The 526028-nt window shown below is 54.5% G+C and overlaps 33 protein-coding genes across 70 annotated transcripts; 14 read left to right on the top strand and 19 right to left on the bottom strand.

Annotated features, from left to right (window-relative positions):
* The first annotated feature begins 29725 nt into the window (after positions 1–29725).
* RNF123 (ring finger protein 123) lies at positions 29726–81396 on the top strand. 5 transcript variants are annotated; one of them, XM_082060411.1, is made up of 39 exons: positions 29726–29767; positions 32058–32251; positions 33301–33385; positions 35943–36022; positions 36839–36936; positions 38057–38111; positions 38437–38522; positions 39269–39355; positions 39880–39947; positions 40818–40943; positions 41626–41740; positions 42575–42679; positions 42812–42937; positions 44108–44200; positions 44375–44448; positions 44921–45038; positions 45502–45601; positions 46050–46114; positions 46194–46265; positions 46959–47079; positions 47862–47963; positions 49154–49260; positions 49803–50001; positions 50622–50767; positions 50948–51031; positions 51645–51752; positions 54469–54646; positions 55679–55753; positions 56227–56314; positions 56572–56659; positions 56790–56874; positions 64752–64891; positions 65078–65266; positions 66842–66917; positions 67778–67862; positions 79890–80032; positions 80559–80653; positions 80767–80852; positions 80960–81396. In XM_082060411.1, exons 2-39 carry the CDS (start codon positions 32170–32172, stop codon positions 81057–81059), a joined length of 3930 nt encoding a protein of 1309 aa, XP_081916537.1. In that variant the 5' UTR covers positions 29726–29767; positions 32058–32169; the 3' UTR covers positions 81060–81396. The 5 variants fall into 5 exon arrangements, with proteins under 5 accessions (XP_081916537.1, XP_081916536.1, XP_081916538.1 ...); XM_082060410.1 differs by lacking the exon at positions 29726–29767 and adding an exon at positions 29776–29948; XM_082060412.1 differs by lacking the exon at positions 29726–29767 and adding an exon at positions 29790–29893.
* On the bottom strand, positions 75854–78017 carry AMIGO3 (adhesion molecule with Ig like domain 3; the record flags this gene model as incomplete). Its single annotated transcript, XM_082059867.1, has 1 exon — positions 75854–78017. The coding sequence occupies one exon, from the start codon at positions 78015–78017 to the stop codon at positions 76491–76493; it is 1527 nt and encodes a 508-aa protein (XP_081915993.1). The 3' UTR covers positions 75854–76490.
* Positions 81397–81503: 107 nt separating the features above from the next.
* On the bottom strand, positions 81504–83740 carry GMPPB (GDP-mannose pyrophosphorylase B). The gene is made up of 8 exons (XM_082060413.1): positions 83551–83740; positions 83402–83482; positions 83279–83327; positions 82587–82888; positions 82433–82511; positions 82210–82337; positions 81856–82038; positions 81504–81693 (listed from the first exon to the last, which is right to left on the bottom strand). Exons 1-8 carry the CDS (start codon positions 83677–83679, stop codon positions 81562–81564), a joined length of 1083 nt encoding a protein of 360 aa, XP_081916539.1. The 5' UTR covers positions 83680–83740; the 3' UTR covers positions 81504–81561.
* A 457-nt stretch (positions 83741–84197) lies between these two features.
* IP6K1 (inositol hexakisphosphate kinase 1) lies at positions 84198–122020 on the bottom strand. Of its 10 annotated transcripts, none has more exons than XM_082060415.1 (8): positions 121920–122020; positions 121390–121444; positions 116891–116990; positions 93373–93718; positions 90748–90958; positions 89961–90142; positions 87606–87781; positions 84198–86750 (listed from the first exon to the last, which is right to left on the bottom strand). In XM_082060415.1, exons 4-8 carry the CDS (start codon positions 93593–93595, stop codon positions 86241–86243), a joined length of 1302 nt encoding a protein of 433 aa, XP_081916541.1. In that variant the 5' UTR covers positions 93596–93718; positions 116891–116990; positions 121390–121444; positions 121920–122020; the 3' UTR covers positions 84198–86240. The 10 variants fall into 10 exon arrangements, with proteins under 10 accessions (XP_081916541.1, XP_081916540.1, XP_081916544.1 ...); XM_082060414.1 differs by having other exon boundaries at positions 89961–90145; XM_082060418.1 differs by lacking the exon at positions 121920–122020 and adding an exon at positions 121719–121878 and having other exon boundaries at positions 89961–90145.
* A 1488-nt stretch (positions 122021–123508) lies between these two features.
* Positions 123509–129548, bottom strand: CDHR4 (cadherin related family member 4; the record flags this gene model as incomplete). The annotated part of the gene is made up of 19 exons (XM_082060338.1): positions 123509–123576; positions 123722–123752; positions 123851–123895; positions 124978–125083; positions 125168–125307; positions 125395–125597; positions 125672–125816; positions 125898–126037; positions 126118–126330; positions 126556–126658; positions 126902–127043; positions 127137–127302; positions 127382–127518; positions 127591–127694; positions 128185–128280; positions 128409–128494; positions 128567–128729; positions 128801–129106; positions 129540–129548. The coding sequence occupies 19 exons, from the start codon at positions 129546–129548 to the stop codon at positions 123521–123523; spliced, it is 2391 nt and encodes a 796-aa protein (XP_081916464.1). The 3' UTR covers positions 123509–123520.
* An 845-nt stretch (positions 129549–130393) lies between these two features.
* On the top strand, positions 130394–132834 carry INKA1 (inka box actin regulator 1). Its single transcript, XM_082059925.1, has 2 exons — positions 130394–130552; positions 131902–132834. The coding sequence occupies exons 1-2, from the start codon at positions 130502–130504 to the stop codon at positions 132778–132780; spliced, it is 930 nt and encodes a 309-aa protein (XP_081916051.1). The 5' UTR covers positions 130394–130501; the 3' UTR covers positions 132781–132834.
* Positions 132835–132933: 99 nt separating this feature from the next.
* On the bottom strand, positions 132934–141014 carry UBA7 (ubiquitin like modifier activating enzyme 7). Of its 3 annotated transcripts, none has more exons than XM_082060106.1 (24): positions 140944–141014; positions 140674–140839; positions 139908–140042; positions 139733–139839; positions 139464–139554; positions 139216–139357; positions 139028–139125; positions 138769–138915; positions 138536–138694; positions 138239–138346; positions 138077–138157; positions 137833–137988; positions 137578–137743; positions 137305–137501; positions 136984–137048; positions 136642–136825; positions 136453–136527; positions 135951–136137; positions 135676–135785; positions 135476–135562; positions 135209–135400; positions 133520–133621; positions 133346–133387; positions 132934–133108 (listed from the first exon to the last, which is right to left on the bottom strand). In XM_082060106.1, the coding sequence occupies exons 1-24, from the start codon at positions 140982–140984 to the stop codon at positions 133040–133042; spliced, it is 2907 nt and encodes a 968-aa protein (XP_081916232.1). In that variant the 5' UTR covers positions 140985–141014; the 3' UTR covers positions 132934–133039. The 3 variants fall into 3 exon arrangements, with proteins under 3 accessions (XP_081916232.1, XP_081916230.1, XP_081916231.1); XM_082060104.1 differs by having other exon boundaries at positions 133346–133446; XM_082060105.1 differs by lacking the exon at positions 138077–138157 and having other exon boundaries at positions 133346–133446.
* Positions 141015–141050: 36 nt separating this feature from the next.
* Positions 141051–141987, top strand: TCTA (T cell leukemia translocation altered). The gene is made up of 2 exons (XM_082060520.1): positions 141051–141419; positions 141892–141987. The coding sequence occupies exons 1-2, from the start codon at positions 141067–141069 to the stop codon at positions 141932–141934; spliced, it is 396 nt and encodes a 131-aa protein (XP_081916646.1). The 5' UTR covers positions 141051–141066; the 3' UTR covers positions 141935–141987.
* Positions 141988–142043: 56 nt separating this feature from the next.
* AMT (aminomethyltransferase) lies at positions 142044–144201 on the bottom strand. 2 transcript variants are annotated; one of them, XM_082060518.1, is made up of 8 exons: positions 143836–144201; positions 143681–143761; positions 143432–143563; positions 143188–143266; positions 142919–143064; positions 142654–142834; positions 142379–142534; positions 142044–142273 (listed from the first exon to the last, which is right to left on the bottom strand). In XM_082060518.1, the coding sequence occupies exons 1-8, from the start codon at positions 144130–144132 to the stop codon at positions 142095–142097; spliced, it is 1251 nt and encodes a 416-aa protein (XP_081916644.1). In that variant the 5' UTR covers positions 144133–144201; the 3' UTR covers positions 142044–142094. The 2 variants fall into 2 exon arrangements, with proteins under 2 accessions (XP_081916644.1, XP_081916643.1); XM_082060517.1 differs by having other exon boundaries at positions 143152–143266.
* A 63-nt stretch (positions 144202–144264) lies between these two features.
* Positions 144265–148330, bottom strand: NICN1 (nicolin 1, tubulin polyglutamylase complex subunit). The gene is made up of 6 exons (XM_082060519.1): positions 148123–148330; positions 147491–147664; positions 147095–147208; positions 146552–146623; positions 144904–145008; positions 144265–144743 (listed from the first exon to the last, which is right to left on the bottom strand). Exons 1-6 carry the CDS (start codon positions 148285–148287, stop codon positions 144702–144704), a joined length of 672 nt encoding a protein of 223 aa, XP_081916645.1. The 5' UTR covers positions 148288–148330; the 3' UTR covers positions 144265–144701.
* A 136-nt stretch (positions 148331–148466) lies between these two features.
* DAG1 (dystroglycan 1) lies at positions 148467–200208 on the bottom strand. Of its 7 annotated transcripts, none has more exons than XM_082060510.1 (3): positions 200084–200208; positions 165284–165680; positions 148467–152460 (listed from the first exon to the last, which is right to left on the bottom strand). In XM_082060510.1, exons 2-3 carry the CDS (start codon positions 165563–165565, stop codon positions 150052–150054), a joined length of 2691 nt encoding a protein of 896 aa, XP_081916636.1. In that variant the 5' UTR covers positions 165566–165680; positions 200084–200208; the 3' UTR covers positions 148467–150051. The 7 variants fall into 7 exon arrangements, with proteins under 7 accessions (XP_081916636.1, XP_081916639.1, XP_081916640.1 ...); XM_082060513.1 differs by lacking the exon at positions 200084–200208 and adding an exon at positions 199014–199200; XM_082060514.1 differs by lacking the exon at positions 200084–200208 and adding an exon at positions 192096–192118.
* A 284-nt stretch (positions 200209–200492) lies between these two features.
* MST1 (macrophage stimulating 1) lies at positions 200493–205025 on the top strand. 2 transcript variants are annotated; one of them, XM_082060307.1, is made up of 18 exons: positions 200493–200647; positions 200829–200988; positions 201146–201258; positions 201388–201502; positions 201730–201866; positions 201944–202064; positions 202165–202283; positions 202375–202540; positions 202639–202769; positions 202840–202942; positions 203032–203168; positions 203289–203324; positions 203407–203518; positions 203591–203668; positions 203734–203880; positions 203962–204068; positions 204582–204721; positions 204804–205025. In XM_082060307.1, the coding sequence occupies exons 1-18, from the start codon at positions 200596–200598 to the stop codon at positions 204963–204965; spliced, it is 2136 nt and encodes a 711-aa protein (XP_081916433.1). In that variant the 5' UTR covers positions 200493–200595; the 3' UTR covers positions 204966–205025. The 2 variants fall into 2 exon arrangements, with proteins under 2 accessions (XP_081916433.1, XP_081916434.1); XM_082060308.1 differs by having other exon boundaries at positions 202378–202540.
* A 10-nt stretch (positions 205026–205035) lies between these two features.
* Positions 205036–210479, bottom strand: APEH (acylaminoacyl-peptide hydrolase). Its single transcript, XM_082060306.1, is given in 23 exon segments — positions 205036–205219; positions 205222–205325; positions 205402–205508; positions 205582–205684; positions 205754–205944; positions 206036–206124; positions 206204–206284; positions 206357–206434; positions 206564–206705; positions 207752–207840; positions 207911–207962; positions 208046–208140; positions 208243–208303; positions 208487–208608; positions 208673–208713; positions 208822–208913; positions 208989–209126; positions 209288–209430; positions 209552–209627; positions 209745–209826; positions 209951–210074; positions 210156–210264; positions 210379–210479. Coding segments are annotated over 23 exon segments (2268 nt in total). The 5' UTR covers positions 210409–210479; the 3' UTR covers positions 205036–205100.
* A 4088-nt stretch (positions 210480–214567) lies between these two features.
* Positions 214568–215658, bottom strand: BRK1 (BRICK1 subunit of SCAR/WAVE actin nucleating complex). Its single transcript, XM_082060482.1, has 3 exons — positions 215426–215658; positions 215264–215346; positions 214568–215185 (listed from the first exon to the last, which is right to left on the bottom strand). The coding sequence occupies exons 1-3, from the start codon at positions 215541–215543 to the stop codon at positions 215159–215161; spliced, it is 228 nt and encodes a 75-aa protein (XP_081916608.1). The 5' UTR covers positions 215544–215658; the 3' UTR covers positions 214568–215158.
* On the bottom strand, positions 215568–259916 carry FANCD2 (FA complementation group D2). 2 transcript variants are annotated; one of them, XM_082060479.1, is made up of 44 exons: positions 259904–259916; positions 259348–259437; positions 258702–258836; positions 258023–258090; positions 257064–257167; positions 256391–256454; positions 255226–255278; positions 252873–252951; positions 252517–252641; positions 250582–250669; positions 249507–249611; positions 248259–248359; positions 247655–247763; positions 246884–246919; positions 246346–246489; positions 245100–245234; positions 243626–243757; positions 241529–241636; positions 238976–239085; positions 238071–238128; positions 237251–237376; positions 235854–235927; positions 235631–235771; positions 234408–234508; positions 233985–234100; positions 232667–232775; positions 230706–230804; positions 229493–229602; positions 228439–228585; positions 227220–227336; positions 226319–226447; positions 226017–226135; positions 224382–224495; positions 223709–223836; positions 222821–222920; positions 221649–221771; positions 220795–220888; positions 220180–220251; positions 219137–219175; positions 218460–218534; positions 217673–217747; positions 216397–216543; positions 215807–215878; positions 215568–215705 (listed from the first exon to the last, which is right to left on the bottom strand). In XM_082060479.1, exons 2-44 carry the CDS (start codon positions 259412–259414, stop codon positions 215628–215630), a joined length of 4326 nt encoding a protein of 1441 aa, XP_081916605.1. In that variant the 5' UTR covers positions 259415–259437; positions 259904–259916; the 3' UTR covers positions 215568–215627. The 2 variants fall into 2 exon arrangements, with proteins under 2 accessions (XP_081916605.1, XP_081916606.1); XM_082060480.1 differs by lacking the exons at positions 215568–215705; positions 215807–215878; positions 216397–216543; ... (4 more) ...; positions 220795–220888; positions 221649–221771 and adding an exon at positions 221777–222375.
* Positions 259917–260057: 141 nt separating this feature from the next.
* EMC3 (ER membrane protein complex subunit 3) lies at positions 260058–264869 on the top strand. The gene is made up of 8 exons (XM_082060481.1): positions 260058–260292; positions 260393–260450; positions 261250–261343; positions 262014–262118; positions 262626–262707; positions 262860–262939; positions 263540–263622; positions 264617–264869. The coding sequence occupies exons 1-8, from the start codon at positions 260138–260140 to the stop codon at positions 264743–264745; spliced, it is 786 nt and encodes a 261-aa protein (XP_081916607.1). The 5' UTR covers positions 260058–260137; the 3' UTR covers positions 264746–264869.
* Positions 264870–268440: 3571 nt separating this feature from the next.
* Positions 268441–303110, bottom strand: USP4 (ubiquitin specific peptidase 4). 2 transcript variants are annotated; one of them, XM_082060483.1, is made up of 22 exons: positions 302944–303110; positions 302694–302821; positions 302117–302247; positions 298954–299080; positions 297637–297782; positions 297352–297413; positions 289103–289246; positions 288354–288471; positions 287482–287655; positions 286480–286638; positions 284834–285058; positions 283519–283602; positions 282663–282757; positions 274390–274581; positions 273729–273817; positions 273030–273245; positions 272883–272953; positions 272132–272247; positions 271286–271435; positions 270446–270549; positions 268902–268990; positions 268441–268779 (listed from the first exon to the last, which is right to left on the bottom strand). In XM_082060483.1, exons 1-22 carry the CDS (start codon positions 303096–303098, stop codon positions 268678–268680), a joined length of 2877 nt encoding a protein of 958 aa, XP_081916609.1. In that variant the 5' UTR covers positions 303099–303110; the 3' UTR covers positions 268441–268677. The 2 variants fall into 2 exon arrangements, with proteins under 2 accessions (XP_081916609.1, XP_081916610.1); XM_082060484.1 differs by lacking the exon at positions 289103–289246.
* A 6017-nt stretch (positions 303111–309127) lies between these two features.
* On the bottom strand, positions 309128–310160 carry GPX1 (glutathione peroxidase 1). Its single transcript, XM_082059978.1, has 2 exons — positions 309883–310160; positions 309128–309773 (listed from the first exon to the last, which is right to left on the bottom strand). Exons 1-2 carry the CDS (start codon positions 310135–310137, stop codon positions 309408–309410), a joined length of 621 nt encoding a protein of 206 aa, XP_081916104.1. The 5' UTR covers positions 310138–310160; the 3' UTR covers positions 309128–309407.
* A 3518-nt stretch (positions 310161–313678) lies between these two features.
* Positions 313679–337695, bottom strand: RHOA (ras homolog family member A). Its single transcript, XM_082059979.1, has 5 exons — positions 337535–337695; positions 319558–319715; positions 317088–317208; positions 315927–316057; positions 313679–314956 (listed from the first exon to the last, which is right to left on the bottom strand). The coding sequence occupies exons 2-5, from the start codon at positions 319711–319713 to the stop codon at positions 314783–314785; spliced, it is 582 nt and encodes a 193-aa protein (XP_081916105.1). The 5' UTR covers positions 319714–319715; positions 337535–337695; the 3' UTR covers positions 313679–314782.
* LOC309443416 (uncharacterized protein) lies at positions 336701–343392 on the top strand (the record flags this gene model as incomplete). Its single annotated transcript, XM_082060339.1, has 4 exons — positions 336701–336715; positions 336769–337484; positions 339200–339341; positions 340805–343392. 4 exons carry the CDS (start codon positions 336701–336703, stop codon positions 340958–340960), a joined length of 1029 nt encoding a protein of 342 aa, XP_081916465.1. The 3' UTR covers positions 340961–343392.
* Positions 343393–351339: 7947 nt separating this feature from the next.
* TEX264 (testis expressed 264, ER-phagy receptor) lies at positions 351340–390210 on the top strand. Its single transcript, XM_082060051.1, has 6 exons — positions 351340–351418; positions 352388–352455; positions 353597–353888; positions 358527–358748; positions 381584–381755; positions 388583–390210. The coding sequence occupies exons 3-6, from the start codon at positions 353631–353633 to the stop codon at positions 388894–388896; spliced, it is 966 nt and encodes a 321-aa protein (XP_081916177.1). The 5' UTR covers positions 351340–351418; positions 352388–352455; positions 353597–353630; the 3' UTR covers positions 388897–390210.
* Positions 390211–394910: 4700 nt separating this feature from the next.
* On the top strand, positions 394911–401380 carry GRM2 (glutamate metabotropic receptor 2; the record flags this gene model as incomplete). Its single annotated transcript, XM_082059876.1, has 5 exons — positions 394911–395369; positions 397654–398491; positions 399208–400271; positions 400974–401148; positions 401307–401380. The coding sequence occupies 5 exons, from the start codon at positions 394911–394913 to the stop codon at positions 401378–401380; spliced, it is 2610 nt and encodes an 869-aa protein (XP_081916002.1).
* A 1337-nt stretch (positions 401381–402717) lies between these two features.
* On the bottom strand, positions 402718–406045 carry RRP9 (ribosomal RNA processing 9, U3 small nucleolar RNA binding protein). The gene is made up of 15 exons (XM_082059893.1): positions 405945–406045; positions 405707–405789; positions 405522–405634; positions 405367–405446; positions 405216–405257; positions 404928–405054; positions 404592–404716; positions 404252–404344; positions 404056–404156; positions 403801–403935; positions 403548–403610; positions 403328–403473; positions 403144–403223; positions 402951–403024; positions 402718–402858 (listed from the first exon to the last, which is right to left on the bottom strand). The coding sequence occupies exons 1-15, from the start codon at positions 406014–406016 to the stop codon at positions 402753–402755; spliced, it is 1440 nt and encodes a 479-aa protein (XP_081916019.1). The 5' UTR covers positions 406017–406045; the 3' UTR covers positions 402718–402752.
* A 1892-nt stretch (positions 406046–407937) lies between these two features.
* On the top strand, positions 407938–411898 carry NAA80 (N-alpha-acetyltransferase 80, NatH catalytic subunit). Of its 6 annotated transcripts, none has more exons than XM_082060318.1 (2): positions 407938–408072; positions 410002–411898. In XM_082060318.1, exon 2 carries the CDS (start codon positions 410011–410013, stop codon positions 410719–410721), a length of 711 nt encoding a protein of 236 aa, XP_081916444.1. In that variant the 5' UTR covers positions 407938–408072; positions 410002–410010; the 3' UTR covers positions 410722–411898. The 6 variants fall into 6 exon arrangements, with proteins under 6 accessions (XP_081916444.1, XP_081916445.1, XP_081916440.1 ...); XM_082060319.1 differs by lacking the exon at positions 407938–408072 and adding an exon at positions 408653–408672; XM_082060314.1 differs by lacking the exon at positions 407938–408072 and adding an exon at positions 408794–408916.
* Positions 408270–413522, top strand: HYAL3 (hyaluronidase 3). 2 transcript variants are annotated; one of them, XM_082060311.1, is made up of 4 exons: positions 408270–408290; positions 411868–412791; positions 412880–412969; positions 413081–413522. In XM_082060311.1, the coding sequence occupies exons 2-4, from the start codon at positions 411901–411903 to the stop codon at positions 413432–413434; spliced, it is 1335 nt and encodes a 444-aa protein (XP_081916437.1). In that variant the 5' UTR covers positions 408270–408290; positions 411868–411900; the 3' UTR covers positions 413435–413522. The 2 variants fall into 2 exon arrangements, with proteins under 2 accessions (XP_081916437.1, XP_081916436.1); XM_082060310.1 differs by lacking the exon at positions 408270–408290 and adding an exon at positions 410649–410741.
* Positions 413523–413946: 424 nt separating this feature from the next.
* Positions 413947–415734, top strand: LSMEM2 (leucine rich single-pass membrane protein 2; the record flags this gene model as incomplete). The annotated part of the gene is made up of 4 exons (XM_082059942.1): positions 413947–413968; positions 415073–415213; positions 415297–415506; positions 415598–415734. 4 exons carry the CDS (start codon positions 413947–413949, stop codon positions 415732–415734), a joined length of 510 nt encoding a protein of 169 aa, XP_081916068.1.
* A 796-nt stretch (positions 415735–416530) lies between these two features.
* On the bottom strand, positions 416531–420155 carry IFRD2 (interferon related developmental regulator 2). 3 transcript variants are annotated; one of them, XM_082060088.1, is made up of 12 exons: positions 420074–420155; positions 419700–419816; positions 419477–419561; positions 419239–419363; positions 418801–418958; positions 418524–418574; positions 418011–418180; positions 417794–417899; positions 417415–417552; positions 417150–417278; positions 416967–417062; positions 416531–416801 (listed from the first exon to the last, which is right to left on the bottom strand). In XM_082060088.1, the coding sequence occupies exons 1-12, from the start codon at positions 420099–420101 to the stop codon at positions 416721–416723; spliced, it is 1284 nt and encodes a 427-aa protein (XP_081916214.1). In that variant the 5' UTR covers positions 420102–420155; the 3' UTR covers positions 416531–416720. The 3 variants fall into 3 exon arrangements, with proteins under 3 accessions (XP_081916214.1, XP_081916215.1, XP_081916213.1); XM_082060089.1 differs by lacking the exon at positions 418524–418574; XM_082060087.1 differs by having other exon boundaries at positions 416967–417278.
* Positions 420156–422872: 2717 nt separating this feature from the next.
* LOC309443204 (2'-5'-oligoadenylate synthase 1-like) lies at positions 422873–425117 on the top strand. The gene is made up of 6 exons (XM_082059947.1): positions 422873–423146; positions 423346–423640; positions 423720–423907; positions 423989–424230; positions 424318–424450; positions 424531–425117. The coding sequence occupies exons 1-6, from the start codon at positions 422952–422954 to the stop codon at positions 425023–425025; spliced, it is 1548 nt and encodes a 515-aa protein (XP_081916073.1). The 5' UTR covers positions 422873–422951; the 3' UTR covers positions 425026–425117.
* Positions 425118–425926: 809 nt separating this feature from the next.
* Positions 425927–433121, bottom strand: SEMA3B (semaphorin 3B). Of its 3 annotated transcripts, none has more exons than XM_082060343.1 (18): positions 433078–433121; positions 431097–431230; positions 430092–430249; positions 429943–430005; positions 429734–429853; positions 429568–429661; positions 429361–429480; positions 428919–429064; positions 428708–428822; positions 428552–428621; positions 428325–428469; positions 427998–428217; positions 427824–427915; positions 427623–427664; positions 427364–427521; positions 427197–427252; positions 426985–427124; positions 425927–426901 (listed from the first exon to the last, which is right to left on the bottom strand). In XM_082060343.1, exons 2-18 carry the CDS (start codon positions 431200–431202, stop codon positions 426461–426463), a joined length of 2286 nt encoding a protein of 761 aa, XP_081916469.1. In that variant the 5' UTR covers positions 431203–431230; positions 433078–433121; the 3' UTR covers positions 425927–426460. The 3 variants fall into 3 exon arrangements, with proteins under 3 accessions (XP_081916469.1, XP_081916470.1, XP_081916471.1); XM_082060344.1 differs by lacking the exon at positions 433078–433121 and adding an exon at positions 431724–431780; XM_082060345.1 differs by lacking the exons at positions 430092–430249; positions 431097–431230; positions 433078–433121 and having other exon boundaries at positions 429734–429829; positions 429943–429948.
* Positions 433122–446416: 13295 nt separating this feature from the next.
* On the top strand, positions 446417–460820 carry SLC38A3 (solute carrier family 38 member 3). Of its 2 annotated transcripts, XM_082059932.1 has the most exons (16): positions 446417–446546; positions 454064–454215; positions 454381–454465; positions 454561–454676; positions 455146–455219; positions 455300–455392; positions 455487–455568; positions 456403–456485; positions 456615–456673; positions 457122–457295; positions 457430–457509; positions 457957–458057; positions 458159–458283; positions 458616–458760; positions 459226–459329; positions 459439–460820. In XM_082059932.1, exons 2-16 carry the CDS (start codon positions 454106–454108, stop codon positions 459541–459543), a joined length of 1536 nt encoding a protein of 511 aa, XP_081916058.1. In that variant the 5' UTR covers positions 446417–446546; positions 454064–454105; the 3' UTR covers positions 459544–460820. The 2 variants fall into 2 exon arrangements, with proteins under 2 accessions (XP_081916058.1, XP_081916059.1); XM_082059933.1 differs by lacking the exon at positions 458616–458760.
* A 2048-nt stretch (positions 460821–462868) lies between these two features.
* Positions 462869–477880, top strand: GNAI2 (G protein subunit alpha i2). Its single transcript, XM_082060038.1, has 9 exons — positions 462869–463047; positions 471113–471155; positions 471304–471445; positions 471817–471977; positions 474470–474598; positions 475755–475884; positions 476101–476254; positions 476609–476815; positions 476947–477880. Exons 1-8 carry the CDS (start codon positions 462930–462932, stop codon positions 476797–476799), a joined length of 1068 nt encoding a protein of 355 aa, XP_081916164.1. The 5' UTR covers positions 462869–462929; the 3' UTR covers positions 476800–476815; positions 476947–477880.
* Positions 477881–478561: 681 nt separating this feature from the next.
* On the bottom strand, positions 478562–481516 carry GNAT1 (G protein subunit alpha transducin 1; the record flags this gene model as incomplete). Its single annotated transcript, XM_082059865.1, has 8 exons — positions 478562–478752; positions 478965–479118; positions 479205–479334; positions 479417–479545; positions 479620–479777; positions 479850–479991; positions 480217–480259; positions 481411–481516. 8 exons carry the CDS (start codon positions 481514–481516, stop codon positions 478562–478564), a joined length of 1053 nt encoding a protein of 350 aa, XP_081915991.1.
* Positions 481517–484794: 3278 nt separating this feature from the next.
* On the bottom strand, positions 484795–507332 carry SEMA3F (semaphorin 3F). Of its 2 annotated transcripts, XM_082059928.1 has the most exons (19): positions 507208–507332; positions 503925–504089; positions 495423–495583; positions 495208–495270; positions 494450–494569; positions 492974–493054; positions 491072–491165; positions 490567–490686; positions 488942–489081; positions 488751–488865; positions 488492–488561; positions 488234–488378; positions 487914–488136; positions 486975–487063; positions 486643–486684; positions 486237–486394; positions 486089–486156; positions 485373–485506; positions 484795–485293 (listed from the first exon to the last, which is right to left on the bottom strand). In XM_082059928.1, exons 2-19 carry the CDS (start codon positions 504043–504045, stop codon positions 484883–484885), a joined length of 2355 nt encoding a protein of 784 aa, XP_081916054.1. In that variant the 5' UTR covers positions 504046–504089; positions 507208–507332; the 3' UTR covers positions 484795–484882. The 2 variants fall into 2 exon arrangements, with proteins under 2 accessions (XP_081916054.1, XP_081916055.1); XM_082059929.1 differs by lacking the exon at positions 492974–493054.
* Positions 507333–526028: the final 18696 nt, after the last annotated feature.

A 526028-nucleotide genomic window follows, 5' to 3' on the forward strand; every position in this document is an offset into this window, starting at 1 on the left:
ACCCCCAGCCACGAGGTGCAGGGGCCATCCGTCACCCCGGCAGCTGAGACCAGCAGCCGCAGCACCACCGGCCAAGAGGCATCAGTGCCTTCCCCGAGGTTGCTGGAACTGGAAACCAGCAGCCCCAGCACCACCAGCCAGCTGCCGTCAGGGCTGTCTCTTGGATCTCCAGCACCAGAGATCAGCAGCCCCAGCACCACCAGCCAGGCAGGATCGGGGCCATCCCACAGCTCCCTGGCACCGGAGACCAGCAGCCCCAGCACAGGCAGCCAGGAGGCATCGGAACCCTCCTCTGGGTCCCCAGCACTGGAGACCAGCAGTCACAGCCTGGACCGCCGGGCAGCATCGGATCCATCTGATGGCTCCCTGGGACCAGACACCAGCAGCCCCAGCACAGGCAGCCCGGTGGCACTGGGGCCATCCCACAGCTCCCCAGTACAGGAGACCAGCACCCCCAGCACAGGCAGCCAGGAAGTATCGGAGCCGTCCCACAGTTCCCTGGCAGTGGAGACCAGCCCCCCCAGCACAGGCAGCCAGGAGGCATCGGAACCGTCCTCTGGGACCCCAGCACTGGAGACCGGCAGCCCCAGCCCAGACAGTCAGGCAGCATCGGAGCCATCTGATGGCTCCCTGGGACCGGACACCGGCAGCCCCAGCCCTGACAGTCAGGCAGCATTGGAGCCATCTGATGGCTCCCTGGGACCGGACACCGGCAGCCCCAGCACAGCCAGCCAGGTGGAATTGGGGCCATCCCACAGCTCTTTAGAACTGGAAAATGGCAGCCCCAGCACCACCAGCCAGCTGCCATCAGGGTCTTCCCACGGTTGCCCTGAGCTTGAGAACAGAGGACATTCCAGCTCCATTGGGCCCGTGCGATCAAGAGGCCGCTCCCGCTTGCAACATCAGGCACAAAATCCTTACAGCCGGCCCAGACGTCGCCGTGGGAGCAGCCGTGGGCGCTCCCCAAGTGCTGAGAGAATCACCCCCAGCCACGAGGTGCAGGGGCCATCCGTCACCCCGGCAGCTGAGACCAGCAGCCGCAGCACCACCGGCCAAGAGGCATCAGGGCCTTCCCCGAGGTTGCTGGAACTGGAAACCAGCAGCCGCAGCACCACCAGCCAGCTGCCATCAGGGTCTTCCCACGGCTCCCCAGAGCCTGAGAATGGAGGACATTCCAGCTCCACTGGGCCCGTGCGAACAGGAGGCCGCTCCCGGTTGCAACGTCGGGCACAAAATCCGTACAGCCGGCCCAGAAGACGCCGTGAGAGGAGCGGCACACCAGCACCAAGTGCTGAGAGCAGCACCCACGGCCAGGTGGCTTTGGGACCATCTCACCTGTCCCCAATACCCGAGTCCACCAGCAGCCCCAGCCCTGCCAGCCTGGAGGCATTGGGGCTGTCCCACAGCTCCCTGGCAGAGGAAACCAGCAGCCCCAGCACCACCAGCCAGCTGCCATTGGGGTCTTCCGGCACCTCTCCAGAGCCTGAGAGCAGCGGATGCTCCAGAGCCCCTGGGCCCATGCGAACAAGAGGCCGCCCCCGATTGCAACGGGCCCAAAATCCATACAGCCGGCCCAGGCGTCGCCGTGGGACCAGCTGTGGGCCATCCCCGCGTGCTGAGAGCAGCACCCCCAGCCAGGAGGTGCAGGGGCCATCCGTCTCCCGGACACCTGAGACCAGCAGCCCCAGCACCGCCAGCCAGGACGCATCAAGGCCATCCCACAGTTGCCTGGCACTGGAGACCAGCACCCCCAGCACAGGCAGCCAGGAAGCATCGGGACTCTCCTCTGGGTCCCCAGCACTGGAGACTGGCAGCCCCAGCCCGGACAGTCAGGCAGCATTGGAGCCATCTGATGGCTCCCTGGGACCGGACACCGGCAGCCCCAGCACAGCCAGCCTGGTGGAACTGGGGCCATCCCACAGCTCTTTGGAACTGGAAAATGGCAGCCCCAGCACCACCAGCCAGCTGCCATCAGGGTCTTCCCACAGTTCCCCTGAGCTTGAGAACGGAGGACGTTCCAGCTCCATTGGGCCTGTGCAGACAAGAAGCCGCTCCCGCTTGCAACATCAGGCACAAAATCCTTACAGCCGGCCCAGACGTCGCCGTGGGAGCAGCCGTGGGCGCTCCCCAAGTGCTGAGAGAATCACCCCCAGCCACGAGGTGCAGGGGCCATCCGTCACCCCGGCAGCTGAGACCAGCAGCCGCAGCACCACCGGCCAAGAGGCATCAGGGTCTTCCCCGAGGTTGCTGGAACTGGAAACCAGCAGCCCCAGCACCACCAGCCAGCTGCCATTGGGGTATTCCGGCACCTCTCCAGAGCCTGAGAGCAGCGGACGCTCCAGCCCCCCTGGGCCTGTGCGAACAAGAGGCCGCCCCCGATTGCAACGGGCCCAAAATCCGTACAGCCGGCCCAGGCGTCGCCGTGGGACCAGCCGTGGGCCATCCCCGCGTGCTGAGAGCAGCACCCCCAGCCAGGAGGTGCAGGGGCCATCCATCTCCCGGACACCTGAGACCAGCAGCCCCAGCACCGCCAGCCAGGAGGCATCGAGGCCGTCCCACCGCTCTGTGGAAGTGGAAACCAGCAGCCCCAGCACTGACAGCCAGGAGTCTGCGGGGTCTTCCAGTAGCTCCACAGAGCAGGAGAGTGGCCAACGCTCCCGGTCCCCTGGGCCTGTGCGAACACGAGGCCGCTCCCGCTTGCAGCGTCGGGCCCAAAATCCCTACAGCCGGCCCAGACGTCGCCGTGGAGCCAGCCGTGCACGGTCCCGGAGGGCTGGCCGTGATCCCCCTGCACCGGCACAATAAAGTTGCCGTTAATTTCTGCACTGGGAGATTCCACGCTTGTTTGTTGGCTTCCTCCTCTTCTTCTCCCTTTCTCGAGGGGCAGTGTTTGGAGCCAGGCCCAAAGGTTTGTCCTCTCCCGGAGGGTCGGCAGCACCTTCCCCAGACCCCCCTCCTTGCGGGCTGCCCCTGGCCGGCTGCCCAGCGCCATGGCCGTGTGCTTCGGGCCTCGCTGGCCCCGCGGGCCGGTCAGTTTCCCGGGGGAGTTCACAGCCACCCCCAGGGCCGGGGCTCTCTGCCCCTGCTCCAGGAGGGCAGCCCGGCCACCTGCCACCCACTGTGCCTTGGAGAAAAAAAAATGCAACTCGGCAATGTAATCCAGGGCAACCTTCTTGAGCAGGCCCTTGGAATAAATGGTCCCAAAAGGTGCCTTCCTCCATGACATCCAGAGTTGTGTGCTTCTGCCTGTGTTTCCTGCTCAGGGGTGCAGAATATAGCAACAGGCGGGTTGGCTGCCAGACTTGTCCTTTGCTTTTTCCAAGGAATGTTAGATGGCAAAATCCGCAGCTTCTTTGTAAAACAAGAGTCCAAAGAGAGTCAGACGTCAGGCCAAGGAAGCACAGAAGCCGGCAAGGCAGAAACAAAAGACATTGAGGGAAGATGGACATGAGAAGAGGAAAGAGACAGACTGGACAAAACTTGTATTTTCCAACAGACAGCGTTGGTGGGAGCTCTCCCACTTGATGGGCCACCCCTGGAGGTCCAGACCCTGTGGTCCAGGCTCCAGGCAGCTCAGCCTTTGCCCTGGGGGAGCTTCCTGGGGGCTCTGGCCCATGTCAGCGAGTGGCCACCACTCCAGGGTCTGCCCAGAGGAGAGAGCTGGTACCTAAGATAAAAGTTAGAAAAAAAGGTTACGCAGATGTTAGGTTACAAGAATGGTATTTATTGTTAAGACAAGCAGTGAATAACTGAAGGGCGACACGCTTACTCTGAGTAGATAAGAAAGACCAACTAGTGTAGGAACTGGTTCAGCGTGACCATGAGGTTCCAAGTAGAGTAACAAAAGAACTGTGCAAGCCCAGGACTTGAGTTCATTGCAAGGACAATGTGATGAAGACTTCTTACTTCCTCCCGTAGCCCTCGAAAGACCACCAACTCACTGCTCTGTGCAGGTGCTAGAGACATCTGCATATGGTTAGTGGTTCCAAGAAATGTAATACATATGTAAAGCACTTCCCAGATATGTGATTGTGGCAGAATGCAGCCCCCCCTCTCTTCCCCCTCTCTGCCCCCCCTCTCCCCCTCCCTCCTTCAGTATGGAGGAGTGGGCACATCTCCCTCTTTCTTTGCTACTTGAGGCTAACAGCTTCTTTTGTTTGGCCCCAGAGCACCCTGCTCCGGGCCATTAGGGAGTGCCGAGGCACCAGTGAGCCGCTGGGCGCCTGCGGCCAGTGTGGGGGATGTTTGGAAGGCTTCAGGGGCACTCACAGCCAGTGTTGGAGTGCAGAGAAGCTTCTAGAATGCCTACAGTCAGATCTGATCAGAAGCCATAAAAACAGGACTCTCGTCGACACTCCGCCCATTGTCATGGGTCTCCCAGAGCACGAGCAAGATGCTGCCGCTGAGACCCCCCCTCCCCGGGATGGAGACTCCGCTTGCCTCGCCGCCACGGGTGTGAGTAAAACTTCTTGCGGAATTGCGAGTATATTTATACTTTTCGTGCACATTTGCACATGTATTTTCCGTGCACATTTGCATGTGCACTTTAAATTATTTCCTCACACAATCATGAGTGGCTGCCGAGAGCCCCTCGCACAATCGCGTGCGTATTTTCCTCCCATGCTTCCACATAAGCACGTGTAGGATTCCGTGCACACTTGCACGTGTAAGTAAATTAACCCTCGCAGGATTGCGAGTGTATTATAAATTTACCCTCGCGGAATCACGAGTGTACACTTCCCATACTCACTACGAGTACGTGTATCTCTTTAAAATAATCCCGCACCGTGTTTAGGCAAGTGTGTACTTCTCCGGGACTCAGGGACAGCTCCGGTATTGTTTTGAGTGAAGCCACGTGCATGCACTCTGTGGACCGCCTGTTGTATTAGTTTCTGCCCCTTAATAATTTTCCTCAACTGATATCCGAACCTTTATTTAAGTCACTTTTGGAGTGCTAAAACCCTGTTTCTCACCAGTTTAATAAAAGTTGTTTTGGACTCTGTTGTCCCTTAAATTAACCTCGGGGTGCCTCCGTGACAGTAATGAATATGTTTGATCTGTGAGAATATAACCTTTGCCTGGATACCAACCAGTGCCATTGCTTGGTGGACGTATCCCTGTGAGTGCCTGGAGCCAATAAACGAATGCTGCTTCAGAAATCTTAAAACTCTGTTTTAGAAGTTTCTTTACTCACTGATCATAGGGCATCAGAGCCCAGACCACGATGTGGCTGGCACAAGACTCTCAGCTGGGCAGAGATGTTTGGCAAGGTTTAGAGAGCCGAGCCACAAGTGCTCGCACAGAATCACAGAATGGCTGGGGTTGGCAAGGACCTCTGGAGATCCAAGCCTTCCCTCCCCACTCTTCCATCAGGGAAGTCCCCAAAATCACCTGTGAAGGCACAGGCCAGGGCTGGGGCTGCCCAGGATGGAGGTGTCCTGCTCTCTTTCCTCACAAGTGCCCCTTTCTGGCACCTACAAAGCAGCCCCACAGCCACTTGCAGTCTCCTACCCCACCAAGGACAGGCTCCCACTGACTCTGAAAGGTAGTTTATTGCCATTGAAAAAGCCTATTTCCGCTCGGGCTCCCCAGCTTGTGGTCCCACTGCTTTTTCTTCTGGAGTCAGCGCATCACCAAAGCACCAAGGTGTTCGGGAGAAAGATGTTGGGCCACCTGCGACGTTTACTATGTTTTATGGGCCCAAGCCCATAAAAAGGAGCGCTGGGCTCAGGCCGCGTGTCAGCGCGAACTGGCGAGGTGAGGAGAGGGCAGGGCAGGGCCGGGGCTGCCGAGGCAGGAGGGGGCCCCACACCTCGGGGCTCTGGGCTGTGCTGCAAGCCCACCCGCGCCTGGCTTCTCCCGCAGAGGTAGCGGAGGAGCATTTGGAGGAGACAGCTCAGCGCTGCTGGGACAGAGACTCTCCAAACACTCACTGTTGCCATAGTGGCTTATCAGCAAGGAAGAAGAAACTTCCCTGACACAATGGAGCGGGGTGAGAGCAAAGCATCCCTCCCGCAGCCTGGCACAGGGGCTTTCGGGGCGGCCAGTAGGGGCCGAGAGTGGTGGCAGGGGAGGCAGGAGCTCTGTGCAGCCCCCTGGGGACAACCCCTCAGGGACGCTTCCCCCAGCCCGCAGAGATGCCCATGCCTGTGGCATTTGCTCTCTCCCCTGCAGCCTGCCTGCTGTGTCGCTGGGCAGACACTGACCCGGAGCTCTGCGGGCTCATGCTGGAGGCACAAGGGCATTTTTTTTTGTTCACTAATATAGATGCAGGGACTGCATACGGGGTCTTGGCACAAGAATGGGCTGGACATAAAAATACATACCCTAGAACCTGCAGATAAGGTACTCATAAAAACATGGAAAGAAACATCATTAACCCCTCGGTGGGAGAGACCTTATATTGTTTTACTCACTACAGAAACAGCCATCCAAACTGCCGAAAAGGGGTGGACACACGCCAGCCGAGTTAAAGGTCCAGTCAAGACTAACGCCTGGACTGCAGAGCCCACAGACAACCCTCTGAAAGTTAAACTATGGAAACAATAAATGGACTTGGGCTTGTTGAATCATATCGTGCAAGTACAGAAAAACGATAAAGTTGTTCATGAATATCCCATTTGTAAAAATCATAGAGTTAGATGTATTAATATAAATTGTAATTGTTATCCTTTTTATATGCTTCAGGTGCATAGTGTGCCGGAACAATTGGTGGTTGCATTGTATAGACGGTATTCCCCTAGAGGAATATGCAATCAATGTTATAATATAGAATTAGAAATTACAGATTTGGCATTGAAATCAAAAGTCACACGAAAAAGAGATCCAACCCGACAGTCCTGACTGGTGGTGTATATACACCCACGAAACATAGCCTGAGCGGTTTTGCTCTCACCCTAATGAACCAACCCCTCTAAAATACAAATAACAAGGGTGTGCTGCAGAACTACCATAAAGAAAATACTGTGCCACTCTCCTATAGTCAAAGACTATAATTGGGAAGCGTATAAACAAAGGCATGGAGAGCAAAAGCATTCAGGGTTTCCTGAAGAATATTCTTGCTGCCGAAAGGATGGTTTACCCCGTGGCTCGAAGCAACCGAGTCGACGGGTGAGGCAGAGGAATAAGAAATGGTGGAAACAAGAGCCTGAGTGGAACTATGCCAAAATATTGGCCGAGCTACCCCAATGTTAAGCAGCACACCCAGGCACTAACTAAAAAGCAAGGAGGAATGAGCCAGAGTTAATGCAGCCCAATCTGGTACACTATGTTGATGTTGCTATTATTGCTGAGCTATGGAGAAACAGCACATAGACCGTATAAGTGGACTTTAATTCAAGCAGAGGAAAGTCGTGTGATCGAAGAAAATGTCACCATAGGTGCGCCCTCATTTAACGTAACCATTTGTGATTTATTAGGACATTTAGGTTCTGGGGAAGACTGGAATATTGGTCACTGCAAACCTCCACATAAAAGGGGAAGTGCAGTATGAACTTATTGGTGCCCTAGCTCCAATCCAGGAAAGGGATATTGCAACTATCCTAATCAATATTATTGTGCTTATTGGGGTTGTGAGACAATAGCCACAGCGTGGAGCGTTGCCAATCCGGATCAATACCTCCAAGTCAACTGGTGGCCTAGAGATTGTCAACAATCTCTCCCATCGCTTTATGGTAGTTCTGACCTAGGGAACTGCAAAACATTAGAAATTACAGCCTTGCAACCGCAAGACCAGGGGTGGTCAATTGGCAAAACTTGGGGTGTAAGGATCTGGGAGACTAGAACTGATCAAGGGACACTTATGAAGATACAAAAAGAACCTGCCCCAGAAGGGAAATCCCAATCAATAGGCCCTAATGCGATAATAACGGGGAAATTAGAGATAAATAAAACTTCTAAGATACTTAATATAACAATGGCAGATAGCTCTAATATAGATGCATTTACACAACCAGAAGAAGTAAACCCACTTTGGACTCTAATAAATGCGAGCTATCAGGTGATTAACAAAACACACCCAAATTTAACAGCAGAATGCTGGTTATGCTTAAACACCAATCCACCATATTTCGAAGCTATTGGACTAAGAAATATGGCAAAGCTCGCTAATGGATCAAATCCTGGGTCTTGTAGGTGGGAAAATAATACTCAAGGAATATCGTTGCAACAAGTCCAGGGGCAAGGAATATGTATATACCCTGGAAAACGGTATCTATGTATAAATGGCACCCTTAAAGCTAATAAGCCTGGTGATTGGGTAATACCCGCCAATAATTCTAAGTGGATATGTTCAAAAACCGGACTTACACCTTGTGTTTCTATGAATTATCTAAAAACCATGAAAGAATTTTGTATACAAGTGGTCATAATCCCTAAAATTACTTATCACCCGAAAGAATATGAATATCAGTTAGAAACTGTCTTAACACACAGATTAACGGAAAGTGAACCGATCACTGCTCTGACCTTGGGTATGACAGTGGCCCTCAGTGTAGCAGGTGCAGGAACAGGAATTGCCTCAATAGTCAACCAAAACCAAGAATTCGCGGCATTGAGAGTAGCCGTCGATGAGGATCTGCTAAGAATAGAGAAATCTACTACTGTGCTAGAAAAATCTGTGGTTTGCAAGCTGGGAAAGTCGAATGTTTCACTTATTGAAGAAAGAGCTCTGTGACCTTTGCTGTGTAGTAACACAAAACGACAATACACTTACACTGAAGAAATTAGGTCAAAAATTGACCCGGGGCGGGGGGCACCAGGCTGCAAGGACTAGTGGGGACAACTAGAAACCTCCAGTAGAGACCCACAAATACCAAAGATGGACTTAAGGGAGGGATTATGTAAATAGTTCATGCTTAGTGTATGAACTAAGCAGTCGAAACCAATGAATATGCAATTGGTATGTGCAATAAATACCAAGAAGTGTCAGACATGTGCACATTCAATGAGAAGAACGATCCTCTGAGCATCCGGCCCAGTGCAATAAAAATGCCTGCTTTTTAGCACTTTCAAAACAATGTTCAGTAGTCTTTTTGCTGACTTTTTGGTAACCAACAGGAAAGTGACAGACTGGACAAAACTTGTATTTTCCAACAGACAGTGTTGGTGGGAGCTCCCGCACTTGATGGGCCACCCCTGGAGGTCCAGACCCTGTGGTCCAGGCTCCAGGCAGCTCAGCCTTTGCCCTGGGGGGGCTTCCTGGGGGCTCTGGCCCATGTCAGCGAGTGGCCACCACCCCAGGGTCTGCCCAGAGGAGAGAGCTGGTACCTAAGATAAAAGTTAGAAAAAAAGGTTATGCAGATGTTAGGTTACAAGAATGGTATGTATTGTTAAGACAAGCAGTGAATAACTGAAGGGCGACACACTTACTCTGAGTAGATAAGAAAGACCAACTAGTGTAGGAACTGGTTCAGCGTGACCATGAGGTTCCAAGTAGAGTAACAAAAGAACTGTGCAAGCCCAGGACTTGAGTTCATTGCAAGGACAATGTGATGAAGACTTCTTACTTCCTCCCGTAGCCCTCGAAAGACCACCAACTCACTGCTCTGTGCAGGTGCTAGAGACATCTGCATATGGTTAGTGGTTCCAAGAAATGTAATACATATGTAAAGCACTTCCCAAACATGTAATGAATATGTTTGATCTGTGAGAATATAACCTTTGCCTGGATACCAACCAGTGCCATTGCTTGGTGGACGTATCCCTGTGAGTGCCTGGAGCCAATAAACGAATGCTGCTTCAGAAATCTTAAAACTCTGTTTTAGAAGTTTCTTTACTCACTGATCATAGGGCATCAGAGCCCAGACCACGATGTGGCTGGCACAAGACTCTCAGCTGGGCAGAGATGTTTGGCAAGGTTTAGAGAGCCGAGCCACAAGTGCTCGCACAGAATCACAGAATGGCTGGGGTTGGCAAGGACCTCTGGAGATCCAAGCCTTCCCTCCCCACTCTTCCATCAGGGAAGTCCTCAAAATCACCTGTGAAGGCACAGGCCAGGGCTGGGGCCGCCCAGGATGGAGGTGTCCTGCTCTCTTTCCTCACAAGTGCCCCTTTCTGGCACCTACAAAGCAGCCCCACAGCCACTTGCAGTCTCCTACCCCACCAAGGACAGGCTCCCACTGACTCTGAAAGGTAGTTTATTGCCATTGAAAAAGCCCATTTCCGCTCGGGCTCCCCAGCTTGTGGTCCCACTGCTTTTTCTTCTGGAATCAGCGCATCACCAAAGCACCAAGGTGTTCGGGAGAAAGATGTTGGGCCACCTGCGACATTTAGGTGCTGTGCTGAGGTCCTGTGCTGTGGCCTGGCCACCCACCACATCTGAGTGGATGGGATGTGTAAGCCCAGGCCAGGCCCAAGTTTCACTTGTGACTCCTGGACCGGGGAGCCCAGAAGCAGAGTCAGTCCTGTTGCACGGCCTGAACAGCACCTGTAGCCAAAGTGCCGCCCTCGACGGTGCCCCAGGGCACCTGCCACTTGACTCTGCACTTGCCGCAGGAGCAGCCACCCCGGTTATGTGGGTGTCAAGGGCTCAGGCCCCGTCTCGGCCCTTCACACCCACCTCTGTGAGGCGGTGGCCGTCTCAGAGTGGTTGCCATGTGGCCAAGGGCGACCCCGCCCGTATTTGTGTGCAGGGAGGGCAGCGGTGCTGGTGTCACAGTGGCCACTGTGACCCACGGGCCCAAGCCCATAAAAAGGAGCGCTGGGCTCAGGCCGCGTGTCAGTGCGAACTGGCGAGGTGAGGAGAGGGCAGGGCAGGGCCGGGGCTGCCGAGGCAGGAGGGGGCCCCACACCTCGGGGCTCTGGGCTGTGCTGCAAGCCCACCCGCGCCTGGCTTCTCCCGCAGAGGTAGCGGAGGAGCATTTGGAGGAGACAGCTCAGCGCTGCTGGGACAGAGACTCTCCAAACACTCACTGTTGCCATAGTGGCGTATCAGCAAGGAAGAAGAAACTTCCCTGACACAATGGAGCGGGGTGAGAGCAAAGCATCCCTCCTGCAGCCTGGCACAGGGGATTTCGGGGTGGCCAGTAGGGGCCGAGAGCGGGGGCACGGGAGGCAGGAGCTCTGAGCCTCTCCAGGCCAGGGCCCCTCCTCTCCTCAGCAAGTGGGGCCCAGGTTGGGCTGTGGGCACCTGCTGGGACCCCAGTGCCCACAATGACCTCTTGGTCCCCAGGGCCTCCAGCCCTGCTCATCAGCCAGGCAGGGACAGAGCAGCCCCCTGGGGACAACCCCTCAGGGACGCTTCCCCCAGCCCGCAGAGATGCCCATGCCTGTGGCATTTGCTCTCTCCCCTGCAGCCTGCCTGCTGTGTCGCCGGGCAGACACTGACCCGGAGCTCTGCGGGCTCATGCTGGAGGCACAAGGGCTCTGTGCCCATCAGTGTTGCCTGGTGAGTTATTCTGGGGCTCCCTCCAGCCGCTCCCTCCGGGCAGGCCCGGACACACTCTCCTCATCAGCTCCTCGTCTTTTCTCTTCTGCAGCTTTTTGCCAACGAGCTTTTTCAGCGTCAGCCCAACTATAATGGACTCATGGGATTTCTCCCTGAGGACGTTCTACATATAGTGGAGCGGGCAGCGCAGAAGGTGAGGACCTGACAGGAACAGGGAGATTTGTGCCAGGAGAGGTTTGCAGGAGCCTGCCCCACACCCTGAGAAAGAAATCCCAGCCCTTCTGCCATGGAGGCACCCCAAAAAATAATTTAGATAGGTGATAAGCTCCAAACAGTCTATATTCCAACCAGAACTGTTTAGCAGAAAGCAACGAGAAACAGGGTTTACCGAAAAATATTCAGGACTCTGACAGAGTTATAAATCACAGGTTCTGATGCTGGTTAGGAGTTCAATTACTGCACAGCTGATTCAGACCCAAGGGACCCCAGAACTCTAGAAGGATGATTCAAAATGCAAATCTTACCACTCATGTGATAGGACTCTCAAGAGAACCCAGAAGATCGCTTGCCAGTGAGGGGTCTCAGTCCTCAAGAAATCTACCTTAGATGGTGTCCCAGTCTAAGGAGGAGAGTCTTCTACTGCAGACCTGCTGCTCTGAGAACACCAACTTAAACGGGGTAGCCAGGGAGTTCCCTAAGCTGAATCTGAGTTGTGGTCATTTATGGCAGTGTTCCAGAAACTTCTCTCAACCAAAGCATTTTTCCTGGGTCAAGGGGGCTGCCTCTCAATCAAAGGGTGTGTGCATGACCATAGTCATCCATCAGTCTACAAGTTCCTGGTGCTTTTTGGGAGCGGTGGGGGAACATCTGCCACACCTTCCCACCAGCTCTGGGACAACAGTCCCAGCAGCTCCGCAGAGGCTCCAGCACAGGAGCCACGTCTGCCAGGCAGAGCTGCGGGGTGTGACAAGCAGTGGCCACGTCCTGCGCCCTGTGGGGAGCTGCGGGGCTGGCGGTGGCGCCCTGAGGCTGCAGCTGACAGGGGCTGCTCTGCCCTTCCAGGACTGCTTCGTCTGCAGCGAGAGCGGGGCCACCATCACCTGCCGGTACCCAGGCTGCAACCGCAGCTTCCATTTCCCCTGCGCTTTGGAGGGTGGATGCATCACCCAGTTCCTTCCTCATTACAGGTACCTCCTGTGCCCTCCTCACCAGCCCTGGGGAAGGACCCAGCACTTCTCACCTCACCCATCCCTTTCCTCCTGCCCCCAGGTCCTACTGCTGGGAGCACCGTCCCCAGCAGCAACTGCAGGCAGCTCCGGAGAACACCGCCTGCCTCATCTGCCTGGAGCCTGTGGAGGACAGAACGTCCTACGGCACCATGGTGTGCCCGGCGTGCCAGCACGCCTGGTTCCACAGGGGCTGCATCCAGGTGGGAGCCGTTCCCCAGGCCCCGGGGCACCGCAGGGCTCAGCAGCACCAGGGCCTCACTCACGCCCTTGTGTTTCTCCTGCAGGGACAGGCTCTGGGCGCTGGCATTAATTGTTTCCAGTGCCCTCTCTGTCGAGATAAGGATCGGTTTGTCCCAGAAATGCGCGTCCTGGGGATCCGAGTCCCTCTCAGGTCGGTGTCCTTCTGCCTGGCTCACAGGACAGCAGGGTGCAAGCTGTGCCACGGAGGGACTGCCCCAGCAGCCCTGGCCCTCCGCTGTCCCCTGAGTCTGGGCTTCGGCCTCATGGAGGAACTGGAAACAGGACAGGGGGGAAAGAAGAGCAGGGCCGTCCTGCACCTGCCATATGCCGCGGCAGCAGGGGCTCATCCATTTTCCTTTCTGCATCAGGACGCCATCATGGGAGAACAACAATGCATATGCAGACCTCGGTGACAGGCACAGCCGCTGCGATGCCAGGGAGTGCCTTTGTCCCCAAGGCAGAGAGCACAGAGAGGGACGGGGGTAAGCTGGCCAAGCTGCACCCTGGGGCTCTGCGTGGGATCTCTGTCTCCCCAAGGGCTCAAAGCAGAAGGACTGCGAACGAGAGCTCTGTCAGACAAGCCTGTGCTGCGGTTGCTTTGTCCGCAGAGCCATGAACCCCTTTGCTTCCACAGGCCCTGGCAACTGTTCCTGTGCCGCTCCTGCGCCGCTGAGGGCACCCACAGAGGCTGCTTCGGCTTGAGGACCAGCGGGGCCCTCTGGGAGTGTGACAGCTGTGCTGGCCTGGGCACCGGTGAGAGCCAAAGGGTGCCCCGGGACTGGGGCCAGGCAGGGCCCGGCAGCGGGACATCGGCTGGGCTGGGCAGAGCCTCTCTGCTCCAGGAGGGCTGGGGCCCTGATCTGGCCCATCCTGCCCCAGGCCTGGGGGGCCGTGCCCTTGACCTTCCCGCTTCGCCTTACAGCCTCCAGTGCCAGCTCGGAGCTCGCTGGCCCCAGCACCGCCAGCCAGGCAGCATCAGGGCCGTCTGTTGGATCTCCAGCACCAGAGATCAGCAGCCCCAGCACCACCATCCAGGCAGGATCGGGGCCATCCCACAGCTCCCTGGCACCGGAGACCAGCACCCCCAGCACAGGCAGCCAGGAGGCATCGGAACCCTCCTCTGGGTCCCCAGCACTGGAGACCAGCAGCCCCAGCCCAGACAGTCAGGCAGCATCGGAGCCATCTGATGGCTCCCTGGGACCGGACACCGGCAGCCCCAGCACAGCCAGCCAGGTGGAACTGGGGCCATTCCACAGCTCTTTGGAACTGGAAAATGGCAGCCCCAGCACCACCAGCCAGCTGCCATCAGGGTCTTCCCACGGTTGCCCTGAGCTTGAGAACGGAGGACGTTCCAGCTCCATTGGGCCCGTGCGATCAAGAGGCCGCTCCCGCTTGCAACATCAGGCACAAAATCCTTACAGCCGGCCCAGACGTCGCCGTGGGAGCAGCCGTGGGCGCTCCCCAAGTGCTGAGAGAATCACCCCCAGCCACGAGGTGCAGGGGCCATCCGTCACCCCGGCAGCTGAGACCAGCAGCCGCAGCACCACCGGCCAAGAGGCATCAGTGCCTTCCCCGAGGTTGCTGGAACTGGAAACCAGCAGCCCCAGCACCACCAGCCAGCTGCCGTCAGGGCTGTCTCTTGGATCTCCAGCACCAGAGATCAGCAGCCCCAGCACCACCAGCCAGGCAGGATCGGGGCCATCCCACAGCTCCCTGGCACCGGAGACCAGCAGCCCCAGCACAGGCAGCCAGGAGGCATCGGAACCCTCCTCTGGGTCCCCAGCACTGGAGACCAGCAGTCACAGCCTGGACCGCCGGGCAGCATCGGATCCATCTGATGGCTCCCTGGGACCAGACACCAGCAGCCCCAGCACAGGCAGCCCGGTGGCACTGGGGCCATCCCACAGCTCCCCAGTACAGGAGACCAGCACCCCCAGCACAGGCAGCCAGGAAGTATCGGAGCCGTCCCACAGTTCCCTGGCAGTGGAGACCAGCCCCCCCAGCACAGGCAGCCAGGAGGCATCGGAACCGTCCTCTGGGACCCCAGCACTGGAGACCGGCAGCCCCAGCCCAGACAGTCAGGCAGCATCGGAGCCATCTGATGGCTCCCTGGGACCGGACACCGGCAGCCCCAGCCCTGACAGTCAGGCAGCATTGGAGCCATCTGATGGCTCCCTGGGACCGGACACCGGCAGCCCCAGCACAGCCAGCCAGGTGGAATTGGGGCCATCCCACAGCTCTTTAGAACTGGAAAATGGCAGCCCCAGCACCACCAGCCAGCTGCCATCAGGGTCTTCCCACGGTTGCCCTGAGCTTGAGAACAGAGGACATTCCAGCTCCATTGGGCCCGTGCGATCAAGAGGCCGCTCCCGCTTGCAACATCAGGCACAAAATCCTTACAGCCGGCCCAGACGTCGCCGTGGGAGCAGCCGTGGGCGCTCCCCAAGTGCTGAGAGAATCACCCCCAGCCACGAGGTGCAGGGGCCATCCGTCACCCCGGCAGCTGAGACCAGCAGCCGCAGCACCACCGGCCAAGAGGCATCAGGGCCTTCCCCGAGGTTGCTGGAACTGGAAACCAGCAGCCGCAGCACCACCAGCCAGCTGCCATCAGGGTCTTCCCACGGCTCCCCAGAGCCTGAGAATGGAGGACATTCCAGCTCCACTGGGCCCGTGCGAACAGGAGGCCGCTCCCGGTTGCAACGTCGGGCACAAAATCCGTACAGCCGGCCCAGAAGACGCCGTGAGAGGAGCGGCACACCAGCACCAAGTGCTGAGAGCAGCACCCACGGCCAGGTGGCTTTGGGACCATCTCACCTGTCCCCAATACCCGAGTCCACCAGCAGCCCCAGCCCTGCCAGCCTGGAGGCATTGGGGCTGTCCCACAGCTCCCTGGCAGAGGAAACCAGCAGCCCCAGCACCACCAGCCAGCTGCCATTGGGGTCTTCCGGCACCTCTCCAGAGCCTGAGAGCAGCGGATGCTCCAGAGCCCCTGGGCCCATGCGAACAAGAGGCCGCCCCCGATTGCAACGGGCCCAAAATCCATACAGCCGGCCCAGGCGTCGCCGTGGGACCAGCTGTGGGCCATCCCCGCGTGCTGAGAGCAGCACCCCCAGCCAGGAGGTGCAGGGGCCATCCGTCTCCCGGACACCTGAGACCAGCAGCCCCAGCACCGCCAGCCAGGACGCATCAAGGCCATCCCACAGTTGCCTGGCACTGGAGACCAGCACCCCCAGCACAGGCAGCCAGGAAGCATCGGGACTCTCCTCTGGGTCCCCAGCACTGGAGACTGGCAGCCCCAGCCCGGACAGTCAGGCAGCATTGGAGCCATCTGATGGCTCCCTGGGACCGGACACCGGCAGCCCCAGCACAGCCAGCCTGGTGGAACTGGGGCCATCCCACAGCTCTTTGGAACTGGAAAATGGCAGCCCCAGCACCACCAGCCAGCTGCCATCAGGGTCTTCCCACAGTTCCCCTGAGCTTGAGAACGGAGGACGTTCCAGCTCCATTGGGCCTGTGCAGACAAGAAGCCGCTCCCGCTTGCAACATCAGGCACAAAATCCTTACAGCCGGCCCAGACGTCGCCGTGGGAGCAGCCGTGGGCGCTCCCCAAGTGCTGAGAGAATCACCCCCAGCCACGAGGTGCAGGGGCCATCCGTCACCCCGGCAGCTGAGACCAGCAGCCGCAGCACCACCGGCCAAGAGGCATCAGGGTCTTCCCCGAGGTTGCTGGAACTGGAAACCAGCAGCCCCAGCACCACCAGCCAGCTGCCATTGGGGTATTCCGGCACCTCTCCAGAGCCTGAGAGCAGCGGACGCTCCAGCCCCCCTGGGCCTGTGCGAACAAGAGGCCGCCCCCGATTGCAACGGGCCCAAAATCCGTACAGCCGGCCCAGGCGTCGCCGTGGGACCAGCCGTGGGCCATCCCCGCGTGCTGAGAGCAGCACCCCCAGCCAGGAGGTGCAGGGGCCATCCATCTCCCGGACACCTGAGACCAGCAGCCCCAGCACCGCCAGCCAGGAGGCATCGAGGCCGTCCCACCGCTCTGTGGAAGTGGAAACCAGCAGCCCCAGCACTGACAGCCAGGAGTCTGCGGGGTCTTCCAGTAGCTCCACAGAGCAGGAGAGTGGCCAACGCTCCCGGTCCCCTGGGCCTGTGCGAACACGAGGCCGCTCCCGCTTGCAGCGTCGGGCCCAAAATCCCTACAGCCGGCCCAGACGTCGCCGTGGAGCCAGCCGTGCACGGTCCCGGAGGGCTGGCCGTGATCCCCCTGCACCGGCACAATAAAGTTGCCGTTAATTTCTGCACTGGGAGATTCCACGCTTGTTTGTTGGCTTCCTCCTCTTCTTCTCCCTTTCTCGAGGGGCAGTGTTTGGAGCCAGGCCCAAAGGTTTGTCCTCTCCCGGAGGGTCGGCAGCACCTTCCCCAGACCCCCCTCCTTGCGGGCTGCCCCTGGCCGGCTGCCCAGCGCCATGGCCGTGTGCTTCGGGCCTCGCTGGCCCCGCGGGCCGGTCAGTTTCCCGGGGGAGTTCACAGCCACCCCCAGGGCCGGGGCTCTCTGCCCCTGCTCCAGGAGGGCAGCCCGGCCACCTGCCACCCACTGTGCCTTGGAGAAAAAAAAATGCAACTCGGCAATGTAATCCAGGGCAACCTTCTTGAGCAGGCCCTTGGAATAAATGGTCCCAAAAGGTGCCTTCCTCCATGACATCCAGAGTTGTGTGCTTCTGCCTGTGTTTCCTGCTCAGGGGTGCAGAATATAGCAACAGGCGGGTTGGCTGCCAGACTTGTCCTTTGCTTTTTCCAAGGAATGTTAGATGGCAAAATCCGCAGCTTCTTTGTAAAACAAGAGTCCAAAGAGAGTCAGACGTCAGGCCAAGGAAGCACAGAAGCCGGCAAGGCAGAAACAAAAGACATTGAGGGAAGATGGACATGAGAAGAGGAAAGAGACAGACTGGACAAAACTTGTATTTTCCAACAGACAGCGTTGGTGGGAGCTCTCCCACTTGATGGGCCACCCCTGGAGGTCCAGACCCTGTGGTCCAGGCTCCAGGCAGCTCAGCCTTTGCCCTGGGGGAGCTTCCTGGGGGCTCTGGCCCATGTCAGCGAGTGGCCACCACCCCAGGGTCTGCCCAGAGGAGAGAGCTGGTACCTAAGATAAAAGTTAGAAAAAAAGGTTACGCAGATGTTAGGTTACAAGAATGGTATTTATTGTTAAGACAAGCAGTGAATAACTGAAGGGCGACACGCTTACTCTGAGTAGATAAGAAAGACCAACTAGTGTAGGAACTGGTTCAGCGTGACCATGAGGTTCCAAGTAGAGTAACAAAAGAACTGTGCAAGCCCAGGACTTGAGTTCATTGCAAGGACAATGTGATGAAGACTTCTTACTTCCTCCCGTAGCCCTCGAAAGACCACCAACTCACTGCTCTGTGCAGGTGCTAGAGACATCTGCATATGGTTAGTGGTTCCAAGAAATGTAATACATATGTAAAGCACTTCCCAGATATGTGATTGTGGCAGAATGCAGCCCCCCCTCTCTTCCCCCTCTCTGCCCCCCCTCTCCCCCTCCCTCCTTCAGTATGGAGGAGTGGGCACATCTCCCTCTTTCTTTGCTACTTGAGGCTAACAGCTTCTTTTGTTTGGCCCCAGAGCACCCTGCTCCGGGCCATTAGGGAGTGCCGAGGCACCAGTGAGCCGCTGGGCGCCTGCGGCCAGTGTGGGGGATGTTTGGAAGGCTTCAGGGGCACTCACAGCCAGTGTTGGAGTGCAGAGAAGCTTCTAGAATGCCTACAGTCAGATCTGATCAGAAGCCATAAAAACAGGACTCTCGTCGACACTCCGCCCATTGTCATGGGTCTCCCAGAGCACGAGCAAGATGCTGCCGCTGAGACCCCCCCTCCCCGGGATGGAGACTCCGCTTGCCTCGCCGCCACGGGTGTGAGTAAAACTTCTTGCGGAATTGCGAGTATATTTATACTTTTCGTGCACATTTGCACATGTATTTTCCGTGCACATTTGCATGTGCACTTTAAATTATTTCCTCACACAATCATGAGTGGCTGCCGAGAGCCCCTCGCACAATCGCGTGCGTATTTTCCTCCCATGCTTCCACATAAGCACGTGTAGGATTCCGTGCACACTTGCACGTGTAAGTAAATTAACCCTCGCAGGATTGCGAGTGTATTATAAATTTACCCTCGCGGAATCACGAGTGTACACTTCCCATACTCACTACGAGTACGTGTATCTCTTTAAAATAATCCCGCACCGTGTTTAGGCAAGTGTGTACTTCTCCGGGACTCAGGGACAGCTCCGGTATTGTTTTGAGTGAAGCCACGTGCATGCACTCTGTGGACCGCCTGTTGTATTAGTTTCTGCCCCTTAATAATTTTCCTCAACTGATATCCGAACCTTTATTTAAGTCACTTTTGGAGTGCTAAAACCCTGTTTCTCACCAGTTTAATAAAAGTTGTTTTGGACTCTGTTGTCCCTTAAATTAACCTCGGGGTGCCTCCGTGACAGTAATGAATATGTTTGATCTGTGAGAATATAACCTTTGCCTGGATACCAACCAGTGCCATTGCTTGGTGGACGTATCCCTGTGAGTGCCTGGAGCCAATAAACGAATGCTGCTTCAGAAATCTTAAAACTCTGTTTTAGAAGTTTCTTTACTCACTGATCATAGGGCATCAGAGCCCAGACCACGATGTGGCTGGCACAAGACTCTCAGCTGGGCAGAGATGTTTGGCAAGGTTTAGAGAGCCGAGCCACAAGTGCTCGCACAGAATCACAGAATGGCTGGGGTTGGCAAGGACCTCTGGAGATCCAAGCCTTCCCTCCCCACTCTTCCATCAGGGAAGTCCCCAAAATCACCTGTGAAGGCACAGGCCAGGGCTGGGGCTGCCCAGGATGGAGGCTGTCCTGCTCTCTTTCCTCACAAGTGCCCCTTTCTGGCACCTACAAAGCAGCCCCACAGCCACTTGCAGTCTCCTACCCCACCAAGGACAGGCTCCCACTGACTCTGAAAGGTAGTTTATTGCCATTGAAAAAGCCTATTTCCGCTCGGGCTCCCCAGCTTGTGGTCCCACTGCTTTTTCTTCTGGAGTCAGCGCATCACCAAAGCACCAAGGTGTTCGGGAGAAAGATGTTGGGCCACCTGCGACGTTTACTATGTTTTATGGGCCCAAGCCCATAAAAAGGAGCGCTGGGCTCAGGCCGCGTGTCAGCGCGAACTGGCGAGGTGAGGAGAGGGCAGGGCAGGGCCGGGGCTGCCGAGGCAGGAGGGGGCCCCACACCTCGGGGCTCTGGGCTGTGCTGCAAGCCCACCCGCGCCTGGCTTCTCCCGCAGAGGTAGCGGAGGAGCATTTGGAGGAGACAGCTCAGCGCTGCTGGGACAGAGACTCTCCAAACACTCACTGTTGCCATAGTGGCTTATCAGCAAGGAAGAAGAAACTTCCCTGACACAATGGAGCGGGGTGAGAGCAAAGCATCCCTCCCGCAGCCTGGCACAGGGGCTTTCGGGGCGGCCAGTAGGGGCCGAGAGTGGTGGCAGGGGAGGCAGGAGCTCTGTGCAGCCCCCTGGGGACAACCCCTCAGGGACGCTTCCCCCAGCCCGCAGAGATGCCCATGCCTGTGGCATTTGCTCTCTCCCCTGCAGCCTGCCTGCTGTGTCGCTGGGCAGACACTGACCCGGAGCTCTGCGGGCTCATGCTGGAGGCACAAGGGCATTTTTTTTTGTTCACTAATATAGATGCAGGGACTGCATACGGGGTCTTGGCACAAGAATGGGCTGGACATAAAAATACATACCCTAGAACCTGCAGATAAGGTACTCATAAAAACATGGAAAGAAACATCATTAACCCCTCGGTGGGAGAGACCTTATATTGTTTTACTCACTACAGAAACAGCCATCCAAACTGCCGAAAAGGGGTGGACACACGCCAGCCGAGTTAAAGGTCCAGTCAAGACTAACGCCTGGACTGCAGAGCCCACAGACAACCCTCTGAAAGTTAAACTATGGAAACAATAAATGGACTTGGGCTTGTTGAATCATATCGTGCAAGTACAGAAAAACGATAAAGTTGTTCATGAATATCCCATTTGTAAAAATCATAGAGTTAGATGTATTAATATAAATTGTAATTGTTATCCTTTTTATATGCTTCAGGTGCATAGTGTGCCGGAACAATTGGTGGTTGCATTGTATAGACGGTATTCCCCTAGAGGAATATGCAATCAATGTTATAATATAGAATTAGAAATTACAGATTTGGCATTGAAATCAAAAGTCACACGAAAAAGAGATCCAACCCGACAGTCCTGACTGGTGGTGTATATACACCCACGAAACATAGCCTGAGCGGTTTTGCTCTCACCCTAATGAACCAACCCCTCTAAAATACAAATAACAAGGGTGTGCTGCAGAACTACCATAAAGAAAATACTGTGCCACTCTCCTATAGTCAAAGACTATAATTGGGAAGCGTATAAACAAAGGCATGGAGAGCAAAAGCATTCAGGGTTTCCTGAAGAATATTCTTGCTGCCGAAAGGATGGTTTACCCCGTGGCTCGAAGCAACCGAGTCGACGGGTGAGGCAGAGGAATAAGAAATGGTGGAAACAAGAGCCTGAGTGGAACTATGCCAAAATATTGGCCGAGCTACCCCAATGTTAAGCAGCACACCCAGGCACTAACTAAAAAGCAAGGAGGAATGAGCCAGAGTTAATGCAGCCCAATCTGGTACACTATGTTGATGTTGCTATTATTGCTGAGCTATGGAGAAACAGCACATAGACCGTATAAGTGGACTTTAATTCAAGCAGAGGAAAGTCGTGTGATCGAAGAAAATGTCACCATAGGTGCGCCCTCATTTAACGTAACCATTTGTGATTTATTAGGACATTTAGGTTCTGGGGAAGACTGGAATATTGGTCACTGCAAACCTCCACATAAAAGGGGAAGTGCAGTATGAACTTATTGGTGCCCTAGCTCCAATCCAGGAAAGGGATATTGCAACTATCCTAATCAATATTATTGTGCTTATTGGGGTTGTGAGACAATAGCCACAGCGTGGAGCGTTGCCAATCCGGATCAATACCTCCAAGTCAACTGGTGGCCTAGAGATTGTCAACAATCTCTCCCATCGCTTTATGGTAGTTCTGACCTAGGGAACTGCAAAACATTAGAAATTACAGCCTTGCAACCGCAAGACCAGGGGTGGTCAATTGGCAAAACTTGGGGTGTAAGGATCTGGGAGACTAGAACTGATCAAGGGACACTTATGAAGATACAAAAAGAACCTGCCCCAGAAGGGAAATCCCAATCAATAGGCCCTAATGCGATAATAACGGGGAAATTAGAGATAAATAAAACTTCTAAGATACTTAATATAACAATGGCAGATAGCTCTAATATAGATGCATTTACACAACCAGAAGAAGTAAACCCACTTTGGACTCTAATAAATGCGAGCTATCAGGTGATTAACAAAACACACCCAAATTTAACAGCAGAATGCTGGTTATGCTTAAACACCAATCCACCATATTTCGAAGCTATTGGACTAAGAAATATGGCAAAGCTCGCTAATGGATCAAATCCTGGGTCTTGTAGGTGGGAAAATAATACTCAAGGAATATCGTTGCAACAAGTCCAGGGGCAAGGAATATGTATAGGTCAAATACCCCCTGGAAAACGGTATCTATGTATAAATGGCACCCTTAAAGCTAATAAGCCTGGTGATTGGGTAATACCCGCCAATAATTCTAAGTGGATATGTTCAAAAACCGGACTTACACCTTGTGTTTCTATGAATTATCTAAAAACCATGAAAGAATTTTGTATACAAGTGGTCGTAATCCCTAAAATTACTTATCACCCGAAAGAATATGAATATCAGTTAGAAACTGTCTTAACACACCGATTAACGGAAAGTGAACCGATCACTGCTCTGACCTTGGGTATGACAGTGGCCCTCAGTGTAGCAGGTGCAGGAACAGGAATTGCCTCAATAGTCAACCAAAACCAAGAATTCGCGGCATTGAGAGTAGCCGTCGATGAGGATCTGCTAAGAATAGAGAAATCTACTACTGTGCTAGAAAAATCTGTGGTTTGCAAGCTGGGAAAGTCGAATGTTTCACTTATTGAAGAAAGAGCTCTGTGACCTTTGCTGTGTAGTAACACAAAACGACAATACACTTACACTGAAGAAATTAGGTCAAAAAATTGACCCGGGGCGGGGGGCACCAGGCTGCAAGGACTAGTGGGGACAACTAGAAACCTCCAGTAAAGACCCACAAATACCAAAGATGGACTTAAGGGAGGGATTATGTAAATAGTTCATGCTTAGTGTATGAACTAAGCAGTCAAAACCTATGAATATGCAATTGGTATGTGCAATAAATACCAAGAAGTGTCAGACATGTGCACATTCGATGAGAAGAACGATCCTCTGAGCATCCGGCCCAGTGCAATAAAAATGCCTGCTTTTTAGCACTTTCAAAACAATGTTCAGTAGTCTTTTTGCTGACTTTTTGGTAACCAACAGGAAAGTGACAGACTGGACAAAACTTGTATTTTCCAACAGACAGTGTTGGTGGGAGCTCCCGCACTTGATGGGCCATCCCTGGAGGTCCAGACCCTGTGGTCCAGGCTCCAGGCAGCTCAGCCTTTGCCCTGGGGGGGCTTCCTGGGGGCTCTGGCCCATGTCAGCGAGTGGCCACCACCCCAGGGTCTGCCCAGAGGAGAGAGCTGGTACCTAAGATAAAAGTTAGAAAAAAAGGTTATGCAGATGTTAGGTTACAAGAATGGTATTTATTGTTAAGACAAGCAGTGAATAACTGAAGGGCGACACGCTTACTCTGAGTAGATAAGAAAGACCAACTAGTGTAGGAACTGGTTCAGCATGACCATGAGGTTCCAAGTAGAGTAACAAAAGAACTGTGCAAGCCCAGGACTTGAGTTCATTGCAAGGACAATGTGATGAAGACTTCTTACTTCCTCCCGTAGCCCTCGAAAGACCACCAACTCACTGCTCTGTGCAGGTGCTAGAGACATCTGCATATGGTTAGTGGTTCCAAGAAATGTAATACATATGTAAAGCACTTCCCAGACATGTAATGAATATGTTTGATCTGTGAGAATATAACCTTTGCCTGGATACCAACCAGTGCCATTGCTTGGTGGACGTATCCCTGTGAGTGCCTGGAGCCAATAAACGAATGCTGCTTCAGAAATCTTAAAACTCTGTTTTAGAAGTTTCTTTACTCACTGATCATAGGGCATCAGAGCCCAGACCACGATGTGGCTGGCACAAGACTCTCAGCTGGGCAGAGATGTTTGGCAAGGTTTAGAGAGCCGAGCCACAAGTGCTCGCACAGAATCACACAATGGCTGGGGTTGGCAAGGACCTCTGGAGATCCAAGCCTTCCCTCCCCACTCTTCCATCAGGGAAGTCCCCAAAATCACCTGTGAAGGCACAGGCCAGGGCTGGGGCCGCCCAGGATGGAGGTGTCCTGCTCTCTTTCCTCACAAGTGCCCCTTTCTGGCACCTACAAAGCAGCCCCACAGCCACTTGCAGTCTCCTACCCCACCAAGGACAGGCTCCCACTGACTCTGAAAGGTAGTTTATTGCCATTGAAAAAGCCCATTTCCGCTCGGGCTCCCCAGCTTGTGGTCCCACTGCTTTTTCTTCTGGAATCAGCGCATCACCAAAGCACCAAGGTGTTCGGGAGAAAGATGTTGGGCCACCTGCGACATTTAGGTGCTGTGCTGAGGTCCTGTGCTGTGGTCTGGCCACCCACCACATCTGAGTGGATGGGATGTGTAAGCCCAGGCCAGGCCCAAGTTTCACTTGTGACTCCTGGACCGGGGAGCCCAGAAGCAGAGTCAGTCCTGTTGCACGGCCTGAACAGCACCTGTAGCCAAAGTGCCGCCCTCGATGGTGCCCGAGGGCACCTGCCACTTGACTCTGCACTTGCCGCAGGAGCAGCCACCCCGGTTATGTGGGTGCCAAGGGCTCGGGCCCCTTCTCGGCCCTTCACACCCACCTCTGTGAGGCGGTGGCCGTCTCAGAGTGGTTGCCATGTGGCCAAGGGCGACCCCGCCCATATTCGTGTGCAGGGAGGGCAGCGGTGCTGGTGTCACAGTGGCCACTGTGACCCACGGGCCCAAGCCCATAAAAAGGAGCGCTGGGCTCAGGCCGCGTGTCAGTGCGAACTGGCGAGGTGAGGAGAGGGCAGGGCAGGGCCGGGGCTGCCGAGGCAGGAGGGGGCCCCACACCTCGGGGCTCTGGGCTGTGCTGCAAGCCCACCCGCGCCTGGCTTCTCCCGCAGAGGTAGCGGAGGAGCATTTGGAGGAGACAGCTCAGCGCTGCTGGGACAGAGACTCTCCAAACACTCACTGTTGCCATAGTGGCGTATCAGCAAGGAAGAAGAAACTTCCCTGACACAATGGAGCGGGGTGAGAGCAAAGCATCCCTCCCGCAGCCTGGCACAGGGGCTTTTGGGGCGGCCAGTAGGGGCTGAGAGCGGTGGCAGGGGAGGCAGGAGCTCTGAGCCTCTCCAGGCCAGGGCCCCTCCTCTCCTCAGCAAGTGGGGCCCAGGTTGGGCTGTGGGCACCTGCTGGGACCCCAGTGCCCACAATGACCTCTTGGTCCCCAGGGCCTCCAGCCCTGCTCAGCAGCCAGGCAGGGACAGAGCAGCCCCCTGGGGACAACCCCTCAGGGACGCTTCCCCCAGCCCGCAGAGATGCCCATGCCTGTGGCATTTGCTCTCTCCCCTGCAGCCTGCCTGCTGTGTCGCCGGGCAGACACTGACCCGGAGCTCTGCGGGCTCATGCTGGAGGCACAAGGGCTCTGTGCCCATCAGTGTTGCCTGGTGAGTTATTCTGGGGCTCCCTCCAGCCGCTCGCTCCGGGCAGGCCCGGACACACTCTCCTCATCAGCTCCTCGTCTTTTCTCTTCTGCAGCTTTTTGCCAACGAGCTTTTTCAGCGTCAGCCCAACTATAATGGACTCATGGGATTTCTCCCTGAGGACGTTCTTCATATAGTGGAGCGGGCAGCGCAGAAGGTGAGGACCTGACAGGAACAGGGAGATTTGTGCCAGAAGAGGTTTGCAGGAGCCTGCCCCACACCCTGAGAAAGAAATCCCAGCCCTTCTGCCATGGAGGCACCCCAAAAAATAATTTAGATAGGTGATAAGCTCCAAACAGTCTATATTCCAACCAGAACTGTTTAGCAGAAAGCAACGAGAAACGGGGTTTACCGAAAAATTTTCAGGACTCTGACAGAGTTATAAATCACAGGTTCTGATGCTGGTTAGGAGTTCAATTACTGCACAGCTGATTCAGACCCAAGGGACCCCAGAACTCTAGAAGGATGATTCAAAATGCAAATCTTACCACTCATGTGATAGGACTCTCAAGAGAACCCAGAAGATCGCTTGCCAGTGAGGGGTCTCAGTCCTCAAGAAATCTACCTTAGATGGTGTCCCAGTCTAAGGAGGAGAGTCTTCTACTGCAGACCTGCTGCTCTGAGAACACCAACTTAAACGGGGTAGCCAGGGAGTTCCCTAAGCTCAATCTGAGTTGTGGTCATTTATGGCAGTGGTCCAGAAACTTCTCTCAACCAAAGCATTTTTCCTGGGTCAAGGGGGCTGTCTCTCAATCAAAGGGTGTGTGCATGACCATAGTCATCCATCAGTCTACAAGTTCCTGGTGCTTTTTGGGAGCGGTGGGGGAACATCTGCCACACCTTCCCACCAGCTCTGGGACAACAGTCCCAGCAGCTCCGCAGAGGCTCCAGCACAGGAGCCACGTCTGCCAGGCAGAGCTGCGGGGTGTGACAAGCAGTGGCCACGTCCTGCGCCCTGTGGGGAGCTGCGGGGCTGGCGGTGGTGCCCTGAGGCTGCAGCTGACAGGGGCTGCTCTGCCCTTCCAGGACTGCTTCGTCTGCAGCGAGAGCGGGGCCACCATCACCTGCCGGTACCCAGGCTGCAACCGCAGCTTCCATTTCCCCTGCGCTTTGGAGGGTGGATGCATCACCCAGTTCCTTCCTCATTACAGGTACCTCCTGTGCCCTCCTCACCAGCCCTGGGGAAGGACCCAGCACTTCTCACCTCACCCATCCCTTTCCTCCTGCCCCCAGGTCCTACTGCTGGGAGCACCGTCCCCAGCAGCAACTGCAGGCAGCTCCGGAGAACACCGCCTGCCTCATCTGCCTGGAGCCTGTGGAGGACAGAACGTCCTACGGCACCATGGTGTGCCCGGCGTGCCAGCACGCCTGGTTCCACAGGGGCTGCATCCAGGTGGGAGCCGTTCCCCAGGCCCCGGGGCACCGCAGGGCTCAGCAGCACCAGGGCCTCACTCACGCCCTTGTGTTTCTCCTGCAGGGACAGGCTCTGGGCGCTGGCATTCATTGTTTCCAGTGCCCTCTCTGTCGAGATAAGGATCGGTTTGTCCCAGAAATGCGCGTCCTGGGGATCCGAGTCCCTCTCAGGTCGGTGTCCTTCTGCCTGGCTCACAGGACAGCAGGGTGCAAGCTGTGCCACGGAGGGACTGCCCCAGCAGTCCTGGCCCTCCGCTGTCCCCTGAGTCTGGGCTTCGGCCTCATGGAGGAACTGGAAACAGGACAGGGGGGAAAGAAGAGCAGGGACGTCCTGCACCTGCCATATGCCGCGGCAGCAGGGGCTCATCCATTTTCCTTTCTGCATCAGGACGCCATCGTGGGAGAACAACAATGCATATGCAGACCTCGGTGACAGGCACAGCCGCTGCGATGCCAGGGAGTGCCTTTGTCCCCAAGGCAGAGAGCACAGAGAGGGACGGGGGTAAGCTGGCCAAGCTGCACCCTGGGGCTCTGCGTGGGATCTCTGTCTCCCCAAGGGCTCAAAGCAGAAGGACTGCGAACGAGAGCTCTGTCGGACAAGCCTGTGCTGCGGTTGCTTTGTCCGCAGAGCCATGAACCCCTTTGCTTCCCCAGGCCCTGGGAACTGTTCCTGTGCCGCTCCTGCGCCGCCGAGGGCACCCACAGAGGCTGCTTCGGCTTGAGGACCAGCGGGGCCCTCTGGGAGTGTGACAGCTGTGCTGGCCTGGGCACCGGTGAGAGCCAAAGGGTGCCCCGGGACTGGGGCCGGGCAGGGCCCGGCAGCGGGACATCGGCTGGGCTGGGCAGAGCCTCTCTGCTCCAGGAGGGCTGGGGCCCTGATCTGGCCCATCCTGCCCCAGGCCTGGGGGGCCGTGCCCTTGACCTTCCCGCTTCGCCTTACAGCCTCCAGTGCCAGCTCGGAGCTCGCTGGCCCCAGCACCGCCAGCCAGGCAGCATCAGGGCCGTCTGTTGGATCTCCAGCGCCAGAGAGTAGCAGCCCCAGCACCACCAGCCAGGCAGGATCGGGGCCATCCCACAGGTCCCTGGCACTGGATACCAGCAGCCCCAGCACAGGTAGCCAGGAGGCATCGGAACCCTCCTCTGGGTCGGCACTGGAGACCAGCAGCCCCAGCACCACCAGCCAGGCAGCATCGGAGCCATCTGATGGCTCCCTGGGACCAGACACTGGCAGCCCCACCATAGACAGTCAGGTGGCACTGGGGCAGTCTCTCGGCTCTCTGGAACCAAATACCAGCAGCCCCAGCACAGCCAGCCCAGTGGCACTGGGGCCATCCCACAGCTTCCCAGTGCAGGGGACCAGCAGCCCCAGCATCACCACCCAGGAGGCATCGGAGCCATCCCACAGCTCCCCAGTGCAGGAGGGCAGCTGCTCCAGTCACCCTGGGCCTGACCGCATGCGAAACCGCTCCAGTTTACAAGGTCGGGCCCAAAATCCCTACAACCGGCCCAGAAGACACAGTGAGAGGAGCGGCACACCAGCACCAAGTGCTGAGAGCAGCACCCAGGGACAGGATGTACTGGGGCCATCGCACCTCTCCCCAATACCTGAGTCGAGCAGCCCCAGCCCTGCCAGCCTGGAGGCATTGGGGCTGTCCCACAGCTCCCCGCCAGAGGAAACCAGCAGCCCCAGCACCACCAGCCAGCTGCCATTGGGGTCTTCCAGCACGTCCCCAGAGCTTGCGAGCAACAGATGCTCCAGCCCCCCTGGGCCTGTGCGAACAAGAGGCCGCCCCCGATTGCCATGTCGGGCCCAAAATCCTTACAGCCGGCCCAGACGTCGCCGTGGGACCAGCCGTGGGCCATCCCCGCGTGCTGAGAGCAGCACCCCCAGCCAGGAGGTGCAGGGGCCATCTGTCTCATGGCTACCTGAGACCAGCAGCCCCAGCACCACCAGCCAAGAGTCTCTGGGGTCCTCCAGTAGTACCCCAGAGCTTGACAGCAGAGGAGGTTTCAGCCCCCCTGGGCCTGTGCGAACACGAGGCCGCTCCCGCTTGCAGCGTCGGGCCCAAAATCCCTACAGCCGGCCCAGACAACGCCATGGGACCAGCCGTGCACGGTCCCGGAGGGCTGGCCGTGATCCCCCTGCCCCGGCACAATAAAGTTGCCATGAATTTCTGCACTGGGAGATTCCACGCTTGTTTGTTGGCTTCCTCCTCTTCCTCCTCTTCTTCTCTCTTTCTCGAGGGGCAGCGTTAGGGGCTGGGCTGAGAGGTTTGTCCTCTCCCGGAGGGTCGGCAGCACCTTCCCCAGACCCCCCTCCTTGCGGGCTGCCCCTGGCCAGCTGCCCAGCGCCATGGCCGTGTGCTTCGGGCCTGCTGGCCCCGCAGGTTTCCCGGGGGAGTTCACAGCCACCCCCAGGGCCGGGGCTCTCTGCCCCTGTCCCGGCACGGACTGTGCGTGGAGCGGGTTCCGCTGAGAGGCCCGTCCAGCGCCGCCGCCCGTCTCCCGGCAACGCGGGCCGCGCCCGCCCGCCCGGTATGGCCCTCGCGGCTCGCCGTAGCGCGGCGGCGGCGCGGCCGGGCCGGTGGTGAGTGCGGTGGCCACCGGGCCTGGGTGCTCGGGGCTCCCCTGTGTCCAGCCCCGGCGGCGCGGGTCCCCCGCTGGGCTTGGCCCGGGGCTGCCCCTGACGCCGCGGGGCTGGGGGGTCTCTGGGGTGCGGCCGGTTCGGGTGGTGTCGTCCGTTTTTCGGGTGGAGGCGGCTGACTAGGGTGCGCCCCCGCGCCCGGCCGGGGTCTCTGTGCTCCGGGGCTGTGGGCAGGTGCAGGGGCTCGCTCGAGTTTGGGGCTGTTTGTGGGCATGGAGAGGGCCGCCGGGTTTGGGGGTGTCTGTGGCTGCAGGGGGTGCTGCCCAGTGTTGGGGTGTCTGTAGGGTCGGGGTGTCGCTGAGCTGAGGCCGCCGCCAGCTCGGGGGTGCTGCAGCTGAGCCGTGTGCCCGGCGTTAGGGGCACGTACCAGCGTTGGGTATCTCAGCTCTGTGGGTGCCACAGGGACCCGTGCTCGCCGCTGTCGCAGAGCAGGTGTCCGGGCAGTGCGGGGCCTGTGCCCCCCGCTGTCCTCGGGGCTCCATCCCCGCTGCCCCGGGGAGCGGCCGCGCTCGGTCCGCAGCTGCCAGACAAAGCCGTGTTTGCTGGCCCGGCCCCGGCCGCCTCTGCTTGGCTCAGTCCAAGATCTGGCTTCCCCGTGTTGTTTGTTCTGCCTTTCTGCTGGAAGCTGCTTGCCGTGCCCAGGGAGGGGAGTGTAACCCGTGGCCAGGCTCAGAGCTGAGGCCAGGTTTGTGAACCGCACACGGGAGCAGCAAAGGGGCAGGCGTGTGTCCCCCTGCTCTGCCCTTTCTCTGACCCGTTGAAAGCAGCATCTGCTCCAACAAAGAAAAACCCAACACTGGCACTGCAGCAATGCCAGCAGTGCAGCTCGTGCAGTGCCGCTGTGTTGGTGCTGTTCTCTCTGTTTGGGCTGTCAGGCTGTTCCAGCAGCGTGGGTACCAAGCTGGCTGCCCTTGTGAAGAGCCAGGACACTCCCCACCATCCTCAGGTGTTTTTAATTTGTCTGGACAGAGGTGAACTCATGTCTCGCACATTCAGAGTACTTTTAGGGTAGTACACACTGTGCTGTCTGTTCTCTTTGGTTGTAAATTATGTGTTTCTTTTTATGGTTGAATTGTTTTATTCCTGGTTTTGAATCTCTGGTGCAGATTGTTCCATTGATCCAGGCTGGTTTTTGCTTTGTTCCTGCGGTTTCACTCGGCAGTGCTGCAGGAGGGACACTGGGCAGGGCTGCTCCACTGCGGGATGCTGTGGTGGCCCCGAGGAAAGGGGTTTTGGGAAATCCTGTCCTGAGTCTACCTGGAGCTCAGGTGGTCTTCTGCCAGTGGAGCAGCTGTGGCACTTGTGTCACTTGGCAAGTTCACTAACTTTTCATGGGTTCACCTTAGTTTCTGCTTTGAATGAGATCACCAGCAAGCACTTAATTCCCTCAGCCTTTGCTCCTGTTGCATCTTCCTGCTGCTCCATGTGTCACTAAGTGGTTTGTCAGACAGCTGTCTAGTGAACAAGAGTGGCTTCGTTGGTGGTCGGCTATCAGTGCGATCAGAAATGGGAGAGGAGTGTAACATAACATTTTGAAGCTGGATGGAACTAGTAATTTGAATTTATTCTTTTTGTCCTGACGCATGTCAGACCAGCTCTGATAGCATCCTTTGCATTCTAGTGATGCCAGGAAGGGTAATGAATCTTCAGTCTTGTGATAGGTTTTCACCTGTATACACCTCTGTGTATTTGTATCTGCATCTGCTTTTGTCCCTATAAAACTGACAGCTGGTCTCTAGGTCTCTTGCTTTGCAGTCAATGATATTCTTTTGTAGTATAGTTCACCTGCATTTCTCTTTCTCCTGCTCTCTCTACTTTGGATAGCAGAATAATCTGATAACCTGTTAAACAGAAGTTTAACCAGATACATATTTCTGTCTTAAAGACTACAGTGTGGGAAAGAAGGGCAGAAGTGTCTCATACAGACATGAGTGGCAGTGTGATGCGGTTGCCAGTTTTGATGGTGTTTAGTGGCAGTTGTGGCCCTGTGCTGGCTCAGACTTGGTGCAAAGGTTGCTGGTGTTTCTGGCTTTGTTCTGCCTGTGCCTTTGGTTGGAGTGGTGTCTGTGCGGTTCTCTGGAGTCAGGCTTAATGCCTTGTCTGCTTTGGGAAGATTTTGGGACGGGTGGGACTGAGAGCAGGGTTGGCAGTTAGTTGGCTTTGGGCTCTTGTACGATGTGGTTAGTGCAAGGACTCTGGCTACTTTGTGGTTTACCCCTGTTGTTCAACCCAGGTACATCAGTCTCCGAGAAAGGGAGAAGTCTAAAGGCAGCATCCTCCCCTACAAGTGTTGTTCTAGGCGTCTGTCCGTCTTATGTCCACTCTGGAAGTGGTGCCTGTGAAGAATGACGTCGAGAGGTGCTGGGACTGCTTTCTCCAGGAAGAACTACAGGTTGAGCACCGAGCCAGAGAAGTCCAAGGTCACAGGTATGGGCCTGTACATGTAAAAGCAGGACTGCTGTGGATCGGGTGAGCGCTCCTTGCCTCACTTGACATCAGCTGCCTCCCAGTTGCAGTTACCTTGCTGGTGTGAGGTGTGGTGGGGCTGAAACTGAGTAAATGACTGAGGTGAGATTTTGGAACGGACGTTTCTGTAGTACGAAGGACTCCAGAAGCTCCTGTCTCAGTGCCCTTTCTTTGGCACCCAGCCCTGCCTCGTGAGGATGGGGAATGTCATGTTGCCTGCCTTTGTCTCATCTGATTCAGGGAGTTCCCCTTCCAGGGTGAACAGCTCATCAAGTTCTCAGATTAATTATTTTCTGGGAAATTTTGGTGCCTCCTAGGCAGTCTGTTTTTTCTTGGACTCACCATTCCAGCAGAAAAGTGCTTTCGAGACCACAGATCTGGCATTTGAGGGCACTTTTGCATCCAGAAATAAAGCATGATGCATCAATGTGACACTAGAGATTGTTTTGCACAACAAAAGCTGAAGTGAGGCATACATCATTAAAGAGGGTGCTGGGTTAGATGAGAAGAGCTGCATCTGCAAACCTTTCTGTCTCAGCATCTTCTAGCGCAGTTAAGAGATGCAGGTGCTTAAAATGTCCCAGGTATGAATAGGAGATCAGGAACTGCAGTAGTGATATGATTTTTATTTTTATTTTTTGGAAATGAAATTGGATTCCCACTTCCAGATTTTGAAGTTACTTTATCTGGAAGTTAGTACAGCAGGACTCCTGAGGATGTAGTTCCACCTGTGGGGACCAATTTGTAGTCTCCCATTCTCTATCGTAGAGCAGCTCAAATTGGAAAGAGCCCTTGTTGTGGAGATGCACCCCATAATGCCGGACTCTAGGGCTGCTAGTGAAGACAGTGAGGTGATTAATGACTTCTTGAGGCTGTGTTTTCCACTGTGTTGATCTGCAAACTTGAACATAGTTTTCCCATAGTCACCAGTTTCTTGCTTGTACAGGAAAAGTGATGTTTGAGTTTGCCTCCTGACTCCCTAAGCTTATTTCCTTTCTGTTTTTCACAAGGGATCGTGAACAGCAGGCTGCTGAATGATTATCTGCATCGCGTCTTTACCAATGCTGATGGGAACCAGCCTGCTGCTGCTTACAGGTATCGGACTTCTTCTCATTCACTAGATGGCAAGCGATGCTGTGTCAGTCCCCAGATATACAGCACTGCGGTGAAAGGAAAGATCTTTTAGTGCCACACAGTGATCTTTTTTAAAAGCACAGCAGCACCGTGTTATAGAAATGAATCTCAGGTCTTAGCCTTATAGGCTAAGGCTAGGCTAGGAAGGATTCTTCAGAATTCTTTGCATTAAAAACCCCATAAATGAAATCATTAGGCAATATTTCTGAAATAAATAGGCAATAGGCTAGGCATTCACCTTTTTTATTGTTCCTTCTTGTAAGAAAGGGAAAAATGCACAGGTTTTAGCTACAGGAATGAAAGACAGGTTGTCAGTGCCCCGTAAACTAAAGACAAGGCTATTACTGATATACAGAATACCATACATTTCTCTGGCTGTAGAGCCGTGGTAGTTTTATTATTAGGAGTCACCAAAGGAAAAGAAACACAAAATTCCTGTTTAGTGTCTGTTTTCTTCTATTTCTTTTTATTTCTCCTTCACCTTGTCGCCCAGAAACTTGTAGCTTTGGATAAGAAGAATTTCCCTTGCATTTAGCTCTTTTGCCAGAGGCAAGTCAGACAGGTTCAGGACAGGTACGAGTGTGGTGGAGCGAGGCAGGCGTGTAGCTCCTGCTGGCTGGCGGTGCAGAGTGGCTGGGGTCACATTCCATGGGCTATACTTAGTCCTGCCAGCTCAAATGTGAGCTCAGAGCTGCTAAAAATAGCTCTTGGCCCTCTCTGCTCTTGGTGAGCGAGGGTTATGGCAGGGGGGAGGCAAAGTGGGTCATGTTACTTTGCCATGAGCTCTTCTGCCAGCATGCTTCGGAATATTCCATCTGCCCGAGCATTTCATGTTTCAGTATTTCTAATTTCTTTGCTTGGTGATTAATGACTTGAAAGCGCAGAACTGATAGTTTGTTGGACTGGTCTTTCTGTTTTTTCCTGCCTTCCACCCTTTTGCCTGAACTTGGCTATTTGGTAGAAAGCCCAGTAGCAGTCAAATAGGTCTTGAACATAACATTTGCCATATGAGAACAACTTTTATGGTATGATGTCTTGTCTTTGGAAGCCTGAATTCCTCATAGAGGAGCTCACTGCAGACATTTCTCCGGCTGTCCAGTTCTCTTCTAACCTCCTCCCAGAACTCCTCCTCCATGCTGGCTGCTGCCTAAGCTGCTTTGCTGAAGCCACCATCTCTCATGCCAAGCAAACTGGATTATTTGACTCCACTTTTGTGCATCTTCACATCTGCCAGGCTTTCAAAGAGTCTGTTGCTGCAGTCTTAGGGAAACCCCTAGTCCTGGAGAAGTGGGAAACTGTTCCACAGATGACTTTGGAAATGGGAAGCAGGGGCAGGAGCACCTAGCGACTCTTACAGTATAAGAAGTTCCTGCTGGGGTCCCTCAAAGACCTGTAACATCACCTCTGTTATTGCATACATACTTGGGAGATTTGGAAGGGAGAAAGCACGAGGTGGGAAAGTTTGTTGCTGTTACAAAGCTATTTAGAGCAAAGTAAATGTCAGGTGGCTGTGATATGGTGACCATGTAGTGAAATGGTCTGTGGAACTCAGTGGAGGGAAATGCAAAGGGATGTATTATTGAAAGGGGAACAGCTTTAACGCTCTGCATAAAATGATGGGCTCTGAGCTGATGTTTACTGTGTAGGAATGAGGTTGGGGTGGGAATACTAAGTCTTAAGTATGTCAGAAAAAGAAAGCAGGAAGTTAGGAGTTAGGAAAAGGATGTAGAATAAGGAATATCATGCTACTGAATAAATTTGTGGTTTACCCTCACCTTGAGTAACATGTAGTTCTGGCCTCTCCAACTCCAAAAGAGTATTTTATTGCTTCAGAGGTTTTGAGAAAGGGTAGGAGCAAGTCAGATGCCTGGAACAGCTCTTGTACAAGAAACAGCTAAGTAAACTAGCTTTGAAAAGAGAGAACTAAGGGAGGGCAGTATAAGAAAGGTTTCTAAAACAGTGGCCAGAGGGACTGCCCGAGAGACTTCTCCTCAGTATGAAAACACAATGTTTTTGGTGGTTGTCAGAGAGGATGCCGGGCTAACGTGACCTTTGTCTGAACTGCCACAGCTGCTGGTGTGGTCTTCTCTCTTCTTTTATATTACGAAATACTTGGGGAAAAAAAAAACGAATTCTGACTTATGCCATGTTCATGTGATGCTGACTGCAGCAAAGTCGTGGTGCACAGTTGTTGGTGGTACAGCTGGTTTCTTACTGCCACTGTCCCGCAGTGCAGGTTTCTTACTGCCACAAAATACACCTGAGCAGACTGAAGACTTTAAGATCCTTTGTTAACTACTTTGCTTGTCCACACTGTATTTGGTCCTTGGTTCATTCATTGTCCCAACATGCTGGGCAGCAAATTCCTCAGATTCATGGCAAGGAACACAGATCCACAGAACTTCCTGGTTCATGTCTGACAGCGCAGGACTGTGCAGGCACGTGTGTTTGGGCTGAAACTCTAAAACCTGGAGACAAGAGTTTTCTGAAGAGCTTCCTGTGCATGTTTATTCCCTAGAAAGCATCTGACGTTCCAGAACCTGCAGGAGCACCTTGACCGGTTGCTAGCAGAGGAGGATGGCTCCGAAGACAGTCGAGGTAGGAGACACTGAGTGTCTGTCCAATTTGTGCTTGTGCTCGTGCTGCCTGATTGGAAGGACAGGCTGTATCATGAAAGGCAGTTCCCTGAGTGTTGTTCTGCCCTCCTGTGCTCTAATTTATTGGACCTTTAAATCCTGCCTGTGAGGGGCTCATCCGGCAGCTTGTGGAGGGAGGAGGCATGTTTCCAGGTGAAAATGCCTGCAAAGCAGTTTGGGGGTAATTGTTGGAGATATTTCACTAACAATGAAATGCAGAGCCATTGCTGCGACCAGCAGCATGCAGTCCTGTCCTCAGTGGGAAATGCAGAGGTTTGTTGACAATTTTTACATGCTGATCTCCACTGTAGGTATTCACTTTGGGTCTCAGGCTGTTGCCTGTACTCTTGCTAGCATCCATTTCCCTCAATGAGTTGGGACGTGGCAGGATACAACCTGGTTCCTCTCCTAAAAAGAAGAATTCTTCCTGGTGACTGCAATGAAAGTGTGATATGTTGGCCAAACATTTGGCTCAGAGTTTAGTTTGGTCTTTGAATTTTGCCAAAGTAAAATTTTCAGGCGATGCAGAAAACTTAACACATGACCCGAATACTGCACCGCTAAGACCTTGTGTGTTGCTGTGAAAACTTCTTTTTAAATCTCAATTGTGTCTCCTTTCCTGAGGTTCTCATGGTCTAACATAGGTTACACTATTTTAGTCTTCCTCCAATGTGACAGAATCCAGCTGCTCTTGTAATATAGCTGGAGGCACTCATCAGGTTTACTGTTAAATCCTGTATAGCTTTCCCTAACAGATTTTCTGCAACTCTTGTTTCAGATCAGGTAGCAGAGGGCCGGCTTGGTCCCTCTACTGTGGTGTTGGACCACACAAGCGGTTTTGAGGGGCTGCTGCTGGTCGATGATGACTTACTTGGGGTGAGTGTGATGCTCGATGCAGCAGAAAATGGTCTTGTGGGGCTAAAAGCACTTGGGGCTTCTTGGTTTGTTCTCTGTAATAGATCCTTGTCACTGGCTTTGTAGCGTGTTGTAAATGGAATCCACCCAGAAAATTGCAGGATCCTGGAGGAAATGAGCTCTCCTGGGGAAAGGTCTAGCAGTGCCCCTAAGTCTCAGCAAGCTCTGAATGGAGCTGCGAGGAAGTGGAAGGATCACCCTGGCCCAGGGCTCACTGAAGAGCTTGGCTAAGCAGGGGGAAGGCCAGCAGCCAGCTTTCCTGTCCCTCCCTCCCCCAGACTGCCTCTTCCTTCCTTCCTTCTGCTCTTCTCTAATGGTGGTGAGAGGCTGAAGATGAGGCTTTCCTTTCTCCTTGCTCACTCCTTAGCTGTTCCTCACGCAGAAAATCAACTGAAAGAATTCTTTGGAATTTAATCCTTACCTACTTCAGTAATTTCTGCGCTTCTCACTGAAAATGCACATCCTGTGCTCATTGCCTCCTTAATCTATGTGTCCTTTCTTACCTCTAGCAGAGGGGGCTGCCCTGTTCTCCCCTTTCCTGTTAACCACCTGCTGTAGCTCACCTCGGCTGTACATAGAACTTACTCCTGTATCGGATCAGACTGGCTTGCCTGTGATTTCTGATCTTCTTCATGATCTGTCCTGAGATTGAGCGAGGCAGGAGTTAACAGGGCTCAGTTTCTGGGCAGCACGTTGCCTGCCAGTACTGGCCAGAATTTGTTCCAAATTCTCCAGGATTCAGACATCTTTCCAATATAGTTGTCACTTTTGTGTACCTGTTACAATTCACTAGGAAGCTGCCTGCCACCACGTTGCCCTTGTGCTGCTGCCGTGCTGCATGCTTCACTGGGGTCTGTCAAGCACAGATGATTGTGAGGAGGACCTGGATGGTTCCCCAGGACCTGTCAGCTCTGAGTACAGCTGCTGGGATGGGGAAGATGCCCCGTCTCTTCCCTACACTGTGCTCGTGAATAGCTCTGCGTCTCACTTTTGGCTTGAGGGCTAGGATGGAGGGAATGGGTAGAACTGAGCAAAACTTGTCATTTTTCTATTTTAAAATGTCTTTTGTTTGTTGGTTTAGGTGATTGGCCACAGTAACTTCGGGTCCATCAGGGCCACGACGTGCGTGTATAAAGGTAAGGAGGTAAACCAGTGATGCTTTGAGAAAAGACCCTGGGAAGAGTGTTCAGAGAGTTACACAACTAGATAGCTTGGGAAATCTTGAGTATGTTCCAGATTTGAGCCCCCTGTTCCCCAGTTCATCCACTGGCTGTTCCAGGAAGTCAGAAGGATGGGGGATTGTGTGATGCTGGAGTGAAGAGATGGGAGGGGAATTTTGGAGATGTCCCAGAGCTCCTTTGTGTGCCACATTTATTTCTATGGGAGTAGTGTCAGTTTCTGCTTCTCCAACAATGAGCCAGGCAGCAGGGATTTACTGTGTGGCATCTCTCTTTCTTTCAGGGAGATGGATTTATGAGGTGCTCATCTCCTCCCAGGGACTCATGCAGATTGGCTGGTGTACTCTCAACTGCAGATTTAATCAGGAGGTAGTGTAACTGCTGCACATGGTGCGGGGCTGCTCTGTGCCTCCACTGCTATTTAGGTCAGTGTGGAGCATCACATCGGTGCTGCACTCCTGCCCTGCTGGTGTTTTGTACCCAGTGCACACACTAGAAATACCAGGTCTGCTGCTTTAGAGATCTTTACCAGCCCCTGGTCTGTGCTCACAGAATGGTGCACGGTGTGAAAGCCTCGCACGCTGGGTGCGTTGCTGTGCTCTTGCTGCACATAGCCACTGATGTGTGTTGACTTTCAGCTGGTGTCTTCTCCGGAGAATATGCTGGCAGCTTGTCTCTGGGGATGGCCCTCAGCACCTGGTGCTATTTGGCTTTTTCGGCCAAGAGAGTCAGGCCCAGGCCAGCTCTTTTGAGGCACTGGGTGGGATGTTTGATGCTGGGAAGGAATGTCAGCTGCAGAGTTTCACTAACTTGCCATGCTGCAACACATGAGAGGGGAGGTGATGGGCATCCTTGGGGGCTGCTTTGGCAGACGTTGGAAGTGTAGGATGCCAGTACTCCTCTTCTGACCCAAAAATGAGTAGGGGGCGGTGTATTTCTCTGAACCAAAGATCACAGGCCACTGGATTCGCTCCTAGAGCTTTTCCCAGGCAGAGCATGTGTGCTGTCAGCCGCTCTCCCTGTCTGCTGGTCTCCCCCTTAAAGCCCCTCTTGCAATGAGAGGGATCCTCTGTGCTTGGTCTGGTCTGAGTCTCCTCTTTCATACTTGGGTACAGGAAGGAGTAGGAGATACACCAGATTCGTATGCGTATGATGGAAACAGAGTGCGCAAGTGGAACGTGACTACTACCAACTATGGCAAAGTGAGTAGCTGTCCTGGGAACGGGATGTGGAGTGAGGAGAAAAAAGCAGGCGGCTCCTTCTCGCTTCATTCTGCCAGGCCTTGTGAAATGCCCCCAAGCTGTCCTCCCTGCTTCAGTCCGCTCTTGGGGAGGCTGTGTGCCAGCAATTGTACTTTTGGGGCGGTGGATGTGTTATGTGGGTGCTTTGTTTAGCAGCCCCAGCAGACTGATTCCCAGCATAGTGCTGCTGTTGGTCTCTGGAAGACTCTGGTTGTCTGTAGCACGTCAGAGGATGATGCGCTGTTGGGATGAATACATGCTTGATCCTGTGCGTGTTCCTAGTGCTGGATGGAGGGAAAAAAGATTCCAATCAGTGGCTTATACGCAGCTTCCAGAAGTGTCTGAAAATGCTGTGTGAGCTGCTCTGAGAAGGAACTCTCTCTTCTTCAACCCTGAATTACAAGGGATTGGTTGGGTTGCAGTCTTTCTTCTGATGTGGGGACACCCTGAATATATGTTTAATCTTTTTTCTCTCTTTACTGCAGTCTTGGGCAGCAGGAGACATCGTCAGCTGTCTGATAGACCTTGATGAGGGCACCATTGCTTTCTGCTTGTAAGTATCTTTGCCCAGTTCCCTGCTTTGTTGATGTCTGTGTGTAACATAAAGGTTTCCTCACTGCTCAGCAAGTTGCTGAGCCCTATTTCTGCCCTCTCCCCTTTAAATTCCTTGGTAGTTCCAGCCTTTGTATTCTCCTTTGTGTTCAGAAACCATCTAAAGGGGCTGTTTAGTCTGCTGAGTTCAGGTGAGAGCATTTGGCAGAAAGATGTTCAAGCTACGAAGTCTGTGTCAGGTTTGCTAGGATTTTGGAGGGGAGGGCATCCCTTGTGATACTTAATACTACAGTGGGCTGAGCCACACTAATTGCTTTTGTGGTCAGCATAGATTCACAGGGAACTGTGGAAAGGCAGATAAACCCCCAGCCTCCCACTCCTGCACACAATGAGCAGAGGCCAGCCTGAATAAGAATTGTTCCTTGGCCCTAAACTACAGCCTGTGACAAGTCAGCGGGGATTAAAAACTGTTAAATGCTCTGTGTCATCTTTTAGAGAAAAGTCGATAGAGAGCATCATCCTATTTCCACCAGCATCAAATGGATGAGGCCAAAAATGTCACCTGCCTTTAAAATATCCTGCTGGTTAGTTATCTCATGAGGATTTGAGTTGCCCTTGAAGTGAGTGCAGACTCCAGTGCCTTCCTGTGCCGTCGTATGAAAACAGGAGTGCAGCTGTGCTTCCTGTGGCTGTAACTCAGCAAAGCTGTGACATTTACATGTGTGCCAGGTTAAGAGTGACAGGAGGCATGACTGACTGATATGTCTGTGTTGGCAGGTTGCCGGGAGGGGAATGCAGCTACCCAGATTGCCCAGTTGACCTCAAAACCCTCCTACTGTGACCAAAATCTTGTGGGTTTTCCTTCTTTCAGGAACGGCATATCTCTGGGAACTGCTTTTGATAGCATCACGCGGGGCGTTGGAATGGCTTACTTCCCTGCCATCAGCCTCTCCTTCAAAGAGTCCGTTGCTTTTAACTTTGGAAGCCGTCCACTCCGATATCCTTTAGGTGTGGGGAGAGGAGGTCTGAAAGGAGAAGAACCTGTCCTGAAACCATCTTTGGAGGCTGTAGAATACACATACGTGACTGCAGATTGCTTTCTTTTGTTTCCGCTTGGGCGCAGAGCAGGGTCAAGGAGAGAACCACCAGGGCAGAACCACTGGGCACACAAACATCAGTGCTGGTCCCTGGGGGTTTCTGAAATGAGACGCGCTTCAGCTCTGAAGCAGCAGCTACTGCTGCAGCGGGGGGCTGCCTGTTCCCAGGCACTCAGGTCCTGTAAAGATCTCACCCTCTGGTTTTGGAAACCCTAATGCTGCTGTGCTGCTCTTGGCCACTGGTCTCTTCTGCCTCCCAGCCATATGGGACCTCTGACGTGGTATCAGCATTGCCCGCAGCTCGGGTCAGAGCCGTCCTGGCTGTGCCTGGTGATAGCTGTAGTAGAGTCTCCTGTCCATCCTTCTGGTGAGACAAGAAGTGTGGTGTGAAATACCTACTGCTTGCAATATTGAGGAAGTGGGAATAAGAGCTTGTGGCTTGTCATCCATTTAGAAGTCACTGTGGTTTGAACTGTGACTGAGGCATGCGTGAGTATAAAGCAAAATGGAGAGTCTTTTTCTTGCACAAACAAAAGAGGTCCTGAAAGGATCAGATTGGATTTTACCTTAACACTTGCCTACTTATCCGGTGGAAGGTTACCGCCCTTTGCAAGATCCTCCTGTCGCAGACCTGGTGAAGGCTCACAAGCTGTTAGGCTACCTGAAGAACGTGATCCATATCGGAATAGATGTCACGGTAGGCTAATGTCACTGCGTGGATCTGTGGGGCACTGTGCTGGGAAGTGTGGTTCCGCACTTCTCTACAGATGCTAGCAGCTCAGATATTTTGTACACCTGAGAGTCTAAACACTTGTGTGCTTTTGCATGGGGCATGCACATCCCTGGAGCCCTTTGGCTTGCAAAATGGGATTCCTGATAGTTCCAGGACTTACGTTAAATCACACTGGGCTTTGTTATTCTCAATCCTATGAAGTTTCAGTCCCAGTATGCAAAAGGTGATGTTTGTTGGGCTCAGAACTGCTGGATTTGATTTTGCAGACTTGAAAGAAGCTTGTTCATGTCGTAAACTTTTTACAGATGTCCTGGTGCAGTGATGTGCTGAAATTCTGGCAGGTCTGCCTTGACAGCTGTTTTTGGCTGTGACACTGTTTGCTAGAATCCATTTTTTTTTGTTGCTAGGGTCTGAGATGATCTGTTTATGCCCAAAGCATAGGGAATGCCATCTGCTATTGTCTTGGCTTCAATAGAGGCCTGCTTTATTAGTTGACCTCCTCTGTAGGGATTCCCATTTACAAATTATCATGTACACTTGAACTCTTTTGGAAAAACAGGTTATCAAGGTGTGTGCATGTGGTTGATAGTATCTGACATCTGGATTGCACTGCAGCTTTCCAGGGGCAAGGGCCTGGCTGCTTTGCCAACCTTAATTCCCGTATTCAAGGTTTTTAGTGCAATCAGGCGTGGGACAGCAAACAATGACTGCTTCAGGCCTCCGGTTCATTCAGGCGCTGGTGTCTGGGTGGACTGGGCTGAATCCAAGCTGTGTGTTTTTCTGGGTTTGTTGTTGCAGGAGGGGAAGCTGGTGGAGAAGGACATGTCCATGTGGCAGCTGCAGGGAGAGCCCACAGTGTTGATTACACTAGCCCACATCTTCAATTATTTCTCTCCTCTTATGGTGAGTTTTGCCTGCCCATTGCAAGCTTCTGTAGGTGCCTGTTATTGTGCTTTGCAAGGGGAGGTAAACCTCAGCCTTTGCTGGGAAGTGACTGTGCCTTGGAGGACTGTTGACCTGGCTCTCTGTCTGCAGTGCAAGGTGTACCTGGTGGAAGATGTGCTCATGACCTTCCTGTTGAGCATCCTTGAGCGAGGAGGGGCAGTGGAGGCCCATCCCCTTATACAGCAGCTGCTGGATCTCATGTGGCTTCTAATGGAGGTGAGTTGTCAGGGTGCTGATTCCTCCCCAGGGATGACAGGGGGATCTGGGAGGTGCTGAGGAGAGGAGCCTTCTATAGAAAATGCTAGCAGTGGTCAGCTTCTTTCCCTTCTTTTTTTTTTTGTAGTAGACCACCCTCTCACATAGCTCATCTGGCTGCTGCTTCACACCCAGAGGATGAGGGTTGAATGCAGAGTAATTGGTAGTGGTGACACTGGCAAGGAGCTAACAAGGCATTACTAAGCTTCTCTTACTGCCAAAGGAACTGGTGATGTTGAATAACTTCCTGCTGCTGGGAACATCAAATTCATCAATAAGACATGAGTTGTTGGATGTTGTTAATGATTATGTGACTGTGGAGGTTTAAATGCTGCCTTGTGCTCCAAGAGATTGATCAGAGTGTGCAGGACTGGGGTGGAAATGGGCACTGCAGTCTCACCACCTCCAGCAAGCACCACTGGGGAAGAATCTCCTCCAGCTTCCCATGCCCCTTCCTGTCCAAGCTGGATGAGATTGCTCCTTCCTGAGACACTTGTTTGAGGCAGCATTTGTCAGCCACAGGGATCTGCTGCTGCTGGGGTGCTTACACAGAGCCAATCACTGCCAGAGATCTGCTTGGAGGCAGCAGATCCTTTGGGGTAAAAAATAACAGATATGGGCACTGGGCCAGCCAGCTGTCATGAAAAGTTTAATAGAATAATTTCATGACCCCCTCAGGCCCATCATTTTAGAATTAGGTAGGGCTCTGTGTTTGTGGAAGAGTTGTCACTCGTCCTGCTGGTTAGCTGGGAGTTGGACTCATAAAACCAGCTCCTCTATTAACCATGTTTACACAGAAGTAACTTTTTTCCTTTCTGGGTTGTTTCTGCCAACACCATGTGTTGGATGGGTTCAGGAGGTACAGGGATGGGTGAATCAGCCCAGATAAACAGAACCTGGGACTTTGGCTTTTTGCAGATGACTTTTCAGTTGGTTTTACTAGTGCAGAAGCTTGTTTCCCATAGCAAAGCAATGGCACCAACTTCTGCTCGGACTCCCTCCTGTGGAGTCAGATGGGCAAACGCTGTGGGTTCAGAGCACCTGCTTTTTCCTTCGAAGGCCACACTCTGGGAACTGTAGCTGTTCCTGACTCCATGCTGTTGCTGTTCAATGTATTTCTTATTTTCTCAGGAATATGAAGTACACGAGTGCCTCAAGCAGCTACTGATGTCTCTGTTGCGGGCTTACAGGTTCTCACCCATTGTTCCAGACCTGGGCTTACAAGTGAGTTGCACTTCTGATTAGTCAGCTTCTGTTATGTCCCCTTGTCCAAAGGTACATGATGTTTTGGATTTTGCAGTTGTTTGATCCAGCAATAGCAGTTCTGTAACACTCTACTTATTAGAGTCATATCCTCTTCTGTAAATGGAGTCACTTTTGCTTCTCCTGTTTCGCTAGATTCACTACCTCCGGCTCACCATTGCGGTCTTGAAGCATGAGAAATCCAGGAAATATCTACTCAGCAATGTTCTGTATCCTTTGTGCCTGCTCTAGTCTCAGTTCTCCCTGCCCTCAACAGTGCAGCCAAGGAGGCTGCATGGATCTGCAGGTCCTGGCAGGCAGAAGCCACCTTGGCTTTGAGAGGTCACTTCTAATTTCTCGGGTCTCCTGTCTGCCTGACACCATTCACTACAAAGTTCTGGTTTGAGGAGGGGGAGTGGTGCCATATAGGTCACGTCCTACTAACACACAGGACTTAATTTCTGCCTGTGTGACCTCTCTAATGTCCCTAGAGCAAAAAGACTTTCAGAGCAGTCCAGCTGCCGTGCTAGTCTTTGGGCAGCTGCTGTGACAACTTCATGGGGCTTCTCCCAGGAGAAGGGGGTTCTGGATCTTCCAGAGATTGGAGTGGTTGTTGGAAAGAGGTCTCTCACTGCAGCTCTGGAAACGTGCCCTGTACCATCTCCCAACATAGCTTCTGTGCTTGCTTTAACTTGGCCACAGCTTTGATGTGCTCCGTTCAGTTGTGTTCTTCTACATTAAGAGCCCACTGCGTGTGGAGGAGGCGGGTTTGCAGGAGCTCATTCCCACCACGTGGTGGCCAAACCGCTTCACCAAGGAGGTGAGTAAGGGCACGTCTGCTAAGGAGGTGTAAGAAATGTTATGGCCTGCTGTCCCCATCGTGTTCTGGTGGAGGAAGCTGGATGGTTCATGCTTCCAGCTGTGCTAGCACTGGTGGAGCCTGCAGAGCTATGTGAGAGCTGTAGCTTCTCCATTGCCCTGTTATCTTAATTAGCCCTTAGAGGGGACGTTTGGGATGTGTCACTCAGGACAGGGGAGGGGGACACTTTTCTGTGGCAACAGATTTGAAAGGGAACCTCACAGTGTCTAAGGAACTACAGCTTGACTTGTGTGTCCTCAAAATATCTCCTGTCCTTACTGGTTACAAGGCTGAGGAAGGCCTATTTAGGTGTGCTGCCAGCTGCACTCATGCACATTGTTTCAGGCAGTTTCCACTCTCTATTTGGCAAGACATTTTCCCCGTGCAGTGATTTCTGACTAACCAGTGTCTGTACCCCAACCAGGGCAAGGAGAGTAAGGAGGTGAAGGAGGAGAGTGCTGAGGAGAGACTGAGGCGGCGGGCGTATGAAAGAGGCTGCCAGCGGCTCAAAAAACGAATCGAAGGTCTGTGAGGAAGGAGGGGAATTGCCAAGATCTCATAGCTTCTGCGCAGCCAAGGGGAGCGACCGTTGAGCTACTCCCAAATCCCCTTCACAACCTGAACTCCGCTGTGCTCCTGCCAGGACGGTCTGAGCAGCAGAGATGGGTGCCAGCCGTGCCATTATTTGGTGGAGTGGTATGAGTGCTGGGACCCCCACCATGGAACACTAGCAAACCAAAATTTCCCTCTAGGGGCATTGCTTGTCAGCTGTAGATAAGTTTATTGCTATGTGGTGGAGGAGAAAATTCTTATGGTGATGGGATTAGCATTCTGCGGGTACTGGTTGTCCCTGAGCCTCCCTCTGCTGAGGAGGTGGCCGTTCTCCTGGGGACAGGGTCCTGCACTTGGGGTTAATATGAGTAGTTGCTCTCCAGTGCTTGTTTTCTGATGGCGTACGTGTCACCATTTTAGTGGTTGAAGGTCTCCAAGTTCAGATTCTGAAGCTGCTGCTGAACAACAAGGACAGAGGAGGAGGGGTAAGCGCCCTGTGGATCTTTTGCTGCACTATCTCCACGTCACAGGTATAGTTTTACCACTTGCTTTTCCTCCTACCAGGTGGAAGCCTCCAGATACATCTTCTTAAACAAATTCCGCAAGTTTCTTCAGGAGAACGCGAGCAACAGAGGGGTAAGTCAGAGAGCCAGCCTTCCCTTGAGCCTCACCCGGAGAGCTCGCTGGCACCTTCAGGCTGGGAGCTCTGCCCTTTTGGTGGGGCTGCTTCCAGCAGTTGATTAACCAAGATCTAGATATGGCAGGGAGTGGGGAGGAGGGAGAAGACGCGAGGCTAGAAACCAGGCAGCTTATCCAAGTCCTATGTAGTGACTTATGGGAAGGTGGTCCTTGGGAAACTCGTCGGGTAGGAGCTGAACATCCTCCTAAAACCTCTCAGGGAGCACGGCTGTGGAGTGCTCTGCCACAACTGGCCTGCTGGCTTTGGCATCCTCTTCACTGCTTGGGTGGGAACTGTTCTTCTGGCCCTGGATCAGGCTGTTGGCCTGCAGCTTTGGAAGGTAGGCATCCACTGTTGCAGGAAACCCTTTCTTCACCTGCATCTCTTGTGTTCATGATCAGCCCCATCTCTCATGGTGGAGCACATAGTATCCATCTTTTCTGTCAGACCAGCTTGTTGTTTCAGTGCTCAGGACTTTCTAGAGGTGGAAACTCTTGCCTGCCATCAAGGCTGGGCTCTCTCCCAGTGCTGGAACCTAGAGATGATAGCAAGGCTGAGAACGCGAAGTTTTTCCCTGCCCTATGTAGCCGCTGGGACAAAAATGCACTTTCACACCTGCCCTGATGGCTGAACTCTCATTCTTGCCCTAGAACTTGACTGTGTTGTGCCCGCCAGAGTACATGGTGTGCTTCCTGCACCGGCTGATCGCTGCCTTGCGCTTCTTCTGGGATGACCACAAGGCAAAGACCCCTGCTGCACGGAGCAGTGAAGGTAAGGCCTGGAGGAGAAGCTTTGAAGGCATTTCTGTGGCTGGGAGAAGGGTTGCCGCTTGGCAGTGCTCTCTGGGATGCTGGAAATTTTGTGTTTCTCATGGATGCTTGAGCCTTCTTTTATCCTGTGTCTGTAGTTTTGTGGGAAATTCCTGTCTGCAGATCTGTTCCAGTTAACATGCAGACATGAGACTTGCAAAGCAGCGCCTGTACTGTTTGTGAGTTCCCACTGTATGCGCTGGAGCAGAGTCCAATATTGATGTTGGGCCTGTAGGAGGGCAGCTCAGGGATCCCATAGTCAAAGTTTAGGGGAAGATATTTGTTTTTGTGGTTGCCAGATTCTGGGATTCAGGGGAAACCAAGTCAGTGCCAGTTGCTTTCCCACCCTCAAACCCCTCCTTGCTTCTCCTGCCATGATCTACTTGTCACTCCCCTTTCTTCCTCTAGGCTGACCTTTTCTCTGGACTCAGTAAGTGCCTTATGATCGTGACAGAGCTGGAGTAGCCAGCTGGAAAGCAGCTGAGTTTTCTGACAATCCAGTTTCCCCCAGTGACTGGGGAGGCTTGTTGATGGCTGTGGGTTGCTCCTGTATCTGCATGAATCTAATTCTTGCTTCATTGTGAAAATCACTTCTGCCTTAATGGCTTGGGCTGTTATGGCAACAAGAATTGTCACCCAGTAAAGGTCCATGCTGGTCTCTGGGGTCTGTCTTAGGAGGACTTACTTGTCTGTGTGGGTTCTGTGCATGGGACTCATGGAAAAAACAAATCTTCTCTGCTTTAGAGGCGTATGTCCCTCCTCAACTCTTCTATAATGGGAAGGTGGATTATTTTGACCTTCAGCGACTTGGAGGTCTCCTGTCTCATCTTAAGAAAACTCTGAAAGGTAAGTGCTCTCATTTCCAATACCTGCATCCAGGTCCTGACTGGAGTTCACCCAAGAGACATCCCAGGGAGGGAGCTGTGGATAGTGAATTGTGATTAAATTTAAGGAGAGACTTGACTTTTTATGAGGTGAAAGTCACGCTGAAGAAGACACTATCCCTTGTGGGTGGAAAATCCTTTAAGTTAACAGTTTACTCTTTATATCCCTGAATGGGGCCCGTGGCTGGTGGAGGGAAGGGGATATTTTGGGAATACCCTCTGGTGTGTTGTTCTCGCTGCATCACAGCCAAGGGCTGTCAAAGCGCTGCCGATCAGCCTGGCTCTGCTGGCTATGAAGGATGTCTGGGATTTACTGGCTGTACCACACCAGGAAAGCAGTAGCAGCCTTGTGCATGTATGACAGCTGTGTGTGTTTTGGCAGCACGCTGCTCAGGCAAGAAACTTTTAAAACCTCCCTTTTGGAAGGGTTAGAAACCTCTTGCCATTCAGTCAGACTAGGTTTGTGTCTGGTTTCTGGCTAATGTGGCACTTCCTTTGGCTTAGATCACTCTTCTTCCCTGTGTGTTTGCAAGATTAGTACCATTTTCTCTGTCTCAAGTTGAACCCTGGCTGTTCAGAATTAGATTACTGAACTTGAGAAGCATGTAATCTTCTCTGGTCTCTTACCAAGGTTTTCCTGGCCAGCTTTAAAGACAGGGCTATGACTAGAGGACACGTTCAGGCTTTGTACAGCATAGCTGCCATCACAGCCTTCCTCTGGGCTGAGAATGATTTCTGGTCTGAGTCTCAGTTCTGGTGACTTGGGGGCATCTCGTGGGACAGCATTGCAGAGCTGGAGGCTTAACAAATGCTCTCAGGCCCTGAGTTTCCTTCCCTACACTAATCCAGTTTGGCCCTGGCAGTTGTCTTGTGATTCCTTGGTTATTCTATTTGTTGCTGGTAGGAACAGGAACAGAAATGGGTCCTGGGTGAGCAGCACCCATCACTGCTTGGTCTCTGCTGTGTTAGCAAGGGCAGACCTATTTCACATAGGAAGCTGGAGGGAAGGTGAGCTTGTTCTGATGCCACATCCAGCTTTGCTGGCTACTCCTCAGCTGCTGAGAAGCAGGAAGAAGGATGAACCTGGGGCTGCCTCGTGGGAAGCAAAGAGTGATTCCTGTGTTCACAGCAGCTTTGGTGTGCTCTGTGCAGATGACCTGGCTGCAAACGCCAATGTCCTGATCGACCCTGCGGAGCTGCAAGCAGTGACTATGGACGATCTCGATGAAGATGAGGAATCGGCAACATCAGCAGCACAGGTGAGCCATGGGCTGTGATTCACTTGTGGGGTCCCATGTGCCAAGGCAGCAAGGGCTGAGCCTCTGACTAGAAAAGCTTTCCTTTAGAGGAAGGCAGCGTTTGGGCCAGGGCTCTAACCTGTCCACGGGCAACCAGATAAACAGCTGCACTTGCATGAGAGTCACTGGAAGTCAGCAAGGTCCCAGATGCACCAAGTTTGAGCAGCAAAATTTTCTTTCCTCTACTCTCTCACTGCCCACAGATCTGAATATGCCCCCTGCCCTCCATGACAGCTCTTGATGCCTGCATTTGGAGGGGTACAAGGCAACTGCAGAGAGAGCAGCTTCTTGCTGTGCAGATCTGCTGCTTGTACCTGGCACATGCCCTTGGAGGAATGAATGTCCACTTGCTGACCTGGCACTGCTGGCCCAGCTGTGATAGGAAGGGTATCTGCTCACCTTCCAGTGGCCACTGTGCATCTGTACCAACATTTTTGCAGGGGCAAGGGAGGGATAGCGGGCAGCCTAACAGCTAGAACTGTTTCTCCCTTCATTTCTTTCAGTCTCAGCGTCCCTCTGCCGCCCTGGCCATCGGTGGAGCTCTTGCCAGACCCGGCTGGCTCAGCTCCCCGACCCTGGGCCGTGCCAACCGCTTTCTCAGCACGGCGGCTGTCAGCCTGATGAACCCGCGGAGGCCTCTGGGCACCCTGGAGAAGGTCAAAGTGCGCACGCTCAGCGTGGAGCAGCGGACAGAGGAGGACAGTGAGTACTTCCGCTGCATGCCAGTGTGGTCCAGGTGGTCCCTGGGAGAATGGTGACTTCCAGCTCCCAGTACTCTCAAGTGGAGAGCGATCCATTTATGACCAGCATTGCTACTTCCCATTCTCAGGACATGCTGACACCCACAAGTCCACATTAACCACGTTGTTGTTATGAACATGACACTGGTGATGCTGTCACTCTCTGTGTAAGGAGATGCTGCCCTGGTCCCTGCAAAGGCAGTGCCACATTGCAGGGAGGTAGTTCGAAGGCAGCTGTAGCCACATTTGCTCTGAACGCAGGCCAGCTGAAGGATGAGGTGTGCAGTAGCAGCCCCATTGCTGTTGGTTGGGCCAGGCAGCCTCTGAAGCACATACAGGGCTTGAGGAGGTGGGATTGGCATGGCCTGGGTCTGTTTGAACAGGTCTGGCAGGGCAGCCTGATGCAGGCAGTGGGATGGGGATGGTGTGTTTGTGTATCTAGTGAATCCCATGGGCTGGGAAGGAGTGCTGTATTACAGAGACACAGTAGGGCTTTGGCTTCAGAGGGGTGCAGGCAGAAGCAGAGGTGCCAAAATGCCTTGCTGAGAACTTCTCCCCTCCTGTCTGGGGGGCCCATTGCAGTTGAAGGCAGCCATGGAAATGAGGGTCTCTTACTGGGCAGACCCCCAGAGGAGCCAGACCAGCCCATCACAGAGAACTCCCTCCTGGAAGTCCTGGATGGGATAGTGATGATGTACAACCTCAGTGTCCACCAGCAGCTTGGGAAGGTAAGCAGGAATCCGTTCCCTCAACCTCCACGCTTCTACACTGACTTTCTCTTTTCTGCTTATTAAGTGACTCTGTGTGCTGTTTCCTTCTCCTCCTAACCCTGTGGGGGGTCTGGTTGCATGCTCATATGTCTAGGGAAAAAATACCCTTGTTTATTTTTGGAGTTTGCTGTTTTTCAGATGGTTGGTGTGTCAGATGATGTAAATGAATATGCTATGGCACTGAAAGACACAGAGGAAAAAATCAGCCGCTGCCCAAAGAGGGTAAGTGTCTCTCCCAGTTTTTTCTTCTGGTAGAGCCTGAGTATCTGGCAAACAGGATGAAGCACAGTGGGTGACTTCCAGCCTTGGAGTGACCAGTATCTTGGATGGGGTAATAACCCATGCCTGGAGCTGGCAGCGGCATTTCATACTGTGCCAGCCCATTGTACCACTGCCTCAAGGAACAGAAGGACCAGCTGCATTGGCTCCTCCCAGAAAAGCCATAGCAGTTCGCAGACCTCCATGGGCTGCAGACACCTTGGACCTTGTCTCCTGGGGTGGGGACCCCCAGTGCTGGGCTGGGGACACATCTGTCCTATTCCAGCTGCCAGAGACTGAGCGTATCTGATGATCCATTAAAGAAGTATCAGAAAGTAGCTGACCCTAGAGCTACTGCCCACACTGGCCTTGTGGGCTGCAGCCGAGGCTGCTAAGTGCTCTTCATAGCACTGACTCCCACTCCCTCCCCAGAAAGGCTGCTGACCCCCTTCCCTCCTGCCAGTACTCCCTAGCTATCCCCAGGGTGGTATTTTCTTTTACATTGTTTGTCCAGCTCCGGAGAAGGATGCTATAAATGGCAGTGACATCTGCCCTCACATCTCTGCACTCTTTTCAGAGGAGGGATATCCACGAGGAGCTGCTGAAGAGCCAAAAAGTCTTCTCCGAGAAGCTCAATCACCTGAGCCGACGCCTTGCCTGGATAAATGTCACCATTTACTCAAAGGTGGGCAAGAGTGTAATGTGAGCAGCTTGGAGGAGACCGAGCAAACGTGCCTCTGTGTCTGTGCTGCTCGGCTCACGTGTCACAGGTGTTGTTTTACCTGGTGTTGGAGCAATGTCCATGGTTTGTGTGGCTTGTTTTTCCTTTCTTGCACATCATACACTCCATCCTAGGCCTGGACCCTCTCCTGAGCCAGGCTTGGTCCTACAGTGTTTGTTAGGACAGAGCCCAGCCCGCTCTGAGCTGTGTGCGGTGCTGCAGGCTGTCCCTTGGGGCATTGTACCTCTGGAGTACAGGCAGGAGGGTGTGGGTCAGAGGGAGATTCACTTCTCAGGGCATATCTGGAGCACAGAGGCTGCTGTGAACCATTTGCCTGAGCTGTGCTGTGTGTCACAGGGGGATCTCACTAATGCTGCTCTTCCTGAAATCTGTAGGATCCAAGCCTGTCTTTTTTGTTCAGGTGTTCTCCCCTTCTTCCCTTGGTTCCTACACAGAGAGGGTGCATTCTGCATTTAGTAATGCAGTGACTCTTTGCACAGGCTGTCCTTTCTTCCCTGCATCCACCGTTTCCCATAATAAAGTCTCTGGTCAGTTTTCTCACGAGCAGTTTGTGCTCTTACACTCTGCAGATCTTGTCCTGTTGTACCCCAAACGTTGCCTTGCCCCATCTCTGTAGCTTTTTTGTGCGGGGGAAGAAGATGCATTTCCCTAAACCTACAGTGGCAGCAGGGTCTCTGCTGTGTCCCAGGATGCGAAGAGGAAGGGGAGGAGTGGTAGTTTCTATGAACACACCTGGCAGAACTGCGGTGGCAGATCCTGAATCAGGAGCTCTTTGTTCATCCCCGGTTTCACTCCCCGAGCGGGACGGCAGGGCACAGCGCTGCAGCAGCTCTCTGTGCATTAGTGTAGCCCATGCTTGCCAGGAAATAAACCTTTCTTACCAGACTGCCCTGGAGAGGCTGCGGGGCATTAGCAGTGTGTGCATTGCAGGGATTGCTGCCATGGCCCATGCAGAAACACTCTTTGTGTCTCTAGATGATCTATTGTCATATTAAATGCAGGTACCGCCTCCCATCAGGAGTGCGGTGTCACCTTTCCGGATGAATCAGCAGCATCTGGTGGTGAAGGTCACGGCCTTCCCCACTTGTGCTCCCTCCATGGTCTGCGTGGCCGGCTGTGACATGTGCTCTGGACAGGAGTGTAGCTGCACAAGGAGCTTGTCCACACTGCCTGGACCTTCAGGGCTCCATCTTGGCCATTGTGTGTTACTGCTGTTTCCCAATTGGGACATCCAGCCAGCAGACTCCTGCATCCCTGGGGCTTGTGTGAAATGTAGGGACACGTCTGTATGAGTTTTGGAGGCACTGCTGGTGCTGATGGAAAGAGAGTGATTCTATGTGGAGGCGAAGTCCTGCTCTGTGCTGGGGTGTCAGAGCTTGGGAGAGGCTGCTCCTTCTTCAGGGGAATTAGTCACTAGTCTATCCTGAGCTGAGGGATCAAGGTTAGATAAGAGGTAACGCTACATCTTAAAAACACTCTGAGATTTAAAGCAGATAATCCTGCCTTCGAAACATTCCTGTGGGAAGACCATTTCAGTTTATTTTATTACAATGCTGTATTTACCCATCACACTGTAGGTAGTCACATCTTTGTACCCTCTTGGTGTAGGCTTTCTTCTGGATTGACAATAACTGAGATGATGTTTTGAGGTTATCAATTCTTAATAAACCCAAATGCAGCTTTCTTCACCTTAGCGTCTGCACAATTGCTTTTTATCCTCTAAGCACCCCAGTTGCGTTGTGTGTCAGTGTCAAGATGAAGATGTCTTTTAGTCAATTTACTTGATGTACACTAGTTCAGTCTAATTTTCAGAACAAACCCATGTAAATCTCCCAAAGATGGTAGCTAGATACTTTAGAGAAGCCACTAAGCAAATGAAGTCAATTATCTGCACCTCTGATTTTATTTTTTTTAATTGGAAGTGTAACCCTCCTCCATCTATTTTTACGCAAATCGCTATTGCTTATGATATTTCTAGGCATTGCAGGATATGAAACAATTTTTCCTCTTTTTATGGCTTTATTGGTGCTGATTTTTATAGCTTAAAATCACATAGATGCCCTTAAATTTCCTGTTTTTAATTTAGAACCCCCTGAGTTTTGCTTAGAGAAGCAAGGGGCTGATGTTCCTCAGGACACTAAATCTGGCTGAATGGCTGGCACAGAGTCCAAAGGGCTGTGGCCGTCTATTGGTATGAGCTTTCTGCCTGTTCCCATTTAATTCCCACAAAGGACCGGCTTTCTTTCCAGCAGATCTATGCCTGCCTTCCTTCAGCCAGCGTACTTGGAATAAAAACTAGCATGGCCCTTTGCAGTCAGGCCCGTGTGGTCAGATGTGCCCTACCCAGGAGCAGTTCTTGGAGGGTTGTGAGGCTCAGTGAGACAAAGCCACAGTCGATCTGATGCCACACTGGTGACGGTCGTGCTCTGATCTTGATGTTGATGTAGAAATCTCAGGTTGCTCCTTCCACCTGACGCTTCTGTAACTCTATGGAAAGACCGAATGGCACAGATCTGGTTAATGAATTGAGAGCAGTGGCCTGAGGAACATCTCAGACATGGGGAAGTTTGTGAGGTCTAAGCGTGGTGCTGACTGTTGTGTTTCTCCAAAGAGGAGCTGAACAAAACTAAATGGGGCTTGTTGTGTTCTCTCTGGCCAGGAGAAGATGCAGGACATATATTGGCTGCTGCGGGTTTGCATCCGCACCATCGAGCACGGCGACAGGACGGGCTCACTTTTCGCTTTCATGCCAGAGTTCTACCTCAGCGTGGCTATGAACAGCTACAGCGCACTCAAGAACTACTTCAGCCCTGTAAACAGCATGGAGGAACTTCCAGGTAAGGGGATGGGGAGGCCTTGCTAATTCTGACATGATGAAGTCTAAATAAAGCCACATCCTTATGGTGAAGTAGTGGTAGCTGGGCATTGTCCCTTCTGTATCCTTTCCTGGCTGTGATGTGCTGCACCAGGATATTGTCTGTGTGCTGTGGGGCAGATGTTGAGTGCCGTTTCTCGAGTAGATGCCACTGGTGAGCTGTGGCCATTGCCGAGCTCAGGCAGGGAGCCCAGGCCTTGCCCAGAGCTGGCACAGTGTTGGCTGCAGTGAAAATCACTGGCAGCTGTGGAATTTGTTTCTAAGGAGGCACCAGGAATGGGCTGGGATGCTGGGAGATGTGCTTGCCCCAGCAATGCCTGCCACTGCCTGCTGATTTCTGTGTGGGAGATGTGCCACGAGTGCAGGAGCTGGGACTGCTTTTGGATCCCCCTGGCACTGGGAAACGTTCCTGTGGAGATGACCACCCTATTGATGCCAAGAGTCTGTGTTTAGGTGTATTCCCTCTGTGCACATTCTGTGCTGTTCCTGACTAAGTGATCCCAGCAAGCTCTTAGCAAATTGCTCTGTGTTCTCCAGAGCTTGCGAAGGTAAGAAGGGCTTCTGTTCCCACCAACAGGACATAGCTAAGTGTTCACATCCATTAAGTGGGAACTGTGCCTGCTGTTCAGGGAGCAGCAGAATTAAGCAGCAGCAGATTCCTTCAGCGCATGCAGGCTGCACAGGCCTTTTCCATGTAGATCTAGGGTGTTATTTGTGTTTCTCAGCCTCTTCTACACTAGACATCTTGTCTGACTCAGGTGCATGGTCTTATCTTTCTCCAAGTAACTGACTTAAACTCTGCAGACTGAGGTGAGCGGCTCTATTGGAGATGAGTGTGCTTTCCCAGCTGTCTGTTTTGACAACTAGGTGAAACTCCAGTTAGCTGCATTAGGAACGAGTGCCGTGGCCTGTGCTATGTCCACAGGAAAGCTGGGACCAGAGGGCTGCCCATCGGGCCATTGGCGTGACCCCTGCTCCCTCCTTCCCTTTGCAGGCTACGAAGAGACTCTGATGCGCCTCGCTGCCATCCTGGCCAAGCACTTTGCTGACTCGAGGATCGTGGGCACAGGTAAAACTGCTCTCCTCGCTTTGGGGTGATATATTGGTTAATGGTTAGACTCGATGATCTTAAAGGTCTTTTCCAACCAAAATGATTCTATTATTCTATTGGACTTCTGTTGCCAGTCCTGTTGCCAGTGACTCACCAGACTTCCGTTGGGATGCATTTGCTGAATCCACTGAGTGCTTTACGCCTCCATGTATCAAGAGACGCTGAGCACTGCCCTTTTCTGGTGTGTCCTGCTTGTTTCAGCGTTAGATACATGACCTAAGGTAGCCTTTTTAGAGGTGTTCCGGCTACTTGCATGTCAAATCTGGGGTTACTTCTTAGCTGCCCGGGCACAGGCACGCTCTCTGCATCAGCTGGGGTGGCAAACCTCTGTGAATAAGGGCCTATCCCTCCCAGCCTCTGGCGTTCAGGTACTCCCCAGCATGCTGCGTGTCCTCAAGCATCCGTCCCAGCCCATTCTTGTTCCTCCGCAGACATCCGGGACTCCCTGATGCAGGCCTTGGCCAGCTATGTGTGCTACCCACACTCACTGCGTGCGGTGGAGAGGATCCCAGAAGAGCAGTAAGTGCTGCGCTGCCTGTCTCGGGGGGTAGGGGTGGGGCTGGGGGGTGACAAGGCTGGGTGGGGGAGCAGGTGGGTTGCCAAGCACTGCCAAAGGTCCAGGAGCTGCAGCAGGGTGCTGGAGTTGGTATGAGGACCTCCCTTTACCCTTATACCAGCAGCTTTGCTCTGTCCCAGTTCTGTGGGTCCTACCATGGGTCCTGTTTAATCCCCTGTCGCCAAACCCTTTGTGGCTAAGCCATGTCCTTGTCTGGCAGGCGGATCTCCATGATGAAGAACCTCCTGGCTCCCTATGAGCAGCGACCCTGGGCACAGACCAACTGGATTCTCGTCAGGCTGTGGCGGGTGAGCATCCTGCATTCCCTTCTTCTCACACCGTCTGGGGCTGGGTGGACACTGAGCATTTCAGTTCCCAGTACCACCAAAACCCAGCTGGCTTCCAGCCTCCAAGATCTTTCCTTATCTCTTTTACCAGGGCTGTGGCTTTGGGTACAGATACACACGGCTCCCACACCTGCTGAAAACCAAGCCTGAGGACGCCAGCCTGCCCAGCCTGCAGAGTGAGTGGGGCCGGGCACTGGCACTCGGGATTGTGATGGGTGGGGGGGGAGGACCAGCCTCTTCCCTAGCAGCCGTCCCTACTACGGACCAGGCCTGCTGGGCAGATGGCTGCTGAAGTAGGGGGATCCTGACCAAATATCCAGACCTGACCATTGCAGGCAGCATTTCCTTTCCTGGACATCCCCAGTCTCTCTGCACTGGCTGGTGATTTTTTTGCCTGCTGAGTGCTGGGTTATATCTATCATGAGGAGGGGTTCTGCCCTTCAAAGGAAAGGTGAGAGGTCCTCGACAGAACTTTACCCCAAAATGTGAGCCTGAGAGAAGACTCTCTGACATCTGCAGTGAGCAGCTGCTGTGGGGAAGTGTTGGTGAGCATACCAGCAGGTACCCTGTGAGAGGGAGTGAGTGCCCAAGGAGACAGGGCACTGGACAAATTTGCAAGCAGGGAGTCTTTTGATCAGGCATCTGAGAGCCTGGCAGAGTCTGTCCTGCCTTTGGCACAGCAATTTGATTCTCTGAGCTGTCACCAAGCTGAGGGGATTCTTGGCTCTGTTGCGGCTGAGAAGGGCACGGGGAGGAGAAGGTACCTTACCTGAGCTGAAAACCATGTCCCCAGCTTCAGCCTTGCAGGGTCTGGGCCCGTTTGGTTACATTCCTGACCCCCCTCTAGAGTGGAGAAGGCTTCGTGCCAGACCTTGCTCCTGGGGAGCTGCCCGGGGTTGGGGGACAGAGGATACTGCAGCCTGACACGGGCAGGCCGCATGTGGACGTGTGTGCTGATCCCCATCAGTGGGTAGGGCTGCCTGTCTCTGTTTTAACAGCACTCTTGTTCTCTTTCTCTCTCCTGCCCGTGGGTGCCCAGGAGATCTCTCTGTTGCTAGTTTCCAGAGTAAGTTTGTTGTGTGACCCCCTCTTGCCTGGTGAAGTAGCTGTAGAGAGCTCCCTCTTTCCCTTCTTCTGCCTAGAGAGACCCTGCTTTGGGGGGCAGAGGGCCTCACGCTATGGTCCCTTTTCTCAGTTACATCCCTGGGAGATGCTGGAGGGACTGGTGCCCACGTGGGAGCCTCTGAGGCTGCATCACGGGCCCACTCTTGCTTCTGTATTATCAGGGTTCCCTCTGGGGTCAGAGCCCTGCTGCAGGCTGTGCCAGCTTTGGGTTCCTCTCGTCCATGGAGGACGATGGGGAAGCCCTGACACACATGCCGGAGGGACCTCGTGACTGTCCTCTGACCCTGCTACCACACAAGCAGGCCCTGTTGGGTGGCTGCCACTAGTCCCGTGGGGTGGTGACTGAGCTCCCCCTGCCTCAGGGAACTCTGGGGCTGGAGCAAAGCTCCTCAGCTTTTGAGGCCTCTCCATCCATCTCCGGATGGCTCCGCACAGTCTGAGCCTGGAGTGGGCTGGGCTGGCTACTGGGGACTTGCTCCTGGGATTGCTATTTTAAAGCGCATCAAATCAATAATGAATGCCAATTTAATTGAAGAGGGACATGGGACTCAGAGGTGTCCTTGAGATGCTGCCTGGGGAAGGAGGAAGAGACACCCCCCCTGTCTTCCCACCCATCATCCTCACCTTGTTGCAATTTGAGCATTGGCAGGGACAAGGGGACAAACTGCTGAGCTGAATGAAATCCCTGTTTGTCTGGATCTGCTTCTGCAGGCCAGTCTGAAGGGAGCTTGGGCAAATGCCTCTTGGTGTTCCAGCCTCGTCCTGCTTTGCGGACACTTCCTTGGAGGACTCTGCACAGGTGGCAAAGTTGTGCTGGTGCTGCCTCGCAATATCATAGGATAATAGAATGGTTTGGGTTGAAGGGACCTTCAAAGCTCATCCAGTGCCACCCCTGCCATGAGCAGGGACATCTTCACCAGCTCAGGTTGCTCAGAGCCCCGTCCAGCCTGGCCTGGGATGTCTCCAGGGATGGTTCATCCACCACCTCTCTGGGCAACCTGGGCCAGTGTTTCACCACCCTCAGTGTAAATAACTTCTTCCTCATGTCTTTGCCCTCCTATAGTTTAAAACCATTACCCCTTGTCCTGTTGTAACACACCCTTCTGAAAGGTCTGTTCCTATCTTTCTTATAGGCCCCTTTTAAATACAGAAAGGCCGCAATAGGGTCTCCCTGGAGCCTTCTCTAGGCTGAACAACCCCTACTCTCTGTCCTCATAGGAAGTAACTATATATAGTATATATAAGTGAAGTAACTCCACCTAGGTACTTGTGCTTGCTACTCTGTTCATTAGCAAGCTGGCTGCCTCCTTACCTCCTGCACAGTGCATGCAGGCCCGTTAGAGAACGGAGAGGAAAGGCTGTCATGGCAAGGCCTGCAGTCACTGCTTTGTCTCACTACAGCCAGGTTGCTGTGGCACAGATGGCCTATCAGTGGCATAAGGGAAGGATCGATGCCTGGTTTCTGAGCAAGCATGAGTTATCCATGAAACACGCAAAGCACAGACCACCGGGCTCCTGCGCTGCCTTAGCCCGTGCTCACCAATGGTGGGCAATGAGATACTGTCTGGCTTAGCCCAGCGCAGGGGAGATGCTCAGAAAGGCTGTGTGTGTCCCTGCCTGCTCCCCAGGTTGTCCCTTAGCCGCGCCAGCACCAAACAGCTCTTGTGCAGACAGGGCTCTGCCTCCTGTTTGGCTCCCGAGAGCAGACAGGGTCTCTGTTCAGAGGCGGGGGCAGTTCTGTTTGGCGGCTGCTGTAGGAACTTGTGTTGCTCCCATCGTGGCTCGCAGGCAAGGCTGGGTGCTGCCGCTGCACCCACGCAGGGAGCAGCAGCGGTGGCCCCGTGCCAGGCCCAGCCGCTCTTGTTTGCGGCGAGCTGCAGCGTGGCTTCAGGTTGCAGACAGGGCTCCTCCGCCCCAGGCCTTCTGCCCGTGCATCCATCAGGTGGTGAAGGGAAGGTGGATGGGGCGGTGAGATCATGTAGCTGAGCTGTTGTGTGATGTGGCCCAGAGAATTCACTCACGTCCGCTTCCCAAGTCCAGCAAGTTGCCCAAGCTAGAGGTCTTTTAGGAAGAAATCCTGTCTTGATCTGACAACACCAAAAGCATCAGCTGGTGTCAGTTGGACTGTGCACGCCCTTCTGGTGGTGGTTCCTCACCCTCAGAAATCAATCCATCAGTTTTTCCTGATGGGAATGCGCTTAACCCCATCTTCTGTCTTGTCTTCCACTGCTTCTGCTCTGCCTTTCTCTGCTGGGCTAAACTGTGCATTACATTTCAAAAGTGCTTGTGTACCAAGGTAAACTTGCTTCTTGATCCTTTCTAATTGTGAAAGTGCAGCCTCTGTGTTTTATTCAGGAGGGGTTTTGTTCCTCTGTGAGCCCCTGTGTTCACCCTTCCCATGTTTTTAGCAGCCCCAGACCTGCCAGTGTCGTGCTGGCTAGAACACCTGCCTGATCTGCTGGTCACAGAGCCAAAACTCACATTAGCTTGTTTGCCAGTGCGTTGCTCTGGAGGCCTCTGCAAGTCCCAGGTGCTCACTGATGCATCCTGATGCCTTGTGCTCCACCTTTTTGAGATCTCCTCTCTGAACACAGCTTGCTTTCCTGCTGCCTCACCCCGCAACATCCTCTGTTTTTCTCTAAACACAACTCTGGACGGGCGCAGTTCACCTGTGGTGTGGATCACTGCATCCCCAGCTTTCCTCTTCCACTGCTCGTCCACTGGTCCGACAGCCGGGGCTGCTGAGCGGTGGCTGTTTCACATTTACATCTGGATCCTTTTGAAAACTCAGATTAATGTTGGGTGGAACTGCTTTGCCTTTGAATCCGGTCCATTTTGGGTTTTCCTCCTCTGTGCTCCCAGCTCTGTTATAAGTGCTGCAGCATCTAGAGCCTCCCTTGGGCTGTTGAACAAGAAGTCTCACAAATGGCCATGTTATAAATTTTCCTGGGTCATTAGCAAACTAGAAAGCACATAATTATCTTCCTGTAATGAAAGCACATGACCCTGCTTCTTTACAATTATCTAGTAGGAGCACTTATTGAAGGCTTCCACTTTGTTTGCTTTATTAATTTTTAACTCTGTCTATTACTTGGCCTCTGCTATGGTTAGACTTGCTCCCATTACTGCTTTTAAAAATAATTCTGCTGGAATTTTTTTCCTGCAGTTGAAGAAACTTTGCATGTAGCATGAGTAGTTGTGGATGTTTCTTTCATTTCTTCTCCTATCACCCCTTTTCTCCTTGTTTTCATCAACCACTGCCTATGTTTATGTACACTTTACCTTCTACATTTTAACTTGTCTTATCCTGGTCTCCACGAACCTTTTAAACCAAGTGCTTGCTGTAGCGCTGGGGCTTTTTGGCTGCCTAATAATCTTCTTAAAGACCTCTGTTTTTATTCACCATTCCACCCTCACCTAGATTTTTTTCCCCTTTGACTATTTTGCTTATATTTTTGCAAGGAAGTTTCTGTTGTGGAAACATCGGATATATCTATAACCGCTTGGGGCCACACTCTGTTGCCCACATTAGATGTATTGAGGTCATAATTTCTGGCCTTGGAAACCACCGATTTCTGTTCCAATGACTGGTCTTCATTTGTCATAATGAAGCCTAAGCCAGGATTGAGTGGCTTTTGTATTAAGGAGTTACAAGTTTTAGAAACACTAATGACATACTACTGCCAAAATCAAGGAAGTAACCACAAACTCTCTATGAAATGACGTCCCTGTCCAAAACGGCACACGTGGGGGCTCTGGCGTTACCTGGAGGGCAGCAGTGACTGGGATGTACATGGAAACACCTCAGCAAAAGGTGAACTTCCTGCAGACAAAGGTGAACACAGGACCAGGGTCTAACACTGAGGCTGGGTTTCTACATACCACTAATGATTGCCCCATGGAGAACCTGTTCTGGGAGCTCATCCAAGGGGTGAAGCTGCTCTTGCTGGTTCCTTATGTTGCTTTCAAAGAGAGAAGCAATCACTGTATCTTTAGCTTCAGAATCCTCTTGGGAGTGGCAAAAGCCAAAGAAGCCCACTGCTCCTTGCTTAAAACCTAAAAAAAACCCTACAGAACTGTGGAGAAGTTTGACAGGAGGCATCACTTCTTAATGCCTTTATAGACTGGCACGGTCTTTGCCAGCAGCAGGGAAAGCATTAAAGAACATAGAACTGGAGGTTTGGAGCAAATTCACACCACTTATTGGAAAAAGACCATGAGGAAATAGTCATTGGCTAAAAATCAGAATAAAGCAAGTTATTACAAGCACAGGGACATCCTTCAAAAAGCCAGAGCTGCCTTCAAACGAGAGAGACTTTGGCTGGGCGATTCATGTTGAGATCCGTCCTGACTTGAACTGTTGGTAAAAGAGGCTTTGGCGATGGACCAGCAGGACAACCCACAGAGCTCATCCTCAGGGAGTGGTGATCCTTGCCCAGAACTGCTTCAGTGCTTGAATGCTGGAAGGGGCTAATATGTCAGCAGTTTTAATAAAAAGCACTTTTTGCATGTTGAGGGGAGGCTGGGAAATAGAAGACACAAAAAGCTTAACGCTACAAAAGGACCTTCCAATTCTGAATGAGGGGAGAGAAAATGTAAGTGGAATTCAGCATCACTGGATGTAGGATGGTGAACATAACGGGAAAATGTCATTAAAAATGAGTGGGCTACGAGCTGAGCATAACCCTTCGAGACAAGATTCCAGGGTGGGCTCCCTGGACACTTTCTGAGAAAGAGCCACCCTATTTCAGGTGTGACCTCCCCAGGGCCAAGCAGAGCAGTGGCACCTTCCCTTGATCTGCTGAGCACATCATCCTGCCACCACCTACCTTTTAGTTTTAGCATACACCCTCACCTGTGCCCTGTTCAAGCTGGTACCCTACAAACCCCCTTTATGGGATGGTGCCCAGACCGTTGTTTCCCAGCCAGGACTGATATTTGGGGCCATTCTTCCCCAGATGCAAAATTTTCTTGCTGAATATGATCAGGTTTTTTGTCCCAGTCCTCAAGTTTCTCAGGGTGCCTCTGACACACCAGACAAAGCCCCTTGTTTAGTGTCATCTGCAAATTTAGAACGGCCTTGCTGTTTCCCATTGTCCATCATGGATGGAGAAGACAACAAGATGGGCTCCAGCATTGACTCCTGAGCTTCTTTACTTGCGTGTTGTAACCAGCAAGTTCCTGAGGATCTTGAACTGTAATTCTAACTAAAGGGTTATCCTTGAATTGTCTTCCTACTGTAATCTTTTGGAAAATATCAGCTCTGTGCCCAAAGGAACAAGTTACACAACAGCAATTATGAGGAAAGGAGAACAGAACAAAAACAAAACCACATTATGGCTTTGCGCGAATCTGCCACGTGCTTGTGGTTTGGATGCTGCGTACACTTCTGATTCCACCTCTCCTAAGAAATTCTGAGACAACCAGCAGCGCTCAGGGAGGGATGGTGAAAGGGACAAAGACCTGGCAATTTCTGCATGAGAAACTGCACAGGCCGGGGCTGTTCTCATTCAGAAGACAATTATAAAGGTCTGAAATCATGGCTAGCTGGAGGAAGTGACTGCAGAGCGGCATCCTTCTACCTCCCACCAGAAGGAGGGGGCTGCAAAGAGTAAATATGATCAAATAAAGCAAGTGGGAGCCAAGCTCAAGTCTGAATTCCTCCCGCCACACATAGCTGGGCTGTGAAATGTTGCTCCAGGTCACGTTCAGTGCTGAAGGCTCACGCAGTTGCAGGGGACCCAGGGCAAGAAATCCACTGAAGATCACTTAATAAATAAAAAGGACATCTGGCTTGTAACAGTCCCTGCACCATGTGTAGCCAAGGGCTGGGACAGTGTTTGTGGGTGGGAAGAGGACATCAAAGACATTTTTCATTATGAAATCCTGCCCGAAGATGTGATTTTAGCCAGCATCAAAGCCAGTGTGTGCTGGCCTGCCTGGGGGGGATTATGCACTGTGAGACATCACTGTGTGTCCTCGTTAACAACAGAACCTTATTGTGCTTATTAGTTGGCATATACCAAATAATTTATCCTGTTCCTGAGCTGACGGTCTCCTGCCATCCCTCTCTGACTTTGCTAATCCCAGCTAGCAATCTGCCTGTAGTTACACCTCACTTCTCCATCTCTGGGGATGTGGTGGAGGTTGCCCATGATCCCCTTGCCCGTGCTGCAGAGACCTGCAGTCACAGCATGGCTGGGCCGGGACCACCAGAGTTTCCACCTGCTCTCACAAATAGCTTCTAGTAGAGAGAAAAGTAGTCGGATTTTTTTTTTTTTTTTGTATACTTGGTAAATCTGTTGAAATTTTTCTCCAGGCCCCGAATTTTAGTCTATGGTTTGAACTCCGGTACCCTTCCTGGTGAGAAGCATCCATCCCATTTGTGCTCCCCTCCTTTCCGTGCCCATCCACGGGGACCCCAGTGCCCCACACGTCCCAGACTCTCTGTTTCCAGGCTGCTGGGTCTGACCCTGTCTGTGCTCGTGATAGTGAAGAAGCCCAGAGGCAAGATGCCACGTGCCATGGACATGAGTCTGTGCTGGGGCTCAGCCTGTGTGGGGAGCGTGGGCAGCCCCAGCCAGCCCCTCGGCAGCGGGGTTTGCTCGGTGCCTCGCTGCTCGGATGTGGGCAGGCACAGCCACGTGAGGCCAGGGGTGGCCGTGCTGGCTCCGGGCAGCTGCTGCCACGCTGGTATCAGGAGCGATCGATGCTGAGCTGAGTGGGAGAGGTGCTGAGCTGCAGGGCAGTGCTCCTGTGTATGTGGGCAGCAGCCAGCACACAGCACTCTTCCCATCTTAATTCAGGCTGGCATTGCAAAAAAGTGCTCGGAGGCCGGACAAGCCAGATCTCTGCTCCGAACAGTCCTTGCACCTGTGCACAGCCGCTCCGGGGCCAGGCCACCGACACTGTCACTGTCTGGTTTCAGAGCCGTGTCCCTCCACCTTGCTGCAGCGGCACATGGCAGACCTGCTCCGCAGTGACCGCGACCTGGCCCCCAGCTTCCTCAACAGCGTCCTCAACCAGCTGAACTGGGCTTTCTCCGAGTTCATCGGTATGATTCAGGAGGTGAGCGCGCTGCCCGGGGTCCAGCACTCGATGGGTGCCCGTGTCCTGCACAGAGCGAGGTTCAACACACGACTCTTGGGGAGCGCAGCAATTCCCTGGCACATGTGGGAGCTGGGCTGGGCTGGGGGTCACAGCCCTCCTTTTGGGAAGGGGCAACTTGCTAAGCTGCTCTGCATTGCTTGGCAGATCCAGCAGGCAGCAGAGCGCTTGGAGAGGAACTTTGTGGACAGCCGCCAGCTGAAGGTGTGTGCCACCTGCTTTGACTTGTCGGTGAGCTTGCTCAGGGTGCTGGAGATGACTGTCACGCTGGCGCCGGAGATCTTTCTTGACTGGAATCGCCCATCATCTGAGCTGCTGCTTCGGAGGCTTGCCCAGGTACCATCCATTAAAGGGGTGTGAAGAAGCATCCTCTGAAGGGGCATGGGGACCCCTCTGCCCTCTCTCCAGATGTGCTGTGAAGTGGGGGCTCCTGCTATAAATGTTGTAGTTAAAGCTGCTACAGCAAACCCAGATGCTGCAGAACAAGGGGTGCTCCCTAAATTTGCTGCATGTCACCTGCTCCCCTCCTTTGCAACTAGTCTGGGCACAGCTGATTTCTACCTCTACTGGGAGGCAGGATGACAGCTTCTTAAATATACCTTCAGAGTGGCTGTGGCCTGTTTCTTACACCCAGTAAATGCTGAATGCTCCTGTGACAAGTGGTGCCATGAAATCTGGAGGTGTGGTACATCTGAGCAAAAATCTGTGGAGAGTACAGCTGGCTTCACAGGGAACATGCCCTAGTGTTTGGACGGGCATCCCAGTCCTTTGTCCCTCAGTCCTAGACTTCCCTGCTGGGGTGACCAGAACAGCCCCATGCCAACCTGCAACAACCCTTAGGCTCCAGTAAATTAGTTTCTATTCTGAAGAATGAGTGACCCTGGAAAGCCCTGAGGACAGGCTGCTCTTATACAGCCAGCCTGGTGGGGAGCAATCTATACTTTATCTGTACCTCAGGGCTTGGGTTGCTTCAAGGGTTGAGCCTCAGGGCTCTGAGCAGATGAAGCAAAGCAAGACAGTGGGATCTAGTACAGCAGTCTTGAGGTGAGCGCTCAGCCTGGGGTCCTAGGATTTTCCCTGTGTGAGGAGGAAAGCGAAGGGCCCTTGGCAGGTGTTTTGGGCAAGCTGGGGGACAGTTAGCAGAGAGCAGGGTGCCGCAGCATCCCCCTCACGTCCTGGTGCTGCTGTGAAGCTGTGCCCCACGTTCTGCTCTTCATGCATGGGGGCCACAGGAAGAGGGATGCTGTATCAGAGGTGATGCTGAGCTCACAGCAGTTGGGTCAAGCCTGGAGCAGTCCCCTGTTCATCGCACTGCGGGCTTGGGTGAGAGCTAATGGTGGCCAATTAAGTGTCTTCACAGTGATTCCTTCTGTGCTGGTCACAGGCAGAAATCTCTGCTCTGTCAAGCAGAGAAGCAGATCACCCTCTGCCTTCATCCCGTGCTTCAGGGCTGGTAGGTCCGTCCTGCTGCCAGCTCCAGGCAGGGCAGGACCTGGACCGTGCTTCACCCTGCTGACACTGTGCCCAGCAGCAGCTGCCACCTCTCTCTTCACGGGCTGTGGCTGTCCTAGGGACTGCAGCTGCTGCTTGCCAAGAGCTTTTATCCGCAGAAGTCGCTTGGCATCTGTAGGTGAGGTTCAGATTCAGGTGGAAGATGCTGCGTTTCAGGTGCTTACCTCAGACTGGCTGTTCCCTGGGAGGTTTGGATCTGCCACTGTGGTTTGGTGCCACCTCCCCCTGTGCCAGGGTCAAGCTGGGTCTCTGCTGTGAGCCTCCTTTTGTGCATCCACCAGCTTCCAGGCACTGAGCCTGAGCCGTAAGGATGTGCTGCCCCAAAGCCTGCTTTTTGGGTGCTGCTCACAGGAACGCTCGTCCAGAAAATACAAACACTCTCTGCTTTTCTCTACACAGCTCTTGAACCAGGTGCTGAACCGTGTGACAGCTGAAAGGAACTTGTTTGACAGAGTGGTCAACCTCCGTCTGCCAGGTGAGTCCATGCACTAACACTCTGTCCCTCTCTGTTGACAACATGCTGGGGACGTGCCCTTGGGAAGCGAGGGGTGGCTGGTGCTGAAGGGCTGCCACATCCCTGGCTGGAAAGCCGGTCTGGTCCCACAGACTGCCACAGAAGCGCTGCCTTCAGAAGACATGTAAATTGTCTGGATGGACGTGAGCATTGCTGCTCTTCCTAGACCCTCAGCCTCTGTCTGCCCAACAGCTCCAGTTCCCGCCAGGATCTCTTCCACACAAGGCAGCTGATGCCTGGGTCTGGCTGTCCCTGGTGGAAGTGGGAGCTGAGCTGTGCTTGGATGGGGAGATGCCTTGTTAGACACCGACCTGACACAGGTTGGGGGGAGCTGTTTGAAAGGCTCAACGCCCTGGGCAGATTTCAGTTAAGTAGCAGGCTCGGTTGCTGTGGTCTGCATCGAGTAAAGGGTGCGCTGAGCTGCTGGGGAACCTGTTCTCACCAACGTCAGCCCTCGCCCTTGGGGAGGTGACTGCAGGCAGCTGAGTTGGGCTGGGCAGCGGAGCCTGGCCCCACATGGGCATCTGATATTTCCCATACAACAGCTGAATTTTCCTGCCTTTTTAGGAGAGGACAGACCTCCTTCTCCTCTTGAGGCTTGGAAGAGGCAGGGATGCTCCATCATGAGAGCTGTGCATGAGTCTGGGGTTTGCATTAGCAGGGAAGATTTCTCTGTCCTCAATGAAACCCTTGGTCCCACTGGAGCCCAAGTCACAATCCCCGCCTCCTGCACTGCTCCACCACCAAGTCTGGGAGTCACGGTGCAGCCCTGCTCTGCTTGTCGTGTGGTGGCAGTGGCTCTTCCTCTTTTGCTTCTGCAGGGCTGGAGAGCGTGGACCATTACCCAATCCTTGTGGCTGTGACGGGGATACTGGTCCGGCTGCTTGTGGACACTGATGCTCAGGGGTGAGTGGCTTTTGACTTCCAAAGCCTGGAGTCGCTGCGTGTGGCATTGCTTTGGGTGCTGCCATGTTCAGTGCCACGGGAGGTGTTGCAGGAGCTATGTGGGTGCATCGAAACTGAATTGAGGTGAGGCAGATGTGCATGGAGCAGGCAGACGCCACAGACCTGTGTGCCCCTGCAGCAGCTGCATCCCAGTGCTACTGCTGGGTGCAAAACTCCTTCCCCTGGTGCAGGAAAGCCCTTGTGCTCGTGAGAGGTAGCCATGAGGTGCTGTACCACAGCACGTGTGCACCTTCATCCCCAGGATGGGATCTGGCTCTCTGTGCAACAGGACAGCTGCCATCGGAGTCTGTGAGCGCCACACGTGGAAGAGCTGTGCTGATGTGATGATGCAGACAAAGTGCTGCAGCACACAGCGATGGGTGGGAGTTCATTAAAGCTCCTTTGCTCTAGACACACCTCAGGGAGGCATCAAAATGTGTGCGGAGCTCTCTGGCTGCCCAGACTTGTGGCACAAGGGTGGGAGAAATCCTGTCTGGGCACTTAGGTGATGCTGGTTTTCAGATGAAGCGAATCTTCTTGTTTTTATGATAACCAGCTCTTCAGAGACGTGGCACTGGGGGAATGATGTGGCTGGTCAAAGCCACAGCTGACGTGGCGGTTTATATGTGTCTGTGCCTACTTGCACTAAGTCCTGAAAACACAGGCTCTGCTGTTGTGCTGTCCCAGTGTTGCTTGTAGGTGTCTTGCCTGGCCACCGTGCCCTGTAGGATGCTGTGGGAGATGGGACTCTTCTGCCCGCGCTGCCCGTCCTGCTTGTTTTTGCTTTTGGAGAACACGGTAGTCTCTGGCTTTGCGGAGAGCGGAGCCCCATCTGGCCGAGCAGCTCAGCCCTGAAGCCAGTCTTTCAGCTTCTTCTCTCAAGGTCTCAAAGATGTACACAAATATATCTAATTATATCCTGCCTCCTGTGGTTGCTGTACCAGTGTCACAGCCCCAAGTGTGACAGTGCCAAGAGCTTAGCACAAGGGCACTGATCACTGGCCTTTCTGATCTGTGAACGGGGGTGGATTTTGCTCACCCTCAGTATCTTACTTCATGGAAAGGGCAAACATCATGAATTTGACGCCACAACTAGACACTTCTTCCCAGAGGGACGCGGGGTGGTCATAAAGCAGTGCCCTGCATGCCAGGCCAGACGAGAAATCCTTCCCTGGCTCCCTGTCCCTTGAACCCCTGTCCCAGAGCAGGTCACTTGTAGAGTCAGAGAGGGGAAGGGATAAAGCTCTTTCTCTGGCCCTCAGAAGAGCGCTGGGAGAATGGTGGTGTGATGAAACGCATCCTTCCCAGCCTGCAGGCAGTTCTGGGGAGACAGAAAGCTTCCAGACCCTGTCTCCTTTACCTGAAAAGTCAGCTGTGCTTTGAGTTAGGGAAACCCGGGCAGACGGTGTGACAGGGGCTGTACGTGGCCACCAGCACTGACCCCTGCCTGCCAGCAGCATCCTCCATGCCTGGGGCAGCGGCCAGCTGCGCGGTCACAAACCAGAGGTGCCGTATCCCAGGGTGTGCAGCTGGGATGTGGCAAGTCTCTGGCTGATCATCAAGGTCTTTGTGGTCACCTCCTTCTGTGCTGGAAAGCAGAAATAAATACGAAATTGGGGATTGATGCTAAAAAAGCATCATGTCCTCGTGGTGGACCTAGCCAGATAAACACAAGGTGAAACAGAAGGAAGCCTAGGGAAATGTTGTCTATAAAACAAAATGCTTCTGTGTGATTTTGCAAAGCCCTGCAGTAAATCTGAGGTTGGATACGTCACTGATCTATAAAAGGCAGGCAAACGTTGCACGGGAACCACTGAGGTCAATCAAGACAAAGGACCCAAGGCCGAGTGGCCTGGAGACCCTCTGCCTGCGCAGAGTGATGGGCACCCTGATGGCAGCGATCAGCCTGGCCGCAGGCAGAGAAACTCACACTGAAGGGAACACTGAGCCTCCCGCCCTCTTTGCAGCACTCTGAATTGGGGAGCGGGGTGTGGGTGTTGTACCCTGCTTATGGGGTGGTTCTGCCTCATGCAGGCACAATCAAAAACAGCAAACAGGGACCGGGTGGAGAAAAACAGCAGGTATGAGAAGTTTTCTGTTGCCTTTGCATTCCTCAAGGGTTCGGTCCTGGTTTGATCCTGTTTGCAAGTCTCTTGGCACCAGCACCACAGGGTGCTGAGGGCTGAGAGGTGCAGCTGGGGTGAGCAGAGCCCTGCAGGGGTCTCCTCCCCACAGTCACCCAAAAACCAGGCAGATGGTATGGGTGGCCTGGAGCAGGGTGATGGGAAGAGTCTGTCTCTGAGCCAATGAGTAAGAAGATAGTCTGTTGAATGGAAAAGGAGAATGCAAACCTTCCTTGAGTCTGTAGGCTCCCATGGGAGATGATTTCCATGGGTCGTGTTGCTGCAGAAAGTAACTGAAGATGTCAAAGAATGCCACATGTAACCAGGCTCTCCAGAGCAGACCTTTTTTATATGAACTCTAAAGGAGACAACTTTCCTTTTTCCTTTTTCCCTTCCTCTCAGTGCAGTGAGCAATTTAACAGGACGGGTTTTTTCCCTTCCTTGGAAGCACTCTGCCTGGGCAGTGCTGGGAGCAGGTAGAATTCTCTTCCAGGTCTCATTTGGTAACTTCCAGGTTACCAGAAATCATTAACAGAGCAGGATTATACAGCCCACATCTGCTTGTAGAAACTTCTCTGTGGGAATTGCCTCGGACACTTGCTGTTACCCTGACTGGTTCCTTGCAAGGAGGCTCTGCCCCAGGGGACAAGGACAGGGGACAGGACCTCGAGTGACTTTCTTGGCTTGGCTGTGGTTTTTCTGGTTGCCTCTAACCCAGCGAGCTGATGCTGTTCTGGAAGGTGTTGCAAGCTTTGCCCTGGGACAGAGAAGACAGGTTTGTCAGGAGGTAGAGGAGTGAGGTCCCATTTGTACAGGCAAAGTGTTCCAGCGGGGAAGGGTGGGAGCGAGGAGAGCTGCAGCCCTGCCGGCTCATCCAGCCACATTATCAGGATGCAGTTGGATGCCTCGGCTGCTCCTTGCCCAGCACAGGATGCTCAGCCAGGCATCAAGTCCTCTTGCTACGGACTTCTGGCACCAAACAGGGCCATTAGGCATGGGGGAACGTTGCCCAGGCTGGGATGTGATAAGGCAGCTGATACATAATACGCTGTAGCCTCTGGATGGAGCGGGCTGTGCTGCTGAGGGAGGAGAAATGCATTTCTTCTCCGGTCCGGCAGGACAGCTGGTCTGCTCATGGTGAACCAAAGCCACAGAGCCCACCCCGTCCAGGTTTACTGGTCTTTGTAAAGCCTCCATAGGTCACTCACCACAACTCCAAAATGCTTGCTGGGGGCCAAAGTGTGGGGAGGAAAACCTTGTGCTGATAACTGGGGAGGCTCAGCTGCCTTGCAGGGTGCAACGAGCCTTGCAAACAGGCAAGGAGCTTTAGTGCAGGGCACAGGTGGGGAGGCTGCTGGCTCAAACTGGGGTCCCTCAGCAGAGGGTCTTCATGTTCCCAAAGAGCAGCTGTGTCTCCTGGCAGTGGCTGCCTGTCCCTCAAGGGCTTGCAGGGTGGGACCTAAACCTGGCACTGGGGGCTGGCCTGTCCCACTAATCCGCAACAGCTCCTTGGTTTAAAACCCCTTTGGCCTCTGCAGTGTTGTTTTGGGACTGCTCAGGCCTCCTGATGTGCTACCCCCTCCCAGCCCTTGGGTCTGACAAGTATAGTTGGGCAGCACTTTTGTTGCTGGGCTAAGGAGGCAGGGGTGGTGGAGGAGACAGGGATGGTGGAGAAGGCAGGGGTGGTGGAGGAGGCAGGGATGGCAGAGGAGGCAGGGATGGCGGAGGAGACAGGGATGGTGGAGAAGGCAGGGGTGGTGGAGAAGGCAGGGGTGGTGGAGGAGGCAGGGGTGGCGGAGGAGGCAGGGATGCCCGTGTGCTGCCTGTTTGCCAGGCCTTAATGTCTGAGCCTGGGTTTTGCGGGCAGGAAAGGGAGGCAGGATCTGGCAGGCTGAGCCAGGAGTTGGGCTGAATTGTTGGGTCCACGCCAGAGACCCTGGCTGCCTTCGGCCGGTATCATTCCCCCGTTTGCCTGCTAAATAATTGAGCAGATTTTCTATTAAGCCTCCTTTGGAGTGAGCTAATGGAGCAGCGTTGGCCAGGGCTTGTGTAAGGATCCTGGCGAGATTGAGCAGCAGGGGAAGGATGGTGAGGCTGCTGGTTCCCTGCATGAGAGGGCACGTTGTAGTTATTACTGGGCACATCAGTTGGAACAGGCTTTGTGGAAAGCAAGTGACCATCCCAGAGCAGACATGAGCCGTGTTGTACCAGGGCTCGGCTGCCACTGTGCTCCCAGTGTCAGTCTGAAGGGTTGGGGCACGTGCAAGGAGCCAGTGAACTTGTCTGTGGCACAACTTTATAAGAAAAGACCCAAGCAGCCTTCAGGGTGGGTCTCCCAGGGACTTCTGCCCGAAAGATGGAGAGGACAGAGGGAAGAGCAGTGTGGTCACCAAGAACATGGTGGTACCAACGAGCAGAGCACAGGGTGGGGATCCACGCTGTGCCAGTGGGGTGCTGAGCATGAGCCATGGGACCTGCCAGGAGGAGCAGCACTGGGCTGACATGATGTTGGGGTAATTTTGGCTGGATCTCCACACTCCTTTGCACAGTACAGAGGTGCAGAGGGATGGACTGGCAGGACGGAGGAGACAGAGATTCCCTGGGCAGAAGAAGCACACTGGTGAGCAGGAAGGTGAGGAGGCACAAGGGCAGGTGGGGAAGGCAGGCTAAGCAGACTGTTCAATTGCTAGATGGTTTTGGGGTCACCTCCACTGGAAAAGTCACAGCAGATCCCAGCCTGCAGGTTACTCACCTCAGTGTGGCCAACTGCCTGGGTGCTCAAGCCCTGCTGGGACCCTGGGGACTTGGCTGGTCCCCCCAGATGTGGTACTTCTCTGCCGTCCTGTAGGACACTGATTACTGATCACTCAAACACTGATGCTCCTTCAACAGATGTTGATGAGTGAGCTGTGGTGGAAAGAGATGCAGGAATAGACATTTCACGGATCACTCAGTTTAAAGGGGTCATTGCTACCTTGCCTTACAAACTTAGAAAATGAGTGGTACTTGAGTTTTGCAGAGATCAGCGTGAGTCTGAGCCAGAGCACAGAGGAATGACTAGCTCAGACAAAGGTTTTGCAGTTAAAAAAGGAGTCTGGCCTTACTGATCTGTTTTTACGAGCTGCCAGCTCCAAATGCTGTGTCGTGGGCAGTGGGACTGCAAGGCTGGGGCCTCTGGGCCCCTCCCAGCTGTCGGGCACACGCTGGGTGACAGGAGCAGGCATTGTGCTGGCCAGCACCAGGCTTCGCTGCTTTGAGCTCTTGGGAAAACTGCGATCATCATAAGGAAAGGATCAGGTCCAACCATGTACCTCGTGTGTCCAGCCCTGGTGGCAGGAGGACAGGGAGGGACTGGCCGTCAGCGTGTCCTGGCTGAGATGAGAAGTGCCAGGGCAGACAGGAGTCAGCGTTGGAGGCTGGTCCCCAGAGCCGGTCCTTCATTCCCGTGTGGGTCTCCCCGCGTGCTGGGGACACCGTGCTCCGTGCTGAGCTGTTACTTTACCCTGCGGAGTCACGGAGCGGGAGGCTGGTTTGGCAGCAAGCAGGGGCTGTAATGGTGCGGATGGCTGCCGGGAGAGGACAGTGTATTCCTCCGGGACCTTCCATTACATTCCCCAGCTCCTGCCTGTCAGGGAGGCTGTGCTCGTGGCTGTTCATCCTTACTGAGATATTTGCCTTCCAGGCTGCTCAATGAACTGCTTCAGCAGTTTGAACTGCCTTGCCTTGCTCGTTGGAGCAGCAATGTGGTGCGGGGTCCTTTCTGAGCATCAGAAAGGTGTGAAACGCAGCAGCAGGAGGATTTTCCCAGGTAAAGACAGTGAGGAGCCCTTGGGAGCAGCACTGATACAACCCTTGAATGTGCCTTCCCCTGCAGGGACAGGAGAGCTGCAACCAAGCTGGAAGCGCTCTCCTTGGCTTCTCCAGGCTGGTGTGTCTCTGGAGAAGCCTTTGGGAGCTTTTCTTATGCTGCAGTTGGCCTGATCTTTCCCTGAGCTTCAGTCACTAGCCTCAGCTGAAGATGCGGGTTTGCAGGAGCACTAATGCCCAGGAAGCTGTTGTTGGCATCAGGGAAGGAAGGAGGTTATGAGGAGCCCTACAAGGACAGTGACAGAAGAGCAGTGGGTGGGTAACATGTCACCTTTCCTCTCAGAGCAGGATGCGGTGCTGAGATGCAGCATGTGCTCCATCACGGGCTCAGCACCACCTAGGCAGGCGTGTGCCACGCTCGGGGCAGTGTCCTCACTGAGTTTGGACCTGGGCCCTCTTGGCTGGGTCTCTTTTCTTTCCCAGGTGTTCCCAGGGCAAATTCAAACCATCCTGCCCGTGGGATCCCTGCCCGGGTGCAGAGCCAGGGGATGGCATTGCCTCAGCTCCATCCTCAAGGGGCAGGGAGCTGCTCACCACCCATCCGTTCGACACCAAAGCCCCTCATCACCCCTGGCAGCCCCCCAGCGTGGCTGGCTCGGCATCCTGGGCTTGTCAGGAGCTCTGTGATAACATGGGGTGACAGGGACAGCAGCGGTGGGCACGTGGGGAGCGAGGGCACAGGCTGGCGGGGCTGTCGCTCCACATCCCATCGCCTTCGCCAGCCGCTGAGCAGCAGCCGCAGGGCAGCGGGACACGGATCGCATGGAGCTGCAGCAAGGTCGGTGTCAGGTCAGCACTGAGTGGCTGCAGCTGGCTCAGGAGAGCGGCTCTCCCAAATTCTCTGCCCTCCTTGGATGGGTGAGGGGTTTCTGACAGGCGCTTTGGGCATGGTTGACTTCTTGCTGGGAAAAATGCTTCTTGTTCCCTAGCTGAAAAAGTTGAAAGGCGAGTGCTGGCAGTGTCCCAGTGCTGCAGGGACCTTCCCCTCCCAGCGACAGGTCTTGGGGCCGGGACACATAGCTGTGGGTTTGGGGGAAGGTCTGTGAAGGGTCCTGGTGCCCATTTTTGGGTGGTGTCTGAGCCGTACTCCTGCCTGTGAGATGGCCCTGGCAGCTGTGTGCTCCTGCTCTGCTGTGTTGGGGGCCGGCAGATAGGGGGGACACCCTCACCCCTCAGTGGGATCGGGCAGGTGTTCCGGGTGGCAGAGCCGCCCCCTGCACCAGGGTGATGCACGGCTGGGCGCTGGGGAGAGCGGTGCAGGTGTGCGGTGAGGTGGGTGGGCTCCAGCTGCAAAGGGTGTCGGGACTCAGCCAAAAACAGGGCCAGTCCAACCCCGCGTGGGTCTCCCCAGGGTGCCTCTCCCCACAGATGAATCCTGCTTGTCCCTGTCAAGGGCTGGATGTGCCCGTGTGTTGGTGGGTGCTGCTCCCTCCCCTGCTCCAGCCGTCACTGGAGACCCGCCCTCCCAGGGACAAGCCACCCATCACTCCTCCCGCACCATCCCTGGACTACCAGCTCCATCTCAGCACATTTAACCCCCTCACCAAGGCCGACCTGACACTGTTTGATGGGAACAGAGGCTGTGAGCCCAGTGCAAATCCCCTGGCTCCATATGCCCCGCCAGCAGGAATCTGGGGCTCCCTCAGCCCCCCAAACTCCTGCTGCTGTGCTGTGGGACATGGGGCAGCTCTGCACCACTGCCCTGCGAGGACAAGGAGACACTCAGCCCAGCGTGAGCTTAAAAAAATAGGCATTTTTATTCCAATGTAACTAGAGAATTACGACCCAAGAGAGGAGAGGATTACTCACATTTATCAATAGGCTTATTAGATTACTGCCCAAATAGCTGTGCTGTAGCAGCGCGTTTGTCCGCCTCAAGGAGAAGCAGTGGAGGAGGGTGGTGCATCCAAGACCTCATCGTCCTTGGCGGCACGGGGAGCTCTGAGCAATGCGGGCGCTGTATCACGTCACCTAATCCTGCCTTGACTATTTACAGCTTCTCGGGAGGCAAAAGCTTGTAACATTTGCTTGGCTGCGTGGCTGGTTGGGCACCGAGCTCCATCGCTCTTGCATGGCCATGTCTGGGGAGGGGGCGACAGGGTCGCGATTCCCACCCTCCCAGCTACGGTATTGGAGACCCACACAGGCTGGGAGAGGACAGTGGCACTGCCATCCCCAGGGGCCCTGGCATGAGTGAGGACAGTGTCCCACTCACCACGGCTGTTGCCTGGCTGGGGGTCCGTGGTGGTGGCACCAGGTTGGGTGTCACATGCACGGGGCCATTTCAGACTGCTGGCCCAGGTGCCACCGTTATGGAGTTTGTCTGGCCAAAGCAGGGGCTCCTCAGGTGTGCTGGGTTCAGCAGCCTTGCCCTTGTGCTAACGAGGCCGTTGCCAGTGGCTTATGCGAGGAGCTCTTGCTGGGCACCAAGAGGCCCCTGGCCCAAAACCCCGCAGGAGCTGATGGCTGAAGCAGGTATGGGTGATCCCGGTCACCTTCAGGGGTTGCAGTCAAGCCTGGAGCTCGGGGTGCCCGATAATCCTGCAATAGAGGAAAACAGCTCTCAGGAGGCCCCGGCTCTCCTCCCAGCTCTGCCCCACTAGGACATGATGGGGGTGTCTGAAAAGATAGAGCTGATGGACTCCGAGTCCGACTTGAGCTGCAGGACCTTGGGGTGCTTGGCGTCAGGGAAGTCCTCGCCGAGGGCCAGGCGGATCTTGCCGTTCTGCGTCTCCCTGAGGGGCTCGAGGAAGACGACGTGCTTGTTGGCGCTGACCTTGCGGTTGGGCGCGTCGGTGGCGGGGGGAGTGGTGCTGAGGATGGAGGACTGTGCGCTGCACTCCTGCGGGGGGCTGAGCGGTGCCGGCTTCTTGCAGCAGCTCAGGCAGCGGCACGGCGTGAGGTACAGGTACACCAGGATGAGCACCAGGCTCACGATGCACCCCAGCAGGGTCGTGAGGCCGGTGCTGAAGGTCTCCCCATCCGGCTTGGGGTAGTGGACCGTCACGTTGATCTCGCACAGCCTGCTGAAGTTGCGGGGGCTGTTGATGGCCAAGCCAACGTAGACCCCTGAGTCCCAGGGCTTGGCAGCTGCGATCTTCAGGCTGCCATTGTGGTAGAGTTCCAAGGAGCGGTTGCTGTTTCCTGGGTGTTTGATGGGCTCGTGGTGAGGGGAGATCCACATGTAGGTGGTGGCTGTGGCCGGCAGGCTGGTGTTGCAGGCGAGCAGGAGGGTCTGGCCCACCATCACAGGGTAGGGCACGGGGTGCACGTCTTCAGGGCCCGCCGAGCAGTTCTCGAACATGTGGCTGTATTTGAGGAACTTGATCAGGGACCGAGGCACGTTGTCAGACACCTTGCAGGTGTGTTCCTCAAAGAAGTCTTTCACAGAGCTGAAACCTTGCTGCTTCCAGCGCTGGAGCATCAGGTAGAGTGGGCAGCTGCACCTGACGGGGTTGTTGTGCAGGTACAAGCCGTTCCTGATGTTTTCGGGCAGAGCGGCCAGCTCCTCCACAGGAATGCTGCTCAGGCTGTTGGAGGAGAGGTCCAGCGTGCGGAGGCTGTAGCTGCCCAGCCCTTGCACGGAGCGGAAGGGGAAGGTGGTCAGGTTGTTCCAGCTCAGATAGACTTTCCGCAGCACACTCAGCTTGGCAAAGGCATTCTCATCCACCCGTTTGATGCGGTTGTTGTAGAGCAGCAGCTCCTCCAAGCTCACCAGCGCGTTGAAGTAGTGCGTCTCGACAGCGTGCAGGTGGTTGGAGGACATGTCCAGGTGCCGCAGGTAGGAGGCATTGTGGAAAGCCTGCGGAGAAAGATCCTTAATCTGGTTGTGGCTGATGTGGAGGGCCTCGAGGTGCGGGAGGGCGGCCAGCCAGCGGTCCTGGAGCTGGGTGAGGGCGTTGTGGCTGAGGTCCAGCGTGGCGGTGGTGGGCGGCAGCGCCGGGGGCACGCTGCGCAGCGTCTGCCGGCTGCAGCTCAGCAGGTCGGAGGTGCAGATGCAGACATCGGGGCAGCCGTGGGGCGGCGGGGAGGTGTGGGCAGCGCGGTGCTGGGCGCACAGCTGGAGCAGCACCAGCAGCTTCACCACCCGTGGCCACAGCGGGTCTGTGGGCACCCGCGGGGACATTGTGCTGCGCAGGAGCCTCTGTGCAGCCCGGTGGCACAGCCAGGCTCGACCAGACGCAAGAGAAAACGTGCCACGGTCCTCCCCGCTCTCCCCCGTGCTGTCTCTTACCAAGCACCCACAGACGCCCCTTTGCCCCTCGCGAAGGAGGATCCTGATTCCAGACGCAGGGTTTGAAGAGAGTTAAAGGGCGGCATCGCCCTGCCTGGCTCTGCTGCGCCTCACGCCGGGCTGCCACGTCCCGGAGCTCCGGCCCGCGGGCTGCCCGCTGCCCGGGTGCAGGGGGGCGGGGGGGGGCCGGTGTCTGGCATCAGAGGGCTGAGACGCTCCGGTGTTTCAGCGCTGCATTTCGGGCTGGGCGAACGCCTCGCTGCCTTCCAGAGCCACACATCCCTGGAGCACAAAGTTTCTTACAGCTTGGCGCCGCCGTGGTGCATCCCTCAGGTACATCCCTTGCTCTGGCCCCCGCTGACCCTCATCTGGTGCCCGGCTCCCTCACAACCAGCATCTCCCGGAGAGCTGGGCTGGCTGTGGGCGCGCGGTCCCGCTCCTGCCCCTATTTACGCTCCGGGGTGTGCGGCGTGTGGGCTGGGCAGGATCCCATTGGTCCCCGTGGTGGCCGTGGCCGTGTCCCTCCCTTACCGTCCTGCGAGTGGGCAGGGCGATGCGCAGCCGGTGCTGGTCCTGTGTGGTCCCTTGTCCCCAGGGGTGCTCAGGGCCACTTTGCTGACCTTCCAGCCTCACGGATGTGCAGCCACCATCCCTCCCGCTGGAGAGCGGCCGCTCGGCTGGCTGTGATCTGTAAGGCAGCTGCACTGGCTGCTCTGTGACCGCCCAGCGTCTGGGAGGATGCTGGAATAAACCCGCCCCGGCAGCAGCTCTGGGAGCCCCTCGTGTCCAACCCTGTGCCCAGGCTGGAGCGGGGATGGCGGTCGTCCCCGGGCACCCGCTGCTCAGCACCCAGTGGTGGGTCCGACCGCTGCTCTCGTCCCCACCACCCCCTGCACGAGCCAGCAGGGACTCCCCAGCAACCCCGGCCATGGGGCGAGCGGGGCTGGATGAGCCCTGTGGGGTCCGCAGGGCAGAGGGGCTGCGGGCAGGGAGGGAGTGGCCACAGGGTGAAGGACATGCAGGAATGTCATTACCCAGTGCCCGGGTGTGTTAGTGGGAAGCCAGGCTGGGGAATTCGTTTCCATTAGGGCAGCAAAAAGCTAATTTGGCTGCTGCGGCTGCTGCGCACCAGGGGCTGTTAACCCCCTGCGCCCCGACCCCGGCTCTGCCTGTGCTGCCGGGCTTGTCCCTCACCCTGCTCGCCTTCTGCCCAAGGGCCAGCGTGGAACCAGTGCTGCTCCCTGCCGGGGGCAGCCCGTGGCACTGGTGCCTGATGGAGACGCTCCTCACGATGCCCTTCAGCTGTCCTCGCTGTCCCTGCTGATGCTTGAAGCCAGGGAGAGCCACAGCGTCTCCCTCCTGGCTTGTGGGGGCACCCGCTTGCCCTGGGGGCACCTTGAGCTGTCCCCAGGGTGCAGGGGCCACAGCCCCACGTGAGGCTGGTGCCCAGCACCGCTTTTGTTACCCTTGCGGTGCTGTGAAATGGGGTGCTGACTGCTTCACCCCTCAGCTCCCTGTGCTCCCATGTGCAAGGGCTGCAGCCTCAGCAAGTGCTAATGCACCGTATTGATCCCCAGAGCCTGCGAGCGGGGGTGTGGAGCAGGAGGAGGAAGGTTGCTGCCCTTCGGCTGCATTTGAGCATGTTTCCCCCACTCAGCGCTGCCAGGAGCGGAGGGGGTGACCGGCTGGGGATGCAGCCAGGTGGCGTGGTGACCACAGGGTGTGTTGTACATAGGGCTGAGGATTGACTGTGTCCTTTCGCAGGGCTGAACGTGCGACGGCGGTGCTGCTGGCAGACCCCTGCTTCCAGCTGCGCTCCATCCAGTACCTGCTGGGCCACGCCGAGCCCTTGGCCCTGGCGGCCGCTCCCCCGGCCACGGACAAGCGCCATTTCTCCCTGCACACCTGTAAGTGTTGGCACCGCGCTGGGAGCTGGGCTGTGCTCACCCCCTACCAGTCCCTGGCCATGGCTGGGATGGGTCTGCTGGTGTCTGCAGCCCCTGCAATGTATCCCAGCCCCTTTAGTCCTGGGGACAGAGGTCCATGCCTCCCCTGCTGTCCCCCAGTGGCGGCACTTGGGATGGGGCTGTGTCCAGTGCTTCTTTTGGCAGCTGTTTTGTCCCAATGCAGTACCCGATGTCAAGCTTGCCGTCCCCAGCATGAGGATTCCTGTCCCCCAGCACGAGGCTCCCTGTCCTGCTGGTCCACAAATCTTGGACAGATTTAATAGATTACATTGCAACTAAATCTATATCAATGTTAATTTTTTTTCCAGACTCTAGGTGCTAGGCACTCCGAAATGGTGTTTCTGCCCAGCAGAATGGGTTACAAAGAGGGGACAACTTGCTGTGTAGAGAGCCAAAAGAGACTAAGCCCCCCAAGCAGCCTTGGGGCAGCCCAAGGGTCACATTTCCCCTCTGTTTGTTCCCACAGACACAGACTACATCAGTGCCGAGGAACTGGCGAAGGTGGACAAGATGCTGAGCCACCTGAGCGAGGAGTCCAAGCAGGCGGCTGCCACCACACTGGTGAGTCCCCCAGCCTGGTCCCGGTGCTCAGCAGCAGCCCCGGCTCCCGGCACAGCTGCCCTGGGACACGGGGTCTTTGCTGCCGCCACTAACTGCCTGGTACCCCCCCACAGCCCACCAGCGAGGAAGATCTGTGCCCCATCTGCTATGCACACCCCATCTCGGCCATCTTCCGACCCTGCTCCCACAAGTCGTGCAAGTGAGTCGCTCACATGTGTACCCCTGCACCCGCCCAGGGTCGCTGCCAGCCCCTGGCCCCCCATACTGTGCGGGGAGGAGCTCACGATCTTTCCTCCTCTGTCCCAGAGCCTGCATCAACCAGCACCTGATGAACAACAAGGACTGCTTCTTCTGCAAGGCCACCATCACAGGGGTGGACGACTTCACCAAACCAGCCAGCTCGTAGCACCCAGCCCCGCGCCACGGGCTTCCCCAGCTGAGCGGGTGGGCCCCCCACCACACTCCCCCAGCTCCTCCCCTCATGCAGAGTCAGGACCCAGCATGGTGTGGGGTGGGGGCTGCAGGGAGGGGGAGGCCCAATGCCGGGCTGTGGGGACAGTGTCCCCTCGCCCAGTGCCACGGCAGCCTCTGCCCCACGGGCCTTTCTCAGGGAGGGGAGCCCGAGGCCTGGGCTCTGGGGCAGCGCTGGGGACACACGGCGGCCCCGGGGCAGGGGGACCGGGCTGGGGGTTCGGGTTGTTAACTTGCCCCTGGCTGGGGGCTGATTTCGTGAAATGCAGCATTAAATTATTCTTCCTTATGTGCCCTGTGATGTGGGGAGCGGCTGCCAGGCCAGCGCTGGCAAGTGGCCCAGCGCTCGGGCTGTGTTCGGATCACACTCAGCAGTGGATGGAAATATAAATATTTAATCCAAGCAGAGCCGGGAGTGCAGCGCCCACCGGGGGCTGCTACATGATGATGCGCGGCTCCGGCACGGACTCGGCAATGGACTTGTGGGGCAGCACGTTGGCCCCATTGAGGTAGAGTTCGTCGTTGACGATGACGTCCTCGCCCAGAACCGTCACGTTCTCCATGCGCACCTGCCCCAGAGAGGCCCCGTCACACCTGCCCCGGCTTGGGGCTCAGTGCCACACTCCTGCCTGCAGGCACCAGCACGTCCCTCCACGCCTTCAGCCGCAGCCCGAGGAGGCAGGAGGGCAAGAACTGAGCCCTGATCCCTATGGAGACACCCATGTCCTCACCCACTGCCCCACGGAGCAGCTCCAGCCCACGATGCAGGACTCCAGCCAGGAGTGGGAGCGGATGCGGGCCCCCTGCAGCACGGTGCAGCGCTTGATGCGCACCCCGTCCTCCACCACCACACCAGCCCCTATTGTCACATTGGGGCCTATGACGCAGTTTGCCCCAATCTTGGCGCTGGGATCCTGGAAGGAAGAGGGGCCGCACTGGGGCTGGGAGGGCAGCCAGAGCTCTCGGCACAGCCTGTGCCGCTGGCCCAGCGTGTGACGTAGAGCACAGCTCGAGGACAGCGGTGGGAGGACAGCAAGAGCCCGTGACACATGCCTGGGGCCACTGTGCTGGGGGCTGGCACTTACCACCAGCACGTTCCCCACAACACCGGGCCCCGAGTGCAGCTTCTCAGGGTGCTGAGCCCGCAGCGCCTGCAGGTACATGCACATGCCCGTGAGGAAATCTTTCGGCTGCCCAATGTCCATCCAGAAGCCTGCAGGGACATGGCCATGGTGACAGCCCCCACTGCTGGGGCAGCAGCACAGGCGAGACCCCTCCGTGCTGCCCGCGCCTTGCGCAGGGCCTTACCCTGCAGCTCCATGGCGTAGAGCTGCCCCTCCTGCGCCATGGCCGGGAAGATCTCCTTCTCGATGGAGGTGGGGCGCAGCTGCGGGGACAGGGCACCGGGCTGAGCGGGGACCCAGCTCCCCCGCCTCACTCGGCCCGGCGCCCCGGCCCCTACCTGGATGCGTTTCAGGATGCCGGGGCTGAAGATGTAGAGCCCGGCATTGATCTTGTTGGACACGAAGACACGCGGCTTCTCCACAAAGCGACAGATGCGCCCGGTGTCGGGCTCGATCACCACCACACCGTACTTGGCCGGCTCCTCCACGCGGGTCACCACCAGCGAGCCCTCCCCGCCGTGCTGCCGGTGGAATCGGGCCAGCGCCGCGAAGGGGAACTCGCAGATCACGTCGCTGTTGAGGACAAAGAAGGGCTCCTCGCCCTCGGCCAGCAGGTCCCGCGCCAGCGCCAGCGGCCCCGCTGCCCGGCCATGAGTGATGCCGCAGGGATGGGGTGAGCCCAGTGCCCAGGTCTTCCTGGTGTCCCTGTCCCACCAGCCCTCCCAGGTCACCAGTGCCCTTGGATCCTCACCCACCTCTGCCATCCCTGGTCCCTCCCAGGGCTGTCCTGATGTCCCTGGTGCCCCTCCTGCTGTCCTCGGCCCTCCCAGTCCTACCCAGTCCCACCCATCCTGCTGCCCACGGTGTCCCCTCCCCGTGTCCCCAGCCCTACCCATACGCGCACTGCTGTCCATGGTGTCCCCTTCGCAGCGTCCACAGCCCTACCCGTACCCATCCCGGTGTCCCCGCCCCCCCCAGCCCGCCCCGTTGTCCCCAGGCCCCCTCGGTCCCGCCCCTGCCCGTCCCCTACCTGTGCCCAGCGGCTCCTTCTCGTGGGACAGGGAGATGCGGATGCCGAGCTGCGGGCACAGGGTGAGCGGCGTGTGCGGGGCGGGTCGTGGGGGGAGGCTGGGGGAGGCGGCGGAGCCCTTACCCGCTGCTCCTGCTCCCGCATGGCGGCCTCCAGCGTCTCCGACATGTAGCTGACCGCCAGCACCACATGGCTGACCCCGGCCTGCGGGAGCGCGGGTCAGCCGGCGGCGGGGCGGCCCCCGCGCTCCCCGCTGCCCCCGCCGCGCCCACCTGCCGCAGGGCCTCCAGCTGGTGCAGCAGCACCGCCTTGTTGCAGAACTCCACCAGCGGCTTCGGCCGGCTCAGGGTCAGCGGCCGCAGCCGCGTCCCGAAGCCGCCGACCAGGATCAGCGCCCGCATCCCCCCGCGCCGCGCCCGCACCGACACGTCAGCGCCGCGCGCGCCGTGCGCGTCACCGCCGCCAGACACGCCCCTCGCCCGCCCCGGGTCCTATCGCCCGCCCCGGGTCCTGCCGCCCGCCCCGGGTCCTATCGCCCGCCCCGGGTCCTGCAGCCCGCCCCTGCCTTAGTCCCGCCCCCGCCGCCCGCCCCGGGTCCTAGCACCTCCCGCGCGCATGACTACCCGCTCCGGGCCCTCGCCGCCCGCCGCCATCAGCCCGAGGCCGGACACCCAGGAAAAGCAGCAGCACCGTGGTCGGGTCGGGTCAGCGCCACAGCCCGGTGGCGGCTCGGGGGCTGCAGCCTGCCTGGGGCCGGTGCTCTGCCCCCGCCTCGGCAAGAGTAAGGAAGGGGCACGGGGCAGCGAAGTTCAAGGCACTCGCACAGAGGTCCTGCCCGAGGCTCCCCAGCCCGGCTCTGCCTCCCCCCCACCCCGACCGCGGGCTCGGCGAGCAGGGAAGGCAGGCACGGCACACCACGGACAAAAACAGATCCTTTAATGGTTTTTGGTTCTCTGTGAAGCACAAACAGGGTGATTATTCATGTAAAAACAAACGGGGATCAAGGCTATGTACAAGCTGTGGAGTCCCACCGCCGTGGTCCGAAGGGAGGGGAGAGGGGCAGCTCTGGCACCGCGCAGCCCGGCCGAGCCGGGCAGGGAGCGGCGGGAGCCGGAGCTGCTCCCCAGGAGGAACGGCCCGCAGCCCGCACCTGCCGCAGCCCGCCAGGGACAAGGACACGCACAGCCCGGGCTGCTCCGGGTTCCTGGGGCAGACGCTACCCCACCCAGCCTCCCTCCCTCCCGCAAACCTGTTCCCTGAACATCCCGGGAGCCCGGCAGAAGCAATGAAAGAAGTAACCCAGCACAGGGGAGGGGTGCAAATGAAGGTCCTCGTCCAGAGAGCCGGAGAGGAGCAGTGGCGTGGGTGAGCTTTGAAATGAGAGGCAGAGGTACGATTCGAGACCAACGCCGGCACTGTCCCTGCCTGCTGCCGCGGCCGACAGCCGGGCACTGACACTTCCTAACAGACCATGCACACACAGAGTCAGCACACATGCTACATGCGAGTATTCCCCAAACAAGCTTTCCTGAAGTAAAAAACAAAACAAAAAACCAACACACCCAAAACAAAAACCACAACCCAACCCTGGCCTCGCAGGTAACCAGGCAGTTTCACAGCCAGTCAGGGTAATGGTAACACCATGGAACAAGTCAGCGACACCAGGGAGGGAGCAAGTGGGGGGCCCAGCACAGAAACACAGAGGGGGTGATGCAGAGCAGCGTGGGGTTCAGTACCACCAGGCCGCAGTATCAAACATTAATGCCCTCATCAAGGGAAGCTGCAGGTAAAGCACCAGCCCAGGCAGCAGAGCGTGTCCCAGCTGGCTGTTTCACCCACAAACAGATCATTTATTTTGGGAAAGACTGACTCTGTGAAGCAAAGCCAAACAGGTGATGGCAGTCACTGTTCAGCCAGGTCTCCCCTCCCCATCCCCCTGAAACCCCCAGGCAGAGGAGCAGGTAGCCCTAATCCTTGGCCTCCCACCACCCCTGTGCAGGGACCTGCCCAAAGAGCAGGGGCTGCAGGGCAGAGGGCCCCATGTGGGGGCACAAGCAGCCCCACACTGCAGCCTCGAGGCCCAACAGCATCAGGGAGCCACTCGCATAGAACCTGTGGGACCAACATCACACAACAGGAAGGGTTGAAATGGTCCGAAACGCCCACTGCAGGGCTGGGGTCGCGTTAACTGCTACAGATACTATTGCTAGCCCACAATTTGAGTTCTTGCTTGGTCAGTGGTCCAAGGTAGAGTTTTACTCTCGCACAGCCCCCGTGCCCGCCTGCAAGCAGGCCCCGGGCTCGAGCACAGCTCCAGGTGTGCCGCATTCCCTCCCGGCCACAGCTCTGCCAGGGGTTGCATTTGGTCATTTTATTTCTGTGTTTGGGTTGGTTATTCACAGTGCCCAAACAGCAGAAAAAAGGCAGCATCAAAAGCAAAGCCCCATCAGTAAAACCCAGGGCAGAGCTAGCGTCAGCAAACACACAGACCAGCACCTGTGCTGCTCACCATCAGCGCCATAGACGCTGCCGATCGCCCTTTCCAAACAACCCAGGAGAATTCTGAAGTGAAGGCTCTCCTGGAGGCTCCTGAGGCAGGAGGCTCCTCACGCCACAGCTCCAGCCCCGTGAAGAGCCCCGTGCTCTCCTACTTTCTCTTCCCTACAACCAGGTCCTCCCTCCAGAATGCACACGCGACGAGAGAAGAACCAGGACACCCAACACCCAGCAGGCACCTAGTGAGCCTCCTCCAGAAGGCAGAGCTGGTGCAGTCAGAACCACCCGGGCAGCATGAGGAGCTCTTCCATCCTGCCTCCCCTCAGCTCTTCTATCCAAGTACATTTAAAAACAATGGAGCAATACAATTGTTTAAAACTGAAGTTGTCTGCTTTTTTTCCTGTGGTAGTAGGTGGTCTTGTCTGCTCCTGCCACCAGGACAAGAATAAGAGGCCGTAGCCCAGGGCTACTGGTTTTCCTCACGCATCTGTTCCATGATGTTGATGAGGCTTTCTAGCCCGAATACATAACCCACATCGGGTCCGTCGTGCACAGTGGGGTCATCGCGAAAGCCTTTGAACGTGCTGTGTGCAAAGTCAATCATACGCACGTCCACCTTGGGCTGGGCCGAGGAGCCGGGCTCCGTGCCGCCGCCATCCGGAAGGCTCTCCGGGAGAGAGCTCTCCACCCGTTTCAGGCGCATCTCCGGCCGGCGCTCCACAAACATCCCTGCCCTGCTGTCCTTCCCGTCGTAAATGATGAGGAGGGAGCTGGAGTAGAAGCGGTAGGAGGCCTGTCTCTCCAAAACCGCCTTCAGGCTTCGCAGTTTGGCAAGGATAGGCTCAAAGAGGTCCTTGCGCAGCTCAATGCCATTGTGGAGATACTGGTAAAGGGCATTGCGGAAGCCCTCAATGGAAAGACCACGTCCATAGTATTTATTCCTGCATAAGTAATGCCCTGTGTTCAGCTGATAGACCTAGAAAGCCAAAGGAAAAACACATCAAGTGGGAGGAAAAGGTTAAGGTCACACAGAGCCCTGAGCCACCCTGTGCTGACAGGGCAGAGGGAACTTGTGTGACCACCATGTCCCAGAAGGAGGGGTTAACAGCCCTGCCTGTTCCCTACATCCCACAGCAGCTCACAGGTACATCCCACAGGCACAGGCAAGGTGCCCAGGCACTCTCCCAGGATACCCAAAGAGCAGTTTGTCAGTCTGAGTGTCCCCAAGAGGCACAACAAAACAGACCCTGACACTGACACTTGAAAAAAGTCTTACAGCAACTCGGGCAGTCCGCTGGCAGCAGAAGCTGCTGGCATGTATTGCTGTTATTACATGGCATGTGATTAACAAAGGGCCCTCGTTGCTTCAGAGCTTGTGTGCAGAGATCTGGATTACAGGATCCTTCTGTGGGTGGGGAAAAGAGCAACTATTGCACAACCACAGCAGCAAATCCCTGTGTGCCAGGCCTGGCCACAAGAGAAGAGTAGCTTCCTAACCCCGACACAGCACTGTCAACTGATGCTGGGACAGAGGGACAACCCCCCCCCGGCATCATGATTTTAGCTGAATACTAAGCCACAAAAATGATTAGAAAATCCTCTAATTGTCTGTAAACAAAACAGCTTTGGATAAAGCACGCCAACTTGGGGGAAGCACGTTCCTTTGCTCTATGCATAGAAATGAAGACAAAAATGCAGGTATCACAAACACTGGTGTACCCGCTGAATAGGAAGACTCTCTACCTCAGTGCTCAGCAGCAAACATTAACTGGGACGTCTAACAGGGCTGTGAAAAGGAACATGCAGCACCTGCAGCCTTGGGGATCCCTACCTGCATCCCACACACACGCACACCCAAGGTGGCGGACGTGCTCTGCTCACACTTCTTCATCTGCCGAGCAGCCTTCTCCTCAGATGCATCATCTCCGTGCTGCCTGGTCCCCATCTTCAGATCAAGTACACAGGGAAGCATGAAGTGGTGCACCACGTTCTCCAGCAAAAGGAACTCTGGGAGGCACGTCAAGGAGAGAAAACACCACTTCCCGCGGCAACCAGACAGTGCCGTGGGCCAGTATGAGACAGCATCAGGCAACAAGCAAACAGGAACCAAAGAACAGACAGAACTAACTGTTTGGTGAGGTGAAGAAAAGGACAAAACCCCCAAACGTGGGGGTGTAGTTGGCCAACAGTAGCAAGGAGATCACAGGCAGGTGTGCTGGAGACTCAGCAGGGGGAACCACAGAGCAGAACACCAGTGTTAGGAAGGACAGGGCATGCCAGCAAGAATTGCTGATACGGTGAGGGAGAGCTTAAAGGCTCATCAAATCAGCAATTTAACCATATGGATAAACAATACAATCCCCACGGACCAAAAACTCAAGGCTCAAGTAATAGCAGAGAACTGTTGCTATTGGCCTGCCCAGAACAGCACCGCTGCCCGACACATGGGGGAAACCAGAGAGGCAACAAAGGCAGGAAACCCAACAGTAACGGGAACCTTCAATCACCAGCATGTACAAAGGGCACAGCACTGGGGACAAACCTGGGACAATCAGTGCAGCAGCTTGTCCCAAATGGGAAAAAAATAACTTCGAAGTTAGCGCCGAGTAGCCCCGCATGGCACAGCTGAGCATGTTACACTGAAATGGCAGCCAGAGCACAGCTACATTAAACCTGCAAGGAAGGAACATTCAGAATAAACTTATATCAACTATGTTTGATTTTGAAAGAGGAACTTCATAAAAATAAGGAAATGTGGTTAAAAAGAATAAGACAGCCATAAATAATTACTTCTCCGCAACCGATGCAGGCTATTTAAAAATAAAAGTTGAAGGTTCAAAGCACACGTTTGAGAATAGGAAAAAGACACCCACACAGTTAAATTATGAAGAATACAGCTATTAAAAGTAAGGTCGTTTTCATGTCAGGAAAACAGAATCAAGTTCCAGCAAGTGAAACAAAAGAACACCCCATAAGCTGGCAAGTTCAAAACAAAAGCACAAGGGGCCATTGGGAAGGCACAGACTATAACAAATCCATCCTCACCCACCTGAAGGCACAGTGGGGCTGCCTGCAGGGTTTAAAGTACAAATGGAGCTACAAGGGAGTGAGGTGGGATGGGGGTGTGTGAAGAGACCCCTTAAAAACAGAAATAAGATTTAAAAGATTTTGCTTCTTTGTTTACTGGGGAAGAGCTGAGGGGATTCCCAAGCCAGAACTCTCTCAGTTCAGAGGATTCTCAAACTGAAATGCCAAGAGAAGAGGTTGCATGTTGAACAGAGAATAAGAGATGTGTAACTAACTCATTTAACAGGAGACTGAAGGGAGCTACCACACCATTACTGGGGAACTACAAACCAGCCAGACTGGTCTTACAGCCAAAGTCACCAGCAGGGTCTTTGTGTGGAGATCCATGTCATTCAACAAGTGATCCAGAAAAGTGAGTGAACTGCGAGATGACAAATTTGCTTGCAGTATTAAGTTACTCAGTGTTGCAAACATGAGGAACAGTTGTGAAAAACTCCACAGGGATCTTATGAGACTGACTTGCTCATTAAGCGGGCAGGCATAATTCTTTAGAGGTAACAGGCAAGATAAAAATATTTTTTTAATGCATAAAGCAGTGTGTTTCGAGACAACTACCAGTCAGGAGTGCAACCTTGGAGTAACGAAACAGCACTTAGAACAAGAACACGTTAGGAATCATGAGGGAGGGGAAAGACAACAGCATTAAACAGCAGTGGAAATCTCTGTTTCACCTGCATCTTCCATATTTGTGTTCTATTCTGGTCATGCTCTCCAGAATAAAGTAGAACTGGAAGAAAGTCAAGAAAGGTGCTAAGGATGAACACAGCTCCCTCCCAAGGGATTACTGAACAAGGTAGACCTGCACCTGCTGCTGAGTAAAGCCCGACACAAAAAACTACCGTTCAAAGCACAAGCCAATGAAGGTCCAGAAAAGAAAGAAAACATGCAACCTAGCCAGAAACATGGCTTCTCTGAGCATCAGTGTCAAACCTTAGTGTCACTGTATGGGACGCAGAATGGAAATGCAAAAAGAAACACGTCACACAGCTTTGCTTGTGTGAACAACAGGAAAGCCAAAGCAAAGAAGCTGCCTCAGGCACAAACGTGTCGGCCAGAGCAGCAGCCGCCTCCTGGCACCGTTCTGCTTCCCAAAGGATACTGTAGAGTTTTCGGTCCTTGGACTCTGACCGCATGCGGCTCAGCTGCTGCTTGTGACAGCGCAGGCTCCAGGGGTTATAGCTGATCTTTTCGGAGCTCAGACCGCTGTTCCCATCCAACATCTGAAATGGAACATCCGAATGGATGTGCAAGTCCACCCTGGGACTCTTCGTTTCCTGGATGCTGCTGGTATAAAGACAGAACAAACCTGCCTGTTAGAATCCACACGCTCTTCAGGTACAACAGTCACACCCTCCCCTTGCACACAACTGTCTCCTGTTCCTGCTGCACACTTCACACCACACAAACCTTCTTAACAGCAAATCCTCACTAATGCCCTGGGCTGTGGACCCACGCTCGAGGATCTGGTTTAACATCTCTGCCAGGTTGTTCTGTAATTGACAGAGTAAGCAGGAACATTTGCTTCTCAGGGACCTCCAGCTGGTGTGAGAAAGCAGAGACCTGTATTCAAACACCCCTGGAAGAAACATCTGGCTTAATAACTAACTGGACCAAAGAGCATTTGAATCTGCTCCATACACTTTGGTTCCACAACCAACAAACTGCAAGGGTTATCCTGTGTCAGAAACACTTCACAGGGACGACTTCATCCCGAATGCAAAACTCCTGACACAGTTAGCAGTGCTGCAGTGTGCTGGGCTAGCAAGTGCACGACAGCCTGGCCACTATGTGGAAGTGCAAAATGCCCTCAACAAAAGGAGCAGCACAGCTGAAAGGGGACAAGAGATTTCCTGTTCATCACATTGCTGGGCTCTCAAAGCTTTTACCTTTCAGAGCTGTCGCTGGCCAGGCCAGGCTTTTCCTCCTTGTGCTCAGTGCCGCTGCTTGATCTGTGAAGGCTCCGACGCGAGTGCTTGCGTCGTGGCTGGTCCCTCTCTGGCATGTCATCCTGCTCCAGAGCCTCGTTCTCCACGTAGGGATAGGCCACCAGGTTAATGTAGCCATCGCTGTCTCCCTCAAAACAGACAGACACCACCCCTGTCAGAAAGAAGAGACATGTCAGTTCTGTTTTATGGGGAGGGAATACAAAACCACTAGCACCCAAATGTTCAACAGGAGAGAGGCAAACAGCTCACAGCGCAGCAGAACAAAATCCAGAGCAATGAAAGGAGGTTTAAGACTACAAGAGCCCAAATATTGTTAGAAGAGCACAGAGGAGAAATCCCCCAAATAGTGCTCTGTGTCACTACCTGAGCAAGCAGCTGGCAGCAGCTGGGGAAGCTCTGCCACCCACAGGAAACGAAGCACAAAAGGGCAGCTGGTATGCTGAGGGGGGTGATTATTTCCTTCCATTCAGTCTCGCAGCAAATGTTTTCAACCTGGAGAAGGTCAAACAGTCTACCAAGATGCTGAGGGGGGCAAGGCATATGAAATATATACCTAGTTCATTTGGGTAAGTATCTGTGTCCTGCAGAATCATTCCTGCTTTTGACAAAGACACTGCTGGCCAAGGAGGAATGTGCTTTCTCTGGTAAAGGAACTCTCTAGCACCCGAGCTACGAAGAACAGAGCTCTGAGGCTGAGTTGACACCTGCCACCCTTATCACAAGTCAGCCAGTCTCACAGAAGAGGGATCTGCAAGGTCCCAAGGCTTCCTAGTGATCAAAACAGGAGGCCCTGGAAGTAAAACTACCTCAGGTAGGGTTTTTTTTAGGTTTTTTGGTTTTTGGGTTTTTTTTAGTTTGTGGGGGTTAGTTTGTTCTTAGTCAGGTGCAGGCAAGCAGGACCGTTTGTGTCGTGTCCAGTTTTACCTTCTGAAAGCTCTTGGAAAGCACCACAGTCCAAGGGAAGGTACAGATCTTTCATAGCACAGACTGAATCTATCTAGCTGGCCAGCCACAGAGCAGGACAGCTGGTACTTTCAGTCAGGGCTGACATCTTCATCTTTGGGACTCCCCAGGCTCTGAAAATAAGGCTGTCAGCCCAACTTGCACTGACAAAAATCTTTCATTAGTTTGTCACCAGTATTGAATAGCTGCCAGTAGCACCAGATGCTAGCTGCACTGAACAAAATCATTTGTCACAAACATGAGGAAACCTTGCACTGCTCAGCTGATGCAGCCCATCATATTACTGTCCTTCCTTTTTCCTCATCTGCACGTGACTATGCTGACAAGGTTCAGGCAGCTCAACACAGCTTCAGAGCGGTTCAGAACTCCAGTGTGTCACTAAATGCCACCCCGAGCGCTCTGGCTGCCTGGATGTGCTCCTCAAGACATGTGTGTGAAAGGGCAACCTTACATCTGAGTGCTCAGACAGGAAATACCATCTCAAATATTCTCCTCCCCCAGGAGAGTAAGAACAATTTCTGGGACTATCAGGAAACTGCATGGAACTCTCAGATGACATAGCACACAGGGGTGGAGGTGTGTGTCCTATGCCTTTAGGTTACCAGGAAGTATCTGACTTTGAGAAGACATGTCTCCATCTGGACTATCAGCTTCATCAGTTTTAAACGCATCTCTCAAGGAAAGCCTGACACCGTATCAATTCCAGTAACCATACAGGCTTCAGCTGGGATTTCTAATGGGTCATTAGAGCACCATGTGGCCTCAGAGTGGCTCGAGGCTACACGAGGACCTGTCTGTTGGAGAGCATATCTTTCATTCACAGCCTGCACGCAGACACAGGCAGGCAAGCCGACACTGCTCCGAGACCTTCAGGCTGCAGCCAGATCAAATGGCAAGACCCTGAACAGCTGGGGATCCCAGCTGTCTGCAGAGCACCGTCCCCCTAGTGCCAGGTGGTGACAAAGAAGCTGGGGCAATAGGAATGCTGAGTCCCCCAGAATGCTACCTGCCACTGTTACCATTCTGAATAAAACACATGGCCAAAGGCATATGGAGCTTCTGAAAGGTACAGATGAGCTGACAACCTCCTACAATGATACAGACACTGGAAAATTCCACTCCTTCAAAGCGGCTGGGGACAAGGCTTTACCTCAGGACTGGGAAAGCAATGCTTCCTGCTTCAGCAGCTTTCTGGGACAGGCCCATAAAAGAGATGGGATGAGGAAGCAATAAATTATGGGACTGGAATGTGCAAATGCTCAGTATATGACCCAACTTCATTTGCTCAAGGTCAAGGCTGTAAACGGCAATAACTTGGTAGTAAAATTATTTCAGTTAGACATTCATAACCTTAAGCTTCAGACTGCAACTGTCACACTGCAAATTCTCTGTCTAAAAGAGAAGCACATTAAACTCTGCATGCAAAAAAAACCCCAAACTTCCTCCTTTCCAAGTACTGCTGTCCAATTGCTAGCCTACAAAAGAGGAAGAAATAAAAAAAAAACAACTAACATGACACCAGAAGACATGAGCAGCTGCTGGAACATGAGAGGGTTAGCTCTTGAAGCACATAACTGCATTCTGGAATGAAACAGGCCTCACCTTTGTACTCTGGCGTGAACTCCTTCATTTCTGGGGGCAGAGACTCATAGAAGCGCTGCTCCCTGGTGATGAGGGGCTTGCAGACAGTGTGGTCGTCGTAGCGCATCATGCTGCTGTGGCCGCCCACCTGGTGAATGAAAGGCTCCAGCAGGACCCCCCGCTCTCCAGATCGAGTGGCATTCTTGCCATACTTGCCCACTTCCATGGTTTGACAAACACACATTGCGTTGGGCACCAGGTGCACTCTTGGAGCATGGGGAGAGCCACATGGGCTGGGAGGGGCAGCTCAGCAGCGGTCAGGCAGCCACAGGGGGGAAATCCTGGCAATCTGCTTCCTTACAACAATCTGTAAAAGCAAAGGAGATTCCTGTGAAGGGAGGACCGCTTGCATTCACTATTTCTTAGGAAAAGGTTTTGGTGCTTATTTATATCCATAACTGCTCCTCTTGTGTCCTCTGTTTACATCCTACTTGTTCCAGCACATGCCTCACCACCTCTTCAATCTTTGAGGTAAACACACACTGAATCAGAGGCATCTAGAGCTTCTCCAGTGGGGCTGACAGGAGACAGGGAAAGGAGGAGATATTAATATTTTGAGCCTCCCTATTTCCTTCCTTTAGCTCATTTTATCAGCAAGGCAATGCAACAGTGGAGCACAAACTGCGAGCTACAGCACAATTAAAACCAAGCCCACACCTGCCTGTCAGCAAGTGACAGAACTAACACAAGCAGAACAAACACTTCAAGAATCTGCATTCCACTCCTCGTGCCTCTGCATTTTTAACATCTAAACAACTACATAATTCCTGTTCACCTCCTACCCTGACACTGTTTCCTCCTTCACCGACTCACATGTCACAGCTTGAAAAGAAGCAAGACTCTCAGAATAAGACAATTTGTTCTGTCGCTGTGTGCATGCTGTAACTGAACGGATTCCACTCTGATTCTCTCCTTTATTACTTTGAGCCCTTCAGGACAACAACTATTTCCTGATGCTTTTACAGCACCCACATGTACAACAGGCCCCTGATCTCCAGAAGTAGGCAAGAGATTGCTAAATCCAAGTGAGATTAGAAATGCTTTGGAGAAGACAGATGCCCTTTTAATGTTTGCAGAGTGCCCGGCACAGCCACAGGAAGATGGAAAAGTAAAGCCATCCAAATTCTCTCCAGATGCTTTGCCCTTTCCAGCTTAGATCATAGCTGCTCCTAAGGCTGCTGGGGAAAACACAACAGGATCTCCTCACAACGATGAGTTATTTGGTCTTTGGTACAAGAACCATATGGTGACTACAGTTTACGTATTCATCAAATCTCCAGTTTCTTCGCACGGCCACAGCTGAGGGCAATAATTTAAGAACAGAGGGATCTTGGAGGCCTGAACGAGGGACATGGCTCGGCCTGTTCCTCGTCTGGCCACAGGATGTCTCTGCAGCCACACGACACTGCCAGGCTGGGAAGCCTGGGGGGAGATGGGCTCTTCTCCCTCCCCTCCCATTTCATCATGGAAGAGATGCTGCTCAAGAAATTCAAAAAGAGGGGCGATACTTCATAACATGTTTAACCCAATCTAACCCAAAAGCTCCCCACAACATGACAACATTCCCCTCTACCTACCCACACGTTCCCGCTTGCTCCCTCGCCCTGGATTTCAGCATCGTATGAGTGTACGCACATTTGGGTTGAATCATCTCACTGATCCCATGGAAAACATTTCCTTTTGTGGTTACATGACCACACAGCTACATACAGTGTAAGGGGAACAATGTGCATATTCAGCTGGCTTTTAAGGTGTGGGGCAGGGAATAGGAAGGGAAAAAAAAAAAACAATGAAGTCAACAAACCACCACCACAGATGGTCTCTTTCTGTAGTAACTTATACTAAAGTCTCTTCCAAGTCTGTCCCCTAAACTCACTCGGAACCTAAGTCTTATCACAACGACAAAAAACACACTGTGGATTTATCTCCTCCCTCTTATTTGCTTTATCACCAAGAAGAAATTTAAGCAGCAGAGGCTTGCTTACATCACATACAGTTTAGTTTGGTTTAATGGTAGTTAATGCCCAAGAACAAGCAAGATGCCAGCATCTGCAACAGATCAGCATGTCACAGGCTTCAGACGAATGCTTTACGGGACTTAAATCTCCCCTTGCTGACGCAGGTTTGTCTTGGATTCGGTTTCTTTTATCTTACCAATGGCTAATGCAGAGTTTCGAGTTATTCCAAACAACACACGAGAAGTTTAACTTCACACCTTCCTGTAGTTTAAACTTCACGGGACTGGAGAAACAAGACCTTCATCTGTGTGATAACAGTAGCTGCCATACTTAGGAGACAGGCACGTGATGCTCAAGTCTGGTACTAGACCCAGTTTTCACTGAAAGGTGGTCACAAAGTGTCCTGGGGTCTCAGTTTCGCCAGCAACAGAAGGAAGCACTAGTACCTGTACTGCAGAGAAAGAGGATAATCAATGCAGACTCAATAGCTTCAGACACTTTCACTGTCCTACAGAAAAGAGCAATATATCCAGTATTTTCCCAAGTACAAGTGAACCCAAGAAAAAATACTTTGTAGCAAGTGAGGGTCTCTTCCAACTGAAATGATTCCATGATTCTAAGCAGCATTTCAGAGACAACATTTCTAAAGAGGAAGCTGTCTGCAGGGCTTGAAAAACAAGATGCTTTATAGCTCAGATACAGCTTAGTGTTTTTCAGACTAACGGTAACAGGTCATTACTAAACGTGGACACTATCCACAAATAAAGGCAGAAGAATCTCAGCAGTTTCAAGCACGTATAACAGAAAACTATTTGAAGGCCTAAATATTACTCTCACCCTTCATCTGTTAAAAAAAAGGCATGAGTTCAACTATTTTAGCTGGCTTATAAAATTCAGAGTCCTTCCAATTATCCTGTGAAATGCACAATCCACATGACAGCTTGAGGGAGACCAGTTCACCACGGCAGACCCTTTGGTACCGTCCAACGCCACTGCTATAGCTCAAACGGCAGTACGGCATTTAGGCCAGCTTAGCATCTCCCTTCCAACAGACTGATCTATAGTTAGCAAGACAGACCACCCATCAAGCCAGACCTGGGAAAGACAGGGGGTGAGGGTCAAGAGCAGTTTTTGGCAGCTACAGAAGGACATACCACATCCCACACTCCATTACCAACCCCAGTAAAAAGCTCTTGTATTGCAAGAGAATTTACTCTATATTTAAGTTTAGATGCCTGTCAGTATACCTGCTCCAAAAGTGAACTGCATACCTCACTGTTCAAACACTTATTAGCAGGATGTATGTAAAGAAGAGCAATAAGCTGCATTTTCTCGTAGTAATGCACAAAATATGTCCAAAAAAAGCCAGGAAGACACACAAGGTAACTCTGCTCTTCCCAACCATCAAGCAGGGCAAACCTTGCCCCAAAACCAACATTACTCTCCAGAAGGGAATGTGCCCCTCCACAGGAACAGTGCTGCGCTCTGAATGATCAGCCAGAGTACCCTGGCTGAAGACTATCAATGTCTCACCAAACCACCACCAGAACCAAGGCCATTCCTGCTCCTGCCAGTTCACAGGGCCAGAGAACCACCACCCACGGATGCCACCGTGGGAACCGCACAGTGGGAAGAGCAGGGATGTCCTCCTTGAGAATTCAGGTGACAAGGAATGTCCTCAGAGGTGGGGACAGAGAGCAGCACTGCAACAGGTGTGAGAACTACCGTGCACTGCACCACAATGCTGATGTTCCCACTCTTTATGAGCCGTCTTGTGCAGAAAAACTGCTTCACGACTCACTAGTAAAGCTATTCTCCAAAATAAAAAGAACGAACATTTTAAATTGTGATGTATAACACAGCAAGAAAGCTGACTGCCTCAAGCACCTTCGCTGTAAGCAGCCTGCACGTCTGTCTTCCCAGCATCACCTTGCTGCGGCTCCTCCAACCGTGGCCAGCCCGCAGGACCTGCGGTGACGCGGACCAAGGCAGATGGTCACGGACAATTCTGGAGCTGGGCCTCAGGCGAGGGATAAATACTGACCTCAAGGTCATGCTGACAAAAGTTGGACTTTGCTTTAACAACCCCAGAGCAGTCAGGAGCAAAGCACAAGAATATAAAATACCAGTATATGAGGCAAGAGGACTACAGCATCTGGCCGATGGGTGCCTGGTGACTGCTTGTTGTGAGCCAGTCTTGTTGGCAAAGAGCAGAAGCAGCCAACATCCATGCTGAAAAGCATGGTGTTTTCTAGTCATGTTGGATGGGGTGTCTCACCATTTACAGAAGAAAATCCAGTCTAAGGAAAAAAAAAAAAAACAACACAAAACAAAACACCACAAAAACACACATACCAAAAAACCTGTCTCCCACTGTGCTATAAGATCAGCTTCCCAGGGCAAAAGCTGACCCACAAACCTGAGACATGTCTGTCTAGTCAGCAGAAAATGAAGATGAGCCCTGGGCAGAGAGCACAGCTCTGCAAGAACCTGCAGCATGTAGGATGTAACCAGAAACATTTGGCCGGCCTGGTATCCAGGAAGCTACAACCCTTCCTAGCCTGCCTGAGCACACGGCTTTGAATTCTGAGCCCTCTCCTGCACCAAGTCCAGCGCTTCAACTATTGCCCTGTATGGCCCTTTTTGGACATGCTGCCGTCACCAATGCAAGTGTGGCTCTTCAGATCGAAGCCAAAGAGTGGAATATGATCCTTATGCATCATTTTAGGGAAAGCTGCTGAAGAATGCCAGCTGGGGAGCAGAATGCCAAGAGTGAGGGTGGTGGAGGAACTGCACTAAACAAAGGCCAGGGAGAGGACAACCACCACTAACTGGTGTGCTCCACCCTGTGCCAGCAGCTGAACAAAACCATGTTTCCTTCACCAATACTCTTCCTGCCTCAACAACGGGGCACAATGCACCAACTGCTGAAGTGCACACACGGGAAGAGCCTAATCTAAGACAGATCTTGACTGAGCTTACAGAAAGGAGCGCAAAATTAGGCTCGTAATATGAGTCCTTAGGCATACCCCGTGTTTCTGCCTTCTAGAGATCTGAAGGAAGATTATTTGTGCCATATATATATATACACACACATATATATGTGTATATATATACACACACACACACACATATACATATATCAATCACACTAGTCACAAAGCTTCAGCACTTCTGCCAGCAGCCTGTGAGACCAAGAATTTTCTCCTCTTCATAAGAAAGGAGCAGAAGCCAAACCTTTTCAGTTCTTTCTGCAGAAAGAGAGGCTGAGCTATGCACTTGTAACTATGGCTGGAATGCCTAAATCACTCATTAAAACCACTACCTAGATCTGAGGTTAAAGAAGGCTTTTTTCTTAGAGGCCAGATTAGCAGGAATTACAAAAGGCCCTTCTGCTGTCACCTACCCATAAAGCACAGCGTGCTTGCACAGAGGGGCGAGGTACCTGAATTCCTTGCTCTGATCCAGACCCAGGGCACAGACAACACTGTTTTCTCATGCTGGCACACTACAGTGGTAACTTTTTTTTAATGCCAAGCCTCAGCACACAACAGTGCATAGGGAATGTCTGTCATGTTTGGCAACATGTAGGAGCAAGTGTTCTGCAACGCTTTGCGAACATCTGCCATGCAGCTGTCTGCAAGTGAGGGTTACTAAAGCCAGGGCTCAAACAGCCTCTTCCAGCTTGTATTCCTGTTCTGCCTGGTGCTGGAAAAGCCAGCACGACTGCGATAACGTCAGGCTGGGGAGCAGGAGAGGACCGCACGTAACAGGGTGATATAAGCTCATTTAATTCCGTTGCTGCTCTTCTCTCCAGGCTTCCCCTGCTTCACTGGAGAAATGCAGCGTGTTGGCAGGAGGGCACAGGCTGCCTGGGGACCTGCCAGTCCTTGTCAGCGCTATCAGTGTCACTGCAAAGGGGACACTGGAGGAAGGTCCAGCCCTGGTCAGGTCATCACCACTCTTTCCTCTCCAGTAGGCAGGAAGGATGAGCACCGAATCCTGCTGCACCTCACCACAAACATACCCTACCTCAATAGTACTTCTCCATTCAGAAGCGCTGGCTTCAGCCCAAGCCCAAGAGTTTCCATAGCAGCAAGACCTGGCGGAATACGTACATGAAGAAAAGGTCACTTTATCAGTACCAGCCCAGAAGATTTTCTTCCAAGCTTGTGCCCAGGAGAGCAGGGTCATCCAATATCAGCTTTGCATTTTATTGGCAAGATGAGAATAAGACACGTGTTTTCTAGAGAAGAGCTTAAGGAAGATCAGTGCTTGCAAGGCCTCATTGCTCAGCTTCCTATGTGCCAATTTCTGGCTTCTCTTCATCTTGCAAAGAAGAAAAAGGTCTCTGCTGGACAGAGGTTATTTTTAACACAAATGCTGCTGTTCAGCACAGCTCTCAGATCCAACAGTCAAAGACAGAAAGGAACATACTTTCAACAGTCATGAACCATAAGGAATCAACCTAACACACCAAGAAAAGACATTTCTTGAATTCACACTAGCGAAGGGGCTCATAGCAGAAAACTCAATGGCAGAAAACAATAGTCCTTGTGTTCATAGGGGGGAAAAAGGGGAAAGAAAGAAAGAAAAAAAAAAAAAATCACATCAATCCCATGGAAGAGATTTGGCTCAAAGACTAACTTGGAAAGAATTTGTAACTCCACTTCTAGACTGAATTCAGCATAGAGAACAATTTCACCTCCTGCTTCAAAAAATCCTATGTTTACAGTTTTCATTAATGCTGGTAATAAAGCGTACCTGCTCTTTAGTCACAGACCTTGGCCTTCTCCCCAAGAGCGGCTTAAATAAACCAGACACATCCCTGTAACTCCACCCAAATGCTTCCCCAGTAGAAAGACAATGGAACAACTACGCTGAGCTCAGCACGAGGAGGAGTATGTTCAGAAACACTGCACTTCCATGGCAACTGTGGGTACCAAATTCTACAACCTCAACACCATCAGAAGGTGGGACAGATGCACCACACAAATCTGCTGACGCTGTATGAGTCAGAACTGGTGGTGGTTGCGTGGAACCAGCACACAAACATATCACCCAGCAAGCCTCCGCTGGAAGAAAAGGAAGGTGTGATTTTGTGGTAATGTGCACAGAGCTTAGCCAGATGGATGGCACTGGGGAAGACTGCAATCAGGTGAGTGGCAGTCTCGGGTTTGTGACACAACGGGGGGGAAAAGAACAACTGGCACCTCCAAAGTAAGTTCTTACCTCATCTTCTCCTGGTTAAAAATGCCCCAGAAGTCCTTGGAGGTGTCAAGGCCACAGCCAAGGAGTCAGTCTGGCCTGATCACCTCCGGAGTACCTGCTGGCCCGAGCTGGAGAGATGCTGTCATCACACACTTGTGCAAGCACTGCTGGAGCTCCCACTCACACCTCCACACAGACTCAATAGACACAAATGTTTTACACCTCAGGCTGGTGTCCTCAGGCTCCTGGCCAGCACAGGCATCTGGAAGGCTGGTGGCAAGATGGGACAAGATCCTCCCAGCTTGAGTAAGAACATGAGGACTGAAAGCACCAATATCCCAGAAAAGCAAAGTACTTGTGCAGTGATAAAATCAGTTTTGAGGCTTCAGAGGGCGGCTGACAGGAATTGAAAGGAACAGTCAATGTGCTGCATTTTATACCTGCCACACACAAAGCACAGAGACCAAAGTGAGGATTCTGCAACAGGAAAAACAGTCAACTCCCAACTCAAGGGCAAATGCACACATATACTCCACTTTCAGACCATATGTGGGCTGCCAAAGAAGGCAAAGAAGTGGAGTTTTCTGGCTCTTTGCCCTCCATCATCTTATAAGGAACCCTCAGAAGATAAGGGAAAAACCAAGACCTACCTGAAAAGAACAAAATAAAAAGTCAAGCGATCTACCTGCACTTTCTAAATTTTCTTCTATTTTCAGAATGTGTAAAAACATTGAATTAAAGAAAACCTGGGTGAAGAGCTCAGTCTCCAGAAGCGTCATAGGGAAGCAGAGACAAATACAACCAAACAAATATCAAAAGCTTGGTCTGCACAAGGAAAAAGCGCATGTTGATACTTTATTCATCCACCTCATTCTCTCTAGCTTGGTAAAACAGGTATTTGGGGAGGAGTCAACTGCTTGTCTTGGTTGCTCTTTAAAGTGATTCTCCACAATGAGCCCAACTCCATCCAAATGCCTGGCCTAAAAAAAAAAAAAAATCTAGTATTATGTTCAAATTTCTTTTGGCACTGATCAAGCCAAATCAGTTTCTAACTCCTCCTTCAGTTATTTCTTCAGACCATGGTTACACAGGCAATCCTTTGACAGCTGCACCCGTGTGAGCAGCACCCTCCCACTCAGCCCTGCTGCACTGGTACAACTGTTTGCAGTCTCACCATGAATCAAATTGGGGAACCGATTGCAGTTAAAAATAAACCAGCACTTTGTTTTGTTTTTTTAAGGATTACTTTTCAGCCCAGGTCAGATCCCCAATCTATTGTGCAGCTGTACAAACAGTTGTATCAGCACGAAGTGCCTGAATTGCTGATGGTTATCCCTGTACCTAAAGCCAACGTTTGCATTCCCAGCTCACCTCTTATTTCACAGCTGCTGTAGAACAGGATTACTTGCTAAACTGAGCACGTAGGGTACTTGATTGCTGCAGCTCGCAACCACGTGGAGGGTCTCTTTAATGAGACAAAATGAGGTCATGCTGACGAGTACCCTACAAGTAAGGCATGGCTACTGAGCTCCCTTGAGCTGTTGCTTGTCCTAAATTGTATGTCATTTTTGCAGTCCGCATGCTGAAATAAATATAAAAACATGACTAACAAAGTCACTGATGCGAAAGAACAGCTTTGGGCCAAGTTCCAAAACAAAACTCTACTAGAAGTTGCATAACCATTAACTATCTTGGTGATCTTCCATTCAAAAAACCTGAAGTCTAAGATGATGTGCAGATTCCCACCGATTTGAAGACTGTGACATTCAAGGAGCGATGAGTCTATCTACAGTTGTGGGAACTCTTCAATTGCAGTTGAATTTTAACATGAAAATACAAAAAGAAAGATAGAAAACCAAAATAAACACTAAGCAATGATGAAATGCTGGAACGCTTTAGAAATTACCATGAGAAACAGACCGAAGGTTCTGGCTTGAATACTGTTTGAAATGAAACCAAGTGAAAATGCTTCCTATTTGATGGCTGCCCATCAACCTACTCACCCAAAGGACCAAGTTTTCAGTTCCCTGCTTCCAGCTGGTGACAGGTACCTACATCAGCCACGCACTGACCTAAGGCCTTCTCATTGAAAACAAGGCACAAAAGACTGAATAACCACTAAGATCTGACTTTAGGAACAGGGCAGGAGGCAAGTTAATGAAACAGCTTCAGGAAATGTGATTTCTACAACTTCTGTTTTGCCTGCTCTAGCGGGCAAGAGTCACAGTCCCTAAGCTGTTCAGCAGCCTGGTTTTGTATATGTCATCAAATCCATGAGGACACAGAAAACAAAGAAAATAGGTATTTGGTGAATTTTACCCTTCACTCCTTAACACATATCTCAAGTTATAGTTCCATGACAGCTAAACAAATCTAAGCCAGCACTCTTCAAACCCGCCCTCTCTCCTGAGTCAGCACTGGCACTCACCTGATCCTGCTCAGAAACCAGCTTGGCAAAAATGTACACCCGGGGATAAAGAAGTTGTTTTTGCCAATGTGGCTTCCTGAACTGGTTTAGTGCCAGTGCCTAACAAAACTAAAAGGGGAGAATCATCCAGCAGGACAAGGGCAGGCAGAAAAGTAGCAATGCCAATTTAATTCAGCTTCAGCTGTCCTGCAACCACACCAGAGCACAGACTCACCCTGACTTGAAAGAGACATGAGTTGCTCTTCCAGCAGAGAGTTCATTCAACCTTTTTACCTCTCTCTGGATGTCTTCTGTACATCAGCACTCTTGCAGACAGTTAGATTAAGTACCTGATCTGATAGGAAACTAAAACAGCAACTTATAAAACAAAACACCCTTTATTTTCAGCTAGATCAGGTTCCTAACAGATCTGACCATGTGGTTCAACAATGCCCCTGGCATCAAAAGAAGTGAGAAGGTGGGAACCTGTGACTAAAAGCAAGGGAAGGTTAAAGCTGCACTCTTATTCAACATAGACAAAATATCACAACATCACTGTGTAACATTCATACGAAAACACTTTTGTACAAAAGATTTAAATTGTACATGAAAAAATTAGCAGATCGAGTTCTTAATGTTTACATTTTCTACAACATAGCATTAATATTTAAAATGTCCTATTTCCTCAAAAATAAATCTTTAATTTATTTGTTATTAGCATAATTTTCAGAGCAAGAGAGCTCCTAAAAATATATAAGGGAGAGTGATAAACAGCCTGTTGTGATTAACTAGAGCATGACAAACAGTAGCAGCATGTGCAAGCAGTACTGGGGAGCAAAGCCAGGAGGAACAGTGACAACAACATTATACAAACAACATTGATTCATGAACAACAAAGAATTCTTAGAAACTGCTGCCTGGGTTATACCCAAGGCTCTCTTTACCTTGGTTAAACTATTAAGAAAGTCACTTCGGAAAGCTGACTGCTTCTGCACAACTACACTTTTTTGGAAGCAAGAGCTGCTCCATCTAAAGGGCTTTATGGAGGAAACCAGTGCAGCAGTTGCTGTGAAATGAGCTGTAATCAAACCAGTTTCAGCAGCAATGCACACAACTTCAGCACAGGTACCACTCAGGGTAGTTGTCCATCAGTCCAGAGCTCCCCAGGTGCTGTCATACTCAAAGGTGAAAGCCTCACCAGATATGTTGCAGTGACACTAAAGATGACATGAAGCAGGAACTAGTAATTTGTCTCCTGCCTCGCCATGAGAGGGCTCTTGGGCCACCATAGCTCCAAAAGATGCACGTACGCACCCTTCACCTGCTGGAGACCCAGCACCTCACCATTCCCTGTGCTCTGCAATACCTTAATGCTGGTGACATTAGAGGGCCTTCTCAGAAGAACTCCAATTATTCATTAGATACAATTCATGACTTTAGCCTGACACCCATCTCCTCATGATCAATACATTAGTGAGCTCCTGTCGCTGCTTGTGACACCTAACTCTGGACACAGCACTGATCAAAGAGGATTCCTGGAAGCCCTAGTTTTGCCTCAGAGATGCAACAAATTCAATTCCTGCTTGTTATCTTGCTGTCACTTAGAGAACAGCATGCTCAAACAACAGTCTAGGCTACCTCCATGCACAGTTCACTCCTCCAAAATTCAGAGTTCAAGCTCTGGCCACCCCTTGAATAAGCAGCAAGTTTCCAGTACTACTGTATTTGGACAATCTTGCAAGAAAAGGTCTTTTCAAAGAGAACCATGTGTTCATAAGCAAATGGTACAACATCTCTGTTGCAACAAACCACTAGAATATCATAACTCAGAAGCAAGAAGTTTATCTCAGATTCTCAACTGCTAACAGTTACTGACATTGGAAGTATTAATCTTTAAATATCAAATACACATATTAAAGGGTTTTAAAGCATTAAGAAAATTCAGTAAAGCCATCATCTAGGACTGCATTTAGACACCTAATTTCTCACAATTCTCCAATACAAGTAAAATATAGATGTGACAAAAATAAGGCAAAGGTAAAACTGCGGTGAAGCTGCAGAATGCTAAGCAGAAGCACGTGGTCCCATTGAGATCAAAGCACGTTCTCAGTGTCTCCTGAGTAATAGACCAGTACTTGTAGAGAGTAAGACATCATAACCCTGTCACATTAGATCATAAACCCATATACATACAGCTGTCTTCCGGCAGGTACTCTCTGCTTGTGCAAACCTGAGGCAGTAGGAGTTTTACAGCGTTTTTACAGTTTTACTCTTGCAGGATTCATCTAGATGTATTTTCTGCCGCTGTGAGATGGAATATAGGAGATGAAAAAGGAAGAGCAACTGATCACAAGGAGGCAGAGCTTCAATGAAGAATTAATTGTTTCTCACCCCACAAAAGGTGACCTCTCAAAGCCTCTTTGACTCTCTTTTCCTTTAAGAGGATTATGAATCCTACCCTTGGGAGACCTCTGCTCAGCTACTGCCTCCCCTGATATTACACATTAATACCATGTCTTGTCTCTTCATTCTTATCAGCAGAGAGATATTAAAGGAATTTATGAGGACACTGCTCAAAGATCAGGACTTTAAATGGAACCTCTAACGCAAGCAGGGAAAGCCACAGGCAGTAGCATTACTGCAATAACGCACGCATCTCAAATGGAACACCAAGGAGTAGACCGCAGCAAATTCAATTACATAAATCTTTGTTTTCCACAGATACCAGGAGCCAAGAATTTGAGGACAACTTCTCCCCCATTCTTTTGGGTTTTGCACCTTCCCACAAGACACCATTTGGGCATTTCTGAACGGAGTCTATGAAGCAAGTCCTGACTAATCCCTAGACAACAGTGATCAGGAATCATTTTCTTTGCCACTTAATAGGGCACAGATGTGAAGCAATCTGTGCTGCCATGCAGGTGAACATATGCAGTTTCTCCTTCATAAAGTAATCAAAGTTTAAACGAATTATGAATTCCATAGTTACAAAAACCGCAAAGACTATACATGAAGAGAAACCTTAACACATAGGAATACATTGCAAGCAAGGATGCAGAATCTCTGTGGATGGATTTTTAGGATGAGATTAGACACATATACAAGCTAATTCCAATAGATACAGTCAGCTCCAACTTGGAAGAAATGGTAAAATAGTTCTCAGAAGGGAAAAAAAAAAAAAGCGTGGCTAACACAACAGATGATCTTTTCAGATTCAGCTGTAAGGACACTCCACATTTTTGGCTGTTTCGGACTATATACAGCAATAGCCAAGTGAAGCCAAGAGTTAAAAGTTTTAACCAGTAACGTACACAGAAGCTACAGGGTTAACCACAGAAGCACAGAAGCCGCAAGGACCTGAACCCATGAAGAATTATTACAAAAGCTGTAAGTGCAGAGAGGAGCTCAAATTACATTCCATAAGTAATTTTGATAAAATAATGATCTACAGCTTAGCGAGAGACCACTAACTGAAAGACAAACATAAGCAGCTTGCAGTGAACTTGCATTTTTAGTATCTGTTCTCTACTTTTGAATCATGGTGCTTTTAAAACAAAAAAAACCCAGCTTTGATTTAAAAAAAAAAAAAAAAAGTCAGTTGCTGCAGATAATTGATTTGCACAGAAAAAAAATTCACAACCAGGGCAAAACAGAACTTCTAATTGCTATTTTTAATTCTGCAGTGACAAAAAACCTCAAGACAAACATTATGTAAGACCATTAACCTCTTTGCTCGTAACTGGCACCTTAATTTAGCACACTTCCTCACTAGACAGCTTAAACTGAATTCTTAATGCCAAAGTCACTGGCTGCAGCAAGGCAGCAATAGCAATAACAGAAAGGAAAAAATTCAAAACCAAGTATCATATACTGAATTTTGCATTTATAGTTCCTTGGGCACAGGCTGATATACCTGAGTCTGCCCAGTATTCTTTCCAGATTAGTAATCCCCAAAAGATTATCAGATGCTCTTTAGTATTTTAAGAACACTGAAGAGAAATCAAGGTACCCGGTAGACTTGGACTGGTGGAAAACCTCCAGCTCACCTTTGCTACTAGAAAGTGGGTCAAACCCAAAGAGGATGTAACCTGCTGAAAAGGAAATTACATTTTGAGTGATTGTTTTTCTTCTTTACAAAGCAACCTCTCAGCATTCCACCCACGTCCTCCACGGCAGGTTAAGTCAGGTATGACTAAAATCTCTAACACTGACATGTACTGTACTTAACTGTAGTTCAGTGGCTATCACATACACACATAGGACTGAGGGAAAAACAAAACAAGGCAACCTTGAAGAAGGTCATGTCAATCCCTGTCCTCCCTCCCAAGAAAAGACAGATTAATCTTCTACACTAATAACAAGCAAGCCTGATGAATTTCAACCAGCCAGCCTCTTAAATAGTGTCTTCCATCCATTCTTATCATATTGTGGCAAAGAATGATGTTCAGGAGGAAAACAAAGACTGATTAAGAACCTACTTTCAGAAGCCATTGTCCTGCTGTGTGGAAACAGCTCTCTCTGTGAATCACCAGTTCATCCTCCTCTCTTGACAGCTCTCCGATGCGCTTGAATTCATACTCCACTCACCCAGACCGCAATGTCCCAACTTGGATACAGGAATATCGTGAGAGACGGCACCAAAACACTCAGTAAAATTAATGGCATCTAGAGCTCTTCCTCATCCACAAATTTTATCACAGAAGACAACATTGTGGGTCAGACACAACTTACCTTTGGTAAATCCATCCCGATTGTTCCCAATCACATTACTACATGCCCAGAAAGGTGTACACCAAAAGGACTTGACCCACAACTGTCCCCGGGACTGAAGGGAGTATGACCAGCTAGTAGGTCCCCAGATTATCCTTTAGGTCTGTTTTGAAAACAAATGCAACACATGCCTTTGTGACGTGATCAGAGACACCTCTGCAGCAACATTAGGACACAGCCAGCTCAGCACCTTTGGGTGCAGCCCATCAGGTCCCACAGACTCACATGGCTCAAATTCTCTCATTCCCTCACTCTCTTTTCATTTGCTTCCGATTGCTGTTTCCTCTTTGAACACTGTCTTGAACAGAGGGGCCCAGGAGACCTCATGGCTGAAGAGTGAGGCATAAAAAAAAAAAGCACTGAATACCTCACACAAGTCTGTGCCAACCATCACTCACTCAGCCACACCATTCAGCACAGTCTTTGTTTAGCCTTTTACTGCTGATGTGGAAATAGAAGCTACCTCATAATTATCAGGGATGTTGTAATAAGCACACTATCCTGAGAGAAAGAAGCTGTTTCCACAATTCAAAGACAGAAAGGCAAACTAACATAGCTGAGTTTGTTCTGTCCGTCTTCCAGGTTGTCAAAGAAACCACAGGCCTCTTTGCAGGATGTAAAACCAGCTTGCTGGAGAGTTGCGTGACCCCATTTCTAAAACATTTGGCAAAAAATCCTCCCTCTCACTGTCAGCCAGGCTGAGTGAATTTAGCAAAGGGAAGTCAGCTCTCTAAAGAGCAGACCTAGGCTTCTCCTGAAAAATCCCAAAAAAAGTTTCACGGAGAAGCTTCTTTTCAGCTTTAATTAAGAAGAAAAATCCGCATGATGGAATAAGGAGCTAAGATTTTCACCCAGTTAGATGCCAACTAGCCAGACTCCATATTCTCATAGTTTTTATATGTGTAATATCTCGGCATATCAGGTAAGGGGTGATGGCAGAAGAAAACTCAAAGAAAAAGAAGCAAAGGACACAAAATGCTCAGAGCCTGTGTCATCGCTGCAGACTTCTGGCATGGACGAGGGACCTCATTGTGCCACACTCACACTGCCAAAGCGACGGCAGTGCCTGCTGCATCCGAAAGCGAGCACAGAAGGGGAACAGAAGCAAACAAAAGTCTGTTTTATCAGACTCCAGAACTCGCAAGTCTCCCCTGCCCCCTTCTGGGAACAAGGTGGATTTGAAAACTTAAGTATTTATTTCCAATAATAAAATTGTTTACTTGGGCAAACAACCAAAAGAAAACCAGAAAGAGCTTTTGCCTCAAGCAAGAGTCCCTTCAGTAAAGACATGGATATTACTAAGTAGAGAGACAGACTCAAATTGCCTCTTTTTTACCCATACACTGAAGCCTCATGCCTGCCAGAAAATACCCTGACAATTCACTACAGCTCAGCTGTTAAAACTAAGCCGATCCATTTCTCAGGTCATGATGCACATGCGCAATGCAGATTCCCTGTCCTTTACCCCAGTATCTCCAATACTTAATTCCTCAAAATAAATTATATAAAAAAAACTACAGCAGCTAGAGCAAAACTTGCATGATATGCATTAACTGCTCATAAACCTTCTCCACGAGTTCTGGAAACCACATTCTATTAAGCTGCTGACTGAGACCTGACTTAAGCAAAAATCCTTTTGCAGTGACTCGCCACCCCACATATTTACCCAGAGATCTTAAATGCAAAAGATAAACAGACCTCATTAGGGCCAGAGAAGAAAATTCTCTCACTTGCCTCTTCCTCCCACTGCTAACAAGGAAAACATTGTGCTAGTCTAGGAGCATTTTTGCATTTCACAGCATTTAAAAACAAACAAACAAACAAACAAACAAACACACACAAAAAAGAGTTGCACTTTCCTCTTCACCTCCAGAGCGCAGTCCTGCAACACTCTGCTGCTCAGAAAACTTCAGTAGATATTCAAACACTTTTCCTTTGTCTCTGCTTTTCCTGTGGGCCACTGAGGAGGAAAGCCAAGCAAAGAGCCCACGTACCACTCCCAGCTGTGACAGGGGAGGGGAATTTCCAAAGGAACAGAGCACGGCTACTGTTGAGCAGCCATTTAGGATCTGTGAAGCAAACTGTTTCTCATTTTGAAGAGACTGACCTTGCAGTAGAGGCCCAGGAACTCTATCCAAAGAGCCCATTGTGAGCAACGTCATGTTCCACGCTCCTCCGTTCCTTTGCACAGTCAGCTGGTGAGGAGCAGAAGCTGGCTCCAGCACTCAGGAAGCAGCACAAATGTTTTGTTTCCTAGGAACTAGGACAACATCTAGATTTAAAACTATCAAGTCTGAGAGCTATGCATCAAAGGCGAACACAAACTTGCCACAAAGAACCATCACGGCAAGCTAATCTCACCCTTAGAGCCTTTCAAGACCATCATTTAATTTGGTTTGCTTCAAACTCACTGTAAAGCAACTTTACAATTACTATGATACACTGTAGGCTGTGACACCACTCTGATCCATCTCGTCCTCAGATCTATACATTGCCCTTTTTCTGAGCTGTCCAAGAATTAATGACATGGAACAGTGTTAGATAAAGGGATTCCAAAGTAACTGGCTCCCTTAAAAGGAAATGAGGACTATAGAATTTCTGCCTCCAAGAAATCCGTAACAATGTCCATTCAGTACAACTTGTGCTGGTAGAAAGAACAAGCCCAAGATCGAAACAAGCAAACATCGGTACTACCCACATCTTCTCACTTGTAGCCAGAAGCAAATGTGTGCTTAGCCATGGCGTGGGTCCTGCCTCCACCCTGTCACGACCAGACCTCATCAGAGTAGCACCCTGACCTGAGGAAGTTCTGCCCAAACTGCAGGGGCTACACAAACAGTGGTTTTCAACAAAAAAAGACTTAATACTGTGACTTTAATGCATTGTCCACACGAGCTCCACCTACCCCTCCATGTAAAACAAGCCAGTAGAAGTAACCCTCACAGTCACACGCCATCTGGAATTTCACTGCTCAAGGGGACTTTAATCTCACATATGTGGGCAGAGATACACCAGGGCACTTCAGCAGCCTGAAGTGACTTTGAGAGTGAATGGATGGGCACCTGCATTAGAATTTTCTCCTCCTCTGTCTTACTGTGAAGATAAAGCTGAACGAACATTTTGCTTTAGCTACACTTGGCTTTTTCTACATGAAGAAACTGACACCGCTTACATTTGGCAGGTCCCAAATGGCATCATGTGTCTTTACCGGACAGCCCAGCTTTTGTCTGAACGCTGCTAAAACACTTAAAGCTAGAAGAAATACAGCAATTCTTACATCTCTCCACTGAAATGTAACAGGTCAGCAAAGTGCTCAGCTGGTTTGGTTAAGAGAATATTTAGATAATCATAATCTGAGGTCATCCAAATGGAAAAGAACTAGGAATAGGCTCCTGGTTTTGGTACTTCCACTGAACGTTTCAGTGATCTTGGACAAACCATTCAGTCCTGGTGTACTTGAGCCATTGGTAAATTGGTTTTGAAAATACTGCCATTTGATGATCATTTCCTTTTCCATGATCCCACTACACTCCATTTCAACCTAGTTTTACCTGATAATTAAATTCTCAAGATTTTAAGAATTTGTGTCCCAGTCTATCAACAATTGAATTGAGTTTGTCAATACAGACTTGAATTAGGGCATCCCTTGCAAGTGAATGCGGTGCTGTGTTTGGCTGAAGAACCAAACCCTTTAGCAACTTTTCTGCTCAAATGGCAGAAATAGAAAAGGACAATCTAGGAGCACATCGGTTCCAGGGAAAGACTTCAGAGCATAAAAGCAAGATTATCCAAACAAATTCACTTCACCCTGGTAAACAAATTCTTCTGCCAAAAGCACAAGGAACAGCTGTTATCTAGTGGTTTCTCCTGCTAACAGAGTTCTGAGATACTGACATTAAACAAAGTCTGGGGCTTTGTTAAGCTTCTGAAAAAGGTCAGAGAAGAACAGAAATGTAAGGCAATCAGACATATTCTGAATTGTATCAACACTCAGGACACAATTCACTGCATCAGAAAGGTTGCCCTGCAATGCTGAGTAGCCACACATTCTGAAATAAGTCTACCAAGATTTGTAAAGATACGTAAAAATCTTTTACCAGGCCAACTGATAGAAGGTGCCCTCTACTGCTGCTGCAGCCCCTTCTATTTTTACACTGCTGATGAAAAAAATTAATTCAGCTGGAAAAAGACACATTTTGGGGCCCTACTTTTCTACCTAATCCTTCTTTCCTTAGAAGAAGTGCCGATAGCTCACATGCTAGTCACAATGACAAAAAAAGCACTCACATCACTGTCTACCTTCTCAATACCCCAACCAAAACAAGCTTTATTTTAAATGTGCAGTTTTACCACTGTAACTGTATCTACATTGAGGGATTCCACTGGCAGAGCTGCAGTAGGCAAGGGTGAACATGCTGATTAACACAGCTGTCCCAAGCATTTGTAGCAGAAATGACCTTATAAGCACGTCCACAGGGAGCTAAAGCCACATAATCACATTGCAAATCCATGTCCCCTCCTTGATATCAGTTTAATTTTCCTAAGCAGATGACCCTCAAGGGTCACAGGCAAGAAAACACGAGCTCTAACTTCCCAACTTGACACTTCTTCATTGTGATTTCTTTTCAATGAGAAAGTACCAAACAAAGGTACATTCTTACATACAGTACATTATCTTGTATGGTCAAGCCACTAAAAATTAAAAAAAAAAAAAAAAAAAAAGAAAATTTAAAAAACCACAGAGCAGAAGAGAAAAATCTGAGCTCCGTATTAGAGAAAAAAGCCTCAATGCAGGTGCTGCAATAAAGTAAACAATACCATGGAAATACAGGTAGAAAGTGCAACATTTTTGTTCTGAGATTTTGAATAAGAAATAACTTAAAGTTTCTGTCATAACAAACCTATTTTAGACACAGATAGTGCATTAAAGCTAGTACATAATTTAAGTAAAACATATGACACAGTATGTGATGGCCCCTTAAAGCTAAGGAGCAGATTTTGTTTGAAACTAGCTACAACTCTAAAGAGAATTTCATACAAGGATACTCTCACATCCTTTGTGACATTAAAAAAATCCAACAGGGCAAAACATACAGGACAAACAGCTCAGCGTCATGGAAGGGATTTTGATTTGGGCCTTTTGTTACCCTGTTACTCTTCTGGGGATCAGCATAATCTGTCAGACTCTCAATCACTCATACTGAAAAATCTTGAAGCTGTTAAAATACCTCAGGGGTTGTTTTGTGGCTTGCAGTACGCTCTGGGAGGTAAAGGGCAAAGAATTAACAGGCGCCCCCAGCCACCTGAGTGAAAATGAAAGGGCATCAGAACCTGAGGCTGTCTTCTCAGAAGGTACACGAACTGGACGGCTAGTCATAGCTTTGAGCTTGGCAAGGTGCTATGCATTTTGAAGGGCAAAAAGACAAAACTCGGCATTTTAAAATGTCTGCAAGATCATTTTACCAGATCAGGAGCCAGCACTGGCATCCTTTGGTACCTTCTTCTAACAAACCTCACACTTCCGAGGGATTCAATGTAACTCTACCTTTGCAAAAAGAAATATTCAAGGAGATGGGAGCTTCGAGATGCCAAAGCTGCAGTTCCTGAACACAATTCACCCTACTATATTTCTTCAGCTCCTTCCAAAGGAAAGGGACCTTTAATACTCCAAAACTTCATTATTACTCCCCTTACACACTGACACGGGGCAGCTGGCTTCTTGGAACACTCTACCACACCAGCCAGTTCTGATCTGAAGGTTTGAAACAAGAAACTCCTTTTCAAGTGAACAATCAGACAGACGAAGCCTATATTTAACTATTCACTGCAGCAGTTGCAAACAAGTTCTTGTAAACACTCTACAGGTCACAAATTTCCACTATCTTATCTAAATGTTAAGCTGCTGAAGTAGAGCTCAAAGCTCTTTCCAACAGGCTTTCCTGAGTGCCACTTACAACTGAGGCCGCTGGCTGAGTAACAAGCTGTAAAGCCAAAGCAAAAAGAAAACAATGTGTTAAACCTCATTTAATGTCAAATTTGCTTGCATCTAATTATTAAGTGCAGCACCTCATGTTTATATATAAATAAGTTACTTTTGCCTCATATGTTAAAAAAGCACAGTACACATTCACTTGGAAGACGCACAGACTGTGGCAAGTTTGCTTTTAATAGTAGGTCTGTCTCAAGCGCATAAAAGCTACCTCGATTTTTCACACCTTAAAATCATCTTGAGATACTGGAAAAGTGTGTTGCAGGTTCTACAAAACATCAGTTTGCTAAATCAGATGAGTTTTCACAGCCATCTAGGTTACATGACGGGCCATATATAGCAAGGGAAAGTAAATTTACTCTTTAATTTTCTTCTCCAGTCCAATACAGTATAGTAAGAGGTGCCAGAAGTGAACCCTCTCAGACCAAAAGACACAAACTAACAAGCAGTAAGGGTAGAAAATAACATACAGTTCTCCTCTTTGAAGGTCATAAGAAAACTGCAAATGATAACAAACCTGAAAGAATAGAAGCTGCTTTGCGCTCACAGAAGAGTCAACCTGCCAAGCTCACTGCCACAAGACACTGACCTTACCAGAACTTTTTAAAGGTTTTGAATTTTCTTCTAGTTGTCATGTCACAATAGGATGAAATACAAAAACCACAAAGTCTGGAAACACTTCGCAATCTAAGTTGTAACCTTTAACTGCCAGGTTTCAGGAAGATATTTTAACTGTAGTGAATAAAGAGCTCCGTTTACATTTGTCTGGTGAATGATACAATACCCTTAACTATTTTAACTAAGAATATTTGAGTCTAACTACATTTGCAAATCAGACAATTTTTAAGACAACTGGGTTTTGTGACTAGGTGGACCAAGTTGTCAGTAGGTCCATTGTATTCTCAACTGCTGAAATACATATGGAACTGTCAGTCCTAAGGATGCTACATGAATCATGAACAGACCACAGGAACAGAAATACCTGTCATCTTACTTCACTAAAGCTAAAAATTGTTAAGGGGAAAACCAGAAACCCTTAGTACTGTATGGGAAAAAGAAATATCAGAGTGCATAGCACCTGAACAAGAAAAAGTGAAAACTATTCAGATTCTGCATAGTGCAAACCAGTGGTACCTACTCAGTTTGGCTAACAGAGTTAGAGGTTTTCTCTCCGTTCTGTAAAACCAGAAGATGTGTAAAACATGCCTGATAATGCTTATTGGTTCAGATTTAGCTTAACTTCAAATTTTAATAATTCTATTCAGGTCAACACTTGTGGTTAAGAACTGCAGAATATTTAAGACCTCAATTACATAAAGAAGATTTGTACCCAGACAAAGAAAATGGCACTTGCATAGCACAAGGAAAAAAAACAAAACCAAAAAATATTTAGTACAAATGGGAAATAAAGCAAACCATTCCAATATTTGCAAAAGTAAGGTTATCCACAATATCCATTTAATTTAAGCAAAATCCACATACTCAAGATTAACCTGATGTGGGGTTTATTGTGGGAGGTGTGGGGATGTTCAAGAAACTATCTAAAAAAACCCTGTAGTGTTTCAACACAAAATGAGCTTCAGACTGTTTTAACAATATTTTTGAGACAGATTCAAAAGACTGACATCTGTGGGGTAAGAGTCAACTCCATGATCTAACAGGTACACCTTCTTCAGATCTGCCACGTAGCTTCACACACAGACCATGGTTTGGAAAACCGAAATACACTCCACTAGGCAGCAAGTGTTCCGAGTGCCTTCCCAAGCTCCAGAACTTTACCAGCGTTACTTAATCTACAACAGCACCCAAACCAACACAAGAGCACAATTAAACCTCATCTTCCGCAATTGCTCCGACATTTTCATCTAAGTTATTCTTTGGTTTGATTCAGCTACTGACTAAGACATGGGACTACACAGCCCTTAGGCTTCCCTCCCCAATCCTTCCTGCTTTAAATAACTCACTGACATCTGCATTCACTGGTGCACTGACTTTGGTGCTCAAAGCTGCTTATCACCTATAGTTAGCTGTAATGAGATCATGACTGTCTCCCCACACGTTCTTAAGCTGCTCAGACAGTACTGTCAAAGGACACAGAACAAACAGCCATCCCTATCTTCTTCTGCCTTTCTAAGATTTCTAAACTCACTTTTTTAAATGCTTGGCAATACTTTTGATACCAACAGTGGACAATACTAATACCAATTAAACATTACATGATATTTTGCATAAACCCTCTCTGGCAGTTTAAGAAACTGTGAAAATGCAGCTCAGCATAGAATTAAAGGGAGGGGGGGAAGAGAAATGTCAAAGCAGAATGAGCACTATACAATATTTGACCTTTAGATCAGCACTTAAGTCAGCTGTGACAAAGACACAGCAGCATCCCCTGTAGAGAAGGCACCACCCCTGGAAGGCAGCTGTGGAGCTTGGCATCTTTGGTCATTACCTGTTGCACTTCAACCAAGCAAAGACAGTCAGTCACATAGGTCAGGGGCCTTCCCACCAGAAAGTGAACTACGCGATACAGCCACTATTTAAACCCACAGTCTCTCAAAAATGACGTCATTTGAGTCTGCTGGCAAACAGCTGCTTTTACCACAGGTACTACTACTGAGTCATATCTCTGTTGATAAAGAACTGGGGAAAAAACAGGTATGCTAGACTTTCTTCCAAATTTAGAACAGCACAAAGTAATCCCTTTCAGCCCGGAAGACTGTCAAACCAGCCTATCATGTTGCAGCTAACTAATCTCAGAAAAGAAAAAAATAAAAACCAGACAATGCTAAAGCTCAAAAATCATCATAAGACAATTCAGCTGCAATTCAGCCACCTAAATGGCCAGAGCTCCTAGAGAATAAGAGTTAGCCTCCAAATCTTGGAAGCTTAGCTCTTCTAACAAAGAAATTACGCCAATTTGCTTAAAAGTTAACAAATACAAAACAGGACTAGTGAACTTACCTGGGCATGCCTGTAGTATCCTCCAAGGATGAAAGCATACCTCCCACAAACCATATCTACATATACTTACTTGAAGAGTGAAATTACAAAGCGAGAGGTAAAAAGCAAGCAGCTTCTTTCTCTTTGCGTGGTATTTAATGTGGCTGCAGCATATGTATTCTGGGCAAAATAGAAAAAAGTTACCTTAGAGATGTCACCCAAGCTCTCTCTGTTGAGCAGTCACTGGAATATGGAGCCAACCTCTCACAATCAAGAGGGAGCAGGATGCCAGAAGCAAGTCAGCCTGGAAGATGTTGTATGGAAATGAGTTAGCAAGCGCTAAATTAGCTTCTATTTAGATCTTTACTTGCTCATCAATTCAGAATGTTTGAGAGCACACTCTCCCTTGAGTCTGGACCAGAATTCACAGTGAGCTCCTTTCAGGATGCAAATGCTCTCACTCATTCCTCTGGACTCTGACAGATGCTCTTTACCAGACATACCACTGGGGGCCAAGGGAACCTCTGTCCCCCGCTGCTGCCTCCATCCCTCAGCTGAAGATGACCAAGCAGCAGGTGAAACCGAACAGGATGTGTGCCTGTTCTTCACAAGACACCGATGGGTATTAATGAAAAAGGGCTCAAGCATATTAAACTGTGGCAGCCAAACAGGCACTGCTGAAGGCCCTAATGTAATACACGGGAGGTAGCATTTGGCAAAGAAGCAGGACAGCTGGTAGAGCAGATAATCTAACTACAAAAGCTAAATCAGAGACAGCTTATCTATTGGAGCTCTCAACCACGTGTAGTAACATCCTACCAGGATAGGCACATTACATCTCATAACCTTTTTTACTGCTTTTATCAGATTTGGTTGCCACAGATCTTCTACTGATATAATTATGGCAGCTACGCCCATGCTATTTATGAACAGGAACAATTGCACCAATGTTAACTACCATCGATATCGTTATACAGATAGAGAGGCGCCCTGTAATAGCAAAGCTTACTCCTTCACTCCCAGAGAACGAGACAAAATCATTTGTTGCGAATGAAACTAAGCACATACTGACAAGGGTTATGCAAAATAAAAGAAAGCTTAAAGAAGCTTGTTTTTTATACACAGTTAATGCCACTCAAAATGCCTATAGACAAGCCTACAGAAATAAATGAAGGCAAATGACTTGCACCTTAGTACTATCTGCAGAGCAGAGTTCACACCGAGGGGGACTACAGAGGAAGCGCAAGCACCCCAACATGCCAATTAAGAGAACTGCATCCATCAGAAAGTACATCTACCCGAATGGCACGCTGGGAAAGCCAAAAATAACAGCTGCTGCCACATCAGAACAGCACAAGCACTGCGTACAGGCAATGCCTGCAAAACAGAAACCAAGCAGCCATGCACAAATGCTTCCTCTTCCGCCCCCACCACCCCTGCAACAGCAGCAACAAACCTGAGATTAAACACTCACCAGCATCCTGCTCTGCATTCCTGTCACATCAGGAATGTAAAAGGGGGAGACTGCTAGCTGCTTCTCCATACATCTGAAGGGTTCCTTCAGTTTGCAGCAAGTAATACAAACACTTGACATGATTCTTGCAGAGGTTTCTGTCGCATTTTCTTCTTTCCTTTCACTCCTTTTCTCTAGCTCACCCATTTCAGAGCTTACTAAGGACACCTTGTATTTTCTAGGTTTGGTTTTGATACATTCCTTCTCAAAAAACTGAGAAGTCAGAAATAAAAGCAGTTGTTCTGAGGCAAGTCACATTATATAAACAACCACAGAGCCACAGCTCTACTGAGCTGCCACAGACAAACTCTGCAACTCAAGTTCAAATCTAAACCCTGCCCGGCACCAGGATTAATGGTGTGACACTGTCAAATGTAAGAGTCAACAAATCAGGCTGCAGTTTTCTCTCAATACTATCTTCTGAGACTATAAATCCCAGTGTCAACACTCAACTGTGATGCACATGTCTCAAACACGTTATAAGTTAATTCCCAGTGAGCAGACTGGGGGAACCCGACAGCAGCAAGTGAAGTGCCTGGGTTACAATGTGATGCCCCAGCAATGGCCCAAACAAGGCCTCTGACAGATTTTCTGTAGCTTCAGTATCTGCATTTCAAACACAGATGGAAGAAACATACCTCCTATCAAACACAGACTGCGAATATTCAACTTCAAACTTACCACCTACGATTCTTATTCCAATGGAAACAAGACAGTGCCACCCCACACCCCAATGCGCCAGTCAAAACTCACCAAATCTGTGACAGCCTTTAGACACAGAGAAATCCACTAAAAAAACTAAAAAGACAAGTGATTAAACCTTTTTACAAACATTTGGTAATCCACTGAACCAAAGACAGTGTGTCCTGTGAGCAGGTAGCCAAGAAACAGCTCTACACTTGTACAGGGCTCATCATCGTGCACAAGTCAAGCTCAACAAGGTCACATTTTCAGAGTTTGATAATTCTACCCAAAATGAATAAGCTCCATATGTGGGGGGGGAAAGGAGAGAAAAAACACACTAGGCACCTCGGATGGGATGAGAATAGCATGCAACTGCATGATTAAGAAGAAATAATGCTTGTTCAGAAGGCTAATTAACTGATTAAGGGTGCAAGTACTATGTCAGCCTGGGCATTTTCTAGCCTCGGAGTGCTTGTGATTCTAACCTTGACTTCTCACTGTGTGCAATGTCACACAGAATAACTTGCAAGTCAGTTGACTTGCACAACCTATCATGAGATGGGATCCCAAAGCGCATCTAATTTTGCCTTCTAGAATATTTTTACAAGAAGGACATGCCCAGTACTGGCATCCTCATGATGAAGCACAGGATGACACTAGTCACAAAAGAGGCAGCAAAGAAGCATGTGCACCACTGTTTCATTTAATTTTTAAATATATGTAAGTTTTTTAAATTATATTTTTATATAACAAAATAAATATATAAAAGCACATTGTTGCACTGTTTCACAGTCACAGTGCAGGTCACCCTGAACAAGAAAAACACTCCAATCCACCACCACTATGTTCCCACCATTGCCCTTGCACCAGCAAAATGCCTAAAATGGTGGGAAGATTGAAAAAATGCTGTTGGTCTTCAGTTTGATCAGTTCGTGAGTCAGGGAACTCTCATTCCTGTATGTACAAACACCCCAGCTGGCACCAGTGACAGGGTAAGAATCTCCAGCTAGTTGTAGTCTATACTTCCATGAGCTTAAAGGGACTCTGAAGCTACACATGGGAGGTGGCACAACCAAAACTCCTGGTGACTGGAAGCTGATCCTAGGAACTGTCCCCTTTTCCAACAGCAAATCATCCTCACTTTCTCTTTTTCTATATAAGAAACACAAAAAACTGCTACAAGGGACTTACTAGATAACCAGATTAGAAACTAATCTAGGAATGACGTAAGTCCTGTTCACTAGAGTCTTACCAGCATATCCTACCCTTTCCAGCCCTGTGGTACATCAGCTTCCCCCTCAAGGAGCCAAGGATCACTGCCCCTGCTCTTCCAAAAGTCCTTATTAGACAGGAAACAAAAGGCCACCAGATCTGCCTGTCAGGCTCTAACCAGGATGGCACAGGTTGATCATCCACACACCTGGAAGCAGTTGTGCTGAAAATACTGGGGAGGGTCAGAAACACTCTCTAATGCTATCAGAAGAAAAATGAGCATTAGGACAATTCAAAACATCGACAAAACAGGTTTTACACAGTTGAAACAGCAACTCGATGTAATCTTGCTACATAGAGATTTCACACCTAATCTTTTCAAAACATACCACTTTCCTCCCAGCTCCAAAACAAAGCACTTACCTTAGGTCAGTACTAAACTAACCCAGCCACAGAAAAATATTTCTCAATCACAAGAAACTGTTACATGGAATTAGGACGTCCCTAATAGGCCTATTTAGAGTCATAGTGACAACACCTAAAACATTTCCAAGCTCTTGACAGACTTTCTACAAAGAGGAAATCAAAGTCTTAGTTCAGTGATATGTAACGAGTGTTTTTCTCCACTGAAAATCTGACCATACGCACAGAGGTCAGTTTATTTGCCACAGATGACAGACATTTCAGTGCAAAGAAACTTGCACAAGACATTAAAGCATATTATTTCATGAGACAAGCTACCAACTAAGTTTACACAAACAGGCCCACTAACTATAGAAATATTACATTAACAATGAAAAGAGACCCAAGCCCACACCGGTTTGGCACCATTCACTGCTTCGTTAGCAAAGCCTGATCTTGGAATACAGCTCTGGAAGCTCTGAATACCAAGTTAAGCCAGGTGAACCTGAAGGGAGGAAAAGCAGATGAAGCAGAAACACAGGCTGAAATGAGAAAGGCAGCAGGTACTAAAGCACATCGCTGGAAGGAAAAATGGGGGCTTTGCTGATTCAGAGCTTTAAGATGGAAGGACACTTAGCCTGGCACCAGTTTCAATTCAGGGTAGCTGAAAACTGAACGGGAGCCATTACCACCTCTCCTAAACCAAGTCCTTTTTGGAACCGCCGGGGAGGGTTGTTGGTGACGGTCCAGCTCTGCAGACTCATGAGCACATCTGTCCCCAGGGACAGCCAGGCATCCTCCAGCGCCCCAGCTGAGCAGCGCCCGCCCACACCCTCCTCTGCGGGGCTGGTCGGGACGCGGGAAGCGCCCCCAGCCCCACCAGCTTCCTCACCATGTTGGACTCATGGTCCCGCCGCGGTTCCCGATCTCCGTCCTGCGCGCAGCCCCTGCAGAGGGAAGGGCACAAAGGGAAGGGATGCTCGATCCGCCGGGCAGGGACCCCGGCTCCCAGCGCTCCCCTCACGCCGGGGAGCCCCTCTCCCGCCCCAGCTGCGCCCCGCACGGCTCTGGCGCGGGAAGGCGCCAGGGCCTCACACGCACCCGCAAACACGGGGCCGCGCCGGGCGCCCCCGGCCCCTCCTCACGGCCCCACGGCTGCACTCCCCGACAGGTCTGTCCCTGGCTCCCTCCCCACGGCACGGCGTTGGGTCCCTGACTCACCCCGGCTCTTCACGGAGCTCTCCCGCTCCTCAGTCAGACCGCGCCGGGCTCTCCTCTCTCCCAGCCCCCCTCACGGGGCCGCGCCCGGTTATCCCCTCACGGCAGCGCGCCCGGTTCTCGCTTCCTCCCCTCACGGCAGCGCACCTGCCACAGCCCTCCCACCCCTCAGCCCGCCCCAGGCCCCCGCCCGCTGTGGCTCACCGGGGCCGGCCCTGCCTGCTCAGCCAGGAGCTGGCGACACCGAGCCCCAGCGCCGCCGCTCCCCGCCGTTCGAATCAACAACAAGATGGCGGCGACCGACGGGGCGGAGCCCCGTGCTGGCCGTCATAGCAACCGCGCCGTCCAAAACCCGCCCCGACGCCTCTTGCGGCAATCCAAAGCCGAGCTCTGCCCTCCGGAAGCTCTCTGGAAACACTGATAGGCCAAAACAGCCGCCACTCCGGTGCAGAGCCGCCCCGCCCCTTTCCGTGAGCGGCCGTCCAGAGGCAGTCCGCGCACGTTGGGCACACGTGATGTCCTCTAGTGCCCCGCCTCCCCGCGGGCTGCGCCGTCTCATTGGCTACCCGCGGGCGAGGGGGGCGCTCAGCCAATGGGCGCGGGCCGCGAGCGCTGCCCGGCAGACGCGGAGCCGCCTGGCGGGGTGTGGGGACAGAGAGCGGGACCGGGCTCACGCCTCCGCCCCGCCGCCTGTCCCCGGGGCCTTGGGCGCCTTCGTGCAGCGGCGGTGCATCGCGCCGGGCTAACCCAGCTCCCCGCGTCCTGGCTCCGAGCAGCTCCTGGCGCTTGGCTTCCCCCGCCAGCCGTGCGCGTTCACACACCGACCCGGTGCAATAAAGGTTTAACTCCCAACAGTCACAGTTCTGTGGGCTCGGGGCAAGCGGGCCCCCAAGCGCAGTCACATGGGTGGCTCCTCTGTGAAATTTCACAGCCCGTTCCTACCCTCCCGTCTGCCCTCGTAGCCACCTAATCCCAAAATCCGCCTCCATCCTCTGACCTGCCAGCACTTCGTTCCCCGGAGCTGCCGGGAGCTCTCCCTGGCGCGCTTCTTTGAAATTCAAATTACCGGTTTGCCACCTTCCCGCGCTCACTGAATTCTTTAAAGCGCTCCCGCCCGTTCGCCGGCCCCTGCTAACTCGCCCGTGCGCGCTAATTCACTTTTCCTCCTAATTAAGAAACCCATCCCCCGCGCTGAACAGCTGCTCGTCCCGCCTGATTGCACCTGGGAGCGCTCGAGCAAGGGAGAGCTTGAGAAGGACATGGGACATGGGGGAGAAGTTTCCCAAAACTGCCTATTATGAAGTTTTCTTGCCCCAGCTCACGTCTCTGCAGAGCGCTGCCCTGGCTGGGTGACATCCAGAGGCTACGGAGACACTGCTGCGACTGGAGCAGACCCCACCAAAGCCCTCAGCACATTTTTTGCAGTGCCAACCCCAGCCCGGGGCCAATGCTGCCGTAACAACCATCCTGGTCCTGGGTTATGCCACCCACATCCCTGACTGGAGCCGACGCTAATGTCAGTGACAGCAGGACAGCCACCGGCGGGACTGTCTGCCCACAGCACTCCCTGTGGCAATCACGGCAGTGGGTGCAATCTCTGCCACCATTTATTTGGGCTGCGCTGGCCGGAGTGGTTCAGGGGGTGGCTGCACCCCGTGGGCAGTGAGTTCAGCCACAGGGGAGGGATCCCTTCCCGCTCCCAGGCCCAAGGGCTGTGCTGGGTGTGTGCCGGTGCCCGGTGCTCTGCCCGGCATGGCCCACGGGGAGCTGCAGCTCACCAGGAGTCCCTCGCTGGGTCAAGCCACTCAGATCCAGAGCCGTGACCCGGTCACGCTGTTGAAGAGATAGTCCCTTCCGGTGCCTGAGGTGGGAGGCAGCACTCAGCCCTTGTCCTGTGGGAGCTGCCCAGGCGTTGCTGCCCTGTGTCCATCCCTCCCATCCCCCAGACCCCTCTGCCCCGAGGGACACAGCCCAAGGCTGCAGGGGCTGTGGGACAGGGCACTCACGCGGGTCCTGGGCACGGCCATCGAACTGCCCCTGTGCAGAGGAGAGATGAGTACAGGTGCTGAGTGCCCCAGGGTGCCCACCCATGCCTTGGCAGGGCACCCACCCTCGCTGTTGTGACATACACTCACCGGGCTGCCGGCCTGGGGGTGGCCCTGCTCCTCCTCACTGCCCCTCTGCTCCTCCTCACTGCCCCTCTGCTCCTCCTCACTGCCCCTCTGCTCCTCCTCACTGCCCCTCTGCTCCTCCACATCCCAGGAGCTGTGGAGGTGGCAGGGGGGAACACATTGTCAGTGAAAGCCTCCCAGCCTTGACTCAGAGTGATGCTGCCAGAAGCGGGTCACCAGCAGGGTTTTGCACTGCTGGCTGTGCCACATCAAGCCCGTCACCCCAAGTGACTTCCACCTACCTGATCATCCCCTTACCCAGTCTGGGTGGCCCTGGGTGCTGAAGGGGATCGCAGTCAGGGCTGTGCTCCCCAAGCACCACTGCCTTTCAGCAATGCTCAAGAGTGGAAGCCAGTCTGACAGCACACCTGCGTGTGTCCCCACGTGCCCGTGCACACCGCTGTTGTGCTTGGAGGACAGTGTGCTGGGGGAAATGCAGCACCAGAGCCGCCCTGCTGCCAGCACTGCCCATGGGGGCTGAGCCCAAGTTTTCTCCCCTTCATGGTCACTACAGCCCTGATGCCACCAAGCAACATGTCCCCAGCCTCACCAATGAATATGGATCCAGCTGTGCATCGCCCTGAGGTGGTTACGCTGCTGCAGGCAGCTGTCATCCTGCCCACAGGCTTGTGTGCCTCCTCCTCACCATGCAGACGCCTGGCACAGGCTGGGCCAGCTCTAGTGCTTCCTCAGGCTCTCCCCTCTGCTACCTCTTACCCCTGGTTCATCCTCTCCAGGCGTGTGCAGCCTGCTCACCTCCTCCCGGGGCACCTTCCCCAGCAAATCGGGGCTCCCCCTGTGAGCAACCCCCAGCCCTGGCACCACGACCCAGCCCTGTGACAGGCGGCAGCACTCACGCTGCGCCATCCCACCCTGCCCACCGCAGAGGTCCTGCCCCAGCCTGGCCACCGACATGGCTGTGCCCCAGCCAAATCACTGTCTCTGCACCCATGGTTCCCATCAGTGCTGCACCCTCACCCTGGGGCAGAGACCATGCCGCAGTGCAGCAACCCACAGACCATAGCCAAACATGGGGTACGTTAAACGCTCTCCACGTGCTGTGTCTCCCCAGCTTCCTGCAAGGACACTACAGGAGCCTGTTTCAACATGCATGGCTGCCCCTTGCTGCCGATATGACCATCCCAGCCATCCAGCACCCACCTCTTGCCCAGGAGCAGCTTGCCAGGGTCTCGGTTGCTGCAGGAGGAGCAGAAGGCAGCCGTGAGCCCTTGGCCTTGCTCACTGTGCCATGCCGTGCCATGCCATGGGGCCAGGGCTCACCTGCACAGCAGGTTCCGGGCTGCGCAGCCCAGGGTGGCCAGCAGCAGCGCACCGGAGATGGTCAGCACGGCCACAAACCAGGCTGGCGGGTGCCACGCCGCCTCTGTCCGTGTGATGACCAGTGGCTCCTTCCGCAGCGTCTGCAGAGGTGCGGGGTTGAGGGGACACGCCAGGGTCAGGGGGTCTGAGGGACTGGGAGCACTGCCTGGCCAGCAGGCTCTGCTCACCGTGTGCCGGGGGGTGGTGCTGGGTGGCACTGCGGTGCTCTGGGGGGTGACGTGCACCACCAGTGCCACCACAGTGCTGCGCCGGGGGGCACTGGGGCCACCCCACACCTCCACCAGCAGCACGAAGGTGCGGGGCTCAGCCAGGTCACCAGGGAGGTAGAACAGGGTGTTCCCCTCCAGCCGAAAGTGCCCGTCCTCATTGCCTGGACAAGAAGGTCTGCTCAGGGCCATACAGCAGTGATGGGTTGGGCTGGGCTGTGGCTGGACTGCTGCTCACCTCCAGTGATGGCGTACGCCAGTGTGGCACCATTGGGGCTGGCCTGGCACACTACGCGGGTGACAGGCTGGTGGCCACCCAACCCAGCCGTGATCCGCAGCTCCTGCACCTCAGGGGTGCACACCGGCGCCTGGTCCGGCACAGCCTGCCGAGAGGAGGGGGAGGTGGTATGGCACCCCCGGTGCTCGCACCCACCGTGGTTCACCTGTCGGGCTTGCGCTTGCACCTGCAGGCGCACGGTCACATCACACAGGCAGCTCCGCCGGTTTGCCGGGTCCAGGTCATTGTGGGTGTCCGTCAGCCGCACCGTCAGCCTGTAGCTCTTGTGCCGCTGGGAGTCCAGGGGTCCTACCACACGGATCTCGCCTGTGGGGTGGTATGAGCTGCTGGGCACCTGTGGGTGCCACAGAGAGCAGCGGGGGCTGGGGAAGGGGCTTTGCTCTCACCATGTGTGTCAATGGAGAAGGGCTGCGCGGGGCCGGGGCCCCCCTCCAGGCTGTACTCGAGGCTGTCCCGTGGGTAGTCACGATCGGTGCCGGTCATGCGCCCCACGGTGCTGCCGAAAGCTGCCGTCTCCATCACGGTGAAGGTGGCACCGTTTGGGCATACCGGTGTGAATTCATTGACGGGTGTCACTGTCACGAGCATGGGCACGCGGGCTGTGCAGCACACAGCGGCTCAGCCGTACTGGCACCACACACTGGCTGGGGTGTGCTCTCCCCGGATGGGCTGGGGGACATGGGGACAGTGGCAATACCCTTGGGGTGGGCATCTCAGCATCAGCAGCAATGTTTCCTTTACAACCTGCTGGTTTTGGGGTCGGGAAGGGGCTTTTCCCACCTCCCCCATGACCTGCCCTGTCACACCCCTCTGGGGACACTCACTGCTCTGTGGGGGCTGCCCTCCCGCCATCACCACAATGGTGGCTGTGAACTGGAAGCCCACGGTGTCTGCGGCCTCTGAGTCGTAGTCCAGGGTGGTGTTGACCTGCCAAGCCAGGACCGGGGTTGTGAGGCAGAGCTGGGCTGTCCCACACAGCCGGGGTGTCCCACAAAGCCGTGCTGGCAGGGGAGCAGGAGGAAGCGAGGCAGAGGAACGGGCAGGCTGAGCGGGGCAGGGAGCCCTGGGGAGCCCTAGCTGAGGACCCAGTGTGACAGCAAATGTCAGAGGGTCCCCACCTTCCTGCTGCCTCCCTGCTGGGTCCCAGCTGCTGCCCGCAGACCCACTCACCTGCAGCTGTGGCCCGTCCATGCGGAAGCGGGAGCGGGAGGCAGGAGGTCCCTCGAGGGCGTAACGTAGGTCCTCCTCAGCTCCAGTGCACCTCAGTGTCACCAGGGTGCTGCCAGGGGACATCGTCTCAGGCACCTGGGACCTGCGGTGGGGTGGCCATCTGCTCAGCTTCTGTCCCCACTGTCCTGGGCACAGTGGAGCACTCCCACACCCTGCTCCCCACCCCAGACCGTACACGACGATGGCTGGGATGCAGCTGGGTGCCCGCTGCTCTGTCCCCTGTACAGTGATGTTCAGTGTGGCAGTGGCATGGTCGGTGGGGTGCAAGGCGTTGTAAGCCCGGACAATGAGGTGTGTGTGGGCCACCTCCAGCCGGTGGGTGCTGCGGATCTCGCCTGTCACTGTGGGAGATGGCACAGCTTCACACCAGGCACAGGGTGGGGACGGGATGGCCCTGGGGACCCCCACTCCCCCGCTCACTCTCATCGATGGTGAAGAGCACAGGTGCCGTGGGAGCCAGGATGGTGTAGCGGACATTGTCACCACTGGCACGGACTTGCGTGACCAGCTCCAAGGGGCCGGTGCCCTCCGGCACTGTCACAGCCTGCTGCAGCTCACTGTGGCACAGACAGGCAGGGTGGCATGGCCTGGTGCCACCAGCACTCCCAGCCCAGCCCAGCCCCACTCACAGGAATGTGACACGGGGACGGCGCGATGGCAGCACCTCCACTCTCACAGCCCCACTACAGTTGTGCCCACGGTGGTCCATCACCTCAATCTCCAGCCTGAACGTCTGTGAAGCAGCACCAGTGCGGCTGTGGGACAGCCCCGAGTGGCACCAGGGACAGGGTTTGGGATGGAGGTAGAGGTACGGATTGGCATCAGGATGGGGACAGGGATGAGAGAGACAGATAGGGATGGAGAGGAGGATAATAATAGGGACAGGTACAGGAACAGGGATGGGATGGGGACAGGTACACAGACAGGAAAGGCAATGGGGACAGGGACACGTATGTGGCTTGGAGCAGGGACAGGGATGGAGATGGGGATGAGGACGAGCTGGAGATAAGACTGAGAATGGGATGAGGATTGAGAAAGGACTCAAGATGCAGAAGGAGGTGGAGCCGGGGACAGAGACAGGGCTGGAGCACTCCCAGGGCTGGGACAAGCCAGGAGCCGGGCAGGAGGAGCGGGATGGGAATTGCTGTGGGCAGTGCCAGTGAGGTGCTGAGCCCAGTCAGGCTGAGAGGTGGTTGTGAGAACCTGGGGATGCTGCTGCCCACCTGGATGTCCTTGCTAGGGTCAAAGCCGCTGGCAGGCGCCAGCACCAGGCCCCGGCGGGTGAGCATGAGTGGCGTGTCATGGTTTCGGAGCCTGAACTGCAGTGAGATGGGCAGTGAGAGGAGGGTGGGAACCCCTGAGCCCTCCTACACATCCAGGGACCTGCTGTCCCCAAGGCTGCTCTTGGTTGTGGGGGCTTTGGGCCACTGGGGCAGCCATCACTCACCGTCAGTCCACCAAGTGGCTGGGGCAGCACCGCGTACAGAGGTGTCCAGGGCGCCACGTCCGCCAGCACCCGTACCACATCTCCCTCTGTGGCACAGAACAGCCATGAGAGCCCAGTGCCAGCTGGCACCCGTGGCCCCGCTGCTCCCTGGCTCCTACCTACGCTGGCGAAAGGGGTGTCACAGCGCAGTGCCTGGTCTGCTGTCACCCGGACAAAGAGCTGCTTTTCCACCTCGTCCTCACCGGGACAGGCAGCCCACAGGGTCAGGGCGTACTGGTTCACCTGGCGGGCATCGAGCTCTGCACCAGCACGCAGTGTCACCTGCCACAGGGACACAGAGCTCAGCGGGATGCTGGCAGGCTCCTGCCCTGCTCCCCATCCTCCAGCCGCACCTCTGCCCAAAATGTGGTGGTGGCTACAGGGTCAGCGCTGATAGCGATGGGGTTGAAGGGGTGGCCAGGGTCAATGCCATGCAGGGTGACGTTGGGGCTGCTGCTCGTGTTGCTGCAGGACACGTTCACCTTGGCCACAAGGGTGCCCGGTGCCACATCCTCGCTCAGGGCCACCACACGTGGCAGGTCAGGCAGGTCTGGCAGGAGACCCCGGGGACCAGCCTCACACCCAGCTAGTGCCACTGATGGCTTGCCTGGCTGTGCTGAGGGAGTCCTGCTCCTGCACCTCTGCAAGCACAGGTCTCCCTGCCAGGTGCAGTGGGGCCCAGGGCACCCCACTCTTACCTGTTGCTCTGACAAAAGTCCCTGGAAAGAGAAGAGAGTCACCCCAGGCTGCCAGGTCCCAGCAATACCCTGGGGAGGCCTCAGAGATGCCCCTGTGAAGCTCCAGAAATGCTCCATTCATGCCTGGATATGCGCCTAAGATGGCCCACTAATGCCCTGGTGGTGCCCCAAGGATGCCACAGCGATGCCCTGAGGACACCAGCAATGCCCTGGCCATAACCCAGCGATGTCCCTTCCCTGCCTGAACCCAGCCAGGCAGCTGCCAGCCCCTCTGCCCACCCCAGGCTCAGCCTCAGGCACGGGGGGCAACCGGGGGGAGCCCATCCCCTCTCCCCCTTCCTCACTCCCCCACTCAGGGTCTGGCAAAGAGTGCCCCTGACCCTGAAGTACCTACCTGGGGCATAGAGGAGAAGGAGAAGGAAGAGGAGGAGGAGGAAGATGAGGCGTCTGTGCATGCCCATGGCTTGCTGGCTGTTTGGGACAAGCTGGTGCCCGTTGCCAGGGGTGCTGGGCACCACCCCGACCCAGCGTCACACCGGCCATCTGTGGCTGCCAGCCCAGCCCTAAGGCAGGGACAGGGCATGGCCCCGGTGTCCCCAGCTCCTGCACTGCACACATCCACTCACAGCCCCTCACCACCGGCCCAGTGCCAGCCCCAGCCGGTGCAGGGCAGGCGGGCAGTGATGCTCCGTGGGGTTTTGCTGCCTCACCACACTCAGGAACCGGGAGAATTAGCTGGGAGGTAATTTTTGGCCGTGTTCTCCTTCATTTGCAAACCAGAGCCTTTTGTCCTGGAATTCCTATTAATTGCTATTAGCTCCCAATTAGTAGGCTCTGTCAGAGCGCGGCCCCTGTGGCTGGGGTCACCTTTCCCTCCTACAGCACCCAAACTCGTTTTGGCAGCGCGGTGCCCGCGGGTGCCTCCACCGGGGCCTTTTAACGGGGTTACCTCCTGCGCGCCCAGGGACCCCCGGTGTTCGCGGGTGCTGCCAACCGGGGCACCGGGTGCTGCCCTCCCCGACCGCTGCCCCGGGTCCCGCCCCGCCCGGCGGTGCCCGGTTCCATGGTGCCCGGCGGTGCCCGTGGCCCGGTGGTGCCCGGCGCGGGGCCCCGCGGCGGCGGGGCGGGGTGGGGCGGGGCCCCGGGGCGGCGGTGCCGGTGCCGGTGCGGGTCGGGCTCACGTTACGGCGGCCCCATTGGCTGCGGCGGGGCGGGGCGGTGCCGCCCAGGCAGCGCCGGGAGGCGGCGGGCACGGCCGGGCGCTGCGCCGCGCTCCGCTGCTGCTGCTCCGCCACCGGCACCGGCACCGGCACCGGCGGGACCGGGCGCGGGGCCGGGCGCGGGGCCGGGCCTGGCATGCACAGCGGCCGCCCGGACGCCGTCCCGGGCCAGCTCGGCGCCGAACGGGTGAGTGTCGCCGCGGGCACCGAGAGGGGACGGAGCCACCCTGCCTGCGCCCCGCCGCACCGCCCGGGCTTCGCTGTGATGTCAGGGCGCTGCCAATGACATCAGCGCCGTGACATCACGCACACGGCCAAGGCGGCACGGGGGACGTGGGCGTCCGGTGGGACACGAGTGGCAGTGGGGACACGGGTGATGGTGGAGATGTGGGTGGCCATAGGACACGGGCGTCCAGCCATCAGGGTGCCAGCAGCAGCACCACCCCAGAGCTGCCATCCTGCCGCCCGCCTGGACTGCCCCAAGGGGACCAGAGGTGACAGGGTGGCCCAGCCGGCTCCCCTGGCCCTGCCACACGCCTACTCAGCTCCCCGCAGCCGGGTGTGCCGGCGTCCCCGGCCAGAGCCGGGACAAGGCAGCTTGGAGCCGTGGCACATCGCCAGCAGGGCTGGCTGAGAGGGTCCTGGCTGGCGGGAAGGGGGACGGAGACTGGGACGGGGACAGGAACAGGACAGGGACAGGGTGCTGCCTGGCCAGCAGCTCTGTTGGGGCCAGCTGGACGGGGGCTGCTGTAAGAGGCCGGGGGAGCAAACCCTCCTGCTCGTTCATCTTCCCGTGGCTCCAGCACGGAAAGGAAAGCGGACGTAACTCCCTGCTTTTGGGTTCAGACAATAGGAATTCAAGAGCAAGGAGCGGCCCAGCTGTGGGAGCCAGCCGCCCCTTCCAGCGCCCGCCTGGCCGCGTTCCCTTCAGCCCCGTCTCCCCCACCCCCCTGCGCTCCCTGGTGTTTTGGGGGGCCCCAGCCCTACGTGCAGGCCTGGCTGCACCCTGACGTCACCTAGGGTGTCCCCAGCTGGAGGGCACAGGGTGGGTGCAGTGGCCCTGCCAAGGCGTGGGGGGAGCGCCCCACCCCAGCACTTGTGGGTGCCCTGGGGTTGCAGCCAGCCCTGTGCCACCAAGCAGGGTCCTGCTGACAGGGTGTCCCGGCTGCCATCCCACTAGGGCAAGGGGGAAATGAGGGGCCAGCGGGGGGGCAGCGGGATGCCCAGCTCCTACGTGCCGTGGCCCTGTGTCATTTCCCGCAGGCACAGCCAGGGCTGGGTGCCTGCTTGCTCACCCGACATGCTGCTGCACGCCGGCCGGCTCCACGCAGGAGCCGCGGGAAAGCGGGGCCCGGGGCTGTGGGCAAGCTGGGACCTGCACCCCGCTCCCTGCACCCTGCTGCACACCCGGCCCCGTGAGCCAAGCCCCCCCAAGCCGGGACTGGGAGGTGCAGGGTGCCAGGGGGGTGGGATTGGGATTTGGTGTGCTGGCTGGGGGAGCAGGGACGGCTGCACTGACTTGTCCTTTCTCCGCAGCGGTGCCGGCAGGAGGCGGGGGCGGCACTGCGGGCGCACATGCCCGGCACGCGGCAGGCGCCACACCAGCCGGGAGGGGCAGCGGGGCCGGCCCCCCGCCCCCCGTGCCCCCCACGGCCCAGTTCAGCGGCGGACTCAGCCTGCAGCCTGGAGCCGGGGGGCGAGGAGGAGGAGAGGGGCTGCCCGGCTGCCCGCTCTCCCCCAGCCAGCGAGCGCAGTCTGGAGTTTGACTCAGGGTACTCGGAGGCATCGGGGGGCACATGGCGGGAGGAGGAGGTGCCCGTGCGGCGCCGGCACCCACCGCCCTGCCAGCGGGCACACCGTCTCTCCGCTGGCCCCGCCGCCCCACCACCCGCACCCACCCGCCGTGCCCGCCCCAAATCCACGTCGGACGCCTGCCTGGAGCAGTGGCGGTCGCTGGAGCCGGCTGACACACAGGACTGGACTGTGGCACTGCTGTCGCAGAGCCGGAACCGGCAGCCCCTGGTGCTGGGTGACAACTGCTTCGCTGACTTGGTGGAGAACTGGATGGACCTGCCTGAGGTGGGTGCTGAACCCCGGCGCCGAACCCCCGCCGAGCCCTCCCGCCGCCTGGCCAAGCCCCCCGCCTTCCTGCTCAGCCTCTCAGGCAACGTACGCCGTAAGCTGGCCAACATGGCCCGGCCCCGGGGTGCTGAGGGTGCCCGGCCGGCGGGCCGTGAAGCCACCAAGCGTTTCTCCTGCCCGCTGGGGCTTGGGGGGCAGCCCAAGGGCGCCTGCTTCCACCAGTCCCACAGCAACATTACCCAGCTGGCCACAGACTTCCACCGCTTCACTGCCCTCATGAACAGCCGCAGCCGCCAGCCCATCATCTGTAACGACGTTATCGGCTACATTTAGCCCTTCCCACCGCTGCCTGCACCCCCGTCCGCTGTAAATAAACCCCAGTTTTTTACGGTACGGGCAGAGCAATGGTTACTGGGGTGGTGGGATCTGCCTGCACCCTGACTCCAAGCAGGGTTTTTTTTGTGTCACGAGCCAATGCACCAGAGCTCATCCTGCAGCTTTTATTGCACAGGTTTGGGGGTGCTGGCCCCCCACTCAGGGTAGGAAGCAGAGGAGAGGGGGACGGGCATCTTCAGCCTCAGCATCCTCTCCCTCACACACATAGTACAGCTCCAGCTCCCGCCGCGGTGGCTGCCCAGCATCCTCCAGGTTCTCTGATAACCTGTAGCAGGGAAAAGGGGTTTTGAGGATGCTGATTTGTCCCCCCAGCCAGGCGGGGGGGACGCAGGGCTCGGCAGCAAGGGGCCGGGCAGGGGTCCCGCCACGGGAAATGCTGCCGGCAGGATGTTTATCCAGCAGCCGGCTGGGAGCTGCGCTGCAGCTGGAATGGCTCAGGATGGAGCGAAAGGGGTCTGGCAGCCCCCCAGGGCAGGATTAGGCCCCAGAGCCATGGACCTACCTCTGCGCCTGCTGTTGGGCCCGTGTCTCCTCGTCCTCCTCCCTGTCATAGAGCACGGTGTGGCCGCGCAGTAGCGTGGTCACGGTCCAGCCGTGTGTCCTCTGCAAGTGGTGGGTGTCAGGATCTGGCCCCGCACCCCCTCAGAGTGACCCATCTGGGTGCTGCTGGTCTCACCTGCAGCCAGTCCAGCACCTCCTGCACCGTCATCTCCTGCCCGTCTGTGCCAACCGCCTGCATCTCCAGCCGGTCCCAGCAGCTCCACTCCCGCCCACCGTACTGCAAGGGAAAGTGTAGGGTAGCAGCCGGCACTGGCACCCCATCCCCTGGCTGCCCGGCCCCATGGGGCAGGGACTGGCAAGGCACAAGGGCTGGGGTACAGCAGGGCAGGCAAAGGGACCAGCCTGGGGGCAGGGGGGACTGCAAGCACAATGGGGAGCACAGCCATCCCCCCAGCACGGCAGGGGCCAGGGTTGGCGTGGGGCCGGCGCTGCCCCCAGCCCCAGGCCAGGAAGGGCACACAAAGGACCATTGAAGCGCTGCCCAGTCCCGCACAATTGCCTCTTCTCACACCGGTGGCCCCCGACCTCAGCTCTGGCCCAAGGGGGCCAGCAAGGCGCCGACCTCGGGGCTGAGTGCTGGATGCGGCCCCGCGCCGTCTGGCACGGCCGCCCAGCCATCTGCCCTCGCCGCAGGCAGCGCCAGCCCCGCGCAGGAAGGGGCATTCGCACCTGGCCACCCTCCCCTCCTGCCTTCTGCTGCCTTCTCACCTCCTGCCTCCTGCTGCCTGCACTGATCCCACCGGGTGGAAAGGGCTTAACCCCATCCTCACCGGGGCGGCTATAGAGGGAACGCCACTGCCCGTCCCAGCGCCCTGGAAAGCGCATCCCTCAGGCTGAGGCTGCCACCAAGGCAGGCTCCCCAGCCCCCCATGGGACCACAGGTCACGCCAAGTGAGCCTGGGGGACATGTGCTCCCACCACGGCCGAGCGGCTGGGCACAAAACATCGCACCAGGCATCCTCACCGTGAGGTGCCAGGCGCTGCTGCGGGGACCCGAGGGCACAGCCAGCCCCAGCAGCACCGTCCACCCAAGGATGGTGCCAACATGGGGGCACCATGGCCAGGACAGCGCAGGGCTGGGGAGCCTGTGGGGTGTGAGGGGGCTGTGGGGTGGCCGGGCAGCCCGAAGCGGTGCCGGAGCCCGGCCAGGCGGTGGAGGCGCTTCCCTCCCCCTCTTCCTGCCCCTGGCCCTGGGCCCCTCGGGCCAATCTGGTTCCAATCGGCGTTTCCTGCCACGCCGGAAGGGCTGCCTCGCCTCGCACGCCATAAACCCCCAGACAAAGGGGCCTCTATCGCCCAGACAGTCCCAATCTGGACCTGCCCCCACCCGCTCTCCCTCCCCAGCAGTATGGCTGCAGCCTGGCCCCCTGCCACTGGGACCCCCGGCCCCGCTCCCCCAGGGCGGCCCTTCCCGGCCCGGTGCCAGCTGCTCTCCGGCTGCTGCAGCTGGTTTCCATAAGCCAGATGTGCGCGGCTGCCGCAGTCCTGTCCTGTGGCCATGGGGCTCGCTGTGGGGCCCACCATGGGGTAGTAGGGCTGCCTCAGCCCCACAGGCACCCTAGAGCACCCCAGTTGGGCCCAAAGCTGGGGCCAGTGGGACAGCGGCAGCTGCTCGGTGCCGGGGGGTGGCTGCAGGAAGGAGCCGGTTCCTCGCTGCCCGGTGGCATGCCCAGCCCACTGCAGCACACTTCCCTGCTCCTTAGTCCCCCGGACATCACCCCACAGTAGCTGCCACTGGGGGCTGGAGCACCCTGAGACCCCTGGGCACCCCCCACCTGCCCTGCCCTGGGTGAGAGGGTCCTACCCGGTAGGTGGGGGGTGGCAGGGGCTGGATGCGGAGCAGCAGGCAGTCAGACAGGCTCAAGTTGCTGTTGCGGTAGCAGCTGAGGTCCCGGCATGCCCACACCAGCTTGTAGATCTCCAGGCACGCCAGTCCTGCCACGGCCGCTGTGGTGGTGATGATGGCAGGCACGATCCGCCCGGCGATGCGCTTGCTCTGAGGACAGGAGGGATGTCACCGGCTGCCCCGCATGGAGTGAGGACCCATGACCCCCCAGGCTGCCCGTCTCACCGTCAGCCAGTCAGCGGGGGTGATGCCGTAGTTCTCTGCACGCAGGTTGGATGCTGCCGTAATAAAGTTCACGTGGATGTCGTTGTCCTACAGGGAAAAGTGTGGGGACATTAGCGTCTCACTGGGACATTGGTGTCCCACATGGACTGGCAGCCACCAATCCCTGGAGCTTACTGGGCCCACCTGCGTGGCCCCGATACCTTCTCAAAGTGGATGGGCTCCATCAGGGGCACTTGCACCTCCTCACCCCCTACCAGCTCCTGTCTCAGCTGTGCCAGGTCCTGGGCGAGCTCCGCCAGCCGGTCACAGTCTGGGGGCACAGCGATGGTACCCCTGCACTGTGGGGAGCACGGCCCCAGAGAGCACACTGCCCCACTCTGGGTCCAGGTCCTCCTGGGTGCCGGGGCAGGACCAGCACCACAGCCCCACTGCCACCGGGCTGGACCTGGGGACCCAGGGACATGAGAAGCCTTACCTGCAGGCTCCTTCGCCTCCTCCTGCTCCTCTGCAAGGGGGATCTGGAGCCCCTCCTGGGGCGCGAAGGGTGGCAGGACCACACTGCGGAGGATGGTCTGGGCAGCTGCCCAGTCGCTACATGGTGGCACTTTGTATACTTGGGCAAAGAGGTGGGCAGCAGCCAGGATGTACTCCAGGTGGGTGTCCTGTGGGGCAGAGCGGGGGCCATGGGGCACAGGGCCACAAGCTCACATGAGCAAAGGCTGCCTGTACTGCCACGAGTGCGCAGAGCAGCCTGGCTTTGCCCCGAGGTGGGGATGGAGTTGCCTCTTCTCCTCCAGCCACAAGAGCACGTGTGTGCTGTTCCCAGCAGTGCTCTTGTTGACCAGGGACATGGACAGACTGGCAGCCCTAGACAGGCTGCGATGATCTAGCATCCCCTGTACCCTGGCACAGGCTCAGCTCTCCCCCTGCCCGCACTGTCCCTGCTGGGGCACCCCGCAGCTCTCCTCTGCACTCACATTTTCAGGGTTGAATGTCAGTGGATGGGGACAGCTCCTGTCCCCTGCCCAGAAGGGGACACCCGGGCTGGTTTCCTGGCACAGGGAAGAGCAGAGTCAGGCTCACGTATGTGTCCCCATGGCTGAGGCGGGTCAGCCATCGTAGGGGACGAGGTGCAGGGGTACTAGCCCCATGGGTGCTGGGCTCACGTGCTCCGGGGGGAAGTTGTGCAGCAGCTGAGCGATGGCATCGTGGTAGCGGCTCTGCCAGCGCCGGCGCGCCCAGCGCACGCAGTCCCGCCAGTCGCGTGGCCGCTCCCGCAGGCTGCTCTGCACTTGCTCCAGGACCTCCAGGGCCTTCCCTGCCGGCAGCTGCTCCGGGAAAGTTGGGTCTCTGCAAAACCAGGCACTGCCGCTGCTGCTCACCTGAGCCATCCCACGGATGCCCTGGGTGCGATGCAGTGGTCTGTCCCTCTCTCCCCAGCCTGGGCAGGCAGCACCCCAACAGGGCTGGCAGCTCTTTCCCAGCGCTGCTTCCCCAAGCCCACTCACTCCATGAATCGGTTGACGTGCTCCGCTGGCAGCTGGAAGAGCCCCTCAAACTCATCCCGGGCCCACTGCAGAGAAGGAGCAGGGGTTGAGCACTGGGACCTCCCCTCCTTGTGCCCCCTGGGACCTCTAGCCCAAGCACAGGGGGAGGGAAAAGCTGTGCTGGGGCCAGAACCAGCAGCAGAGCTTGGGCTGCCAGCAGGAAGCAGCTGGGGCCATATCCTGCCCGCGATTGACCGCCTGGACACGGCCGGAGGGGGAAATGGGAAAGGAAGACAGAGGTGCCGGGGCTTCCTCACTGGGTGCTGGCGCAGCACAGCCTACCTGCAGCGTGTGCTGGATGGTGCGGGGGAAGTACCGCAGGGTGCAGAGGGGGAAGGTGCCATCCCTGGCGGTGCCAGCTGGCTCCAGCGGCTTGGTCAGGGGGGGCACCATGACCAGCACATTCCCCCGTGGCCCCTCTGTGCCCGAGTCCAGCAGCGGTGTGCGGCACCGGAGGCAGCGGCTCTCCAAATAGGCACCTGCAGGGAGCCAGGGGTGCTGGGGAGCTGGGGTCACATCCTGGGGCTCGGCCCAATTCCTCTACCCAGCACTCACGGGCCTCCAGCGTGTCCAGAGCACTGGCAACTCCATTCAGGCGCTGGAAGAAGTCATCCCCGTAGAGCAGCTCGGTGGCAGGTCCCACCTGGTTCTGGTGAGCTGTCACCCTGATGTCGGGGTTCATGCGCCGCATGGCCGCAGCAGCCACTGCTGACTTTGGCTTCTGCCAGGGCAAAGGGGATGGTCAGGTCTCCCCCACCCCACAGCCCCGGGGAGCCCCCAGGACAGCCAAGGTTCCTTGCGGCATCTCACCGATATATCTGCTGAACGGTAGAGGAGCTGCCGATGGAGGTTGGAGAGGGCGACGGTGTCCATGTCGGTGATGGTGAGGTTGCCCCCCGGCCCTGCTGCCATCCCCATCATGGCAAAGTTTTTCAGCAGCTCGCAGCCGATAGCACCGGCTCCCACCTGCCGGGGCAGAGCCGCTGCAGCTCCCTGCGCGCTGGCCAGCTGCGCTGCAGCCCCTCCCCGCACCACAGCACCCGGCCCAGCTCACCACTAAGTACTTCTGGTGGCCCAGCTGCTCCTGGAAGGCGGCCCCAAAGACAGCGATCTGGCCATCATAGCGAGAGCCCCTCTGCCAGGACAGAGGAACCGCATAATCGCGGGTGTCCGCAGCACCCCCAGCACCCAGGAGGGGCTCGGCCCGTGCTCTCACCGGGGCGCAGTCCTCCTCCGTCACCCGCGCAGCCCCCTCCAGCGCCAGGCACTCCAGGGCGTCGAAGTACAACCACTGGTCCAGGGGCAGGAACTTCCCGGTGATGGCCTGGAGCAAACGGGATCTGTCGGCTCTGAGGCCAGCGGGCTCCCCCTGTTCTCCAGCCCAGCGCTGCTGCCCGGCCCGGCGTCCCCAGGCAGGCAGCAAGTGCCCTCTCGTGGTCACCAAACGCCACTGGACAGCCGAGCAGAGTGTGACCAGCGGGACCTCAGAGCCCGGCACTCTCATCCCGCTCACCTTCAGCACCTCCTGGGCTGCCATGGCCCCGACTACGGTGGCCACGGGGCACAGGTCCCCCGCGCTCACGCTGGCAAAGGCTCGCACGACGTCCTCGTCCAGGGGGCCCTGCTGTGCCCCCAGGCTCTGCGCCAGCTCCAGCACCCGCTCAGCGTCCGCCTGTGGCGTGAGGGCAGCCATGGGCAGGGTGGCAAGGGGCTGGAGGGGCCATGCAGGGCAGGACGGGGACTCACCGGTGTCCTGGGCCGGGGCAGGTGTCCTTGCTCCCTGCGGAAAGCATGCAGGGCCCAGAAGGCAGCGTGCAGGCTGCGGCTGCGCAGCAGCTCCTCGGGATTTGCCACCCGGATCTTGGGCTCTTCTAGCGCCTGGCGCAGGGGCTCCTGCCAGCACAGCACCAGGGCTTGGGTGAGTGTTCACCCGGGGCCAGGGCATGGCACAGCACAGCAGTGCCGCAGGCTGGGCAGCAGCACCGTGGGGCTATGGGGGACTTACGTAGGAGTGCACCTCAGGCAGCCGAACCTGTGAGACCAAGCCACCACAGCGGTAGGGTGAGAAGGAGCTGGTGTCACCGATCTCCAGCCTGAAGCCATCTGGGGACGAGAGAGAGACAGATGTCACGGTCACCGCTAAGGACCCAACAAGTTCCCTGACCTTGGGCCAGGGCAGCCAGGGCAGCTCACCCAGCACACGCACGGGGATGGGGTCCTGGCCATTCAGCTCCGTCATCCCCTCCACACCAGAAAATGTCACGAGGTCACCATCACAGAAGAGGTGGGTGTGGTTGTCCTCTGTCCCCATACACGTTACCACACCTGGGTTGCCCTGAGGAGGGGAAGGGACATGAAGGCAGGGGACTGGACCTGGGTGGCATGAAGGCACCGGAGGAAGGAGCAGCATTTCAAGGAGCCTGCTGAGGCTGTTCTCCTACCTGGGAGATGTGCTGCACGGCTGCACGCTCTGGGTCCCCTTCTGCTGGGTCGTTAACGATGAAGCGCTCCCCAAAGTCACAGAACAGCTGCCTGCAGAGGACCGATGGGGGTTTCCTGGAGGAGCCGCCTCGCAAGCTGGCAGAGTGCTGCCAGGTCCTGTCCCAGCCCCACCAGCGGGATGGGGACACGGGCTGCACAGCAGGGCTGGGGGCTCTGGGGACAAAGTGAGCCAGAGCCACAGGAGGACCCGGCGGCAGAGACCCCTTACCCTGCTAGCCCCTTGGTGTCAGCCACGATGAAGTAGATGCGCTGGGCATGGCAGAAGTCCCCGACACGGAGCTGCTCCTCCAGCGGGGACTCAGTCAGCACCACCACCTGCATCAGGGTTGTCAGCAAGGTACCACCATCCTGGGGGGCCCTGGGGTGTGGGGGAACAAGCTCACCTGGAAGGAGGCGAGGAAAGCCTCTGACAGCTCTCCCGTGTGAGCTGCCACTGTCACACGGGGGTTCAGCTCGGCCAGGGCCCGCTGGGATGCCTCTGCACGGTTCTGGCCAACATCACTCTCTCCCAGAAGGAACTGTAGGGTGGGCACATAGCAGGGCACCCCATGGGTTTGCAGTGCTGCTCACCACAGTGGGGTGCTCCACGGGGTCCTGCCTGCACTGGTGGGGGACCCTCTGCTGAGGACCATACCCATGACACAGGATACTCCATAGGCCCTATCTGGGACAATGAGGGGCATCATGGGCGACACCCATGACAGGGACCTCACATTCCACACTCACACACTTCCAGGACCCCCAAGCTGCACCCATTACTGGGAGCCCCCCACCCCGTACCCATACCTGCAACAGGGATCTCCCAGCTGCACCCACACATATTACTGTGACCTCCACCCACACCCATACCTGGTACTGGGACCCCCACCTGTACCTGTACCCATCAGTGGGTCCCCTACCTGTACCCATTATGGTGACCCCCACCCATACCTGTACCCATTACTAGGACCACCACCCACACCTGTACCCATTAGTGAGAGCTCTGCCTGTACCCATCACCAGGGCCCCTGTCTGTACCCCCACCCGTAGCTGCACCCACTACTGGCATCCCCACTCACACCTGTTACCGAGATCCTCACCTGTACCTGTTATGGGGACCCCCGCCCGCCCCCGTGCCTACAGCCAGGACCCCGCCCGCCCCGCCGGTACCTGCTGGCCGCGGTCTGCGGTGCAGGCGACGCCACGATCGTGCAGGACGACGCGCCCGGTCCCCGCCAGTACCAGCGCCGCCGCCACCTGCGCTCCCGTCCCGCGCAGCCCCGACACCAGCACGGCCGCCCCGGCCAGCCGCCGCGCCCCGCCGCCCAGCACGTACCTGCGGGGCAGGGGCCGTCAGCGGGGTCCGCCCCACTCCGTCCCGCTCCCGGTCCCGGTCCCTGTCCCGGTATCAGCCCCGGTCCCGGCCCGGCCCCCACTCACAGCTGCCGCGAGTACAGCCCCTCCTCGCTGCTGCCCGCCATGGCGGCCCCGCCCACCGCGCAGGCCCCGCCCCCAGCCCGCCCCGGGAAGCGCTCACGGCTCAGGCCCCGCCCCCGGGCAGCCATGGCGGCGGTGGCGGGCTGGCAGGCGCCGTGGCGGGCGCTGGGCGCGCTGGGCCGGGAGCTGGCGGCCGAGTGGGCGGCGCAGGACGTGCGGGCCGCGCTGTGCCAGCTGCTGCTGCTCTGGCTGGGCCTCAGCCTGCTGGGCGTCCGCCTGGCCTGGCGCGCCTACGGCGGCGCGGTGGCCGCGCTCTGCTACCGGACGGGCCCCGCCGCCCGCCGATCCCCCGACACCGGCCTGGGCCCCGGCACCGCCTCCGGGCCCGGCCCCGCGCCCGCCCGGCCCCGCGCACACTCCCTGTCCCCCGCCGGCCCGGCCGGACGCAACGGCGCCGCCGAGCGGCACTGCCCGCCCCGGTGAGTCCCGACCGCGACCGGGCCCGCGACCGCAGCCCCCGCGGCCCCGCCTGCCCCGCTGCGGCCCCCCCGCGCCCCCGGCTGCACCCCTGCACCAGCACACCCGGCAAATGCCGTTCCCGCTGCACCCCCAGACCGGAACAGCCCAGAGAGCGCCCTGCCATCTGCCCCCACCCCAGAACAGCCCAGCGAAAACCCTCCCAACTGCACACCCAAACCAGTGCGCCCCAGTGAGTGCCCCCCGACCAGGGTGCCCCAGCGAGCATCCTCCTGGTTACACCCCCAGACCAGTGCAGCCCAGTGAGCGCCCTCCCATCCGTGCCCCCAGACCAGTACGCCCCAGTAAGTGCTGCCCCAGTGCTGCCCAGCCCACATAGGCAGGCAGGTACCCTCCCCCTGTGCCGGGGTGCCAGACCGGGGTGCCGTGCCAGCATGCTGCCCCAGCACCACTTATGCTGCCCCTTTCTTGCAGGGAGGGCTCGACAGTGGAGCCGGCGAAGACGCACCGGGAGTGAGAAGTGCCGGGACCTGCTGGGCACTGCCCGCTCCATTAAAGCTCTGTGCCCCACCTGCTGCCCCTTGCTTTGGCGCCCGCCATCACCAGAGAGGAGGCCAAGAGAGGGGGCAGGGACGTTTATTTGGGCTGGGGTACCGTGCTCACGGTGGGCACTGGCCTCACTTGGCCGTGTAATACTGCGTGGGCACGAAGGGCATCTTGGTGACGAGGGCCGGGTGCTGCTTCTTCCGCACCTCGACGGTGAGCGCGGTGCCGGCCCGGCTGTGTGCCACCTCCACGTAGCCCATGGCGATGTTCTTGCCCAGGGAGGGCGAGGGGCAGCCGCTGGTCACTGTGCCTGGGGACATGGGGAGGTGAGCGGGGGTTGGCAGCCCCAGCCCCCTCCCCTGCCATGGGCACAGCTCCGAGCCATGTCTGTACCATCCCTGCTGCCCCCACCTACCCACAGGTGTGCCCTCAGGGCCTAGGATAGCCGTGTGGGGACGGATGGGGGGTCCCTCCGATGTCAGCCCCACACGTTTGCGCTTCGGCTTCTCTTTCACTTGCGCCATGATGACAGCTGCGCCGGGGAAGTCCATGGCCGCGCGCCGGCGCTTCCCTGCGAGGCAGAGATGGACGAGGGTCAGCGATGACCTGGTTCCCTCAAACCCTTTGGGGACATGGGGCTGCTCTGCCCACCCCAAGGAGGAGGTGGGGACAGACAGGGCCCTGACCTACCCAGGGTCCACAGCAGCCCGGCCTCAACAGGCGTGATGGTCTCGTCGATGTCGTTGCCGTAGAGGCAGAGCCCAGCCTCCAGACGCAGGCTGTCCCTGGCCGCCAGCCCCGCCGGCCACACATCAGGGACACCCAGCAGCCGCTCGGCCAGCTCCACCGCCCGCCCTGCGGGCACCGAGATCTGTGTGGAGACAGGGGCAGGGTCAGGGGACACAGCATTACCCTCAGGATCGCAGCGGGGGTGCTGGTGCAGCTCCTGGGGTACCTCCACACCATCCTCGCCGGTGTAGCCGCAGCGTGTGACCTGGCAGCCCGGCACGCCAAAGACCGTTGTGGTGATGCTGTTCATGAAGGAGAGCTTGGCCAGGTCATCTGACAGCCCTGCCTGCAGCACCTGTGCCATGGAGGGACCTGTGGAGACAGGTGGCTTTGGGGGATGGCAGTGTCCGGGGAAGGGAGGTGAAACGGGGAGGACACTGACATCCATGGGACAAGGACCTGGAGGAGGGCAGGCCCATGTGAGGCCCCTGCTACCTTGCAGAGCCAGCAGTGCGTTGTCTGACACCTCCAGGTGGACGTCACTGCCGGTGGCCTGCAGCTCTGCCGCTCTGCCCTGCCGGGGTGACAGCGGGCTGTCGGCGTGGGGGCCGGACTGGTGCCAGGCCCCCACGTGGCTGCGGCCACCTCACCCTGCGCAGCCACGGACGTCACCGAAGAGTGGGAGGACTCATTCCCACTGTGTGTCCCCACCTCCTGTGGGGCTCAGGTAACAGCGTACCCTCATGATGGCCAAATCCTTGTCAGCGCAGCCGGCATTGGACACCACGTAGAGGTGATCTTCTGATGTGTTGGTGACAATGAGGTCATCCACGATGCCACCCCTCTCGTTGGTGAGCAGGGTCAGCGTGCCCTGCGGATGTGACCCTCGGGAGCATGGGCAGGTTGCCTGTCCCCCCTGCCCACCTGGGGTGTCCCTGGGGACCTCTGGCCCTGCCAGATGCCTGGTTCCCCCCCAGTACCCCCATACCTGTCCTGGCTTCAGCTCAGCGATGTCCCCCACCACCAGGCTCTCCATGAACCTGACGCGGTCCCGGCCGTACACCCGGGTCTGGAAAGGGCCAGGGGGGCATGAGGCACTGTGGGTGCCCCCCCATCCCCAACCCCCCATCCCATCCCGGTTACCTGCGGCATGTGGGAGACGTCGAAGAGGGAGCAGCGGCGGCGGGTGTGCAGGTGGGACTGGAGGTGGCCCTGCCCGTAGTGCAGCGGCAGGCTCCAGCCGGCGAACGGCACCATCCGCCCGCCGCGGGACCGGTGCAGCGCGTCCAGCGGCGTCCGCTTCAGCCCCGCCTCGGTCCCCCCGGCCCCGCTCAGCGGCGCCGAGCCCGGGGGCCGGCGGGGCAGCGCGGCGCGGCAGCCCGCCCGCAGCATCCTCCGTGCCCGGTACGGCCCGGCCTGGCCCCGGGGCCCCTGGGACATGGAGTCCGGCCGGCCCCCGCTCCGCCCCGCACACCGGCACCGCCTCCCCCGCCGCCGGCGCGGGGGGATGCTGGGTGCGGGTCCTGCCCGGCCACGACCATCCCGCCCCCACAAAGACAGACAGGCACAGGCTGGACAATGTAGCAGCTTTTAGTGGTGACCGAGGCTTTCCCGCCGCCCCCCCGGCGCCTCCTCGGTCCACCGAGCATGGCGGACGCCAGGCCCAGCAGCCCCTTGTCTGCGGAGCCTCGTCCTGCAGGCAGCGCCAGTGGCCGCTCCAGCGCAGAGGCGGGGTGGGCGCTCCGGGCTCTGCCCCAGCAGCACCGGACAGGCCAGGAGCAGAGCCACGGCAGCGGGAGGCACCGGGCTGGAAGAGCGTCACGGGGACTCCGGGGCAGCAGCGCTGCCGCCGCTGCCAGCCAGCGCAGGAGTAGTTGGGGCAGGGGCATGGGGAGGGCCTGGAACCCCTCCCGGGCCGCAGGGACAAAGGCTGATGCAGGAGCAGAGGAGCCTGTTCGGTCCCTGGGAGCACAGAGGGACCAAGTTCCTCCAGCCAGTGCCGGCGGAGCTCATGTGTAGGAGAGCAGGTTGATATCGTAGCAGCCGTCCACCTGGAACAGAGAGAAGCTGTTGGTCCCCGCACAGCACCATTGCTTTGCCGGGGCACACCCCCCAAACCCCATCCCATCTGGTCAGGAGCAGCCCCTCCAGGAGGGCTCCCCCAGCCATGCGGTGAGGCCGGAGCCCCGCGGGTGGGGCGGCAGAACTCACGTCGAAGCGCCCGATGCGGGCAGCTGCCTGGCGAGCCCGGATCACCTCTGTCAGCACCCACATCTGCTGGACCTCGGTCGACACCTTCTCTGGGTCTGGGAGCTCCTGGAAAAAATGGGGCATAGTGCTGTAGAGCAGGGATGGCCCAGATGGGTTGGTCGCCCTGTGCTCAGGCAGCGGTGTGGCTGGATGGCTGTGCTCCCCAGAGAGCTGGGCACTGTCGTGATAATGCCCACACTCACAACCTGCCGGTGGTTTCTCAACACGGGGTGAGCAGGACATTGCACTAGGAAAACAGGCAGCTGGGGAAACGGGTGACCCTGAGCCTGGGGGGCCGTGGCGCTGACGCAGCCCGTGTCTGCTGGCAGGTGTCCAGGGCGAGGACAGAAAGCAGACCTCTGGCTAATGATTAAAAACCTAATCGCGCCGTCCAGAGTTTCTCAAAAGCCTCCCTGCGCAGCACTCCCCGGGCTTGGTGGCAGAAACCTCCCTGCAGGGGCTGGTTCCCCCGGGGGCCCACAAGCTCAGCAGCAGCTCCCCAGGCTGGGGCAAACTCTGCACCGAGCTGCTGGTGTGTGCCTTGTGGTGATGCTGGGAACGGCTGAGCCTGGAGCACCTCCCGGCATCTACCCCAGACCACCCCTTGCAAAGGGGGACGTGATCCAAGCGGTCAGCGAGGGACTGGGTGTCCTTGCCACCTGCCAGACAACTGGACAGGGACTAGAACCCCCAGACCTGCGGGGGTGGCAGAAGCTTTGCTACTGCCTGGGTGCGAGATCTGTAGCCCGAAACCCGGTGCCAGAACTGTCCCGGAGGCACTGACAGTGTGGCACCACTCCCGGCACAGCCTGCTCCTACAGGCACCACTCCCGGCACAGCCTGCTCCTACAGGCACCATTCCCGGCACTGCCTGCTCCTACAGGCACCGCTCCCGGCACAGCCCGCTCCTACAGGCACCATTCCCGGCACTGCCTGCTCCTACAGGCACCGCTCCCGGCACAGCCCGCTCCTACAGGCACCATTCCCGGCACTGCCTGCTCCTACAGGCACCACTCCCGGCACAGCCTGCTCCTACAGGCACCACTCCCGGCACAGCCCGCTCCTACAGGCAACGCCAGCGGCTGATCCTGCAGGTTTCTGTGGCCAAGCCATCTGCGCGCTCTGCCCTGCTCTTGCTGGACTTTGCTCACCAAAGGCTGCCGGCCAGACAGATGTGTCTCGCAAGCTGTGAACATGCACCATGGCTGTGAGCTCCCTCTGCCTGCATGCTGCCCTGGCTGGGCAACGTGCTCCCCAGGACGCGTGCTCTGCAGAGCACTGGGGACCAGCCAGGCCACCCTGTCCCCACACATCTGACCTGCCGCACCCACCGCTCCCACGGGGACGCTCCTGTCCCCAGACTAGAGGCAGGTAGACTTAAGTGTCACCTCAAATCACACATCACTATGGAGACAGTTTTCTTCTCAACGCTGCAAACTACTCCCCGCCCAAGGCAGGGCATTTCAGGGATCCACAGCTGCTCCTGGTCAAGGTCTGGAGCTGACGGGGCAGGGATGGGGCCAGCAGCCTCGAAGGGACACTCAGCCGCACAGCTGGCACCCCACACAGGTCCCTCCTTCCCCACAACACCTCAGCGGGGACCACTCACCCCGTGCAGGCTGGCTGGCTGCTCCGGAGGGGTCAGCTGGGAGAGCCAGGAAGGGAAATCCTTCTGGGGGCTCTGAAATAGAGGCAGAGGGTCACAGAAGCGGTGTTCCCGAGCCCACCCTCATCCCTCACACCATGGAGCATACTGCAGTTTGGAGGCCATATTTATATTGGTATAGGTACAAGTACCGCTTTACAATTATTAAAGGAAATTTTGTGTTTAGGGTGGATGTTTGCAAACCATAATTTGTTGCGGGAACATCCAGCTCCATCTCACTGCTCAGACACACACCCATGTCCAAAATGGGCAGGGCTGGGACTGCTCCAGCCAGCCCCAGCCCCTCACTTGGCGCCCAGCGCGCAAGGGGACCCCAAGTGGCCAGTGAAGGACAAGGAGTTGGACCCACAGCCCTGTGTCCTCTGGATGGTGCCTGAAGCCCCTAGAGCTGCAGGGAGCAATGCCAGGCGCAGGGCTGGGGATGGTGGCATGTCCTGGAGCTCCTGGCCGCACCTGGCAGGGAGGGCAGCACCGGCACCCGCTCACCTTCTGTCCGGGGGGAAAAATCTGCAGCTCCTCGATGGTGAAGTGGAGCCAGACTGGGGAGGGCTGCCGCAGGATGAACCGCACCGCTGTCACCTGGTCCATGTCACACAGCATCTGTCGGGACAAGGACGGGGGAAACTGTCACTGCCAGGGGGGCCAGGCTGGTGCTGCTCTGGGGCAGCTTTTGGGATTTGCTCCCAAAACAACCCAAACCCACCCTAGATGGAAGGAGCGTGAGGGAAATGTCACCCTGTGGTGGCTGTCCGGGCAGAGCAGGGCACAGGCAGGACAGCATGCGGGGAATCAGCACAGGGCCCCGGGGACCGGGAACCATCCTGGGGTGCAGGCAAACAGGGGGATCCGCGGGGGCGTGGGTGATGTCCCGGCAGTGCCGACCTGGTGGCGGTGGAGGGAGAAGTAGTCCTGGGAGCCCTCCTCGGTGTGCGGACAGGGCATGAGGCGGTGGTCCCGCAGGCAGGTCACCCAGCGGCGGGGGCCGCCGGGGCCGGGCCGCTGCACCCGCACGCTCAGGAACGCCGTGTAGAAGTTCCTGAAGACGATCTCCTGCACCTGCGGGACGGCGGCATCAGCCCCGCACCGGCACCGGCACGGACACCGACACCCCTCCCGTACAGGGACCGGCATCTTCACCCGCACCCCGGGGCCGGCATCATCACCCGCCCCTCCCGCACCGCCACCATCGCCCACCCCTCCCGAAGAGACCGGCACGGGCACCACCATCCCCACCCCGGAGCCGGCAGCAACACCCAGTCCATCCGCACCGGCACCGGCGTCCCGCCCAACGCCGGTACAGGTGCTGCCCCCGGCAATACCCCGGCACCGGCATCCCCCGCCCCTACCGCTACCGGCACACACCCCGGCATCCCCTCCCAACCAGGGTCGCTGCCGCCCCCACCGTACCCCTCCCGGACGGGCACCACCCCCGCATCCCCCGCCGGGACCACCTCCCCGTATGCCCCCCGCCCACACCGGTACCGGCACCCCCGCACGGGCCGGGCCGCACTCACGTCGGCGGCGGCACCGCGGGGGAAACGGATGTCGATGACGGCGACGCCGGGCCGCGCCGGCTCGGTCCCCCCGCCCAGCTGGAGCGGGACGGCGGGGCGGGGGGCGCAGGGCAGCGGGGAACGGCCCGGTCCCGATCCCGCCGGCTGCCCCGCCGCTCCCGACATGGCGGCGCAGCGCGGCCGCCCCTCCTGGGCGGGGCCGGGACGGGTGCGGCGACGCCGCGCGCCGCGCCGACCGGAAACGTGAAGCCCGGGTCCCGCCGGCAGGGGGCGCCGCGCTCCCGCCGCCCCGCCCGAGGGTGCCCGGGGCCGGTCCCGCGGCGGCGGCAGAGGCAGCGCGGGGGCAAAGCACACGGTTTATTGACCCGACACACGGTCCGTTACACAACGCGGCAACCGCCCCCGCGACACCGACAGCACAGCGGGCCGTGAGGAGCGAGCGCCCCCCGGTCCCAGCCGGCCCCCCGCCTCCCTCCCGGCCGGCACCGAGGGGCCCGGGAGAGCCCCCGCAGACACCCCGCAAGCGGAGGGGGAGCCCCCGCCCGCCCGGTGCTGGGGGCGGGCACTACGGGGCGCGGCGGGACCCCCCGCCGCACCGGGTGATCGCTGCTCCCGAACGTGCCCCCGGGGAAACACAATAAACCCAACGGTAACGTGAGTGAGCGGAGGAGAGAAAAACAATATCTAGAAAGTGAAGGAACGGGCGGGCGGGGGGCGGCCTGGGCAGGGCGGGGAGTCCCGGGAGCCGGTACCGGGCGCTTCGCTCGTACAAACTGCTGGCAGCGGCACACCGGGTTTTCAGTCCTTTTTTTTTTAATAAAACAATTTGAGGCTGTATCAAAAATTTAGTAAAAAATTAGATTTGAGAGTTCACTGATTTTTTTTTTTTTTTTACTATTATCTATTCCTGTAGCTTTTTATTTATTTGTTTTTTTCTTCCCCCCCCCCAAACTTTTAAACTTTTCCAACAGCATCGGGTGCGGAGCAGCAGGAGAAGCCGTGCGGGCAGAGCCAGGGCCAGGGCCAGCGCGGCTGCTCGGGCGCCGCTCCCACCCAGGACGAGGCAGAGAAAACAATCCCGTCGCTAACACACCCCATGGGGAGGGGGTTTTGCCCAAAAAAGCGCACCCCGACCCCCGCGCTCGTCGGGAAGCCGTCACGGCACAGGGCTCGGCCCCCCGAGCTGAGCCACCCCCAGCCAGCCCGACCCAACCGATGGTTATTTTGTGATGTGTGAGAAAAACAGGATTTCTTTGATTAAAAAAAAAATATAGTAAAAGAATCAACCCCAGAACCAAGCAACCGATCCCCCAAGAAGGAGGGTGGCTGTCCCCGAGGGGCTCCCCCTAACCAGCCCCACATCGCCCCTGGAGCTCGCCTGCAGCACAGCACTGCCCGCCCCCTCCCCAAAACTACACACCCCCGTTTAGGTAAACAGCAGATTAAATGTAAAAACTTAAAAACATCGACTTCAGAAAGTCCCTTGAATTTAATTATTTTTAGGCTACCTTTCATGTTACGTCCTGTAGCTAGACACACGTGAATAGAAAAAACAGTACAGTTAGTGTTAAAGGCAAACAGCGGAGACCCAGAGTGCTACCCCAGTGCTGCCTGCGCCTCCCGACCCCCGACCCGAACCCCCGTCCCCCTCCCCACCCGCCGCCTCCGCCCCGGCCAGAAGCCCCGGCCACCGGGAAGGCGTGTTTGAGCCGAGATTTTTTTTTTCTATGAATAAAATAAAACCAAAGCTTGTTAGGCAAAAATAAAACGAGTGTCCCCGCGAGTCCCACGAGTGCTCCGGTGCGGCGGGCACAGCCGGGGAGGGCCGGCTGGGGTTTGGGGTTCCCGGCTGGCGAGGGGGCTGCCGGCCCACAGACAGCACCGGTGTGGAGCTGGAGGCCCCTTCTCCCCCCGAGAGCCTCCCGGTCGTTACGGGGGGACGTAGGGCGGTGGGGACCTGTACGGGGTCATGTTCTTCGGGCGGGAGCCTTTCCCCTCCATGGGTGCGGTGAAGGGGGGGGGAGGCTGGTAGGGCGGCGCGTTGGGGTCCTCGTCCCGCAGCGGCGTGTACTCCCCGATGGTGTCCTGGTTGAGCGGCGTGGTCTCCGGCATGCTCTGGTTGGGGTACTCTGGGGGGGGCAGCGGGGCTTTCTCCTCCTGGAGGATGAGGGGCATGCTGGAGGACGGCGGGGGCTTGGAGTCGTCCAGCTCATCGGCGAAGATGATGGGGACGCCTTTCTTTATGAAGGTGGCCTGGTCTTCGATGGTCAGCTTCCCTTTCCTCTTCTTGCGGTAGCAGATCATGGCGATAATGCCGGCCACGAGGAGGATGGCGGCCACCACCACGGCAGGGATGACCGTGTGCAGGTACACGTCATCCTCGCTGCTCTTCTCGGGGTCTTTGCCCGCTGCCACCGTCGGTGTCGCCTCCGAGATCACCCTTCCGTCCTTCGTCACGGGGATGAACTGGATGTGCCTGCAGCTGCCCGAGCCGACCACCGACACGTTCAGGGGCTTGAACTCGGGCTGCAGGACGTTGGAGAAAGCCGGGCTCGGCCCGCCAGAGTCATCTGCAATTTTTTTGCTCAAAGTCCGGATCTGCTCCCGGGGACAGGGCTCCAGCGGCAGCGTGTTGTTTGTCCACTCCACCACGATGGAACCTTTGGCGATGTCCTGCACCGTTATGGTGCTGCTGTTCCTGTCGCCAAAGGCCAGAGCCAGCTTCTTCACCAGCATGATCTTCTTATTGATGTCGTTCACCACCGCATTGTGGTCCCCTTCCAGCCTGGCCTTGAACTTCACTGGAGACTTGTCCCCATGGGGGCGTTTGTGGACGTGGATTTCGAAAGCATCCACGGCGAAGAGCCCGCCCTTGTCAGTGGCGTACATGAAGTACTCGTGCTTCCCGACGTGGCTGCGGTCCGGCATGCCGTACATCAGCTGGCTGGTGCTGTTGAACTGCACCCACGAATTCTCCTCCAGCATCTGCTGCTCCTTCAGCTTCAAGGTCAGCTGCAGCTTGTCAGTGGTGGTATCTTCCTTGTCGTAGAAAGTATCTGATGGGATTTTCACCTCGAAGTAGGTGCCCTCCCACGCATCAACCCTGTCAATGTGGTTTGTCAGCTTGGGCGGCTCATTTGGCTCCCAGGGCCGGGGGACCCCGCTGGCTGTGGTGCGCACGCGGGTCGGCGGGGAGGCCGTTGTCAGCTTGGAGATGGGGGATCTGGTGGTGCTGGGAGGCTTCGTGGGACGGGGTGTTTTGGGTCTTCGAGTAGGTCTTCGTGTCGTTGCTGTGGAGGAATCCGTTGTGGATGGAGTGGCTGGCTTCAGAGTGGAAACTCTGGGTTTCTTGGTGGTGGTTGTGGGCGGTGTCATCACCGCTGTGGGCTCAATGTACCCAGGCATTGTGGGGCGAATCGGCACCGAGGCCGTGCCGGTGCCTTCTGTGACCCTGGTTGGCTGGATCGGCCCCAGAGTGGGGGTCTGGACGATGGGGCCTCTCGTTCTGATGGTGACCGTGGGCTTCCTGGGCAGCGGTATGGGCTCCCGGACGGGGGGTGCTGTTGTCTCCGTGGGAGGCGCGATGGCGGGCGATGTCGGGGTGGGGACGATCCTGGCCGGTGGTTCTTGCGCGGCAGTGGTGGGCGGCCCGATGGCAGTGAGAGGCGTGGGGGTGGCGTTGATCTGCCGCCGCATCCTCTTTGGGAGGTGAGGTTTCTTGTTAGCAATGTGCCAGCCAACAACAGGGTAGCCGAGGCGAGCAGACATGGTTCCTTCCTTAGCTGGAGCCTCCACCTTGCTGATGTTGGGGACGCTGTTTTGGCTCAGAGAACATCCCAGTTTCCAGGAGAGTAAGGCCCCATTTTCCACCACCTTCTTCGCATTTCCCGGTCCAGCCATGAAGGCTGACATGTCAAAAAGTCTGTTATTTACAACAGGAACCAACTTCATGTTATGAAGTTCCACCTCTGAGAAGCTTCTCATTCTGTTTAAGAGTTCAATCCTCTGCTTTGGTGTCATTTTTGTTAAGTCGGCATCCAAAATGACGGTCAGGATAGTGACCGGCTCTTCCGAGCCACACACGAATGGCGCCGCGTCACCCGTGTCTTGGACAGCCACTCGCACCGACTGAGGCTCGTTGTGGTCTTCTTGGTGGACCTCAACAGAGAAGACGTTTGCGGTCTGCGGCACGTAGCTCCCGTTGGGGAAGGGCTGCAGCGTGGTCACCGAGATGTAGTGGACACCCTTGTCCGTGTCAAGGGGCAGCCCTTCCAGGGAGCTGCTCTCCGCGTTCCAGTGTAACCAAGAAGGCAAGGAGTCCTTCCCAGCTTCGGAGATCTACCAAAGGAGAAAGAAGATGCTTTTAGAAGTACTGCATTAGGACAGGTTCTAGCAGCAATAATACTTAATTTAAAGGATTAAAGAAAAAAACTAGACATGTGCCCATGTCTCCTCTGCACGGTGGCAAGGATGAGCTCTGCGGGGTGTGCTGGTCCCAATGGGCTAAAGGAGCCATGGGAGGTCAGCAAGTCCTGCCAAGGTCCCTCGCCCGCAGCCAGCAGCTCTCTAGCACTTCCTGTGGTCTATTTTCTCCGAGGGCAGAAGGGGAGTCCAAGTCACGGGGACAGCTATGAAGCTGAGGGTGAAGTTCAGTGATCCAACAACTGCCCTCCCCCTGCTCCCTCTTCCTCCTCGCCCACCCCTGCCATCTCGCTGCCCTCCTCACCCGATCCCACCCTGCAAGCCCACTGCTCCAGCAGCTCCGCAGAACGTACATTCGCTGTTAACTTTCAGCCTCGTCCCGCTGGCCCAGCAGCCAGGCTGAGCTGGAGGGGCCCGAAGCCGGCAAACCGCAGCCGAGGCCCCACCTGGCTGCAGCACAGCAGCTCTCACCACACAGCAGCAAATCCCGAGTGCTGCACCACTGCCTAAAACACAGCGTCCTCCTGCATGGCCAGAGGAACAGCAAGGGAGGGGAGCAAACCCGACACCTGTCACCCCAGGGCTGCAATGGGCAGCGCAGGCAGGCAGGGACGCGGCAAGGGGCTGGGGCGCTGCTGGACACCAGACGGGACAGCGTGCCAGCCTGGCTTTATGCTCAGAGTTAGCTCAAAATGACGGATTTCACTTCACATAACAACTTGCTTCTGCAGACTAGAAACAACAGGCGGCTTTGGCCCGGATCGCAGGCTCCTCAGGACTCCAACGCACTATTTACTGCCTCAACAGCAATACTGCTTTTTCACACAGCTTGTGGCACAGCTTGGCCAAGTGCAGTCTGAGAGCTCAAGCTTTCCCTTCAAACCGTGCAGCCCAGCCGCAGGGGAAGCCTACACAGCGATGGCGTTTCCATAGGGTGCAGGGGAGCAGCAGCAACCCCACCAGCTGCCTTCGCTTCCCAGTTTATCTATCTGTGCTTTCTGAGCCCACCCTTCTCTTCCCACCTCAGATCCCCTCCCCATGTTCCCATGAACTGATGTCTGTCCGTCTGCACTATAACCGCTTGCTGATCATGGGTTGAAGGGGTGACGCTGCCAGCTCGGTGGGCTGTGACATTTCCCAGGGCTTTACGTACCCTGGGACAAGTAACTTGAGCTTCACCACCTCCCTGGGCTCGGAGGCGTTTTGGAAAGTGCCTCCCCGGGAATTCACCACCAGCACTCCCAGCACAGGCAGCGGGGTCTCACGTGCTGCCTGCCCTGGCCGGGCTTCCCAGGGCTCGCCACGAGGTATCTCCTCCCACCCAAAGAAAACAGAACTTTCTGGGGCCCACAGAGACACAGCCTGGTCAAGGCTCTGGGCTCACTGCAGAGCCGTGCGCCAGCTCTCCTCCTGAAAGGGTGCTTGGGTTACTCTGCAATTCTGTAAAGCTCATACATGTATTCATAATTTATCCAAACGCAAAGCTGGGTGAGGAGCTTTGCAAGGCAACGTGCCGGTCCGGCCGTGCCGGGGAGAGCCCTGGCATGCACAGAGCCGTGGCCAGAGCCGCACCGCTGTGCAGGTGGCGAATTCGGGGCCCTCTCCCGCTCCCTGCTGCAGGTGGATCCATGCAGCACACCAAAGGGCAGGGGGCTCACAGACCCCTTGCCGCGGGTCTCAGCGCACTGAAGGGTCTGGATGCGCAGCTCTGCAAGGATAACGTAGCACCTGAAAGTCTTCTGGCGAGAGCAGCAGGAGAAAGGTTTTGTGCAAGAGCTGCAGAGGGTTTCGGCCATGACCGCAGGGGCAACACCCTCATTCCTGCGCTCTGCACGGGATCAGCCCCGTGTCCCGCCAGCCTGGACAAGCTGGAGAGCACATCATGAGACACGCGGGTACAGTTTGTAGAGCAGAGTTTAAAGCTGTTAGCACAGCTTCTAGTTAACTCCTGAGCAGCAATATCCGACAGCAGGAAACCATGGTTCCTGCTTACACCACCTGGAGAAAGCCGCCCCACGGGCCCCACACCCCACGTATGCCACCTGAACCGAGGCAACGAGACATGGACACCCCTCCCCTCGGCCTGGCTGTTTACCCAGGGAGTTCTGCACGCACTCACTCCCCCCACAGCAAGAACAGGAGCTGCTTTTACCCCAGCCCTTCACCTGAGACAGGCGCAGGAGCCAAACCTCCCTCCTGCGGGAACAAAGGACCAAATTGTCCATCCTTGGCACCGCTGCTGCCAGGGAGAACAAAGGCAGGGGCTGCTCCTGCCCCGCCAGAACAAGGGTCAACCTGCATTTGTGTTACTTTAAAAAAAGTGGAATTTTGTTGCACTCACTAAAACCAGAGATGCCAGGACAGCACCCAGTGCAATCCAGCATCTACAGCAGGAGCTGGATGGTGCTGCTCTTTGTCCCTGTGTGCCAAAATCAGTGCCCGGGGAGGAGGAATGGCAGGGCTGGGTGCACGTTAGGGACAGAACCAGGAGCTGGGACAAAGCTGCAGCATGGTTGAGGCTTACACAATCAAGAAGAATAAAAACTTAATATTGAGTGGTTAAATGCATGCTCCCTCCTCCCTGGGCACAGCGCTACCTTTAATCTCATGTCACAAGGAGGTTAACTATTCAATCGTGTGTGCTCCTATGTTCGATTGCCAGACTCACGCAGGAAAGGTGGCCCACCCCATGTGCAAACAGGACAGGGAGGGAGGCACAGGCCAGTCTGAATACTCCTTCTTGGAAACCCATTTTTAAGCTAAAATTTACATCTGAGCTCACACTCTTACGGGCCCATGCTAGAAAATGAAACTGCAGCTAGAAAGATTCGCATTGAAAACCAGGCTAGGCAATCATCTACTGGGACAACTTGTTCTAACAGGGATGCCAGAGCTGCAAAACAGTTATGAAGCCACTTAAACTTGATTTAAAAAGAGCTGAGCTACTTCAGCTGTATTCAACCTGTAAGGAGATGAGAACTGTTTCTAAGGGTTCTGCAAGAGGTGATTAATAAAATCAAATTTCTGTGAATTATGCCTATGAAACCCATGAAGACGCCTGTGCCTCCCCTGGGAAATCTTTGGGACAGCAGCAAGTTGCAGGCGGTGGATGCCGCGGCTCCGCTTTGAGCACAGCTGCTGCCCTGGCACCGAAACCCACCCGTGCTTGCATGATCAAGGAAGAGCCCAGCAAGATTAGACAATCAAAGCAGTTATCAGACTGAATAAAAATCCTTGATCCTAAATGAACACGGAGCAGCGGAGCCCTCGCTGTGGGTCCGTCCTGGTCACGGCGGCTGCCGTGTTTGTGTGGTGTGAAGGGGGGAGCCCTGGACTCTGTTCTTGCAATGTTTCCTTCAAATATTGCTTCAAAGGTATGTGGTAAGGCTACACATAGTTAATCATTTGGGATCTCTAGTTTTCATGTTAAAAGTTTCCCAGTTTTCTATGTAGGCAATAAATATCAGCCTTAAGCCCTGTCATTTCCCCCAATGGTTTCAAAATAACTCTTCCGTTGCTCAAGAAAAAGAAGGCCGCCTTTGTTTTCCCATTATTTGCGATAATTGTAAATGAACGCTTATCGGGTAAAGATTACACAAGCCCGGCAGTGTACTGAACACCATTAAAAAAATTAGCCATGTTTGAGATTTTAAATACATACAGTGGTCTGGCTGGTTTTGAAGACCTTGTTCACAAAGTCCTTTCGGATATACATGGCTTGTTATTTTTAGGCCAGCCAAGAGCAGTCAGCTCACGAAAGAAGATAGCTTGGTTTGAATTTTTTTTTTTGAACTTAGATCTGAAAGCCCTTTAGCCAACAAGACAAAAGATAAGCAAAGGAGCAGCCAGCAAAACTGCTGCCTCCGAGGGAATTCAGGCAAAAAATGCATTCCTGCCTACCAGAGTGCCCGCTAATCCTCCAAGAATTTAGTCCTCCTCCTCCCCATGAACCCTTCAAAAAGGAGGTGGTGAGTCCTTCACCAGGAGCCAGGTACTGTATGATCCTGCTACAGGTCTCCCCTTAGCACACCGCAATGAAGGGCTTGGCTCCTTTCTCTGCCCCTCCAAATGAGCCCTAAAATAAAATAATCACTGCTTTTGGGCTCTGCCAGGTCTCCCACCGCCCCCTTCCCCTCCTGCGTCCAGCTGTTGTGAGACACCGACTGTCCTGGTTTTGTTAAAAACAAGTTTCTCTTTCAGTGAATTTTGCCTGTCAGCTAAAGCCTTCATATTAACTGCATTTTCCTGGAGAACCAGACACATGTTTTGGTAAAACATAGCAATGGAATGCAAACTTATTGATAAGCATGGATGGACATCTCGCGAGAGGGGCGATGAGAAACAAGTGACTAAGAAACTGACCAACTGTGTATAACATTCCATTCACGTGAATACTTCATATAAAAGTGGGAGATCACGAGGATCTCGTCCCTTTTTCCTTATGGCCGACCTTAGGAGAGGATCTGGCTGGTCGTCCCTGAGAACTGAGGCCTAGTGAGAGACTGAATCCAGCTCCGGTTGGCTGCAGAGTCTAATCCAGGACTTTGGGTGCCGGCTCTGCAGTTGCTGAGACTTTCAACATTGGCTTTGTATATTTTGTAGTATTTTCTCTATTCTTATTAGTAGCATTAGTAAAACATCTTTAATTTTTCCAACTCTCTTCTCTCTGTCCTTCTTTTCCTCCCGATCGCCTGTCCTTAGTGGGAAGGGGGGAGAGGGAGGGGCAAAGAGGGGGAAGTGGGGGGGAGAGGAGGTTAACAATACATCTGCCAGGCTTTTATTGTCACCCCGCAATCTTAACCCTCGACACCGACTCCGTGCCAAGGATTTTATTTGGAGTATAATTACTGATGACAACTCACGGTGTGACAGACTCCCCTTCGGGGTTGCTCCTTCGGCGTTACCCTAACACACACGGCCAATAATGAAAAGTACCCCGGCTGAGCCCTCCCAGCATCTGAACAGCCGGCAGCTGAACCAGGCTCCAGCACGCTGACCTAACCGCTGTTAAACCAAGTCTGCAGCCTCAGGCTCCTGCAAGCAATTAACCAGCGGGCAGGGGAGAGAAAATGGAAACCAAGAGACAATTCAAATGCAAATACAGCTGCAGAGAAAGAGTCAAACCTAAGCTGTTTGTCTAAACCCAGCTTCATCTTAACCCCCTGCTAATGCAGCAGCACTGGGCAGTTTTGGCAGCAGAAGCAACAGATGGTGAAACCAGAGATGGTGGCAGGCAGATTTTGGGCTGACTTGTCTCACGTGTGATGGCAGAGACACAGGTTCCACATGTGCCACAGCGCTGCTGGAACCACAGGCACTGCAATGGTTCGTGGTGCTGGTACAGCCCATCTGGGGCCAAGAGAAGGGATGAGAATGTGGGGCCCGAGTCAGAGAATGAAGCCCTTGTTTTGGGAAGCAGGCTCTGTGCTCCTCTTCCTCACCAACATGAAGATAGAGCCAGTGCCTGAAGTGCAGCCAAAGCATCTGGGTACTGCTGCTCCGTGCAGGTCCTGCAGAAGGAGATGCGGCTGCATCAGGCTGGGGAACACGACAGCTCAGGGCAGGAGATCACAATGGCCACGACTCTTTGGCCCCAAGGAGCAGCCCTGACAGGGACGCTCACCTGTGTGCAACCAGATAACACAAGGAGCCTCCAATCCAACTTCCCCCCTCCTTGCCTCAAATACAGCAGAATTACAAGCTAGGGAGGACATCAGATGGGTCTTGCCTAGAAACACAAAGCCCAGAAAACAGTGCTAAAAGGAGAACGGACACCTCTCCGAGTCTCCACTTGCTGGGCACAGCCTTGGTGCCACCGCATAGCGCTGTGCCACGGGAAAGCTCAGTCTGCAGAAAGGAAAGTTGCATTTCCCTGGCACAGCGAGCGGGGTGAATCGCAGCACACGCGCTTCCCCACGGAGGAGATTGTGATCCCTGCCAGAGCTGTGGGGTATCCTCAGCCCACACTGCTCTCCTGCACACCTCGCACCAAAGTGCAGGACCTCATGGACAAAACCAAGCTGCTCCAGGACATTTCATGCAGACGCATCTGCCCCTGAAAGTCTAAAAACAGCCCATAGGCTTGACTGGTTCTCAGAAGTACGTCAGCCTTGGTGACCTGAGTCTTCACAGCCAGCAGGAGCTCATCCCCTCTGTTCACAGACCAAACGCTATAAGGGAACAGCCAGTAATTGGTGCTTTCTCTGTGCACAGGGCAGGATGGTCAAACTAACCCCACATTCCAGCTGGTCCCAGTGAAAGCCCTGCAGAGCTCTTCCTGAATGCCCCTGTGCACCGAAGCTGTCACCTTAGAAAAAAAATCAAACGTTTCAGCTCCGAAAGCTGAGCTCAGGGAGAGCAAGGCTGCAGAGGCTGGATCACAGGTCCTGGCCCTCGACTTCCAGTTCAAACTTCAGTCCCAGAAGGGCCAGGTGCCAAAGCTACTTGAAGTAGCTGCTCTACTTCTACATGCTCATGAAAACCTGAACAAGAAGTTTATGTGTTTGCCGCTAATCTGCATTTTCCAGCCGTTAAACAGGCAAGCGAAGCCTCACGCACACAAAGCATCCCCTCTCCTCCGCAGAGCGCAGGGCTGTGCTGCGCGGCCACAGCCTCCCTGAAGGGCGATGCTTTGTCTCACCAACTTCTCCACCATCAGCAAAATGGCTTCGGAACAGCGCAGGCTGAGCGGCTACGCCCAGCTCATGCCGTCCTCGCATACTCCTACCATGACGGCTTCTCTCCCAGATGTGCCTCTGTGTTAGCTATAAGGGCACCATTCAGCGTCCCACTCTGCCTGGGCAAGGGAACACAACAGCTGTTTCACGGGGAGGTCACTACAAAACATTGAGTGTCCCAAGAAATCCTCCTTTCATCAGCCCATGCAAGCAGCTTGGAAGGATTTGTTTAGCCTTATTGTTGGAGCGGGAAGGAGCAGCCGCCCGCGCCAGGGCCGGGGTCAGCATGGGCTGCCCACACCCCGCTTTCCCCCTTGTTCGGGGGGCAGGAAAAGCCTCAAACGGCTTTTAAAAAAAAGTTCAGCCAGGCTCTTCTTTCAGCACGACTTTTTATAAGCGAAAGGCCAAAGGGAAGCAAAAATACCACACAGCAGGGATGCCAAGTGCTGGGGGTTTAGCGCTGCCGCCGCGCAGCTCACCAGCCCTGGCAATTTATTCCTGCCATCAGCAGCTTGCGGGAAAGCCGGCACTGGGGAGCGCGGCGAGGGACGGCAAGCCGGGTCCTGCCAGCTCAGGTCGGCTCTGTCGAAGGATTCTCCCCACTGTCGCATTCTTCGGTCTCTCCGCATGCTCAGGGCAAGGACCCCTAAGAGCAGGACAAAACAAGGAACTTCCCAGCCCGGCTGAAAAGCTAAGTTTATAATAAGACTGAGTCACATTTTCCACTCCTCCAAATTCAGAGCTCGTTACTAAGCGTGCACTGAAAATGCCAAATTCCCCGACACGGTCTTGCTGCAGGAAAAAGATAAGCAGCCCCCTGAACCCCCAGCCGAAATCTTATCAACCCATCTTATCAATGAGATTGCAGCATGGCAGCTGAGCAAAGCCCTGCCCAAGAAGTCCTTTGCCTGGACCTGTTCCAGGCGCTGGCATTTATCCCAGCGCGCTCCCCTCTCAACAGCTGCTGTTGCTACACCTTTGGGTAGGCAAAGTGCAAGAAAACTGGCGACCCCAGGGACGAGGTGAAGCTCAAACGCTTCGACACAAGAGCCTTTTAAGATACCCAGAATGACGACACGGCCCTTCAGGAGTGCTCTTTGCTTGTCTTCCTCCTTTGAGGAATGCCACTTGAAAATTCACGTTCAGTTCAAACTCTCTGGAATAAGGATCATTGCAAGAGAAGAAAATAAACGAGTCAGTATTTCATAGTTTTGCTGCCTGAAACGGAGCATCCTGGCACTGCAGGCTGGTTGCCAACAGCCAGCCCTTCGCTTTGGGTCGGAGCAGGGCTGAGGCGTGTGGGACAGCCCCGGCAGCACGTACGAGATGTCAGGACTCCTGCAACCCAACCCTGCAGGTCCTGTTTAGAAAACAAGGTCCCTGGAGTCTGATTAGAATAAAGCTATTCAGTAAAAGCCACTTAAACAGACGGCAAATAGAACAACCATTGGAAAAATCAGGCTCCTGCTTGGAAAGCAGGACTCCTTTTTGCCCAGATTAACATCCAGCGCTCGATAACCCCAAAAACCCACTGCACAGGACAAACCCACTGCACAGCTGCACCACGTACATCAGCCGTGTGAGTTAATTCAGGTGTGCTAATCACCTGCCACCAGCTCTGTTTGCATACAGCTTCTTGGGGCCCTCACTACGTGTTTTATCTGCCTTCCCAACAAAGCACCGCTGAGATGGTGCACTACAAAATGAAACAGAAGAACAGCCAAGAATACTAAGACTTAGCTGTGCTCACCTGAGACCTTCTCAGCATCGGTCAATGAACCTGAGCAGATCTGCTCCGTGGGATCCATCCCACGCCCAACACGCCCAGGTCAGCAGCTTTAGGTGCCTTCAAGGAACCCACATCAAATCACCTGCTTGTGCGGGGATGTGCCTCGGGAAGCGGATTTCTCTCCTTCCAGCATACCTTACAGACCCACCTTTAAACAAAAGCCATGAAATGGCATGTCTTTGTATACAGCGGACATCTACATTTAGGGTATCGGATTGTGCGATGGCTCAAATGCCAGATACTTTCTACAACAGTTTCTGCACCAAGTCCAACCCATGTCCTGCGTGCAGGATGGAGGTGATGACCAGGTCAATGTCCTTTGTGAGCTGCTTCTGTCGTGGGCCAAGGCCAGTGCCGGCTTTCCCGGTCTGTGCCAGGGTGTCCTCGCAGGTGGGATGGGTGGAGAGCAGCCACCATCCCCTGTGCGGACAGAGTGACACCAGTGTCACTGTCCTCACCTCCATTATTTGTGTTATCACCCAGACAGCAACGGGAGGCTTACGTTTTTGTACAAGAAAAATGGGACAACCTTGGAGATGGGACTGGCAGATCTCGTGGAGACCAAGATCGGCAGCGCAAAATCAACGATCCCCTGCCTTGCCTCGTGTCTTCTTCTGGGACCCCAACGACTGGAAGCAGAAAAAACTACAGACCTGGATATTTCAGCTGATGGCAAGATGTCCGAGCCAAAGCAAGGCAGACATGGAAAAGCAAACAATTGTAGGATATATTAAAAAAAAAAGGTTATTTATAGATGAGAAAAGGAAGTTCTGATGCCTTTATGAGAGGCTCTGGTAAAATTTCATCTGGAGTATATGTGCTCACGCAAACATAAGAAAAATAAACTCAAGCTGGAAGAGGTGCAGAAGACAGCTGCAGAGATGGGGAGAGGAAAAGAAAGCTTATTTTATGAAAAAGACTAAAGAGGCTCCTTGCTTAACCAAATAAAAATCAAGACAGGGGAATATGCCTGTCAGTTATAAATACATAAAGGAAGTAAATATTATGAAGGTAGAATTGATTTAAGCTAAAGGGCAGCACATATAAATATTTCTACCCATCTCTAAATTTAGGCTAGAAGCTGCATTTTTAATCAGAGCAGCCAGATTCTGGAGTAGCTTCCAATGGAAGTGGCAGGAACGGGAAATCCAACCTGGTCTTTGGTCCCTGCGTGACCTGTTCTCCAACAACAGGACACAGCTGAGAGGTGACGGGTCAGACTCGGCACAGCCTCGGGTGGAAATGGGGTAGGAGACGGTCAGGCAGTGACGACTGACCACGGGGACCAGCCCCAGCACCTCCGTTATGCATGGCAATGGGGGTGTACGATACGGGGGGAGATCGAATGTTTTAACCCAACCCTTGTAAAAATGGCAAGGTTTTGGTGTCAAATGCAGCTGTAGCAGGGTGTTAACCGTTTTTTGGGAAGGCACAGCAAAGAGCATTCGTGTCCAAAACACCTTCAGACACCAGGAGAGCAATCTTGCAGCGGTGAGGAGGATTAGAGGACAGTGTCTGGGCTGACCTGCCCCCAAATCCAACAGCTGAAATACCTGCAAGCTGCAGCCACCCTTTAGAGGACACGTTAATGCCTGACCCAGCTTATCACACCTGCTCAGCAACCAAGGCACAGGCAACGGGGGTTTCTAGTTGCCAGCCATGAGTTACAACGGCCACAAAGCCTTGCTGACAGCTGGCTCTGAGCAATGTGAAAACCAGACTCTGAAATTAAGACATGAGGTAGTTTTATTTACTCATTTTCTGTGTGTCCACCTTGGCGTCTTGACTTGCTCCCTGAGTGCGTTAGAATAAACTTGCTTTTGTACTTAACCATAAAAACCTCACCTGTTCTCGAGCAGCTTGGGGGTGGCATGGAAATGCCGGCGATGGCTCCCAGGAGCTCGTACCTGTGCCCAGAGCCCCGTGTCCGCGCAGATGTGCCCGCGCACTCCCCCGCCACGCTGCAGATGCCTGGCATTGTTTCCAGCCCACAAACCAAGTTTGCAGAGAAAAGTATTTTGTCTATGGCCGGCTGGAATCTGCTAACAAGCAGGGAGGGGATCTGAGAAGCAGCTTCAAGGCAATTCCCCCGCCACCAAACAAACTGAGCCCAGAAATAATGGGTGGGAATTATCTAGAAATGAAGCCATCACACCTTCTTCAGGCTCCAGATGGGAAGCTCGTGGGAACTTGGGGGCATCAACTGTCAGCTTTTTTTAAACTGAATTAAATAATAGCCAATTTCTTAGAAATTTAAGGGGTCTGCATATAGGCAACCCAATCTCATTGTAAACCCTGAGCCAGTGCTTCACCTCAGAGGGCACAGTCCTTACTCTTTCTTATTACAGTTTAATACAGCAGTTAGCCAGACCCAGAAGTGTCACGCTTTTACCGCTCTGGCTGAGAAGTGCAAGGCAGCCTGGGAAAAAGACAAGAGTGACTTGCCCTGAAACTTTCCAGCACAACAAAAATGCAGCCCAGCACCCAACACGGCCCACGCAGTTCTCGTGAGCCAGGAATCCAGTCCCCACAGCAAAGGTCAGCCGTGCTCCGTTCTCCTCAAACGAGCCCTCCCAGAGACGCTGGCTAAGTCAGCCTGCTGTACTTTTAAAAATCAATTTCAAGGTGAACAGATGCAACGTGCATCTGGGCAAACCCACCGTCAAGCGTGAAAATCGCTCCCAGCGTTCGCTGAACTACACATGACCAGCAACTGTTGGGTCCTGCTCCATGCAAAGCTCTTCAGGGACCTGCCGGTGTTCCCAAACATGCCTCATGCCTACCGCAGAGGTATTGCTCAAAGCTATCAGGTGGGGTTAAAATAATCTATCAGGATTTTCCTGCAGCTATCACAGGTGCCTTTTGTGCCCAGAAAAGGAGACAGAGAAAGCTGTGATGTTATACAAACACTGAAAATTGTTCTTGCCATTAGACAACACCAGAACAAGCCACCCCGATGCAAAATCCCAAACCAAAGATATCATTTCCATCACACCAGACCTTGGGCTCACCGCACCCGCCTGGAATGCTCCAGCCCAGCACTACACGGGTGCCCGTGCTCAGGAAAGCTGCTGTGGTTAAAGCAGGGCAGGCACCGCCACCTCCCCCTGAGCCAGCCTCCTGGCCCGCAGGGACAACTAAATGTCACAGCCTTTGCTCCAAAACCAGCCCGGCCCCTTCTCCGACTGCTCCAGCCAGGAGCTCACCCACCACCTTCCTCCTCCCCATCTGACCATCTGTCGGTAACAGATGCATTCTTCAGATTTTCTGCCTACCACGGGCACGTCACGGTCCCGGCACCCGCGCTGAAGCCAGCGGGATCACATATTTGGATCGAGATAACTGCGTGACAGTACGCAGAGCTAAAACAATCCTGCCTGGGTTCAGAAGCTGAGATGTCAGACTTTCTCCCGACTTGCTCTCCATCTCCCTCTCACTCTGATCTTCTGAGACAGACTAGAAGGTTGTCTTTTATATAATGTTTTCTAAAAATGGATTTTTAAAACTATTTTGCAATTTTGTTCTTTGAAAAAAAATCTCAAGATTGGAAGGTAATTCTGTTTAAGAACAGAATTTTCTGAACTCCACACGATCCAGGCAAGCAGATACTGAGAAGATAACTTCTCAGCACCCTCCCAGGAAAGGACTAAAGACGAGCAAGCGCATTTTCAGTAGCGTGCCCACCCTCCTCTGGGCTATTCTAACACTTTCTTGCCCTCAGGATGAGCTCCAAAAGTCAGATTTCAGGTGTCTGCAGCGCCAGCAGCATGTGTTTAAGTCGGATAAAGAGAAAGGCTCCCATCTTTCCCAAGAGGACTCGGGGACGAGGTCAGAAGAGACTGTGTCAAAGGCAGCCCAGAGCCCCGCTGGCAGAACAAGGTCTGTTTGTCCAGCAATGTTTTGTTACCACAGCGAAGCAAACTCCCCGCGCGTCAGAGCGGCAGGCGCAGGAAATCTGTGGCTCCCCAGGCCCCAAGGCAACATCTTCTTACAATTGTGCCCATCACTGCGGGGGCAGAGTACTTCACAGTTTAAATACAGCCAACAAGCCCCATTGGTCACCCCTGAGAAGTCTCCTCTCTTCACTCTCTTCATTATTACGCAAGGAAAGAACTTTGCAGTGAAGTGAGGATTTTTTTTTTTTTTTAAACCACTCTCCCATAGTCCTACAAAACCTTAAGTCTGCTCGTGACCCAGCCTATGAGTGAGGTGACGAGCTCAACTCCTGGGAGAATAGAACAGAAAATGAACCTCAGGGAACGGCACTTCTCACCTGGACAATTTCTCCATTGGAAGCAATTAAATCCGTGGGGATGGAGACTCTGAAGAAGCGTCCCACCACGGCAGAGCTGTCCGGTATGCCCACCACGGCCGGCACGGCCTCCCGGAGGTCCGAGAGCACAGAGTGCATGGAGGCCTCCAGCTGGTGTTCCCAGTCCCGAACCACGTCTGCCGGCTCGCTGGGCCAGTGGCAGTGAGCAGAGGCCGCCAGCAGCAGCACGGGGAGCCAAGTCCTCCCCAGGAACGGGGGCTGCATGGGGCACCCAACAGTCATTCTGCCCGGCGGTGACGGTGCTCCAGCTGGAATGGGGCGGCGGGGAATCTGCGGCAGCGCGGGCAGGGGATCCGCCGGTCCTTCACAGCAGCCTCATCCTAGGAGTCCTGCGAACCTGGGGAAACAACGGCAACCAAGTCAGGGCATTATCACAATATCCGAGCCAGCTGCTAACACACACACCTTGCAATGGACAGAGGGCGCCCTGCCATGCTACCCTCTTAGTTTTGTTTTTTCTTTATTTTTATTTAACTGCAAGAGTTATCGCTACCATTAAAGAGACCAAAAGCTTCTCAGCTCCTTTTCTGACATGCAGCTTCTCTGGGGAAACAAGATCCTCCCGCTTTTGCGTGCACGCTGCCATGTTCTTGCTGCTCGGGAGCCACAGCATCCCAAGATAGGCACAAGGAGGTAGACGGCACCTGGGCAGGTACAACTGAAGCTGAGAGAGCAGAGCAGTGACAGGGGACCTTCCCAGGCAAGCTGAAGCCAGGCTGCGGCATCAGTGGTTCTAAATGCCAGTTACCCTATCTGAAAACCCCGAGAAACCTCTTGGTACTCCATCAACAACTTGATGCACAACAGACGCTTCTACTCTTCTGACCCATGAGCCAAGCTCCCCCTCAGTTCCGGCTTTTGGCATTAGCCAGTATGTTTAGACTTCATTTTGGGGCCAGCAATATGCCCCCCAAACTCAGACTGCAGTAAGCTACACACACTGTGTCTGTCACCACTAAGGCCATCCAGCTCACCCAGCCTCATGCTCTGCCAAGAAACACCTCCAGCTCTCCCTCGCTTTGCTGTTTTCTTCCTTTATTTGCTTCCTCCCCATCCTCGCCCTCCCTCTGGTCCCCTGGGTCACAGCTCTCCTTTCTCTCCTCTCTTCATACAGTGTGTTATTTCCTTCACTGCTCCTCCCTTGGCTGTGTGGAGTCCCGGATCTGTGTGCGCCCCCACGTTCCTCTGCCCGGCCTGTCTGCAGGAGAGCCAGGGGGTTCACCGAGGAGGCCCCGGGGAAGCCACGCTCACCATTTGGGGCCCTGGGGAAGCCACGCTGCCCATTCCGGCATCTCAGCTGCAGCCAGCACAGCTCTCTGTCACTGATCTGAGGTAACAAGCGGGGCAGCAGGTCATGCAGGACGGGAGGACGGACACTCGTGTGTCTTGAAACAACTCGCCTTTGTCCAGGCTGAGAGAGGAGCAGCTCCAAATTCCCAAAGCAAACCCAGCCCAACTCCTCACCACTGGCTCCCAGTCCTCTGAGCACACTCTGATTTATTTTATCCCATTCCAGCTGCGTTGTATCACACTGTCCCAAGAGACCCCGGAGCCAGAGCGGGTGGGAAGGGAAATCCCACCGTGTCCTGTCCTTGCAGAGCTCCCGGGGCAGCACGAAGAGCAGTCCTGCGGCCAGGTAAGAGTGTGTTGCTCACCATGGGCTTGCAGAAGCAGGCAGAGGGCTTGTCCGTGCTGGCAACCAAGCCAAGGTTACCACAGCAGGCTCTAGGAACGACAGAAGATAAGATTTGGTTGCTCACCCCAAAACCTGCACTCTAGAGAAGCTGAGGCAGCACACAAGCACTAGCACACCCTCACCCCTTGATGGGCCTTTTCACAACAAACCGTCCATGCAGAGGGGCTGGCATCTCCCACGCCAAGGTAACGGACCCAGTGAGCAGTCGCAGCTATCAAAGAGGGCTTGGGTAGTGGAAATTATGAGCTGAATGCAATAACCACGGGCTACAGCAGATATCTGATCTGACCGCTGCCAATCACAGAAACCCTGTCTCAAGTAGAAGGCAAGAGACAGCAGAGGCAGAATAACGCTGCTGGAAACCACAAGAGACAGGAAGATGGTTGGTGAGAGACGCCAGCGCCAGGAGAAAGCCCATTCCCCTGCTGCTGTCATTGTTCCAACTGCCTGAACTGACTGGGACAGCAAAACACCACATAAAACAACAGCGAAGCCAAGGCCAGGCTCTTCCCAAAGGCAACCAAGCACATGGTGGTCTTCACCCAGAGTGAGATGCCCGAGCTGCTTCTCCAGACACGTCTGCAAGAGGTCCTGAGGAGGCCACTGATCATCACAGCAGGAAAATGAGGGACTCTCATCCCTGCAGTGCCTTAAATTAGCAGAATTAGCTGCAGAATTAGCTGCTGTGAAGGACCGGCGGATCCCCTGCCCGCGCCTCCAGCCTCCATGGTGCGCGGGGTATGGACACTGCTGTGATGATGCCTTGTCCCGTGAGCAGTGTCTCCTGAAGCCTGCTCGTTGGGAAGTCCTCTGCACGCGGGACCAGAACACAACCCGCACAGCAAGAACAGGCAGGAGCAGGGACTCGCTGGGAGCAGAGGCCCAGATGCCATCAGCACGGAAACATGGCCGTGCTGAGCCGGGGAGAAACGCCCCAGACAACCAGACAGACAGACACCCTGGTACAGCCACACGGAGCTGTGAAGATGCCTGGAGGGGTTTGGCACCACATCTTCAGGCCAGTCCCGGCCCTGTCACGGCTGCAGTGGAGCTCCTGCACAGCGCGGCCCCATGTTGCTCAGCCAAATGACAGGATCCAGCCTGGGGCGGTTTTTGTTGGATGGAGAGGAGTATTTGGGCAGAAAGGAGCTGTTTTTGATATCTGTGGCGAGCAGGAGAGGAAGATGAAGTCATTGCCCATTTCAGAAACAATTATCAGAGCAGGCAACAAACCCTGCCCGTCTGATACGTGCCCCTCAGCCAAGCGACTCACACACTGGCCATGAAGGCCTCGTGTGACACTTGCAGGTCACGCAAAGTCAGAATTTCATTTTAGCAGATCTACAGAAGAACGGCCTCTGCATATGGAAGCAGCGCACACGGGAGGTATAGGAGGAATTCAGTAGCTGATAAGGAAAAAAAAACAACCCACAAACAGAAGATCTGAGAACAAACTTGCACCACCACCAAAAAAAAAATCCCTTAACATAGCTCCACCTCACCAAACAATCGACAGAAGCTGAAACAGTGCCAGGCTCTCACAGCATGCACAGAGGAGAGGCAGGGTGCACAGCCCGGCAGAGCTGGAACAAGGCACTGCCTGCAGCGCTGAGGTCCACGTGGACCATCGCTTCAAGGCTCAACACTTTCTGTGAGGGAAGGTTCTCTGCCTGAAGCCAGCAGTCCTGCCCAGCGAGTCCCCCGGCCGCCAGCACTGCAGGTCCCGATGTGGCTGCAGAACAGAGCAGATGTCACCTGCAGTGGGGCTGCACAAGCCCTGGGGACACGCATGGTGCCTCAGGTTCAAGAGCCCACACCACTCCACACGGTACTACCATGGGTGAAATCCAGCTGGTTTGAGACATCGTGCCCGTTGTATGTGGGAAAAGTCAGTGTTCTGGATCACTATCTGTGACCAGTGAGTGGCACAGAGCTGGAGCCCTCTGGCAGCCAAAAATCTCAGTGCTTCAGACAGTTTCCCACAAGCTCAAAACGGGGCCAAACCCCAAACGCAGATGGCATTCTGCAGGTGGTCTGCTCATCTCTGGGAAGCATCGGGCCATAAGGCCAATGGACTTGGACAGCATTTCCCAGTTACAAGGGAAGGCCAGATCACCCCACCTTCTCTGCATGGCACAGTGCTTCTTCTTCCAGCAGGATCCCTACTGCCCGGTTTCACAGAACAAACACAAAGGTTCAGGTTAGTCCTGAATTTCAGGATGTTTCATTCTGTCTGATCTTCTGAAAGAACTGACTTTCTCTTTATCATCCTGCTTCTGAGCGCGCTCTTTTGGTCTCAACCTTGAACCTCCAGAGCGTTGGATGAAACATCAAAGCGAGCAGCAACATCTGCTTCAGCGCTAGCGCTCGGTGCACGTGCCAATGTTGATGCCTGATCTCCAGTGCCAAAACCCCATCCCAGAGACAAGGAACTGGGCCTGCTGGGTGAAGTTATGTTGATATGATGCTGCACTTGATATGATGCTGACTTGTTAAGACAACGCTGGAGCTTGCTCCTTCTCCATGCAGCAACAAGGCCCACTGGCATGTTAAGGACATGCTCTACCTTCATTATTCAGGAACGCAGAATAGCGCAGACAGAAGATGGGACTGAGAGCAGGACAAAGTATCTACTCCTGGCCATGCATCTTCCCGGGGACCTTTTCTTCTGCACAGCACAGAATGGGGAGTATTGGGCCAGAGATGTGTCCTGACAGCAGGAGCGCGGCTGCCCTAGATACCACTCCTCCTCCAGGGCCGATCACAGCGCTGCTTCAGCAAGAACCAGCGAAAGTGAAGTCTCCGTCCAGCTGCATCTAATCCAATTGCTCAAGCACACCATCACATCGCTGGGCTGCGGTAATTAATCACTGCCAGCATATTAGCGCCACTGAGCCTAGCATGCAGGAGGCTCAGGTGACTGCCGTGCAGTTCTCTACTCCAGATAAGAAGGTATTTAGGAGAGTTAGGAGGAATCCCACTTACCTGATTGCTTATTTACCAATAGCCCCATTAAAGAAAGCAGTAAACATGAGGCCTCTCTCTAAGGAAGCGAACTCCAACCTGGCTAAAATGGGCCAGTGCAACTTTCCAGCAGAGAGGTATTGTCTCTGCAGAGATCTCCTGTGCGTGTTTCCACAGGAGCATCTCCGGGCAAGTCCTGTCAGCTACCGCGCGTCTGCGTGTCAAGGCAGCGAGCAGGAGGGATGATGAAATTCGGCGTCGCCGGCCCGGCACACAAAGATGGCACTCTGCTGTGCGTGCTCCCCGCACCGCAACGCCGCAGCAGGCACCGGCGCTGGGCAGAGGCAGCGGGTGCTCCGGGCACGTCTGCGCTGTGCCGAAGGAGCCTAGGAAACAAAGGCAGAGGGGAAAACAGCTGGGGGGCAGCACACCTGGGCAGAGCAACCCAGCACCCAATTGATGAACTCATAGAAGCAGACTCCTCAAGACTAAGAGTATGCCAGTCTGCAAGCTCGGCACATTATATGCACAAAGAACATTCTGGAGAGTGAAATTTAGGAAACAGTAGGAGTTTCTGCATTGCTCAGCTCTGGATGTACCCCTGGAACAAAGGCAGCCTATGGTATAAGCTACAATGTGCTGCAAATGACTCGGGGGGTTATTTCCAACCTCCATGTACGCTGTCAGAGGATGGCCCCGGCTCCTGCTGCGCTGGGGATGAGATACGGAGAGGGACATGCAGGATGGGGACGGCACAGAGACGCGCTGGTCACGCAGACTGAGCGGCACCGGCGGGCACGGTGGGGGAAGGTGCTGACCAGGCACCCCCAGGGACAGCGGCTGCACACCCAGACTGGCTGTCTCTCTAAAAGACAGGTTCATTCACAAGTTTTTGGCTCAACGCTGCCTTCCTATAGCCACGCGTACATCAAAAACACAGCAGTGGGCAGCTCAGCATCTGAGATGGAACTGCAAGGGAAAGCCTGCTCAGCAGTGAGCCCCCATCAGTGCTCATGGAGCCCCCAAAGCTCACCATCATTAGCTGCTCACCCCAGACACCATCAGCCCAACCAAGCTGTACTCGATTCTTTGCCCTAAAATTGCATTTTAACACACTCTTCCGCAGCTATGCCCACCCTGTATTGTCACCAAGTTAAACAGCCAACAGAACTGACACCTAGCTCAAAGGACAACGCACAAAAAAGACGTTTTTTTCAGTCTCGTCCCTTCTTGTATTTCTGCATTGCTCATCTCCAGCACATCTAGTGTCAGTAACAGGAAACTCTGATGCTGAAAAATAATCTAGGGAAAAAAAAATAAACCAAACAAACCCAAAACAGCAGTGCTAAAAGCGTGTGCCAGGCAGGGAAACAAGCAGCACCCTCCTGCCGGGAGGGAACTCGGCTGCAAACTGTCACTGACGTGCTGCCTCAAGTCACAGACACCACAGCAGCTTGGTGAAGCTCATACGGGAAGTGGTCACAGCTATCGACACCTCGCAGCGGTTTTTATTCTGCTAGAGTAAGCATCAAGATATTTAACTTTCCACTAGCTTAATGGAAGATAGTAGAAAGCTTCCTCTTGCTTTTATTTGAAAATTACATTTTCGTGCCACCAGGAAGGGATGAAGCCTTCCCACAGCCCTCTTGTTTGCACATCATGTTTCTCCTTGGACACCAAAACCTGCTCGCAGTTCTCCCCCAGCCTGGGGCCAGAGACACCGACTGAGAGACAGCAAAGTGCTGAGCGAGCAGCAATGGGGAGCTGGACCAGTCCAGAGAACATACAGGGTTTGCGTTCTTTAGGATGTGTGATCTCCGGCACTTACTGCTCCAAGATAAAACGATGCAAAATGATGGAAAAAGATGCCTCTGCCTGTCTACCCTACTGCCCTTCCCAGCTGGGGACTTTGCTCCCGGGAAGACTTCTTGCCCTGGACAAGGATGTGCTGCAGTCTCTCTCCCTCCAGCCAGAGCTGTGGCGAGGAGGGAGCAGCCCCGGCAGCCCCCCCAGACCCGGGGCACCCCACAGAGGTGCGTGCCCAGGGCAGTGCGGAGCAGCAGAGGCACGGGGGACACCAGAGCACTCCTGCCAGCCAGACATGGAGCGTGGTTCTCTTTCCCTGCAGAGCACATTTCCCCTGCAAGGTGCAGCAATAAGACTTTTTCAGGAGGCAGGAGGGGGTGACTGCGGTACCTACAAGCACCTCACGACTACACACTCACACACTGACCCGACACACTTGCTAGAACACCGTGGATGTCCCTTTGCTTGTCACTGCTGCTGGCCTGTCCCCTCGCAGCCCATGGGTCCTGTGCTCCGGCTGTGCCGACCGACCCGCCACAGATTTTGGCTGGGCAAGACTTCTGACTCTTTGATGAAAGTTTCAGCAACCACAATCAATCCCTTCCTCCCACCTTGTTATTCCCAGACAGCCAACTCAGATCGTATCTTCAAGTGCATTCAGTTGAAAGGAAACTCAGATATTATCTTCCCAAGTATTTCGAAGGCCTCAGAGATCGCTTTTTCCCCTCTAATTACAAACATCGCAGCCAGGTAGAACTGCCATTTTCCAGGCTGCTGGCAGCAAACAGGCAAATTACGATATAAACATCCACCAAGCAGGGGACTCAAATAACCACCAGTGCCACCCCACAGGTTAAACACTGCCCCGTCTCGACGGAGGGTGGACAGAGAGGGGCAATGGGGATCAAGGGTACAAAACAGATCTGTCCTGGAGCAAAGCGGAATGTACCGGGGTATGAGGGTGATGGGGAACAAGGTTCCAGGCTCTCCACTAATAAAAGGACTCCAAACTCACCTGAACCAGGCTCAAAAGAAAATGAGGACATCCCCCCTCCGGGACCCAACTGGGTTGTAAACATGAATGTTAAAACTTCATGTGGGTTAAAAAAGAAAAAAAAGGTGGGATGGGACAGTTTTGTAGAGGGCAGAGTTACAAAGGCAGCGATTCTGGCTCAGGCAGCACTTCGTGACAGAGAGCAGGATCCCGGGACGGCATTCGGGGAAGCGATGACTCGCATTCCTCTCCAGGCATCTTCTCCCGGCTGTTACTGGAAAGGGCACACAGGCTAAATATACATCTGTAGCAGGGCAGAGCAAGGGTCTGTCTGCCTAAGGGCACACGGCTTAACCTGGCTTTGGCTCCGCTTGGGTTTCCAGCGTGCAGCCAGCCAGGGCAAGCCCTTCAAAACTCTACTTGTAACTCCTGGTTTTGCCTGGAAACAGAGCAACAGACTGTAAAAATCCTGATATTTAATCCTGTGATTAAGAGAGTGTAAACTAAAGGTAGTACTAAAAATCCGCATGAAATTAAACTACAAAAGGTTAAAGCAAACAAAAAATCAACTAAAAAAGGATGGGGCTAAGAGCTCCTTCCATACAAATGCTGTAAAAATGCATATTTTGAAGACAAACATGACAGGCATGTATGTATACATGCATACAAATGCTTTATCAGTTTCCAAGATTTAGTAAAAAACAGAACTCAAGGCACCAAGGTAAAATAGGTATTTTTGACTCTAGATTTCTCTTTTGTCAAGAAAGTATCATATCTTGCTGAATTTGCTTGAAGTTAATTCTGAAGTGAAGGCAGCGGCATTACAGAAGCGTTTCAGCAGAAGCTGCCCTGTGGGACAGCCTGGGACAGGGGACACCCGGGCTGGCCCGACCGAGGTGAGACCAAAGCACTGCTCCGGGACACCGGAGCACTTGTAATTCTGACCACAAGACAGTTACCTCGCTGGTTAGCGCACACAAGGCAGAGCAATCCCCGTGACACCGCACTCGGATTTGAAGGGCGCTAGTTGCTAGAATCACTGGAATATTTAGGACTCAAGAAAAATTCCCCGTAGCTCTGCGGGCTCACCGTGCCATAGCAGCTTGTGTTTGCTGCAGTCTGATTCTGGGCTCTCTAGAAACAATTTACACAGGGGTCCAACTGGTTTACATGTGAATTCGCAGGGACAAAGCTGTTTTATATAGTTTTAAAACTAACGTGGATTTCTGTACCAAAATACAAGTCCTCCAGTATAGCAAGATCAGCCCAGACCGCCTCCGCCTTCCCCGAGCACCCCGAGCCCAGACCGCATCTCAGCCACCCCCATCTGTGAAAGGCACAAATGACAACTTCTCAGAAAGCAAAATAAACTTTGTCTAACAAAGTTTGGGTAATGAGGTAGGTAGAGGACCCCTCAGCAGCTCTAGTCAGAACATACAGCTGAGGCACCTGAGCAGCAGAACAAAGCAAGAGACGAGACGTCACTTTTTAAACGCAAGGACTGTGTGGTAACGGAGCCCACCTCACGGTCCTCAGCAGGCAGGTCGCTCCCCAGCGAGCACCGAAGGACACGTGTGAGAGCAGCTGGCGTGACAGTCACCACCGTGTGCCCTGTCCCCTGCCAGTACTCACCATCCACCAGCTGTTTCACGTCTCATTCACACCAGCTAACAGCCTTTGAGAGAATTCACCCGGCTGGAAAGCAGCTTTCTGTCGAAGGTTCGGCTCCAGAAATGGTTTAAAACCAAGGCACCAACAGGTGGCTGCAGTCCTTGCTCCACACCATGCTCCAAACGGACAAAATCATCCACAAGCCTCCAGCAGCACCTGAAATCTCAGCTGAAGCCCAGAAAAACACTTGCTCCCTAAGCTGCCCTGCTGTAATAAGTAGGAGATGTTCTCTGGAGCTGAAACCAATGAGGCTAAAAAGATTTGCATCTCTTGCTTGATTTCTTAATTGAATTAAAGGCTGAACAAAACCCCCTATGAGGCTTCAGAGAACCCACACGGATGAGAAACTATGAATATCCTAATCGGAGAGGAAGCTTCCACTGGACATTTTGTCTTACCGAGCACTAAATAGTCCACACAAAAGGAGAAAGACATGAAGGGATAAACTCCCCTGTCTGGCAAGGCAGGAAATCTCACTGAAGTTTCTGCCAGTTTGCCTTTCGGAGCACATCACACATTGCACGAGTCGCACACAAGAGAGGTGAGCTCCGGTGTGACCTGTTAGCCAAAACTCTCCCACCTACCTTGCCACCTTTTTAATAAAAAAGAGGTATAAAGCTCTTTTTGTCAAATTAACAAGCAGAAGCTATTAAAGAGGTGACTGATTGGCAGGGCAGCCCTGCAAAGCCCCTTAGGAAACCTGATCATACTTCCAAATGCTGTTCTGAAGGAACAGGAGGCTCCGGCTCTGGCAATACACCTGGGCCTGGCCAGAGGGCTTGCAGCAGGACTCTCACCTACATTTTGGCCACTCAATGGCAGAGCAGAGTCTTTTTTTCATCACCAGAACAGCCCGATGCACCAAGAACAGCATTTGGGCCTCCCTAGGACACAGGAGCAAGCAGGGGCTTTGCTAATAGTGCTGAAGCAGGCAGTGTGGGCAGGTGTTCCTCCAGCCCCAGGGCTGCAGGAACCAAACCCAAATCTGGAAATAAAATAAAATTAAAAAAAAAAAATCTTGATGAGGTTTCACTTTCCAGAGTCGCCTCAAAATGCTGTTTGGCTGGACTGCTTTATGTAGAGGCGGCCACATTCCAAGGGGTTCTAATCACCTTCTGGGTATTCCACAAAATTCCTCAGATAATGAAATATTTCAAGAAGGTCACTGAAAGTGTCTAAGCAGCATAATTTCCTATGGGCTGATGTCACAGCACCAGGGGTCCAGCACTACGCACAGGGCTGGAAGGAAAGGCTTAGGATCTCTACCCCACCTGCCGGGCACGAGATCTGCGGCTGCCACCAAAGGGACGTAAAGCACAACCAGCTGACATTAAGCAGACACACAGAACGAGGCAAGTAACACCAACAAAAAGCCACTTTGAGCACTTCGGTTACATATGCAGCATCATTTATATTCCTCGTGGCAGCGTAACTAAGGGCAGGCACATTCTGTTTAGAAACATCCCGCCGATCCGTCAGCTTCACCGCCCCACCCTACAACTCCAAGCCAAGGCATTAAGATCCAACTTCATGGAGTTGCTCAGCCCTGATGTATTACTCAGCTAGCAGGACTGCCATAGCTCTTCATTTAAATATGTTTACCACCCAGTGATTAGTGCAGAGCAGCCAGGGCATCAGCCACTGACCTGCAACTTGCCACGTTTCTCAGGAAAACTATTCTAAACGCTTTTTGGCAGAATGAGATATAAACGTTCTAACTTTAACCATCAAGCATAAAATGGGAAAACAGCAAAATGAAGCAGCATCGCTCCCATGCCACAGAGGCAGAGAAAGCTTCTGGAGGAGGAATTAACTGCCTCAATATCAGCAGCACGTTCCCTTAAACCTGCAGAAATTCAGGAGTCACCAAAAACCATCAAGCTGATAACCTCTTCCTGCAGGTGCACATTTTTATGGGTGCCTCCTCCTCTTGCTAAAAACCAGGCAGCAAAGAGCTGGACTGCTTCAGTAAAACCATCTGCTCTTCACAATAACCTCTGGCCTGAGCCGGCCAGCCTTTCATTCACACAGTAAATCCGAAAGCACCAGCTCACCGAGGCAGCGCGACAAAGTGTGGCTCCACAGGTCCATCTGCTTCCTCACTGCCCCAGTGCAAGAGCATTGATTTAAACAAAAAAGCAAAGATGAGCACCTTAAAATACAAGACAGACAGAGTCTGCATCGCATTCCTGCAGCATTAATTTCACTGCATTATCTTTCAGCTAAATTACCTTGTTTACCTGCACTGCATAATTAAAAAATAACCTTCAGCTGGCTTTGGCCATGGCCTTAATGGCTTCAGCCAGGAGCGGGGAATCCGGCTGGAGCTGCTCATCACACCAACGCAGAGATGGCTCCAGCTTTTCTCCCCACCCTGCTCTGGTATTGAGAAATAAGAGACAAGTCGAATTATTTCGAGGTGAGACCAGACTGCTTCGCTGTAAGGAACATCAGTGGCTTTTAGGCCTCTTTTTTTAAACACTAACTTTTCTTACACCAGAGACAGTGTATTCAGGATCTGGCCAAAAGGGTGAGAGAAACAAGCCCAACATGCACAAAACCAGCATGATTGATTAAATACATGGCAGGGTAATGTGTCCCTCTCTGCAAGCAGCACAGCACCTGCCACGGCAAAGAAGTTTCCAGCGTTGCTCCAAACAACCCCCCTGCAGCAATTCCAACACAAACATCCTGCATTCCCAGCACCCAAATTCCACAAACAAGAAAGTCCCAAGGACTTGAAAATAGGATCAAACTGCCCTGCTCAGACAGACAAGTTATTTAGAACTGGGAGCCAAGGACAAACTGGGTAAAGGCAAAGTGCTCACAGGAAAAGGGGGAGGCAGAGAGACAGCAAGGACAAGACAAGGAAAACTGGTAGTTTTCTTCTGTGAGCAGTCACAGAGCCCACATAGTGTAATACGTTTACAACAGTTAACTAGCTGGCATGGCATCTGGTATCAGACCTCAAAGAATGGTCCCAAGGTTTTGCCACAGCAGAAAAATCCAGTAATTTCTGCCTTCCTCACCAGCAATCTATCTTGTACAGGTCAGAGAGCTCGGAAACAAGACCTGCATGTTTTTAAAGGGAAAAAACCCCAAATTACAGTGTATTACAAATAGTATGAGCACAGGCTGCATCTCTTTATTTTGACTTGCCATTGCAGTTTGTACACGGAAGACGAAAGATGGTCCCTGTGTTCCCAGCATGCTGACACCACGTCCCACTGTGACAGCAGCGAGGACTCACAGCTCGACACAGACACAGAAGACAGCAACAGCCACGTCCTCCTGACTCAAGTGGGAAGATTAAAACATTATTTTAGGTTGTAAAGAGAAAAAAACTGGAATAGCATGGGACGAATCCTGTACCAACTTCCTGGTGCAAAGTGGAGCACGTGATGACTGACCAGCTCCCTCTGCAAGAATCCCAGGAATGGGGCCAAGCCATCACAGCTCCAGTTGATGCCCCAGGAAAACAGAACTGGATGTCATTCTGAGTCAACAAGGAAAATTAAACCAGCACTCGGGTTTAGTACCAGTTCGAGCCTCTCTGAGCCAAACACCATCTCTTCTGGCTCACCACATGTGCTTTGGACACCTAAAACCCACTCTCCCCTTCACGCCTGCATTTCTTAGCCAAGTTAGGAGTTCTCAGACTTTGTAACCCTTTGCAACAGCCCATATTTTAATTACTTTGAGCTCTTCTCCCATAGAGTCCCTTTCTCTGCCATGGGGCACGCAGAACACAGCCCAGCCCTGGGCACAGGCTGTGCTGACCCCACAGAGAAATTAGGAGAACCCCACTTTCCAGCCCAACAACCACCCACAGCAGTCCTGAGCGCTCCTGAGAGCAATAACAGCAGAGAAATACATTTGTCCTTAATCACTGCCAGCCTGTTCTTCTGAATACACGCCCCCAAGTCACTCCTGCTTTGATTTCTGCTCTGATCTTCATTACTAATGCAATGTCCAAATCCCGCTAATTAGTTTAGGAGGGCATCCTGTTACTAGCACCCACTGGACTTTCCTGGCTGCTCACACACATTCCTATGGCTGTTCTTAGATATAAGTAAATCTGAAACACTCCCCGGAAAACCTGACGGCTCCATGCTATTAAACAGCACAGGAGAACATAAACGTTTTAGCGTGAGAATAAGGGCTCAAGTGCCAAAGGAAAAACGAAGCCTTGGAGTTGCAGTGAGGCTGTGAAACTCTGAAGATGTGTTCACTTTCCTTCGCTTCACGGTGCTGCTGCAGATGCAAGGAAACAAACTGCTGATGTCTCATTCAGCCTCCAGAGCGGGAGAGCGACTCCAGTCCCAGCAATTAGGTACCAAACTACCTGCACCAAAGTTTCGCTTGGCTTATGTTTTACTTTGGTGGCTATATAGTATTTCCTTGGCTTATCATTATTAGGAGACTGCAGGTTCGGGACAACCTGCAAGGTCCCAGCTGAGATCAGGTTGGTCCCGTAGGACCCAGTTGCACACTGTGCCACATCTGGAGGATGCAGAGCGGTCCAGATGTGGGCAGGTGACTTACAAGCCATTCAGCAGAGCCAGTTACACAGCCTGGCCACAATCACCATATCCTCACCTGGAGGGGCTCGGCTTACGGTTTAAAAACAAAAAACCCCGTTAGGCTGCAGCCAGGGTTAATTTCCAGCTCCACAGCGGCCCAGCTCTTCAGTGCAACTCTGGATTGGTACTTGGGCCTCTTCTGGGCTTAATAAAGGGCTGTAGGGGGAAAATGTGGTTTTAGCAGCTCAGTCCCTCCCTTATGAAGCAGAGACACTATGCCAAAAATAACCTAGGTTACTAGTTACAGTCACCAAGCGCTCACTTAGGTCTCTGATCAGGTACCACAACGCTCTCTCTGTACCACAGCCCAGGAGAGGGTGCCCTCCCCTGCACCTCCAAGGTGTTTCACACAAAGCAGTTAGCGGTTTTTAAAGCAGCAGATAGCCAGGACTCATTCGCCAGCCTCCCCAAAGAAAGCATTTTCTTCCAGCTCAGCCAAGGTCTCCTGAGCAGCGTTTCTGCATCTTCAGCCTTTCTGCTGGATGGACTGGACTCCTCAGGCAGTTTTGTACCCAGTGCTTCCCAGAGCCATGTGTGACAACAGCCACAACAGCTGGCCAGCAGCTGCAGCGAGAAGCATGCTATAACCATCAAGAATGATTCAGCTTTGGGACTTTTCAAACATAATTATAAGTTCAGTGTTGTCCTCCAAAGGCCTCCGCTGTCCTATTGCAGCAAAGTCCAGAGCAAACCAAACTAGCTTACAGAACTGAAGCATCTTCCAAAAAAAACACACAAGACAAAAGCTTTCAAAGATAAGAGCAGTGCCTTCCACCGCAGGGACAGACTGCTGCTCATCTATTCCTCAAGACCTTATGCCAGTCAGGAACTTTGCTCATTGCTGTAGGCTGAGCCTAAACCCTGCTCTCCTAATAACATACGATGTAGCTCTAGGTAACACAAAAAAAAAAAACAAACAACACAAAACAAAACGTAAAACAGCAAGCTTGCAAATAACGAGTTAAAAATGTCAGAATACCTGAGAACCAAGGTCGTCCATGAGCTGGTCACAGTGAGCATCACAGATTGCTCCTATTGCAGCTTTTGTTCTGTCTCCTGCTGAGACAGGCAGGTCGGTCACCCACCCGTGGCTGTGAGCAGGCAGAGCCCTGGAGAGGGATCCGGGTGCCTGTTCTGGGGGTGGCCCGGGCAGCACCTCCCTCCCACCCTGCAGCCATTCAGGGCTGGAGGAGGCCCTGGACAGGATCTTTGAAAACCTTAACTTGGCAGATCAAGTCTACAAAGCACAGGTGAACTGGGAGCCTTCCAGGCGCCTGTAACTTGATAAGATCCATGAGATATGGGGCATTTTTGCTGGGAGAGGAGATGGCACATCCTTTGTGATCAGACCTGGCGGCTGCCAACCTCCCAGCCATTGTGCCAGACCAAGCACCTCTCAATGCAAGCAGTTAGGCTCTGTTTGGTTTTGTAAATACTGACAACCTAAAGCTTTTTTTTTATCCTTTAACTCTTGGAAATGCTTGAACTACTTTTGCTGAAAAGCTGAAACAAAGCCTGATGGAGGGATGCAGCATGGGAAATTCCAAGCGTGAGCATTAAGTTCAAGAGTTAAATGCATCACCAAAACACTCATGGCTCCTCCACGCAGGCCTGGAGCAAAAACCGCCCCAGCAACTAAAGCAGGCAGCCCCATGCCCAGAGGTTTAGACTGAATCCACCCCAAATGGGAATTAATTTGGGAAGTCCTGCAAGAGGGAACTGCAAGGCAACTTCTGGGGAATGTGCTGAGCACTGGGACATGTGAGCTCCCCGGTTAGGGCCGACACTCCATGATTCCCCTGGAAGGCAGTTCCATGGGAACACCATCCAGCCCAGGGGAACATCCCCCTGTGCTGATCCAGGGCTGCAGAGCTGGGCACAGGCAGGTGCTGCCTCTGGCTGATGCTCGATCCTTGGGCAAGGTGCTCCCCAGAACGCAGCCAGGTAGCAATGCAAATGACACCCTGATTAGCGTCACTGCTTGTATCGCTGCCTTTGCTCCAGAATCTGAACTACTTTAAAAGCTGCAGGAGGCATCTCCCAAATACAAGCCCTGTCTAGGCGAGATGGTGCTGTCTGAGCAGAGTTTGAAAATCACATTTTGCTGCTGCGAAAAGTTGTGTTCCCAAGGTCTTCATTCCATGCCGTAGAACTGACTGCTCCCTTCTTCCCACTGTTCCTCTTTCTTGGGAAAGCTATTTCTTTCTTACACCGCTCCTTCACAAAAAACAAGCAACAATCTGAAGAAAACCTGATAAGAGGACTCAGGGCAGATGTGCCTTCATTTTTTCTAAAGATATCAACTACCTACATCAGCAATGTCCCTACGAAGGCAAATTACTAGAGATGGGTGCCCTGAAGCGCTGTAGACAACAGCATTAGCCAGACCAGCTGAAGTAGCCTTGCAAAACAGGGCTAACTGCATCATCTCTAAGTCTATGGCTTATTCTGGGTTTTGCAAGGACCATCACACAGAACTGGAATGGATCTGAAGCACTGTGGTGACACATATTCTGACACAAGCACATCAGCCAGAATGAAAGCTTAGAGGCTGGGAAAAACACCTAAACGTCATTTGGGACAGCAGGTTTGCTCACGCTGCCAACACACAGGAAAGCTGCTTAGAGATCAACAGATAAAGGCTTCTCACCATTCAGCCTGTTATTTCATGTAAATCAGGTTGTCCTGCTACAAAAAGGCATCTCCATATGAAGTGCAAGGTGCTCAAAAAATGAGGAGCACCCACAGAAAAAAACAAGTTTGAGAAGCACTCACACCATGGCCAAATCCTTCAGACCCCTCCGCAATGACCCGCTCCTGCTCCCCTTTCTACAAGGGCAGCTCCGCAATCCAGAGCTGCACAGTCTTCTCGCTTGTCACTGCGGGTCATCTCAAAGCATCGCCACTTTAAAACAGGGTTTTGTCCACAGAAATAACTCCAGACTCCTCTGAGATATGAAGTCATGTTTTGAAAAGCAACAGTGCAGCAAATACAATTAATGAATCGAGTCTGCCTTCTCCTTGGGCAACATGGAAGCAGGATTTCCCAAAGCCCATCCCAAATATGTTATTTATAGGTATGGTGCTGTGATCTAAAGGATCTACCTCCACCAACCCATTCTTCTGGCCTGGAGCACAGGGAGTCCTGCACAGAGCAAGCATTGCCCCTGGAAAAAAATAGGAAAACTACCCTGCTCTTATCTGGAGAGGGTTGGAGAGGACACTGCAAACCAAGCCGGAGGCAAACAGTAGCTCTTTGGAGGAATAAACCACTCCGTCAGCCTGCCATGATTGATAAGTACATCTGCCAGTCCCCACCTGCTGTTCACATTCCTGGCATTTCTTTCTGCTGCATTTTCTCCCCAAGAAGGGACCGGCTGCTTATCAACTGCTGCAGAGGAGATTTAAGGGAAGGGAAGGGAAACAGGCCCTAGCTTAAACAAATCAAAGTGATTTCAGGCCCCAAGCACGCCAAAAGCAGTTTTCTTGCATCAGATGAGGGAACGGGCTGAAGGGGTTTATTCCAGGAGCCCTCACAGGTTCAGTCACTTATATCGGGGGTTAAGCGCTCCCCTTTGCTCACTCCTGCCATCACACCTCTATTAAATTCCTGGTACACAGAGCAGGGGGCTCCAGAAAAGTCTCTCTACCCTCCATCCGCTCATGCCAAAGTCATTTGCTGCACCCTTCAGCCACCCCTAGAACACAAGGGAGATAAGGGTGAAAACACAGCAGCCTTTCCGAAGGGCGAAGCTTCGCTGCGTCCCCGCGGCAGAGGGCTGACGAGCGGGGACAGCCGGGCCCGGCCAGGACAGCTGTTCTGAGCCCCAACAGATATTTCTGGGAGTGCAGGAGCAGGAGTTTAGTTCTGCTTTTCAGCCCTGGACACGAACTGGAAGTTCCTCCTTTTCTTCAAGTCAGTTTTAACATAGCAAGAAGGTGAAGGAAAATAGACCCATACAAGTGCAGCGAACCCACAAAGCAGAGGGATGGAACGTGAGCCACTTGTTGTCAGAAGAGAGAAAAGCGGCTCTGAGGAGCTCTAGTAAAAGCTCAGTGCCTTTAAGATCTGACCTCCCTGTCAAACTAGATCAAAATTAGCTATTAGGATCGAATTTATTAGAGCACATACCCATGCTGAAATCCTATCAGCCTGGTTGCCGCATGGAGCCAAGGCAAAGCAGGGTTCCTGGAGTTAAGGTGCCCCAGCACCCTTCTCAAAGTGATTTTCTTCACTGAAAGAGGCACAAACACAACTACAAACAAGTCGATGAGTTTTTGCAGATTTGCAGTCCTTGGGGAGGGAGGGAGAAGGCAGCAGGAGATAAATGCAGCTTCCCCACGCCTGGAAGAAGGGCAAAATGCAAACGCAGTTGTATTTTCAGACTTTATAAACCAGGCTTTATAAACCAGGGCAAATCCAATACAAAAACTGACTTATCCTGGGGAAAATCCCATCCCAGAAAGCTGTGGGCAGGACACCCCAAGCACCGCGATCCCCAGCCAGTCACCCCCATGCACAGAATAGCTTTCCAACCAGTTTTTCAGGGTATTTCCCAAAGCTGCCCCGCTTGCTCTTCTTACCAAGCAGCCAAAAGTTAACAGCAGTGAGGGGAAGGGGAGGGCGAGCCAGGTGTGAGCAGCATTTGATTAGCTGGCTGGTGGGTGCAGCTGTCCTCCGGTTTTACGGCTCTGGGAGGAAATTTAAACAGGAACTTTCTATAAATTAACTGCCCATAAAACAAGCATGTTTTCTCAACGCACCAGAAGGTCGGGAAAGGTCTGCTCAGCCCGCTGTTCCCAGGGCACGGCAAACAGCCTCCGCACTTGCAGTTTCTCCTTCCAATGCAGGAGACGGTGCGTTTAGCCCGTGCAGCAGAGAGCTGGTGAGAGCACGGTCACAAAGCAATCAAAGTCATTCTCCATTCACAGCAAACTAATAATTTATGTGCCCCCTAAAATCCCCAAGGCAATCCAGATGTCTAAATAGCCTTTGTCCCAGAAAGCAAACTATACAACGGCCTCGGAAAGGCAGCGACGGCTCCGCTTGCCAAAGTCCTCGCAAGGCTGTTTGTTCTGCAGGAGCAGCAAACACATTGATTTCAACTCCTTCCAGGGCTGGAAGCTGCAAGTGATAGGGTGGTTATAGACACTCTCACCCAACCCTCTGGTTTCTTCTTCCCCGAGAGGATTATTTAAGAGGTAAGAGATGCCTGTTGGGGATGTTCGGCTGACAAAAATGCACCTGATGGCTTTGAGGATACCAGAAGGAGGGGAAAAGCCAGGCTGACCAGTGCAGCAAAAGTGGGACATAAAACACACACCATCCCTCCTCGCCCTCCGGGGAAAAACTGCCCCAAAGATCGACAGAAACATTTGGAAGAGTCAAAAACTGAGTTTGGAAAACATACACTGACCAGCCATACAACTCTTCCAGGGATATTTTAAAGCATTATTACAGTTGCAGACCAGTCCCTGAGTATATTTTCTATAAATAAGTATTTTAAGTTGCTTTGTTTCAAAACTTATTATATTAGTCCAGTGCAGGGCAATGCTTCAAATTTTAGACCTGGAGGCTGCCAGCCAAATATGCTGCTGATTTTTAAAACTGTGCCATGTTACCTATGTTGCGGCAAAGGATCATCTTTGGGGTTTGCTCAGGTGCTTTTCTACAAACACCTTTATTCTGTATTATAACATTAGGTCTCTACCAACACATGGAGCCCGAGTTCTGTGGGTTAACACATCTTTGTTCACAAATCAACAACACTGGTTTTATTTTCAAATCTAGGTTGTTTTTTTTTTTCCCTCCATTTTTGCAGGTCAATAAGCAAAAGAAAATACATTAGTTATTCTGCATGCAAAGGAACTCTCTCTAGAACTAGGTGGTTTTGCATTGACGAAGCCCCAGCACATACATCTGGCAGCGATTGCTGGAGCTCCGTTTGGGCGGTGAGCGCGGCTGCCAGGACACAAGCACTGCACATAACAAGCCAACTACACCGCGGACGTGCCAGATCTCCCCGAACACCCTTCTCCTCTAAAGACACGGCAAAGCCACGTGCGCGGGGAGAACGGATCCTCCTGCGCCCTAACCAGGGTACCCTGCCCGCAAATCGGTCTGGACCCACATGCTGCTTCAGCCCGAACACAGCGATATCTAACGCTCTCGCCTGACAGGCAGAAAGGGAAGACCCAGACACAGCAGCCGTGGTTTTGAAGGTCCAAAGCATGGCAAACAGGTGGATCCTGCAGCCCAGCTCTGCCACTCCAGCTTCCCAAGGACACGAGTTCTTGTGCACCAGAGATACAAACAAGACATGGCTGAGCCTTCAGAGCACAGATTTACACCAAGGCTTTACAGTACACAAGTATTAATATTCGCAAGTAAATCCAGACCTGCTTAATCCAAAAAACACGCGGCTGTGGCCAAGCATGTGTTTTCTTTGGAGAACAGACCAGACATCCCGAGCCCAGTTGCCTTACCTAGTTTTGAATGCCAGTTTTCAGTCAACCAGATATCAACCCAGCTGAAATACCAACCCTCACCACAAAACCTCCTGCTTTTCAAGCTCTTGGATGCAACTGAAAGGGGGAGAAAAGCCCCAAGGTCCTGCAGTCACCTCTGCCGGCGCTGCTGATGAGATGTGCCTGCCGGGGCGGGCAGCTCCCCGCCGGCTGCCTCGCCGGTTACCGGTAAACCCGGTTAGAGGAGCCTCCTGACCACTCAACAGCAAGGGACTGGGTGGCCCCTCTATCTCCTTTGCCATCCTTACAGCTCCGGCTGTAAATTCTTCAGGGGCAGCTGCGAGGAGGAGGCCCTGGTGGAACACTGCTGGCTACGGGCTAGCCGGGACCTCGGCAGGGAGCCGCGGCAGCGGCCCCAGGGCAAGCATGCCGGTAAACCTAAAAACCGTGAAAAATGTTAATTTGTTACACTGGTATGCAGACTGCACCTAAGATACTGCTTAATTGGACACAGGTAGAGGAGTCGAGGCTAAAGTGGAGCGAATTGTCTCAGGTGTAGGGTACCCAACATGTGTCACACGTTGTCGGGGCGCTCTGGGGTGTGGGGACTTGCAAGGCCACCTGCGCCGGGATAAGCACAGCAGCTGTGACAGGCTGAGATCGCCAAGTGACAGGAACGGCAGGTTTGAGTATGGATGTAGCAGAGGAGAAAGCGATGAGCACAAAGGAATAAGGGGCTGTTGCTTGGGAGCCTGGGCAGAGAAAGGGAGGGATGAGGCAATGAAGATATGTGTCCTGAAATAGAGAAAAAATTGCGAATAAGGTGTAATGTAAAGGACAAAGGAGGGTCAGTCTTTCAGTGGTAGAGGCAGGGGCACCTGGGGACAGCCATGACCCCCCCAGGATGCTGGGGAACCCCCTGGACAACCTGCTGGACTCTCCAGCCAGTCTGTGTCCAGAAGACTGGCTGTGGGAGGGCAAACAGGACCGGACTCGCACCCTAACAGAAACGGTGTGGGAGGGAAGGGTGACAGATTTGCAATTCAGCAGCAGTGCTATTTGTCACATTTAGCAGTAATAATTACTAGCTTTAAAGTTGTAAGTGTGCAAAACGCTCTAATCGTAAATTAGTATCAGTGGTGTTTATCAGTGAATCAATTAGATAGTCAATAACTCTACCAGCTTCTCGGTAGAGTATTGCTTCATAATTAACATCACAGTCTCTCACACCAGCTACATCTCCAGCCGCACCCCAGCAGGGCTGGATCAGCCGGGGGCTCAGCCGGGACCTCCTGGCTGGACGTCTGGGTATCTCAGTTAAACAACAGAGCCTGGTTAAGCCGGCGTGGGCAGACGCGATCTGGGCTGCTGTGTTACACGTCTGTACAATGCCCGACACGAAGAGGCTGCGACCTGCCACTGAAAATTGTGCACGCCACCACCACGGCGTGAACATCCCATTGGCCACGCTTTTAATAGCTTCTAATAATAAACCAGGATAAAGAGCTTAAAAGTTTGAAGTGCCTGTGTAAAGTAAAGCACACCTGCAATTGCAGGGACACTTCTCAACCACACCACATCAGCAAGAGCAGAGAGCCGGCCACGCGGGGCTGGGGACGGGGCCACCTCGCATCTTCCCACCCTTCAAGCAGGACTGACCTAAATCCTCCCTCTTTCAGACTCCGGTGGCAGGAGGAAAATGAGCTGGTCTCATTAATTTCACCTCCTGCTGCCTAGTGAACTTCTCCACAGCAAAAAATATTATTTAAAAGCTGTGCTGGTGACCTGGCAACTCGACTTTTCTCTGGAGCAGGAGGTGGCAAAGGCATCACTCACCTGATGGCCAAGCTCTGCTCTTGCTCCCAGAGCTCTGCAAATTATTCAGCTGGGGGCTTTGTAAAAATCCAGTTAGGACACCCAGCAAGGCAACCACTTCTCTGCAGGGCGGTTTATGCAATAGAAGGGCACACAGTCCATCGTCAGCTGGTAGCTCAAAGACCGAGAGACACAGGAGACTGTGATACACAGGAGACCGCAAGGCCGGCACGCTGCACAACAGACAATGCTGCCAATTCCTCCCTGCAGCTTCCTCGCAGCCTCACCGGAGGCAAGTACATCAGGACACCCTATTTTCCTGTGATTTCCAGAGTTCAAGTTTATTTTTTAATCTGATAGTAACAGTAGAAGACTATAAAAAAAACCCCGCACTGGTCTGAGCGGCTCCGGAGTCTAAAATAAACATGCCAAGCCCTATTTGTGATGGAGTAAAAATAGCTTGTTTCTCATCCCTTCCCAGGACCTCTGCTTCGTGCACAAAAGCTTCACAGGTTAACTATAAAAATCCCAGACGTGCAAGGAATGTCTTGATTTGCGCTTTGCACTCTTTGGAGCGGCTCAGAAACCCAGCTCGGCCCCGCGGTGAAGAGACGCACCATCACAGCCCATCTCCCACCCAGGGCTAAAGGCCAGGAGGCCAGGCGCTGCTTCCCTTTCATAGAAACTATCATCCTTCTGGGGACAAAAAAAAAAAAGAAAGAAAGAAACCCAAACTCTTCACGAGAATTACATCTTGTGCTCCTTCTTGGCTGGATACTTTTAAAGTGACACTTCTTCCAAAGAGCGTCAGCTGTAAAATGTAGTGCAAAGCTGTGCTGCAGCCAGGACGGGCTCCCACGAAGCAGCGTCTGCGTCAAAAGAACAAGAGAGACTGTGGCTGGTCTGATTGACCATAAGAAACATTGCTTTATAGCAAATTCTGCTAAATTAACGTTTTCCCAGGGCCTAAATGTATCTCACATGGCACCTGCAATGCTCAGGCCTGAATGGAACAGAAAAACAAGACCTAGGAGAGCAGCATGGCAGAAGAACCATCACAACCCTCGGTTTAATCATTACATCGTTTCTGATGACAGGTCAGCCGGACCCTCAAGCAAGCACCAATGTATTTATGACTCAGGCTTTAAAAAAGGAGCAGAGGAGAATCTGCAACACATCTGAAACCTGCTGGTATTTATACATGCACTAAAAGGCACCCAAGGCAAAACACCCGACACACACAGCCCAAGCCCTGTGGGCAAAGCTCGCAGGAGCCAGCGGCCGCAGGAGCCTTCCCAGAAACGTCCAGCAGCCGGTGCAGAGGGCCGGGCCGGGCTGCGGCACATCTCCCTACAAGGCAGCGGGACAGCGGACACGCAGCCGTCCGTCTGTCTGTCTGCTGCCGCCTTCTCCCACTCCGCCGCAGCCCCAGAGCTCACTATGGCTCTAACCACAGGCAACCCGGGGCAGACACTGTTTTGTGTCACCCCCCGAGACCACCTCTGCCAGCACACCCCCTGCACAGCCCGCGCTCCAGCGCCGGCTCTGCTTCCACTGCTAAAACTCACCTCCAGAAACCCAGGCTCAAACTGAAGCAGCATAAATTAAGCAGCGATTCGGGGCTCCAGGCGAGATGCAGGGACATCTCAGAAGAGCTCTTAGCACTGCCACACTCATTTTAAGTGACAGGGACAAGAAAAACAAATTTGCTTGCTAAATATGCATTTAGTTTAGCTGGTCATATTGAAAAGCTCAACGTTTGTATTTTAGATTATGTTCTTAAAGATGCTCACACCACATTCAAGGCTAGCATATAGAGAGACCTGTTACATAGGTCCCTAAAGTTTCCCCCACTTGATTAAAGCAAATCTTGAGTCAAAGACTTCAAGAGATGGGAAAGCCATAGCCTCCCGTCAGCTATTTCTTCCCATTGTTAAGCATCCCAGCAAATACATGAGAAAAAAGCGCACCTTTTCCAGGTTTTGCCTGGCTTCCTCCTCGTTATACACAGACTTTCATCATTTATGGTCAAAACTGTTTCAAAGAACAAGGCGATTGATCTAGCACTTTCCAACTCTCTCGTCCCACCTGCCTACACACTATCCCTGAAGAGTCACTTCACCAGATGCTTCAAGGTAAAAATCACAGCTTGTCTTATTTACATTAATATTTTGTGTTAGCTGTTACACAAATACTGCTGCTCTCTCAAGGCCCCTGCTCTCCTCACCTGCCATCGCTTCCCATACTTTTAGCTTATTCTGAAAGGGCAGGACTCCTGAAAATAAGTTTTTTCTTTACCTGGTAGGCACTGGTGTAAGAGCCCAGCCACCAAATAACCACCAAATAACTGACATACCAATAATCTCAAACCAGGATTTCAGCTCAAAGCTTCACAGGAGTAACTTCCACCACCTAAGGTGTGGACCACAGCGACACTCGGGTCGCTGGCGCAGGGCGATGCAGTGCATCATGCTTCCTTCCTACTCCAGTGCACTTTTCCTCCTATTCAACGGCTAACAAAGATCTCAAGAGATCACGTACCACAGGACCCACGAGCAGCACGTGTTCTCCCGTGGTGGCAAGGACTTGGAAACTCAAACCTTTTGTAGAGAAAGGAATGGCTGAACCTTCTCCCTGACTCTTCCTCCCAGGGCAGACGTGCCCTGACCTGTTTGAAGACCCATAGAAGCATCACAACCAGTTTCACGGTCCTGTAAGCTGATGCTACTTCCAGAAGAAGCACTTACAGTCCCCTTGTCCCAGTCCTCTGTCCCCTCTGTGTTGGCACAAGCGTTAGAGCCACACAGAGAAGTGACTGGGGAACAGACACACATTAAAGAAACCAGTAAGAGACAAACAAGAGACCAGTTTCCATCTGGCTTGGCTTCCTGGCTGGATGTGTGGTCTGCAAGACCACTTCTCTTTTCAGCAGCAGAAGTGAAAGGCAGGACCACTTCTGCCAGCAGCACCAGCTCGAACCAGCCGAGCAGCCAAGCACGCCAAGTCTGGACCCTGCAAAAATCCGTCACCAAGGAAAACCCAAACAATTCCAAAAGATAAAGTGAACAAGAAACTAAACTGGTTTCAGCTGGACATCTCCCATTCATTTCCCACTATTGTCCCAAGCAGCATCTGAGCAAAACAGTGACAGCAAGGGTCACCTCCCAGAGCCAGCTGTGTCCCCGTCACCGCAGTTCCCTCACAGCACACGTCTCCGACTGGATCTATTCCACATTAACAGTCCAATTGAGCACTTCTGGGCAAACTGCAGCAAACAGGCGAGTGACCTGACGCAGGTTTCTTTTCAGTCACTAAGCCACTTTAAAAGACATCTAAAAATACATTAAATGCTTTTCTCATGTGACTTTTCCATGCAAGGGCTTGCTTTAAAGCCTGCCAACAGCAAATGGAACGAGACACTGCTGCAAGAACTCTTTCCTGCACGAATGGCCTCTGCATCGTCAACTTGTTTGAGTCCAGGAGACCAGCCTGAGATAAAACCCCAGAGCAATAACGCCGTCTGCTCGGCAGCATCAGCTGCTGCTGGGGAACCGCGTTCCCCAAATGGCTGCGCTTCCATTCAGGATCGCCACCCAGATGGGGAGCAGCAATGTTTTGCGTTGTTTCTGTTCCAGAAGGATCTTTAACTAGTTACACCCAGAAGAGTTCAAACGTGTACTCCTCCCAACCAAACCTCAAGAAGAAAAATAACTTCCCAGCTCTGCTGACAGGTAATTTCTCTCCGCTGAGGACAGGCGAGGTAACAAGGACAGCTGTTTGCCTCTGAAAGTGCTTTGGAAATCAGCTCAGCTGGCTGCTGCCACAAAGCCCAAGCAGGACACTGGCCACTTCAGTTACTCCAGCTGATCCTCAAGACCCTTTCCTTAGAGTTGACTTATATTACCGAATTCCCCACCAAGACTCTTCCTCCACTCGCAGTGGGGATCAGACAGCTTCTCTGCCCTGTTGAGATGTGGCCCCGTGTGCTTACAAGCTTCTGTACGTGCCTGGGTCTGCTTTGACGTGGAGCAGAGCCTGACAAGCTGGGAAATTAAAGGTGTCTGCTCCTGGCTGAGTTCATGCTCAGCCATCGGCTTTACCGACACCAAGGCGGCTCTTCCTCGCTGCAAACCAGACACCTCCCCTTGTGCCCTGCAGCTCCATCTCCAGCTGACCTTTTCCAGTTGGCACAGCCCGGGGCTGCTGGTCCCAAACAGGGCTTGGAGTCAGCTGCCCAGAACTCGCTGAGAATCATCATCTTAAGTCACTGCTTAAAGAAGAACACCACCCCTAAACACTTGACAGCCTGAATTCCCATATATGACCAGAAAACAGGAGTTCAGCATGTGAAGCACTCTGCTCTGGGCTCACAGCTGGAGTGACCAAGCCACATGCTGCATCAGTCCAAAAGACACTCGCAGGGATGAGCTCTGCACCCAGCCTTGCTCTCTGAGCTCCCACTTGCTGGTGGGGAACTGCAGTTCCAGCAGGATCTGAGCTGACTGACCCATCACAAAACACAGGTATGTGTGGCCAAGGCACAAAGGGCAGGACAGTCCCTGTTTGCAGTACCTTGATTTCATCTTAACTTCAAGAAAAAGCAAATTCTAAATCTCACTGCCTCTTCTGTTCTCTGCTTGTCTTCACGAAGCAGGGGAGAAGCTGCCTCAAATAATCTCCTCAAGCATCATATCAATGTTTTCAACCAGCACATGAACACACTAAGAAATCCATAAAAGGTGTGAAAAGGCTTACCTGAAGTCAGCAGGGATTAAGTTCACTACACAAAGTTATGCATCTCCAGGAGAAGCTTTTGGAGCCTGCAATTCAGGGAAGAGAAAAGGTCTGGAGGCTGCGGAGCGGGTCACGCCGAGCACAGCGCACAGCAGCAGGACATGTTGGATGTCTGCAGGAAACGGCTTCTTCCCGTGACGGCAGGACAGCACCAGAGCCATGTCCCCTGGGACGCCCGCGGCCGCCTGCCAGACCCGCTGAGCTCACCACCACGTCCAGCCTGCGGACGGACAGTCAGCGAGCGACACACGGCCCTACCTGTCCCTGCAGGTCACAGCTCCAGCCACCACAGCTGGGGCAGGGGGGGCAGCCGAAGGCCATGAGCAGTTGCAGTTCCCACCTGACACAACGACTGGGACATTCTGGGGACACAGCAGGGTTTGGTGCGGCTGCACAGAACCAGTGTGGTGGCGAGAAGGAAGAGGAGAGTCAGGATTCCAGCTTCCAGGAATAATGGGCGTGCAGCGCTATGGTGCCAGCGCTGGGACACTGTTTTGAGGGCAGGGTGGTGACTGAACCACATCACAGGGCTGGAGCACTGCTTCTAGACTCCAGGAGCTCCTCCACCTCTGATCTAGGCTTTTGAGCGAACCTTCTCACGCCTCAATTAGCCATGGTAATCACGGAGTGCCTCCCTCTGCCACCTTCAGCAGACAGAACCGCTCACAACTTTATCCCGGCTTATCACCATCACCACACAGGAACACTGCCGCCTTCACAGTACTTCAAGTCCACAATACACAATTTTACATCTTTCCCAGCAGCAAATGAAGCCTTTTTTCACAATAGCTTAATTTACAAAGTTTTCCTAAGGCTATAAAGCTCTGTTCTTATAGTTTTGTTACAAACAGTTTACTACCAACGGTTGGCGGGGTTTTCATGCAGCACTGTTAGAACATGTTGCTTTAGCTTCCTCTGTACCTTTCTGAAGGAAATTTGTATTTATTCTCAGCAATTGTTATTCTGAGAAGATCAAACTTCTTACCTCCCTAAAGACTGACCCCTGATACTCAAACAAAATTTTATTCCAAGATGTGATAAAGCGTTTCCTGAAAGAGCAACCAGCACAAGGCTGCTGGCATAGGGATAAACATAAAGCTCCAGCTTCACAAACACAGCTGGGAGCACAGAATTCCCCACAGAGGGACACAAGTTTCACATTTTGGCCACACGGCTCACTATGGGGGAGCTGAACTGATACCATGCAAACACGTACAGCACCTGTACGTTAGATTACATGAGACTGTTAGTCCAATCACTTCTGTATTACTGCCACCAACAAAAATTTTAGTGCCCTGACCTGGACACTAATTCAAATAATGTTTACTCCCCTATTCCTGATGCTTTATTCCACACAAGATGGACAGATGTGTGTTGTGACCACACTCCAAAACTCGCAGGATCACTCAAGAGTTACCCTGTGCAAAAACACTACGTGGCAGAAGCTTTAAATTAACACAGTGTGAGAACTAATGAAATCAATGATACAAGTTGTTTGCGCCTATTAAGTTCAGTTGTTGCCCGTAGTACTGAAATTATACTTTCCAACGTGTTTTAAAGCACACGCTGCTGCACAGCATGCAGGAGAAAGGAAAGATGCTGAAGATTTCGGGAGTAGATATGCAAGGGGGTTTTGAATTTTAGGAGAAACACTAGAGGAAGATGTCCCTTTGAACTGGCACAGTCCCACCCTTGTCCCCAACCAGTCTTTCCCATGCATCTGTAAAGGCAGAAGTCTAATTTTTTAAAGACAGACACACAGCTACACTGATTGTGTGTATCTTCCCAATAGGATCCTGCAAAGTTTAATTTGGATAAGGTTTTAAAATAACCACCTGCTATTCCCCAATGCAAGCCTCAGGCAGTATCATTAAAATTCCACTGGAAATATTTCCTCTGGGGTGGGAAAACACCATGCACGATCTGTCATGCAGGAATCAGCTCCTGCAGCACAGAGAGCTCAGACACTCCACAGATCTCAAGACCGAACTATAAAGCCTAAGGGACACATATAGGGAATCACTGCGGCCTCAAATATCTGTATCAATACAATCCCAATGTCAAAATCATCATGTCAGATTTTCCACTGGCATCAAACCGCATTTGTAGATGACAGCCAGACCACTTTATTAGAAGAATTCCTTACTTTGGGAAAAGCAAAGTACTTACCCTCAGAGAAAGCAGATCTAGAGGGAAGGTCTTTTCCTCAGAAGAAAAAGAGAGCCCCAAAGCATTCAGTATCTGCACACACTCATCTTCTTCTGCCTCCTGGCTCAAAACGCCTCTGGCTACACACCTATAAGTCCATACCTGTGCAAGGTCTTCCTGTAGGAATCCCGAGCACCACAGCACAAAGATAAGAAAAGATTGTGATCTGAAGTTGTGATAGTGTCACTAGGCTTTCGCATCACTTGTCATAATTCAAGACTTCAGTGGAAAACTATTCTTACCCAAGCTCATCCAAAATCAATCCCTAGCCCTTGGGACTGATACAAAATGATCAGTATCTGCTACTGGAAACTCATCAAAATTACTGAATGCTAATCCTCACCCTTAAGGAACACACTTCACAGAAGATTAAGCTTTCTGAAGTCTAAATGTACAACCTAGTTCAAAAAAAAAGACAAGACCCAGTGTGAATTCATCACCTATATGCTTTCAACACTTGCATGACCTATAACTATGCTAGAGTAAACTGAAACCTCTCCCGTAATCACTTTTTCAGGCCCTGAGGAGGGAGGGGAGGAATGCCGCTCATCAGGTCCTCACTGAGGAGTATTTATTTGCAAAATCAAGTACTGCATGAAGAAGCTTCTAAAGCAATTTGTTGGAAAGCTCCAAGGAGCCACAATCCAAAATATTTCTGAAGCTGCCCATGTAACCCTTCTCAGAAAGCACAGTAGAAAATATATACCAGACCCTTATTCGAGCTTGCAACGATGGTGAATGCCATAGCTGAGCACTGTGGTGAGATCGTAACACAGGAAAAGGGAGAGAAAAAGGAGAAGTCATCAGCGGAAACCTTCATTCAAATATCTCTTTACAGGTCAGATGAGGCGAGGAGCCTGTTTTTCTAAAGAAAAACCCAAACCAAAGCCGAACGCTGTCCACCTATGGGGTTGGAACTAGTTCTACCACTGTTTCCAAGCCCCAGCCTCTGCGTTTGAAGGTCTACCTGAGATACTGTACTTTGAATCCCACCAAGGAATACTCTCCAGGTCTAGAGGATACCTGCAGGCCAGTGAAACTGGGGGACAACTCGATCCTGAAGAAGAAAATATCCATCACAGCTAAGAGCAGCATTTTGCTGACACAGCAGCTCCCTGCCTCTGGGGATGGTCCGGCTCCCGTCCCGACCGGTTTGCTAAGCCAGTGGAAAAAGGGTCCAGCTGCAAAAAAGAACAATTTTATGCCAAATTAACAGCATCGGTTTGTCAATGCATCAGCTCAGCACCACAGCTGGCACACGGGAGGAGGCAAGAGGGCACAGCTGAAAGTGCAGAAAGAGAAGGGCCCTTTGAAGGGCACCAAGCCATGAGGTTTGTCCTGAGCTAACCCACCACCCCACAGCATGGGACCACGGCCACCTCTCCCTTCTCCTCCGGCCTGGGCCTCGGTTCCTCTCCGCCCATGCTGCCAGCTGCCGACAGGCTCCTTCCAGGGACAACTCAGGTCACTAACTTGCAGAAAGTTAACACAGGAAAAAAAAATATATATCAGCTCAGCAAGACGACTGCAAACACCACAGCCACAACCGTGTGCCTGGAGGCCAGACCTCTCCTCCGGAACGCAGCGAGTCCAGCACCAGCTCGGCCATCCCACGCACACCATCCTCAGCTGCTCACGGCACCGCGGCCAGCACAGCCGTGGTGCCACCAGGGCTGATGTGACCTGCCAGTGACGCAGGAGGCCACATAGCAGAACACCATTTGTGTCAAGGTTTCGGTGGCTGTTGTGAGCGCATGGTGGCCCAGCAGACCCCCACTTCCAGCTCTGGGGTCCCAGCATGCTGCCCAGGGACACGGAAGAGCCACAAGGCTGCACCGCTGCCATCGGCAGATATTCCGGGGAATTTACTAACGTGCATCAAGCCTGGCTCCCAGACACCAACACCACTGGGTTGTGGTGACCTTGAGCAGGACACAGCATTTGGGAAAAGAGGGTACCTGCCTTATACTTGCATCCCAACAAATAACTCAGGCAGAACCATCATCAGGCAAGAAGCTCCAGCTTTAACTCGGGCTGTGGTTTCAAGACACATGTGTCCATTTGAGCACATCACTGCTGACAGAACGGGCCCCCGTTGCCTGCCCGCACCCTGATCAAAGCCACACTGCACACCTTCCCCCATCTCATCACCAGACACCCAGAACAGCTCACGAACCACATGCGAGTGCTGGGACCTTTCTGCTGGTCCCCGGGAGACAAGTACATGGACCCAGCAGGCACAGCAAGGGAAGGGGAGCAGGTCTGCCTGGCCATGGGCCTCAGACCATCTCCTCTGGACTGAGTTGCACCAGCAGATCAGCTCAGATACCCACAAACAGTACAGCAACAATAAAAGTAGAAACATCAAATATATACAACCATCTTTCCCACCAGCAAGCCAAACTTCTATCCTAGAAAAGCTGAGCGAGTGACAGTTTAAGCAAATGGATAAGTGCAGGGAGATACACAGACAGAAAAACACATTAGACTAGGAAGCGCACCTACCTAGTGTATTCATGCAGGTTAATATATTAACTTTCCTTTCAGCAGCACCAGTAGTTTGCTCAGACTTGAGCAATCTCACAAGCAAGCCCTAGAAGTACAGGTTCTTCAGGCTGATCTTTTTTTTCACAGCTTAAACATGGTCACAGACCTCTTTGAATCGGGTTTAAGGTACAGAGCTCTCCAGACCACACAAACATCCTAAGAACAAACATTTCCAGCATACCAAGAGCTCAGATACACTAGGTCAATCCAACTGTGTTTATTTGTATTTCTCCCAAATCACTGCCGAAGTACTCGGCGCTGAAGGAGTGACAGCCTCCCACTGATTCCGCAAGAGACCAGAAGTAATTGGTAGACAGTCTACAAGCACCACAAAGAATGTCAGAGGCATTTATTTATGTGACCCCTGTTTGCCCAAGGAGAATTCAGAGTTTGCATTTTCCTCATTCAAATTAACCATTACTAGAATTAAATCCTCTCTACTATTCCTCAGGTAATGGGATGAGAGGCAGAAACCATCCAAAATCATCCTCACAACAAAACTTTTCAGACAGCTGCCGATGCCGAAAGGAGACAGACGGTTTCCCTGCTGTCAGCTGGAGTTCCTCCCCAGGCTGGCACAGCACCCTGGTCTCTCTCCAGGACAATCTCTCTTGTTATCTGTCCAAGGGACATGGAAGAGTTGAGGAGACACCATTCCCACCGTTAAGCAACACCCCTCGTGCCAGGGCAGAACAGTCACACCTTCCCTGCCAGGCTGACAACACGCTGCAGCTCACACCTGTGGCACAGACACCAAAGCATGGAAATCCCCACAGGACCCACTGCTGCACCCATGTGGTTCCATTCTTCATCAGACCCAAGCGGGACCACCGCTCTCTAGCGCAAAGCGCCGCTGAGGCTTCTCAGCCGGCATGCTCACACTGGCCAGGACACAGCACTCCCTCCTACGTTACCCCCACGCTGCCGTAGCACAGCAAGAGACACACGAGAATTCCTCCAGACCAGCTGCCCGTGGAAGACGAGTTACGGTCAGAGCTTTGAGCCAATTCTAACCGTGCACTTCGCAGCTGAAGCTGACAAAAGGTCTCGCTCTGTCACGCATCCTCCTTCATTTCTTGTAGCAGCTGAGCCCAGCACACTGGGCAGTGAGAGACGAGAGGAGAAAGAAGGGGACAAGCAGCACTTGAACTAACAATGAGTACCAGCTGTTCCTAGAAGCAAAGAAGTACCTGATGTTAATAAATCCCATACAAGACCTACTGGCACATAGGGAGGCACAGAACACCTTTACTGATATCAGCCCCACAGCTTTTGATAATTCTCCAGGCCTAATATCAGCAAATAAGCAGAATTTACTACCAAGTTTACACGATGCTGAAAGAAATGGGTATTTCTAAGCTTATATGTGCCATCAACAACATCTTCTAGTTTTTTGGGAGCTGGCACAAATTCTCGAATAAGTGAGTGCAAACTCCTGCAGCAAGAAGACGGCGCGACCTGGAATCAGCCAGGCTTTGCTGATTACTCCTCTGAGTAAACAGTGGTGTTCCCAGCACTTCAGCTCGCTCTCAAGCTTCTCCCGTTGGCATACTACCCTATATTTAGGATAGAAGAGTGCAATGACAAGCATCGGGAAGAATGAATAAGTGGTTTAGGATGCTCAGAATAGTGGCAGAGACTGCGTGAAGAAAACTGTACTGAATTAGAAACTCTCAAAGTGAGGAAAGTAATCTGTAAAGCTAAACATGGGAAGAGACAGCATTCTATACATAAAGTTAAACAACAAATTTTGTTAAGCACAGTATTCCCAAGGCTAGAGATGCTAGCGGTCCATCCTATAACAGCAGCAAATGGTGGAAAGAAGCCCCTGCCTGGAGGGGCTGAGAGAAGACAGATGAATACTTGGTCTTTCTATATATATAAAAAAAAAGGATTTTAATCTCATTTTGGTTGGGTGAGCAATATCAGTGCCATTTTCCCAAGCCCAAGAGCCAAAGCTCCAGGTCCAAGGGAGACACAGCCATGCAGGGAGTGAGCACAAGCCCTGCTGCCAGCTCCCACGTCCCCTGCCTGCACCTTCCCGCCCCAAGCAGCGGAGACCGAGTTAAGCTCTAAAAACACACTCCGTGAGTTTGCAACTTGCAAACCTGCGGCAAAACTTACTAAACTCATACTTGTTGACTTGACGGGCGCCAGAGTCTCGGGTGAGCCCCTCCACAGCCTGTTGCTTCTGAGGAGCCAGGGTGGCCACAAGGAATGTCCTGCATCTACACGTTTTTGTGCAGCAGAACTATTTAATTGCATTCAGTCACCTGCACCGCTGATAAAAGTTTGGCTGTGGGTCTATTACGCCCAAACAGCCCCTACTCGCAGTGCCCAGCCCAACGTTGGCCCCCGGAGCCCCCGGGCCCCACCGAGCCCGGGCCAGGGGAGCCCGTCCCACGGCGGGGCCGGGGGCCACGGGGCTGCCCGGGTCCCTGAACGGAGCACAGCCGGACAGACACCAACTCCGCCGGGCACCTGCAAATCCACCTGCGCTCCCGCGGAGCCAGGCCGGTCCCGGGGAGAGCCGCCGGGCTCCCGCACACGCCGACGGGCCGAGCCCGGGAATCCCGCCCAAGCTCCGGCACACCCCGCCAGGAACCAGGGCACATGCGGGACCGGCTGCCGCCACCTCCAGCACCTGGGCCGCTCCCACCGCCCCCGCCGGCGGCTGCAGTGAAGCCCCACGCCTCGTCCGGTACAGCCCAACCCGGCACAGCCGCTCGGTGCCCCGGGCCGGGCCCGCTCCGCCTGCCGCCCGCCGGCAGGGCCAGCCCCGCCGGGCACCCCTGGGCGCGGCGCCCACCCAGGCCCTGGCCGGCACTCGAAGAGCGGCCCCGGCGGCGGGAAAACACTGCGAAGGGGGAAGCGAACGCGGCGGGGACAGCGGCACAGAGACCGGACCCCGCAGCAGCCCAGGCCGCCGGCCGCGCCCGGCCCCGGCAGGCCGCGGAGGGCGCGCCGGGGCTGAGGCGGCGCCGGGCCGCCCCCGCCGGGCCGACCTGCTGCCCGCGCACCGGGAGGCCGAGCCCGCCGCGCGTCTGCCCAGGCCGCGCCGCCGCTCCCGGCCCCGCTCCCGGCCCCAGCCCACCCGGTAGGCCAAGGGCAGGGCGGCCCGGCAGGTGCCGCCGCAGCTCCGCGCTGCCGCCGCCGGGCGGAGGCCGAGCCCCCCCGTCCCCGCGGCCCCTCACCGTGCGACGGCCGGGCCCGGAGGCCGCTCCCCGCCGGCTCTCGCCGCCAGCGGCCCCGACGCACCGAGCGGGCGGCGCGGCGCGAGCGCGACCCCGCGCGGGCACGTACCTGGGGGCGGGGCGCGCGGCGCCTAGCAACGGGCGGCACGAGCGCGCCGCGGCCAATGGGCGCCCGGCGGCCGAGTCCGTCCCGCCCCCTCCGCCCCGCCCCACCTGGCCGCTCGGGGCCCCGCCTCCCCCCGCGCGCTGCGGCCGTCCCACGCGGCCCCGCCCTCCCCGCGGCCCCGCCCCGCCGCCCCATCCGCTCACTTCTGGCCCCGCTCCAAGCCCCGCCCACAGCCCAGCTGACCCCGCCCCCACCGCTTCGGCCACGCCCCCAGCCTCGCAGGCCCCGCCCCGCGCCCCACGTGCGGCCGCGCCGCGGGGTGACCCCGGCCCCGCTGGCCCCGAGCCCGCGGGCAAATATTTGCCGGGGGCCGGCCCGGCGCGGCAGCAGCCCCGGGGACGCCGCCATGCCGCCTGTGCTGGGCGTCCTACTCGCCCTGGCCGCGGCCCTGGGCTCAGGTAGGGCCCCGGGCTGGGCCGCCGTGGGGCTGGGGGGCGCGGGGGGAGCAGCAACCGGGGGCTGCAGCGGGTGCCCTGTAGGGCAGGGACCCCTCTGCTCCACGGGACGTGGGTCCCGTGCTCCGTGCGGCCGGGGTGTTCCCGTTGTGTCCCCAGGCTGAGCTCCTGCCGTGCTGCCCAGGCCACCGCTCGCCCCTCAATGACTTCCAGCGCCTGCGAGCCACGGAGCTGGTGGCGGTGCCCGCAAACCCAGCGGTGCCCACGGACCCAGCGCTGCTGCCGCCGGAGCAGGGCTCTGCGGGGCAGTGTGCCCAGCGCTGTGCTGCCAGCCTTGCTTGCCGGTGAGCGGGACGTGGTGGTGCCATGGCGCGGGTGGGAGGGCAGAGGCCATGACAGTGGGGTCACGCCATGTGCTTGGGCCCATGTGTGTGCCCATGTGTGTGCCCACGGGTCCTGGCCCCACACGGTGCCATGCCAGGCTCCTGCTGTTCCTCACAGGGCTTTCCACTACAACCGGCAGAGCCAGCTGTGCCAGCTGCTGCCCTGGACCCAGCACTCACCCCGTGTCCAGCTGCAGAAAAACATCCACTATGACTTGTACCAGAAGAAAGGTGGGCTGGTGCCATGGGTGGGCATGGGGGCACCACAAACCGGGCATGGGCCACCCAGCACGAGGCTCCCCACTGCCCATGTGCCACAGCTCGGCCCCGGGCTCTGACACGGTGCCCGGCTCTGCCCAGACTACCTGCGGGACTGCATTGTGGCCGATGGCAGCAGCTACCGTGGCACACGGGCCACGACGGAGAAGGGTCTGCGCTGCCAGCACTGGCAAGCCACAACACCCCATGACCACAGGTGCCCCCATGTACCCAGCTGCCCCGTGACACGTGTCAGTGGCCCTGGGCAGCTTGGGGCAGTGGGGAATGGGCTGGGGACAACGTGGGGGCAACAGGAACAGTGTGGGGGTAATGGGGACAGCACGGAGGCAATGGCACTGACCAGGGGTGAAACATCATTGTGGCTGAGCTGGCCACGAGGCGAGGGGCTCCCGGCAGCCCTCCTACCCATCCTGCTGCCGGCAGGTTCCTGCCATCCCCCCGCAACGAGCTGGAGGAAAATTACTGCCGAAATCCCGACCAGGACAAGCGGGGCCCGTGGTGTTACACCATCGACCCCAACGTCCGGCACCAGAGCTGTGGCATCAAGAAGTGTGAGGACGGTGAGTGCCACTGGCCAGGGACACCCCATGCTTTGTGTCCCCCCCACCGCCCACTTAGCCCCCCTGGCTGTCGGCAGCTGTCTGCATGACCTGCAACGGGGAGGACTACCGTGGCACCGTGGACCACACCGAGTCGGGGACCGAGTGCCAGCGCTGGGACCTGCAGCACCCACACAAGCACCCCTACCACCCTGACAAGTACCGGCCCCTGGCCCTGGGCAGTGCACAGTGCCCCGGCCACGCCAGGTGCCGGGGCAGTGGTGCCACCTTCAACCACTGCTGCCCATCTCCGGCCCAGGTACCCTGACAAGGGTCTGGATGACAACTACTGCCGCAACCCCGACAGCTCTGAGCGGCCCTGGTGCTACACCACCGACCCCAGCCGGGAGCGCGAGTACTGCCGCATCCGCATCTGCAGTAAGTCCCCGCTGGTGGCACCGCGTGGCACAGGCCAGGTGTCCCAGGTGCCACCCTCACCCTGCGCTCTGCCCCACTCCTGCCCCACAAGCAGAAAAACGCCCGCGGCCCCTCAATGTCACCACCAGCTGCTTCAGGGGCAAGGGCGAAGGCTACCGGGGCCGGGTGAATGTCACCGTGTCGGGGATCCCCTGCCAGCGCTGGGACGCCCAGACCCCCCACCAGCACCACTTCGTGCCTGAGAAGTACCCATGCAAGTAAGGGGGTGGAGGAGGTGCACCCAGGGAGGGCGGTGGTAGGCAGCACCCATGGGTACAGGACCAGGGGGGAGACACCCACACGGCCCCTGCGCCAGGGACCTGCAGGAGAACTACTGCCGCAACCCCGACGGCTCAGAGGCACCGTGGTGCTTCACTGCCCGCCCCACCATCCGCATCGCCTTCTGCTTCCACATCCGCCGCTGCTCCGATGAGCTGAGCACTCAAGGTGAGCTGCCCCCAGGCACCCGTCCCCGGGGTGCCTGCCGGGGGTGCCAGCCCTCTCTGCCTGTCCCCAGAGTGCTACCACGGCCACGGCGAGCGCTACCACGGCCGCATCAGCAAGACGCGCCAGGGCATCACCTGCCAGCCGTGGGCTGCCCAGGCGCCCCACGTGCCCCAGTGAGTGTGTGAGGGAGCGTGCTGGGGGGCATGTGGGAATGGGGACAAGGATGAGGATGGAGATGGGGATGGTGACTTCTTCCCGGCAGGATCTCGCCCGTCACCCACCCTGAGGCACACTTGGAGGAGAACTACTGCCGCAACCCCGATAACGACAGCCATGGCCCCTGGTGCTATACCATGGACCCTCGCACCCCCTTTGACTACTGTGCCATCAAGCCCTGCTGTGAGCACAAGCCAACACCCTGTGGAGCCAGGGGGGACCCCAGCCACCCCCTGGGTGGTTTTGGTCCCTGCAGGGTGGCTGGGTCCCACCCCAATGCCACCCTCTGCTTTTTCTCCACAGCCGGCAGTGCAGTGCCCTCTGTCCTGGAGAACGCAGGTGGGGCCCCGCGGGTGCCGGGTGGGTGCTGTGGGCTGGGTGCCAGTGGCATGGCCCTGACTGATGTCTCCCCTGCCAGCAGATGTGGTGGCGTTCGAGCAGTGTGGCCGGCGGGATGAGAGACTGCAGCGGAAAGGGCGCATTGTTGGTGGCCAGCCCGGCAACTCGCCCTGGACCGTCAGCATCCGCAACCGGTGAGCGGGTGCCCCGCTGGCACTGCTGCACGGCCAGCATCCCCCCCAGGAGCTGACCCCCGGTCCCTGCAGGGCCGGCGTGCACTTCTGCGGGGGGTCCCTGGTGCAGGAGCAGTGGGTGATCAGCACACGCCAGTGCTTCTCCTCCTGGTAAGGCCATGGCCAGGGTGGGGGGTGCTGGGAGCCCCCCACACCCACACATCCCCATCCTGCAGTGATGCCGACCTGACGGGCTACAAGGTGCAGCTGGGGACACTCTTCAAGGACCCTGGCCCTGGGGACCCTGACCAGCAAACCATCCCCATCATCCGTATTGTCTGTGGCCCCTCTGAGTCCCAGCTGGTGATGCTGAAGCTGGCGAGGTGAACGGCCACGTCCTGGGCCCCATTGTGCCCCGCTGCTGGCCGGGCTGGCACCACATCCCACTGCCCCTCTCGCCGCAGGCCAGCTGTTCTGAACAGGCGTGTGGCGCTGATCTGCCTGCCACCTGAGCGCTATGTTGTGCCCACCAGTACTGTCTGTGAGATTGCTGGCTGGGGGGAAACCAAAGGTACCTGCCATGGGCAGCCCCTGCCAGGGCCTCCCTGTAATGGCATCCCCTGACCATCCCCTGACCGCAGCATCCCCCTGCCCGCAGCATTCCCCAGTTCCTGGCATCCTCCTGTCCACAACATCTGCCTTTCATGACACCCCATTCCGTGGCATTTTCCTGCCCGTGCCATTCCCCCACCGACAGCATCCCCCTGCCCATGGCATCCCTCTTCCATGACATCTCCCTTCCACAGCATCCCACTGCCACAACATCCTCCTCCCCATATCTTCCTGTCCATGCCATTCCCCAGCAACAGCATTCCCCTACCCCAACATCCCCTGCCTGCAGTACCTCCTGGGAGGGCACTCCTCCTCCAAGGGTGTCACCTCGCATGCTGTGTGCCCCCACCCACAGCGTCTGCCCAGCCATGACACCCCCTGCCATGCCCTCCCCCTGCCCGTGGCATCCCCATCTGTGCATCCCCTGCCCCATCCTCCCCTGCCTGCTGCCCCGTGTGCCACCTGCCCGCAGGCACGGGGGACAGCAGCGTGCTGAACGTGGCGCGGTTGCCGGTGCTGGCCCATGGTGAGTGCAACGCGGCGCTGCGCGGGCGCCTGAAGGAGAGCGAGCTGTGCACCGCCCCGCTGCGTGCCGGCGTGGGGGCCTGTGAGGTGAGCGGGGCTGGGGACCGCCGCCTTGGGGAGCCCACGGGCACCAGCACCGGGGGGTGACACCGCTCACCGTGTGCCGCAGGGAGATTATGGGGGGCCGCTGGCCTGCCTCACCGCTGACTGCTGGGTGCTGGAGGGGGTGATCACCCCCTCCCGCGTCTGTGCCCGCACCGACCAGCCCGCCCTCTTCATCCGCGTCTCCCTCTATGTCGACTGGATCCACAAGGTGATGAAGATGGGCTGAAACAGCTCAGCCCCAGCCTTGGCACAGCCGCCACCATGCAATAAAGGCGTGGCCGTGGATATCCGTGCTGCACAGAGTCTTAGACGTTTATTTAGCTCCAAACTCCAACCCACGCCATCCTGCCCCTGGGAACGCTCACTCCATCCTGCTCTGGTACTGGTGTGGTCCCCAGGGCCAGCAGTCACCCTGGGGCCGGCACAGCCGCAGGGCCGCAGTGGGTGCTAGGTGCTGTGCCGGCCCATCCTGTCCCGCCAGGGCTGTCCCACGTGCTGGAGAAACCAGCGGGCGCAGTTTCCAAAGACATCGGCCTCTGTCTCCACACCGGTGAGCGCGTGGCCGCCCTCTGGGTACCACAGCAGCCTGCGGGACGGGACGGGATGCTCAGCTGCTCGCGGGGGGCTCCTTCCCTGCTCCCACCCCCCTGAACCCCACTCACCGTGCCGGCACCCCTTTGGCCCGCAGCACCCGGTACAACTCCAGAGCCTGTGTGGGGCTGACTCGCCGGTCCCGGCCACCCACACACAGCAGCACCGGCGTCTGCACCTGCAGCACAGCCAGCAGTGGGTGCCCAGCCCCCTGCACCAAGCACTCCGCACCCATCCTGCCCCTGCCTTACCTGGGCCACCTGGGCAATGGGTGAGCGCAGCAGCATGGTGGCCACCTCCTCGGCACGGGGCACCCGCTCAAAGGAGTACGGCAGCCCCAGGGAGACATAGCGCCTGTGGCACAGAGGCAGCCATGGGTACTGTGGGGATGTGGCGTGGCATGGAGTAGGGGGTGGCACTCACCAGTCAGGGATGTCAGAGGTGCCCAGCAGCGCGGGCAGGTTGGAGACAGGGCTACGCAGGGCACAGGCTCGGTAGCGCTTGGGCTCACGGGCGAGGAGGTGCAGGGCGATGAAGGCTCCATGGGAACCAGCAAGCAGGGCCAGGCGGTGCGGGTCCAAGGGCTCGCTATGCAGCGCCTGCTCCACCGCCAGCTGCGCCCGTGGGGCACACACACATCAGCACCCCAACATCAGAGCCCCTCGGCAGCACCCCATCCAGCACCCCCAGCCCAGCACCCCTCACCTGGGTGTCCGCCACATCCTGCTCACCCACACGGGAGAGCAGGGAGGTGATGCTGGCCTGGCCAAAGCCCAGGGAGCCACGGTAGTTCACTGGGGACATGGGGGCCGTGGGTGCCAGATCTCCAGCAAGGCACAGGGCCCATGTGTCCCCGAGCTCCCCAACACTCACCCAGGAGCATGGCGAAGCCCAGCTGGCACAGCGCAGCCATGCTCGGACGCCAGCGGGCATCAAAGACTGCATGGGGGCCACCTGGGGCCGGTGGGGACGTCACCCAGGGTGCCACCAGCGCTGCTGGGGTGTCCCCACCATCCCCTCACTCACCGTGGGGGCACACGACGAGGGGGTGTGGAGCCATGCTGTCCGGTGGGCTCAGCAACAGAGCCTCAAAAGTCTGGGTGCCTGCACCAGGGAAAGGTCCTGCTCAGCACCCGCCACCCCAGGCACCCAGCACCCTGCCCTCCCCCTGCTCCTGAGGGTCCCCAGCACCCAGGCAGCACCCAGGTGCGGTGGGGACCCCCGGGCGCTCACTGTGTGCAGTGGGGCTCTGCCCATTGCAGGGTGGCTGGACCGTCATGGTCTTCCAGGTGACACCGGGCACTGTTGGGGCATCCTCCACCGGCACCCAGCAGAGGGGAAGCTCCTGGCCTGCTGGTGGCAGCACCGCCACCACCTGGGGACAGGCAAAGGGTGGCAACATGGCACCCCTGTCCCCTGCTGGGAGTGATCGGCTCCAATGTGCCTGCCTGCAATGCCAGTGCTCTGTGGTACCATCCTGTGCCATGCCACGTCTGGATGTGCCGTGCTGTGCCTGTCACACCACTCTGTGCCACACCGTGCTGTCCTTGGCCACGCCATGCTGCACTGGGTCCTGGCACGCTTGCCGAGCTCTGCTGTTCCTTGCCACGCTGTGCCATGCAACACCGCGCTGGAGCTGGCTGTGCCTCGCCACGCTGTGCTCCCCCGCGCTGTGTCGTGCCAGTGCACGGAGGGGATTGTCCCGCTCTGCTCTGCGCTGGGGCGGCCTCACCCGGAGCATTCACTGTGCGCAGGGCTGGGTGCCATAGGATAAAAAAGATATTAAGCTACTGCAGAGTGTCCAGAAGAGGGCCAGGAAGTTGGTGAAGGGTTTTGAGAGGAAGATGTATGAGGAGTGGCTGAAGTCACTTGGTTTGTTCAAGCTGGAGGAGACTGAGAGGAGACCTCATCGCAGTTACAGCTTCCTCGCAAGGGGAGGACGAAGGGCAGGTGCTGATCTCTTCTCTCCAATGACAGAACCCAAGGGAATGGCAGGAACATGTGCCAGGGCAGGTTTAGGTTGGACATGAGGAAAAGATTCTTCACCCAGAGGTGCTGGACACTGAACAGGCTCCCCAGGGAGGTGTCCCGGCCCCAACCTGACAGTGTTCGAGAAGAGACTGGACAACGTCCTCAGACACACGGTGTGAACTGTGGGGTTGTCCTGTGCAGGGACAGGAATTGGACTCACTGATCCTTATGGGTCCCCTCCAACTCAGGACGTTCTATGGTCCTGTGATTCTATGCCGTGGCTGTGCCCTGCAATGCTGTGCTGGGTCTGGCTGTGCCGTGCTGTGCCTGGTCATGCCTAGCTGTGCCATGCAGTGCCACACGGTGCCGTGCTGTGCCGTGCCATGCTCTGCCTGGCTGTGCATTGCTGTGCCACATAGTTGTGCCAGACGGTGCGATGGCTCCACTCACCAGGCTGGGAGGACGGTTTGGGGCTGAGCAGGTGGCCACCAGCAGGTCCCACTGGAGGGTGAGCAGCTCCCAGCACCCTTTGGGTGACTCTGGGGACAAAGAGCACATCGGTGCTCACAGATGCTCACCGGGCACTGTGGGCAGCCCAGTGCCACGTACCTGCCGTCAGGTTGGTGACAGTGGCTGCCTCTGTGTCCACGAGCAGCAGGTCCTGCAAGGGGGCAGAGCACAGGCAGCTGTGTCACTGCGGGGCGTGGGGGCCACATCCCTGACCCGCCTGTCCCCAGGGCTCACCGTGCGGCTCCGCTGTGGAGTGCTCAGCACCACTCGCCGGCTGTCGGCTGCCCAACACCGCGGTGGAAGCTCCTCTGTGTAGATCCCAGCAAAGGCTGGGAGTGGGCAGAGCGATGGTGAGCCGGGGCCTGGGCACCTGGCATGGGGGGTCCCATCCCCCTGGCAGCACCCAGCCCTGCCCACTGTGCCACACTCACCCTCCGTGGGTTCCTGCACCACCTCAAGCACGGTCACCGTCTGCCTTGTCTGCCAGGTGAGCTGCGGAGAGCCGGTGGTCAGGGATGGGCCCCAGCCAGGGAAACTGGGGTAGGGGGGCTTGGGGATTGATCCAACCCCCGGCCCCAGCCGGGCACAATGAGAGGCTGTGACATCCCAGTCTGGGTACCACACCATAGTGCAGGGTGGCACAGCCGTGCCCAGCACCTGCAGGGCCCCGCTCACCATGCTCAGGCGCAGGCACTGGCGGTGGGGCCCCCCCACAGTCCCCTCCAGGTAGAGCAGGCGCTGGCCATCGGGGCTCAGCCGGGGGGAGCAGGCGGCACCGCATTCAGCCGACAGCAGCTCTGCGGGTGGCAGGGTTGAGCACCCCGGGGACCCCCAAGTAACGCCCCACATCCCAGTACTCACCGCAGCGCCCACTGGCCAGGTCCAGGTGGAAAATCCCTGACCTGGGGAGGAGGCGTGGGTCAGGCTGGAGCCCCATGGGCATGCTGGCCCCCGCCGCCATGCTGACCCAGCACAGCGCAGGCATCCCGGCGTGGTGCTGGGGGACCCACCTCCTGTTGGAGCAGGCTCTCAGCCCCAGGCGGAAGGGTTCATGCCACCAGCCCACGAAGACCACACCACTGTCATCTGGGGACCACAGGGCCTGTGAACAGCTGAGCTTATCCCACAGCCCCAGGCTGACCCCCGCCCCGGGGACTCTCCATGCCCCCCGTCCTACCTGGCCGGGGGAGAGGTGCTCCGGGATGTCCTCCAGCACCGAGAGGCTGCTGCTCGCCAGGTCCAGGACACAGAGGACGGGCACGCTGCGGGTGCTCAGCGCCTCCCCCCAGTCCTCATGGTACACGAACTGCTCACCCTGCAGCACAGCCCCATCAGCCCCATGGCCCCAGACACAGGGCTCTGTGCAGGGTATGCTCGTGGGGTGTATGGCATGCTTCTGGGGTGCACAGCATCCTTATGGGGCACACAGCACACACACAGGGTGCGTGGCATATTCACAGAGCACATGGCGCTCACCTCCTCATCCTCGTCCTCCTCCACCAGCCTGGCTGCTCCTGGCACATCCCAGGGGCTGGGGGGCCGTGGTTTGGGCCGGCTCTTCTCAGCCACATAGAGCAGCCGTGCCTCCGAGTGGGACCAGGCCAGGCAGGCGAAGGGCCCTGGCATGGAAAGAGGTGCCAGAGCCCAGGCTGGCACAGGCACAGCCAGGCACAAGGCAGGCACTGGGGCCACCGTCTGTGCTGCAGGCAGGGGGCACGGTGCAGGGGGCAGGGGCCCTACCCTCCGCATACACCTCCCCGTGCTTCCCCAGCGCTGTCAGGTCCACGCTGTGGCTGCGCCCGCTGCTGCCCCACACCTGAAGGGAAGGGGTCAGCACCAGCACACCATGGCCGCAGGGCCCACCACTCCATGCCAGCTCTCCAGCCAGCCTGGGGAGCCACGAGGCTGCCATGGCCGGGGCAGCCCGTGTTACCTCCAGCAGCTCGTGGCCCTGCCGCGGGCATCGGCTGAGCACGGCACGGTGCTGCCCCGAGGGAGAGTCCTGGCTGAGGAGCCTGCAGGCGGGAGGGAGGGAGGCTGCGGTGGGCACATGCCGCGGGCACCGGCCACGCGATGGGCACTGGCCACGCGATGGGCACTGGCCACACCGCCCCATCCCACAGCCCGTCCGTGCCATACTGGTTGTGGATCTCGGCGCTGAGCGCTGCCCGGCTGACGGCGAGGCCGCTGGCCGTACGCTGCAGGCTGTAGTGACGGCTGAAGCGCAGGAGCCGGTGGCGGGGCACGTCGTGGCGGCTGCACTCTGCAGGACGGGACCGTCGCTGTCACTGCCTGCCCCGGGCCCGCAGGCAGAGAGCACCGAGTCGCTGTGCCTGTCACTCACCGGTGTAGAGCAGGAAGGTCTGTCCCTCCGCGACGCTGCCAAGGGCGGCACGGGTGACAGCCGGAAACCGTCTCAGCTCCCGGTAGCAGGCAGCAGGGCTGGCGGCCGCCTGGGTAGGGGCAGAGGCATGCTGGTGGGGGGGATGGCTCACCCCTCTGCCTACACCCACCCCCCAAACAGAGGCTGCACCCACCCACGCAGCCCCCCAGCCTCCCCTGCCCACCTCCGTGCCCTGCTCAGTTCCCGAATCCATGTGGCCTTGCTCCGCCGCGTTGGGCCGCCGGCACCGTGTGCTCGGCAGTGCGGCAGGCTGCCAGGTCGTGCGCGAGCAGCCGGCGCCAGGGCCTGCCCGGCGCTGCCTGTCCTGCCCGCCGCCACGGGGAGGTCCCATCCTCCGCTGTGGGGCACCACGGCCCGGCAGCACACACGCTGACCCCTGGGGAAGAAGGGGCTGGTGGCTGTGAGCCCCAGGGGCACCAGGAACGGAGGTGGCACTGGCACCAACACCACTATGGGAGACACCGGGGTGCTGAGCTACACTGTTTATTGGGGGCGGCAGCAGCAAGTTAGCACTGCAGGTGCTTGAGCAGCCACAGCACCATGTTCATGAAGGGATTTTGGAGCCTACAATAAGCAGGCAGCCCAATCACCGGAGACCAAAGGAGCCCTTGGCGTGGTGTGTCCAGCCTCAGCCTGTTCATACAGGAGATAGTGCACAGCCCGAGCCCTGAGAATCTCTTTTCTTCCCAGCTAATGCAAAAACAAGCAATAGGCTGGGGCTGGGAGAGGCCTGGCACATCCCCTTGGCTTTGGCATGAGCCTTCTGACTGAGCAGGCAAAATAAATTGAAGGTGTACACCAAGGTGTGTTGCTCTCTGGAGAATTACTGACCTCCGCAGGTGCTGGTACCAGCAGCCAAGGCTAAAGAGTATTTTGAAGAACATGTGTTTCATCACATCTATAATTGTTTCATTAGTTCAATTCTGTTGTTACTAATACAAAACATTTGCCCTGCTCCCAAATGACTGGGGAGGAGCACAGGGAAGGCTTGGGGGACTTACCTGGGAAGCTCAGGGAAGGCCCAGGGCCCATTCCCTGCTCCTGCTGATCCTCCTCCTCGCTACAGTCCCTTTCCTACGCACTTCTGGGCAGACAGGCAGCACAAAGGATGTCAATAGTCCACCCTCACCTTTTTACACAGCTAGGGCAGCCAAAGCAGGTACTGCTATCCCAGTTTTATTAGGGGAAACAGCCAAGGTTAGTAAAGTCACCAGCAGCAGAGGGTAGAGAATGGCCTCTAAGAGGTAATGTAAATCCACTTCTTGCACCCATTCCTCCAACACACAAGCAGCATTTCATTGCAAGTATTTTATTCCTGCAGTTCCTTTCTCTTGAGTTAAAAGCAATGTTTAACCCAGCCTCAGCTCCGACACCATCTGTGCCCTTCTCTGCCACAAGCAGCACACACTACGCACACCCAGCTTTTAAGTCAGGCTAAATATCAGAGGTGTCCCTGGAGACTTCCTGGGATTGCTCTTTCTGTACCTACACATGGATCTCCTGTGAACACGAGTCAAGGTGAGCTGTTGGCAGGACCCAGAGTTTGATTCATCCACTGTTTCCCCAGGATATCCTTATCAAACTTTTGCTCCACGGCATACCCAGTGAGAATCCTCCCCCCAAAAAGGGCTCTTGTCAATTACTGGCTTCACATTTCCATGATTTGAAGTGGAAAGGCACAAGGATGTGTCAGACTGCAGGGGGGAAGAGGGAGGATGAGGGGAAAGGGAAGCCAACTCTAAAGCTTTTATGTGCACCGGGACCAAGTCCCAGGTCCTGATGCTTTGCCGAGTTCAGAGCAAGACTGCTAGCAGCTTCTTGGAACCAGACAAAACCCTAAGTGAACCTGGAGACCTGCCGTACCCCCCGTGACTCTCCCAGCTCACTGACCTGGCGTGGCCAAGAGGCCACTTCTACCAAATGGAAAGTTTAAAGAAAGATGACTTGATTCAACAGTCATAGTACACACTGCACACTTGAAAGCCTCAGCCTGTCACAACCACAGCTATTAAGTTTTCTGGTCTTTTAACACATTATCCCTATGGTGCTTATTTATCTTACTATTTTTGGGGGGAGAGACAACTACTCAAGGTGCCTTCCACTGCTGTCAGCACCTTGGCACTAGAACACAAGCAGACTCCATCTTCTGGGAACACTAAAGAGTCAGGCTTGGCAAAGCCATTAGGGACAATGAGCAGCTCTTCCTCAACAATTCCCCTGTGTCCTGACGCATTCCTCTCTTGAGATCACCTCAGGTCACCGAATTACTATCAGGTTCAATCGCCTGCAACACAGAGGGGATGAAGGTACATTTGACTTTGAAGCCATTTCCGAAAATCAAGGCCCTGCTAGCAGTAGAAATCTAGAGAGCCCAAAAGTAAATTTTCTAGAGGCTAGAATTATTTGAGAAGTCTGGTCCAATCCACCCACTCATCTTAATATATGTGCTTTGGATCAGACAGGACCACCTTCATGGGGTATGCAAAGTTTGCATTCAAGCTCTACCTCCCTCTTCTAACATCAGAAAAATGGTGATGTCACCACAGTATCCCCTCATCTCCTTCCCAAGGTCAAAATTCAGTCCTATCATTTATTTCCAAACCTCAGAACTGTCAACGCAATGAGGACTGCGGGACTGCTCCCATCCCGCAGGAGGTCTGGCAGCCTGTCGGGCAGGCAGCAAGCGCTAAACCCTGCTGTTTACACCTTGGGAGTGTGGACCTGTCTGAAGCTACGGATGTGGCTCAGGCTCTAATGTAACTGCTTCAATCTGGCACCTTCATTAGAGGCTTGGAAGCAGCTTGCTCTCCAGTTCAGGCCCTGGGAAAAGGTCTCAGACCACCACAAGGTCTCAGCTATGGACAAGTTGTGCTCAAGGGCACCCAAGCACCCAGCTCTCTCAGGACAAGAGTAAAGCTTTGAGGACACAAAGCACATTGTCATCTCCTGCTATGTTAAATGTATGGTAGGGAAAACAACACCACTAACACAGTACATAAATCAATCTCCTGATTTAGAATACACAAATCCACTCCAGAAAAGTTTAATGTGGGTTCCTGGGCACCATATCCCAAAAAAAGACACAGTACAAGAAAAAAAGGTGAGCAGAACTTCCCAGTCTTAAAAACAATTGAATGCTTTAAATATATCAAAGCTTCATCTACTAGAAGGCTACAGCCTTTCCAGCAGCAGCTGCTGGGAGCAGGATCAGCCCGAGGACCTGGAGACTTCTTCACCTCGCAGAGACGGCCAAACTAGAAAGTCAGGTCTTGCAGAGACTTTGGGAACTCCCGAGACTCCCTGAAAGGAAAAGAGTAGCGCTCCATTCCACAGCGAGCTGCCCAGCATCCCTGCTGGGAGGCGAACCAGACAGGCTGAGCTGAGTGCTGGGAGGAGCGGAACCCTGCAGGAGACAGATCCCTGCATCAGAATGGCTTTGGTCACACCGTGTGGCAACACCTACTCCTGTGGGAAAGCCTGAGGTCAGAGGAAAAAGGGAGAACCAGGACAACAGCCTGAAGGGGACCAGGAAGGGATCCGAGACACCACCGTACTGCTCAGGAACACACAATGGATCTCAAGCAGTCAGCCTGGCACTGCCGCAGTCCCAGGGATGTCTGTGGTACCCTCTGTCTCGTGCTCAGACTTTGGGTGATAAACCTTCAGGTAAGTGAGGCAGATCTGGTGATCTCCAGCTTGCCCCACCCTCTCCCACACATTTGAAGCATGACTAACCTTAAAGTCAAATCAAGCTGTTCAGGACCTTGTCCAGCCAGGTACTGGGTTATCTCCAAGGACAGAGACCTCAGGACTCCACTCCAGCACACCCCGAATAAGCAGTGCATGGGCCACAGGTGTACTTTGGGTGTACCTGGCCCGCAGAGCAACTGCCTCTGAGGAAAGACATTGGTGCTTTCCCTCTGCCTGCTAGTCTTGTATGACAGCATCACCTCTCATCACTTGGTATCACCCCTGAGTGAAAGTGCGATGATCTGCGGTTGCTCCACTCCGAGTTCTGCAGTCGGCATGAAGCACTTGTTTCCCCTGGGACCACACACCAGAGGCAGCCAAACCTGCCAGTGAAGTGTAACTGGGTAGGTGAGCTGAGGGCAAGGCTGGGGGAGCACTTGTTCAAACAATGGAAAACACAGAACTTCCTTTGGAAAACAAAACTGTGAGCTTGGGGGAAGACCTATGCTGAGGAGCCACCGGCTGATGTCAGACCTGCCAGGCTCAAAAATACAAAGAACATTAAAGTTAACCAGGTGACCAGGAAACGCTGCAGACATCACATCGCCATAATTTAAAAAAAGGGCTTCCAATTGCAGAATAATATACCAAGACATCTGAAGTCTGCTGGGAAGCAAAAAGATCTTTACTCACACCAACTGCGTGGACCCAAACAAACATGAGCAGTGAGTTTGCAGCTCTAGACGCCCATTGAAAAACTAGAGATGAACAGAGTGGTGGGAAGAGAAGAGATATTTCCTTTTCCTTGCCAGCTGCCTCCGAGAATAAGCACCTGTCCCGAGGTGCCAGCAAAGGGCACTCTCCTGTGGCGTGTGCACTGTGAGCCTGCTGTCCCCACCCAGCGCTGACCAGGTGTGCAGGCTCAGACACCCTCCAAACCAGCAGGATCACCAGATCTGCTGCTGCGACTCCAAGTTTGGGTCGGGGGGTCAGGTGCCTCCCAGAGCTGCCAGCAGCCCCGGGCGTGCGTCCCCTCCCGTCACAGCCCCCGGGTGCGAGCCCCGTGAGCCGGGCGGGTGCAAGGGCAGGCTCTGGACATCCAGGACGGCGGCGGGGAGCCGGGCATCCCGCGGCCCGGCCGCAGGCAGGCAGAGAGCAGGCAGGGCAGGAGCACAGCGGTTTATTGGCAACACGAGCAGAGGCGGCGGCGGCGGGCCCGGGGCGGTGCGGGGCTCCGGCGGGGCGGCCCGGGCCTACGTCAGCGTCTCGCCCTTGGTGACCTGCGGGAAGAGGAGCCGCCTCAGCCAAGGCCAGACCGGCCAGACCCGCCCCGGGCCCGCCCGCGCCCCGCCGCTCACCCGGGCCTCGATGTACTCGATCCTGCGCTCCAGCGCCGTCAGCTTCTCGTTCAGGGTGGCCAGGCGGGACCGGCACGACATGTCTGCGGGGAGGCGGCGGTGAGAGAGCGCGGCGCCCGCCCCGCCGCCCCCGCCCGCCAGGCGCCGCCCCGGCCCCCTCACCGAAGGAGTTGAGGAAATCCGCGATCTTCTTGATGGAGCTGGTGATCACCTCGATGTACTCGCGGTTGGCCCAGTCCTGGTGGATCTCTCGCTGCACCGGGTCCTCCTGCACCGACATGGCCGCCGCCGCCGCACCGCGCCTGCGCGGGGCCGCCCGCTCCCGGGGCCGACCCCGGCCCCGCCCCCGGCCCCGCCCGGTGCCTCAGGGCTCCCGGGGCGCGGGGCCCGCCCCGCCCGCCGCGTCCTCGCCGCTGCCGTCCGTGCTGCTGCCGCTCCGCTCCTGCGGGGATCGGCGCCGTCAGAGCCGGAGCTGCTCCCGCCCCGCACCCGCCTGTTCGGCGGTATAAGGAGGGGTGAGCCGGGCCGGCCCGAGGGAGTTACCTCGGCAGGACTCTCGGAGTCCTCCTCATCCGAGTCCTGCTCTTCAGACACCTGAGACTGAATTTCTTCTCCCTAGGTTAAAGGGAAAAGACCTGTACTGAGTGTATGCGCAGCCACAGATACGAGGGTGGAATAGAAGAAAGCAGCACTGTTACCATCTGAAATAAAAAGCTTTTGAGTCAAAAGCAGATTTTGTTTCAACTATCCTGCTTCAGCAGTGAAACACGGAAGAAATGGCCTGAACTGGCTTCTGTTAAAGCCACACACAAGAGTGTGAAGAGGCATTGAAGTGGCCTTCACCTCTTCCCTTTGCATGTGGTTCTTGCCCAGAGCAGAGGAAGGACCCCCCAGGCCCACCGGTTACAACCCATTGAAACTGACCCCTTTGGTGCTGCAAGGAAGCCCTCAGAGATGCAGGCCCTTCATCTTCAAATAAAACACTTCTTTCTGCAGCACTAGACATGACTGCAATACGGTCACAATGAATTTGGCCTTTTAAGCTCTACCCGCACACAAGGGCAGAGTTACAGCTGTCTGGGCACTGTCCTTTCCCAGGTTTTAATTGCCACAGGCTGGACAGTGATTCTCACCTGAAGATCGCGGTTCTTCAGGATGCCCACCCAGAACGCCTCCTGGCAGTGGTTGAACACCAGCATTGCCTTCACGCGGTACACAAACTGTTCCAGGGACTTCTTCAGCAAGGGCACATGGTTGGTCAGTCCAATGTCTTGGTGAATCTAGATAGGAAACAGTAAAACATGACTGTGATTGAGTCTTGCCTGTATTCTTCCTGTTTAAAAAGCCATTGGTCCTACAGGCAAGAGGGATGGGACATGATTCCCACAAAGCTTGCCCAGGTTATGCAACTTCTTGGCCAAATTGTTTTTTAGCTTTTGTTAAAAAATAAAACTCAGATAAGCATTTTTGTCCTGCAACAATCCAAACAACCATATCCACTCTGGATAAAAATAGAAGAAGCCTCAGCTTTTCTCATGAACCTTAGAAACAGGCTAGTAACTGCTCTACCTAAGTCAGATGAATTCTGCTGACCCTTGGAAAATCATTTTGAGAATCTCCTTTTCCTTTACTCCATCATCTCAGCAACAGAGTGGTGTCACTCGCTCTGTTCTTGGAGAACAACGCGCAGCTCTTCACGCACAGACTTCACCCCGCTGCCAGCTTGCTCGTGGCAGCCACATCTTGCCGGCACACAGACGGGTGGACGCTGCATTGCTGCTGGTGCTGTGTGTGCAGCTCATAATGTTGGGGTATGTCTGACACATGTGAAGCAGCAGTTATCTCTGGAGGTTATCAATAGACAATCACAACGTTCCAGTCCAAAGCAAAAAGCAAGGCTACAAGTGGCTGGACCCCAAAACTACCTACCGAGGAAGGGAGATGGCTACTTGCTGACAGCCACAAGCTGCAGACTAATGCTGCAGGGAGTTTCATGTCAGGAAATTGCTGAATTCCCAAGCACAGGGAAGAAAGAATGAGAAAGGTGTTGAATAAGCCACCACAATATTTTTTCTTGCACAGTGTCTGATGCATTTCCTTTACACTAGCTACAGGGAATGTGTGTGCACTATAAACTCCAAAGCCAGCTTGTCCAGACCAAAGAAGCGCTGTTTTTTGGAGAACTAGGACAGGAGGGAACAGATGGAGTTGCTGTAAACACAAACCAGCTGAGGAAGGGCAGCTGTGCCAGGGACTGTGTGAGATTCAGCTCTGGGTGACCACCTCTTCCTGCTAGGCCTGGATCTGCAGTCCTGCAAGTAGAACCTGCCTATGCCCTGGAAAGGCAGTGCAAGGGAAATAAATCATTCTTAGGACAGGAGTTTGTGCTGCAATTAGAATTTATCTCACCTTAGAATGTCCACACATGTGATGAAGTTGTCTGGTACTCAGCTGCAAGGTTTTCAGCAAACTCTGCACGTCATCCTGCAATAAATAAGTCAACCAGCAAATCATTCTCAAAGGATTTTTCCATAAGGGAAACAAGAATAATTAAACAGCATTAATTTTAGCAATCCTTTCAAAGGGTTATGGGATAGAGATGTGATGCACGCGTGCAGGAAACATCAGACAAACAGGATTAAGCCACAGGAGACTTGCACTGTGCATCTAAGTCAAGTAAGTGGTAATAAAAGTATGACCACATGTCATAGGGCCAAGCACTTTGAACTGAAACTGATTTTGAATCAGAGTTTGGAATAAACACATATCAATGAAAGTTGGGCAATTAAAAATCAAGATAACCTTGTAACACCTTGCCTTGAGCACAGCCTTCAAATATAGGGGAACCAGAGGGAAAGTATAAAAGATACTTCTGGACTGTGGTATTTCAAACTCATCCAACACAAACTCTGGATATCAGCCCTCTCTTACTGAACAAATTACATAGTGCTTTCCATTGTCCAGTGGCAGTGACTAGATATCTGTTTGATAACCCCATTCCCTCAAACATCCATGAGAACAGATCTTGCATTTGTAATGGAAAGGAGTTATCTATTGGAGATGCAAGGTGTGGAGAGTAAAGCGAAGTGTCACGAGTGTCACACCAGCATGTGAGCAGAGACAGGAATCTCCTCCTAGCAAGCGCTGCTCATGCTCCCCAACTGGTTCCAGACTGTTCTGTCTCCAAAAGGCTTACCCTGTGCTTTTTAAAGCTGTAGTCCAGCAGAGGCATGGCAAGCTTCAGAAATGCTTCTACAAAGAGACGGCCGTACTATGAAAAAATAATAAATATATCAAAAGGCAAATATAAATTCCTTTTCAATGAATCATCACAAAATCAGATAAAAATAATGATACATTCTTTCAAGCTACCCAGGAGACCGTTCTCACTTAGTAAAAGACTATATTTATGTGAATGCTGTACAGGAACATACAGGATCAGTAAAGGGTCCCAACTTTAATCGCTGCAAAGAGAGCCTTGAAGGACAAGGTCTCATCATTGTACACAACCCTGGTTTTATTCATTAGTAAACTGGGAATAAAACTGAACTAAACACATTAAAATCACTGTGCATGTATTTGACTCCCAGCCAGGAAGAGCTGCAGAGAGACACATGATCTTTCTGGGCTCCAAGGGAGACCTTCAGCTGTGATGTACCACGGGGAAAGGGCCTAAACTCAATAATGTCAACTGCAGTAAGTTCATTGTGGTCAAGCCATACAATGAGGCCTAGTGGAAGACAGTTAAAAGTATAAGAAACAGTATCTGCTTCTTCCAAAGAATTCAGTAACCACTCTGCTCCGCTGGAGGCAATGACCCAAGAAAACCGGTGCTTAAACTGCTCTCTTCAGTTATTTTGAATTCTTGCTTACCTTCAGGCAGATGGTAAGGACAGGCCTGCTGTCAAATACCTGCAGGCGAGAGGAAAAATGAGAGCCAGATCAGTCCACAAGTGTAAAGGAAACAATGTAAGCACAGCAGCCAATTAAAAATAGCCCTTCAATACATACCCTTCATTAAAGCCTGAAACCTGGTCTGAGGCAACTTGGGTTCTCAAGTTTCAACAGGGAACACCACTTCAGTGGTGTGATGTAATGGCTGTCAGACAAGTACCTGGCAGGATTTGGTGATCTAAGGTGCACCTTTTGCAAATGGCACAAAATTAACGAGTCTGAAGTTCTTAACACTTTGAAACCCAAGAGCCCCAAGTCTATATGATGGGCAAGTAACCACATAACAGACAAAGCAAAATAACGTATTTCAGAGGAAATAATGAAGCTATTACATTAACAGTGCCAGCTGGCAAAAGACAGCAGGTGTCACTGCACAGGTCACACACAGCTGTGGTCCAGCAGCAAACAAGGAAATGGAGCAGATGGAAGATCATATGTTACCACAAGAGCAAGTGAAGCTGATGTCTATCGGGTAAGCACTGAATGCAGGTTACAGATACGAATCCAGGCCTCCTGTTCAGAGTATCAGCCTGCCTTCAGTACAGCAGGAGAATGTTTCCTTCTGTCAGATGTTATTCCAGATGTACCTGAAGAGTTCCTCCCATCTGCCTCTTTCACAGCTGGCAGTGGACTCAGACACGAAACACTGCACTACGGAACTGGTGTGTTTGTTCAGTCTTCTTTCTGCACTTCCTTACACCATCCTTTGTGCAGACTTCTTATCTGCATAAGTACTATGTTAGTAAGATGTGCAGGCTGTAAGAATTAAGTTGTATTGAAGTGAAAGCTAAATGGAAACCCCTGAACAGAGATTATCATTGACTTTATTTGGCACCTCCAGGTTGTTCCACTAGTCAGCCATACTTGACGTTTTTCCCTTGTGCTCATGAACCTGGGTGCACTGGGCTTTGCTGGGAATCTGAAGGCAAAGCCAGAAAAAAAAAAAATCCACAGAACCTCACCTTGACCAAATTAATGAGGATATGGAAATTCCGCACAGCAATGTTCCACCGCAGCAGCTTCTCCAGTTGCACCTAATGGGATGCAAGGGGACAATAACCCAAGATGCTGTATTTCCTCTCACCTTGCCGGATGCTTTCGCAGCATTTGCTGTACCCAAAGCATTGAAGACAGAGAAACAAAGCTTCACCGCAGGTAAATTTATCACAGCAAAACCACTTAATGGCAATTCCAACCCGATCAGTGTTCACTTGGCTTAAAATGCTTAATGTACTTCCTTGCTCTCGCAGCAGCACTTGGTTGCAAAATAATGTTCTGCTCCCACACAGGCATGCAGACCAACTGCTTAGTATCTTGCTGATTACTACCTGTTTTCTGGTTAAAGCTTTTGCTGGATTTATGGGCTTTTTGATGTAGTACAAACCAGAAAAAAAAAAAAAAGGATGCTGCTTATTTGTCACCCTGTGTATCAGGTCTGGTTGATGAATGAAGCTGACTGCAATTCCTAGACGAAGTTCAGAAATAGATTTCTCTTCAATTTATCCATCTTTATTGTACTGTACAGTTTAACTTATGTCGTCTTCCCCTCAAAGAATCCAGTGCATGTATTTTCCTACCTCACTTGAGTCCGATGGTTTCCCAGCTGGGATGCTTTTCACTGAACTCTCTAGCTGAGCCATCATTACTTTGAAGAAAACCGGGAATGTCTGCCTGTGGAGAAAGTGAGAGCAAAACTACAAGCTGGCTCTGAGCATCCAGATAGGCATTGTTCCCAGAACAATGTGGAAAACTTGAAGGTTACCCAGCAGGGCATCCTTCTCAATAGGAAATGACAGGAAATTGACCCTAGGACTCAAAAGCACGTCTAGTCTTGCCCCATCGCCCAGACAGATGGAGAATCCTGGGACGTCACTATCATTTCCCCAGTATTAACCATACATAGACACCACCCACTTCTTTGTAGCTCTGGGGGTGCACAGTGAAAGGTTTGCATCTCCCAGCATAAGATGATTTTGGTAGCTCCAAATTGCAGGATCTTTGGCCAGCCCTGCATAAACTGTGCTTCCAAATTCCTACTCTAGGAGCAGGAACGCCCAGAGTGCGCTTTTGCCAGTCCAGGATTGCCTACAGCTGCCCCAGGCCTCCAAGGCTGCCTTTCGGAGCACTTTATGCCACCACAGGAGCACAGGAAGAGGCAACATACCTGACGACAAACAGCAGTTCATTCTCCAGTTAAAATGGCTGACAAATCATTGTGTTAATGCACAAGGACATTCCATCTTGACACAAAGCTAACCATGTACTAGACTGTTGCGTACTACCAAAGAAGTGTTTACAAATGCCCAGAGTAGTCCACAGCCGTACTAAAGCAAAACCATAATAGACCACAAAATAAGAAAATTAAATATTAAAAAGCAGAAATTGCCATTATGCATCTCATGAAATTAAAAGTTTCTTTTGATCTTATTACCTGCTTAGTGTAGCATAAGTAGAAGAACATCCATCTTTGTCAGAGTTCATCAGTTCAGGAACACCGACACTGGAAATTTCTTCTATAGCTTTCAGGACATTATCTGTGTGCTCTAGGTAGACACTAAATCCAAAACTAGCTTAGTTCATCAGTAAATATTACCCAGAATAACACTGCAAGTTCTTGAACACTGCCCTGCCTGCAACATGTTACCTAAAACTGTCAAGCTCATTCTAATGCCAAAGGCAATCATATGTAGGAAATCCAAAGCAATACTGAGAACTGTCACAGTCACATCATTAAAAGTTACCACGATCTGAAACATAACCAGATTTAATATTTCCACATTCTTCTATTTAGAAGGGACAGGTCAGGATGAGGAGGAAATGGAGTTGTCCTTTATGTGAGCGAACAGCTAGAATGCATGGAGCTCTGCCTGAGGGCAGGTGATGAGCCAACTGACAGCTTATGAGTAAGGATGAAAGAGCTCTCACTGATGTCCAGGAGAACACACCTGAGGGGAGACCTCATTGTGGTCTACAGCTTCCTCACAAGAGGAGGAGGGCAGGTGCTGATCTCTTCTCCCTGGCGACCAATGACAGAACCCCAGGGAACGGCAGGAACATGTGCCAGGGCAGGTTTAGGTTGGACATGAGGAAAAGGTTCTTCAGCCAGAGGGTGCTGGACACTGGAACAGGCTCCCCAGGGAGGTCTCACGGCCCCAGGCCTGACAGTGTTCGAGAACAGACTGGACAACGTCCTCAGACACACGGTGTGAACTGTGGGGTTGTCCTGTGCAGGGACACGAGTTGGACTTGTTGGTCCTTGTGGTTCCCTTCCAACTGAGGACATTTTCTGATTCTATGAGAAAAATCAAACCTAACACTTTGGTCTAGATCCGCACTAACATGTATGCACACAACCATGTATAGATTTGTTGATGCATACTGACAAACTATAGTCTAGCAAACATGAGGTCCCAACATGCTTCTATGGCCAATGGCTAACAGAATTCTTCCTGTCACTCACTGTCTTTCAGTGCTGTAGAAACAGTGCTTTAGGCCAAGCTCTGTAAGTATGAGGGTTGTGACTGAGGAGGCGTTCTCCTGCAGCAACAGTAATTATTAGAAAAGACCATCCCTGCATGCTTGAGACAATGGCTGGAGCCTTACCAGAGCAGAGTGTGCAGCGCACTGTTGAACTGGCTGCCCTTCTCTCGGTCTCCACCAGGCCTCACCCATGACTGGCAGAGGAACTGCTTTGCTAGGGAAGCTGTAAAACATAAGGGATAACTTACTGAAGGAAAGAGATTTGTTTCATTTCCCATGAGTTGCAAGAATCCAAGACAATTTCCTTCTTCCATATAAAGGCAGTGTGTCCCACAGCTTTTTGAAAGGTGACAATATTGCTGCCCCTCAATGTGCCTGAACTTAGGTCAAAATACGTTTCCTCAAAAAACAGTAACGCCACACTTTACATGTACCATGATGATAAAATACATGCATATCTAGTGTGTTCCTGCTCTGGAATAGCTATTCACATCAGAGCTGTGATCTATCTCCAGCCATTTTTCCCTGACAAACTTATGTTAAGCATTATTTGTTTGGTAAATCCTACAGTATGCCAACTTTTTGTTTTTAATTAGAGCAATATGCAACTCTTAGGGCATCCATTCCTGGAGACAGAATTCTAATAACAAGTGACTTGATGTTTTGGCCACAGTGCTATAATAATACATGTGAACAGGCAAGTTTAAAGTTTACAGATTTCTTAAATCAAAACTGCTAAGAAACCTGTTTGTCTCTTGCAAAAATGTTTAAAACCAGGAATCTAGTAGTTAGAATTGGTTCCCTGCCACACTCAGTGGGCAGTTATCCCAATGTGAGACTGTTTAAAATAGTAAACTAATCTCTAAGTAGGAACTTACAATTCTGAGTGGCTATGGGCATCTGAGAAGTACAAATTCTAGAGGTGCCTTAGTATGACAAGGTATGGCTGAGAGAGATGACTTACAGGCAAAGGACAGCATAAAAACGAATTAGAAGTTCTTCAGACATTACCCATTTTCTCCTTCTTCCAGCCAGCCATTGGTTTCTCAGCAATGGCAATCAGGAGCTGAGTGAGAATGAACGCACACTGGAAGCTGGGGACACTCTGCTGGAAATTCAGTAGGTAGTGAAAACTCTCACTGGGGATGACAAGAAAGGGAAAAGGTAAAAACAGTGTAGATAGGGTAATCTCCCAGAAACGCATAAATAAAAAGGAAGTATTAGACCAGCTCAGATCCAAGGTCTCCCCTGCCCAGTATTTTGCGTCTGGCAGTGCCCTTCTGAAGAAGAACAGGTAATGAACCACTACTAGATAAAAATTCAGTCACTGAGAAACTTCTCTCAAGCCCCAGTCACTCTAAGTCTAGCAACATCTTCATACATTGCTCATACCTAGTGTTCCTGTAGGCATTTAAACCACCCAGAACATACTCATTCCTTCTGTGCATCCTACTAATCTCAAATAGCATACACATGAATGAGATCCATAGATTAATGCATATTTTATAATCCAGCAGTTTCTTTTCATTAGGTTTGACTGCACTGCCATTCAGTTAAATACAAAGCTATCTGAAGGTAGTATGGTCTTTGTGAGAGCTCCCAAACACCCATTTTGTGCCCACACAAAACCAGGAAAACAGCTTGAAATTCATTCATTTCATAGCTTGGGGAACACTGATTCTACCTTATCAGCTCCTCAAGAAGAAGAAACTCTGTCTCTCCTGGCTTTAGCCGGTCTGCAAGCACCTGAAGAGCTGACCGTAGCAAATCAGAGTTTTCATGCTGAGAAAAGCCATTCCTGAAGGAGTAGAAAAAAAGGAAAATAATCCAGTTCATCATCAGAGTAGAAGGGAGGTATCAGATGCAAAAAGAACCCTGCAACATGAAAGTTATAAGGGGACACAAAAACTGAAAACTGATCTGACAGCCAGCTTAGTTCATACACACTTTATCTTTCCCAGGGAATGGAAAACCTTGTGCACACACTATACTTCTCAGTTCGACTGTCTGGGAGGGGACCGGCCATTTCACATAAGTGAAGGTCTATATATAGTAAAACACTGCTATGCAGACCTGAAAAAAGAAGATATCTAATGACAGTTGCTGTGCAAGTACAGTGATAGTGGCTGGTCACCCCTGAACATCAGGTAGGAGACTAATGGAGAGGAAAACTGTACACCTTCATTAACTCTCTGAACTACAGGTGTCTGTGATATCATTCAGCTCCGGAAAGGCTCAAATGCTTTCACGTTCTAGATCTATAGACTGAACACATGGACTTGATAATGGTAATGCTCAAGTGCACCTTTAACACACAAGTCAATTAACAGTCTGTAATATAAGAGGGCCTGATGAAATCTATGTAAAAGGAGCTGTGATTTGGTTGTTGGATTTAAGTGGTTAGACAGTTGGCCCCAAAATATGGCTACCTGACTTACTGCAAAACAGAATTATTACGCTCTATCCAAACTAAGCAGCAAAACTGATCTTAAGTTGCCTGCGGTTACAAAGTGGGTCAGGTTCTTTGGTTTACAAGATGGGTACACTCAGGAACAGCCAACATTCACACTGGATAGTGAGAAAACGACCAGTCTGGGAATGGTCAGGAGTGGATCAGGGTCCCTGAGGCTCCAGTAGTGGTGAATAGGAGAAGGACACCTGAGACCTCATACGCTTTTTATACAATTAATATCGGGTTTTTTAAGTACAAAGGTGAAGCACTTTCTGCATGCAGAAATTAGGGTTCAGAAAAAGCTTTTATGATGCTATCCTGGATTATATTAGCAGATGCAGAGGTCAAACCCAGGATGCACATACATTGTTGAGTTTGGCATTTATGAATCCTGTTCAAGTGCATTAGCAGCACAGGCTTTTTGTCAATGAAGTTCACATTCATTGTGTTGGCAAAAGAAATTCTTTCATTGCTCAGGATTCAGGCAGTGACAATTTAGCAAAGGATGAGGGGAGTTACTGGGTAAGAAATTCCAAGATCCCTAGGCAGGATGGGAGTTGCAGAATTAGGTGTGCCAGTCTGCCACTTATGCTGGTCTTGGTGCAACACCACATCAAATTCCAGCCAGTTCAGTGCCTCATCGTGCATTCATTGTTAATCACCTACAGTTTTAGTTCTGCTCAGGGTCAGGCAATCAAGTTTGACATAACTACAAAGTGCTTAAAAGTCTCCAACCACTGCAGTGTGTTGCTCTGCATGGCTGACAGGCCATTGGTTGGGCACAAACACTTTGAAGAAAAGGAACAAGAGGAAGCAATAAACAGACTGTGCTCGTTTAGGCGACTATATGCTCTTGTTTAAACTCACCAAGCAAATAGGGAGCGAAAAGTTAGTAAAAGCTGTTGGTAACAAGAGGACATCAGCTGGTGCTCCTGGATGTTCACTCCTGGGTCATCTTCCACATCCTGATTTTGTATAACAACTGCCTTTAATACAGAAAAAAATATTCATTAAATGCTATTCCACAGGCAGATAACAGCACAATAATCCATACCCGTAAATTCCATGTTAAAAATACCTCAAAAAAACCACTCTATTTTTCCCCACAAACAAAACCAAAAATGCCATTAGAGGCAACAAAACCTGAGTCAAAATTACTGCCCCCTGACCTGGAAGTAGTTGTGCATGTTCTCCATGTGATTACACAACGGCTTTAGTAGGTTGACTACAAACATAGCAACTTCCTTGGGGGATCTCTGACACAGGTGGGAAAAGCCAATATCCTTGTAGCTTCTTTCCTGCAGCAAACCCAAAAGATTAAAGTCACTTCATCAGCCTTACTTGAGAATAAGTTCATTTTGAGCCCTACCTCTCAGACTGCTTCTGAGCTGTGCAATTCCTGCTGTCATACACTCTCTGCCAGGAATGCTCACAGAAGAAGAAAGTTGGCTTCTGCTGAACAACCCACACCAACTCAGACAAGTGGATAACACTTCATGAAAGAATAAAACCGGTGTGACATGAAACTCTTTTACAAGGAGAAGGAATGCTGGATGTGATGGAGTCCATCAGGTTGTAGTGAATTTCTCATAGTTTAATGCAATGGGCCACTCATCCTTACTTTGCTCCTGAAGGCATTATCCAGGAATACAAGGAATCACTGTGCTCAGGGTGTTCTTCTAAAGACTACAGAAGGAGCAGAAACCCAGATCCAGCAGCTTGTGTCGCATCCAGCAGCTATCTGGGCTGCCTAACCAGAGCTACTGCTTGAGCAGCAGAGCCGGTCTCCCCAGGGAGGGTTAGGAAAAGGGTGACTTGAGTTTTAAGGCTACAAGGTCTCAATTATACACCCTTTCCTGAAACATACAGAGAACCAGATGCTGCAAAACAAAGAGGGAAGCAGTACAGAAATCAATTTGGAAAGAGCAGGTGCTGCTCTGATACACTGTTGGGCATCAGGACTTCCATTTAACTGCTAGGAGAAAATAATTTTGGAAAACATTAATATCAGGAAAGGCCTGGAGGCCCCGACGTGCTGTGCCTCAGCCCATCGGCTGCTGCCACACTCGCCTTTAGAAAGGGCGCTCTCCTGGTGGAGCCCGGGCTCAGCACGTGTTCCAGCTTCCAGCACAGGTCGTCCAGAAGGAAGCGAAGTTCAGCAGGCCCCAGCTGCACCACTTCACGAGCCTGCAATCACAAGAACAGTCAATCCCAGGAGCCAGCATGTAATTGTAGTGCCTTGAAGCTCAAGTGCAGCCCCTCCATTTCCAGTTATGTCTCCTGGCTTAGTTAACCTCAGCCAGGGACCTGTTTGGTAGGTGCTCTGGTTTTATTTCTCCCCCAGTGCAGGTATGGGGCACTGGTTCTGGTTACTTGAAGTGTGAAGCAAAGCTGGTGCTCTGAACATAGCTGAGGCAATGTCAGTAACGTGTAACTACTGAGAGAGAAATAAGTATAGATGTTGAAAATAAGCTTGTAAGGGTAAAAAGAGGTTTAAGTCCAAATAGTCACAAAATTCACCAATTGAGTAACAGTCAAGCAGTAATATGAAATAATGCCACATAGCCCAAGAGACTTGTCAAACAGTCTTCCAGTTGGCCTGTGACCTGCATGCACAGAGACAGCTGTCCTTGGAGCTGGCCAGGCTGCTGTGGTCTCTTCACATTCTATGAATCTTTAGGTAGCCTAACAAAACCAGACTCCAGATGGACTCAGCCTGCCTACAAAGAGGGTAACAAAATAAAGCACTTCTGCTTTCCACATCCATAGCAATGTGGTTCTCAGATGATAAAACAGGACCCTGCACACTGTGGGCACATCCACAACACCAGTCCCACGTTTGTGCTGAGTTTATGATCTGCTGATGCTTTGAGACACTTGCCTTTTTGCAACATGGGCTTTACTTAAATGTCATAGGTTCTTTTTAATAGGCAAGCTGCCTCTTAGTGTATTTAACATCCTACAGCTTAGCAGTGTTCAACATTAAAGCCTCTTTCTTTCCATTAGGTCTACACTTTATCTTTTTTCCTTTTATGCAGCATTTATATTACTTTGTTTTTAATGTTCCTACACTGTCTGCTATTCTCAGGAAGATCCTCTTTATCTCAGTGCCTCAAAGTACTGCAGTTTCTTTGGGGACAAGTTCCCTCCTGGTGCCTAGCTCACAGCTGTGGGCCAACACATATGAACATCCATCTCCTGTCCATTTGAATGGAGCAGACGGGGCCAAGGCCCCAGGAGAGGCAGTTACACAGAGCCTTATCGGACGGTTTTATGCTGTTGCACTCACCTCTGTATGCATCTCCGTGTCCAAGATAGACTTGGTCAGCAGCCCGCAGTGGAGCACAGTGAACACCTCGAGGTCTAACTCTCGGAAGTACGGGCGATAGCTCTGCAGCTGTGCCAGAGGATTTCCTGCCTCTCTCTCAGCAGCAGCCTGAAAAGTAAAAGGTAGAATTAAGGTTGTAGCCTGCAAGACTATAAGGTCTTCTAGCTCAAATAAAGCTATTATTTCTTTCACACAGATTTCTGGGTTTTGTGCCAGGTTGAAAAAAACAGACTGAGAAGAATTCACGATAGCTAGTAGAGACACAAGCACATAGAATCTGAAGCTTTTTAATTTTGGACTGTACAAGTCACAAAAAATTTTCTAGGAAAAAAATACATAGGAAACTGAAATAATCTTTGCCATCTCCTTTCTGTGAATCAGTGGACATTGTGAAAACCATTCTGGACTTGCACTACAAGCACCCATAAGCACCTCAAGAGATGAAGGCAAAAGTTTTTATCTTTGATAAATACCAGGATGGTAAATTATGGGATGCTCTGTTGCCTCTGGCTGACAGTCTGTGAGTTCTTAGAGATTTGCTCCTCACAACCTTGCCACAGAAGCGGATGTATGTCACATGTGGCTCACAACAGGATTTCTCTATTCTGTCATCCCAGGCAGGGCATGGCATCTAAGGACTCGTCTGGAATCAGTACTCTAGTTGAGTAAGAAAGATTAGATACATTCCTTCCCCAAATTATCTGAGACTTTGCTTATTCCCTGTAACTTAAGTGACTTCGTTACCATATCTGACTCAGTTGTCCTATCTGTTATTATTGATAATACTGCACATTAGCGCTGCCCTGAACCACACTGCCTGCAGGAGAGTGGCTGGCCTCTGCAGCAGACAGCTTTCAAAATTCAGAAGGCAGGCAGGTGTCAGGAAGCAGAATTGAACGACTTGACTGTGATTAACTTCTGATACTAACAATCCCTCTCTCAAAGCTTTTGTTTGTGCTTCCATCTCATCTCCTCTAGTCTGTCTTTCGTGCAAGTCCCTGGAGTGTACACCTACCTTCTCCAGCTCGGAGAGCTCAGTATCAGGCTGGTTTCCCTCAGAACTGTCATCTGCTTGAGAACGATCTGCAGACCCAGCTTTGCTGCCATCAGCCTTTTTTTTCCGTCCTTAAAGAGAAAAGCAACTTCAGGAACAAAGGCTACACTGTGCTCAATTTAGCTCAGCTACCAAGAGATACAGCACACCTACAGGAGGAACACAGTGTCAAAACTGTATGTGCTCAAGGCTGTGACCCATGGTCACAGCACTCCCTGATTTTTTTCTAGGCATGACAAGCTAAACTCAGGAATCTCTTGCTCTGGTTTGGGCTTACTAGTCTGAGCACTTACTCCTGCTCCTTCAAAATAAAGTATCTAAAGTGATGGATCCTTGTCCTGTCTGCAGAACGTTATTGTAACTTTCCTTCTGTCTTAATTGCTCTTATGTGACAGGTCCAGTCCCTGCAGAATGGGTTTGCCAGAGGTCTGTGCCCTCCTCCAGTTGTTTTCATTGAATGGAATAAGAATTTCTGTCCAGTTCGGCTTGAAGGCAAGACACATTTCCAGGAAATGGGATCTAGTTGAAGACATGTCTGTTTATTGCAGGGGCATTGGACTAGAAGACCTTAAAGGTCCCCTCCAACCCAAAGTGTTCTACAATTCTATGAAATGTCAATCTAAACTAGAACTACAGACAGAAAGAACAAAGCAAAGCTACTTCAGCCTGAAAAACTGAAAGCAAGTTCTGTTTCTTCTCTGTAGGAGCTAGTAATGGGAAAGGATGAAGGAAGTGTTTCCTTGTGCAGTAGAACCATGGCAAGGTTTCTACAAGATCAGTCGGGTATAACATAAAGGTCAGCGGTTTGCAAGGCAGCTCAAGCCACACGTTCAGTATTGAACAACTGCACCAGCCCAAAGGCAGAACAACTGACTGCTGCAGAAAATACTTTGGCAGGTGAAAACAGTAAATGAAAGCCCTGGATTTTCACTGTTACGTGCTGGGAATCAGCTTTCCCAACAAGATATAAACTACCCAACACCTGTTTGGAGTAGGGTATTTTTACATCTCCACTTCAGCTGCAACAGGAGTTGATCAGACAAGATTTCAAGCTAGAAAGACTTTGCCAGGAATTCTGTGCTTTATGAACACACAAGTGGAATAGCTGCAGTGCAATATGCCAGTCAACCCCCACATCACGTCTGTTTGCTTAAATGTTTTCAACTTCCTTTACCATTCCTTTTTCTCACTGGACCAACAGCATTAATGGATGGTATGGCCTCCAGGGCTTCAGAATCAAAAGTAGCTGGTGGTGGGACATAACCAGGTGTTGCTGAAAGAGCCAAAATGTAGAAATTTGGTTAGTTCAGCTCCTGAATGACAAAACACAGGCAAGATACGTATCCAGAGAAAGTCGCACACAGTTTCACCACCCTGTTCAATGTCCCTCTCCTCTTAGTGCATTGAGCTCAAATCAGCCTTATCGTGTCTGCGCTGCTCTGGAACTACAGGTCTCTGCATTCCTCCAGCCAGGGAGGATAACAAATGCTCAACTGCCCTTGGACATCTCTCCATGTTGGTGAAGCTTTAAGGGCTGTTCTAGCATTTCTGAGCCCTTTTGGTGCTGGTCTTGTGCTCTGGGAGCAGCAGAAAGGGGCTGAGGCTGCACTTCCTTTAGGATAAAGTTGGTCTATTAGTTTACAAGCACAGCTGTTGATGGATAACTTGTGTAAGGGTATGTGGAAGGTAACAGTGCATTCATAATTATGTTTCTTATCGATGACCTTTTCAATGTAAAAGGAGATCACAAGTAAAGAGGGAAGCCATAAACAAGGACAGACACAAACCTGGTAGACAAGGGATAATGGAGACAATGCCAAAGGTCAAAAGTCTCCAGTTTATAATTGATGGGCCATTACAAAACTCCGAAAGCCCAGGCATGGCTTTGGGGTGGGATACCTGGATTTTGTAACTGATAAAATGGGACGAAAAAGAAGAAATTGAGGATTTGGGATATTCTGATGGAGCAGAAGGGTAGAATAATGCAAATTAATGGCGGTGCAGGGAAATGGGGTGGGGAGGAACAAAGAGGCGAGTGGGTAGAAACAATGTAAAAGTGACTGGCCGTGAGTAAAGCATTGCTAGCCAGTAGAACTCTCCAATCAGGAAGCTTGTCTGACTTAATCCTGTGCCTGATCACCACAGTCTGTCCCATCTTTTCATTAAATACCTTCTTCACTACCTTTCAGTGTAATCTCACTATCCTCTGCGTGTGTGTGTGCGTGATGTAAGGACTCTATGCCAGCTACTGGTGAGACCTGTGTGAGTAAACCCTGGGCCAGCAGCGACAGTTGGAGCACCCCGGGCCTGCGGTGCCAGGGACTGCAGTGAACAAGGGTCTGTGGCAGTGGATAAAAGGTGCTTATAGCTCTTGGGAGCACCTCTACTGGTCACACAGACTTTGTGCCTGGAGCCTGTGCGATGAGTGTGTGTGCTGCTGGAGAGCAGTGAGCTGGAGCAGCCGGTGAGTAGGGGAGCTGTGGAGTAGATCCCTGGGATCTGGGCAGACTACTGGGCAGATGGACAGGCTGTGCCAATCCTGCGGGATCTGCAAATGTTTGTGTCATTTGTGTGCCTTCACTAGTGAACTTCAGTCTTAACCAGTTCAAGAGCAGGAAGGGAACTTGGGTGTCTGTACGTATGTTTTATGTGAGTCCTGTCCGTAGGTGCTGTCAAAGGCAGCACCTTGTCTGTGTCTGTCCATGCAGTTCGGTCCATCAGCCTGGGACAGAGACCCCAGCGTGTCCACGCTGGGCTCCAGCAGCCGGGCAGGAAGACTTCATGTGTCCAGAGCAGCTGGAGGCAGCAGATGTTTATAACATCCCTTAGCACCTTGTTACAACCTGAATATTGGAGAAACACGCTGATTCTTCAGGACAGAGGCTGGTTTGCTCCAGTACCCATCATACTCGGGCAGATTCTGCCAAGTCTGACCAGGAACAGTCAAAGAGATGTCACTGAGAAGGGCAGTTTGGACTCAGACAAATTGAAAACAATAGCTGTCCATGTGTGAACTCTTAGGCCACCGTAGAAACACACTATGTGTTACCTGTACTTCCTCCACTGATGTTTAAGCCAATCTCTTTGACGTCACAGCTAATGCAGGCCTAGAACATACAAATGTTTCATACTCACCTGCCAAGCATTTTCCCAGCACAGTCTGCAGCTCTGTAATGTTCTGTAGTCGAGTCAAAACTTTCCCCTTCATCTCAGCATCCTGTTGCTGGCAGAAGGCGTTTACAACCTAGAGATACAAACCAAATTCACTGACCTAGGGAGATCTGTACCCACTTTTACTACTTTTCTGAATAACATCCTCAAGTTCTGAATAAGCACACAACACAGCACAAGTGGCCTGTGTGACCAGATCCAGACTGCACGAACAAAGCTCTTCAAACCCCCATGAGAACACGGACATAATTGGTGCAATCTACAGAAAGCAATAGAGAAACATCTACAGGTCTAATATTAACTAAGGAAGAGGAACTAGCAGACAGCACCTTGCCAGGTTTCTGTGCTGCTTGGGGCTTTGGAGACCCCTTGGTACTTCCCGGATGTGCCAGGACAGAGGCAGCCCTGGGACAAGAGAAGGAACAGGGAGGACTGGGGATGTGGAATTGCACCAACTCTGACATAGCTCATGTAATAACTCCCGCAGGGAACATTCCCGCTGACCACTGATGTTAGCAAATACATGGTCCAAATGCATTACACCCTTCTGTAAGCTCACAGAGGTACAGAATAAAGCACACAATCACAACCAAATTTATAAGGGACCCAGGAAATCCTCTAGTCCAACAACCTGCTCAAAGCATCTTTAACTAAAGAGGTTGCTTAGTGCCTTTTCTAGTAGGGCACTGAGCATCTCCAAGAAAGAAGCCACCATGTGCTCCAGCCTGGTGGCCTCGGCTGGACTTTCCTCACAGTGACAACAGGAGCCCCAAACTGGACACTAGTGCAGGCAGGGCCTCCCACATCCCAAGCAGAGGGCACCAATCTGTGCCCTTGACCAGCTGGTGACAACTCTGCTCTCCAGCATGGTGAGACTGATCTTTTCTTTCTGATGCCCCCTTCGTAGTTTAGACATATAGTACCTCATAGCTTAGACATATATTTGGGGTTTACAGCATCCTCCCTGTGACAGCAAAAGCAATTTTTATACACCAAACTGTGCCAGTGTACAGACTGTGCTGAGTAGCAGGTGGAAAATTCACATCACCGAGGCAGCCCTTAGAGCCTCTGGCCAAGAAAGCAGAGTTGCTGCTAGCAGCAGGATAAAGGATAAATGATAAAGAAGAGAACATTGAGAGATCACCAGGACTTTGCTGGAGAAGGTTTCCAAGAGGCGAGACTCTTCTTCAACACCAATTAGCACCCCTGAAGCCTAGGACTAGTGTTTGGAAGTGCTACTCCTCAGTGACACTCCAGAACCTGCAGACAAAGCTCTACTCACCTCACGAAACCAGTTGAGAGCATAGAATAGGAGTGAGCACAGAAATTCCCGTTCCTGCTTGGACAGAGAGTCCAGCTTTCCTTCAACCTCCAGGTCAGTCAGGTACAGGGGGCAACCTGGGACAGAGCAGGAACAGAACGCGTTGGACTGGGTTTGCTATCCATCCCTTGGCCTTCATGAGGACAAAGTCTCTTGCCAAAGCCTGTATCAATTCCAATGGCTATCTGGAGTAAGCCTGGACAGCCACTCCATCCCCAGATAAAGCAATTGTCTCTCCTGCCTCCCTTGAACTTTATGGGCAACAGAGCATCTCAGTCTTCTTCACAAAGTTCACAATTATTCCTACCACTGCAGGAATTCTCCACAGATCTGAGACAAGAATGAGCTGGACAGACTCACTCTGTAAAGGTCAGTTTCCCATACCTAGTAAGGCATCGATCTCCTCCAGGCTTCCACCGTTTTGCTCTGCAGTGTAGAGCCTCAGCAATCGGAAACAAGGTGACAGACATATTGGTGACACTACCCTGGGAACAAAAAACAAACAAACAAACAGTGGGTCTTATTAATGTTTTATAAGCCTCCAGAATTCTCATCATTTATTTTCCACTATGTCCTCTGTCCTCCCCATGCCACCTTGGCTATGCCTTTATTTTGCTTCTTGTAAGTCCCAGTGACACAGAACAGAAATGCACCACATGGTTAGAATATTTTTAAAAACTGGTGATCACCATTTGTCTGGAAAAGTATAGAGGGACAGAAATACTGCTGTAATGGACAAAAAATGGGATCAGATTTATTTCTAGTAGAAAGCAAAGTTGAATAATTCAGAATGAACTATAAGAAATTGTGCAAGAGACAGCTGTGAGCAGTGGAGAAACTTTCTTGAATGTTTTGTAGCATGTGTCTGCTCACATTCTGAGTGAGGAAAATCATTTGTTTTTCCACAGACACATGTAAAGTAGCTATATTTTATTTTAAAGTGATCATGTCTTTAAGCATGACAAAATCTTATAACAATAAATTACGCAGGATATGAGGATGCCAGTTAAAAAAAAGCCTTTTTTTTTTTTTTTACGTTGGTGCCCTGCTGTTTAATTGGATGTTTTTGTTTCTTACATGCTTCCTGTTCCATTCTTCAAAGACAAAGCCGATATTTGTCACTCAAATTACACTCGTGGCTGCATGTTTGTAGTTTTGCTCTGGAGCACAGGTCTACATTGTCAAGTAGAACTGAAAGTGAGAATTAATCGTGTACTGTTGATGCATACCAAGTCCTTGGTTACTCACTCAAAATATTAATCTTGCCACCTCAAAGTTGCCTATCCATCTCAATATGGCATTTAACATCACCATAACACTGGAACAAAGAGCTGCTGTTCTCATGTGACAGATGGGAAACAAGGCAGATGCAGCATGACTTGCCCAAGATCACCTAAACAGCCTGAGCCAGAAGAACGGGCTGATTCTGCACCAGCTTGTGCCTCTAGACCTACCTGAATATGTTTAACAGAGAGAGAGGAAAAGAATACTGGAAACTGGTAAATTCTCTGACTAGCTCCTTATCAAGCACTCTGGCAGGCAGGGTAGTGCACAGGAAAACAGTTCCTTCAGCTGTGGGATGACTGCAAACCTAAGTGTCAAAGTACCTTTTACTTTGGTTACTCATTCCATCAGCGACCCTGCCAAGCTCGCTCTGAGCCACCAGTGGTAAGAGGTTAATAGCAATAGCTCCCTGACTTTCATCTTCATCCAGATTATACAGGGACTTCACTGGGAACAAGAACGAACTGCAAGGAAAGACAGACAAGCTCTTGTTGACAAATTCAGTTCTCAGTGATGGAAACGTTACATCTACTGTGATTAGCATACCCATCCACTGTGGGGCTGAGATCCACCACAAAGTCACTGGGGAAGTCCTCCACCAAACTCTTCCCAAACTCTTCCTATAACGAAAGGAAAAAAAATCTGCTCAGCAAAGGTGCTCAGTGAAGAAAGCTCCAACAGCAGCAGTGGAAAATGCAGAAGATAAGGCCAAGCAAAAGTACCCTAGAACAGCCGCAGCAATGAAGCCCACTGCCTGCAAGGGGAGCCAGGGCCTGCCTTTAGAGACAAACCCAGGAAACTTTCCTGCATATGCACAACCAATTTCTTCCCTACTTGTTGGACCTGGGCTTGTCTACAAGTTCTGCAGTGCTGCAGATGGCTGCAAGAGGAAAGCAGCCAGGGGAGGTTCCTAAGAACCAATAATCAGAATGAAATGGCTATAAAGTGCTGGTAAAGTTTTATTTCACACAATGTGTCCCTCATATTTCACATGGTTACACCATTAGAAACAATTAAATGAGATGTAAAGTAATAGATGTGACAGAGACTGGACAAATAGATAATGAGAAGACCCCAAAAAATCTGCACATAAATCATGAGAAGAACCTTGGCTTGCTTTTACATTTCAGTCTTGGAAGGAAAAAGGAGAGACCCTCCTTCCTTCGCTTTTCCTTCTTGGAGCACCCAGCTGGAGCTCAGGAGACTGGCATTTCTAACCCCAGGCACAGAGCATTTAGAGTGACTGCCAGCATTTTACAGCTCCCTGGTGACTTTCCCTTGTTCCAAGAGGCAGTTCCTCCTCTCCACTGCAGCAGGTGCAAACAGCACTGGTGTTACAATGAGTGATCAACTCCACGGCAGCCCCCAGTGCTCTCGGAGGCCTCAAGATGGCCTACTGCCCTCCTGGAGGGCACAGCACACATGCAAGAATGGTCCCTAGCAAGAAGAAAGAGCTGTCCAGTGGCCTTCACAAACCTCTTGCTGCTAACATAAATACCATTTGCGTACTTATTACCAGAAATGACTGTGGCTCTCCCAAGCCCTTAGGCATCAGATAGCCTTAATAGTCTGGCCAGAAGCCAATTTCAATAGTAAGGTTAAAGTTCTTTCAGATTCTACTTTTATCCATGAATCTCAAAGGCAGGCTCTGAAATGTCATTCCATTTATATTAAAAGGCTTCCCTGCTGTCATGTAAAAGTTCACATAAAGGAAGCTGTTACAGCACAGTGAGGAATCCGCCACAATCAAAAAAAGCTGAGAGAGGATTTTGTATCTGATCAGTCTCTTGAAGGAACCGTTGGCATGACTAGAACAAAAAAAGAGAGTTCTCAGACTGGAGTGAAATCCTCAAATTGATTATATGTCCAGCCAATGCCTGAAAAACATCATGTTTCTGAAGAATTCATTTAAATGATTAAGTACAAAATATTCTGCAACATACCAGGAGCTGCAAGTCCAAATTCCCCTTCTGCTTCTCAATCAAACTGGCAAGTTCATCATAGTACAGAGCCAAGACCTCTGGTGTTTGCTCACAGCAGAAGCCCACGAGATCCAGCAAGGTTGAAAGCTGAAAGGAGAGAACCCTCTGCAGAAATGAATGAGGTAAATGAATCCAACCAAAGCTTCTACCTTGAGTCCCTCCACTTTTACACTGATTTACTTTGAGGCATATCCAAAGCTTTATCTCTATGGTAATAGCCCATGGTGACCATCCCTGCAAAGACCCAGTTTTATGAAGGAATACGTGTCTTTCAAGGTCCCGGCCCTGTTCCACTATGAAATAACACAAAAGAGTCTGCCCAGGACCACACTTACATAGTACCAGCCTAGAAGAAGGTTCTTCAACAGGAATTAAGGAAAAAGGACAAGACTAGGCCAACCCTGTACAGCAGAAGTACTTTCTCTAGATGGTCCGAAAGACACCACTGCCAAGCCGAGAGGAAGGTGAAGGCTGCCTGAAGCAGATTGTCCTGTTCTTTTGTGTTTGAAATACTGTCTGGATAGAAGACTTTCACTAGATGGCGGCAGTACCACTTGTCCTGGACTGGCCATAGGCAAGACCAATGGGTGCTAACTTAGTATAAACCCTTGATTTCTCCAAAACGATTTTTAATATATTCTTGGCTCTGCAGTCAACGCACGAAAACCCCAGACCCAGCAAAGCTACACGTACTGGTTCACTCAGGACTGTGTTTTCAGTCATACCTCCTTGCCAACCACAACCTCCCTCTCTCCCCCGCTGCCCCACTCCTGGTACTCACCTGCCCATCACGCTCGCTGTTCAGCTCTGGTCTCTCCAACGAACCATCTCCTTCATTTCTGAAAGCAATCGATACCCTTGTTTTTGTTGCATAACACTTAAGTGATGGCAAAACCTGTATCACACAAAGTTCTCTCTCCATTAATTGGAGGATTATGCATGAAAAAGATGCTTTTTGGACCTGCTGCTGTTTGGGACAAGACTCAATGTATTCTTCAAGGATATGCTTTTTCTAACCCGTTGAAACCTAAAGCCCTCTGGTCTCCCCCATAACGCAGTTCACTCAGGGCCTGGAGCTAAGATGAGCTTTTGTCTTCATGTAATAAACAGCAAAAGCATTTTATTAATAAGTGCAAAATCAGCAAGCTACAAAATGCTTCCCAACATCAGTCAAGTCAAACTCTTATTTTCCAGGTTGCTTTAATCTTTGTCACAGCTTTTGTCAGGAGTTTGCCTGGTTTATGAACGTTGTTAGTAAATTATTTACACAGTACACCAGAAATTGTCATGCCAATGCCCAGCACAACAGTAACAATCTTTCTCCTTGCTTCCCTTTTGGATTTCCCTGTATTCAAATATGGAGCGTACTAGGTTTTCATCCCTAGTGTCAGAAGCTGGTCTGCAGTCAGTCCAACACAGTGTTCAAGTGTTTTTTTCCAAGCACTGGTGCTACTCAAGGCATCCATCACTAACAGGAAATTCAGGATGCCTTTGAGATTAGCAGCAGGTAGGAGCACTGAACAGTTTGTGACACCAAACACTGCAGTCTGCAGAAAAGTTTTAAATTCTTGGATTTGACCAAGATGTTAATGAGCTAGAAGGCAATGCCCTCCTTTCTTTGTCCCACTCCTGGTTTGGTCTGAACCGAAAGCACGTTAAACTCATATTTGCCGCATTCTTTCTCACCTTTTTAATGCCACACTGCCTATCATGGTTACAGCACCAATAATGCCCATTTGTTTGTGGTTGGGAACTGTGCTGGAGAGCCATTTCCTGATCACCATGTGCATATCATCCTAAAAAGAATGATACAGACCATGTCACAACTGGGGAACTTGTGTGCATCACTCACAGTTCTGTTGGTATCTTCCCTTAATGCCATCTCCAAGGGCAGCAGGGGCAGGGTTTACTGGCATTTACTGCAATTACAGCTTTCAAAAGGAATCAACATTCTGCAATTTCCTTTATTATGAGACTACTGGTTACAACTCTAGGTAATGCTGCAAACAGCATTAAAAGTGACTCACTTTGACTTGCTCTAATTGCTACACAGAACATGTAGCTGGCCCAGGTTTCATCTATAATTATTAGAAGAATATATTTTAAAAAATAGTAGCAGATGGTCTCTGAGCCCTTCACACACAAACAACAGCTGCAGAGCTGCCCTTGGAAACACTGTCAACTTCAGAAGGCTGAGGGATAGAGAAGTTTTTGGTGAAGGTCCAAAGAGAGCTGTAGGTTACAGCATATCGGACACTTGGGATTAAGACATTCCTTGTGCTGCCTCCCTTGTCCCCTGGGTGTGGGCAAACATGTCCCCCACAATTATAAAGGCTTCTCTGCAGCAGCTCCATCAGCCCAAGGCAGGTCTCGATGCAGCATGCTCTATTTCAACACTTGTGTCAAGCAGCTGATCCGGCTGCACTTTCCCCAAATGGGTGCAGCTTTGAAGACTTGTGAAAGCCTGGACTGCTAATGATAGACTAAGAGGTCTCCTGACACCGAGAGCTTGAAGCACGCTCAGTCACAGAAGTGTGATGCTTCAGGAAAGTTGAGAGAACAGTCTTCTGGATGAGAAGTCTAACACTTGCTGAAGAGATGGAAAGCAAAGCACAGAAGTGTGCAGCAAACTGGCTGCAGGAATCCAATCTGCACCTGCACTGCCGGCTGAGGAACGCTAATCAAGGAAGTCGTCATCTTGAGAGATGAGGATGGAACGGCTGACAGAGGCTAAAATAGGGAAGCCACCAAGAGGTCCATAATAGTCTCTGACAAAGGGATGTGTTCTGCCTGATCCCTTAAACTGATAAACGGTGGGTGAAAAAAGACAGACACCGTAGCTAAGCAGTCAGTCAGGGGAGGGGGCTGCCAGGTGGGTCCTGACCAAATCTAAGGGAGAGCTCAGCTTCCTGTTATCTAAAAGTAGGTATGAGTAAGTAATTTATTTTGAAGCAGGGTTGAAACAATGAATGCACTAAGCAGAAATCCCACGTATTTTAGCCAGTTAGCAACAGTGCTATTGCTAGCTTAAACAGCCACTACGGCAGAAAAGCAGCATCCCTGCTATGAGAAGCAGCATTCTCAGACTGCAACAGAGCATGTGTGAGAACTCAGAAGCAGCTTCATAAAAGCAAAGGTCTCACAAAGGACAGTACATAGTTATACCATCCTTCCTTGCCCTTCACTAGACAAGATGCCTCTGGAATAACCTGTGCAATGCCAGGACAAATGCCTAATCTGTCTCTAGCAATTCTTGTGTCCAGTTTCTTTGGTGATCCACCCGTGGGGTCTTTAGCATCACTGAGGACAGAGTCAAACTGCCAACACTGGATCCTCACAGTCACAAACTGTCAGCTCAGAATAAATCTTGGATCTTACACTCCTCCCGTTCTTTTTGGTATTTGAGGGTGACAGGCAGAACACCTCTTCCTGATGGCTAGTACTTCTGGGCCACAAAGTCACATTGTGTGTTGCCAAGGCAATTGTCACAAGTCACTCGTAAGACAGACAGACTTGCGGGAGCGGAAATTCCTGAGCAAAGCAGTTCAGAAATGAGCTAAACCTGCCATACAACTGGAAATTTTGCTAGTGAAGAGCTCCATCTTAACAGGGTGAGTGTGAGGAAACAAGTACAGAGACGTTGCTTTCCATGCCACAGATCAATCAGGAAGAGAAGAGCAGGTTTTCCTTCATTGTCTCAAGCTAGCAAGTGCAAACATACCTGCAACTAGAAACTATGCAGGGACTCAAAGAAAGACAAATAGTCCTAATTTCTAGGAGAAGAGCTTCATGAATGGGAAGATTTTAAACCCAGACATCTCCATTGTGAAATAAATGTCTTTGAGATGTTTTTTATCGGATACCTGCCATGCCCAAGGAGTCAGACACAGAGACAAAGGTTTCTGATACCACCACTGCTATGCTGCAACTGAATCACACAAGGTATCCAAAATAAAATGAATACGAAGTTAGACAGACCAAGCTTGATAGCTTCTCGTGTTTAAAATGGAGGCAACAAAAGGTGTTAAGTCTAACACTCCACAGCTGAGTCCTCTATGCTGTGTTGCTCAGTTCTTCCAACATGAGAGTCTTTGTTGTCTCTGGAGTACAAACATTAAGCAGCTGAATCAAGGTGAACATCTTGGGGAAGAAGCTGAACTGTGCTTTCTGAACGCTTCCAAATGATGGAAGGACTAAGGAGGAAAAAACTGAACTCCTTTCTGTTGTGTCTCTGCTTACCTGAATATAGCTTCCTGCTTGCCTCTGGCTGAATGCGAGCGTGCTGAGGATGTAGAAAAGCTTCCGGATCTGGCATGGATTCAGTTTCTGTGTAGAGTCTAAAATGGTCTGTAAGAGAGAAGCCACAAACCAGCTCAGATGTTATATGTCAAGAATCCCTTTCCATGTTCCCAATAATACACCAATTGTGAACTGCAGGGAAACCAATTAACTTTACCTTTTTGTACAGGCAGGAAGAAGTAACATTTGCATTAAATAAACATAAATGCAGAACTACTGCTCTGCCCTCAATTATTGCAGTTTGTTTTATCAGATGCTGAATGGGAAGAACAATCTGGCTACCACAACACTTTCGGAGTGCTCCCATCTCATTAGTGGCAGCTAAACCAGGTTTGGTCACAGCATTCAAAGTATTTGACAAAATGAACATCATGGCTTTTTGTTAATGTTTCCATTACAAGCCCTGTAACATCCAAGTCATTAACAATGTAGGGGTGGGTTTTTTTGTGCTGGCTGTCATCCTCAGGATATTTCTTCTTACAGTGCTCCAGTGGAAACAGTCCAACTGTTTCCCAGAGCCACACTGGCTTTCCTAGCACCGAGATGGCGTTTTGTTGCCGTGATTTTCTCCTATTACTGGCTAACCTCAAGGAGGATTTGAAACTCAGTGTTGAGTTTGACAGGATTAGATAAGCGCTTTTGCATCCCGAGAGAAAATTCACCCAGCTTTAAGATTAAAAAAATAGCTGTTTAGGGAGGTTATTTGTGCTAAGATCTGCATGTTCTCTCCATGCTGGAGAGGGTCCAGCTCAGTGTAAACGCACCAGGCACCTGCAGCCCCATGGATCTTTCTACAGGTAACTGGCTGGTGTCTCAGCCACCTCCGAGATGCACCAAGCACGGTCTATTGCCAGCGCCCGAAGTCTGACCAGCGCATTGATTAATGTGTTTCGCATACAAGCTCTGGTAATGTATCAAAGATCAGCCCACAGAAACCAACATCTGTAAATAATTTGCCAGCACAAGAACATGCGAACAAGGTCCGGAGCAAGGTCAGCAGGTCTCAGCAGACTGCTGTGGGCAAGTACTTCCCATCACACTTCTGACAACACATTTAACCTTGAGCAGGAGTTTTACGTTGTCTCTTTCGATGACTACTTTGAAACCGGAGTCCTTATCACATCCTCCCCCTGCCAGGAGGCAACTGAGTCCCATTTCTTCCTTTTATACCCATCGAATTGTGAGAGACTGCATTGCAAATTCTTGCTGTGTGTCCTAATGCCTTTTTAGCATACTTTAAACAGGTAATTTAAATTTAACAATCAACCAGCTAAACAGCAAAAAGTACACCGTTTTCCCACAGTGTGTACTTAAACTACAGAATCCACCAAGTGGGCATCAAAGAAGTCAGCAGGGTGTTGGGAATCCACACACCCACACTCTTCAAGGGCTCTTAAATACAGGATGTCCTTAAGCTACAAATCACCGCAGATGGGGGAGTGTTCAAGAAAAGTATTGCTACATGCTTGTCCTGCTGTTTTGCTCTTCCCTCAGTCTCCACTTTTGCCGCATTTGGAAACAAGCAACTGGGCAGGCCCAACCCTGCCTGTCACTCTTAGGAGTTAGGAACCCGTTTTGTTTCCCCATTGAGTACTTTCTTCTTTTAAATTTTAGGACGTAAGCCTTTCCCCATCCCTGCCAGTTTTGTTTTAGGATTTAAACACTGGCTGAAGTACTGTCAGTCTTTCCATATGGTAGAGCAGGCAGTCCACAAAGGGGGCAGGTTTTTGCCAAGTAGTTGAAATAGCTGATGCTAATAAAGACACCTTTTTCCTTCTGTCGTAGGTGTAATTCCACGCCTGCAGTGTAAGCATTCTCCACTTACAGGGAAGGGTAACATTTTTGTCTCAGTTTCCCCTGTCAAAAAGTCATACAGCCCTCTCTTACAGCTCATCCTTCACAGCAGATGCGTTTCTCAAGACAGGCAGCCTTTCAGGTACAAATTGTTCCATTGCCTCTATTTCTGAAAAGTACTGACCTATTCTGGATTTGAGGCAAAGTGGTGTAAGGGTCCTGAACTGCAGTGTGTATTCTCACCTTCACAAAGACGGCGTAGCGCATCAGAAGGGATGTGTGCAGCACCACCAAATCAGTGAGCACGTCCAGGGAAATGTCCAATTCTGTCTCATTGCCGCTGCACACGTGAGTCACCAAAGCAGTCACAACCTCCTGAGGAAAAAGCCCCCAGAGAAACCATGGTCAAATGTCAGCAGAAAAATGCCCTGTTCCGCTCCTACAGAATATGTTGATCAAGTACAGATAATCATGCTCAACTCAACCATATTATTCTAAGGCCCTTCTCAGTTTGCTCTTTAACTCCTGATGTTCACAATATTCTTTCTGCTTGAGCCTGAATTTTATTCCATTCTAAAAGATTCCACAGTTCCATAAAGCAGCTCAACACCAAATTTTTCCTGTCTGCTTGCCAATGCTGCTGCAGCTTCTGCTCTTTGCTGCACCATCACACAGCGTGATAAAAATCTACCCTATTTTCTTAGGCACGCAGAACACTGCACCTTACCCAGCAATACATTGCCTCTAACTTCAGCAGGTCCGGTGTCTTCATAATCTTTATCACCAGCAGTTCAAAAATTGACATTTTTGTTTCAAAACATCTTTCATGGCCTTACTTCAGTTGACGTCTGGACAGGGATCTCTCTATTCCCACCCACTGTCTGTGGCTCTGGGTCTTTTCTATGTCACTAAATGCTAATACAGCCATCCTCTTTTGAAATTCTTGACATCTCGAAGTATTACTAGACTCACTAGCTTGTTGCAGATGACATCGTATGCCTTCATATCCCAGGCTTTTACTGTTGATTTTTTGTTTGTCTATTTGTAAAGTTTGCTGTAATAAGTAATATAGATACAACACTGGAAATAGTCTTAATTATAAACATACTGTGCCCAAAAAAGAGCAAACACATTCAAAAGTTTGTGCAGAGCTGTCTTCAATCCCCAAATTTTCTGATGTCAGCATGTCTATAGGAACCCAGTCAGAGCTGACAGTCTAGTATGTGGTTGTTTCAGAATCTGCAGAAGGAGTCCAAGCTGGTCAGAGCTCTGAGGGAAATATGTGTAAACTTCTCCATCACAGTACATCATACGTGGAAAGAGAAAAAAGTTTCAATACAAACTACACAGATGGCTTTTTAAAACAGATGATGCTCCAAGTGACTAAGTACAGGATTATGGATTTATGAACAAATCTCCTCCACGACTGTGGGGTCCATTCCCAATGACCTCAGTCAACTCATTGGCTTTCTGAATTGCAGCAAACCCTGCACAGTCCCCTCTGCTCCATAAGTATTTTTCGTTCTGTCACTTCTGAGGCCTGCCTGTTTGCTCCATCCTGCCTGTTCCCCATCTTCTGCTTGGCCTATTCTACAGCACAGACCTCTCTTCCCAAGGCTTCCAGCTGCCTCAGACCCTCATCCTCTAAAGGATCATGACATACATTCTAGAACAAAGTGCAAACACTAATAAAACAGCTGCTGTCATCACACTGTACCTGCTGGCAGTAAGAGTCAAAGGCTGCAAAAGCTTGTTTGTACATGCAGCTGCCAAAGGAGACTATGGCTGGGTGTGCAGAGTGCAGAAACGTCTGAGCAAGTGCTAGGATGGAAGGGAAGAAGTCTCTGATAACCTGAAATACAGACATAATGAAAGAGGAGATTAATGCTGTTTGTTTTCAACACACTGTTCTCTAAATACAGAATATGCTGGAGCTTATCCTGAAAGCTTTGTCTAGTTTAGTAGGTGTTTCCCTGCCTTCTCTGACAGCCCCCTCCCACACAGATGGGTAACAAGAGCAGATAAGACACACCAGAATCATTTTCTCCAACCTTCTCCACAGAAAGGATCTACAGATTGGTTAAGAAGCCAACCTGCAGAGCTCACAGCAGCATATCGCTCATGGGTGACACCAGGGAAGTCACGTTACAGCAACGTACCACTAAACAAAAGCCCCAGGACAGACACACTCTTGGCCTCACTTTAACAGAAGGACTGTGCTACATCAAGACACTCAGAAAAATCTAAGTTAACTTTTCAAATTAGCTTAATCACACAGAGCTCCTTTGAACAACAAGCTCTTACTCAGATGTAAAGTAGCCTAATTTACTTGATCTTATTCTGGAAGGGAGTTAAATGAAAAACTAATTAGACCCAATTATGTTCAGAATAAAACATGCCTACTTAAGGCATTATTACAGTTCAATTAATTAATTTAAAATTTATATTTCAGTGTTTCTCATCTGCCCTCTACCTCTGACAAGCAGCACTCATAATTTTTCATTGATCTTTTCAGTTTTCTCATAGTAAATGGTAATTTACATTATATTACAAACATATGCCAAATATATATATATACATATATTTAGACCTAGAAACCATTACATTTGAAAAACGGTGTATGTATGTATATGAACTTCTAAAAACATTGTGGAAGACACGAGTATTTCTGGAAAGCACAGTGGAGATCTTGGGCTAGCCCACATCTCTCAGGCTGAGAGGTTTTGCACCAAAATAAAAAGCCCATCCAAATCTGAGGAAAGGTCACCCCCAAAAAACCCTATGTGTCAGTTACAACAGAGGACATGTGCCGTGCTTGGGAGATTGGTCTGGGACCAAAAATATATAAAACAGGAGTGTACATAACAGGAATAGTATAAATAATGCAGCACAAGGTTAAATCATCATCTGACAAGGTCTTTGAAAGGTTGAAGTGGGAATCCCAAAGCAGAATCAGCACTGACCACTGAATGATCTTGGAAGGCATTCTGCATCAGCTGTTCCGATATACAGCCCAGCCGAATTTTGCTCCTCAATACTTTCTCGGTTTGCTTCCTGTTCTTGGTGTTCGTAGAGTGAATTAGCAGCAAAACTATCAGATCCAGAACCTTGTTGAGGAAATAATCACCAGTTATCATGCTCAAAAGATAAACAGTCCAGACAAAAACACACTTTGAAATGAAAACTGAGAAGAAAGTCAAGAGCTCAAAAAGCCCCGACAGCCACAACTGTAGAAAAACCTCATCTTCCCAACAGGACAGAATTAAAGCAGGATAACTCTGTCCCTTGGCATTTAGAAGGCATGAACTAGGAGTTACAAAGAAAATGGATAGCTAGTATACAAGGAACAAATCAAATACCAAAAGAACCACCCATGCAACATCACTGGCAGTTTCTGCTCCAACTAGAAAAGTCTCTTCATCTATAATAATTAAGAAAGCCCTTGAAAACACCAGCAGAAGAGGACACTCCCACAGAGCAGTGCCAAGGCAGAAGTATTACCTTATGGTCAGATACAGACGTGCTGTTCTCAATAGCCTAAGAGCAAAAACAAAACAAAACAAACACACAAGAAAGATGTTATGCCAGAGTGTGAACTCCCGAGGGGCAGCCACTGAAAGCAGCACTGCTCGCAGATTTCTCTCCTCTACAACAGGACGGCTATCACAGCCAGAAAACTGGATCTTGCCAACAGCAAAGAATCCAGACGGCGCTCAAAAAAAAACAGCATAAAAATTCAGCCTGAAGAAGGATATTCTCAAATAACATGAGGCTTGAAAAGGAACTGAGAAACAAAAGACTGAGAACAAGAAACAGTCTCATGGTTTATACTGAAATGCAATTTAAAATTAAATTTAGCCCAATACCAGCCAATATTGATTTCTTCCTGGACATTTTCAATCACCTTAGGGCTTTACACAGCTCAGTCTCAACATTCATACTTTCTTCTTTCTTGCAGAAAGAAAAAAACCCTAGGATTCTTTTTTCCAAATCCTTTCGTAAACATGCAGAAACAAGTTTATCCTGCATTTCAAGATTTGGGGTCTGTGCCGTGGAGCCCAGTGGCCACCTTCAAGCACTGTGAAATCCGTAACTGAGGAAGAAAGCAGACTTCTGGAAAAGTACGGCTAATTTGGCACAAAGGATTAAGCCTGTATCAGCAAAATGAAGGACTAATGTTTGTCTTTTGGTATCACATTTGAGTACAAGAAAGGCTCAGGCTCAACCTATGAGTCCAATTACATAAGGAAAACAAGGACTGAAGCATCTTACCTTAATCCAAGCTTCAGAGACATCTTTCTGAAATCTCACGGCTAACTTGATCACATCAAAAAGCAGCTTCACACAGTTTTGGCTGGTGGTTACTTGGCTCATGGAAGAACTGTCAATGATCAGAAAGGAGGAGACTCAGTCGTTACAAATACTGTAGTAAAAGGAACAAGGCAGCCCAGCAGTTACTTAAAGCAGCCTTTCTCTAGAGGGAATGCTCTGACAAGGAGAGTGAGTTTCAGGAGAGAGTTTCAGAAAAGGGTGGAAGCAGAGGTTGCAGAATCAACCAAAGACATATTGGAGGGAACTTGAAACAGATGAACTAGCAGCAACATTATTGTATCAGGAGTCTCATACCCCCATGCAGACATGGATGCAGATGGCTCAAAAGGGACAACACGCACAGCAGGGGACGCCGGGTCCACAAGGATTGACAAATGTGTTATATTAGCACCAAGCGGGAAGGAATAAAGATGTCAGCACCTTTACCTGGGATAAATGAGGATCATGTATGTAACCAGGTGTGCCAGAGAGGCCAGCTAAAGGAGAGCAAACATTCTCTTGTCCCATGTTACCCTTGGAGAATCATGTAAATCAGCTCTAGTACCTGCCCTGGACTTGGCTTTTAAGCTTCTTCTGGGAACCTAGGATCTGCAGGGGCAGGACACATGAAGACAGATCCAAGTTCTTACGAAGATCAGAAATCACCTGTAAAACACAAATCCCAGCAACACATGAGGAAAGAAAAGGCTGAGAAAAGAAAACACAATCTCACAGAACACACTTAAAGCGACAAATCAAAACCTTATGTACTTGTAAAGTCTTATAAGCTCACTTTTTTTTTGTAATAGTTAGAAAGTGAACCAGCCACACTTCACGGTCAGGCACATGCATGAAGAAAGCAGAACAGGATTCTTAAGAGTTACTCCATGAAATTCCCACCTGTATCTGCTCTGTGTTGCTGTGAACTAGCTTTATCCTGTTTAGCAGCAGAGCAAGATATATGACAGCCACAGGAATACTGGGGCACGTGAATTTACCCATTCAATTGCTGTCAAATTGTAGTGGATCGGCACAGACTGGGCTGCATGTTGTACACATGCTGTTTTCACAGGGGTCTCCCTGAAAGATCTAGGCAGATCACAATCCACATCTGGCTTAAGCTGAGGCTTTCTCAAAGTATGAAAAAAAGCATGTTCAGTGGTACAGTAAGGCAGGCTTGACAAAACATATCTGGTCTATTTTAAAAATATTCTGAGTATGTTTCCGTAGATAAAGCAACTTCAAAAACTGAGGAAGCTTACATCTTAGAAAGAAAACAGTCCTCCAACAGGAGAGCCACCCTTGTAGGGATGTTTCCAAAACATGATTTAGAACAGAACTCAGTGGAGAATGAAGAAGAGAATTACCGAGTTGCAGTCCCAGGTCTGTTGGATACTTCTGGAATTTAACACCCTTAGAAGGTCTGTACAATGCAAAACTCTTAGATAAAATTCAAAGGCTTAAATTTGCCACCTAACCACAGATTTTCAGTCTAAGAGTTTAATTCAAGACAGTTTGACTGCTTTCAGTTCTTTAAGATGTTTATACAAAAACAAATTCTAAGAACAAATGAGAAAAATCTGCAATAGCCAGCAGAAAGGAGGTGGTTTCAATCCCTGTGCCTTAAGGCAGACCCAAATCCATGTCAAAGGACAGACAGAGTTTCTGCATGGGCTTTGATCCTCAGCAATATTAAAAATTTTAGTTGAAAACATTAAAGGAAACATCTCTGTGTGTGAAGCAACTGCTCTCTGTTAAAACATGCACTGGATTAGACAACTTGTTGGTCTTTAGCATAGAGAAAATACTGTACCTCTACTGCGTCTGCTGTCTTGACATTATGGAGGATGAATTTTACTACTACAGGCAAATCTTCCAGTTTTACAGAAGGCACAATGGTCATGGCAGACTGGCGCACCTGAGAACGTAATACCGGATCAGCTGTCAGACTGCGGTTCGCAGAAACGTAGTCGTGTTAGTGAGAAGGAATCTTTGGAGGTTTTACAGCCCAGCCTTCAGCTCAGAGCAGGAATATTGTCAACACTAGATCAGACTGGCCTCAGCTTTGCTAACTGAGTCTTGAAGATAACCCAAGGATGGCGGAAACCCCCTGTCCCTGCCACCTCTCTGATAATTTATGTCGGTGCTGCAGACCCTAACTTGTTTTTTCCAAACGTTCAATCTGAACCTCCTAGGCTGCCACTTTCAGGCAGTGACCCTTAACATATCACCTGTCACTGCCAAGAAGAGCTTGGCAAGAACTGGCTTTTAAAAGGAAAAGTATGGAGGAGGTGTACACTGTTACACAGCACAGGCCTTTGGTCAGTATGTAAAATTGTACTTAATGAACCTAAATGAACCAATTTTATTCTGTTCATAAGAAGCCTAACTGCAAGAAGTGCAACAATCCAGCATGTGCAGAAGACCCAAGGCACAACATCTCCTTTATCATTATTCTGCAGAGAAAAACTATGACCACGGGATGATTTATTCACCAGTCTGCCTTTTCCTAGAATACAGCTGTCTAGTCTGGTCACTGTACCTCAGAAAAGGAAATAGTGACAAAAAGCAGGTTTAAGATGAGCAGTAAACATTCACCGCAGCAGAACAAAATGCTTTTGTATTTACTAAGAGAGATGTGTTTGAAATCTCTGAATGCATGCTGTAACAGCCAAAAAACTTCACTCTGCTCCTCACTGAACCCCTCATGCATGTATCCAAATCTGGTTTATTTTCTCTGACTCTTTTCCAGTTTCAGCTAGCTCAGGACTTTTGAAGGCCTATAGGAGTCAGATTTAGCAAAATACTTTGAATGAGCAAACATTTCTAGCTGTCACGTTGCTAAGCAGGGGCTGGGTTCTGCTCAACTGTTCAGTAAAAGCTCTCACCTCAGCCAGAAGTTCTGCATCAAGATCCAGACGAAACAGGGTATCCAGGATGGGAACTGTTAGCCGTCTGCCCTGCTTCAGTAAGAGGCTGATACACAAGGAAGAGAAAACAAATGATCCGCTTTAATAGAACCATGAATGGATCTTTAGTAAGTTGTATGATTTCAGTAGTTTCTGTGGTCACTGCAAAAAAAACCCTCTGAAGCTGACAACTAAACATGCCACCAGCAATACAGAAAACATTCTCTAAATTATCACGTATCTCTGACCACAATGAACTGTGATTGTGTGGCTGCTGATTAGGAGTAGATATGAAGAATCTACCTTTTTCAAACCTTGTGAAGACAGGAAGAATGGACAAAGACCTGGTACAAGCCTCAAGCAAGAACTTGAAAATTGAGAGGTCTGGGGTTCACCATAATAGAACAAATTAGTGAAATTGCTGGCATATGATTTAACAGCACACATCACTTGGGCCTGATACCTTCTAGCCACACTTCTGTCCTGTGAACATGCCATCAGCAAAGTGTAACTGAGACTGTCACCAAAGCCAGGGGTTGAATCCATCTTGTGTGACTTCTCCCCTAGTCACAGTATTTGCTCTAAGAATTACAAACATGTTATTAGAGGTACAATGGTGACAAACAGATACTTGTTTAATTGAGTGTCCCTTTCCCAATACTAGTCAATAGTGAACAAATAGACTAAGAATTGGAAAAGTATTTGCAAATACTTCCTTTATAAACTGGTCTGGCTTCCAGCAAGTTGTGGTTTGGCATGTCCTTGACCAAGGGGCTGCAGCTGTGTTTAACAGCCTTGTGGATTTTCCTTTCCCAAAATTCATCATTCTTGGCTGCCATCTAAGTTTCTATAACCTTTCTCTGGCAAGAAGTTCCACTTGAATTGTGTTAGTTGAAAAATATGTCATTTTCAGCATAATGATAATTCTATTGTAATTCTCTTTATGCTCCCTGATTCATTACAACACACAATGAGTAGTTTCCCACATCAGAAATGGGCAGAGGCTATTAAGAATATAGAAATAAATACACCTTGCTGATACCAATTCTCAGCTTTGAAAAAATACAGGTAGAGAAAACAGAAGTTTGAGGAGTTTGATAAAAAAAAATGTAATTGTGTGGGACTTTTTCATCTGGGAGCTGAGAGAGTAAACTGAGAATGGAAACACAGAGCTACAGCTACTTTGGAGAGGATAGAGAAATAGGATGCGCCACTCGCAGGTGTAAGCTGAAATAGCAACCACAGGTGCGAAAAGAATTAGCATGGGCATAAATGTAAGTAATCTGTGTAATGATAAGAATTAGAAACAGTGATGTGTATAATTAAACATAGGCTAAGACTACTGGAAAAATTGTTTAAAATGAATACTTTATAAAAAAAGACAGATAGAAGGGCTAGCTTAAGGTAGCGCTCTCTGGGAGGATAGCTCTTTGGTTTATGTCCCCTGTTCTTTGGGTCAGTAAATAAGCTTGAGAAATGTGTATAAAATAGCCAGAAAGTTCTGCTTCATGTATTGTGGGTTTTTTTTAACCAATAAAAACAACGTTGACTGTTATTGTAGCAGAATCCAAGCCAAATCAAAAGCTGTCTATAGTAATATCCAAGTGGCTGATCACAGACTGAACCAACAAAAATAATGAGTACTTAACTGGACTCTACTTTTGCTGTATCCAGGTAGTCAAGAGCTTAATAATTTTTTAGATATGAGTATGTTTGGAGCCCTAAGAGCATAACAGCTCAAGTGAAACATTGTAAGCCAGTGCCAGCTGTCCCTGTATGTTACCGATAACACAGACTGTTGTCCTACTACTTCAGTCAGTCCCGGTGCAACCTGCAGGAATGCAGCATGTCCTTTTCTGCTAAGTGCAAGGGAAAAACAAAACCAACAAAAAAACCCAACCAAATGATCTGTACCTGAGCTCTCTGGCAACCTCACTTTGCTGGGAGTCCTCCAGGATCTCAGGTAAGCTGGTGATAATATCATGCTGGATTGGTACTGGAGAGACACTGACCATCTGCATTAACTTCTTGACGAGATCCTGCAGACAAGAGGAACAAGGAGACTTAGAGCAGAGAAGGAGAAAAATAGTAAAAGGCAATGTTCAAAATCACTGAAGGCAACCATAATAAACCAGAAATAATTAAATCTCTCCTTCAGCATGTGAATATGGAAACAACATCAGTTCTCATTAGCACAATAATTGATCTCATCCCACCAGACAGAAGTTGACTGGAAAGAACACAAATGTGATTGCACCATCAGTACCCACCTGGCTGTCAAGAAGCCTGTCAAGCCATTTAAACTGATTGACGATGAGCCGGGGAAAATTAGTTCCAAAGGTGCCCACACTGAAACAGCAGAAAGTGAAACAGATTAGTCAGACCTACAGGCCGACTCAAAAGCTTTGCTGCTGGTCAGCAAGACCGTGAGATGCAATTCAAATTAATCAACTATCAAAACCATATTATGAAAATATTAACACCCCTACAGATTTTGGCACCGTCTAGGAAGAACCCTACTGTAAGGCTGGCTACGCCAGCTTAGCCTACATCTCCTCCGAGCCCAGTATCCCTGTCCCAAATGTAAGCAGTTTTAGATGTTTTTGGTTAAGTTTTAGGTAACAGGGAATTCACAGAGCAATGTTTTCACAGAGTTTCCGTTCGGTCTCCAACAATAAGCAGTTTAGCAAATCCCCAAGGCAGAAGCCGGTACCCACTCAGTGTCTGAGATCCAGCAGTACATTTATCCCCCATTAGTTTCCCTAAGCTTTTAAAACCAAAACAAAAACACCACAAACCACACCACTCACAAACACAACTGTGTGTATTTTCTAACCTTGACATTCTCCAGCGCTGCATTTGACAGGGTAATTATGCAAAATTTGAAAAGGTACTTCGGGTTTTTTTGTTTGCTGCCCTGCATAGTTGAAAGCAGCGGTTAAACCTTCCTCAGTTACCTTTTCTACATCTTTCTTGCTTTTACAGACATCTATCATCTCCTTTGAAGGCAGGCAGAATTCTATCTAGAATATTTTTCCCTACTTACATAGAAACTCTTTGACTATATTTTTGTGACAGCCCAACCAGAAGTGCATGCCACATGCAAAACGTGATTGTACCACGCATTTAGTGACATGATGGTTTCCATTTTGTTCCACATTCCCTCCCTAACATTCTGTTTGCTGCTTTGACTACTGCTAAGCATGGAACTGATACTAAAAATAAGAAACAAAGAGAAGTACCGATACAAGATACCTTTCCTCAGGGAGAACACTGAGTTTGTAATTGTATTTATACAATCAGGATTATTTTTACTCTGATTATTTAAGAAAACCAGGTTTATGGAGCTGTACTGTCTAAGATGCCCTCCCTACTCTGTAACATCAGGTCACACTGGTCTGTGAGCAAATACGTATTAATCAGGTGGCTGTTGCCAAATCACATGGATAAACGGAGTTCTCCAGCCCTTCCTACAGTAAGTCAATAAACTGAATGTCCTCTGTCCAGGCATCAACGGGCATTAACCCTGCAGAGGTCTCATAGGTCTGTGCTTTTATGTCGGATTTGGGAGAAATGGGCTGGTCAGTAGGGGTGTGGTTACAGATTACCTGGAATGAATGTTGTTACTTGCCCCATAATTAAACAAAATTAAAAAAAAAAAAAAAAAAAAAGGTCACAATTTGTTTTAGATTAGGTCATGGAAATCGTCACTATAAATTTTTACCACACATTTCATTTCCAAACATGCCGAACAAACGAGATCTCCATGGGACCATTCCAACAAGCTCCTCCTATTGCAAAATGGACCACTTAGCTCCATTTTTTGTTTCCATTTTAACTGGTCATTAATACACAGAAAATTTACATTAATCTATCAAGCTGTAAGAAGAGTGAAACACCATCCATTTCTAAGGATTAGTAAAGGGTTCACAGCACAATCAATAGCTTATCACTTTTATACCAAAGAACCTTTAGAATTCTTGAGTGAAAACAATTCAGCCCTTGTGATTGTGTTAAACCTTCCTCTGGCAATATTTCAGAGACAATTCCTTAGAATCAACCCCCATACAGCATTTGTATCCTGCTTGATGCTCAGTGCTGAAACAAATACTGTATCAGCTTCTTTCTGTCCCTTGACCTGTTTCACTAACTCTGTATCAAGCATCTAGGACACTGGAAAAAGTGTTCAAGTCTTGCCAATGTTGTGCCTTAAGATCCTTCACTCTGCTATGATGTTCCACATTCAAAAACATTTATATTGTCCTTGTTTGAACACAATCTGTATTTTTAAAAGGAGGCCTGTTTGCATCTAGCAGCCTCCTAAAACTTTGTCAGCTATTTCCGTCTTTTTTTAAAATAGTGAGACACTCCATAGTCCCTCTGCTGAAATACTTCCCAAGCTTGTGCCAGTGGCTAAATGTAACAAATCACGAGGCATGTTTGTGTTCCTGCTTCTATAAATTTGTCTTCTGCTTATGCACCCACAAGTTTAACGTCGTGGTACCTCAGGGATATTTTTACACATATATGAAGAAAAAAACATCAGCGCAAGTAACAGTTAAACAGCTGGTGATTGTCCTTGAAATTTTATTTCAAGGTAGAGAGAAGACAGTCTATACTCACGTGTCGAAAAAGAACTCAGGGATCTTTTCTAATAACAGTGTTACAACAGCAGGCTAGAAGAAAGGCAAAAAGATGGTGTTAGGATGTTGATTTACTGCTTGTGCTGTGGCATTGCCACCAAAACTGACTTTCCACAGAAGATGAAATACATGCAGAGAATAGAAGACTCAAAAGGATAAATAAAAATATTTCCTGTATAAGAAATCTCTTCCCTAATGCCAGAAAGGAGGCACCCAGCCTGCAAGCTGAAAACCACAAATGCTGAAAGTGGTATAAACTATCCACATATTCTAATAGAAGCAGAGCATACAGGTGGGATGTACAATTCCTCTGGGCCAAACTGAGCTCTCACTCGCTCTCTCAGACCCAGCTGAGTTGCTTTTCACTACAGAGGAATCTAAAGCATCAACTTTAGGTAAGTTTGAAAACAGTGCCCACATGCTCTTCCCATTCCCTTTGCAGTTCTGATGCTTCCCCCCTTTAATCCCTGCCCAAATTCAATTATACAAATGTATTTAAGACAAGAACTTAAAAAAAAAAAAAAACAAACCACATAATCATAAGAGTATTTAAATCCACAGCTGCTCTAAGGTTTCTGTCATCTTCAACTCCATATACATCTTGATGCAACTGGTGCACAACTTAACAGAATGTGTTCCTGCCAGCAGGTTGCTCAGCATCTTGCCCATTTTTAAACACTTCCAAGATTCAAACTCCTCCAATAATGGAGTTTCCATCACCTCTCTAGCCTACCTGTTCTAGCACTTAAAGAAAACATTCTCCACAGTGGAAATGGTTATATCCTATCAGAAATTCCCATGGTTGACCTGAGCCATCATCTCTCACCCTGCCCCTGTTCACTTTTGAGAAGAGTCTGGCTCTGTTTTCTCTACACTGCACAACTAGATATTTGAAGACCTCAAAATCTCCCTTAATCTTCTCTTCTTAAGATTGAACAAACCCAGTTCCCTCTGTCTCTTCTTGTATGCCTTGTGCTCCACACCCTGAGCATCTTTGTGTCCCTAAACAAACAAGAAATTGGACATTATTCCATATGTAGCCTCATCTGTCTCACAACCTGTTCTATTAATCCTCTACTTATATAACTAAAAGGATCCCTAAATAAACCAACATCACTGTAAAGAGCAAACCAGGGTTTCCATACCTGTAAGATCTTAATTCCAAGAAGCAGTTTAATGAGGCTTTCACAATACGAGTGCACTAGAGTGCTGCAAGATGAAAGATTCCACCACAATTGTAATAAAAACATGTTAGAACAGGTTGTAACTCTTTCCACTGCTGCTTTAAAAAACAAAACCAAAACCAAACAAATAGCACCCTCCCCCCCCAAAAAAAAACCCAAACACAAAAAAACCCACCACTTACAATGACTTACGGTAACATACAGCAACCACAGACACACATACAAAATTTTGAAACAGCACTGTAGCTCTGGACAAGCTTACTCTCTACAAGACTAGTGTGAGCGGCAAATGCAAAAGTCTCTGTGGTTAAGCTGTATCTCCTGGAAAATTTGCCAAAAACCAGTTTACATTCACCAGCCTTGTCAATTTTTTTTTTCCCCAGTATTTGGTTCTTGCCATAAAATGCCATGGAGCCCAATGTATGCAACAGGCAGCTAGTAAAGCCTGTGACCACTTTAAACTTACTGCTATTAAATAGCAACGTATTACACTTGCCACTTTTGCATAAGAAACAAGTGCTGTTGTGTATCAGCTGGAGCTGTGGCCTTTCTCTCTACTTTGCTCAACGTTACATGACATTTAACTAGAGACTGGCTCTGTTTGAAGGAGAAGACAAAAACCATTTTCTCTGACCTCGACCCTTCAGTCCGTACGGGAGCACACGGCAAAAGACAGTTCTTGAACTGTTTTCTGTCCCTGATGTGAGATTCCAAGCCGCTGATAAATTGCTTCACAACCTGCAAAGCAGAGAGAAGTTACCCACTTGCTGAAAAGATGCCCCGATCAACTCCTGTCTTTTAGGGTGCTGGTTGTGAGCAGATAACTGGGGAAGAGGCAGCCAAGGAACTGCGGGCAGGCAGAAACTGTGACAGAAAGAAATGCTGGATAATAAATGAACTCTAGTCTAAACCACTTCCAAAAAGAAACACTGATTATTCTAAAAATTAACTCTTAAGCAACAGTCTCACATTTTACTTCGACTTAAAAGGGCTTTGCCTTTCTTCCTTTTCAGCTGAGACAAAATCTCCTAATGGGACAAGATTTGCAGGATTCAAATCACTGGCCTCAGGACTTTCATGTTGGGCTTGTTGACTGCAGAGGAGCACTACATGGTGGCAGTTTTAATGGTGCCAGCTCCCAGCCAACACGAAACCAAATGCAGCTTCCACCAGAAAGTTAAGCAAGTGATTTTTCTCCCTTAAGAGTCTTTGCCTATTGAATAATATTGCAAATTTATTACTTCAACGGGGCAAGGTGATGGAAGCGCAGCACTTTCACTTGGAATTATGCGAAACCAAACTTGGAGCGTGTACACCGAGGCTGGTTTAACAGAGACACATGCTGGTCATCTCTGTGTCTGACTATTCAGATGTAACAGCTGAGAAGAGACAGATACAGCAGAAGGACAACAGGACCAAACGGCTGGGACAGCAACACTGAGAATTAGAGTCTGGACAAGAGAAATCCAAGATAAGCTACCATGTTGCATACTTTTGTAAGGGACTCGCAGGGACAGGCAGTTGCATTTGCATCTTTTGCTACACAGCAAACTGTTAAAGCTGGCTCCTGCCGAAGCACGGGCTGTTACGTACACTTGGGTAAGTAGGGTGCTTCTCCAGGGCCAGGCAGAGCTTCTTCTGGAAAGCCATTTGATCTACAGCTAGGGAGAAAGTTTAAAAAGCAAATAAAGAACTGGATAGATCTTATCCATAGAACATCATAACAACAGCTACACTAAGTACAAGCTCTCAAGCCTGTCTGCCAATACCTCCGCATTTGCTCTACTGAAAAGTCCAGTTTGCAAAAGCCTGAGCAGTATCAGCACTTGTGCTTTCTCCAGTCTGGCTGAGAGCAGTTAACAGCACTAAAAAGGCTTAATACACAAATTCCTGAAGGCCTTGTCTGAACTGAAAGGCAACGTGACGTGTTTGTTTTCCTCTTTCAGAGCTCCTGCCTCTGTAACTCAATACTGTAATCACAGATGCCATCTAATCTTATTCAATATACCTCCAAAAATATTTCAGAAATCTTTTGACTTAGCATGTATACACCCAAAAAGCTGGTGTAATGAGTTCAGGCAACGCACTGAATTCAGCACAAACTGTGCAATTCAAGAGGTATATAACAACTATGAAGCCAGATGAAGGTTTGCTTGAACAAGCTGGCTCAAGCATTTCTGCCCTACAAGTAAAACGCATCTTTACTTTGTTCCAGTCATCTCTGCAGGTTTTCATCAGATACAAGCACAGAGAGCGAGTGTTAAAGCCATACCTATTTCATTCTGTCCCTCCCCAGCTTTCAGTATAATTCCTGATGTTCTAAGGAGCTCTTCAAAGACTCCCTCATTCTCCCCTCCACCGTGGGCAGAAACATTTTCCTTATCAGAAATCCGTGACTTCTTTGTTTCTGAGAAAACAAGACATACTATATCAAATATACTCAACAAGAAAACCTGCAAGGATCCTTTATATACACAACTAATTCAAAATTAACCTTCTAGTCGGAAATGAGAGGAACACGTGTCAACATTTACTGCAAGGCGACAATAAACCGTGGCCTAATACAGATTCTCCCACCAGACCTGTCTCTTAGGAAAAAAAGCCCTATCTTTGTTCCAGCTACATAGAGAGGTTATTTTGGTTTGATTTACAGATGTCAGTTTTGATCAAATGTGATTAATTTGCAGACTCTGAAGGCAGCAAAGCTCAAGATGATAAACACTGATTGAAGGTGTGAGAATACAGGGGCTGAGAAAAGCTATGGCACTTCATTGCGATTTAGTTTAACAACTGCTTGGAGATCTACAATGTCCCTAACAATTAGCCTTCAAAACTGGCATTTTGCCGTTCCCCCTGCCTGGGAGCCGCTGTATCTACTAACAGGTCTCCATCCCCATGAGCTGGTACTGGGCACCTACTGGACAAGTCCGCCTTGCAGCTCTCTTCAGAAGCGTCAACTTTTGACAATTTCCTTTTTGAAACCATGGTGACAAACCCTTTGTTGCTGCCTAGAAAAATGCAGGAAAAAGACAAGTGAGCAAAGGAGACATTACTTTAATTCAGGATTTTTTAAGCGGGTCTAGAACGTGTTGGTGAATAGTGAAGGGAAACGCTCTAGAAACTGAAATTCCTCAGAGAAAACCAGATTGCCTGATTAACCAGTATCACACCACATTTTTCTGCTGTACAGGTTAAGACTTTAGACCTTGTTATATTTAAGCAGTGTAACACATCACTTTTCTAAAATTCAGTTTCTCGTGAAACTCATGCTTGATCACCTCCTGGTCAGTTTCAGGCGTGTGGCCGCTCACAGGAGTCACAGACTCAGCGGGGGCAGCAGAACGAACCGGAGAAGCGGGACAAGCCCCGGGCCGCGGTGCGGGCGGACGGGCCCCGGCAGCGGCCGCTCCTCCCCGTGTCACACCCGCCCCCAGCGCGGCGAGTCCCGCGGCAGCCAGCCCGCCCCGCCGCTACCTCAGTGTCCCCGGCCCGGAGAGGCCTCTCCGGGGCTGCGGGGCAGCGCTGTCCCAGGGCCGGGGCCGCTCGGGGCCGCCGCCCGGTTCCCGCTGGAGACGCGACGGAGCCGCCGCTCCCGCTCGAGCTTCCCGCCACCAGTGCGCGGTGACGTCCTTCCGGCGGCGGCGGAAGGGCTGGGCCCGGAAGCGGAGCCGGGGCGGCCCGGTGGCGGCCGGGGCCGGGAGCGCCAAGATGAGCGAGCCCGAGCTGCTGCTGGACTCCAACATCCGGCTGTGGGTGGTGCTGCCCATCGTCTTCATCACCTTCTTCGTGGGCATGATCCGGCACTACGTGTCCATCCTCCTCCAGAGCGACAAGCGGCTCACGCAGGAGCAGGTGTCCGACAGGTCAGGGCCCCGCGGCCCCGCCGCCTCACAGCCCTTCCCGTCCCGTCCCCTCACCGCTCCTCGCAGCCCCCGCCGCTGACGCCGCTTGTCTCTTTTGCAGCCAAGTCCTCATTCGGAGCAGAGTCCTTCGGGAAAATGGAAAATACATCCCCAAGCAGGTACGGAGCTGCCCGTGCTTTGTGCTTTGCGGGAGGGTGCCGGACACCGGCACGAAGCGGCGCTGTACGCGGTGCCGCTCGGTGTCCGCACAGGGCCCGGGGCAGCGTGGGGGCGGCCGGCGGGTGATGCTCGGGGATCCCGGACACAGGACCCCGGCGGTGGCTCCACCGCTCGGTGTGTTCACTGCCTACGGGATGGTGTCCGTGTCCAGACCGTCGTGTTTAATATCTGCCAACAAATACACAGCGACTTAATGAAAGCTTGGGATAGCGAGGGGGTTGTACCGTGTCAGCTGTAACATTTGCTGGACTAAAAATCATTTGCTCATATTGGCTCTGTTGCTGCCAAATGTCTATATTGTAAAATCCAGAAGCCAGCTGGGAGGGGGGAATGAAAATGTCTGATGTACCAGAACCACAGAATGTGAGGAATTGGAAGGGACCTCGAAAGCTCATCCAGTCCAACCCCCTGCTGGAGCAGGAGCACCCAGGTGAGGTTACAGAACCAGCAGGAACTTTGCACAAAGTGCTAAAAGCTCTTTAATTAACCTGGATTCTTCTTCAGCGAATTCTTAGAATTAGTTTAAGAATTTTAGAAAGCCAGAGAGCTGGTGCTCTGGATCCAGGGAAGCAGAAACGTGAGGAGCTGTAGAGCACACGGGCAGTGAAGTACCTCTCTGGGAAAGTAGGATGTTATGAAAGAGCTTGTAACGTCTCCACATGTCTGAACAAGCAGTAACGTTTCTGTCCTTTCATGTCTTATGGTGTTGGCATTGGGGTTTTTTTTGTCTGTTTTCAGTCTTTCCTGACCCGGAAGTATTTTTTTAATAACCCAGAGGATGGATTTTTTAAGAAAACAAAAAGAAAGGTAGTGCCTCCTTCACCAATGACAGGTATGTTAAGGTACCATAAATAAAGCTGGGTAGAAAACTATAATTTTCTGCCAAGGCAGGAAGGCGAATCGGCTTTGCAAAGAGTTCAGTGAATGTGAGGGAGGGGATGGGACTGTGGGGAGCGAGATCCCTCTCCTTGGCAGCAACATGTTGGGTCACTTCATTTTGCTGAACTTCAGCCTCCAGCTGCCTGCAGCGTCTCGCGAGGTCACGAGCACCTCGGTGTTACCAGAAATGGGGAGTCCTGCTCTCACGGGTCTCCTTTTCCAGTTTTTTGCACCAGCCCCTTCAGCATCTTCTCTAAACCAATTTAACTTACTAACCTGGCCAAAGACCTCAGCAGCAAATTGGCTGGATAGTTCACTGTCCCTTTTCTAGCTAAATCAGCTTGCAGCAGGGTCCAGCGAGTTCAGAGATCTGGAGCAAGGGACGGGATCAGCCACAGCAGACAACACAAGAACCCTTCAGCGGCAGCAGCTGCGTATTTGCTGTTTTGCAAAGTATTTTACAACAGGGGAAAATAATAGATAGGGGATAGACAGTGGGACAGGACTGTTCTCTGTCTTGCAGTTTCTTGATTCAAATAGCAGATGGTGGTGGTGGTTAAGTAATGCCTTGTTTCCCTTTGTTGTGATAAGCTGCTGCTTTGTATCAAATCTATGATTTGCAGATCCTACCATGTTGACAGACATGATGAAAGGGAATGTAACCAACGTTCTGCCTATGATCCTCATCGGTGGCTGGATCAACATGACATTTTCGGGATTTGTCACAAGTAAGTGTCTGAAATGACGCAGCCCACGGGTCTGGCCATGTTTCTGATGACGACCTCAAGGGTCTGGGCTACATCAGAGATTTGTTCTCCTACCTGAAATCAGTTAAGTGGAAGCAGCGTGAATTGGGCTTGTGGCGCTGCTGCTGTTCACACCATGAACTGCTCTGATTTGCTTGCCCCATACCAAAGGAGGGAAAACGGTTTTCCGAGTGCCAGTTATGGTCACAAATAAAATAACTCATGTATTTGGCAACAATTCTAGTGACTAAAACAATATTAAAATTTATTAAAGCTGTCTAAACTTCAAATTGATACAGTGGATTTTCCTCTGAACCTGTCCACAGAATTGGTTACTGTATAATGCAGAGTGTATGCATCAAAAATACTATTTATTTTTCTTACTGTTTATGTGATGACCTTTTCCTTAACAAAAGACATTCCCCTTCGCAGTCACAGTTACGTAGTGTCACTTTGTGAAACTGGGCTTTTTTTTTTTTAATCCTGCAGCAAAGGTCCCATTTCCTCTGACGCTGCGTTTTAAACCAATGTTGCAGCAGGGAATTGAGCTGCTCACTTTGGATGCGTCCTGGTAAGCCTGTGTCCTCAGCAAGCAAGGTCGAATACTCACTTGGAAAATGTTGAATGTGTTAGAAAACCCTTGAGTGGTCTGTGTGTGCTTCCGAAATGAGATCACACGCCAGCTTTGAACTGAAACCAACTGTGCTTCTTCTGATTTATCAGGGTGAGCTCTGCTTCCTGGTACTTCTTGAATGTGTTTGGACTCAGAAGCATTTACACCCTTATCCTGGGCCAAGACAATGGTAAGTCACTGTCATTTCTGTGAAGGAGCTGGCTTCTCCTGCCGTGCAACGACTTCTGAGGGAGGCTGGGGAAGGATTTTGAAATTTCCAGCCAAAAAAGGCTCTTGAAAGCCTCTCTCAGTCCTGTGAGGTTACTTTCCACTGGCCAGGTTTGACACCACCTGCAGCAAGTACCCAAATCTCCTGCACTAGCCACTGGCAAACCGCTCGTAAACGTCCATGGTAATTAATCCATACTTTCCTTCCCATCTAATTGGTGTGCAGAAATTTTGCTCTCATTTCTAGCAAGTATCGTTTTTAAGGAAAGCTGTTTCTTAATGCTAGATGCAGGGCAGGACAGATACCATTTCTGAGGATATGGGGAATGTAGAAGACCATATTTGCCTCAAGTTGTCTGCATATTTTATGTAAATTTAGCTAAGTAGTAGGGGGGTGGGAAGAAGATGTCTCGTGAAAACACTTTCTGGCACATTGTTGTTGCATTCTGGGTGTTAGCAACTTTTTAATCTATAGCTGGAAACCAGCCCAGTCGCACTGTGCTCCAAAAAACGCTGTTTAAAAGTTGCAAATAAAAATGAACCTCTTGCTTCTCTTTTGTAGCTGCAGATCAGTCCAGGGTGATGCAAGAACAAATGACAGGGGCAGCGATGGCCATGCCAGCAGACACTAACAAAGCGTTTAAGGTACAGTGCTCACACCTGCGCTCCCCTTTGCTGTGAACTTACAGGACTGTATGTAACTCAGCCTCTGCCTTCGCCAAGCAAGGGAATTGCTTTGGATTTCTCTTCCTAAAATTAGAGCTGACAACTGATGAAGGGTATGGCAGTTGCCCTGGGTCTGGCAGAGCTCTAATACCCTGAAGCAAACCTGATTAGTTAGTCAGTCCTGATACAGAGCTGAATTCACGTGCCATCTTCTGCTTTTGCAGAGGAAGACTTTTTGTGTCCTTTGAGATCTAGTTCCAAAGCAGAAACTGGCTCCCAAAAAGTCGTGCTAATAGTAGAGCTGAGCACAAGTCCAGCAGGCACATGGTAGAACTTGGGTAAGAAAAATCTAGTAAGCCAATTAGCTCATCTGAAAATCTGCCAGGATTTGACTGTGTCTTGCAGTCTAAGCAGTGTCACAGACACTTGTCAGACTGTTTCTGCCTTTCACAGCCCTGGCTTGTGCATGAAGGGAAGGCCCTGGGTTCTGACAGCACAGATTTACCCACACACAACCTGCTGCCTGGGAAGTCAGGCTGGTTTGCTCCTGCAGGTTCCTGTATTCGGTACCTTGCTGGTGAAACCCCCATCACCCAGCCAGAGGCACAGCCAGGGAGGAGCGCGGCGACAGTTTGTGACAGTGGCTGTTCGGTCACAAACTAACCACAAAGCACTTGATCCTCTCAGAACAGAATTAGCTGTTTCTAGAGACAGCTGTTTTAGAAGAAATAGACTATTCCAGAAGGCCAGTGGGTTTTCAAAAAGTAGATAATGTAATTTCTATGATGCACTGACCAACCATCTAATACCCAATTAAGCATAAAACACTGATTTCAGAGAATTGACAGATTGTCGGGTTTGTAATAAAACTTCATTTTGGTTGCAGTTTTAAGGTAAGCACTGCTTTGTATAGTTCTCGTCTAACTCCTTTAATGCTGTGTTGCTTTCCTCTCTCTGTTTATTGTCAATGCAGACAGAATGGGAAGCTTTAGAATTGACTGATCATCAGTGGGCCTTGGAAGATGTAGAAGAAGAGCTCATGGCGAAAGACCTCCATTTTGAAGGCATGTTTAAGGAAGAACTTCAGACCTCCATCTTCTGAATTTGAGAATATGCTTTTGTCTCTTCTTGTAAAACTAATTTGAAAATAAATCTGTTACTTAAAACTATATAATGTATTTTAGCAAGGCTGAGAATAAAAGAAAAACACCATGTTCAGAACTGCAGTTACTGAACTCTGATTTGAGCCCAGGACAGAGCGTGTTGTATTTGAGCCAAAGGTTCTCAGTGTGTGTTTCTTGCTGGAGTTTCATTTCTTTTCCTGGGAAAGGTATGCTGGAGGAAAGACCTAAAATTTCTAGTTCTAGTTCACGAAGAGCAAGCTTGCTTGAGCTAAGGAACTTAAAACTTCATGAGACTGAAAAAGTACCAGTAGCACCTGGGTTTGTGGTTTTATCCTTTTAAAGAAATGCAGAGGTCCTCCTCAGTTGTGTCCTATGCCAGGTAGGGAAAATAAATGCCTTGGATTAAGCCTCCTGCCTGACCATCTTGCACTGTAGAGAGCAGCAGCAACTGTTCCCATCTTGTCCTTCTGCAGGAGCTCCTCAGATCTTTCCTCTGGGTGAAGAGTCCTAACCTGGGGAAAGCGCTTCTTAAACAGCAGCTCTTCTGTACTGTGCAACTGTTATTTTTATCCCCGCTGTCTCTTCTAAGCTCTTTGTTACAGGGTGAAATCACACACCCTCTTCACAGCAAGAGCTGAGCCAGAGCTGAGACACAGCCTTTCTGCTCTTACCAACATCTTCCCCCTTCTCAACAGCCTTAGCTCAGAAATGTTCTGCTCTGCCTCAAAGACCTCTTTCCTGAACACCAGTAAGTGCTTCCCTGGCAGCACAACTAGTTATTTTTCCCTCCTTTTTGCAATGGGAAATTTCATCTTACTTCATGCCCTCAGCGTCCTTGCACGAGCCGTTCCTGTGCGCTGACACACCAACACACCCCAACACGTCTGCATCTGACAGCTGCCCCTTCGCGTTCCCTCCCTCCCGAGATGGGTTTCAGGCCACACTTCAGAGATCAGCACGTCACAGCCAAGCTCACCATCTGCTGAGCTACGTCAAGGCTCTTCGAACCCTGGCTGAGGCTCCAGCTATTGCACTGCGATCATGACATGAAGTCTTCAAACCTTCTTACTGGGGCTTCACAGCCTCCCTTGGCCTGCAAGATTTTAAGAGCTCCCAGATTCCCAGCACACACCAATGCTAAACGCACACACACCTCTTGCGTTCAGCTTCCTCGCTCTTTTCCAGCCTGCTCACGCATAGATGTTGAGGAAATCGCAGCGACTGCAGGACAACTATTTCAGTGGTACAGCCACAAGCAGCCCTGACAGCCCTGGAGAAAACAGACAGAAGGAAGGCCAGGAGCCCCCCGAGATCCACAGGGTAAGGGGGATGACAACAAGCCGTAGCTGAGGCTGCCCAGGGCCACAGAAAGGCACGGACGGGCTCTGCTACAGCAACCCATTGCCACAAGGGAGAAACGGCAACCCCGGAGCAAGCACGAACACTCGGATGTGCAGGTAACAGCTGCTTTTCTCCCAGATCCCCACTGGCAGAGCAGGGGTTGGCTCCGCAGGGCTCGCCCTCCTCCAGCTGCAGGAGCTCCTGGAGCACCAGGCGTCCCCACAACCAGGTCACATAACAAAAGGTGAAAATACAACAAAACCCAGTTTCAGTGCAAACCACTCTTTAATTTTCCTCTTTGTACAACAGAGCCAGTCACTTACAAAGTGCTAGTCTAAAAAACAGGTCTGGTATTACAGCACACACACACCAGCCAAAGCCCAACAGCTCAGAGGCAGAGAAAGAAAGAACTGGGCCACTTTTTCTGCAGAACAAGAGTCTGTTCAGCATCTGAGCATCAGAGATTTAGCCCCACTGACGCGTTTGTGTCAGCACAGGTATGGAGGCGAGGAGGAGAAAAAAAGACTATTTCAGACTGATTTTCCTTTTAATAAGGCGTCTTACTCCCCTCTCTTTCCCATTTTGGAATGCCCACCTGATTCTTTCAGGATAAAACTAAAAAAAGTGCTGATCAGAGTAATTCAGTGCAGTGCTACAGCTTAAAAAAATTGCTTTTTGCATGTTCCCCTCATTAATGAGGAAAAAAAAAGCAGAAATAAGAGTTGTAAAGATCCCAAACACCCCCAAAACCAGAACAGCAGAAGCAATTAAGCAATTCTGATCTCAAAATTCAAATTGCAATGCTTTAAAAGCCAAGCTCTGCAGACGCGGAGCCCAGGCCTGGTGTGGCAGCCGGGGCTCTGCCTTTGGCTGGGCTGCGGCACAGCGGAGCTGCAGCGACGGGCACACGACTGGCTGCAGGGATTGTCACCAGAGCTGGGAAAGGGAGCTGAGCTGACGTATCTGGAGTTAAAAGGGTGATGGTTGTTATGCTGACCACCCCAAGAGAAGGTCACGGTCAGCAAAGAAGCCACAGGGACTGTGCATGGAGAGGACCGAGTGGCTGCAAACATGCATTTGGCAGGGAAACAACAAAAAGCAGGGCAGCAGCCTGGGTTAGCCTTCTGTTCTGCCAATGTACTTGGCTCCAAGAAGGAAAAACCCTCCTGTTTGGCTCACCGCCTTGTGCTAGATCTTTCCTGGAAAAACACAGACTAAGGCTCTCAATATTTCACACGGAAGACCACTTCTATAGTGAGGACTGACCTGATCTACTCTCACGGGAATCTCCAGTCAAGAAGAAATCTGGGCTTGAGTCCCCCAAGGAACACAGCCAGCAGAGAACAGAGGGAAGAGCATCTGCGAGTTGCACTGGAAGGAAGGAGCAGAACTATTGAGCAGCTGAGAGAGACCTCGGATGGGACGTCCAGACCTGCAGCCTCACAGCAGATGACAGGGTGGGGGATCTAAAGGGCAGCGCTCAAGGGAAGAGGAGAAAGGCTGGAAGAGCAGTCTGCACTAACAAAAATTGCCAGATAAAAGGCTGAAAACACACAGTTCATTGCATTGGGCTGTCATCCTTACAGGTGACAGCTCTGGGGACACAGTGCTGAGCTTTGCTGGAGAAAAAGTTCCAAGGAACAACATAAACAAGGAAAAAAAAAAAAAAAAGGGATACAAATGCTGCCACTGCACAAACCGTAAGAGAAATGGTGGAGGCAGAAAAGTGCTCACAGAGCAGCCTGGAAGTGAGCGGTGTAGGAGATGGGTGGAGAGACCAAGAAACCGCCAACCTATGGATGATGTTTTCTGTGCAGAAGAATGGGAACCAGAGCAGCGGTACCTGCCATCGCTGTGCGGACCAGCTGGCACGTATGCCAGCCATGCAGGCACGGATGACTCGCTTCTGGTGAAGTTTCCTACATTACAGGATTCAGCATTCACATTAAAAAGGCTGAGTCAAAACCGCCCAGAAGAATCTCAAATGCATCAATGAAATGACACAAGAAAGAGAAACCTTTGCTATGCAGCAAGGGGACCAAAGTATGATGGCAGAGATGGCAAGAGACAGGTCAGATGTACAAAGATTTGAACTGAGCTTCCAGAAAGGGTGCAGCACAGCTCCCTGGCACAGGCAGGGCACAACAGCAATAGAGGGTTGGCAAGCAGCCCCCATGCTGATTCAGCATCAGACCCACCACACTCCTCCACAGGCCCCTGTAAAACTCAGCTGTGAGCTGCGCTCAGCTCAGGCTGTGCTCTACCAAACCCAGCTGCAACCCTCGGCCCGAGACCCACGGCCCAGCCCCTGCCTCCAGCCACGCAGCTCAGCCAGAGTTTAAAAAGAACTTTATTGAAGCTCCAATATATATTATTTTTGGCCTCTAAATACCCAAGTGTCAGCTCCTACTCCTGTCTCTCCAGTGCTATTCTGCAACCCCCCAGCACCGAATCTTTCAGTGCTAGTTTTCTGCTTCATTCCTACAGAAGGAAGAAAAATTTTCAGATGCCTCAGGCACGGCTCTAGAAGAGCAACCACTAACAGGTGGCTGAGTGCCGGAGGTGATGTTTAGCTGGTATCCATGCCATCACACTCTTCTTGGGGAGGAGATGGGACAGTATGCTCCTCACTGTTTCGGCGCTGGTAAAACAGCACGTACGCAGCTTTTGTCTACCAAAGAAAAAAGAAAACCATCTGAAACAACCCACACAGCTTGTCTGGAAATGTAACACACAAAGGAGGGACCCACACTTCCAGCACAAACTTACATTAGCCTCAGCCCAAATACTCACCACTATTTGGTCTTCTGAAGCCACTGATACGCTGCTGTCATCAAAGTAGTACCACTTGCCGTTCACCTTGTTCTTTGCATAGGCAGTGTCTGTCAGGAGAAGAAACTGCAGCTCAGCACTCCAGGGAAGACCAGCAGGTAACGCCACGCCAGCTTAAGACTCAAACTGAGCGTGCACAGGAGGCCAGGAGCAGCTTTGACATTAACTACCCCAAATCCAGTTCCCCAACATACACACCTTCTAGAACACGCTGGCTGGTCCAGCTGGTCTAGAACCATGTACAACATACCAGACTTAGCCCTGAAAGGCAACGTCAGTGTTTTGTTCATACTCCAGCCAGAGCTTTCCTGAACACGCAGTTTCAGACTCTGCATTTTCACGTGAAATTTTCTGTTGATGATGATCTGATCTAGTGCTTGCAAGAGTCCTCACTCAAGAATGAAGTGGGACTAAAGTTTGGCAAAGTGTCGTCTGACCAAGACTTCAGTGACTATGATCTCCAATCTCAAAACACATCCCCCTTCAGCTAATGTAATCCTACAGCGACATACCTGAGTTAGCACATTCACCACCAAATGGGAGTTCCTCATCCTCTCAAAGTAAAATGCTTTTAAAGTGTCACCTACAGCCTGGATCTGCATGGACACCTGATACAGGGAACTCGACCTACAGATGCATTTAATCTGTGCTGCAACAAAACCAGTGATAGAAAATACAGACTTGCCATATATCAGACATTTTCCCTGCTATGTGAGCCATTGTCAGTGCAAAGGTTGAGACAACCTACTGAGAGCTAGTGCCAGCTGTGAAACCAAGAGGTCCAAGAACTACACATTTGTCTGTGGCTTGTTTTAGGAAATGTCTAGAACAAAGGAAGATGAAAGAAAGAAAATCTGCTTTACATAGCTATTGCAGCCAACAGAATTTAAGACAGAACTGCAGAAAGGCATCAGTCCCAGCTTCGTGATGAGGTTTGCCCTCTGCTCTGTCTTCCTGCCCTGCAGGCGACTGCTGCTGCTCAGACCTTGTCTCACCACCGCTGAGGGAACCCAGCAAACTGCTGCTGGCCATCTCCGCGCTGCAGCTGTGATGCTGCGTCCGCACTGGACAAGCAGCCACACTCTGGTGTGCTGCAGGGCAAGAAGCTGGGTCTTGGATCTGACAGCTTGCGCTGAAGACACTCCCCAGCACCCTCCTGTAAGAAGCTCCTTTCCACAATTTCACGTTCAGCATTGAAAGTCTTGATTTCACTCATAAGCTGGGCAACACCATCACACACTGATGACTACTAACCAAGGTCCCACAGGAATCAGTCAGACCTCAGGCAGCTGCAAACGACACAAACTGTCTGGCTGCTCTGCAAATCCTAACAGGAAGGATGTCTCCTTCCACAATCATTGATATGCACCTACAGACAGAACACAGGTAGTCTGGGACTAGATACCCTTGGTCAGGCCTCCTGCAGGTCCCCAGCACACAGAGCCCTCCCGTCACCCTCTGCCTGCGTTTCCTCGCACACAAAGGGCAGCGCAGCGGTTACTCACAGTGGCCCACTCCCATGGCTCCATAGTGATTGGAAACTGCAATGAGGTCATACACGTACGAGCCTGCTCTTGGGTCGCAGACAAACTCTGACATGTTTAAACCCCTGGAAGGAAATCCAAAAGCATCAGTACATCAGTGATCAGCACTTTCTAAAAGGTGATGCAGGACAGTGGTGAAGCTCTGCAGGCCGGCAGCACTCGAGAAGTGCTGCACTCTGCTGCTCAACAGCCACATGTCATTGAAGAGCAGACACGTTACCCATCCCACGCAGGGCAGGTCCTGGTAAACACATCAAGCACTGCCAAGAGATTTAGAGGCAGGTGCTGAATAAAAGACAGTTCAGAGTGTCCCTGTGTAGGCATGAAAACTGAGATAGGAGTGGTAAGGAATACACTTCATCCTGCAGCAGGATGCTAACAAGCAGAAGCAGAGGAATGAGGCAGGTTTTGATCTCATACTTGAGCAATCCTCAGTACTGCAAGTGCAGCTCTGCCCAACAAATTTGCTAAACGCTCTGTACAAGTTCTCTTGGTTCAGCAGAACCACATGGTTTTAAAATAATTTCAGAAGAAACTGTACCTGCTCATAACTAGTGTTATTTGAGATGTGCAGAACTGATTGAGGTTAAGATTAACAACAACAAAGAACACGTGCGCACACACACACCAAAGAGACACAACCAACCAACTTAACTCATGCCTGTAGTCTCACAGTTCAAACCCAATGGCAGAGCTGTTTCAGTTACAGCTTTAATAACAAGCCCACCCAACAGTAGCACCAGAAGTAGCTTTCTTGACCAGCTTCTTCAAGCTCTGCCAGAATTGAGGGCAGAATCTTACCTGATAGGGAATAGCACAACAGTGTCAAGCTTATCCCTACAGTATCTGCTGTATGAGAAGCGTTTTAAATGCACGACCAGAATCCTGGGCAAAGACCACAAGTCAAACTTCTTTGTGGCCTGTTGATGTTTCTTACAGTTAGGGCAGTACCTGAGCGAGGAGTAACAAAAAAGGAAATTAATGACAAGTGTGTAACTGAACATTGTGATTTTTAAAAAAGGTTTAAAGGTCTTGTTACTTCTTTATTATTTCCTGATACAGTTCAAACAGGTAACAGTCACAAACATATCTATGGCATGTAATGGGAAATTAATAATAATCACCTACTACACTAAAAATTGTTTTCTTACACAGCTAGCAAGCAACCTCTAAAGATCTTCTGAACACACAGTAGCCACATTTTGGTCACTTAGGATCTGCTGTACCCAGCTCCTCTGGACTAGAGATTTTTGGTAGCGTTAGGAGCAGTTCAGGACTGGTTCAAGCTAGAAATAATACAGGATTAAACCCTGAGGCAGCCACATGCTTTCACTCTTTATTTCCATAACTGCTTCCTCCGACACTAATCGGCAAGAGAGATGTATGCTGGGGAATTAAAAATAGCCTGATATTTGAAGTTATGTGCTCAGTGCTGCCTTCTTTTTTTTTAATAAAGGCAGGAAATAAAGACTTAATTAACCTGTGTCTGCAGCCTATTGAGTCAAGGAACACAGAACTGAAAAGCTTCTTATAGACAAAGACAAAAAGATAGACCTGGCAAATCACTGGAATCCCATGACAAATAATGTGAACTCAAATAGTTATGGCATTTTACAATAAACAAGCCAGGCAGACAGAGGCTCTTACCATGGGTCATGTTCACCAAGTGTTTCCATAGTGGTGAAGAGCTCTATGCAGTCTCTGAGGGCTACCACAGCTTTCTTCTTCTGGGGTTGTAACATACTCCCATGTTTTTCAAATGCCTGGTGAAGGAGACACATGCTTTATTCAGTTCCACAGAGTCTTTAATCCTCAACATCATGGAAAGGACCATGCCCACCTTCACCATGCTGCCTATTGCTGCCCCCCGCTCCCTACCCACACAACTGTCTCAAGCTTCCAGCCACTCCTTTTTTGTGTTAAAAACAGTCCCTAAGAGAAATTATAATATGTCTTTACTTCAAAGTTGCTAGCTTTGGGTTTTTTTCCAAAAGAGGAAAAACAGGTTATTCTGTCACAAAACACAATCTAGTAGAACACTTACAGAAATACTGAGCTTTCTACTCTGCTCTGTGAAATTGGTTTCAGGGTTCTTATGTGCTTCGGGGCGTTGGATTGGTTTGGTTTGTTTGTTTTGATTGGTTGGTTTGTGATTGGACTATGAACTCAAGTACTTAGCTTTGAAATCAAAGTATCTACTTTTCAGAACACACTGGAAACACATCAGCAATTATAGATCTATAGACCTTATCACTAAAAGATTAAGTAAACAGATCTCATGCTTGGTGACTTCAGCTTTTATGAAGGGAACTACATCTACATATCACCATTCACTGTAATCTTTTAGGTACCATGCAAGTTTACACATAGATTATTTAAGAAAAGAGCATACTACAACCTGTGCCTCCTGTTCATCAAAAAGTAGCCTCCGCGTATCAGAATCCCAGTCAACAGCAAGTACAGAAAAAGCTACAAGAAAGAAGGAACATTTATTGCGAAGGTGTAAGCAGAAGGAATGAAAAGAAGATAGTGAGACAGTAATTACCATTCAGTTTTAAGATTTTTCCTTCTACAACGGAGTTTATCTCAGAGGTCCCAGAGGAATTTACAAGGCTAAAAGTGAAATACTGCTTCTTGCAGGGTTGCAGGTCTCTTGCTGACTCGATCTGCATACAACCCTCAGAGTGGCAGGAATCAGCTTCTGCCATCTTCTCCTTGCCTTCCTGTCCGCCATCCTGATGCTCCATCTCTTCAACATCACCTGGCAAAATTTAAAACAAGCACAACATTAAAGAGGTCCAGGGAAAGGTCAGACTGACACCTCACATTGGCAGCTCTTTGTGTGAGCTGGTTACAACACACATTGATTCCTCAGAAAGTAATGAAAGACACCCAGAAAAAGAAATCTGTGCTTTTCATCACCAAAGGGCAATTAGGAAAGGAGATGCCTCTGGCGGGAGGCACCTGAACACCCCGTAGGGAAGCAAGGACACTGGTCAACATGAATGCACACCACACCTTGTTCTCCTGCTGCTGCTTATGTGCATTCGATCTCCCTTGGAAGGAAAATGGTCTACAGGAATTCTCACCATACCATGCAGAAGTGCCATGTAATAGCATGGTTTAAGCATCGTGAAAAAACACCGATCTGTTAGCGCTGAAGCCGAACGCACACAGCAAAACCAAATGCTAATAAAATCTTTAAGTGCTGAAAAGCTTCCAGCCAATTTTGAAAGGACTTTACCTTCAACCACACCATTGGAGCCATTGCAGGTTCCTTTGTCTGGGCAGGGTGTAGAGTATTCTTCTGCCAAAGGTAGTTTCACATAACGGCTAAACAGAGGGAATATGTTTATCATACAATCATATCGAAGCTGTACATCATAACATCAGCGCCCTTCTCCATTATCAGTTCTTGCTCTCCAGTCCCCCTCAGCAAACCAGAATCCACCCTGTACAGCACCATTTACAGGCCAGGAGCTCTCATTCTGAGTCAAACAACAAATCAGTAAGTCTCTGTTCTCACTGCTTCTTTTAAGTTTTAATCGCAATAAATGAAAAAGGCAAAAATAAGTTATGGTGGCCCCATCTGAGAGCCCTGAAAACATAGCCTGAGTTCTGCTCCTGACCCATTTTGCAACACCAAGCAGGTAGTTTTTCCCTTGTGACCGCCACCAGCATCATCTTACAACCGGCTTTACAGAGCCGCCCCACCCCAAAAAAAGACCTTGAAATGTCCCTGGGGCCTCCAGACACTAATGCAATGCAAACCCAGGTTTATACGCTACACACAAATCAAGGAAAATTATTTGCATTCACAAGGATGCAGTAATCCTATTACAGTGTAACTGAATAAATGACCACTAGAACTTTGCGTAGGATTCAAAGATACAGATGTGACTTACCTGATCTGCTCCAAAATCACACTGTACAAGTGATCCACAGTGAGCTTGTGTTTCGGCACAGATATTAACAGCGGCTGACCAAAAAGCACGGTCGCTGAAGTATTGCTGGATTGCCTCATTGTCTTCTCCCGAAAGTAAACAGAGAGAGTAACACACTCTGCGCCATCCTCACTTGGCTTGCGAACTTCATATCTGTTCAAAAGACAGGTGTTTCCATGGGTTATTTCCACTGCCAAGAAGCACAGCAGGTAGAACCAACATGAACTCAGTCCAACAAGTCTCTCCACCGGCTCCTCCTGAGGAGGACAGAAGGGGTTGTGCTCTGCATGCGACAGACAGCAGTTTCCTGAACCCCTCCCTTGGCACAGGACACATACCCACCACCACTCCACTGCCACCTTCCCCCATCTGTATTCCTAATTCACATCTCTATTGCCACTCAGCTCTCAAAATGTTACCCTGACAGCTACACGTTGCTTCAACCAGATCACGGCATCAGTGTAAAATACTAACTGCACTTTCAAGTCCCTCGGACAGTGCTTGTTCCCCCTGGAGAAATAAACCCTCTTAATATCTTGGACCTTGCATTCTCCCAGCCTCTCGTACAGTTAATGACCTGACCTCACATCACTGAGCAGTCAACATTGCAGAAAACTAAGAGTTTGGAAACACCTGCTTCACAGAAATAAAAAATAAAAAATCAGAGGACAGTAAAAACTCAATAAAAACATTCTGGAAGGAAACAAACAGCTCTGGAGAACAGAGAGAAGCCTGAAACACAGCTTGTACAACTGGGTGAAACAGCAAATGAGATATTCGCAGATGTCAGTCAAAAGAAACTATGTGGTCCAACACTATCGCATTGTTCGCTCATGATACAGATTTCACACTCTTCATTATAAGAGATTCATCTTCGGGAAAGCCAAGTGACTCTGCTCTTTAATTTGATAACTCTACTGTTCCAGACTTATCTTAACACCAAAGGGGAAAGAAACTACACATAACTACCAAGACCACAATCATATATCTCAACGTAACAACTCTTAACAGCTTCAGATAAGCTACTCCCATTCTCTCAAGAGCTAAGTAACTGATGTTTTTTATTCCCATGTTCAAAATGTCCTTGTAGAGCCACTCATGTTGTAGTTCTGCTCCATCCTACTTAAATAAAAAGGGATCCCAGCTTGGGGCCTGCATTAGGTCAGTAGAGTATACAAAAAAAATCCTTCCAGAGAATCCCATCCCAGCCCCCCAAGAGCGTTAGAGATCAGAGTCAGCATAAGACAGTCCAACGCAAATGGTTGTTGAGGTTTTCTAGGCTGCCAATGCTATTCAGCTGGACACCAGGACTGGATACAGTTCACACCTTTTAAAGTTTCCTAAGAAATAGCACCACAAAGAGATGAATTATTTTACTTAGCGCCACTTAAATAACAAAAGACCATACTGGGTCATAGAACATCTATGATTAACTCCAAGTCCTATGAGACCCTTAAGCTAAATTCCTATAGAACAGATCCGTACACGACATGCACACATTGCTGGGCATCCTTGTGACTCCCTCTCGTTCCACTGATGCTGCTCTGCAAGCAGCAGCCTGATTCCTGCTCCCCCCCATGCACGTCCTGAGCAGAGCCCTGCCCGTGCGATGGGACAGATGGGACAGAAAGAAAAAGTTGAGTATTACCGGCACACAGGTGTCACCCATCACAAACAGCACGCTGTACCCCTATAACACTCTGCAAAAAAATATCTTGCACACTTCTCACTTAGACATAACAAATTCAATTACTCAGGTGCCCCTCTATCCCCTCAGAACAGCTTTGACAAACAAATATTAGAGGCAAACACATGAGAATCAGGAGCTGAATCTCTACAGCAGCAGCCATGCTCTCTAAAAAGAAAAGAATCCAAGATAAAATACTTTATCTATAGTTTAAGGAAGGCTACAGAGCTGATAGCGGGGATCACTGGACAATAAACTGCACTTATGTATCTTACAACTTAAATGAAATAATAGAAGATAAAGATGATGCTAAACCAGACCACACAGCACAGCTTCGGAGGTCAGAGCCGCTAGATGAGCTGCCACCACACTGTCAGATATTGGCTGGTTGCCTTTACAATTCGTGACAGCTCTGAAAAGTGTCTGAGAGCAGCTAAGCAATAGGGGAGGGCTTGACCCGTCCTCATCAGCACCACGAAGGCTTCAGGTCTGTGGCTCTAATTCGGAAAGGAGGCAGTGAGTAATGAAGTAAATAACTTATGTTCCTTGGCAAACTAAAGTTCAGCAGGTGCACAGGAGCATGAAAAGCTACAGAAAGATGAGGCAGAGCTATGTGAAATGGCGTTGAAAGCAGAAAATACTCTGAGCTAAACACCAGGCTAATATATATGTTGTAGGTTATTGAGACATGCCCTCCCACATTCTGGGATCTATGGTATTAATTCCACCTGGAAAACACTGTGTGGATCACATATCAGTCTATTGCACCAACCAAGAAAAGCAGAATACTTTGTAAGAGAACAGAGAAGGGTAGAAAAATATGCCATTGCAGAAGCTGACAAACAGATTCATCTTGAATGGGATTACTACCTCACACAGACCCTGAGATGCTGGTGCAAAATTACAATAGGTTCAAAAGCTGACAGTGAGAATGAACAGAGGACTGGAAGGAACCTGGGTGAAAACGCTGCACATATTCTGATCTCTTTGAGGATGTGTAAATACTCCTCATCTGTTTACTTTCTTTCATAATACCAGAACACATACAAACAAGTACACTAGGACATAAGAAATTGCAAACGTAGCTTTTTCAGACAACAGGTAGCTCGTCCTGTAGAAGTTGGTCACAGGATGTTGCCAGTCTTACAGATGAGAAAAATCAAAAAGGATGAGAGAATTCAACCAGCAAGATTTTTTTCAAAGCTTAAGAAATAAAAGCTCATTTTGAAAAGGACACAAACCCTCATTTCAAACAAGAAAATACTAATTTCAGCAAGTGAGAGCAGATTTCCTAGATCAGTCTGCTACAAGATCTTGAACATTTCATATGAAACTACTGGACTAGCTGGTTCACTGACCCGAGTTCAGTGATTGTTATTGCCTCGGTCACATTAACAAACCTGACATTTCTGCAGCCAATAATGGTTTTTCAAGACCATGAACTCATCTAAACACAATCCACAGCATGTTGTAAAAGAAGGCAGAAAACATGGTATGTATGGCAAACTAAATATACCTTATGTAAATATGTGCACTTTTATAGTTTAAAGGTGACCTGCAAATCAATTTGGGAAATTTCATCAACATAAACAATACATTTTTATATGATATGCTTCATCAGCCAGGCTAAGAGAACAGTTTATCCATCAAAATGTTTTTCTTCTTAGGCCTTGAGAACTAAGAAGAAATACTACGAGTGACACCCTTGAAATGGGCTGTGGAGTTTGTTTTCAAGCGGTACTTACCTGACCCCTTGTAGGCCGGCTCCGAGCTCCAGCAGGATCCCCGGGTGATGTGTTATCACCAGCATGGTGCATGCGTGGGTGTTACAGGGGAGCGGGAGCCGGAGGTCCTAGCGGGGCTGGACTTCACAGAACCTGAGGAAAAGAAATAGTAAGCATTTCGGTGATGTGCTGGACGCCGTTCTCTGCTTAGCCTGGAGAATGAGAGCGTTCAGCACAAACACTGAACCAGCGTCGTCAAATTGATTTGCAGACCACCTTTATGTAAGCGACTTTCCGATCATTTGTCACAGATCTCCCTGCCCTGTCAGAGGAACAACATGCCTTGAGAGAAACATGTAAAACGCTGCGAGAAGAGGCGAGTCCCGCTGTCCTTTGGCTGCGCTGCCTCTGCACATCGTGCCAGCGACCTTGCTTCAAGTCTCATATCAAACCCCTTTGGTTCTGCAAGCACCGTCCCTCTTCTCTGATACTGAATATTAACACATCAGGACTACACTACGTTTCTAAGCCTGCCATGGTAAGAAAGAGATGAGAGTGTGAAGCCTCATGAAAGAACAGGATTAGAGAATTCTAGCCCCAAATTTTCCTACCCTTACAGGTGACCTGGAGAAGAAAATGTATAGTTTTACCCTTTTGTGTAAAAGGAGTCACTTAAATACCAAGAAGCCCAGTAATATTTGCATTTCTTCTCTTTACAGTTTTACTATCAGAGAGCACAACAGGTAAGGTAAATAAACCACAAGAACTGATGAGCCAGAAACCAAGCAGCTGAAAGGGAAAAATATATCTTAGCCACCCAGGGCAGCTTGGCTCTGCGCCCCCCCGCCGTTACTACCTATCCAGCTTACATTCCAAATAAGAGTCCAGTTCTTCCCCCTGCCCACACCTCCCAAGATTCAGCATCTCCCACCAATTTAGTCGGAACTGAAAATTCGCAATGAACGTCTCGAGATGTCCCTGGTGCCCTGCAAAAATCACAAAAGGCTGAACATGTCTTCCCTCATATCCCTACAGTGAAAGCAGGAAAAAAGCTTTTTCTAAATACGAACTATGAGCCGTATCCTAGGTTGCATATTATATACCAATTTTAAACACTCCTAGGTTAACACCTGGTACCTAAGAATGTACCCTGAAAAATGTACCGTGATCACCAGAAATCCCTCTGCAGTTATTTTTCCCAGCTGACAGCTGACAGACCTCACTTAGCTCTGCTGCACCGAGCACAATATCCTGAAATGAAGCAGATTTCCTATTTGATTTGTAACATAAGTAATGCCATTAAAAACCCCGTATTTTCTGTTACTTCACTAAAGAATTTACCTTAATTTAAAACCAAAATAACAACATGCTTTTTAGTGGGCACTCAAGTCTTCTTCATTGACTTTGGGGTGAATAAGATATTTCTTAGCAATACATTACTTCAACTACATATTTTTAGTTTTCAAGTGGAAGCAAGTTGGTTCTTTCAAGGTGGAAGGTTCTGAAAGAATATTTTATGAAATATTTTTTATTCCTCCATTTAACAACAGCAAGGTATGTACCTGTAACCCAAGAAGGTAATTAAGTTGCTGGGATATCAGAAACTCCTGAAGCTACGGGCGGCAGCAGCGATCCGAACATCCAACCCCCAGGGCGCCACATTTGCCAGCCGTGCATCACGCAGCATCCTGGCCCTGATCCGACACGTTACCCGTGATAACTTCTGCCAGGAACGCAACACTGGGACTGCAGCTTGAGGGGCACTTGAGAAGTTTCTGTTTAATCCGCCCCATCCCACTCGTGAGGCCAGCTGTGCGTGGGGTGACGCGGCACCCACGCATCGGATGAGAGAACGGGTATTTTTACACTGCCCTGCCCTGGGTTATCGTCCACTTCCACAGGCACATGAACCCAGCTAAGGTGCAGGAATTAATGCTGAGTGTTACTCAGTCAGCACTGAGGATAAGCACAAGCTGTGTTCTCATGCTAAGGAAATTTTAGGCACACTAAACCCGTCAGGCTAGAAGGAACAAGTTAACTAGAGAACACAGGAGGAGTGAACAGGGCTGCTCCCGCTCTGGTTTTGGAGAAGAGGCGCACAGGAGAGCGTGGGTCAGCCCAAAGGCAGGTAGCCGTGGCAGGGACAAGTCACAGCAGCGTCTGCTCCTCACCAAGAAGAGTAGGTGGGCAAAGCCAAGAGAAGTCCCAGCACTGAAGGAAAACGTACAAGGGCCAGTATGACAGCTAAAAGTGCCGGGGTGGGGTTCTGTGCAGGAGACCTCCCCAGCAGGAGTCAAATCACCCTTTGTGCGAGAAGCAGAAGGCGGAGATGCACCTCCATGGCTACAAGTACATTCCCCAACAGAAAACAAATTTGGAATCCAATAGGACAAAAATATTCACATTACTCTGGAAGTTACACACTTTTTTAGTAACGATGTACCAAATGCAAACAGAGAATATTACCCCTCCGAAAGCAACTGAGATAATTTTCACCAGCCTAGACTAACATTCAGAAAGCCTAAAAAACTTACACAAGACAGTTTCAAGTTACTGAAGAGTTAATTCACAGGGATCTCAAGGATTCCTCAGACCATGTGCTAAATATAAAGAAAAATTAAAAATATCTCCTGCAAGGAAAAACTAAATAAAATAATAATCTCTTAGAAAGATACTAGAAACACATAACACATGGAGTAACAACAACCGCAGCACCTTCAGTATATCCTTAACGCTGTCAGTTTCCAAGTTTGCAAGAGCACAACGAAACAAAACCCTAACACAGTCTTAAATCCAACCAAGTCCTTTCAGCGACAATGTTAAAAGTTTCTGGCAGTGCCACTACACTCTCACAGCCTGCTCACCTCAGGCTCTGCAAGGCAAGGACTCCTCAAGAACCACTCAGAGCTGCAGTTCAGAAACACCGAGCTGAAAACCCACCCTGATCGCTCCCCCTTGTACCAATCTGAACACAGAGCTGTTGTACCGTCAACCCCTCCTTTCACACCCGCTTCAGCAGATGCGAGACCTGAAGAGATGGAAACACAGCGGAATTTAGGAACCCCGCACTATTAGCATTCTTGAATCATTTAATTAAATCTTAGAACACCTAAGAGCAGACTTTTTACAACCAGACAAGGTAAGCAGACTGTCCATGATAAAAGTAATTAAGCATTTGCCTTTAAATAAAAAGCTTTGCTTTTTATGAACAAGTGTTTCTCTGTTGCATTTTTGAGACAAGACTCCCTTTCAATAAAAGAATGCTGGTTTTCAGCTGTAGACCAGAATATTACTTTAATGGGTGACACTGCCTGGAAAAAAAGATACGTAACGAGATCTCCTACGAGCAGCTTTCTCCTCATTCTTGCCCCGGTGCCTGGCTGTTTGCTCTCACCCCGCAGTGCTGAAAGCATCTGAGAGGGTGTACATGGAAAAACAGGATTAGCAAAACTTCCTCCTGCCACCTCCCCTCTTCCTTGGAGGGTTATTTTTAACCCAGGGCAGTTCATTCACTATGACTACAGCTCACAGCAGCACCTCATTTACAGCTGTGCCTGCACATAAAAGGAAGTGGTGACTGCAAAGGAAAATACACGTGGAGCTGCAGTTGAGCTCCCACCCTGGAGCAGAGCCAGCTCAGACACAGCTGTGTTCTCTGGAGGGATATGCAACGTGCTATGCCTGTAGGAAAGTGCAGAATTTTTGTAATTACCATTGTAATGTTATGCTTCTTGTTTTTTCAGTGTCTTACTAGCTTTGGAGACAAACTTACTTACAATCTAACACTTCACAATACCCTCACACAACAGACTTGAGAGAAGCCAAATGTCCTTCGCAGGCATCCTACCTCACCGCGCCTTTGGCTGCAATTGAAGAAAACAATGACACAGGAGCTTTCAGAAAAGCTCAGATGTTACAGCTCAGCAATGAGGTCACGACAGAACAGCACCAAGCGTCCTGTCACAGCAACCCACCCAGTGAAAGGCACACGCTGCACCAGAGCATATTAGTGCAGGACTTCACACTGGCACAAAAATTTTATGGAAGCAACATCCTTGCATTGGAACATTCTCAGATGAGGAAGGTTGAACTTGTGATGAAGGGCTGGATTTGATGTCCCAAGCCCCAGGTTCAGCCATGAGCCTCAAAAGTTCATTTTGCACTTCATGTGCAGTATTTTTTATTTTCCAGCTGCAACAGAGAATCACAACCTTTGCTCTCCTCACCAGATCTCACAGATGACTGGAGGCATCTCATCCACCACACATACGTAAAACATCAAGCACAAACAAATCTTCGGCTTCACTGAAGTTTTCCGCGACCGCAGTGGAACAAATAGTTTAAGCACCAGTCAAGAGTCTATTGAGAATCCCCAGTCATGGTTACCTGGGTGCTGCACAACTACGCTGGGTGTTAGTAGAGGCAGAATACAACAGCTTAGACTTCATGCTACCCTAATAACAGCCCCAACGCTTTTGGGTGACTTGGAGCTTGAGCTTGCCCAAAAACACCAGTGAAAGTGTAACCGTAATGCAGACATAGATCATAATCTCTCAAACAGGCTTGTAGAAAGTTCCAAACTGCAGAAGAGACACCCAACAAAAAGTTCTTTATTACCCAGGGCCATGACTTCCTTTGTGTGAGGAAAACACCTCCTGAACACTGCACACGCCGGCCTGCTGCTAGAAGGGCTGCATTACTCCTAAGTCATGCAAAAGGTCTACAGGAAGGCTCAGGTTTTGAGAGGGGAAATAAAAATAAAATCAGCTTTTATATCCTGAAATCAAAGCAAATGTTTCGTAGCACCTTCCCACTTTACTCACACAAAGATGTCATCTTTTGGCATGATATGATTTAAACCTTCATCCATTTGGAAGATTTTGTGGAACCGATGATTATACACGTCTGTCACCACCATCTAGAACAGCAAGTGATATTTGCAAAGAGATTATAATAAAAGCTTACATAAATTTTGGAAAACTAACTTTAAAATCAAGTAACCATTTATTCCTATTGGTTCTTTATCAGATTTTTTTCAGCACGCCAACATCAACACTATTTTCTATAACAGCACCCAAAAGCTAATCAGTTGTATTTGTAAAGATGGACCAGAAAAACAAAGCAAATAACAGATTCATTTTTACAGAGGTACTGAGGAGATGCAACTCCAACAGCTGCAAGTCAGCCTGATGGAAACGACAGCAAAGATCCCAACATCAAGGCGGGAAAAGGCTAAGATTTCAGGCACAGATCACTCACATCTATAATTAATTGAAATTAAACTGAAGTGCTACACTGGCATCCTGAAAACACCCCAGCAACTACAAAACCATTCTGTTATTAAAAGGATGTCCAAGAAGAGGTGGACCCAAAACAGATACTAAACATCTCTCAGTACTTAAACTACACTATCACAAATGTTGGGGGTGGTGACTAGCTTTCCTCCCCTTCTTTTAGGCCTATCTACTGCAATGGAAGTATCAAAATAAATGAGGATTGTTTCATCCTTTTTATTTTCCAATCAAAGAACAGCATTCAAACTTGTTAGAGTTTTGCTGCTATTCTGTTAAGTTTAGCTTATCACCCATCTAAAGCTACATCACCCATATAAAAGCTACATCACCAAAATACTTCAAGAACAAACATTTATCAGAACTACCGTGCTGCATACATCCTTACATTTTCTGCAGGGACACCAGAGAGTCTGGAGAGAGACTCGCACAGATCCGAGATGGCTCCCATCATCGGCACCACAACCCGGTACTAGAAACAAAGATAACATCATGTTTACACCAGGCAAAATAAACCCATGCAGGGCAGGGCACAAGAAAATAGAAACAAAACCTTGAATTTAAAGTTCTGCTGAAGTTTAGGTCACAGTCAAGCACTTTTAAGGTCTTCTGGATTTCAGTCTCATCTTACAAAGCAGGGATTTGGAGGGAATGCAAGAGCCTTGAACAGCTGGCCTTTTGTTTTGGTCAGGCTCAGCAGTAGTAAAACACACTAAAAAACGCCAAACAAACCAACCAACCCTCCTAAGCAGATTAGACCACCTAAATATTTATTCGATGAGCAATGTCATCGACTCCGGCTGTAGTTTACTTATTTTAAGTGTTCTGTTCTGGATTCAGACTGAACCAAATCCCCAGAGCTCACCCAGCACAGGACACACCACGTGTGACATACCACACTGGGCTGGCTGGGAGGTACTTTCCTTATGGTACCCTGTATGGTGTCACATTTTGGATTTGTGGCTAAACCAGCATCAATATCACACTGATGCTTTTAGTCATTGCATACACAAAGCACAAGTTATACCACCTGCAGTTATTTGCACATGCAAATAGTGCCAATAAGAGCCTCCAAAACTGCTTTGCTTTTTCCTTTGGTAAATGCCCACCTGCCATCAGGGCATCTAGTCACTCTGCCTGGGCCTCCCAGATCGTGTGTTCTGACTCACGTGGCAAGCACAAGGTTGCACTGGGTATGTGTGTGTGCCCACCCACAGGCCCACTTAAATAAATTTAAAAGCCTACCTCAAAATCGAGCAGGCTTTAAAAGCAATCAAGTGATTTCTGCGCCCCCCACAACAGGGATTGTTTTTAAGTCCTGTTTGAAATTCAGACACCTTACCCATTTAGGTAAGTTTCACCTTTACATTTTCCAAGGTAACAGCAGGTAAACATGCCACCAGAACTGTATTACTGCTTTCAGGGAGCAATGCCTCACAGCCAGGTAATCCCACCACAGGAACAGCTAAAGCCACTTCCAGCTGACCCATGACCCTAGTCTCAAAAACTGAGATTTTACAAAGTCACCTGCTTTCACATGTTCAGCTCCCCGTTTTCACATTAAAAATCCCACCCTGTCTCACTCAAAGGTGGACATCAGTGTCCTCTTGATTACTTGAAAAGTCTCCACTTTAAAACCTAAGAGAAAGACTCGGACGACACAACAAAAGATACAAGAAATGTGTGTTTTCAACATGCCTCACCTGGACAGGTCTGTGCTGTGGGTCTGCATATACCAGGGTAACTTCCATGAGACGATCTCTCCTCAAGGGCAGGGGAAGGGTTAAGTAACAGAAGGGATCAAAGGTCACAGAAACTTTGGAGCATTTGGGACAAACAAGGGTAGATTTGAAAAGACCATGAAAAATATCCACAATGATAGAATCATTCCTCAGTCTATGATTCTCCCAGGCCTCTTTTGCCACCTCCTAGAAAAAGAAAAAAATACATGCATTAAAAGTTATTTCTCACAAACACATCAATAGCATGGCAAGCACAAGGGTCAAAGAAAACTCAGACAACTGACACATGATGAGTGAATTTCACAGAAAGGTTTGGGGGGGATCAACCAGTGTGTCCAGCATAACATAACACAATGGGTTTTTTCTCAATGAAACTAAGGCTTTACATCAAGTCAAATGTAATATATCTGTTTTAGCAGAGTCACTTGGTCAGGTATTCCTTGGTGCACACAATGCCGGAAGCGCGAACGGAGCCAAGGGGACAGTGACAGGGTTACAGGCTGCTCTTCAGGACAAAGCTGCTGACAGGATCCGCTCCGCTCCCCTCCACAAGGAACAGAATGCTGCCCCTGCTTTTTTCATCTCTGAAAATGATGGTCAGTGTCTCACAAAGGAAGTATAAAAAGCAGACAAATTACAATCCCTTGAAGGCTTTAACGACACAACTTATAAACTCCTTACCTAAGAGCATCTGATAACTGGCATTTATCTATTCAGTGCAACCAGAGGTTCTTCTCCGCATGAGACTTTTAGTTTATGGTACAATACTGTAAATTTCATGTATACCTCAAATGAATTAAGTGCCATAGATATACATACACTGCAACGTTACTGTCACTGACCAGGATGCTGAGATGGGAACAGAGTAATAAGCTCCAACAACTGCAGTGATAGGGATGCAAAGCAGAAATACACATGTATCTCCTACATCAGGGTAGGGAAGTACTTAAATAAAATTAAGGCATGTTGGGCATCCTTTCCATCCCACAATTACCAACATTTCTTGGGGAATAAACAAAACCCGCTTACATTTGACACTCTGCTGTCTACCAGTGGGACACCGGGTTGGTTGCCTGTAACCCCCAAAACCAGGGCACGTGCTCAGACCCTTATTTGAGGGACACTCCCGCACCTCCACGTGACAGCACTCTCGATCCCACCCAGGTCTACATGCAAGTGTGATGGCCTGTGCACAAAGTGCTCTCCTCAAACTGGTGCTAAAAGCTGCTGCTCAGTCTTATCTGTAGAAGATGGTGGGCCTAAGTAGTTAGGAAGAAAGGTTATGGTAGTAACTACAGCTGTTACGCCACAAGATCAACTTCCTTCCTTTCCACTGCAGAACCAGGTCAGTATTCTATGACAAGCACATCTTCCTGCACAGGAACAGACATCCTGCTGTAAGACAGAGCAACAGCAACATGCTACGAGGTGTCACAAAGAGTCAGCTGGGCCATACAGCACAACAGGCTTCTCTGCTCCCAGCTACACTGCTTTGTAGGGAAGATGTTTGTGTGGCGTGTGAGCAAGAAGGCCAGGATTTGTCATAAAACCCAGTTAAACTGCCTCAGAAGCACAGCCTGCCCTGTCCTCAACCAAGGGCAGCATACCGAATCAGGCCTGCCATTGGCATCCTTCAGCTCCAAGTAGGGCTTCTTCTTCACTCTGTTCAAATCCTCGTGCAAGCCATCCAGCAGAAAAGCCAAGAGCTCCTGCGAATCTTGCTGCTGATATCCTGAAAACTGAGGAGCAAATCGTCCAACCTGCGTCTGAAACACAAAAGCAGAAGTCAGAGAGAGGTGAGCATCACCTATGCGTGAAAGACAGGAATAAAAACACACCCTGGTTTTTGCAGAGATCAACTCCATGCCACCTTATGTCAGCAGCAGAACACACTGAGCTGGATGCTAATGCACTAAGGGTGCAGAATAATTTTCATAACTATTTTTCCCCCTACTGTTGAGAGGGAAGAATGCACTTAAATGCTGTGACACTAGAAATCTAAGTTATCAATATTAATTTAGGAACCTGCAAACAATCTGTACATAAAACCTGCCTGATGCATTTTACTTTAATTTCTCTCAAAAACCTAGAGTTTCCACAACACGGACTTGCTATGAGGTACCATCTTGAAGCAGGTGGACTGCAAGACTGAAAACGCTTGCAGAAGATATTTATGAACTAACTGGCTTAAAACTAAGCTTGAAATCCTTGCCACAGTAATCTCTAGCTAGTCTAAAAAACGTGATACAAAGCTAAGATAGACAACAGTCTGAGTTAGTGAGAGACAGAAACAGCACACCTGTATATGGCGTGTTATTTCATAAGTGTTATCTCACAACACTGTAATTTAGTGTTGCTGCTTCTAAAAAAAAAATACAGAAAGGGGTCCCACAGGAAAACCAGCAATTAGCTAAAGGAGTGCTCAGTCCTAGCGACCATCACTAGTCTTCTCATAAACACAAGGAGTCCAACAGACTTGCAGAATTACGCTCAGTACAATGTTACAACTCAAGACAACAAGTGCAAGGCAGCCCAAACTGAAAGGCTATTCCATCATTATTGCTTTCATAACTCCAAAGTTTGTGGAAGACATATTAGCTGTCACTTACTTTAAACATACGTGGGGCCACGTGAGAGTGTCTCCCAGACCAAATCTGTTTGATGAGCTCTGCATAGGCTTCTGCAATTTCTCCTCTCATCCCCAGTGGATTGTTCTGATTTATTTCAGCTTCATATTTATCTTCCAGGAAATATTCAGTCAGAGGGGGGGTATTGCTCAGACACTGAAAAAGCATTAGGAAGACGAACTTACTGCACAGGACAATAGATCTGTGCAACAATGAAATAACAAACCTGGCTTTCACATCAGAACATGTACTAAGCTATTAAAACTGGTGAGACAAAGGCTACATATACATTTAGTTAGTAATAATTAAAAAAAAAAAAAAAAACCACCACAAAAAACCCACCACACACACAAAACAAAACACCAAAACACACCCCAGAACTGTGTGCAGTGCCCTGCTCATGTCACTTATGCTGCACACACAGGTTAAAACGTCCTCCACACCAGGCCACTTTTGCCAGGACACAGCATTAGGACCTGATGTTACAGTCAAGCATCTGTTTGGTACGGCTTCCCCCACAGCCCTTTCAGCAGCCACATATTTCAGATCCAGGCCTCCTCCACACTGTGCTATGTTTTATAGTACTAACATGCTGAGCACAAGCTAACCTAAATATGAACCGCTTTTGGGGTTTGGGGTTGGTTTTTGTTTTTTGTTTTTTGTTTTTTTGGCAGGGCATTGTTGCTGGTTTTGGTTTTTGGTTTTGTTTATTTAGTTTGGTTGCTTGTCTGCTTTTCCTTCCCATTCCAGTCGCAGTCTCCTCATTGAATCACATTAAAACATGTTTTCCTCTCCCCAGATTTCAATCCACGATCTCTGCAAGACTGCTCTCTTATTTAATTGCCAATTCTCACCTGTAACGCAGAATTCATGAAGCAGGTATTTCCAAGGTTACTGAGTCCGCAGAGTCCAGGCTGTGACAGGGAAGGACAGTCCCTGCAGTTGTAAGAGTTAGAGACAAATCCAGAACCTCTGCAAGAAAGACAACACAGTGAACTCCACAATGAGTTCACCAATGCTTGATACTGTTTAAGGGTCACACTAAATAGGAGTAAAAAACCTGCTTAATTAAATTGTTTAACCAGCCTACATGTTTCTGCTTCTTCATAGTGGCTATTACTGAATACAAGGAATGTGAAGTATATGTGCTAACTTTTGAAATTAACTAAATTAATGTATGCCTCATAACACATTAATTTTCTCTGTCTAAAAGTACACAGCACACTACCCTCATGCAGCAAGAGTCTATATGATAAACTTTAAGAACTAATACAAAAATCATGATTTCTACCTGGAAAGGCTTCTACCACACTGGCAGATGGAGAAAAGAATCTAATCCCTTCCCTCATACCCCACATCACCTCAAAAACCAGGCAGTGCCCTCGCGGTTAGTAAGCTCTGGAACATGCGCTACTTGTGCAAGTGAGCAGGGAACAGCAGAATGCAGCGGTTTCAAAAGCAAAAAGATTGATAAACAGGTACAGAAGAGTAGTAGAACTCCTCACAGGGCACCACCACACTCCATTTCTACACAGGCGAGGGTGCACAGGAGTATTCACTCACATGAGGGACAAAGAAACAAAAAGAACATTCCTGCTCTTACCCCCTGCCCAAGTGGGAGCTGTTCAGTCCATAGGAGTTACTGCTATCACCGTTAGTAATGCCAGAAGTGGCAGACACTGAGGAATAAGAACTTGCTGATGATTTTGAAGAGGTAGTAAAGTTTCTGCTAGTTGCAGTGCTTGATCTGGGAGAAAGGAAAAAGAAGTAGAAACAATGCTACTACTTTTCTCACCTCCAGCCCCACCACCCACAAAACTCTGAGGACTTGCCACGTTCCAGTTATTTTCTCCCACACTGAATTTACTGTTTTGATCTGTGTGATCACACTTCCAAACACTTGTCTGGAAGAGGAACCTCAGACAAAAGTATCAGAAGTAACAGTTATTGCTTAAAGCAAAATCTGGGTCCCAGACTGAAATAAGTATGTAATTCAGATGGTAGGAGTGACAGGGAAGCAAGCTTGAAGTTTACAAGCAAAACATCTTGAAACAGGTCAGCAAAAAAAATCCCAACCTTACAACCATAAAACACTCACCCCGTGATAAAAATGGCAAAGTCCTTCCTACTTGAAAACCACCCACTCAAACAGACCATTGATTAGTACAAAGATAACGAGGGCAGGCACAAACTTTGTTACTGAGCCTAGTTGACACAACTATTACACGTTGCTTGGAGGCCAGACACACTGCGAGGTACGTGCAGTGCGCTCAGCAACCCTCGGTGTTTTGAGACTGGAGATATCGAAATGGATTTTAAAAGTTTGTAAGTCTCAAGTCTATCCGGTTGTGAATCCCAGGCTATTCCACACGGCTGTTCTCCCGGTCCAGAACAGAACCTGAACACAGTGTTACAAAAGACCAACAAGGCTCTAAAACTCAACCATGTTCTGTCACAGACAGCTTTGGCTCCATAAAAAAGCAAAATCATCAGATAGTGCTACATAGATAGGCTTAAAGAAACTATTATTATACCAATTCATTTCTAACTGGGAAATGGTCTACTCTCTCCCTCTCTGCCTGAATAAATGTGCACAACTGAATGCAAAAAAAGGTGCAGGACACCAACAGCCACGCAACAGCGGCTGATCCAGCCCAAGCACAGCAGAGGACAGCGCCATCAAGCTTCAGCTTCTTCTTGGATCTCTCTTAATGTGGCCCTGATTCTCAAATAATACAAACATAAAATGTATATTCATAGCTCAGATGCTACTAAGAATACAATGTTGGCAAACTTCTGTGGAGCAAAAACTACAAGACAAAGAAAAAGCCACAGTGGCCAAGAGGAAGCAAACCAGCTGGACAGCCTCACCAGTTTGGAAATAGGACAGCAGTAAAATAAACCCAGAAGTAAACAAGTTAAAACAGGAACTTCTACACGAAAACGCAAACCACAAACACAACCTAAACCTGAAGCACGCTAAAAAAAACCTCAACCAACCAACCCCAGCAGCCAGCACAACCAAAATTATACTGGGAAGTATACTAGCAAGAATGAGCCAATCTACCAAAATCACTAAGACAACCATTTCTGGGACAACACACAAACTTCTGGTCATTACATGTTGGAGGTGAAACTTCAAGTCTACCTGGACACAAATGTAAGATCAATGAGAGAACAAGAGGGTCTAGACTAAAGCAATTATCAGGCTTATGCCCCACATGCAGGAGTTTCAAAGGTCAAGAATAAAATAATTAAGCTAACAAGAGCCAAAAAAGTGTGTTAATAGATTTACAAAGTTTGAAGTAGAAGTGAATTATCTAGAAGAAGGGCAATCTAGAAAATGCCAGACTTGAAAATGTAGCATGTCTGCTTGACGTGTGTGATCCCAGTGAGAGAACAGGATAAGATGCTCAGAAAATAAAATGAAGAAAATCTAATAGGGAGAAAAGAAAAGGAGGACAACCCTTAAGGGATTTCAGAATGTTCAACAGAAGCATAGCAGTAGTGCATTATCAAGAGTCAGACAGCAACTGAGGAGTTCCAAGAAGTACTTCAATAACATGCTACACACACAAAATGTAAGAAATATGGGGGAAGATTAAAACAATGGATCAGAAAGCAAAGATAAGAGACAAGTCACAAAATCACCAAGGATCTTGGGAGAATCTATTCAGGAGCAAACTACAGCAAAGAAAGTTCATCTAACCGTGCACGGGCGAGGTGTGACTGCTGAATCAGGCCTCCTGCTTAAGCACAACTCCAGTCTCTCAATCTCCCACCTGAGCTAAAATACCTCTTCTAGAAAAATCTACCATCATGGTTTCACAGTCATCAGCAAGAGCACAAATAAACTGTTGCAATGACCAATAATGCTCATGGTCAGAAGAAACTTACATTCTTACATTCTTACATTCTATTTGCAGCATGAGTATCACCTATTCTATTCTTACATTCTATTTGCAGCATGAGTATCACCTGGACACTGGATTGTGCTCATCTCCATCTGCTGCCTGTCAAGTTCCTTCCTCGATTTCCATTTCTCATATCCCGCAGAGGATTTTAAGTGTTAAAATCAACTTTTGCATTTCTCACTGATATGATGCCGTCACTTCTCGGTCCTCCAGCACTTCTCGGTCCTCCAGCACAAAAAAATATTTGCCAATTCTTCAACAATTCACCTGGCTCCTTCCAAAACCTCTCATTAGGCTACTTTTCAAATGTGCTGACAACCTCACAAGACACAATCATTTCACACATGGTTTTACCAGTGTGCCAGTGATCAAAACTCTTCTGATGCACGCTCAGCGTTTCCCTGCTCAACCACTGAGGTTATTCCTTTGCTTTTGCCTCAAGGCTCTTACAGGAGCTCACATTCAGGAGACGGAACCAACACGGCAATCACATTCCCTCAGAGTCCAGCATCTATTTTGGGCTCATGTTCTCCATCCCCACGTACACAACTTCACGCTTCACAATACCGATGCACATTGTCCCTGTCAATCAAAGAGAGCTGTTTCACATCTTGCCACACAACCTTTCAAAAACCCACACAAATGGCAAGTGAGGAGAAATCTGGAGGCTAGCAGCATAGAGAGGACAAAATTAGAATAATCTAGTACAGAAACTGTGAGGCCATATGGTTAATAAACAGAAAAACTGCTGAGCCGAACAGCTTGGAAAAAAATATTGTAAACAGCTTTCAAGTGGCTGGAAGACAGAGATAGGAAAAGTATTTCAATTCAGTTGAGGCTGCCTTCAGAGCATACAGTAAAATTAGTCCTCCTTTAAACTACCAGTATAAAAAAAAACCCACAACACAAACCCACACCATTAAAATTACTGTGACAAGTTTTTGTCAAAGCAGGAAAAGCTAGAACTTATATTTAATTTGCAAAGCAGAGGCTATAGTGGATTTTCACTTAGAAAGTTCTTACATGCAAAAGCCTCCTTATCTTACATACTCATCTGATGCAAACTCAAGCACTTGAAAATCATGTAATAAAGATCTGACCACAAAATATTTAGCCCTGTTGCTGAAGGGATCCTCTGACATCATTGGCATACAAGGAACCGGGGGAAGGAGATGAGTTTTAAATATGAAAGAGCATTTAATTATGGTATTATGTACTCACATAATACATATCAACCACTAAGGTCTTTAAATTGTACAGTAATGTCTGGCGAGTAATACCACTGAATGTTGTGTGGGGCTGAACAGATGCCTAAATCAAGACAGAGTAGTTGAGAAAATCCTCCTGTGTTACAAGATGGGTGAACTAAGCAACAACTCAACATTTTTACTGAGGACAGTGCCAGGTGGGGAAAATAAAGTCCACTGAGTATACAGAGCCAAACAGGAGAGCAGGCAGAAGAAACAGCAGCCAAAGAGCCAAGAGGTATTTTCCTACTGTATATTGCAAAGGGAGGCAGGCAGCTACCAGGCAGATGCTAAATACAACTTCGCTTTTCAAATGCAATACCTGATGGAAAATGTGCTATTTTTATAGATCTGACACAATTTCTTGTTTATTTGTGCTAATAAAATGATACCCAGAATAAAAAAGTGTGTGCTAGGACTGATCTGGAACTCTGCTAGCTCAGGATTTTATTTTTAGAGTTTTTTCTATGTAACACTTAGAGAGGACTAAGTTCCATGTATGACTCCCCTTCAGAAACAAAGTATGCCTCCAATTCTGAAGTTTCTAGAGTATAACCCATCCTCTCTTCTGAAATCTTCTCTAGTAATAAAAGCATTTTCAAACTAGAACAAGAAGAAAATACTTTGTTCCTTAGGGAGCAGCAAACTAACAAAGAGCAGTGGCCAGGCACATTCTCAATATTCCAGCCCAGGACTACTGTGGAGGGGTTCTGTAAAACACCAGCCTGCCTGCTGGCTGGGGAAACATGCGTAAGGTTGCCAGACATGGAGATGTGGCTTCCCCAGTAGGAGTCCAGTGCCTCTGACAAGCAGCCAACGGTGGGAAAGAGTCTTCAGGCCAGGGAAGCCACCCACCCCACGCAGATTCTGCGAGCAGGGAATGCTGTGAACCCCCAGCTTCACGAGGCCTCTTCGGCACATCCGCAGCAACGCAGCTGCTCACTGTTCCTCCACCCACAGCAGAGCGCTCTGCATCCCTTTGGTTTACATCATCAAAACTCCAACCACAGAAAATCTCTCTCGTAAGCTTTTAAGTATTAAAGCGATGCAGCTGAAAGAAAGAACTCCAAATATAACGTTACCTATGGTCTTGGCTAAACAGTATTTTCTCCAGCTGAGAAAAAGAATATTGGAACAAAATGTTTTCCTGAGCTAGGATTAAAATCTGGAGTTAGGCAACTTTCTTCCAAACCACACCTGAGCACAGAGCATTTGCAGTTCCTGCTGACACTAGATGCAGCTAGGAGCCGGATTCTTCAGAACTTCAAAATGTGAGTTTATTTACAACACTTAACAGCTTATCAAGATGACAGACTTGCGTAGCCTCACAAAAGAGCAGAACAGGTTTTCAGAGTGATAGTCCCACTTATCCTTCTTAGTCATGCTGTTAATGCAGCTTCCAACTCGCTTCTGCTATCAGCATCAGTTGTTTCCTACAGACAAGAACGTCCCTCACTCCAGAATTAATTCCTGCAATGTTAGCACGGTGTCATCTACCCTGAACACCTCACAGCGCACAGGAGAGGACATTTACAATCTTCTGGGCTGGGAACTCTACCTTCCCTCTGGCTTCTGGAGTCTTAAACATGTAGTATTGATTTAATGCAACACCCATATGCACACAAATGCCCGTGGAGAGACAAACCACATCCCAACCCAGTACTGAGATTTGAACCCTACGCTCCAGGTCAGTGAGTCTTATCAGCTCACAGAAACGGTTCCAATGCCGGCAACATTTCACAGCACTGCAGACATCTCGTATTTCCAGAACAAAAGAAAAGATAAAATTAAAATATCAATGCGGAAATCAAAGAACATGGTTAAACAAGCAGCTATTTTAATTATATAGAAAACCTTTATTAATGATTTTTTTTTATTAAACTGCTGCTCTCCAAGGGAACTAAATCCATGCTGCTCCAAGATTAACTTAAGTAAAAGACTCAACCTGAGTTTAATAAGAAATCTTTGCCCTATGCTTTCCTAGACTTCAACTTCATAGGGAGGTGGAATTTAGAGTGTATTCAAAACTAAATGAAATACTAAACTAGCCTTAATAAAAGGAGTGTCTTGAAAAAATTAAGGATTCTCAATAAAACATGAGAACTAGCAGGAAAATATTCAAACATCAGATAAAGTACAAACTAAAGAGTATGGAGTATTTCTGCATTTATAGGAAGATGTGTTAAAAAGGGGAAGAAAACCAAATAAACTACAGAATTATGACTGTCGTGAAAGGAAAGCACAGAGCAATTATAAACACATTAATATGGAGCAACGCCATGATTCAAGAAAGAAAAGTTAAACTTAGCTTCCTCACTAAAAATATATTATGTAACAAAGAAAAATAGAGCTTCACTATTTCTCTTTTAAACATAAATCCCTTAAAAATAGGTTAAAAGCTTTATGAAATAACCTTTGAAAGGGCAGCAGAAAAAAACCTAACATCTACAAATGATCCAGCCTAGACTGTCAGCAGCCCACTCCCATTTGACAGCAGTGATGACACGCAACAGATGAAGCACGGAACTGCACAAGAAAAGCCCCCCCCAGACTGTCAACATATATTTCAACATAAATATCTAAACTCAGCCACCTCAGGAAAAGTCTGAACTGCAGGCTATGGACACACAGCAGTATTATCACAGCAGATACATTGCTAATTACTCCCTCTTCTTACAGGGAGCTTTTTTTCACTCCTCCTACGTTCATCTGCTACTGCCCACGCTACTGGGCACACTGGGGCCAGATCCAGTATAGCGTTCCTCATCATCTTCAACAGTACGAGTGCGATTCGTATGTGGGTTTGGGGTTATCAAGGCAATTGCTGTACAATATTAGTAGCTTAAAGTCATAAAATGGCACTGAATCTAACAGGAAAACTTGCTCACTGTCATTTTTTGTTATCATACATCTATGAAAGAATAAGTTCTCAACTTTTTCCTCCTTCCATTTCAAACACAGAACTTTCAAGTCCAGTCTTTCTTTCCGACTTGCCGTATATGACACAGCCACCCTTGGCACAGGAAGGCACAAAGTTAGTCTAGCAGGGCTCATTATAACCCAAAAACAGTAAAGTACAACTGCTTTCCTGAGAAACAGCCTTTGCCCTGGCCACTTCAACAGGCCCTTCTGATTCGATCAGCAGTTTGTGTGCTGATCAGCACACACCCGTGTCAGTCCTGAGGAGGAGGGGCAGTCCAGCTGCTTCCTCCCGTCTTTGTCCTCCCAAAGAGTGTTTTTGAACAAACAGTTATTATGCATTTAACCTACAAGACTAAATAAGGCCACAAGAGCAAGGGAGTAGAACTTGCTAAGCCAATGTGGAATATACACCTTAGTTTCTTAACTAACAGAGATCCTGGCAAAGGAGGTAGTTAGCCAAGACAAATGAACAAATAATCCTACATGTATGACTTACTACAATTCTTTCAGCCACCACTATCAGCATCAAGTCAAACAATTTCATGTGTTCTACATTATAATAAACAAATCTTTGTTTCTACATCATTAGAAAATATTAATCTGCATACTGATAACCATTTTCATTCAAGTATCACTAGAGGTTAATTAAAAGTACCTATCAGACTAGCTGCTGAAAAAGAAGAAAAGACTGAGGACTGGAAATGCTACAGGCTCCCTTTTAGCTTTGCTTCCCATTGAAACAAAAGGTTATAACTGGTCTTGCACCGCTGCCTCTCTAATACTGACCATCAACCAGTACTCGGTCAGGCACATGGTAGGAATGTTTAGATGCTTTTCACATTGCCCTCTTACAGTTCCATGAACATTCTCCTGATCCTTTACCCAGCCTTCTATCTCAGAAGTAGATAATTGTTTCAAAATAGGTTTCAATGACTTATTTGATCCATTCTTTAAGATTAGCAACATCTTGATCTCAAATGAGATCACTTGGCAACAACTTCTGTAAGTTAACTGTGTTGTGCTGAAAAACATTTTATCAATGTAAAGTCTGACGGCCTGCTCATGGGAAAAGGAGTAGGACACCAGCCTAGTAAAATCACAGAATTTTACTTTCTGTGGTATGACTTGCTAAGAGCAGTTCGTTATCACTGCATGCAACTTCCATTCTACACCATTCACTCTATACACACAATATTTCATCAGTCCCTCTCTTACTCATCTCTAAATTAGACAGTAGAGAGGGAGTATCTGTGTCAATATTTACAGGCTTCTATAATTGGCTTTGGTGGCAGGAGGGGCTGCTCAGCTATTTCTACACCCTTTTTAAGGAGGAACTACTAGAACTCTGAGCATCCACTACCGGCAGTTTTGGAAATACACTCCAAGATCCTTTTTGTTCTACAACGGTAGAAGACAGATTATTTTTTTCCCCGCCGTGCAGTCTTCAGAGGCAGATTTTAAGTACACTAGCTCAATGTAAATAGCGCTTTCATCTCCTAAGCGCTATAGACACCTAAGCTATTTAATGCTTACACAACCTATTTGAAATCAACTCTACAACAGAAGACTGCTACTAAGACAAGAAACCAGCAGCAGAATCACCAAAGAGCATTTATGTTCAAGATTTTCTCTCCTCCTTCAAAATACCCAAAGCAAAGAAATCCACAATAGCCAGTGATAACCAGGCTTTCACGGAGAACATGTGATCACCAAAACCAAGCAAACAAGCTAAACAAAACAGCAGAAAACTTGAGAACACGCTTGCTTACTTTGCCAGGAAATGTTGCCCAGGCCACGTGCCATCTTCATTTTTCACTTCTATTAGAACAACCTGAAAGAGAGTTCAGATAATAAAGAAAGGTAACTGCAAGTCCGCTACACATTTCGCAAAATCCTCAACAAGCCACATTTTCAATGTTTGCTCAAAGTGCATTAAAGTGAAAAAAATTACACATCAGCGAAAGCAGTTCACAAGAATCTAAACAAACAAACAAACAAACAAAATCCAACAAAACACACACCAAAAGCAAACACCAAAAAGTTCTGCCCCTTACCTGACCATGATAGAGCCACGCATCTTGCACAGTGCTGTCCAGCTTGCTGAGCTGCTCGTAAGTGTTACTGGTATACCTGTTCCATAGCCTGGTTTCCTTCTCAGCTGGGATATTAAATAGTTTTCTCATTTCTTTCTCAATGGTAGCTGTTCAGGAGGAAAAAACACCAAAACAAAACAACACCAAGATTCCTAAAACACAAGTGCTTTTGAAAAACCTGGCAAGCCAGAAATTCAGCAAAGAGATACATCCCTGATCCCTTGAAATCCTTTGAGTAGAAACTGTATTATGAAATTTAGAATTGCTCATGTAGCTTGTTTGATATTTAGTCTGAAAGATGAAGAACTTCTGTTTTCAGTCATGTATTTGCCCATCAAGTCCTCAAACCAGTAACATTCAGAACACATTTAGAAGTTCCCGTCCAAAGGCCAACTTCTGTGAAACAGCCTCCGTTTGAAAACACAGGTTCAAGAAGGGAGTGTTTTCAGGTACTATGGTCAAGCCGTACATCACCAAAGTGAAATAAAGGATCTTTATGGACACATATGACAGCTGACATTCAGCATTTTTACATGAAAAAATATAGTGATGACACAGAGAGAAAGAGGGAGAAGAGACATTTCAGGAAGAAGTGTAGGAAGAGCCATTAAGAAGGTGTCTAAAACATGCACACACTGGGAAGAAGGAATCGTAGGAGAACCAGAGACAGAACTGCTTTACATGAGTGACGTGGATGTTTCTTAAGGACATGAGTTAGTAACCAATGTGCTCCTCAAAGCTCTTAACCACAACTCCCTGTGTTGCACACAGAATCACAGTGGCTCAAAGAAACTCGGGAGGTTGCTGGTCCAGCCACTCCAAGCAGGGTCAACACAGAATTCAGACCAGGCTGCTTGGGACTTATCTAACCAGGTGTTCAAAACTTACAGGAAAGAAGATTCCCTCACCTCTCTGGGCCCTGTTCAAATGTCTAGCTATGCTAATACGGAAAAGTTTTTCATTATATTCAGTTGGAATCTGTCCTGTTTCAATTTATGACCGTTGTCTGTTGTCTTTTTGCTTTATGACTCAGTATACAGCCTGAGTCCAGGTTCCAGTAACCTCCTCGTAGGTGCTACGAGGTCCTCCCAAAGCCTCCTCTTCTCCAGGCTAAACACAGCTCCCTCCGCCCCTTCTCGCACATCACATTCCCCAACCGTCCTATCAGTACCCACTAGATTCGCTCCAGTTTATCAACATCATTCTTGTTCTGGAGGGCACAAAATATCTCCAGAGGTAGCATCAGAGCACAGGTTAATGTATCAGAGAACCACTTACCAACAGTATCTGCTTTGCTAAAGTGGCAGCTAATTACATTGTCAGGATCACTGCTTTCACACAACTTCAGCTCAAGAAGATAAACTTCAACCTTATAGTGCTTCACAAACAGACCATACTCCACTACCTGAAAACAGAAGGCAGATGCAATTAACAGAATAACACAAAGTTAAAATACTGAACAGTCCTCCAGAAGGTACACTCATCTAAATAGTTTGTCTTTAGGAGTCTTGCAAGCCAAGCCATAAACAGAACGCTGACTTGCTCTGAAGTCCAGATTCAGTCACAACCTCTGGCAGCTTGTTTTGGGGCTTTGTTTTTAAAACTAAATAAATCCCCATGCTTTCCTTCCACAGTGCAAAGTTCCAAAGGTCCATCATCACAGCTGAACTGATAGTGTGAGCTAATTACCCGTGAAAAATATTTGATCACACAATCAGATCATTCTAGAAAAAAAAATACATTTTGCCTCCAGTCTTTGGCTCAGGTGTATATATATTAAAAAAAAAAAAAACAAAACAAAACAAAACAACAGACAAATACGTCAGAACTCATCTTGATGACATTCCTTTATTTCAGAGTCATTTTCAAATCTATTTTGCATTTGAGAGGATGTTCCAGTAGGTACATCTGCCCATCCCCTAACTTTGAGCATATTTTTAGAAAGGTTATCCTGCAAGACTAACACCACTCTTCACCTACAGATAATGAAATACATTATGCCAGAAAGAAAAGCACATTTCAGAGGCCAGTTATGAGACAACCCTGATGTAACTGGAGAAAAAGGCCAAAACAAAACACACCTCAATTCTCTCCATAGTTCTTTGGAACTATGAAGCCTATGAGACTGAGATGGTATTTCATTGAACCAGCAAGTATAATTTTTCAAAGTAACAGTGTTTAAGATTAATTTGGACAGTGCCTTTAATAATTTGCTTTAGCTTTCGGTCAGCCCTGAAGTGGTCAGGCAGTTGGACTAGATGATCGCTGTTGGTCCCTTCCAACTGAAATATTCTATTCGACTACATTCTCATGACAATAGACTTGCTGTGATCTACATCTGTACCATTTTACAGAAATAAACTTTACTTAGCCTTGGAAAGAAACAAAGAACTAAGACTAAGATTTATTGTGAGAATTTGGCTAAAATATGTTTCCCTCTTCTGAACTTTTATAGGGTTGTATTAGATGTGCAAGGTGCTTTAAAGGTAAATAATTAACAAACACATTTGGAAAGATGTTCAGTATTTTGCTGTTACAACAGAAAGTAAAACTTCCTATTTAAACAGCTTTTTGACAGGTAAATTAGACTCTTTTTTTTAAAGAGTGCAAAGGAACCAATTCACAAATTTTCAATTTTTTTTTTTCAGAAGGAATTTCATTAAATGAAACTTCCTGTTCTCCAGAATTCTGTAAAAAACAAATATATAAGAACTGTATTCAGAAATGGAAGAACTCCTTCCAAGAAGTTTCTGATCAGATAACTCTGTCTGTTAGGAGAGAGGAATGGCACGAGTCTCTAATCACCTGCAGATGTCGTTTAAACAGCGTTTGATCGGGTAGCTCGCTCTCTGTCAAGGTAAAACTCAGGTCATCCTGTCGGACAGCAATCTGAGCACAACACGCATTCAGCCGCTGAAGCAGCGCACCGTTCTGTACTTTGCACATTAATGCACTTCACAGTGGGACTCTATAGAAGACTGCCCAAAAATATGGTTTGAGATTATAAAAAGAAACGTGAACCACAAATAAACCTAATCTAAACCTCCTGTACTTGTCTCTGACCATCAGGCACATAGCAACAGAAAACCAGCTTGTAAAATTACAAAGATGCCTGAAAATTACTTCCCAAATCCTACTTTTATGGATATTTTGATGTAAGAATTACAGTTGATCCAGCTTCAGGAAAAGGATTAAACTTGTGGCCCCTGAATGCTTTTAATGCTTTACTTCCAATGCTACCTGGAGAATTCTGTAACCAGACACTGACCATGTTCTACTCAGGTGCTGTACTGCAGCTTGCGTGTCCCACTGACCTTTCGCTTTTTATTTTTCATGTGAGGCTGTAATATCCCACAAACCTACTACTCTGCTATACTTTAACATTTTTCTTTTAAATTAAAAAACTCACTTCAACTACCAGGTTAACAATAAACAGACCAAAACTGAAACTCTCACAGCCATTCAAAACTCCCTCCACTTTCAGTTTACGCAGGAGTTCTGTGTACTGAGCAGAGTGAACCTGGAAACACTCCGCTTTCTGAAGATGTCAAAATTTCTCATTAGGTACAATTTCTAGCCCACACTGAATGGTAATGTTCCAGTACTGTTCCAGACTGGGTCTGCAAGAGAGGGATCTCACTTCCTTTTACCACTCAGGTGCCACACTTTCCAGGGTCTTGCATAGCTTACAGCAGCCTCTGTTTTAACGTACTGCTACTTAAATGTAACCCATATCAATTCTGTACATTATATCAACACTATTCACTTGGTGCAGCAGTTAGTCTTTATGAACTCCACAGACTGGCACTGCTCAATTTAGTCAGTGCAAAATCCTAAGAATAATAAAAAAAAACCTTTTATCCATAAACAAGCATCTGACAGATTTCCAAAAATAGCAACTTGCAAATTACACCTTCTGGAACAGGTCATATCCTCAGAATGCATTAGTGACTGTTTGCCAAACAAAGATAAGACTTACAGAACAAAACCACAAATAAGTCTCAAGACTTTTAGAGTAACAGAATTTTGGAAGAATAAACAAGAACCACCTTAAGCTCCATAGAAGTCCCTAAGCCATCTGTACTAAACCACAATTGATTCCAATGCCTCATTCTGTCCTGGAAGATCTGTAGCTCTTGACTAACAACAACCATTTTTCAACAAAGCACAAACTAATCCATACAACATAAAGGCACCGCACCAGTCCAAACAACCATAATGTCAAAAGCTAACCAGAAAAAGGTTCATGGTTCTCGCCCCATATAGCCCATCAACTGAGAACCACTAAAGATTCAGGCCCTTCAACTGTAATACTGGAAGGCCATTCTTTCAGACAACAAGGCAAAAAACCGTCATATTATCTCCAATAAGCATCACCTATGCTTGGCAGAGATCAGGTAAGGAGACCAGGCTGAAGATAACTCTGTTCACCCATACTTACTTTTCTCACAATAGGCTGCTGTCCTTCTATGCAGCCATACCACGTTACCAGTTTATTCCAGGCTTCGGTGGGAACCAATACATAATCCAGCTCCTCGATGAGGTGTTCTTTTAAACTCTGACTTTCTGGATCTAGAAGGGAGGTGCGAGAAAGCATCAAACACAATCTTTCCTGCTCCAGACCTACACACAGCTCCTGTGAAACACCGACACCCCGCGGGGAGGCAGGAACCTCTCCGGGTTCCTCATTCACAAGGCCGGGACGGCCGCTTTTGCGCTCCCAAAGCACAGGACCGCAAAAGCGAAAGCTGCACAAGACGGCCACGCACGGGAGTGCCCGAGCCCAGCCCAGCCCCCCGCACCGGGCGAACCCCCGCACCGGGCGAACCCCCGCACCGGGCGAACCCCCGCACCGGGCGAACCCCCGCACCGGGCGAACCCCCGCACCGGACCAACCCCCGCACCGGACCAACCCCCGCACCGGACCAACCCCCGCACCGGACCAACCCCCGCACCGGACCAACCCCCGCACCGGACCAACCCCCGCACCGGACCAACCCCCGCACCGGACCACTCACCGCTAAACAGACCAGAGTTGTCCACCGGCCCAGGGAACAGGCAGGGATCGTCCGCGCCGGCCATGTCCCAGCTGTCGAAGCCCACGTACTTCTTCCATTGCTTGAACCACCGGCTGTCCACCAGGTACCTGCAACACCCGGCACCGGCCGGCGCGGCCCCCTCAGCGACGGCGCGGCCCGGCCCGCTCCCACAGGCCCCGCCGCCCAGAGGGGAAAGGGGCGGAGAGGAGAAGCGGCGGGATGCACTCACCAGGACTCCCCCGGCCTGAGGGCCGTGGCCAGCAGCGGCCCCAGCTCCGCCCGCTGCACCGCCGTGTCCGGCCGCTCCGGGCCGCCGCCGCCATCGGCCGCCGCCATGTCGGTGCGCGAGCCCCGGCGCGGGCGGATGTCGGCCCGCGTGCGCATGCGCGCTGGGTGCGCCCGAGGCGCTGGCTCCGCCCCGCTCGCGCGCCCGCTGACGAGCTGGGCGGGGCCGCGCTCAGGGGCGGGGCTGCCGGGGCGGCGGCGCCATCTTGGGTCGGGACGTGGTGGGGTTTGAGGCGGTCGGAGCGGGGTCTGCGCTGAGGGGCCGCGGGACGGACACCGCCCGGGACACCCCCCGGGACACCCCCCGGGACACCCCCCGGGACACCCCCCGGGGCTCTGCGGCCGGCGGGGAGCAGAGCAGCCAGGGCTGGAGGCCTCGGGGCGCCGGAGGGCTGTCCCCGCCGAGCCTGGGCCGTGTCCCCGAGGTGGCTCCGTGGCCAAGGGTGTGATCGAAGCGAAGCTGGCAAATTCATGTATACTGTGATTAAGTTATAAAAGACGTAGCCATCATTAACCAATCGACATTATAAATGCTTTCTGACCACCTGCAAAACGGAGGGATATTTTTCAAGTTTTAGATCCTTCTGCATGACAAGAGACAGAAGATTAGCTTATATTTAACTAATAATTAATATGTGTAAAAACTGAAACAACTACAACTAACATCATCAATTATTTCTTAGTATAGATGGATGTCAAAATTTTCAAAAATTGTAATCCCTATGTAATAATTATGTGAATATAAGCAACATGAGCATCCAGTTGCTGGACCACTCATGGAGGATGATCCCCAGTGTTTCCCCGATGCTGATAAAATAAAGCGCTAATAGTGTAACTGACTCTGCTGTTAAGTTTATTTCTTCGTTTCATAAGGAGCCATTGAAGAAGGAATGTTGGTTTTTGCAAAACTGGGGAGCCGGCACCTGATCCCAGCGGGGACAGAAGGACTGAGAGGCATCAGACTATGACTCCTTCATGTGAAACAAAGTCTCTCCAAACAAATCCTGGGATGCAAACTGATTGTTGTATTTAAAAAGTTAAGCTGGGGGGAAGGGTAACCAAAGAGCCAGGAATCCATACTTTAAAAAAATCCATAAGGGGAGGGAGTTATTAGAAATAGATGAATGAGACAGGTAAACTGAGGCAGGGTCGGGTGGTCTGTAAACCCTGCAGCACCAACCAGTGGGGAACAGGGCAGGGAATTTGCAGCCGGGATTCAGGTAATGTAAGCAGGGGGTTTTTGCCCTGTTCCGTGTGCATCCCTCTAGGTAGGACACCTGGTCTTGCAAAATCGTTAATGAAATACGTTAATAAAATAGAGATCCTGCCTGGGCCTTTCACATTGGCAAGATGGCAGTTTCCTGCAAAGGGGTCCCCCCAGGCAGCCTCTTCCAAAGCAGGTGGCAGAAACGTTGGGTGTGGGCTGTGTGGTTTCAGTGATAAGTGCTTCATTTCCCCCCATAACAGACGTCACGGGCAGGGCCTTGGCTGGGGAAGGAGACTTCAAATTGTTGAGAACAGGCCTGAGTAACCAGCTGGGGACTGCTCAGGAGTTTGAGGTATCTCTGGAAAGAACCTCTCGATAGGCGATGTGGGCATTTGTCTCTCTGGTAGCACGTCCTTTGCTGTGCAGGGAGCCCACCCTTGAGAAGTGGGAAAACAGAAGGATTCACACGGTGATTCAGAGACTTAAAAAACCCCCTTTAAATTGATAGACCAGGGCTGTCAAACTCATTTCAACAGCGGCCACATCAGCCTTGCGGTTGCCTTCAAAGCACCAAATGTCATTTTAGGACTGTAACTCCTACAGTTTAAATGCACTTATCTCATGGAAATGCAGAAAAAATGTTGACGTATAGCAGAGTAGTAGGTTTGTGGGGTATTACAGCCTCTCACAAAAAATAAAAAGTGGAAGGTCAGTGGGACACACAAACTGCAGTGCGGCACCTGAGTAGAATGCGGTCGGTATCTGGTGGAAATGGATTTATCTCATGGAAAGAAATGGGGGGGGGTGACGTGCTGGGCTGTGTGTGCAGGGGACGCTCTCCGGGCAGCGGGTTTGGGGGTGTCTGGGTGGCAGTGCTGCGGTGTCCAGGGCAATGTGCCAATGGCCTCTTGTATTTTTGAAAGCAGGGAAAGTCCATCCAGTTAACACTGAAAAAAGAAGAAAGACCATTTTCTCCTCCCAGGAAGAGCTGAGTCCTGAGTCCTGCTTTTCTCAAAGGGCAGGGCCCCTTTGGGCTTCAAGAACCTAATACGCCCTGTTTTGGCAAGCCTGGATGTGTTTTTGAAATGAGTCAGCTATCCTGAGATAGTAACACGGCTGATCTCACTCTGCCAATGAATTACCTGATCCTAATAGAAAGTGCAGTAAACAATTAAAACCGTCTCGTTCCAAACTTTCTGATTCAGTCCTAGGAAATGACATTCTCGCAGTTTCTCTGTCGATTGGGTGTCTGTGTTCTCCTGTCTCTTCCCTTCAGCCATTTGCCTTCCTGCGCTGGTCTCCGGCTGCTCCTGCGCGGGGGTGCCCAGGGGATCCCAGCCGGCAATGCTCAAAACCGGGGACTGGAAGCTGTCTTAAAAGTGAGTGGGTGCAACAAAGCTCAGCAGGAGGAGAAAGGAATTTTAAATAGCTGAAAGACCATTTAACAGGCTGAGTAAGAAAGATCTTCAGCCCCACTAGACGGGATTTCCGTTGAGTAGACGCTTCTGAACACCACATCTCACGGCCATGATTGCAGATGTGCTGGGGTTGGTGGGCAGAACACCAGGGGACCCAGGAGAGGGAGATGGGGCAGAAAGGATCATTTCCTTGCAGGTGGTTATTATTGGTGTAATGACTGGTCTTAATGAGCTCCACAGACTGGCACTGCAAAAACCTAAGAATAAAATAAAAACAAAACCCCCTTTCTTTTACCCATAAACAAATGTCTTATACGTAGCCAAAAAAAACCCCAAAAAACACTTGGGAAAGCTCCTGACAGCTTCAAATATCTGAACTTGTTTCAAGATTTAAGAAGTTGATGGCAACCATCAGCAGGGAAGGGGGCTCTTGGGGGGGAGGAGAAGCAGGTGCATTCTCTGGAAATGGGGATATTTGGGACTCTGATATGCAGAAGAATGGAAAAGTAGGGTGAACACTAAGAGGTTAGCTGTTTGCAATAGAAGTGTAGAAGCAGAAAAAGAGTGTAGGAGTGTAGATGTGACAGACAGAAGATGCTGATGGGACAACCTCCTCAAGCCACAGAAGCCTCCACGCATGCTGAAGCGGCAGTATTGATTTATTTATTTTAAGCTTTCCTACTGAGTCAGTCTGTTTCTGTCTGGAACGGCAGTAGAACTGGCCCATTTTGTAAGCCCTGAGGGATCACCCGGGGTTCCTCAGGTCTGCTCTCAGCGCTGAGCCGCTGCCTGCAGCGAAACGTCCCCGTCCCCTCCGCTCACAGCGCCGGCCGCACTCAGGGCCTGCGCGGGTCCTGCTCCTCGGCGGGGGCTACAAATCGGGTCTGGGACGAGGTGGTGGATAACAGGGCTGGGAGGCTTCTATCTCGGCTGCAGCGTTCCTCCGGTGTGCCCACACTGGGGTCATTCGCTTCCCAGGTGGCATGGCTGATTTCCATCCCGGAACCGCGTCGCTGCGCTTCTGCTGGTGTGGCCGTGTCTGTTGGGGCTGCCGCTTTGTTTTTCTGCTCGCGCAGCCCCAACAGCCAGAAAGAATAAATCCCTTGGCCATCAGCGCTGAATAATCATGATGTAAGATGCTGTTCTGAGCTGCGGGCTCGTTCCAGAGCCCCTTTTTGGCAGGGCTGCCATGGGGTGGGACAGCAGCCGGTGCTGCGATCTGCTCCCCTGCTGTGGGGGGCCCAGCGGGGGCCGCAGGCTGATAGGAACAGGCGAGGCAAAGGAGGTCCCGCCCAAATGGCTTGAGTTTGGTGAGTCAAGGTTAAGGAAGCTCCACAGGTCATGTGGAGAGCGGTTGTCCAACACCATGAGCTCCTGCTGCCCGTGATCCTCTGTGCTCTCCACGTATTGCAACATCCTGCCTGAATGAGGGAAGTAACTGAAAAAATAATCCCTTAAATCAAGCAGCTTCTGCTCCGAAGCTGAAATAGCTACTGAAAACATCTGTACTGGAAGTTAAAAAATAGCCGGTGAGGGTTGTGCAATGTGAGTTCAAAGCTGGATGACTCGGCGGGCAGCCGGTCGGTGGAGGCAGCCGGAGGGTTTGCCCCGTGTCCCAAGTCAGCCCGGGGGGTCTGGCATGTAGGTACAGTAACAAAACAACCAGCGAATTGGTGAGGTGAGATGATAGGAACAGGGAAAAAGAAGGGAGGGGAAGGCAAGGCAAGGCAAGGCAAGGCAAGGGAAAATAAAAAAGAAAATAAAGAAAATAAAGAAATGAAAAAGGAAAGGAAAGGAAAGGAAAGGAAAGGAAAGGAAAGGAAAGGAAAGGAAAGGAAAGGAAAGGAAAGGAAAGGAAAGGAAAGGAAAGGAAAGGAAAGGAAAGGAAAGGAAAAAAGAAAAGAAAAGAAAAGAAAAGAAAAGAAAAGAAAAGAAAAGAAAAGAAAAGAAAAGAAAAGAAAAGAAAAGAAAAGAAAAGAAAAGAAAAGAAAAGAAAGAAAAGAAAAAGGCAAGACCCCACAACACACCACAAACCCAACAACAACAACCCCCCCAAAAAACACAAAACAAAAAGAAAAAAAAAGCAAACAAAAAAAAAGAACAAAACAAAAAACCCCAACAAAACTCAAAACTCAAATCTCAAGTGTTTTTAATAACAGAAACGGTGCACTAATGCTTGAAAATGTTATGCCTTCCCTTTGAAAGCCCGAGTTTCCAGACTGCATTGGTACTCCTCAATCCAGCACCAAGTTTATACAGTACTACGGGGCCTCGTGAGGGGTGACTTGTAAAGAAAATGTGCTCGCAGAGTCATTTATGGAGTGAAAATTGACCTGCAGATGGGCCCGAGCCACTGGGCAGTGAGATGGCAGGTGAAATTTGGCACAGGCTCGCTGTTTCCCAGGGAAAGCCAATCCCAGTTCCTAATTCCAGCTGTTCCGCAGCAGGCTGTAAACCCAGGATTTCTGCTCAGGAGCCTGTCAGGATTATTTTAACAACTACATGAAGCACCTGTCAGCTCCGTGGCTGGCAGCAGTGGAAAAAAAATGTGTTAGAGAAGGAGTAAGAAGAAAATATTGCCTGAATCCCGGTGTCCCTGCACTTGAGTGTCACATGCAATTCCTGTGCCTGAAGGGCAACAAGGACACCCCGAGGCAAGGCACGTTTTCGGTGGGAGAAGTGGTTGAACAGGCTGGTGTTCTGCACTGGGAACACAAAAGAACCATTTATTTGGACTCGATAATCCTTGTGGGTTCCTTCTAACTCAGGACATTCTATGATTCTTTGTGTGAATCCCTGCGTTGCAAGGCATTGGGGATGCACAAAGGCAATGTGGGCTTCCTGTAGGACTGGGCCAGCGTGAGCTGTGTTGGGCTGCTACCGGTGCAAAATGGGATGGAGCCGGGACACAGCTGAGCCAGCAAGGGGCTGGCAGCTCAGCCACAAGGAGGGGGCCGGGGGGTGCTGCTCCTGTTCTAGGTGTCCCCTGGGTATCCACTGACAGGGGCCAGATAACGAGATGCGCCTTGGCTGACGGGCTCTTCTCCAATCCTTCTGCAAGCGTGGCTGCAGAAGAGCTCCTCTGCCTGTCTGAACAGTTATTATCCTGTCACGGCTTGTCGGTAGCCAAGCTGGGAGTTCATCAGCCAGTGTAAAATCACCCCTGTCCGTGCGGCACCATGTCTCTCCTCCACAGGGAAGCCCCCAGCGAGGCCCGGTGAGCCGTCTGGCAAGGTATTTCTGTTCTGCGCTGCCCTCCCGCTCTGCCGAGCTCATCACGCACGGGTAGGACGTGGCACCCAATCCGAGTTTGCAGAGCTCACAGTCACCGTTTGCCCTCCGCGCTGCCCTGCGTTTGCATTCTGACTCCAGCCTGACTGCACTGCGTGGGTTTCAGTCAGCCCCTGTGGGCACCCATGCGAGCTGATGAACGAGTAACGTGGCCACCATGCTTTACCCAGCTTGCCCAGATGTATCAAGCCACAGCCTTAAAGAAACTACACTTTTTCTTTTAATTATTGTTTTTTTATTCAGAGAATCACAGTAAGCTACTGAGACTCACAGCCACTTTCCCCAGCATAGTTTTCCAAACATTCACATGCAACTTTTGAAAACATCAGGTACATTTCGAGAATTTGGAAGATGCACCATCACAAGCAAAACTTGCACGAAACATTGGGATTTGTGCCAGAGCAGCAGCCACCTGCGGGAAAAACAGGCAGGAGCACAGTGAGCTGAGCAGGAAGCGAGGGGGCCAGGCAGCGAACCCTGTGGCGCTTTGCTTTATTCAAGGACATTCTTTGCAACCTTCTGCAGAAGCAATTCGATATCGGCCTCGATCTTGATGGTTTCGAAATGCCGGCTGTAGCGTTTGAAGGGGATGCCGTCGGGGCCGATGAGGAACTTTTCGAAGTTCCAGGAGATGTCGTTGCGGCAGACCGGGGACCAGATGATGAACTGCGGGTTGGTCATCAGCGAGGACGGGTCGTCGTGCGGGAAGGGCAGCGCCTCTTTCAGGAAGGTGAAGAGCGGGTGCGCGTTCTTCCCGTTCACCTCGCACTTCTCGAACATGATGAAATTGGGCTTGTACCCCTTGCCAGGACGGACGTGCTCCAGCGACAGCAGGATCTCCTCATTCGTAGCATTTTCCTAAGGAAAGAAAAACAAGAAAGCGCCCCGAGCAAAGCCCGTGAGAGCCCAGGCGGGACGGGCGGCTCTTCCCCGCGGCCCGGCCCCCGCCCCGCTCCGCCCGCCCTACCTGGTGCCCGAACTGGTTGCAGGGGAAGCCGAGGACCTGCAGCCCGCGGGGCCCGTAGCGCTGCTGCAGCTCGTTGAGCTGCAGGAAGTCGCGGGTGGTGGTGCCTCAGAGCGACGCCACGTTGGCCACCAGCAGCACCTTCCCGCGCAGCGAGCCCAGCGACAGCGGCTCCGCCGCTCCCAGCGGCCGCGCCGACATCCCGGCCAGCCCGGCCGCTCCCGCTCCCGCCGCCGCTGCCGCTCCCGGGGCCGCCATGGTCGGCACTGCCGGGCCCGCCCCGCTCCGCTCCCCGCCGGCGCTGCGCCCCGCCCCGCCGCTGCCCTTTCCCCGCCTCTTCCACCGCCCCGCTGCGCTGCCCGGGGGGTATCGCCCTATCGCCCCCCGGCACCCCCGTTCCTCCCGCGCCTTCCTCCTGGCTTCACGGAAAAGCTTCGTCGTTTTTCTGATCAATTAAAAGCTCAGAACTGGGTGATCTGTACATCCCCGGTTAACACACGGGGAAGTATCACTGATTCTCAAACCCGCTGTGAATATCAGCAAAACACAAAGTGGTCCCAGGAGCTAAAACGTTTGGGGTAATAAGACCGTCAGAGCATGGAGGTGGCACAGTGCAGCACCACGGCGGCAGCATCCTCCTGCTGCCAGCTGAGAGCAGCTTTTGGGAGAGAAACACCTTCAGTTTGTGTGCCGGGAGGAGGAATAGGAGGTACGCTGAACCCAACGTGCCACGGTCAAGAAGGGCCCACAAATTCCCTTCTTGAGCCTCCTTTTATAGATTTGCCACGTCTCTGAGGCTGGTAAAGTCTTCCCTTACTTTAGCAGTTGCTTGTTTCCCTGTCCCTGGCTTTTCATTTTTTTTCCTGCCTTAATGCTTTGTCCTATTTTAAGGAGTTTTAAATCACGCAGCGGCGAGTGCTCTTCTCATGGATCCTGGGCAGGCCTAGGTGAGCTACACCGACTGCTGACCATACCCACACCGGGCAACATGGCCCAGCTGCTCCTCCACGGGTCTTTGTGCCGAAGCATCACCCCCCTCCAGAGCACACCGCGAGAGGCAGGTCCAGGGTCAGGCCCGGAGGTGATGTCCGTGGGTTGGACCAACAGCAACCGTGGGGCAGCGCAGCTCGGCAGGGACCAGGAGCAGAGGCCTCAGCTTCCCCAGGGAAGCGGGCAGCCCCCGCCAAGGCTCCTGCCAGTGTTTGCACCAATCGGGCTCCATTCGCAGCAGCCCCAAGGTCAGACAGCTGCTTATCAGCGCTGGCCCCCAGCCAAGGCACCCTGGGCCCCGCAGCGCGGGGGGATGCGCTCAGGGCCGCCTCTGCTGCCGTCTGTTCTCTCTCACGCTTGGTATCGGGGACTCGTCACAAAACACCAGCTGTCACTAACGTGCCACCATAGAACGCTGCATCCCTGGTGCGGTGACCGCAGGATCCTGGGGCTTTGCTTTGGGCTGCTCTTGGCACCTGCCCCCGTGACTGGGAACTGGAACAGTTCCTGGCTGCAGCGGGTTTTGGGGGCTCAACTAATTATCTTGTTTTTTCTGCAGTGCGTTGCAGGACTGATTGCAGGAGCCGTGACAAGCGTCCCGAGGGAGATCAGAGCAACCAGGAAACGGCTGACGGGACGAGCAGCGGCACGTGACCCGTGTTTGCTCTTGAGCAAACTGACGGTTACAGTCCACGCAGACTCCTCAGCCGCAGGGCGAGCCACGGTGGCTTGGAGAAGAGGAATTTCTCTTCAGAGGTCACCTCTAGGGCAGTGCCACAGAGGCACCTCTGCTGACACGTCTGACACTGGCTCTGGCTGGCACCTCCAGTCCTCTGGCTGGACCTGGGGAGTTCATCCGAAGGAGGGAGTTCCCTTCAGGGGCCCTGCCCTTTTCAGACAAGAGCAGAATAAGGCTTTCTCTTCCTCTGTGAGTGAGTTTTGAGGAAACCGAGTTGAACTTCCTTGTTGTCCTGGAGCTACACCCTGTGCCTGGACACATGCTGCAGAGCCAGCTGGGGTGCCAGGAGCTCCCAAAGGACTAGATGGGTTCGAGGGACCCCTTTTGAGCTGCGTTACAAGTGGCGGTTGTCCTGTGGGGTCAGAAGATTGCTGTTGAACAGTCACAGCAATGGGTAATTGCAAAGGTTGCAAAACACACCCTCCTGCTTCCATCTTCCCCGCACTCCTGGTCCCAGACTCCTTCCCCCGGCCAGGGGGCTGGCTCTGGGCTCCCAGCTTTTCCCTGCCCTGTTTGCAGCTCCTCGCCCGGCTGGGTCGCTGTCCTTGAGTGCTGAGCTCTCAGTTCCCGGCTCTGGTCTGGCCATCTGTGTCCTCAGCTCTGTTTCGATCTGGAACAGACGTGGCCCCCAGAGGTGACAGACAGGACTGGAACCCAAGGGCATCCAGGCTGCCGGCCCTTGTAGGCAGGAGAGCCGAGAAGGACTGAAAAGAACCACGCAGGCTTCCACTCTGATGCCAGTGGTCCAAGGAACAAGGAGAGGAGCTGGAACTTCTGGAAACCTAACACCAGGTGGTGGACAGGAGAGAGGAGATGGGGAGGTGGTGCTACGGGTTAACAGAAGCTTAGATTAAAACTGGGATAACAACCTGTTCTGGGTTGAAGTGCATTGGCAGATCCACAACCCACGAGCTGAGTCTGAAGCATGTGCAGACCTTACTCAAAACCCCTGCGGCTGAAGAGCTGCTCTTGTGACCACAGGGAACTGCAACCCAGTGGCTCTGCAAGACTGAAAAAACCCACTTTTGCTCAATTTCAACCACCCCCACCCCCTGTCAAACTGCCCAACAACAACAAAAACCACCCTAAAAAAAGGGAACTGCAGGGGCGTGACTGAGCTTGTTAACAGAGCAGACAGTGAAATCCTCACGGGCAGCCCGTAGCTGGGAACTGCCTGCACCCCATCACCCTGTGTGGGTGGAGAACGGGCACCCAGGAGAGGAAGGAGGGACAGGGGGGACAGTGCCACCGCCGGGCTGGCCAGACGCTTCCCTCGGGGGTGTCTGTGGCTGCAGAGGGAGGACAAGGATCAGAGGTACCGGGTATCCCCACGGCCAGGTCTGTTTCTCCTCTGTTGCGGGGACTGGAATCAGTAATATTATAAAACAAACAAACAAAACAAACCAAACATGCTACATTGGCACTTTTTAGGACATTACTGGGATGCAGCGTGGTGTCACTGACATGAGCTGTCATTGGCACCTGGACTCCCCCTGCCCGGCCCTGCAGGCAGCGGCTCCCGGCCCAACGGCAGCTGCTGTAAATGCCAGAGCAAGCGCAAGGACATGTGCTGCTGTTCCACGTAGTTTCTCACCCAGCAGCAGCACAACAGCCCGAACGTGGAGCCCACCCCTCTTGAAAACAGCACAGCACTACACCTCAGCGTGCTCCCGTGCAGACCAGCAACGCTGCAAACCCTCGCACGCTGCAACCGCAACACCGCTGTCTGCTCCCTTCTTCCTGCACATCCTCCTCCTGCGCGTCTACTCCCATGCTCGAGATTAACAAATTCAACTCAACCGACGTTCCCTCCTGTGGTTTGATGTCAAAAGCAGGTCCCGGGAAGCTCTGCCACTCACCGCAGGGGCCGGGAGTTCCAGCTCTGCTCGGCTGCGGCGTTTGGAAACCGCAGCAAGCAGCAGATGGGTGGCACTTGCTGGGAAACAATAAGTATTAAAGCACTTGCAACTGCTCAGCAAATCCTATCACAGCTGTATAAAAATGGTATTTCTGATTCCAGCTGTCAGCTGCCAGGCCAAAAACCCAGAGTGAGGAATACAGACACCAGGATACAGGGAGCTTAGAAAACTGCCTTTATTCTATTAGTTGTTGGAAAAATGAAAATACAGAAAGAGTTTAGTTGGCTGCAGAACAGCAAGAAGTTCACAGGTTAGGAGTCTGATCACTACATGGTAACCAAACTTACACAAAAAGTTTCTTTCTTTTTTTTTTTTTTTTTGTTTTTTGTTTTGAAACTGGGTCCAGCAATGAACTTAAGGCAACTGAACAGTTCAGAAGCTTTGAGTGTGAGCAGGCTGTCTTGTCTCATCCCTACGGCACATCACGGAAAAACTCTTCCTGGGTGTGCAGACCACTCAAGTAATTCAAATGGGTCAGACACAAACGAACAGGGGAAGAGGATCAGCTGCTTTCCATCGGACTTTATTTTCAAATACAGTTTCTTAAAAAACCCAGAACACCTTAACGCAGAGGTTACAAGTAACAGTATTAGGAAATCCAATTATACAAAAAATACTACATCTAAGCTGGGGTAAATAGATTTATTTTTGGTAACATACATTTAAACTGGCACTAATTACACAGTAACTAAAAGGTAACTAACATGAAACCACAGAACCCTCACTTTTCCTTAGCTGAATGGGACTTGGTCATTTCAGAGTGATCACATTTTCAAACTAATGTTTTACACCACTGAGCCATGAAAATCAGATCTTCCTAAATGTGATAGCACTGAAGCTACACTTGATTCCACATACAGCCATGTAACTGTTGTACTCAATTAGCATAGGACGTTAGTTATAAAGTAGTTACAGAGCAATCCTCTGTGTTGACAGCTTTTTCTCTTTCTAGAGAGAAGAAACGAGATAGAGAATTGTCTTCAATTAGCGCCTGGCATATCCTGTGAGTGCAGAAAAGGTTTGTTAGAGGAATGTTGAGGTTAACCTTGGGTGCACAGATGAATTTGATGCAGATTGTTATAAAAATCATGGTTGGCTTCTAAATACTGGTAGCAAGATGACTCGATTTTTAAATCTCTTAAGTAAATTATAGATAATGAAAAAGGCCAGTAATCATACACTAAGATTAATAAACAGCACTTCAAAATTACTCAAGTGCAGGGTGCTGCTTTGGCCATCTTCCTCTGGCCACATTTTATAAGAGAAGGCACCCGGACTTTTTCTTGCCACGCCGGGCTTGCAAAGCAGCTCTAGTGGCCATTTCAAAAACCTCCCTCACACCGTCTTTGGTCTTTGCCGAACACTCCATATACCCAAATGCACCAATGCGGTTTGCCATATCTCTTCCTTCTTCAGGTTTGACAGGCTCCTGCAACAGCACAAAAGCCACAGGTGAGAGCGATCCAAAGCCACAGCAACACACACCCACCTTCCCTTCCCACCCAGCTTCCCAACGAAGGCAGAGGAATTTCTGCATTAAATGCACCTAAGTAATTGGTTAGTTAATAATTAATTGCTCCCCCGAGAGCGATCCTGTAAATAATAACAGCAGGTTTCAAATGAAATTTGCTTATTTTCTCCAGGTGCAGCACGCACTGGATTACACAGACAGGACGCAGAGTTGCGTGCTGCGCCAAAGCTTGAGGGCACGATTGGTTTTCTAACACCTCTGAGCTTGAAAGCTGCAAGAGTCTTTGAAACTTGAGCAAATTGTTTATTTCTGAGGAAACGTTTATGCAACTCTTTGCCACAATTGTAACAAAAGCCTATGAACAAATCCCAAAACTAACGCCTCAGTCTTTGTTTACAACAAATATTATGCAACAGGAACAATAATTCCAGGACAGAGCAGAGTATTTGCAGTCTCATACCCAAGCAGGGGGTTTCAGACACAATCAGAGTATGAAACATAGTGATAGGCTCAGGAACAAGCTGCAGCACCTGTGGTTATTACCTCAAAACATTTAGCCATTAAATGGTTTCATTTCATATCCTGAATATACAGAATAAAGAACAACACAAGTGTGTGTGCACTTGATGTGCTGATGGCTGCTACTGGATTCCTTTCTACCCCAGGGATCCGGCTCTCCAGCATGGAGAGCAGCTGACTGCTAGTAACCCCATAAAGCCATTTTCATTGTTGAAAGTGCCTTTTTCTAAAAATTAAATCTCCAAATATGAAAAAATAAACACCTGATTAAAGCTAACATATACTTTCTGGTTTCTGTCACGGGGAAGTGTTCATTATGCAGCCCATAGGCAGCTGCGGCCACTCATTTAATGCTCTACAACCACTACACCTTTTTCATTCATTGTGCGACTATCAGAAAGGAACTTGCCTGCTTCATTTTGGCCAGCTCTCGTCTTGTGTGCTCGTCATTCCTCAGGTCCTTCTTGTTTCCTACCAAGATGATAGGCACATTGGGGCAGAAATGCTTCACCTCCGGGGTCCACTTCTCTGGGATGTTTTCTGAAAAAAAATCAATACAAGTATGACTGTACCAAAACCCACTTCTGCGGAGAGCTTTATTTTAAAGCTTTTACCTGCTGCCTGAGTGGTTTTAACTTGCTAATCCACACCAATGCCTTTTTTCTAATTTTAATTTGGGAAGCAAATAGACCTGTTCTGGTATTACCAAAAAAGTCAAGCCTGCCTATGGTGATTTTAAGGCTGAAGGACGCCTAAACCCTTGGCTTCTCTACATCTCTCAGTAGCTACTTGACTTGGGTCAGCATAAGAACAGCATGCAGAATTCTAAGTAGAGCGTTACAGAATATTTTGCCTCAAGAGAAACATTTTCTTTCTCTCTGAAACTGAAGATGGGCACAACCCCGAAGCGTAACCCCGAAGCGCAAGTTTTTACGTCACTTCTTCCTTATAAAAAAGCAACATCAAACAACGACTCCGAACTCTCCTATTAACTGCAGTGGAAATGCTGCTCTACACACTAATTACAGATGCACAGAAACAAAGACTTTGTGTAAGTCACCTGCAGATTTGCCATTTCTCTCTACATGCAGCAAATTAATCCACACTTGTACACAAGAAAACTTGAGGGCTTGTGAAAGCAAAACCTTGATAAATTCTATATAGCAGGAAGTGCTGAACAGTCCAAAACATTTGGCTTTGCCTTCAGCAGCTCTCAGACACCTGAGATTCAGCAGTGGATGTACCTGCAGGCTACATAACCGCTTTTCTTCACAAAATTCCATTCTGATTTTGAAGAGACATTAGCTATCATGGCATTGTTTTCCTGCCTGAAATAACAACTTAGGCAAGCATTCTGAAGCCAGCTTTTGCACTACAGTCAAAACAGCAGCTCTGTGGCTGCACCCAGACGCAGCAGAGCGCAGCCAGGGCCTTCCCGCTCGCTTGGGGTGTGAATTTTGAAACTAGGAATGCTGGCAGCCATTACAGCACACGAAAATATATTTTACAGCACAATTTCCAACGAGAATATAGTGACACATAGTTACAATTTAGTTAATGCTCTGCTTACCTAAACTATCAGGGCTATCAATTGAAAAACACATAAGTATAACATCGGTATCTGGATAAGAAAGCGGTCTAAGTCGATCGTAGTCTTCTTGTCCTGCTGTATCCCACAAAGCCAACTCAACCTGCAGAAGAAAGATCAAGGCAGTTAGCCAGATCACCAGGGAAGTTTTGAAGCTAGTAACCCAAGAGAAGTGGGTAAAATATCTCAGTCAACAGCACTCAAAAGGAGGAGACTACAGAACAAGCCACTTTGACAGGAGAACTATTAGAAACTTTACCTGCCATAACTCAAAAAAACCCAATTTACTGCACCTTATGGGGCTTTTATTTATACCCATGACCAGTGTCAGTTCTCTGAAAGGACATAAAAGCTACCAGCAGAAAAGCAAGACAGAAGAATCGAAGGGAACTGGCTCCAAAGGGCTGGGAATTTCTCTGATAAGCATTCAAGAAATGCCCGTTTTCAGTGAAAATGGACTCTAAGTATATGCTTTTTAGGACTATTCATATTTTCAATTGGTTTACATCTGGAACCTGTAGTGATTGAGAAATATCAAGACTGTACCTACTTGTGCACAAGTTCACTGAAGCCCCATCACAGCAGAAATTTACACTTGCAATTTGCTTTGAAATAAACCTGATGTGTGTGAAGCAGCTTCTTACCAAGAACTGAGTAAAGCAGCTAATGTTCTCAATATTTCTACTTAGAGTGGAGCTAGGGGAGAACACCCTAATAGGATTGTGCAGCACTGTAGAAGGAATAGCCAACGTTTAAACTAGGAAATTTTAAAACTATAATCAAGCTCCTAAGGTATACTCTTGCTTGAGATTCTCTGATGCATCTGACTTTGCAACAGCATGGGTTCCTTCTTGTTTAAGCTCTTATGTTCAAAAGTTTCAGGGAAAAAAACTCAACAGCAGCTCAGATAAAGACAGGCAGGCAGAACTAGAACCCAAATGTGAGCCTGAATGTGCGATGCAACTGTCTGGTTATATTGCAAAGGCACAAAACCTTAGCTTCTCTCAGAGTCACTTCTGCATTCTCATTTGCAAATGCAAATTCTGTAGCAAATGTTCATATTTTGTGCAGCGATGTCTGGGCGCTGAAATCAGCTCCTGTGGCTCTATCAAAAAAACTACATCTCGTACCATCACCGTTTTGTCTTCATGAGGCTTCTGAACATTTCTGGCAATGCTCTTCTGGGACGACAGAGGGAAGTGGCTGTCAAACAGAACGGTCTGAAGCACTGCTCTCCTATCAACTTTTGTAACCAGGTCTTCAGAAGACAAAGTGCTTAGATAAGGTATGTCATCTAGTTACAAAAAAATGCACCTTTTATTTCCACAGCAGAAAATGCATTGCTCAAGATGCTCATATAATTTTTACTTAGATGCCAGCTGCACGTAGCTGATAGGGCACAACTCTGTTCAACCCATTTAGAGAAGCAGAGATTTAGGCAGAAGGGAATGATAAGTTTGACTAGATAATAAGAGAGGGGAATTGATATCATGCATATTTTAACCAATAGTCCTCAGAGTCTAAGATACAATATAGAAATTGCAGAAACTATCACCTGGGGGGAAAGTATGTTCCAATATTAATCTAAAAGCCTTTTTTTTTTTTAACCCATTCATATAAGGGAGCCAAAAGATCTTTTTAGACTCGAATAGCATGAACTACCATGACTAAACCCACAAACAACCCATGCCTGTAACAGTAGGAAATCAAATTTAACATAAAGCCCAAAACCAGCTCAAAAAGTTTTTGTTCAAATCAGGATCAAAACTGAACAGTTTCAATCAATTTGCCATTGCATCTGAACTAGAACTGACTGAAAGATGTTCTGGCTGCACCTGAACCCAGTGCAAAGGCGCATGTCGCAGCAAGAGGCGAGGCAGCGAGCTCAAATAGCTGAGCTTTCAAGGCAGGAGCTTTCTGCTTTCTGTGCTCCCAGAGTATCCCTGAAAGTGACAATTTTTACATGTCACCTATTACCTTGCGTGACATAAATGCAGAAGGCAACCCATCCACCGTTCAGAGAGCAGCCTGCTGAAAACTGCCCCTTGGAGTAGGGGTCCAGTGTGCTCGCTGGTTTGGCAAACAAAAGGAGCTGGGGTCACACGGATTGAAAACTGATTTTCAAAATATTTTAAACTAAAATGAAATATTTTAATGATTTACTTTAGTATAAACTATGAATAAAGCTCAGGGAGCTGTGGGTATGCTTGGCTGCTTTAGCGTTTCAATTTGTGTAAGGTTAGAAACAGGATGTTAAACAGACAACTGGATACAAGCAGGTCCTAGCAAGGCTAATATTTGTTCCACAGGAAAATGCTTAATACTTAGAAATGTATTTACAACATAAGCACTAAGCATGTGTACTAATCACTTATTAAAGAAGTGCAGAGATCTCCATGCTATTCTGAATAAATGCAAGTTCATTTTGACTGTTAGAGAAATGTACACATACCTGCTTTCCATCCACTTCAATATCTGCTACATAATTTTCAAAGACGGTGGGAACATACACTTCAGGGAACTGGTCTTTGCTAAATACAATCAGCAGACAGGTCTTTCCACAGGCACCATCACCCACTATAACCAGCTTTTTTCGAATGGCTGCCATAGCTGAAAAACAAAACAACGACTTATTAATTCTTCCACTGCAGCTTTTAACTGAGATGCTAATAATTAACAAGCACTAAGTTTCCAGTTAATAAGAACTTTTAAATTGAGCCTACATGTCCATTAGAGACACAGACAGGTGTTTGGAATCACGCGAGTTGAAATTCCCATTCTTTTTTAGAAAAACATTCTCTAGAATAGTCAACACACCACTGAGCTACTGGGTGCAAAAATAACAGAAAGGAGAGGAGCCCAGCCTGGTCTGGCATTTCCTTACGCATTCTAAAGGTTCAGATGGGAATGTCCAGAGACTGTGAGCGAGCAAGCAGCACTGCCCTAGAGCACCTTCTGAAAAGTGTCTTGTAGGGAATCGAATATGAGACGCAGGGCAGTAACGTTTTCCTGTCACACTGAATTGTCTTAATGACAAAGTGCCATAAGCTGAGGAGCCGCTGCCTCATCAGAGCACCCGCGGAAGGAACTCAAGGCAACCAGTCTGTTCCTCGGGTTACAGCCACCACACTGCGAAGGGTTTTGGAAGTACGTGCCCCGCTTTCCCAGACATCGCTGTTACCGGGTTATTTTGCCTGCTATCAGCTTACAGTAAGCAAAGGGGGACATAGAGGGAGACACCACCCTGATGCTCCACAGACCTGTGCTGTTCAACATATTAATTTGTACCAGGACTATACAAATTCATGGCTTGCTCACATGCAGCTTTGACCTCAAAAAGATGTTACAAAAGCTTCTAAAGGTTTAACACAAGCCTAGAGTCAGGGTGGGACTGAACGAGATGATTGTGTTGGATTTATTTTGCAAACTTCTACAAAGTCACAAGTGAACCCAAATAGTACAGATAGAGACTGATTGTTCATCAACACTTCCCACAAACAAACGTGAGCCGGGGGGGGGGGGATACAAAGACAGTAGAAAGTGATTCAAGTAAATGAGGTTTAAGCAAATGAGGTTCAAGGCAAGGAGCCTTAGGAACAAGAGGATGTTGTGGACACAATCAATTTATACAGGCCTAAAGGAGACTGGGCAAGTACATGGAAGAAGCTTCCTGCGTGAGTTAAAGAATGCAGAAAACACATCTGCCTTAGAAAATCCCCACAGTAAAAGTACTTTGGGGCTGTGAGAGTACTTTGGAAGGCACTATACATGCGCCTGCTCTCTTATTTCTTTTCCCTGGGCATTTACTTGCAGCCATTGCAGGAATGAGCCGGAGATTTAGGGAGGGATCTGGCTGCAAGGACCGGAATGAGGACAGACCCGTAACTACTTTCTTCTCTAGAACACGAAGGCGTTTCCAGGGGAAGCCGCTTAGTCATCCCATGGAGCTTCCTGGAAATGGAGCAAATAGCAACGCCACCATAATACCTTGCATGGCATGACCAAAACAGCACGGGGGAGCACCCTTGTGAGTTAACTTTTTCCATGACAATCCCAGTACAAAGCTCTGTGAGGACGACTAGGGCTGCTGACAAGGCAAGGGCAAAAGGGTACAAAGAGGCACAGAAGAGAATTAAAAGACATTGCAAAAATGTTTTCTCCTTTCCACCTCTTTTCTTCTCTAAGTAGAAAGGTAAAGCTAACCACCTAAAAGCAACCTTTAGCACTATTAGGTGGTGAAGCAGCAGTGGGTGTTACAGAGGTTCTGTACTTCTGCTCCAGGTGCAGACAGAGAAGGACCATTTCAGCACATGAAGCAGGAAGGGTTCAAGGGCCTGCAGAGCTTGTCAGACACAACTGCTCAAGTAATCCTAATCTATCTCTAAAATGAGCTTCTGTCACCTTGTAAATATATATGTTCACACATTCAAGTTATTTACCTTAGGGACTGGGGGTTATTTTTACATCTGTGGAAGGTTTTAAACGATCCAAGCTTTAAAAAGGTATTCTTTCATTCGTTTTAGATGGCTTTGAAGAGTTTCTAGCACTGGTAATATTTAATATTTGCAGAACTGAAAATCATCTGTCCTCTGTACCAAGTCAAGATCAACTACTTACAAGTTCTACCTACTCTCAGTTTTGTCTAATCTGACCTTAAAACCTGTGTTGCTGAGTCCTACAAAACCTCTGAAGCCATCTACTCCTGTGCTCCACAATATTTACTATGAGAAAATAACCCCCAACATGTAACCTCAACCTTCTTTGATGCAATGTAAGCCCACTACTGTTTATCCTGTTTGTCACAGGCATAGGAGAAGAGATTATTCCCTTTCCCTAGTGCCGTTGAGAATATATGCCTTCATGTAGTCTTCAGGCCAACCAATTCCAGTTCATTTAAGCCTTCGCTGTAAATCATATTTCCTAGACCTTCCTGTTGTTCCCTGCTGGACACAGTCCAATTGGCACAAATTTACCAAAGCATGGAGCCCAAAAGCTGAATCCAGTATTTCACTTAGGGCTTTACCCAGATTAATTAGAGCTGAAGGATTATTTTATTGATCTTCCAGGATATACTATTGCTCAAAAACCATACTGGAAGTGTCCATCTTTCCCCCCCATACCTTCCCAGAAGACAACATTGTTGATACATTCCACTTTTAACTCATGGCAACTCCCAGGTCTTTTCATTAGGACTGCTACACAGTGAGTTGTTCTCTATTCGCACAGCTGAAAGTTCTGCTGTCATGTTTTTCTCTCACCTCTGATGTTTTTTTCTACCTCCAAGTTCTAGTGCTGTCCTGCAGCTTAATCACAGCCCTTCTCAGGTGCCAGCTTAATAATCACGATTCCCAAGTAATTATCTAGGTCATTGATGAAACCCCACTGGAGACAACGCAGGTGGATGTGGGAATGGGATAACACGTCCTTCCTCAGGATCCTCCCTCCTCTCCCTCCCGTGCTGAGCACGTGTGCGACCTGCAATAGTACCCGGGGCAGGTGACCCTTCCGGCATCACCTACGGATAACTGTCTTTTTCTGTGGATTATCAGATCAACTCTGTCTTTACCTTCCTCCAAATACTTCTGTCACTCTAGATTTTTTTTTTAAGTGTTCCTTGTCCATTGGATCTAATTTTATGCTTTGGCTTCTACATACTTATGCCTAAAGTCTACAAGACAATTGCAATTCTGTAAAAAAAATATCATAATTTGAAATAATGATTTCTATAAATCTCTCCCTAAAACCAACAAAAACAACAAACACCCCCTCTAACACCAAAACACAAAACCAAAATAAACAAAAAACCCCCAAACAAACAAAAAAACCCTCCAAACAAACCAAGACAACAACCCCCAAAACCCAACAGCTTGAAAATTATATATCCAAAAAATTATTTCAGGAGTTTTACTTGATCTCAGTACCCCTTTCCTAAGAAAAGTCTCCTTGCCTGAACCCTTCCTGAGCTCTGTTGCGGTTACCTGGCCCCCCTGTGGCAGAGCGCTCTGTGAGCGGTGCCCATCAGCTGCATGTGCTCAGCCGCCTCCTTCCCACTGCTCACCAGCCACCCCGAGACTCCTCTGCTCAGTCTTTTACGTGCAGGATGGTCACCAGGACATCTCAAACCTGCTCAACGGTCCCTTCTGTCTAGTACATTGAACATCTAAGCAATTCAACTTCCCTCATCACCAGCTTCTAGAGCATCCTGTCAAGATGCTCACAGAAAGCCCCGGCTACCTTATCTTTTCTTGGTGACCTATGGCACTCTGACCTTTTTTACTTTAGTTTCACCTTCCAGAGCATTACCAGTGAATAATTCCCTCTGCATAATGTCCTTGGAGCAAATATGTTGTATACAATTCATTTCAGGATGCAAAGATCACCACTGCCATCCTTGGAGCTTTCACTTGTCTCCAAAGCCCTAGCACCTGCTTTTGCTTCGCTCACCTCAGGCATTAACCTGGGCATGTAGCATAGGCCGAGGTTCCTTTGTTTATGGACCTCAACAGATTTTCAGAAACAGCTGATTATAAATCCTGGGTAGACAGAGGTGCCTCAGGATGCCAGGTCTGATCACGGGACAGACCCCTCCATCAACCTCAGAAGTCACCAAACATCACAGCCACTCATTCCTGGACACTAGTGACTCTACAGCTTCACGGTACTTGAAGTTTCTTCTCTGCTGGTGAGGTTGAACCCTTACTTGCTGCCAGAACAACATATTTCAGTTCTGTTCAACATGAGGATGTTCAAGGGTGGAATGCTGCTGCTGGGCCTGCACCAGCTTTCTTCTTACAACAGACGCATCTCCTCCATAGTGCTGGAGGCCTCCGTGCACACAGAAACTGTCCTAGTGGTGCTACAATGTCCCAAACCCTCATCTGTGGTCTTCAAATTGTAGCAGATATCTGGCCACAGCAACAGCCTCCTGTAATCCATGCATTAGCATATTTACAATAATAAATTCCTAATTTAGAGAATTCAGTGTACAGATCAGCATCTTTTATCAAATCATTTTTAGATAAAATAAAAACATTCCTGTCCAGTGGGGAGCTGTAAGTGATCGTCAGGTCTGGCAAATACTCAGACGTACAGTACTCACACTACATGCAAGTCAGTATTTGCTGCAGTACAGCCTGTCGCTAGTGAGTATGTGTCTACATTCGGAGGTTAAAAAAATGCCAAACTATATGAACTACCTAAGAGGATATTACAAATAGACCAAATACAAGGTACTACTGCCTCACTGTAACTGAACATACGTATTACACATTCATCCTTTTATGCAATGCATAGAGTAGGGAGAGACCAATAAATCCAGAAAGCTGCTGGAACAGCATCACTGACGATGCTCACAGAACATTGAGCAAGAAATATTCTACCCCAATTAGTGCAGCAGCATGGCTGCAGTGACCTTCTAGGGCAGGGCTGTCAAACGCATTTTCACCAGCGCCACATCAACCTCACCGTTGTCTTCAAAGGGCCAAATGTCATTTTAGGACTGTACATGGACAATGGCTGCTCTAGAGGAATCTGTGCCGTCTTCTGCAGCAAGATGACAGATCTGCAGTTTTTCCTACTCTTAAATGAACCACTCCTCCCACATTTGCATTTACGGGTTTCTTAAAACCAGCTAGTCTGCTAGATTCAAAGTGGAAACTCTCACAACATGAGTCAAGTGACTCATCTGAATGGAAGAGATTCAATTATGACATTTCCTCAACCTCGGCCAGGGCCTTTCACGGGTATTACAAGAGCTTTAGACATCGTTTACTCAATCCCAATAACATCACAGGAGGTTACAACACAAGGAGCTCCTGTTTGCTGAGAGTTGCCACACTAATATCCTTGTTACATGAGGCTGCTATTTCTAAGTGCAGTGACGCTCCAAGACTCACGCAGCATAAAGCCTTGCTTGTTAAGGGAATCTAGCAAATACTCCAGAAGAATGATAAATAGGGAAAATATTTTTTTTCCATGTTTTAAACGTATTCCCCCCAAGTATTGTTTACTGCAATGGAATTGCCTCTTCAGCATCCTACGTATTTTTCCAAAGAACATTTCCAGTGCCTCCTCTCCCGCAAATCCCAAGGCCACACAGCACGAGTGAGAACTACGGACGTACTGTTGACATTCTGAAGTTGGATAAGCTGGTAACAAACATGCCAGGTTTGCCTGTGTCACTCTGGATCTCACCCTGGAGAAAGTAATAAAGTGAGAGAAACAGCCCTTTACCATCACATAGGCATCCCAACTAGACTTAATGTCAATTACCAGTCAACTACTAGCAAATTTCTATTGCCTGCTATGCCATACCAGCAGATCCCTTGTATAATGCACAGTTTTGTCCAAAAAGATCTGGATGACTGCATATGTTAGCAAGAACTCAGAAAAAACAGTTCAGCAGGACCATTAACGATGTTTCTGATGCTGAGGGGGAAACATCTTTTAAATTCTCTCCCACCTAATCTTGCTGAAGTCCTTCAAACCAAAATGTTGGCGAGGGTTTTGAAACCTTGTAGAGGCTGTTTTGCCGCTGTCCTCTCTACACTCGGTTTGCAGCTGAGCACTCCCAGCCTGGTCCTCTTCTCAACTGCTGCACTTCCCCTGCCCTGGGCCAGCGGGAGGAACCAGAGCAAGGCTGAGGGACCAAAAGATGAAGCTTTACTCAAGTGTCCCCCATCCTGACCAGTCAAGCCCTGCCCTCTACCTACCACAGAGGAGAACTGCCTCTGCACCAGGATCTGCATTTATTCTTAAAATATGCTCACTTTTGTTCAAGCTTGAGTGGGAGGAGGAACGAGTTTCCCCAAGGACTCCAGTGATGAAGAAGACATGGATGAACAGGCTTTCTCCACAGTTTTCTTCTGGTTGTTTAGCAAAGTCTGGCATAAAAGCCGAGAACCACCAAAACAGTTTGGGGCAGAAAGCAGATCAGCCCAAAAAGCAAATAGCTCTGCTTTTAGGGCAGCTGCATACAGACAGTGAGGAAACTGGAGCATTTGGGTGGGAGAAATGGTCCAAAGACCACGAGCAGAAAACGGGGAGCGTGCAGGCGAACAGGCCAGGAGGAGGACAGCAGAAGGACGTAACCGCTCCAATCCACCCTCCTCTAGCGCAGAACCCACGGTTCCCACATCTCCCAGCTGCTTATTTGCCAACAGGAGGTGAATGTCTCAAAACCTTCTCCTCCATGGAAGCACCAATGGAAAATGTCAGCAACCATATATTCTGTACTTTTTTTTCCCCTCCACTACACTTCTCATTAGTGAAAGTATGTACAAACAAATGTCAGAAATTTTGCAGTTTGCTGGTGAAATGCTATCCATGTTACTTTAAATCAGCTCCTTTGAGCATACGTAATCCCATATGTGCTATTTTTTTTTCTACATAACCCACACAGGATGGGCTATGCTCTTAAATAGCAACAGTTGTGAAGTAAAGGAAACTATGACCCTAATTCACCTCTTGCAGAAGTTGCAAAATGGGTAGCAAACAACCATGGGACTGCAGTAAGAAAAAAGGGGGAGAGGGGGGAGATTCAATCACATGAAGGAGTTAGATAAATCCTATGCTTCTGTTACAGGTTCCTAAAAAGTCCTGGAAGAACTACACACACTAAACCATGCAGCAAGTAACCACTTATTTATTGTCTTTATTTCTAAAGACATCCAGAATAGAACCCACCTGTACAGCTGCACTGCAAGTAAAGACAGATGAACTCCATGCCCAGAGCAATCATGCTCACTTGGTACCATATACAACTTGAAATCAAGTATAACTGGGGTACAAATACAGTTCAATTACAAGCCGATGGAATACAAACACTAAAAACATGAATGCAGTCACCACTATAAAGGAGACAGTAAGCACAGCTTATTTCAATAACACTTACTTAATTCTGTGCAAATCTGCCTGTGGACACATGCATTCATAAACTGATAAGCCACATTATTTACAGCATTGCTAACAAGGCCTTTGGGAAACAACTATATTTATATTCCTTACAGCACCCAGCACATAAAGCAGTTTGACAGTACTGCAGAATAGACCTATTTCCAACTATGGTTCTATGTGGGAGCAGTTGCTAACAAAAAGATAGCTGATGGGGTTTTTTTTTGGAGGGTTACATATGAAATTTAACACTTTAAAAAAGTTCCAAAACTGGCAAAGCACAGGGCAGGCTACTGACATTGCACATTAAATGTAATCATGACGAAACAGAAATTATCTATTGTAAGACTGAAGTACAACTGAAAAAATAACACAGAAGGTCAGCGTAGTATCCAACAGGATTAAAATACTGGACACAAGTCCTTCAGGAAGGTCCTTGGACAGGGCGAGCAGAGCATTCAGCTTTCTGCCAGCAGCTTATTCAGACTGTGTGTTAACTAGGCTCCAGCCCAGCAAGTTTTACTAGTTCACAAAAAATGCTTTGCACGCATAGCCGTGCACTTCCAGAGCCAGCTTTAAATTGGGAGCACTATAACCGTGTTACAACCCTGGCCAATAAACCTCATCAGGTGTCAGCTAACTCCACAAATAACCAGCTCAAGCCTCTTTGTACCACATCACCAGAACCGGGAGCAGGGTCAGCTTAACTGCATTAGGTCTTAACAACATTGGTTCAGTGCCAGCCCTGGTGAACCCTTAACGACTGATGAATTTTATATAGTCATAAAGAGTTATCCAGAGGTACAACATTGGTGTTTAATAGGCATACGCATACAATGCATTTCAGTTAGCACACAGTCTGTTGTTTATCCTGCCTCTATGATGGCTGCAATGGGGCAGGTGATACCTCATCCAGCATAAAGCCTGCCAAGCGCAAAATTTTTGAGGAAACCTGAATCGGCAGCCAGTACTAGATCCGTGTTGTGTGTCATGCGGATACAGAACGTCTAATCTGAGATATCATGTGAAGCCTCAAAGCTGGATTCATCCTATCAAATTACAGCCTCTGCCCTTGCTTTCCTCTTCAGGATAGATCTTGTATGACAACATACAATTTATCTGACTCTCAAAGAAAATTGCTTTTGATTCTGATAAATTTTCTTGATTTCTAACCACCACAGGGAAGAGTAAAACATTTTGCTTTGCGCGCTCTCGCTGTACAGCCCACCTGCCCATGCTTTGCAGGAATAACACCTCAGCACCATCAAACTCTCCCAGGAACACACAAATTATCTTCTAACACCCAAGCTGTGAGCTGTGCAGCCCTCTACACCCAGCATCATGTCCTGCAAGCAGCTCCAGTACAAACACCGACCAGGGAACCAACTTGTCCCTGCAGCTAAACTTATATTTCCTACATGTAAAGACCCCCAGACCATCCTTCACTACAGGCCTACACACATATAAAAATGGGTGCATGGGCTTGGGACTTTGGTCTCTCCACCTCAGTGCCTGGCATTCAGGACCAGCTTAGGAGTGGATTCCTACAGAAAAAAAGCAGAAAAAAGAGTGAGAAACTTCCCCCTCCATGCCCTCCAGTCTCCAACCATTTCAGCTCAGGATCTTCTTGGGTCAGATGTGGTGCCCATGAATTTGGTAACCGCAGATTTCTCTTCCATGAGCTTGCCCAGACTCCCTTTGAACCCATGTAAACTTCCAGCACTCACAATATCCTGTTGGAGGGAGTTCCCACAGCCTAATTACATATTGTGTATAAAGCCACTTCCTTCAAATTCAGGATTGTCGCTGTAAGTTTCTTTTACTGCCTCCTAACCCCCAAATGAGAGAACAAAATGAGAGTGAACAATTTATGTCTCTCACCCTCTTTCTGCTGCTCACGTAACAGACCTTCCAGACTGAAGCATCCTACCATAGAGTTGCAGTGTTTTTTGGTGGTGGTGGTTTTTTTTTTTTTAAATACCTTCACACCTTCGACAGTAGCGACTGCCTGATCTGTCAGCTGGCTGCTCTTAGCATAAGGAGTAATAAAGCTGTAGGGTGTCACAGTGCTTCAGCCAGGAGGGCCCTTGGAAGCCTAGCAGCACAGCACCACGTACCTTCCCACCCCACACCATCCCCCAAGGGCAGCGGGGCTGCTGGAGCCCAGAGACACCCCTGATTTGACAAGGGTGTGCAGTTAGACCCACTCAGCCCGTATCAGAGAACCACACCCTGAGCTGCGTTTCAAGTGCAAACAAGCAGCAGCCGGGCCATTCCCCCGTACACCTTTCACTCTTTGCACTGACTCAAGCAGGGACTAGCTTGACTTCAACAGGTGATAACAGAGAATCCCCTACTGTGCTTCTTGCTCCAGCAGTTAGTTACATTTTCTGCATTACTGATGGGGCTTTATTTGTCACTTCCTTGTTTATTTGGCCTCCTCATACTGATATTTTGCGTTTCTTCCAGGTGATTGGTAAGAAATACAGCCCAAGAGCTAATTCCTTCATGTTCTCGCTAGACACAGATGCACTGCAGTCTCCACTTGCCTTTTAAAGTGTCCTCTTTCTACTAAATTTAATATGAACCATATTGATTTTCTATTGCCTTAGTTTCTCACTGAAAATGACATGCAATTACTGTCAAGTGTCAGCTGAAGGCTAAGATGAACACCTGTACTTAAGAACCAAACTGAAACAATTAACACTAATTGTTTCTATTTCCCCCAGTCCAGGTTGAGTGACATTGCCTTAATTCTTTCCTGAACGCTTTGTTACTTATTCCATTATTGTACCTGGGATTGATACCTTAGTCTGATGGGATTATAATCATTAAGGTTGTCCTACTTCTCTTTATTATTACTGCATATTAGCATTCTTTCAGATTCCTTAAACTGCTGCAGTATGTAAAGAACTTTCTGGAAAAATTATATAAAACCCCTCCATTCTCAGGCCAGAGATCTTAAGAGCTGAGTTACATATCCAAACAGAGGTGTCAATTACCAAGCCTGGCCAGATTAGGCCTGCAACACCATTCAATCTTTCTATTATTTTAATTTTTTTTTTAATTTAAGGAGATACTCAAAATACCTGATTACAGAGAAGTTCCCTGTGTAGAGATAAATAACTTGTGCAAGGTAGGAAACCAGAGAGAAAGAAATGCTCAGCTCTCACATAAGATCACCAGTGGAACCTGCACAGCTTGACATACATAAATGACCCAAAACCGCGAGGACAAATAGCAATACAATAAAATTTACTGGTGATGCCAAGATGTTCAGGTAATAAAGGCAAGGGCTTACTGTGACAAATTTCAGAACCTTAACAGGCTCTGTGGCTAAGCAATAAAATTTGAAATAGATAAATGTGCAGTGATATACAAAGTAAAAACCAGATTCAACTTCTGATATGAAATGATGGACTGGCAGCTGATCGCTGCTATTCAAGGGCAATATTTTAGGAATCCCCAAGCACACCTACATCTTTTGACTCTTGTGTGCAGTTGTGATCCTCCCCATGTCAAAAGGCTACAAAGGAACTGGAAGTGACTCAGAGCAGAGCAACACAGATGATTAACTATAGCACAGCGTCCATATGAAGAACAACTATGGCAGAACTGGAAAAAGGACAATCCAGGAGAGACACAACCAAGGAAGAAAACAACTACAGACCCTTCTCTAAGATCCTAAGCAGGTGCCTGAGTGTTCAGTCAGTAAAACAAGGACAAGGGCACAGGGGACGAGCCAGGTTCATGGCAGGGCACACAGCAAGGCTTCACTGTTTCTGACACATTTCAACTCTTCAGGCTCATCATTTCTTCGCTGTAAGTTTCTCTTTGAGCTCCCTTTTTCTCCCAGTTACTCTTCGTGCTTTTGACTTTGTGTTTTATATTTCTACTTCCAGTTTTTACTTTTCTCCAGTTCACCTGTAGGGCTTACTTGCATTGTTTTTTTGAGTGCAAACAAAACAGATGCCTCCATTTCCTTTCCAAGTCAGGTTATTTAGTTTGTTTTCAACACTTGATTGGGGAAAAATATCACAAAAGTAGGTTCCTGAAATGTTTTTTTTTTAAGCCTGTTTACGCCAAAATTGTTAGAAACTAAACCAGCAATATGTGCAAGCAAAACTCTCTGTCTTAACATTGTCATAATGCATCCTGTTTTGCAAACTCCAAACTTAGCAAGGTTCTCCTGGTCTACTACAAGTTTTCTTTGTTCTCAGCTACCTGCAAAGTTCACCCCTATGCTGTTCACCTCCCTTTTTCTATACAATTAGTAAATTAATACCATTTCAGAACCCAGGAAAGAAGTCTAATTACAGCACTTCTCCCCTGCCTTACTCTACCATGACAAGTCCCTGTTCGAAGGCTGAAGGCAAAGCTGGGACTATGGGGTCAGAAAGCTTTATTTTGTCCCCATGACCCATGGCTGCCATTGCCATCCTTCCACACACGCTTCACATTCTTGTTACTTTGCCACTGCTGGCTAGATCCTTGTTATCTGTAGGAACGATGACTTACGAGAGCACTTATCTTATGCAATACCGAGTCCCAAGATTACTTTGAACAAAATGAGATTAGGGCTTAATATTGAGGTAATTATAGTAGATCTGTGGATTTCCACTCCTGTGCAATCTGCAAAACGCTTGACATTTGTGACATTATTTCTTGGAATCCCCTTTGTCCAGAGACCCCCAGCATGTCAAAGAGGACATGGGCAACCATGCGTTGAACAAGGCAGGTTCTGCTTGGTTGAGGTCACGGTCTTTAGGCACCCACCAGTGCCCCGGAGCTGGCAGCAAAAGCACACATGGACAAGAGAAACTAAACCCAACTCTTTCTGTACCCAGAGCTGGCGCTCTGACCTGCATTCCTCCTCTTCTCCCACCACAAGACACCTGTCGAGATTGCGCTGGTTCAGATCGAACACCCATCAAGCCCAGCACCCTGCCTGACACATGCAGGGTTCTCAGATGACAAACACAGAGCAGAAGAAGCAGCAAATGTATTGATACCCCTGCAAGTTTACTTTCTCAGTTTCCAGCTTGGGGGTATTCTCAGGTTTTTTTCTCTTTGTGCTCAATAGCCAGTTTGATAGCATTTTCTCCTGTGATTTCATCTATTGGATTCTGAAGCCATGAAAACAATTTTCATTCAAAACAATTTGCGGTGTGCAGTCTGCAGTATCTGTACAGACTGCAGGAGAAGCACCACTGGTGTTGATCTAGACCAGACTGGGCTCAGTCATGTCTCTGCCAAACTGGAGGGTTCAAATCTTTTTAAGCATCCCTTCTATGGAATTCATTCCTTACCCCGATCATTCTTCTCAGCCTCTTCTTTGCTTTTCCAGTTGCACTGTATCTCAAAGTCCATCTTCCTTCACACAGACCCATGGCAATCAGTGTGCTAAGAACTGAGAGCCATGACGCTATCCCCTGTTTTCTTCTTTATTCCTTTCCCCAAAGCCCCTCACCTGTGCTCATATGATCACTGTTGAACATTAAACTCACATTTTCACAGAATTATGACAAGCTATTCCTCCTAATTGGCAATAATTAACTTTTACCCCATCATTGCATAAAAAAAAGCTAAGATACATGCCCCCCCCCGCCTTGTATTTATTTGGCACAAATTTCATTTGACATTTCACTGCCTGTCATTCGGTCTCAGAAGGCTAAGATGCAATTCTCCCTAGTCAGCTCTTGTCTTTTCTTCCCTTACTACTCAACGCCTTTCTCACCAGACCATTTGTGAGTACACTGAACAGCAGAGGTGCAGCACAGATCCCTATTCTTCTCTTGTCCCAAACTTCCCTTCTCTGCGCTTGCCAAGTCATTCAAAAACTTCAGTAGATGTAATCAGCACTGTTTCCTTCGCAAAAGCCATGTTGACTTTCTCCCACCTTAAATTCTTGGTCCATCTGTTTACTTTCCTTTTTTTAAAAAAAAAAATTGTTTTTAAGAAGGGCACTGAACTCTGTAATATCCTGCTGAACTGCTGCCTTGCAAGCCATCTTCTACTTCCCTGGCTTCAAGGTATTAAGTAAAAAGTTACATAGCATAATTAATAATTCAGTCATTTCATCCCCGAGCTTCCTTTGGAACACTTCGGCAAGCACCATCTGGCCTTGGCATTTTGCAACTATATTTATCATTTTGCTCTAAAAACTTATTTGCTGACACTTCAAGCAGAGACAGATTGTCCAATGAGTCCTGTTCCCTATAAAGAGAATTTCTGGCATAGGAACCTCTTTGGACTCCTCCACAGTAAACAGGAATGCACATAAGTCATTTAACTTTCTACTGATGGCTTCATCATCAAATATTTCTTTCCCTTCTTCATCGTCTATTGGCCCTCTAGACTCCAACAACCTTCCTGCTTGGAAAAGAAATTTTTTTTGCTATTAGTATGATGTTGCTCAGAGCCTTTCTGGCAGTTCCTTATATTTTTCATTTGACTTGCTAGAGTTCACGTTCCTATTTACTTTTCTGGTCAACTTCATGACTTGAACTTTCTGAAGGCTGTGTTCTTATTTCTAATACTTTCTTTATATCAAACAACATGCTCATTCTCATCTGTCAACAACATTTTCAATTTCAAGCACAGAAGCCTAGTTCTGCTGTGGTTTACATGGAACCCAGCCTTTCCAAACAGCTTCTGGACTGAGGTTCAAAAAAACAGCCAATTCACTTTGTCAGGATCAAGTCAAGATCCTATTGTAAGAAGACCTCCTTATCTCGCACAACTTCAACTGAACAGAGGGTGAAGGTGAAGAACAAAGAGCCTCCAAGTGTAGAATAAGAAAAATGAAACATTAGCGAAGAATACAAACAGAGGTAACTGGTACTTGGAGAGCTGCGAGTTTTTTCAAACTAGTGATGCAGGCTAAGACAACCTTCTTTAAAGCTGTGAGGATGAGGAATCACTTTGTCCACATCCACACCTAGAGATCTGCTCCAAATGCGACAGTTCAATCAGTCAGTACATGGTCAGGGGAGACAGAACTACCCATTGTTGCAAAGCACTGCTAATTAACTGAGCAAAGGGACTGAATTAAGCCCTTTTTCTGATTAAAAACAACAACAAATGAAAACCCCCAACCTGTCAGAGCTCGAGGTAAAAAAAAAGCCCGTGGGCACAGAGCCCAGTTTTGCTTGGTATACTAGCGACTCTCCATCCATTCCTTCTACCAGGGACCTTGGTCATGAAGACCGGTCAGAGAAGGACAGTGAACCTTGTTCTGATTAGTTTAATTAGGTGATTCACCTAGGAAGGACTTGCTGTTAGTTGTGTGTATGCAACAGTGGACAGCAAAGATTGTAACTAAAAGGTTGCCTATGGATATCTTAGTTCTTTTACTGTCCCAAGTGCCCTTCTCAAGTGAAAACATCGTGATAGGAAAAGGATAGAAGAGAGGATGTCCTGACACATCAGAGCTGCTCTACCAACCCCAATTATGCTTTTGTTCACAGATCAGAATGAGGTGAGAACAGAGATCACATCAAGGCTAGAAGGCACCTGGACACCCAACAGTGGTGTAAAATGGCTTAAAGCAATGATAACAAGCATACTGAAGACAGTCTTCGCGGATATTTGTGCTTATTTTTAAGATGATCCCAAAAGTAATAGGCAACTACTGCTTGCTACTCAGCTGCCTAGCTATTTATAACATCCCCTGTGACAGGAGAGGAATCCCACCAATACACAAGCAGCAGAGGATTTTCATGGTGCATCCAGGTGTGCACGTTTGCACAGCTGTATCTCTGGGACAGAAGGGGAGCTGCCATCAGGTGCATTTACTTCACGCAGCACTGTTCTGTATTACGGCGTTTCACCCTTATTACTTGTCTACTAGGACAGACTCATCATGAATCAATTTAAGATTTAAAGGGCATGCTGGCTCACCTTTATCGACATACTGACTTCCTCACACTCACTGATTTAACTTTTCCTCCCCATTAGCTGAACTGCATTTGAAGACAATTTGTAAGAGAACGGTACATGAGAGCTTGAAAGGATGTGGAATAACACGTAAGATAGATTACAATTCAGTATAAAAGTGTCTGAGTAGAAGCTTGGAAAGAACCTAACGATATCAGAGCAGCAGGGAATAAAATATTACAGAGAGACTCAATGAGAAGATCCATAGGCTAGTGAGAAGGTAGTAGTCAAGGCTGGAAATTTCTAGGGCTGAGTGGAGAGTAGAGATGGCATAAGGACAAGCCAACAGGACTTGGGGCAACATTAATACACTGAGGGGAAAAAGATGAAGTGTAAAATGTGTAAAGACAATGATATTTCCAAGTCGCTAACTATAAAATTGTTTTTATTTGGAATTTGCTTATCTGAAGAGCCATCGCTAGTCCTGCATCCTGGTGGCGGTTAAGATCATTTAGGATGTTTTTACTGTCAATTCCTGGCTCAGAGAACTCCCCGCCTCTGGCGCTCAGTTGCTGTGGCACTCGGCCAGAGCGTAAGTTTGGTGAACTAGGAGGGATAACATAATAGTTGCTCAGCTAAGCTCTCTGACTACATTTCTTTTGCCCCTTGTGTGAAGGTGCATTTATGTGTTGAGAAATTATTTAAAAAAATAACCCCAAATACATATTCTAGTGTTAAATGATACAAATCACCCATTAAAACTAATTTATGTCAAGCATTTATGCTGAATATGCTGTCAAGCATTCCAGTGAACTAATTAAAATGAAATAAGGCTAATGGCAACTTTTTTTTTTTAAACATGCAACCTTGGTCCAAATCAGAGCCAAAATTAGTCTGCGTATTTGAAACAGAAATGCCAGTGTTGTGTAGCTGGAGATGTGGGTAAGGCCAGAACAGGGCAGGACGAGGGCACACACAGATGCATTAAAAGAGCCTTCAACAGAAAGGAAAAATTTTCACGAACAATCTTTTTGGGGAGGGAGACACTTCATATTTCCCTACTGAAAAAAAAAAATCCCCCATAAGGCTATTGGAGAGTCTAATAGTTTGAGCCACAAACAACATTTAGGACAAGTAAAACTAATTTTTGAGATTTCTGAGATAAAAAGAGAGTTATAAAAGTTTGTTTTTAGAAGACATGCACTGTCTTAAAAATCACACAAACAGCAGAATTGCTAACTAGCCTAAGCTCTGGGGGGAAAAAAAGGCAACAACAAACCTAACATTCCCTAGGAAGGTCTTAGGATTTAGTTTTCTCCCAATCCTGCATCACATACAGAAAGAGCATGTGGGAAGCACTGCTTGTGAAGGGGTCCCTGCCACAAACAGGTGAACTGTACTAGGAGCGAAACAAAAGCTGGATATGAGGCAGCAACTAAAAACAAACAACCCCCCCATTCCAGATACCTCACAGAGACAGACTTAAAGGGATATCAAAGTAGCTACGGCATCATTTCGCTGGGGACAATACTTTTCCCCAAGTCTCTCTAATAACTTTAACTCTGTGAATCTCTAAGATGAGTTTTGCGGGGCTATTTTAGAGCCAAACACAACTGAAGTGGTCTCAAGGCTCCTCTTGCCCCTGAAGGAACAGGCTTCTTGGCAAAGAAGGTTTAGGTAGCAGATAATTTGAAGCTGGGCAATTTTCAGTCTAAGGTAAGGCTGTTGTGCCACATGAAGCTAAATGCGCTACCAGTTCATTTCAACCCCAAACTGAGCTCTTTGCTACACACTTGTCTGTGTGCCCTCGGCCTGCTGAGGCTGCAATGGCTTCGGCTGCCGTAAGAAAAAAACCCTAACAAAACCAAACCAAAAAACCCACCAAAATTAAAAGTTTGTAGTTCTACTTCAAAAGGCTTTTTCTGGCGCAGCTGAACGTTCAAACGCCACCAAGCCCCGGGAAGCGCTTCCGCAGGAGCTGCCGGCTCGGCCCGGCCCCGCGCGGCCGGCGGGACACGCGCGGAGCCCCGCACGCCCCACGCGCGAGGCGCGGCCGAGGCCCCGCTCACCCCCGGCCCCGCGCTCCGGCGTGGCGGCGCCTCCCGCGCGCCGGGGTGACGTCACCACAACAAGCTGCCAGTCAGCCGGGTCACCCCCACCGCCCGGTACCCACTCGTGTCACACCCCACAGTGGGCGAGGAGAGGGGGGCAGCACCGCCCCCGCACCGCCCACGGCGGAGCTGGCGGGAGCGGGGTCCCCGCCGCGGCCCAGGCGCCGCGGGCCAGGCGAGGCGCGGGCGGTTCCAGCAGGGGAGCCCCCGGGGCCGCGCCCCAGCGCACCCGGCCCCCCCCTTCCCGCTCCCGCCGCCCGGAAAAGGCCCCGTTAGTGGCCCCGGAAACTTGGGGGCTCTCAGGGGGGTGGCCGTGCCGCCGCATACGCCTTCCCCTTTTGTGCGCGCGATGCCGCCCGGACGCGGCGGCGAAAGGCCCGGCCCGGCCCGGCCGCCCCCGCCGGCAGGCCGCGGCGCGGGTTCCCGGCGGGGGCGGGCGGGCCCCACCCGGCGGCGGCAGCGATGGCGGCGCCGAGAAAAGGGGGGAGGGGGAGAGCCGGTGAGATGTGCATTCCCCCACCCCGGGCGGCGGAGAGCCCCTCCCGGTACCTGCGGCCTGCGCTGGGTCTCGCTCCCGCCGCTTCCTGCTCCACAGGCCCGAGCTCGAGCAGCGGCGAACGGAAACGGGCGGGGCGGGGGCGTGCGCGCTCACCGGCCCGGCGCGACGCGGCGCTGCGCTCCTCAGCCCGGCCCCGCCCGCCTCCGGACCGCGCGCGCGCGCGCCCCCGCCTGCCCGATGGCCAATCGGCGCGGCCGGGCGCGGGGGCTGCCGGGAATCGGCGCTATAAAAGCCCGGGTGCTATTTACGCCGCGCGGGTTGTGTCTGTGCTTAGTGGCTGGTGGTGTCCCGGGTCCTAACGCCGCCGGTGCCCCCGCTCCAGGGCCCAGCGTACGTACTGAGGCCTTGTCTGGTGGAGCAGGGCTGAGGAAAGGTGCCCGTGGTTCTCCTGCGGAGCTCCCTTCGTCCCAGGCGGTGCGAGGCCTGGGTAGGGCAGAGCCGAGCCAGCAGCCCTCAAGCCTTGCTGCTGTGCCCTCTCTTGCTGGGCAGGTGTGGTGGGAAGGTGGTGTATCTGGGTGCCCCATTTTCCTATGAGCCTTTCAGCTGTGTCTTTTGGGGCTGGGAGTTGGTTCTGTGTTTCCTCCAGTGGAGCCACTGAGCTCTGCACAGAAGCTGAGCTGGGGTGCTGGCAGGTGGTGTGAGAGAGACCTGGAAAGGTCAGACCTGGCACCACATTTTGCTGCCAGTATCATCTGAATATCACACTATTGATGTGCCTGGTGGCAAGGGTTGCCCTCGTTTGGGGATGCAAAACCTCCCAGTTGATGCAGTGCCTGCTTTATGTCCCCTAGTGAAGGTCTGTGCGTCACCTGTTGTCTTGTTTCCCTCACTGCGCACCTGAGAAGGTTCAAGAGGTGAAGCTGGCCTTAGGGTGACATGGAGTTCACATGTATGGAGGGGGTTGATGACACGCAGCCTCTGCACGGCTCTCAAAGTTCCCTTGCGCAACAGGCATGGAAGCCCTTAGCTGGCATTTGGGGGTAGCCTGGTTAATCCAGGTTCCCCTAAGGGAGACTGGGTGCTGTGCCAATCCTGGTATGTGATCCTGTTAGTAGGTGCCTGTTTTATTCCCTCCTCATTTGGCTGCATTTGCATTGCCAGCTAACTTTAGACTGACCTTTTTAGGGACCGCTCTCTGGTGTCTGTAGAGGAAGGAGCTGCTTAACCCCAACCCCTGGCAGTAAACAAGTCTCCAGGACTAGCTCTATTAAGCATTTTGAGGAAGCCGACTGTTTTTAATAAAGCAAACATTTGATTCAAACGGATAACTGGTTTGAATACATACAGCTTGGTAGTGATTCTCAACGCGCAGTCAATGGTATGTGCGCTCAGGAGGCCCTGTGATAGTTTGTCCTGTGCAGAGGTGTGTCTTCATATACCTTTAACATTATAGGAACAATAAGACAGAAGTTAATTTGTCTGAAGTCAGTAGTGAAATTACCTGTGTGGTTTGGACACCAGCTTGGGGCTCTAACTACAAATCAGTCATTCCTAGGTCATATGGGCTTTTCAAAATATATATTTTTTAATTCTTACTGTCTGATAGAGATCCTTGCGGTCTACTACTTTTTTTCATGTTCCAGTGGGAAGTTTGGCCTTTGTTTACAGAAGTGTTGAGTGTTTCGATTGCAGTGTGTGTGTGTTCCTCCTTCTAGCACAGTATCTCCTTGCCCAAGGGAGAGACCTCTCTGGATTTCAGCGACTCTATGGCCCCAGGTCCTGTTCTGGCAGATGAGCCCTGTTCCTGCGGACATCATGTTAATAGAAGTGCTTCAGGAGATACTTTTTTCCAATTTGGTAAATGGGTAGCTTTTAATGGTTGAGAGCTTTGATTTTAATGAAGGTGGTAGCCAGTGAACTGTGCTACCATCTAGGAGGATCCTCAGTCTAACTCTCTGTTAAACCACACAATTTCAAGGTGTCCATAGTGCTATTTTGCCATGTTCTCTTATCTCTGTCTCCTGTGCCTCATGGTTCAAAACAAAGTCTTCCTCCTGACTTTTATGTTTTGGTCAGGACACCCCTAGCTGTCGGCTTCGAGGACGTGGAGGTGGGGGAGAGCAGCAGCTCTTCTCGGGTAACGTGCGGAGGCTTCATTTATGAGTTAAAGCAATATGTTTCGAAACAATTACTTTGGTCCTAACTGTAAGTTGTTGTTGTTTTTTTTCCTTTCTCAATTTATTCTTTGCCAAGATAAGAGTCTATATGGAGAAAAAAGATTTCTTAAGTGATAGCAGTAGCAGCTAAAACATTCCAGAATGTATTTCGCAGATATTTTTATTGCAAAGATACCTTTTGAAATGAATTCCACTTAAGTCAGGCAGTCTCTCAAGTGTATTTACAGCTACCAGGAACAACAACGAAAACTGAGAGAAAATAATAGAAAAAAGCAGCTGATAAGATTTTTTTTTTTTTTCTTGGAGAACATAACAAGGGTTATATTTTTAGTTAAGCTATACACTTGATTGAAGAGTGAACGGTTTCCATGCTAGGAAAGTATGAGAGCTTACTTTTAACACCACAGCATGACATTATTTAGCAGAAGTCCTGCCAAACCTTACCTGGCTCAAATGTTTTCTCTTTATTAATTGTATCATAATTTGGTTTTATAAGTTTTTTTTTCCTAGATCCGATTCCCAGTTTCAGATGTGCTCACCAACATAACATGTTGGTACGTTCATGTTGTCATTGCTTTAGAACTATCAGCTAAGCAGTGTGAAGCATCTGTCCACCCCAGTATGTATTTATAAGGTGGTGGTGTATGTGCTGTTTAAAAAAAAATCACCAACTATTTCTTTTCCAAGCTGATTTGGGTATCCAGCTCCTCTCAAAGCCAAGAACTTTTATCTGAACCCAGCCTGCTCAGTCTTAGGAAGGATGAAAATTAGCAGGTCAAGCCACTCCAAACCTGTTACGTGTCTTCCCGGGTTCCTCTTATGTGGCCTAGTTAAGCAAATGGGAACTCTCCCAATGGTGCCAGTGTTAAAAAAAAAAAGTAAAACCAGCAGAATCCAAACCAAAAGGACAGACCTATTTCTTCCATTTAGGACAACACGCTTCCCCTCTCCCAGTCTCTGCAGCATTTAGGCCAAGCACAGGCCTTGATGATGTTGGTGTTTGACCTGTCTCGTAGACAAAGAAGCCTGAAGGTCAAGTTGCCTGTCCGAAGTCCTGAAGGAAGTGGCGGCCTCACAAGCCAGTCCTTTAGTATCCTCTTTCCCTTTTGCTCTGTCAATTAACTCACTTATGTCTCTCCACAGGTGTTTTCTTGCAGATGGACCAATGGGCACTGTGTTAATGAGTGTTGCTGTCATGATAGCCTTAATGACAGGGAGAACTCTGGTGCTGTGGATGGGGGATTCTCACAGAAGAAGGAACTGCCCTTCCTCGGGGACCAGGAAATGCAAAGCCTCTGATTTGCACAGGGGGAGCAGAAGCTCCAAAAAGCTGCTGACCTCTGTCAAATGCAGGCTCTTATCCACAGTTGGAGAAACGGAGTCTTGGAATCCCAGCTTGGTGCAGCTGAAGTCTGTGGCACTGGCACGGGTTTGCTCTTGGCTAAGACACCTCCCAGGCGGCATTTGCCAGGAGCAGTGAGCTCCCTTGTGGGATGGCTGGAGGAGGAGGCAGCTCTTTGTTCCCGCCAAGACAAACCTGGTACAGAAACCATCAAGGTCCAGAGGAGCAAAGACCTTCCAAGAACAGGCTGTGTCCCAGCTGCTCCCCTGCCTCCCCAGCTGCAGCAAGCCTTCTTTAAAATCCTACAGCAAAGTCACCAGAGTTCTTTGTGTTCTGTGTTCCCTATTCAGCTGTGGGATCCTCCTCATGTGAAGGTGATTCGCTACATGAACTGAAAGTTTATCATCTGGCTTTCCTACCCAGGAATATGCACCCAAAGGTCTGAACCTCTTGGAGACCCTGGCTGGCTCTTGGACATGATGGCTTCAGACAGCAGTGACTTTCACAAGCTCATCTCTTAATCCTAGCCTGACCCACCCTCCTCTCTCCCACAAATAGGGCACAAGCAGCTCGTCATGTGGTTCTGAAAACCTTTCTTACATTTCACTATCATTTTCTTATTGCTGCAAGTTATTTTTCTGCACAGTTCTTTTAACTCGTACTTCAGTTGATAGCTGCTTTGAATTTCAAGTCACAATTGTTTAGCTTCTTTCACACCAACATAGCACCTTTGCTTTAAGTTTGTACATGGCATTCTACAGGCTTTAAGAGCACAGTTGTGCTGTGGCAAGAAAATGCAATTAAAATAAAATTACCTTGTGGTATGTGCAGAGAGATTTGAATTAAAAACCCCATCAGAAAAATCTACATTTAAACTTGATCTGGTTGAAGATGTCCCTGCTCATTGTAGGGCGTTAGACTGGATGAGCTTTGAAGGTCCCTTCCAACCCAAACTGTTCTATGATGCTATGAAACTGAACAGAATGTATTGATACAACTTGATTCTGAAATAATTTCCACACCATTTTACCAGTATTTCAAAATCTGTTTGTCTGTTAAGTGCCTCTACCACCCCCCAATTCTGGTTTTATTTCAAGAACCAGCAAAAAAGCCCTTACACTATTTGCTCCATTCCAGATACAACCTCTGCAGGTGGCACAAATGTATAGCACACTCTGCTTATATCCCAGGCTGGCCTGTCAGCAGAGGGAACGCAGCAGAAATAACATCCTGCTGGGACTAAATTTTCATATGTGATTTCAACCTGTCATTAACACTCAGTGAGACCACTATTTTTCTTGCATGCAGAAGGGAAGGACTAAGTGATACCTCCTCAGTGTGAATCACACTGTGCCTGAGCAGCAAGGACAGACCTGCCTGTGACCTGCCAGAACCTGCAGTCCCACCTGAGCAGGACAGAGCCCCTGCTCTGCTCTCTTGCTGTGCTGTGCTGCTATGCCCTGGAGAAGCTAAATCCGAGAAGGACCCGAGCAGGACACCTGGCATGTGCTTATACAGCTGGAAGGGGAAGTAAGTCCTGGCCATGCCCTGCTGTTGGCTGTAAGACTCCCCAAAATAAGCTGCAGTGCAGCAGGATGAGAACTGAAGCCTGAGTAGCACTGAGTGTGCTTGGCTGGGATGTCCTGTACCACCTGTCTGGAGACTCTACCTACCTATGTGTAAAAAATGAGAGAAAATGCCTAATATCCTCTGTTATTCAAGTCTCCTGTTCCAAGTGATGATAGGACAGATTTTTAGGCTGCATTTAGTGCTTTCTGACAGAGGAGGGAGCTGTCAGCTCACCGTTGAGCTGCTCTGCAAGCAGAGATGCCCACCTGCAGGCTGGTTAAGCTGTCTCCGTGGCCCACGGAAGGAAGATGTTAAGCCTGGCTTGCAGGAGGTGGATGCTAGCCTGAAAGTGCTTAAATGTTTTGCTTTAGTTGCATATATGGAGTGTTTTTGTGACCCTGTACAATTAAAACCACAATTACTACTCTGTGGGGACAGTGGGAGCAGCAATCCTGAGGAGCTGTTTGGAGGTGGAATGTTTGGCTGTGGGCTCTGGTGCTTTTTGTTGCTGTAGCAATGCCCCCCTCTGCTGCCCCGAGAGCCCCCAGAAAACTGCAGCCAGTGCGACACCTTCCTGCTAATGGCCAGAGACAGAGCATGCTCCTCTGTGTCTGAGCTATGCAAGCAGCCCTTTTATCTGGGATATCTGCCAGGCAGCAGAAACAGGCAAGAAATAGCCAAGTTCTGAGGTTGACTCAAGCCAGCATGGACTGGTCTGAAGTGGAATAACAACCTCATCCCATTTGCCATTTCTCCTGGTACAACTCATCGGTAGCCTTCCTGCCTCAGCCAGTAGCAGTGTGACAAAATATGGCTTAATTACACCCTGAAATAAAAATATTTTCATTACATGTTGCTTTATGGCTGCATCCGTCGTCTTCTGTCCAACTGCTCGTGGCGGAGCTCCAAGGGGCTGAATCGCGCTGGTTTGGCAGGTGTGTGGTGGTGGTTGGTGTGTGCAGCTGGGCAGAATGGGGCTCTGAGTCAGAAGCTCCTGGTGACGTTGCTAAATTCAGTTTGCCACAAAGATCTTTTTCTACTTTATACTGGAGCTCTCTTTATGCAGTCTTTTCTGCCTTCAGAAATATGGCTCAGACCCAATTCTTGCGAGTCGTAGGCATTCATTCGTTAGCCGTTGGAAAAGGCAAGTAAGAAAAAGCGGTGGCCGTGTTACATGTTTGTGGACTGGTTTCCACCACACTTGTCTTCTGACAGCAGCTGGGTGATCCTGTCTTCCTACCCAGGATATAGTGCTTTATTTCTCCATCCATGGAAATAATCCCTCTGTTAGATGACATAATTTTAAATTATCATGAAACCCTGAGCTGATGATTTAGGAGCACACACCATCCTCATTGTGGCTCTGATTCTGGTGTGTCACTTTGTGCCCAAGGAAGATGGATTTTGTTATTTGGCTAAGGCTAAATGAGGAGGGAATACCAAATGCCATGTGAAATGCAATATGTTTTCAGCCCCAGTCAGTCCCCCAAATCCTGTTTGTCTTTCCACAAGGTCCTGGTGCTAGAAATCAGCAGCCTTTCCTCCACCTCAGCTGATGCATCAGCTTAGCGCTAATGGTTCTGAGCTGGTCTGAATTAATGGTAAAACTTGTGTGCCTTGTACAGCGGTGACTGACTCACATCAGCTCACTCGACCGCTTATTCCAGGAAAATAACACTCAAATTTGCCAAAGAACTGTCCCTGACACACTGAAATATTTGTGAATTCAGAGCTTTTGCAACTCACAATGGCAATTTTTGTAAGCTTTCCTCTGAAGTTGTTCATATTGAAACACAGGGATTGGGTAAAGCATGTTGCTAGACTCTTCAGTTTAAGGAGAGTTTAAAATTGGTCACTCGGGCCAACAGGAGCCTTTGTTCAAGGCAACTCTGCTCAGAATAATGTAGAGCTGCACAAAAACCTCCTTAAGAAGAACCAGGATATAAACTTGGGGCTTTATCTCTCCATTTCATGCTGAATTTTTTGAAGAACATTTTAAGTCAGGAAAGGGCTATTTCTATCTAGAAAAACGTCACCGGGGAGAAGTGCACCCGTGGTGGGTGGTAGCGCACTTGACAGGCAATGACACTTGGAGGAGGGAAGGGGGGGTCACGTTGAAGTGGCATAATGTCAGAAATCACTTGTGTTTAATAGCTTTTATTATGAATGCTGTGTCCACTGCAACCCTGAGGTAGCAGGAAAAGAAAGGGAAATAGGAGAGCGTTCATTACCAGGGCTTCTGAAGGTCTTTTTGGAAGAGCTCCTGCTCCACAGACTTACAGCAGCTCCCCACAGATGTTCTTTAGCTGGAAGAGGCTTACAAAGTATTTTTCCAAGACAGTTTTATTTTGCCAGGAAGGAGATGAAGATCTTAAAACAAAAATGTCTTTCAACTCTAAGTTTGGAGTTGTCATTGTAATGTAATTCTTCCCAGAGCTGCCAGGGAGGTTTTTAAAAGCACTATTTGCACATGTGCATTGAAAGCAGGAGCACAACATGGCTTTAAAAAATTAATCTTCCGTTTTTGAAGGTAGCAATTAAGGGTGGGACAAATGCTCGTGTTTGTTGTTCCTTCCGCAGTCACTCTTGTAAAACTGAAGGGGAACCACTGACATGAAAGCTCTGCTGGTGTCATTCCCGCTGGGCTGCTCTGCTCCTCCCTGGTTAGAGTGCGGTTGTGTAAAGCCCTTCCCATCCTGCTGAAATCCCTGCAGCCTCTTAGGGGATCCCTTATTAAAAATGCTGGGTGGCAGTGTCGCTCGCTTTAGAGGATGAGCTTGCTGACAAGATGCATTAAGCCCAGCGCTTTTTGCAAGCGCAGTTTGCAAACCCAATGAGACAGAGTGCACGGTGTTCATGCTTTCCTTCTGGTTTCTGTCTGGATGGGTAAAATATCTCATGTTTTCAGCACGAAAAAAACCTAAACTTAATCTGAACTTCACAAACAAGAGAGGAGGTTAAAAAAAAAAAGACAGAAAAGCGTGGTTTGTATATGTGTATTCTTCTGTAGCTCGAAAACAGTATAAGATCATCCTGAGGATGAAGAAGGAAGCACACAATTGCCACTAAGACAATGAAAGTTGAAGGCGTGCCATGGGGGGAGAAACTAAGACAATATTTCAATGTAAATGGCCCCCCAAAATACATTTTCACCAGGAAAATATGCACAGGATCCTGTTCTTCACGTGTGCGATACACCCCAGTAGGAGGTGCAAATATTCACAGCGCAGGTAAAGGGAGATGCTCCCCTCTGGGTCACACACAAGCAGCGGTGAGAAGCATCACTACCGAGTTCAGGAGAACAGAGCGGCGCTGCGGAGCAGAGATCCCTCCTGAGCGCTGCTCGGCGTCGCGGCAGGGATTTGACCAGACCCATTTGGCCATGAGTCAGAGTTGTGTTCTCTAGTTCCAAACAACTGGAGCTATACATGGTTTAAAATTATTTTCATGGGAGCTCAAAGTTGAATAATGCATCCTGCCAAACTCTGCATTCACAGAAAATCAATGTACAAATGTGATTGCTGGCCTTGGGGAGGGGGATCTGAATGACTGCTGATCGCTCTCACAGTAGCTACCAGAGGTGCTGTGGCATCTAAAAGGAAGAGATGAAAGCTCCATCACAGTTTGTTAAATAAAAAACATCTCAGTATCTCACTAAATAGCTGACAATCAGAGGTGCAGAATTCTGTTCTGCTGTTCAGCGCTTCAATAGCAAAAGGAGAAGCTCATAGGCTACAACCTGCAAATGATTCTTCTTCCATAACTTTGGGAAAGCTTGCTTGTGATATCCATGGAAACTCCCTGTGGCAGAAGTCACTATTAAGACAAAGGGCTTAACAAAACACCTGGAGTGATCTGTCTAATTCTGTATATTACTATCTGAAAATATTAAGTCAAAATGGAATAAGTTAGAGAAGAGGAATAGAGGGTGATTTGTAAGAACACAGATTTTTTTTATTCATTTCCCCAGCAAAATTCAAGCTGTAATATACACACAGGAAAAGATAGGTACATACTAGTTCTAAATAAAAGTGAGTTGGGAACCTTCTACTGACCCCCATCTCTTCAAAGGAAGTATCTGGAAAAGCTATTTACAGGAGCAAGGAGCCTGGTTATTTTAAAGGTAGCACATGGTAAATTTATTGAGAAAATCTAGGACACCATGAATCAGACTGGACAGGACTGGTCTCCAAACGGGACATTCCTCTTTGTCCTGCTGCTGTAAATCTTTGCTGCTCAAGACACTGTGTGGGCATTACTGAGTGGGTTTTGTCCATCACTGTAGCCTGTTCTGTTTGGTTTGGTAGCATAAGCTCTAATTTAGCAAGCGGACCCTACCCCATCCAGGTTCATATGGTTTGGGACTGGGATCTGAAAACAAGATGAAAATCTAAACTTGACCCTTCTGGTCTCAGCAGGCAGGAGTGGGGGAGGTTACGTGCATGCCAGAAAACTTCATTCCATAACTTTAAAAGTTTGTCTTTAATTACAAAACCATTTTAGCTAACAGATCCAGGAGGAAAATATTTAGCATTTGTGGCCTAAATAGACAGTTAACCATAACACAAATTTGCATATTTCTTAACACTTTCAAGTTTGTCTGAAACTCTTTAACACCGTGAATTTTGAATTCCTGTCCCAAGAAAGAAACATAGAAGAATGCAGTGGGAAATGAATTTAAATCTGAGGGCAAAACAACAGATCAATAGTTAATCCCTCAGTGTATTTCGTCTTGTGTGTTAGCAGAGGCACCACAAGCTGAAGGGCTGAAGTGTCCCTGTGCTCCTCATGCTGTTTGTCCCTGAGCCGTGTGGCTCTCACAGGGTGCCAGGACGTGTGTTTGCCCTTCCTAGTTTCCTGTTGAGGTTTTCCCATCAAAATCAATTTCATTTCAACAAATTAATAATATTTTAGAAAACTTATCAATCAGTACAAGAACCTCCATGGTGGCAAATATTAAAAGTCTGTGGTGCTGATGGTGGGTGATGAGAAAGTGGAAGCAGTTACACAGAGGAGTAAACCTGTGCTGTCTTGTGTGGCTTTGGGGACAATTTCCAGAGGGTGTCCTGCTCCTGGCACCCCAGTGCCTGTGTGTCAGGAGGCCAGTGGCCAACCTGGTTTAAATACTGAGCCACAGCCTGCTCCTGGCTCGCTGGCCCAAGCAGCACCCTTTGTGCCCTCACCCTGACCACAGCGCCCAGTCCTGCTCTGCGCCCTTCCAGCACAGCCCCTGCCCCCTGCCGCACCTTCCCTCTGGAGAGGATTTCTCCAGTTCCCGGAGGGGGGTGGATGGGGCAGGCGGTACACAGGGAAGATTTCCAAGCAGGTCCCAAGGTTTCCGAGTGGGTCAGTTCAAGAAGGACGGGGAACTGCTTGGGAGAGTCCAGATGATTAAGGGAGTGGAGCATTTCCTGTATGAGGAAAGGCTGAAGGAGCTGGGGCTCTTTAGTTTGGAGGAGGCTGAGGGGTGACCTCATTGATGTTTATAAATATGTAAAGGGTGAGTGACGTGAGGATGGAGCCAGGCTCTTCTCGGTGACAACCAGTGATAGGACAAGGGGCAATGGCTGCAAACTGGAACACAGGAGGTTTCACTTAAATATGAGAAGAAACAACTTCTCAGTGAGGGTGGCAGAGCCTGGCCCAGGCTGCCCAGGGAGGTTGTGGAGTCTCCTTCTCTGCAGACATTCCAACCCGCCTGGACACCTTCCTGTGTAACCTCATCTGGGTGTTCCTGCTCCATGGGGGGATTGCACTGGATGAGCTTTCCAGGTCCCTTCCAACCCCTGACATTCTGGGATTCTGTCCCAGCAGCACGGGCGGGCGGCAGGGCAGTGGGAGATCCTCGGCAGTGGGACGGCTGGAGGTGGCACACGCAGCTCCTGGGATGTGCTGCCTGCCTCGTGGAGCAGGTGTGGGCCAAACGGCATGGCACGATATGTGAGTGTGTGGGACCCTCGTGCCATTTGGTCATGCAGCTTGCTCTGAGGAATGCAGCTTTGGGCTTCTTTGAGAAACAGCCCCTGGCCTCTGGCTCTGCCCCTGCAGGCAGCCTCCTGCCACCAGGTGAGCATTTTCCACATGTCTATACTGCCTTCCTTCCACTTATTCCCACAACTACCCGTCTCCCTTGTTTGTAAGGGACCAAGTGCTGGTGTTGGTTCATCAATGTTGATGCAGAGTTGCCATGTTCCAGGCAGCCAGGAAGGACTTTCAGAGTCTGTGTTGGTGCTGATGGAAATTCCCCGGAGCCGCATGCTCTCTTCTGGCCTCTTGCCTGTCCCTCTAGGGAGGGTATTTCCATGCTGAGTTAGTCAGAGCTGTTTGTATTTGCCTTGTTCCCAAGGTGATAAGCATCTTTACCACATCCAAAAGTGAACTTTACGAAGCTCAGCTCACCTTCTCTAGCAGACAAAGGCACTCGGGACAACTGAGAGAGGAAGGACAACAGCCCAGCTTGCTGGGGCAGGGGATGGAGGGTCCAGCGGGTGAGAGCAGAGCTGGGAAGCCAGGGGCTGGGCCATAGGCTGAGCCTGGGGCACGAGTACCCCTGCACAGGTCCCACGTGCCCTGCTGAGATGATGTGGAGCACTGGGGCAGTGGGGTGAAGGGGCTGTCCTGCTGGGTGTCACCGCCAGCTGCTGCTGCTGGAAGGAAGCTGAAGTTCCTCCATATGATGGCTGAGGTGGATGAAGGGTCCTTGTCCAGAGCCTGAGAGGTGTGACAGCGCAGGGCCAGCTTGCTCACATCTGCTCCTGCTCACAACCTGCCTCCATTTCTGTCTGCAAAAAGAGAGGATTTAAAGGAGAAGGGGCTGATCTGTGTGCCCCATCAGAGACCTGTGGGGCCCAGCACGACCCAAACAAGTCTGCTGAGACCAAGTGTCCGGCATAACTGGCTGCCCAGGGTCCTGCCGGAGAGCTGGCCTGGCTGGCTGCCACCGTCGGGGGCCAGCGGTGGGTGTGTGATGTGGCTGAGCAGGTGGGGACAACCGGGGAGCCTGCCAGCGAGCACACATTTTACGTCCTTCTGCCTCAGCTCCTCCCGATGTGCTGGTTCAGAGCAAAGGCACAAAGCTGTTAAATGAGACCCAAATTTTAGCGTTTGCTATTGTGATGGGAAAATGTACATGTTAAGTACTAAATGCATCCTGAGTTAAATAACTCCAAGGTTGGAGGAGAGAGAAGTGTCTGATGGCCAGAGCTGCCAGTTAAAGGGTTTCTGAGTTCTGTTCCTCTTCCTGCCTGTGATTCACTGCATGGCTCTGGGCGAGACACGTAACCAGGCTGAAGTATTTTCTTCCAGCTGCAAAAGAGCTGTGACACCAATACAAGGAGGGCCTCTGAGGTCTAGCTAATTCCAGTTTACAGAAAGCCTCAAGATCCTCACTAGGAAACTGCTGGAGAAAGGCAAGTATTACTGTATTTCAAACCACTGTTCATAAACGAGCTCTTCAGCTTCACATGGGTGAAAAGCAGCGCCTGGAACTGCCTCAGCCACAACGGAGGGGGTTGAGCTGTGTGGGAAATGGATGTGATGCTGCAGCAGGAGAGACAGCAGCAAACTTCACCGCTTCTTGTTGCTGCACCTGGAGATGGCTTCGGCAGGTTATTGGGAGTGCCAGCGGAGAGAAAACATTCCCTGCTAAGAGGGCTGGAGAAAGCTCAGTGTGAAGGTTGCTTTTATACAGGTGGAAGAAAAGGAAGACAGGAATTAAGTCTGGACCCTTCTAGCATGTCTCTCTTGAAGGAGGTGGGGACTACTGTGCTCCTCTCAGGTACTGTGCCTGGTTCCATTCCTTGAAAAGAAATGGTGACCTGAGGAGCTGCCTGGGAAGTGGCAAAGGCTGCGGGCTCTGTGGTGCTGTGGGGCAGCACGGGCTCCCAGAGGCGGCGCGAGGTGGGCGGCTGTGGCACCGCGATGGAGCAGCCGTCCGAGCACAGCGCAGCCGGGGCAGCGACGGTGCTCCTGACCTGCTCCTGCGCTGGCTGAAGCTTTCCAGACCTTCAGCAGCCCGCTAATGCAGTTCCCCTCTGGGTGATCAGGCCCCGCTGATGGAACAGCAAGCGGTCAGCTCCTGAGCACTGCTGGGAGCGCCCCACGGCTGCACAGCGCGGAGAGGCTGCCGGACGAGCCGAGAACCTCTGGCCAAAGCCGCAAACCCCCTGAATCAAACAAACGCCTAACTCTTAACTCTCCTGGTTCTCCACTTGCTGGCTAGTGCTGTCCGTGTCTGCTGAACTATCTGCCCGCGGCCCCGACCGGCCCAGCCCTGTGCTCAGGGCCCTGACAGCGGCGGCTGCGTCCCCCACCACGGGGGCTCCTGTTTGCCCAGCGCTGGCCCAGCCCCGCCGGCTCTGCACCCCCGCGGCGCAGCGAGGGGCCCCCAGGCTGCGGGCCGCGGGTGCTGCGTGGCAGGGAGGCCCTGGGAAGAGCCGGGAGGCACTGGGAGCGGGGTTGGCCCCGCCGCACCGCCCGGCCGGGACGCGGCCGCCGGACCGGGCTCCGGCGCTGCCCGCCCGCCCGCAAGGGGCCGCTCTCCTCCGCTGGGCGCCGCCTCCTCTGCCCCGGCAAGACAGACTGAACCGCGGCGTGCGCCACCGTCCCCGGAAGCTCCGCCCCCCGCAGGAAACCACGCCCCTCCCCGTTGCCAGTGGCCGCGGCCCAGCGGCCCCGCCCCTCCTCCGCCGGCCCCGCCCCTCCTCCGCCGGCCCCGCGCGCAGCCGCCGCCCGGCGGAGCCGGGGCGGGCCCGGCGGCCCCGCGCGAGAGGGGCGGGGCGGGGCAGGGGGCGGGGCGAGAGAGGCGCCGGGAGCGCTCCGGCCCGGCCGTCACTGGCGAGCCCCGGGTGAGCAGAGCAGGGGGCACCGGGAGTTCTTCGGCTGTTACCGGCGCGGACGGGGGGATCTGCGGGGCAGCGGCGGGGCCGGGCAGGCAACGCCGTTCCACTCCGCTCCCCCCCAGGCCGCGGCCTGCTGGGAGCCGGGGAGCGCCGGCTCGGCAGGTCCCTTCCTGCCCGGCGGCCAGGCCGGTGGCGGGGCTTGCAGCCGGTGCCGGTACCGGTACCGAGGGCGGTGTCAGCAGCCAGGCAGGGCCGGCAGCTGCGCAGGCCGGTGCCGCCCGCCGCGGGCACCTGTTGGGGCAGCTCGGGTCTGACCCCCGCGCCCGGGCACGGGTACCGCGGGGGCTCGGCCTCCGGGACGGGCAGGTGGGAAACCGCCCGCGCCCGCCGCCGGTGGGGAACCGGCCCCGGGAACCGGGAAGTGGAGCCGAGAATTCCCCCTTTCCTTCCGGGGCCGACTGTGCTCCGGCTCGCGGGCCGGGCGTCGGGCTCACAGGGAACCGCCAAAGCCGTGATTTACAAGCAATAAATCTGTGCCGGTGACAGGGAGGAGCCGAGGTGCTGCGGGGTCGGGCCAGATGTGCGGCTCTGGCGCCAGATGTGTGGCTCTGGCCCAGCTGTAGGTGCGACAGCGCCCGCTCCAGGGTCACCTGGGAGCAGCACCAGGTGCGGCTCAGGTGTCCCGGGGCAGCCGGGGACACCCAGGCTGGGACGTGCCAGCAGAGGTGGCCGCAGGAGATGGTCGTCCTTCACCATCACTTTCTAGTTTCTGTGTTTCTTGGTGCTTGTGCGTTTGGCCAGAGCGTTTTGGGAAGAAATCTTGGCCTTTGGGGTCCTGCTCCTGGGAACACCCTTTCTCTGGGGAGCAGGTCAGAGGTGACCAGACGCCTTTTGGGTGCTCTGCCGTCACTCTGTTTGGCTTTTGGCCTCGTGAGTTAGAAAGGAAGCAATGATATTTATTTTTTCCTGCTGCAGCGCTGCGGATCCCACGCCCCTGTGGATCAGATGTCGTGAACTGGTTCTGGGCTGAGCTGATTTTTCAGGTGAGTAGGGCTGTGGCACGGGACGGTGCCCGGCGGTGCTGGCTCTGTAGGGCTTGGTTTTGCTGCACCCCAGCTCACCGGGGTGGGCAGAACCGCCCGTGATTCCTACCAGGATGTGGCTTTTCTCTCACCGTGAAGCTGAGCAAGCAGCAGCTGCCACAAGCGACTGTTTTTTTACACAAAGAGTGTTTATAACACAGAGGTAAAGGTGAATTGTTTACTTCAACCTTTGCTTTCAAACCTGGCTCCTGTGAAAGTCCCAGGGGAACGTCACAACCAGCCCTTGTGACCAGAGCCGTGTTTCAAGGGAGAATAAAACACAAACAACTCTCCCGCGCTGGGTTGGGTCGCAGCTCCCTAGAGCGGTTGTGCTTCCTGGGTGAAAACAAGCAGGAGGCATTCGCCAGGCTGCTGTGTCCTGCAGTCAGTGCAAGAGAGAAAGAGACGCCAAATAGGAAGCCTTGGTTGGGGTTATATAAACTCTTTTATGTTGAAAAAGAGACATCTAAAAGGAATACTGATAATTTGTTGCACCTGAGTGTGTTTGGGCTCCTTTTTCTAGATGGTGCTTCAGCTTCTTCCAGGCCTCTCTGGGTGCTTGGATCTGGATGCAGGGCTCAGCTCTGGACCAGCATGGTCTTCGTTTGGGTCATTAAAGGCCTGGGCTTCTAGACTTTTTGCCAAAGGGGCTGCCCTCATCACAGTATTTGTCTGGTATCTATAAATGATAAATTATTTGATTATGGTCCCGAATCCCTAGCCCAGTGCTGTGTATCTGTTGGGTGATGTGGGCTCCCAGGATGGTTTTTAGTCTCCTGGATGCAAGGCTGGACTTGAGTAGTGCGCCTGGCTCGGGGGCGATGGGGACAGTGCCTCTCCCTCCCCGCTCCATAACCACCTCATTCCCAAGGGGTGCAGGAACAGTATAATTTGTACCTGGTGACCAATTGGAACAGGCTGATGCAACATGGGACTAATATACAGGAGGTTCCAGGAAGGGCTTCACTGTCTTTTAAGCTTCACGTGAAAGAGCAATTGGAAGTGGGTGTGTTCTGCTGCAAATAAGAAGCTTTAGAGAGCAGTTGCTTGTCCTGTCCTAGTGCTGGGTTAACTCCCCTCCTTTTTCTCCTCTCGCTGCTAGTACATCTGGAAAGCTGGAGCACCACGTGTCCATCATGTCCGACTGGGTGCTCCTCGGGATGATAGCGGTGCTGGTCACGCTGCTGCTGCTGACTGTCTTTGGTTTCGCTGTCTACTCGGGGCTCTTCACGGAGGTGGTTGTCAGTGCCGGCTCCCCGCCTGTCGGCAGCATCACGCTGGCCTACAAGTTCAGGGTGGGCCCGTACGGCGAATCCGGGCAGCTCTTCACGGACGGCTGCAGCATCTCTTCGAAGCTCTACTCCATCGGTGTCTACTACGACAACCCTCACACGGTAAGGTGTGCCTGGTGGGGCTGGCAAGCTCTCGTGGTCAACACCTGGGTTCCTGGCTCAGGATGCTCCCTGACTGTATTTTAGGCACTCGCAGCTCATCCTCTGTAGATGGGCACTGGGGTTCACAAGGTGTCATAGATCTGTAGACGATGCTCTGTGGGGAGGCACCTGAAAGCAGATGGATTCTTGGATAACCTTGACTGGGAGGCATTGGGCAAGTAAAGCTTGCTGTCCTCTGGTAGCTCCTGCTGAACAGGTTATCAGCAGGATAACGGAGCTGGTTATGGAGCAGAGGCAAATGTCCATAACCCTAAGGCAAGGTGTTCCTTGGCAGATCCCCTGGCTGCAGGAAGTGCAGCCAAGGCTTCTTCTGGACTTGTCACTCTGTGGTTGAAAGCAGATGGTCACTTCAGCTTGCTGTCACCTCATCCATAGTCCTTCTCTTGTTTCTAGTGCTCTCATGTATTTCTGAGCTTCCCTGTCATCCTTACATCCCCTGAGAGTTCTTACTGAAACCTCAGGTGGTGCGTGCTGAGGGCTCCTGTCTGATGAAACAGTTGCTCCATGATGCTCTTCAGGCTGAGGTGAGCAGAAAGCGCACTGCCTGATGGCTGCCGGCCAGAGCTCAGTGCTCCAACGGCTGTGGTTCTGGACAGGGAGCAAACAAAAGCTCGTCAGAACTTGCTGGGGGGTGAGGAGCCTGGCTGCTGATGCTTAGTGGCACCGGGGTCTCCGGATAACAGCATGTGGGCATTTGTCTGTGCCAGACAGCCTGGCTCCTCGGTAATTCTGCTGTAGCTAGTGTGACCGTGGAGGAATGCTGTGGCGGGGAGGGACAGTGGGGTGGCCAGCAGCCATGTGTTTGGGCATGTGTGCTGGGGGCTGGTGTAGGGCATGTGTTTGGCTGATAGCTCTTGCCCAGTGCTTCTGCCAGCCAGTACCTGCCCCTGTTTCATTGCTTGCAAGATGGTTCTCCCAAGGGTTGGACCCTGTTAGAGGGAACATGTCCATGAAAAAATGCTGAGTGGCTCCTTGGAGCGCTGTAGCAGGAAGATACCGGAGGTGAGAAAACACTGAGCTGACTGCTCAGCGGAGCCTGGTGTGCTCAGCCACTTTGTGTCTTTGTATCCTGTGGGGAGCTGACTTATCTTTACCTTCCCGGTTTTGCTTCTGGATGATGGGGGCAGAGAAGAGACAGTGTAGTGCCTGTTCCTGGCCTGGGAAGGGGGCTGGCAAGGAGGATGTCCTCGGGCAGAGGCAGGGTTCGACTAGATGTGCTTCAGCACTTTTGTCCGCCAGAAGTGTTGCGTTGGAGGGTGTGAGGGGTGGGAGCCATGGGGAGAGCCTGGTGCGCTAGGGTGCATGTGGTCAGAGTGGCCAGTTTCCCTGCCACTAATTTGTGTGCTTGTCCTTGTGTCAAAGTCGTCTTCTGGAGCTGAGGACCCCAGTGCTGCTGCTTCTTCCCCTGGGGGCAGAGTGGGGCAGTCGATGCTGTCAGAAGGGTTTGGCGTCTGTGCTCGGTGCTGCCCTGTTCCGGCACAGATCCACGTCTCGCTGACGGGCAGGTCAGGCAGGGCGCTGGGCTGAGGGTGTCCTTGGGCAGGAGGGGCAGAGGGCTGCCTTGCCTCCAGGCAGCTAAAGAAGGGGCCAGTTTTTGGTGGGTCCCTTGCCTGGTGGCTGCAACATTTGTGCTGGGAGTGCTGGCTCAGGCGCTGAGCACCCCGGTGTCCCGTGGGGCGCCCCTGTGTGCTTGTACCTGCTGTAGCCGTGGTGGTGCGGGAGATGACATGCACTGCTGGCTCCTCGTTCCTGGAGGACCGGCAGGGTGGGATCGGTGCCCCAGGCTGCCTTTCCCCTGGAAGGATGCTGCCCAGAAGTGCTGACCTCCTCCTCTTCCTCTTTGTCTTCCATGCTCTCCTGACCTTGGTGAAGCACCCTCTGGCAGAGCCTGGTCCACTCAGAGCTGGCCACCCGCCACAGATGTTGACTTGTCACCAAAAATAGACCTTTTGTTGTCAGGCAGCAGAACGTGCTTGCTGCCTGCGGCGTCCCTGGCCGAGGGCCAGTGGGCTCTGGCCAGGCAGACCCTCCTGTTGGGCTCTTGGCCAGCAGCTCTGTGGAGGTTTGGTGCTCCCGGTGCTGCCGCAGGAAGGTTGACCAGCAGGTACCAGTGCGGTGTTCGCTGTGCTGGTGGACTTGTGTCCAAAGGAGGCTCTGTGAGGAGAGAGGACGGGGATGTGAGAGCTGGGGAGCGGTGGCTGTGTGCTGGCTCTCAGCTGGGAGCGGGGCCGGGGGCAGCCCCGTGGCCCAGAGCATGCGGGCTGCTGGGGGGTCACACCAGGCCTTGGGGCCATTGCTAACATCCCCAGGGCTCTGTGCTGGCTCCTGGCTCTCTGGTGTTCACACAAGGATGCTCCTCGAGTGCTGCCGAACCCCTGCCAGCAATGTTTTATGTGTTTTAATGGACAAGATTAATATTAATTTGCACTTTTTTTTCCCCCTCTTCCTTTTTATTTAATATTTAGCAGCCCAGAGGACTTCTCCCTCTTCTCCCACCTCTGGCAGGAACAAAAATAACTCCTCTAGCAAGGACTGGATGTGACGGGCGGGTTTGTGCTCGCTCCAGCCGTAGACACACGCTAAGGCCTTTTGCCTGCAGTCTGCATGGTCGTGTGCTCAGCACCCAGCCTGTGCTCAGGTGTTGGATGGATGAGTCCAAAATGGTCTCTGGATGCAGGAATGGGTTTTGCTCCCATAGGCAAAGCTGCAGATGAGTAGGTTAACTAATAGTTTCCAGACCTTCTCTGTTGGGGTGCTTGGGGGAGCAGGAGCTTTAATCAGCATCTGCTAACCCTGAAAGGATAAATTTGCTAGGGAAAGGCTGGTTTTAACTGGAGTATTTCCTTCCTTCCCTTGAGACGGGCTTTGCCACGCAGGGGAGGAGGCAAATCTGCCTTGCTGCTGCCCTTGAGAAAGCACCTGCAGGGCTTTTTTTATGAAAAAGGAAGTTAAGAAGGGAAGAAGTGAACATGTCTGGCCGATGGTGCTGCCCGCTCCGGCAGCACAAGTCCTTTAGCTGATTCCTCTGGGGTCGGGGGTTACATTCACTCCAGATGTAAATAAGGATTTTGTGTTTAAAGGCATTTTATCTAGATTTCCTTTACCTCCTTGCTTCATCTGACCCTTTCCCCATGGATACCTTTTACTGCTGCCTCTTTCTGTCTTTGGGCTGGATCTGCTTCTCCATCCCGGCCCCAAAGCCGCTGTGCTGCGCTCAGCTGGTCTGCAGCTCCCTCTGGCAGCACAGGAGGGCAAGAGCGAGCTGTCAGGCGCTGCTGCTCACGGGCTGGCTTCTGCCTGTTCACATCTCCTGGTGCTTCCCCACCGGGATGATCCTGCCGTGCGACATTCGAGGGTGTCTGAGGGAAAGGGAGGGTGGGGAGTGCAGTGTGGGGTGGCTGATGCTGCGGGAGGAGAGGTTGCTGAGCTCTAGCACTGGCAAAGTTAGGGATGAGACTGGGCAGCGCGGAGCAGAGGTTTGGGGAGCGCGGAGCAGAGATCTCCTTGGGGGGCGCGTGTGGATGGGAAGTGGGTGAGTGGTAACACGCTGGTCTCTTTGCACCCTCTCTCTGCTTCGTGATGTCAGTACCTACAGGGTGTCCATCTGTCTTGCTGCCACTGTCAGGTGTCCTGGCAGGTCTTGGTGAGTTTTGCCACCTTGTCTGGTGGGAGTTTGGAGACTGTTTCTCCAGGCCTTGCCAGAAGAGGAATGATCAGCAGAAAGTGGCCAGGCTCGTGCATCTGCCACTCCTGGTCAGTGCTGCCACGTTGTCTCTCCATCCAACAGGCTTGAGAGCAGGTGGCAGGAGCAGAAACACCCAGATGATGCCTCCTTCCTTGGGTGCCCCCATATTCCCTCTTCTCGGGGGCTCCTCTTTTAGGCCGGTGTCCCCTGGGGGAAGGAGCCTTGTCTCTGCCTGCTGGCTCCTTCCTCAGGCATCTCTTTGAGCGTGGAAAGGACGGCAGCTGTGCTGGGGACAGAGGCTGAAGTTGGGGGAGGGACCTGGGCTCCCCAGCCATAGGAAGGTGCATCCTGTCCTTTGGTGATACCTCGGGGGGAAATTCCCAGGCTCTCCCACCCCTGCCATGTTCCTGCCAAGTGCCACAGGTAAATGGGGACTCGAGTGGTGGGATTTTGATAAATACCAGAAATGAAAGCATTAACCTGGGTCAGCTTTGGCGCAGAGATGGCAGGAGTCCTGTGGGCCATCACTGTGCTGGTAGCAGAGCCTTCAACACTCCCCTTGCTGGGCTGGGAGCCCTGCAGCCTCCTGCCTTAATGGGAGCCATCCCCAAATCTGGAAAGAGCGTGTTGTATGTTTTGCCTGTTGTTGCAATCCAGGATGGAAGGGGATGTGTTTCTCTTTGTATTGCTACAAACAGCTCGGTGATGACATGCAAGTCTTATGTGCCTCATTTTCCCCACCCCTGAAGCTGTGCCTGACTGTGTGTGCCCGGTTAGGAGTGACCCAGCAGCCTCTGGATTTCTCTCCAGCTTAGTGCTGGTGGCCCATGCTGGTGGGTCATGTGTCCAGGGGACTCTTCTCCTGATGCCATCTGTCTGTATCCCTCAATCAGGTGTCTCCAGAGAAGTGCCGCTTTGCCATAGGCAGAATCTTGTGTGAGGGAGATGCAAAACCATCGGAAGAGCAGATCAAGCGGTTCCAGAAGTATGGCTTCAAGATCTTCACCTTCCCTGCTCCCAGCCACGTGGTCATGGCAAGCTTCCCGTTCACCACGCCATTGTCCATCCACCTAGCAGTCAACCGTGTCCACCCAGCCCTTGACGTCTACATCAAGGTAAGCAAGTGTACCATGAAGAGCATTTCACGTGTCTGGTGGACTGTCAGAAGCTTCTCCTGCCAACAGCTGATGGGGCTGCTCAGATCTGTCATCTCTTCATGTTTTCCCTAGGGCACTACCATCAAGATCTCCTCCTTTTGCAAACTGGCAGGTAGTTCCCCAGCAGGGATGTCCTCCCATTTGCTTCACAGGGGTGTCTTTTCTGCTGTTTTGTGTTTACGAGAAGCAAGTTCCCATCTGGTGACTTGCTGCTTTTCTGCTTAACGCAGAGATAAAAGCTGGTTTTCCCCTTGAGCGTCTTGCTTGTTGTTAGGATCTGGCAGGTATGTGGCCCTTTGGTGTAATGCATCATGCCATAAAACTTCTGTTTTGAGTGTCAGCCTCACCCATGGGGCAGCTGTCTTCTGCAGGGGTGGAGGGAGAAGCTAGAAACTTTCTGTCCCGTGGGTTTATAAAAACTTGGTTTCAGGCAACACATGGCAATTTGTGGCCCTTGGCCCTGGCTGTGCAGCCGGCCGCTCTGGGCTGTGCTTGCCCTTGCCCCCGAGCGGAGCAGGTGGCTGTACCCTCTGCTTCTGGTCTTTTTGAAGCCAGCTCTGCTGCCGTGCTCTGGCTGCCAGGCCAGCTGCAGCAAGGGTGTTCCCAAGCAGCACATCTGACACAGCCGCGTCCAGATCCCGGCTTTCCAGAGAGCGAGGATGGTCCTGGCCAGCTGGGCAGCGGAGGGAAGGGCTGGGACTGTCCTTCTGGAGGAGGTGGATGCTGGGGAGGGGCTGACGCTCAGCCCCTGCCTTATCCGGCTGTCAAGTTCTGCTGCTTTCGTTTGTTCGTGTTGAAACGCACTATTTATACACTTGCTTTCTTGGCAAAACTCCCAGGCCTGTGGGGGAACTGTGCGAATCCCTCCAGCCTGTGCTGTGCTGCAGGATGGCTGCCTGGCTGCCAACCCCACAGCTTTAGCTGGGGGCTCTTTGCCGACCCTCTTGTCCACCCCGGCCTTACGCAGCTGCTGAGAAAGATGCCGGCAGTGGCTGAGGTTGCTGCTTGTCCTCATCCCGTGCTGGAGAGCTGGTGGAGAGCAGAACCAGCTCCCCATTCTCTCCTCTCTCCATCCTCTCTCTGACTCTCCCTGGAGCTCTGCCGGCTGTTTTGGTGCGGGGGCATCGGGCACTGCTGCCAGCCCTGCGGCGGACGCGTGGGTGTGCGGGGAGGGGGCTGGCGCGGGCGGGAGCGCCAGGTTGGCTGCGGGAGCGCTCGGCGACGCGGGGCTGACGCTGCTGTACTTGGGGAAAGGTCCCGGCGAGCGCATCTGTCGCATGAGAGATGGAGCTGTTAGAGCTAGAAAGGGAACCACGGGTGGTTCTGGGAGCACCTGGCAGCATTTAATGGGAGCGGCTTATTGCAAATTAAAATAAATAACTGAAATCGTACAGAAACGCAGCACCCAGGGCCACGTGCAGAGGGAGATGACACATTTTCATCTCTACCCCAGTCCCGAGGGCACGTGTGTTGGGGTGTGTGCCTGTGTCCATCCGCAAGTCCTGTGGCAGAGTGTGGCCGCCCTGCCTGTGTTACACTGACCATGGGGATGCAGGCAGGGAGGCAGTGGGGTTGCCTTGCTGGTGTGGGACAGAGAGGGGCGGGTGCTGCTGGTCCCTGCACACTGCACTGTGGGGGTGCCTTGGCTTCCTCTGACATGGCATTGGGGCCTTTGGAGGCCTTTTCCCGCGCTCCCCGCCCCACCCGCTGATTCTGGTGCTGGCTGGACCGCCTGCACCCCTGGGGCTGTGCTGGCACTACCTGGGCTGGAGGGATGGGGAGGCAGGGGGAAAACTAAAACTTTCATGGAAACAGATGACCTGTGTCCGCTTGGTGGTGGGAATGGGGGTTGCCATGGAGACAGCTTCTCCAAATAGCATCCTTCATCCCACCCCTGACGCCCAGCTCCCTTAAGCAACCCGAGACAGCAGTGAGACAGAGATTTGCTTTATTTATTTATTTCATGCCGTGCCTGCTTTGGGAAGGGCCCCATTAATGAGAGCTGGGGGTCAAGGCTGCCAAGCATGCTGGTCCCCCCCCTGCCCTCCCATCCTGGTGGCAGCGGAGAGGAGGGGGATAGGATGGCAAAAGCCAGGAGGCATGAAAGGAGGGTTCTCAGTGGCAGGGGTGAAACACTGGCTCCCACGGAGAGAGGGAATTAGCTGGAGTGGAGGGAGGATGGCATGGCCGCCAAGTCATAGGAAAGAGGTGTGGGAGAGCAGGGGATGGAGAGGGAGGTGGAAGAGGCAGGGGAGAGGAGTGGAAGGTGGGGAGGGAGCATGCAGAAAGCTTTGGAGATCCTGAAAAATACAAGAGAAGGGGACTGGAAGGAGTGTGTGGGGTGAAGGAGCTAAGGGTTTGGGGACTGGCAGAGGGAGCAGGATGGTGGGAGGTGCTGGGGAGGTCTGGGCAGAGCTGGAGGAAGCCTCACCACAGGTGGCCCTCCAGTGCCTTTCCCATGGTGTCCCCTGAGGTTAACTGTTGGGGACATCAGGCTGAAGGCTGGTGTGGCTCCCTCTGGACATGCTGGTACGATGTTGAAGTTACTGGGGCTGCACGTGGCTCATAGAATCATTTAGGTTGGATGAGACCCTCAGGATCACCAAGTCCAACCATAACCTAACTCCAGCACTAAACCATGTCCCTAAGAACCTTGTCTAAATGCCTTTTAAACACCTCCAGAAGTGGTAACTCCACCACTTCCCTGAGCAGCCTGTTTCAATGCCCGACAAACCTTTCCATGAAGAAGTTTTTCCTAATATCCAATCTAAACCTTCCCTGGTGCAACTTGAGGCCATTTCCTCTCGTCCTATCACTTGTTACTTGGGAGAAGAGACCGATACCCTCCATGCTACAACCTCCTTTCAGGCAGTTGCAGACAGTGATAAGGTTTCCCCCAGCCTCCTTTTCTCCAGGCTGAACGGTCCCAGTTCCCTCAGGTGCTCCTCATCAGGTTGTCTGAGGAGTGCAGGAGCAGTGGTGCCAGTTTTCAGCAGCCTGGGTTTCGTGTGTCCTGGCCTATTGTTGCTTCAGAGAGACAGGGAAGATTAAAAATAAAATTATAACAGTAATGAAGAAAAATAAATAGGCTGTCAGAGTCTTCTTTTGTTAGGGACGGAAGGGAGGCGGGTTGATGCGGAGTGGGATGCGCTGCGGCCAGGCTGCCTTGCAGCGTGCCCCCTTGCTCCCCTGGCTCTCCTGGGGCTCAGGAGCTGGCATTTCTGTGAGTGTTTGGGAACTGTGGGGAAATGGCTGGAACCCTCCTGGCTGTCCCCAGCAGGTAAGAGGACATCCTTCCTCTGGAAAGCTGTAGCGACTTGGTGGCAGGAGTGGCTTTGGAGAAGCCCAGGAGAGCCTGCTGGCTCGTGGCTCCCAGTGTGATTTATTTAAGGCATGAGCTGGGGTGATCTGGTTATTCCTCTGGCCACTAGCTTGGAGTGAGCTCTGCTTCCCTTGTTGGCTGTGGCAGTTCAGGATGCAGTCGCCTCTTGGCTCTGTCTTTGATAAGCTAAATATACAGAGTCAAAGTCTTCCACTGACATATTTTCCAATCTTAATTCCTGGGTCCCTTTTTGGACCTTTGTTTTGACTGGTTGTCAGTTTGGAAAGCTCTCTGATTTGTCAATAGCACAAATGGATGCTTTATTTCAGCAATGGTCTTTTTGCTGTGGTGCCCAGATCTCTGGTGGAGATATTGGCCCCTGCTGCTGCACCCCACAATCATGGGCTTGTTCTGATTTCAAACATGTGCCCCTGTCCTTTGATGGAGTTGTGGTTTCTTGATTAAAAATGGGAAATGGTACCAAGTCCTACGTCTTCTCTGAGTTCAAATGAATGGCACAAGTGCTGGTTTATTTATCAGTCAAGTCTGTAACCCCAAAAATTACATCACATTTGCCAACAGGATCTGACAGCTGTAAATGTGTGTTGGTTGGCATTAATTATGCTGATCTCCTTTGTTTTCTGGTGATCTGGTCCTGTTGCAGCCATCCCTTTATTTTGCCGTCCTGTGCTTGCCCGAGTCAGCTATTTATGCATTTGAATGTTGGCAGGTACAGGCTGCTGCTTCTCCTGGGACTTCCTAGCATCTCCAGCTGGCCAGAGATCACTCTTTGACATGTGGACAGCTTGTCAGCTGAGACTCCAGCATGTTTTAAATGTATGTTATCTGGACCTGTGAGCCATGTGTTATATCTTCCCACAGAAGAGCGAATATTTTATCCGCGTCTTCTGCCCATGTTGTCCTAGGCTTTGTCCTAAATCCATTGCAGAAATACTCGCTGAATGCTCCTCCCTTCTCAGTGGTGCCACCGAGGTTTCCCCTGGCTGATGTGCCTGGGGTCTGTGCGATCCTCCAGACTCTCCTCCCCTACCCAGCGCCCCGAACGGCTTCTTAACGTGAAGGGCTTTTTGTCTGTAGAGGACTGGGAACCTACACCTGGTGTTGTACAGCAGCTCAGCCTCGGTGCCCTGGCGAGTTTGGCTGCACCTCGTCTTTCCACTCCTGCTCCCCTGACCACCTTTCCACTGCTGCCACCTTTGCTCAGATCTGTTGATGCTGCTTTTCTCCCACTTGTTATAAATGAAGGTCTGTGGATCTGTGTTCCCATCCCAGGTGGGATCTTTTTTGCTTGGTTGTGTCAGGTGGTTGGGGTCAGGGACTGGCAGCTGGTAGAACGTTTAAAAGAGGGATCAATTATTGGGATGTTTTTCTACTTAAATTCTTTCTCCTGGCTGATTTAGTTCATTTATTTTGGGTTCTGTGGATGAACCCTTTTTGAATACCAGCTTGTCGTCTGTGAGAGACCCAGTGGCAGCGGCATCTCCAACTGATTGACTCCCACATGAGGTTTTCCTCCAGGGGTTTAGGAAGTTCTGTAGATGCCCAGCCCTCTCTGCCAGTGCTGTCAGCCAGGGCCATCCAAAGTTGTGTATCCATCTCCCCAGGGAGGCTGAGGAGCAGGATATCTTTATCCAGAACCTATCACCACCAACCTGTGGCTTTCCTGCCCTCAGTGTCTCATCACATGGGCCTGGAAGGACTCATCCAGATAACCACCTCCCTGCTTGCATCAGTGGGTCACTCTACAGAATATGCCTGCAGCTTTCTGAGAGATGGAGCTCTTCATCCCCCTCCTTCCCCTTTCCCGTGCCCCACGGTGACCATGGGGATTGGTTTGTGGGTGTCTTGAGAAAGTTTTGGGGTGCTGGGGAGAGAGGTGGTGCCTCGGCTGCCTGGATAGCTTGGATGACCTCCAGTTTAAGTCCACATGCACCTGAATATGAGTCTGTAGAGTTCCTAGGAAGACAAGAAGTTGTCTGATGCTGCTGTTAAGCGATCCTCATGCATCAAATGAAAACAGGGTGAGGAAAAAAAAGCCCTTGAGAGTCACAGAAGATTTGATGGATCTAACCCGTATTGATGGCAGAGATGAGACCAGAGTTGACAGCGTGGCAGGCTGCTGGGCCCTGGACTGGCAGGGCTTGGAGTAAGGATACAGACTGAGGGAAGTGTTTTGGGAGCACTTGCATGTAGGTCAGGTCACACGTGGCTTGTGCACTGCAGAGGGACCTCGCTGGCCCTGGTGCCACTGGGTGTGTACCTGGGGGCTGCAGCAGTGGCAGGTTGGGGCCATCCCCAGCGGTTGTCCCTCAGGTACGGCTGGTGTGGGTGTAGCCACGGACTGGTAAGAGCTCCAGTGGCTGGTGCTTGGTTGAGCGGTGGAGATGGCAGATGGTGGGAACCCCTGGGGAGGTGTGGATGGGGTAGACTCCCGGTGGAGTGTGTGACTTTTTTCCTTTCCAGATTTTTTTCACTTTTATTGTTTTTTGACCTCAGCGTTATGGTCTGACTCAGAGTTGGGGACTGATGACAAGCCACCTCCCTGTTTTTTCCCTGCTGGTGACAGCCAGCCAGCAGCAGGGTTTGGAAATGAGGGGGAAGAAGCAGGACCCATCCTACTTATTTTCCCTGCTTACTTAGAAACTCAAATGTTGCTCTGGCTTGGTTTATCCTATGACCAAGGAAGTCCTTGATGGTGTTGTCTTTGTCATGTGTCACTCATATCCGTGAGTACTACATAGTGGATTGAGTCTCTTGTCTCCTTTAGGACCCCGGTGGGCTTAGGGATACAGTCTGCTCCCCTGAAGGGCAGCGGAGCACTGCCTGATGCTTACAGCATCTCCCTGCAGCCAGGGAAACTGAGGCACAGAGGGTGTTGCATCCAACCTGCCACGTGCTGCTGAGGTCTTCCACCACTGCTCGTGGCCACGGGAAAGGAAGGGACAGCAGAAGAGGGCAAGGTGAGGAATGGCTTTGAGCAAGTGCTTCTGGTTGCCTGGGGGCTGGTGGGTGTTGGGGCATGTGGTGGTGCACATTGCGTTCATCACTCTCTTTCCTCTCACCTGGGCTTTACAGACCTTGTTTCTGGTAGAATAGGTGATGTAAGCAGAGGAGATTTTGGCCTTACCTGATTTTGAGGAAAGACATTGTAAGGACAGAGATCCCAGTAAGATACAGGTCTCTCCCTACCCATCCCTGTTTCGTCACCAGCCTGGCTGATGTTGTGACTGAGCGCTGGAGCAGCTCGGCCAGCAGCCGTGGGGGTCACCCAGTGCTGGTGGTGCTGTCTGCCAGGAGCCGGTGAAGCTCTTGATCCCAGGCTGGGCTCCGCGATGCTCCAGCCTGAGCCCCTCTGAAGGTGACATGCGACTGCAGGAGCTGGAGTCGGACCTGAGATGTCTCTGCACGGGCTTGGTGCCTTCGCGGGCATGTTCCCCTCCGCTGACCTGCACTGACAGCTGGTTTTCGGCAGCGTCTGTCCAGCGAGGCCGCTCGCTCGCTGCTGGTTGGCAACCCCCAGCTGCATGTCACATCGCATCAGTTCGTACGTTTGCAGTGAATTCTATTTACTAAATACTTTCAGTGACAAAACCCTTCGAAGAAGTTTCTGTCCTGCGAGCATGAGTGACCTTGCCTTCAGTGCAGGGGAGGGCAGGACGCCCGTGAGGTCGGGCCAGGAGCTGAGCCAGGTGGAAAGATTTTCATGTGCAATGTCATTTAATGCCGTAGGGACCTTTGGACCTGGCTCAGGGTCAGCTTGTTGAGCAGAGCAGGTCCGCTTAACCTGTGTCTGCAGGGAAACACATTTCTCCTGCGCCGCTAATGGAACATATGGGGATCCGAGGCTCTTCATCACGTCTCCTGCCGCTCGCAGCAGGTATCCCCGCTTTCCCACTTCTCCAGGAGGAGTTTGGCAACCCCAGGCCACTACTCATCTGCTTTCAGTTTTCCCATGGTTCTTGCAGGCGAGCGGTGACAGCGCTGGCCGTGCCTTGTGTTCAGCGCTGGGTGCTGCCCTGACATGGCCGACTCGGGCTGCTCGGTCTGTGTGCCAGCACCAAACCTGCTGCTCTGGCGCCTCGTGCTCGCAAACACCTTTCCTCGCGCAAGCGCACGGCTTCTGTTCCAGCTCTGACGTTTGGTTCCACGGGGGCAGGTGTAAAAACGCAGCTATGGCAGTCTTGCTGCTTTGAGCAGAAAAAAGGTTTTCTGGCCGCTTTGAGCTCCGGTAATTACAAAGGCTTCTTCCCTGCCTCTGCAGCTTGTCTTATTTGAAATCACCTGTTTTTTCCACAACTTCTTGTTGAGTGTGTGCAAGCATCAGCCCCAGCAGCAGGCAGAGGAGTCCTGGTGCCGAGGAAGCGGCTGGTGTGCGTTGAAGGCTCTGGCTGCTGTGCTTCCCTCGGTTCTAATTGATCACAGAATGGGAACAGCCCAGATTGGAAGGGACCTGGAAAGATCATCTGGTCCAACCTTTTGTGGGAAAGGGAGCCTGGATGAGGTTATCCAGCACCCGATTACATCTCAAAAGCCTCCAGTGATGGAGACTCCACCGCTTCCCTGGGGAGGTTGTTCTGGCTGGCGGCTCAGCCCCAGGTCTTTCCCATCGTGGGTACTTTCCTGGGACATCCAGCATCTTGATCCTATTTCCATCCCAGTGCCTTTCCAGGAGTATTTCCAAAGGCAGCTTCTGGAAGGAGAGCAAACCCTAGGAGCCTGCCTTCCCACACGTGCCGAACTACGGGCATCCCTGTTGGCCCAGCGGCCCAAAGCGCAGCCCCGTGCTGCCTGCCAGCTGCTGGTCCTGCTGGGGGCCTTTTTCATCCTGGGAAAGCTGGGGCTTGCAGCCTCATAACAACTTACCCAGCCTTGCAAAATTGTCACAAAGATTTGCTCCCTGCCTTGCCTTTGCAGCGAGGATTAATGATCACGGAGCAAGCCCGGGATGTTTCATTTAGCTGTCCAAGGGAGAGAAAGAACTGAAATGGTTTGCCTTGGGCAAGGAGGTAAAGTACTACAGTGCTTTTCTGTCAGATCTCTTTATCGACTCAGTGTGTACGTGTGCTCTCCCTGGATGTATTTATAGAGAATCCCAGAGGATGCAGTCAGCTCAAAATTTTCTTTGTCAGGCACTGGAGACCGGTCCAGCTCTCTTAAGCAGCGACATAATCCCAAACCCTGGAGTTTTCCCTCCTTGCCAGCTTGTCAGTTAATTTGAGGATGAGATTGATCTGCCTCTCTGCAATTATTTTAGCAGTGTCCTAATGAGTTTTTTCTGGGCTGGTTCTTCCCCATAGCACTTTGAGCCAGACCTTGCCAGCTGTGCCAGGCTTGAGAAATAGCAAAATGAACCTGATCAAATGCGAAACAGCTTCTTAGAAATACTGCTCTTTTCCAGCAAATGCTGCTGGCCCAGTTTCCTGGGCTGTGAAGCTCCCACTTTGAAACCTGTGGAGCAGGGAAATAATATATTTGAAAGCAGTGGCACTTTTACCTCTAGAAAAGGGATCGTTGTGCTATGACTAACTTGCACTTTTTCAATGCTAGTTAGGTATAAAATGTAGGAAAGGTCCCGATTCGGGGAGGGCAGGTGAAAGAAAACGTTTCTCTTTTGCACTGAGTCAAAATATGGACGGATGAGTCGCGAGGTTGGGTGGTGATCAGATCACAGGGATGAAAGAACAGAATCAGCTCTCGCTCCTTCCTGTGCTGAGAGCGGACGTGCCGCAGGCAAGGCTCAGGCTCTGGGGCTGCACTGGTGGCTGGAGCACCAGCGAGGCTACGGAGAGTTGCACTGAGAGTCCCTCAGGGTCTCTTCTTTTGACAGGGATGTCTGTATATCTATCTTGACCTGCTGTCTCTGCCCACCTGCCCTCGGGGTGCTGTCTGAGTTGGTGCCGCTGTGCCGGTGGCTGCGGTTGGAGGCAGCAGGCTGGAGGTGTCCTGAGCTGTCAGTCCTCGTGACAGCGCAGGCACGGTGGTCTGCAGAGCCGCTCGCGCCTCGGGAGACTCTCATGGGCTCAGCGCGTGCTTCTCCTCTGTCTATGCTGTTGCCTGATGGTCATCACTCTGCCCACACCCGTTGGGACTTGCAGCCTTTGCTGAGCAGGTGCAGGGTACGGAGAGGTGAAATGGTTTGGTGCAGACCTATGTACCACCAGTACATCCCATCCTGCTTTGAGGAGCAAACACCTGGTGCTGAACTCACATTGTCCCAAAAGGCTGTGGAAAATCATGCTGCCAAATCCCAGCCTTATTGAACTCCTCTGGACTTTCCAGGACTGGGTTCATCTTTGTGGTCTCCAGCTGCCTCTGCCATTGCAGGGCTCCGGAACAGCTTGCAGCCTGCTTTGTGAGCTCCTTGAAAGAGGCAGGTCAAGCTGTGCTCAATTCTTGGCTTACAGGCTTTTGGAGAGTGCTGGGGAGCCCTCAGCTCCAGGACTCCTTTTGTCCCATTTCTTTTCCAGCATGTGACAGCTTATTACAGCCTCTCTACTTCAGCCAAACTGGAGAAAATTGGAGCCTTTGATAGAAACATTGGCAGTTTGTAACTCCAGCACCCATACCCAGAGCTGGCAGGGATGTCTCCAGGTTAGAAGTGCCCCGAGGCAGCTGATGGAGGTCTGCAGGCAGGTGGGGATGCCCAGGCTTTCCGCACTGCTTCCCCTGCTCCATCCCGGGTGAGCAGCAAGCCGTGGCAAGCCTCTTTGCCTTTATGGCCAGCGGGCAGGGTGGGTAGGCATCTGCTTCCTCTCCTCTTTGCCTGATCGCATAAGAGCGAGAAAAGGCGTTCGTTCCCCTGCTGTCAGACCGCAGCGGGCAGCGGCTCCCTGGGGACCGGCTCGGGGATGCACCAGTGCTTGTCCTCTGTCACCCTTGAGCTGACTTCTCTTCAGATCTCTTCTGTGGTGTCTGGCATTGGTAAGAGACTGAAGGCACCTGTTACCCTCGAGAGGGGAGCAGCACCTGATGGACCAGTGCCTCTGGCTGTGCCAAGGCAGCGTCCCCTCTCTTTGTCCCCAACCCAGCCGACATTTGCCTTTCCTGGGCTCCTCGATGCTCTGGGAGAGCCGGGAGTCCGGAGGCAGCACAGAGCGGGCAGGAACTGGCAGCAGCCTCCCCTGGTACTGGGATGGCAAAACTGAGATGCTGGGGCCATGAAATGGAGGCACTGGTGGGGCTTGGGGTGTGCTTGTCTTCCAGGCCACTGACATCTGGATTTGGCACATCCACATTTTGCATGACTGCGTTCCTCCTAAAGCTCAGCAAGGCTCTGCCGGTCTGCGGCTGAGCTCCAAATTAAATGACACCGAACAGTGCGGCTTTACATTTCAAAGGGTCTGAGGGAGCGGAAGGATACCTGCGAGTTTCTGGTGCTATGGAGTAATTGAGGTGATTTATTTTTTTTTGGACGGCTTGTACAATGCCTGCCGGGTGCTCGCTCTGCAGATGGATGGTTTTACCTGCTCATCTTCTGCTAATGTGAGGAATTATAATGACCCCACGGGGATGAAGGGGGGTGGCAGAACCAAGTGCAGCAGGGAGAGGAGGTTGGTAACCGCTCCGCATCCCTGACTCTGGCTGCTTATTGCAGTGATAACGTGTTCACAGGACCCCTGGAAACTTCTGCCTCTGTCTCCCCCTTCCACGCACTGCCAACCGGAAGATCTCCTGGTATATGTAAAGCTATTAGAGTGTCCATTTCCCTTATCTTCACAGCTCTGCAGGCAAAAAAGGCAAAAGTGCTGTTTGAAGGTCAAGGACAAGCCTTTAAGGCATCTGGGAGAGTTGTCGGTCTGGGAGTCCCTATCCCAGCGTGGTGCTGGGGGCTGTTGCCTTTCAGATGAACCCACAGCGGTGTCCTGGCCCCATGGGGGTGAAGAGGATGTGCTGTGGCTGTTCACAGAGTGAGCAGCTGTCTGCCAGCTTTGTGCGTTTGCCACCGGGCTCTGCTCCTGCTCCGGGGGGTTGTAGGGAGTCCCAGGAAGGCTGGAGGGAGGGAAACTGTGGCCTCATTCCCACTGTGGACACTGGCACTTTCTTGCTGCTGCTAGATGGCAAGTTACTCTCAGCTGCTCCTCTGGGTTTTACTTCTGCCGGGAGCTGATGGCAGCTCCTTGACATGCAGGAAGGTAGATATCCATCATCTGCTGTGGCCAGCTGCTCTTCTTTTCATGCTGTGCGGATTCACAGCTTGGGGTAACGTCTGCCCAGCAGTACAGTAACCAGACTGTGAGTTAGCAAAAGCTTACCGAGAGGTCAGTGCTGGAGAAAGACTTCCTCTGGTACTTCTCTGCCGAGCGGTTCAGAGCCGAGCCGCGTGGAAGCAGCTGGTGTGGCTGCGGGAGCTGCCTGGTGCTGTGGGCTCGCAGCGGAGGAGCGCGGCCATCGACTTCTCTCTGCTCTTGCATCCTTCTCCTCCTCTCTCACATGTATCTCTATATGCCACATTCACTTGTCCCTCCCTTGCTGGGGTCCTGCCTCCCCAAGAAGCCCCAACCTGCATCTCCCACCAGTTTCCCTACAAAGCTGCGTCTCCTGGTGAGAGCTACTGTGGTATCCATAGCGTCAGTTCAACTCTGGTTTACGCTGTGCTGTGGGGCACAGAACCAGTGTCCAAACCCCTCCAGACCCAGCAGCCTTCCCAGGATGGGGCTGCAGAGGTGCGGGGCAGGATTGGCTCTCTGCTCACAGAATCATAGCACAGTTTGGGTTGGAAGGGACTTTCACAGCTCACCCAGTCCCACCCCTGCCATGAGCAGGGACATCTTCACCCAGATCAGGTCGCTCAGAACCCCGTCCAGCCTGGCCTGGGATGTCTCCAGGGATGGGGCATCTGCCACCTCTCTGGCCTAACCCGGGCCAGGGTTTTACCACACTCATTGTAAAAAAATTTCTTTCTCATGTCCAGCCTGAGTCTCCCCTCCTTTAGTTTAAAACCATCACTCCTTGTGCTGTTGTAAGGGGCCCTGCTAAAAAATGTGTCCCCATCTTTCTTATAGACCCTTTTAAGCACTGAAAGGCTGCAGTAACATCTCCCCGAGCCTTCTGCATGCTGAATACCCCAACTTTCTCATCCTGTCCTCCCAGCAGAGCTGTTCCAGCTGTCTGAAGCTGTCCTGAGGTCCCCAATGGATGTTTTCCTCCCTTACCCCCCGCTCACCTCTGCCTGTGTTTCCAGCTCCTCCCGTGCTGCAGGCAGCCTGCCCGTCTCTTTGCCTTCTGCTTTCTGCCCGCCAGCGCTGTTTGTTCACGCTGGGGATTTCCTCGGGCGAATCGCTACCGCTGGCAGCATGTGGTGGCTGGAGGCTCTGGGGGATTCATTAGCTGAGCTCCCTGGCGGGAGTTGTCACCACAGTGGGGCTTGCCGGGGTCACTGGCCCTTCGCTGTTTGCCTCACAGAATTGCCGGCTTTTTGGAGTCGGGGTGCAAGCTCTTGGATGTGGGGGTTTAAAGTTGGCTTTCCTAGAAGCCTGCAGGAAAATGTCTCTTGTTTGTTCATAAAAATTCAGAAAGGTGCTTGTCCTTGGCCTGGGCTTGCTGTTAAAACACAGGGACATCTGTCCCCAGGGCAGAGAAGGAGAAGCAGGAGGAGCAGTGAGGCGAGGGTGAGTGGTGGCCCCTGAGCAAGTGTCTTGCAGCAGGGCCCGGGAGGGAGCTCTGGCACCCGAGGCAAACCCAGGCCTCGCTGAGCAGGGGCTCAAACAGCCTTTCTCCACTGTCGGCTTCACTTAGACGATAGCTTAGAAGATTCTTCTGTCCTGGAAACTTGCTTTCTGCCCTCAAATTTGCCGATGTGCTGTACTGGGGATGTGCTGATGGATGTTGTGATCATCTTAACCATTCCTCCTTGAAAAAACAGGCTGAAACCTGCTTGATCTTCCTCTTTGGTGGCCTTCCTTGCTTACTAAATGAGGTTGGTAAGCCTGACATTAAGTCCGTGTCAGTGGGGAGGGTAGGACTGTTTTGTCTGGGAATGCGGCGGTTGCATCCTGGTTTGCTCTGGGCTGCCAGTGGCTTTATCTGTGCAAGTTCAGCAAGGTCAGGTTCTTCAGCTTCTCTTTTCAGCTTTCTCAGCTGTGAAGGGTTGGTGTGAGGCTGAGCTTAGCTCATCGTGAAGCTCATCATTCCATGAAGCCTGGGAGCTGGGGGTGTTGCAGAAAGACAAGGTTGTTCAAGGAGGTAGGAAGGGATGAAGGGGGATTTATTTCACTGTGCCATTTTTCCCGGGGGCATTTAGGTGACACATGTCCTAAGTTTGTCCTGGTGACAAACAAGCTATAGAAGAGCAGCTGGAGATGCCCGTGATCCCAGGAGGACGGCTTGTGGAGCCGAAGAGCAAGAGGAAAGGGCTGAGATTTGTGGAAAATGGCCCGGACCTTGCCTCAGGAGATCAAGAGCTCCTACTGCTGCGGGCACTGGGCAGTCCTGCTCCATCTCTGTCACTTTGGTTTTGCTGCACAAGGGCTCCACCACAGGACCTCTTACAGGCGAGGATGTGCATGAGAAGACTGGTAACAACAAGCCACCACTGGACATCCCTGCTGCGGAAGGGCAAGTACTCAAGCGCGTGGTGGCCTAGGAGATAAAGCCACCAAGGTGGGTTGGGAATGTCTACCTGAGTGAGGAGCGCTCCAGGCTCTCAGCTGTGAGTTAGCCATGGAAGAAGATCCGTCACTGCAAGAACCAACCTGTTGTTGGATGTCTCAGGGTGGGAGGCTGCTGTCCGGTGGTCTACCTGTCTCAGGCAGGAGAACGTCAGGGGTGATGATTCCTTTCCTCAAAGATCATGCCTTGACAAGAGGCAGAGAAATTGCCACAGCTGCTGCTCCTGGCAGCCTCGCTGAGGCAGCAGAGCAGACAAAGCGATTTAGCATCGCTCCAGCCATCCGTGATGGCAGAGATCATTGCATCAGCCTCTTCAGCTTTGCGATTAATGCTGAAAAAGCATCCTCTGAGGGCTGGAGGGAGAGCGTTGGTCCCCGGAGAGGTGTGCTCCGAAGCAGAGGCAGCCCTCCCCAGCTGTGGTCCTCCCGCAGCCTCAGCCGCCTCCTTTCACGTGTGGCTGTTGACCCACACACTCCTGTAGCAATGGAGTTCCTAGGGATAGGAACCCAGCACTGGTTCCTGGAAGAAGGAGATTATTTGGGTTTGTGCAGGTTTCTTGTTTTACAGTGAAAAAGCAGTGTTTGAGCTTTCCGAGTGGTTAAAACCAAAGTCCCCTTTGAGAGCTTGTGTGTGGCGGTGATGGGAAAGGAGGAGGAGAGGAAGGGATGCGGCTGGGGTTGGGTAGGAAGAAGAGTGTGAGAACATCCAGTGAAGCTCTGGGAAGCTGATGAGAACTGTCTCCCTAACTGGCTTTGCTTACCCGTCACGGGTACAGGAGCAAGGCAGGTCTTGGTGACGTGGAAAGCACTGAGTTTTAAGGAAATTTTTTAATGCAAAAGTTTGCTTCACTTCTGAAACTCTGCTCCAGGACTAATTACTACCAAATAACCATCACACCAGGGGGGACCCAAGCCCCATGAATTGTGAGTGTTTGCACCATCTGCTCCTTATTCTGCAGGTGACGTTCCCATAGTTGGGGGCAGTCAAATATGTCCCTGGAAACACACGGACTAAGGTACCTGAGCATGTCCGGGCTGACAGCCTTGTGCTTCCCCCACGCCAGGGGCTCTCGCTGCCAATGACTGCTTTCTGAAAGGTTTTGTCCCACTGAGACTTGTTGCCAGGCTCATCTCTGAAGATGGGGGATGCTCCTGGATGTGCTGCGGGAATTCTCTTTCAGCTCAGCTGGGCACTGGAAGGGGAAGGGGTCCGGAGCCCGTCTGCACCTGCAGCAAGGCAGCACTAGAGCTTCCTCCCTTTTGCAGCAGGACTGGAAGGAATCTCCATCCCAGGGAGGAGAAGAGCGTTCACGGCTCTCACAGCAGCTTCCAGCAGTGACCTGGGAGCCGGAGCCTGTGTCTGGTCCCCTTCAGCCCTCTTGGGGCACTGGGACGTTCTGTATCCACCAACCCACCCGGGCTCGTTCCTTCGCCTCAGTTTGGCCGTGCCTGCCAGCTGCCTCTGTGCAGCTCCTGCGGCTCTGCCGGGGCGGGAGCAGCCGGGAGATTCGGCCCTGGGAAGCGCAGGCAGGCAGGCAAGGTGTAAATTGCATGGCGGGCTGCCTTCGCCAAGGTGAAAATGAAAAACTCTCCCAGCTATCGAGCCTGGCATTTCACAGCTCCCATGGCCCAATTGCGCTGCCTTTCACTGCTGTGGAGAAGATGGTGAGGGCTGATTTTCACTTGCCTGTCCCAAAGCCACAGTGCTGCTGCATCAGGAGGATGGTGTCCTGGTTGCAGGCAGGACGGGGGAAGCTGATGCTGATGGGCATGGGAGATGCTAATTGCCAGGTGCTGTATTTTGCTACCTGGAGGATTTGCTATCCTTTGGTGAGACTTTTATTTTCCGCTGCTGTAGTGCTGGTGGTGCCTCTCATTTTTCCTCCTCGCTGATAGAAACGGCCTTTTCTTGATTGCAATAATATCACCTTCTGTTTCTGAAACACCTCGCACCCTGGAGGATTTGAAAGTAAAGTGCACGTGCGTGGGAGCAGTCTCACCGCCTCTGAAATGGGAGTTTCTCCAGGCTGGGAAGCAGCAGCTGTTCCGCAGCCCTTGGCAGCCCGGTGTTCATGGCTGTGCCGGCGCTGGCTCCATGTGCACCCTTCTTGAGCTGCGAGCTGAGATGTTGGGGTTTCTTTGATGCTTGAGGTGTTACCAGTGGAAAGCACATCTGCCCACCAGCAGCTTGTCCTCCTTTCTGCCCACACCATCTCTCGGGCAGGTGGTTCCTCCGCAGCCCCGGGCACCCAGGCTCCATCCTTGTCTCCTGTGGCCAGGCTGCAGCTTGGCAGAGAGGGCCAGGATCACAGAAGGGTTTGGGTTGGAAGGGATCTTCAAAGATCATCCAGTCCCTGCCATGGGGAGCGCTTGAGAGAACTGGAGCTGTTTAGCTTGGAGAAAAGGAGGCTGAGGGGTGACCTTATCGCTGTCTACAACGGCCTGAAAGGAGGTTGTAGCACGGAGGGGGTTGGTCTCTTCTCCCAAGTAACAAGTGATAGGACAAGAGGAAATGGCCTCAAGTTGTGCCAGGGGAGGTTTAGATTGGGTATTAGGAAAAAATTCTTCACGGAAAGTGTTGTCAGGCATTGGAACAGGCTGCCCAGGGCAGTGTTTAAAAGGCATTTAGATGAGATTCTTAGGGACATGGTTTAGTGCTAGAGTTAGGTTATGGTTGGACTCTATGATCCTAAGGGTCTCATCCAACCAAAATGATTCAGTGGGCAGGGACATCTTACACTACATCAGATTGCTCAAAGCCACATCCAGCCTGGCCTTGAACGCTTTCATCAGGTCGGGCTTGGGGCTGAGGAGCTGTTAATCCCAAGCTTCTGCCCGGGCAAGGAGAAACAGAACAGGGACATCCCCATTCTGGGACTAGGACGGCGGTATGGCCCCCTGGCTGAACTGGGAGAGCACCGAGGGGTGCTGTGTGCACTGGGTGCTGTGCAAGCTGAATTGCAAAGCCTGTCTGCACTACCTAGTGCCTGTGGTCTAAGATAAGCGGGGATGACACACCGAGCATGGAGCGTGTGACAAAGAGAGGAGGATGTGGCACGCCGCGCGTTCCCTCCGGTCCTCGCTGGTGGCTCAGTTTCAACTCTAATTTTAGCAACTGATTTTAGGGCCCTTCGGCTCCATGTGGTTTTGTTGTTTCTATAAAATCCCTGGGATGAAGCGTCCAACCCCTTCCCCTGGAGGAGGAGAGGGAGATCGCCTCCGGCTGGGAGAAAGACGTGGGGCAGTCATGTTGCCTGAGCAGGCAGGAGTTTGCTGGTGTGCGGGGACAGGGCTGGTGTGTCCCCTGGGGTCCCCCACACTCCCCTGGGTGCCAGCTGACTTGCCAGCACTAAACGGAGCAGCCCAAGTGCCAGTGGTGAGGGGAGTGAGGTGACAGTGCGGGTGTGATGATGCTTTGGCTAGCTGGCTGGGGGGTGCTGGTGGGCAACCCCCCGTGATGGGCACAAGCCCGCCATGTGTGTGCACCCACAATCTGTTCCCCTTCCAGCTGCGATAAATGGAGGGAGGGGAGCCCTGGTGCAGCGGTGGGGGCTGAAGGGGTGTCCCTTCACATCCCCCTGGGGCAGGAGCCAAACACCTGCTCTGCGTCACTGGTGTTTAGCAAATGGTCAGGTTCGGTAACCTGGGGTGGGCAGACCCTGCTCTACACCTGCCCCCAGGAAGCCCTGTCAGACAGGTGATGCTGCTCCGCTCACAGCAGGACGCGGACGGAGCTGACCCCGTGTGCCCGGCGCCCTTCTGCTCCGCTGTCACAGCAGCAGCACATCCCATCGCTGTGGGAGCAGAGCCGAGCAGCAGCAATGGGCACTTGTGCCAAACTGATGTTCAGATGGCCCCTGGTAAACAACCTGTGGCTTCTCCTTGAGCCTGGGTCCCCTCCCAGTGCAGGCTGGGGCAACGTGCTCATTGGCCCCTCTGGGAAGTCGTTTTATCGACTGGGACTGTGTGGAGAGAAGCTGATGCTTAGGCTGGATCCTGCACCGCCGCCTTCGCGGTGGCTGGCGGGCTCCAGCCTGGCCCAGCTTTCTGGCAGTGCCCCGGGCCGATGCCCTGAGGGTGGTGGCAGCTGATCGCTGGCTGGTGGCAGCTCTGGGAGCTGCTTGGTGCCCCGAAGGCAGAAGAAAGGGAGCACCTACCAGGTGACCGATTGCTTGCTCCCCACGGCTTTGCCAGTCCTGTGTGTTTTTCTCTGTGTTACTGGCAGGTCCTCGGGCATGGGCGGGTGACAGCTGTGTGCACGTGGCACGCTGGTGGACGTCTGCACTGGAGCCAAGAGCTGCCAGGTGGCACGGAGAGCCCAGCCTCCAGTGGAAGCTCAGAGGTGCCGTGAAGAGCCTCTCCTTGCTGCTCCCACAGCCTCAAAACAGCGACTCAGTGGGCTGATGTGGCTTAACCATCACCACGTGAGCTGTGCTAGGAGGCCCAGGTGATGAGTTGAGATGGGTGTGGAGCCAGAGGGCTTATGGCCCAGAGCAGGGCAAGGACAGTAGCTGTCTCCCCAGTGCTTTCCCAATGACCCTAGACATTGTTTTGGGCAGACAGTGGGCTCGGCTGGAGCCTGGATGCTAGCGTGCCCAGGCTCGGAGAGGATCTTGAGAACATCTGCAAAGCTTGTTGGCTGATCTAACAGGCTGAATTCTTCTAGTAGTGGCAGGTGAAGCAAACCCAGTTGGTGGCATTTGAATTCCTGAGCAGAGGAGCCTGACAGGGTGACAAAGCCAGTCCCCGCAGTGCCCCAGCTCGCCTTCTGCTCCCCGGCAACCCCAAGGGGCACAGCACAAGTGCTCTGCCACCTCCTTCTGGTTTGGCATGATTCTGATGGGATTTTTTATGGCTGCATGTCATGTCTCAGCTGTCTCATCACGTGTCCTATAGTGCTGGGACTGCTCTCCTGCCCAGCCAGGGACACAGGGGTAACTTCTGGCCAGGAGGCCATGCCCAAGCTGTTCCATGGACAGATTATGTGGTCTGTTGCTTAACAGACAAGTGGGGAGAGGAAAATTTGTGCTGTTGGGGAGGTGCCGCCTCCTACTGCTGGAAAAGGTGTCCCAGAATGCTGGTTCGGACCATGATCCTTGTCCTTCTTTCTGATGCACGAGGCTGGGGAATGTATCCGTAGAGGAATGAGGCCAACCTGGAGAAAGCCCTGCAGGGAGTCAGGGGTGGTGGATGATTTGGAAACAACCCAGGGGTAAAGATTAGGTGGGGTGTAATTTCACCTGAGACAGAGGAGTGCAGGAGTCTTCCCCTTCATGAACCCTTGTTCCCCAGGGGCTTGTGAGCAGCACCCACCATGGCCCTCGGGTGGGCCAAGAAGGACTTGGCTTCATGGGAAGCAGCACGTCTGACACAGCAGCCGTAAGCCAGAGCTGCTGCACGTGTCAGCACTGAACTGGTGGGCTCTGGATGCATTGCCCTTTGCTCTGTGCGTGTAGCTTGACAGTATGGATTACATGCAATTAATCCCACCTTCCGGATGCCTGGCGGAGGGTCCTGCATAGAAATAAGCCTTGTGCGCTGCACTGCCGCCTCCACCTCTGCTGGCCCTAGGGAGGACGAGCTCCCGGCAGAGGCTGGGAAGGGAGGTGGCACAGCGTGACCTTGCGAAGGGACAAGTCCCCTTCCCTGCCCTACTTACCGGGTCCTGCTGTCCTGGCCAGCAGCCTGGCCCTGACGCTGTCACCGTCCCACTGTTCACCTCTCGCTGGGCTCCTCCGCCCGTGTGAGACTGCATTTGATTGACTCGAGGGCTCTGCCTTGCAAACTCCACGTCCACCTCGCTGCTCCATCTGTCGGCTTAGCTGCACAGTTAGTGAGGGGCTCCTCCTCGGCTGCAGAGCGCTTTATTGCCTGTTGAGTGTCTCTGTTGTTTTGCCATGTTGTTGAGCCTCCGCTGTTTCACCCTCTGCTTGTGCCTTCGCCTTTGGACTCTGCTCTGTAGTCTCTCCAGGTTTCTTCTTTCCCTTGCAGCATCCTCTCAGCCCTCCTCTGTGCTGCGACCATCCTAACCCCGCTCTGTCCTGTGCTGACACCTGCCTCTCAGTTACACTTTGCTGCACCTCTGCCTGTGCTTGCCTGGCCTCTGCCTGCCTCCTGATCCCCTTTGGATGATCCCCTTATCCATTTCTGTTGTCCTGCTCCCCACATCATCACCTTTTCCCTTTCCTCAAGTCTTTATGCAGCCTCATCACTTTGGTCTCAGCCTGGATGGGACAGCATTCCCAGCTGCCACCTCCTTGCTCCTTCTTGGGGACGTTGTCCTCTCCTGAGCCCGCTGCCAGCACTGAGCTCTGCAGTGGCCTTGCCAGGAGCTGGGCTGCTCTGGGAAGAAGCACAGAAGCAGAGGCCAGCTCGCTAGCCTGGCTCCCAGATTGAATTCTGCAGGCATCATTTAGGACTGCCAGGCTCTGGTTCCCTCCGTTTCCTTTGGGGAGAACCCCTGGGTGAATTTGGAAGAAGTCAAGTATTAAGCATCCTTGCAGCTGTCTGTAACGAGGCAGGGGTTGGTTTCAACTGTAAATATCCAGCCACTTCAGCATCATCCCACTGACTGGTCCATGGCCGTGGGTTTTGGCTGCAGGGAGACAAAGCTGCTTCCCAGCGTGGCAGGGGGGAGCATCCTCATCTCTCTTGTGGGATAGTCCTTGAGTGTGAAGCAGCATTTGGTGCTAGAGTCAGTCAAGGACCCTGCTCTTTATGCAGGTGTGCATTTTCATTCTTTAAAAAGCCATGATTCCCACCTTTCATGTGTGTGGAGGGGGCATTTTTTTGTGCTTTTGGGGAGTCACTACTATGGCTGTGTAACGGGAAGGGGAGTTGTACCAGCCTAGGTAAACTGTAGGAAGAGGGTACATCCCAGGTCCGCCCTGTAGTGGGTGGGCTTGGGAAGCCCTGGGTGGGCTTGGTAAGTCAGTTTGGGATGTCTTGGCGGTGGGACTGGAGCCCTGAGGCTATAGACTGTTTAGGGACCTCATATGAGTTTAGTGAAGGTCTCTTTAAGATTCTTTGAGTTGTCCCTGTCTGCATTAAGTGGTGGAGAGCCAGCTGGATGCATCCAAAAATCCTGAGAACCTTGGAGATACCCATCTCTGTTATGTGTTGCAGTAACCTAAAATAACGAGCTCAGCTGAAGATTGGTTGTTGGGCTCGTGGTTGGTAGAGCAAGGGGCAGAGCAACGGGGAGGGTTCTTGTCTGTGTTGTTGCTGAAAACGCGGGAGTGATATGAGCCGCCTCTGCTCTGCTGCTAAAAACAGCCCAGCGTGTTTTTATTTAATACAGTGTTGACCTGCGTGTGTTAGTGTTTCACCTGCCTGCGAGTGGGAACCCTGGGCTCCGAGTGCCGTGGAAGCCTTCCCGTGTCCCTGCTGCACCAGGATCGCGAATGTGGTTCCTCCTCGGTTGGAGGAACTCGGTTGAAATGCAGGCTGGAAGGTGTTGGAATGGAATGAGTAAAGCTTCTGCTGAGTTTTGGGTTCTGCCATGGTGATACCAATGGGTGAAGTGGGCTCTGCAGAGCCAGCTCCTGTGGGCTTTCCTGGGAAAACAGACCTGAAAATTGTTCATGTGGGGTTTTCTCCCCAGCATCCTGCCATCATGGAGGTGGCTCTCCAAGTGGCCTTGCTGCCAGCAGCAGGGAGAGGGTCAGCATTGGCTCCCCTCTGTCATCGATTCTGCCTGGTGCCAGTGTTTGACTGGGAAATAAATAACTTGGAATTGGCCCCGTCCATCCGCAGGGATGAGAGGAGCTGGGAATGAACAGGCTCTTGTAAGGTCACGATTGATGTGTCCGTAGAGAGGGGTCAGCCCTGGATTTGGGGAGCCCCGGAGGGATGGGGACCCTGACTGAGGGTGTCTGGGCAAACTGTGCTGGGGGGACGTGGCAGGGAGGAAGAGGATAGTTGGGGCAGGGAGGAGGGAGGGGAGGGTAGACAGGGCAGGGAGGAGGAGGATAATCAGGGTGGTTTGTGGGGTGAAATAAAAGCTGTCAGCGATTTGAAAAGGGGAAAGAAAAAACCAAAAGAAAGAGAAAACCCACTGAAGAGACAGACACTCTCCCTTCTCACCAGGGTTGTAATCAGCCTCCCCCTCTCCCAGCGAGCAGCCAGCAGGCGAAGAGGGGGTGGCGTGAGGGGTCCAGCTGCTCCTCGGCCAGGCCCTGGCACCCCAAGAGTCCATGGAGCCCCAGCTCGGTGTGGGCTGGGGCAAGGCTGGGGGGGATGAGCCCCCATTGTGTGTCCCTGGCAAACCGGGGGGGCTGAGGTCTTGAAGTGCACTGCCAGGGGGAGGTGGATGAGGAAGAGGAGGAGGGGGAGCTGTCTGAAATGCCAGGGATTCATCTCCCAGTCCCCCTGCCCTCGCCGTTCTGAAAGGAGCTGCTTGAGCTGTCGGCTCTGGATTATATTAATTAGCTGAGAAGTGCTATGCCTGCTTGTGGGGCTGTGCTGCCAGGAGGAACCAGAGACTTGGCAAGTCTGTGTGAAGCAGCTGCTGGGCTCCCCAAACCCCCTTACTCCAGCCCCAAATAAGCACACCAGAACAGGCTGAGCCAGGGGAGCTGAGCCTCCCTGGGGCTTCAGCATCTCCTTGAGCCCGGCCGCCTGCTCACCCCCAGGGCCAAACCCGCCGGCCCTGGCACATGGTGGGCTGCTGCAATAGGGAAAGCAGCACTGCGGTTTCAGGATGGGACCCACTGCTCCTCCCTGGGCCCCCATATCTCCGGGTGAAGCGGGTCTGTCTGTGACACTCCCAGGCCAGCAGGTCCACGTGGCGGGGGCTGCTGGGGGGGCAGATCCCTGACCTGCAGTTGCCTGCTGTCTTTCAGGAGAGGAAGCTGTGCGCCCACCCCCGGATCGAGATCTACAAGGAGGACCGCATCTACTTCGTGTGTCCCCTTGCCCGCCAAGGGGACTTCTACGTGCCTGAAATGAAAGAACTGGAGAGGAAGAGCAGGGCTGCTGCAGCTGAGGCCGAGGATGCCCAGACAGACATCACAGGTATCTGTGGCTTGTACACGGGCTCTGTCTTTGATCAGCATCAGCCCTCCCAAAGGTGTCCCCATCCCTCCTGGTGTCCCCAGTGCTGCCACCTGGGCAGGCAGAGAGGGGCCCACCTGCGCCCACTTGGCACCCAACTGCTGAGTCTCAGCACACCCCCTCCCCTCACCCCGGGCTGAGATGGGATCTCAACCCTGAGGTGTCACATCGCTCCTTGGGGAGCATCCGGGCACCCCTGTGGCATCGGGATGAGGGCCAAGCTGCCGACCCACAGTTGTCAGAGCAGAGCTGGATCTTGCGGCTTTTGGCTGCAGCTGGGCTTGTTTTTCTCCTTGTCATATACATTTTCCTTGATCTCATCTTCATCTGTTACATATTGGGATTGCGAAGAGCTTAAATACCAGGTTGCTGTAGCTGGTGGTGGAGTTGCCCGATAGCATCTGCTCAGTGAGATCTGTTGGAGCCTGGATGTATTCATACAGGAAGGGACCACAATGGCTGTAGGCGCAGAACAGCAGTGCTATAGTAACCCGAAATGCTAGTTGCCATCGCCAGCCCACGTGCTCACGTGTCTGCGAGATGCGGGAGCGGCCGGCCCAGCGTTCCCAGGCGCTGGACAGAACGGCCGAGCCAGCCCCTGGCGGGGCAGCCGCCTCCTCCTGCCCCGCAGGTTGCCCGCGCTTGCGTAACGGGCATGAAAAAACCATGACGGCTCTCCTCGCCTGCCGGGGAGTTCGGTCATTTTATTTAACACATCTTCAGGTTTGGGTTGCTTTAATTCTTAATCGCGTGCAGCGTAAAAGCAAGCCTGGAAATTTCTTTCTGGGAGCTCTGTCCATTTAGCGCTGCAATGAAGAGTCTAATTGGAGTGGTTTCCCAGTGCTTCAAGGTCCCGTGTTTTCACAGCACTCACTTGGCTCTTTGCTTTTTTGTCTGCCTGCTGTCGAGGTGGCAGCTTTGGGTACCAGCCCGGGTTGGCTGAAGGCTCCTCGCAGTCCACTGCCCTCGGCACCTTCCCACAGTTGCCCTGTGGTTTCGGAGAGGGACAGCAGGACCCGTGTGAGCAAAAGCTGTGTCAATTTGGTGGCTTCAGCAGCTGTGCGTGCTCCTTTCTGCACCACTGGGGGATGCTCAGTGTAGCCACTGCCCTGCGCCCCGGCTGTCTCGGTGCTTTCCCTGGGACGCCACCGCCAGTGCGCCCACGGTGGGGGAGTCCCCTGCCCAGCTGGAAGAAGGGCTGGGAAGGTTTTTCCAATTTTAGATGGCAAATGATGTTGGACTTTCTCATGTGAGAGACCCCTACCCCAGGCTGGGCTTCCCAGCAGGAGCTCTTGGCAGCTTCTCCACCTCCCCTCCCCTTCCAGTCGCATACATGGGCTTTTGTAGGTGCAGTCTGATGTGGTGTCACCTGCTGAGTCTGCACAAAACCAGCTTAAAATAATAATAGCTGTGAGAGGTTGGCCTTGCCTCTAAGACTGAAGAGCTGAGCTTGGATGTCAGCACTGTGATCACAGTCACTGCTGGGCACGGCAGCAGAAACAGGTGTGACGGGACACCACATCCCTGCTCCGGCTGTCGGAGAGGGCTGAGGACATGGCAAGCTTTCAGGTTGCTTGTGCTGCTCCTGCCAGAGGATCTTGGAGGTCCACATGATCTCCTGAATCCCCGTCATGTCACAGTAGCCTGGACCAGCACAACAACTGTCACCTGGGGAGAGTGACACCTCATGGGGAGGTCCTGGGCTTGTGCAAAGGGAGGTGGTGGCTGGTGACCATCCTTGTCCCACCGCTGCTGGCCTGCTTACACCAGGGACTTGGTTTGCTGCAGCAGCTGAGTGGCTGTGGGGCTGCCCTGGGTTCAGCAGCAGGGTCGAAGTTGGGGGGCAAGGTGGGAGGCAGCGGCTGGCCTGCTCAGGGTTCACATCTCGCTGCTGAAGTCCCGCATGGGTTTTCTGGTCCCAGTGCGAGACAAGACCCAGCGGGAGGGGACAGCCAGCAGATCTCCTCTGTGCTCAGCTGCTCGCTGGAGATGCCTTGAAGACACCACCTTGAAGATGATGCCTTATGGATTGAGACTGGTCCTCCCTTCCCAAGTGTTTTCTGTGCTGGGATCCATGCAACCACCTCTGAGTTGGAGGAAGAGAAAGCCACAAACTTTCCCCATCCTTTTTTACTCCCTTCTTGCTTGGGGAGCCGCTCAAGGGAGACACTTTCAACAGGCATGATGGCCATAAGATCTTCCTGACCCTGCAGATCTCAGGGTGTCTGTTGCAGCTTTCAAGCTTTCCTCTGCCAGCTGGAGGCTGGGTGCAGCAACGTCTGCTTTTCAGTGCGGTCCCCCCTCAAACCTGATTGCCTGGGTTTGGGTTATTTCTTGACCCGCCTTAGCTCTGCCACTGCTCCTTGGAGCACATCTCTCCATCTAGGTTGTCTGCTGTCCTGCTTGCTCCTGAGCTCTCCCTGCAAGGTGCTGGGTGCCTGCGGCTCCAAGCAAAGCCAGTGGCCATAAATGCTGTGGGATGCGGCATGGGGTCTCTGCATTCTGGTGCTGCTCTGTGAGGAGGGCAGGATGCTGGCAGCTCTGCTGAGGAGGGACACACTCAGCACACAATGAAGGGGCCGGGGGCTGCAGCTGCCTCTGCATGGATTCTGTCTCTTCTTTGCCATCGTCAGGGTCATCGGAAAGACAGGAAGCATTTTTGGAAGGCGGCTGACAGGTCTCCAGGGGGCCAGTGTCAATCACGATTAGTTGTTTTGTACTTAATTATTTTCCAGGGCTTTGGCGTCAGCGCGGCGCTCAGCGGGCCCTCGCTCCCGGCGGGCGCTCAGCAGCGTGCTCTCCAGCGTGACCCCGCTGCGCCGCCTGGAAGGTAAAAGCAAACAAAAGCAGCCTCTCGACACGGGTGTGCTGGCATGAACACAGATGATTTCTGAGCACGTGGCTCTGCCCAGCATCTCAGGTGCTCATTTTCCTGGAGCTGAGTCTGTCCAGCAACATCTGGGTGCAACTGATGGCATCACCTGCTGACCCCCAGTGTGATGAGGGGGCACCTTCCCTGGTGTGCTCTGCCTCGTCCCCGCTTGCTTCCATCCTCCGAAGAGCCCTGCCTGTTCTGCCTGCCTGTGCATCACGAGCAGGGGCTCAGCGGGCAGCTCCTGCCTGCTGCTCTGCCTGCCCCTGTCCCTCTAGTGACGGCTGTGTGCGTGCCCTGGCAAGCGCGGGAGGCCTGTGCCCCTCCTGGCAGCACATTGATCTATTATTTAGCAACAGAGACAATGAATATTTGATTGAATGGATGGAAGGAGAGGGCCCCGGTGCACCAAGAAGGGAGTGATGCTCAGGCATTCGTGTTCTGCTGGGGCCATGTGGGAGGGGAGCGGGTCCTTCCCGGGGGTTTGGGGACGCAGGGTCCTGTGGTGGCACAGGGCTGAGCTGCCTGGGAGTGCCGGCTCCCTGCCAGGCTTGACAGCAGCCTGGGGTGAATGGTTCCCGTTGCCCCCACCTCTGGTTGATATCTTGGTGCTGGCTGCTTGACTTCCCATCTTCCTAGGTGTCCCTGGCCTTTGCGGGGCTACTCAATACCCTGGTTGGCCTTCGGCCCAAGCTGTGCCTCTTTTTGCCAAATCAAGACTTCCCAGGTTCCTCGTTTCTCCTGAGTGAAGGCTCATCGGGATAGCTACACTGTCCTCGGGGGAGCGGAGCGGAGGGGGGAGTTCCCGTGGGCCGGCTGGCACCTCACCATGTGCCACAGAAAAGCCACACTGGCTCCGAGTGCTGGGCCGGCTGCCGGTGCAGGGATCGGCCCTGCAGGTGGGATGCAGCTGGCTGGGGCACCAAGCAAGGTGACGGGGCAGGATGGAGAGATGGGTGTGGGGGCTGACGGAAACCTCTGTGCCCAGGAGATGAGAGCTGAACCCCTGCTCGCCCACAAGGCACCTTCCAACGAGGCTTTGGTTGCCCACTTGCAGCCCCACCACACTCTGTGCCTGGCCTCTCCGGGCTGTGCTGGGCCAGCTGGGGGTTCCTGCCGTGTCCCCTGCCAGAGCTGACCCCACACCGTCCCCAGCAGCAGCGGCTCCATCTCTCGCCCTGCCCACCCTGGCCATCCATCCCCTGCCACACTGGTGGCCGTGCCGGAGCCTTGTCCTGCGCAGAGAGCGAGGCTGCTGAAATGGGTAAATTCGCCAGCTGAGGCTGCTCAAACATGATCAGAATTGACAGAGCGGTGGAAAAGTGCCTGGCTGAAAGGAAACGGGGCTCGATTGTCGCCCTCAGAGTGGGGAAGAGGGAGGCGGCTGCTGGGGGTGAGGACAGCGGTGCTGTCCCGTGGTGGCGGCTCGGAGCAGCACGTGGGTCGGCTTCATCTCTGTCTTGCCCTTCCCACGCTGCTGCTCCTCTCCAAAGCTCCTTTGCTTTATGGCATGTGGTTACGTGGTGGCTTCCCAGCCAAAAGGGTCCCTGGGGTGACACAAGAGGGGTGCTGCACAGGCAGGGCATAGCTTGGGGTCATTCTTGTCCTGGATTTCAGAGGGATGCAAGGTGACCATGAATGTCATGAAGCCATGGTGGTAATGTGTCTGTGTCAACTCAGGCCACCAATTTGGCCAAACTGGATTTTTTTTTAAATTTTGAAATCCCCACTAGAGACCTTGCAAACCCCTAGTTGGCTTCAAGGCTTGGAGTCACACGCTCCCCTCCATCCCCCACGGTTCTCCATCGTCCCGGCATCTCCTGCTGACCCACTGCCCTGCCGTGGTCCTGCCGGGTGGAATGACATCTCCTACCTTTCTACTGCTGACTTGGTGGTCGCCATCCCCTTCAGTGAGCGCCTCACCAGCAGCGTGCAGAACATCCTTTTTAACTTAGAGTAAATGTAGTTTCCATGTCGAGGTGCTTTCTGATGCTGCAGCGAGGGCAAAGCGTGTCAGCGGCCGACAGTTCTTTTCTCCTTTTCATGGAGGGGTCACCAGGCGTCATTTAGGTAGGTGGTCGAGGGCTCGGCTCATGCCATCTGCCGAAGAGCTTGTGTGCCATGGCCGTGGTGAGAGGGTGGAGGCTCAGGCTCCTCTCTGGGCACTGACAGGGTGGGATGGAGCCGATACCCCATGCAGGTGGGGTGAAGCAGAGGGTACGCTGTGTCTGTGGGTCTTTCCCAGCTGCTCCTCATCCTGCTACTACTGCGCAGTCCTCTCCGAACAGCCCTCGCTCAGCCGGCAGGACCGTGGGATGATGCTGCTCGGAAGGCAGAGGACTGCCATTTACAAGGAGTTCTGCTGGCAGCTCCCCAGGCTGGGAAGAAAAACAGCAAAAAGAGGGATTTAAGGGTGTTTGGAAGGAAAGTTTCCTCCCTGGCAGATCTCATCCAGGAGATGGGTGGCTGTCATGCAGCTGGAGGAGGGTGAGGAGCCCAAGGAGGCTGGAGATGCCTGTGGGATCCTGGGGCAGCCCCGTGTCGGTGGCTGGAGATGGAGCCACGGGGCAGGAGCCAGGGTGGAGGAGAGGGCTCTCCTCTCTCTCCTCTCTCTCCTCTCTCTCCTCTCTCTCCTCTCTCTCCTCTCTCTCCTCTCTCTCCTCTCTCTCCTCTCTCTCCTCTCTCTCCTCTCTCTCCTCTCTCTCCTCTCTCTCCTCTCTCTCCTCCTCTCCCCATCTCCTCTCACCCCTCTGCCGGCATCACCATCCTCTTTGCCGCTTCCTAGCCTCTCTGGTGATGAGCTGTGGTCCTCCACCAATGCAACTGCCAAGCAGGGCTCCTCCTGGTTTCCCTCCTGGTGCGGGGCACAGTCCTGGGTGGGGGCGTCCAGCCCCGTGTGGACGGAGCCCCTGGGAGCGGCGGTGCCAGGAAGCGGCCAAGCCCGGCGTGCGTGTCCCGCCAGCGTGAGGCAGGTGGTGATGGAGGAGTCCGCCCGGTGTTTGCTGTCGTAATTAGCAACGTGGATCTGCAATGTCGTAATCAGCAACGTGGATCTGTGATATCATAATTAACCATGTGGATCTTTGATGCCCTAATTAGCAATGATTAATGTTTTACAGGAGAGTTTTCTCTCCCGGCTGGTTGCTCCGGCAACAGCACTGAGCTGCTGGTCTCGATCTGACATGCTCGTCTTGTTGTCGACTCCTTAGTTGTGCCGTCGACTGAACTAACGGGGCAGGGATCCAGGGAGGGGGCTGTGGGCTGAGGGTTCCACCCGGGCCGGCAGGGCAGCCCCAGGGGCTCGGCCATGAGAAGGGCTGTGGGCTGGCAGCCGGGTGGCACGGAGAAGTGCTGAGGGAGCTGGGAAGACTCCCCCCATCCTCTGGCTCCCCGAAGTGGGGCTGGACGTACACCTGCCTCTGACAGCGGCACATGCAAGGACCTGCCCACATGCCGCCTTCTCCTTGGGTGCTCAAGCAATGCTGCTGCTCCCCATCACCCTCACAGCACAGCGTCCCGCTCCTCGCCTCGTTCCTGGTGCTGTGACGGGGGCAGGGGTGTCCTCCGGCTCCCAGGCCATGTGTTCTCCCTAAGGAAGGACTCTGGGTGCTCGGTGTGTGCGCAGGGAGCAGCGGCGGGGCCCGGGCATGGCGGGAGGTCAGGGCACGGCTGGGAAGAGGGGTTGTTTGTGCTGGCTGGGTGGTGCCTTGGCTTCAGGGAGCTGCACAAGTCCAGCTCATGCTTTTCTTGGCCCGGTTGAGTCTCAAAGGCACAAGAGGTGACAAGAGGTAGGAGCTGCTCTCCGCTGTGACCTGACATCTCTGAGGTTTCTGGTGGCTTTGAAGGCTGTGGCACCCCATCCACATCACCTTCCCGCAGCATTCATTCATTCCTTCCCCTTCTCTCTCCATCCCAGGGGCTGACACCATGAGTGAGACGAGCTCCATCAGCATGGAAGCCACAACCGACAGCAGAGACACCTCGGTGGCCACCTCTGTCCTGCTGCCCTTCCCAGCCAGCCGGGGCCGGGAGGAGGTGGACAACCGCAGCGAGCACAGCTACAGCGAGTCGGGAGCCAGCGGCTCCTCCTTCGAGGAGCTGGATCTGGAGGTCACCGTAGACGGGGAGGGAGCCCCAGGCCTGCTGCCTGATGTGGGCTATGTGAGCAACCAGGAGGTCACAGACAAGTGGACCAAGGAGCCCGTCGCTGCTGAGAGAGGAGAAGAGTGAAGCTGCCTCACCTCCCGCCAGGGCCTGAGTTACTGGGAACCAGTTGCCTTTTCCACCTCCTTCCTCTCCAACCAAGAGATTTTGGTCACTGATTCCCCCTGGGACCCACTCTCCCTCTTTGCAGAAAGGGTGTTTGACTGTTTTGGGGGTGCTGGGAAACTGGGGGGGACTTCTGCAGCGCTCAGCAGTGTGGGGTAGGTGCAGACTGGGGCGGGGGCAGCAAAACACATTTGCCGTTTGTGTGTCTCTAGATGCATCGCAAATTCCTTGCAGGCATCTCGGGGGGGTGGTGATGGGTGTCAGAGGTGTCCCCTCTCGTCTCTGCCGGTGCCCCTCTCACCCACAGCTTCTGCCGCACCGCCTTTTATTTTCTAGCACCAAAGAGCCGTGAGCAGGGCCGGCTGGGTTTGTTCCCCCTTCCCCTTGCTGAAAAATGGAAACATCCCATGTAAACCTGGTCCTGCTGGAGCTGCCACAGGTGCTTTTGGGGTCTGTAATAAAGTGGATGCTTTTCCTTGCTGGTGGCCGGTGGTGTTGCTGACTGCCCCTCGGCCCATCGTGCTGTCCTGCCCCGTGGTGGAGAGAGGGGTGTGTGGGGGGGGCTATTGGCGGGCTGCCCCCTGTGCCCCAGCCGAGCTGGGGAGCTGCCCGAGGGCTCTGCCTCCCCGCTGCTCGGCTCGCTCCCCGCCTGGGCAACCCGGCGGGGCCATGGGCGCTGTTCCCGGCTCTGCAAGCTGTGGGGGAAGTGGGGAGGGGTCCTGGCCGCAATGCTGATCTGGGCAGGGCTGGGCTGCAAGAAGGTGGTGCCCCTCTTCATCTTGGGAACTTACTGAGTAAAACCAGTGAAGCCAGGTCCCTGGCCCACTGGTGGGCTGCATCAGGTCCCACGGTGGGGGGGACCAGCCTGCCCGTGCAGTGTCCCCCTGGCATCTCAACTGCCTGGTCCTGCAGCCATGGGGCTGCCCATGCTGCTCCCAGTTCCCTTTTACCCAGCATGGGGATGAGGGAGCAGCCTGGACATGGCCACCACGGTGCCCTGGGCCAAAGTCAGGGGCTGGAGCACCTTGCCTGGCTGGCAGAGCTCAGCCCCTGCCCTGGTGCCCACGGTGCTTCCGGCAGCCCAGTGGTTGGACATGGTGGCCCAAAACCAGGGCTTGAGGTGGGGGGACAAGGGGCAGGGGATGGCTGACTGTCCCTCTGTGGTGGGGACATTGTCCTCCGTGGCTTGGAAAGGTCATGATTAGTCCTCAGCCAGTGATTGACATGAGATTGTTCATAAATATTTTGTGCTCTCAGTGATAAAATATTAAACTCCTCCAGCCCACATGGAAAAATATTGCTCTTCCTGGTGTTTATCTTTGTTGCCGGTTATTACAAAACTGCCAAGCCCCCTGAAATATTTATGGCTGGCTGAGGCTCTGGGGGGGCTGGAGCCAGGCAGCAGATCCTGACGCCACTTGTCCCTAACCCCACTGAAGATGGGGCCGGGGAGGTTTTGCCATCATCCCTCTGCTGTCAGCAGTGCTGAGGCAGCAGCCGGGAGGACGCAGCCGGTGCCAGCGCACGTGCGAGGCTCATGCCAGGTCCTGTCTGCTGCAGGGGAAGCGGCACCTCGGCAGTGCCAGCATCCTTCAACACAGCATGTCTGCAGCCCTCCCCAGCTCTCTGCCCCCCAGCCAGCAGCGCTGAGGTCCCCCAGCCAGGCACCCTCTTCTCCCCAGTGCCTGCTCTGTGCTCACAGCCTTGGAAGGAGACGAGCTGGCAGGGCCCGGGGTCCTGGTGCTGTGGGTCCCCAGGGGTGACGCTGTGACGGAGTTCCTCGGTTATCCCCCCTCCTCAAACCATAACTGCTGCAGGGGAATAGAGCGCATCTGATTCTTGCTACAGCGCCCTAACCCAAGCCTGCAAGCAGAGCAGCCGACAGTGGGGAAACTGAGGCGCAGGGCAGTGAGGTGGTCGCTTGGGGTGGTGACCTGGATGCACCCCTGATCCCTGCCCATCCTTGCGGGTCCTGTGTCATTTCTTGTCCCTGAGATGCTGTACTCTCTGGGACAGCCGGCCTGCCAGCATGGGAGCGATGGGGACAGAGTGTGGTGGGATACTGGGTGGCCAAATAGCTCCAGAAAAGGTTTGTGCAAGCAGTGGAGACCTGGAATGCTAAATCCAGCTGCTGCTTCTACCTTCAGATGGTCCAAAGCCTTGCCCAGCTTGGTGCTTGGGCCAACAGTGAGTGCTGGAGGCTGCGTTGAGTGCACAGGGACAGTGGGGTGATGCTGGGGCCCCGGGTGCCCCCCAGGGGCCTGGGGTCAGGGGTCTTTCTGGGAAGAGGAAGAACGGCCCCAGGGGCACCAGGTTGCAGCTGTGGAGCTGGAGTCGGGGCTGGGACCCCTCTCACTGGGCTGGGACTGAGACGGGGGCGCGGCAGAGCAGGTGCTGAGCTGCGGGTCTGCCCGGCTGCTGAGCAGGTCCTGCCTGCTCTGGAGGTAACCTGCCTGTGCCCCGGCTCGGTCTGACCATGCCCTGCCTGGACCTGGCCATCCCTGCTCTGCCCAAGCTCTGCCAGCCTCCGGCTTTGCCGGTGCCCTGCCCGGCGCGGCCGTGCCGGGAGCGGGCGGAGGGCAGGTGGAGCGGGCCGGGCTGGGGCCGGGCCGGGGCGGGGGCCGGGGCCGGGCCGGGCCGGGCGGGGGGCGGAGCGGCTCCGCTCAGCTGGGGCTGGCGGAGTGTCAGAGGCAGCGGCGGGAGGCGGCGGCAGGCGCAGCTCCGAGGCAGCAGCTGGACCGGCACCGGCTCCCGGCGCAGCCCGCCGGGCCCAGGTAAGGGCTGCGGTCCCACCCGGGCGTTCCCGGCCGCGCCCGTCCCCGTGGCCCCGGGCCGCGCTGTGGCTCGGCGGCGTCCCGGCGTCCCCAGAGTCCCCGGTGCCCGCGGCGGCGGGACACTGCGACCAGCGACCCCCGCAGCCGTCGGGGCCGCGGCACGGCGGGGCTCGGCAGCTGGTGCCCAGAGCCGGTGTCGGGGCTCCCGGGGCTGCGGGAGAGGACCCGAGCCCCGGCACGGGCTGGGCTGCAGGTGCGGGCGGGCGGGGGGCACAGGGACGGGTCCCACGGGCTTCCCCATGGCCGGCGCAGGACGCCGGGGCGCCGGACATCGGGAGAAGCCCCCAGAGGGGCCCCACCGCTGCAGACCCCGGCCCCGGGCAGCGGCTGCCCGCCGGCACCGGGACAGGGCAGCGGGGGTGACCGCCCGGGCGGCGAGGACAGTCTCCCCCCGGCTGCTGACTCGTGGGTCCTTCCTCCAGCTGCCCGCAGCCGGGGAGACCAGTGGGTCTGGGGGGCAGCCGAACTTCAGAGCGGGTTTGGGATGGGATTTGGAGTGGATTGCCTAAGCCTGTGACCCCCAGCCCCTCGGGGAGCTGCGGTGGGGTGGGCAGACCCCTCCTCTGCCACCTGGCTGATGGGGCGCACGGGTGAGGGCTTCGTCAGCTCCTCTCACCTTCGCCAGGTTGGGCAGGAACAGCTGAAGGGCCGTGATGGTGGGGGGTGACAGGGTAAGCGCCCCGGGGAAGGTGCTTTGGCTTCATGGAGCACCAGGTCTCGCAGGCTGTGGGGCAGAACAGATGTGTGGGGGTCCTGGCAGATCTCGGTGGTGGCAGGATCTCCAGGACCCCCATGGGAGGTGTTGATGGATGCTCATGCAAGGTGGGCTCGTCCCGTGCTCTCCCAGCCCGGCTGCTCTCACACACACCCCACACCACCTCTAAGGGTGCTGGTGTCAGAGAGAGTCAGGTCTCCTGGCAGGGGGTGGGTGGGAAGCACTTAGGGCACGTAGGAGCAACAGCACTTTCTCACCCATCCTACTCACTGATGCTTTTGGAAGGGGAGGCTGCTGGCAGCCAGCAGGAGTCTTCTCACTGCACTGTAGCTATCAGGCTGGACTGGGCTCTGCCCTGCTCAGTGCTTCACCTCCCCAGCTGTTCCCCAGATGTTCCCGCAGTGCTGTCCTCCCCCTGGCACTGTGCCAGCCCAGCTGAGCAGTTGCAGGGATGGCCACAGCCCTGCTCACAGCATCCCTCAGGGCTCACTGCAGGGTGGGTGATGGTTTGCCCTTTTGGGAGAGCTCTGCCTGAAAGTGCCTTTCATTTGGCGAGTGCTGACAGCTGCTCCAGAAGAGATGGACCCCAAGGATCTGGGTTCCTGGTGCTGCTGGACACCTGCTCTATGCCAGGCTCAGCCTGCTGCCCATGGGCTCCATCAATAACCAATTTACCTGCAGCCTTTTTCCTGCTTGAGGAAATCCCGAGTCCCTCAAAAGCATTCACTACCTGAAATGAGGTAGGAACCCTTCCTCAGCCTCTTCCCCAAACTCCTTTAAATTGGAGGGGCAGGTGTGAGATGCCCTGAAGTGGCTGGGGGATCATTGCAGGCAGGCAGCACCTGGGTACAGGCACTTTGGGGGCACGGAGGAGGGCTGCAAGCATCTCACCACCCCATCCCATTCTTCCCCATGCCATGCTGCCGCCTGCATCGCCTGGGCATCACCGCCAGCTCTGGCTGCTTGCCAGCGGGCTCCTGTAGCCACAGACATCACCAACCTAGGAGCACCATGGGGTGATGGAGGGGCGCCCTGCTTCTGCTTGGGGGGAGTGGCCTTGGTAGAAGATGTGGGGGCTGCAGGGAGGACCAGCACTCCTTGGCATCGCCCTCCCACCCCGTGTGCCCTCACGAGCAGCCTGCTCTGCGAGGGAGCCCCAGGACCTGCCACGGCACCGGCAGCTTCCCATGCTGAGACAGCCTGAGGTTTCTGGGCTGTCAGGGGATCTCCTTCTCCCATGACCCCCAAAACAACCGCCCTGCGGGATTTCAGCAGTCAGCTTCAAATGGGAAACAAATCTCTCCTGTGGTTTGGGAAAAGACAACTGATCTCAGAGGGGACTGCATCTCCTGCCAAAAAAAGGCCTGCCTGCTGCAAAAGCCTTTGATTCCCCTGCGCCTCTGTGCTTTCTGCAGAGGGAGTCAGCAAACCTGGCTCTTACTTTTACTGAAATCTCTGAATTTAGTATAAAGGGAAGGAAGGGGCGGTGGTGAGAGAGCAGGCTCTGAAGCACTGTGGCTGCCAGTGCCCGCCTGGCACGTTGCTGCGGGAGGAGGAAGCCAGTGGCGTGTCCCAGCTCCGGTGCCACGGGCAGCACTGGTGGCAGTGGCAGAGCAGGTGGGCTGCGGGGCTGTGAGGTGGGAATTAAGCTACAGTGGTGGCAGGGTGCTGGGTGCTACAGGCACGGCCGCCTCACGGCCGGCTGCTTTTGGCAGCACTCTTGCCTGGAGGTGGGGAGCTGTCGGAACCCCTAATTCTGCTGCATGGACCAGGGCTTGGCTTGGAACCTGCATTGCCTCTGCCCGCCCAGCCCAGGCCCCCTGCCCAGAGTGATGTCGCTATCCTGGGTGACCCCCCCTGGCTCCTTCCCCCACCCTCAATGTTTTAGGGGCTGGCAAGCTGCCCCCCAGCAGGCTACTCTGCCCGGTGCTGCGGGACCCAGCTCTGTGCCCCTCCACCCATGCTGGTGCAGCCCAGGCAGTGCTGTGGGGGGACGAGACCCTGTGCTCCTGCTTGTCCCCTGGGGTCTGTGTCACTTGTGGGTGTCCTGGCGGTCCTGGGTCACTGTGGGAGATGTTGCATCTGCTCAGCTCACCCTCCTGTGAGGGCTCCTTCTTAAGGGCACCCCGTGGTGGGGGGGCACTGGAGGCGGGGGTACAGACAGGCTCATGCCCTTGCTCACTCATGCAGCGCTGACACTGTCCCTGGGGACAGTCCTTGCCTCACCTCGCAGCCCACAGACCCAGTGGCTTTTTGCTTTTCCAGGTGCTGAGAGCTCTGCCAGGGCAGCACGATCCCCCTCCTGCGGACACCACGCTGTGTCACCTCCCACCCCCGATGCCTGGAGATTGCCTGCCCTCGCCTTGACAGGTGGCAGCGGGTGACACGGGGGTGGCACGGGACCCCTGGCTGGCCCAGCGCACCCCATGGCGGTCCCTTTGGCTGCCTGGCTGTGGCTGATGTGCTTGGCCACCTGCCTGGCTGCTGGGCACGGCATGGCTGGGAAGAAGGAGATCAGCACAGACGGGGATCTGGTGATCGGGGGCCTATTTCCCGTCCACGAAAAAGGAGTGGGGAGCGAAGACTGCGGCAAGATCAACGAGCACCGGGGCATCCAGCGCCTGGAGGCCATGCTCTTCGCCCTGGACGAGATCAACAAGGACAGGAGCATCCTGCCGGGGGTGAGGCTGGGTGCCCACATCCTCGACACCTGCTCCAAGGACACCTACGCCCTTGAGCAGTCCCTCGACTTTGTCCGCGCCTCCCTCACCAGAGTGGACGGCTCTGAGCACATCTGCCCCGACGGCTCCTATGCTGTCCACGATGACGTGCCCACCGCCATCACCGGTGTCATCGGGGGCTCCTACAGTGACGTTTCCATCCAGGTACCCCCCAGGCAAGAGAGGCTCAGATGGGGCTGGGTGGATGGCAGAAATGGGGTGGGGGGGTAAAATCTTGGTGGCCCGGCTGTGATGCCACCACTGGTATGGCACAGGGATCCTCTCATGTCCCTTGCGGTGACACTGTACCCCTTTCTACAGTGGTGGCGAGAAGCCAGCCCAGCACTTGAGAGGTGCCACGGTAGTCCCTGGCTGCTGCCATGGTGGAGCTGCAGCCGTGATGGCAGCTGAGGTCCCCCCAGGGGTTGTGGGCAGCCCCTCCACCTTCTATAAGCCATGGCAGCCAAGCTGCTGGATCCGTCCCATGCTGGGACGGGGATTTATTCCTCTCCTGGGGCCGTAGCAGCAAGTGCAGCTCCTCAGGCCAGGCAAATCCTGATGTTCAGGTCCACGCTGTTATCAGTGCCACCACGCTGCTGTGTCCCTCGCCGCCGCCATTGGGTCTGGACAGTGCAAGCCGCCTCCCGGCAGCGCCGGTACCACTCCCTGGCCAGCCACATCCTGGTGCAGGCCTGGAGAAGGACGACGGCCCTCTCCCTCCTGACGTACGCGGCCAGCGCCCGCCGGCGCTGCTCCTCCCGCTGACGGCTGACAGCACGATGCCACCAGGCCTGGATGCGGTGGGCACTGCCATTGGCCACCTCTAGTGCCCGGCGGACCAGTTGTCCCCGCCACCAGGCCTGGATGGTCACCGCCGCGCTGTGGCTGTCCTGGTACCCCCTGACCAGCATAGTGCTGCAGGGGTAGCTGCTGTGGTGCCCTGGCACCCAGTGGGTGGCTGTCCCCAGGGTCTGCCGTGGTGTGGGAGCGGGATTCTGCTCACCCCCAGCCCCGTGGGTCCTGTCCCCCATGGGATAGGTGGGTGGTGGCCAGGCACAGGGGCACGTTCCGGCATGGTGACGACAATCCTTGTGTCAGAATGGTGCTGGGGACACTGCAGTGGGGATGTGGGGACACTGCTCCCAGCAGGCAGAGCTGCCTGGTGTGAGTGGGCACCATCCCCTCTGCCCCCCCAACCCAGCCCGTGAGGTGTGGCCAGTGCAGGGCCACTGCCCCCATGTCCCAGTGATCCCAGGGCAACAGGCACCTCAAATCTCGGACCCAGCTGTCACCCTGGCTGGGATGCAGCTGTGACCCTGGCTGGGATACAGCTCAGTCCCCAAAACTGCGGCTCTTTGTAGCCAGGGGCTGGCTTCGACAGGGAGAAGGCATCCCCAGAGGATGTAGGTAGCTGTGGGTGGCCAGTGGAGTCCTGTGGGATGCTGGTAGAGGCCACACACTCGCTGAGATTTAACGAGTCCCCATGGTGCGTCAAACTAAGTCTGTTGGTCCCCAGGGTCCCTGCATCCCTCTGGCTGTGGGGTGGAGGAAGCCAGGGCTGGGTGACAGAGGCAGCACCCCAGTCCAGCCCCCATGGGCACTTGTCTCTTCCCTTGCTGGAGGACCCGGCATGTCCCCATGGCCAGGGCCACCGTCCCAGCCCCAGTGGCACAGCGGGCTGGCAGCTCCCGTTGTGCGGTGAGGCCAGGCAGCAGCATTGCTGTGCTCGGGGGCCTTCTTGCCATTCGGGGACTATGTCATGGAGAACATTTGTCCACGTTAATTAAGCCACATCTCTTGCCTGGGGAGCAGCGAGATGTGGGCAGGCTCAGAAGTCTTCATGGCATGCCCAAGCCCCCCCTTGCTGCTCCAAGAGCCTGGCTTTTTAACAGCCTCATTAGTGGGGCTTTTTTCCCCTTTGAAGCTAACGAGGGCTTCTGCCGAAGGTCCTGGTCCCGCTGGGGCTCCTGATGGCAGGTGCACAGGCACTGGTCCCCAGGTCCAGCTCTGCAGCCCCCCCCGGCTGCATGGGGGGCTCTGTCCCAGCTCCTGGCCTCCACAGCCCTTTCTCCCCACACCGTGGGGCTGCCAGGCTCCCTGGCTCACTCCTTGCCCAGGAGCGTCTCCCACCAGGCACCTGCAGGGGACTTTCTGCTTTTGCCATGAATCCATTTATCCTCTACCCAGCCCTGAATTTCAGAGGGCAATGCATGAAATATTAAAAAAAAAAAAAATAAAAGAAATGGGCACATCTGAGGGCTCAGGCAACCGTGTGCATGTGCTGTCTATCTGTCTGCCCTGTGAGCCGGAACCCTACGCATGGCAGGGGTTGCTCATCACCCCTGTGGTCATGCACGAGGCAACACTCTGTGTTGGGCAGGGGTCCTCTGGTGGGAACGCCCCTTCCTGGGCCAAGTCTTCAGGCACTCACCTCTCCTCCTCCACACAGGTGGCCAACCTGCTGCGGCTCTTCCAGATCCCACAGATCAGCTACGCCTCCACCAGTGCCAAGCTCAGCGACAAGTCCCGCTATGACTACTTTGCCCGCACTGTCCCACCAGATTTCTACCAAGCCAAAGCCATGGCGGAGATCCTCCGCTTTTTCAACTGGACCTACGTCTCCACGGTGGCCTCAGAGGGTGACTACGGGGAGACAGGGATTGAGGCCTTTGAGCAAGAAGCCCGCATGCGCAACATCTGCATCGCCACCTCGGAGAAGGTGGGGCGCTCCATGAACAAGAAGACCTATGATGGGGTGGTCCGGGCTCTGCTGCAGAAGCCCAATGCCAGGGTGGTCGTGCTCTTCACCCGAAGCGAAGATGCGCGGGAGCTGCTGACGGCTGCCCAGAGAGCCAATGTGTCCTTCCTGTGGGTGGCCAGCGATGGGTGGGGAGCCCTGGAGAGTGTGGTGGCTGGCAGTGAAGCAGTGGCGGAGGGAGCGATCACCATCGAGCTGGCAGCCTACCCCATCAAGGAGTTTGCTGCCTACTTCCGTAACCTCCACCCCTACAATAACAGCCGAAATCCCTGGTTTCGGGAGTTTTGGGAGCAGAAGTTCAGGTGCAGCTTCCACACCCAGGACTGTAGCCGATATTCCCTCAAGACAGGCAAGTTTGAGCCGGAGTCCAAAGTCACGTTTGTGGTCAATGCAGTCTATGCCATGGCTCACTCTCTCCACAACATGCACCAGGCACTGTGCCCCAACACCACCAAGCTCTGCGACGCCATGAAGCCCGTCAATGGCAAGAGGTTCTACAAGGACTTTATGCTCAATGTTAATTTTCATGGTGAGTTCAGAAATGGAGATGAGGTTTGGCTGTCTAAATGGAAAGGGATGGGCGGAGGGGCAGGGAAGAAGGTGAGACATCCAGATTTGGCCCAGTGCTGTCCAGTTCCTCCAGCCTGCCCACACCCGGGGAGCTGTGAGCTGTGGTTGTCCCAGGATGCCAAGAGCCCACTGTCACCCTTGGGCAGCAATCCAGGCCTTCTGTTCCCAGTGTGGAGAAGCCGGTGACCAGCTCCATCCTGCCAGCGGTGGGTGGGGCCACCCCACAGGGGACCCTCCAGTAACGTGGGTCCTGAGAGACCACACTTGCAAGCACCACAATTTATTCATATTCCAGAAACTGAACTGGAGGGAGACCCTTCACCAGGGATCCACATAGTGGCATGAATTCAAGTGTGTCCTCCATGGCTTGGGGTGAGCCCAGCTACCCAGATGTCACTGAGAGCCATGGAGGCTGCAAAACCCCCCACTGTGCCCCCTCAGAGCTGGCTGGGGCTGCTGAGCTCTTGGCACATGGGAAGATAGTTCTCCACCACTGCTTTCCTTCTCCTAACACGGGTATAGGCAGCAAGTATGAGAGTGAAGGCAGGGAAAAGGTTGGACATTTGCTTGTGGCTGTGGCAGGATGTGACCCTTTGATGGAGCCCTGCCTCCAGGCTGGGAGCGAGCAGTCTCCTGCCCCACGGCAGTGACCGTCTCCCCTTCTCCTCCCTCCAGCTCCGTTCAGGCCAGCAGACACCGAGAGCATTGTTCGATTTGACCGCTATGGCGATGGGATTGGGCGCTACAACATCTTCAACTATCACCACATGGATGGGCGGTATCGGTACCAGAAGGTGGGCTACTGGGCTGAGGGGCTCATCCTCAACACCAGCCTCATCCCGTGGGCTGAGACCTCCATCCCTGTGTCCCAGTGCAGCGACCCCTGCAAGAAGAATGAGATAAAGAGCATGCAGCCTGGAGACATCTGCTGCTGGATCTGCATCCCCTGCCAGCCCTACGAGTACTTGCTGGATGAGTTCACGTGCATGGACTGTGGTCTGGGTTACTGGCCCAACGAGACCTTGAATGGCTGCTATGAGTTGCCTCAAGAGTACATCCGCTGGAAAGACGTCTGGGCCATTGGTCCTGTCACTATCTCTTGCCTGGGTTTTATCTCCACTCTCTTCGTTTTTGGAGTCTTCATGAAGAACAATGACACACCCATCGTGAAGGCCTCCGGCCGGGAGCTCTGCTACATTCTCCTGACCGGGGTCCTTATGTGCTACAGCATGACCTTCATCTTCATCGCAAAGCCCTCGACTGAGGTGTGCACGCTCCGGCGGCTGGGGCTGGGCACATCCTTTGCTGTCTGCTATTCGGCCCTCTTGACCAAGACAAATCGCATTGCCAGGATTTTCAGTGGAGTGAAGGAGGGGGTCCAGCGCCCCCGGTTCATAAGCCCCACATCACAGGTGGTCATCTGCATGGCCCTCATCTCTTGCCAGCTGATCATCGTCATCATCTGGCTGCTGGTGGAGACTCCAGGCACAGGCAAGGAAACAGAGCCTGACAAGAGGTACATCGTCACCCTCAAGTGCAACAACCGTGACTCCAACATGCTCATTTCACTCACCTACAATGTTCTCTTGATCATTCTCTGCACGGTCTATGCCTTCAAGACACGGAAATGCCCAGAAAACTTCAATGAGGCCAAGTTCATTGGGTTCACCATGTACACAACCTGCATCATCTGGCTGGCTTTCCTGCCCATCTTCTACGTGACCTCCAGCGACTACCGAGTAAGAGGCTCTGACAGGGCCTTGGTGATTTGGGCACTGTGGGGTTTGTGGCTAGGAGATGCATGGGCCTGGGGAAAGGTCTGGGGAAAGGCTGTGGACCTGGTGATGGTCACCTCTGCACTGGGGTACTTGGGAGCAGGTGAAGTGTGGCTGAAGGGCCAGTAGGTCCTGGGGAGACAACCCCTGCCCTGGCAGACTGCTAGAGTAGGGGTGGGAAGTGGTCCTGAGACCATGGTGGTGCCTGGGGAGCTGAGCAGTGCTGGGGTTGGGGGACCATGGGGTACACACTGCAGCACCTCTGTTCCCCCCAGCAAGGCGCCCAGCTCTGTTCTTGCCAGGCCTGGAGGAGTGCATGGGGAAGCTGCAGTCAGGAGCTTCTGTAGAGGACCTGCACCCCCTCTGTGGAAGCAGGCATGGGGGTGAGGAGTGTTGACAAGGCTGGGTGGGGGTGCAGCTCAAGGTGCACCCCCTTTGCAGGGGCAGTGAGTCCCCATCAGGGCAGTGCCCATTCTCTGCCCATGGATCTCCAGCAGATCCACCCTGCCAGAGGGACCTGGTGTGAGGTGGGATGTGTCTGTGGGGGACAGGCAGCAGCCCCAGCTGGGTGGGGGCTGGCCAGTGCCACAGCAAAGGCTTCATCCTGCCCTGCTCAGGTGATAGGGCTGGTGGCAGGAGCACCTGACCCTCCACCCCTGTCTGCAGGTCCAGACCACCACCATGTGCATCTCAGTGAGCCTCAGCGGCACCGTGGTCCTTGGCTGCCTCTTCACCCCCAAGCTCCACATCATACTCTTCCAGCCCCAGAAGAATGTGGCCAGTCACCGCGTGGGCACCACTCGGTTCAGTGTGGCAGCTGCCAGCTCCAGCCAGTCCCATGGTGAGTGCAGGGGGGCTGGGGAAGGGCTGAGAGGGGGAGCACCCCAGCATGGGCTCCTGAAGGAAATTGGGGTGCAGGGTGGGGCACAGATGGAACTGGGGGGATGGAAGATGCTGTATCCCCTATGGTTCATCCCTGACCTCTGCATTCCTGGCCAGGCTCAGCCTCGCAGTCCGTGCCCACAGTGTGCAACGGTCGGGAGGTGGTGGACTCCACAACGTCGTCCTTGTGAAGGATGGGGGGACCAAGCCGTGGTGACACCACTCCTGCCCACGGCTACATCACACCCCATGGACAGCAGTGCCCACGGCACGGCCAGCGCAGGGGCCAGAGGTGGCAGAGGTACACATCTCACTGCTGGGTCACGGTACATGTCACCCTGCCCTTACACTGAGCCACGTTACACGTCCCCTGTACTGAGCCCTGGGCCACAATCCCCTGCACCGAGCCGTGGTGAACATCCGCCCTTGTCCCTTGCACTGAGCCATGGTGAACATCCGCCCTTGTCCCTTGCACTGAGCCATGGTGAACATCCGCCCTTGTCCCTTGCACTGAGCCATGGTGAACATCCGCCCTTGTCCCTTGCACTGAGCCATGGTGAACGTTCCCCATTGCCTGCACTGAGCCACGGTGGACATCCCCCCATCGCCTGCACCGAGCCACGGTGCATGTCCCTCTAAGTCACCTGCACTGAGCCATGGTGCGTGTCCCCCAGCCCTTGTCCTGAGCTGTAGCACACATCACACGTCTCTTGCACCGAACTGTAGCGCACGTTCCCCATTCCCTGCACCAAGCTGCGGTGCAAGACCCCCATCTTGTCCTTGCACTGAGCCCTGGTGCAAATCCTGCCCCCAGCACCAACCGCACTGAGTCCTGGTGCTCATCCCCTGCCCCTGGCACTTGGCCATGGTGCACAACCTGCCTCCCACTTTGCTCACACCAAGCCCTGTGCCAGCACACGCTGCCCATGCCCCTGCCACATCACCCACCCACTGCCCTCGCCCCATCTTGCATCCACTTTCCCCTGTCACCCCCCCGTGCCAAATGTCACTCTTCCCCCAGTGCTTTGCAGTTTCACCTTTCCTTCTCGTTTTTGGCCCCAGGAAAGCTGCCGAGCGCTGCTGGGCTGGGCCCAAGCCCCTTCCATCCCTCCCCTCGCTGGCTGTGCTGCTTCTCACCCCTTTGTGGGAGACAGGGCAGGAGTGGAGCAAATACCCACTGCCCCGCCAGCCCCTGCAGAGCCCGGGCTGGGGATTTGTTGGGGGGCTGGGTGTGAGTAACAGGACCCAAGTATTTGAGCCCAAGTTTTTAAGAGTAGATTTTTCTGTGAGCAAGAATGTGATTTTTTTTTTTTGGTAACTTATGTAAATAAAGTGGTTTTGTTTTTTAAAAAAAGGACTCTTCCAAAGCTCAGGGCTGGCTGAATGTGAGGGAAGGCAGCAGGCCCTCGCATGGGGCAGACCCACATCACGTTACAGGGACCAGCAGGGTTGGGGGGCCACACAACACCCTCTGCTCATGTCCTGCTGGTCACAGGAAGCTCGTCGCACAAAGGACACAGGGCGCAGCTCTAGAAACAGGATTTAATGACCCAGCTTCAGGGCCTAGGAACCATCAGGGGCTTTGGTGCTGGGGGCTGCAACCCTCTGCCTCAGAGGGATGATGCAGATGCTGTTTTTGGCTTCTTTGATTCTCCACCACCGTCCGAGCCTGTAGATGACAGAAATGGGGGTCACCCTTCACCAAGCCCCGTGGAGGAAGGGCCTGTGCCCCCAGGCAGGGCTGGGGAGGGGGGACAGTACCGGTGCTCCTGTCCAAGGCCGGCCACCAGAAAGTCACCAGCTGCTGAGAACTTGAGGCTGTTGACAAAACCCACCTGGAAGGGACAAGGCAGAGTGAGGGACTCCTGCAGCTTTCTCCCACTGCCCAGGGTCAGCCCCCAGTGAGGAACAACCCCCAGCCCAGCTACAGTATCCCCAACCTCCCCATCCATACCACGGGGATGTCGCAGAGGGGCTCCAGTTTCCGAAATCCCTCACCGCACTTCCAGAGCTTCACGCTAGCACTGTGGGAGCCTGGGATATAGAGAGGAGACTACCATGAACCTCGACCCGCAGAAGGGAGCAGGACCGCCAACCCTGCACTGCCAAACCCCCGCTCCAAACCACCAGCTGCTCACCTGTAGCCACGAGGTCACTGTTGCGCAGAGCAGCCACTGCCGAGATCCAGTATGGCTGCTGCAGGCCCTGGGCATCCTGCATGCCATGCGCTTGCCTGGCCAGCGCCAGTGGCTTCTTCTTCGTCAGCCCCCACAGGGCCACGGAGCTGCCAGGGAAGGGAGGGGTGAGGGGGCCATGCGGGCAGTGCCTGCCCAGCCGAGGCCTCAGCCCAGCGCTCACCCGTCATCGGCGCCCGACACCATGTGCTCCTCGTTGATGAGCTGGATACAGTCAATGGAGCCCCTGTGAGGAGAAGAGCACTACCACCAGTTACAAGTGTGCCTTGGGATCCTATTTACAAACCTTATTTAGGGCCAATTGGGGCATCAGCATCCCCAGGTGCCGGCAGGCTCCCGGTGATGCTTGGTACCTGCACACTGCTGCCCCAGCTGGATACACCTGCCCACAGCCCCCTCTCCCATCCCACACCTACTGGTGCCCAGAAAACACGAGCTGTGACTCCTCGGGAATCTTCCAGAGCCGCACGCTGCCGTCACGTCCCCCTGCTGTCACACAGCAGTCCCGGCTCAGGCTGTCCAGCCCTGTGATGATGTCCTGGTGCCCAAACCTGGAGGGGAAGGTGGCAAAGAGCTGCGGTGGGCAGAGCTCTCTGCTGCCTCACATCCCTCGGGGCTGCTGGAGCGTCCCACAGCAGCAGGGTCAGCAGGGTGTCTTCCCCGGGTCTTACAGGGTCTCCATGTATGCGTTCTCCGCCACATTCCAGACCTTGACAGAGCGGTCGTGGGAGCCACTATACAGCTGGTGCGTGCCCTTGCGGAAGGACAGGCCCTGTGGACAGACAGACATGGGGGCAGCAGTGAGGGGTTCTGGGGAGGACAGTACTGCCCGGCCCGACAGGCATTGTGGCTGATGCTCCAACTCACCGAGACGGCATCGCGGTGCCCAGTGAAGATGTGCAGGCGCTTGCATGTGGCTGTGTCCCAGATCATAATCAGCTTGTTGCTGTCTCCCGTGGCCTGGCAGAGAGCAGAGGATGCCTGATACTTCTGCCTTGGGGACCCACAGCCTGCCCCAGCCTCTGCTCCTACCCCATGTGCTTCAGGGGATCCGAGGGACCCACCTTTGACTCTGGCAGGGGGAGGGCTGGCTTTAAGCCAGTGAGGTACATCTGGGCATGAGACACCCCAGGACCCCAAAAGGACATGTACTCCCCACAGCCACCCCTCCACCCCATGTGGCAGTGCTATTCCCCCCTCCTCGTACCAGGTACTTGCCGTCTGACGAGATGGCCATGCAGAGGACCTGGGACGCATGGCCCATGTGCTGCTCCTCAGTGCCCTTCTTCCCCCCAGGCACCACGCACAGCCTCTTCCCGCTCTCCACCTCCCCTGTGAGAAAGGCATCACTGTTACCTCCTGTGACCCTCCGGCCACTCTGGAAAGCACCAATAAGCCTTCCACAGAGCCCAAAACGGTGCATATGCATGTCCTTGGAAGGACCAAGGCACTTCCATGGGCACTTGTGGTCCTGCTGCTGCAGGGTCCCTGCCAGGGTTCAGGCTGGGCAAACAGCCAGTTGCAGCCTCAAGGGAACACTTGCATTTGATGAGGGCACCATCCTTGGAAGCAGAAAAGATGAACCTGTCATCCGGAGAGATGACCAGGCAGGTGATGGGCAGCTGGTGCCCCCGCAGCACTCGGATGCTGGCAGGATCTGGAGGCTGCACCTGCAGGGAGAGCAGGATGTGAGCTGGGCTGCCCCAGTCCCTTCCCCCGGCTAGGAGAAGGGCCCTGTCCCGTAGCTGGCACCACAACTCAGGGTGCTGGCCGTGGCTGGTGTCCCCCAAAGCCAGCATTAAGTCCAGCACCGCTGGCAACATGCACTTACATCTTTGGCGACCAGGCGCTGCAGCCGGCCTTTCTGCTCGAGCTGAGGAAGAAGCAGGAGGCTCAGTGAAGCCGGTCCTGGCCCCGTGGGACAGGGGCAGAGCCCACTGCCACCACTGGGGCCGAGGGGACACGTCCGCCCCCCTGCTCACCACGTCCTCTTTCAGGCGGTCACCGATGAGATCCACCGGCTCTGTCTCCTCTTCCTCCTCATCCACTGCTCGCTCCTCCTCTGTGGTGGACACGGGGCATGAGGGTCGGGCTCAGCGCCCGGGGCCGCCCCGCCGGGGCACCAGGCGGGACTCACCGTACTGGCGGAGCTGCTCCAGGTACAGCTTGGCCAGGCGCAGCTTCTTCTCCTGCGGCGTCTCCTCCACCTCCTCCTCCGCCGCCTCCCGCCGCCGCCGTCCCAATGACGCGCTGCGGGGACACGTGTGAGCACCGGAACCAGCACCGGCACCCCCACCGACACTCCCCCGGCGCAGCCCGTACCTCTCCGGCTCGGAGTCGCTGGACACCTCCTCGTCGACGGGCCGGCCGGCCGCCGCTCGTGGCCTCCCCTCGGCGCCCAGGACCTGCGGGACGAACCGTGGTGAAGAACGGGACGGGACAGGACGGAGACGGGCGCAAAGCAAACCGCCGCGACGACAGCCGCCGGGACAGCCGCCGGGACAGCCGCCGGGACAGCCCCTCTTCGGCCCCCGCTCTGCGCCCCCGGCCCGGCCCTCACCGCCGCCCGCGGCCGCCGCCGTCCCGCCGCCCCGCGCGGGGCCTTGGCCCTCCGGCCTCCTGCCGCCGCCATGCTGCTGCTGCCACACGTGCTGCCCACCCCGCCCGCCCGCAGGCAGCCAGGCCACGCCCCCGCCCACATCTATTGGCTGTAGGCGGCCAGGCCCCACCTCCCCTTCCCCGCTCCCGCTTCCTACCAGCGGGTCGCACTGTCACTCGCTCTGGCCCCGCCCCTCAGCACTGAGCCCCGCCCTCTCCCCGCCCCCTCAGCGGGGCTCCTCCCCCTGGGCGTGTCAGATGGCCATTCACTCATGCTGATGCCCCTGCCCAAGAGCCAAAGGCACTTCTTACCTTAAACCTTTCTCTGGCATAGGTGTTTAGCCAAAGCTGGTGGGAATATCTCTCTTGCCAGCACTCCAGGTGCTGCTGCTGCTCTGATAATTCAGAGCCAACTCAGGCCACCTGCCTGTGGAGGAGCAAAAGCAGGGTGGGTGCTCAGAGAGGGGGTGCAGAGCTGGAGGTGCAGTCTGAAAGCACTGGGCAGAAAAGTCGCTGACAAAGAAAGAGGGTTCCCAGACACATCTGGGTCAGGGCTCTGCGATGTGGCCCATGGTGGAGCCAGACGGTGAAAGCCCCAGGGCTGGGCTCCCCTTGCCAAACAGGAAAGTCCACCTGTGGTGGGCTGGGGCATGAGGAGAAGGGGCTCTGGCAGCAGCCAGCAGGCAGGTGGCTGGTGGGGGAGGCATGGTGGGAAGGAGGGATGTTTCCTGCCTCTGTCCTTGCAGCAGGTGCTGAGGGGGCACCACTGAAGCAAGGGGTCACTGCCCGTGGGGGTCTTCTGCCAAGGTCAGACCTCCGAGATGTTCTGCAGCTCCTGGAAGCCGAGGTCACCAGCACTGGACACCAGCATTTCAACATATCATCCATTGCGGCCAGGGTCTGCAAGGTGGACAGAGTCTTGGGGGCAGCCCCGGTAGCCTGGTGGGGGCCGGCTGTGGCCATGCAGTGCCCAGGAAGGGGCCTGGGGGTTGGAAAGCTCCCCATGGTTCTCCTTATGGCATACCTGGGTATAGACAGACTCCTCGGTGGCCTTCTGTGGAGGCAGGTGGAAGATGCTGCTGAAGCAGACTTGGAGGAGGCTGCTCTTGTCCTCCTCCTTAAGCAGCCTTGCTTTGCTGCAGGGACAGAGAGGTGCTCTTCAGACCCGGCCATGGGGAGGCGGACATGGGGTCCAGGTCCTGCACTTGAGTGTTGATCGGCAGTCATCTGAACATGAGCCAGCGTGTGCCCAGGTGGCCAAAACAGCCAACAGCGAGGATGAGGTGTGTCAGAAACAGTATGACCAGCAGGCCCAGGGCAGTAATCGACCCACTGTACTCAGCGCTGGTGGGGCTGCACCTCAAATCCTGGGGTCGGTTTTGGGCCCTTCATGGCAAGACCTTGAGGTGCTGGAGTGAGTTCAGAGAAGGGCAATGGAGCTGGGGAAGGGTCTGGAGCACAAGTGTGATGGGAGCAGATGAGGGACCTGGGGTGGTTCAGCCTGGAGAACAGGAGCTGAGGTGACAGGGACATTGAAGGAGGAGGCCGTTGGTCCTTAGGGAACTATAACTTTTGCAATACAGATGTGCAACAAGCACCATGTTTCCTGGAACTTCACATTTGCCATACAGGGGCTCATCTGCCCAGAAACGGGGTGGTGGGGGGAAGGTTCTCAGTTGTAATAAATACCGGGAAGTTTAAGCAAGTGGCGCTCTCAATTAGAGGAAGGATCCTTAGAGTGCCTGGCGTGTCGCAATAAAGAACGTCTCCTGCCTTTTAACACTTCCAAAATGGTGTTAAGGGGTTTTCTGTCTGATTTTTTGGTGTCAGAGGGGAGAACTTCTCGCTGTCTACAACGGCCTGAAAGGAAGTTGTAGCATGGAGGGGGTTGGTCTCTTCTCCCGAGTAACAAACGACAGGACAAGAGGAATGGCCTCAAGTTATACCAGGGGAGGTTTAAGTTGGCTATGAGTAGACATTTATCCTCAGAAAGGGTTGTCAGGCAGTGGAACAGCTGCCCAGGGCAGGGCTGGAGTCGCCAGCGCTGGAGGGGCTGAACAGCCGCGCAGACGAGGCTCCAAGGGACAGCGGTGAGTGCCAGAGCCGGGTTAGCGGTTGGACGGGTAACGGCTGCAGCGGATGATCCCGAGGGTCTTTTCCCACAAAAACGGTTCCCTGACTGCCGCGGGGAACGCGGCTCCGGCCGCCAGGGGGCGCGGTGCGGGCGCCGAGATGCGGCGGCGGCGGAAGTGGCGGCGGCGGAAGTGGCGGCGGCGGAAGTGGCGGCGGCGGCGGGGCCGGCAGAGCGGTACGGGCGGGACGGGAGCGGGGAGGGGAGGGGAAAAGGCGAGAGGGAGAGGGGGCGGTGGTGGGTCGGTGATGGGTCAGTAACGGTCAGTGGTGGTCACTGATTAGTCAATGATTGTGAATGAAGGTGAACGATAGTCAGTGGTGGTCTATGATGGTCAGTGATTGGCCAGTGATGGTCAGTGATTGGTCAGTGGTGGTCACTGATGGTCAGTAATTGTGAAAATGATGGTCAGTGGTTGTGAATGATGGTCAGTGGTTGTGAATGAAGGTGAATGATGGTCAGTGATTGGTCAATGATGGTCAGTGATGGGATGGGGCCGTGTGTTCGGCTGGTGCAGCCGTGGGCTGGGGGCAGCGATCAGCAGGTTGGCGCCACTCAGGTTTGTGCCCCATGTGTGGGTGCGGTGTGGTTTGGAGTGACGGGCGGTGCAGGCAGCGTGGGGATCCCTTTGCAGGTGTGTGGTCTGGTTTGGGTACCAGGGAAGCGGGGGGATGTGTGAGGCCTTGGGCAGACGTGTCGTTCACAGTGGGGAAGCAGAACCAGGCGCTGTGGTTGGCCACGAGCCTGGGCTGCTTCCTGCTGCGCGGGCACCGAGGGCGCTGGAGCCGGCAGCAGCGGGCAGGGTGAGTGAGAGCAGGGGAGTGAGCGCAGGGGGAGCGGCAGGAGCAGCAGGCAGGGTGAGCAGCGGGCAGCGTGGGTGGCAGGCAGGGTGAGCAGCGGGCAGGGTGGGTGGCAGGCAGGGTGAGCAGAGGGCAGGGTGGGTGGCAGGCAGGGTGAGCAGCCCTGCACCCCTGCACAGGGGTTGAAGAGGGGCAGACATGGGAAACTGGTCACCAGGGTGGGTGAAGCTTGGCAGGGCACTGCAGGCAGGACGGCAGGCAGGAGGACAGGCATGACAGGGGCTTGCCCCCGCACTCAAGGCCCCCCTCAGTAGAGAGAGAGGTGCTGGCATGGTCCCAGCCCGGGGGACGGAAGGAAGAGCACCATCTGGCTGGCGGTGCTGGCAGCCGGGCCTGGGGTGCTGCCTGGCCCGTGAAGAGGGGAGTGCGGGCTGGGCTGGAGCTGAGGAGCTGACTTTGGGGGGCCCCCTGAGGGTGTGGGGGTCAGAGCCAGGCCCTCCTCACTTGCAGCGGGGGAAGCAGGGCAGTTTGCTCAACTCCGCTGATAAGCCAGTGCAGTAGTTCCTTCTTCCCTCTGCCTGTGGCTTCTCCTGTGCAAGGGGAATGGCTGCTGGGCTGGGAGGGGGTCCCCACTACTCAGCAGTTGTGGCAGGGGCTCCTGGCCCCCTGAGCCCATGCACCGGTGCAGCATGGCAGGGTCTGCTCTGCTCCATGGTGCTGCAGCCCTGTCTCATAGGCTGGGGACATGTGTGATGAGCTGGCTGGTCTCAGGTCTGAGTGCCCAGGTGGCAGGGGCCAGTGACAGGGCTGGGGAGGGGACAAGACCAGCCCTGTGCCTCCTGCCCCTCCAGTGGTTTGGCAGTGCCAGACCGACCTATGGGTCTCATGGTGTGGGTGGCTGACCTGGCACTACGCAGCACTTCCCCATCACAGTGCCATCGTTCAACCTCGTACCCATCGCTAACCCCCACGAACCCATCCAGCCATGCCACTGGGGAGCCGCGCCGGGGCTGGGGCTGGGCCAGCAGACACACGCGTAGTCTGTGCCCCACCACCTCTAAGCTGTGGCCTCCTTGGTTTCCCATCAGTGAGAAGAAATGTTGGAGGAACTCAGCCTGGTCCCCTTGCACCAGAGGCTGGAGCTGCTGGAGGCCTGTGCCGAGCTGCTGCGCGAGGAGTGGGGCAAGAGCCGGGCGTCACGGCTGCACACACTCCAGCGCTCCTCGGATGCTTTCCCTGCCTGCCTGCTGTTGCTGCGGAGCCGGTGCCCCACCGAGGCCCCCACCGCCCAGGACAGTCCCTGCCAGCTCGTGGGCCACGTCCGGCTCTCCCGTGTGGCCGGTCGTCCCCGTGACCTCTTTGTGGAGAGCGTGGTGGTGGCCCGGGCGCTGCGGGGCCAGGGCTACGGGCGGCAGCTGATGGAGGCCACGGAGCGGTGGGCACGGGCCCGGGGATTCAGCTGCCTGCACCTCACCACCCACGATAAGCAGCACTTCTACGCCCACCTGGGCTTTGTCCTGGGCGAGCCAGTGCAGAGTGTGGCCTTCCTCAGCCCTGCCATATCCGCTGGGGTGCTGCAGCTCTTTTCTGCTCCTCCTGGCACTGCCACCACCATCACCATCAGGCCAAGGGTGCTCTCCGCCCCCCCACCTCCCCTCCCACCCCCAGCCGCCCCCCCGCCACCCCCTCCACCAACTGTGGTGTGGGCAAGGGGAGTTCTGGCCGAGAGCGTTGGGGAGAACCTCCTGGAGACCCCCCACCGTGACGCCAAAGGGCTGCCCATCTTCTGGATGAAGAAGGACATCTGAGGGGCCAGGACCCCAAGCTGGTGATTAAAAGCAAGTGAGGGCAGGAGCTGCCTGCCCTGGTGCTGCCTGCCTGACATTCTTCAGGGCTGGCACCAGCTCCCGCAGCCTTCCTGTTTTGTCCTGGGGTGTCGGTGTGGATGTGGTCCCCGCACCTGCCTGCCATGCCAGCTGCGCTCCTGCCAGACCCCTGGCTGGCCCGGCCGGGTCCTGGGCCTGGGCCCACCATCACAGCAGTGACCCAGCCCTGCTTCAGGCACTGGGGCTGGGACTGGTCCCAGGAGTCCTGCTCAGTCCCACCAGTGTGTCCTCCACCCAGGAGCCTCACTGTGGGGCAGCTGGGGCTGACAGCGTGCTGTGTCTGCCGGTGTGACTCCTGCTCTCCCCACTGAGCAGCCTGGGGAAACTGAGGCACGCGATGGCTGGAGGGGCGCTGGGGGAGCGGGGCAGTTGCAGGGTGTCCTGCTTCGCAGTGCGAGGGGGACAGGCAGCCCAGCCCCCTCGGGGCAGCCGGCGGCAGCAAGGGCTGGAGACACGGTAGCAGGAGCAGGAAGGTCAGGGAGAGCGCCCGGGCCCGGCGCCGGGGGATTAGCACCGTCCTTGTGGCGTCAGGCGGCCCCGGCCCCGGGCAGGTGGCCAGCACCAGGCAGGGGCACCCAGCCCCTTCTGGCCCTGCCTGCGCTGAGGGGACAGAGCTGCCCCTTTGACTCCACCATGCCAGCCAGGGGCTCAGGCCCTCAGCAGGACTCCCAGCCTGGCTCAGCCCTGCTACACAATGGGAAAAAGGGGGTTGCGGTGTCTCTGCTATGGGCAGGGCTGGGAGCTGGCAGGGAAGCCAAGGCACCAGGGCTGGCAGTTTGCAGTGCCGCAGCAGAGCCGTGCCATGGCTGCGGTAGTGCAGGCGGGGACTTTGGGCACCAGGGTGCAGCAGGCAGAGGTGCCCACTGGCAGCCCTGAGGCAGGGGGTGTCTGAAACCTCCAAATTTGTTCACTCCTGTCAGATTTTTGGGATGGGCAGCATGTGCCTGTGGGGCAGCCCAGTCCCTGTGGCCGATCCCTGCCCAGCACATGCTAGGGCGGTAGTGCCAACACAACCAGGGTGCCCGGTGCACCCTGCCGCCTCACCCTGCCGCTCTCCTTTCCCCACAGGGTGCCGGCCCCACAGGCAGCTGGTGACGCAGGATGGTGCAGGTGCTGTGGGCCTGCCTGGCGCTGGCCTTGGCCAGCGCGGAGAGCCCAGCTCCGGAGCCCCTGGCAGGTGGACAGCCCTTTGCCGTGGTGTGGAACGTCCCCACTGGCCGCTGCCAGCGCCGATTCGGTGTGGGGCTGCCCCTTGGCGACTACGGCATCATAGAGAACCGGGATGGCCGCTTCACTGGCCAGAACATCACCATCTTCTACAAGAACAAGTTTGGGCTGTACCCCTACCTGTCACAGCAGGGTGTCTCCCACAATGGGGGCATCCCTCAGCGCGTCCCCCTCGGCGCCCACCTCGCCAGGGTGGCTGGGGACATCCGCCGCCTCCTACGCCCCGCTTTCCGCGGGCTGGCCGTGGTGGACTGGGAGGAGTGGAGGCCCCTCTGGGCCCAGAACTGGGGGCCCAAGCGGATTTACCGGGTGGCCTCGGAGCAGTGGGTGCAGGACCGGCACGGCCTGCTGCCGGTGCGGCGGCAGCTCCGGCTCGCCCGGCAGGAGTTTGAGCAGGCAGCGCAGGCTCTGATGGAGGAGACACTTCTGCTGGGCCGGACCCTGCGCCCGGGGGGGCTCTGGGGTTTCTACCGCTTCCCTGACTGCCTCAACAGCAACTGGGCCAAGGACACCAACTATACTGGCCAGTGTCGGCCAGCAGAGGTGCAGCGCAACAACGAGCTGGGCTGGCTCTGGGCTGCCTCGGCCGCCCTTTACCCCAGCATCTACCTGCCGCTGGCGCTGCCGCCCGCCCTGCGCCGCCGCTACGTGCACCACCGGCTGCGTGAGGCCCTGCGCGTGGCTGCCTTCGGGGTACAGGGCCCCCTGCCCGTGGTCGCGTACTCCCGCCTCTCCTTCCGCCGCTCGCGCCGATTCCTGGAGCTGGTAAGCACTGCAAGTGTGCCAGGGTCCCGCTGGGCACTGGGGGCAGCCTGTGTCTCCTCCAGCCCTGTCACGTCTCTCTCCCCGTCAGGCTGACCTGGTGCACACCATTGGGGAGAGCGCAGCGCTGGGTGCAGCTGGACTCGTGCTCTGGGGAGACATGTCGTACTCCCGCTCGGCTGTGAGTATGGTCCCTCGCTGCGCTGCAGCTGCCATGCGGTGGTGGTGGCACGGGCATGGGGCAGCCACATGCCCTGCGCCAGGGCAGGTTCTCACCAGTGCTTCCCCCAAGGAGAGCTGTTCCAGCCTGCGCCGCTACCTCGTGTCCACCCTGGGTCCCTACGTGGCCAACGTGACGGCAGCAGCCCAGGAGTGCAGCTACAGGCAGTGCCACGGGCACGGGCGCTGTGTGCGCCGGCATCCCCAGCAGCTGGACAGCCTCCTGCACCTCGGCATCAGCGCCAGCCCGCCAGCAGCGTTCCGCTGCCACTGCTACCGCGGCTGGGCTGGCAAGGGCTGTGCTCGGCGGGTTCAGCCCAGCCCTGCCACCTCCTGCCTGGCACCTACCCATGCTCATGGCTTCTACGGGCACAGTGACCTCCCGCCCTCCGACACCTGCCCACCACGAGGCACGTGGGGCTGGTGACCAGGGCTGGGGACCGCTGCAGTTCCCTACCCTGGCAGCGATGCTGCCTGGCGCTTCCTGTGGTCTCATTAACTTAAATAAATCCTCCTGGTACAACTGGCATGGTCCTTGTGGGCAAAGCTGGGAGGGCTCCAGGCTGGGAGCAATCGCTGTTGCTGCTGAGAGGCAGCAGAGAGCCCAGTTTGGCTCTGGACGGGCCCACTGGTGCCTTGGTTGCCCTGCACAGGCTCTGCCTTGATCCCACGGTGGGCTGGCAGTCCCTTTACCCTGGGAAGGGGGCACGGGGCACTGCCACAGGCTGCTGTCCCTTTGCCACACTGGCACTGTGCTGCCAGCAGCCCTGACCATGCCGCTGGGCCACCCTCCCCATGGTTATTTTTATCCCCTCCCAACTGTGTTTCTCACTGTCCTATTTTAAGCGGTGCAGTTGGCGCACCGGGAACCCAGTGCCCAGCTCTCAGGGGCCCCGCACTGCCTCGCTGCCCGCTCACACTGCCCGGGCACGGGGAGCCATGCCCAGGGAGGCTGGAGAAGGTAGGCTGGGGGGCTGGTGGGGGCCCTGGCACCCTGGGGGGCACCGTGGGGCACAGAGCCACAGGGTTGGGATGTGAGCAGTGGCCAAATGCTGCCCTCCATTGTGGGGGCTGCGGGCAGAGCTGCCTGCCTGGGGAAGAAGAAGGTCCTGGGGGGGCTGCAGGGTTTGGGGAGGGGGCAGGCAGCTGGCTGGCACAGCCCCCCCCCCCCCCATCAAACTTTCATGAGCAGCTGTGCCCTGCAGCTACGGGGGGAATTGGCTACAGGGGTTATGGGGGTACCCATGGGCCTGTCACCAGCCAAAGGCAGAGCCCTGGGGAGAGGCTGGGGGGGACCCTGGGCACCATCTGAGCCCCCCCAGCACTGATGCCTGCCAACCTAGCTGTCGGCACGCACCGCCCTGACAGCAGCGGCACAGCGCCCTGTGACACACCACTGGCCCTGGGAGGGACTGGGAGCGGGCACCGTGCCACCCTGCCCTGCTCCACCATGGGCACAGCGCCGGGGCCCTGCCCACTGCTCAAAAATGCACTAACACCCAGAAAAGAAAACTCTTCCCTCTACCCCAGCATGGGCATGGTCACTTCCCAAGATGGTGCTTGTCCCCCCTCACTCCCATGGGGGATGTGTTCACTTGGGTAGGGGGCACCAGGACCCCTTGGCACAGCACACACACCCAATTTTCATCCGTGCACCCCTAAGCATGGTGCCCACAGTGCACACCAAGCTGTGCCCCTGGCTGGTCTGGCTCTGCCCTGCCCGCTGGCCCAGGGGAGTCCCCGCCGGTCCTGCAGTGCCTGGGCTACCCGGGCTGCAGAGTTGGCACGTTCCTGCCCTCAAGCCAGGGCCAGATTCCAGCCCCACTAACGAGGCTCTGGGATCATGGCCACCAGGCACCCGCTAACTGCTCCGATGACAGCACTGGGGCCTGGGGGACACAGCCAATGCTTGCCCGCCTATAGCCACGGGGCTGTGCCAAGGGAACACCACTGCTGGCTGCCCGCCCTGGCACAGCACCATACTGGTGTCACAGCTGGGGTCACCTCCAGGAGGGAAATGGTCCCCACAGGGCCCCCGCTCACCCTCTGCCTTTGCTCCTGGCAGACAGCATGGGACGGGCTGAGAGTGCTGTGGCAGCAGAGCCTGGGGACCCCGACAGTGGTGAGCCCGGAGCCATCAGCCTGCACCCCGTGGAGTCCATCAGCGACCTGCACTGGGCCTCGGGCGGGCACAAGGGTGCCGAGGGTGAGCGCGGGGTGCGGGGAGGTTGTGCCAGCCCTGGCAGTGCCACCAGCTGGGCTCTGACCTCTTCTCTCCCCTGCTTGCAGACAACAGCCCGGCTCCCTCCAGCAGCCTGCGCCGGCCCCCGCCTCGCCCTGCACCCCTCAGCCCCCCGGTGCTCCTGCCCACCCTGCGCCCCGTGCCCCCCGCCAGCCCCTGCCCCTGCCTCGGTCCTGGCCACCCCCTGCTCCTGGCCCTGCTGGGACTCCTGGCACTCGCCAGCCTGGTCCTGGCCACACTGGCCATCTACCTGAGTGGTATGTGGCACTGGGCAAGGTGGGGGGGGCCTGGGGGCTGCGGGAGGGCCAAGCCGCCCGTCCCCAGCGTGTCCCCATCCTGTCCCTGCAGTCCTGCAGAGCCAGTCGGTGCGGGCGCTGGCCCAGTGGCTGCGGAGCCAGGAAGAGGCCGTGCGGCAGCTGCGGGCAGCCAGCGGGCAGCTCTGGGCTCGCCTCAATACCAGCATCGAGCCCGGCGGGCATCGCTGAGCTGCTCCCAGCACCAGCATGGGAAACGGGACACGATGGAAGGGGCACCGAAGGGCGGGAGGGGGGAGTTGGCGGCCCTACCACCCCTGCAGCCCGCTCAGACCTGGCAGCATCACCCCACGGGGTGCAGGGGGCAGTGGGGGAAATGCTGGCCCCCACCCCAGGCTGCAAGAAAAAGGGACAGGGCTGGAAGGACCAGCACCTACCACAGTGACGGCCCTTCCTCTTCGCAACAAGGCAAGAAGGCACCCTCCAATTAGTCTTTTAATAACCTCCTGTAATCAAAGTCTTAGAAAATCACCACCATAGGTACATTCCTGGGGTGACAGGCACTCCTGGCCAGTGTGGCCCCATGCTCACCCGGGCAGCGGCCCCTGAGGCTGCATGGGGAGCACCAGGACTCACCTGGTGTGCCACCCCCTCATAACTAATTTCCCCACAAGAGGACAATTTCATATAAAGCATTTGGCTGGAAAAGGGCTCAGAGTGGGCAGCTGGTAGGGCTGGGCAGCACCTGTCACCCTGCGCTGCCCTGCCAACACCCCTGCATGCCCAGCGCGGCGGGGGGAGCGCTCCTGCCACCGGCAAGGACACCAGGGCCAGCTGCCCTGCAGCTCTGCCCTCCCACACAGCCCTTCAGCCTGTGCCAGGCCACCCCAGTGCCCCGCAGCACGAGGGAGGGGGGACACGAGCCCTGCCTCCAAAAGGGGCTGCAGGAGCCCTGTGAGACCCCTCCCGCCGTGCCCCGGGGAGCCCCAGCTGCAGAGCAGGCACGCAGCAGCACACGACCACCTCCTCCCTGCTCTTCTTTTATCCTTATTTTTTGGTTAAAAAAATAAAAGAGGGGGCAGCCCCCAGCGGGGCAGCTCCAGGCATTAAATACTCTGCTGTACATGAATAAAAGCCCGAGGGGGCTGGGGGCACTTGCCCCTCACAGTGGTGGGTCTGCAGTCCACGTGGGCCGGGGGCTGTGCCCCCTCCACCCGTCACAGCACGTCTGCCCGCTTGTCCCGCACCCGGCTCCGGGCTTTGGTGCGGGCTTTGAAGGCAGCCGAGTTGTAGAGGTGCTGGGAGGGGAGCAAAGGAGAGATGGGTTAGCAGCTGTCCCTCCGCTCACCCTCACACCGGTGCCCACCATGCTCAGGGCTCCACGGTCACAGGCAGGTGCTTGGCTGGAGCCCACAGCAGCACAGGAGGGGACTGAGGGCACAAATCTGGGTGGGGGCACCCACCTTCTCGAAGCGTGAAACCTTGCTGGCTTTCAGAGCAGCCGCATCCAGCACCAAGGGGGGCCCAAGGCCAAAGATCTCCCGCAGGAGCTCATTGTTCTGTGGAAGCAGGGGCCTGTCAGCAGCCACCAGCACCAGCCCAGCTCCACCCACCAGCACCACCCTGTGCGGCTGCCTGGCCCCTACCTGGAGGTGGTGGCGGATGCCAGAGCCCAGCACCTCTTTAAAGGCTTGGTAGGTCCGCTGGCGTGCCCAGCTGTCCAGGTACATGCACTCCAGGCCAAATCGGATGGTCTCCTCCTGGTATTCCCCAGTCTGAGAAGAGAGAGGGGCATCAGCGAGAACTTGGGTGCCAGCCCTGCGCATCCCCCAGCTCCCAGAGAGTGCGGTGAATCGCCAGGCAGCTGCCACATGGTCGCAGGCTCGGCAGGGCACTGTCAGCCTCCAGTACCTCAATGAAGCGCAAGATGTCCCGGAAGATGGAGCGCTGCTTCCGTCGGTCTGTTTTGGCTCGGTACTTGTTGCTCTCAGTAGCCAGCACTTTAAGCTGGGCACGTAGGAACTCTGTATCTTGGTGGCCCAAGTCCTCCTGTCCAAAAAACCAAGGGGTTCCGGGGGGGATGCAGTTCCAGGCACTGCCCACCACTGCCATCACCAGGACAGGGCTGGGGGATCACCAAGGCCAGCGTCTCTGCCTGGGCACCTGCTGGTGACACCAGCCTGGAGTGTCCCAACACCACCAGTGCCAGCTCAGCCAGGCCACAGGGAGGGTGCCTGTGCCCACAGCTCCCTGACGCTCCGCCGCCCACCGCCGCAGCACCCTGCCGTACCTCCATGTCCTGGGCCAGCTCAAAGACCAGCGCAATGGTTTCCCCAGCCAAGATGCGCAGAGCAACGCTGCTGCTGGACAGCAGTGGTGGCAGCTTCAGCCAGCGACTGGGGCAGGAAGGCAGGGCAGTCAGGGGGGCCAGGTGCCACCCCAGGGGCTGCCCCGTCTGCAGCCAGCTGCCCCAAACCAGCCCCCACATCCCGCCATGCCCCACTCACTTGTCCAAGATGCTCTTAATGTGAGAGGGGGGACAGATGGTGAGGAGCAGGGACCATGACTGGAGTGCACTGCAGTGCAGAGGGCCATGCTGGGTGGGTGCAGAGCTCCCCTCACCTGTGCTGGCAGGGCTGAAGATGCCTTCCAAGCAGGACAGGCACGAGATCAGGTCCTGGAGTGGGGAAACCCACCCGTCAGGCCACAACTGCCAGGAACGTACCAAAGCAAAGCCACGCACTGTGCACCAAAGGGGATCCACCCTGCCCAGGGGCACCATGAGCTCCCCTCAGCAGGAGGGTCCCCTCCACCTGGGACACCCCATCTTTGCAAGGCAGGTTTCCCTCCCCCAGCTCAGCTTCATGCTGCCCAGGGAATGGACCTGACCTGTGACTGATGTCCCCACGCCCCTTCCCCAGCTCAGCTCCAAGCTGCCCTGGCACTGTGGGCCGAGGGTGGCACGGCAGCCCCAAGGGTACCCTCCAGCGGGGGTACAGGCAACACACGGGCTTAGTTACCTCGAGGTCAGCAGCAGCAATGTAGCAACACATGCCCAGGGCCGTGGCACACTGGCAAGAGATGTGGGGAAAAGGCAGTTGGAGGAGGCAGTGCCAGGTCAGACCCAGCGCCCAGCCAAGCGGAGGCAGGGTTAGGGTGCCTCTGCTTTACCCCACTGCTCCCCAGAGCACCCAATCCTGCAGCCCACCCACGACTGCAGGGCTCTCCTGGCATCACCTGGGCTCCCCCACCACCGATATGTCCCTCATGCCCAGGAGGAAAGGGACCAGGCCTTACGCTCTGCCGTGCACCGGGGCTGGCCACGCGGTCTGTCAGGACGCTGACGAGCAGGGGCTTCAGGCTGCGAAACACCTCTTCCCCCTCCGGACCAGAGCCCATCTGGAGGCAGAGGAGGGTGAGGACTGTTCCTGCCAGCGCCTGTTCCTCCCCTTTACCTGCGGGCAGCACGAGAGACCTCCCTCAGACACCGGTCCCAGAGACCTCCCTCAGACACCGGTCCCAGAGACCTCTCTCAGACACCGGTCCCAGAGACCTCTCTCAGACACCGGTCCCAGAGACCTCCCTCAGACACCGGTCCCAGAGACCTCCCTCAGACACCGGTCCCAGAGACCTCCCTCAGACACCGGTCCCAGAGACCTCCCTCAGACACCGGTCCCAGAGACCTCCCTCGGACACCGGTCCGCCAGCCCTGCCGCCCCCAGCCTGTGCCCAGACCTTTCTTGAGACACTTCTCCAGCGAGTCGGTGAGCGTGAGGCGGCGCTCCAGCAGGAACTCGGAGAGGGTTTTGGAGGAGAGGGCCAGGCGCAGGCTCTGCAGTGCCGCCTGCCGCGTCTTGGCGCTGCGAGAGACGGCGGGAGGTCACAGTGTGGGGTGGCCCGGGACGAGGCCCGAGCGCCGGCGGGACGCGCAGCGCGCCAGGCGTGCCCGCGGAGGGCGAGAGCCGCCGCTCACCTCTTGTCCAGCAGGCTGTCCATGTGCTCCTTCAGCCTGTCCTCTGCCTCCTCCTCCTGGCCCTGCTCACACGCTGCCTCGCTCCCTGCCGGGGTGGCACCCACGTCACAGGGGTGCCCGGGCACGAAGGCGGCGGGACAACGGGTGGGGGACCCAGCAGCGGCACCGCCACCCCCAGGGGGACACTGCGGGACGGTGGAGAGGGGCAGCCCGCGGGGCTCACCTGCGCCCTCTTCGGCGGGGCTGGCCCCCTCGCTGGCGCTGCTGCAGTGGCTCAGCACCTCGCTGCCGGCTTCCTCCTCGCTGGCGGGCGAGCCCGCTCGGGCGCTGCCGGGACCACCTGCGCGGGGAGCCGGGGACAGGTCGCTGTCAGCGCGGCCCCGGCCGCACGGGGGCCACCGAGGCCTGTGCGGGCCACGGGGCCTCTGCCACCACCCGCGTCCCGCTGCCGGGAGGGGACGGCAGGTCGGCCCGGCCAGGTGGCCCCCGCAGCCCCGTCGCCCCGCGGCTCCCAGGGGCCCTCCCGGCCCCGCCGCTCCCAGCCGCGCTCCCGCCCCGCCGCCTTCCCGCCCCGCCCCGCGCCCGGACCCCACTCACGCCGCGCGGCTCGGCGTGAGCGCGGCATGGCCGGCGCGCGCGGACCCCGCGCCCCGCCCCGTGGGGAGGCTCCGCCTCTGGCCCCGCCCACGAGCCCACCCCCCGCCCCGCCGCGCGGCCCCCTGGGAGCGCCCGCCGCCGCCTGCGCGTGTGTCCTGCAGGGGGCGCGCTGAGCCGAGCCGGGGCTGCGGGTGTCACTGTGTCACTGTCCCTGTGCCTGTCCCTGTCCCTGTGCCCCTGTCCCTGTGTCCCTGTCCCTGTGCCCCTGTCCCTGTGCCCCTGTCTCTGTGTCCCTGTGCCTGTCCCTGTGCCTGTCCCTGTGCCCCTGTCCCTGTGCCTGTCCCTGTCCCTGTGCCCCTGTCTCTGTGCCCCAGTCCCTGTGTCCCTGTGCCTGTCCCTGTCCCTGTGCCTGTCCCTGTCCCTGTGCCCCTGTCTCTGTGCCCCAGTCCCTGTGTCCCTGTCCCTGTGCCTGTCCCTGTGCCTGTCCCTGTCCCTGTGCCCCTGTCTCTGTGCCCCAGTCCCTGTACCCCTGTCCCTGTACCCTGGTCCTGGCTTGTGCCCCTGGCCCAGTATCCCTGTGCCTGCCCCTGTCCCTACCCAAATCCTAGCTTCTGCCTGCATCTTTGCCCCTGTGCCTTCACAAATCCCTGCCTGCGCCCCTGTCCTGTCCTTATTTCCACCCCCACACTGCCTCTATCAATTTTTCTGCCCATCACTGCCCCTGCCTGCATCTCATTAGGAAAATCTCATTCCCTAATTAGTCTTTATAGTGTAGTACCAATTAGTCTTTATAGTATGAAACGGTCTGAATTTTCTTAAGATATATATTTCTACAGTTTATGCTGTATAGTTAGGATTCAGTAGGCATGGCTACAGGACCTCAGGTCATTGGGAGGAGGAGGAGGCGGAGAGCCCCACCATGAAGGAGGAAGGCTCTGCTCTGAGATAAGGCCAGCACCCCAGCCGCTCCGACAGCTCCCTGAGACCTGGCCTCACAGATAAGAACCTGTAGTGAGATCGACTCCAGTGACGTCTGGATGAGGAAATAAGGGTGACAAGTACCATTGAGCTGCAATGGCCTTGCAAAGCAAGTGGAGGGGTAAGTGGGGATTAGTTGAACCATTCTGTGCCCCAACACTCGAAGGGTGTGAGAGCCACATGTGAAACCACATTTGGGGTGCCCCTTTTTGGCTGAGACACCCTACGGGTGCAAATAAAAATGGTTCTTGTCATTTTTGCCTTGGCATCCTGTCCTCACTCCTCAGGCTGCACAGGCCAGATGTGAAATGTTCATGAGTCCTGTCCCTATGCACAGCTCTGCCCCTGCCTGTATCCCTGCCCAAATATGCGCTTCCGTCCCCGTTTCTGCCACTGCCACTGTCACTGTTCCTGCCCATAGCGCTGCCCATATCCCTGTCTCTACCCCTGGCTCTGCCCACAGCCCTGCCCATATTTCTGCCCTGGTCTGTACTCCTGCCCCAGTCGCTGTCTTATTGTCAGCTGATACTAAGGGGACAGCCATCCTTGCTCCTGCTCTGGCCATGTCACCATTCCCGCCAGTATCTCTTCTTCTGTCCTTGCCCCTGTCCCTCCCCATCTCTCCCTCTGCCCTGTCCCTGTCCCTGCCCATACCCTTACCTCTATCCTCGACCCAAACTGCACCCCACGTCCCTCCCCATCATTATACCTGTCCCTGAACTCGCTGCTGCCCTGTCCCATCCCTGCCCCTTCCTGCCTCCTCTCCCTACCCCCTGCCCACTCTCTTGCCCCTGCCCGCCCCCGCCCTGATTTTCCAGGCCTGAGATTCAGCTTTTGGCCCATCCCAGTTTCCCGGGATGACCCAGAGCAGGCGAGCGGGGCTCCCGTGGGCACCCACCCCGCGGCACCCGGGCTGCCCGCGACACCCACGGTCCCGCGGGGGCGATGGGAGGGGCCGGGGGGCGGGAGCAGGGGCGCCGCGGAGCCCGCTTTGCACTTTCGTTTCCAGCCGGCAGAAGCAGAAACCGAAACTGGCGCAGAAATAGAAACTCCCGTTTCCCGGCTCTGCCGCAGCCGGCGCTTAAGGCAGCGCGGGCAGCCGCGTCCTGCTCGCTGCGGGACAGCGGGGTATCGGTGATGCTGGCACGGCCGTGTCCCGCTGCTGGGGGGCACCAGGACCCCCGGTGATGCTGGCACCAGCCATATCCCATTGCCTGCAGTGACAACAAAGGCTCTGGTGACACCAGCACCAGCCATGTTGCGTTGCATTCATTGACACCAGGACCTTCAGTGGCACCGGTGCCAGGCACGTCCCGTTGCCTGGGGTAATACCAAGGGCCTCTGGTGGCACTGGCACCAGCTATGTCCCAGTGCTGGTTGTGCTCCCTCCCGGCGTGGGGCAGAGACAGGACACCCCCAGCCCCCGGGCAGGGTCTGGCGTGGGGTCCCCGGGGTGGGACGCTGCCTCCTGCCATCTGGGCACCCAGGGAACACCCTGTGCCACCACAGACACCTCGGGCTATGAGGCCCTGCAGCTCCCTAGACCCAGCCCGCAGGCAGCTGCCTGTGCTGCCACCACGGCGGTCACCACTGCCCCTCGGCTGGGAGCCGGGGTGATGGCCGTGCCGCACAGCCCCTCCTGCCCCCTCCCAGCCCCGCGGCGGTGGCACCGGGGACACTGGGGGTCCCGCGGGCAGGAGCCAAACTGGGGAGCCGCGGCCGGGGAAAGGCGAAACCCGGGAGCTGGAGCCACCTTAATTTCCCAGCGGTGACGCCATCGGGGAGGTGACCCGGGAAGGTTTAAAAGCTGCTGCAGACGGGGGGAGAGTTGCAGGCAGGAGCGGGCAGAGGGAAGGCTGCGAAGCAGGGGAGGGCAGTGGGAGCAACCACACCTAGCAGGATGAATGTGGGGCAGATGACATCCGCGAATGGGCTGAAGACGGTGTCTGCCAACAGGCTGGACAGCTGGATCACGGAGGTCCTGCAGCCCAGCGAGGATTTCCGCAAGCAAGTGAAGGAGACTGTTAAGCAGATCTGTGACTTCCTGAAAGAGAACTGCTTTGAGAACAACATCCATGTCCTCAAGACTGTCAAGGTAAGCACTGCCTAGCTCAGGGACCAGCCAGCACCGCTGCTGCCACCCTTCCCTCTGTCCTGCCACTCCAGTTCATGCCCTGCCTCAGTTTCCCTGGCAGCCCCAGGAAAGGTGGTAGGTGCTGCCTGTACGGGGAGCAGCAGTGTCCCTCTGGCTTGTCACGGCAGCGGTGCTGAGCAGGCAGGGTATCTCTCCACAGGGTGGCTCGGCAGGCAAGGGCACAGCCCTGCAGAACAACTCCGATGCCGATGTGGTGCTCTTCCTTGACTGCTTCTCCAGCTACCAGCAGCAGAAGCAGAAGAGAAAGCATATCCTGGATTTGATCGAGAGGAGGCTGCATGCCTGCAGACGGAGCCTGACATTCACCGTGGACATCAGCGAGCCCCAGTACAAGGGTCCTGGCAATACGCCACGCTCCCTCAGCCTCACCCTCCGCTCCAAGAGGACCTTGGAGTCCATCGAGGTGGACATCCTGCCTGCCTATGACGCCTTGGGTAAGGGCTGTGAGCTGGTGCAGGGATGGGCTGAGGTGTCAGTGCTGGGATGGCTCTCACCTTCCTTCTTGCCCCACAGGGCAACTGAGACGGGATGACCCTCTGAAGCCAGAGCTGTATGTGGAGGCGTACGTTGGGCTCCTGAAAGCCGGTAGTGGCCCCGGGGAGTACTCCCCCTGCTTCACCGAACTGCAGAAGAAGTTTGTGAAGCGTTACCCCGCCAAGCTGAAGAGCCTCCTGCGCCTTGTCAAGTACTGGTACAAGGAGGTGAGGGGCTGCCCAGCTCCCCTGGCACCCACCAGGCACCCACCCCAGCCAGTGCTCACCCCATCCCCCTCTTCTTCCCAGATGCTGAAGCCGCAGTACCCCAGTGCAGATCTGCCCCCCAAGTATGCCCTGGAGCTGCTGACTATCTATGCCTGGCAGAAGGGTGTGGACTCCAGTGAGTCTTTCGTCATGGCCGAGGGCTTTCGCACAGTGCTGGAGTTGCTGTGCCGGTACCAGGAGATCTGCATCTACTGGGAGACATGCTACTCCCTCCAGCATAGCCAGATTGGTACCCACATCAAGAGGCTGCTGCGCAGCCCCCGGTAAGAGCCCTACCTGGTGGGACCTTTGCCACCTGCCCTGTGGCACTGCTCAGGGCTGATGGCAGCACCTGCCCTCTGTGTTCACAGCCCCATCATCCTGGACCCTGCCGACCCCACGGGGATCCTGGGCCAAGGCAAGAATTGGGACCTGGTGGCGCGGGAAGCTGCTCGCCACCGTTCGCTGCCCTGTGTCCGTGATGTCCAGCCCTGGGATGTGCAGGTAAGGCAGCCTGTGTCTGCAAGCACTGCGCCCCTCCCCGCCCCTGCCGATTTTGGCCACCCATTCTTCTGTCCCCACAGCCAGCGCAGCCCGTGACAATAGAGGTGAAGCAGCTGGTGGGCACCACACTGAGCAGAACCATCAGCCCGAGCACCTCTGTCTGGAAGCTGAAGGAGCAGATTGAGCAGACCTGGGGCATCCCCCGGTACAGGCAGCGTTTGACGCTGCAGGAAACGAGCACCATCCTACAGGACGGTGAGACCCTGGCCTCCTATGGCATCTTCTACAGCACCACACTGATACTGCTGCACACCGAGCAGCTAGAGATGGAGGTCTTTGTGAAGGATGACAAGAACAAGACCACTACCTACATGGTGCTGCCCACCGACACCGTCCGGCAGTTGAAGGAGAAGATCCATGCCCGGCAGGGGCCTCCCGCCAATCAGCAGCGCCTAACATATGGCTCCAAGGAGCTGGAGGACCAGTACACGCTGGCACACTACGACGTCCAGCCCAGGAGCACCATCTTCATGCTCCTGCGACTCCGGGGGGGTGTTGGCCCCTGGCATCCCTAGTTCCCTGTCTGCTCACCCTCCTGAGCATTGCCCCTGGCACCAACCCTCACCTCTGTACCCCCCGTCGTGCTGTAAATAAATTAACCTCTGTAGATCCTTGTGCTGCTCATTGGGTTGGGGATGGTGCCAAGTGGCATGGGGCTGGTTGTCAGGTGGGGACCCTGTTCCCCACTGGGATGAGGGGAGGCCTCCATGCCACAAGCTGCTGGGATGGCACAGGGACACATGGGTGCAGAGCAGTGCAGCTTGAGGCGGCTGGTGGGGTCAGGGGAGCCAGCTTGGGGCCAGCTGGACCTCAGGAAAGAAACAGCTCCATCCTCTGCCTGCAGCAGCTTTTAAACCTTCCCAGACCACCACCCCAATGACTGTCAAGCAGTTAAGGTGGTCGGTGCTCCCTAGGGCAGCTCTGCCCAGGGTGTCCCCGGGTGTCCAGCTGGCAGGAGGCAGCGTCCCAGGGCTGGGGGTGCCATGCCTGTGCCCACACCGGGGGTTCAAGGGTCTGGGCTGGGACATTGCCATTGCTGGGTGTCACGGGGTGGGGCGGGGGGAGGCCCGATGCCACCCCAGGCAATGGGATGTGGCTGGTTCCAGTGTCACCTGGTGCCACCGAAGGCAGCAGGACGCAGCACAGCCCGAGGTCATCTCCTGTCACTGCCTTAAGCGCTGGGGAAACGTCAAGTCTAGTTTCGGTTTCCATCTTCCAGAAATGAAAGCATGGTTGGATGGGAGCCCAGGGGCCCCGGTCGGCCTTGGTGATATCTGGCCTTCCCATCCCCAGGTGCTGCCAAGCACCCCAACCTTCTCGGCTCAGGGTCCCTGCAGGGTGCCCGCTGTAGGGCACTGGGCTGCTCCCCCCAAGTGCTCCCCGTGTTTCTGGGGCAGACACACAACCCTGGGCTGAATCCTCTGCTTTATTGTGCTCAATTAGTACAAGCCCATATGTGTTGCTGTTCTGTACCTGGGCTGCTGGGCACCACCTCTGTGCCCCCACGACACCTCCTTCCAGACACCCCTCCTCCAGCCTGGCCCCCACGTCCCGCCAATGCCCATCCTGCCCCCCCAGGGTCCTGCTCCCACACACAGACCCCTGGGACCCGAGCGTGGCCCTGCTGTTCTGTCCCCCGTGGTGCCATGCCCAGGGGCAGGTTTACATTCATCTGTAACAGTTGTTAATAAATATTTTGGTGACACTGCGGTGCCAGCAGCCGGCTCAGTCCCCGCACCGGCGCTGGAGCCAGTGGCACAGGTGGCTGGTGGCCCCTCGATGTGGGGGCGGTCAGCCTGGCTGCCCTCCTGGCCCCAGAGCTGTAGCCCCCACTGCTGCCCGTGCCCTGCTCCAGTGCTGCTGGTGGGGCAGCCGAGACTGGTGGGGGCTTTGCCCCTGCCCGCAGCCCCGCTCCTAGGCAGAGCCTGGTGCCCGGGGCCAGCCCCAGGGTCACCAGGGGGATGCACTGCGGGGGCCCCGCTCGGCCCGCGGCCCCTCATGGGTGCGCCGGCGGCGGGCTTTGCGCAGCTCCTCACCCTGCCTGCGGCCGGGGGCTCCAGCGTAGGCACGTGGGGGCGGTGGAGGTCTCCCCCGGCTCCAGAGCCGCTGACAGACCCTGTCCACAGCCCCCAGCGGCGGGCGCTCCACCAGCTGGAGAAAGTCCCTGTACCAGACCTTGTGGCCAGGGGGCGCAGCGACAAGCTGGGGGTCGCTGGCGGGGGCCACGCCTGCTGCCTGCCGGGTGCCGATCACCTCCAGGGAGAGCCGCAGCAGCGGCTGGGTGAAGCCGTGCTCGGTGGCGTGGCACAGGTAGAAGCCGGCGTCGGCGTGCTGCACGCTGCGCAGCAGGACACCCCGCTCCGTTCGCACCACCCGCTCATCCACCTGCACCTGTGGCAGCCACGGCAATGGCTGGTCAGGTTGGCACAGCACGGCATGGTCCTACCGGTAGCACCTGGCCGGGGAGAGCCTACCTCTCGCTGGGGATCATCCCGGGTGCGCTGGTATGTCCAGAGGATGTGGGCTTGCAGGGATTTGGGGATGCACTCCAGGAAGGCGGTGCTGCCCTCCACCCCATAGAGCTGCTTCTGGGGCACGCTGCCCCGACGGGGGTCTGTGGGGACATGGCCTGGCCATCAGCCCCCTACCCTAGCGGGGCTGAACCCCTGGCCGAGTCCCGGCTCACCTTCAGAGCAAAGCGCATTGGGGTCACCATTGCGGACATCCTGCCGGCGGAAACGCCTGCGGGAAGGTGGTGAAGGAGCAGGGGCTGCAGCAGCATCACCTGCGCCCCTCACTGTGGCCTCAGGGCAGGCTGGCCAGCCCAGCACCGTGCCCTGGCATGTCACCTACCTCTTGGTGTTGGGGATGTAGCGGGTGCAGGTGGTGCCATCCCAGGCACAGTACGGATCGCGGGCCAGGCAGCACTCAGCGCAGGCTTTTCCATAGGCGCTGCAGCGGTGCAGGGGCAGCTGGGCCAGTGCTGTGGCTGAGCCAGCGTAGAGCTGTTGCTGGAGGGCGGGTGGAGAGCGGAGCTCAGCACCCCGGTGCTGTGGCATGGGGCCCAGCAGAGCCTCAGCAGAACATGGGAACCCCCCAGGGCACCCCTTACCCGCTTGGAGGAGAGCTGCAGGCTGGTGATGGGGGAAGCGTCCTGTGGGCAGAGTGCGGGCAGGAGTTAGGGTGTGTGGGGGATCCAGGCTGCTGGCCCCCGTATCCCAGTAGCTGGAGCACCCCGGCACGATCCAGAGCACAGGCAGCACAAGGGGGTGCCCGGGGTGTCCCACTGGAAGGGCACGAAGCTCCGTCTCACTTGGAAGACCTGCAGCTCCTCCAGCAGCAGCGGCTCCATGCGGTGCCAGCTCTCCTTGGGCACCGAGACCACCTTCAGGATCGTGCCAATGTCTGCAGGCAGAGAGGGGTTAGGCTGGGGGTCACAGCTCCAACACCCCCCAGCTGTGCCCTCAGCCCCAGGGTCACCACATGCCTGTGCCAATGAAGAGGACATCATAGTGGCCATCAGCGGCAGTGACACGGTCTACAGCAATGCGGGTGAAGGTGTAGGGCACAGCAGCTTGTAGGAAAAGGGGACGCTGGCCGTGGGGCAGCACTGGGTTGTACATCAGCGGGTGGTGCCGGGCAAACTGGATCACCTCATCTGGGAAGTCCTTGGTGGAGCTGAAGGTGCCGAAGGTCTTGCTGGGGCACTGTGGGGGGGCGGTGCTGGCTGAGTGGGGTCTTGCTCCCCACAGCCCACACCTCAGGTACTGGAACCCACTGATGGCAGCAGCTGGGACACCCCTGTGCCACGTACCATGCCTGGTCGGGGGTATGGCACACGTCCCTGGTATGACACCCACTGGTAGTTGGGACCCTCCTTGTGTGCGAAGGGGCCCAGGAAAGCCCGGCGGATGTCGGCCATGGTGTAGACGCAGACGGCTGAGCCCTGGAAAACGGAGCTGACGGGAGAGAGAGGGGACAATGTGAGGGGAGAGGGAGGCACCGCTGGGCGTAGTGGGGGGAGTAGGGGGAGGGCTCGACCTGGAGGTGGAGAAGACAGCGTAGACCAGAGGGTTGCGCTTGTCCCTTGTCTGCAGCAGGAACACGTCCCCTGCAAGCCAGGAAGGCATCAGCGCTGCCTTGACATGCCATGGTTGCCCATGGGTACCCTGGCGGACCACTCCCACCCCAACTCACGGAGCTCGTCAAAGTGGGTGTCTGCCCCATCGTGTCCTGGCACGGCGCAGACGAGCCGAGCCTTCAGGAAGGTTGTCCACTTGTTCACCAGGCTGCGCTGCCCCCCGACATCGTTCTGCCGGGAGAGAGGGGAGAGAGAGGGCGCTGGCGTCAGCAGGAGTGGGTGGCACCCCAAGGCCCTCCCAGCCCACCTGCCCACAGATGCTCTTACCCGGCAGATCTGGCCGATGCGAGCGAAGCTGGTCTTGCCCAGCCCCTGCTGCCGCTCCACCGCCGTCTCGCGGAAGAAGAAGTAGATCTTGTCATCATCGGGGTCCTCGCTCTCCGGCACCCAAAAAATGGCCACGAACTTGGGTTCTGGAGGCAGAAGGGTGCTACGTCCAGTGTCCCTGCTAGCTCTGTTCCCTGGGCACCCTGGAGCACCCACTGGGGTTGCAGGAGGGTGCAGACGCCCGCTGCCCAGCTGCAGGGCAGAGGTAGAGTGAGGGTGGAACCCCACCAGGCACGGGGACTCCCCAAATCACCCTCCACAGGCAGCAGAGAACAGGTTGTGGCTGAGCCTAGAGGACTCATTACCCTGATGCATCCAGGGAGCAGTAATGCCACGCCAGGGTCCCAGCAGCCCCCCAACCCTCCTGCTCCCCCGCACTGACCATTGAGCCAGCGGGAGTCGTGCTGCTCGGTGCGGATGGAGGGACGCCGGCCCAGGCTGCGGAAGATGGTAAAGTCACGGCCCATCAGATCGGTGGCCACCCCGGAGTAGAGCTCCTCGCCTAGCAGGCGGGAGGGAAGCGTTATGGGGGCCCCCTGGCACCCCCCCACTGCACTGCCCACCAGCACTGGGTTCAGCTCTCCCTTACCCACGAGGACGGAGGCAGCTGCGTGCTGGGGGTCATAGGGACTCTTCCCCTTGCCATCCTCTATGTGCCGGGGGTCCAGCTTGAAGATGGGCTCCTGGAGGGGGGTAAGAAAAGGAGGAGGGTGGACAGCAGCAGCCGGGGGTCACGGAGGTGCTGAGGGGCTCACCTCTGGGTGCTGGCCAGCCTCCACAAAGGCGCAGACGGGGTGGAAGGCACCGGTGCCGCAGGCATACAGGTGGGTCCGGTTGTAGGGGTGCAGGATCTTCACGAAGTTCATGCACTCGGCCTCGGGGGGGAATGTATGGGGAGGCAGTGCTGGGGAAGCAATGCTGGGGCAGCCCCCCAGCACCCCTCCCAGCACCCCCCAGCACTCACAGTGATGTCTTTGCCAGCCCAGTTGCACTCCTCCCTCCACTCCACCTGTGCTGGCCAGTAGATCTGCAGGGAAAAAATGGGGGGACACTCACAGCCCTGGGGTGCACCTGGGGCCCCCTGGCTGGCATGTGTGTCCCCCCCCGCGTTACCTTCCTGTCCCGCTGGCTGATGTCATCCAGTGCCAGGGAGAGGAGGTTGTTCTGGGCTCCAGCGAAGAGGCGGCCACGCTCCTCGTCCAGCAGCAGGGCCTCGTAGCAGCAGGAGCGCTCCAGCGTGAAGAGGCGCAGCCCGTGACGAGCCCGCAGCTCTGTGGGACCCGCACTGCTCAGCCCGGGCCAGCCGCGGCACCTGCCGCTGCCCGCCGTGCTCCCTGGCCCTGGACATGCGCCCCAGGCAGACCTGGATCTGGCTACGGTCCCCTGGCTGTGTTGCCCCCTCCCCCAAACCTGTCCCACTGGCTTGACCGGGTTCATCAACCCTGAGCCGGTGCAGCACCCATCCCCACTCCAGCCTGACACCCATCCCTGCACTGCCCAGCAGCCATCCCCACACCCCCCATCACCCACCCCTGTGTTCCCCAGCACCCATCACTATGCCCCCTCCCCTGGCAGCAGGCGGCGGGGGAGAAGGGGCCATTCCCTGCCCTGTGGAGCTAATCCCACTGTGGCGGGAACAAACAGCCCTTTGTCAGGCTGGGAGGAGAGTGCTCGCCCGGACCCGTCACCAGACAAAGCCCCCTGCGCTGTGCTGCAGCCCGCGGGGTGGCCAGACGGGACACGGCACTGGCTCCCCGGCCACCACGGTGTCCCGCCGGGCCTGGAGCAGCCAGGACCGGTGAGTGCTGCCATGGTGAACCACAGGGGGACAGGCACCTGAGCCGGCACATGCCGGGGGCCAAGGGCGAAGGCCCAAGCACAGGCATGGCCCCGAGGGCAGGCAGGTGGCCCTGGGGGGCTGGCATCAGGCGAGGAACTCAGCAGCCCATGCCGATGCCTGGCAGCCTGGGGGAAGGGCAGCGCTGGTGCTGGTGCTGGTGCAGGGCAGTGCGGGGGTTTTGCACCCTTCCTGCTGTGCTGTCCCCTGTCCCCCGGAATGATGCTGGGCGCTGACACAGCACCGTCTCACCCACACCTGATCGCATGTCCCACACTCACCGTGGAAGGCCAGCTTGAGGCGGGGGGTGGCAGCAGGTGGGGGGCGGCTGGCGGCAGCAGCGGGGCCACGCAGCAGGAGCAGGAGCAGGAGCAGCGTGCGGCTCATGGCCGGGGCCTGGCTGGCGGCCCCGCGGCTGGGGAAGAGAAGCGAGACCTCAGCTCAGGTTACAGCCCCCTCCCCACAGCCCCCAGACCACAATCCCTCCCTGGCGCTGCTGCTGGGATTGGGAGAACACCAAGTACTGGCATAGGGTGACCCCAGCAGAGCACAGGCTTGACCCGGTGATTGTTGGGGGGCAACAGGCCAGCCACACCCCTCTCTGTTTTTTAAGCCCCTGTTAATCTGACCCTGAACCAAATAGGCTCCAGGAACAGCCCTCCCGCTCCTGCCTGAAGGGAAACTGAGGCAGCGTGGCTGAGCAGCACCCAGCCCTCCCCATGCCTGCCTGAGCCCTGCTGGCAGGAGGGCGCTGGGCTCTGCCCATTGCTGCCTGCGAGCACAGAGCTGTCCTGCAGGGACGGGGCGAGCACTGGGGTGATGCCAGCCAGCCAGGGCATGCCAGACAGGCGGTGGGCTCCTGAGTGTCACGCAAGCTGGCCATTGTGGGGAAAAAAGGGGTCTCGTACCTCAGTTTCCCCCACTGTGACAGCCCCTGCTGTTTGGCCCCTGGCCCTTCTTGTACCAGCCTGTGAAAAACAGCTGGGTTTAGGGGGGCTCTGGCTGAACAGGTGCCCATATCCCTCCAAGAGGCCCACAGAGGCATGCCCGCCATCCTCACAGGTGCCCACCACGGGGTAGGAGAAGAGTTTCTCTGGCTCCAGCACTGGCACACTCTCCCCCAGGGAGCAGGAGGTGATGATTATCACAAGCATCGCACCAACACGCAGCTCCTCACCTCACCTGCCGGCCACGCCACAGCAGCCCCGGGCAGCTACGGGCGTCCAGGATGTGCCAGCCAGCACCTCCGCGCACTGAGTGTGAAGCACAAGCCCGGCCACGCTGGTCATCAGCCCCCGGCACAGCCAACAGGTTTTCACCCGTGCCGTGGCCACCAAGGCCTTGCCAGGACACTGGTGACAACTGAAGCCCCGCTGCAGCACCGGGGCTGGTGTAACTGCCTCAGTGTCTGCTGCGCTGCTCCAGCATGGTGCGAGCCCGGCCACAGTGGGTGACGGGCCAGGGGGCATGTGTGGGTGGCAGTGCCCAGCACAGATCTGGGCACGTCTGCCTGCTGCCCAGCACACCGGCTGGGGCTTGCCCTGGGCTCCTACAGGCAGGGGCAGCCCCGTCCCGGGCTGGCAGGGTGGGGAGCGAGTCCGGGGCAGGCAGCGGCCCCAGTCAGGCACAGTGCCGCAGGGCTGGGCTGCCCAGCGGCCTGGCGTGAGGCGCTAATGACATTTCCAGAGGTGCTGGGATGAGGCGGGGGACCCACCAGGCTCTGCCAGACACCCCCACTGTCGTGAGCAAGGGCCATCGTGGGGGCACCAAGGGTCCTCCCACCTGCCCAGCACCTGCCAGCCCCCATGGAGGGGTCAGGGCAGACCCCCGGCCACGGACCCCACACGCCAGTTGCCCCAGCCCAGTGCTGGCACGGGGGGAAGTTGGAGGGGGTGGGCAGCAGCGGCAGCACCAGAGACCCCCGGTGTCAGCACTGGCAGATCCAGGCCCCTAGACCCCTGGTGCCAGCCCGGCAGACCGAGGTCCCTGAGACCCGCAGCGGCAATCCCCCAGCGCCCCAGTGCCAGCCCTGGCACGGACGCAGCCCCCCGAGACCCCCGGTGCCAGCCCGGGCAGACCCAGCTCCCCCCAGCACCCCGCTGCCAGCCGGGACACGGACCCCGCCTCCAGCGCCCCAGTGCCAGCCCGGGCAGAGCCCCGACGGCAGCGCAGAGAACCCGGCCCCGGACACCTCCCCGTACCGGCCCCGGGAGCCCCCCGGCCCCGGCAGCCCCCGCACCCTGCCCGACCCTCAGCACCCACCTGGGTCCCGGCTCCGCTTGGCTCGGCCCGGCCCCGCCCTCCGCGTCCGCCGGGAGGGAGCGGGGCGGCCCCGGCGGGGCGGGGCGGGGCACGGGGGCACGCGCACACGCGAACACGCGTGCACACGTACACTCGTGTGGAAACGCGCACTCATACACGTGCAAACACCCCCAGGCACCCTCACACCCACTCACACAGAGCCGTGCTGCCACAACGCGTGGCCCACAGTGACACTCGCGGTGACACCCGCCACCCCGGGGCAGAGCTGAGCATGCCACGCTCAGCACACGGGTGGCCCAGCTGCCTTGTCCCTGGGGTGAGCAGCTGCTGGCCGCATGCTGCCTGCCCCAGTGTGGGGTGCTAGGGGCTGTGCCAGGGGGTGCTGAAGGGCACCGGGGGCCATACCGTGGACGGTGGGGGGCTGGTCCCGCACCCCACTCAGCTGCAGCCCAGATGTCTGGCCCAGACCCAGCCCGGAGCAAACAAAATTCCTCCACTGCCTCCCATTTTCCAGCCACCACTGCCAAGAATAGCAAGTGCCGAGCGGCGCCGGCAGCGAGGCCACGCGTGCCTCGGCAGGCAGAGCTCGGGGCCGGGGGGGACATGGGCTGCCCTGGGGGCCACCCCTGCCTTTTATTCCTCCCACGCCCCTGGCTGTCCCTACCTGTGGTTGCCAGAGTCCAGGAAGGCTGGTTCAACATGAGTGGGGAGGCAGCAGGTGCGGGCAGTCAAGCAGCGGGTGCAGGAAAGCTCAGGGTGAGTGGGGAGGCAGGGGGTGCAGGCAGGCAGCGGGTGCAGGCTGGCTGCAGGTGTGCCGGCAGTGAGCGCAGGCAGGCAGCGGGTGCAGACTGGCCGCAGGTGCTGGCAGCCTGGCAGTGGATGCGGGCAGGTCAGGTGCAGGTGTGGGTAGACAGCTGCCGCAGGCAGGCAGTGGGTTCAGCAGGCAGTGGGAGCCATGCAGGCAGGCACAGACAGGCCAGCAGCAGGCAGGAGGAGCTGTGCCAGGCTGGGTGCCCAAGCAGTGCCCTTCCGGCTCACTGCCGGTAACATTCCTGCTGCTGGCACGGGCGTACCGCCCACTCTCCTCCCAGTTGTGCTGCAGTGCCAAGTGCCAGTCCAGTGTCACGGGTGGCAAAGGGGATGGGGACATCAAGGGGACAGGTGGCAGGGGAGCGGCTGGCAGGCGTTACTCTGCTGCAAGACTTTACCCAGGTGCTGTGACAGGGCTTTGGGCTGGGTGGCCATGACATGGTTGGGCATGGTGTCTCTGTCCCTACTGTCCCAGCCATCAGAACCAGCTGGGGCAGTGGGGACAGCGATGCTGTGCCCAGCCCTGCACAGTGGGCATCTTCCTTTGTTGTGCCAGCACTGTGCCTCAGCTTCCCTCCACCCAGCTGGGACCTTTCCACCTGGTGCGGCTCTCGGTATGTGTGCTGAGGTGGCTGTGTGGTGTCACCGTCACTGAGCCCCAGAGCCCGGCAAGGACCTTGCTGGCAGCAGCTCTGCCTGGAGAAACCATCAGGAGTCAGAAGGGCTGGGCTTCTATCCCGGAAAAAACGGCACGGGAGGGATGCGCCACGTCGCCCGCCGGCCACCCCTTTCTGCCTCGCCGGGTGTTCTTGGCAAGCGCTGAAGCTGCTAGCTGCTGACATGGTGACAGTCCCCAGCTGGAATGAACATCTCCACCAGCATCCCACCCTCATCCCTGTGCTCACTGCAAGCCCTGGAGAGGGCGGCAAGGCCAGGTGCCAGAGACCTGGCTCCCTGCCAGCGTGGGGGTGTCACCGCTGGCAGCGTGAGCAGGTGCCGGCTCCTTCGCTCTTTGATCCCTTCTCTGCCGCCGGCAGATCCGCGCTGGGGGATTGCTGCCTTTGCCAAATCTCCCCTGGTGGTTCCGGCTCTGGTGTGCATCGGTAGCTCTGCCAGCAGCACCCGAACCCCCAGCGGTGTTTGTGGTAGGAAACGGCTCCTTCCCACCTCCGCAGGGCTCCCAGGAGCGGCGTGGCAGCAGGCAGCAGGCAGCATGTCCTGCACCTCCTGTGCCAGCTTGCCCACTGGCACAGCATGGGGTGTATGTGTGCCAACATGCGGGTGACCAGCACCAGTGGCTGCTGGAGAGCCTGCACAGAGATGAGCCGCAATTTGTCCCCATCCTGCTAGCCACTGGGAGGGCCCTGGTGATGGCGCAGGGACCTGTGGGGTGACCCGGAGCAAGGTGTCTTCAGGGTACCCCCCCCATCTCTGTAAGGGCTGAGGATCAACCCTCTGACCTGCTGGAGCCATCGTGGCCAGGGCCAGCCAAAATGAAGGGGGGGCAAGGTGAGCTACAACTGGTGCTGTAGCTGTCCTCGTGCCACCTGTGCTTGGCATGGCCCTGTTCCCCAGCCAAGAGATGTGCTTGTGCAGCAGGGTGGCTTTTGCTAGCACTTCTGGTGACACTGCCAGCTTGCCGGGGGGAGAGGAGGGAGCAGAAGGAGGAGAGGCATCCTCACCCCAGCCTGCACCTGTGGCCTGGGCATGGGGATGACTTCCTCAAGCTCGTACATCCTGGGCCTGGCCACCCCAAAAAGCCCTCAGTGGTTTGTGACAGCACCAGCTTTAGGACTCCTTTGGGAGTTCCCCAGCACAGTGTGCCTCACTGCCTGCCTGTCTGGTCCCTCTATCCCTGGCCAGGCTGGGTCCCCATCCCAAGCCCTGCTCCCTACCACAGCCTGTGGCTTTTCCAGGGGACTGAGGTGAGCCCTGCTGTACCATGAGCACTGCAGGAATCTCTCCCATCACCACTTCAATGGCTATGCCAGTGTCTCCTTGCCATCATTCCTGGCTTGGCTGTGCACCAAGACAGTGAAGTAGCTGTGTGTCCCCATGGCATGTGGTGTCCAGTCACAGGATGGCATCGGCCTCGAGTGGCTGCCACATCCCTGGTACAAAGGGAGGATACACCAGGCAGGAGACAGAACCCATGGAGTGCCAAGTGTGCCAGAGAGAGGGCCTGCTCTGATGGTGAGCAAACATGCCTGAGTCAGCTGCATCCTCATAGCCTAGTGTGGTGGTGATGTCCCAGCGGGTCACCAGCTCAGGGCTCACACTGCGTCTATGGATACACCCTCCTGACCCTACATCCAGCCCCCATCACAGCACATTGGTGTGAGACCCACACAGCAGGGACCCACATGGCCCCAACGCATTCCTGCCAGGATTAGGTACCGGCTCCCAGCAGCACCATACCAGTGTAGGCTGGTTAATCCCTTTTTAATTGTCCTCACCCTGTGCTGGGGAGAGCCAGGCTGGTCAGGGGATGTGGGGTGCTGGGTGCACCCCTGTTCCTGAACATGTCTGGAGTGCCAAGTATCCCTGCTGTGGGACCAGGCTGTGGGGTGCATGGTGAGCCTTTGGGTTGGTGATGAAGGAGATGTCCATCCTCCCGATGCAGCACCAAGTTTTTTTGGGAAAGGGAGGGATCCTGGGCTTCTAGGATCCCATCCTGATGCCCCGGGGTAAACATCTGCCCTTGGCTTTGTGGCTGCTGGCAGCCAGGCTCTGGGGCAGGCAGACGGGCTGTATCCCATGCATCAAAAAATGCTGAGCCTGAAGCTCCTCAAAACCTTACCAATGGGGCAGGAGTGTCAGTGGAGCCATAGTGTGTGGAACACAGGACCCCAGCACTCTGGCCCCAGCCTGGCCCTCTCCCTGTCCCAGCAGAAGGGCAGGAGAGATGTTGGCTGAGCCCCCCTGCCTGCTGCCCTGCCCTGTGGCACACCAAACAGTGGCATCCAGCTCCTCTAGGCTTTAAAAATAAGCTGGTGTCCCTGCCATGGGGTCGGTAATTTTAGCCAGGGAGTGTCTCACGGGGAAGCATGCAGGACCGTGCATCTGCTCCTGCTGGCCCAGCGGCATCTGTGCCCAGGGCTGATGTCAGCCCCTCACTGCCCACTTGCTCACCCCTGCCCTGGGGCAGTGCGCATGAGCACAGCCTGGCCATGGCCACTTTGGACACAGCCAATGCCTGGTGGGATGACAAGGGCAGGCAAGGGAGGACAGGGGTGCTTGGGTGCCCCCTGAGCCTGCCTGCTCCTCATCCAGGGCATCATGCCCCCAAAGCGAGTGGCACCAGGGAACATAACATCCCACTGCCACAGCACCCAGCAGCACCCAGACAGGCAGTGGCAGAGGGGTCCTTGCACCCTGCCCTGCCCACCCTCCTCCTCTCACCCCTGGACCCCGAACACAACAGCCACTTCAGCTCGCCTCCCACGGTGCTCCCGCAGAGCCGCGGCGGCTGGGAAGGCTGGGGGGGCCACCACCGAGCATAATGCGGCTATTGATGGGCGAGCTGGCAGCCCCAGTGGGGCACAATAGGGCCTTGTCTGCCGGCCCAGCTCCTGCTTCTGCCCAGCCGAGTGCCCAGTGTTGGGCTCCCCTCTTTCCTGAATGGCTCAGAGCTCGCCCAGGTCCCAGCCAGGGCAAGCTCTGCCTGGGGCTGAGCCGGCAAGTGCAGTGGAGAAGCCGCAGATGGGAAGGCACTGAGCAAGTCCCCCTTTTTCTGTAAACCAGTGCCCTGGGGAAGTGACACGGCATAGGAAACCCCCAATGAAGCAATGCTCACCCCAGCTGGCAGGGGGCTCAAGGACCCCCCTCTCAGACGTGGGGTGACAGGGACAAGGAGGCGGCACGTGCCTGATGATGCCCCCCCATCCTTCTCGGGATCATGCATGAGACCACCAGCACCCAGGACCAACAGAGGGGAGACAGTGACCTGGCATCCCCCAAAGGAGCTCCACCACTCCGGCCCCCTGACCCTGCAGCCCCCCTCAACAGGGCAGCCCGGTTCCCTGCAGCCACCATCTCACCTGCTATGGCACGCTGGCTCTGCTGGAGCTCTCCTGCCTCCTCGCCTGCTGGGTGAGCTGGGGCTGCGGCTGTCTCCTGCTCTTTAAACCCCAAATCCCCGGTGCCGGGCGCCAGTCCTGCCGGCGGCGGGGGCGGAGGGAGGGGACGCAAAGCCCCGGTCCCTGCTCCCGGGGCCGGCACCAACAAAAGGCAACTGTGTTCCGTGTCCTCCCTGTGCACCCCGCGACCCGGCCGGCCGCTCAGGGACAGCCCCTCGGGACGCCGTGGCTTCTCAGGGTGCCTCCAACCCCTCTGCCTGTGCTGGAAAGTCAGGAGAGCCGTGGGCAAGCCCTGAGTCCCCGATCGCAGCCATGGAGCATCCCGACATCCCCAAGAACCTGTCCCTGCCCGCTTCGTCCTGTCTATGCCCGAAAGGGGCCAGGGCGACTGTGCTGTCACCGTCCTTCCACCGCATCTGCTCCTGCAAAGGCCGGCCCAGCGGGGCTGGGGGAAGAGAACGGGGACGTGGCTGTTGCGGTGCCTGTGTCCGGGGGACTCACCCCGCGGGACCCCCAGAGCCCTGCCCGGCTGGGGCCCCAGGGCCGGCTGGCTGCCTGCAAAGCACCCTTGTGGTCCAAAGGACAGGGGCAGCCGTGCTGCCTCATTAATGCGGGGTAAATGTGTAACGAGCTCTCGGCCGGGCCAGGGCAGTTCAAACCGCACGGCTCCTCTCGCCCACCCAGTGTGCCGGGAGCCGGGGGTGCGGCAGCTTTATCCGGGCGGGAGCCACGCAGCCGGGGCAGGAGTTGGGCAGCACACTGGGCTGGGACAGGAACAAGCCCGTCCCCAGAGGAGGGAGGCTGTCCCTCCACCCACGCCTGCCCCAGCCTCCGAAAGGACGGCTCAGGCTCAGCCCAGCTGCCCAGTGGCAGGGCGTAAGGGTGAGGGAGCCGAGCTCTGCTCTGCGGTGTCCGCCAGCACGGGAGGCACCAATTTAATAATAAAACAAGACAGGACATTCCATCTGAAGAAACTGTTTTGTTTGTTTTTTCTGTTGCAACGGTGGCCAGGTGCTGCCCCAGAGGCTGTGGAGCCCCCAGCTGGGGAGCTCTGCCAGCACCGGTTGTGCTGGGAAACCGCGCCAAACCCCAGCCTCTCTCCCCAGGAGCTGTGCCCGGTGCGGGAGGAGAGGGGCTGGGGGAACACGGAGCCCGGGACGTTGCCCACACAGAGCCGGGCTCTTGCCTGTGTCGCTGCAGGCCAGCACGGCCTGGAGCTGCTGAGGGTGCGGATGCATGGCACACCATGCCGTGCTGTGTGGCGCCATGTGAAGGCACAGGGCACAATGTAGAGCTACATGGGGATCTTTTGGGCACGGTGGGGGGCTGCGGAGAGGTTGGGAGGGGCCAGGGCTGCCCCCTAGCAGAGCATCCCGTTTGCCAGGGTGCTGGGGGCACCCTCAAACCTCCTCAACTGCCACTCCCGAGGGCCCTGCCCCCAATTCAAAGAGGGACAGCCGGGGGCTGCCAGGGCCCTGCCTGCACCCTTCCTGCCTGCCCTGTCCCACCACCCAGCTCTCAGGGGCCAGCGCTGTCCTGCCAGCACCCCAGCACGGGGGACAAGGGACAGCAGCCCCGTGGGCAGGTTGGCAACGGGAGATGAGGGTGTGTGGGGAGAGAGGGCTTTCGGGGACAAACGGGCCGGGAGGGACACGGGCCGGGGGTCACACGAGTGTGCCGAGTTGGCGGGTCCCGGAGCAGCCCGGCCGTGCCACCGGCTGCCGTCAGAGGGCGATCGGGGCCCGCGCGGCCGGGCCGGGGTGGAGCCGCGATGTGGCGCGGCCGGGGCGGGCCCGGCGTGGGGCGGGCGGGACCCAGAGCGGCGGGGTGGGGACCGAGCCTGAGACGGGTCGGCGGGAGCCCGACGTGGGGCAGTCCCGGTGCTGCCATGGGGCTGGCGCGGGTTCCTGGTGCCAGGGTTCCCGCCCCTCTTCCAGCCGTGACCGGCTCCCCCTGCCCACGCCGTCACGGGATGGCGGCGTTCCTGCGTGGGTGGCGTGCAGGGTCACCAGATCCGTGCTCGGCGGGAACCGGGAGCGGCTGGCCGGTGGCGGCCACGGCGTTGCTCTCACCTTGCCGGCAGAAGGACGGGGAGCGGGCAGAGCTCTCGGCAGAGCCGGCGCAGCCGCCTGTGCCCCGGCACCCACGCCGCGAGGACCAGCCGAAGCTGCGGTGCCAGGGGAGCGGCTGGAAGACCGTGTCCCCATCCCCACGCCGGCCGCGGTGCCACCATGAGCTGGTGGCGGTGTCCCCCACGCCCATCCTGGCCACCTCGGCTTCCGGCAGCAATCCGAGGCCGATGCTGGTGACAGGTGGGACCTGTTGCCTTCGGGCGGGGTGGTTGTCCCAGGGGTGCCACAGAGCAGGCAGGTGGGACTCTGTGTGGTGTGGAGTGCACTGGGGAAAATGGGACTGGAGCCTCTGGCATCTCCCCGGGAACGGGGTGCCCCTCTGATGGAGAGCTCTGGGAAGGGGGCTGGGGGTGAATTTCCATGATACTCTGCAGATGGAAAAGGGTTTCAGGGAATCAGGCTGCTGGGGGAAGTGCATGGGGCGTCTGAGCAGGGTTGGGGCACATGCCCCTGGCATACACTGGCTGCCCGCTGCCAACCAGCTGGCCCCAACTAGCCCACAGGCCCTGGGGACTGGCCCAGCCCCACAGCAAACAGCACTGAACTGGATGAACCAGCCTCTGGGCAGAGCAAGGAGGGATTGCCCTGCACTTGGGGCCAGTGGTTGCAGGGCTGCTCTGGCTGTGCCTTGGCACTTTCCACACTGTGCTGGCCACCCTGGCACAGCCTCTCTGCCAGTGCAGTGCGCACTTATGCCAGCTTTTGCTCCCTCCTCTCATCTCAGCCCTCACAGCCCCCCAGGCTTTTCCTGGCTGTGCGGCAGGTGGGTCTGTATTGTTAACCCCCCTGGTATTGCCAGGCAGGGTGGTGCTGTCAGCTCTGCTCGGTGGCAGGGGTCCCGCGCATGGGAGTGCTGACGGGGTGCCGGGTGCCTGGCTGTGTGCCGGCAGTGGCAGGGGCTGGCTGGGGCTGTTTCCCTCTCTGTTTGCTCAGCCGTGGGGACGGCCAGCGATGCAGATCAAGGCCGGCGTCCCGCTGGGCAGCCAATTGTTGGCCAGCTCAGAGGGGAGGGAGAGGGGCTGCCTCTCTGGGCTTTCCCAGCTGTGGCGGAGCCACCATGCCAGCACTGCCTGGCCTGAAACGATGCCAGGCTCAGCCCACCCGAGTGCAAGTGTGGGTGATGCTGCCATGGACCTGGGGGTGTCCACCAGGACCCTGGCATCCAGTGCTCCCCAGCTGCCCCCTAGTTGAGGCAACTGCCCCCACCTCCCACTGCTGCAGAAGCTTGGGGACCTCAGTGCTGGGGGACGCGGCAGCCTCGTTCCTGAGCACCAACATGTCCTTTTGTGCTTCTCCTGCTGAATCCATTTCCCTGGCGGACCATGAAAAGGCCTTTATCCCCTCTCCTCCTCGTGGCCAGATCACACTCAGCAGGACCGTGTGCTGCCGTCTGGCCCCGGGATCGCCAGTCACCCCAGCGAGGGTGGGGGCCCAGCATGGCCCTGATGATGCCTCCCCTGGGGAGCTGGAGCAAACCACAGCTTCACTGGGGATGCACAAGCTGTATCTGCTCCTGGGCTGGCTCCAAACTGACTGCTGCCCTGGGGAGAGAAGGGACATGGCTGTGGCCACATCTCTGTTTTTGGCCCAGTTATTTATATCTTTTAAACAAGGATGCTACAGTCATGTGGGCTGAAAGGCGGCCCCAGTCGTCCCCTGCTCCCCGGTCTCCAGCTCCCCAACCATCTGCTGCTCAGGCCCTGGGCAGCACGCCTGGCCCCACCTGGGGTTCTCCCAGCCGGCTCCATACTCATGACAGCTTGCTGGGGAGCTCAGCTTTGAACGGGAGACACCCCCAGGCACTGCAGACCCCCCAACACTGCCCCACATTTCCTTCCACTGTCCCATGCCACAGCCCTGCTCCTTCTCTGCTAAATGTCAACTGCCCTCCTCAGCTGCCACTCAGACACAGACCCTGCGGGAGTTTGGCTGGGGGTCTGGCTCTGTGCCTGGTCCAGGCAGGTTTTGGGGTGTAGTGCAGCCCAGCCCAGCTGTCCTACACTGCTGGCATTGTCCCATGCCTCCTCAGAGGCTCTAGGAGCTGCCTGGGCTCCTTCCCCATCCTTGGGAACCCTGGGTGGCTGCAACATGGGATGGAGGAACCTGGGGCTGGGGCAGCTGATGGAAAGCAGCTTGCAGCCTGGGGACCCTCAAGCCCTGTGCATGTGGGAGTGTCCCCTGTGGGCTGGTGGGTCCCCCTGTGAGCAGGGGTCCCCCAGCAGAGCAGGGCCCTGGCACCCTCCTGAGGGACAGCTGCCAGAGCATCCCTCCAGCAGCTGGTACCGAGTCCCTCTTTGCCTGCTCAAGGGAAAATGCTGCTGGACCCATGCCCACCTTTCCAGTGGGATGCTGAGCAACTGGGGACACTGGGGAAACAGGCTGAGACTCAGAGGAGCTGAGTCTTAGGAGCATCATGGTCACTAGGGCTTGTTTGGCTTTAAAGGTGTTTAAGTTGCATTTAAGGGCATTGAAGTCCTTGCTGCAGGACAGCAAGCCCGCAGGAGCAAAGCCCTTGGCCCCGATGGGGCTGTGGGTGCTGCCAGCAGGGACAGCAAGGACATCCTGCCCTTCCTGGGTGGCAGAGACGAGCCGGCTGTTACTGGCACCTCTGGAGGTGACAGAATGCCAAGAGGAAGAGTTTGTTCCCATCTCTTAGGGTTCATGGCCCTCCATGGCTGGAAGCTGGAGGAGCCTGTGTGTTATCAAGGTCCTGGTGGGGGCTGTGGGAGCTGGGGAGCCCCAGGACCCCCTCCAAACCCCACAGTGCTGCGTGGAGAAGTGGTGGGGTTACCCCGGGGCTTGTCCTCGGGTCCTTGGTTCCCAGTGCCGTACTTGCCAGGGAAGTGATTGAGTGCAGAGATAACCCACCCTTCAGGTCTGCTGAGCAGTGCTTTGCTTCTGGCTTCTGTAAAGGTAATTGGTTTAGAGGTTCCAGGAACAAACGAAGGAGAAAAACCCACTCTCCCTGATGTATGGGATCATTGAATGCTCTCTGGCAAGTTATAATTGCAAATCATGTTTTGAAATCGCATTAACCAATTTGTCCTTGTTGTTGTTGTGCCCTGCCACATGACAGCATGCGCTGTGAGGGACCTGGCGGTCAAGGGCGAGGGATGGGGTCAGGACCTGTCCCCTGCCAGCTCTGGGCCCAGGTGGCCATGCTGCCGGCATTGGGGACTTTTCCAGAGGGGATGGCTGGCGGGGAGGAAGGATCCTGCCCATGGCACAGCTTCAGGCAGGTGTCACCCCAGCATCCCCCCATCCTGCACTGCTACCACGGGCATCCCTCTCCTCCTTCCACCGGCATTCCCAGCTCCTTTCAAGCCTCACTTGCTCCTTCGTGATGGGCTTGGGGGCAACCCCACTGGCCGCTGAGGCTGTGCCTGTGGTATGGCTGGTGCCAGGGTCCAGAGGCACCCACTGGCATGTTCCCAGCAAGGACATGTACTGCGTGTACTTCTGCATGTACTTCTTGCTCAAGAGGTCAGGGTGGAAGCATTTTGGGGGGAACACCGCTTTGAATGCAGATCTAACCATTATCTCTGCCACCTCTGCCTGTCATCTCCCATCCTGGCCCTTGGAACATCAGGCGGTGGTGGACAGTGACAGGCAGCAGCAGCGAAGGCTGGGCAAGGAGACAAAGCATGACAAGGAGAGCACGCCCCGGCCATGCACAGCACCCCCTCCTTCGTGCATGGGTTCTGGCCGGCCTCATCCTGTGGCAGGACACATTGGAGACCAAGGGGTTTTATAGGCTCACCTTAATCTGCTCAGTCTCCAAGTGTAGCTGAAAAATGGAAAATAGAGAAGGTTTTGGCTGGGCGAATTGGTGAGAGGGCGAACCACCCAGGCTGCGGGTGAGGGCTGTGACATGGTGCTCAGCTCCCCAGCGCTGGCGAGGCAGGATGCTGCCGGCGGGACGCTCCATGCTGCGCCGTGCCGCGCTCCCCCAAAGGCTCCTCACATCCGGGAATCCAGCGTCAAACTTTCCAGCCTTCCGCTGAAAACCACACGGCTGCAGTTTCACAATCTGCTGGAGCCTGGGCACAGGCCTGACACCCCCAGGGCTGGTGGCGAAACTGTCCTGGGCTGTACTGGGCAAGGACCACTGGCTGGGGAGCTTGGGGGACCAAGAGAAGTCCATCCCTCTCCCGGGTAGCCCCCAGCTGCGGTAAGGGAACCAGTCCCTGTACCAGCTCCCTGCTGTGTGACCAGCCCGGCTGCATGGGGCTGGGGCCATCATGTGCTGACCGTGGGATGCAGGCATTCTCTGGGAGGTTTGGGGCTGTCTTTGTTCCTGTTTCCTCCTTTCCTTCTCACTGCTTTGATTTTTTGCAAAGCTGCAGCTGCGCGTGATGAGGATGGTGTGGACATCTCTGCCCAGCTGAAAAGGGGGAAATGATGGAGAAACATGGTGGAGGATGAGAGAAGGGATGATGAAAAGGGGACATGTCTTCATTTGTGCCAACAAGAGAAGGGGAAGGGTGGCATTTGGAGGCTGGAAAAGAGCAGGCAGATCTCTGAGTCGCTACCTGCACCCCAGTCCCCTGTCCCCTGGCATGTCCACCCCTCTGGTGGGCACTGCATCCCACGTGCTGTGGGGCCGCGCTGCCTGTCCCTGTACCCAGCAGCCGCCTGTGCTGTGTTTGCTTACAGGGCGGCAACTCTCGGCCTCCTTTTACAATCCCCGGTGAAGTACATCCCCGCCCGTTCCCAGGACATCTCCGCACGGGTGCCACGTGGCTAGTGCCCACCTGTGCCAGGGCAGGGGAAGGGTTAAACAGACGGCTCAAGCCCAGCCATGGCCGTGGCTCTGTGTACCTCCGACTCCCCCCTCACCACCCCGCCAAACCTGGCTGCCTCCAGTCCCCCGGCGTGCCAGCCAGCGCTGGTTCAGCACTTACGCATGCTGCTGTTATTAGAAATTAGTTAATGGATGTCCCTGGCCAAAGGAAAGCAGCAGTAACAGGAGCCGTGGGATTGCCGGGAGCACGAGGGCAGAGTGGCTGCTGAATATTTAACATCCCACAACAGCCAGGCGAGAGGGTGCCACCGCGGCTGGCGGGGCGAGGGGAGGTTTTCCTCCTCCCAGCCTGATGGTGACGCTTGCTGCTGGCCAGCAGAGCCATTTCCATCCCAGGCCTCCCAAGGCTTCTCGAGGATTTATGAAAGATATGCGTAACACAAATAAAGCCTCCCAGCAACGCACAGAGCCGTCCTACCAATGTGCAGCAGCGGCCGTCCAGCTCCATCCCACGCACTGCACAGGGTTCCCTGCTCTGAACGGGGAGGTGGGTGCATTGAGCCTCTGCCTCGCTGTGGGGAGAACCCCAAAGATATTCCTCCAAAGTAAAAGCAAGGAAGAGCAGAGGAATAGGGTGCTCTACCGAGTGGGGCAGAAGGTGGTTTGGGGGTTACAGCCCTTTAGAAGGGACAGGGAACCTGTGGGAACATGGTTGCTGGCTGGCCAGGAGCTCCTGGCTTTCCCTGCAGTCTGTGAGGTGCTCTTAGGAGAAGAAATTTCCTCTTTGGGGCACTTTCATAAGAATAGACCCCAAAATTTTGTCTCCATGAAAAAAGAGGTGTTTTAGCTCAAGCAGGGAAGTTTGATGGAGACTGGAGGAGGAAACTGGAGTGCCCTCCCCCCTCACCCCCATCATATTGGGATGGTCCCACTTGGTTTATTTGCTCCCAGTGTTTGGAGATGCCAGGGCAGTCACTGCAGGGGCAGAGGGCATCCCTGAATGGGACAGCCAGCTGGACTGGCTTAATGGGGAGTTGGCTTGAATTTCCCAGACTGGGGAGAGAAGCTGACTGTGGGGTGAGCTAGGGAGGACCTTCCCTGGCTGTCGAGTGAATCTGCCTCTCCCTAACAGGAGAGAAAAGCCAGCACCCACGCTTGACACCTAATGGATTTAGCCCTTCAGGTTAGATTAGAGTAAGTGTGACCGCCCTGTTGCTTTGAGTGTCGGCCACTGGTGTCCAGCAGCAGCCCCCAGGTGCTGCTGGTAGTGATGTCCAGTGGGGTGGTGATGCCAGGTGGGGTGATGATGCCAGGTAGGATGGTGATGCGTGGTGGGGCAGCGGTACCCCGTGGGGTGGCCATGCCCAGTGGGATGGGGATGCTCGGTTCGGTACTGATGCCCGGCAGAGTGGTGATGCCCAGTGGGGTACGGATGCCCGGTGGGGCGGCGATAGCCCACGGGGCGGCGGGCGAGGCGGGGCCGGGTGCTCTGCCCGCCGCGGCCGGTCCCTCCCCGGCGCTGCCCTGACGCTGCCCCGGCGGCGCGGAGATTGGGAGCCGCCGCGCTGGGGGCGGGCTCGGCTCCGGTTTAATCTCCGGCTCGGCCGGGATTACGGCCGCAGGATAGTTTCTAATCCGCGGCACCGGCCACCGGGGGCTGCTCGCCCCAGCCCGCAGCAGAGGCACCGCCGGAGAGGGGGGCAGGTAAATTTCTCCCCTACTCCCTCCCAGTTTCTCCCAGTCTCCCCAGCTGCACGCACTCCCGTGCTTTTTGCCCTCTCCTTCGGGAAACTCCGTGCCTGGAGGCTGCCGAGGGTTTGGACCCCTCGCTTCCCCTTCTTCCGCCGCCCCTCACCCCTTCTTAACCCCCACCCCTACCCATCTCGCTTCACCCTCTGCCCGGCCCCACTCTCCTCCCCTAGCTCGGCGCTCTCCACAATCCCCCGCTCCCCTCCTCCTTCTCGTTCTCCTCCCGCAGCCGAACAGGCGGGCTCCGGGCTCGGGGGCTCCGGCAGCCCGGGCAGGTGGCAGCGCCCCGGGGTTGTTTGCTTTGCTTTTCTCCTGCCACTTCCCTCTCCAGCTGCTGAAACCCGCCCGCGGGTGGGTAACAAATCCTGCGAGGGCAGAGCGAAGGCAGAGCCCTGCCTTGCCTCCTTTCCACCCTAACGCCCAGGCAAAGTTCCTACCCGCGGTGTGGTGCCGGCAGCGTTCGGCGTCGCCACTCACTTCTCTGATAATAACACCAACACACGAACCCCCTTTTCTTTCACTTTTTTTCCGCTTTAATTTTTAATTGCCCGTGGGAATGACATATGTTTCTTAAGGCTGGAAGCGGTTGTGGCGGGGATCGGGTGTCAGGGTGCTGGGGTGAGGAGCGATGCCCAGCGGGGGGCACGGCCAGGGAGAGCAATGCTGGTCACCACGGGGTCTGCCGGGGCTCGACTTGGCTGTTGCGTGCAGTGCTTCCAAAACGCGGGGTATTTATAGAGCCTGGCTGGCCGGGACGGCAGTGTGGAAAGGCAGGCAGCACATTGCGTTCCCACCGGCCACGCGTGTCCCATGCCAACCTGCATGGCGGCCCGCTCTGCCTGGGTTGGCTTGCAAATGTCCTGCCAGAGAGAAACCTTCTGCAAGGGGAAACTGAGGCACAGCATGCGGCTGCTGGCCCTGGGCTCCCCGTGCCAGGGACTGGCTCTGCGGTGGCATGGGCGAGCCAGGGGACCTGGCAAGTCACTGGCAGGTGGGATGGAGGGCAGGCAGAGCCCCAGCGTGAGGCTGAGCCCTGACTGGCTGTGGAGGGCATGGCTGCGCCGACTCGCCGCGGAGGAGATGGGGAATTTTCCACTGACATTTGGATCCTGCCCAAACTGAGCCGTTAGATCTGCCTGGTCCCTGCTGCTGGCCAGCAGTGTGCATTCACCCCCCAGCTTCATGGGGGCACCCCAGAGAAAGACCTCCGTGCTCCATCGTGCTGTCCTGTCCCCCAGGGACTGAGTGTTAGCAGATCCTGGCTCTCGTGGCCAGGGATGCGGGGGCAACCTGGCTGGCCCTGGGGCAGAATGTGGGGGTGCCGGCACCATAGGGGACCCTGGCTGAGGTGCAAAGGGCGCTGCAGCCCCCGGCCGCGCTGCAGCTGTAATCACACGCCGGGGCCGCAGCCACGGCAAACAAACACGCACCGGCAGAGCCTATTTTCCTTGGCGCGTGGGGACGGGGGGAAGGAGTGGGATCCCACGGGCTCCTTTGGAGATGCAGCCCTTGAGAAAACAGAGGTGGTTTGGGGACAGGACGGGCCCCCCATGTCCCCAGCCCTCCTCGCTGCATGGGTCTCGGTCGCTGTGCACCTCCCCATCCACTGACGTAGGTCCGGGGCTGGCTGGGTCCCCTGTGCCAGTGGGGGGACAATCAGCATGATCCTGTTGTCCCCAAACCAGGGAGAAGGCATGGGGGTGGCCCAGTGGTAGGGTTGGGGACAGTGGTGGTCCCACCAAGCTTGGGCAGGTCATGGCCCTCAGCTGGGACAGGGTGCTGTGCTGGGGGTGTTGGGGGACACACGAGGCTGTGGCTGAGGCTTGTCCCTCCTGGTGGCTCCAGTAATGCCCACAGCAAATGGCAGCTTGGATTTTTTGCCATTGACCCCTCTGTGTCATCCTGCTCAAGGCCGGGTGTGTTTCAGGGAGGGGGAACTCCTGGAAAGCACCTTTCTTCCAAGGCAAAACGCATCTCCAGAGGTGTGATAGAAAACCTAACATATGTTTTTTTGGTTATTACCTGCCCATACGTCCCTACAGTGCCACCATCCTTGCCACTGTTTTCCCTGGGTGGCCCTGAGCTCCTGACAGGTTTTAAGTTTAAAGCAAATTCTGACATGGAGCCTGGAGCCAACTGAGACACCTTGGGCTCAAGCCGCTGTCTCATCCAGCCTCCCCTAGAGTCACTCTGGGTGCCGCCAGCCTCGTACTGTACCTACCATGTCCCCATCCCTGTCTTGTCCCCATGCTGCCACCTTCATCTGTTGCCTGACCTTGTCCCACACAGGCTCAACACCTTCCTTCCATGCCGGGTTGTGTCAGCAGCAGGCCGGGCTGTCCCGGTGCTGGGCATGGCTCCCGTGCCACTGCCTGGCCTATATGTGCCTCAGTTTCCCCACCACTCTTCTCAGCATGCCTCGGTACCAGTGCTTGGATGTGGGTGGATGTGGTGTGATGGTGGTGGCTGGTACCTGTCCTATGGTCCCTTCCTTCTCCTTGTGTCCCTGTTTTAGGGTACACGACTGGCAGTGGATTGCTGTAACTGGGCTGTGCCATGGCTCCGGCACTGGAAAACCCTCCAGTTTGGCTCTGCCACACTCTCCCCTCTCGTGCCTTTCCCCTCCCTGGTGTGTTCCAGACCCTGCATGCCCATTGCTGCAGGATGGTGCTGGGGCTGGTGGCCATGAGCCAGCCCAGCCGGCACGCTCTGCCTGCAGGCACATCCCCAGGCTTGGGCAGATCTGCCCCTGAGGACACGGGTGCCACTTGTGCTCTTTGAGGAAAGACCCTGGCTAGACAGCGCTCCCTGCATGACAGGGGTGGCCTGGAGCTGCCAAGGCAGGTGTCAGTGCCACTGGAGCCCTGCTAGCTACAATGATGGCTTCAAGAGCCACCTGCTCCTTCTTGCTGCTGACAATTCTGCCTTGGCCGGAGCACCGGCAGCGTCACCTGGCCCGAGACTGAGCTGCAGTGCAATATTTGCGTTTGGAACCCTGGGCCGCCCTGGGGTTAGGTGAGCCCAGGAGTGGCGACCACACTGCCCTGCTTATGCTGGGACCATGAGTGGGGCTGGTTGGCATGGCTGTCTGGTGGGGCTATCTCATGGGGGTCTCCAGGTGGTCTGTTTGGGGAGGATCTACAGTGGGGCTCTCCAGTTGTGCACTGTGCAGGTTGTCTCCAACTGTCCTTCCCTGCAGCTGATGGTATCCCCATGCACATCGGGGTGCACCCCAGAGCCCTCATCCCAAAGGTGGGATGCCCAGCCATGCTCCTGGGTGGACGGAATTACTCTTCTAAGTACCCACCAGACCTGGGGGAGGTGGGACGATGGCACCACCTTCACTTGGCTGGGATGTTGGCAGAGAAATGCTCTAGGTTTAAAAACAGGTTTGAGCTGCTAATTTTAGGAGGCAGGTCAGGGGAAAGCCACATCTGTGTGTGCTGGGAGAGGGGAAGGGCAGGCCCAGCTCCCGCAGGTTCACACTTGTTTTGTTCCCAGTGCCTGAGCTCCCAGGGCCACCCCAGGGGTTTTTTTCTGTGGAGGGGCAAAGAGAGGAATGTGGGGGTCCCTGCTGCATGTGCCTGCCCTGCTGTGACCAGCCTTTCTGGGGAGCTGATGCCTAGGGAGCCCCGATGTTCAGGCTGTTGCCCCAGATCTGCTCTGTGCCCCGTGGTGGTGCCAAGGGCTGGCCAGGGACCCCAGGCTGGGGTCACCCCATCCCAATAGCAGTCCAGGGGACTGACAAGGGACCCCAGGCTGGGGGTCACCCTGTGCTCGGCAGCAGCGCCAGAGGTAATTCCAGGTCTGGGGGCTGATGGCAGTGGAGGGACATGGCGGGCATCCCTGCCCATATCTCTGGGAGGGCTCTGCCAGCAGCGCAGCCCCAGGGAACATGAGACGTGTGCATGCCTGGCTCAGCTGAAACCTGAACAGCCACCTGGGCAGGCAGGCAGGGAGGTCTTGCTGCCAATCCCTCAGCACACACCGGCAGCAGTGGGGTACCTGGCTGTGAGCACGCAGGCTGGCAGCTGTGGCAGGCTTGGTGCTAAAGCCGGATTACCACCCGGAATAGTCCCGCGGCCTCAGCTGGGACGGATTAGCTGGGATTCATCTGCGAAGGGAGAAGAGATGGGGAGGGAGTCTGCCCTGTGGGGGTCTGCAGCCCTGGGGGAGCACCCCCTCACTGCTAGGGCGGGCAGGAGCGTTTGTCCCTAGTAGATGAGAGCAGTGGGTGCCCACAGATGGTGCTACAGGACACAGTGGGTCATCGCACCCTGGACTGGTGCCGTGTGGCACAGACAGGGCCGGCAGGCAGCAGCTGCTGGTCCCTGTGTGTGCCATACTCCCGACGGCACGGTGTGCTGTGGCAGGGACCGTGCCATGCCGAGGTCTGACCACGGGAACCGGCACAGCACAAGGGCCAGGCTTTCCTGTCTGGTACAAATCCTCCTGGTGATGCTGCGGGTGTGCTGGAGCCCCGTCCGACACGTCCCACTGGCATTGCTGAGAGAGCGCCCCTGTCCTGGCCACCCCGCTCCCGGCTGCACCTCGCTCCCAGCTGGGATCGTCCACTTTTCAAAACAAGTCCGGGTGGAAGTGAGGTGTCAACAGAGGGATGCAGTGCCTTCCAGGAGTGGATCCCCCGCGGTTGCGTCCTGGTCCTTGGGGAAGGCTGCAGTGACACCAGGGCTGCCTGGTCTGGGAGTTCCACATGCATCTCCCCGTCCCGGCAAGGGCTGGGCAGGCGTCTGTGCTGGCGGGGACGCGGCGTGCGAGACCAAACGTAGCCTCCCCTACCGCGCAGACGTGGCCGGCGGGGACGGTACGTGCGGCCCCTCGCATACAGCTCGGCCTTCCCCGTAGGGGGGGCTGCGGGACGGCACCGGGGCCCGGCTGGGGCTGCCTGGCCACACAAGAGGGGTGAATGATGTCACCAGTGTCACCGAGGAGTGGGGCAGTAGGAACAGCCCCCTGGAGAGCTTGGGCTGCGTAGGGAGAGGTGGGAGGTCTCGGTGCAGTGGGGCTGTCACCGTCCTTGTCAGCCGGAGCTGGCAGGCAGCAGAGCGGCGCACACTGGGAAACCAGTGCAGCTGCTTCAGCACTCCCAGGGACACGGCCCTGGGTGCCACAGTGGGGGGGACTGAGCCCACGCATGTGACTGTGCCCACGCCATCCATGCAGCAGCATAGCAGCCCCACCACGGGCTGGCACTCTTGGGGCTGGCACGCTGCGGGAGGAGATCCCCAGGGAGATGATCTTTGCCCAGAGCAGAGGGTCCCCACTGAGGTGGGCACACGGGGACAGGGGTGAACCCACCGCCCCCAGCCCTGGGAGAACTCACGACAGGGCCACCCTCTCCATGTATTTGCTGTTCTGCCCAGCCTTATCACAAGGCAAACAGCGACAGGCAGGGCACGCTCTGGCCGATCGAAGCGTCTCCCGTCACCTCCCCTTTCATCTCCCCTCCGTCCACAGTCGCCGCCACTGGGAGACCCTGGTCAAAGGGCAAAGGCCAGGAACAGCCGGGGAGGTGGTGGTAAGCAGTGCCAGGGCTGTGCTTGGCTTGTACCAGAGCTGTGCCAGTGCTGCCCAGCGGGAGGAAGCGTCTGGGTGACAGCACTAAGCCTGGTGCATGCGAATGAGCCCTGTGTTGCTTGCTATTCTGAGAGGTGCTTGAGGGAAGAAAGTGCTATTTCCTGAGCCGCCGGCGAGGTGTAATTATAACCTGGGAGAAGAACAGGGCTGCAGAGGAGAGCGCCCAGCCTCCCCGGCGCCCGCGGGGGAGCGGGCAGGGGGAGCAGGCGGCTCCTGCCCATGGCTGCGGGATGCAGCGGAGCCCTGCCTTCCGGCAGCCCAGCCGTGCTGGGGGTTTCAGGAGGTGATGGGGCACCAGGGATCTGGTGACGCCCCTCAAGTCCAGTACTGGGAGCAGTGGGTTTGGCAATGCCTGCCTGAGGCGGACGGGAAGATGCAGAGTTAATGGTGGTTTGAACGCGCTGGCAGCCTTGTTCGTGCTGGATCCAGCCCAAGCGGAGGCCTAGCAGAAGGGGTAAATCATCACCCAGTGCCTGTCCTGCCCTTCCCTCTCTTCCTCTGCACAGCTGAGTCTCCCTGCTCTGGTCCCCACTGGCCTGTGCTCTGCCTCAGTTTCCTTACCAGGCTGGGTGCCACTGGCGGAGTGACCTGGCCATGTGCCCCCCACCTCATGCCAGCCTTAGTGGCTTGTCCCCCTGGCACTGCCAGTAACCAGCATGTGGCCTGGGATGACCCTGCCAGGTCTCCTTGGTAGCCTGGACGGGCACAGACAAGCAGGGCAGCAGCTCAGGAGCCCGGAGGTGCTGGCAGCCACACCCCGCTGTGACATCCTTCCCCTGCATGCCAGGGGGCTGCTGTCCCCAGCATCTCCCCACCCCAGCAGTGCCTTGGGAAGACTCGCCTGGTCCTTGGGGCTGCTGATCCTCTGGGGAGCACAAAGACACCTGTATCCCCTGCTCACCCTGTGGGGAACCCAGGCACTGGGGTGACTGGGCAGCAGCATCCTCATGGGGTAGGGACCTAACTGCATCCCAGCCAGCCCTTACCTCGGACCCAGTGGCATCATTCCTTGGTTGGATGTGGAGCCAAGGTGGAGCCCCCTGAGCCGGGCAGACAGGACCCCAGCCCCCCCGGGCTTTGGGGGTGGCAGGGGACCCTGACCCGGCTGCCAGCCTGCCCCAGAAAGCCACCTTGTACCGTTTCCCAGCGGGACGGGGAGGGCCAGGGCTCACACAGAGGCAGCTTTGTGCGGCGTGCCAAGGCGTCCCGCGCTCGGCAGCCTGGCTGCCTGCCCCTGCCAAGGAGCTGTCTCCCGGACCTGCGCTCTTTCCTGCTCCGTTTGTCCAGCCCTGACGTGCTACTGAGCCCCCTGCCTTGGCATCCCAGCAGCGCCAGCCTCAGGCAGTGGGACACGAGGGAGCCCTTTGCGTTGGGCAGCGCCACAGGCTTTATGTAACAGCGGTGGCTGGGGGGTCCCTGAGCTCCCCACTCTGTCCCCAGCTGCCCTCCTAAATGCCCCCACTTGCCTATTGGTACCCGTCTCTGTGAGGGGAAACTGAGGCACGGCACTGAGAGCCGCAGGCATGGGAGTGGAGCTGGGCAGAGGCTGCAGGGCTGGCACTGTGCTGCAGGCAGGGGAATGGGGCAGCCCCACAGGGTGGCCTGTGGGACAGCTGGCTTGGCAAGGGGACAGTCCTCACTGGGGACCCTTGTGGGGCTGTCAGAGATGGAGTGAGGTCCTCAGGGCATTGTGTGCTGAGCGGGTAGAACGGAGAAGTCCAGCTGTGGTGATGGACATCCCTGGACATCCCTGGGGTGCCTGTCCCTGCATTGCCACCAGTGCTGGTGCTGAGACAGACTCTGGCATCCCCAGCAGATGAGGAACCTGTAGGAACTCCTGCCCAGAGCTGGACCCCTTTGTCCCCCTCTTGCAGAGACCAAGGAGAGCCCACAGCGAGCCCAGCAGCCTCCTCACCATGGACACCACGGACGTGCCCCTCCAGGCTGAGATGGTGGAGTTGGTGCCTAATGGGAAGCACTCGGCCATGCTCACTGCCTCCACCATCCCCTCGCTCACGGGTGACAGGTAGAGGCATGGGGACAAGCAGGGACGACAGCACCCTGGCAATGCTGGGGATGTCCTCCCAGCTGCTCCCTGCTCGTGTGATGCCAGACAGTGCTGCCTGGCCATGGAGGGGGCATGGCAGCCCCCGGCTCTGCTTTGGCTTCATCCCCTCCTTCTGGTGACCAGGTTTGAGGAGAACCAGTCTGGTGTGGCTGAGATGGAGGAGTTCCTGCCCCACGGCGCTGAGAAGAAGCAGACGCACTTCACTGATGTGAGTATTGTTGCAGAAACCACAGTGGTGGTGGGATGGGGGCGGCTACTGGTGTGACCATTGTATCCCCTCCCTGTTGTGTCTCCTGTGTGCAGTTCGAAGGGAAGACGTCTTTTGGGATGTCTGTCTTCAACCTGAGCAATGCCATCATGGGCAGTGGCATCCTGGGGCTGGCCTATGCCATGGCCAACACTGGCATCATCCTCTTCCTGTGAGTGCCACATGCCTGCGGGGGCTTGTGCCGGGGTGCCAGGTGTGGGGGGCTTCTCCAAGGGGATCGGTGGGTGCCAGAGACACAGGTGACACAGCGACCAGTGTTCTGCTACCTGAGCAATGCCTGTCCCTGGCATGAGCTTGTCTGTCCCTACCGGGCACTGTGCCCCACTGGGGAGGAGGAGGAGGATGAGGGCTGGGCTGCCTTGACCAGATTTACCCAAAGGATGTGGGTGCTGGCCTCCCTCAGGTGTGCAGACACAGACACCCTGGGCTGGGGCAGCACCACGGCCGTGGGGTGTCCACATCCCTTGGCCCTTCCATCCTGTGGGCCAGTGCTGAGGCGAGGGGCCTGGTGGCTGCCAGGACGGCTGCCTGCCCGCAGAGCCTGCCTGTGTGTGTTTGCCCCAAGGCTGTGTCTGAGCCTGGTGCTGTGACCTGCTGATGACATCTCTGTCCTCCTGCAGCTTCCTCCTGACAGCGGTGGCCCTTCTCTCCAGCTACTCCATCCACCTGCTTCTCAAGTCCTCTGGCATCGTGGGTGAGTGCTGGGTCCCTGGTGGGGCCATGCCGGGGAGTCCCCTCCCAACCCTCACCCCACCATCACTCTCTGTCCCACAGGCATCCGTGCCTATGAGCAGCTGGGCTACCGAGCCTTCGGCACGCCGGGGAAGATGGCTGCAGCCATTGCCATCACTCTGCAGAACATCGGAGGTGAGGATGGGACTGGGAAGGGGACTCAGTGGGGCTGGCGGGGAGCATGGGACTGGACCACACCAGCGTAGCATGACCTTGCTCTGCCCTGCAGCCATGTCCAGCTACCTGTACATCATCAAATCTGAAGTGCCTCTTGTCATCCAGACCTTCCTAAACCTGGAGGAGAAGACCACGTGAGTGCCTCCTGCCTGCGCTGCCTGCGTGCCTTCCCCGGGCAGGCGCTGGACTTCATCTCCAGCTGTGCAGCCCATGGCAGGGATTTAGTGCCATTAAGCCACTACTATTTTTGATAACTGTCAGTGCTGAATAAGCCCCTGGGTGGGATTAAACCGGGTTGAACTTCCAATCCCTGCTCCTCACATCCCCTTGGGATCAAGCTTTCCTCCTTGAGCAGAGCCTGGGGCAGCGGGGGTTACACAGGAGCTCTGGTTGGGAATGAGTCCCCCCCATGCTGTGCCCACATCCCCAGGGGTGAGAGCCGCGCACATACTGGGCAGAGCTGCCACTGAGACCTCCACCAGCCCAGGGCTGGGTGACCCAGCCAGGCTGGACTCCAGCTGCTTGACTGCACATGGGACTGGGGCTGGGCAGGGGTCCTGCCCCATGGGTGACTGGGCAGCTCGTTCCACCTGGGGCACTGAGAACCTGGCTGAGCCCCCTTGCAGGTGCTGGTACCCTTGTCCTTAATGTCCTCCTGCTGCCAGGATGCTCATCAGTAGATATACTGAGAAGAGCAGTTCTCAGCCTGTCCGCAGCAGATCTAGCCCTTGGGTGTATGCCACTGTGGGGGTAGGCATGACCCCACCTTCTGGGTCCCCAGGGATGCTGGCACAGCAGGGATGCCAGCCTTAGAGATGCCAGCGTCTCTGAGGGTGCCAGCTCAGGGCTCCAACAGTGCCAGCTCCAGGGTCTCTGGTGTTGCCAGCCCTGGGGTCCCCACTATTAGCAGACAGCCCCCACACAATAGCTCCCTGTGCCCTGGTGGTGAGCAGGCCCTCTCCTTCCAGGGACTGGTACATGAACGGGAACTACCTGGTGATCCTGGTTTCCATCACTGTTATCCTACCCCTGGCCCTCATGAAGCAGCTGGGTAAGTCATGGGGACCCCAGGGCTCCCATGGGGTGATGGTGCCAGCCTGGGACTGGTGGGCAAGGACAGGGCACCCAGACAGTGTGGGGGTCCTGCCTGCACCCACCAGCTGCTCTCCTCCCTTTGCAGGCTACCTCGGCTACGCCAGCGGCTTCTCCCTCAGCTGTATGGGCTTCTTCCTCATCTCGGTGAGCACCGGCCGGTGGCTGTGGACACTGAGCATCCCTTCTGCCAGGGTGCACGGCTCCACTGGTGTGCAGCCAGGCTGCGAGCTGCAGTGGCAGTGGGATCAGCGGGGACAGCGGGTGCTCCAGGCTGTGGAAACGCTGTGGTGGTGCTGTCACACTGCTGGTTTATTTTTGGCTGAAGGAGCCAAGTGTCAGGCAAAAGGGAAGGCAGAGGGTGCCGGGGGAAAAGCCACGCGTGCAGCCCCTCCACGTGCCACTGCTCCGCTCTGACCCGCTGCCACCCTCGCTGGGGCAGGCCGGGGGGCAGCATCGCTGGGGGGGAGCATTGCTGGGGGGACAGCATTGCTGCAGGGCACCGCTGGCAAAGAGTGCTGTTGCAGCTCGGACAGGTGGTGCTGGGGAGTGCTGGCACCAGGCACTGACTGTCCCCATGTACCTCCCACCCCAGGTCATCTATAAGAAGTTCCAGATCCCCTGCCCACTCCCCGAGCAGGAGTGGAACCTCACGGGCAGCCTCAATGCCACCCCTGTCAGCACCAGTGACTACCAGAATGGCTACACTGTCCTCCAGACCCCTGAGCAGGGCACCTGCACCCCCAGCTTCTTCACCCTGAACTCCCAGGTGGGTGCTCAGGATGCAGCCCTGGGGTTCTGGGTGTGCCCCCACCCTGTGCACCCCATGAAGCCAGGTGGTCCTGGTGCTGGTGGCACCTGCCAGCTTGGGTCCTCGTGCTCAGCTGCCCCCCTCTCACACAGACGGCGTACACCATCCCCATCATGGCCTTCGCCTTTGTCTGCCACCCAGAGGTCCTGCCCATCTACACCGAGCTGAAGGAGTGAGTCCTGGATGGGAGCACCCACCGAGAGTGTGATCTGTGGCTTTTGTCTGGCACCCACTGCAAGGCAGTGCCCTCTGGGTGTGGGACCTGCACCGGGGCATTGTGGGGATACGGTGGGTGATACGAACCTGGGTGGGTGGTAGGACCTGGGATGGGTGACATCAGTCCCAGTAGGTGGGTGATACAACCTGGAATGGGTGGGTGGGTGGTATCATCCCTGGGAGGTGGTTGTTATGACCCAGGGTGGGTGGTTGGTGGTGGGTGATCTGACCCACCACACAGCCTGGGGAGGGGGACACAATGCCTCTCTGCACAGTCCCTGCGCACCCCAGGGTGTCCCAGCATCACTCCTCCTTGCTGGGCGGGTACTCAGTGCCGGCGGGTAGGATAGCACCAGAGTAGACTTGGCCATGGGGGCCGTGCTGAGACTGCTGTCCCCTGCAGCCCCTCCAAGAAGAAGATGCAGTGCATCTCCAACATCTCCATTGCTGTCATGTACCTCATGTACTTCTTGGCTGCCCTCTTTGGCTACCTCACGTTCTACGGTGAGCCCTGGGGGAAGGGGCTGGGGGTCCTGCCGGGATGCCGGTACGGGGACGATGGTGGGGCCAGGGCTGACCCAGTGGCTCCCCACTGGTGCTTGCAGGCGGTGTGGAGTCGGAGCTGCTGCACACCTACAACAAGGTGGACCCCTTTGACGTGCTCATCCTGTGTGTGCGGGTGGCTGTGCTGACAGCTGTCACCCTCACTGTTCCCATCGTCCTCTTCCCGGTGAGTGACCCTGCAGGGATGCCAGCTGGTACTGTCACCCCTGGCTGCCACAGGGCTTTGGCACCAGGCTTTCAGAGGGGAAACTGGGACAGTGATGGGGCTGAGGCCTGGGGACAGGGTTGCAGGGATCGGTGGGGGCTGCAGGGATTGAGGAATGAGACTGGATGGGTGTCAGGGACAGGCCTGGGGCAGGGGGGATGGGGACCAGCAGTGCCATGGGGACAGGGCTTCGGCAGGGGAAGGAGTGACAGGGACAGTCAGGACTGCGGGGACAGGACATGAAATGGGCCCTAGCTCCAGGACAGAGAGTAACAGCCTGTCCCTGGCCCCAGGTACGCCGGGCCATCCAGCAGATGCTGTTCCAAGGGAAGGACTTCAGCTGGATCCGCCACGTTGCCATTGCTGTGGTCCTGCTGACCTTCATCAACCTGCTGGTCATCTTTGCCCCCTCCATCCTCGGCATCTTTGGCTTGATAGGTGTGTGGCAGCGCCCCTCTCCTGTCCCCACCCAGGCACTGTGCATGGCAGGCAGCCCCTGCCTGGCGCTGGGCGTTGCCTGATCTCCCTGTGCCTCAGTTTCCCTTTCCTCACCGTGCTGGGACTGGACGGTGTATGGGGAACCCCATTCCTGTCCCAGCAAGCTGGTTCCTGTGGTGCAGTGCTGGCCGCTTGCTGAATTGCCAGCCAGCACTTGTGCTTCCTCTGGGTATTTCCCTCGATCCTCTAAGCTGAGCTCCCTCCTCTCAGCACCCGGCTTGGTGCCAGGGCTCTGGCTGGGGGGGTCACGGGGACAGTGCCAGGACACGGTGTCCCTGGGTTCCTGGAAAGCTTTGCCAGGGCTGGGGATGATGGGGGGTGGACAGGACCTGGCCTGGCAGTGGGGCTAGTGAGGCTGAGCTGTGGGGTGGGGGCTTCTGCCCGCTCTGTCCCTGTCTGCTCCAGGTGCCACCTCTGCACCCTGCCTCATCTTCATCTTCCCTGCCATCTTCTACATCCGCATCATGCCCAAGGACAAGGAGCCACTGCGCTCTACCCCCAAAATCTTGGTAAGCGCAAGGAGGGGGGACAGAAATGGGGACAGGGATGGGGGTCCCAGGTCTGGGCTGGAGACCCCATCACCCTGGCTGTCCCTGACCCCCTGCCCTGTCCCCACAGGCTGCCTGTTTTGCCCTCCTTGGGGTGCTCTTCATGGTCATGAGCTTGAGCTTCATCATCATCGACTGGGCCACAGGTGGGGGGAAGGGCGGTGGCAGCCACTAGCTGGCGCTGGGTGCCCACACCAACCTGCCCCCCACCCACTGGTGTTCCAGGGAGAGCCGACCCTGCGCTCAGCCCCATTCCCCAGCCTCAGTGGGCTAACCTGGGGACCCTCCGCTGTCACTGCCCGTCACCCATGGTGGTGGTGGTGGGGGTATGAGCCATGGCAGGTGCAGGGACCCCCTGACCTGTGCCCAGGATGGGGCAGTGAGCCTGGGGCAGATGCTGTGCGCCCCCTGCTTTTTCCAGTGGGTACCCTCCCTGCTCTGCGCCTCAGTTTCCCCATCTGTAAAATGGGGAGCATACTACTGCCCTACCTCACCGGGAGCTGGCTGTCAGCTGGAGCTCGTCTCTGCACACCCCGAGCTGCCGGCAGTGGGCACTGCCCCCCACGGGGGCCGAGGGCCAGGGCAATGTCCTGGTCCCCCTGGGCAGCACCAAGAACCCTGATGAACAGTGTCTGCAGCAGACTGGGGTCTGGCAGGGCAGTGAGACCCTGGCAGTGCCCACGCCCAAGCCATCTGCCATCTCTCCCTAGTCCCCCTGTCCCTGATGACATGCTGCCCCACTGTTCCGGCATCTGGGGGGCACCCTGGCCCCACGGGTGAGCGTGGTCCTGCTGCCATGGCTGGTGGGACCCAGCACGCTGCTCTTGAGCCCACCAGGGAATTGCTGGCTCCCGGTGCCCTTGGACAGGACCCTGGTGACCCCCAGGCCATACTTGGAAACCAACTGCATTGCTCTGGGGAGGTGACGTGCCCACCAGGGGCTCGACGCCCTCTAGCATCCTGCCCATGGTGCAGCTTGTTTGCCCAGGGCTTGGGCCCTTATGAGGGGTGCGGGTGGGGTTGTGGGGGCTGGGGGCATCACTCGCTGGGGGCATCACTCACTGGGGGCCAGCTTGGGGCTCCAGAGCCACCCCCCTTTCTGTGTGCCCAGATGGCAGGGTGAGGGGCACCCCTGAACCCAAGCTGGCCCTTCTCGCCTTGCACCCAGGGCCAGCGCGCAGGCCTCCACTGGCCTCTCCCACCTCCCATCCACCCACCCACTTACCCCCATCCATCCAACCATCCATCCGTGCTGCTGGGATGCCCCATGCCATGCCAAAATCCTGAGAGCAGCTCTCCCACCCGGCACCTCCCTTTCCCGTGGGGGGACAGCCCGGCAGGGTGGGCAGCACGGGTCGGGGGCTGTCCTGCAGTGAAGTTCATAAGAGACATATTTTTTTACCAGGGTGGTGGAGGCTGGGGTGCTTTTTATAAATACTGTATATAAGAGTAGATTTTTTTTAATGTGTTGTGTTGCTCTGGGTAGCTCTGTTATAATGTATGTATCTATATGGGGTGGAGGGGAAGGGCCATGACCTGGTGCCGGTGAGGGGCTTGGCAGACCCTTGCAATTGCCTTGGGGCTGCTGGCTGCAGCACGGCCCTGGTGTCCCCATCCCCAGCCCAGCTGCCCTGTGGCCACCTCTGGCCATGCTGGGCGGGTGACGCTTTTAAATTATCTGTGGGGATGATGTCTGTGCTGGCGAGGAGGCCAGCTGGCTCTCTCTGGCACTGAGAATAAAGATGTGAATGTGCCCAGGTCTCGGGCATCACTGGGGAGGGTGAGGAGCTGGAACACAGGCTGGCACCTGGCATACAGCATCCCGGGACAGCACGGCATGTGGACACACAGGCACATGGATGCACGGACATACACGGGGGCAGCATGCACATATTAATAAGTCCATATAATAATAAATAATACATGCACAGCATCTGCACATGAATGCACAGCATGGATGTACAGACACATGCATATGGATGCACAGGTGTGCAAGAGGACAGCAAAGGACAAATAGACATGCATGCACAGGGTCAGTGGGCTCATGCACAGATGTACACGGGAAGGCACGGACATACAGACACTCCTACGCAACCACGTGGACAGGCAGACACGGATACACACAGCGGGACGCTCGCCGGGACACAGGCAGAAGGACGCGGGGCCAGCAGCGCAGCGGTGGGAACAGCAGACTCGCGGGGACACGCACCCGGGGGCGCTGGGCTCCACGGGCGCCAGGGGGCGCTGCGCTCCCACGCAAGGATCGGCCGGCGGGACCCCCGGGAGTGAGACCCCGAGGAACGGAACCCCCGGGAAGGGGACCCCCGGGCAGCAGGACTCCTGTAGTTAGGGCTGGGGACATCCTGTTCCCGGTGCCAGGGCAGCGGGTGCCCCCCAGTACCCCCCGTGGGCAGCGCCAAGCCCCCCAGCCCTGTACCATGGCACGGCTTCCTCCCCACAGCCCCAGCCCGGGCCCCTCTCTGCCCCTGCCCACGGGCACGGACAGCGCTTTACTGCAGCCGGCCCCAGGCCTGGGCACAGCGCCAGCTCGTTAGCGAAGCCTCGTTAGCACCGCGGCCCGCTCCCACGGGAACAGCCCTGCTGCCTCCACACCGGGCCCACGGGCCCTTCACACGGCTGGGCTGTGTGGGACGATGCTGCACCCTTTCCACTAGCACGGCAGCTTCTAGAGTGGAGCATCCCTTGCTGCCCCAGAAGCCCACTCGGTGGGTGCCAGCTTGGGGGGTGAGGAGTAGCTGGGGAGCCCAGGCGGGTGGCGAGGCTCTGCCGGGGTTTGGCATGGAGCTGGGGCGGCTTCCTGGGCACAGGCCAGCCCCGCGGGGCAGCTGGCACAGCCGGGATCCCTCCTCGGGCTGCGTGGGGGGTCCGATTCCCAAGGGAGCCAACCTGGGAGCCGGGGATGGGGCAAGTGCCAGTGGTATCTCCTGCCGCCCTGGGCAAGAGCTGCTGGGTGCCCCATCCTGCCCAGTGCCACCCAGCTCCATCCTTTGTCGCGGGCATCCCCGGCCTCGGCACCGGCCAAGGAGCTCCCTCCTCCAGCAACATGGCACGTGGATCCCCGAGTGCTGAGCCCCATGGCGAATTATGGGACAAGCAGGTCCCCAAGGGCTGAACCACCACCCTGTGGCACTGTGCCCTCTCCGAGAAACAGCATCCCCCCACTTTGGTCCCACGGCTGCACCCGTCTGTCTCCATCCAAAGGACCTCAGTCTCAAAATGCAGCACCCAGACTCCACCTCTCTCCCCATGTCTATCCCGGGACACACCGTGGCCGGTGCTCGCCTGTCGCGGGACACACCGTGGATCCCCGCACGCCTGTACCCGGAGCTGCCGCTGGAGGGCCCATCTCGCCGGGCAGGAATGAGGCCCCGCCCCTCTGCCCGCGGCGGCCCCGCCCCACCAGACCCCGCCCCTCGCCTTGCCCCACCCATGGGCCCCGCCCTTCCGTCGGCCCCGCCCCACGGCGGCGCGCAGGGGCGGGGCGGGCGGGGCCGGGCAGGGCAGAGCCGCGGGCGCGCGCAGGCAGCCGCCGCCGCCGCCATGGGCTGCACCGTGAGCGCCGAGGACAAGGCGGCCGCCGAGCGCTCCCGCATGATCGACAAGAACCTGCGGGAGGACGGCGAGAAGGCGGCGCGGGAGGTGAAGCTGCTGCTGCTGGGTGAGACCTCCGGGATGCCCCCCGGGCCCCTCCCCCTGCACACCGCAGGGGCTCCCCCGCCCGGCCCTGCCGGAACCGGGCAGCCCCGCCACCCCCGCCCCGTGCTGCACCGGAGCGACCCTGGGTACCAGCCCGCGGGGTACCGGCCGCGCCCCGGGCATCCGCTAGGGGTGGGATGCTGGCCGCATCCTTCGAGGTTCCCCTCCAGTGGCGTGTCGGCCCCATTTCGGGGATCCCCCCTGGAGTGGTGTGTCTGCCCCGCCCCAGGGTGCCGGGTTCTCCCGCAGGAGTGAGATGCTGCCCCCCTAGCAGGCCTTGGGAATCTCCTCTGGAGCAGGGTCCCAGCCCCACTCTGGGCTTTGGGTAATTCCCCTGGGAGTGGGGTGCCAGCCCCACTCCAGTCCTTGAGCATCTCCCTAGGAGTGTGGTGCTGGCCCTACAGCAAGCCCTGGGTGTCCCTCGGGAGCAGGGTGCCAGCCCCACCCTGGGCTGTGGGGCTCCCCCCGGAAATGAAGTGCCAATCCCACCTAGCTGTGGTACTGTACACCCAACCCCGTCGGCGTCCAGCCTGGGCATATTCCTTTGGGGTGCAAGTGGGGGCACCCCTACCCTCCTGGTGGCTGGGGCCCCCAAGCAAAGAGCCTGGGCACCCTATCCTGCCTGCCCAGGACCCCCCAAGCCATGCTAGGGGGCTCCTCCATGGGCTGCCCTGGCCCTAGGCTGGTTGGGGGGGAGGTAATGGGGCTGATGTGCACCCGCTGCCCCACACCTCCCCCTGCCTGGGCACCGGGACAGGCCGAGTGCCTCCATCCCACCTTTGCCCTCCACTTGCCATGGGGAGTTAGGGGGCTTGGGCAGCTGGCTCTGCCCCACGTGCTGCCCACAGTGGGCAGGGCCCCCCACAGCCCACGGGCCCTCTGCCCCACGGACACCCGATTTTCATACCGATAACGGGCCGCTTGCGCTCTTCAAAGCGACCCGGCGATGCTCCTGTGGGCGTTCACAGACCTGCCCTGTGCCTGCAGGCAAGGCAGCCACTTATTTATTTTAATTTATTATTTACTTTTTTAATAACTCCCAGTTGAGGGTTTTGTTCCCTTTCCGAAATTCCCAGGGAGATCCTGGCTCCGGCTGTGATGCAGGAGCACGCGGGGCTCCCACGGCACCGTGGCGGGGTGGCGGGACCCGGGATGGGCAGAGAAATCCCCGGCTGCTGCCTGGGGAGTGCCGGCAGAAAATGTCTTTGGGCTCGTCGCCGTCGGCAGAGGAAGCCGCCAGCAGCAGGAAGTCACGCCGAAATCCGGCAGTCCTTTATTTGCTCAACCCCTGCCTGCCTTGAGAAATACGTAATTAACGCCTTGAAGCACTCGTTTAACAGAGTGCTTAGGTTTTTTTGGTTTGATTTTATTTTTGCCTTGGCGTGAGCTGTGCCGGCGGCAAGACCCATCCTCATGGGGGCCGGGCAGGCATCTGCGCTACCGGGGGGGCTCTCGCTGGTTGTGCAAGCTGGCTGACCTGCTTGTTTCCGGGGAGGGGACGGTGCCGGCGGAGTGAAACCCCACGGGGTTTGCAGGCTGGTGGGGAAACACGTGGTCCCCCCTTCACCGCCCGGGCCTTGCTGTCACCGCGGCTCCTCTTGAACCGCTGCTTGGCACGAAATAACGGTGCTGGGGTGCAGCTGGCCAGGGGGGTTGGCACCTCCATTTCTCAGGGCATGGGGAGGTTTCAGGGCTGGCTGGGATGGGCAGCATCACTCCAGTGCTGTTGGCACTGGGGAGCCTGGTGGGTGCTGAGCATCACCAAGGGGCAGCCAGGGGCTCGCTGGTTGGTGAGGATCATTGTGTGGGCCGGCCAGCCAGCACCCCTTACCCCATGTCTGCTGAAGCGGGATAGGAGGAGGATGGACATGCTCCCATCTGCTGGGGCTGGCGTTTGTGAGTGGTGTTTCTGATCTTGGCAGGTTTCTAAAGCCAAAAATAGAGCAAAACAGGTCTTTTTTTTTTTTTTTTTTTTTTTTTTTTACTTTTTTTTTTTTTGTTTTTAATGTGCATTTATTTTTTCCCCTCACAGCTGTTCAGGTCTAAATAGCACCGGAACCTTGGGTCGGTACTGCCCATTTCTGAGCCGCAGCCAGAAAATCCTCCCAGGCTGTCAGGGAGTGGCTGTGGAGGTGGGGCCGGCTGTCCCCCCCACACGGGTTGCTGCTCGCAGCATTCCCCCTTCCGCGAGAACCCCTTGAGGTGGGGATGCAGTGCCAGGAGATACTCCCAGCATGCCTGCTCCTTACCCTTCCTGTGGCTTATTATTTTCCCCATGATTGGAGGAAAATTTGGAAGGAAAAATTAAGGAGGAAAATTGCTTCACCCTTTGTGCCACATCAGCCCACAGCACAAAGAAATGCCTCTTCCAAGCACCACGTGGTTTTGCCAGCAACTTGGCTTGGAGCTGCCGGTGCAGCTGGGCAGGACGCGGTGTGAGCGGAGAGCATTGGTGTTGGCGTGCGGGAATGCAGGTCTGTGCCGGACACCGGCACCGCAGAGGGCTTGGGGCTGCCTGGTGGAGCCACCTCGGCTTGGTGCTGTGCCCTGTGTGTGGCCGTGATCCTGCCTCCGCCTTTACTCCTCCACAGCAGGTGAGCTGGAGAGGGACAGACGGACACATGCCATCGGTGCGGTGGGGGAAGCAGGACCCCCTGGCAGCACCCGGCACAGCACTGCTCCTGCCCACGGCACCTACCGCTGGTTGCTGGCTTGGGCAAATAGGTTGCTTGCCGGATGGTTTGAAGCTCTGGTCTCTGATGGGGAGAAGTCCATAATGGAGCATTGTCCCCTTCCCTGCCACTGGAAACCGAGAGCCTCCTAAGGTTTTGATGCTGAGGAAGGCCGGGAGATGCCACTGGCACCTGAAGGTCCCCGACGCCGGTTCACCTACCACACAGAGTGGTGCTGCCAGCAGCTCCTGGTGCTACCGCCAGCTTGTTGGCATTGCCAGGGCTCAGACTGCTGGAGTCACCAGCCGTTTTGCTGGGCAGCAGAGGAGGTCAGGTCCTGCCCAGCCCAGCTCCCTGCCCACGGGAGCTGGGATGCTCCGGGGGATGCAGGATCAGCGACAGGCAAGCGGCCACTGTGCTCAGAGCCCCTAATTCCTCATCTTCCTACGAAGGATGAAGAAAGCAAAAGGATTTATTTGCTGCTCAGGAGACGTTTGAGGCAGGGAAGGTGCTTGGGGCAGTGGAAGTCAGTGGTGGGTTGATTCCCAGTGTTTTTCGGTGCTGTTTAGGTGGAGGATGCTCCCCTTGCACCCCACCTGGGCAGGGTCACACTGGGATAAGTCATGCAGGCAGCTGCCTGTACCGAATCCTGCACTGTGGCTGGGGCGAGGGCAGCCCAGGCAGGGCTTGGCAGCTTTATATTTATTTTGTTTTGGGCTTGCATAAAAATAGAGGAAGGGAGGGACCAGCTGTGACTTTCGGAGGCTGCGTTGCCCCAGCCCTGCCCTGGGCTCGCGTGCGAGCAGACGGGTTTGCTGCGTTTTGTTGGGTCTTGGGGTTTTGCATTTGTCCCTCCTGCTGCCCCAGCCCAGGGTGATGGGAGGGGACTGGGCCCTCCCTTTGATGGGAACACTGTTGGGGTCCCAGTGGTGTTTTTGGTCATGAGCCAGGAGGTGTCGTGGTGGGGTGTGGGCAGAGAAGAGCTCAATGCTGTTAGATCCAGGGGGACCCTGCACCCTGCTCCCTGGAGCTGGTGACTGAGATGGGGATGGGGCCACTGGTGGTGTCCCAGGTGCAGGCAGCTCCCCTCCGCTCCAAGATGAGTGCTTAGCCTTTGCTCAGGAGTGGCGGCAGGCTTATATGTTTATATTTTACATATTTTTTTACACATATGTATTAGAAATATATTTGATATATTTAAAATATTTGTTGCTCTTTTGTATATATATATTGCTTTTTAATATGGAGTAATATATATATATCAATTTTTTATATATATGTCTTAAAAAGCATATATATATAGAGAGAGAGAGCTTTACACACATGTATATTTTTACGGAAGGTCTCCCGTGGGCTGAGCGCACCCAGGGTTGCGGGTGCTGGGATCGGGATGTGCCCGGGTGCCGTAGCCAGTGCAGCCTGGTCTCTCCGCAGCCACCGGGTTTCCTACTCCAGGCCGGAGGTGACTGAATCACCGGGGCCGGGGGAGCCGAGCAACCCCCCATCCCCACCGGTGGAAACCCCGGGGAGCAGGGTGCCAGCGGGATCCCGGCTGTGCCGCTGGGTGAGCTCCAGCCCCATCAGGGCGGGATGGGGGGGTTGATGGCACCCAAATGCGGGGTCACGGCACAGCTGGGATGGGGGCAGGGGTGTGGCTGGTGCCAGCTGGGGGGGAGCAGGGTGGCTGCGGCCGCGGCAAAGGCCGAAACAGAGCAGCAAAGTTCTGGGATTCCTGGAAAAAGCTGGGCACAAGGATAGTTTTGTCCAGCTTGCGAACACCAGCGGCTCTTGTCGGCACCAGGGGTGCGTTTGCCATACTCCCCCCGGGAAACCGCCACCTCCTCCCCATGTGTTCCAAACATCCTTCCTGCTGACAATTTATTTATATTTTATTTATTTCTTTGTTGTGATTTTTTCCTCCCTGTGTCGCCATTGGCTGCCTTGGACAGAGACATCTGTACCTCCCTGGTGTCCCCCAGTTTCTGAGGGTCCTGCCTGGGGACGTGGCATCCCACCGGCCGTGCGGGCTCCTTCTGGGAAGCGGCCAGCCCTGTGCCGGAATGGGACGGCCCCTGGGAAAAACGCCCTGTGTCGCTGTGGGGTTTTAAAAAAATGCGATTATTTTTACAGCAATTTTCCATCTATTTTGGGTAGGAAGGAAAATGTTGAGGGGAATCTCTTTTTATTATTATTTTTTCAGTCTTTAGGGTAACTGCTTTTAACACACACCTTTGAAAATCCCATTTGATGGCAGGGACCTCATAGGTGCCAAGGGGGTGAGCTCTTCAGCCGTCCCTCTGCCCAGCTGTCTGTCTGTCTGCCCTGCAAGGAAGGGGGTCAGCGGGTCTGGCCGTAAAAACCCTCAGTAAATCCAGGCACAAGTGATAGCTGCTGTTTGCTGGGCCGGGAAAATTTGCCGGTATAGCGGCTGGGGATGGGGCTGTGGGGATGAGGATGGCCCTGGACCCATTGGTGGATTGAATTCCAGCTTCTCCCTCATAATAAGGAATATTTTCCAGCTGTGCATTGCTTCCATCCATGCCCGGACATTTGACGGCATAAGAAAGGATAGTGCTGTGCAGCAAGATGGAAAATCCCCTCTCTGTGATGCCGGGTGAGGTGGACCCCAAAATCTGTGACCAGCTTCCTATATATACGACATTAAATACATGCCTGCCAGAAAGCATCTTAAATCATAGGCTGCAAAATACATGTTGGCTAAACAGATTTTTCACCGGTGGATTAACAGGGTGTTTTGGAGTGGGGTAGCTGCTTGCTTGTTTTAAATTTTTGATGATTATTTTTAACAAAAAAAAGAGGGAAATCAGCCCGAGAGAGAGGTCTCCTCCTATTTTTGGCAGGCGCCGCTCCAGGAACAAGCGCTGCCTGGTCCCGGCGGGCAGGACTGAAGGGAGCCCAGCCGTGGGCTTACCCCATGGTGAGGGGTTTTTCTCCGTCCACCCGATGCCTGGCCGGCACGGGGGTCCAAAGGAAGCGAAGCCCCTCGCACGCTGCCTCCTGCCTGGTTTGGGCGGGAGGGTGGGAGCCGGTGGCTGGCACCCTGCCCAGGGATTGTTTTGGGGCTGAATGGACGGCAGCCGAGGTTTTCCGGGGATTGGAAACCCTTTCCCTCTGCCCTGCTTGCCCGGGGGGGCTGGGAAGGGCCTGCCCACCCTCGGTGGGGTGGAAATAGCCTCTCTGGGGGTGCTGTGGGAGTACAGCGGGGGGAAGCTGGGAACCTGGTATTAATTCAGGCCTGAATTAATGTTCGCCGCAGGCGTGTGGTACTGGGCGAGCTCCCAGCCACGAGTGGAGCTGCTGGTTTGAACTGGGGAGGCAATGGCACGGCTGTGTTCTGCAGGGGGGCAGAAGTGACCGGCCCTGGCGGCTGCCGCCGTGCCGGTGACTGTCACAGTGCCGGGAGCTGGCAGGAGGTCCCTGGGAAGTTGTTCTGTCCTGCGCAGGGAGCAAGTGGCAGTGGGGCAGATGGATCAGGAGGCTGGGGGACCACTGGCTGGCAGCTTGCCCTGGGGTTGCTTATCAGCAGGGTCCTCACTTGCTCTGTGCCTCAGTTTCCCTGTCTGGGCAGCCACAGGGAAGGGGGGTCAGGCACGATGAATGCAGCTGGCCACGATCCCTGAGCCGGGTGGTATGAGGTGGTGTGGCCAGAAACCAGAGATATTTAATGGAAAAAATGAAGGGATATGCAGAGTCCTTCCCTCCCCAGCTCTGGGCAGGAGTTGCCAGCGCTGACCACGAATGCCGGCCTGGCCGCGCTGGCGGGGCTGCGCCGGTGCCGCGTCAGCGTCCCGGGGTGCCGACTGGGGCTGGAGCAGCAGAGCCACTGGTACCGGCGGTGCCGGAGAGCCCTGCGTGACAAACGCTCCAGCGTGTGCAGTGTGGAAGCTGTGGAGTGGGATGGTTGCAGCAGTAAATAGAGGGTCTGTATAGCCTCAGTATGGCCCCAGCCTCGGGGGCTCTGTGCCCGCGGTGATGTCCCCAAGTGTGTGTGCCCGTCACTGTGGCTGTGTTTATGCCGGTAGCATGGGCAGAAGGTGTTTTTTTGTGCTGATGTGTCTCGGCTGCCATGATAATGGGCTCTGTTTTTCCTGGTTAATTTTAGCATAATCACAATTAAAAAAAAAAAAAAAGTAAACTCCTCTGTAATCGCTCTTCCCCCTCTGTGGCCGTGTTGGCACAGCCCTGCTGCTGCCTGCTTGGGGTCCCCTGTAAGGGTAGTGCCAGGGCTGAGGGCAGCAGTGGGGGGAACCCCCCAGAGGGATGGAGTGACACAGGCACGGGTTCAGCTCGAGGGTTCCCCTGGGACTGGCACCTGGAGGCAGGGACCATGCTGGTCCCCAGCCAAAGGGGGCTCGTCCTGCTGCCAGTGCCGGGGCGAGCCAGACGCTCCTCCATCTCAGTGACACTCCCTGCCTGGAGAGGGGACAAGAGACACGCACTGTGTCTTTCAGCTTCCCCTTTGAGCTTCCCCTTTCTTGCAGCCAGGGTGACTTCACTCCTTCCCCACTCCCAGCCTGGGGAGGAAGGGCTGGATGGGGAGCTGCATGTCTCCTCTGAACCCCTGGCATTCTGAATTGGGATGCTGAAAAATAAACCCATCCCAAAATCCACCAGCTTTTCCTGCTGGCAGCCTCCTCCGCAGCCGGGCTGGGCTGTGGGACCCATCAGGCTGCAAAGTCCACGCGATTTCAAAAGCAGCCTGGGGGAAGCTGCTCCCACTGAGGGCCACTCGAGATGGCTGGTGGAGGTGGCAGCTTCTTCCCCAGCTCCCTGGGGTGCTTGGCTGGGGGTGCCCAGCCCCTTGTCACTACCTGGTGGCACAAGCATCTCCTTGTCCTGGCCGCTGCCAGCTCCAGCTGTGTGCACGTGGTGGGGCTGATGCTCCATTGTCCCCCGACACAATGTGGATGTCAGATTTGGGATGCAGCTCTGCCTGGAGCTGGGATAGAGGGTGATAGGCAGGGCTTAGCCGCCCCCCCATCATCAGTTGTTCCCCACTCCCAAACTCAACTGAAGCCATGGATGCTAATCGTATTGGCTGCAGCACACTGGGACCGTGGGGCAAATGTTAGTATGTTTATGTCATTTTCATGGCCTGGAGCAGGTGTAATTTCTTGCTAGGTCCCACCCAGGCTCCCCTTTTCCTTCCCCTTTCTTGGCCCTGACATTCCCAGTGCCCATCCAAGCATCTGCTCTGGCGGATGCTGGGAGCTCTTCTCTGATGGCTGAGGTGCCCACTGCCCTCCCGCCCTGGGCTGGGGGTCCCAGTGGGGTGGGTGTCTCTGGCTTCAGGCAGCACCTCACTGCTCGTCCCGCTTTCTCATTTCTCTGCAGGTGCTGGCGAGTCTGGGAAGAGCACCATCGTCAAACAGATGAAGTGAGTGATCCTTGCACCACTGGCTCTGAAACCAGTGGTGGCTGGGGAAAGCTTCCCATTGGTGTTGCCACAGAGCGTGGGTGGGGGAAAGCACCCTGGGACGCCCAGCAAAGGGCTGACCTTGCCCGTGTCTCTCCCATGTCCCCAGGATCATCCATGAGGATGGCTACTCGGAGGAGGAGTGCCGGCAGTACAAAGCCGTGGTCTACAGCAACACCATCCAGTCCATCATGGCCATTATCAAGGCAATGGGGAACCTGCAGATTGACTTTGGAGACTCCTCCAGAGCGGTGGGTGCCCACTGTGCTGTGCCTGGCAGGGGTGGGGTGTCCTGGAGAGCAAAAGCAGATGTTCCCAAAGCTGGGCCAGGATTAAGGGTGGCCCTGGCCAAGCCCTGCTGCTCCCTGTCTAGCTGTGACTGCCTGTCCCTGGCACTGAGGATGTGGGGACCCAAGGCATAACCTGTGAGTGGACTGCCCTGGCACAGCCCCTGATGGGGGCTGTACAAGGATGGGGGTCCCTTGGGTCTCATTCCCGTCTACCGCTGGAGCTCCTGTCCTGCTGTCCAGGTGGGACATAGAGGGCTCCAGTCAGGTTATTTGGGGCAGAATGAGCTTTGTATCCCTTAGCTGATGCTTGAGTCCTGTTTTTTTCCCCGCAGGATGATGCTCGGCAGCTGTTTGCACTCTCCTGCACTGCCGAGGAGCAAGGCATCCTACCGGAGGACCTGGCCAATGTGATCCGGAGGCTGTGGGCTGACAACGGGGTCCAGGCGTGTTTTAACCGCTCCCGAGAGTACCAGCTGAACGACTCTGCTGCCTAGTGAGTACCCGGGCTCCTCTGCCCAGCTCAGTTGGATCCCAGCCCTGTGGCCCACAGCCTTTTTATTGAGCAACAGAAAATCCCCCTGGAGGCTGCTGTTCCCCATCGCCAGGCTTGGGGGCTGGTGCTGCCACTTCCCGTGCAGCGCTGGGGCTGAGCTGGAGCAGAACTGGGAAGGCGGATGTTTCGAAAGCTGTTTCCTCCTCTGGTGGGGTGCTGCGGCCCCCAGGAGGGGGGCAACAGGGCATCCCCCTCCTGCTGCTGCTCAGTGCCCACTGCCCTTCACCGGGGGACTCTCCCCCTGGTCTCCCTCCATGTGAGCACAGCCCGGGGGGCTTCCCTGTCCTGTGGCCCTTCATGGGCCATGAGCCATGAAGGCAAAAAAAAGGCAAGAAAAAGCCCCAAAGCGAGCACTGGGGACCCTTATGCCTGAACAGGATGAGTAGGATGCACAAGAGGCTTTTCTTTTTCTTTTTGCCCAAGTTTATATGAAAGACTTGGCATTACACAGGCATATTAGCCAGCTAACTCGTGTGGATAATTTGCCTGCATCTGCTTGGGTTTATCCCTGAAGAGATTTAATAAATAAGTTAATCTGCCTAAAATATGATTGCTGGAGTGGGTGGCGTGGCCAAGGCTGTGTTCAGCTCGCACAGTGCCCTCCTGCCCTCTCTGCCCAGACCCCGTGCAGTAAAGCAGTGCCGGGGGCAGCTCGTGCTGTGCCGGGACAGCCCTGCCAAGGCTGGCCCCGCGAAGGACTGAGCACCCTTAAGACTGGCTGCCATCCTGGGGGCTGCTTGGGCCCCTGTGTGCCAGCCCCGCTGTCCCCTCCCTCCTAGCACCGGCAGGTCCCTCTTCTGCACTGAGGTCACTGTGGGGAAGATGTTGCAGGAGAGCTCCTGGCAAACGCCGACCCCAGAGAGGCTCCTGCCGGCGCTTTCCTCCAGCGCCCGTGGCTTTCGCTTCCTCCAGCCCAGCACCCACCCACCTCCCCAGCCCCCTCCTGCTCAGCCCCATCGCTCCCAGCCGGTGCCGGCATGTCCCCGACAGTGCCGTGCTGTGCCGTGGGGGCTGATCCGGAGGCAGCGGAGACCCGGCAGGTGCCTGGCAGCTCACACGCACAGTTTGAGCAAATACGTCTGCAAATCAACTATCGCCTTAAGCGCATTTGTTAAGTGTTTGGTGCATTACGGGGGTTGGACAAGTATTAATTAGGAGCCCCCGCTGAGCTGTTGCTCCAGCCTTTCTCCAGCAGCACACGGGTGCCGGTGCGGCAGCCGATGCCCTGTCCATCCCCGCGGGGCTCGTGCTGTACCCATGGTGCCACCGGCACAGGGCACCCTGCGGATGAGGAGCCCCACGCTGTGCCCGCCACTCAGCCCCCCACACCCAGCCCTCTGTGGCAGCCCCCAGCCACCTCCTCTGCTGCCCCTTGGGGTGCAGGAGCTTGGGGTGCCGAGGTGGGTGTGAAGTCGGAGTGCCGCTGGTGCCGCGCAGGGCCCTGCCGCGGTGTTTCCTGTTGTTGTGTCAGCCGGAGCCGCCTGTGTTTCCGGCTGTTGTGAAGCTGCTCGGTGGTGGCGGGTGCCGGCCCCCACGCCCTCGCGCTGCTGCAGGGTCCCGGGGCACCCACGGCTCCGGCTGTGCCCTGGCACGCCAGAGGCTTCCCAGGAGCTGCCGAGCGGCCGTGCTGCCACTGCAGCCCGGGATCCCCGTGGCCTCACGAGCTGTAATCTGGCTTTCACCAGATTACAGGGCTGCAAAGGCCTTAATTAACACAAGCCTAATTTGCTTAAAGGAGCCCGTTTATTGTAACCCAATTAAAGGAACGTGAGCTGGAGAAATGGAAACTCGCCTTGATCCTCCCGGCATCCCTCTGCTGGCCCTGGCAGCTGCTGCGCCATCAAGACTGAGGCGTCATCGCTGCCGAGGTCTGCAGGGCAGGCAGTGCTGGTCCTGGGGGTCCCGGGATGGCCGGCAGCCCCCCCGGTCATGCTGCTCCCGGTCCCTCCAGCCACCAGCCTCCTGCTTCCTCCCAGGGCTCCGTCCCTTTGTGTTTTTGACTATAAATGGCACGGCGCCATCGATTGTTTCCGCCGGCGCTGCGACCGGTTGCCATAGCAGTGAATACTTTCCTCTTGCCGCTTCCCCTGTGCAAACGGCCAGGAAAATAGGGGGGGAGCCCCCCAGCCCCAGCTGTATCCTCTGCCCAACCACTGGTGCTGGCACTCTGCCCCCAGCCCTTGTTCCCGCATGTCTCCTTGCCACCCTGGCAGCTTCCCGCCCTGCCCTCCCTGTGGCTGGTAGGGCCGCGGGGTGACCCTGGGGTGTGGATGGGGTCTGCAGTGTTGCCTGGCTTGGCGCTGCCCACCCCAAGTGGGCGATGCTGAAGTGTGGGCAGTGGACTCTGGGGTGGTGTGGGGATGCCCCATGGGATTTGGGTGGGTCGTGCCCCACAGTCCAGCTTCCCTAGTGCCTTTCTGCTCCCTCCCCAGCTACCTGAATGACCTGGAGAGGATAGCCCGTGCCGACTACATCCCCACGCAGCAGGATGTGCTACGCACTAGGGTGAAGACCACTGGCATCGTAGAGACCCACTTCACCTTCAAGGATCTGCACTTCAAGTACGTCTAACCCTTTTACTTTTGCCTTTTCCAAGGCAAAAAAATACCCTTTCCTGCCCATGGCTGGCCGGATCCTGTTTGCGCGCTGCACACGTCAAACCCTCCCGGCTTTGCTCATGGCAGGAGCTGCTGCCTCAGAGAGAGCGGAAACCGCCAAAATAGCTGGAGCAGCCTCAAAAACGTCTCACAGGGCTCAGCCCGGGGGCGGATCCAGCCTCTGGCGAGGAGGGGAAGGGGGAAGGTGTCCTCCCGGTGCTGTGATGCTGCTTCCGCTGCGGGAAGAGCGCTGGGCGGAAACCAGGGGTCTCAGGGCTGGGAACCAGTGCCGCTGCCCCCCAGCACCTTGGGGTTGCTTTCCACCAAAAGCCTGTGGGAAAGAGTCAGGGCTCTGGTTTCCAAAGCTAAAAAGCTGGCATTGTGCATATCCCGGGGGATTTAGTCACTTGGCAACGGACCTGCTGGCAGAAATTTCTGCTGGGATCCTCCCTGAGCGCGGGGGGCTCGCAGGGATGCCCTGCCACCCTGGTGGGAAGGCAGTGTTTTGTCGCCCGTTGCCAGGGCGTGCTTTGGAGGTGGCAGCAGGGCAGAGGGGCTGGTGTGGGGAGGAGCACAGCAGTGAGGTTGGCTGTAGATGTGGCGCTGCTGCCAGGCTCTTGTCTGTGGAGGCAGAGCATCCTCTGCTGCCTGCTGCAGGAGAGGCAGGCGGTGCTCCAGCACCACCCCTGAGCCCTGGCGCTGCCATCCCGCTGAGCTGGCCACTCAGCTGAGCACCAGCAGCTCCCTGTGGTCCAGCAAAGCCCCGCGATGCCCGCTCCAGAGTGGGTCTCTGAGAGCATCTCCTGGAGCCCGGCTTCAGGGAGCATTGTGCTGACACCCCCTGGGAAAGGCTGCCTGGTTCTGCCCTGGCTCCTGGTGGGGATCTGGGGTCTGCTCCGACTGCGAGAAGAGCCTGGACACCGCCCTGTCCCTGGGATGGGCAATGGGTGCTGGCAGATCTGCAGTGCCAGCAGCACCCCTGTGGCAGAGGCACTGTGCTCTGCCCGTCCTGGCGCCTTTTCCTGGCACAGCTCCTGCTCCGGGGAAGCTGAGGCAGGAGTGGGGTGAGGGCGGTGGGGCCAGGAGCTGCTGCCCGTCACCACACTGTCTCCCGGCCCAGGATGTTCGATGTGGGCGGCCAGCGCTCGGAGCGGAAGAAGTGGATCCACTGCTTTGAGGGGGTGACAGCCATCATTTTCTGCGTGGCCCTGAGCGCCTACGACCTGGTGCTGGCTGAAGATGAGGAGATGGTGAGTGGAGGGGCTGGAGCCAGTGCTGTGAGCCAGCCCTTCCTTGGGGAGCACCCCTTTCTCTGGTGGCCACCAGTGCCCTGGCCAGCGTGGCCCAAGCCTTGCAGGGCTCTTGGCATCCCCTGCCGGGGCAGGCAGCAGTGGGGGAGGGGCAGCAATGGGGTGGGGGCTGCCTGGGGGTCCCTGCCTGGCTCAGGCTGCTTTCTCCTCTGCCAGAACCGGATGCACGAGAGCATGAAGCTGTTCGACAGCATCTGCAACAACAAGTGGTTCACGGACACATCCATCATTCTCTTCCTCAACAAGAAGGACCTCTTTGAGGAGAAGATCGTGCACAGCCCCCTGACCATTTGCTTCCCTGAGTATACAGGTATTGCAGGGTCCCTCAGTGCCCCTCCAGTCGCCCTGACAGGAGGAGCAGGTGGCACCTTGCCCAGGCAGTGTAGCAGGAGATGCTGGGGATGGAGATGGTGGCTCTCCTGTGCCCAGGGAGCAGCATGTTGAGGCAGCGAGGGGAGTGTGGTGGTGTTTGCAGTGCCCCAAGGGTTGGGGGAAGATGGGGAGACAAGAGGCAGCAGCCCTGGGGGTTTAGCTGAGGCTCCTTGTGCCTGGGGAACATCAATCTGACATGGGGGTGGTAGTGGGGGAAGCTGAGCCCAAACCAGTGCCAGTGGTGGAGGCAGCATGGGACAACCCCAACCCTGTGTCTCCTCCTCCTCCCCAGGGGCCAACAAGTACGATGAGGCGGCTGGCTACATCCAGACCAAATTTGAGGACCTGAACAAGCGGAAGGACACCAAGGAGATCTACACCCACTTCACCTGCGCCACCGACACCAAGAACGTGCAGTTCGTTTTCGACGCCGTCACCGACGTCATCATCAAGAACAACCTGAAGGACTGCGGGCTCTTCTGAGGGTGGCACTGCCCAGGTGGGTGCTGGTCTCGGTGGTGGCCCCCAACAAATGGGGTGATCACAGAGCAGAGCATCATCTGGGGCTCCGACCCCACCAGGCGGTCCCCCATCCTCAGTCCCCACCCACTCACCCCCACTCTCTCCTAGGACCCCTGGCTATGCCAGCGAAGGGAGGACCATGCCGCCCCCACCTCCTGCTTCTCTTCGGATTCATCCCTCCGCCCCCACCCCATAAAGAGACTTTTGGGTGTCAGTGCAGTGGCAGGGCCCATGTCCCCTCCGCTGCCCTGCTCACCCCCCACCATCCTCCTTTTCCTTGTCGGCGTCACCCTTTCTGCCTTCCTGCGGAAAATGAGGTTTTCATCTTGGTTTTTAACCCCTGAACCGCCCCAGCCCCCCTGTTCCTTTGCTCCTGAGCCCTGGCGCTCTCACTGTTTACATTGCAAGTGTTGCTGGCACGGGGTGGGGGGGACACAGGGGTCCCCCTGGGGACACCCACCCTGCTGAAAACACAACCAACAACATTCCTTTTAGTAAGCCACAAAAGAAAGAAAAGGAGAAGGAGAAGAAAGTGAAAAAAACAAAAACAAACAAAAAAAACCAAACACAACAGTGCGCAAAAAAAACACCACACCACACTGGCTGGGTCAAGGTTGCTTTTTACAGAAACCTTTTTACCAAACTATTTAAAAGCGTCAAGTGCTACGTGGAGGCGGTGCCCTCCATGGCCAGCCCACCCCCCAACCGTGTGCCTTGGGGGGGGTCTGCACCCCACCCCGCCTCGCTGCCCCCTGCCCCGCTACCCCGAGGGACGGGCAGCCCTCGGCGGGCAGCGGCTGGGCAGGGGAGTGGGTAGGGGGTGCTGCCCGTTGCCTGTATCCCCCCCTCTTTCTAAGCCTAGTTTTGTAGGGCTAGCTGTTGCGTTGGGCGAAAAGAGCCCGCTGTACAGAGCGGCCCCTGCTGTCCCCCCCCTAGCCCGGGGGGCCCCCTCAGCCGGTGCCCGCGGCCTCGCTTTTCCCACAGGATGTTTTACCGAATCGTTCACATGGTTTGAAATAATAAAATGTAGAAACAAAATAAAGCGGAAATATGTATGTACTGATCCCCCCCATGACCTAGGGGTGGGGGTGGGTGGCTCACCTCTGTGGGAGGGCTGGGGGATCCCCAGGGGTGGGAGAGGGTGGACCCCAGGAGTGCTGGCTCAGCAGCTGTGGGAGCTGCTGTGGGGGCTGTGACCACCCCCTGGCCATGCAGTAGGGGGGTGGTGGCATCCAGGGGTTCCTGGCACCCAAGGGGCCCCAGTACCACACACCCAGCAGTCCACAGGGGGGACCCATGGATGCCCATGGCTGCATCCTGCAGCACCCAGGGGCCTCCCAGATCCAAGGGGCACCCAGGGACCCTTGGCACCCAAGGTCCCCCCCACCCCCAGAATCACCCAGCTCCAAAAGGAACCCAGGGAGCCCCAGGACACCCCAGCTCCAAGGGGAACCTAAGGACGCCCCAGCACCCAGGGTCACCCAGTGCTCCCCAGCATACAGTGGCACTGGTTGCCCCGTAGCGCTGGCCGGCGGGAGGCCTGCTGGGGAGGGGGGAGTGGGGCCATGCCCCCACCCAGGGGCGGCTCCGGGGCTGAGTGGGTCAAATCCTGGGGGTTGGGGGCAAGTGAGGATGGTTGGGGAGGAGTAGGGGGACAGCAGGGGGTCTGGGCCCCAGGGGAGGTGGGGGGGGCCAGGGTGGGATGGGGCACTGGGGCTGGGGCTCAGAAGAGCCCGCAGTCCTTGAGGTTCTCCTTGATGATGATGTCAGTGACGGCGTCAAAGACGAACTTGACGTTCTCGGTATCAGTGGCGCAGGTCATGTGGGAGTAGATTTCCTTCACGTCCCGCCGCATGTTCAGCTCCAGGAACTGCAGCTTGATGTAGTTGCCCGCATCATCATAGGTGTTGGGACCTGGTGGTGTGAGGGTGAGTGGGGTCCTCACCTGGGCTGGTGTTCCCCCAAGCCATGGGTGCTCCCCCAGGTGGGCAAACCATGAGCAATGCTCCTGCAGCACTGCTTGCATGGGGTGCTGGGGACACCTGGTGGGTGCTGCTGCAAGGTGCTGGCACCCAACCCTTCACCATCACCCCCCCACCTGCCGGGTGACCTGCTGCCACCCTCACCATCGTAGTCAGGGAAGCAGATGCTGAGATGGGCCTTCTTGATCTTCTCCAGGAAGACATCCTTCTTGTTGAGGAAGAGGACAATGGAGGTGGTGGCGAAGTAACGGTGGTTGCAGATGCTGTTGAAGAGGTGTAGGCTCTCGTGCATGCGGTTCTGCAGAGGGACATAGTCCCGTGGTGACCTCCCATGTTGTGATGGGGACAAAGTGGAGGGGGCATGGGCTGGTGAGCCTTTCTCACCACTTCGTCATCCTCCACCAGGACCATGTCATAGGCGCTGAGGGCTGCAATGAAGATGATGCAGGTCACCCCTTCAAAGCAGTGGATCCACTTCTTCCGCTCTGAGCGCTGGCCGCCCACATCGAACATCCTGGGCAGGACAAGGAGAGAGGTCAACAGCCCCACCCCTGCCCACCCCTAGTGCCAGCCCTCACTGGAGACATGGCCCCCACCTAAAGTTGAGGTCTTTGAAGGAGAACTGGGTCTCGATTATGCCAGTGGTCTTGACGCGTGAGCGCAGCACGTCCTGCTCCGTGGGGACATAGCCAGGTGTCACCAGGCGCTCCAGGTCTGACAGGTAGCTGGCCGGGCACATGGTGAACATGAGACACAGGTTGGTACCCCCAGCCCAGACCCCCACCCATACCCCACATACTAGCCGGCCGAGTCGTTGAGCTGGTACTCGGAGGCACGGTCGAAGCAGGCCTGGATGCCCGTGTCCTTCCAGAGCCGCCCAATGATGTCTGACATCTCCTTGGGCATGGTGCCCTCCTCAATGGTGTCGGAGAGATGCAGCAGCTTGCGGGCATCGTCCTACAGGCAGGGGAGCTCAGCAGGGCCAGGGGGCTGGGGGGACACCCCTGCCTGGCATGGGGTGCTCCTCACCTGGCGAGCTGAGTCCCCATACTGGATGTTGAGAGTGGTCATGGCCCGCACAATGGCCAGCATGGACTGGAGTGTGTTGCTGTAGATGATGGCGATGAACTCCAGGCATTCCTCCAGCGAGTAACCGTCCTGGTGGATGATCCTGGCCGGGGAGGGGGGCACAGGGCTGAGCTGGAGTGGGGGCACCCATGGGTGCAGCATGGGGCTGAGCCAGGCACTGAGGGCTGGGTGCACCCCATGGATGTGCTGTGGGACAGAGCTGGGCGCGGTGGGACATGGGCACCGGGTGGCTGTGGCATGGGGCAGGTATGGGGCACAGTGTGGCACGTATGTGGCACAATGGGGCACGGCACCCCTTGGCACTCACTTCATCTGCTTGACGATGGTGCTCTTCCCTGACTCTCCTGCTCCTGTGGGGACAAAGCACGGGTCACAGCAGTGTCCACACTGGCCCCAGGGACCACCGGTGCCTAGCACACCTGGAGACACTGGTGGCTGTGCCAGGGCCGTGTCGCAGGGCAGGGGATTACGGCCTGGTGCCACTGGCATTAAGGTTGGGCTGAGCTGCTGTGGTTAATGGGATCTGTGGCAGCTCAGCCAAGGACGTGCTTGGAGACCCAGGGGAGGGGTAGGGGACATGGTGGCACCGCAACCCCACCACACACCACCTGATACCCAAGTCTGCAGCAGTGCAGGAGGACATGCCAGGGGGCAGCGATGGCACCCATGACCCCACCACGTCCAGGGCACCCCAGTCCTTGGGCACCACTGGAGCAGCTGAGAGGGACTGGGAGGGACCCACAGTGCTGGGGGACATCAGGGGCAGACACAGGGGTGCTGGTGTGGGCTGTGTGGGGTGCCTGGGAGGATGGGGTAAGGTGGAGGGCTGCCAGGATGGTGCTGGTAGGGGGTGTTGGTGAAGGCTCTTGAGATGGGTTGGTTGGGGTTGTGGGGCAGGGAGGGCTGGGATTCAAAATGTGTTGGGCTGATTGGGTTTGGGGGAAACCTGGAAGTCAGGGGATCACAGTGCTGGTTGAGGTGGTTTGTGGGGTTTGGGGTGCCTGGCAGGGTGGGGGCTGTTGAGCAAGATATTGAGATGAGCTGGTTTGGGAGAGTCTGGGAATAGGGGGACTGTTGGGGTGGGCTGGTTTGGCTTAGGAGTGTTTGGGGGAGAGGAAAACATTGGGCTGTTTTTTGAGGTCAGCTGTCTGGGTTTGGGGTTGCTGAGGGGTGACAAAGGAAATGTTGGGGGGCTGTTAGGGTGGGCTGGTTGGGTCTAGGAGTGATCAGGAGCAGTGGGCTGTTGGGGGAACTGTTGGGCTGGGCTGGTTGGGTTTGGGGGGGATCCGGGAACTTTGGGTGGCCTGTTCGGGGGGCCCGGTTAGGGAGCATGTTTGGAGGCCAGGGGAAGGTTGGGTGTGCTGGCTGGTTTTAGGAGGGGCTGTTGAGGTGGGCTGGTTGGGTTAAGGGGTGCTAGGAGGTGTCAGAGGAACACTGGGTGGGCTGTTGGGGTAGATGCACAGGGACGGGTATCTCCCCCAGGGTGTTGTTCCCCACATACCCAGCAGCAGCAGCTTGACGGTCCTGGCATCCTTCTCGGCATCCTCCTTGAGTTTCTTCTCTAGCTCACGGGAGTGCTTCTCCTCAGCGCTGGCCCCGGCACCCATCCTTGGCCCCGCGGCCCTGCGGCTCACCCGCTCCTTGGAGGTCAGCACCAGGATGGGCAGCGAGCTCCAGCCTCCCGCCGCCTCCAGCGCTCGCCTCCCTGCTGTGCCCACTGCCGACTGCCACCTCGCTGCCACCACCACCCACCAATGTGGGCCAAGGACAGGGCCAAGGTCCCGGGGGGCCGCCCGGCGCGGTGCTGCGCCAGCACCCACGGCTTAAGCTGTCCACCCCTAGATAAACCCCCTTAAGTCTGCAGCGGGCTGAGCTCAGCAATCCCATGGCTCCCGGCGTCAGCGCTTCTGCCGGGGGGGCCCAAGGTTGGCCAGCCCCCTGCTTTGTCCCTGCCATGAGACTGGGGACAGTGACCCGGGGGTGTGCGACTCCCCCAGCTCTGTCTCTGCTGTGGACCCCGGTGGGGGTTGGCACTGGGGGGAATCTGTTGTGGTCCGGCAGGGGCTGGGTGCCATGGACTGAAATGTCCCCATTGTCCCCAGCACAAGCTGGTCATCGCCACTCTCTCTGAACCAGTGCCCACAACCTCCTCAGTAAGCCATCTCAGCATCCCCAGGTTCTCATGCCCAGTGTCCCCATGGGCACCCAGTGATTGAATGCCATCCCGTCACCTCATCCTCTGTCCCCAGGACCTCTTCCAGGACCCTCCACCAATGTCCCCAGGCCACCCAGGTGCACTTCTTAGTATCTCCACTCACTCACCCGTACACTGCCAGTGTCACCACCTCAGCCCAGTATCACCCCTGGAGTCCCCAGAACCCTCCAGCAACACATGCACAATGTCCTCAGGGATACCCGAGTACCCTCCCCAGAACCCCTCCCTGGTGTCACTCCTCAGTATTCCAAGGAGAAATTCCAGTCCTCTCCCAGTGTACTCAGGACCGGCGCCCCCACCCCCAAGCCCTGTCCAGAGGCACTCCAGTGCTCCCATGCCAGCTGCAATGACCCCCCCTCCAGCGTCCTCAGGTCACTCAGAGCTCTCCCCAGTGTCCTTAGGCTACAATTTCCCCATCTCCCGCGTCCCCAATCCCCCCACATTGCCATCGTGGCCCCTCCAGTAAGACTTAGTGTCCCCAAGGACACACCAATAATCCCTCAGTGTTACCCTGCCACCGCCCCAGTGTTCCAAGGCCCTACTAGGGTTCCCCCAGGTGTTTCCAGTAAATATAAGTGCCCTCGTGTCCTGATCTGCACCCCCGCCTCGCTGTACAGTGTCCCCCCCCGTCCTGTGCGGCTTCTGCAGAACCGCTCTCGGCCGCCAGGGGGCGAAAGGACCCAGCGCAACCCAGCGCCCCCAGCACAGCCCTGCACCGCCCCAGCACAGCCCTGCACTGCCCCAGCACAGCCCTGCACTGCCCCAGTACAGCCCTGCACTGCCCCAGCACAGCCCTGCACTGCCCCAGCACAGCCCTGCACCGCCCCAGTACAGCCCTGCACTGCCCCAGCACAGCCCTGCACTGCCCCAGTACAGCCCTGCACCGCCCCAGCACAGCCCTGCACTGCCCCAGTACAGCCCTGCACCGCCCCAGAACAGCCCTGCACTGCCCCAGTACAGCCCTGCACCGCCCCAGAACAGCCCTGCACCGCCCCAGTACAGCCCTGCACCGCCCCAGAACAGCCCTGCGCCGCCCCAGTACAGCCCTGCACTGCCCCAGTACAGCCCTGCACCGCCCCAGCACAGCCCTGCACCGCCCCAGTACAGCCCTGCACCGCCCCAGCACAGCCCTGCACCGCCCCAGTACAGCCCTGCACCGCCCCAGCACAGCCCTGCACCGCCCCAGTACAGCCCTGCACTGCCCCCAGTTTAGCCCAGGACCTCCCAGCACTGATCCTAGCGCCTTCCTGGGACTGTCCAGAGGAGCCCGGTACAACCCACATCGCCCCCAGTACCAACCAATGTCCCCAGTACAGCCCAGTATCAGACACTATCAGACACTGCCCCCTGTAGAGCCTTCCCCATGGCCCCAGTATTGCCAAGTACTGGCTCCAAGTACCGAATCCTAGTGCTCCAGTACTTCCCCCAGTGCTCCCACTACTGGATCTTGAGTGCTCTCAGTGCCTCCAGAAACAGCCAGTACTGGTCACTAGCCCAGCCCAGCGCACCCACCCTCCCAGCGTACCCCTAGCGCCTAGACAGTATCAGCCAGTACTGACACCTCCCATGACCTGTCCAGTGCCCTTAATGCCACCCAGTACCCCCAGTGTTCCCAATACAGCCCTGCCATGTGAATTCCAAGGGCTCCTCAGCTCCCTGGCTCCAGCCCAATCCTCCGCACCCTGGCAGGGCTGAGGGGCAGAGCTGGATGGATCCTGTGATGGGAGCAGGTGGCAGCACAGCCCCTGGCTGCTGCCTGCTCTCTGCCTGCTCCCTGCCCGCTCCCCAACAGAGCACAAGCAGGTGCCCTCGTCAGTCCCAAAGCCAGTGTTTATTTGGGGGTGCCCCCGGCTGTGTTTGGGGGCACTTGCTCAGCCCTGGCTGCCCCTCTGCTCCCCATGTATAACTATTTACAGGCCCCCACACCCACCAGGGTGCCCTGAGGGGACGGCTGATGGGCTGGGTGCCCTGAACACCCATGGGTGCCAATGCCAGTAAGCATCGGCAGCTGCCTGAGGTTTTACCCCAGCACAGCCCCTTCTCCTTCCCTTCCCCATCCAAAATCCCTGGTTGAGCCCGCACCATGGCTTGGACACCTGGGTCCTGTCTTGAGGGTCCTGTCTGGCCCCACCCAAGCCCCTGGGCCCCACAGCCCCCTTCTCCTTGGCTTGCCTAGTCGTCTGCACCTTCTCCTCAAAAAGCACTTGCTCCTCAATAACCAGGTGGGGAAACTGAGGCAGGAAGCTATGAGGGCCATGCCAACGCTGTGAGAGTCAGACTTTGTCCAGCACCACTTCACCCCTGCCCTCGCCTTTTCCCCCCTGACTGGAGTTTGTCCGCCTTCCCAGGGCATCACCCCCATCCCACATGGGGACCTGCACCTCTGGTCCCTGGTGCAGTGACATGTTCCAGCCTGGGGGAGACAGCAGCCACGGTGCCTGGTGGTCCTCCACACCAGGATCCTGGGGTCCTAGAGGAGTGGGAAGACAGCGATGCTGGCTGCAGCCACCCTGGGGGTCTCCGCTCCTCTGTGGGGCTAGGAGGTGGGGGTCGCACTGCCCCAGTGACCTCGTACAACCTACAAATAAATGCCGTCTCCTGCGGGAGGGGAGAGTGCGTGTGTCTGCATGTGTGTGTGTGCGTGGATGTGTGTGTTTATTTATTTATTTATTTATTTATTTATTTATTTATAGATATTTTTAATATTAAAAGGGGGGAAAAATAGAGCACTGTGCTAGCAAAGTCCCTGATGATGGTTTCATGTGTGCCCGTAGGTCTCTGGCTGGTGATTCCGGCGGTTCCGAGGTTTCTTCTGCTCCTGCTGCTCCTTGGCTTTGAGGCCAGCCAGCGGCTGGGGGGGGCTAGCGGCCGTGTGCCGCCAGTAGCCCTGGCAGTACTGGTCCAGGAGTCCCATTTCAGGCTGGGTGAGGAGCTGCAGCAGGTCCTGGTAGCGGGGAGTGGGGGCCCCAGGCAGGCCGGGGGGGGTTTCCGCCTGCACCAGCACGGCGTGCACAGCGCGGCTGCTGAGGACGCGGAGCTGCACCTTGGTCACTGTGTGCTTGAAGTTGTTCTCGGTGGCAGTGCACGAGTAGAGGCCGCTGTCGCTGAGCTGGAGGGCACGCAGCAGCAAGCCCTGCTCTGTCCGCAGCACCCGGCCCTCCACCCGCAGCTGCAGGGGGAGAGGTGGCATGGCTCAGTCGACTGGTCCCTGCCCGCCCCCGGCACCCCCGAGCACCCCCCTGCCCTACCTCTTTCCGCCGGTCGCTGTTGTCCTTCTGCAGCAGCCACTTGACGCTGGCCTGGGGCGAGCGGGGCTGGCACTCCAGAAAAGCGGTGCTGCCCTCCACCCCATACTGCACAGCCTCCACTGCATTCTTGTTAGCTGCAGGGGCGGCCACAGGCAGCCAGGTCACACCTGCAGCTCCATGTCCCTGGCCCCGCTGCCCTCCTGCCCAGCCCACTTGCTCTCCAAGAGAGAGCTTCTGTCCACCTCCAGCCATGGGTATGCTGGCTACCCAGCTACCAAGCAAGTGTGCTCTTCCTCTAGCTAAGCCATCCTTCCAGAAGGGTGTCCATCCTTCCTTCCATCCATCAAAATCTACTCCTTCTCCTCCCCAACATATCCATCTATCCATGTTTCATCCCTAATGTATCCATCTATCCATCCATGTTCATCCTACTCCCTGATGTACCCATCCCTGCTTATGCTCCTCCTTAAGGTATCCACTTTTTCATCAATCTATCTATTCTTCCATCCATCCATCCATCCATCCATCCATCCATCCATCCATCCATCCATTCTCACCCTCTTCCTGTATATCCACCCACACAACCATCAACACACCAGGGCCGCCATCCACCCTCTCCCCCTCTGGCCGCTGCCCACATCCCTCATCCTCCTGCCCTCAGCACACCCCCGAGCTCCCTCCCAGTGCTGTGGGGCTGTGCCCCACACCTCACCCACCGTTGGAGTTGTAGCCCCGGCACTGGCGGATGGGGTTGCCATGCCGCACGTCCTGCCGCCGGCTCCGCCTGTGGGGAGTCAAGGAGGTGAGCAGGGGAGCCTGGGGCCAGGGGGTCCCTCCCCGCTGCCCCCTCCTGGCCCCCCATACCTCTTGGAGGAGGCAGAGTAGCGGGTGCAGGCACTGCCGTCCCAGGCACAGTACGGGTCCCGCGCCAGGCAGCAGTCAGCACAGGCTTCCCCGTAGACGTCACAGCGGTGCAGGGCCAGGTGGGTCACGCCAACAGCCGAGGACACATACAGCTGTTGCTGTTGGGGGACAAAGAGGACAGGGTGAAATGTCATCTCATCCTCTCCCTGTAAGCACCCTCCCAGAATGAGCTGCAGTCTCCTGGTGCTGGGACTGGCTAAGACACCAAAGCCACCCAGGGCCACCAGAGCCAGCTCGTCCTGGGGTGACCCGTGTGCCTCCTGCTCGACTGCGGTGACACTGGGCAGTGCTATGGCCAGGCCCACAATGGGATCTGCCCAGCCCTTTGCCACGCACCATCACTCACCCTCTTGGAGGAGATGGTCATCGTCTTGACGGGTGCTGGCACCTAGATGGGAGCAGGAGTGGAAGAGATGGAGGGGAGAGCACCTGGCCTGACGCTGCAGCCCTGGGGGGGCAGCCCAGACACCCCCCAGGTAGCTGGGGTGGGGCAGGGCTGGGCAGGGGGAGTTGTGAGGGGCAGGAGAAACAATGCTTGGGGTCCCTCCAGTGCCAGCCAAGGGCTAGTTGGTGTCCCAAGGGGCTGGCTGACATCTCAAGGGGCTGCTTGGTGTCCCAAGGGCCTGGCTGGCTGGCTTGAGGACACTCAGTGAGGGTGGAGGACAGGACAACTCCTACCTTGAACACCTCAATCTCTTCCAGCATGAGCTCTTCCGTCTCCATGTCATCCCGGGGGAGCACGATGACCTTCTGCACGGTGCCTCGATCTGCAAGACACCACAATGCCCAGGCACTCAGTGCCACCCCTGGGCACACATGCCCTCCCCTCCTGTGAAGGGGGTCCCTTCTTGGGGCTGGGGGGAGGAAGGACCCCCCAAGCCCACCCCTATCTCTCTCCTGCTGCAGTGGGTGGCTGTGCCTGGGGTGCAGCCCAGGTCACTGCACATGCCTAGGGACTGCCACCACCCAGGGCAGGGTTGGAGCGGCAGCCAGGGATGGGCACTGGGGCAGGGGAAGGACCAGGATGGCTCACAGGGGTCTGGGATGCAGGTTAGAGCAGGGGAAGCACCAGGCCAGGCAATGGTGTCCCCAGGATGGGCACTGGGGCTGGGGAAGGACAGCGTGGGAGGCTGGTGCCTCTAGGATGGGCAATTGGGCAGGGGAAGATCGAGGTGAGATGATGGTGGGATTAGGATGGCCAGTGGAAGGAAGCATGAAGCTGGGTTGTAGAGTCTGTAGGATGGGTACCATGGTCAAGAAAGTATAAGACTGGATGGTGGAGCCCCTGGGGTGAGCACTCGGGCAAGGGGAGGACCAGGCTGGCTGGTGGCATCAGTTGGATGGTAATCATGCTGGACAGCTGGCCCTGCGGACAGGAACCGGGCTAAGGGAAGGACCAAGCTGCATGGTGGAATTCATGGGACAGGCACTGGGGCAGAGGGAGGACCAGGCTGGAGCCTACAGGAGGGGCAGGGATCTTGGGGGGGGGGGTCTCAGCTCTTTGCCCCGCTCCAGTGTGGTGGAGGGCACAGGACTCTGGCCAGCCCTGGTGGTACCCGTGCCCTCCAGGGCCGCGCCGGAGCATGCTGCATTCCCCGCGGTGCGCGGCGTGGGTACCTGTGCCCAGGAAAAGCACCTCATAGCGCCCGTCTGCCGCATCCACCTGGTCGACGGCCACGGTGGTGAAGCGGTAGTTGACGTTGGTGCGGACCACCAGCGGCCGGCGGTGCGCGGGGTAGACAGCGTGGTACATCAGTGGGTGTGCACGCATGAAGTTGATCACTTCATCAGGGTAGTCCTTGGTCGACTTCATGGATGGGGTGAAGGTCCCCCCAGGGCACTGCGATAGAAATGTCACCAGTGCTCAGTGACCTGGTGACAAGGCAGGGGTCTGAGGGTGATGGCTCACCTCCCCACGCGTGCCTGGGGCTACTTACGGTGCCCGGGCGGGGGTAGGGCATCTTGCCAGTGTAGGGCATCCACTGGTAGTTGGGTCCCTCCTTGTGCGCAAAGGGCCCGTTGAAGACCATGCGGATATCAGCCATGGAGTAGACGCAGACAGCAGAGCCTTTGAAGACTGACCTGGAGGGAAGGACCTGCTGCCACCCTCCAGCTTGGCACCGCAGCATCACCGGGGCCGCCACCCAGCTGGGGATCCCCCTCCGCTGCTCCGTGCCAGGAGACTCAGAACTCACCCCGAAGCAGAGAACACCGCGTAGATAACGGGGTTCTTGGTGTCCTGAGTCTGCTGGATGAAGACATCCTCTTGAGACAGAAAAACGGGGGTGTTACCATGGGGCAGACAGGACACCCCTCACACTCAGGGACAACAAGGCAGGAGGGAGAGCAGCTCCGCGTGGGAGAAGTAAGAGGTGGGGGGCAGCAAGGGGGTATGCAGCCCTCCCCAAGCCTGCAGGGGTGCAGAAGGTTGCCGCCCCCCCCTTGCCCACTCACGGAGCTCGTCAAAGTGTGTTTCGATCCCATCGGGTCCGGGCACGGAGCACACAAGCCGAGCCTTCAGGAAGGTGCTCCACTTGTTCACGAGGCAGCAGTGGCCCCCATCGTCATTCTGCAACGGAGAGACCCCCATGCTGAGCTCTGCCCGCCCCCATGCCTGCCCCCTGCCCAGCCCCGGCTCCACTCACCAGGCAAATGCGCCCGATGCGGGAATAGACCCCAGGGCTCAGCGGAGCATCAGCCGACTTCTCTCGGAAGAAGAAGTAGAGCTTGTCGTCGTTCCTCTCGCTGCTGTCGGGGATGAGCTGGGCACGGACAAAGGCCGGGTCTGGAACGGCACAGCACAGCACCCTCAGTCCCGCAGCACCCTCTGCCCCCCACCACAGTGGGGTGCTGAGCCCCCCTCCTCCAGTAGCACATCCAGTATGCTTCTGCAGTGCTGCATCCAGCTCTGGAGCCCCCCGCACAGGACACACATGGACCTGTTGGAGAGGGGCCAGAGGAGCCACAGAAATGATCTGAGGCTGGAACAGCTCTGCTGGGAGGACAGGCTGAGAGAGTTGGGGTGTTCAGCTGGAGAAGAGAAGGCTCTGGGGAGATCTTATTGCGGCCCTTTAGTGCTTAAAAGGAGCTTATAAGAAAGATGGAGACAGGCTTTTCAGCAGGGCCAGTTATGATAGGAAAAGGGGTGATGGTTTTAAACTAAAGGAGGGGAGATTCAGGCCAGACATGGAGGAATAAATTTTTTACAATGAGGGTGGTGAAACACTGGCCCAGGTTGCTCAGAGAGGTGGCAGATGCCCCATCCCTGGAGACATCCCAGGTCAAGCTGGACGGGGCTGTGAGCAACCTCATGTGGGTGAAGATGTCTCTGCTCATGGCAGGGGGTTGGACTTGATGAGCTTTGAAGGTCCCTTCCAACCCAAACTGTGCTATGATTCTATGAAAAGCACTGTTGTGGTTGCAGGGTGAGAGCCAGATCTGGAGCAGAGCCGCAAAGGTGGGGTGAGGAACCGGGTCTCTGGTGGTCAACAGTGCTCCAGGAGGGGCTCAGAGCATCCCTGGAGTCCCTGGGAGCACCCCTGAGGACCACAGTGTGGAGGGCTCCAGCAGTTCCATGAGCAGGGCGATGGGAACTGGTCGTACCCCCCAGGGAGGAACCACACAACCTGGAAGCTTCTCAGGAAGCTTCTCCCTGCCATCCATCAGGCAGTGCCTAGCCTGCACTGACAGCTCCCCCTCTTCGGGTTACCGCCCCGCCGGCTCCCTGGCCCGGCAGGACCAGTCCATCTGCTCTGCTCTGTTTACTCAGCTGCTGCCCCGTGGGCAGGGGGGCTCCGGGGGGACAGGATGAGCGTTTGGGGTCACCGATCGCAGGCGACATGGTTGACATCTCAGTCCTGCAGAAACCCACGCACAGACTCCGGCAGAGCCAGTCACATCTCTCACCAGGTGCCTGCTCCCACTGCCCAGCGAAGCTCCTGGTGTGTCTGTCACTGTGCCTTGCACAGCTATCCCTCTGCTCTTCTGTCTGGATTTCCATCCATCCATCCATCCATCCATCCATCCATCCATCCATCCATCCATCATCTGTTCATCCATCTTCTATCCACCCAATCATCCACCCATCAACTGTCAACCATCCATCACCTGACCGCCCATTCATCCGTCCATCCATCCCACACCATGACCCATCTGCCTGCCCATGCTGGCTGCTGTCTCTCTCCTGGTAGGATGCAGTATGACATGACAGGTCTCTGGGCTGGAGCCGTGGGCTCCCCAGGGAACCTCGGCCAATGACACCCCAACTCACCATTGAGCCAGCGTGAATTGTACTGGTCTGTCCTCATGGCTGTCTGCTTGCCCATGGTGCGGAAGATGGCTGCGTCCGTGCCCATGAAGTCGATGTAGACGCCAGCATAGAGCTCTTCATCTGCAGAGGGCAGAGATCAGCCGGGGACCCCCACCTAGTCCCATCCATCCACCTTCTCCCACTGCCCTGGGCTCTATCCAGCCCCAGCTCCGGTCAGTAGCCACCAGGCAACCAAGAGCCACTGGCTGTGGCCATCCCAGCAAACTCGGGAGTTTGGTAGTGGTCTGTAACTAGGACCCCCAACTCTGCTGGGCCAGGTGACCCAGGATTTGGCACCCCAGGTGCCCCAACGTCTGCAGCTGGAGGGGTGGTAGGGGCAAGAACCCAACTCCTGGGGGGTATGTGGGCAACACAGGAAGATGGTGGGAGCCATTGTCCCATATCATCTGCACGTTCCCTCTGCCCAACGCAGCCAGTGCCAGCCCCAGGGGGCTGCAGGACTCACTTATTAACGCAGAGACAGTGTCTACTTTGGGGTCGTAGGAACATTTCCCCTTGCCCGATTCCAGTTTGTCTGGCTCCAGGTAGAAGATATAATCCTGGAGAAGGAAGCAAATGGAGGAGCTGGTTAGCCGTTCATCCCTCCATCCCTGTGGCACCTTCCAAAGCCTGCCGGGAGAGGCAGCCTCTCCCAGGAGAGAGCCCAGCAGCAAGAACAGATGCAGATGGACTACACCACGGGTCTGCATGTCTCCTGGGAAGCTGAAGCCCCCATGAGCTTCTCCTCCAACGTTGCTGGGTGCTCCTCCGTGCCCTCCACCACCTGGAGACTTGGCTGAGCCGCCAGGCTGAAATGGGGCATCCATCCCCCAGGTCCACTTCTGTGCAAACTTCTCTTTCCAGCCGCCTCTTCTCCCCGTCCAGCCGTGCTGCACATCGCCACTTGGTCTGCTCCAGGTTGTGCAGCTCCAGCAGCTTCGGCAGGCAGGGTTTGGCCAGTGACACCACTTGGCACTGCTTGGCACCGCTCAGCACTGCTCGGCTGCCAGACCCACTGGGCTCCTCTCGCCAGGACCTGTTTTCCAGTGGGTGCCGCCAAAGTGGCATCACGGTGAGATGCTGCACCCGCTCCAGGGGGTTTGCCCCACGCTGTTAGGATCCATCTCCCTGCCGTCGCGTCTGCCTTCCCCATGGCCACTCCCAGCACCATCATGGGAGACCCACGCTGCCTCCAGAGACGCACAGAAAACCCTCTGCCAGGGCCAGCTGGGAGCACATCACCTCTCAGCCCAGTGTACAGACCTCCAGAGTGGGGAAAAAGCAGCATCAGTGAAGCACTCAAAAAGAGCCTGGGTGCACAGGGGACATTTAGGCAACCAAATCGGGCTGGTGGAGCTGCCTGCTGGCCCCACAGCCTTTCTCTGACACAGGCGTGACAGACATGCTGGTGGTCAACCTCCATCGACATGGGAGTGGGGTCCTGGCAGAGCCCCTGGCCCTAGGAAAGGCAGGAGCAGGTGGGGAGCCAGGATGCTCACCACACACATCTCCCATCACAAGATCTGCTTGTGCCAGCTCCTCCTAGGACACCACAGCCCCAGAGACAGGCATGGCCACGCTTCCACCATCCCCATCACTGTGCCGTGCCACCTGCAATACTGGCACCATCACAAACACCTCTGCCAAGTGCTGGGCCTGGTCCCAAGCGGGGCAAACCCTTTCCATTGACAACCTGGCTCTGCAGTGCAGCCCTGGCCCCGGCCAAACCATGTCACCCTCCCGCCGGGCAACCCAGGAGCCACTGCGGCACTGGTGCCCCATGTGATGCCCGGCCCATGCATCGACCCACGTTAGTCGGGGGGGGAGAGGCTCAGGGGGTAACACTGTCAGGGCAGGCTGGGCACTGGGTGTCCCCAGAAGCTGGGGACGCTGTCACCTTCCTGAGCCCACTTGCCCTCTGGGATGACACCAGCCCCTTCTAGGGCAGGGCGAAGCAGCTGTTCAGCAATTTTTTTTTAATAGACCCTACCAAAACACATCTTGCACATTGCCTTGGCATTCTCCTCTGAACCATCCTGATTCCTGAGGCTTTGCACAACACATTGCCCCACTTCCAGAGCCAGGCAAAGCCAGTGGTGAGGGAGAGCCACCGTCCCTGACAGTGTCCCCCACAAGGGACCCGTGCACGGCCCTGGAGGAAGGAGTTAGTGAGAGAAGGAGAGTGGAGACGCCAGGCCAGTGGCTGGAGGATGCTGTGCCAAGAGGGAAGATGGTGGGGATGCCCATGGCACAGGGTGCCCAGCCCGGGGGTTGGGAGCATGCCGGTGGGAAGGAGGAGCCCGCGGCTCCGGCGCGGCCCAGGGGAGAGGTGGGCACGGCTGCGGCGGGCCCCCAGACCGGTCCCCACCTTGCTTTGTGCTGGTCTTGGGCTGAGGGGGCTGTCGGTGGATCTGCTTTCCCGGCCTCCCGGCTGGCTCGGCGGAAACCCCTGGGGAAAAGGAGCAGGGCAGAGAGTTAGCGCCAGCGGCGGGGGGCAAGGACCCCCTGGGCGGGGGAGGCAGGGGATCCCAAGAGTTGGGGTGGTGGGCGCCATGTAGCAGGAGAGCCGCAGCTCCCTCTTGGGGTGCCGGTGGGGTCCCTGGATGCTGCAAGCTGGGCTCCAGCAGCAGGGTCTCCGGGAAGGATCCTGCCATCTCCAACAGAACTGGGGTGCCCTGGCACAGGGCAGGAGGGGTGGCAGAGGCGGCTGCCAGAAGCCAGCCAGGTTGCGCTCATGCCCAGGGAGACAATGCTGGCACCTGCCACCCAGCTAACAGTGCCCCATGCAGAGAAGCAAGGCCCTGGTGCTGAGCCATGACACCACTGGTGACCTGGTCCTGCTGACCATGACACTGGTCCTGGTGACCCCCAGTCCCTGCCACACTGCCACTGGTTCCACCAGAGGGGACACACAATGCTGTCCCCAGTTGCATGGCCATCCCTAGTGCTCCTCAAATGCTGCCACTTCCCAGGCTAGTCCCGGTCTGGTGTCAATCCCGTCCTAGTCCAGTTCAAATACAGTCCTAGTCCAGTCCAGTCCCAATTTGGTCCCAATCCAGAGTGGCCTGAGCAGCATCCACCTCTCTTGGTGCCTGTGCTGGGCTTGGGGAGCACTGGGGCAGACACCCGTCCTCCACATCCAGCGTCGTGCTCCTCCCTCAGCTGGGGCTGATGGTGCCCAGGTCAGTCCAGCCACGGGAGAGGACGCAGCCCAGGACCTGCCACCCCGGCACGGAGGGGACGGACACCTTGCAGGGCTCCAGGCCCCCGGGACACCTGTGCTGCTACTTGCAGAGATCAGCTCCTTCCGAGGGCCATCCGAAAAGCTCTCCTCCGTCTGCCACACATCTAGCCTGGTGACATGCAGCTTCCACGCTGGCCTTGCTGCACCTCACAGTCCTCAGGGCCAGGTGACATCCTTCCATCCAGGGACAATCCCAGCACAGCCGCACATGTCGGCATGGCCTCTGCCATCGTTCTCCCTGTGCTGGTGCAGTGTCCGGTATCCTCCGCACCCATGGTGGGGGGCTTGGTGGCCAGCAATGGGTGAGCGGGCAGCTAGAGGTGGGCATATCACTCATTGTGGTAGAGATCCGGTGGCGGCTGTGGCTGGTGGGGCAGGAGGGCACATCGTGTTGAACTGGTGTCGCCGTCCAGCCGGGGTAGCCAGGTTCCAGTGTGAAGAGAAGCCCTTGGTTTGTGGAGATGGCTTGGCCCCGCTCAGCAGCGTAGAACTGTTAGCCACGCTGCCCCCCCGCACCCTGCTGCAGCCCCCCAGCGGCTGCGCCAGCACCGCTGAGCTGGGCAGTGGCTCACTGCCCCCTCCGTCCCTCCCACCTCTCACCTGGGCTTTACGCCCACGGTTGACAAAGGTGCAGATGGGATTGTAGGCGCCGGTGCCACAAACGTAGAGGTGGGTCCGGTTCCAGGGCTGGATCAGACGGATGAAGTTGCCGCACTCCCCCTGGGAAGAAGAGGAGGGGGGTGACAACCCCAGCAAGGGGACAGGGCACCCCTCTTCCCGCCACCTGTTAGCATCCATGCTGAGGTGGGCACCATGGGGTCCAGCCCCACGGCACACCGTGGGAGTTGGGGAAGGGAGAAAGCAGGGCGAGGAGCCAGGAGGTGGAAGGCTGGCACAGGGCATGGGCTGGCATGAGACATGGCATGGGGGTGGGGTTTGGCCATGGGTTGGAGTGGTCATGGGTTGGTATGGGCCATGGAGTGGCATGGGTCAAGGGGTAGCATCGGACTTGGGATGGCATGGCCATGGTTTGGCATGGGTCACGGGAGGGGCTGGCATGGACCATGGGCTGGCACACTGAAGGGCTCAGCGCTGGCCAGTGGGAGAAAGCAGCATGGGGACCTTGGCCTCCTGCTCGCCCACAAAGCTCTCCAGGACCTGCACGGCTGGGACAGAAGGGGTGGCAGGACACCGCGACACCTCAGAGTGCCACCCCATCCCGGCATAGCTGCACATGCTGCTACAGGGGACCCAGGGGTGGCTTCTCCAGGGTAGGACACAAGGACATGAATCCCTCCCCAGTGCTGCTCACCAACCCACCCGCTGCTACCAGAAGGGGGTTTGTGGTGGCCACTCACATTGCTGTTCTTGCCTGACAGGATGCACTCCTCAATCCTCTGCTGGGATGCAGGCCAGTGGATCTGTGGAGACACCAGCCCAGGGTTCCCTGCCTGGCCCCAATTCTGCCCCACCAGCACCAGCGATGCCCATCGAGCCCTTGGCCCAGCATCCAAAATGCACTCCTGGGTGCCTGTTTGCCCCCTTCCACCCGTGCCCTGTGATGGCAGCTTACGATGAGGGGCTCGCGGTTGATGTCGTGGAGGTCCAGCGAGAGGACGTAGTCCTTGCTGCCCACGTACATGCGGTCGTGGTCCTCGTCCTTCAGCAGGATGCGGTAGTCGCTAGAGTTGAGGAGGAAGTTGAAGAAGTGTGCTGTGCCCGTCGCCTTTAGCTCTGCGGGGGGAAAGGGGCACATGTCAGCATTCCAGGGACCCTCACCTTCCCGACTCTCACCCCTGCCCCCGAGTCCAAGTCTGGTCCCGAATGGAGGATGTCCTGTGAGAGGAGGTGCCCACCTTCCCGCCCCCAAATTCCCCTCCATGAGCACCATGATGCTGCGTCCTCTACATGGGACATGGGACAATGACAGAGATGCTCACGGCCAGTTGGGACAACCAAGGGTGGCCCAGGGAGGGGCAGCAGGAGACCCAGCATCCCACAGCATGGAGTGGAGCTCATGAGATGAGACAGGAAGGGGGGTGCTCCCTGGAGCCCCAGCCAAGTGCCCAGCTCCCAAATTCTTCTGCATCATTCCTCTCCAGCTGTATGTTCCCACGTCCCAACCAGGCCACTGGTTCCTCAAATGGGGGAGTTGGGACCCTAAGGAGCAGACATCCCAAGGAATGGGAGGGGACAAGCCTCTCCCCCACCCCATGCACCCCATCCCCCCCTTGGGAAGTTATTTTTAGCCCGAGTGTGGGAGCAACGAGTGAAAGAGGATAATGAGGGTCATGAATATTCACAAGTGCAATGAGGCAGCCAGATGGAAGGCAGAAGTGCTGCAGATGATGTGGGCCGGTGCCAAGGACCACGTGGCAGGGGCCAGGACACGAGCGAGACAGAAGACCCTACCCCATGGGACACCATCTGCCCTGGATGTCACCTCCTTTGGAGGTGCCAACCCTTTGGATGCCACCAGAAGCCATGAGATGCCACTCCTATGGGGTGTCAGCTTTCCCATATGCCACCCCCTTTGGAGATGTCACTCCATTTGGATACCAACCCCACGGGACACTGTTCCCATGGGCATCCTCACGCCGGAGATTTTGTCCCTCCAGGCAGGAACATGCTCTGTGCAGATGCCGGATGCTGGGGGCAGCCCCTGGGGATCCCCCTTACTGGGTGGGAGCGGAGCAGGGTCCTGCAGGTCAGTAGAGGGCAGGAGGACTTCAGCCTCCAAGCAGAGCTGGGCAGGGCTCCAAAAGGCAGCTCAGCACATCTCCCTGACCTTCTGCCTCTCAGACCCATGTGGGGCTGACAATGTCCCATGGGTGTCCCCAGGGTCCTATGCTGGGCACATCAGGGATGCAGGGGTCTGCCCTCTTTGGGGAGCAGGAGGGATGGGGGGAATGTGCCCTGCACCCTGGCACCCCAGTGATGCTAAGAATCCCCTCGCACAGCCCTGTGGACCCCTTACTTGGCATCCTGGGGGTGGGCTGGGGGCACCTCCCATTGCTTGCTGGGAAGCGGAGTCTCCATGGGAGCCCACATCAAGGGAGCAAAGGGGTGCCTGGGCACAGCCACTGGTGTCACTGGGAGGACCCGCTCTGTCCCTTGGCTGGCAGCAGTGATCCCCAATGCCCAGCCCATGGCGGGGCACCTGCAGCCCCTAGCACCACTCAGCGTGGCGGTGAAGCCAGCACATGCCAGGCACCGTGGGGAGGGAACCTGCTGGGACACACTGTGGGAAACGGTGTAATGGGATGGGACATCCACCTTCCAGGGGTCTGACCTCCCCACCAATGCTGGCTGGATGGGGCAAGCATGGTGGGAATGTGGAGGGGCTGGCAGTTTAGGTTGTGGGTGCAGGGGTGTCCCCACCGTGGCAGAGGTGAGGTGACACAGTGAAAGGCATGGGGGACCAAGGGGAGCCCAGCCACCCACCCCACGGCACACTCCTCTTGCCTGGCCCATCTGGGCTCCAGATGCTCCCTGTTGTCAGCAGGGGCTCGCCTGCCACCTGTGGTATCCCCTGCCTGTCCCACAGTGTTCCCTGGGGAGCTGGGGAGCCAGGAAAGGGCAGGGCAGCTCTGGCAGCGGGTGATGCAGGCAGAGCAGGACAGGTTGTTCCCAGCACTGCCAGCACCAGCACCACACGCCCATCCATCCCCCTGGGGGCAGAGATGATCCCGGCATAGGGATGGCAGTTAAACCAGGCAGGACCTGCGCTGGGACAGCCCCACTCTGCCACTGCTGCCTGGCCTGGGGGTCCCGTGTCCACCCTCCCCAGGGGACACCATGTCCACCCTCCCAGGGGACACGCTCCCATCTTTGGTCTCCCCTCCCAGCTGGGACCGTGGGGCTGAGTCGAGCAGCACCAAGACACTGTCAGTGGAGGGTCCCACGCCAGCAACAGTCCCAAATATCCCACATCCATCAGGATGAGCGGCCCCAGAGCTGAGCAGGGGACAGGGACAGCAGCACAAAGGGCCCCGGCCCCTCACTGGGGCCCTCATTCAGCCCCCTACGCCCCAGCGATCAGAGGGGGCACCCCTAAAGCGGGGCGGGGACGGACCCACTGCCCCGTGACGCCCTCTCCAAAGGGGATGGAGGGGCGGGTGAGCCCCTGCCCCAACCTCTGACCTCCCAAACAGTCACCCCCCACTGCCCTCCCCACCTAATTCCCCAATGCTGTGCCCCCAAACCTGCCCCCAGCAGCTGCAGGGGTGTCCCGGGGATAGAGAATCCGACTCGTTAGCGGATGCGCCCAGATGAGCCTATTCCCTCCTGCATCCCTGCTGCCAACTCCGGCACCGCAGAGCTTCCCCGGCTGGCCGGGAGCCTAATCCCATTTTAATTGCCCAGCACCGGAGCCGGGAGCTGCCCGGCATCACAGCCAGGGTGGCCTCTCTGGGGACTGTCCCCTTGCAATCATCCCATGGAGCCCCCACTGATTCCCCCCGGGACTCGCCTATCCAGCATCATTTGGTGGCCTCAGGTGTTGAGATTTAATTATCCGGCACCCTCAAGCGATGCCGGCGGCCAGGAACCTGTCAGACCCTTGGCCGGCAACCCAGGGCCATGCTCAGCTCTGCCCGTGGCAGTGGCAAGCAGCTCTGCCAGACTACCTGCTCTGCAAAGCCAAATTCTTCCCATAATGCCAAATTCAGGCTGAATTTACAGTTCCGGCAGCTGCCCACACCTCCACCGGTGCTGAATGCCACCCCCATCCCCATCAAGCAGGGATGAGCAGTTCCCATCCATCGCCCATGAGCGCGCAGACCAGCGCTGATCTCCAAAGCAAGGGTGAGATTTTGGGGGACCCAATAAAACCAAGCATCCCAGGGTGCTGCTCACCCCACCTGAGCTCTCCAGATGCCCCTGATCCCCCCCAAACATCAGCAGGGTGCTGGCACAAAGGGTTAATGCCATTAGGACCTGAGTCGGTCACCTCCCCAGGTGCACCAGCACTGCACTCCCCCAAAAGCAATTACAGGCGCTCTCACCAAATTAGTTTCTAATTATGGGCTTGTAGCGCATTCAACATAATTAGCATGTAAATTACATGGCGTGTTTATATTCAATAACCGCTCTCCCCCCGGCTGGCAGCGGCAGTGCCTTTTGGGAGCCCTTTCTGTCCATGGGGGCGAATGAATTCACTCCACATGCCGATGGAGAAGCCCAGCACAGATCCCAGGGAGCCTGGCCCAGCAGGGATAAATCCCAGCTCCAGCCCAGAGCGTTTCATCCCACACCAATCTAAAGCTCAACCTAAATTTTGGGGACGTTCCTCCCCAATTTTTTCCCTACTTGAAATGTGGGAGGCAGGTTTTTGGGTACTAGGTGGAGAGGAGGGCTGGGGAGCGATGCTGAGAAAGGGATGGGGGGCTGAATACGACCCCTCGCGTGTTTAAAGCATTTGTTGTTATTGGGGCTGATCAAAGCGCTGGGTGGGTTGCCCGATAAAAGCAGAATTGCTTATTTGTTTGAGCGTCACTCCGCTACCCCTTGATGGGTTATTTATGATGTAATTAAGCTAATTACATGTAATAAGAGAGTTTCCGTGGCCCCCAGCCAAGCTCTTTTCCCATTTAACCGATTCACAGGTGGGAGGAAACCGAAGCTGCCTTGCTGGGGCTATGGAGATGAAATGGCTCTGGCTCCTGATCGCTGCCTTCCACCCCCGACCGTCTCCAGCCCCGCTTGGGGAGCATCGCCCCGGCACTCACCCCGCCGGCCCCCGCAGCAGGGGACAGGTGTCACCAACACGCGGGTCAAATCCCTTGGGATAAAAGCGGGGCCGGCCGGGTGCTTCCCCCATCGGCCATCACTGCCCGGCCGGTTGGGCGCAGGCCAGAAAGACAAAACAAAAAAGAAAGAGGGAAAAAAAAGAAAACCACATTTTTTCAGCCAAAACCGCTGATTCATCCCCCAGCGAGCCTGCCCGAAGCACTCGTGGGGGGACGTGCCCCAGAGAGCATCGCTGGCAGGGGGACTCTGTCCCCACCGAGCATCACTCAGCAGCAGTGACCCTGGTCTCCAGGGGGGATCTGGTCCAGGGGATGCTCCGGCAGCAGGAAAACCCCCTCAGGAAGGAGACTGGCTTCAAAAAAACACTTTAATCCCTGCAAAAGCAAAGGGCTGAGCTGAGGGGTCCCCACTCACCATTTTAGGGCTTTTTAAAAAATGTCTTTTACATTATTTACTTCTGCAGCCCCCGAGAACAGGGCAAGGTGCTGGGTGGGAAGACGGCTGCTGTTCCGGGCCCCGGGAAAGGGAGCGGCTGGGGGGCTCCAGGCAGGGACACACACACACACCAGGACCTCAAGAAGGGCCACGCTGGCTGCCCTGCTCCAGAAGGAGCAGCGTTAATTTGAGGGATAACAAGCTTATTAGGTACCAGCTTGGGGGTGGAGGGGCTGAAATCACACGGGGGCTTTTTTGAGGCGGGTTTAAGGAGCTTATGGAGCTTCACAGCCGGAGCCTTGGGGGCTCAGCCCCAGCGGCAGCCGGTCCCAGCGGGTGGGGGGGCCCTGTGGCAGCCCCCCACTGCCCCAGCCAGGGAAATCCTCTTAGGGGTTGCAGGGCTCAGCCCCACGTCCCTGTCCCCCAGGGCATGGCAGAGGGGACTGTGCCGTGTTCCCTCCTTCAAGGGCTCCAAGGAGCAGCACGGGGATCTGGCACGCGCCCAACCTGTGCCAGGGTGGGGACCAATGATGCCAACACTCCCAGCTTGTCCCTAGGGCTGGCTGTCCCCAAGCACTTGGCCCTGCCTGCACATTCCCCCTGTGTCCCCCCCATGTTTATTCCAGCCCACTGTCACCAAGCAGTGCCCACAGCTGCAGCAGCTTAGGAGGGCGCCGGGCGGCCCCTGGGGACATGTCCCCCTTGCCGGGCTCCCCTCCAGCCATCTGCCACCCTCAGCCCCAGATCAAGCGTGCCGATGTCCTCCGGCCGCCAGCCAAGATGCCAGCAGGGCGGGAGGGGAAACTGAGGCAAGAGGTGAGGAGGAGCACAGTCACACAGAGGGCTGGCAGTAGCGTCAAGAGGAGTTTCCACCACTTGATTTGTTCTTTTTAAAGTGATTTTTCCCCCACACAGGAACTGCACTGCCTCTCACCCAGCCCCTCCCAGCCAGGGCTGCCCCCCGGCTGGACCTTTGCCGCAGCGTTTCCGAGAGGTGCCGGCACGGCTGTTCCCGTCGCCGTGGGGGGGGAGCGGCTCCCCCTTTGAAGCCCCACGGAGAGCCCTGACCCTGAGGGCTTCCCGCGACCATGCGGGCCGAGAGCCCACCCTTCCTTCCCGCACGCTTTTCCCACGCTGGACAAGGAGCAGGACACGGAGGGATGAATCACCATCATCATCATCACCTCCTGCATCATTGCGGGGAAAGCACGGACCTCTCTGGTGCAGGAGCCCCCAGCCCAGAGGAAGGCCCAGGGAGAGGGGGCCGCAGGATGTGCACGGGAGAGGGGGGGAATTGTCAGCAAGAAGATGATTTAAAATATCCACCCTATTTCTGGCCAGCACCGGGCTGGGATCTGGGAAGAGCTGTTGGCAATAGGGAGCCATGCCGGAGCCGCTCCCAGCACTGTTCTTTCCGTGCTGGTCACCTTCCTCCCGCGGACACACGGACAGGAAAGCCTTGAGAGGGAGGACAGACAGACAGGGACCACAGTGGTCACGAGATGGGGAGAGTACCAGGGAGTGACCCTGCCCAGCCCCTACACTGGTGTGAAGGAGCTTGGCTCCAGCTCCTTTCCTATTGCTTCGTTATTTTATATATATATATATATATATATATATATATATATATTTTAAAAGCACTTGAAGACGAAGAGGTTCCATAGAGGATGACGCAGGCCCCGGAGAGCTGCGACAAACCTCCGGCGCGCGATAACAACCAAAGGCAAACAAACCCAGAGACGTTCCCAGGGCTGGCGGGGCTCCAGGCAGCGCGGCCGAGGCGAGGCGCCGGGGGGACGCGGCAGCTCCCGCCGGCACAGCTCCTTCCCCGGCACCTTGCCGGGCACCAGGGCATGGTGACAGCCACCTTGGTCCCACCAGGCAGCGCCTCAGCCAGGGGATGTTGGTGGCAGGGACCTGAACTCTGACCCCTGCAGCAGCTCAGCAGCCCCCTGCGCTACTGCGGCCGTGTCCCTGCTGGCAGAGCCCAGCCCAACTCATTACACCACCGTCCCACAGCCCAGGTCCCATCACGCCCAGCCCCGCCACCCACTCAGCCACCCCAGGGGACTTGGAGCTGGGGATTTCGGCACCAGCCCCAGTTTCCCAAGCAAGAGAAGGGGCTGCACTGGCTGGGACACACCGCTGCCACCCCACATCTTGTGGCACTGCAGCTTCAGGAAGGATGAGTCCACGTTATTGACTCGGTGAAGCCACGTACCAGCAGCTCGGCATGTTGCACCCCAAGGAGGACCCTGAGCTAATCCTCCACTGTCACTGCAAGAGCATGGCCGGGGAAGGGGCGAGCAGCATCCCTTCCCAATCCTGGTGTGCTCAGATTCAACACACTGCTAGCACTTCTCCCTATGCAAGTGGGAACTGGCCCATCTCCCGCCATGAATCCAACCTCTGGGAAGAAGGAGCCCTGCCAGACCCCTAAGGACATCACTGCCCTGGCACAAGAGAGAAGGACCGGAGATCCCAACAGGGGCACTCGGGTGACATTCCCTGGGCAAGGTCAGGGACATCCATTCAACCCATCCGGGGCCAAAAACCAATCCCAAACTAGCCCCCACCCTGCGGCACAGCATGCCCAGCCACGCTTATCCGGAATTAATCCTGCTCCCCAGGCATGCCGGTGGCTGCAGGATGGTGACAGGCGTTAACACACACCTCGCCGGGGCGGCAGGCGCCGGGTCCAGCCACGGCTTTGCCAGAGCCTGCCCTCACCACAGTGCTGAGGAAGAGATGCTCCAAGCTGAGGTGAGGGACACAGCCCTGGGCAGGAAACAGCAGCGGCCAAAGTGCCCCAGTAGCCCCCAAAAACCCCCCAAAACCCCCCAAAACCACCTTTGGGAGAGGAAAGCAGTGCCTGCCAAACAGGGAGGAACTGTTCACTCCTTTCCAGCCTGGACTTGTCCCCAGCCTCTTCATACCAGCCATTTTTCTGCTGAGACCAGCCTTTAACACCAGTGTCTTGCTCTGCCTGTGCTGTGTTTGCTGTCAGCCCCCCCAGCCCCTCCCGCTAGGCTCAGCCAGACCGGAGCTGCCGTGCTCCCCAACAGCTCTGCCACCACAGCCCAGGCTCACCAGTTCATACACAACCGGAGGGCAAAGGCAGGGCAGGGGCGCAGGCAGCACAGCCCCGGCTCACCTCCCCCGGGACCCCAATGGCTACATGTGGCTGTCACCCTCCTGACACGCGTCCCCAGGCTGGGATGCATCCAAGCGGGCAGCCAGCTCCCACAGGGGCCAGGGTGATGGTGGCACCAAACACACCATGTCAGCGGGGGCAATTTGTGCTCCACTCCTCCAGGTTTGCAAGCCCAAGCCCTCATCACTCCCCATCCTGCCCCCTCTCAGCAGCCCCCCTGGCAGGAACTCAGGACCAACCCCTCTGTCAACATGTACCCTAGAGCTGATGCTGGGGTCCCCTCCTGGCTCACAGAGGGGACTGGGTGGTCATGCAACCCCAGTACCAAAGGGTTAAGCTGCTTCCAACCCCACCCACCATCCTCCCCTCCTGCCAGCTCCCAGGCGTTAATACCAGCTCAGGGGTCGGGGTGGCATCAAGCTGCTGTCTGGTCTCGGGGCGCTGCCGGGGGGGGCTCCCCACACCTCAGCACCCAGCTTTGCCAGATGGAGAGAGCCGCCCACCCACAAGCAGAAGTGTACTGGGGTGACTGGGCAGGCTACCAGCCCCAAGGACTGAGAGAGGGGGGCAGACTGGGAGCTCAGCCATGCCGGCATGCAGATCCCCATGGAGATTTCTGGAAGTGCTGACACCCCCCAAGTGAGGAGGAGGACCAGCCTGGACCAGGGTGCTGCTGGTCTCCTCCACCCAGCTGGGGTCCCACCCCATCCCCAACAGCCACTGCTCGGCTCTTACCTTTGAAGGAGAGCTGGACCCTGGGGGTGGCGACGCTGTGGTCCTTGGCGTGGGCCGCCCGCCAGCCCAGAGTCAGCAGGGTGGCCCAGAGGAGGACGCCGACCACGGGCATGGTGGGCATGCGCCTGGGTGCTGAGGTCAAGGGGAGTCCAGGGGGGGCTGAGCCTGCCGAGGAGGGTACAGGGAGGAGGGACGTCAGTTTGCTGCACCTACCACCCCCCTGGTGGGGTTACAAAGCACCGCCCCCCCCATCTCCCCATCCTGCTCTTCATCACCTGCCGGCACACAGCATCCCCCAGGGAGGGCTGGGAGCCAGCCCTGGGAAGTGCTCAGCTGAACCCCGCTTTGCAGGCTGGGGGGGTGGGGGGCAGGAATTGGGGGGCGCAGCCTCACCTCCTTGGGTGCCAAGCCAAGCGCACAGGGCGAGGTGAGCGTGGCAGCAAGCGCCGCTGCAGCGTGTTCCTCCACACAAGCCAGCAAGCCTTGCCCAGGTGAGGAGCATCCCTCCTCAGCCCCCCAGCCTGCAGCATCCCCACCCCACCAGGCTGGCTCCCCCCACCCCAGCACCCAGAGGGGTCCCATACCCAGCCCTCTCCCATTACCCCCACCCCTTCTCCCAGCCCCCAGCAAAGCCACAGCAAGCAGAGCCGGGATCAAATCTTTCCAACATGAAGGAAATCTGGACTTCATTATTCCAAGAACGTACAAAAAAAAAGGGGGGGGGGGGGGATTTTTTTTTTTCATAAATAAAAGAGAAAGAAAAAGAAGGAAAAAAAAAAGCCCTGCCTGTGTGCCAGGCAGCTGGACTCCCTGGGGCTCCAGCACTGAGCGGAGTCCGCCAAGCTGCCTCCAGCAAGCCACACACGCACCCCAGCTCAGCACCCTGCACGGCACGTGGTGCCCCCAGTGTGCCCCACTGCCCCTCCCAGAGAGGAACCGTCCCCTCGGGCCCAAGTCCCCCTCCCAAGGCAGCACTCTCCTGGGGGGCTCCAGAGAAGGATCACGGCAGGATTTAGGAGGATGCCCTCAGTGGGAAGCCCCTTGCGTCCCCAGGAAGATGCACACCCGGGGTGGGATGTGCTGTGGTACCCAGCTGGGCTGGGGCAAACAGGGAGTGCCCGGCCAGCCCAGCCACAGGGGCTCTGCACCGCAGAGATGGGCGCTGCCTGCCAGCACGCTGTGCTGGGGGGTCCCCACTGTGCCACCCCACGGAGACATGCCCTCCATGGCTCTGCCAGCTGCCACCACACAGCCCCACAAGGGACAGGCACACACAAGGGTGCCGGATGGATGGCTAGGAACCCTTTGGGGCACCCTGGGAGAGGGATGCTGAACTGCAGGGGAGGTGATCCTACACCCCAGGGCTCTGCCTGCAGCCCACCCGGGTGGTCTGCCTGGCCCCTCCCCAGGAGCACAGCACCCACAACGCCGGCCCCAGCCCCAAGCGGGACAAGAGCAGCGGCACCGTCACCGGCAGGCAGGCGCCAACGCGGCCCCTCCAGCGGCGCGCTTCCTCGAGTGGCGGGGCGAGACCCAGAGCGCAGCGGCACCGCTGCTCCCCAGGGCTCAATATTTTTTTCTTCACTCTTCCCTTTGGAGTCAGTAAATGTTTCGATTTGCTCCTCTCCCCCAGCGTACACCCAGCTCTGCTCCATTGTACTGGCATTCGGTCCTCTTCTAGGCTGGCCCCCCCCTTCTCCCACCCATTCCCAGGCTCTGCCCTTCCCATCAGCGCCAGGCTGGGACAGCCGGAGCCCCCAATTCCTCCGCCAGCCAAAACTCCAGTTGGTTGCAGTTAAACACCACCCCCCCCATCCAAACCTTCCCCCCCTCTCCCCAGCAGCTTTAGGAAATAATTCTGGCAAATCCCACTATTGCATTTGGATGGAGCGGCGTACGCGTCAGAGACAGGGAGCGAGATGGCAAACAAAGGAAAAGAGGGAGAGGAGGGGAGCGCAGCGAGTGCAGGGCGAGGAGTGGGGAAAGAGCCGGCGGCGAGCGGCGGGCACCCAGGCCCAGCCGGGAGAGGCAAATTCCAAGGAAGCAAAAAGGGGAAACGGCCCATTGGCGTGCACCTTGGCCGGGAAATCTCCATTTCCAGGGTCATCTGCGCTCCAGGGAAACTGGAAACTCCAGGGGAGAGCAGCCACATTCCTCCCCACCAGCACCCGGCTGGCTGGGGTTGGGTTTTTTTTTTTGGCAATTAAAGTTTGGCCATCGCTGGTGCTGCCGCGCGAAGATGAAAATCCCGCTCGGCTTTATGCCCCCTCCCCAGGCCAGTCAACCGAGTGCCACCAAGCCAGAGCAATTAGGGAAAGGTTTTCTCAGCTGGAACAGAGACTTCTTTGGGGGACTGAGACCCCAGCACGGATGGGGCACTTCAGGGGGCTCAGAGCTAATGCTGCCCATACGCCTGGTCCCAGTGGCCTCAGGAGTGAGCCTAGCGAGCAGGAACGTTTTAGGAGGGAAAAGAAATACAGGCAGGATGGGCAGTGGGAGGGGAGCCTGCCCCACTCCTCAGCCACGGTGCCCGAATGCGCAATGCCACGGGCAGGAAGGGAAAAAAAAATTAAAATAAAAGGAAAAAAGAAATAATAATGCTAATTGTCTGCCGCGACCACTCGCACCACGGGAATAACTTTGCACAACTTTGCACCTCTGGCATGCCTGACCTGTCCCCAGGGAGAGCCCTCTGTCGCCTGCTCTCTGACCCCAGGGGCTGCTCTGTCCCCGGACCCCCAACCCTGCTGGGGTTCGGGGTTGCACCGGGGCAGGCGGCCCCACCGAGGCGGGGTTCGGCTGTCTGCTCCACGGTGCTGGGGGTCTCTGTTGTGTCCCCCCAGCACCCCCTCCTTGGGCACCCACCCGCCGCCGAGCCCTGCAGCAGCTCCCCTTACCCCGGAGCTCCCTCCCAGCCCCCGTCCCTGTCTGCACCCTGCCCCGGGGGACAGCCTCCCCGCCCCGAGCGGGAGCGGGTCGCGCCTGCCCAGCCACGGGCTCCCGGGGGTGAGGGCACCGGCAGGGACCCCCCACGCCGGTATCGCCCCTCTGCGAGGCGGCGGGGGACGAGCTGCAAAGCATCCCGTATCGCTGCCAGCGCGGGACGGGGGTCCCGGCACCGGACCGCAGGCACCGGCACCCTCACTCTCCGCCCCACCTGCCCGCTTCACCGGCAAGTTGCAGCGGGGGGGACACACACACACACGAGTTCCGAGCGGCGGAAAGTTTTCTCGGGGCGCCCCCCGCACCGGGCCCCCGCTCCGCCGCCCGCCCCTGCTCTTACCTCTGTGCAGGTCCCGGCGGCGGCGGCTGAGGAGGGGGTGGAGGGCGGGGGGGCTCCGCGCCGCGCCGATCACCCGCGGCCCCCCGCCATCTCGCGGCCGCGACTGCCGCCGCGGCCCCGGCCCGTGGAGCGGCGGCGGGGCGGGGCGGGGCGGGGCGGGGCGGGGCGGGGCGCGGGGCGGGGCGGCGGCCCGGCCCCAGCTGAGCGCCGCAGCCCGTGCGCTCGCCGCGGGTGTTCATTTGCATAGCCACGCCTTCCACCCCCAGCCCCGCCCATCGCCCGGAGCTGAGGGTTCGAGCCCCGCCGCCGCCCCGGCCACTCACCTCCGGCACTCCGGCCTTTTGTTGTTTCGTGCCGACGGCGTCCTGCCGTGCGAGGCCGCGGGCGGCTCGGTTGGCCTCCGATGCCCACCACCCTCTCGTCGGCCCTGGGAAGGAAGCGAATAAATATGCGCCGTCCCTCCTTTGTCTGCCGAGGCGGGCGACGGGGGGCGGCCCGGGGCGGTGGGAGGCAGCGGAGAGCCGAGCCCGGGCGAGCCAGCAGCTTTGTGAGAGCTCCGGCTCCGAGAAACCTCCTCCCACACACGGCAACTCCTTGGGCAGGGAGCGAGGCTCCTTCACCCGGCCCCACCTCGCTCCTTCTGCCATCCCCTCCCTGGTTACACCCCGGGGTGACCCCCAGCCCAGGGGAGACAGGTGATCCCTGCCTTGCTAAGGGCCCCTGGCATCCCGCTGGGCTCTGGGGCATCCCTCCCCAGAACCATTCCCCATGCATATCCCTGCCTCAAGACCTGCTGGCCCCTGCCCAGCACCGGTCCCTCAGCATCACTCAGCTCCAGGATCTGCTGCCCTTGGGTGATCCCTGCCCAGTACCAGTCCCCCTGCACAGCATGGCCCAAGGCAGGCACGGGCAGGTGCCATGTGGCTGAGCCCTGTAGCTCTGCCCTGGCCCTTGCTGGCCCAAGCTGGGCACCATGGAGCCCTTCAGACACCAGGCACGTGCCTCAGCTCCCCTGCTCTGCTCCTGCCAGGCTGGGACCTCTGCAGTGCTGCCTGCAAAAGCGGGAGCTGCCTCCTCCCCTGTCTATGGGTACAACTCCCCTGCAAGCACCATAGAGCTTAGCCCCGTGCCACCCACCCTAGCAAGACCTTCCCTCTTGGCTTCAGAGGTCCCATCCACAGGTTTGCCAACTCTCCTTGTGCTACACTGCTCCCACGCAGGGTAACGAGGCATTAAGGTTGCTGAGAAAGCACAAAAAGGGGTGCTGGAGGGGAAGGTGCCCTGATCCTAGACCCATCATGTGGGTGGGTGGGCCTGCGGTGTCCGCCTCCCAGGGTGGTCCTGATGCCTCTGAGCCTGGCTCCCTCAGGGCAAGAGCAGGGCATGGAGGTGCCAGGGCTGTTTGGGCACAAGGGCCATGGGACAGAGAGCAGTGGACCCCCAGAAGCAGACCTTGCTTCTGGAGCAACTCCAGCCCCTCGCTCTGTCCTAGTGCCCCTCCAGCCCACCAGTTCCACCACAGGGTGAGGGGACAGTTTGCAGGGCAGAGCTTCCAGCCAGGCAGGGCCACCCTGTCACCTGGCACGCAATGAGGCTTGAGGAGGAGGCAGAGCGGGTGTCTGGTCCCAGCCCTGCTGTGATCTGCATCCCGCTGCCACTTCCTTTCCCAGGGATGGCTCCTTGGAAATAAGCAGCTCTGTCCTGTGCCCTCACACTTCTCCTCTGGCTTACTCTTAAACGAAGAGTTTGTCACTGACTTCTCATCGCCAGACACGCTGTGTGCGGGAGAGTGCAGCTGTAATGGCCCCAGTCAGCAGTACAAATAAATGGCCCGAAACACGATACCTGAGAGCTTCCGGGGGTAAAAGAATTTCTAAGGAGAGGTTTTATTTTCCCCTTGGAGCCCCAGTCTCTTGTGGTCTGGTCCAACACAAAGGCTGTCCTGAATTTCCCATCTCACTTTCTCTCCTCACAGCTGGTAAGTTGGTCTATGCCTTGGGGCACCCTCTCCCCTGTGCTGGCACCTCAGCACACTGGGCTGAGCTGGTGGGAGGTCACCCAGCCTCCCCAGGCTCACAGCATCCCTGGGACACTGGGTTCCAGTGCAGCCTCCCGGCCCCTGGTTGTGGTTCTGGGGGTGGTGACACACATTTGTCAGTGAATTAAACTGGGGCAGCCGCAGCCGTAGGCTGCTCTCAGCCAACCTCCACTACCTGCCTGGTGCTGGGGGGCGGGGGGGCAGGTGCTCCCTCGAGCTGTGTTGAGTGACACCAAGCAGGAGAGGGGGTGCTCAGCCCTGCCCTGGGCCACCCTCCTGGGACCTGCCCCCTGGAATGAGTGTGGGGGTCTCAGAGACCTGCCAAAGAGCCAGGGCTATGCAGCTGGCTCCCCGCAATCCCCTCTCTGTTCCCACAAACCCTGACTTGCCAGCAAGGAAAGGGTCCTGGCTCCACATGGTGTATCATTAACCCAGAACTGAGCCATTAATGGCCCTGCTCTCCCAAGTCCCCAACATTGTAAATCAGCCTTGCCTATAACTTCCTTCTCCCCTGCTACAGTTTAAGCCTGTGGCTTCCTGTCCTAATTAACTGGTGAGGTTAATTGGCCCCCAGCCTCTTTACACATCCAAGGCTCTCTGAGGGGTGGGTCACTGCGTCCCCTGCTCATGCACTCACCCCCGGACCCTTCCCCTTGCCACCAGCTCTCCCGAGAGCACCAGGGACATGCAGGCCTGCTCACACTACTGCTGAGGGCAGCTGCCTGCCTGTCCCAGCTCCTGTGAGCTGTTTTTTGACTCCCTGACCCTTGCCTGCAGGCTTGGCGTGGGTGCCCACCACCCATCTGGTACCCCATCCCTGTCCTCATCCTCGTTCCTATCCCCATCCCCATCCTCACCCTCATTCTCATCCTTATCCTTGTCCTGTCTCTGTTTCTATTCCCATCCCTATTCCTGAATCCACCCTCATTCCCATCCCTGTAACTGTCCCTGTCCCAATTGCCCCATCCACTTTCCCATCCCTTTTCCTGTCCCCATTCTCATTCCTATCCCTACCGTTGTCAACATCCCCATTCCTCTTCCCATTCCCACCCCTATCCCTGTCTCCACTCCTGTCCCCATTCTCCCCTCCCTCCCCATCTCCTCTCCTCCCTGGCCCTGCTGTGCGGCAGTGCTGGAGGCTGCAGGTTGCACCCGGATGCCTCGGCACAGCCCGTGCCAGCTTCGTGCTCCGGCCATCTGTCCCTGCCTGCCGTCTCACGCCTCCTCCTCAGGGCCAGGGGTCCCTGGCTCGCCCGCCCCAGGCAGTGGATACCAGCAGGCACCAGGGTGGGTGTTCCCAGGGAGAACAGGCAGCAGGTGGGTGTTCCTGGTGAGGAGGACAATGCCAGGAGGGAGCCTAGCAATGCTGGCAGCTGAGCACTGAGGAGATGCCTGGACCAGGTTTAGCGGCCCCACTGTGCCAGTCTGGGGACTGACCCACTGCGACACACCCCAGGGAGTCTGCAGGGACCCTAGGACTGGCTCAGGGGACCCTCCCTGGCACCCTGGACTGGGGGCTTGATGCGGGGAGCCCCTGTGCCAGCTCCTCGCTGCCAGGCAGTCGGGCAGTGCTGCCTTCCCTGCCAGGCTGGCAGACATCGCCTGCAGTGTCCTGCTGCTGGGAGAGCCATTCCTGCTTTTTATAACCGTGCTGATGTTCCCCAGCTGCCAGTCCCATGCCAGCCAGCCTGCTCTGCCTGCATATGCCTGCCTGCCCACCCCTGCCTGCCCACCCTGCCTGCCCAGCACTGCCTGCCAGTCCCAGGGCAGCCCTGGGGGCCGTGTCCGGGCAGGAGCAGGCAGAGGGGGCGGCAGGGGTCGGGGGGCTGCAGGGCCCGTCTGACCTGCACAGCTGCATAGCTTGTCTCCAGCTATTAAACAAACTCCATCTCTCCTCCCTCCTCCCGGTCCCCTTCCCGCCTGCCAGATGCTGCTTAACCCTCTGTTGCCCCGCTCCTCACCCAGGAGCTACTGGGAAGTGGGATCTGCCCCTGGCTGAGCCTGGGGACAGGGAGATTTGCCTCACAGGATCGACCCCCCCTGTACTGCCAGTGTCCCCCAAGCTGGCTGGGTAGTGGGGGTGGCCTTCCAGGGTGCCTGCTTCCCCCAGCGTGCCTGCTCCCTTTGCTCACTGCTGAGAATGGCGCAACTTGGTGCATGGAGAGAGCAGCGCCACAGCCTCACGATTCCATCCAGGCTCAGCCCAGCAATGCCGTGAGGACAGGCTCCATGCTCGGAAGGTCCCAGGGCAGTCCCCACACCACAGCTCTCAGAGACACCAGCTTTGTATGCAACCCTGAGCAGCTGCCAGCCCAGGAACTGCTGCTGGGGATGCAAGGAAGGAGCAGGATTTGCCTCTTCAGCCTGACCTGGGCCCTCTGGAAGGGTTGACCTGGTGATGCCATGCTCTGCCGTCACTATCCTAGGACACCGTGGAGAGGACAGACCCTGCCTGGCCCCTCAGGACCTTCCTCATTGCCCTCTGCCTCCCACGCTCCCGCCCGCAGATGTTTGGGATAGCTGGGCCTTTGCTGCTCCAGCCCCAGTGACAAATGCTTTTCTGAGCAGGGTTTATTATTATAAGAGCTCGGAGGTGGCTCCGGCCAACTTTCCGCCTGGGATCAAGCCAGCAGCTGCAGGGCACCCTTTGGTACAGCTACCCAGGGGATGAGATGTCCCCACCCTTGGCCCCCCCGTGTGCCAAGGGGCTGGGGAGCAACCCCCTGGCACCCCATGGCAGCAGCGTGTGGGCACCAGGAGCCCAGGACAAGCCCCAGTCCCAGGCAGGGGATGAAGCTGCATGCTGCATCCTTCAGCAGGCAGCACTGGGAGGGGAGGGGTTTGGCAAGAGCCCCCCCAAGTCCCCCACTGCTTCTCCCCTGCTCCGCTCCCCGGCCGGGCTGTTGTGGGCTGGAGTGCGGCAGGCTTGGTGATCGATGGCCGAGGCACGGGCTTGCCAAGCCCTGCGTGTTTGGAAGGCGCCGTGTTTGTCTTGGCAGGAGTGGGGATGTCATCTCCTCCGCCTCGCACCGTGACGAGCTGGGAAAACCAACGGGGGGTTGCACGAGTGCGGGTGCCTGAGCGGGTCCCCTGGGAGCAGTGGAGGGGTCTGACCCAGATGGCAGCGATGCTCCTGGCCCAGCGAGGAGAGAGGACAAGCAGAGGGACCTAGTGAGTGCAGCAAGGGTGATGTGGGGCTGAGCCAAGCCTAATGTCCCCTGGCAGAGTGGGTTTGGCCACCCAGATGGGCCCTCCACCTGGAGATGCCATCAGGCAGAGCTGCCCCCAGCCCCTGCACCAGCACTGGCCCCAGGGTCACCAATCCCTGCGTGTTGCAGGTGGGGAAACTGAGGCAGGAGAGCAGCACCACCTGGCAGCAGGTGCCACGGAGCAGGAGGCTGAGGAGCCAGGAGCAAGAGGGGCATCAGACAAAGCAGAAATTCTTGGGCAGAGGACAGCCTGTCTGCAGCTCTTACAGGAAGGGGGTGCGGTGAGGACACGAACAGTCGTGCCAGATCGATGCCCAACCCAGCAATGACGGCAAACACGTTTGAAGTGCGGCTCTTGCCGATGATGGTGAGGCTCTTGGTGGATCGATAGCTGCCTGCAAAGGCGGGGGCAGATCCTGCAATCCCCAGGAAGAGTGGGAGCCCATGAGAGAGGGGAGACAGGTACCCTGGTCCTGTCTGCAGCGGGAGGTGCTGGTAGGCACAGGGCTTGAGAGAGGTTGAGCCTCATAAAACGGGAATTGTCGGATTCAGTGCTGCCCCTCGGACTGGGGTATTTTACTCCCCAGCTGCACCCAGGAGGTTTGGGACAATGGTGCCAGCACACCAGCCCTGCTATGCCTGACCATGGGGACTCGTCCTACCCTGCCCCTGTGCTGGTTTCGAAGCTGGCGGTATGAGCAGGACATCCCCGCCAGCTGTGGTTTGGATGGCAGCACCAAGGTCATCTATCCTGTCAGCTCTCCATGCTCCAGAGAAAGGAGCCACCACTCACCCTTCCATCGGGGGCAGCCCCATCTTGTCCATCTCTTCCCCCTGGCCCCATAAGCACATCCCCAGGCTCTGCAGCAGTAGGAGCATCATGGTGTGCCCAACCAGGACTGAGCACCCCCAGTGCCCTCTGGCCCACAGGCATGCAGGGGACCATGGCATGGTGGGGGCTGCATCTGTGTGACCCCACATGTTGGCATGGAAGTGGGCAGAAGCTAATGGAAATCAGACCTCAGACGACGGGCCAGGCTCCCCCCTGTGCCTGGGGAGTGCTGCTGGGGCACAGGGATGTGTCACAGCATGTGATTGTCCCATGGGGCTTGGCCACATACCCATCAATACCGAATTTAAGAATATTGGTGATTTTGGAAAAATATAAGATCCTGTCCCGGCTCCATAGGAAAGATTGGGACAGGGCTGGGACCACCCGCCCCCAAAACACAGGGAGGTGCTTGATGTCATCTGTAGGAGAGGGAGAATCAGATAACTAAACACTTTTACAATAACCTCCCAATTTTCTGGGGCTACCAAGGGCTTTCAAGAGCCTGAGAAGGCAGCATGGGCAGAGGGTGGGAACCAGCAGCTCTGCGGCACAGCGCCGATGAGCCGGCGTGCCACGGAAGTGGGTCAGTGGTACAGCCGTGGGCATCGGCGGTCACGGAGGAGCTGGAGAGGACAGGGCGGTGGCAGCCGGAATGGCTCAAGGGCTGGAAGAAACTGGGACATCTCCGTGCACGTGGGTCCTTCCAGAGAAGCTGGCCTGGGAGCTGGATCAGTGTGTGCGGAGAAAATAGCACCAGGAAATTGGAGAGGATTTTTGGCTAGGGGACTTGATGATCACTCAGCTCCAAGATCCCTCACCAGCATATGTCCAGGGACGGCTGCTTCACCCCGGGCGAGGACTGGCGGGTGCTGGCCGCAGCCCCATGCCCAGCCCAGCCACCCCCAGCACCCCCTGGGTGGAGAAAGGACACTCACCCAGCAGGAAGCCAGAGCCCAGACTGCATTTGCAGTGGGAATACTGGTGGAAGGGTTCCCCATGGAGACTGGGGGAACTGGGGTAGTCCGCCCCTGGTTCATGAGGCCGTTCTGCCCTTAGATCTCCCCCTCCTAGAAGCACAAACCACCTCTCCCCTTCCCGGCAAAAATCTTGTTGAAAAGATGCTCCTGCTCCCGGGTCGCCGTGGCAACCGGCAGGCGTGACAAGGGAGGGATGCAGGATCCGACCCCCATCCTCTCCCTGCCCCAGACCACTTCTCAGCACCTCTGCAGCCCCATTGCCCCAGGGCTGGCTCCTTGCCTGGGGCTGCCCCAGCGAGCGAGGCCCAGGCAGCCGATGCCAATGCCCATGCTGATGCTGATGCCGGCACGTGCCTCGCTGGGGAAGCTGCTTCCCTGCCTTGTCCTTCACCATCATCCCTCCCCAGCTGCCACCTGAACTTCAAAGCCACCAAAGGCCACATGGCCTGCAGCATCTTCTCCACATCCCTTCCAGGGCGGAGAAGATGCTTTGAAAGCCCCTGGTCCTTCTCCCCTCCTCTGCAGGGTAATTTCCATTTTTTTCAAAACCCCACAAAAAAGGAGCCTTTTTCCTCTTTGTTTCTCTTCTCTCTCTTTTTCCCCCCCCCCCTTGTCTTTGTCATCTAAAAATATGCAACCCACCAGGGAGGGCGGGCGGGGGAGCTGCTGCCGCGGCAAAGGTTAGCACCAGTCCGGGGCGGGACAGGCTGCCAGAGGGGGATGCAGATGGTCCCCATCACCTTTTTGGGGGGGTTCTGCCCCAGGAGATGCGTGTTTGCCTGGGCTGGGGCGTCAGAGCTTTGTCCCTGCCATGCCAAGGGTGTATGTGGGGCCAGGGGGGTCAGCGAGGTCTGGAGGCAGTGCCCACTCGGGACACGGGTGACACCCCGTGAAGGGGATGGATCCATATCCCGCTGTCCTGGCTTTTTGCCGTGGGGTCAGGAGATGCTCAGGGATGTCCAGCAGCCAGGGATGGGATGTCCAGGCAACTCCGGGGGGCGACCCCGCAGGGCAGGGATCAAAGCAGCCGAGGCTGGGGGCAGGCAGCAGGCAGGCAGCAGGCAGGCAGGGGGGCAGGCAGGCAGGGGGGCAGGCAGGCATCCCCAGGCTGGAGCGTGGGAGGGAGGTGGGCGGCCACAGCAGAGGAAGGATGTGATTTACCTAATATCCCGCCCTGCCAAAGAACTGCTGAAGGAGAAAAACAACCCCAGGGCTCATCATCTTGGGGAGATGTTGTCAGGGGCTGAGAGGCACCGAGTGGTGCCAAAGCGAGTGGGGAAATTAAATGCAGATGAATCACCTGGAGCAGGCAGCATCACCTGAACCACTAACCTGCCACAAACCCATAGAAAACACGATTCCCAGCTCCCAGAACTGCAATTTTAAGCCTCAACCAGCTTTGCAGGAAGGGCACGGGCCTCAAAACTGGCTTATTTCCACACACCCCCCTCAGCAAGGATGGGAATGGTTCAGCACAATGTCTCAGCACAGCGGTGATGACCAGCCACAGGCTTCCTGGCAGAGACGGTGACCAAGCAGTGGGATGCAGGAGCCTGGACCTGGGGCAGGACCGATCCTCGGGCATCCTGCATGGCTGCGAGCGGCTGCTTGGTGTGGGGAGGCAGGAGACAGCCTGGGAAGCTGCAGCAATGCCGAGAGCAGGGGAAACCCATGGTGGAGTCAAACCTGGTTGGGAGGCAGGAGGTAAATAGTAGGAACAAATTCCCTGTGTAGCCCCAGGGCAGCTGTGGGTCAGGACGTTGACTGGCGCCCTGGGATGGAGGCGAGAAGGAGTGGGGAGGTGACAGTGCTGCCGATGGCATGCAGCTATTTCGCTCCTTCCAAGCTAAAGCAGGAAGACACCAATGCAGAGGGGACTGGGCAGCACTGGAGGGTTTGGCCCCCTCCCCGTGGTGGCCTGAATGGCTAGGAGGGCGGAGAGGGCTGGGGACAACTGGCTGTCCCTGGCCGGGTGCTGGCAGCCCCCAGCCCCGCAGGGCAGCTCAGGGCATGAGGAGTGATTTATGGAGTGAGGGAACAACCCAGAGGAGGAGGCAGCAGCACTGGGGCACACATGGCAGGTGCTGATGGAGGGTAAAGGGCTGACAGAGCAGGCTGGGGGTGAGTTCCTGGTGGCTGGGCTAGAAATTCCTCAGCCTTCCCCAGAGCTCAGATTTACTCCCGCAGTGATGGAGATGGCCCCAGCAGGCAGGACGGGGCCTCGGGACACGTCTGTACTTGGGAAAGCATCCTGGTGCTCAGCCAGAGGGAGAGAGTGGGGTGCATCCCCATCTCCCAGGCATCCACCTCTCCTCCCCAGCGGAGATGTCTGTGAGGAGAGGTGCTTGGCATAGGGTAAACTGAGGCACAGCGGGGGCTGCCTCTCCCCATGGCCTGGGGGGTTCAGCCAAGGTTGGGACTTGGCCGCTCTGGGATTTGCAGCCGCAGCTTATCCTGGGAAGCTTCTACAAGGGCTGGTGGGACCATGGGGCTCTTCTGCTGCCTGACGGGCGGGCAGCTCCCGGCAGGGCACCGCCTGCGCTGGGTGTTTGGAGAGCCCGCTCTGCCTCCGCCGGACGGGGATCTGCCCACGGGAGCAAGGACATCCCGGCTCCTGCCCGCACAGCCCGGGCAGGTGGCATCGGGTATCGGCAGCTGCCAGCCGCCTTTCATCTCCGGCCAGGGGCTCGCTTTCCGTCACCTGCTGCCCTCCAGGCTCGGGGCCAAGAGAGCTGGGGCAGGGCTGATGTGCCAGACTTGGCCGCTCTGCCCGCACGTCCTCTGGCTGGAGGGGTGGGGGGGAGATGCCCAAGACGGGCTGTGGGTGCTAAAGCAGCATCCCACCCCATGCACCCCACACACCCTGCTCCCAGCTCCTTGGCTCAGTGTGGGCTGAGCTGGGATGGAGCCAGGCAAAGCCTCGGTCTAGAGGCAACGGCTCTGTGCACCTTCCCTGCAAGATTTCCCATCGCCCTTCGTTCCCGCAGTCAGCGGGAGCAGCAGGAGCTGGGGTGCAGGCAGGAGTTGCATGTGTTGGCTGGTGGGGAGGGAGTGTTGCTGGGACACGCATGGTCAGCAGTGTGTGTGTGTCTGGCATGTGTGTGCTTGTGTCAGCACATGCGTGTGCTCAGAAGCAAGTGCATCTGTGGGGAGATACATAAATATATACATATACATACATATAGATGTACATCTCCGAGCCGGTGTTGCACGCCTTTGAGACTGCAGCATCCCTTTGCTGCGGCGTTTCTCAGCGTGTGCAGCCTAATGAGCCGGCACAGCAGAGTTAATTGAGGGGACAGACAAGCGGAGATCGTCATTAAGGAAAGCACTGTGGCAGGTACTGGTGACAAGATGCTGCCTGTCCCCCCAGGCTGATGGCAGCCCCCGCGGGGGACAGTGACAGCCTGCGTCCCCAGAGAAGAAGGCTGAAGATGAGTGTCCCACGTGCTGGCAGCCTCGCCCAGAGCCGGCTCCATTAGCAAAGGCAGCCAGGGAGCAGGGATTGCTGTTGCCTGTGTGGGGGAATAAATCTGCCAGCCCTGGCAGGATGGGGCTGGCAGAGGGGTACCAAGCCCTGGACCTGTTAACTTGCCTATAGCCCTGCTTGCACCCCTCCACCAGGAACATGTTCCTGCTAGTGCACACTTGCACAGTGTGATGCTGGCCTGGCTGCCAAAGCTGCACCCTCAGCTCCCACCATTAGGTTCCAGAGTGAACACACAGCAGAGGGAACAGAACGCCAGCTCCCAGGAGCATGGTGAGCCTGCGCCAACAGCCTGTGAGGACAGGGAGCTCAGGGCTGGCAGATTCTCACTAGAGAGGCTCACAGAGCTGGAAAGGAGCCTTCACCGCCTCCATGGCCAGAGCTCCCACACTCTGCCTCCCTCTTCTGCTCTCTTCCTGGCCACGCTTCTCCCTGGGAGCCCACGTCCCCACAGGACGTGTCCGCAGACGCCCCTCAGATACCCAGCCCTTGCTATAAACATCTCCCTCCTGAGGGCTGGGAATGCATTGTTCTTTCTCTTCCAGTACGTGTTTACTCTGAAACCTAATGGTGGGGAAAGATTCTGTCTTGTGGGTAGGAAGGCATTCTGCTGGAGCAGCTTCTGCCCCTCTGCCTCCTTTGTCCCACAGCTGCAGCCCTGCCCAGCCTGCACCCCCTGCCATGGCCACCAGCACTGCAGGCAGAATGAAACCCTTCTGGAGTACATGTCCTCCTGGTCGGATTTGTGGGAGACAACGAGCTCATTCAGTAGCTGCAGGGCCACCATCAGGGGGACTGGAGTGTTTATGAGTTGATAACCTTATCGCAGACACATCCCTAATTAAGCTTGTTAGTTCTTTATGATAAACAACATATGTGCTGGGGCCAGGGGGCTCGGCGGGGCCACGTGCTCTCCAACAGCCCCTGGGGCAGCCCAGGCAGGAGAACAGGCAGCCCTGTGTTTGCGCCTGGCTCTCTCGCTCCTTCCTGAAAGGGACCTTCAGCCCCATGGCTTCCCTGACCCTTCAAACCCTAACATTAGTCTTGGTTTCCTCCTCTGCACAGGAGCAGGGCCAGCAGGAGGCCGGCTGGATTGCACAGACAGTGCTATGGGAACCTCCTCCTCCTCTTCTTCCTCCTCCCATGGGGAAGGCCACAGGGCAGCATGAGAGAGACCTACTGTCTGTTGAGGGCCTAAAGATGAAGGGATGGTGGAGAATAGCAGCTCTGTATTGTCCATCGGGAGAAACAGGGGAACTACAGCTCAACCTGCTGTTGGGTGGGTGACCCTCAGGGTTTCCATAGGGCCTGCCCCTCACCTTAGGGTGGTTCCTTCATCACTTGGCTGGTAGCCGGGGATATCCATCCATCCATCCATCCATCCATCCATCCATCCATCCATCCATCCATCCACCCATCCATCCACCCCCCCACCCACCCTTGCCTTCACCCATCCCTCAGTGCCATCCACCCACCCCACCACCCACCCTTGCCTCTACCCCTCCTTCTCCCAACACCTGTCTGCTCTCACAAGCTCAAGGTTCCCGTGATCTGCAGCCCCAATGCTCATTAGGTACCAGACCACGTCTCTGGGGCCAGGCCTACTAGTAGGGTGCAGGGAGGGCCCCCGCTTGCTCCCCCTCCTCTCAGCCCAAGCCAGCCCCGGCGTTTCTTATCTCTGAGATCCCACCTTGCTGGCGGAGGAGCAAAGCAGGACGCCGCATCCCTGGGGAACAGCAAGCCGAGCGATAACGAAATCACAGCGGCGAGGAGAAATTACCTTGCCTGAATTTTAAAAACTTCTCGCTGAGGTTGCCGTGGTAACTGAAAGGTGCATCACGTTGCTCTGACAACCCCGAAACAGCCAGGTTTTTGCCTGGCGGGCTCTGAAGCGGCAGGTTTTGGGGAGGGGGAGCCCAATGCGGTGGGGAACAGGTGGCCGATAGGATGCTCAGCCCCAAGCACCCCCCCAACAAAGATGTCCCCCTCCCCATAGCTGCCAGCTGCACCACCAGCCCACCCCACCACCATTTCTAACTTCTCCCCCTCTATCTCTGGTGGGAAGTGCTGAAGGAAGAGGACTAACGGGCTCCAAGCCCAACTGTGTGGTCCCCTAAGAAGGTGGCAGAGAGGTGGGACGGGCTCTGTGTTGGTCCACGCTGCTGTGGACATCCCTGGTACCACATGGGAGCTGCTGTGAGCCCTGGCAGACAACCTGGGCACCCTCCTGCACCCTGCTCTGGGGGGTTTGGGGACCCAGCATTGCTTTGGGCTCCAAGCCCCCAGGCAAGGGGCAGCAGCATTGTCCCAGCCCGGGTAAGTCACTGCCACGGAAATAAGCCCCATGGGGTTGAAAAATAGCAGGTGACTCACACAGAGCAAATGGTCCAAAATAGCCCCTCCGGAGCGCTCTTAAAATAAGTCTCCCTCCGGGGAGGTCCCGGCCACTGTGTCCTTGCCAGGACACAGCCGTGGCGTTGAGCCTGCCCGGCTGTTGCCGCCGTGGCCACTTCCCTCCCAGCGCTGGGGGCGCAGGGACCCCCTCGCTGCTCCCATCCCTTTGGGATGGGATGGGATCTCCCCAAAACCCACTCCTGGGTACAGCTGAGCTGCGCATCTCCGAGTCTCTGGGCAGATTTGGGTGGCTCCTGTGACCGAAGGCTGCTCTTTGCAGGATGCTCCATGCAACACTCGCAGCCCTGAGCACCATAAAACGCAGCACAGGAACCCACGAGCTAGCAGGGTGCCCAGGGCTTGCCCCCCACCCTGCTCCCTCTGCCCGGATTTTGGCTAGGGGATGGTGAGGTGGCGGATCAGGTGTTTTCCAGTGATAGTGAGTGCCCTGGGGATTCTGGTTTTCTGATACCAGCTCACCCACCTCATCATTCCCCACGGCAAGGCAGCACCAGCCTGCCTGCTCCCACCCATGCTGGTGCTGGGAGGCATGTGGGTCCTGGGGGGGGACACGGGGGGACCCCGGGAGCAGCATCCGCTCCGCCAGCGTGGCCGGGAGCGCTCTCCGTGTCGGGCCATCCCTCCTGCGTGGGGGAGCGGTACCCAGTTAATTAGAGGAAGGGATGAATAATTCCTTTTTATAATGCAACGTCGCGCGGCAGATGCCGTCTGCCTCGTCTCGGCGCGCCGCGCGCGGGAGCCCGCGTTATTCTGCTCTCAGCAGAGTTATTTATACACTGGGACATTTTTCAAAGCGCCGCTTTGATGGTCTTCCACCAGCTCAGAAAAAAAAAGTAGTCCATCCCAAAATAACCCGAGTGAAAGTCACAGCTCTTCATTACGCACATCTTCAACCAGGGGGCTCAGAGAACAAAAACCCGTCACATTCCTCCCATCAAATCCGCCCTTTTCAAGTGCATTTCAAACGGGTTCAAACCACCGCTGCTGCGGCTAGACGAGTGCTAATGATGCTGCGGGTGCATCCCACCCCGATTTGGCCCCGGGGGAGGGATGGAGATGGGGGGTGAGGGGTTTTAAGCAGCTTCCAGTGCCCACAGATGTTTTGGGGTGCCCAGGATAGGGTCGACCCTGCAGGGACCGTGATGTGGTATGCTGGGGGAAATGCAGCCCCTCTCTTGCCTGGCTTTTTCTGCTTCAGGAAGCAGTTTCTCCCCCAAAACCAGGCTTTGGAGGAGGGGATCGCGCACCAAACAATTTTTTCCAAGGAACTGGAGCAAAAAAAAACCCAGCCCCCATTTCCCCATCGCACCCGCATGCACGCACCCCTTGGGTCTGTTTGACATTAATGGGAAAAAAAAAGGGGGGGTGGGGAGAAAAAAAAAAGCGCGTTTGTAGGTGGTGACAAATTCCTGCGAAAACGTTTCTGACATGAAGCTGTCTCCCATCCAAGTTCCCTCCTAGCGGAGATGGTGAGCGGGTCCCCCGGCTCCCACGCCTGGCAAAGGGCCCGAGCTGCTCAGTCCCCTCTGCGGGCCGGGGGCCAGCGGGTGCCCCAGGGAGCAGCACAGGGGGCTCGGGCTGCCCCCACCACCCAGGCTCCGGTGTGTGCCACGCTGCCTCCACAGCCCGGCTCTCCAAAACCCTCTTCCCTGTGCTGGCAAGGGGCACCTGGTGCTTTGGTGGTGGCTGCTTGGTGATGCCCTCATGGAATGCCCTGAGCTGGTCCAGACACCGTCTACAGCCACCTCCACCCGCTGCCAGCACCACGGGATCCCCAGCACCGCACAGTATCCCATGGCGCTTACCAGCCTGCTGTCAGGGGTGCACTGTGCCCTGGGAAAGAGGGAAACTGAGGCAGCCCAGGAAACACACCAACACACCAGGAGTAACGTGCACTTGGGACTTCGGCTCGGCTCCCGGGGCCCTGCCTGCACCAAGCTCAGCACTGGCTTGTCCAGCTGCCCGCAGCCCCTGGGCAGCCCCCTCATGCTCTCCCCCAGGGGCTCGGCTCCACCGACCGCAGCTCTGCACGGCAGCCAGTGCCAGCCCAGCGTGCCACGGCTCCACAGCCACCGCACCGCCTGGCAGGTGATCGACGGCTCGCTGCCAGCAGCAGGGAAGGCTCTCTGGTGGGGACCATTTCTTCACCCTCCAAACCCTCCTGTTTCAGCACTTCTGCAAGGCTGGCGCATCTCTCCTGGGACAGCCTGGCACAGGAAGATGCTCAAGTGCCCAGGTCGGGGTGAGCTGCCTGTGCCTGGTGCTCAGTGCGGCACAGCCCCAGGGGCCGGCGTGCAGCCTGGCACCCAGCCAGGCAGATACTGGTGCTGGGTGCACACACAGGTCCCAGGCCCTGGGATCCCAACCCTGGTTGCTTTTGGTTTCTTCCAACAGCACCAGAACCCTCTGTTCCACCCCCCAGGGCTGCAAATTGTGTCCATGTTGCTGCAGATAGTGACTCAATAAAAACCATCTTCTTTTCCACCCCAGCAGGGAAATCTTGACCATGCGGTTCCCAAGGGAGCAGGATGCTGCACCATGGCCCTGCCTGTCTTCCCCACAACAGCCCCACGGCTGAGGCTCGAGTGGGACAACCATGGAGCATTTGGCTGAAATCATTTACACAGGGAAGGGAAAACTCTTCCAGGGCAATTCCAAAGTAATTCAGACATATTGGGTAGCTCTAGAGAGGCTGGAGCTACACAGCAGGGACGAGAAGGGGAAGCAGCTGCGTTACCTCCCCTGTGGCAGAGCTGGAAAGCTGATGGAGTGTAAGTGCTCACATGCACACGTTGGTGCACAAGTGCACACAAAAGTGCATAAGCACACACACAGACGTGTGTGGACCCGCAGGCAGACGCATAAGCACGTACACCCCTGCGCACACACACCCATGTGCCTGCCTGCATCCCTGAGCCAGTCTCTCCCCGCCCCCCAGGCAGCAAACACCACCTCCCGTCTCAGGGCAGCTTTCAGCACAAGGGAGATAAACCCTGAGGGGCAAAGTGGCTCTGGGCACAGCAGCTTTTTGGCAGGGGGGATTGCAGGAGGGCTAAGCCAGGCCACACCAAACCCTGAGGTCAAGCCAAGCTCCTGTGGGCACCCCGAACAAGTTTTGCTGCATTAAGCGCTCCAGACCAGCCCCCCTGCACCCTGGCTCTCCGGCAGCCCCGGCCAGCAGTGCAGAGACGTTTTCCTGCCTGCAGGCAGCGTTGCGGCAACAGTGCAAGCGGGCAAGCGAGACGCCTGGGACTGGGTACGTAGAGAGCTGAGCTCCGCCATGGGTTGGTAACTCCAGCGATTAACAAATTCTGGGGAGAGAGGCTGTTCACACTAATGACTTGGCTGGTTTCCTCGCCTCAATTAGTGCGTAGGAACTTGTGATGCTCAGAGGGCCTCCCGGAAAGCCAGAGCATAGCAGGCCTAGGAGCTTTAATATTAATAATGCTGAAAGCTAGCCAGAAAAACCCCAAGCCTTAAAATCAGACTGACAGCGACCATTAGTCCTGCATATTGTAGGCGCTGGAAGAAGCCACAGCCAGGTTGGTGCTGAGGCCCTGGTGGTCACCTTACAGCCAGCCCTGTGCCTGAGGTCTCCACTCTTTGGGTGTTTCCCTTTCCCCCCCCATCTGGCATCTCCGTGTGCTCTGGGGCTCAGAGCCCTTACTCTTCCCCCATCATCCACAGAGACCTTCTTGCTGCTTAGCAATAGGGAAACTGTGGCACAAAAAGATTGCAGTGAAGCTCTGCCCATCCAGGGATTGCTCCTCCTGCCCATGCCCTGCTCCAAAAACCTCTCCCTGGCAGCCTGCTTCCCTCTGCGGCCCTGCTAGGACCCGCATCAGCCCACATCTGGCGCTTCAGCCACCAGCAGCACCCTCCTGGGCAACCTGCATCAGGATCAGGCCACCAGGAGAGGCAGCTCCCCTGGACAGGAGGAGTTTGGCTGCTCAGCCCCAGCGGGACAGGCACCTGAGGGAGCTCCCCTCTGCTTGGGAGGGGTGTCCTGCCTCCTTACTGTGCATATGGGGCTGGCCCTGTCCCACGCTTCTCCCCCCGCCCCGCCCCCAGAGGTCGGTCCCCGGGGAGGCAGGGACACCACGTCCCTCTGAAGGCAGTGGGCCACAGCACATTCAGTCACGAACAGCCGCGTTGCGCTGCCTAAATTGGAGGTGCAGGCGCTGGCAGGCGCTGGTGCCTCCATGCCCTGCTCCAGTGCCTGACATGGGGGCTGGAGGGCATGCCTGGCAGTGGGGGGGCTGCATGTCTCCCACACCACCACTGCTCCCTGCCACTGGGCACCCAACAGCAGTGCCTTCGCCATGGCTTTGACCCATGTGGGGTGAGCTGCGTTCCCAGAACCCTGTTAAAGCCTTGCCCCAGGAGAAGGTCCTACTTTAGGCATTCCCCCTCCAGCAGTTGTCCCCACAAAGTAGGCAGTGGGGGACCCTGTGATCCCACAGCGTGCTCCTGGCCCCACACCACAGCTGATGTGCTGCAGGTACTGGCCGGGGCTGGCTCAGCCGCTGGCACTGGGGCAGCGCTTTGCTGCAGCAAAGGGAGAGCGAGCCTGGCAGGAGCCGGCCGGAGCCAGGAGAAGGCTGCGCTGTGCCCACCGCAGGCTGGGCCCCCCCTCACACCCTGGGCATCGCCCCTCATCAGGAGGATGCACTGAGAATGGGATCGATGGGCTGGGAAGAAGCTGAGCTGCACAAATGCATTTTATCGACCCATTGAGCCCACCTGCTGGGAAACAAACTCCCCCGTTTACAGCCCAGAGCAGCAAAGCACTTTGCCGCCTCGCCAGCCGGGACCTACGGGAGGTGGGGGAGGCTGCTGCGGGGCACAGGGCTCCCTGCCGCAGTGCACCAGGCCTGTCGCCCCCTACCATCATCCTGGGGGGGACGGAGGCAGAGTTGGAGTTCTCTGGTTGTTTCAACCAGGCTGGCTTCCACTGCAGAGCCGAGACGGTGAAGCTGTACCCTGCACCCTCGCTCCCCCGCGCCTGGTACAACGGCTTTGCCTCTCGGCTCCCACTGCTCACAACAAGCCCGAGGGGGCTGCACCCACTCCCCTGCACCCACCTCCGCGGTGCTCGGGGGATCCGCACGGACGTGACGCGCCTGGGCAGGGCGGGCGACGGCCGGGCCACGGCTGCCACCTGGTGGCACCGCCTGAGTGGCACAACCGGCCCCTGCCCGGGGAGCGCGGGAGGGACCCGTCGAGGGCTTCCCAAGCCGGGCTCCCTCCGAGCCAGGCACTCCTCAGAAATCAGGTAAGGCCAGCGAGTGGCACCAGACCCAGACTGGGCAGCAGAGCGGGGCTCAGCCCACAGAAGGACCTTGCACAAGCGATAGGGGGCTGCTCTTGCTCCATCCTAAACCACTCCCATGCCCCCCTGAACAGAGCTGGCCGGGCTGCTCCAGGAGAAGGAAGGCCACCCCTAGGGGAAGGAAAGCCACTGCTGACTCACCTTCTTGGGAGACTGAGCACACCTCCCAGTCAAAGGCACCAGCGAAGGCCAAGGTCAAAGCTGAGCCCAACCTCTGCTCACCTTGGCTCTTGGGAAGAGGACACCAGGGTGATACCCCAGACACAAGCATGGCAGAGCAGAAGCAGGAAAACAGGAATGGAATGGCTGCAGAAGGAAATGTCTGGGAGAGGAGGTAGTTCACCATGCCCCAGCATCCCAGCGCTCCACCCAGGGAGGCCAGAGAAAAGCCCAGGCGGAGCACAGAAACCCCACAGCCACCCCAGAGGGGGCACACAGGTCGGCCACCCTCCCCTCCAGCCCACCAGGGTAATGCCAATGGGCCCTCAAGCAGGACAGCAAGCTGCAGCAGACATTCCTGCTGGTCCTGTG

Source organism: Streptopelia decaocto (genome assembly GCF_964273445.1).
Source record: "Streptopelia decaocto genome assembly, chromosome: 8".
Taxonomy (NCBI): domain Eukaryota; kingdom Metazoa; phylum Chordata; class Aves; order Columbiformes; family Columbidae; genus Streptopelia; species Streptopelia decaocto.

Excerpts from the sequence above, each read along its gene's own strand:
- RNF123 (XM_082060411.1), top strand. The coding sequence starts at position 32,170 with ATGACGTCGAGAGGTGCTGGGACTGCTTTCTCCAGGAAGAACTACAGG. Across the intron at positions 33,386-35,942 it reads CAGCCTGCTGCTGCTTACAG|AAAGCATCTGACGTTCCAGA; the intron begins GTATCGGACTTC and ends TTTATTCCCTAG. Across the intron at positions 45,602-46,049 it reads GCTCAAAAAACGAATCGAAG|TGGTTGAAGGTCTCCAAGTT; the intron begins GTCTGTGAGGAA and ends TCACCATTTTAG.
- GMPPB (XM_082060413.1), bottom strand. The coding sequence starts at position 83,679 with ATGCGGGCGCTGATCCTGGTCGGCGGCTTCGGGACGCGGCTGCGGCCG. Across the intron at positions 83,328-83,401 it reads TGCGGGAGCAGGAGCAGCGG|CTCGGCATCCGCATCTCCCT; the intron begins GTAAGGGCTCCG and ends CTGTGCCCGCAG. Across the intron at positions 82,039-82,209 it reads TTGTGGGGAACGTGCTGGTG|GATCCCAGCGCCAAGATTGG; the intron begins GTAAGTGCCAGC and ends TCTTCCTTCCAG.
- IP6K1 (XM_082060419.1), bottom strand. The coding sequence starts at position 93,595 with ATGTGTGTTTGTCAAACCATGGAAGTGGGCAAGTATGGCAAGAATGCC. Across the intron at positions 90,959-93,372 it reads GTTCACGCCAGAGTACAAAG|GGGTGGTGTCTGTCTGTTTT; the intron begins GTGAGGCCTGTT and ends TCTTTCTGACAG. Across the intron at positions 86,751-87,605 it reads TGCGTGTGTGTGGGATGCAG|GTCTATCAGCTGAACACAGG; the intron begins GTAGGGATCCCC and ends TTGGCTTTCTAG.
- INKA1 (XM_082059925.1), top strand. The coding sequence starts at position 130,502 with ATGCACAGCGGCCGCCCGGACGCCGTCCCGGGCCAGCTCGGCGCCGAA. Across the intron at positions 130,553-131,901 it reads GCCAGCTCGGCGCCGAACGG|CGGTGCCGGCAGGAGGCGGG; the intron begins GTGAGTGTCGCC and ends CTTTCTCCGCAG.
- UBA7 (XM_082060104.1), bottom strand. The coding sequence starts at position 140,984 with ATGGCGGGCAGCAGCGAGGAGGGGCTGTACTCGCGGCAGCT. Across the intron at positions 139,358-139,463 it reads CCGTGCAGCACATCTCCCAG|GGCAACCCAGGTGTGGTAAC; the intron begins GTAGGAGAACAG and ends TCCCCTCCTCAG. Across the intron at positions 136,138-136,452 it reads TGACATTCAACCCTGAAAAT|GACACCCACCTGGAGTACAT; the intron begins GTGAGTGCAGAG and ends TCTGCCCCACAG.
- TCTA (XM_082060520.1), top strand. The coding sequence starts at position 141,067 with ATGGCGGCGGTGGCGGGCTGGCAGGCGCCGTGGCGGGCGCTGGGCGCG. Across the intron at positions 141,420-141,891 it reads GAGCGGCACTGCCCGCCCCG|GGAGGGCTCGACAGTGGAGC; the intron begins GTGAGTCCCGAC and ends CCTTTCTTGCAG.
- AMT (XM_082060517.1), bottom strand. The coding sequence starts at position 144,132 with ATGTCCCAGGGGCCCCGGGGCCAGGCCGGGCCGTACCGGGCACGGAGG. Across the intron at positions 142,535-142,653 it reads CGGGCTGCTGTGGACCCTGG|GGAAGCGCCGGCGCGCGGCC; the intron begins GTAGGTCAGGGC and ends TCTGCCTCGCAG. Across the intron at positions 142,274-142,378 it reads CCCTGAGGGCACACCTGTGG|GCACAGTGACCAGCGGCTGC; the intron begins GTAGGTGGGGGC and ends CCATGTCCCCAG.
- NICN1 (XM_082060519.1), bottom strand. The coding sequence starts at position 148,287 with ATGTCGGGAGCGGCGGGGCAGCCGGCGGGATCGGGACCGGGCCGTTCC. Across the intron at positions 146,624-147,094 it reads TTTTTCCCCCCGGACAGAAG|AGCCCCCAGAAGGATTTCCC; the intron begins GTGAGCGGGTGC and ends CCTCTATTTCAG. Across the intron at positions 144,744-144,903 it reads CCCGCATCGGGCGCTTCGAC|GTGGACGGCTGCTACGATAT; the intron begins GTGAGTTCTGCC and ends TCTCTGTTCCAG.
- DAG1 (XM_082060510.1), bottom strand. The coding sequence starts at position 165,565 with ATGACTGTTGGGTGCCCCATGCAGCCCCCGTTCCTGGGGAGGACTTGG. Across the intron at positions 152,461-165,283 it reads CCAATGGAGAAATTGTCCAG|ATCTCCGAAGCTGGGAAGGA; the intron begins GTGAGAAGTGCC and ends CTCCTTTGGTAG.
- MST1 (XM_082060307.1), top strand. The coding sequence starts at position 200,596 with ATGCCGCCTGTGCTGGGCGTCCTACTCGCCCTGGCCGCGGCCCTGGGC. Across the intron at positions 202,065-202,164 it reads CACCCCTACCACCCTGACAA|GTACCCTGACAAGGGTCTGG; the intron begins GTACCGGCCCCT and ends TCTCCGGCCCAG. Across the intron at positions 203,325-203,406 it reads CTCTGTCCTGGAGAACGCAG|ATGTGGTGGCGTTCGAGCAG; the intron begins GTGGGGCCCCGC and ends CCCTGCCAGCAG.
- BRK1 (XM_082060482.1), bottom strand. The coding sequence starts at position 215,543 with ATGTCGGTGCAGGAGGACCCGGTGCAGCGAGAGATCCACCAGGACTGG. Across the intron at positions 215,347-215,425 it reads GGATTTCCTCAACTCCTTCG|ACATGTCGTGCCGGTCCCGC; the intron begins GTGAGGGGGCCG and ends GCCTCCCCGCAG. Across the intron at positions 215,186-215,263 it reads TCGAGTACATCGAGGCCCGG|GTCACCAAGGGCGAGACGCT; the intron begins GTGAGCGGCGGG and ends CTCTTCCCGCAG.
- FANCD2 (XM_082060479.1), bottom strand. The coding sequence starts at position 259,414 with ATGGTTTCAAAAAGGAAATTGTCAAAAGTTGACGCTTCTGAAGAGAGC. Across the intron at positions 228,586-229,492 it reads AGCTCTCCGAGCTGGAGAAG|GCTGCTGCTGAGAGAGAGGC; the intron begins GTAGGTGTACAC and ends TTTACTTTTCAG. Across the intron at positions 226,448-227,219 it reads GGAGAGCGCCCTTTCTAAAG|GAAAGAAGCTACAAGGATAT; the intron begins GCGAGTGTGGCA and ends GGTTTGCTGCAG.
- EMC3 (XM_082060481.1), top strand. The coding sequence starts at position 260,138 with ATGAGCGAGCCCGAGCTGCTGCTGGACTCCAACATCCGGCTGTGGGTG. Across the intron at positions 260,293-260,392 it reads CAGGAGCAGGTGTCCGACAG|CCAAGTCCTCATTCGGAGCA; the intron begins GTCAGGGCCCCG and ends TCTCTTTTGCAG. Across the intron at positions 262,708-262,859 it reads CTCACTTTGGATGCGTCCTG|GGTGAGCTCTGCTTCCTGGT; the intron begins GTAAGCCTGTGT and ends CTGATTTATCAG.
- USP4 (XM_082060483.1), bottom strand. The coding sequence starts at position 303,098 with ATGCGCACGCGGGCCGACATCCGCCCGCGCCGGGGCTCGCGCACCGAC. Across the intron at positions 289,247-297,351 it reads GGGCAACATTTCCTGGCAAA|ATCAAGCACTGCAACTAGCA; the intron begins GTAAGCAAGCGT and ends CCTTTCTCCCAG. Across the intron at positions 288,472-289,102 it reads AGCTCCCACTTGGGCAGGGG|AGGTTCTGGATTTGTCTCTA; the intron begins GTAAGAGCAGGA and ends TCTTTCTTGCAG.
- RHOA (XM_082059979.1), bottom strand. The coding sequence starts at position 319,713 with ATGGCAGCCATTCGAAAAAAGCTGGTTATAGTGGGTGATGGTGCCTGT. Across the intron at positions 317,209-319,557 it reads TTGAAGTGGATGGAAAGCAG|GTTGAGTTGGCTTTGTGGGA; the intron begins GTATGTGTACAT and ends TTTCTTCTGCAG. Across the intron at positions 314,957-315,926 it reads AGCTGGCCAAAATGAAGCAG|GAGCCTGTCAAACCTGAAGA; the intron begins GCAAGTTCCTTT and ends GTGCTGTTGCAG.
- TEX264 (XM_082060051.1), top strand. The coding sequence starts at position 353,631 with ATGTCCGACTGGGTGCTCCTCGGGATGATAGCGGTGCTGGTCACGCTG. Across the intron at positions 353,889-358,526 it reads ACTACGACAACCCTCACACG|GTGTCTCCAGAGAAGTGCCG; the intron begins GTAAGGTGTGCC and ends TCCCTCAATCAG. Across the intron at positions 381,756-388,582 it reads TGCCCAGACAGACATCACAG|GGGCTGACACCATGAGTGAG; the intron begins GTATCTGTGGCT and ends TCTCCATCCCAG.
- RRP9 (XM_082059893.1), bottom strand. The coding sequence starts at position 406,016 with ATGGCGGCGGCAGGAGGCCGGAGGGCCAAGGCCCCGCGCGGGGCGGCG. Across the intron at positions 403,474-403,547 it reads GTGTCGGGCGCCGATGACGG|CTCCGTGGCCCTGTGGGGGC; the intron begins GTGAGCGCTGGG and ends CTTCCCTGGCAG. Across the intron at positions 402,859-402,950 it reads GGCCTTGGACAGGAGCACCG|GCTCGGACGGTGGTGGAGAA; the intron begins GTACTGTCCCCC and ends TGTCATCTACAG.
- NAA80 (XM_082060318.1), top strand. The coding sequence starts at position 410,011 with ATGTTGGAGGAACTCAGCCTGGTCCCCTTGCACCAGAGGCTGGAGCTG.
- HYAL3 (XM_082060311.1), top strand. The coding sequence starts at position 411,901 with ATGGTGCAGGTGCTGTGGGCCTGCCTGGCGCTGGCCTTGGCCAGCGCG. Across the intron at positions 412,792-412,879 it reads CGCGCCGATTCCTGGAGCTG|GCTGACCTGGTGCACACCAT; the intron begins GTAAGCACTGCA and ends TCTCCCCGTCAG. Across the intron at positions 412,970-413,080 it reads TGTCGTACTCCCGCTCGGCT|GAGAGCTGTTCCAGCCTGCG; the intron begins GTGAGTATGGTC and ends GCTTCCCCCAAG.
- IFRD2 (XM_082060087.1), bottom strand. The coding sequence starts at position 420,101 with ATGCCGCGCTCACGCCGAGCCGCGCGGC. Across the intron at positions 417,900-418,010 it reads ATTAAGAGCATCTTGGACAA|TCGCTGGCTGAAGCTGCCAC; the intron begins GTGAGTGGGGCA and ends TTCCTGCCCCAG. Across the intron at positions 417,553-417,793 it reads AGCTGGCCCAGGACATGGAG|GAGGACTTGGGCCACCAAGA; the intron begins GTACGGCAGGGT and ends TTTTTTGGACAG.
- LOC309443204 (XM_082059947.1), top strand. The coding sequence starts at position 422,952 with ATGAATGTGGGGCAGATGACATCCGCGAATGGGCTGAAGACGGTGTCT. Across the intron at positions 423,641-423,719 it reads GCCTGCCTATGACGCCTTGG|GGCAACTGAGACGGGATGAC; the intron begins GTAAGGGCTGTG and ends CTTGCCCCACAG. Across the intron at positions 424,231-424,317 it reads AGGCTGCTGCGCAGCCCCCG|CCCCATCATCCTGGACCCTG; the intron begins GTAAGAGCCCTA and ends CTGTGTTCACAG.
- SEMA3B (XM_082060343.1), bottom strand. The coding sequence starts at position 431,202 with ATGAGCCGCACGCTGCTCCTGCTCCTGCTCCTGCTGCGTGGCCCCGCT. Across the intron at positions 429,662-429,733 it reads AGGCTGGCCAGCACCCAGAG|GAGCCCATCTTCAAGCTGGA; the intron begins GTGAGCCCCTCA and ends ACCCCCCTCCAG. Across the intron at positions 427,125-427,196 it reads CAATGCGCTTTGCTCTGAAG|ACCCCCGTCGGGGCAGCGTG; the intron begins GTGAGCCGGGAC and ends ATGTCCCCACAG.
- SLC38A3 (XM_082059932.1), top strand. The coding sequence starts at position 454,106 with ATGGACACCACGGACGTGCCCCTCCAGGCTGAGATGGTGGAGTTGGTG. Across the intron at positions 454,677-455,145 it reads ACTGGCATCATCCTCTTCCT|CTTCCTCCTGACAGCGGTGG; the intron begins GTGAGTGCCACA and ends GTCCTCCTGCAG. Across the intron at positions 455,569-456,402 it reads AACCTGGAGGAGAAGACCAC|GGACTGGTACATGAACGGGA; the intron begins GTGAGTGCCTCC and ends CTCTCCTTCCAG.
- GNAI2 (XM_082060038.1), top strand. The coding sequence starts at position 462,930 with ATGGGCTGCACCGTGAGCGCCGAGGACAAGGCGGCCGCCGAGCGCTCC. Across the intron at positions 474,599-475,754 it reads TTCAAGGATCTGCACTTCAA|GATGTTCGATGTGGGCGGCC; the intron begins GTACGTCTAACC and ends CTCCCGGCCCAG. Across the intron at positions 476,255-476,608 it reads TTGCTTCCCTGAGTATACAG|GGGCCAACAAGTACGATGAG; the intron begins GTATTGCAGGGT and ends CCTCCTCCCCAG.
- SEMA3F (XM_082059928.1), bottom strand. The coding sequence starts at position 504,045 with ATGCCCACCATGCCCGTGGTCGGCGTCCTCCTCTGGGCCACCCTGCTG. Across the intron at positions 495,584-503,924 it reads GGTCCAGCTCTCCTTCAAAG|AGCTAAAGGCGACGGGCACA; the intron begins GTAAGAGCCGAG and ends TTCCCCCCGCAG. Across the intron at positions 488,137-488,233 it reads CCTACCCCCGCCCGGGCACC|TGCCCTGGGGGGACCTTCAC; the intron begins GTAAGTAGCCCC and ends TTTCTATCGCAG.